This window comes from Mustela putorius, unplaced genomic scaffold, assembly GCF_011764305.1.
Source record: "Mustela putorius furo isolate JIRA1106 unplaced genomic scaffold, ASM1176430v1.1 tig00003858_pilon_pilon_pilon, whole genome shotgun sequence".
Taxonomy (NCBI): Eukaryota; Metazoa; Chordata; class Mammalia; order Carnivora; family Mustelidae; genus Mustela; species Mustela putorius.
Genome location: NW_025422010.1, coordinates 19,124,901 through 19,612,487, shown reverse-complemented (window position 1 = coordinate 19,612,487; position 487,587 = coordinate 19,124,901). Strand labels below are relative to the sequence as shown.

At 43.3% G+C, this 487,587-nt stretch overlaps 3 protein-coding genes, 2 long non-coding RNA genes and 1 other non-coding gene across 16 annotated transcripts; 3 read left to right on the top strand and 3 right to left on the bottom strand.

Annotated features, from left to right (window-relative positions):
• Positions 1–1,309: 1,309 nt before the first annotated feature.
• On the top strand, positions 1,310–112,379 carry TMEM241 (transmembrane protein 241). Of its 5 annotated transcripts, XM_013051457.2 has the most exons (15): positions 1,310–1,470; positions 5,614–5,660; positions 13,364–13,441; positions 27,273–27,354; positions 41,486–41,563; positions 50,329–50,354; positions 52,235–52,286; positions 54,094–54,142; positions 54,923–54,968; positions 56,355–56,390; positions 59,185–59,219; positions 67,613–67,682; positions 71,405–71,498; positions 104,261–104,325; positions 111,423–111,611. In XM_013051457.2, the coding sequence occupies exons 1-15, from the start codon at positions 1,399–1,401 to the stop codon at positions 111,481–111,483; spliced, it is 891 nt and encodes a 296-aa protein (XP_012906911.1). In that variant the 5' UTR covers positions 1,310–1,398; the 3' UTR covers positions 111,484–111,611. The 5 variants fall into 5 exon arrangements, with proteins under 5 accessions (XP_012906911.1, XP_044921381.1, XP_012906908.2 ...); XM_045065446.1 differs by lacking the exon at positions 104,261–104,325 and having other exon boundaries at positions 111,423–112,379; XM_013051454.2 differs by lacking the exons at positions 104,261–104,325; positions 111,423–111,611 and adding an exon at positions 88,425–88,643.
• LOC123387683 lies at positions 85,799–85,906 on the bottom strand. The gene has a single exon (XR_006602194.1). It is a non-coding gene; the product is annotated as a U6 spliceosomal RNA (small nuclear RNA).
• Positions 112,380–127,452: 15,073 nt separating the features above from the next.
• Positions 127,453–145,336, top strand: LOC123387627. Of its 2 annotated transcripts, none has more exons than XR_006602074.1 (5): positions 127,453–127,879; positions 139,041–139,340; positions 140,480–140,640; positions 142,558–142,580; positions 144,006–145,336. It is a non-coding gene; the product is annotated as an uncharacterized LOC123387627 (long non-coding RNA). The 2 variants fall into 2 exon arrangements; XR_006602073.1 differs by having other exon boundaries at positions 144,001–145,336.
• CABLES1 (Cdk5 and Abl enzyme substrate 1) lies at positions 142,521–252,022 on the bottom strand. 2 transcript variants are annotated; one of them, XM_013051260.2, is made up of 10 exons: positions 250,670–252,020; positions 206,673–206,744; positions 201,164–201,256; positions 183,543–183,620; positions 164,899–164,995; positions 163,401–163,557; positions 162,194–162,297; positions 148,313–148,419; positions 146,898–147,105; positions 142,521–143,844 (listed from the first exon to the last, which is right to left on the bottom strand). In XM_013051260.2, exons 1-10 carry the CDS (start codon positions 251,521–251,523, stop codon positions 143,704–143,706), a joined length of 1,911 nt encoding a protein of 636 aa, XP_012906714.2. In that variant the 5' UTR covers positions 251,524–252,020; the 3' UTR covers positions 142,521–143,703. The 2 variants fall into 2 exon arrangements, with proteins under 2 accessions (XP_012906714.2, XP_044921379.1); XM_045065444.1 differs by lacking the exon at positions 183,543–183,620 and having other exon boundaries at positions 250,670–252,022.
• Positions 252,023–294,663: 42,641 nt separating this feature from the next.
• Positions 294,664–423,040, bottom strand: RBBP8 (RB binding protein 8, endonuclease). 4 transcript variants are annotated; one of them, XM_045065443.1, is made up of 20 exons: positions 422,906–423,040; positions 419,972–420,178; positions 406,746–406,788; positions 399,658–399,753; positions 389,190–389,302; positions 380,288–380,354; positions 371,789–371,964; positions 369,565–369,669; positions 368,938–368,940; positions 365,737–365,831; positions 363,486–363,595; positions 361,186–362,083; positions 360,980–361,103; positions 357,544–357,632; positions 355,747–355,864; positions 351,735–351,878; positions 346,707–346,776; positions 341,992–342,088; positions 338,275–338,416; positions 336,582–336,983 (listed from the first exon to the last, which is right to left on the bottom strand). In XM_045065443.1, the coding sequence occupies exons 2-20, from the start codon at positions 420,078–420,080 to the stop codon at positions 336,886–336,888; spliced, it is 2,697 nt and encodes an 898-aa protein (XP_044921378.1). In that variant the 5' UTR covers positions 420,081–420,178; positions 422,906–423,040; the 3' UTR covers positions 336,582–336,885. The 4 variants fall into 4 exon arrangements, with proteins under 4 accessions (XP_012906905.1, XP_012906901.1, XP_044921378.1 ...); XM_013051447.2 differs by lacking the exons at positions 336,582–336,983; positions 338,275–338,416; positions 368,938–368,940 and adding exons at positions 294,665–295,091; positions 307,036–307,204; XM_013051452.2 differs by lacking the exon at positions 368,938–368,940.
• On the top strand, positions 298,032–303,563 carry LOC106004858. Of its 2 annotated transcripts, XR_001177914.2 has the most exons (5): positions 298,032–298,071; positions 298,430–298,546; positions 299,397–299,549; positions 301,216–301,357; positions 302,486–303,563. It is a non-coding gene; the product is annotated as an uncharacterized LOC106004858 (long non-coding RNA). The 2 variants fall into 2 exon arrangements; XR_001177915.2 differs by lacking the exon at positions 299,397–299,549.
• Positions 423,041–487,587: the final 64,547 nt, after the last annotated feature.

Genomic DNA, 487,587 nt, shown 5'->3' with positions numbered 1-487,587 from the left:
ATAATACAGCTTTGGAAAAATCAATGGCTCTGGAACGATCAATGGCTCTGGAACCATCTATCAGCACTTTTGCTACAAAAAAAAAAAAGCTACAGCTTTATTTGCATGGTTCTTTACTGTTCTGGTTGTTCCTGCTTGTTAAGCAAATTCCGTCAAAAAAATAAGTTAGGTAATAACTAGGAAATAATAGGGCCCAAACTTGTTTATGTGCTAAAACTGCTCAGAGAACATCAAGTAAGTACTAGCTATTGAGTTCAAAGAAATTCTACTGGGCAAAACATTTCTTTGTAAGACTATTTCTTATTTAGCTCTGAAATAGTCTTCCTAAAATAATGTCAAGGGAAGATTACTTTTTAGTTTTTCTACATTTCATTTTATTTTTTAAAGATTTTATTTAGCTATTCGGCAGAGTATCAGTGAAAGAAGGAACACAAGCAGGGGAAGTGGGAGAGGGAGAAGCAGGCTTCCCCTGGAGCAGGGAGCCCTTGTGGCGCTTGATCCCTGGACCCTGGGATCATGACCTGAGCCACCCAGGCGCCCCAGTTTATTTATCTTTTATGTAGAGGCAATACATCTAATGTTTGCTTGGATATTATAGTTTGATAAACAATTTTACACAGGGAATACAAAACGTAAGAAATGAAGTTTTCAGGGTATGTGGTGCATTTCCAAAATCTATGTTTCTGCTGGTGGTGAACACTTGTACCTCTAGTTCCTGACAAAGTCCATCAACATGTTTCAGGTATGTTAACTCCTGTTTGCCAGAAGCCTAACCAGGTAAATTTTCCACCCAATATACTAGGGATAGGGGCAGTGCTTGAAACTCTACTTTTGGGAGGATTTCTTATTTTATGTAAATTTCAACACAACGGAATGACTTCTCTTAAAACAAACAAACTATACTCATTTTTTCTTTTAAAATAATGGTTTTCATTAACTTTTTGGTGTCGTTTGCAAAAGTAATACAGACTCAATGTAGAACATGGGGAAAATTCAGTAGGGCATGAACATCATTTTGGTCCCACCGTTTACAGAGAGTGATGAACATTTTTCTTTAAACGGCGGTGGAGTGTCGTAGACTCTTTTGTAAACGGCAATTTTTCCTTGTTTACCATTTTCGACTTTTTTTACGGTGTTTACTGTGCGCCCTTTCTCCACAGGCAGTCGCTGCTGCGGCTGGTTGACCTTACGTCTCCTCTGACCTCCTCCGCCCAGCCCAGAGCCGCTGAGCGGTCCCTTTAAGAGGCAGGCGCGCGGTGGGGGAGGGGGCGGTCCCCGCGCGGATTGGCCGAGCTTGGAGCCACGTGGCTCTCCTGGCAGCAGAAGGGGTGGCCCGGCTCCCGGAGGCTGTCGCGGAGCTTCCCCCGCGGGTCCCCTGGAAGGGGCGCGGGCTGACCGATGTCCGTGAGGAGGTGCCTGGTGGGCCTCACCTTTTGCACCTGCTACCTGGCTTCTTACCTCACGAACAAGGTGAGGGGGGCGGGCGCGGGGTGGCGATGAGCGCACGTGGGACGTGGAACAGATGCAGCCTCCTGCTGTGAATCTGCTTTTTCCTGATGGTGGTGGAGAGGAAGCTGACTCTGTATGGAATCCTTGTTCAGAAATAGGATTCGCTGGATTATACTGGCCCCGTTTCCCGCACTGGAAAGCATCCCTTACATCTCCTGGGACCCCGACTTTTTGGATTGGCAAATTCCCAGGAACTTAATTTTGGGTTGTGCACACTACTTTTAAGGGAAAGAGAGCAACTGGCTCTTGTTCTCTGGGGGAAGGAAGAGTAGAGGAAATCTGACAAACCCTGTTTTCCTTTCTGAAACACACTCCTGCCCCCAGAAACCCACAAGATTCCAGAAGCTTTCACATAGAAAAGATAAGTCCATTTACATCTCCATCTTTCCCTTACACCACTAATTCCCAACCCTTTTAAAAAATGACATTTCCAGTATCTCTCAGACATTTCCAGTATATTCAAGAGTATTCTGTGGAATTATTTTTGAAAGTAAAATGTAAAGCTAATTTTATTTAAAGTAATGTTATGAAACCCTTTTTATGAAAAGGCAGAAAAGCAGCGGTACCATGTTTTTTATTTTGTTAGGAGGGGCAAACTGGCCTTGGATTTGGTACCATGCAGGGAAATGTTGGACCCCTGTAAGCTAGAGTGGGGCATCCCCTCCTGTCCTGGACACTGGGCTTGAAACCAAGACAAAGTGGTAGTAATACCAGGCCCAGGACTACATTTTCCCACTGTGGGATCTCCACCGTCTCCCAAACACCAAACCCCTCTTGCTCCTGGAAAAAAAAGCAACAAACTTAACAAATAGCATTTCCTAATACCTTCTCTCTTAATGTGAGCGGCTGTCTTCAGTATACTCAGAGGATGTGCCAGAACCCTTCTTCCCCATGTCCAGTTGATTTTTAGTTCTGGTGATGGGCCTTTGAAGATCCATACATAGTACCTTCCTGAGAAGGAGTGATGGGTTTGCATCCTGACTTCACTTAACCTGGTCTTTGAGGCCTTAATTTCTCTAAACCTAAGTTTTTTAACTTTAAGAAAGGATTAGCAAGTCCTCTTCAAAGAGTTGTTCTGAGGATTAATCGAAATGATGTTAGGTAGTTGGACAAGTGCCTCAAATCATGGTAAATAAGGTAAGTGGTAATTAGTCTAGGAGAAACGGAAGGAAGGAAAGACAATCTTTTGCTTATAATACGACACAATAATTATTAGCTTTTAATGGATTTGTCTTTTCCTCATTGGACAGGTAGCTAAACTAAAAGATTTATTGTGGCACCTGTTCTGGAATAAGTGAATTTGTGAAACCCTGGCCTTTTCATTTAACTATTCTGTCTAGTAAACCTGATGAATGTATTGGTAATGTTTCATTTAAAAACAGAATGACCTTTCATTTATCTCTCTATAATCAGAAGGGAAAGAGTGACAGGTCTTTCATGCAAATCCACGAGCAGGAGCAGTGGCATTATTGGTCAACAAACAGTCAAACAAAGTATCTAAGCAGGCAGATAACATTTAGTTCACTGAAATGTATACCCTCTCACATTTGCATCTGTGGCATTATTTTTGTATTTATTGGGGTCCTGCACCATTTTCTGATCAGTGTAATAAAGACAGTACCTTCCATGTGCGTCATGCCTCAAGGTGCTAGATAAAAAGAAACCAAACTGTCATGTCTCTAGGAATATCTAATCTGAGTAATAGAAATCATAGATTCCCAAGGACCCTCAGAATTTAAACAGTAAACCCTACTCCATTTTCCACAATGGTTTGGAGTGCTTTGGTTCAGAGCTCTTGGGAGTGCCTGAATAGATGGAAAGCAGAAGAATAATGGCAGAAGGCAGAGAGAGAGAAGGGGAGGTAAGGTTGTATAAAAGGGAAAAGGGAATTGGAATCAGAGTAGAGGAAAGCAGATGTGAGGCCCAGGTAGGGGGTGGAGACGTAGTCCTTCACAATGGGACTCAGATAGGGGGAGTTTGTGACTCTTAGATTATGCCATTGTCTCAACCAGGACAGTCATGCTTCTTTCTGGCCTCCATTGCAGGTTGGCTTGGACCAAGTTGGGGCCAAATGAGAAAACAGCTGTGCTGTGGACCCCCAGCCTATAGCCTCTGCCAAATGAATTTTCTTTTGAATTAGTGTAGATCATTTTGTGTTTACAAGACAGGATCCTCTTCCAGTTTTTAGAAGACTCTATGCTAGGGGTTTTTTGTTTGTTTTTTTTTTTTGTTTTTTTTTTTCCTATTTCTCAGTATAGTTTCCTTCTCAAGCTATTTCCCTCTGTGGCTGTAAAAAGAAAATTCATTCAGGGATGCCTGGGTGGCTCAGTGGGTTAAGCCTCTGCCTTCGGCTCAGGTCATGATCTCAGGGTCCTGGGATCAAGTCCCGCATTGGGCTCTCTGCTCATCAGGGATCCTGTTTCCCCCCCCTTCTCTCTCTCTCTGCCTGCTTCTCTGCCCACTTGTGATCTCTCTCTGTCAAATGAATAAATAAAAATCTTAAAAAAAAAGAAAATTCATTCAAAAAAATCTTGTCAATTTTAGTTTTATCGATTCTAGTGTTAAATGAATGGTTGATTTTAGTTTGAACAGCAAGTGTTGACCTAGTCTGAGTGGCCTGTTGTTCTGGCCTCTGGGAGGTTCTGGCAATAACCAGGTTCAGGGCCCAGGCAGCCGCTGGTCCTTCTTCCCCTTACAGCTATTAAGCCTTCAGCCTGGAGACAAAGTGAATGTCTGTTCTCCTCTCAAAGGCTCCCAAATTGCTCCTTTTTCCTGGAGGTGTGCTCAATGCTATTCCACCAAAGAGCATTTTTTTTCTGAGCAACACTTTCAGTGACATGAAGAATTGCTGAATGAATAAACACTAGGACTTAGATTCCATTTGTCAGAGATTTCTTTCTTCACTCCTTTTTAGCCAGGTGAGGTGAGAGCTTCAGCATTTTTCCATCTACTCCCCAGTATCTACAACAAAGCTCAGCAGACAATAAACTAAATAAATATTTACTATCTTCCTGAAGGTTGTCAAGGGTGAGGAGCCCAGGGCCTAGACAGTCACTTTATCCTTTCTCTATCTCTGTTTTGGAATGAAAATATCAGGGAAAGGTGGGGCAGAGCATATGGAATTATGTGAGTAAATTGATTTCAGAGAAGAAGGAGGTCCATCTCTAGTGAATATAGATCAGAGCTCAGCAGTTAGCTGTGATTGGACATTTAGGAGCTCATATGAGGAGGCCTATGTGTAGGTTAATTCATGGGAAAAAATAAGTATGTAAATTTGCCCAATACCAGTCCATTCTGTTTTCTAGATCATGTGAAAAATCAGAAGAGTCTCTGTCTACAGCCTTTAATGACTTTTAAACTTTACAAAAATTCTTAGTGTTCAATAGTAGGAAAAAATAGGAAGAGGTACCCAGAAAACAAAACACAGCCTCCTCATTCATGAAGTATTGTAAAAGACATAATTGAAATACATATTGACCTTAGTTGGGTTGGTTCTACAAAATCCTTAAAATGCGAAAGCACAGAAAAAATTATGATGCAGAATTAGTTTAAAAAAAAAAAGATCTTTAGAATGCAAAAGCCAAATCCCCACAAATGAAAGAAAAATGAAGGAAGTAAAGACTACTAAGATGCAGTTCTTGCTTGAAGAGAAACAGAGAAGGGGTTTGGATTTTTAGATAAATTGAACAGTAAATAACGTGGATACCGAGAAAAGAGACACGGCCAGTGTTCTCCAGTTGGTGCAGTTCCAACATGGCACTTCTGAGGTCTGGGAAGAGGCTGTGTGGTTGGGCTTCCACAACAGAGACCCAACTGCTGTTCATCCCAATCTGCTGATGGTCCCAGTTCCTTTTCTCCACCAAGAGGTGCTCAGGGTTCTGACAATACTGGGGGAAAAACAGACCCAGTCTTTTTACTATAGCTTGGAAGGTCTTTGTTTTTAAAAATTTTTGCCCAATGTGTGATTTGCGGGGGGGTGGGGGGGGGTTTCAAAGCCTTTTTGAAACGAGTATATTTGTATTTCTTCAATAGGGATTTCTTTGGTTATACAATCAACTCTTGATAATTTGAAAATGTTCATTAATCTGTTTTTTTTTTTTTCAGTATGTCCTGTCTGTCTTGAAATTTACCTACCCTACATTATTCCAAGGGTGAGTATCTTTTATGCTCTTTATACACATTTGTGGGACATATCCAACCAGCATCATTAGCTGTTCTTTAAAATACTTTTAGGAGTGCTTTGTGCCTCCGTAGATTAAGCTTCTGACTCTTGATTTCTGCCCAGGTCATTATCTCAGGATTTTGAGATTGAGCCCTACTGCGGGCTTCATGCTCAGCAGGGAGTCTGCTTGAGATTCTTTCTCTCCTACTCCCCCTTCCCCTGCTCCTATGCTCTCTTTCTCAAATAAGGATATAAATCTTTTAAAAAATATTTTTAATAAGTACATAGATTTTTTAAATGAAATAGACATACTGTAATTTGTTTAGCTGTTCTATTAATGGACATTTAAATTGTGTCCTATTTCAGGGGGGGATAAAAACAACAATGTTATCAGAGATTTTTATATTCAGTCTGTTAAATTTCTAGCTATTTCTTTGGGATGCATTCCTATATAAGAAATTTGGGTTAAAGAATATGAACTTTATTAGTATCCCTCCTGAATATTAAATTCTTTTCCAGAAATGTGTTACCAATTTGCATTGTCTGTGGGAGTTTCTATAATATTGTATTTAAACCATGACTGTTTTTTTCTTCTCTGATGATTTTGTGAACCGCAAATGGTATCACATTGTTTTGTCTTATCATTTTTCATGAAGTTGGACCATTTTCTTTTCTTTTCTTTTATGATTTTATTTATTTGAGAGACAGAGATCACAGGTAGGCAGAGAGGCAGGCAGAGAGAGCGGGGGTGGGCATGGGGGAAGCAGACTCCCTGCTGAGCAGAGAGCCCAATGAAGGGACTCAATCCCAGGACCCTGAGATCATGACCTGAGATGAAGGCAGAGGCTTAACCCACTGAGCCACCCAGGTGCCCCCAAATTGGACCATTTTCTTATGTGTGTTACCCACTTGTACCGCTTTTATCAGTGAATTGTCTATTTGTGCTTTTGCCTTTTTGTTTTTACTGGGGTTTTAGTATTTTTCTTATTAATTTAATGACTTCTTATTTTAAGAATGCCAACCACTTGTCCATCGTGTTTATTAGAAATTTCATTTTTTGCAGTTTGTCTTTTGGCTTTTCATTTTGTTCATACTTATTTTGATTAGTCAAATATATTTTTGAGTGCCGTCGTAGAAAATTTATTGCTAAGACATAAGAAGGAGGGGCGCCTGGGTGGCTCAGTGGGTTAATCCTCTGCCTTCGGCTCAGGTCATGATCTCGGGGTCCTGGGATCGAGCCCCGCATCGGGCTCTCTGCTCGGCAGGGGGCCTGCTTCCTCCACTCTGCCTCCTCTCTGCCTGTGTCTCTGCCTGCTTGTGATCTCTGTCTGTCAAATAAATAAATAAAATCTTAAAAAAAAAAAGACATAAGAAGGAAGCAACAATGAACTACAGATAAATCTAGTGTGTGGTCTTATGATTGAAGAATGCCATTCTTAGAAAAAAGATAGAAGGAAAAAGGGGTGTGGACGTAGGTCAACAGTGGAGATGTGGTAGAAGCAGCACGGAGTGCTCTGATACTCAAATTTCCCTTCCTTACCTCATCCCCACTCAAGCTTTTTAAGTAATTAATTTAGTTAGTTAATATTTATTTATTTTAGAGAGAGAGAGAGAAAGCGTGAGCTTGGGAGAGAGGAACTGAGGGAGAGAAAAGAGGAGAGAAACTCAAGCCGACTCTGTGCTGAGGGCAAACCTGATGCGGGGCTCGATCTTACAACCCCGAAATCATGACCTGAGCTGAAACCAAGAGTTGGAGGCTCAACTGACTGTGCCACCCACACCTAGTGGAGTGCCACCCTCCACTCAAGCTTTAAAAATAAATTGTCTTACGGTGCCTGGGGGGCTCAGTCAGTTAAGCGTCTGCCTTCGGATCAGGTCATGATCCCAGGGTCCTTGGATGGAGCCCCGCATCAGGTTCCCTTCTCAGTAGGGAGCCTGCTTCTCTCTCTCCCTCGGCCTCTCCCCCTGCTTATGCTTGCTTTCTTTTTCTCTCTCTCCCATATAAATAAATGAAATCTTTTAAAAATTTTTAAATTTTTATAGTGGACAAATATTGATGATTGGTACCACTACTTTCATGTTTATTTTTCTCCATCTCAAGCTCATGTAGATATTTACCTACATTTCATTACAGCTTTATTCAATTTTTAATCATTATTCATTTACTTAAATGTGTGGTATAATGTGAGGAAATCATTCCTTCCATAGTTTTGCTTATGTTAGCTCTATATATTTTTTTAAAAGTTTATTTATTGGGACATCTGGGTGGGTCAGTCATTATGTGGCTGCCTTCAGCTCAGCTCATGATCCCAGAGTCCTGAGATCAAGCCCCGCATTGGGCTCCCTGCTTGGAGGGAAGTCTGCTTCTCCTTCCCCGTCTTCCTCAGCTTGTGTTCCTGTATAGCTGTCTCTCTCTGTCAGATAAATAAATAAAATATTTTTTTAAAAAGGTTTATTTATTTATTTGAGAGAGATAGAGAGCATGAGTGGGAGGAGCAGAGGGTGAGGGAGGGAGAATCTCAAGCAGACTCTGCTCAGCTTGGAGCCGATAGAGGGCTTGAACTCACAACCCCAAGATCAAGAGTTGCACACTCCACTGACTGAACCAGCCAAGTGCCCCATATACTAGCCCTATAGTTTATATTTCATTATATAATCCTTCCTTTTGCCTTTGGGTTATTAATATATTTGAAGTTATTTTTCTAGGGTCTGTCTTTGAGTATTTGTCAATTCTTATGAAAAGGGGCTAGTACTAAATTGTTTTAATTATTATAGCATTTAGATATGTCATAGAGCAGGACATCCCTCATTCTTCTTTTTAAAAAAAAAATTATACAAATGTGAACAAGAAAACAGGGGTCATGATATTTGCCAGACAAGGTTCAGGACAAAAAGCACTAAACATATGAAGATGTTTTAGGATGCTAAAGATGTGTTAGGATGCTAAAGCATGCAGTTCAAAATGAAAAGACATGTTATAGATGTCATGAAAAGACCTATAGGAATGTGGGGTTCAAAACAAAAATAAAACAGTGATGAATATCTATGAGCCAGACAATGAGGCAGGAATATCAGGAATACATAGAAACATGCAAATAATAGGAAACAAATTTGCCACTATTTTCCCATAATAGTTCAATTGAAAAAACAAAAAACTAGTGTTCATGTATGCATATGTATGTATATATATAACCCATATATATAAATATATATATATATAACCTATATATATAACCTATATACAATTAATAGGTAAATATCAAAGGCTGTATCTTTACAATAGAGACTATATCTTCTTCTCAAATGTCCAGGGAATATTTACTATGAATAAAACAAGCAATAACTTGCCCAAAGTAACACGTATACAATCTTAGTGCCCTAAAGCTAGATTTTATTTTATCTTTTTAAAGATTTTTGTTTTGTTTTGTTTAAAGATTTTATTTACTTATTTGACAGAGAGAGAAGGATCACAAGCAGGCAGAGAGGCAGGCAGAGAGAGGGGGAAGCAGGCTCCCCGCTGAGCAGAGAGCCCAATGCAGGGCTTGATCCCAGGACCCTGAGATCATGATCTGAGCCGAAGGCAGAGGCTTTAACCCACTGAGCCACCCATCTGCCCCTCTTTTTAAGTTAACTTTATTGAGAGAGAGTGAATGAGAGATCGAGAGAGAGAGAGAGAGAACAAGTGGTGTGGACGGGTAGAGGGAGTGGGGGAAGCAGACTCCCTGCTGAGCAGGGAACCCGAGGCAGGGCTTGACCCCAGGACCCCAAGATCATGACCTAAGCTGAAGGCAGATGTTTAGCTGACTGAGCCACCTGGGGGCCCCTAAAGCTGGGATTTAATATAGAAACCAAAAATCTCTATTTATAAATGATTTTTCACTCAAAAGAAAGACATAATTAAAACACTATTGAAAAATCGTATTTTGCCTATAAGATTTGCAAAATAAAATTTCAAAATTTGGTAACACAGCCCTGATGAAGATGTAGAGAACAGGTGCTCTACTACATGGATCTGGGACAGCAAATTGGTACAGTATCTGTGAGTGACACTCTGGCACTATGTAACACTGTTGCCAATAGTCCGAATTTTTCAATTCCACGGTTCTACTTCCAGGAATTTATCTGAGAGGTTTGTTTGTACTTCTGTAAATGAAATATGTATGAAATGAAATATGCAGCTCTGTGACTGCAAGCATTTTTTAAACAACCTGATTTTCATCTCTATAGAACCCATTAAATATATTATATCCTTAATGGAATACTATGCAAATGATAAAAATAATAAGGACACTCAGGTATTGAAAAGATTTTCGAAATACATTTAATGGGGGACAGAAGCAAGTCTGTAACAGGGTAGCACAATAGCATTGTGTAGAAGTATGTGTGTATGTTTTCCTTATTTGAAAATAGGTGAAGTGAGGCCCCTGGGTGGCTCAGTGGGTTAAAGCCTCTGCCTTCGGCTCAGGTCGTCCCACGGTCCTGGGATGGAGCCCTGTGTTGGGCTCTCTGCTCAATGGGGAGCCTGCTTCCTCCTCTCTCTCCCGCTGCCGGCCTCTCTGCCTACTTGTGATCTCCTTTCTGTGTGAAATAAATAAATAAAATCTTTAAAAAAGAAAAAAAAAGTGAAGAAACTACCCAGGGCAGTTACCCATAGGAAAAGGTGGAAACAGTGCAGAGAGTGTACAGGCAAGGGAAGAAGACTTTCAAACACTTCCTTTTGTATACTTTTGGATTTTTGTTCTTTATGGTATCACCAATATATTATTTTGGGTAAACTTCAAAATGATTTTGTCAAGTTACTCTCAAATATTTCATAATAAAACTTTAAAAAATATTGTTTATGATTACATACACCGTAGCCCCCTTATCCGTGGTTCCTCTTTCTGCAGTTTCAGTCACCCACGGTCAGTTCTGTCTGGAAGTAGATGATTCTCTCCTGACTTGCTGTCAGAGGTGGATGGTAGCCTACAGGTACATCAGAATGCCTACATCATTCACCTCACGCCACCTCACCATCTAGTCATTTATCTTCTTGCAGCATCATGAGAAGGTTGAATACAGAGATTCTGAGAGAGAAACCACATTCACATAACTTTTATTATAGCATATTGTTATAATTGTCTAGTTTATTATTGGTTATTGTTGTTAATCTCCTACGGGGCCTAATTTATAAGTTAAACTTTATCATAGGCATGTATGTGTAGGAAAAAGCACATTACATATTTGGTTCAGCTCTATCTGCAGTTTAAGATCCCCACACATCCTCTGGGGATCTTAAAATGCATCCCCCACTAGTAAGGGGGGAGGGGAGCCACTGTATTTCAGTCAATAAAGCTGGGATGTTGTTTTCCCTTTTAGAGAACAGGAATCATTTTCTGGTCCTGCCTGTCTGACAGTTCTCTCCAGGAAGAGAGACTTAGGCCACTTGGGTGGGAAGGGAGCATGTCTGTCTCCGGATTGCCTTTTCCCTTGCATATCCCTGGATGGGTCAGGCTGAATGCCCTCCTCTGACAGATTGTAAGGTCTACAAATGGAAGAATTTTTTTTAAATCTCTTTTGTCACCGGAGTATCCCCAGTGCTCACAACAACGCCTGACATGTAGGAGGTGCACCGTAGGGCGGACTAACTCATTCTACAAATCCTTATTGGGTACATACTATGTGCCCGGCCCTGTTTTAGACACAGGAGGTACATCAGTGGGGAAAGCAAAGATCCCTGCCTTCGTGCAGCTTTCTTTTCTCTCCTGCCTATCCCTTAAATTTACTGCAGTGGATGGCTCCTTCCATCGAGTTGCCTGACTGAAGAACTCCCAGAAACCTGGGAGTCAATTCCCTTGTCTCCTTCATCCCCAACATCTAATTAACCACCAGGACCTCCTAAACATCTTCAGAATCTGTCTGCCTTCTTCATCCAAATTGCCCCTTCCCGGGCCACTGTCATCTCTCAAATTACTCTTGACATTTTGAACTGGGTAATCCTTTGTTCTGGGGCTGTCCCATAGGCTGTAGGAGGTTTGGCAACATCGCTGGCTATGACTCACCAGATCCCAGTAGCAACCCATCCCTTCCCCCACCCCCAGTTGTGACAACCAAAAATGTCTCTAGATACTGATGAGTGTCCCCTGGAGAGAGAACCCATATGGTTGAGTGCCACTGCTCTAGATAACGTTGTTGGAGGGCATGACCCACAGCTGTCTGCCCTGCTTGGCTGGTCAGTGAAGGTTTTACAAAGGAGTCGTAAAAATGGGATCTTACAGGATGAACAGGTGTTTGTCCACATACAAGGAGATGGGAGCGTTTGATGGGTCAAGAGGACAGCACATGGAAATTCTTAGAAGTATGGCAAGGCCTGGCACATTTCCGAGGCTGTGGGCTCTTCCCGATGGCTGGAATGTCATTGCCTGGAGCAGGACAAGCTGGTCCTGGAAAGGGGGTACTGCAAGTCTGGGAAGGCTTGTGTATCACACACAATTGACTTTATCTTAGAGGCCAGCCGTTCTCCCGTGTTACATCACAAGACACGGGTGTGTTGTAATCACTTCCGAGGTAAGGTGTCTCGAGTTTTGAGGTTTTGAGGTCTACGAATGACTCACCTAAAATAAAACAATTAGAGTGAAACAAGGGGAAGTTACGCCACTAGTACCCTCTTGCTCATTTTGAACTTTGCTGTGCTTTGTGTCATGGGAGGAGCAGGGGTGTGTCATTTACAGCCTGGGCTCCCCCTGGGCTCTGCATGCTGAGGAAGTGTGTCTCCCGTGAGCTCTCTGGGCCCCTGTGTGTCATGTTAGAAAAGAGATTGGGGGGCGCCTGGGTGGCTCAGTGGGTTAAGCCGCTGCCTTCGGCTCAGGTCATGGTCTTAGGGTCCTGGGATTGGGTCCCGCATTGGGCTCTCTGCTCAGCAGGGAGCCTGCTTCCCTCTGTCTCTCTCTCTCTCTCTCTGCCTGTCTCTCTGCCTGCTTGTGATCTCTCTGTCTGTGGAATAAATACAAATTTTTTAAAAAATCTTAAAAAAAAAAAAAGGAAAGAAAAGAGATTGGGAGTTGCTGCCAGCTACCTGGGAAGAATCAACCATTTTGAAAATGAGCGAGTGGCAACATTAAGTTTGCATTCTAGAACAAGCCTTGGGGCTGCAAGGTAGAATGGGTGTTGCGGGATATTCCTGGGGATAGGGACACTGTTAGCAGACTGATGCTAGGTTCGGGTGTGCCATGATGGGAGTCTGCATGAGGCAGAGGCGGAAGGGATGAGGAGGGGAAGGCATGGCCCTTGAGAGCTGTGATGGGGATTACGTGCAACAGGATTTTCTGGGCTTTGGTGTGGCTGATTAGGGACAGGGGCGGTAGACCAGGATGGGGGAGGGAAGTTCAAGGTAATGTTATAGGCAGGTTATCACTGGGGTGTCAGGGTGGTGGTCTTCGGGGGAGCACAGTGATTTGGGAATCATCAGTGCAGGGCAATGGAGGAAGCAGGGACTGTGGGTGAGATCAGTCAGGACTAGTCTAGACTCGAGAGTAGAACAAGTTGAGAAGGAGGGGTCTGGGAACTGGGATGCCAGTTAGGGGAGGGTGGGAGAAAAGTGTTGGAGGGAGGCTTGGTGTGTGTATTTGTGTGAACCAATGGGTCTGCTGAGGCTGGATTGTGTCTGAGGCCGTAGCACTCTTTCAAATTCACATGGGTTCATATCCTTTTCAGGTGGCAGACCTTAGTTGGTGGACTTTTGCTTCATGTGTCATGGAAGCTGGGCTGGGCCGAGATCAACAGCAGCTCAAGGTAGAACAACCTTTTCTTGCTTGATGCATGATTCATACGCTGGCTTATTTTCACATTATTTAATTTCTTCTGGTGTTACATTGGGAAACAGGGATGTTTATTTGAGCTACTTGATCTCTTAGTTCCCATCTAACCTTGAGATTTTAGTGCTTTTATCATCCTATAGAACTCAAGGAGTGTTTTCCTGGTCAGTTACTTAAATAATACTAAAATTAATCAAGAGACACACTTTATAACACTGTATTAATTGGGCTTTGTTGTAGATCATGAGAGTGAGGAAATGAGCTTCTAAATCAACTTAGAATTTTTTTGGTAAATTTTTAACTTTGAAATTATTTACTACTTTACAGAACAGTTAGAAAATACTACAGAGGCCTAGGTGGCTCAGTGGGTTAAGCCTCTGCCTTCGTTCGGGTCATGATCTCAGGGTCCTGGGATTGAGCCCCGCATCAGGCTCTCTGCTCAGCAGGGAGCCTGCTTCCTCCTCTCTCTCTCTGCCTGCCTCTCTGCCTACTTGTGATCTCTCTCTGTCAAATAATTAAATAAAATCTTAAAAAAAAAAAAAAAAGAAATGCCACAAAGAACGTCTGTATCCTTTACTCATGTCTCTCAATTATTTTACCTCACCTCTCCCACCATTTGCTCTTGAGAGAAATATGTATATATATATATTTTTTTCCTGAACTATAGGAGAGTAAATTGCAGATTCAAGAGTAAAATGCCTCTTTTCTTCTGAATTCCTTAGTGTGTATTTTATTTTTTTAAAAAAGATTTGTTTATTTGAGAGAGAGAGCGCATGAGCACACAAGGGGGAGAGGCAGAGGGAGAGGGAGACGGAGAATCCCAAGCAGACTCCATGCTGAGCGCAAAGCCCAATGTGGAGCTTGATCTCATGACCCCGAGATCACCACCTGAGCCAAAACCAGGAGTCAGTTACCCAACCAACTGTACCCCCCACCAAGCACCCCTTTCATGTGTATTTTCCAAGCGCAAGGACATTTTCTTATATGACTATAGCTTAGTAATCCAAATGAGGAAATTAATATCGATGTCATACTAGTATCTCATCTCCAGACCAAATTCATATTTTTCCAGTTTTCTCAATAATGTCCTTTATTATGTCCCTCCCCTGCTTCACATCATACATTTAATTAGTTGTTATGAATCTATTAAGACAACTTGTGGAATAGATTTAAAAGAAATCTCAAAGACCATGGCATCATTTTTCAGCTAAAATTAAAATCTGAATTGGCTATGGACTCGTGCCTCACCTAGATAAATTCTCAGAATTCTTTCAGAGCATTACGCCTCCCCTGAAATGATGCACAAAATGAAAAGCAAATAAAGTCAAGGTTGATATGGACAAGGCTAACAGCCCTCCTGAGTGATCAGGTCAGTCACCTTCACTGGTATAACATCCTCACCTTCATAAAATAAAGATATTTTTGGAATTTTACATGTGATATTAAGCGGAGGGCTTACTTTACACTCCATTGTTATGGTAAATGGTTCAGTGGGAACTGGGTCTTCATTTAAACAAACAGTACCCTGATTTCACAAGGCCTGTGATTGTTCTAATATTTAGTTAAATAATGAAGCATCCTGATTCCAGATGGTTCCATTTATTCCTTCACAGAGGCAAGAGACTGGACTAGAATGAAGGAACTGTCAGATTGGGGACTGGAGTCCACTGGTGCTCATCAACATCGGTCCTCTACTCTGTTTATAGTATTCCTCATAATTTTCTTATAATTTATGATGTGAATTATTTACTTCATAAAATAGTCTTTAATTTTTTTTTGAAGATTTTATTTACTTATTTGACAGAGAGAGAAAGATCACAAGCTGGCAGAGAGGCAGGCAGAGAGAGGGGGAAGCAGGCTCCCTGCTGAGCAGAGAGCCCAATGCAGGGCTTGATCCCAGGACCCTGAGATCATGATCTGAGCTGAAGGCAGAGGCTTTAACCCACTGAGCCACCCATCTGTCCCTAAAATAGTACTTTAAACATTACTTTAATACAAATGTAGTGATCTAAAGGGACACATGCACCCCCATGTTTATAGTAGCAATGTCCACAATAGCCAAACTATGGAAAGAATCCAGATGTCCTTAAACAGATGAATGGATAAAGAAGATGTGGAATATATATTCAATGAAATACTACTTGCCATTTGCCAAGACATGGATGGAACTAGAGGGTATTATGCTAAGTGAAGTAAGTCAATCAGAGAAAGTCAGTTGTCATATGATTTCCCTGATATGTGGAATTTAAGAAACAAAACAGAGGATCATAGGGGAAGGGAGGGAAAAAATAAAACAAGATGAAATCACAGAGGGAAACAAGCCACAAAAGACTCTTAATCATAGGAAACAAACTGAGGGTTGCTGGAGGGGAAGGAGCTGGGAGACTGGGGTAACTGGGAGAGGACATTAAGAAGGGCACATGAGGGGCACCTGGGTGGCTCAGTGGGTTGGGCCTCTCTGCCTTTGGCTTGGGTCATGATCTCAGGGTCCTGGGATCAAGCCCCGAGTCGGGCTCTCTGCTCGGTGGGGAGCCTGCTTCCTCCTGACTCTGCCTGCCACTCTGCCTACTTGTGATCTCTCTGTGTCAGATAAATAAATAAAATCTTTAAAAAAAAAAAAGGGCACATGATATAATGAGCACTGGGTGTTATATAAGACTGATGAATTGCTGAACTCTGCCTGTGAAATTAGTAATAGTCTCTCTAAAACAACAACAGCAACAAACCCCTAATACATTACTTTAACCATGTTTTCTTAAAAGCTATGTTATTGGTTCATACTTAAAAAAGTTTCTGTGGAGGGCGCCTGGGTGGCTCAGAGGGTTAAGCCTCTGCCTTCTGGTCAGGTCATGGTCTCAGCCCACAAACCTGAGCTAGGTTTGTGTTTGCCCTGGTTGCTGTTTCCTACTGGGCTCAGCTTTCTGATTGTATTCATAGAGAACCGAAGACCAGCTTTGCTGTGTGACTGTGCACTTGGGTAGGGATGGCAGAGGTTGGACTCCATTAAAGATGAAAAACAGCAGCAGGCAGACAGCTTGGAGATGCCGAGATCATCGTGGAGTCGGGAATGTACCAGTGGGGCTGGTGGGTGCTCCCCCAAATCGGTATTTAATAACATATGCCATGAGAGCTTGTTTAACCTCCTTATAGCCTGGAGCATGGCAGACTCCCAGATTCCCTCTTAAAACAAGTCACAGAAACTGGCACCACATTTCCTACTTGGCAAAGATGCCACATTTGCTGTGTTGGTCAGTCCCTGACCACATCATATATTGACTACATTGAGTGACCCGATGGGATACATCTTCTTCAGGAGTTTTACTCAGCAACCAGTTATTACAAAGTGTTGGACGATGCCCTGAGGAGTTCTGTCTTGGGGAAGATAGCACTGGTTTTTAGGCATTAGCCTGTCCTTTTATGGTAGCTACTGTCACTGCCAAACCATTGCAGAACGTCGAAGTGATTTTTCTAGCAGCTGTTGAAGTCCTGTGCTGTAGGCTGTTTGTTTCCAAAATGTAATCCAGAACACTGTGACGGGACATCTGGCAGTGAAACCATGGCATTCTTTACTAGATTCTGGAATCATTGCTTCTAGAATCAGGTGTGATTTCACTGGAGACTTTACACACCATCCTCTGGTTCCTTAATTACCAAACTACACGTTTAAATAGAAACATTTGGAAAGTACTTTTTAATGGACTTACTACTTTTTGTTCACTATACCTAAGACAGCAAATTTTGAACTCCCAATTTTCCAAGTATGAGATGTTCTAAGTTAATAATTCTATGTCACAATATCTTTGTGACCAGAAGTTTCTTTTTTTTTTTTTTTTAAATTTTAAAGTGTTTTTAAAATAGATTTATTTATTTGAGAAAGAGTGTGGACGAGAGAGAGATAGAGAGAGAGAGAGAAAGCACAAGCAGAGGGAAGAGGTAGAGAGGGAGGGAGAAGCAGGCTCCCTGATGAGCAGGGAGCCTGATGCGGGGCTCAATCCCAGAATCCCTGGGATCATGACTTGAGCCAAAAGCAGACACTTAACCAACTGAGCCACCCAGGTGTCCCTGACCAGAGGTTTATAACAGATGAAGAAGAAAGCCTCGCTCCTTAATTTTCCATTGAGAATCTTTGCTGGAGAACCATAAAAAAATTTTTTTTGATAAAACCTCCAAATTAGGGATGCCTGGGTGGCTCAGTTGTTTAAGCGGCTGCCGTCAGCTCAGGTCATGGTCCCAAGGTCCTGGGACCGAGCCCCACATTGGGCTCCCTGCTTGGCAGGGAGCCTGCTTCTCCCTCCCTCTCTGTCTGCTGCTCTCCCTGCTTGTGCTCATTTGCTCTTTCTTTCTCTCTCTGACAAATAAATACATTTTTTTAAACATCTAAAAAAAAAATTGAAAAAAAAAAAAAACCCCAAACCTCCAAATTAACTAGAGAAATAAACAGTTATGAACCACTTAGGATATAGTTCTTTTTATGATTATTTGTTTTTATTTTTATTTTTTTTAATTTAAAAAAAATTTTTAATTTTTGATTATTTGTTTTTCAGTGAGATAGCTTGCCTTCATCAAGGTAAGCTATCTTGGTTGCCTTGTGGTTGGAATTTCTGGTGGTTGGAATTTCTCAAGTATGTTTTAATGTGTTCACATTTCATTTCGAGGGACTCTTGCAGTTTTATGAACAGTTGCCTTTGCTCTCTGAGGAAAGTTAACACTCAAATTTTTGTATTTTTGATATTTTCCCCCTGTTGTCTAGGGAATGCTTTAGATATATATGTAGGAATTACTTTTGGGGAATCACAAAACCAGCTTTCAAAGGGTTCTCAGGAAACATGGAGAACTACTGAAGGGACATGATATTGAATAAAATCTGATTGGTGTTGGTGTGGTGATTATGGTAGTTCTCAGCAAGAGTCCACGGGGTTAGGGATGGTAGATGACAGGATTTTTTTTTTCAGCTTTATTGAGGTATAGTTGTCAAATAAAATTGTACGATGTTTAAAGCATACATTATGGTAATATGGTACAGGTGGGATTTGGCCTGTGGGCCATAGTTCGAGGACTCCTGTTCTGAGTTATGCTTTGTGAAAAACAGTATCATCGTGGAGTTCCTGAGTTCAAGTAATGTTAGGGCTGAACTTTGTCAAGGGACTTGACCCTCTGTGAGTCAGAGAAAGAATAAGAATGAAGGAGGAAAGGTCTAAGAGTAGTAGGAAAGAGGAAGAATAGTGAATAAGATTCTTGGATGACCATAATCACCAATAATGGACCCAAAAAATGACATCTAGGCATCTGCTGTAAGTAGGTAGTTAGTATATGTAGAAGTCAAAAGAAGAAGAAGAGGAGGAGGAGGGAGAAGAAAAAAGAAGATGAGGAGTAGAATATATGCAGAAGTCCTTGTAAACTATGAAGCAAATATGGAGTATAGTTGTGAGGTATTATGGTTTAAGGCAATTCATGAACCCTGTTGCTACCTGGGTGGCTTGGTATTTTTATGTTTGGAGAATGTCTTTAGTTCCACTAGGTGTCAGCATAATGCAGAGAATTTTCAAGAACTTGGCTCAAGGAGCCCTTCAGTTACCCATGAACAGATAAACTTCTGAGTGTTTTGAGGGAGCAGATGTTCCTTCCATAATGCATGCTCTATTTGAAAAACAAGTGATTTAATTTAATTATCCTTCATCTCGGTAACAGCAGTTTTATAATTCATGGCAACAGACTATTGTTAGCTTCTTATAAAATGCTATATTCATCAAGGTTCTTAGGGACAAGAGAGTGTGCACAAGCAAAAAAAAAAAAAAACAAGCCCAAGACTCAAACAAGATGCGATACTTGTGCATACAAATCATGTAAGAAAAACTATGTTAGCACCACGTTTTCAAACCAGACCCCATGGCAAATAGTCCTTTCCCCCAGGAGTTGCTCAGCGATCCCTCCCTACAAGCACAGATACACATGCTCACTGGCTCTACAGTGGTCCCCGTACCACAGAGACCTGGGATTCTTCCAGTGCCACCTCAGGATTTAATTCCATCTTGCCTCCTTTGTTGGCACATAGGATAAGGAAAGAATAAACCAGCATGGGAGGCCCAGAGGATGCCACCTTATAAATTGTAGATGGAGAAAATGTGCTTGGTTTGTTCCTAATGTGCAGGTATTTGGCTATTGTAGAATCTTAGAGTTGTAGTGGGAGATTATATATGTCATATATCAATAAATATATAAATATAGATATATAAATATATTAAATACATTTTATATACAGATATGTATTTATAAATATAAATATATATTATATGTTTATAAATATATAATATATTTATATAAATATAAAAATATATATAATCTTACCTTTAGCAGCTATAACAAAAATACCGAAGATTGGGTGGCTTAAACAGCAAACATTGGTTTTTCACAGTTGTAGATGCTGGGAGGTCCAAAATCAGGTTGCCAGCATGGTTAGGTTCTGGTAAGGACCTCTTCTTGTTTATCTTGTTGTATCCTTCAGAGTGGAGAAGAGGGAGGAAGGAAGGGAGAAAGAGAGAGAGAGAGAAAGCAAGGTCTGTCTCTTAAAGGGCCCTAATCCCATCATGAGGGTTCCACCTTCATGAACTTATTACTTCCCAGAAGACCCACCTGTAAATACATCATGCTGGGGTTAAGATGTCAACCTCTGAATTTGGGGGCGGGGGGACATGAGCATGTAGCCCATAGCAGAGGGTAGAGCCAGGGTAAGTTCTCTGGCAGATAGTTTTGTAACCAGTCCTGCACCTGGGTACATGGATCTTTGAACAGCAATTCCACTTCAGGAAATTTATCCTGATACTGCAAAAAGATAAATATCGAAGGCAGCGTATTCAAGGATAACTATTACAGCATTAGAATAGTAAAAAGAAGATTAACTTTTACCTCCAGCAATGGCCTATCATTCAGTTAGTGATATTACTCAATTAGTGATGATTTTTTGGAAAGATGTTAGGCAGATGATGGAACAACTCGTATAGTAGGATCCCGTCTTCACTGCAGTGTTCATATACATGCATATGGGCACTGTTTGGAGGGAGACATAGCGCGGTAGTAATACTGGTTATCTTTGGGTAGTGGGATGGTCATTGTAATGTTTTTCTTGATTATCTGTATTTTGAAAATTTTCTAGCATGGATAGGTGTGACTTTTTTTTTTTTTTTAAGATTTTATTTATTTGTTTGACAGAGAGAGATAGCAAGAGAGGAAAAACAAGCAGGGGGAGTGGGAGAAGGAGAAGCAGGCTTCCCGCTGAGTAGAGAGCCCAATGCAGGCTCTATCCCAGGACCTGAGGTCATGACCTGAGCCGAAGGCAGACGCTTAATGACTGAGCCACCCAGGCACCCCGGTACGACTTTTTAATAAGAAAACAAGATATAGGGGCGCCTGGGTTGCTCAGTGGGTTAAGCTGCTGCCTTCGGCTCAGGTCATGATCTCAGGGTCCTGGGATCGAGTCCCGCATCAGGCTCTCTGCTCGGCAGGGAGCCTGCTTCCTCCTCTCTCTGACTGCCTCTCTGTCTACTTGTGATCTCTGTCTGTCAAATAAATAAATAAATAAATCTTAAAAAAAAAAAAGAAAACAAGATATATTATTATAGGAAACAAAATGACTGCCTCCATGCCAAGTTTCAGAGTTCATGTCTTTTGAAGAAAACATATTTGTTTTTCATTGCAGTTAGTTTTCCATTGTCCCAGTTTGAGATTACAACTGATTATTAGAGGTATTTACTATTTATAGTTAGAAGTTCCCATTAGGGGTTGCCTGGGTGCGACCTTTGGCTTAGGTCATGATCCCAGGGTCCTGGGATTGAGCCCCGCATGGGGCTCTCTGCTTGGTGGCGAGCCTGTTTCCCTCTCTCTCTGCCTGCCTCTCTGCTTACTTGTGATCTCTGTCTGTCAAAAATAAATAAAATCTTAAAAAAAAAAAAAGAAAAAGAAGTTCCCATTAGGGCCGTTTCAAAGAGGCAAATGGCAGTATATAGGTATTTTTCACTTTCATCCCTGCCCTTAAAAACCTGGTAGCTGTAAGCACCAGCAGTCCAGTTCAGAACAAAGTCTTTGAAGGGTTTCATAAAAACATGGGAAGAAATGGGAGTTAGGGTCATGTCTGGAGTTTCCTGGTTTGTTTTGTGGCTGTTGTTTTTTTCCTTGTACCCATCTAGAGAAAGGAGGGAAAATATATTTTTTTTAAAGTTACAAAGTAATACATGATGATTCCTTCGGCAAATATTTGAATGTCTAGCATATATATCAGATATTGTTCTTGGTAGGGGGGTAGGTGCCCAATGAACAAAACAGACAAAAATCTTTGCCCTCATAGAGCTTACCTTCTCGTTGAGATAGACGGACGAGAAACGAAGGAAAATAAAGTATTTGATGTGTCAGATGGCAGGCCAGGCGGGGGAGTAGGCATGGATGTGTGTGCCTCAGTGTGTTCTAGTGGGCGGGAGTGGGGGTTGTTCTTTGACTCATGGATAAGATGGCTTGTGAGCATAGATCTGAGTATGTGAGAGAGTGAGCCGTGCAGGGTTCTGGAGGGAGAGGGTTCCCGGCCGGGAGGCAATAGTCAGCCGTGAGGTGCGTGGCACACTTGACAACCAACAACGAGGCCAGAATGTAGCTTTATATTCCTTGTAAATGAAAAGGTCATTGTGGGTAACTTTAACTAACTTTAACTGTTGTATAGAGTACGCATATTTTTATTTTTTGTTTTCCTTTTTAAAGATTTTATTTATTTATTTGTCAGAGAGCGAGAGGAGCGAGAGTGAGCAAAGGCAGGAGTGGCAGGCAGAGGCAGAGGGGAGAAGCAGCCTCCCTGCCGAGCAAGAAGCCCGATGTGGGACTCGATCCCAGGACGCTGGGATCATGACCTGAGCCGAAGGCAGCCGCTTAACCAACTGAGCCACCCAGGCGTCCCTAGTACACATATTTTTAAAGCTTTTGATAAGTGTAGCCAAGTAGTGTGTATGTATATATGTGTAACTTTTCATATGTTAATTAGCTATTTGTATTTCTTATGTGTAACACACACACACTCACATACACACACCCAAATACCTGGTTTTGCTCACTATTTTTCTTTTGTGATTTTTTTTAAATTGAATTGTGAACACTCATTATACATTAAGAATATGAAATTCCAGCCTGTTTTATATACTGCCAGGAATTTTTCCTAGGTCATTCATCATCTCTTGGTTTTCTTTACAGTGATTTCTGACCAGTGCATTTTATGCAGGTGGATCTGTCAATCTTCCCTAGTGGTTTCTGTCTTTGGGGTTATGTGTAGAAAGACCCAGAACATTTATTGAGTGTCGTTGTGCCATGCACTGCTCAGGACTTGTGCACCCTTCCTCTGCCCCCACGTCTAGTGACCCAGTAAGCCCGAGATATATCCAGCCCTAGAGGACCTCACCTAGAAGAAAGGGCACAGCCCAGGGAAATGTGTGAAGTTTGTCCCTCCCTTAGAACTCTTGGCTAATGTTAGCTAACTGCAGGAATATTCCTTGGCAGTGAAGAGAGCTGATTATAATTCCCAAAGATTTGGGTAACCATGTGCATGTTATGAGGTTATACTCTTCAGTGCCCAGAACTAGGTATGATTTCCATCCTTACTGCTTTATTTCCCTGGAAAATTGTCCTCTGTTTTAGCAGCATTAATTAGGATTTTTAAATTACAGTATATATTTCAGGGGGCCCCTGGGTGGCTCAGTCAGTTGAGTGACCAACTCTTCATTTTGGCTCAGGTCATGATCTCAGGGTCCTGGGATCCCGCCCCACATTGGGCTCCACTGGGAGTCTGCTTGGGATTCTTTTCTCTTGGGATTCTCCTTCTGCCCTTCTTGTGCTTGCACTCATGCTCTCTCTCTGTCAAATAAGTCTTTAAAAAAGAAATATTTCAAGAGATGGCAAAAACACAAAAAAGCACCACCCTTATAGTCCTTGTTCCCACCTTGTTTCCGCACAACCTGGAAAAGCATGGAAAACTCAGTTGCCTTGCCTTTTTTTTTGCCCCAGGTAACTGTTGAAAGGTCTGACCCATCCATCTTAGAGTAGCACAGTAGCGGATAGTCCTGGAGAACCCTGTAAGCCAGAGAGCCCAGGTCTGATTTCTGAAGCATCAAGCGCAAACAGTTCTTTAAGTGATGTTCACTGTCAGCAGCCTAGACTCCTTGCGGCAGGTTCTCTCTGGGAGGGAGGCAGTGTGCATGTCTTTGACTGCCCGTCTGTCTGGTTCTCCTGCTGGTTTATAAATTAAGTGATATCAGTGTTGCAAAGAATTTGGGAATGAAGAGTTAGGAAAGAACAAGCTTGTGACAAAGCCTAACCGAAACCTTAAGAGACTTTTATTGCTGTGAGTAACGGACCAAGGAGGGAATGTTGGGTCCCTTCTGCTTCTCTGCCCCACCCCTTGCACCCACTTTAACTCTGAGTTTTACCTCAAATGTCACTTTTTTTTTTTAAGATTTTATTTATTTATTTGACAGAGAGAAATCACAAGTAGATGGAGAGGCAGGCAGAGAGAGAGAGAGAGAGGGAAGCAGGCTCCCTGCCGCACAGAGAGCCCGATGCGGGACTCGATCCCAGGACCCTGAGATCATGACCTGAGCCAAAGGCAGTGGCTTAAGCCACTGAGCCACCCAGGCGCCCCTCAAATGTCACTTATTAGAGAAAGGATTCCCTGTCCTCACTGACACTGAATCAGGTGCCCTTATGGTGCAGCTTAGTCCTTTAGTTTCCTTAAAACCTTCATCCGTGTAATATTTGACATTTATATGAGCAAAACATTTATAGCTCCCACCTTAGTGAAACTTGCAGTTTATTTGAGAGGCGAGAGACACTTTAATAATATATATGTTATATATTATCTGACTCTGATCATTAATGGGTTAATTGAAAGATAAGTCAAAAAAGCATTTTTGGATGAAACAATCTATTTTGACTTAAGACGTATAAATGTTCATTCATTTGCTAATCTCATGGGAAGGCTTTTGCTTGGTGTATGGGATTGTCTGCTGGGTTCCCTTGAGTGTTTTCTTGTATAAACTGCACTCAATGTATACCCTATGATTTTCAGTGGAATGAGAACTTTGATACTTTGGAACAATGGGAATGCAGAATTCTTCTCGATTTTTAATTCTTTTTCTCCCACCACCCCATCCTTTCACACTGGTTTTGCCCGTGTCTGTTTCGGCAGCACCGTCCCGAGTGATTCGTATTCATTCTTCTCTACAGCAACTATGCTTTTTTGTTGGTGTGCGGAGGAGGGAGGCAGCTGTCTCTGAAAAGAGCTTATGGGGGCCAAGACAGGGTCAGGCAACCAGCTGCTTCTGCAGGTCTCCAAATTTCCGCCATCAGTGCACGTTGCTTTGGCTCTGTCCACCTAGGAGGTGGGCCCCGAGTGAGAGGACTGTGGAGAACATAAGCCCCAGCGCCTGGGTCACAGTGCCATGCTTCTATCCAAATGCTCACACAGCTGCTCTGTAACATTTCCCAGAAGTCTCTTTGGTCCAACTAGATCTGTGTTTATTTTTTATAGTTAAAGTCATTTTTTTCTTTTTAATATTTTATTTATTTGTGAGAGAGCGAGAGAGAGAGAGAGAGAGCACAAGCAGGGGGAGCGGTAGGCAGAGGGAGAAGCTCCCCACTGAGCAAAGAGCCCGATGTGGGACTTGATCCCAGGACCCTGAGAACATGACCTGAAGTGGAGGCAGACTCTTAACTGACTGAACCACCGATGGGCCCCAGTTAAAGTCATTTCTTTGTTTTTAGGATAGAGGGTTAAAATATAAGATGTCTACTAGCTGTGCTTTCTTTTTCACATTCATGGCCATTCAGATGCCCAGATGTCTCTTGGAGCATATGACTGGGGAGGCATTTTCTTTTTTTAAGAGGGAACAGAGCACTGCCTGGGGCTTCACTGAGCTCAGGTCCCAGAGTACTGGGCCCATGGCTGCTGGGCACCCCACTGTGTCACACACTGCCCCCCTCCCCACCTCCCCTGTGCTCCCTGCGGTGTGTACCTTGGGCTGCCTTCTGGTGCACTGCAGGCCCGGGGGGCCTGGAACCTGTCTCCCTTGACCCTTGTGATCTTAATATCTAACGGGAAAGCCATTTCCTAGAAGAATAGCAATTGGTTTGATGTTCTGCTTGACACATGAGGATGGAGAATGGCATCTTCCTTTCTCTGTTCCCCTTTTGGGTACAAGTGCAGACCTCTCTTATTGCAGCAGGACCAGGGAGAACAGAGAATATTCCTCGGGAATTAGCTGCTCAGTCTGCAAAATCATGCTGTGTTTGCAGCTTATTTATTTATAGGTCAGTGTCTCCCATGAGACTATGAGCTCCTCGAGGGCAGAGAATGAAAGGGTGGCTTAAAGCTAGGTCTTTAGAGTCAGATGACCTGATTTCAAATTCTTTCTTTGCCATTACCAGCTCTTCTGACCACAGGCACGTTATTTAAATTATTTATGCCTCAGTTTTCTCATTTGCACAAGGGGGATAATAATAACAACATTTTCTTCCTAAGGTGGTTGTGCAGATTTTATTTATTTATTTTTTAAATGTAGGCTCCACGCCCATTGTGGAGCCCAACACGGGGCTTGAACTCACAACCCTGAGATCAAGACCTGAGCTGAGATCATGAGTTGGATGCTTAACTGGCTGAGCCGCCCAGGCACCCCATGTTGTGCAGGTTTTTTAAAGACACAGCATAGAAAACATTGAGCGTAGTGCCTCGTTTGTAACAAGTGATCAAAAATGTTACCTGTGATCCTGCTGTTCACAGTAATTCTGGTGCTGTTAGCACCTTGCAAGTTGCTGTCAGTATTTGCTGAATAAATATATTCAGGAAGTAGGGTTCAGAAGCCTCACTAGAGACTAGAGACATTTGAAGACCAGGTTGACTGGGAAGCATACAAGGGTCTGATCACAGATAGAGTGCCTGTCCGTGCTAATAAAGTTAACAAAGAACATTTCTCGAGCAGGGACCATCCCAGGAGAGCAGTTCATTGAGTTAGCTGGGGTTATTATGTTAAATTCTGCTGGATCGGTCTCATTTATTTCTGTCTATTATTAGAATAACTTTACGGAGCTAGCATTAGCGGACCGAACGTGTTGGTGATGGATGGGGGCAGCAAGTGATCGGTGCTTTATGCAAAAACCGGGATTTTGCTTTTTTGGAAGAATGCATGATTCTAAACTGTACTGCGAAAAGCAGTGTTGGGTGTGGCCACAATTGAATCAAAGAAATGCACCCTTCAGAGGTCCTTAGAGATTCCAGGTTAATGGTGGAAAGCGTCAGCATGTGGGCACCCAACTTGAGGCCTAGCATTCGTTTTTTAGAATTCTGTCCTTTGACACTTTCTTCCTTTTGTTGTGGTTCCATGGAGCTGTTTGGTGTATTGCCTCGGTAAATAGTCTTTTTACATTCTTAATACTTTGGCATGAGTTCAAAGCCTCTAGCTTCTTAAAATCCAAAGAATAATGTTCACTGCCCCTTAAAAAAAAAAAAAAATCAGATCTGTTCTCTCTCCCAAACTGCCGGAAGCCGTCTTCTATCTTCAGCTTGTCTGTGCCCTGTTGGGGGCTGGAAAGCAGATGCAGTAGCTGGGTAGCTCTGTCAGCCTCCCTCACTCACAGGGGACACAGATGGGTCACACTTTCCAGGTTGCCCAGAGATGTTAAGACAAGGACCGTTGTCATATTTGGTGCATCCGAAGGGTCATGCCTTGCAACTAGGTCTTTCGGACAGGAAGTGACAGAAATCTGACGGCCTCTTTCCCTTTTCCCAGATCTGATGTTTGGACGTGGCTTCCTGCTTCCGTGTTGTTTGTGGGTATAATCTATGCTGGTTCCAGGGCACTATCCAAACTGGTAAGTGTTAGAGACTTTTTAGAGAGACAGTTTCTCTTTCCTCCTTCCCTTTGGTTTTTAACTTTTTGCAGCTTGGATCAATAGGGGACAAAACAGCTTTCATAATTGTACATCTAGATTGGAGAACAGTGTGGGGCCTTTTACCTCTCTCCCTGAATTGAGGATGACCAGATAACAGGCTTGGGCCAACTTGTTTTATAAGACAAGGAGGTGTAGATGGAGACACAGGGAGAGAGAAGGTGATTTTGATGGAGCCTGACACAGACAGGGCCAGCCCGCTCTGCCTTGATGCAGGCTGTCCTGGGGAGCAGGGAGAGTGGGCTCAGCCTGCTCCTTGCTTCTGAGGAACTGTAACCCTGCCCACTGGTGACGTGGACTGGGGAGTGCTGGGCTTAGTAGCCCTGTACATGCCTGGCACGGTGTTGGTACCCAGTCCATGGGGAAACTATTAAAACAACTGTCCACCTGTTCTGCCACCTCAGCTGCCCAGGTTTGAGCTCCTCAAGGGAGGGAACTGTAAAGAATAAATTTCTTCCAGGGCACCTGGGTGGCCCAGTGGGTTAAGCCTCTGCCTTCAACTCGGGTCATGATCTCAAGGTCCTGGGATCGAGCCCCACATCAGGCTCTCTGCTCAGCGGGGAGCCTGCTTCCCCCTCTCTCTCTCTGCCTGCCTGTCTGCCTACTTGTGATCTCTCTCTGTCAAATAAATAAATAAAATCTTAAAAAAAAAAAGAGAATAAACTTCTTCCAGTTACCTTATATGAAAATACAAAAATTGGGTTATTTTTTCTATCAAAAGAGAATCCGTTGATACTGCCATTGACCAGAGACTCAGAATGAGGTTTAAAAGCTGGTAATGCCTCTTTCTGTCTTGTACCCTGACTGCTCATACTGTCTTTATCAGAAAATGATTGGGTTCTGACTTTTGGAAAACTGCAAAATTTGTGCAACAGTTTAGTCTTTTTATGCAAAGTCTGTTGTTATGTTGGACCCTTAGGTCTCATATATGGAAACATTAAAACAAACACCAAATACGCCTACCTGCACAACAGTATTATTGTTAGGACAACCCCGAAGTTTGCAAAATAGTGGTTAAGAGTTACTAGTGGTGATTAAATCATAATTTTTCTTTTGTAGTTCATAAGCATGAGTCATCGAATGATGTATCCCATTGTGGGGGAAATGTCCTGGGTGGGCCCCAGAAATGACCCACGCCACATAACTGTGCTCTGCCCAGAGCCAGAGCCAGGGCTGCCCCTTCTTTTCTGTCCACTTCCCTGTCTGCGGCCTCGCTTTACACCCTCTGGCCTGCAGAGGGCGCTCCCCCTCGTAGAGCAGAACACAGGTGTTCATAAAAACAATGCATCTTTTCAAAGTTTTAATTTAAATCCCACTTAGTTAACATCCAGAGTAGTAGTAGTTTCAGGTGAAGAATTTAGTGATTCAACACTTCATACAACAGTCTGGTGCTCGTCACAACAGGTGCGGTACTTAATCCCCATCACCAATATAACCCGTCCCCCCAGGCTCCTCCCCTTGGGTAAGCAGCATTGCCTTCTTTATAGTGAAGAGTGTTTCTTGGTTTGCCTCTCTTCTTTTCACCCGCTATGTTCGTTCACTTGAAAAACAATGTGTTCTTGTTCAAAGGCTTTGAAAATTTCTTATGGGATCTGAGAGTTACAGATGCCAGAATTTTGAAGTTTGAATAACTATTGTTGTGCTAATAATAACAGTATTTTTTGTTTGTACAGTGCTTTTTTGTATGTTTCCATAGTGATTTCCTCTGTACCTTTTTATGTGATTCTCAGTCACCTGACAGGCAGCGGAAGAGGCAGACGCTAATCACCTGACAGAGGAAGAACTCAAGTGTGGAAAGTCTTGGTAACCTGCCTCTAGCCCCAGCTCGTGACAGCTCCCCTGACTCCACAGACCTTTCGCCTTTTCAGATTTGTCTCTTTAGGGCCAGCGTATGTGGATTTTAGAATAGCCCACGGTAGAGCAGTCAGGCGTAACTTTAGACTTTTAGTTACAAGTTATAGAACGCTCATAAACTATTCTAAGCAAAAAGGAAATGAACTGGTTCCTAGAATTGAAAAGCTGGAAATCAGGCAAGGCTTGATCCAGGGGGTCCAGTGACGTTCTCAGAACCCAGTTTTGTGTCTCTGCCTTTTAGTTCTGCACTATCTTTGCTCCATTCCACACCCAGGCTCTCCCCTCATGGGTATTGTTGACTCTAGGCTCACATCCTCACAACATGAAGTCTGACGCAGGAGACTCTTCTCATAGCTCTTGCAGGAATCTCAGGATTCACTCTGAACGCATCAGTAGGACCCCCGTCTTTCCCAGGTCTGAAAGCTCACCAGGAAGATGGAATTATGCTGATTGGTTGGCCCTGGATCCCAGTGTTCCTGGACCACTCACTGTGGCTTCAGAGACTCACAGCACTGTTTGGCCAGCCCTGCTCGACAGGGTCTTGTCTGGATCCCATAGCCTGAGAGTGGGGCTGGCAGATCCTTGATATCAGGATGCTTCACCAAAAGAAGGGGTTAGGATACTAGGTGGCCTAAAATCCCTCAGAAGTCCATTGTAAAGGTCGGTCCAGTACATTGTCAGGCAGATGGGATGTTCTGTAACCAAGAACTATGCTTCTTGAAGTGTGATGCACTCGTGGTGTCAGTCTGGGAGCTCTGTTAGCTGTCCATAAGGAGATCGTGCCAGAATGTACATCAGCTTTGGCACTAAACACACTATTTAGTTGAGCTGACATTTTTTTTTTTTCATAGCCAGACTTTTTGAAGAAGGAAGCAGCGCACTGATTTACCTTTGGGCTCAAGCTCCTTATTTTGGGGGAGGACTGGTACCATCAGTGACCCTGGCCTAAGGCACAGCCTTCTTTAAAGGGTGAGAAGAAGGGTGTCTGGGTGGCTCAGTTGGTTAAGCGACTCCCTTTGGCCTAGGTCATGATCCTTGAATCCCGGGATCAAGTTACGTGTCGGGCTCCCAGCTCCACAGGGAGTCTGCTTCTTCCTCTGACTCTCTCCCCTCTCATACTCTCTCTCAAATAAATAAAGAAAATCTTTAAAAACAAACAAACAAACAAAAAACGGTGAGAAGAAGCTGCTGCAATTCTAACTCTTTGAGCAAAGGGAAAACAACCCAAGCCCCAATATACCCAATTAGAGTGGGAGGAGTACAGAAAAGAGGTAGTCATTGTTTTTGAGTGAAATAACAGCCCAGCATCTTTCCTTTGTTTTCTGCGTTTTTTGTTTTTATATAGTTGCTTACAAATTTATAGAGTGGGTTAAACACAAGGCACTCATACAGCTTGTGTTAGATAGAAAACAGGCATCAATATGCCGGTGCAATCTGTCAGTTTAATGAATCTACAAGGAATTGGAGGAAAGTGCTCCGTTAAAAGCTGTGGGTGTATTGTTATGCAGAACACTTTCTCGGGAGTTCTGCTCCATAAAGCCCTCCTTTATCTGACAAGATTTTGAAGCTCTCTTCTTCTGATGTGCAACTCCTAAGAGGAAACAGGTTTAACTCTGGAAAGACACAGCAGGGAAAATTCTTTACTGATTTTTCCGTCTCACAACCGAATGGCATACAGAGTTAAGGGAAGGGGGCTAGTCTTGGGGCTATCCATTCAGGAGATATTTATCAGGGATCTACTGTGTGCCAGGTGCTTAACGACAAATAAGAGATACTTCCTGACCTTGAGGTGTTAGTATGTCCTGGGCACTTTCCATCGCTCCTTTTCATGATGTATGAAGTCAGACTTCATTACTTCCCTTTACAGATGAGAAAACTGAGATCCAAATTATTTGGCAAAGGTCAGCAAGCACATAAATGTTAAAACGGAGGTGCCAACCCAAGCCTGTCCAACTGCAACCGTTCATTTCCAAAAGTTACCCTCTTCCCCCTCCAAATCATATCCACCGGGGGAGGTCAGCCCATGAGGACTGGGCTGGGGGGAGGGAAGAGGAACCATGTATTGGCTGTCCCTTCTACTTGGGCTCATTTGGGCCAGCTTCTCCAGCTGTCCTATGCTAAATAAGGTCCCAGTGATGATGGCTCTGATGACATGAGTGTCGGTCTTCGGAGGGTCAGTATTACCTCGACCAGTCATTAACACTCTTGTTGTAATTTCCCAGCTGAAGCCAGGTCAGCTAGACAGGATTGCCTCAAAGCCTGTGCTGGTGAGTGTTTTTAGAACAGATGTGCAAAGTCAGACATTAGTGAGGTTGCCAGCGGGAGGCCATCCTGGTCGTGGTGATCCGGCCACTTGAACCGTGTCATTTTCTTGTTTCAGGGAAGCCAGGGTCTGTAGTGCAGGACTCTGCAAATCTGAGTTAAGGCATCTTGACAGGACTGCTCTTAGTTCTCACCCAGCCCTTTGATCTTGGTCCTTCCCTAACTGTTGTCATGGTTTCCCTTCCATGAGCACGAGGCTCGCCCCATGCATCGTGATGGAGATGGGCTGGGGTGTTGGTGAGGAAACACACACAGATAATAAACCCAGATGGAACAAATCAGTTAAGCAAACTGGAGCCCGTGAGTCCCCTCCGCATTTGTTTGGCTCGAAAATTACATGAAGGAACTTGGATCTGCAAAGGAAAAGAATGTCACTGTTGATGTAAAATGGAGAGTCTTCTGCTAACGTTCGCTGGCACTGCTCATTTGAGGCAGCTCTCCTTCACTTTCCTGTTGTTTTCTTCCCAGACTCACCAGAGTCCGTTTGCAAGGATTACTTTTTAAGGGGTAGGCTCAGTGGCAAAATAGTAAATGCTCCATCTGGATTTCAGTTATCTTCTTGCTCCATCTAAAGGAGATGGTCTCAGGGTGCCCGCGTGGTTTAGTCAGTTAAGTATCTGACTCTTGATTTTGGCTCAGGTCATGATCTCAGGGTCGTGAGACTGAGGTTCCTCAGTGGAGAGTTCTCTTGGGATTCTCTCCCTCAGCTCCCCCCCACCCCGCTCTCTCTCTTTCTCTAAAATAAATAAATAAATAAATAAAATTTTAAAGATGATGTTTTCCGTAACCTATATTAAATCACTTACTAAAACAGGGCTCCAAGGGGGAAAACTTAATGACATTAGATTTGGCTATGATTTCTCAGGTATAGCACCAAAGACGCAGGCAACAAAAGAAAAAATAGACACATTGGACTTCATCAAAATTAAAAACTTTGGTGCGTCAAAGGCCATTGTCAGCAGAGTTAAAAAGGCAACGCACTGAATGGAAGAAAGTATTTGCAAATCATCTGCCAAGGGATGTGGAAATAAAATTTTAGGCCGAAGATGGAGCTCCTCCTTTCTGGGGTGCTGAGTCAGCAAAGCAGACTTCAGCATTCCTGGAAATGCTCCGCTTGACCAGAAACACAATACATCCAAACAACCAGTCCCAAAACGCCAAGGCAGCTCTGGGTTTTATACCTTCTTGTTCCCTGATCGTCCTAAATAAAGTAGATGCGCCATCCCAGCCATTCATGGCATTTCCCCGTTGCCACTTCTGATGCTTCATAAAGCTCATTCTTTCCTAGCCCCCAGCACCCCACTTGTTCTGAGGTGCCATACTCCCCTAATCCAAGGATTGTTTTCCCTTGAATGAGGGACATCAGACTCATTACTAAATTGTTTTAGTTCTATCATTTGACAGGGATTACTATCCAGAATATAGAGAAGTCCTCAACTCAACAACAAAAAACCAACCCAGTTCAAAAATGGTCAAAGGACTTAAATAGACATTTTCCCAGAGAAGATGTACAGATAGCTAATAAGCTTTAATCCTTAGGGAAATGCAAATCAAAACGATAATGAGGTACTACTTCACACCCATTAGGATGGCTGTCGTCAAAAACCCAGAAAATAACCGGTGTTGGGAAAGATGTGGAGAAAGTGGAACCCTTGAGCACTGCTAGGAATGTACACTGGCACAGCTGCTCAGGAAAACACGAGGATGGTCCTCAAAAAATTAAAAATGGACTTATTCTATGATCCAGCAATTTCACTTCTAGGTTCATACTCCAAAAAATTGAAAGCAGGGAGTCGAACAGGTATTTGTACCCCCGCGTTAATGGCAGCATTATTTACAATAACCAAAAGCTGGAAGCAACCCAAGTGTCCACGGATGGGGGAACGATGCGGGCCGTGGAATACTATTTAACTTTAAGAAGGAAGGAGATTCTGACCCATGTAACACTGCGGATGAACTTCGAGGACATTATGTGAAATGAAACGAGCCAGTCACGACAGGACAAATACTAAATGATCCCTCTTCTGAGGTGCTTAGAATGGTCAAATCGTAGAGACCAAAAGTAGAATGGTGCTTGCCCAGGAGGGAGGAGAAAATGAGGGGTTACTATTTAATGGGGACAGAGTTAGAGTTTTACAAGTTGAAGGAGTTCTGGAGTTACAGGGCGGTGATGATTGCACAGCACTGTGAATGTACTTAATACCACTGAACCGTATACCTAAAAATGCTTAAAACAGTACATTTTATGCGTAAATTTTACCTCAGTTTAAAGGATTATATGAAGAGGAGGGGATGATAGCAGGTTTTCACTTGCTTTGCTCAGAATTCCTTTGGGTGCCATAGGATGTGCACATTTGGCTTAACTCGTTCAGTTTTATGCACTCGGGTAAAAAGTATGAGAAAAATAACAATTCACTGAGAGCAGGCCAGTCTGCCCTCTGCTCTGGCCTGTACGTTTGTGCCCTCAAGTGAATGAGCTGGAACCTGCTGCCATCCCTTCAGCCTTTTCTTACCCCCAGGCATCTCACCAAGGTGGAAGAATCCTTGGTAATTTATGATGTCATTTCTTTCTTTCTTTTTTTTTTTTTTTTAAAGATTTTATTTATTTATTTGACAGAGATCTCAAGTAGGCAGAGAGGCAGGCAGAGAGAGAGAGGACGAAGCAGCCTCCCTGCTGAGCAGAGAGCCCGATGTGGGGCTCGATCCCAGGACTTTAACCCACTGAGCAGGGGCTTTAACCCACTGAGCCACCCGGGTGCCCCACGATGTAAATTTCTTGCACGGTAAGGCCCGTCAGACACAGACCAGCTACTTGAGGTGATGAACGAATGACGACAGAGATGGCCTCCAAACTCTACAGGAGATAGACTGCCAGGAGGGGAAGCTGGTCCTCTGTACTCAGGGACTTTGCCTTTAGACAGTCCCAAGATTAATGTAAATAAACACTTAAATTTAACTCACACAAGTCAACTTAGAATATATTCATGGATACGTAGGTGTACTTATTTGAATACCTCACCATCCTCCAAAAAGGATGGGTGGTGACTTGAATAATTAAAATAAGATAGACATTTTTTTTTATGTAGACCCTACACCCAGCATGGAGCCCAACATAGGGCCTGAACTGCCCCCCACCCCCGAGATCAAGACCTGAGCTGAGATCAAGATGCCGATGCTTGACTGACTGAGCCACCCAGGTACCCCATAATAGATAATTTTTTTAAAGATTTAAAAAATTTATTTGACAGAGAGAGACACAGTGAGAGGGAACACAAGCAGGGGGAGCAGGAGAGGAAGAACTCTCCGCCAAGCAGGGAGCTGGATGTGGGGCTTGATCCCGAGCTGAAGGCCTACGCCCAGCGACTGAGCCACCCAGATGTCCCCAAAATAGACATTTTTTAAGAACAGAAATTTACAAGAAATCTAGGTACAGAATAATAGAAGAACTAGATGAGGCCACGGAGAGACTTAGCACATAAAAATTTATGGTGTAATATCCTACAAAATAAATGCAGATGGGGTCTGAATTCAATTTTCAGCGTTCTCTAGCCAAATCATAAAGTTACAAGACTGCTTCTCCCTCTGCCCCTCCCCCTGCTCAAGTTCTCTCTGTCTCTCTCAAATAAATAAATGAAATCTTTTTAAAACTAAAAAATAAAAAAGTTCCAAGACTCTCATCAGTGCTTCTAAGAGCGGAGGTCATCGCTACACCTGTCATGCAGAGTGTAACATACAGCAGTGTTGACTCACTGTGTTGTACACCCAAAACTAATGTAACATTGTGTGTCAACAATCTTCAGATTTAAAAAGTTTCAAGAAAAACAAGGGTGAGGTCATTGCTGAAGAAGAGCAAAGCTTCCTTGCTCTCAGGTTCTGAGTCCTCAAAAAAGGTGGGCTGGGCCACTTAGTGAGGCAGGGTCTCTGATAACACCCTTATAAGAAAACACAGTGACTGCCTGGTTTCTTAGAGCATTTCTGGGTGCATGATGAAATAGAAAAGTTCAGTAGGAGCAGTTGTGTGGGGCCAAAACAGATACCCTGCTTATCTGGCTCCCTTCGCAGACTGCCCTCAGGCAACCCTCCGGGAACATCGTTTCCGGTGCTTCTGATAAAAATTGGGTAGCCAACGACTCCCCGCCTGGAGTGCAGTTATTCTGTCTTGTAGATTAAGCCCACACCTACATATCTAAAAATCACCCAAAGAGAAGATAGGATTGACATTCTTTTACAAAAATTAAGAAGCCAGTCCCAGGACTCTGCTTGGAAAAGGGTGGGGGCGGGTGTCGGCGTCTGCAGTGACCCATGGCTGTGCCTGTGCACAGGGTCAGGATTTTCCATAGAAAACTGTTCTCAGGCCGAACACCTGAACAAATAATAATCAAGGCCTCAGAATTTTCCATTCTGGAAAGCATGGGAATAATGAAAAATTGTAAGTAATAGATGCCAATTTCTCTTCCCAGCCAGAGAAAAATGTCCAATGGGACATGGATAAGATGTTGAATTTTAAGCTAATGGAATCTAAAATTAGTTGCAAACTGTGCCCCTAAGTAACTAAATGATTGGACTGCAGTGTAGTTGAATTTGATTAATTACATTTTGTAATGATGATATGGGCTTTACAGTAGTTGATCTTGGCCATTTTTCCTGATGAAAGATGGTAGGACCTTTTGTGGTTTAGGGTATACAACATGGAAGAACATACTTAGGTTTCTGTTCTCTTTAGCAGCAAACAAGTATATAGATTTTCTAAAAGTGGTTTTCAGATTTTTTAAAAAAGATTTTATTTATTTATTTGATAGAGATCACAAGTAGGCAGAGAAGCACCCAGAGAGAGAGAGGAAGGGAAGCAGACTTCCTACCAAGCAGAGGGCCCGATGTGGGGCTCGATGTGGGGCTCTATCCCAGGACCCTGGGATCATTACCTGAGCTGAAGGCAGAGGCTCTAACCCACTGATCCACCCAGGCGCCCCTGGTTTTCAGATTATTAAGAGGCAGGATAAAAAAGAGAACCGAAGTATATTCCTCCATTTTCTCATCTGTATAATGGGAATGTTAATAGTATCTACCTCGTAGAGTTATTATGACAACTAAGTACGCAGAAGCAGTTAGAATAACAGCTAGCACATAATAAGCACTCAGTATATCTTAGCTATTATTATGGCTAGCATAACTTCTCAGAACTTTGGTCTGAATTTAACATAAGTTCTGCTGATCCTCAGTAAGATAATAAAGGGCAGGTTTTCTTTCTTTCTTTCTTTCTTTTTTAAGATTTTATTTATTTATTTGACAGAGAGATCACAAGTAGGCAGAGAGGCAGGCAGAGAGGGGTGGGGGAAAGCAGGCTCCCTCCTGAGCAGAGAGCCCGATGTGGGGCTCAGTCCCAGGACCCTGGAATCACGACCCAAGCCAAAGGCAGAGGCCTCAACCCACTGAGCCACCCAGGTGCCCCATTCATTCATTCTTTCTTTCTTTCTTTCTTTTTTTTAAAGGGCAGGTTTCCTTAAAGAATCACTCACTCTGGGGTGTCATGAATGGATGGCACTGTTTATAGACAGGGACTTGTACAGTTAGAGGCCAAGGAAAATCAGTAATTAAAGTTTGCAAACTGCGTTAATCGTTGTTTTTCATAGACCTTTATGGAGGCTGAGATGGTCAGTTGAAGAATGACTGTTTCTAAAGCCTGCTAGCTTCTCAGTAGAAAGATGGCTTAAGAAATCCAGATTTAAATTTGTTAAAGTAGAAATGGAAGCTATCCTTTAAAACCTGTCACAGAGTTTACTCTGAGTTCACCAATTTTAGATCATACCAGGATTCTTACTGGAGGAAGCAGACTGGTGGGATTTAGAACCCACCAGTCCTCCTGGACTTGGTGGACAGCTGTAGGGCTAGAAGGCTGCCCTGTTGGGCTTGCCATCATTCGGGTATCATAGCACTGAGGTTAGGAGCATGGGGTCTGCGGTTAGAGAAGCCTGCACGGGAGCCCTAAACCGGCCGTGAGCGTTCAGCAAGTTGGCTCGTCTTCACAGCGTTCGGTTCCTTGTCTATAAATCAAGGTACCAGCACCCAGTAACTGCGTTGTTGGAAGGAGATTTAAATAACAGAATGCAATTAAAATAATTAGCACTGTGTCCAACACATTGTTGGTAGCTCTCATTAGTGTACTTGAAAATCAATTCTGTGTGTAGCAATAGATCCTTTTCCAGAATGTGATGAGAGCAGGGCCTGGGGAGATTGAATAACCTAGTCACAGTTTATTAAAATTCTTATTAATTTTCTGAATTAGCCTCCTTGAGGTCTAGAGTTAGGGTCTAGAGTTCCTAAATCTCGTCTTCTTACGGTTTTATAGTCAAGGAGGCAAAAGCATTTTTTAAAAAGATTGTATTTATTTATTTGACAGAGAGGTCACAAGTAGGTAGGCTCCCTGAGAGAGGGGGGAAATCGTGACCTGAGCTGAAGGCAGAGGCTTAACCCATTGAGCTACCCAGGCGCCCCCAAAAGCATTTTTTAAAAGGTCTTAATTTTAAATAAATAGCATCCATGTCGCCCTTTTGTATTCATTTTCATGTACACATAATTACCCCATCCAAGATTTTCTTTTCTATCTTCTAAAGCCAAGAACTGGAAGGCCAAGCCCTGAGTTTGCCAAACATAGGGCTAATGCATTGAGCCAGTTAAAAAAAAAATCTCTCTTACCATCTTTAAAATGCATAAAAGTTAATTCAGAATATAAAAACTTAAGAGGAATAAAAAGAAGCACAAAAAACAAATGAAAAATTAGGAAATAATAAAAATAAAGTATGATTTTTTTAACTTCACTTTTTAAAAAATAATTTAATTCCAGTGTGGTCAACATGCTGTGTTGCATTTGTTTCTGGTGGACAATATAGTGATTCAGCAGTCTCCTACATCGCCTGGGGCTCCTCACAGGTGCACTCCTTAATCCCCATCACCTATCTCCCTTACCCCCTCCCGCATTCCCATGTGCCCTCTGGTCAGTTTGTTCTCTGTACTTAAGTGTCTGTTTCTACATTTGTCTCTTTTTTTTGTTTCTTAAATTCTGCATGTGAGCAAAATCATATGGTATTTGTTTCTCTGACTGACTTACCTCTCTTAGCATTTTACTCTCTAGCTCCATCCATGTTGTTGAAAATGACAAGATTTCATTCTTTTTGATGGCTGAGTAATATTCCTGTGTGTGTGTGTGTGTGTGTGTGTGTGTATGTATACCATCTCTTCTTTATCTATTCATCTGTACTTGGACTGCTTCCATAATTTATATATTGTAATTTGGGGTGCATGTGTCTCTTTGAATTAGTGTTTTGGTGTTTTGGGGGTAAATACCCAGTAGTGTGATTGCTGGATCATAGAGTAATTCTATTTTTAACTTTTTTTTTTTTTAAGATTTTATTTATTTATTTGACAGACAGAGATCACAAGTAGGCAGAGAGGCAGACAGAGAGACAGGCGGAAGCAGGCTCCCTGCTGAGCAGGGAGCCCAATGCGGGACTCGATCCCAGGACCCTGAGATCATGACCTGAGCCAAAGGCAGAGGCTTTAACCCACTGAGCCACCCAGGCGCCCTATTTTTAACTTTTTGAGGAACCTCCATACTGTTTACCAGGGTGGCTACAACAGTCTGCATTCCCACCAATGGTGCACGAGGGTTCCTTTTTCTCCATTTCCTTACCAACACCTGTTGTTTCTTGTCTTCTTGAGTTTAGCCATTCTGACAGGTGTCAGGTGAGATCTCATTGTAGTTTTGATTTGCATTTCCCTGATGATGAGTGACGTCGAGCGTCTTTTCATGTGTCTCTTGGCCATCTGTAGATCTTCTTTAGAGAAATGTCTGTTTATGTCTTCTGCCCATTTTTAATTGGATTGTTTAATTGTTGAAGTATGACTTTATTAGTTTTTTAATTTTATAAAGTATAATTTTAAAAGGAAAAAAACTAGATTGAGTTGCACTTTTAATGAAAGATAAATTAAGATTAGAAATGTTACAAAGGCAGGAAATAGAAGGCCAGAACTCCAAAAGAAATAAAATAGTGCAAGTTAGAACAAAATACTAAAATAGGGCAGAGCTACAAAGTTATAAGAGTTTTAAAAACAAGGTAAAAATATATCCTCCAAAAAGATAAAGACTAGATCCATCTGGAAGTAGGCGAGCGGCATGATCTTAAGTGGGTTTTCCAAGCTGGAATGATGTCCCTGCTCAGGGTTCTCTGTCGAGGCTGCTGAGGGCAGGCTACCTGTTAATACTGACCACCTTTCACTCAGTGCTCCGGAGCCACTCATCTGGGTTGTTTACCTCCGTCTATCATTCCTCCCAGGTGGTCTGTGTTGTAGGTATTGCTATCCCCAAACAGAGGAGCAAATTAAGGTTAGCCTAGGCTCAGTTCCACCTATGCTTGGTCTTTTTCTGACTTTCAGGAAATATTGCTATCATCATCAACAACAGAGACAATAACAAAATCCCATGCCCTTTAATTCTTCTTGCTCACTGGGTCAAGATTAGCCACCAAATTAGGAGAGACAGCCATTCTTAGCAAACAGCCCAGCGATTATAAACACATAGTGGGTGCTCTGTGTACCTTAATAACCGTCCGGAGTGTTAGGTTTTTTTAGTATCATTTTCCCTTCCTCTTTTTTTTTTTTTTTTTTTTTTTTTTTTGGTGCAAAGTTGATCCTGGTTATTCAAATATTTACCTCAGCTCAGTCTCCTAAATATTTCCTTAATGTGGACACTCGCCATTGTCACTGCCACTACCAAGTTCAGGCCGCCATCTTGTCATTCCTTATATTAGTTTCTTATGGTGCCTGTAACAAATGACCACATACCAGGTGGCTTAAAACAGCAGAAACTTATTCTTTCCAGTTGTGGAGGCCAGACATCCGAAATCAGTGTCGTTGTGCCCAAATCAAGGTGTGGGAGCAGGGCCGCTGTACACTCCAAAGGCTCTGGAGGAGAATCCATGCCTTGGCTCCTGCAGCTTCTGGCAGCTGCTGGCATTTCTTGGCTTGGGACTGCATCACTCCAGTCCCTGGCTCTGTGGTTCCAGCGCCTCTCCCTCTGTGTGCGTCAAATCTCTTTCTCTTACAAGTACGTGCGTTCGCATTGAAGGCCTCCCCAGATAACCAAGGGCGAACTCTCCATCTCAAGGTTCTGAACTTAATCACAATTGCAAAGACTCCTTGTTGTTGTCCCTTTTCCAGTCTGCCACACCTCTAGACTTTCCCAACCACCTCTCCCTTTTGTCCTCTGCTGGGAGCCCAAGTTCCTTTAACCATGCAGATCTAATCCTGTGACTGCCTTGAAACTCTCAGCAGCTCCTTGGCTCTTGACAGCCTGACGACCTCTCTAGGTTCTTCTCCCCAGCTTCCCCCTTCACGTCCCACCACGCAACCCCACCCCCATGTGTGTTCCTGGAGGAGTGGGTTCACTCCCACCTGGGTGGCCCCTCTCTCTGCCTCTTGTTGAGTGGCTCACTCCAATTGACATTCCATTCTCATTTCTCCAAAGGACTTCGCTTCCTCTCCCCAAGCGGGATTGGTATGCCTTTTGTGTATCCCATGAGAACTCTGACTGATAGGGACAGTCTCCTGATCACATATGCACCCTGGGTGTTTCCTGCACCTGGCACAGTGCCTGACACATAGTAGGTGCTTAATAAATAGGCGTTGAGCCTCTTAGCTTGCCAAGAGTAATACTATTAACAGAGAGCCCTAATCCGCGCCAGAGAGTTTTCGCTGGGGAGGATTGTGTATGCAAATGCCAAAAGTTCCCACGGATGGTTATTTTTAAGCAGAAATCAAGTATTATGTAATTATGGGATCAAAGAAAACATTTTCATGCTTATTACATTCTGTTTTCTTTCAGGCCATTCCTGTGTTTCTCACTTTGCATAATGTAGCTGAAGTTATCCTCTGTGGGCACCAGAAGTGTTTTCGGAAAGAGGTAAATGGTAATGCAGAATGCTAGTTTCGCTTCCTTTGCTTTAACTTTCAAAGATGCACCTTTTCTTATGGCCCAAATTAGTGTCTACCTTTTCCTGCCATCTGTTTCCTGATGGTGATCAAGTCTGCTTGGCAGTTGTCCCTCATTTTTGACATCCCTTTGGTTCATCAGATGTATGTGGGGAGCTTGTGGATCTGAGTGGCACTGACTGCGTGGCAGAGCGAGCACCCTGGGATACAAGGAGGAGTTTACTGTGGATGGAGGAGGGGGGGGGTGGAGGGCAGCCTTCCTGCCACAGTGCATCCCAGGGCCGCCAGGAAATACATGACAGAGCCTCCTCGCAAAGGGTGCTGGGAGCATCGGCCCACCCTGGGGGAGTCCCCTTTGCTTCCCAGGTGACACCCAGCTCCCAGGGTTGTGCGGAGGACACAGCAAGGCACCCATGTTAAGTGCGTCCAACAGTTTCTGGCCCACGGTAGCTGCTCTGTACATGTTTGCTGTATTTATTAACATTATTAGTAGTGGTTTTAATTTGGTTCCTCTTTTGGGAGTTCTTTCCTTGTAACATCTGCCCTTTCGAAATGGTTTTGCCCACAGATCTGGAACTTTTCAACTAGAGAGGCTAGTTGGCCATTCAGGCAGCTCACTTCTCACAGGTGTGCAGGGGAGAGAGGTGTCCTTCCCATGGCTGAGATCCCTCCACACGCCCATGTACCCTGTCGCCCCTGCCTGCTCCTTGCAGGCAGCTCTGTGGACGGATTGTCCCTGAGAGCTAACCTCTCTCTCTCCCTGCTGCCTTTCTTCCTTCAGCCCCGAGACACTCTGTGTTCTCAGGCCCCCAAGGACAGAGCAGGCCCTGGGAGACCCGCTCACAGTAGCCCGGCTCTGGAAGGCTGTTTTTAGAACCCTACCAGTGGGCTCCCTTGCCTGTGTACCCCTCCACCTCTGCCCTGCCACTTCCTTGCCCACCCCCAGCACAGCGCCCAAGGGAGGGTTGGGTTCAGAGCTGTCCACGGCCTTGTGTCCTTCTCGCCTCCAGCCTGCTCCTGATTCTGCCCGCACCATTACCCTGAAGTTCTCTGGCCGATGTCCCTGATGCCTGCATTGCTGCGACTCTGTTGGCCTTTTACACCGTTCATCACCAGGTTCACTGCTGCCTTCCTTTGAGTCTCTAGGCCCCTGTGACCTGCTGGTTCTCTCCCCCAGTCTATGGCTTCTCCTCCTCCTTCCTTCGTCTGCCCTACAGGGTCTCCCAGGGTTGTGGGTCAGGAGCCCTTTGTTCCCACGAACACACTTTCTGGACAGCTTCATCCACACCCACGGCAGCCTCCCTCTCAGTTCACTGGTGACTCCTGTGTCCCATGTCTAGCCCAGACCTCTCTTGAGTTCAGACCCCCATGGCTGCCACCTCTGGCTCTCCCTGCAGCTGTCTCCGGGCGTAGGAAGGGCAGAGGGACCAAACTGGAACGGCTCTGTTTTCACGACCTGCTTCTTTCTTAGTGATCTTGATCCTGGCCATCACTGCCCAAGTCAGAAACATAGGGGTCCCCTTTGAGTCCTGGTCTCGTCATCCTTCCCCTACACTCTGTTTCTGAATCTGTCCCCTCCTCTCCATTCCCACTCTGTTCCCACCTTGGGTCAGGCACTCATCTGTATTTTAGGGCTACCTGGCTAGGGGCCAAATGAGATCTTGCTCCCCTGAGCCCTTGAGCAGCCAAGTAGGGCCCGGGGCAAGCGGTCCTGGCTTAGATGGTTATCTAATTGTGTTCTGTGCACGCCATCACCTGCCTTCGCCTGCTGGATGTGCTGTGGGCCCGGCCGGTTTCCCTGCCTCTCCCCATGCTCCCCTTCCTCCACACTGCACCCAAGTGACCTTCTGAAACAGATCTGATCATGTCCCCCCGTGTACGTGGGAGCTGCCCCTGACCTGCATGGAAGCATGCAAAGATTCCATACACCTCTCAGGTTTTAGAAAATCCAGCCACAACGAAACTTCTCATTTTTCCTAGACCATGTCGTGATGTGTTTTTTTCTGTGATCTGTCAGAGAACCTCTTCAAGCACCCGCTCATTCATCGCGATTATATTTACATATCTGTGTACACGCCCACTGTGCCAGGCTCCGGGTCTCCAGTAGTGACCAAGGGGCATGGTCTCGCTGCTGTGGGCTGTTCTTAGGGAACGTCAGCTGAGCACATTGTGACACCTACCCGCCAGACTGTACAGCCACAGAGTCCCCTACGGGGAAGTGACGTTCAAACATGGACAAAAGCTGAGCAGGAGTTCGGGCAGGTGGGGCGAGGGGGAGGGCTCCCAGGAAGAGGAAGAGGCAGATGCAGAGGACCAGATGTCGGAAGGGACTCTGCAGGAGCCACTCTGGGCCAGTGCAGCTGGCGTTTGATAAGAGAGGAGGGCTGAGGATGAGGCTGGAGACTTAGATGAGCCTTCGATGCTGAGCAAGGAATTTGGGGTATATGCTGCCTGCAGTGGGAGACCGGGGTTGGGTGTGAAAGGCCAGACAGACTGATCAGATTTACGGTGGGGGAGACAGGACTGCAGGAGGTGAGAGGGGACGCAGTGGCAACTCTCGAGTTCTCACAGGGGAGGCCCTCGGTATTTGAGGTTGGTGTGCGTGCAGTTGGAGCCTGACACCTCAGGACACCTTAAGGAGCATGAGCACCTCTCTCCAACACTTGACTTATCACACCATCTTGTGATTTCCGTATTTCATTAATTCTAACATGTGCTACTTTTTCTCATGTTAAAAAAAATACTATCTGCAGTCGGGATGCTTCTACAATCAGTGGTGTGCCCAAGTCAAATGCTTTCTTAGTAATATATAAAGATTGGGGAATTTTACACTCGGGGCATCTGAGGTTCAGTGCAGTGAGGTCGGAGTTTCCCTGGGTCTCTGCCTGCTTCCTCCTCTGCAGGGACCACATGGTTGTTGTCTTTGTAGCCCTCGAGTCCAGCCCCAGGATCGCTGCCGAGCTGAACATTCACGAACTAGCCACTGAGCGTCAGAAACTCAGCTTGAGTTTCTGACCAAGTTGCTCAGCTTCTGGGAGAGGGACTTGTGCCTCCTGTCTACAAAGTGAATACTTTTGTTGTGAATTGAAAATGAAGATTTACCTGGTCTGGGGAAAAGATCCAGGCATCTCTGCAGGATGTCGCTTCCCGATGGACCAGTCGGATCACATAGGCGAGTTTGAGTGTAGGAGACAGGTCAGAGCGTCCTCAGGGGTATTTCCATCAGGCAGAGACCAGGGGCCAGTCTTCCAGGCTGAGAGGACCTGTCCTTGGAAGAAACTGGATAAACCAGAATATTTTGAATCTTCATCTCCATTTCACCCCTAACACTAAACAACATCACTTTTTTTTTTAATTTTAATTCCAGTACAGTTAACATACAGTGTTATATTAGTTTCAGGTGTACAATACAGTGATTCAGCAATTCTATACTTTACTCGGGGCTCATTATGATAAGTGCACCTTAATCCCCTTTTCTTACTTCCCCCATCCTCCACCTCCTTCCCCTCTGGTAACCACCAGTTTGTTCTCTATAGTTGAGAGTCTGTTTTTTGCTTTATCTTTTTTTCTATGTTTTTGTTTGTTTATTTCTTAAGTTACACGTGTGGTAGTTGTCCTTCTCTGACGGATTTCACTTAGAATTACACTCTCTAGCTCCGTCCACGCTGTCACAAATGACAAGATTTCATTCTTCTCTTTGGCTGAGTAATATTCAGTTGTAAGTATATACACCACTTCTTCTTTTTTTTTTTTTTTTTAAAGATTTTATTTATTTGACAGATCACAAGTAGGCAGAGAGAGAGAGAGGAGGAAGGAGGCTCCCTGCTGAGCAGAGAGCCTGATGCGGGGCTCGATCCCAGGACCCTGGGATCATGACCTGAGCTGAAGGCAGAGGCTTTAACCCAATGAGCCACCCAGGTGCCACTTCTTTATCCATTCGTCTGTGGATGGATATTGGGCTGCATTCATAATTTGGCTGTTGTAAATGCCAATATAAATGTAAATGTAAAAAAATGCTGCAATAACCATGGGGGTGCAAATATATATTTTTCAAGTTGATGTTTTCATATTCTTTGGGTAAATACTCAGTAGTAGAATTACTGGATCATACGGTAATTCTATTTTTAATGTTTTGAGGAACCTCCGTACTGTTTTCCACAGTGGCTGCACCAGTTTGCATTCCCACCAGAGAAGCATGAGGGCTCCTTTTTCTCATCCTTGCGAGCACTTGTTTCTTGTGTTCTTGATTCTAGCCATTCTGACAGGTGTGAGGTGTATCTTATTATGGTTTTGATTTGCATTTCCCTGATACCAAGAACATTGGGCATCTTTTCATGCCATCTCTGTGTCTTCTTTGAGAAATGTCTGTCCATGACTTCTGCCCACTTTTAATCAGATTATTTGTTTTTTGGGTGTTGAGTTGTAAAAGTTTTTTATATGTTTTGGATACTAACCCTTTGTCAGATGTGTCACTTGCAAATATCTTCTCCCATTCTGTAGGTTGTCTTTTAGTTTTGTTGGTTATTTCCTTTATAAACAATATCATTTCTTATCAAGGTAAATTAGGAAATAGTTGCATGAATTATGTACTTATTTAGTAATTTAAAAAACACACCTTTCTTTCCTACTCTATTCTGTCAGACTTTTTTCCAAAATACATATGTAGACATACTGCCACAAATGATATAACATATCCTATTTTCCACTGATCAGTTTCTCAGGAATCTCTATTCATGTCCTCATTCCACTCCACATGGAACATGATGTGTTGGCCAATCCCTGTTTCTAGAATGGCAGGTGGTTTCTAGTAGCTTGGCATTAAAATCTGCTCTGTGATGACGATGGAAGATTGGCTGTGACCTGTTCCCATAGGATTCACATTCCTGATCATTTAGCCTGGAGTCAACAAAGTGTTGAGACTCCAGATGTTACCAGGAGCACAGCTGTGTGACATCTCTTAGATTTCACCTGTGACTCACTTTCTGGCCTGTTTTGTCCAGGGTGTGTCAGTTTCACCAGGCTCCTCTCCAGAGAGTAAGGTTGGCCTTCTCGGGACCTTGTTCCCAGGTTATAAGGATAAGCTCTGTCTGGGGCTGTGATTCATGATCACCATCCATGGCTCTCTGTGCTTGCACGCGCAAATACTCGCACATGTAGTCTGACTCTAAGGTAATATGGGGCTTATAGAATTAGTCTCGCTACCTTGCAAATAGACTTGTCACAGCTGAACACGAGAATGCTGCTGTTCATCTTTTTGTTCGTTTGTTCTCCATGTATCAAACATCTGGCTAGGCCTGCAGCTGTACAGCTCTGCAGGACACACTGATCACCTTCACAGGACTCAGCTGAATGAAGGAGCCAACACGTAAACACACACTGTGATGCCCATAGAATGCCAAATGGGCTGGAACAGGGGTGTGGGTGGAGCGGGGTAAGTCTGCTTAGAAGGGCCAGGGGCAGGATTTGAACCCAGTCCTGTGGCTGGTAGAAGTTTTCAAAGTGCAGGGAGAAAGGGCACTAGGCAAGCAGAGGAAGCAGCAGGTGAAGGTAGGTGTCTGAAAGGGCTGGCGGGTGTCCCTGCAGGACTGGTGGGCTGACAGTGGCAGAATAGTGTCATAAAAGGTCAGGCTCTGGGGCTAGATCACTGAAGCTCAGACCCTGGGAGCTTGGGCAACTTTGCTAACTTCCCTGGCCTTGGTGTCTGCCTCTGTATCATAGAACCTGAGACATAAATAACCCATAATGAAATAAGTCAATACCGGTTGGGGCCTACAACAACCCTGGCAGAGTATGTCATCCTCAGAGGAAGTTAGCTGACCTTCCTGGAATGTTAGTTATTTATTGTTATTTTTGTTGATGTGACTTGAGAAGTTATACTGACCCTTCAGAACACTGACATATCACTAGGACTTACCCCTGGGTGACTTTCATACTGAGGAGGCTCAAAAGGTGAACGCCTCACGTTAACTCCTGAGTTGTTTTCAGAGCCCCGGGAAGCGGAGCTCAGTAATGCGTTTAATGCTTGTTCTCATCTCCATATCTCAGGTTCTGTAGGCATTTACAATAAAAAAGCAGCCTTCCTCTGTGGAATGGGTGAACTCTTCCGGGCACTGTATTGATCAGCCGCCCCGGTGTCGGAAGCCCCCAGACGGTTGCTGGGTGCACCTGTTACTACTCACGGACCAGCTAGAATTGCTCTTTAGCTCTGTCCCGTCTGTTCCTGCTTTTCTGCCTAGCTCTTGAAATACTGATTGCCTTTAGCCTGGAATCCTTTATTTTTTTAATTTCTTTTTAAAATTTTTTATTTTTTAATTAACATATAATGTATTATTAGCCCCAGGGGTACAGGTCTGTGAATCGCCAGGTTCATAGCACTTGACGCACTTCACGCACTTCATAGCACTCACCATAACACATGTCTTCCCCAATGTCCATAACCTCACCACCCTCTCCCTACCCTCCTCCCCCCGGCAGCCCTCAGTTTGTTTTGTGAGATTAAGAAGAGTCTCTTATGGTTTGTGTCCCGATCCCATCTTGTTTCATTTATTCCTTTCCTACCCCCAAGTCCCCCACGTTGCCTCTCAGCTTCCTCATATCAGGGAGATCATATGATAATTGTCTTTCTCTGACTGACTTATTTCGCTCAGCATAATACCCTCTAGTTCCATCCATGTTGTCGCAAATTAGCCCAGAATCTTTTAGTGACACATTTTCCCACCATGGGGCACTTCTCCCGGTGCCCTGAGCCAGGTCACCCTTTTGGGTCATCCTTTCTGTACTGTAGGGATGGGCTCCCACCAGGTGGCAGTGGAGTCAAGGTTGACACCGCTAACTGAGGCAGGTTCCACAGCGATGAGAGGAAAGGAGTTAGAGCTGCAAGCCACTGCTTTGCACACAAACAGGATCTATTTATGAAAACAGTGCAAACGAGATTATTTAGTAATGCATGAAAACTGAATATGGGCTTCATAGCAAACCACGTTACCTTTTCAGTCTCTGCATTTTTTTTTTTAAATGCAGATACGATTGACCTATAACATCATATTTGTTTCAGGTGTCAACATAATGGCTTGATATTTATATATCTTGTAAATGATCACTGTAAGTCTAGTTAGCATCCATCACCATATGTAGTTACAAAAATTGTTTTCTTATGGTGAGTACTTTCAAGATCTACTCTCTTAGCAACTTGTGAATCTGCAGTATGGTATTAGTAACTCTAGTCCCTGTGCTGTACATGACATCCCCAAGACTGGAGCATGTCTTTTGTAAATGGAAGTTTTTACCTTTTGAGTGCTTCATTTTTATTTTTTTAGAAAATTTTATTTTATTTATTTGTTAGAGAGTGAGAGCACAAGCAGGGGAAGTAGCAGGCCGAGGGAGAAGCAGTTTCCCTGCTGAGCAAGGAGCCCAACATGGGACTTGATCCCAGAACTCTGGGATCATGACCTGAGCTGAAGGCAGACACTTAACGACTGAGCCACCCAGGTGCCCCATTCATACTTCCCTTTCAAGAATTAGAGTCAAAAAGCTGTAGTTTGGGGGTGCCTGGGTGGCTCAGTGGGTTAAGCCTCTGCCTTTGGCTCAGGTCATTATCTCAGGGTCCTGGGATCAAGTCCCGAGTCGTGCTCTCTGCTAGGCAGGGAGCCTGCTTCCTCCTCTCTCTCTCTCTCTCTCTGCCTGTCTCACTGCCTACTTGTGATCTCTCTGTGTCATATAAATAAAATCTTTACAAAAAAAAAAGCTGTAGTTTGTCCCCAACTAACAAAGTAATCCTTTGGAAATGTCCAGAATTAATGTTATTTCCTCTACCAAATATAGAAACATCTATGCTTCTTCGTGCTATAACTTTATCCCTGAGTGCAAAGAACTAATTCCCATAAAATGACTAATAAAAATGATGGGCCGCCTGGGCGATCCAGTCGATTGAGGATCCAACTCTCAGTTTCAGCTCAGGTCATGATCTCAGGGTCACGAGATTGAGCCCTGCATCGGGCTCTGGATGGGGCATGGAGTCAGCTTGAGATTCTCTCTCTCCCTCTCCCTCTGCCACCCCCCTCGCCTGCTGCTCATGCTCTCACTCTCTAAATAAATAAAATGTTTTTTTTTAAAAGACTAATAAAAAGGAAAGAATGAAGGTAGGGCCTACATTAGAATTTCTTCATTTTGGTGCATTTTAAATGGCAAGTTTAGATTTCCCTGATCTGCCCTTTCTCTCTCTCTAGGGGTAGAGCCAACTGTCCCTTCTCCCTTTTCCTGTTTCTTCATTTGTCCATCATCCCAGAGAACTTCCAGCACTGCTTAGAGTCAGAGCTGGATCAATGAAAAGCAAACATAAGGAGGCAGACTGGAATAGAAACTGAACGAGAGCTTGATTTCTCTTCTGCCACAGGTCTCCATCGAGTTCTCTCTCTCCCTTTCTTGATGTGTAAGGTATCTGAAGGCGTGGCCCTGGCCTTGTTTTGGGGTTTTGTGAGTAAACCGAGTTCCAGGGGTGAGGGTAGAAAAATCACACACCCAGAGTTCTTTGCCCAAGTGACTCAGCTCTGGACCTCTGAGTCATCCTTTGTGTGGTCCAAGCAGAAAAAGCCACCAGAAATACCACGGTGCAGCCAGCTCTTAAGCCCCCATTAAGCTTACTCAACATTTATTTGCCTCTTGATCTAAATATTTTCTTTTAAGGGGAAAAAGGGGATTTATATGGACTAACTCTAAGTCTCTTTTATTTTCATACAGAAAACTTCTCCTGCAAAGATCTGTAGGTAAGTCAACACAACAACAACAGCCCACAGCCCTCTAAAGTAAAAGATTTAACCTGATTTTAAATGATGATAAATGATCAGAGATTCCTTTTTGAGAGCTGACAGAATTTATTATAAACAGTTAAATAGCCCTGTTTTGTGTCTTGTGCTAAATTTTACTATCTTTCTTTCTCTGTTTTTGTTGTTTTGTTTTGTTTTTGTAATATTCTGTTCCTAAGGGGAAAATAACCCATGCTTGATTTCAGTCACTGATGCCCAAAACTTCACTAAGAGTTGTGCAATACTGATGGGAGAAGGAAAATGGAAAACATGGAAAATGACTTAAAATCATGTTTGCACTTTATTGGGTTTTTATGATTCCCTTGGTGGGACAAGCACTGGCTGCAGGGTCAGGGATCTGGGTCATGGTCTTGGGCCACAGCAAGGCGACTAAGGGCAGACTTCATGGCCCTTTGTGCCTCGTTCCCTCCGCTGCAACGCGAGCTGGGCTGGACTCCGGGCCAGTCCCCACACCCTGCTATGTGCTAACCTGTAACCCTGTTCTCTAGCTGCTTCCATCCTCCTCGGCCATAGCTCCAAAGCTCAGTCCTGAGGATAGAAAACCAACAGAAATGCTTTGACACATGGATTTAGGACTTTTTGTTTCAAGTATTTCTGGGCTTTCATCCAGTCTCTTATTTTGCCTTTATTACACGCTGCTACTTGGAAAAAGAAAAACACAACACTGTCAGGACTCATCCTCTCGTTTAAAAGATTAGCAGGTGTTAAAGAGAGGCATTAAAACCCACTAATACCTGATATAATCAGGTGTTGCTCAAGGCCAGGTTTGGTGGGAAACCAAGCAATGTCTTCCACCTGGCTGTTCCCCATCTCCTCTCAGCCCCAAGGGGCTGTCTGTGTAAGAGGACCTCTAACATGCATTGCCTGTGGATGGGGAAGCCTGTAGCTTCCTGTAGCCTATAAAGCCTTCTGCTGTAGGTAGACACCAAACCCATTACAGTTCCTCCTCTCCTCTCCCCACCTAAAACCTGCCTAATTCTGTGAAGTCCCAGAAACCCTTCCAGCCGCCTCCCTCCATTCATCCCACCGTTTGCCTGAGAGTCTCTTGACATTCTGCTGCCTTGGAGTCTTCTGGAGGCTCTTTGTGTGTGCGCCGTCAAAGCTGGCAAGGCTGTAGGAGGGCAGCCCAGAGTGGAGGACCTCCTTGTATTCCAGGGTGTTCCGTGTTGTGCTGATCTTTCAGGGCCGTGAGGTCCCAGCTCTGAGGATTCCCCGTACTGGTTCCCCTGCCCCAGGCCGCCGGCCACACGCGGTGGGTTCTGCATATTTGGCAGGAATGCCACGGGAGTGATGTGGCCGTCTTGGTATGTCGTATCAGGAGGCATATGGCACACACCTGTCCCATCATTGGAGATGTTCAGGTTGATCATGTGGGGAAGGTAAAGCGCAAAAGATTTTAACATGCATTCCACGGTGTTTCCTTTTTCCTAAGTGGCAGAACTGCAGTCTGATTACCCAGTTTTTGTGTATTTGGGGGGACCTGTGGTTTAGAAAATTTCTTATTATTACCTGGTTCACGGGCATCCTGTTTTTCTCGAGTGAGTCAGCTGTGGTTTTGCAAATGTCCTGCAAGTAAGTGCCCATGTCTGGGGATGAGGCCAGCTGAACCCCAGGGAGGGAACTGTCTGGTCCCCAGGGGGGCACACAGTGGAAAACTGCACAGCTAATGGGGTTCTCAGAGGAGTTAAGGGCACGGGGCGGAGTCTCACAGGGGCTCGGCTCCAGGCTCGCTCCACTCCATGTGTTTCAGCCACCACGCTCTCTGGGCAACCCTTTGATACTGAAAAGTGAAGCTGCCTCTTTCATCTCTCTTTGCACAGTGCCCTCTTCCTCCTGGCTGCCGCAGGATGCCTTCCCTTCAATGACCCCCAGGTAAGTTCAAGGGCACTCATTTTGCCTTCCAGGTGTCTTTTTTTTTTTTTTTTAAGATTTTATTTATTTATTGACAGAGAGAAATCACAAGTAGATGGAGAGGCAGGCAGAGAGAGAGAGAGGGAAGCAGGCTCCCTGCTGAGCAGAGAGCCCGATATGGGACTCGATCCCAGAACCCTGAGATCATGACCTGAGCCGAAGGCAGCGGCTTAACTCACTGAGCCACCCAGGCACCCCCAGGTGTCTTTTTTATGGTCTGAAGCTTCCGTGTATGAGCAGAACTTCCTAGTCCTTCCTTTGGGAATCAGAAGAACTCCAGCCTCTGCAAAGGCTAGGTGCCTCTAGGCCAGGTCAACACCTTTTCCGCAGGTCTTCGCCTTTTCTTCAGGGCTATGGCAGCTCGGCGGAGCTCTGGGCTCCGGGGGCTATGGCGGGTGCCATTGGCCCTCTGTATGTGCTTGGAGGACCCATAAGTCCCGGCCCAAATTGCCCTAGCCTCGTGCACTGAGGCAATGTTGATTTTCCCTTTCATCCAAGGGCCTCATCTGCAGAGTGATTTTCACTTTGTTACCCTGAGTTTTTCCTTATTAGGCCCTGAGGACCCGCCTCCTCACCCCCCGGTAGTCGTCTTATGGTGGGTCTGTCTTCTCTCTTTTCTCCCCCAGCAGTTATTAAGTCCCCGTCAAGTGTCAGGCACTGAGCCAGGCTCTGGGGACACAAAGAAGAATTGTCCTCATCCAGGCAGAAGTCAGAGTCTAGTCAGAGCAAAGGAGAGGAGGACAGACAAGAAACAGATAATTATAGCATGGGGAGGCCAGGGCTCTGTCGTGGGGAGATAGGGATGCCATGCGGCACCTAAGAAGACTCTGGGGACCGGGGAAGTGGGAAGAACTAATGATTACAGGAAGCCAGCTATGTGCCAGGCTCTGGGCCAATGCTTCATGTACTTTATTTTATTCAAAATCTCGCAGTTGCCCAAGGAGGACTCTTACTGTCTCCATTGCATAGCTAAAGAGTAACAAGGCCCCCAAGTCACCAGCTAGTGAGTAAGTGGGGATCTTTCTGATGCTAGAGGCGGACTCTGCTCTCTGGACCTCAATCTTGGAGGGCGAGGAGCAGATGGCCAGAAGAAGAAAGCAGGTGTGGGCACTGTCGTGGGGGTGTCCTGCCTTTCTAGGATTCAGCTGTAGTGAGCACTATGTGCATGCCCCTGTGTAAATTCCTGCCCTTCTGGAATTGACAGGCTAGTGGGTGGTGGAGAAAGAGAGAGATGATACGTGAAACAGAGTGTAGTAAGTGAGATAAACTTCGACAGAGAAAAATAAGGAGGGGAAGAAGAGAGGGAGTGCTCCTCAGCTGAGTTGGTAGGGGAAGCATTCAGGCTCGGGGAGTGCAAGTTCTTCCTCCGGGGGGCGTGCAGTAGATGGGACTGGTGGGCTTGACAGGGGCTTGTCCTAGAGATCCTTGGGTACCATGAGTTTGGATTTTATCCTGAAGTCACTGGGGACTATTGAATGATTTTAAACAGTAGGTGACACCATCTGATTAGCCTTGTAGAGACACCGTGTGAAGGCAGTGTGGAGAACAGGGAAAGGGGTGCTGGAGGCAGAGAGCCCTATTAGGAAGATCTCATAGACATCGAGGTGAGAAATGAGGATGGACTGGCCAAAGGCCCCAGAGTCCTGTCATGGCACCCTTGCTTGGCACCATTCACTGACATTGAGGGTTTCTGATGGCCACTCTGGGTCCCGTTTGTCCCTACTTGTAGCCATTTTATTATTACTATTTTTTAAATCCTGTGTTACAGTTTGACCCCGGTGGATATTTCTGGGCTGTAATTCACTTAATCTGCGTAGGTAAGTTTTAAAAGAACGCTTACTTAAATCATTGAGGCTTATTATTTAGACCTTATGATATACCCACTTTCGGAGACCTTGAACGATAGGAAGATTACAGACAAGGCGTCAAGGTTAAACTTAAATGGGCATTTTCTTATCTGATTTTCCTGTTTGGGCGTTTTCCTCAAATGTTCCCATTTCTGATATAGTCTCCTCTTTTTCTCGACAAACGTTAATTAACTCACCACGGCTCTGGCCTGCTTGCTCACGTCTACTTGAGGAACGCTGGTTGGTCTTTAAAAATGGTGAGAAGAGATCCAGAAGTTTGTGTCAGAAACGCTGTCCTTCAGCAGCATACCCAAAGAGAGGGAAGCAGGGGAACTAAGAGGGCCATCTGACTTCATTTCCAGTCATCCGTTTAGTTTTTCCTGTCTGGAGTCTTAGGGGGAGCAGGGCCCTGCTTTGGCTACACACAGTTCAGAAATGCCGCGTGTCCCTTCCTCCTGTGCACCTTGCAAAGGAAGCTGAAACCTGCCTGTGAACTGTGTCCTTCTGCGGATCACGAACCCTCCCAGCCCAGCCCTCTCTGTACTGAACGGTCATCACAGGGCATTACTGTACTGGCATCCTGGGCTCCCCCCCACAGAGCGGTGGTGCCGCCCCCTGTCGGTGGGGTGGGAGGTGACCCTCTCGGGAAGAGCTGCCCTCGCCCTTGTGGTTTTCCTGCTTCCCCGCAGGTGCAGGCAGCCCCTTACGCAGAATGTCCTGTGCCAGTAACACGCACCGCTTCGTTTTCAGGGGCATATAAGATATTGCAGAAGGTCCAGAAACCCAGCGCGCTAAGGTAAACCTTTTCTAGTGTGGTGGGTGGGTTGTTCAGTTCAAGCAAAGGGGTGAGACCCACGGTGTCGTGAGCTTGTTCTGTTCAGCTGGAGACTCTGCATGGCAATCGGGGGCCCCCAGGGCCATTTCTCCTGCTGTTGGGCCCTTGCATGCGGGCACCACCAGCACCTGATCCTACCCACTATCATCAGTAGGTGAAGAGCAGGGGAGCCCCTGGCCTCTTCCTGCAGGGGCAGCTGTTCAGATGACATTTTTATAAAAATTACGTGATCCGCTGCTTTGGGGCCCCAGTTTACTTCTTCCAGCTCAGAGGCCAACTTTTTGTTCTTGTTTCCTCAGCCCCTTTCTAACTTGACTTCTTTCAGACCCAGAAGTTCCCCCAGTCCTGAGCTCTGTGCTGGGGTAAAATGAGAGCTTTGTTGCTCAGTCAACACAGCAGACAACAGACAAATGTCAATGAAAGAGAGAGGAGTCCTGGCATGGGTCGGCCTGCAGCTGGGAGATTCAGCAGCCCCGGACTGGCCCCCTTGGCCTCTGGGTTTTTGGGGTCACCAGAAGGACCCCTGGGAGGAGATTATACTCTCAGAGGTTGTGACTTTCAGTCCTTAGAACACCTTTTGTTCTTTCAGTGAAGGGCTTCTGCAGCAAAAAACCAGCGAAGTTGCCAGATAAAATATAGAATGCCCAGTTAAATTTGAATTTCAGGGAAGTAGTGAGTCCTTTTTTTTTTTTTTTTTTTTTTTTTTTTTTTTTTTTTTTTGTTAGAGAGAGAGAGATACAGAGCACAAGCACAGGCAGACAGAGTGGCAGGCTAGAGGCAGATGGAGAAGCAGGCTCCCTGCCGAGCAAGGAGCCCGATGTGAGACTCGATCCCAGGACGCTGGGATCATGACCTGAGCCGAAGGCAGCCGTTTAACCAACTGAGCCACCCAGGTATCCCAGTGAGTCCTTTTTTTAGTATAACTGTAGCCCATGCAATATTTGGAGTATACTTGAATGGGATTCCTTATATGAGATTCAGATTTATTTGGGTGTCCTGTATTTTTATCTGTCAACTATGGTGGCCCTGGGAGCCAGTCAATGGCCTGAGAGACTTGACTCTCCTTTCGCAGTGGAAAATGTACATGTAGGAGATAATCTGTCACAGGTAAAAATGTTTGTGATAACTATTAACTAGGAAGTGTTTTTTTAAAAACAAGCCAGGAAAAAGTTTTGAATATAAAGTATACTTCATACAATTTATTGACAATTTTTAAATGTAGAAACTTAACCATAGATATAATTTACTAGAATATAATGCCTCTTTTGTGTATGTAAAACACTTCTGTTATTTTACATGTCTTATCTCTCTCTCTCTCTCTTTTTTTTTTTTTTTCTAACTCCTTAGCGACATTGACCAGCAGTACTTAAACTATATGTTCAGGTAAAATATAACTTAAGTTTTCAAGAAACAACTCCTGTCTTTCTAGAGCTAACGGATTTTTAGTTCCCAATAATATTTTGATTAGAGAGTTCTGAGCCAGGGTGCCTACCAGAGAGGCAAGCTAAATAATTGGTGAGATGACTAGAAGTTGAGAAAACCAAATTGTAGTTCTATCCGTAGACCAGGCAAGAGGGACCTCTTTCTGGCTCCAGAGTTCAGAAGGCCATGCCTTTCCCCATGGGTGCTGAAGTCTGTAAGGCTAAGGGGACATTACTTCCCAGGGCCCACATCCTCCCTTCTAGCCTGGGACCTAGAATTCCCTGCTCAAGTGGTCCTGGGCTTGATTCCCAGGCCTTCTATCTTACCAGCACATTCCTAGACCCAAGAAGTGTCCAAAGACAGGGTATTAGTGGGGGACAGGGTATGCGTGGAGGGTGGACTTGCAGGCTCACCTGTCCACACACGAGTACGTGTCCTAGTGTGTGGGTTGGGCCTGAGGTGGAGACTGAAGGGAGCTCACCACGAGCCAGAAGCCAGAGGTTGGAGCTGTCCATGCCGCCGTATGGCATATGGATGAAGGAAGGAATAAAGGAGGAGGTTGGATCTGAGGCTGAAAATAAACAGAATGTCTAGAAATTTTAAGAAATTTAGGTAATTTATAAGGAATGAATATTATGGAATGCATGCCCAACACCATTTTTACAGACATTATTAAACGTTAAATATAAAATTATCATATGTTCCCTGTTGCTACTCCCCCCCACCACCACCATTTTGCAGATGAAACTGGGTGTGTGTGTGTGTGTGTCAGAGGGAAATAGACAGGGGCTCTGTCAGGCTCTGACTTTGATTGGACTTCAACCTGTAGAGAACACATTTTTCTCCTCTTTCCCCATTATATTTCCTATATGGGAAAGAGAGGAAGGTTTTCTGTTTTGTTCATTGCCATATCCCCAAATTAGAACAGTAGCCGGCACTGACTGGACAGTCAATAAACAGCTGTTGAATGCATTTTAAAAGTCTGCTGTCTGTCATGATATGCCTTTTACAGGCTTATAATTTCTTCTTAGCGTTTACATGTCACATATAGTCTTAGAAATATAGGGAGCTTCAAGGTATAAGCTATGCCCACCATGAATACTCCTAAGGTGAATAACTACAATTCCAAAAACATACGCAGTGCCTGCCCTATGTCTCGTCCCGCTAGGCACTTGGGATCCAGAAGGAATAAAATGTGGTTCTTTCCCATAGGAGGTCACAGTGGAGGAATTAGAGGAGTGGTATGCCAGTAGATTTGCCAAACTCCAACAGGAATGAGAGGATCAACCCTTTCATTTAATTATTTCTTCTTACTTTTGTCCCCTAATATTTTACTTTGGGAACATCCTTTGCGATGATGCCAGTGATGGGATTTGGGATACCAGAGCAAGCCCTGGGAGTTACTTGGGGATGGAAAGGGGCCTCCTCTGTCCTGCCATAGGAGTTCTAACCAAAAGGGGATCCAGTGAGATAAAATAATGGAGTGTGTATGTACAGGGTCCGTGTTTGCCAAAGAAAGAAGAGATGGCCAGCGAAGGACAGAACGTCTTTAGTCTTGTTTGTAGTGTGTGTGTGTTTTGCAGCTACGTGTAAGGCCTGTCTAACAAACCCACGACTTCTGAATGACCAGCATTCTCACTGCCTTTCTCCTGACCCTCCTCTCCTCCTGCCTCTTCGCATGGCACCCCTCCTCTGAGCCATCAGAGAACCTGCACTTCAGGGGCAGAGGAAAGGAAGAAATTGAGAAAAACTGAAATGGTGCAAGGAGTTAACCCCGGGGTAGAGAGGGGGCAGCCCTGTCACACTAACTGTGGCTTCCCTGTTCAAACTGTCCTCCACACTGCCTATAATGTCACCAGCTAGAGACTTTGATGGTTCTCCATCCTGGTGCCTTTGAGTGCACCCAGGGGTGTAAGTTTCCACCCAGGGAGAAAACCGGTTGATGCCCAGATCTTGCCCTTAGAGAGCCTAGCCAGGGTGTTGGCTATTCTGATGTCCAGCCAGCAGAAGGACCAGCGTAGGCTACCTGGCATTAAAATTTTTAAAAATTCCCTCCTATCCTTGGATAAAAAGTTGTATTCCTAACCTCTACCCAGATAGCCAGCTGGGCAGCATGGAATTGTGATGGAAGAAGGTGACTCTGGGGTGACCCAGGGCAGTGTGAAGGTGCAGTCGGCGGGTACTTCCTGGGAGACGGGAGAAGCTTCCAGAGAGGAAGATGGGAGAATACCAAGGACCAATAGGGCCAGTGTCAGAGAAACACTCCTCCTCTTCTTCATCCTTTTCGGTTCCATTGCCCATCAGTCCAGGTAGTTTCTAGGCACATGGTGGGTGGGATGGATCATCCTGTGGGAAATCTAGCTTACCTTCTACAGAACTAATTTTATGGTAATCACACATACCTCATGCTCAACAGCTAGTTTTTTCATTGCAGCCAATCTGTAATTGAGAGTCTGCTTTGTTGAGCTTATACATACTCTTGGCAGATTAGGTGAGCATGGTGATAACGGCCCAAGGCTGGCCTCGGAGTGGGGCGTGGGTCCTTGGCCCATCACGGCGTACGGTGAGCCCCCTTGCCCAAAACCGAGGCATGTCAGGAGATCTCACCCTCTCACTGTTGAGTGAGACCATTCTCTATGGATAATCAGCTTTTAGGCAGATTTCACTGTTTCTGAGCAGAATGGGCAGAAATGTGTGTTGTTGTTTTCTCGGTGCTGGGGAAAGACTTCTTACTGCTCTGCTCTTCCATTTTCAGCGTGGTGCTTCTGGGACTTGCGTCTCATCCCACAGGTAAGTCCGTTTGTTTTCTGTGGCCCATTCAACCCAGCGCTGTGACCCAGTTGTATCTCTGAGGGAGATTCTGTGAGAGAGCGTGGTTTGCCTGCCAGGATGGGAGCTCCGGGGTTAGGCATGGCCCACGTGCTGGAAACTGGTCTCAATGACCCCTTGTGGATCCATCGCCCGTGAATTTATTCTTACCCCTTCTTGAATTTTGTAGTCTGTGTTTTCATCTAGTGCGGCCTCAGCTGTCCAGACAGGCTTGTTATCTGCTGGATAAACTAGTGCTCATGTTCTCTTTTTCTAAAGTTCCTTCTTCAAACATCCAGAATTGCCTCAGTCCTAGTGGGAAAGGATTTGGTGGAAAAGTTCAGATTCACCCTACTGCCGACTGACATCCTTTCGTACATTTTCATCATACGCAATCATATGATATTCATCATTGATGAAGGAAGTCAGATTTTAAAGCTTACCTTTGCCCTGTTGGCTGCCTTGGTTATTTTATAATTGTTTCCCGGATTCAGGAATCACCTGCAATACTCTGTTCCATTGTGGTTTTTTACTCTGAAAGGTTTTGAAGTTAATGCCAAATGTCACGAAATAGTATCTGCGTGCGGTATGGCTGGAAATGCACATTTCATCAGTCAGGCTCCTTCAACCCATGTTTGTTGGCCGTTTGCTGGGCTTAAGGCATTTCCCAAGCCCTCAGAGTGTCAGTTAAAATGAGAAAGGTGAACTGGCTTATTTCTAAAGCCCTTTCCAGCTCCCGTTGTGCCCAAAACGATGACAGCTTTCTGCTGGTGCCTTTAGCTGTTTCAGATTATTTGAAGTAGTATCCCAAGGAAACTGTCGGTAGCAACGCAGTGTTTCTTGGTCGTATCTGACCCATCTGAACCCGTGTCTCATGAGGATACCTTGAATTTCTTTTCTCAGAGCCTTACTCCATACTTTCCCACTGTGATGCACACCTGCTGTTTTCTGCCCATTCCCCCAGCCTGGGGCTGTCTCCCGACTATGAGGTTTGCTGTTGAGTGCCCTCTGCACACTCGTGTTGAAAACCTATCCTTAGCAAAACAAAAATCATATGAAACCCATGATGTGAACGCTACCCGTTTCCCCTCACCTGTGCCACAGCTTCTATGCCTTGGCGCGTGCCTCCTGTCATTCTTTCATGCCGTCAGGAGGTCGCCATCCAAGAGATACTCACGAGCCCCCGAAGACCCTCCCCCTTGCAAAGAGGTTTTGGTCAAAGCCTTTGGAAGGTTCGTTGGTTCTCCTCGAGCTGCATGCACATTTGCTGCCTGTGGAATTAGTGGTGGACTGGGGTGACTAATTCTCACCTAAAGAAATCACTCTGCCTTTGGACTAAGAGGTGATGCTCGTTCATTTGTTACTCACGATTCTCAGAGCTGGAAGGAGTCTTAGTGATGATCTGCGTTGCCACCTTCTTTTGCAAATTGGGAACTTGGAGCCCGGAGCAGTTAAGGGATGTGGCCAAGGGGAGCAGGGGAGGCGTAGCGGAGAAAGACTGGAATTTAGGTCCTGACCCTTCTCCCAGGTTTTTCTTTTTAAATGCTTCTTTTTTCAGGGATCCTGTGGTTTATCAGAAAGTCTCCTGAGTGAGTGAATACTTAAATGCGATTTTTAAAAATTTCCTGTGAGAGCTTCTCTTGGATTTTGTTTTTACTTTGTTCTGTTTTTGAGAGAGAGAGAGAATGTCTGTGCACGCACACATGCGAGGGGCCAGGGAGCAGAGGGAGGAGGAGAGAGAGAATCTTAAGCAGGCTCCAGGCTCAGCGCAGAGCCCAATGTGGGGCTTGAACTCACAACCCTGAGATCACAACCTGAGCGGAAATCAAGAATCAGACATTTAACCGACTGAGCCACCCCAGGCTTCTCTTGGTTTGAGGGGCGTTTGTCCACCAGTTTCTGAGCATAGGGATGCTAGTAATAGTTTATACAGTTTGGCCAGCATTTCCACATTTCACCTTGAGTTACTGCTGAACTTTTAGGTTAGTGCAAGGATATACTCTGTGGGCACACAAAGTGGTCAACAGCTTATGGTCGTAGAATGGCCTGGGCAGAAGAGTAATTTAAGATAGGCTCCGGATTCTTTTTGAGGTGATGAAATGTTCTGGAATTCAGTAGTGGTGATGGTTGTACAACTTGGATAACATGCTAAAATCTACTGAATTTTTAAAAAAGATCTTACTTTTTATTTGACAGAGACACAGCGTGAGAAAGAACAAGCAGTAGGGTGGGAGAGGGAGACGCAGGCTTCCCGCTGAGCAGGGAGCCTGATGGGGGGCTCGATCCTAGGACCCTGAGATCATGACCTGAGCCGAAGGCAGCTGCTCAACAACTGAGCCACCCAGGTGCCCCCAAACCACTGAATTTTTTTAAATGTATGGGGGTTATGGGGCTCCTGTGTGACTTGTTGGTTAGGGATCTGATTCTTGATTTTGGCTCAGGTCATGATCACAGAGTTGTGAGATTGAGTTCTGCATTCCCCTCCAAGCTGAACATGGAGCCTGCTTAAGATTCTTTCCTTCTCTCTCTCTCTTCTCCCTCTTCACTCTTTCTCTCTCTCCAAAAAAAAAAAAAAAAAAAAAAAAAAAAAAAAAAAATGTATAGGGGCTAAAAAACAAATCACTCTTATTTTGAGAACCTGTTTGAAACTCAGTTATACCAGAAAAAGATATTTACAAAGATTAATTTTCCTCCAGATTATATTAAAAAAAAAAAAAGCATGGACATCAGATGCTTAGTCCCATTCCTTCTGCAGGCTTTGGTCACTTGTCTGGTGAATGATTGATGGGTCTGTGGTGGGCAGCTCAGGGAGTTATAAATCCTGTGGGATTCATCAGAGAGACTGGGCACACTTCTCCGGAGGGACTTCTAGATGTGGATGTTTGCTGTGTTGCAGTTTTTCAGGTGGCTGAGGGGATTGTCTCTGAAGAGGCCAGGCAGGTGAAGAAAGCCGGGCTCCTGAGAAGGATCTTGCTGGCCTGAAAGACCAGCTGTGACTCTGGTGGCAACAGACGAGGTGGTCTTGGCTTCTTGCTTGGCCTCTTGCTGTAGGTGGCTGAGGCTTCCCAGTGAAAGGATGCCCCAAAGCTGTAGGGATCCGGAGGCCTTCAGGCCTCAATATCAGGGTCAAGTGGAGGCCCTGGTGAAGGTGCGTGTGGGGTTCTGTACAAGCTGGTGTCTGCCTTCCAGAAGAAGCTGAAGATTTCCATCTATCCCAGCACAAAGTCCAGCTTCTAACCCACGAGGATCCCAAGGAAACACTGTAAAATTTCACCTATTTTTTGTGTATGAAGGTGTTCTGCGAGTGGTCACTGTGATCCCGTTTGTTGCTTTCTTAGAACTTCTAGAAATTGTATGCCAAGGGGCCTTAAAGACATAGATCAGTGTTTTTCTTTTTGCCTCTGGTCAGTGGGGTGCCACTGACTTGAAACCTTACTATCAATGGGCTGGTCCTTACGGGCTTGCTTGGATCAGGAATGTTGAGTAGCAAAACAATCCTGACTAGAATAGGGAAACTACTTGTGAAATCCACCTGAAAAGAAGACTGTCTAGATTTTGATTAACTTTAACTTTTAGAAACTCTCAGGGCTGCCACATAACAATTTTGATCTAGCTAAATAGTGCTCTGCTTTGAGGTTGTGCAGTGCACAACCTGAGCAACTGTAAGCAATGGCTTTTTGCTTCAAAAAGCACTCAGGAATAGTAAAATGGTTGTATTTGTTGGGTAGAGTGGATCACTAAGGCAGATGGATGATTAAGGTAGAAATTTGAGTTGATGGACTCTCAGAATCTAGAAGAGTACTGGGGAGTCCATTTTCTCAGCTTTATAAAACTAGGTCAATTACCCTCAACTCTTTGATGGGTCCTGATAATGTTTTCTCATAACAGTATACAACTGATTACAAAGTTTAAGCAAATAAAACACTGGAGGAAAACCTCTCACCTCCAGAAGTACTCAAGGACTGCTGTGGTGGGACAGCTCTAGTTCCTTCTAATTTGTTACCTTTCTCATTGGACCCATGGGTGGTCTAGCCTGTTTTTAAGTTAGAGTGATCCTTTATTCTTTTCCCACTTGCTTATTACACTTTCCATCTAAAATGTCCCCAGCAGGGCCTGAGTATCAGGGAAAGCATATCCCTGAGTCCCCACACCTGCACCAGTTAAGACACAGTAAGCCCTTAGGGCTCGTGGGTGCAGTGTTTTTACGAAGGATCTGTTAACAGTTGATGGCACTTTTATTTTTAAAAAATTTTTAAAGTTTTATTTAAGTAATCTCTACACCCAATGTGGGGTTCAGATTCACAACCCCGAGATCAGGAGTTACTTGCTCTGAGCCAGGTGCCGCACAGTTGCTAATATTTTAAAGCAGGGCTTTGTTCCTTTCCATTTCTTTTCACCTCTTCTTTTTTTTCACTTGTATCTTAATTATTTAGTAGTACTTTTGAAGCATTAAAAAATTGAGGTATAGGGGCGCCAGTGTGGCTCAGCTGGTTAAGTGTCCAACTCTTGGTTTCCGCTCAGGTCATGATCTCAGGGTCGTGAGATCGAGTTCTGTGTCAGGCTCCACACTGAGCATGGAGTCAGCTTCAGATTCTCTTTCTACCTCTTCCTGTGCCCAACCCCCGCCCCGCTTGCATGTGCATACTGTATCTCTCAAAAAAATATTGAGGTATAATTTATGTATATGAAATGCACCTATCTTATGTCGATCAACTTTGACAAAGGTACACCTGTGTAGCTTACACTCCCATGAAGATATAGAGCATTTCTGTCACTATAGAAAGTTTCCTCCTGCCCCTTCCTCATTACCACCACCCAAGCCACCACGGATCTGATTACTGTTTATCCCGGAGCCTCATATAAATGGGAACACACAGAGAGTGTTCCTTTGTGTCTGGCTCTTTCTTCAGTGTAGCATTCTGAGATTTATCTAGGTTGTGTACGTTTCACTAACTGATTCCCTTTTATTACTGAGGAGGGCGCTAGTGTGCAAACGTCACGCCTTTTGTTTATCCGTCTGCCTGCTGATGCTTGCTTGCAGGGTTTCCAGTTTTTGGCTATTATGAATAAAGCTTCCATGAACATTCTTGTTTCAATTTCTTTTTAAAGATTTATTTTTAGGTAATCTGTACACCCAACGTGGGACTCGAACCTACAAACCTGAGATCAAGTCACACATTCTCCCGACCGAGCCAGCCAGGTGCCTTCCCCCACGGATGTTCTTATACAAGACTTTTTTGTGGACTTATGTTTTCATGTCTCTTTGATAAATACCTAGGAATAGAATTTCTGTGTCTTAGAATAGATGTACATTTAACTTTTAAGAGAGTGCCAGTTTTCTGAAGTGTTTCTACCATTTTACACTCCTACTCAGCAGTGTCAGAGAGTTCCAGTTCCTCCACATTGTCACTAATGTTTGGTGTTCAGTCTTATTTTAGCTAGTCTGCTTGGTCTCTTGATAATAATGTCCTTGACTGAGCTGCCCTTCTCACTCATTCCCGAGTGCCTGGAAAGAGAAGTGCTTCTGTAGTTGCAGATATGGCCCTTTGGGTCATATTTGTAAGTGCACTGGGAGACCGTGGTAGGGATCAGGTAGATGGTTTTCTTTATCTGGAGTGCAGACCCTGCCACATTGCCCCCTTCGGGTACTGCGTTTGCTCCTTGGTGGATGGAATCCACCTTCCCCTCCTGTCATTTAACCTCATGATTCACGCAGAGGCTTCAAGAACCTTGCTTCCCCTTGGACCATTTTAAGCACTAGTGGAGAAGAGAAATTATTCTTCTGTTTGAAAGTTTGCATTTTGTCTTTGTATCAGGCCCCCTCTGTTGTGTGTTCAAGAGGGAGGATTTCAAGGGCCCAGAGAGCAGAGAGACCCACAGGAACCGGACCCAGAAATGACCTTGCTGCCTGGTGTGCCTATTGCTTATGTGCGAGACAAAGCAGGTAGTGCTGATTACTTCTTGGACCCGACCTTCCATTTTCCTGCTGGTTCCCAGGGCTAAAATCTGGTGAGAGGAAGTTCTCTTGATGTTCAAATATCTGTTAGTCTTGACTGTGGTAAGATGGGGCCACACTTTTCCCTGTGGCTGTTTCATGCTCTGATCGTCAGAGAAATTGAATTCACTCCCTCAGTCTGAAGTCAGTAGAATTTTAACCGTGGCCCACAAAAGCACCGGGTCATTCCGTGATGAGCACAGGGCAGTGTCTGGAAGTGTTTGGTCACTATCTGTCCACCTGTAATGAATATGCTACGTAATTTATGCTGTAATTGTGCCTTCCACGATAGCTGGTGCAGGGGTGTTGTCTTTTGAGCACCTTTACCAATTTTCCAGGTCCCTGGTGGTCGTTGTCATGAGTTTGGGCTGGCCAGCCCCACGCTGCCTCATTGTCAGGGCCCTCTGTAGCGCGGTCATTAACCTCTGCCGGGTGGAGGTGGCGTGTCTCCTGCTTTTTGAAGAATTGGGGAAAAGGAGGAGCCAGGCTAACGGCATCAGAGGGGAAGCATTTGGGGCACATTTAAAATTAAGGACCAGCAGAGCCAATTAGAAAGGGGAGCATTCTCTGCAGAGGAAGGCAAGGGGAGTTGTTTGCTTTCATGAGCTGCTGGTTCAGTAGCACTCAGCTGAGGCCGGGGTTCGTCCTAACACCACGGGTATGAGGGGAGTAGGGGCTGGGCAGGCTGCCAGTGCGCAGCGAACCCCGTGCCAATGGGAGTCTGGGTGCCAAGAGAAGCAGCGCCCGAGGAGTCTTGAGGCCCTGCACTCAGCTTATCTCCTCTCTGCCCTTCTCATCACCACACGACTGCACTGCCATGTCCCTCACACTGAAAGGGAAGCTGGAAGGGGGCCAAGAACCACAGCTGCCAGAGAGACAGAGCGAAGCCCTGCATGGACTGTCCCTTTGCCCGCCTGCACAGGGATGCTGTGGCCGCCCTCTGGGGCTGGGGTACCCCCAGTTGCCTCGCTGTCGCTTCTGCGTGGAAAAGGACCCCCACAGAAATCATGCTCTTCATGCCACGAGCCTGATGATGTCATTTGCAAAGCCCCTCCATGGGGCAAAGCGCCGGCCACGGGGACCATGGAAGCCTTCAGGGGAGCCGTGGCAGGAAGAAAGCGAGTGCTCTGAACCTCTTGTTGGGCTGCATGAAAACCAGATCCCAGGAGACCCTCCCCTTTGTTGTTAAGCACACACACATATGTACAAACGAAACAAAACAAAACAAAACCATAGTTGTGATAAAAAACAAAAACAAAAACAAAACCCTCTAGGGAAACGGAATTCAGGACTTTCCTTCCCAAGCAGTGGTTGAATTATTTGAAATTGGTTCGGTCTCTAAGGAAATGTAGCAGCCCCTTGTGTCTTGTTCTGAAACTCTTGATTTAAGTGCAGCAGTGAACGAATGACAGTCTCTAAGTTGTTACACTGAGCACCTAACGTGCTGTGTCCTTAGGAAGATCGCCTTTCTTGCTCCGCTCCATCCAAATCTGAACGACAGGGGGTCTGAAGGTCTGGCTCCTCTCGAGTCTCAGAAACTCCAGCTTCGGGAGGATAAGGCTCTCTGCTGTGGAAAGGCTTAATTCCTTTTCTCTGGACATTTTTGGAAGGCTTTCTGCTTTTTTAATCTCCTGACTTCTTGTTTGTGACCAAGTTCACATTCCAGAGAGGGAAGCGGCCAAAATGTGTGATTATTTCCTCTTGCACCAAGTGGAACTAAAAGAATGAACTTACTTCACTAGAAATAAATGTACCCTTTAGACCTTAAACCCGAATGAGTAAGCATGGTTGGTCTGGCCCCTCTGCCGTCTGTGCAGTAATTAAACACAGAATGAGAAAAAGATGTCAGAGGCATGCATTCCTAATCTTTTTTTAGACATAAGGCAGAAAAGAATAGACCACTTTTTTTTTTTTTTTTTAAAGATTCTTTCCGTCCTACACTCTGCCTTGGGCAGGGATGGCCACCAGGTGATGAGCAAAGACTAGGGTTTGGAGTGACTGGGTGTACGTTCTGGCTTCCCCGTTCAAGAGTTGTGCAGTCCTAGACAAATCCTTAACTTCTCTGACCACCAACTGAATGGGGAGCCTGGAATACCAGAGAGTTATTGCAAGGACTGAAAGAGATGTAGTATGTAGACCCTTTAGCGTATGGGCCCATGCAGGGCAGACTCATGCTAAACAGGCATTCCGATCATCATTCTCTTATTTTAAGATGATTTAAGCCATTAACACAGAAACACTGGGAATGGCAGAGGGAATTCAGTGCCGGGCGGCTCAGTGTTCCGATGGCTGCTGTGCTAAAGACCTCACCTGTGTGTCCTGGGGCAGCTGGGGGCAGGGTGTGTGGGGGCCATTGTCTCACCCTTGCTGTGACCCTCAGGTGACCTCTTCAGCGTCCCGGACTTCCCGTTCCTGTATTTCTACAGATTCCATGGCAGCTGCTGTGCCAGGTAAGCTTAACGCATAACCCCCTGGCCCTGTTAATTTGTCTAATTACAAGTTAGGGGCTGTACTAGTGGTATCTTTGTCAAGTCCAGGGTCACAGCCAGTTATCCAGATGAGGGGCAGAAGAGAGCAGTGGCCAGGCAGGAAGCAGCCCCCTCAGTCATGCACGGGTTGTCATCAACGTCCTTAGGTGCTCAGGGCCGGATTGGGGCCTGGAGGAACTGTGTTCTGTGGAAGTTCCTTGGCCAGAGCAATGCTTTCCAAACTTGCAGAAGAGCTGAGAACCCTGCACTGTTTTTCTCTCCACAAGCCATTCCTAAACAGCACTTCAGTGTATAAAATGATGCATCAGATTCAGTTCAAGGGAGGATTTGGGGCCAGAATTACACCCACTCAGCTTCCTCTGTGGCCCTTGCCTTGTCCCTAAAGGGCGGCCTCCCCAAAACCTTGACTGAATCCTAAGACCCTGAGGAACAGGTTTTGGAAGCCAGTGACTAGGAGACATCTAGACGACAAAGTGACCCTTACTATGTGGCCTTGGGAGGTACATCCCGGTGGGATGGGTACGTATAGATGGAGTTCAGACCCGCCCTCTCCCTACTTTCTTGCCATGAGTCCCATATTGCTTGACGTTCTCCTGCTGAGAAATGGAAAGGCTGGATAGCCACGCGGTGTGGGTTCTGCTGGGGTGGGAAGCCCAGTGTTGGGTTGGATGCCCCTTGCTGCTTGCTAGTGTGTTTGCTCTTTGGGGGAGCTGTCATTCTTCCAAGCCTTGGCTGAGTTTTCTCATCTGTAAAGTGGAAAGATAGTATCACTCCAGGTGATCACATATACTAAGTAAGGTGAGTAAGCCCTCAGCACCTCGCCTGGCCCGGGAGACAATGGCCTTTATTGTCCTGTTCAGCTTGGCTGTAATTAGCTCAAGTGTCCATAGACCATAAGCAACGGCTAAGCTAGACCACTTCACATGTAAAAGGCTGTACCTTGTGAGGCAGTGATTCCTTGCAGAGACCAGGAGCTGGTGTGCAGCTGCGTCCTGTTTCTGATAGGGGTGTGTTAGAACAACAATAACAAAAATCAATATTGTACAGTTTGCTTTTGCCTTTGAGCCTCAGAATGACTTGTCATCCTCAGCTAACTTTCAGGAAAATACTGATAATTCATCTTCCCAGTTGCTATCAGTTTGGTCAGACCTTGTCAGCTGCCCGTTAGCTGGAATCAGGTGGCGTGAGTGTGTGTGTTGCTCCCATGTCCATGGACTTGTTTCTCTCTGGGTCCGGTCTTCTGGCAGCTCCAGCAAACACAGTACGGAGGGGAGGGCAAATGCCATGCGGTTCGTTGAAACAGCAGCACGGTTCCTAGGCCGTCGATGCTGGCTTTGTGGGGTGATAGTCTGGCTCCATTTCTGCCTCTTTTAATCTGCATCTTCCTTACAACCCAGCATGAACAATCAGGGTTTTACTTAAAAGATTTGGGAATCTTTGCTTGAGTTGATATGAAACTATTCTGTTCTCCCCACTCCCACCCGGTTGCAGTGTGTATCCATTTTCCTGTCATCTTATGATTCATCTACTTCCATATCTCAGACTAAGTGTTGTCACCTTCAGAGGTCCTGGAGGAACTCAGAAGGAGTCATGAAGGCCTGGGGGGATGGTGGTAGCCATCCCCCAGAGACACATTAATGGGGAGCCCACAATCTTTTTCTTCTGGGATCCTCCCATTGCTCTTAAGGTCGGCCTCTGGGTGAGGTGTAGAAGAGCTGAGTGTGGAAAGAGACAGAGAGGGACCCGTGAGTAATTTGGAAATCATTCACAGACATACCAGTCAAAGGATGGGAAGGGGTCGTGGATACTTTCCCAAGCGTGTTGGGCATGGGAGTGACTCTGTTCTAGCAGAGTCTGTGCTAAGGGGAAAAGGGACGTGGAATTTTGCCCTTCCTCTGGCAAGATTCCACGTCCCTTTTCCTGCAAAGTTGTTTCCTTCCTTGGGGCAGGAGTGACGCTAGCAGGAGCAGCCCTGCGCTGCCCACCTTATTTTCCACTGCCAACCTCACAGTGGCCGTGGGCACCTTCAGCATCGCTCTCTGTCTTTGGGTCAAGAACGGATCTTTACGGTGAAGTGTGGACCTTCTCACCATGGAGAATCTTTGAAAGAGCCAGGAAACCTGGATGCTGATAGGCTAGGGAGGCTTTCTGTTCTGAAAAGTCTGATTTCCGTCAGATAGGATGAGGACCACTTTGCTTATTCCTACTTCAACACAGAACCTGAGGCAAGAAGAAAGGGAGAAGAGAGGGATGAGTCAAGGTCATGAGGGTCAGTGGGCACAGTCCAGGTCACTCAGTCTTTAGCCTGCTGCTTACCCACTAGACCTCCTTACCTTTCAGGTATGAATGACTGACCATCTTCGTGCATAGCTGCCCAGCCTCCCATGATGGCAAACACAAATCTGAACCAACTTTGCAGGTCATCAGGGCCCAACAGGCTGAAATTTACACAAGGAAGCCCTCATCCCTGTCCTTGGTCCTGCCCCAGGAATGTGGCTGTGAACTAATCTAATGTAATGAAGAGAAGGCACACGTTTCCATGAAATTTGATCTTACAGGTGTTTAATTCCCTCCAGCCTGCTTCTGAGTACACCTGTCAAACATCTGTGTCCTAGGCACCATGTCAAACATCTGTGGCCAAGGCACCATGTTTGGCTCTGTTGGGGAAAACACAGAGAAGCCCAAGATTGGGGCCTGCCCTCTCAGAGCTTATGACCTGAGTGAGGCCCCACAGCTGTTTCTATAATAAACATGAGATAACAGGGTGGTGTTTGAGACCCTGAGATACAAATGACCTATAGCTCATAGGACCTGCCTCTATGGTTTGGGGTACAACTGCAGTCATATCTCTTGCTTTTCGATTTCTAGTAAGTCACACTCAAACCTCTGTGTACATATATTTACAGGAAGTCAACGTCTATCATGGTGTCTCTCTGTTGCACTCTATTCCCCAATTGCCCAGCCTCCAAATGCAAGGAAGAGTGACCATTCTGTTAGAGTGCCCTTCGCTTTGTCCTTGACCACACAGTGATGCATTCAGAAGTGGTTCCAGCACAGGCCACTACTTCCTGGTCCACTGCTGCGCCAATGCCTTGCTGCTCCCGATCTCTAGAACACCCCATGGGGCATGGTCTCTCAGGTCAAAACATGTGGGCTTAGGCATCATTCCCAAAGGATTGCATCTGCATAGCTTAGCCTGGTTTGGGGGACATTTGCTCCTGGAGCCAGCCCTCCCCTTCAGATTCTTACCTTGAACCCAGGAGTCAGTCCAGACCCTCTGTCCCCATATGGTGAGTTTCGCTTTGGAAGTCTTTTTCTGGCAGTTTGTTTTCCTTGAAAAAAGATGAAGCTCTACCTTGGCAAGCACTGTGCTCCAGAAATAATATGGAAGGAGCAGGAGGTATCGTCCGCCACGCTTTTCTTCTTTCATGATTTAGTCAGAGACTTCCCAAGTTTCTGTACTCTCTCCCTCTCTCCCCCACTGCCCACTACCCAGTGGAACTCTCTTATCATAGCTCCTTAAAAAATTAGAGCTTCCTGGGTTTTTAAATGCAGAGATCACTAGAAAACCCAGATGAAATACAGGTTCTGTAGTAATTAGAAACTGGTAAAATGTAAGAGAAAATAGCTGTTGGCTACAGGAAGACAAGTCTCACTAACAAAAGAATATTTTCTCCTTCCAGTGGATTGTTAGGATTCTTTCTCATGCTCAGCACAATGAAGCTGAAAAGCCTTATGGCCCCAGGGCAGTGTGCAGCCTGGATTTTCTTTGCTAAGGTAAGAAAGAGGGAAGGGGAGGGAGGAGATTGATCTCAGGAGCCTTGATGTCTAGTGTTCTTGGAACATGTGGGACATCATGTGTGATCTTCGTGAAGTCACTTCCAGTCATGGGCCCTGAGCCTGAACCTTTAGTCATTCTGATGACAATTTCCAAGGTCCTCTGCCTATTATATCAGCATAATCTTTATTGCACACCTGGAAGCGATAATCCCCTTATCTTCCCTGAGCCTTAATTTCCCCCATCTGAACATGAGAGGTTTTGCCCCCAGAAATCTCTAAGTCTTCTCCAGTTCTTACGAGACTGGATTCCTGGATACATGAGGTAGGTCTTCTCGGGGCCGTGAGGGTGTCCAGAGCCCATATGGTTTGCTTGATAGGCCTCAGTCTGTCAGGGGTGGTAGAGAAAGGAAAACAGACACATGGCCAGGTAGGAGGACTTTGATGAAGCCTTTGGACAGCAGACTATTATAAGAATGCCCGCTGCACATCTGATGATTATGGCTGAGACATAAGATAGAGAGGTGGGAAAATAAGGAGCAGAAAAAGCACCTGTGGGATGCTCAATCGTGACTGAAATGCTTTGGGACTAACTTTTTTCTAGCGGAGCATTTCATTTCTCTCGTGTCTGTGAAGGAGTCGAGTTGCAAAGCCCTATGTGCTGCTTCTGAGAAATGAGATTTCTTCTTCTTTTTTTTTTAAATTTAATTTATTTATTTGTTGGAGAGAGAGAGAGAGAGAGAGAGAGAGAACACACAAGCTGGGGGAGCAGCAGGCAGAGGGAGAGAGAGAAGCAGGACTCCACCCCAGGACCCTGGGATCATGACCTGAGCCAAAGGCAGATGCTTAACTGACTGAGCCACGCAGGTGTCCCGAGAAAGGAGATTTCTTAATTTAACCTAATGAAATAATCATTTAAGGTCATACCTTTAGTCATCTCTATGTTTGTTGGTTGATTTTTTTTCTCCTCAGAAAACAAAACCAAACATTTTTCTTCAAAAACAACATTTCACAGTAATATTTTCACCTCCATAGATCTGCTTTTTAGCTGCAGTAATAATTCTAATTATAGTAAAATGTAAAGAGTGGTTGAGAGACTGACTTCCAGCATGACGGAATGAGGAGGTTGACAAATCCTCCTCCCCAAAAGTAACTGGACAGCTGGAAAAAGATTGTAAAAATATCCATTTCAGCTCTCTAAAAATTGACAAAAGGCATACAACAAACTGAGAAAGCAAGCATTTGTTCATGAAAACTGCAAAACTTTGGGTAGGAACAACATGAGCCTGTGGTGGTCTTCTCTCAGGTCGTTCCCGTTCGCTCCTCCCCAGCTCTGTCAGTGTGATATTTCAACCAGATGGGGCAGGCTGTGAAAACCAGCAGCCTTCTTGCTGCTGCTTCCAGAATACTCTATTTGGCATATTTTTAGTTAAATCCGCCATTGTCAGTGGTAACTCGGTAAGAAGAGCCAGTAACTCCACCATCTTGAGTTTCCAGTCCTCTTGGGGGCAAGCAATGGACCAGTGGTCTAGCTGAGGACTAAATAGGTAGGTGGGGGAGGTGAGACAGCCAGCAGGGGTTTGATAGCTCTTCATGTGTCCCAGATTGACCGTAGTCTGTGTGCACGAGCGGCAGAGATGGAGTGTGCCCAAAACACCCACATGTCCCTGGCCAGCAGAGCCTGCATGCACACGCAGGAGATGGGAGAGAGCCAGCAAAAGCTGGGGCAGACATGAAAAACTTCAGCCTGAAGTTTCAGTGTGCTCCCCAGCCCACACACAGTCAGAAGCAGAGAGAACAAGCCTTTCTGGCTGAAAGTGTTTGAACAAAACCTCCAACTAGTCTTTGCTCAAACACTAAGCTATGCAGACATGGGGATGACTTCTAGAAAGCCAGAAAAAGCTTAAAAATAAAAAGAAGGAGAAAAAAAAAAACTGAGTAAAGGACATTAGCAACTCTACCTTATATGGGAGACTAATTTCATAGACTTAGTCCAGGGAAATTACTAAACAAGCAAAATAATAATACCAATGACGATACACTGAGAAAAGTCAGAATCCAAAGTTGCTATCCTTTATTATCTAAAATGTCCAATATTCAAAAGCAAAAAAGTTAGGGGTATTCAAAGAAACAAGAAAGCATGATCCATATACAGGAAAAAAGCAATTAATAGGACCTATGTCTAAGTGTCCTCCGATGTAGGACTTAGCAGAAAAAGACTGCAAAGCAGATATTTACACTTAGAAATCTAAATTAAAAGAAAGACTCAATGAATACAGGCTCTCAATAAAGAGCTAGAGATGATTAAAAAAAAAAAGAGAGAGAGAGAGAGAGCCCCAAGTAGAAATTCTGGAGTTGAGAAATACAATAACTAAAATGAAATGAAATGAAAAAGTCTGTGGAGGTACTCAATAACAGATTTATTTATTTTTTAAATATATATATTTTTAAATATTTTATTTATTTATTTGAGAGAGACAGAGAACATGAGACAGGAGAAGGTCAGAGGGAGAAACTGACTCCCTGCAGAGCTGGGAGCCTGATGTGGGACTCGATCCTGGAACTCTGGGATCATGACCTGAGCTGAAGACAGTTGCTTAAACAACTGAGTCACCCAGGCACCCTCAATAACAGATTTAAATGGCAGAAGGAAAAATACGTGACGCAAAAATATGTGGAGCAAAATACATTATTCAATCTAAGAGCAAAGATTTTTTAGTAATTGAAGAATTATGAACAGAAGTTCAGAGACCTGTGAGACCGTATCAAGCATATCAACATATATGTTATGAGAGTTCCAGAGGAAAAGAAAACTGGTGTAGAAAAAAAAAATATGATCAGTGGATGACTTATCAAAAACTATGGAAGCTCAAAGGCAATAGGATAACATATCCAACACACTGAAAGAAAAAATCTGTCAACCAGGAATTCTACATACAGCAAAACTGTCCTTCAAATATGAATGAGAAATCAAGACATTCCCAGGTAAAGACTAAGAGATTTATTGCTAGCTGCTGTATCAGTAGTTATATTAAATGTGAGCAGACTAATTATCGCACTCAAAAAGCAAAGATTGTCAGACTTGATAAAAAAGCAAGATGCACCTGTATGCTGTCTGCCAAAGACACACCTTAGATTCAAAGACATAAATAGGATAAAAGTAAAAGGCTAGAAAATCATAACCATGCAAACAGTAGCTTATTAGCAAGCTAGCTGGAGTGACTATATTAAAATCAGACAAAATAGACTTTATGACAAGAAATATTACTAGGGAAAAACAAAGACATTTATTAATTATAAAAGCATTGGTACACTAGAAAGAAATGATAGTTCTAAATGTATGCACCTAACAACAGCACCCCACATATGTGAAGCAAAAGCAAAAAGTCACAAAATAGAAAGGAGAAATAAATTATTCAACAATAATAGAGATGCCAATCCTGCACTCTCAAAGGTGGTTGAAAAGCAAGGATATAGAATCTACAGATGACTTGAACAATACTATCAACCAGCTTGTCATAACGAACATATGCTACTCTACCCATTGACTGCAGAGAACACATTCTTCTCAAACACACGTGACACTTTCTTCAGGATAGATGTTATGCTGGGTCACAGAACAAGCCTCAGTAAATTTAAAAAGACTGAAATCATGTAGACTGTGTTCTTTGGCCACAGTAGAATTATATCAGAAATTTACAACAGAATAAAAATCTAGGAAAATACCCTATTTATTTGGAAATTAAATAACATACCTCTAAGTAGCTCATGGGGCAAAGATGACATCACAAGGGAAAATAAAAGTATTTTGAACCAAATGAAAATAAACCCACACAATATGTCAACACTTATGGGCTACAATTATAAAGTATTACTCAGAGGGAAATTCATAGCTATAAACACCCCTATCAGAAAAAAGAAAAGTCTCAAATTGTAATCTGAGCTTCTACCTTAAGAAACTAGAAAAAGAGCAAATTAAACCCATAGCAAGCAGTAGGAAGGATATGTTGAAGTTTAAAGTAGAAATTAGGGACACTTGTGTGGCTCAGTGGGTTAAGCCTCTGCCTTTGGCTCAGGTCATGATCTCAGGGTCCTGGGATCGAACCTCACATCGGGCTCTCTGCTCAGTAGAGAGCCTGCTTCCCCTTCTCTCTGCCTGCCTTTCTGCCTATTTGATTTCTCTCTCTGTGTCAAATAAACAAATAAAAATATTTTTTAAAAATTAAAAAGTAGAAATTAATGAAATACAAAACAGAAAAACAAGGAAAATCAGTGTTGGTTCCCTGAAAACAGCAACAAAATTGATTTTTTATTATTTATTATTTATTATGAGTAACTTTCTTCATTCACATTATGCCAGCAAATGAGACAATTTAGAGCAATGGACAAATTCCTAGAAAGGTACAAACTAGGAAAATTGACTCAAGAATAAATAGAAAATCCAAATAAACTCCTCTAAACAAGTAAATAAATGTAAGTAGTAATTAAAAATCTTTCCACAAAGAAGAGCTCGGACCCAAGAGACTTTACTGATGAATTCTATCAAATATTTTTAAATGAAATATTTTTTCTTTACAAATTCTTTTAGAAAGCAGAGGAAAGAGAATATCACCCAATTTATTCTATAAGGTGAGTTACCTGGATACTAAAGCCAGACAAAAGAAAATAATAAGAAAACTATAGACCAATATTCTTCATGAACACAGATCTTGAGCAAAATAGTAACAAGCCAAATATGACAACATATAAAAATAATTTTATACCATGATCAAGTGATACTTATCAGGAATACAAAGTTGGTTTAACAAATAAAAATTAATATAATACATTATATTTATAGAATAAAGATTTTTAAAAGCAGCCACGTCAATAGGTGCAGAAAAATCACTTAATAAAATCCTATGTCCATTCATGATAAAAACTTGGAACACACTAGTAATAGAAGGGAATCTTCTTAACCTGATAAAAGGCATATGTGAAAAATCTATTGTTAACATTACAGCAAATGGTGAAAGACTTTCCCTCTAAGATTGGGAACAGCACACTTCTATTGAGCAGGGCAATAAGACCAAAAAAAAAAAAAAGGGGGTAGCCAGCTTAGAAAGAAAGAAATTAAATTATATTCACAGATGACATTCTCCTGTATGTAGAAAATCCTAAGAAATTAGAAAAACATTAGTTGAACTAATAAAAAATTTATCAAAGTCTCAGGATACAAGATCAATGTACAAAAATCAGTTGTAGTTTTATGTATTAGTAATGAACAGTCATGTTCGTAAAAATGGAATTAGGAAAACAAGTCCATTTATAATAGCATTACAAATAATACGTAGGGACTTAACAAAGAAGTTCAAGACTGAAAACTGTAAAATCTCTCTAAGAGAAATGTAAGAAGATCTCAATAAATGGAGAGACTCAATGTTGGTAAGATGGAAGTTCTTCCCAAGTCGATCAATAGATTCAATGTAATTCCTATCAAAATCCCAGAAATCACTTTTTTATGAATTCACAAACTGATCCTAAAGTGTATTTGGAGATGCAATAGCCAAAACAGTTTTGAAAAAGAAAACGTTGGGGTGGAAAACTCACTGTAAAGCTAGAATCATCCAGACATTATGGTATTGGTATAAGGAGAGGAATTTATAGTCTGTTGACTTTCAGTATGGGTGCCAAGGCAATTGAACAGGGAAAGGATTTTCTTATAACAAATGGTGCTGGAAAAATCAAATATCTATATGCCAAAAAAAGGTACTTAGACCCTCATCTCACATCATCAACTCAGCCATGGATCTTGAACCTAAAAGTAGGCACTAAAACTAGAAAACTCTTAGAAGAAAACACAGGAAATGTAACTGACCTTGGTTTAAGCCAAGAGTTCTTAGATATGACACCAAAAGCATAAGCCACAAAGTAATTGATAAATTAGACTTCTTTGAAATTAAAATATTTTATAATCAAATTAATGGTCAAAAGACACTGTTAAGAAAATGAAAAGACATAGCCTCGGAGAAAAGATTTATAAATTATATATCTGATTAAGGACTTGTTTCTGAAATGTCTAAAGAATTCTTTTTTTTTTTTAAAGATTTTATTTATTCATTTGACAGAAATCACAAGCAGGCAGAGAGGCAAGGAAGCAGGCTCCCTGCTGAGCAGAGAGCCCGATGCAGGGCTCAATCCCAGGACCCTGTAACCATGACCCGGGCCGAAGGCAGAGGCTTTAACCCACTGAGCCACACAGGCGCCCCTGTCTAAGGAATTTTTACACTTTAATGAGACTACATAAAACCCAATTAAAAAGTGATCAGGGGCACCTTGGTGGCACATTTGGTTAGACGTCCAATTCTTGGTTTCGGCTCAGGTTGTGATCTCAGGATCATGAGATCGAGCCCCTTACCAGGCTCCCTGGTCATTTTGGAGTCTGCTTAAGACTCAGTCCCTTTCTCCCACTGCCCATCTTCCCTGCACATTCTCTTTCTCTCTCTCTCAAATAAATAAATCTTTTTTAAAAAATAAAAAACAAAAAAATGGTCAAAAGAGGTTGACTCCTTTGACCACTTTTTTGTTCTATATATATATGTATGTGTGTAATGGGATATTACTCAGGCATAAAAAATGATATCTTGCCACTTACAATAATGTGGTTGGAGCTGGAGAGTATGATGCTGAAGAGGAAGACAGATACAATATGATTTGTTTATGATTATTATTATCTATGAAATCTTTATGATTTCACACATACGTGAAATTTAAGAAAACAAATGAGAAAATGGGAAAATAGAGAGAAAGGCAAACCAAGAAACAGACTCTTACCTATAGAGAACAAACTGATGGTTACTAGGGGCGAGGTGAAAGGGGATTGGGTGAACTAGGTGATGGGGATTAAGGAGTGAACGTGCTGTTATAAGCACCAGGTGATGTACGGAAGTGCTGAGTCACTATACTGTATATCTGAAACTAACATTACACGCTACAGTAACTAATTGGAATCTAAAAAAAAAAAAGTTAAATGTAAGAAAAAAAAAGGAAAAAAGATGTGAGTAGACATTTTACCAAAGAAGATATTTGATTGGTTCATCAAGTCCATGAAAAGGAGCTCATTGTCATTAGTTATCAGGAAAATGCAGATTAAAAAACCATGACAAGATACCACGACACACTCACTCAGATGGCTATAATAAAAAAATATAGATGACATCCAGTGCTGACAAGGATGTGGGGAAACTGGGACCCTCACAAATTACTGATCAGGATGTAAAATGGTATAGCCACTTTAGAAAACCATCTTGCTAGTTTCTTACAATGTTAAACATAAACCAACTCTACAACTCAGCAGTTCTGTTCCTAGAAATCTACCCAAGAGAAATGAAAACAAAGAGACTTTAACACGAATGCTCAGAACGACCTTGTTCATAGTAGTAGCTCCAAACTGAACACAATCTTAGTGTCCATCAGCTGGGGAATGTGTGCAGAGGATTTGCTGCATACATGTGATGGGATACTATTTGGTGATAAAGAGGAATGGGCTGTTAATACATTCGTATGCCACGGATGAATCTCAAGAACGTTATGGCCAATGAAAGAAGCAGGTCACAAAAAAATACATATAGTATGATACCATTTCTGTGAAATTTCTGAAAAAGGCAAATGTAGAGAGAGAGCACAGTGATGGTTTCTTGGAGCAGAGATTGACTAAAATAGGCTCAAGGAAGTTTTTTTTTTTTGGTAATGGAAATGTTGTAAAACTGGGTTGTGGTGATGGTTGCACCATCATTTCAATTAATTTCTTTAATGTGTTCATTAAAGATCATTGAATTTTACATTTACAGTGGCATGTGAACCATCCCTCATGTGAACCATCCCTCAAAGCTACAAAATGCTCAAAGAATAGGGCTTAAATCTTGTCTTTTAGGACTAGGGAGGATATTTTTCCTATGTGTATGGCTTTGCCTATTTGGCCACTACTTTAATGAGCCTCCTTTTTATTTATTTTGTTTTTTCTTTTCCTCTTAAACTCGGATGGCTCTGTAGTTGATTCAGAAGTGGAAAGATTTTTAATTGGCTGCTGTGGTTTGATGCTAATCCTCCCGAAATGTGGAAGATTGGATTAGATGAGCCACTAAGGTCTTTTCCAGCCCCAGTATATCAAGCACTCTCTCTTTTTCTCCCTCCCCTCCTTCTCCTTTATCTTTTCTGTTTGAAAATAAGCTCTGTTATCCTCAGTGGCAGAATATTTACCCCTTCCTTGGGCCACCTACACATCAAAATGTGCTGACATTTGAAATACAACATAATTATACTTAGCAATACATTTCCCCATGACGTCATTGTGACTCTACTGAGTGCCAGCATATTCGGAAAGTGACTCAGAAGGATGTTCCATTGGCCCCAGAGGAGAATTTGGATTCTGTGGAAAAACTCAAAGATACTCAGAAAGAGAGGTCATTCAGAAGGGTACCTTCTTTCTTGCTCCAGATGGATCCATTCTCTGGTATTTTCTTGGGAGTTGTCACATGAACTTCCATCACTTCCAAGGCATCCATGCTTCTTTCCAGTCCTTATCTTAGTATCTTTGAATCTGAGAAAGCTCAGCGTGGGAAAAAAGTGCCCCTGAGTCACTTTATATTGTTACCACTGTTATTATTGTTTTTTTTTAATCTGTGAATTTAAGAAACATTCTAAAAAGCAAAAAATAACAGAATATTTAGCAACTTTTTATATTCCTCCCTTCAGTTTGATAAATTTGGGTGTGTGAAATATAACTTCATCTTCATAAAATCTTGGACTCCCTTCCCATTTGTGAGCCATTGGTATAAGAAAAAGTGAGTGAATTTAAGAGGAAAGCAATGAAATGTTTACATATACAAGGAAGGTGTGGTATGCTAATGGGTTTTTCTAGCAAACTTAAGTTCTTGTGTGAGAATTTTTTCTTGATCAAATAGTGTCTTGTCTCACCCTTGTTAACTTCAAGCTGGCTGGTGTTGTCAGCAACCATTGGGAAGAAGTGGTTGAGGCCAGTGTGAGTTTATGTTGAGGATGAGCCAGAAGAGGAGAGGCATTCCCAGATAGCAGTTCTGGCCCTCTAGGGTCCTTAGAATCAGTGTTTACTCCCCAATTCAAAGCTGCCTCCATAAGACTGCTTTTTTCCTTTAAGCTAATGCCATAGTTGCTGCCGCCATTTTGTCCTGAGTCAGTGGTAAACAAGCAAGCCAAGTCTTATTTAGTTTGTTCTCCTGCTGGCCCTGGGAAAGATTTTCCTATAGCTTGCCTAGGATGTGTCTCTTGAATTGGTTTGGTTTTCTGATTGACAGAGTCTCAGCATTCATGTGCAAGGGCTGGGATGAGGGCAGCCCTCGCTCAAGGCCATGCAGCGTGGGGTCGGCATCCGAGAATAACCGGTGCCTCCTTACCCGTTGCATCCTAGGTGCCTTGCTTGCCTCCCCTGGTCCCTTCCCTGACACTGTGTCATGATTTACTGCCTGCCTAAAACAGCTGTTAATTCCATGGGATATTAAGGTACACTAGATTCTTAAAAGAGTTTAGGTGGTATTGTTTTTTAAGATTTTATTTTTAAGCAATTTCTACACCTAACATGGGGCTCAGACACAACCCTGAGATTAAGAGTCACATGTTCCATGGACGGAGCCAGCCAGGTGCCCCTAAATGGAAAACTTTAAATTTTTTTTTAATTAATCTCTGCACACAATGTCAGACTTGAGCTCAGATGATACTTGATCGAGAATTGCATGTGCTACTGACCGAGCCAGCCATCTCCCTCTGGGTGGTATGAAAAGTGCCTTATATCAAAGTGCATGGTCTCTCTTTGGCTTCATTCTGGACATGATTCTACCAGTCAACATTGATTACAGAAACCTTTGGAGCCTGGGGTGGAAGAAGTACATTAGTGTATGTGTAGTATATGTATGTAGTATATACTGTATGTGTAGTGCTTGCCAAAGGCATCTTATGATCCAGAGGAGGAGGTAAGAGTGACAAGGGTAAGACTACTAGAGGACATTGCTGACAGGATGGTATGACTTCAGGAACTGGGAAAAGGGAAGCTGTGTGTAGACTGATGCAGTGGAGAGATCAAACAGGCCCTATAAGCCCATCTTGCCTGGGAGAAGGGAAGATGGAGGGATGGCCTTCTGGGTCAAGTGGCAGGGGCCCCGAGGTGGGATGTGCAGGAGGGGAACTGTGAGGAAATACATTTGACCAGAGGAGGGGAGCTGTGAGGGGAAATTGGGCCTCGAAGAGACAGATTAGGGAACCCTAAAAGCCAGGCCCCAGAGACCACTGTGAACTTCTCAATGAGAACGACTAAAGGCAAATCACATTGGAAATGAGTTCCAAGCATTTAGAAGGGAGGCGAATCAATGTCGTGAGTGATGGCAATAAAGGTGAAAGGTCAACTTGACTGATGACTGATCGTCTGAAGCAAAATAAATTGTAATTATTTAATCTATCATCTAAGTGTTGTGTGATGTGGTTAAGGAATGAGATAACCAAGACTCAGATCTGTTAAAGCAGTGAGGGGTGTGTGACAATTGTCTGGGTCTGGGGAAGATCACAAACGGCTCCAAAGTTTGTGGCTCAGGACATGAGAAATCCATGGCATCACAGACAGAAATGGGTGGTGGGGGTGGGTTATGAAAGAGCATGGTTGGGGAGGAAAGCTGGTGAAATATGTTTTAGATATGTATGGAGAGAAAACATCTAAGTGGAGCTGTTGTGCGTTGGAAACAGGTGAAATGCAGGGGAGAACTCAGGGCTTCACGTGTCTGGTTGGGCTTCACCTAGAGCAGTGGAGTTGGCATCAGGAGCTTGAAGAAGTAGCTGAGCTCACTGAGGGAGTGAGAGAGTTTGGGTGGAGCAGAGCAAAGGCCTAGGACTTTGCTTGGGAGACACTTCAATGCCAGAGATCAATAATGTGCAGGAGAGAGAAGTGATAGCCGAGGGGAGCCCCAAAAGTTCCATGTGGGGAAGTCTCAGGAAGAGTTTAAAGGAGTAAAACAAAGCACCACCAAGAAACCAGAAAGATCCAGATCGAGAAAAGACTAGACCAAGGACATCACTAGCCTTTAGTAGAAGGGCAGGTTGGACGGGGGTGGAAGATGGATCATAAGTATCCAAGAATACACAAGACACAGGAAGGAGCTTGTGACTGGTGGTGGTCAGGGGGATGACCAGATCTAGTGAAAGTAATTTCTTTTCTGGGGAAACAAGGACTTAGGCATGCTTGAAACCAGAAAAGAACACACCATATGCAGAAATTTGGAAATGCTGAAGAACGAGGGAAGTTGGGAGAACAGGCTTCAGTGGGATATGGGAGGGGGACAGGGACTAGCTTCAGAGAAAACAGCCTTTTCCCGGAGCCTCAGTTAGAAGGGCTGTGATAGATGGGAATGAGGCTTTCCCAAGAGATGTGTGGTAGGGGATTGGAATTTCAGAGGAACAAGGGAAGACCGCTCACTGTTTGGCTTTGTCCAGCTGATCAGAAATACTATGACTCAAGTGAGTTCTGACAGTGTTGGTGTATCTAATATTTAAGACTAAATGCTGGGGCGCATGGGTGGCTCAGTGGGTTAAGCCTCTGCCTTCGGCTCAGGTCGTGATCCCAGGGTCCTGGGATTGAGCCCAAATCGGGCTTTCTGCTTGGCAGGGGGCCTGCTTCCCCCCCCCCCCTCTCTGGCTGCCTCTCTGCCTACTTGTGTTCTCTCTCTGTGTGTCTAATAAATAAATAAAATCATTAAAAAAAAAAAAAAAGACTGGGGCGCCTGGGTGGCTCAGGTTTGGTTAAGCCGCTGCCTTCGGCTCAGGTTATGATCTCAGGGTCCTGGGATCGAGTCCCACATCGGGCTCTCTGCTCAGCAGGGGGCCTGCTTCTCTTCCTCTCTCTGTGATCTCTTCCCTTCCTCTCTCCTACTGTGATCTCTCTCTGTCAAATAAATAAATAAAATCTTAAAAAAAAAAAAAGACTAAATGCTGATGACATGTATATTCAATTGTAGGGTTATATATAATGATGATGTGCCAGGAGCCAGATCATTGATTAAACATGCCTTCTTAATAAAGCATTTACTAGTCCTTAATAGAATCCATTTGAAATCAAGTAGGAAACCACTTAGCAATCAGACCTTCCATCCTCATCGCAAAGTCTTCCCTCTCTCATGGAAGATGATGTGTAAATGCTACTGATGGTTAATTGGAATGTTTGTCCCCATTTTTATTTAGAGTTTTGAGTCAAAATCCATGCTTATACAATGGGGTTTCCTTTCCCATTGCTGCTTAGGAAGATGCTTCTTTCCCAGTTTGGGTAGGGACATGGTCCCATGTAAGTCTTGAAGCCTAGAGTGTGTAGTGGGCACAGAGTGAGGCAGGCAGACAAAGATCAAGGAAAAATATATTGCAAAGTTAGAGAATTCTAGAACTACACTCAGCGTTTTGAGATAAAAACAGAATATCTGAGATAATGTATATGAAGGTAGCTGGGGAGGGACAATGTGCTGTGCAAACACAGAGCATTATTACGTAGAGCGATACGAACCTGGACCAAGACTTCATTTTGATGTAGCTTTGAGGCGCAGGTCTGCTATCTTCTAGACGAGTGCTTCGTTTTCTCATCTGTAAGCACAAGTAATAATAATGTGTGCTGTACTGAGAGGACTGAATAATATTGACACAGCCCTAAAAGAGTGAGTGCCGGCCATGGGCAGGTCCTCCCTGGCAGTGTCAACTACTAGTTTAATTCTTCCCCCAACTTAACCAGTGATTTCTGGAGTCTGAGTCTGTCGTTTGTATTCTGCCGTTCTAGGTAAGTGAATTTAGCTGTGGGCAACCCACTGTAGACGCTACTGGGGATTCAGCAAGCAGGACAACAGGGTCTCTCACACATGTTTAATCAGACATTGTCTAACAAAAGAAGCAATGGATGCACCATTCACAATGTTTTTAAACCTATATAAAGAGTCATTGATTCAGAACAGTTGCTAGGCCTGTGAAAATGTGTGTTTGTTGGTTTCCATGGAGACCACCCTGCTGGCTGTTCACTGATGGCGCCTTAATTATACGGTGGGATTGCCAGGGAGCCTTCACAGCTGTCTCTGAAACAACATCTCCTTGTGTAGTAACAAGACCACCATCCTGAACTGTGTTTCCCACATCGGAGTTGCTCTTAAAAGAGGTGAGAAGACTCTGCTGGTAACTTTCGGTCTCCAGTTGATTTAGCATTGCGAAGGTCTCTTTAAGTGGGTAGGAAGTTTTCTGACTTCTGACTGCCTTTTTCTTTTTTTAAAGATTTTATTTATTTGAGAGAGTATTAGTGAGAGAGCACAAGCAGGGGGAGCAGCAGAGAGAGAGGGAGCAGCAGACTTCCCACTGAGCAGAGAGCCTGATGCAGAACTCGATTCCAGGACCCTGGGATCATGACCCGAGCCGAAGGCAGACACTTAACCAGCAGAGCCGCCCAGGTGCCCCTTGACTGCCTATCTTTCTGGCTGTTTTGCCAGATCTTGGGGGCATGGCCTAATGTCTTTCTTTCTTTGATGACATGTCGACATTTCTCTTGATCAAGATATTGAACCAAGGAGTCTTGGCTATGTCAGTTTAATAGATAAAATTAAGCCTGTTTTACATAGAGGATGATTTTATAAAAGCGTTGTCAACAGATACTGTTGGGGTTCGATGTTTAGAATTTTAAAACGTCTCTAAGACTGTTGATGAAACTCTTGCTGTTTCTGGTATAATATTTTTTTTTTTTTAAGAAGAAGGAGCACCTTAGTGTCTTTTAAAATGAAATCATGAAAATTTTATGTCTTCTAAATAACATAATTTTTTTTTACTCTTCACTTAAATTGTTTAGATGTGTTTGTACAGAAGTTTCAAGGCTTGCTCTGAATCCTGTCTTGAGCTTCTGAGGAGGTAACAAGTAAATACATCTTTCAGGTTCAGGAATCAAGACTTCCTAGGTTCTATGTCTGGTATGCATGTTTATACACACACACACACACACACACACAGAACAGACCATGAGAAAGTCCTGGGAGTAGAGTTACTGTGCCCATCATGTTTTGCTCTCACTAGGTCGCCTGTGCTGAACAAGATGTTAATTCTCTTCCTCCTTCTCCTTCCTACTCTGTTGCTACTGTTACTCCCCCCTACCCCAGTTTTATTGAGATGTAATTGACATATAACATTGAATTAGCTTAAGGCTCTCCGCATAATGATTTGATATTTGTATATATTGTGAAACGATCACTCTATTAAGTTCAGTTAACATCCACCACCTCACATAGTTACAGCCAAGTAAGGAGTGCCTCATGAATTTGCATGACATCCTTGTGGGGAGGGGCATGCTAATTTTCTCAGTATTGTTCTAATTTTAGTGTATATGCTGCCAAAGTAGGCACAGTTACTTCCTTGCCTTTATTATCCTCATCATTCTTGTCATCCTCACTGTCTGTTGGGCGTAGAGAGCCCATCACTGTCTTCTCCCACTTGTGCTTGGGGAAAGGGAATCGGGGGAAGTGGAGGCTCCCCCATAACCCCCCTCAGTTCCCCATTGGGATTTCTTCTCTCTCCTCAGCCTAAGACTCCCCGTCTTCCCATAACCTTGGAAAGCTTACGTGGAGGGGTCACTTTCCATGTGGCTGTTTGTATTCCTTGTGTCTTCCTCCTTCGGTGGTTATTCAGCACCGTAACGCCTCAGGAATGGTCCGATGAAAATAAACGATTAAACCCAATGAAGCTCTGCTCTAAAGTGACTTTTATGTGGAAAGAGTGTGCTCAAAAGTCTAATTATGGCTATGACCTAATTAAATCCTTTTTCTTTTCCACAGTTTAAGCCACTATGGCAATGAGAATAGCTTCTCATGGAAAATTAAAACCTAGGGGCAGCGCCTGATTTCCTTTACAGTCTCTAGCCAGGCAACAAAAACAGCTTGTGGATGTCTTTCCATGACATCACTGTCGAAGTGACAGGAACTTGAAGTGGCAAGTTCGGGAGCTGCCTTGTTATTGTTGAGCTGTATGGAAACAGCGAAGAATTTAGTTATCTGGGAATTCTTCCTTTTGTGAATAAGGTTTTCCCAGAGGGCACATGGGAGGGGAATTACAGTTGTGGATTAAAGAAAAAAAATTAAATTCCATTTCCCATTGTCAAAATAATTCATAGGGGAGGGAGTGATGCTAACGGACATTTTGCTATTTTGGATAAGTTTGTTCTTTTCTTGTTTCCAATTAAGCACTCGTAATTCTTTTCTGGGCTATTTTTAGTGCCATTGACCACCACAATGTTCTCTGCTGCAAAAATATGATAACAATGCTGGCTTTCACAACTTTTGACCTGAATGAATTTGCAGCAGTTCATTTACTAAGGAAATACCCTGAATTTCTATAAATTTCCTGGCTCCAAGGCTTATATGTCATTTAAAATAACCAAAATTAAAGTGATTTTTGCAACACAAAGGCCAGTTAGCTGGGGACATTGACAAGGCGCCTGTCGGAGGATCCACTGATGTGTGCTTAGTTCACTGGAAGATAGTAAACTCGAAAATGAGTGCCAAGCGAATGCCTCAGTATGCTGATCTTGTACACATCTTTGCAGGTTTGTGCACCCCCGTCAGACATAGAGAATGATAGAAATCTGCAGGTATTTCTCAAGTACCTCCCATCGCCCCCAGTAACATTCTTGTGGTGCACATCTGTCTTTGTTGGTTCCCTCCAGAGACTCTCTCTCTGTATCACTAAAACCAGGTTCCACAAGGTGTGGCCAAGCCCAGGGTCATCTGCAAAGAGCTCCCCCGACCCGGTCCTTGCCCAGAGCAAACCAGAGGGCAGGCGGGGGACAGAAGTGAGTGGCCTGTACCGAGGGAGAATGAGCGGCCATAATCAGAGCTGGTCAAATGAAACTGATCTTGGGAAATCCCAAGGAGCAGACGTTCATTATGGGGTTGCTGAGGTTTGACACATGATGGAAAGGAATGAGCCGTGGATGTGAAAGACATTTAGTGATGTTTTGCTTACACGCAAGCAAGTGTGTCTGACTATACGGCCAGGCCAGGCAGCTAAGTGCAAGCAGGTTGTGTGTGTTTCAACGACTCTAGAAGGGCCAGCCAGTCAGTGAAATAGGCAGCAAGGAACGGTTTTTTTCAGTCAAAGAAATCTCCTGGTACCTTATAAACACAAGGAGCGTTAGACTGTGTGTGTTCATTTTATCGTTTCTGCGCCTCTCTGAGGGGTGTTGATGGGGGGAGGTGGTGAGGGGAACAGGATCTCCCTGGTGACACCTCACGTCTGTCATCTCATCCTGTGACTTCTGGGGGTTTGGGGGCAGGCTCCTGTTGCAGCCCCCATCCACCCCTGTCTCCGAGGGAAGTTCTATCTTGTTTCTTCCCTGCCTCACCTCGGGCATTCATTATTCCCTTGTTGTGGCTTTGTGTGTTCCCTGCACGATTTTCCAGGCGCGTGCCATGTGTGGCCCAGAACGTGGTAGGTGATTGGTCAGGAGTTGATAAATAAGATACCCTCCACTTCCTCTCCCCTCCATGTCAGGAGAAGAAAAATACAGGCAAGGATCAGGCTGATTAGAAAAATCATAATAATTGGGTCTCTCCTTCCCAGCCAGCCACCTGGGTGTCAGCCTGCGAGCCCGGGGGAGGCAAGGACATCTTACTCAAGGTTATAGCCTGGACACCTGCTGGCGTGCCCAGCTCCCCATAAACAGGCCTGAGTGATGCTCAAGGGTCGATGAGTTCCCAGACACAGGTGTTGAACTGCAAAGGATTTGGTCACTGGGAAGGTGCTTCTTACCTTTTTTAGTGAAAATGAAATTAGGGGCCACTGTTTTCAGATCTCAATTCATCTTCTGTATGGTGACTACCCTATCCCCTCAAAATAAGAAACACAGTTTTACTCTTTTTTTCACAGTCTGTTCGATTTGTCTTCTTGGAGTTAGAGCGCGTTGGTTGCAAGGATCCCGTCACCGGTTGTTATCCCTGCACTGCCCTTTCTCCCGCGCAGGGGATTTTCACCTGGGAAAACAAATGCTTTTCTTCAGGTGAGAGTCAGAGTGTTCTCATGACGTTGGGCCCTGTGTTCTTACAAACCCTCACCTTACAAATCGTACTGTGAGCATCGGTGACATTACTGTCCCAAATTGCCAAGTGTTTGTGACATTCAGAGCCTCGTCTCTCTGTATGCCCTTAAAAGGTTAGGATTTGGGAGGGAAGGTGTCACCTTTCATTAGAGTAGGCTTTATTGGTTTTGTCTTTTTTTTTTTTTTTTTTTTTTAAAGATCTTATTTATTTGAGAGAGAGAGAGCCAGAGCACCAGCAGGGGGAGTCGGAGAGGGAGAAGCAGACTCCCCACTGAGCAGGGAGCCTGATGTGGGGCTCAATCCCAGGACCCTGAGATCATGACCCAAGCTGAAGGCAGACGTCTCACCGACTGAGCCACCCAAACACCCCTCGGTTTTATCTTCCATGGATGGCTAGAATGCTCGAGAAATTAGAAAAGGAGTTCACTCCAGGGAACTGTGGGACTAGGTGTCGTCTTCTGTCCCCCACAGCTGAGGCTATAGTCTGTAGTACATACTTCTTCATGAAAGTATTTCCCGCCCCCCACCCGGTATTGGAGTTGAGCTACAGCTGCGTGAGCCACTGGGATCTCCTTAAGTCCTGGTGTATCTTCTGTGAGGTCAGTAATGGTTATTCTTCTTTTTCTCGACTTGTACTGGGGCGGTTGACTGTTCGCTCTACAGATTATGTAAGGCCTACCTCGGTTTCCATACTCATGCTTCTTAGGGGTTTTTTGTTTTTCCTGACAGTTTTTTTCAAGTTGCTCTGTTGGAACATGTTACATTCAGCAGAGATTTGTAGAGTGAGGAGACAGTAGAGAAGACAGACTGGTAGCCCAGCTATGGATCAGAATTCCCCTCTAGCAGTGTCACCTTGGAAAGATTATTTCACCTCCATATGTATCAGTTTTCTTCTCTGTAAAATGGGAATCATGTAGATGTTACAGGGATTGTATGAAATAATGTGTGTTGAGTATTTTACATTGGCTAGGTATAGTATTACTTGAAAAGAATGAGCTTTTCCTTCACAGATGGAGAAATGTTGGATGTGTTGTTTGCATTTTGGGTTCAGCTACACTTTCAGAGCTGCTGATATGGGTTGAGAGCCTTCGCTTCCCAGTTTGTTCCATTTTGCTACTCTAGTGTCAAGAGAGATCTAAAATGACCAGATCCAAGTGACACCCTAGGTTTCAAAGTGCTTTTTTCAATTTTTCAAAGAATTCAGAGAATCTAAGTTACCATGGAAGTTCTACACAGTTGTTGATTAAAAAATATAAAGAAGAAAGAAAAAAAGAAAAGAAAGAAAGATATCAGCCATGGCATGAAATAAAGATTGTTGACGGAGTGTTCAAGAGAGAAACGGCGGCTTTCAGCCTGGACTAGTTGGTGGTAAGGGAATGGGGCATTGAGACAGAAGTGGTATCAAATCTCATGTGGAACCACACACGCACCAGAGCTGCCAAAACTGTAGAGACTGACAATACCGAGTGTTGGCGAGGACAAAGAATAGCATTTCTGGCTTAGAAAACACTACAGCTAAACGAGGTTCCACTCCGGGCAAGTACCCGAGAGAAACGAAGGCGGATACACACGCGTACATTACCTCTCATCTCCCTGTAATCCCTGTGTTTTGTCTGTAACCACTGTCTTTTTAAGCTTCTTGAAAATTCTCACTGGAATAAGTCAGGGAATGAATAAAATCTCCCATCCCCTTTAAAAAAATTTTTTAAGTGAGAGACTAAAATTTAATCCCTGAGAAATACTTTGTAGATGATTTCTTTTTTTCTTATGGAGGGGAAAGCTCAAATCCAGAGAGGGGAACTGGCCCATCTGAGGTCCATCAGGGAGTCTGGAACCCCCAGGACCCCTAGGACACTGGTGGCCCGGCTCTCCCACAGACACGGGCATGAGAGCGATGCTCACGAGATTGAATCGGAGGGCAGGCCCACCTCTGGCGTCTGATCACACCGTGTGCCCAGTCATCCTGGAACCAGCTGCCCACTGTCCTTAAGGGATAGAATCCATATGGGACTTTTCTCAGTACCTTGCTAGGAAAGAGGGGTTCCCACTACTGTTTTGTTTTCTGTCTCCCAGTTTTCTCTCAGCGTTAACGATGGGCTGCCACTCACCTCGTGTGGTGCTCCCCAGTTGAGACCCAGTGGCTTGGACTTTGCTCACTTGTTGGTCTTGTTCCTTGTACCTAGAAGTCCCTTTCCCAGCTTCCTCACTGGGTAGTACTTATTTGTTCAAGATTAACATGGGCATCATCTTGATGGAGAGCTTATTCTCGTAATATCCAGAATACACCTGTAATCTCAACACTTAACACGTTCCATGGAAACGACTTGCTTGGTGGCCTCTAGAAGCAGTGAGCCGGCACAGGGCGCTGTGAGGGCAGGTGCTGGCCTATCGTGTTCTCCTCTCTGGTGCCTGGTGAAATGCGAGGTGCGTGTCATTTGGCCTCTGCTTCATTCTAGCCATAGCTCAAAGCCCTTTTCCCTTTTTCTTCTAATTCGGTAAAAGCTTCTTCTGAAACAGTTAGTCATTGTTGTTGTTTTCTTTTAACTTTCACTTTTTAAAAACTCTCCAAAAGAGCAAGGAATAATGTCTTAGCTTGTGCTGCCATTACAAAATACCACAGACTGGGCGGCTGGAGCAACAGACATTTTTTCCTCTCAGTTCTAGAGGCTGCAAGTCTATGGGGAAGCTGCTGGCAGGGCTGGTGTCTGGAGGGAGCTCTCTCCTTGGGTGGCAGATGGCTGCCTTCTAGCTGTTCACATGGCAGAGAGAGAAGAAGAGAGAGAGCTCTTTGGTCTCTTCTTACAAGGTCACAAAGCACATCGTGGGGACCCCCCCCCCATGACCCCATCTAACCCCAGTTGCCTTCCAAAGGTGCCATCTCCCTGTACCATCACATTGGACATTAGGGCTTCAACATATGAACTGGGGACGGGGGTAGGGGGTGGGGGGGGGGTGGGAGGGGCACAGGGGTGTCCACAGCAGAAGACTCACTGACATTTTGCAGAGTGCACCGAACTGTAGAGCAAGAGCTGAAAGCCTTCATGGTTTGTGTAAATCCCTCAAGCAGAACTGAGCGGTCGGGGTGAAGCTCTCACAAGCGTGCTCAGGAGTTCTCACCCCCAGATCGTGCAGAACCCACTGTGACCAGACCTGGAGAAGGCACAGCCCGTGATGTCATGGCCTCACTTCTCCCACCTGTTATTTCTCCAGAAATTGTTGGGATTAAGGAAAGAGGCAGGTTTAAAGCAGCAAAAGGGTTTTTACCAAATGAGCACTATGTTTCCTTAAACACTGCCAGGAGGTCTGGATGTATATCTTTTGGCAAAGCTGTTCTTTTCCCTCCATTATTACTCAGGATAACAATGGCATGAATTGAACTTCTATCAAAAGGAGATGAAATGGCTAGGCTCAGGCACGTAGTAAGCTAAACACAGCCATAACTTAATAAGTCATGAGTGTGTTACTCTGCCTAACCAGTGAAGGGGACAGCCATGAATAAAAAACTCATTAGATTAAGTGGTAACAGCAAAACAATGGCAACTGGACATGGTAGACATCCAGTTCTTTTTCTTTCTTCATTTGGAAGCAGGATTGACTCCTTTGAAATAAATAAGTACCCAGGTTTCTTGGAAAAAAGGGAGACCTTAAAATATTATGGATGCGTTTCTTTGTTTTTCTTCTGAAAAAAGCTTAGACCTAGAGACAATGCTCAAATATGGGAATTCGTTAAAACACCAGCGCATTAAAGGTCTTTTAAAAAGTTAAAAAAGAAAAAAAGGAGGAAAAAAATCTTCAGGCCTTGGAGTAAATATAACTGTGGTCCTTTTATTTAAAAGCTCCTTTGAGCTGAAATTTATTTCATTTTTAAAAATAAACTGCAGAGATTATATCTATCCTTTGAGTGAATTGAAACAACTCAGAAAATTAAACACCTTAGCCACATGCCCTTCCTTTCCAGAAGCACAGAACCCTGTTTAGCTTGGGAGACTGATAGAACTTTTCAGTCAGCAGGACAAAATTTTAAAAATCACTTTGGCAGAAACCAATCATTTTTTGAAAGTAAGCCTGTCAGTAGATGAGGACATTTACTGAATACAATGGAATGGAGAAAGTTGAGAAAAAGTATCAGAATGAAGACTCTATTGGCTTTACAGCAGGCGGTCTTTGAATGGAGTTTGAGAGAAAGGTAGGGTAATCCCAAATTCCCTGTTCATCTCAACAACTGGATGTTTTAAGGATGACAGCAGTATTTTGCTCTTTATACTGCTTGGCAAAGAAGCAGTACTTGGCATCTTTATAGCCTTTTTCCTTAAAAAACGTAGTATATGATAGAAAATCAGACTGGTTGGGTATTTTAGGATGAGCTGAAGTGGAATGCCCACAGAGAGAGAAAGAAAAGGAAGACGCCCTCCAGAGGTACCGGGAAACACCATATTAGTGTCCATGTCAGTATGGCTGCTGGAGAAATGTGAACACTGAAGAGAAAAATCTGACACCCAGCCACCCAGAAGCTAACACCTGCACAACTGTGCCAGGAAGTTGCAAGTCCAAGAGAAAAAATATCCAAAGGTCTTGAAGTTATAAGCAAAGGTTGGAATGTTCAGAGTTTTGATACTTAAACCCTACTACCCGCTCCTCTTCCCTTCTTGGGTGTAGACTAAGAGAATACAGGGACAAGCAATAGTAGGCAAGTGGGAAACAAAGTTGAGCTGAAAATGTCAAGAGAGTTGAAATGTTGAAAATCTTTAGAATTAAGGCTTTCTTCTCCTGCTAGGAATCATGGCTTCCTCCCCATCCTCCATTCCACCCCCAACAGGTGGAGACAGAGACTCCAGGGAACTTTACTACGTGGATTCAGGGGAAGAGAGAAACCATTTAGAGTCTAGGTTTTGTTTGTAAAGCACCAGAATCCCATTAACTAGTATAATGAGCCTTGGTAAACGTACAGCAAGATGAGGAAGTCTTTCCATCAGAGTGGATTTGGATGAGAGTGAATGGCCAGGAGGCAGATGAGTTTCCTCTCCCATGGGCAGAGGGAATCATGAGGAAGAACCTGAATGTTGCTCTCACCACCAGCTGCCTCATTAATCCCCATCAGTTGCATCATACCTGAAACTGTCTGAGAGAAAGAGAAAGAGATTATGTCTTTGAGAAAGTCCTGTTGCCCCAGGCTGGTAAAATATTTATATAGATACATATATAAAATATATTTATATATAATATAATATATATTACATATATATAATATACATAGTCCTAGACTATGATAAAAGAAAAAAGGTAATTAAAATTATAATGTTGAGTTCATAAGATTGGCATTGATTGGGAAGATGTTCAGAACAAATCAAGTAAAGCCCCCCTTTCACCTTGTCTTACCATGACATTTAAGGAGGTTCTAGGGAAATAGTGGTTAGCCAGACCTAGTTTGAAAGCAGTAGCTTAACCTTTCTCTGGATCTCAGTTTTATAATCTATATAGTAATCTATAATTATCTCCTATAACAAGTGGAAACCTTTTACTTCAGAGTACAGTGTGGTACGTTGTGACAGGTCAACATTCAACTGAAGCAACTAGGGGGAAAAGCAATTAAATTGCAAAAATTGTATTTTTAAAGAAATCAGAAGGGGCCTAGGTGGCTTAGTCATTTAAGCGTCTGACTCTTGATCTCAGCTCAGGTCTTGATCTCAGGGTCATGAATTTAAGTCCTGTGTTGGGTTCCATGCCAGGTGTGGAGCCTACTTAAAAAAAAGAAAGAAAAGAAAAAGAAAAAGAGCAAGGAAAAGAAAAAAAGAAAAATCAGAGACTGGTGAAAGCACTGAGAACCACATAAATAATTTCCAGAGAAGGAAGGACCCTTCCTATGTATACTGAGTAATACAAGGTCTTTTCTTTAAGGTGGTTGGGGGTGAGAGGAACTTGCTGATTTTGGGTGGGGACTAAGGATCTGGCTAGCCCAAGAAGAGCAGACAGGACACAGTGTAGCAGGATTAGTGAGGCATAAAGGGTGGAAAAGAAAAGAGAGAACAGGGTGCCTAGGTGGCCCAGTGGGTTAAGCCTCTGCCTTGGGCTCAGGTAATTATTTCAGGGATTTGGTATTGAGCCCTGCATCAGGCTGTCTGCTCAGCGGGGAGCCTGCTTCCCACTCTCTCTTTGCTTACAGCTCTTCCTACTTGTGATCTCTCTGTCAAATAAATAAATAAAATCTTTTTTTAAAAAAATGGAGAGAACAGAAGAAAGCATGAGAGACATGGAAATTGTCAAAAAATTCAAAGTATGTGTCACTGGAGTTCTAGAAGAGAGAGATCGAGCAGACACAGTATTTGAAGGGGTAATGACTGAGAAGTTTCCATAACTGCCAAAAGATACCAATCAGAGCCTCAAGAAGCTCACCGAACCCCAAACAAAAAATACAAAGAAAACCATACTTAATGCATATCCTAGTCAAACTGTTGAAAACCAGAGGTGAAGGGAAAATCTTAAAATCAACCAGAGAAAAAAACACATTACCTTAAAATAAGTGACATTTCCCCTGATACTAGGAATGCCAACAGACGATGGAATAACATCTTTAAAGTGCCAGAATTTACGGGAGAGACAAGTAATCTTAGTAGTCCTGTTCCTCTCTTCCTGTTAAAGAACTGATCATCAAGCTGTTCAAAATTACTGAGTGTATTTGGGGATTTACTGTGTGGAGTTTTCTAGACCCTTACTAAATGTATGTTCTTATTTGATCTCCAAAACTTTTCTAAAATCGCATTTATTGATTTATTTTTTTAAGTAATCTCTGTGCCCAGCATGAGGCCTGCACTCAACGACCCTAAGATCAAGAGTGGCATGCTTGGGGTACCTGGGTGGCTCAGACAGTTAAGCATCTGCCTTCTGCTTGGGTCCTGATCTCGGGGTTCTGGGATCGATCCCCAAGTTGGGGTCTCTGTTCAGCAGGGATTCTGCTTCTTCCTTCCTCCCTCTCTCAAATAAATTAAAAAAAAAAAAAAAAAAAAAAAAGGTTGCATGCTTTACCAACTGAAACACCCAGGTGCCCCATAAAATCACATTTAAAACTCATTATGGATCAAGGAGAGTAGTACATAATTTGGATAGACCATGTTCTAAAGTAAAATATAAATATTTGAAGGTAAAATAAATAAAAGAGTCTATAAGAAGGAAACCACAGGGGCACCTGGGTGGCTCAGTGGGTTAAAGCCTCTACCTTCAGCTCAGGTCAGGATCCAAGGGTCCTGGGATCGAGCCCCGCATCAGGCTCTCTGCTCAGCGGGGAGCTTGCTTCCTTCTCTCTCTGCCTGCCTCTTCCCCTACTTGTGATCTCTGTCTGTGAAATAAATAAATAAAATCTTAAAAAAAAAAAGAAAAAACAACCCATGATAAATTACATATCTGATAAGGGACTTGTGTCTAGAATATAGAAAGAACTCTTCTCAATCAATAGTAAAAAGACAGATTGCTCAATTTAAAAGGAGGCAAAAGATCCCAATAGACAATTCTTCAGAGAAGACACAGAATAAGCCCCATGGAAAGATACCGAATATCAATAGCCCTCAGGGAAATGCAAATATAACCACAAGGAGATACCACTTTATACCCACTAGGATGGCTATTAAAAAAAAAATAAGATCAAGCATGTGATTGGACTCGTGATTTCAGCTCAAGTCATGATCTCATGGGTTGTGGGATCAAGCCTCACGTCAGGCTCCTCACTCAGCATGGAGTCTCCTTGAGATTCTCTCTCTCTCTTTCTGCCCCTGCCCTCTGCCCACTCGCTTGCTCACACGCACACATGCTCTCTCTCTCAAATAAATAAATAATAATAAATATTTTAAAAAATAAAAGTTGGCTACCTCCGGCCCCCCTCCCCCCAAAAAAGATCAAGCTTGCGAAGAAATGGGAATCCTCACACTCTGCTGGGGGAATGTAAGATGGTGCAATAAATGACCATTACAGTGATGATGGTGATAATGGTGATGGGGTGATGATGTCTTGGTTATCAGGTTCTGGCCTGTTCATCAGTGTTCCAGAGCGGTTCTGTGAATGGTGGCAGTTTTGTGGATACTTTTACTCAACCTAATGATATGTCAATGACCGGGGATTCAACCATACCTTCCTGTGAAATTTCTAGGGTTTTTTTTTTTTTTTTTAAGATTTTATTTATTTATTTGACAGAGATCACAAGTAGGCAGAGAGACAGGCAAGAGAGAGGAGGAAGCAGGCTCCCTGCTGAGCAGAGAGCCCGATGCCGGGCTTGATTGCAGAACTCCAGGATCATAATGTGAGCCAAAGGCAAAGGTTTTAACCCACTGAGCCATCCAGGTACCCCAGGGGGATCTGTTTTTTAAGATTTTATTTATTTATTTCAGAGAGAGAGCATGCACGAGCTGGGTGAGTGGTGGAGGGAGAGAGGGAGAAGCAGACTCCCCGCTGAGCAGGGAGCCCAATGTGGAGCTCGATCCCAGGGCCCCGAGATTGTCACTTGAGCCAAAGGCAGATATTTAATGGACAGAGTCACTCAGGTGCCCAAGATATTCCAATTTGATTGATACTGGGCAGGACTTTAGTTTTTGTCTTTTGGGTGTTTTGAGAGGAGACTCTGATGTGTAACTGGGGGCATTGAGAGCTGCTGAGTCAGGTTCACGCCCAGGGTTCAGCAGAACTACCGCGGAGGGCTAGTTACCACTGGGGTGCACTGTGAGGGTCCGTATAGGTGGCAGACCAGGCTGTTAGTCCCAGCTCTTCCCTTTTGTGACTCTGTGCTTTGAGCAATGTAACCTCTAAGAGCTTCAGTTTTTTCACCTGTAAAATGGGACCAAGCACCCTCCTGTGTAGGGATGTTGGGGGAGCATATGAGCTCATACATGTAACACTACAGAGTAAACATCTGGCACATTTTTGGTCCTCTTTAAATTGTGGTCACTTTCTTCCTTTCCCTTCGCCAAACTAGATGGTCATGTCGCATCTTTCCTAATTCCGCTCTTCCTCTGTAAAATGTAGGAGTTCATTCAAAGTCACCCAGAGGTTTTCTAGGTTTAAAATTTATCCTTCCTTCATATACCCTTCATCTCCTATTGTCCCTCATCTATGTTCTCTGTCCCATGGTGCTTAGGGGAAACGTTGGTCTCCTGATACCTGCCAGAGTAAGGACTCATTGTGTCCCTGAACGAGGACATACCAAACTATGAATAGCCACGCCCAGAATTTAGCTGGCGTTGTCTGTCACTAATAAATAACTACACTGATCATGATAAGAAATCAGAGGATTAATGGTGAGGGTTAAATTGAATGTTTTTAAATTGCCAAATAGAGTTCTCAGCCTTAGCTGTGGTTTGTGTCTGGTGGACTTGGAATAGTTCCTCGGGTCCTCAGCGATAAAGAGATAATCTGCTCTTGGTTTATAAATTTTTATTGTTTTACTCTTTACCCTAAAAAGGCCTATTAGTAACATCCATAGGTGAGTCTACAGCACAGACAGACTCCAAGACACTCTGACATATGCCTCCTGTTCTGTGGCCTGGGAAGGAGTTGCAGCCTGCCCTGCCTTGAGGATGCGGCCTGCCAAGCCCTTCCATATCCGCTGGACAGAGTAGTTCTTGAGATAGTGCTGGAGTAGGAGGGGGTAGAGCAGAGCTCCTCTTATGTGAATATGAAAGCAGTCACCTGGCTGTCTGTTCAAATGTAGATGTTGTTCCATAGGTCTGGGGTGGGGCCCCATATTCTGCAGGCTCCCAGGTGGTGTTGATGGCAGGGACATGCAAGACATCTGTTCTTCTGTCTGCCCAGCACATTCCCTCCTTCCTCCAGGGAAATGTGCCTCTTCCTTCATTCCAACCATGAAGTTCAAGGATGAACGTCCACATTCTTCCATTACTCTGGCCACTGCCCCCTCCCCCCTCTCCCCGCCCCTCCCAGCATGGTCAGTTGGTCCAAGAGATAATCAGAATCTTTCCTGACATTTTGGACTTGAAATATTTTTGAACTTGAAACATTTTTGGACTTGAAACTTGAAACTCAGAGGGAGCCAACCATGAATCCTCCCTGCGGAGGGGAGGAGGAGATGAGCCGAGAGGGTCTCTGCTGTTCTCCAGTCTGGCTTCCAACTGCCCCTAATGTATGAAAAGGGGTTTAAGAAGAAACAAGATTGTGACTTGCCAGCTTCAATGACTAGTGTGGTTCTAGAAAGTGTATCAGCCACTGACTGCATGTGGGTCTCTGTCGGTAGATACTGAACATACAAAGAGGGACAACAGACGTCCTGCTTGGGGAGATCACACATTTCCGTAGTTTGGCACTGCCTCTGGAAGAGGTGCCTGATCCACCCAGATGTGTGGCTGGGGTGGCGGGCTCAGGTTCATAAAAGTTTTCTAGGGGCGCCTGGGTGACTCAGTCAGTTAAGCGTCCGACTCTTGATCTCAGATCAGGATCTCGGGGTCCTGGGATGGAGCCCTGTGCCAGCTCCGTGCTCAGCGGGAGTCTGCCCGAGGAGTCTCTCTCCCTCTCCCTCAAACCCTGTCCCCCTCACATTTGCGCACACTATCCCGCTCTCTAAAATAAATAAATAAATATATTTTAAAGCTGTACAAGTTTTCTAGAAGTGGATTTTCACAAAGTGAGCAGGAATGGTAGGGGGAGGCCACTTGTGTGAAGTTCCAGGCAGAGGGACTTTGCTGAGCAAATGAGATGGTATAAAACCGCGTTAGAGACACTACAGCGCGTTTAAGTGAGGGACGTGGGCTGTCGCTGAAATAGCGACAGTGCAGAGTCTTTTCTCTGTGTTGTAGTCGGTCCCTTTCTTCTTCAGGCATCTGTGTCTCAACAATAACCACAAAGCAGTAACAAACAACAAGCCCAACTCTCCAACCACTCCCCCACCCCCCACCGCCAATGCACAACTGTCCGGTTCCCACCACCCACCACTCCCCTTTCTCCTTCCCTCGGACAAACAGAAAATGTGTCTTAGGATCGGAATGAATGTTTAAAAAACAAGCCTGATCTGCTTTAAATACCAAAATCTGCTTCAATAACACAGAGGTTGTGACATCCGCTGACAAAGCCAGGAAGTTCAAAGGCCCGCTGCCCGGCACGACGCACCGAGCTCTGCTGTTGTTGGCCTCCCTCAGCCCGAGGCTGGTCCTGGTGTTTGTTGTTCAGATCTGTGTGTGCGACGGAGACATTCCTCAGACCGCAGGACTCTTTCTTCTGGGGGAAAAATTTGTATTTTTAAACTTGCTTTCGGAAAGCAAGAACAACAGTCGCCAGGCAGGGCTGCTACTGAAGTCTCTTGAAGGGCAAGTTCCAAGAGGAACTCGAAGTCGATTTCTTAAGCACATTTTAGCCATTTTAACAGCTTAAAAAAAAAAAAAAAAAAAGTTCACGCATTCACTAACATTTGTCACCGGAACTTTTTCATCATCTGACGCTGGAACTCCATCCCTGTTCACACCGACTCCCACTCCCAATTCCCCACAATCCCTGGAAACTTCCATTCTACTTTCTGTCTCTATGAACGTGATGACTCTAGGTACCTGATGAAAGTAGAATCCTACACTATTTGTCTTTCTGTATCTGGTTTATTTCACCCACTGTCATGTCTTTCAGGTCCATCTGTGTTGCAGCATGGGTCCGATTTGCCTTCTTTGCAAAGGCTGAGTAATTGTGTATGCAACACATTTTGCTTCTCCATTCATCCATTGATGGATACTTGGGTTGCTTCCAGATTTGGGCTAATGTGAATAATGCTGCTATGAACACGGGTTTGCAAATATCTGTTTGAATCCCTGCTTTTGGTGGATTTTTCCAAAACCCAGAAGAAGCCATATGGACGGGTGCTTGGCCGGCTCAGTCAATAGAACATGTGACTCTTGATCTCAGGGTTTTAAGTTCAAGCCCCACGTTGGGTGTAGCAATTACTTGAAAGACAAAGTCTTAAAAAAAAAGCTTCATGGAGCTGGTGGGGGCCCTTTCTTGAGTTTCTGGCTGTGAGGGAAGGCTGACCTGGGAGACAAAGTTTGGTTCTATTCCTCACTGCTGAGGGTCCCAGGCCCCTGGAGCCTCCATCGATAGGTCACAGTTTCCCCCAGCTGTGATCTTGGAGAGTCCCTTCTACTTCTCAGGTCCTGCCCCTAAGTGACCACGTGTAGGACACTTGGCACCCAGCCATGACCCCTTAGCTACTCCTGGCTTCTGTTTGTTCCACGGTAGAACTAGAAGTGGATTGGACCCTTGACATGAACAGGTGTTATCATTCCGAATTTTGAGTATTCTTCCTCTTTGATGAGGCATGAATTTGAACCTCACACCTGGTGAGGTTGGAGTACAAGTCACTTAGTGGGCAAGTCGGGCTAGCCCCCTGCCCAGAGTCTACCTCTCCGTCAGGCACCATTGGCTGCTACTCATCCCATCTTCAGCAGTGACTTTTTTTTTTTTTTTTTTAGATTTTATTTATTTATTTGACAGAGAGAGATCACAAGCAGGCAGAGAGGCAGGCAGAGAGAGAGGAAGGGAAGCAGGCCCCCTGCTGAGCAGAGAGCCCGATGCGGGACTTGATCCCAGGACCCTGAGATCATGATCTGAGCCGAAGGTAGTGGCTTAACCCACTGAGCCACCCAGGCGCCCCTTCAGCAGTGACTTTTGTGAAGTGGTAGAACTTTGGTGAGTCTGTGTGTGTGTGTGTGTGTGTGAGAGAGAGAGAGAGAGAGAGAGAGAAAATGCCTTCCATGGTAACTGCTAGGGCTGGCAGAGGAAACGAAAGTAGAGAAGGCTCAGAAACCAACGGTTCTACTGAAGAGATCTCAGAGTAGTCCATTGAAGTTTGCCGTAGCTCCGTAGGGTAGACAACTTCACCGTACAGTCGTTACAGAAATAAGACACACCTGTTGTGACATTTTAGTGGGTGTCTCAGCCAGCCGAAAATGTGCTCCTTGAGAGATGAAACTTTAGAGAAGTCTGAAAAAGTGCCCCAGGAGAAAGACAGGAGACTGAACAAACATTTCCAGGAAGCAGCCCGTGGCAGAGGCTCTGGTGTGGCTACCCAACCCATCTGAGTTTCAAGTAAGAGCCGGTTTGGAAGTTTTAAGATGTGTTTTTCTTGGCAAAAGGTTCAGTGAATGGGAATAAGCAGGCTGGTTGTCTGTCTCCTGGGCAGACGGGATTCCTCCCGAGCTAGAGAGGTACATGGAGGAAAGGAGGCGCGGTCCCAGGCTGTGTGGACTCCCTGTAGGAGGTGGTGGCCTCGCATACCAGAGGGAAAGCCGTGTGAGAGACACTCTGAGAATAAGGGACGGAGCCCACCGGAGAAGTCCATGAAGAGCTGGTGGAAAGGGGCGAAGGGCCTGAAGATGATGGTGAAGGATGAGGAAAGGCCAATTGGACCTTTACAAATGTAGGGAGGTGTTCTGTTAGCGCCAAGCTGCCAGCATCACAGCCGTCCATCAGTAGGACAGAGCCTGTTTCAGCCGTTCTAAGAAATCCCCATTGGCTCCGTCCCAGGAAACATCCGAGAAGTGGCAAAAGTAAAGTGGGATTAACAAGCTGAGCTTTGGTTAAGACTAAGGAAGGGGGGGAAAAAAAAGAAAAGAAAGAGAAAAGGACAGTAAAAGTAAGATGAAAAGGGAAGGTAATAAAAGTGAGCACCAAGGAGAAAAAATAGTATTTTTTTCCAAATAGTGAAATGTTCATGAGTTGGAAAATCTAGAAGAAACACATTTTTGGAGAAAGGGAAAATGACAAGCTTGAAACAGGGAGAAAGAGAAGATTTGGTTAGGACGTTGGCCACTAAGGCCAGCCGCAACTAGAAGGCCCAAGTCCAAGGTGTTCAAGTCAGAGGTAACATCCAAAGTCAAGAGCGCCTTGTTTGGAAAACAAGCGCCTTGTTTCCAAAACCAGACAGCTGCATGGCAAGCTAATAAAATTTTAGGCGCCCTTCAGTTAGGACCATAGGTGCAAAGGTCCTAAGCATAACGTTAAGTGAAACGAAGGGAGGGTAGAACAGCTGCCATTCAGCCTGCTGTTGAACATACCTGCCCTCCTCCCCCCAGCTCTTTGACCAATCTTTACCCTCTTGTTCCTTGGGTTCTGCTTTGCGGCTGTCTCGCTGACCTGGTCGCCACTTCATTTTTGTTCCTGAAGCCAATACAGGTCTGTTTCGTTGTCAGGGTTTTTTGCCGAAAATCCACGAAAGAAGCAAACAGAGAGGGACCTCAAGTGGGTAAATTACACAGGTTCTAAAACCTCTCAGAGTTTCTGTACCAGAGGTTCCTGGTTTAAATTTCCAGACTTCTTCTTGAGATGGTAGGTGAATGAGGATGAGACTCCTGTAACCATACTCCTTCCTTAGGGCTTCCTGCTTGCTGCCTGGTTCACAGTTTGGAGATCAGAAGAGGCCTCTAGGACAGCATGATAGTTTTTCACATTTCTCAGGGTGTCTGGCCTGAGGGACCCATCCCATGACAACCTTCTTCTTCTTCTTCTTTTTTTTTTTTTTAAAGATTGTATTTATTTATTTGAGAGAGAGAGAATGAGCACATGAGCAGGGGGAGGAGCAGAAGGAGAGGGAGAGGCAGGTTTGCTGCTAAGCAAGGAGCCTGCAGTGGGGCTCGATCCCAGGATCCTGAGATCATGACCTGAGTCGAAGGCAGACGCTTACCTGACTGAGCCACCCAGGTGCCCTGACAACCTGCTTCTGCTTCTCATTGCAAGAAAGCAGGTCCTTAGGCTCACCTTCCTGATGAAAGCTGTCTTGCACTTCAGAATACAGAATTCTAGGGCGGTGGGGGGGAATACATCTTTTCCTGAGTAGGCATTCCAAGTGGTGACCAAGTTGGGTCTTTGGTTCACACATACTCTCTGTGCCAACTGTTCAGTGATACTGTGGGAGTGGGAGTCCCATTACTGCCATTCCTAAGAGACTTTTCTATCATTTCCAGCTCTGAGAGATGTGGGGGTAACCTCTACTCTCTCTTTTGGCTTCTAGGTATTTGCAAATAATTTTTTAAGTTTTTTTTTTTTTTTTTTTTTTTTTAGTACTCTGCACCCAATGCAGAACTCGAACTCATGACCCAGGGATCAAGAGTCACACACTCCTCCAACTGAGCCAGCCAGGCATCCCTGCAAATAACAAATTAATGATTTAATTTTTCCTCCCCAGGAAGCACTTGGTTTCTTAGAATTTGTATCATGGGCCAGAAAGATGGGGGCATTGGGACAGGGGAGAGATGGTGCTGTGGGCAAAGGCAGGGTGATGGCTAAGTTCTTATGTGGAGGATGTGGGAACAGACAGACGAGCACAACTGGACGTGGGCATTATTTCTGCACACTGAGACAAGATGCAAATGCATGTTTTACTATCCCCCTGCCCTGCAGAGAGATGGGTGAGATGTTGGCCGGGTGCCTCCATTTTGAAGAGCTGGGAAGTTAAATGTTTCTTTGAAGATTCTCACCTCCCAAATAGATGAGGACTTAGCATTTTCTCCACCAAACACTTAGCTCAGAGGGAGCCCGAAATACAGTGACCTAGCAAGTGTGTGGGGGAAAGGACGTGAAGTAGAAACGGGTGATGTCTGGGATCTGAACCAACATGAACTCAGCTTGGAAACAAGGACTCTGGAGGAGGTTACCCAAGTCCTGCTGCTCTGATGGCCTTTCGTTGAAATTATTCCTGCAGGTGCTCACAGCTGGCTCTTCGGTATTGCTATTTGATATGATCCTGACCAGTGCGACAGTGGGATGGTAAGTCTTCTGCACAGAGAAAGGAAAAGCAAATTCATTGTTTGGGGTTTCTTTCTTTCTTTCTTTTTTTAAAGATTTTATTTATTTATTTGAGAGAGGGACAGTGAGAGAGAGCATGGGAGGGCAGAAGGTCAGAGGGAGAAGCAGACTGCCCCTGGAGCCAGGAGCCCGATGAGGGACTCAATCCCGGGACTCCGGGATCATGACCCGAGCTGAAAGCAGTCGCTTAACCAACTGAGCCACCCAGGTACCCCATTATTTGGGTTTCATCAGGTTATTAATTTTTTTCTCTTCAATGTTGAAGAAAGGGCGTTTGGGGTCTATATTTTATTGACCTGTAAGTACACATCCGAGGAGTACCCATGTCATGAACATGCAACTTGATGAATTTTCACAAACTGATTATCCCAAACCTACTACAGCCGGCATCCAGAATCAAGAAACAGAGCTTCACCCGCAGACCTTTCGGCCACTCAGCCACACAAGCATAAACCCTACTGGTGATCCACTAACTTTATATATATTATGTGATTTTTCCAGGATTTTACAGCTGCTATGATTGACAAGGATTCAAAACCAGACTTGTGTGTGTCCAGGGTCCCATAACCTTTGTGTACCTCCTTAGGACTGACTTAGCAAACGCCAAGGACTTACCAGCAGTGTAGGTAGTGTCTAGGTACAAGTGGTCATAAGGGATGTGTTAAAGAAACTGGCCTTTATGGTCCTCTTCTCACCAGTATGACCATCTGTGAGAGCTTCTAGATAATTTGACAGCAACACCGAAGGAGCATTACCCAGGACAAGACAGCTCTATTTCTTGTTCAAGGGCTGACATAGTGAACTAAGAATGTCCAGGGAAGTGATCATGGGACAAAGATCTCACTGTCTTGGATTTTTTAATACTATAAACTATAATTACGTCAGTTTGCTGAAAACATTTATTGAGTGACTGCTGTATGCAAAATAAGACATTCAGCCCTCCAAGAGGGGAAGGGGCAGGGAAATCATAAAGATAATTTGTGGGATTAGATGGTCATGGTCTGAAGGCACAGCAGATGTGAGGTCTGCAGGAAGGAGAGAGGTTGGGCCATCAGGAGGGCTATGGAACTGGCTTGAGTAGGACCTTATGCAGAACAGAGAGGCTTAATGAGGCTGTGGGAGGAAGAAGATTTGGGCCCTCTGGCCCTAGGAAGACAGAGAAGGGTAGAGAGGCAGGAGCAGCCAATGGTGCGAGTTAGTGATTTGGAACCAGAGCTGGGGCTGTGGGGCAGGAAGCTCACCCTCTGCTCCCTCCTTCTTCCCCTACACCTGTCCTTCCAGGAAGGCATGACCCCTGCAGTAGGCAGGATGTCCAGAAACCCAGCTGCCAAGATATCCTTGAGACTGTTCCCCAACTGTCTGTATCTTCACCTTCATGGTGGAATTCTAGATTCTTGACGGTGGTTTTCTTTCCCACAAGTGAGCCTCCAACAACTCTCTTTTGTACAGAATTTCAGAATGAACTTTAAAAACCCAGGTGTGGAACTAAGTGTGAGAACTAGCGGAGTGAGGTGGCTCTCCAGCAGGGAGGAAATGCTCAGGCCGAGTATCACAGCAGTTGTCTGGAAGGGGCCAAGTCTCCAGGCTCTTTCACATCCTGTGAGCTTTATGGGATGCCCTGAACAAAACGGAAAGAAAGGCTGTGTGTACCCAAATCAAGGAAACAGCATGTGCGATTATTGCAAAAGGAACCTTGACTTTGGAATTTCCTGATTTTTGAGAACTCTTGCGTTTAAGGATGGTGTGTTTTCAGCCTCTAAGAATTTTCCAACCACAAAGTGAACCACCAGAAGAGGAGTGTCAGACCGTATTTCAGACTTCCTGTCTTTCGTACAGAGCCAGTCCGTGCTAGCCATACAGTGGCAAGCTCACGCCGAGACCGGCTGACCAGCTCTCAGAGCTGGGGCCTCAGGCAGAGCTGCCTTCTGGCTTGTGGGAGCTGATCAGAAATCCCAAAGAGCAGGGACTGCAGAACTGTTTTGTTGGGACCCACTGTGTTTGCCTATATCATTGTTTCTTGTTTTTTGGTTTGCAAATTTTTAAATCAGTCAAGGTGAGAAATCAGGTGACTTCCTCATAAGGGTCCGCATTTCCAGATTCTTCCGAAAATGGGGACCAGCAACTACATTGGGCATGTACTTCCACATGGCACCCATTGCTGGAATAGGTAGAGACTGCCCCCTTCCGTGGGCATGGATGCTGGAAGTCAGCACAGCCTCCCCCACCCAGGTTGGCTGAGACCTGAGGACCCTGTGTCAGCTACATCCTGACCTCCATTTGCTCCTATATTCATTCATTTCACAAAAAAATGCTTGGTGGGCTCTGAGGCTACTGACATGGTCTGGGGCCCCAGCGAGGTCACCATCCAGGGAATGAGTGCACAATGCGTCATTATCTACCTTCTGGGGGGCAGCAGCAGCTTAGCTGCACAGAGCCACTCATCATCTAACGTAGGGTTTTTCAGGGCACCTGGGGGGCTCAGTCATTAAGCGTCTGCCTTCGGCTCAGGTCATGATCCCAGGGTCCTGGGTTCAAGCCTCACATCGGGTTCCCTTCCCAGCGGGGGGAGGCTGCTTCTCCTTCTGCTCCTCACCCTGCTAGTGCTCGCACTCTCTCTCTCTCTCTCTCTCTCTCTCAAATAAAGAAATAAAAATCTTTAAAATAAAATAAAGTAGGGTTTTTCACCTCAGCACTGTTTACATTTTGGGTGAGATAATTCACTCTAGGGGGTTGTCTTGTGCCTTGTAGGGTTTTGGCTCTGAACCTGAGCCCTTCCCCCACGGGATGCCAAGCACTTTCTGTAGGCATCACCCAGTGTCCCCTTGGGAGCAGAACAGCCCCAGCTGGAATCATGGATCTAAAGATTTGTGGTGATTAGTGGAGAAAATGCCATTCAGAATTTCAGCAAGATCTTAGAAACCTGCTGATCGCCTAAATTAGAGACTTGGTCGGCTTAGGTCAGGTCCTCGGCAGCCCCTCCCACACTCCCCTCGCACAGCCGGGTCAGCCCCACCGTGCTGAGAGCTGGGTGTGCACGCGCCATCTGGCTGCAGCTGTGAGCTCCTCCAGCAGGGAAGCCTAGCCAGGCACCTGTGCACCTCTCTGCCTCATCGCAAGAGCTGAATAAATGAGTGGCCAGCCTTTCAACTACTGTACGAAAGAAAAATTATAAACCGAAGTACCAATGCTGGTCAACTTTTAAAGGCTTTTCTTAAAAGCAACTGTTCTTGTCCAGAGAAGTATCTTGTTTTTAATGACAAAAACAATCTATTGCAAGCCGTGCATTTAAATATCCAGATTAATATTTAATTATTCACTTTTAATTAATGGAGTTTTATGGTATATGGTGTATATGTCTAAAATTTTAACAGAGGGGATCGAACACATACGAAAGAAAAAATTCTAAACTGTGAGCAGTGTCCCTCTTAAGTAGAAATAGTTATGGGTGCCCCTTCTTTGAGTTCTTTTTAGACGAGGAGAGACTCTCTTATAGTTTAGGTACACGAAGAGAAAACAAATAACCAAAACACAACCTCTTTTTCCTGAGGACTCTGCGATCATTTCTCGCCTTTGCCAATCATTCACGGAGCCCGCCATTGAGCACGGGTTAGTGCTCGATCTTAGCACAAGCCGCACTAACACCAGCAGGCTTTAGAAAGTGTTCTCATACCATCTTTGAATAATGATGTCTTATGCCTTTCAGTTTAGGACACTGCGCAGAGACTGCCCAAGCCCCTTTATAGAGAGAGTGAATTTAGGGGTGAAGGAAGTACTCTCCCCAACACACCCCAGAATGCAGCTAGGGTCACAGTGACTGAATTTTTTTTTTTTAAGATTTTATTTATTCATTTGACAGACAGAGATCACAAGCAGGCAGAGAGGCAAGCAGAGAGAGAGGAGGAAGCAGGCTCCCCGCTGAGCAGAGAGCCCGACGTGGGGCTCGATCCCAGCACCCTGGGATCATGACCTGAGCCAAAGGCAGAGGCTTAACCCACTGAACCACCAGGCGCCCCCACAGTGACTGAAATTTATCAGTTTTCCACTTGAGTTAAAAACTCCAAAATGCTAAGCAAGGCCTTCTAAGTAACTATCACTCATTACCTCTCAACACAGAGTAATTGAGCAGATTATGAATTGTCCTTCAGGAGGTCTCCAAGGGAATGGGAGATTAGGCAGATACCTTTTGGTGAGGAAGAGAGAGAAAGCCAAAATCGTTTGGAATATAGATGGGAGAAGGGGGAACAAGGATAGGAATTCATTGTCCTTCATTGGGAAAATACGGGAGCTCCAGCCGGAAAAGTAACAGTTTCTGGGCCCCCATCTCATTGGGTCAGTAAGTGCTTGAATAAGCACAGTAATGAGTGTGAAACCGAGCCAGGGCCTCTTTGGGTGGGGGGACAAAGAAAGACTGGGGAGGAACTGAAAATCCGCTCCCCCCTCGGAAGAGAAGCTGGTGCTGAGTATTTCTGGCGGTGCGCTCTCCAGTCTGGTGTGTATGCCTTAGTTGCATGAAGTGTGTTCACTTCAGGAATGATAATGATGGGGATTACAAGATTTGCAAACAGTTCAGTGAGGCTCTGACTTAAATAGTTGTAATGCTATTAAGATTCCTGCACCCCGTGTCAGCTTCCCCTGCTGTTTAGAAAGCAACATCAAAGCTCACCTCCCTGGCTCTCTTACCAGTACACGGAACCAAGGTTTGATTCCTTGCTGAGCCTTCTCTAAGCTGCTTTGGTGTTTCAGGCAGTAGCTAAGCCCAGCGGTTGGGATGCAAGGTTATTACGCTTGGCATTGTTCTAAGGCTGTGGGGGAGAAGGGGCAGTGAGCCAGCCCGTCGCCTATTCTTCTCCCTGGTGACTAAGGAGGATTACTGGAAGCTCTAGAAATGACTGGAGCCCTGGTTATGTTGCAGAAATAAGCCCCTCCCCCGCCCAAAGGCCCATGCAGGCTTTGTACCAGGTCACCATGACTTTGCACTTGCCCCCAGGAGTTTAAGAAGAGTGTGTGTGTTCCTTAAGGGATGTTGAAAGGAGCAGTAGATCCGCATGAAAGGAGCAGCCTGGTCTTCAGGGCTGAGCCCCCTAAACCAGAAGAAGAGCTTCCCCTTCATCCAAGAGAAAAGGCAAGAGAGCCCTCACGCACCCCTGGCACTAGGCCAGGGACCAGCACACATGCGTCCTGTTTCCACATACCGTCTTTTGGAAGCTGGACCCCAGTTTCTCACAGAAACAATCCTTTAAGCAATGAGTATAGATCTAGGAAGGTCCTTAGACATTTGCTTCGCTTTATAACATAGACACAACCTTCAGTTACATTATTATGAGTTAAATGTATGTCCAACAGGATTTATGGGCTTCTTGTCACTATTTATAATATTTCTGTACAAAAAAGAAAGTTCATTCCACCTCGGAGCTTCAGATCTCAGGCACACCTCCCGGTCCCCTCCCCCAGTGACCGGCTGCTAGGCGGGCGCCTCTGCTCTCACCGGGAGCCCTTTTGTCACAGGGAGAGGAGAGGATGGTGGTTTGGGGTTTCTCCCTGCTCTCTAGGGTCGACGGGGGTAAAGGATTTGTTCTCTCCGTCGCTCTAGAAAGCAGAACTTGGACTCACAGGTGAGGTTGTAAGAAGCAGCTGTTGGGTCAGTCTGAGGAAGGGCTCCCCCTGGAGGGAGAAACCGTATGCCCACGGCCTTCCGTGATAAGACGCCCGTCGATGCTGGCTGGAACCCCGTGGCCAGAGCTGCTCAACCAGGGGGACGTGCCCCTCATGTGAAGTCTTGGAGCAGAGTCGGGAAGCCAGCTCTGAGGCCAGTGAGGAAGGCATCACCGCCCTGGGAGGGCAGTCAACCAGTCAGTACGGTAATATTCTGTTGCTCGTTTGTTAGATGCCAAGTGTGGGAGCTGATGGCTTCTTGCATGTCCCTTTCAGCCTCAGAGAGACTGCTGCGTGTGAGCAGCTCCCGTGGCACAGATGAGACGAAAGCTGACAAGCAGCTAAGCAATGCCCGAGCCACAGTTGGGACTCAGTTGGTTGTTTCAGTGGCCTAACACTTAGTTCATTCCTGTGCTAAGCGGGGCACACGGGACAAGTTACCTTTATGTCAGAGTCACTCACATGGGTGACATTTCTCCCTGGGAATGTGGTGTGCACAGCCTGTGTGTTTCACAGAGTTGGCCTCCCAGGTGCACGTCCAAAATGTAAAGACGCTGTCACCAAAATGTGCGTGTGTGGTGGGCAGGTGCGTGGGGGAGGTGGGACAAGACAGGAAGCACGTGTTGGCACCTCTGATCAAGGGCATTTCGTCACCATGCACCTCCCGTCATAATCCTGCAGGGATGGCCCAGCCCGGTGCCCAGAAGAGCTTTGTGGGAAGAATTTGGGGGTTCAGAGAGACAGCAGATTGTCTACGGAGAAGCTGAAAATAGAGAATGTACAGACCTCCAGGCCTCCCCCGTCTACAGTTTTCCCACTACCTTTTCATTTTAGGATCGGCGACTGTATTTCTTTCTGCGCTGATGGGAAAGTCATGATTCGACTTTAATGTTTTCCTCTCTAAATGTTCTGCTAGCCTCTGTGGAATAACAGGGTTCAAAGACTGTGCCCTCAATCCTGACAAGGTTAGGGATACTTGCGTGGTGTCCTGTCGTCAACCCCTGTCTGCTGAAAGCCCTCGGCGGCTGTGAGAGGTGTCCTCGCTGTGCTGTGTCTGAGGCAGAGCGTTTGTTGGAGCACAGTCACCCCCGCCCCCTGGGTCCGGATGAGCAAGACCCACCACCTCCTTCCCGGGCGCAGGGGAGGGAGGCGAGGGAAGGAGCAAACCCCACCTTGCAGCCCACGCTCCTCCTGCCCCTCCTGCCTCCCAGCTGACGTTTGCTCGGGACAAGCAGGCAGTTACGGGGCCAACCCAGCGGCTGGGCAGGCTGGGCAGGGACGTGAGAGTCCCCACCACAGAGGGAGGGATCCCTTGCTGTGCTGCAGGCGGGCACCAGGCAGCTCTGTGGGCCCCCAACCTCCAGGCTCAGGGGACAGAGAAGCTAACCTCTCGCCATCTCTTACAGCCTCCTGCTCGGGGGCCTTGGAGAGGCCTTGCTGGTTTTCTCCGAGCGGAAGGGCTCCTAAGGGCACGAAGAGTCAACTCAAAGGCTGCCAGCTGGTGTACTCGGCCCCCGGTCATCGGAACTCCCTGTGGAGTGTGTCCGAGGCCCGAAACCAGGGAAAGTGAGGCTGCCACGTCTCACTGCATCAAGAAGAACTCCGTCTGGGGGTCTGTGGCCTGCTGCAGAGAAGGGACTGTGTTGTGTCTTCCTGCTTCAAGAGACTCCCTCGAGTCCTGCTGACCACGCTGTCCAGTGGGGCAGACCCTGATCCGGGGTCCCCCCCGCCCCCCGTATGGGGCTGGCTCTGCTCCCTTAGACTGATGCACAGGCCTCCTTGTCAAACACTTGTCACCAGGCACTGCTTTGACTACTTGATGGTGGGCTCAAGGTATTCCATGGCACTTTTTGTTTTGTGATTTTACATCTTTGGAGACTCTTCTGGGGACGTCCTTCCCTTGCTCTCGTGGGCTTGCCTGGAGCCCACCTTACCTGCTTACGAGCACAGACGGAATTCCCCAGGAGGGTTTCCACTGGGGGGGCAGGCATAGCAATGAGGGTCGACTGGGAGTTCTGAGCCAAGTGAGACACCAGCAAGGACACTATTACTCTGGATTGAGTGCTGAAGTCTTTTGGTGACCCTATGTTGTGTTGAATTCTGTACACACTTTCTTTGGCCTGTATTAGGTTCACTCTCTCCTCCATGATCAACAGAGGGAATAGGGCTTATAACTCCCGATACTCCCTGGACAGTGAAACAAACCTAGAACATACATGTACACACAGGCACACACATTTATAATCCTCTTCCTTAAAGCTTTTAATCCATTTAATTCCCCGATGGCTCAGAGAAGATTTCAGATCATTGAACGCTGAAGTATATTTTTCAGGCCAGATTAAAAATTGGATTAAAACCCTAAACCTTGCTGTGAAGTGTCTAAACCTGGTGATTCACAGACCTGTACCCCTGGGGATAAAAATATATGTTTATAAAAAATAGAAAATTTAAAAAAGAAAAAAAAATACCCTAAACCTTGCCTCTCTGGGAGTCAAAAGGAAGGAATATGTATGAAATGGTAACTTGATCCTGAACCCACACTGAAGGGTTAGGAGAATAGTGTCTCACTCCAATATTTCTGCTCATGACGGGGTCCGAATCCCCTAGCTATTCTGCCGGGTGTTGGTTTTGGTCACTTGGAGATGTAGAAGGTAGTGGAGTCACCGTGAGCCTTCCCCAGGCAGGAAGCCAGGCTTGCAGTGCTGGACACGTGCGTCATCGATGGAGAATCATCTTTAGCATCTGGGAAGTGAGCCTGTCCATTCTTGGCTCTGTGAAGAATTAGGTTAGCTCAGTCAGGGGCCACTCTTCCTGCACATTCTCTCCGGCTTGTTGAAAAAGTAAATGGAGGGGTGTCTGGGTGGCTCAGTGGGTTAAGCCGCTGCCTTCGGCTCGGGTCATGGTCCCAGGGTCCTGGGATCGAGTCCCGCATCGGGCTCTCTGCTCAGCGGGGAGCCTGCTTCCCTCTCTCTCTGCCTGCCTCTCCATTTACGTGTGATCTCTGTCTGTCAAATAAATAAAATCTTTAAAAAAAAAAAAAAGTAAATGGAAAACGAAACAACTGGGAATGAGTTCATATTCTTTGGAACTTGGGTACCTTAAATCTCTTTTCTGGTTTTTTCCTGGTCTCTGTGTGTTATTTAAGATAAAGATGTTCAGGGGCGCCTGGGTGGCTCAGTGAGTTAAGCCGCTGCCTTCGGCTCAGGTCATGATCTCAGGGTCCTGGGATCAAGTCCCGCATCGGGCTCTCTGCTCTGCGGGGAGCCTGCTTCCTCCTCTCTCTCTCTCTGCCTGCCTCTCTGCCTACTTGTGATCTCTCTCTGTCAAATAAATAAAATCTTTAAAAAAAAAAAAAAAAGATAAAGATGTTCAGAGTGACCTTGACACAGAGACTGTTTCAGCTGGCTTTGAGTTCTTCATCAAGTTGAACTTTATAAAGGCTGAGGATCAAGCAGAAAACCGACGTGAGAATTGCCCTTGTTCTTCTGCCCCCACAAAACTCTCTCCGTACGACTGAGTCCTTCTCCTTTTGTGGAAAGTGGCATCTTGACCAAATGTCATCACGAGCCTGTCTTTCCAAGTGTCATTCAGGCAAATGGAGATTCCTAAGTCTGGAAAGAATCATGCTCAGTTAATAGGCCCATTTCTGGTTTCCAGGAGACCTGGTTTTTTTCTTTTTCTTTTTTTAAGATTTTATTTATTTATTTGAGAGAGAGAGAGAGAGAGAGAGAGGATGAGCAGGAGAAAGTAGCAAAGGGAGAAGCAGGCTCCCCGCTGAGCAAAGAGCCTGATGCGGGGGCTCCCAGGACCCTGAGATCATGACCTGAGCCAAAGGCAGAGGCTTAACCCACTGGGCCACCCAGGCACCCCCAGGGTCCCATTGTTTTTATTTTTTAATTTTTTAGTTGGAGTAGAGTTGACACATGTTGTATTGATTTCAGGTGTATGACGGAGTGATTTGACAAGTTTATACAGTATACTCTGCTCACCACAAGTGTACCTTCTGTCCCCAGACATCGCTATCTACTATTGACTGTGTCCCTCATGCTGTGCTTTTTATTTCTGTGCCTTACTCGTTCCATAACTGGAACAGAGCTATCTCCCCCCTTCACCTGTTTTGCCAAACCCTATACTCCCAACCCCTCTGGCAATCATCAGTTTGTTCTCTGTATTTATATTTTTGATTCTACTTTTTGTTTGTTCATTTTTTTAAGATTCTGTTTATAAGTGGAGTCATATAGTATTTGTCCCTCTCTGACTTATGTCACTTACCATAATATCTTCTAGGTCTATCCACCTTGTCTCACATGGCATGATCTCATCCCTTTTTTATGGCTGTTTAATATTCCTCTGTGTGTGTGTGTCTGTGTCTGTGTTTTCCACATTTGCTCTACCCATAGGTCTATCAGTGGACACTTAGTCTGCTTCCATGTCTGGGCTGTTATAAACAATGCTCCAGCAAACATAGGGGTGCATATGTCTTTTCAAGTTAGTGTAGGTCTTCTTTGGAGAAATGTCTGTTCAGGTCCTCTGCCCATTGTTTTAAACAGATATTTTTTTTTTTTTTTTTTTTTTTTTTTTTTGGTGTTGAGCTGTTATAAGCTCTTTATATATTTTGGATATTAACCCCTATTGACTATATCGTTTGCAAATATCTTCTCCCATTCACTAGGTTGTCTTTCTGTTTTGTTGATGGTTGCTGTGCAAAGCTTTTTGTTTTGATGTGGTCCCACTAGTTTATTTTTGGTTTTGATTCCCTTGCCTCAGGAGACGTAGTTAGAACACTGTTGCTCCGGCTGATGTCAGAATGATGACCGCCTGCGCTCTCTTCTAGGATTTGTATGGTTTCAGTTCTCACATTTAGGTCTTTAATCTGTTTTGATTTATTTTTGTGTGTAGTGTAAGAAAGCGATCCAGTTTCATTGTTTTAAAATCTCAGGTCTTTTCTTACCTTGACATTAGCCGGAGGCAGAGGATAAAGTATTTCTTCAGTAGACCATTCTGTTTCCTTCAGCTTCTTTCTTTTCTAGGGCTTTTTCTCTCCCCAGGCCTTAACTTCTGTGTTTTATTCCCAAGTTCACATGCTCAGCTCTGAATGCCGGTGAGCCCAGAGGTCTGTAGACCTGGGGCCAGCCCAGATTACAGCAGCCTCTTGAGCTCTCATTATCTGTGGCTCTCTGGGCCCCTCTCTGGGCTCCTGTCTGAGGGGGGAATCCCCAGGTAACATTTCTATCAAAAATGATCTGTTTTGCCATGTCCTGTCTGGATCCTCATGATCTCTGACCTTGCTGGCCCCACGTCAAAGTCAAGGTGATTGCTTTTTTCATTTGTACAAATAAAGAGTGTGCTTTCCATCAAGAGAGGCAAGGTTCTGTGTGATTGTGTATGGTTACTAATTTGCTGTGGATAGAAAGAAAAATAAACCATTTGAATTTATGGCAATTTGCCTTTCTTCTCTTCCCTTCAAACTCAGCTGGAGAGTATTGCAAAAATTGTTGTTGTCCTTGGGAGTAGGGACTGGCAGTGTGGGAAAGGTCCTTGCATCTTAAACACAGGCCCAGACTTCTACCAACGTCTAGGCTACTTAGTTCTTGACTAGGGAGGCCGACCCAGCTCCTTCTGCGAAGGCTGTGCTGTCCAGCAGGGTGACTCAGCATAGCCACATGTGACCATTGAGCACTGAAATGGTAAGCATCCAAATTCAGATGTGGTATAAATCAGTGTAAGTGTACGTGGATTTCAAAGATTTAGTATAAAACAATGAAGTAAAATTTTTGTAATAATTTTTATGCTAGTTATGGATTGAAATATGTTGATATGTTACGTTAAATAAAACAATATCAAAATGAATTTCTCATTTCTTTTTACCCTTTTTAATGGGCACACTAGAAAATTGCAGTCTAGATTTGGCTCGTGTGACATTTCTGTTGGCCGGCACTCATCTGAAACGGCTCACTTAGGGCACCTGGGTGGCTCAGTGGGCTAAGCCTCTGCCTTCGGCTCAGGTCATGATCTCAGGGTCCTGGGATCGAGCCCCGCTTTGGGCTTTCTGCTCAGCAGGGAGCCTGCTTCCCCCTCTCTCTGCCTGTTGCTCTGCCCACTTGTGATCTCTCTCTGTGTCAAATAAATAAATAAATAAATAATCTTTAAAAAAAAAAAAATAAGAAAGAAAGAAACAGCTCACCTACCCTGAGCGAGGGAAGTGACTGAGGAGATGGGTGTTGGCAGCAGCTGCTGGGGTTACTGACCCCATCACATTGTCTAAGACAATGAGTTATTGAATGCTTGTCAAATGCTGCTGTGTGCCGGGCACTTCCTGTGTGTCATGTCATTTCGTTTTACCAATGGTGGGGCAGGCAGCAGTCTCCCCCATTTTACCAAGGAGATTCAGAGAGGTTCAGTAACTTTCCCAGGGTCACCCAGCAAGAACTCAAACCGAGGTTTCTCTGATGAAGTCTGTCCACCTTCTCCGCAGAGACTTCTATTGCGAAGGAGAAAGGATGCCCCTCACATTTTACAGCGAGTTGTCCATTCTGCACTTAAGTGCTTCCATGTGGTTGTCTGACATCAGTGAGGTCACTCGTGGCTTTCTCCCTGGAGACCACGTGTTTGCCGAAAGGTGGGGTCTGTGGCCCGTGTCCCAGCTGCCTTCCCAGTGTCCCTGTCGGTCCCACCAGCCTCCTCCCTTGGGGTTGCATCTGAAATCCGCCCTGCCTGGGGATGGAGCAACCGATAGCCCTTCGGGAACGGCGTTCCTCCCACCTGAACTGTAGCTCTCACCGATTCCAGCCACGGTTGGATGCTCAGGTTCAGTTTCTCGGGGGCTGGCATGCTTTGGTGGCTGCGGGGTCTGAAGGTTGAAGGAGCCTGGGTGGCAGTGCACTCGGTCTGCAGGCCCACCAAAGGGGGCTTGGGGAAAGTACTGAAATAGGATCTGGAATCATCTGGAAGCTCAAGGCGTTGGGACTCTTTGGGAGTCTGTGGTCTTTTGATTCTCGTTCCGGGGAAGGCCAGTCAACGGAGTGAGGCTTTTGAGCTTCTCCTGGCCCTGCCCTGGCTTCAAGTTCTGTCCCTCTGCCCCGCCCAGAGGGAGGCTGTGCTGGCTTATTCCCCTGAAGGAACGTCCACACCCTGCCCCGAGAGTATTCATTCCCCTGCGTGGTTTCTGGCCCTTTCTCTCGGACCTGAACTGGCTCTGTGACTTGCTTGCTGCCAGTAGGATGTGGTGGAAGTGATGCTTCCAAGGCCAAGTCAAAAGCAGCCTTGCAGGGGCGCCTGGGTGGCTCAGTGGATTAAGCCGCTGCCTTTGGCTCAGGTCATGATCTCAGGGTCTTGGGATCGAGTCCCGCATCGGGCTCTCTGCTCAGCAGGGAGCCTGCTTCCCTCTCTCTCTCTCTGCCTGCCTCTCTGTCTACTTGTGATTTCTCTGTCAAATAAATAAATAAAATCTTAAAAAAAAAAAAAAAAAAAAAAAAAAAGCAGCCTTGCAGCATCTGCCTTAGTCTTCTGGAACAGTCTCTGGGAGCCCTGGGTTGACTGATTTTATGCACAAGTCTGGCCCCCCTGAGGCTTCCATGCTGCAGAGACCAGGTCAGGTGCTCCAGTAGACAGGCTCTGCTGAGTACCCCCTTCTTAACATCCACCAGACCACCAGACTGTGAGGGGAAGCTGGCCTGCACCCCCTAGACCAGCCCATCTGCCAGCTGACTGCTGTCCAATGACCTCAGTGGATGCCACGTGGAGCAGAAGAATCACCCAGCCCAGATGCACCTGCGTGAATTCTCAACCACCGAATTAGGAGATAGGGTGAAATTGTTTTAAGCTGGTACTTTTCCAGAAAGTCTGTCACACAGCCCTAGATAAGGGAGCAGAGGTCTTAGAACGCTGATCCTCTTAGTGGCTCCGATCTGAGTGCTCTGAGCTTCTCCCCAGAAAAGACCATCGCTCCAGGGGAAGCAGTCCCTGCTCTAGCTGACCCCCAGCTCCAGGAGGAGGGCCCCAGCTGCCGGTCCCAGCTTGCCAGAGCTGGGCTACCGGGCAGATCTGTGCTCTGGGTTAACGTACCTCCTTCACTCACTCATTCATTTGAGACATACCACGTCAGGATCTGTTTGGCCTTCCTGAAGCTTGTTTCCTAGTAGTGATGGAGACAGAAGACAAAGGAGTAAATAACAGAATTTCAGAGAGCTAAGGGCTTTTAAGAAAGTAAAGCCCAGAGGGGAAACTCAGACTCTTCGGAGCATCTCCTGAAACATAAGGAATTTCTCTTCTAAAACGGGTGGGATCTCACGCACACTTGAGCATGATGTCCCAGGGGCTGCTGTGCTGCCTGGCCTGGCGCTGAGGTTGACTCTGCGCCCTGCAGTGCTGCTCCAAGTGTGCCCCCTGTGTGGCATGTCACCACCCTCACCAGGAGCCTCTGGGGGAGGGATTGCCAGTGGTCTCCTTTACGGAGAAGAAGGCAGACACAGAGGTGAGTAACTCCCCTGAGGCCCTGAGGTCTCCTTAGAAAGGGCATGAGGACTTGAAAGAGGCCACCTGAGCTCGCAGCCCCGCCAGCCAGCGGGCCCTTCCCATGCCAGGGGACAGGGGACCCGGGGACCGAGGACGGAGAGAGCAGAGTCAGAGTGGGGAGGTCTGACCATGCGCTGGGAGGGGCGGCCAGTGGCAAAACCCAAGCCAGGGAGGGACTAGAGAGGGAGTCGGGTCAGCCTGGCCTCGCTGATCGGAGTGCTGGGGTGGGAGAGAACCCTGGTCCCTCCATACTGGCTGCAGGAGTGGCGGCTGCAGGGTGGTGCTGCTCATGGCCAGGCACTGCAACCCCTCCCCACCCCCCGGCCCTGATGCTGGCCACCTGCCAGCAGCCCCTGGGTCCTCTGAATGGGACAGCAAACCATCAGGAAGGCGGAGCCCATTCCGGAGCTCGCACAAGGCTCCCTCTGTTCTGGAACCTTTCAGAGGCAGCAGACACCCTGAGCTCCTGGTGAAACGGAGGTTCTTTGCTCCGGCAGGGAGCTGACTTTTGGTGGCCTGCCCTAAGTAAAACAAACTGGTGTATAAAGCTTTGTGTGGTTCCCTCCAGGATCCACTGGGGAGGGGTCTGAAGGAACCGCGCCCCCTTCACCCCCCAAGCTCCCTGCCCTTGGCAGCTGAGTGTGGAATCCCATTTCAACAACTGCCTGAGCCAAAAGGAACATTTGAGTCATTTATTTCCTGCCTGCGGTGTGAAAGGGCCCGCAGGGCTGGCAAGGCCAGGCGCTTGTGCCTATTTGTCTTCACACCATCATTCCGAGGGAGCCTCTGGGAGAGCAGTGGAGCCTAGGAAGGCCCGGGACTTAATCCAGGCCTGGTTCCCAGGCGTCTGTGAGGCCCCTGGAAGTTACCAGGTGCTTCGGGACGAGGGCGCTAAGTCAGAGGGAGAATCCCAGGGCTTGTCCAGGCTCTGTCTGTGCTGTGGCAAGTGACGTCAATCATTCTTTCACTTTGTCCTCACTCCTTCATTCTTCACACCCGCGTTGAATGTGTGGGGGCTGGTCTTGGTTGCAGGTGCTTCTAGGTGCTCCATTGCTGAAGTGGGGGGGGTCTGGCTCCTCATATAGGTGAGGCTGTGGGCGGATCCTGCCTCCCACCTCGGTTCGAGGTTATCCCCAAAGCCAATTTGCCCTTGTTCTGGCAGGAGCAGCTCCATGGGACTTTCTGTGTGATCAGAGGCAGAAAGCAAATACAGTGACCCTGGTACAAGGCAGAGGAGAAGGGTGCTGACCCCTGCACAGCTGAAAATCCACGGACTTCTGACTTCCCGAAAACTTAATTTCTAATAGCCTACTGTTGACCAGAGCCTTACTGATAACCTAAATAATTGATTATACATATTTTGTAAATGCATTATAGACTGTATTCTTATCATTTAAATTAGAGAAAAGAAAATTCTATTAAGATCAAAAGGAAGAGAATATGCATTGATAGTACTTTAGGTATATATTTTTTTAAAAAATCCGTGTGTAAGTGGACCTGACAGTTCAAACACATGTCCTTCAAGGGTCCCTATATCCGTTTCCTGTTCTCACAGAGGCCCTGAGTCTCCAAGAAGACCCCCCACCCCAGACAGAGCTGTATTTTAAAAATGTAGCTTTACTGAGATGTAATTCACATGCCCTACAATGTATCCTTTTAAAGTGTACAATTCAGTGGGTTTTAGTATGTTCATGGGACTCCTCAACCATCACCACAATCTAATTTGAGAACATTTTCATCACCCCAGAAAGAAACCCTGCACTCATGGCCGTTCATTCCTCCCTCCCCAGCTCCTGGGCAATGTACTTTCTATGTCTATAGATTTGTGGGTTCCAGAGATCTCATATGAACAGAGATCATGAGGCACATGGCCTTTTGTGTTAAACTCAGGGGTTTTTTTTTTGTTTTTTTTTTTTTTAAGATTTTATTTATTTATTGGACAGAGAGATCACAAGTAGGCAGAGAGGCAGGCAGAGAGAATGGGGGAAGCAGGCTCCCCGCTGGGCAGAGAGCCCGATGTGGGGCTTGATCCCAGGACCCTGGGATCATGACCTGAGCCGAAGGCAGAGGCCCAACCCACTGAGCCACCCAGGCGCCCCGTTAGACTCAGGTTTTTAAGTAGTTCATAAAATTCTTTCGAAGGCTGCTTTCCTTAACAGCACATCTCTGCCCGGGGCGGGAGTCCTGAACACGGGCGGTGGAAAAACTTAGGGTGTAGGGATAGGACCTGCACCAGCACCTGGAGGCAGGTGAGGGGGCTCAGGAGAGAGGCAGCAGGAGGGGGCGTGGTCGACACTCTTCCAGAGCCCTGGGGGCTCCAGTTTCAGTTTATTTCTCAGCGATGCCTCATTTGATCCCCAGGCCTTCGGTCAAGTCTGTTATCACAAGACAGGCCGGTGTTGGCTGCGCTTTGGGGAATACAGGGGCCGGGTCTCCTGCGTGTGCTGACGTTGGACAGGGGAGAGGAGGACTGGTCACCACTCTCAGGTGGCAGCCCTTGAAGCTTTGGGCTCCCAGCCACTCCTCTCATGGGGTCTTCATGGTACAACTGAGTCAAACGTGTGCTTTCTGTTTGTGTTTCTGTCAACGGTTTATCATGTCTCCTCTAAGTCAAACATTCTGTCCTGGGCAAAAGGAAAAAACAAACATGGCGGTTGGGGGAGTTTGTTCTCCAGCACAGCCCATTCATGTGCACATGACGTGAGGACATGGATTGGGAGGCAGAGAATGGAGAGCATCACGGGGAGCGGCCCTCTCCAGGTTCCCGGCCACAGCCTTGATGGAGGCCCCATGGAGGCCCGTTTGGAACCTCACCGCAGATGAGGGCAACAGACCTGGGGGACGGAGGGGCTAGGAAAGCCGTCAGCCTGTGCTGGGGATGGTTCCCACCTCTGCAGCACCCCTACCCCTGTCTGTCACCCCTGCTCAAGCTCACCGCGGTCCACCTCCCCCCCCCCCCCCCCCCCCGAGCACTGGAGCTCTCAGCTGCTGCTCCCGCAGGCCGTGTGGAGACGGCTAATTGCTTCCCCAGCCTACATCTCTTCTTCTCAGTGTATGTGTTTGCTGGGTCTGCAGTAACAAGACCACAGACCGCGTGGCGCAAACAACGGAAATGTCTTGCCTCACGGTGCTGGAGGCTGGGAGTCAGAGATGGAGGTTTTGGTGGGCTTGGTTCCTTCTGAAGGCTGAGAGGCAGCGATCCGTTCTGGGCCTCTTGTCCCCGTGTCTCCTCACATGGTCTCCCTGCTGTGCATGTGCCCGCGTCCCAATCCCCTTTGTTTATAAGAACACCAGACAGGCTGGATTAGGACCCACCCTAACTCCCTCACTGTAACTTGATTAGCTCTGCAGAGACCCTATCTCCAAAGACGATCACATTCTGAGGTTCCAGGGGTGAGGACTCCAACGTGCCTTTATGTGGGGGCCACAGTTCATCCCGTGACACTTGGGAACAGCAGTAACAGTGAGCAGTTTACTTGAGAGGCTGTGTATACAGCTAACAGATGCATACCCTCCCCCCACCACCACCACACCCCCCCACTCCCACCACCACCACCACCCCCTACCCCCCGTGTAGCCCATGCTGCTTATTTGGGTTCAGGCCTACAAGATGTAAGCAGAATTTGGTGGGCGACCCTTGGGGACAGTTCCTTCAAAGAGCTCAGAGAGGTGGACTTCCTGCCTTCTTCCAGCTTTTTTCTTAGACTGAGGTCATGATAGCTGGGGTTCTAGCATGTATCTTGGGTCCCTCCAACCTTCAGGTTGGAAGCTGTGTTTTAAGGACAGTGGAGCTGATGCCGGAAGGAGCTGGGTTTCTGACAAGACAGTGAAGCCAACATGGCACCCATGGGCTGCCCACCTCCAGCTGTGTCAGGTGGGAGAAAATACTTAAGTCCTCCCTTGTTCATTCTAGTCTCTGTGACTAGCTGCCAAAGGTGACCCTAGTGTAAAGAGTCTCCAAGGAGCCGTGGGGTGGTGCGGGAAAGGCATGTGGTGATACTGGGGCGTGAGACATACAGGAGTGAGTGAAGGCCTCTTCTCTCATCTCTTCATACACACAGTTGCCTCACAGCATAAAAATGACTTCTCTGTTCTCTGCCCTGCCCTCTAGGTTGTAAGCTCCCAGAAGACAGGTCCATGTCTGCTTATCACTGTTTCCTCAGCGCCTCCCACAGAGTCTGCCCACAGAAGGTGTTCTGGATATGTGGGCCTGAATGGACTTTAAATCCTCTACACTTGCCAACTCTGTGGTCTTGGACTCTGAGTCTCCATTTGTGTGACAATAAAAATGGAGGGTATAATACCAGGGCTATTTCAAAAAGCAAAGCCCAGTTAAATGTGTAGCATTTAGCACAATGCCTAGCGCACGTTGGATGCCCAGGGAAGGGAGTAATATCAGTATTACGATTTCCTAGAAAAAATCTTGTTCTAGCCCGTGTGTGAGACTCCACTTACCTTCTGACAACCAGAGTTTACTTTTCCCTAAGACCAAGTCTCCGGTTTACACACATTCTGTTCAAGAGGTTCCCATCTTATTCTCTTGGCTGTCTTTGGGTCTTGAGAACCTCATTAGTACATGCGTTCCTGGGTTGCCTCCGTTCAAGGTCTGGCACAGTAAGCCTTCCAGGCTCAGCCAGCTTAGCAGCTAAGTCAGAATATAGGAAGAGTTTGGTGCTATACGTTCTGCCCAAGGGTCTTGGTGAGTGAAAAGGGTCTTCCCATGAGAAGAGTAGGGAATCCGTGGCAAAGATGGTACCAGTGTTCACGGTTCCTCATGCCCGTTTGCCATGCGATGGAACCGCTTCACCACTGCCTGCCCCTGAGGCAGCCCTGTGACTTGTTTGGCTTTTAAAGGCAGTGGAAGTGACACCAACAGTTTTGAGCTAAGGCCTTAAGAAGACTGACGCTCTTCTACTCGCTCTCTCAGACTCTTCTCTGAGCCCTCTTCTCCACCAGGCCCTTTCCTTGGCTGCGGAGTTCAGAAGCTGATGCTTCCATCTTCTGGAAGATGAGAGACCGCGTGGAGCAGGGCTAAGTCCTCCCCACCGGGGCCATCCCAGACCAGCCGTCGGCCCTCAGCTGATCACGGACACCCTAAAGGAGCCCGGTGGAGATCCGCTGAGCCTGGCTTAGGCAAGCAGAACTGTCCAACTGACCCCGAGGGGCACGAGAAATTGTGAATGTCTGTTAGTTGATACCGCCGCGATTGGGGGTTTGATTTGCAGCGATATTGTGGTCACCATGGGTGACGACGGGTACAGCGGAGAAGGAAAAGGTAAGAGAGGCAGAGCAGAAGGATGTTTGGAAAGAGCCACCGCCCTGAGCCCTATTGTACCGTTCCCCTGGCATTAGAGAGGGGACAGCTCTCTCTCTCTTAGACTGCCATACCCCGGGAGGGGAGGGGGGAGGGGGCTGCTGCTGACTGTGTGTGTCCTGCAGTCACCGGGCAACAACCCAGAGGCTGGGGAAGACAGAGCCTCGGGGGCAGGGAGGGACTGGCGGAGCTGGGGTGGCCTCAGTCTGTGCCCATTGGGGGACAATGGGGAAAACCAAGTCCTGTGTTCCACACCACTTCGAGTAAAGGCAGGGGGACCGATCTGTGAATAGCAGGCTGAAGAACTTTGAAATGTCGGGGCAGAACACACTGCACGCTGGAGTCCCTTCTGGAATATTCTGCTCCCTGGTCTGGGCCCCACCCTGCCCTGGGCCTACTGTTCTCCCACACAGCATCTCTTGCCTCCTCAGCCATTTCTTTATTTTCGTATCTTTAAAAATGTGGTGGGCGCCTGGGTGGCTCAGTGGGTTGGGCCTCAGCCTTCGGCTCAGGTCATGATCTCAGGGTCCTGGGATGGAGCCCCGCATCGGGCTCTCTGCTCAGTAAGGAGCCTGCTCCCCCCGCCTCTATCTCTGCCTGCCTCTCTGCCTACTTGTGATCTCTCTCTTCTCTGTCAAATGAATAAATAAGCTCTTTAAAAAAAATTGTGGTAAAATATGTCCAACATAAAATGTACCCTTTTGACTATTTTCAGTGTCTGATTCGGGGATTCACAGTGTTGTACGATGATCACTGCCATTTCTGGAACTTTTCATCACCCCAGACGGAAATTCCATACCTGTTAGACAGTAACTCCCGATTCCTTCTTTCTCCAAGCCCCTTGGGGACCTCGGTTCTATTTCCTGTTGCATGAATTCGCCCATGCTCGGTACCTCATGGAAGTGGGGTCATAAATCTGTTCGTTTGTGTCTCTCGGCTCTTTCTTGTCAAAAGCAAGGCTTCTGTTGTTAGACATCTGAAAAGCAGCCCACCAGGAATATGCCATTTCTTTACGTTTTTATCATTTATTCATTTAAGTAATCTCTACACCCACTGTGGAGCTCAAACTCTCGACCCCAGAATTAAGAGTGATAGTCTTCTGGCTGAGCCAGCCAGGATCCCATCAACACCAAACGTTTTGTTTTTAGACCTCTGAAAACATCCCATCAGGGATCTATACTTTCTTTAATACCCATTTCCTCCTCCGATGCCCCCCTGTAAGAGCTGGGCTGTATGACCGTGACCTTGGGGTATGGGTGTCCCTGTCCTCATCAGATCTCCCCACAAAACAAAACAAATCCCTCCTCCTGACCAAGCTCCTGAATAGGGGCCATGAGGACACCCACCCTGCATTTTCCTTTCCACCTCGCGAGTCCAGCCGGTCTCCCTATGCACTCTGAGCTGCAGGTTTGCTCCCACTCCAGTGGGATGGGGAAGCCGAGGTGCACTGAGGGCACTATGGGCCTCAGGTTTGTCTCACCAAGCCCCAGAGGACAAGGTCCATATTCCTGGAGTGGCCCCAAGGTGCCCCACTCAGTTTTAGGTCAAAGCTTAAAAGATAAGTACTGCTTTAAGAGCAGAGGCCCCCCCCTGGGGCTCCTGGGTGGCTCAGTGGGTTAAAGCCTCTGCCTTCGGCTTAGGTCATGATCTCAGGGTCCTGGGATTGAGCCCCGCATCAGGCTCTCTGCTTGGGAAGGAGCCTGCTTCCCCCTCTCTCTCTGCCTGCCTCTCTGCCTACTTGTGATCTCTGTCTGTCAAATAAATAAATAAATAAATAAATCCTTAAAAAAAAAGAAAGAGCAGAGGCCCCTGGCTTGAGGCAAGTTGTGATCAGACCAGTCCTAAGGGGCCAGACCGTCCAGTGGAGACCGAAGTCTGCAGGCCGACTGTTTGCACAGGTGGGTGAGGTAAAGAGGATGAGGAAGGAAATGTAGAATCTTGCTAAGCCCCCCACCCCAGCACTGCTGCCCACCCCCACTGTACACATGCTCACACACACACACGCATGCATGTTCACACACACACACACACACACACACACCGCTCAGGGTCTCCTGTTTTTCAAGCCCGAGAGGTGAGGGCTGCTCCAGACATAAGTCAAAGGAAGTATTTTTCAGCAGACTCTGGGGGCCATCAGCAGTGGGATCAAAGATGAAACTGATAGGGACGGGGGTCTTTTTCTCTCCCTTTTTTGAGAACTTAGCACTGTTCTGGTCCTTTGGCAAGTTAGGGACAGCACCCGGGGGCCAGTGGACAGGACACTGGTGGCGCTTGAGGTGGGGAGGTTGCCTCTCTACACCCACTGTGGAGCTCCAACTCTCGACCCCAGAATTAAGAGTGATAGTCTTCTGGCTGAGCCAGAGTCTTCTGGCTGAGGTGGGGAGGTTGCCTTGTGGGTACCCAAGGGGGCAGGGGAATTGGGGAGGGAGAACGGGAAGTGGCAGGGAAGGGGAAGGACTGTCAGCCCGTTATTGTGTGTGATTCCCCCTGGGGGCTCTCAGGTTGTCTTTGATCAACTTTGCCCACAGACGGGGCACCAGACAGGAAATTCCACCCTGTCCTAGGCATGGAATTTATTTTTATCCTGTGGCAAAGCGGATTCTCCATTATCAGGAATCCCCTATGTGCCTTTCCTCCATGATCTTCCCCAGAACCCCTGGTCAGGCAAGTCGATTGCCGCCGGCGTTGAGGTCTGCAGAGCGTGCGGACATGATCCTGGGCAGGAGCTGGGGAACGCCTTGAATCCCTGTCCTCCTGTCTTTAAAATGGACAATGGGGCGCCTGTGTGGCTCAGTTGGTTAAATCTCTGCCTTTGGCTCAGGTCATGATCCCAGGGTCTTGGGATCGAGCCCCACATCGGGCTCTCTGCTCAGAGGGGAGCCTGCTTCCGCCTCTCCCTCTGTTCCTCCTGCTCATGCTCACACTCTCCCTTTCAAATAAATGAATAATATATTTTAAAAAATAAAATATTTTTTAAAAAATAAAATAAAATAGACAATAATCCTTCATAGGTTTGTTTTAATAATTAAATGGGGAAAAGGTATATATATATATATATATATATACACATATATATTTATATTTACCATATGTTTATGTACATATGTCTAAGTACACATACCATGTATATGTATGTATGTACACAGGGTGCTCAGCACAGTACAGAGCACATGATAAGCAGTAACTATTACTATTATTATTATCCTTATCCATGATGGCTCTCCACAGTGGTTGGCTTTATGTGGCAGGAGATGGGAAAAAATGGAATGTGGCCATAACGGAAAGTGACTTTGACATCTCTTAGCACTTGCATATCCAGGTGCACGTGGAACACACAGGCACCCTGGAAGTCCCCATTCAGGGGTCTTCAGTGTCAGGACAGGACACATTACACTCTCCAGATGCCCATAAGCACCAGTCTCAAATGGTACTCTGTACTCAAGCAACTGGTCGTTTCTTGGGTTGGTTCACTTTCCTGGATCTCCATGACGGTTCAAATGCTTTCACGCCCTCCAAACCCTTTCCCCCTTGTCTGGCCTCCCCTCTCCTAGGTAGAGGGGCCGTAGCTCTTACTGAAGGGGAAATAGAAGCTGTCAGATGAGAACTTCCCCTTCCCATCTCATCCACAGAAACCAGCTCGCAGCTCTCTCCCCTCCTTCTACAGCTGAGGGCTGCCTCCTCTCCAGCTAACATTCATCCCTCCTTCTCTGCTCACTTTGATTCTAGCTCCTCCTGCCGCCTCAGGAACCTGACCACATCTCTCTCTTGGTTATTTGACTCCTCTCTTTCAACTGGCTTTAAACACCCTCATGTCTTCCTTAACAACAACAAAACAGAAACAAGAAAACGCTGAACTTGACTTCTTTTTTCATCCCGTCGACCAGAGCTGCCTCCCCAGAACCACCAACATGGCCTCCGACAAGCCAGAGCTACTGCCTCTTGATGCCGCCGGCCGTTGGGAGCACAGCAAAGAGTGGTTTTCAGAGCAAGGAAGACAAGCTTGGGATGCATCAGGAATTGGAAATTTGCTTTGAGGTGAGTCTTTGCGTGTGGGAATCTCGGACTGGGTCACAAGCACGATACCACAGGGACAGCAGGGGAGGTATTCACAGCATCTTCAGGCACAAGCAGTAAGTGCTTTTCTCTGAAGAGTTGAAGGGTCTTTGGGGAAGTTTCTGTAGTGAACAATCACAGTATTTGCTTGGGAGGACAATCCCAAAAGAGTCAAGAAAGGCTAATGGAGAGAGTAGAATAGCCACCGGCTAACTGGGCAGTCAGTGGCGGTTTCCCTTCTCTGCCTCCGGGCTGATTGTGGGCTAGAAGGTTTTGGTTCTCAGTCTCGAGCTTCAGCTCTTGCTCCTTCCTTCCATGACTCAACCTTTCAAGAATTTTCTCTGCTTGCCATCTTCTCGTCTTCTTCTCGCACCTCCTCCCTCCCTCCTGACCTCAGGCACCTTCTACAGCAGTGCCCATCCTCAGCAACTGTGGTGTCCTCTAACTGGTTGGTATTTTGCAAGCCTCATCACACACGGCCTCTCAGGGCCTGGGTCTCCTGCTCCTCGGAGCCCATGAGACTACGCGCCCCGGGAGTCCAGCTCCCTCTCTCTCACCACTCTTTCTTTTCTTGGCAGACTCATTCTAGTCTACCCAGGTATTAAACATGATGGTCCCACAAAGCCTGGGCCTGGGGCGTCCCTCCACCCTCTAGGCCTGCTCCCATGGCAATCCCAGGCCTTCCCGTTGCCCCCACTACCATCTCCAGCCCCACCCACCTCTGGAGCTCCACGTCTACCTGGCATCTCCACTGCCTTTCTCCAAGCCTTTGTGAGCCAAGATTTCCGTAGACGTGAAGTTAGCACTGGGACAGACAAACCCCCGAATCTCAGGGATTCAGCATCGTAAAAGCTTACTTTTCTCCGATATGTGGGTCCAGAGCAGAGTTCCTGGTCTGCCGCTTGTCTCTCCCACACGATGAATCAAAGGTCCCGGTTCCTCCCATCGGCTGGCTCCGCCACCTGCTGCAGCCTCAGAGTCCTCTGCCTTTACCAAGCGGCTAAGGTAGGGGAGGGACGAAATGCTTTCCCTCTGCCCTCCTAGATTTAATTTTGTCTAGGAGACAAAATGACAACAGGCAGATTAATAGGAGAAAAGGATACAAATGCATTCGTTTTTTACTATTACATGCCTGGGGGCATCACAGGAAAAAACAAAGTGAATACCCACCTCTCCTGCCGCCCAAGATGGTGAGAATTGAGAGCTTATATACTGTCTGATAGGGGAAGGGGAGGGGAGGTAAAGATAACCCAGGAAAGAGGAAATGATTTTTAGGAAGGACGAGGAGGGACAGACAGTGTGTGACAAATTTGTCGGGCTGTGGCACTGGCTTCCAGTCTCCTCTCCTGCGGTGAGAGTCAATCTTCCTCATTGATGAAACTCCCCAGGAGGGTAGTCTATGGCAACCAGCCTCTAGCTCCTTTCGGAGGATCCGACCTAAGGCAGGTAAGGAGAATGCAGAGAAAGACTCCCACTGCATTTGCTGTTCTTCTAGTACCTTCAGCTCAAAATAACCAGTACGCCAAAGTGGCCCATATTGGGGTGGCGTGTCCTAAGTTCCTTCAGGAGGGAAAAGGAGAGTATAAAAGCTACATCTGAGATTTGAAAGCTTTGGCCTGGGAAATGATATTGCTTCAACTTGTGTTCCATTGACAAAACAAACAGACAAAATCAGTCATGTGGTATTATGGGTTGGATTGTTGCCTACCATCCCCCAAATGGGTATGTTCAAATCCTAATGAGAACTACCTGTGAATGTGATCTTATTTGGAAATAGAGTCTTTGTAGATGTAATCCAGTTACAATGAGATCACACTGACTTAGGATGGGTCCTAATCACATGACCCTTACAAGATGGTAGAAAGTTGGGCATGCAGATATATACAGAAGGAAGGTGACCCAGTGAAGTGTGTGAGACACAGGAGAGAATGTTCCTGAAGACAGGGACAGAGATTGGAATGATCCACCTATAAATCAAGCCACATCAAAGATTGCCTGCAACCATCAGAAGCTGAGAGAAAGCTGTGGAACAGATTTTCTCTCAGAGCCTCTGGAAAGACCTAACCCAGCTGCCACCTCCAATTTGGACTTCCAGCCTCCAGAACTATGAGAGAATAAATGTCTGTCAAGTCATTCACTTTGTGGTACTTTGTTACAGCAGCCACAGAAAACCAATATACTTGGCTACCCCTGGTTCCAAAAAGAAACATAGTCTCACATTTTGGTGAAAACTCCATCCTACTGAAGGGTTTCTGTCACAAGATGGAAGTCTGAACTCACCCTCTTCCCTCCCACTCTGACCTCTTTGGGTGTTTCTTACCTTAGTGTAGACATTGCCCTCCTTGTAGGCTAGAAACTTGGGTTTGAGCATGACCTCTTCTTCTTCCTCTCCTCCCATATCCATTGCCAGGTCCTAAATATCTCTGGGGTCTACCACTTCTCTCTGTCTCCATCACCACCCACTCCCCAAGCTGACTCCCCATGTCCTGATCACTGCAGAAACCTCCTGACTGGTCTGCCCTTGCCAGTGCTTATTTCTTGTTGACCTTCTCCTGAGATTCCTGCCTGAATTCAGTTTCCAAATCTCAAATCCGCTTATGTCATCATCCTATTTAAATGAGTTAAAGATGTTCTATTGTCCAGAGGATAAAGATAAGTTTCTCATGGTCAACAAGGCCCTTCATAGTCGGGTTTTGAAGGTTCATTTGCTGTGTCAATTTGACTGGGCCATAAGATGCCCAGACATTTGACCAAATGTTGCTCTAGGTGTGTTTGTGAGGGTGTTTCATTTGAATTGGTAGACTAAGGCAGATTCCCCTTTCTAATGATGCTGGATCTCATCCAATCAATTGAAGAGCTGAATTGAACAAAAAGGTTGAGTAAGAGGGAAATCCTCCTGCCTGGTAGTCTGAGCTGTTACAGACTCAAATGGAAAGATCCATTCTTCTTGGATCTTGAGCCTGGTGGCTTTCAGACTAGAGTTTACACCTTTGTCTCTCCTAGCTCTCAGGTTTTTGGGCTTGGACTAGAAACACACCATTAACTCTCCTGGGTTTCCAGCTTGTTGACTGCAGATCTGGGGACATCTCAGCCTCCGCAGTCATATAAGCCTATCCATTCATCCATCTATCCATTCATCTATCCATTCATCCATCCATCCATCCATCCGTCCGTCCATCCATCCTCCCTTCTTTCCTTCCTCTTGGTTCTGTTCCTCTGGAGAACCCTGACTAATACACTGACCCTATCTATCTGTCTGGTCTCATCCAGAACCACACATCACACTCCCTCCTGATGTTGGGGCTTTGCATGTGCTCTCCTCTTAGAAAATCTCTTCCTCTCTTCTTGCTCATTTTACTGCTATTCATTTTTCCTCTCTCGGATCAAGCATTGCTTCTTCTTCTCTAATTTCCTTGACTAAGTCAAAGCCCTCAACTAGATTCCCATTAACACATCATGAACCCCTCCACTGTAGGACTTGTCAGAGTTATACAGCCATTGACTGTCTGTCTTCTCTATAGCCTATGAGCTTCACCAAGATAGTCACCATGTCTGTAGTAACTACACCTCACTATTGTGCCCCAGCACCTAGCACAGTGCCTGGCCAAAAGAATGTGTGGATTGATTCTTGTCGCCATTTTGGGGGAATGTCTGTTTGGAACCCATGCCAGGAATGAGCAGAGCAGTGATAGACAGTTATCCCTGTCCTGGGTTGGGGAAGGGGTAAGAGACAGGTGAAGAATAGGTATCTTCCATGCAGGGGTTTCTCTGTGGGGACTTGTCACCTCCACAGCAAGGGCAGCCAGTCAGAATGGAGGCAGAAGGGAGGCCGGGAGCAAGTCAAGACAAATGCTACACAATTGCTCCAAGGACACTAATAGACCTCAGAGCATCATTGGAAAAAGCCTTCTGAAATTACTCATTTTCTCTCTTTAAGGCTTACTATGGACAAGATTGCTGTGTCCCCCCCCCCCAAATTCATATATGGAAACCCTAAATCAATAATACAATGTTGGAGTTGGAGCCTTTGAGGCTAACTGGGTCATGAATGTGGAGCCCCCATGAGGGGATTAGTGTCCTTATAAGAAGGAACACAATAGAGGCGCCTGGATGGTTCGGTCAATTAAGCATCCAACTCTTGATTTCAGCTCAGGTCATGGTCTCAGTGTCATGAGATCGAGTCCTCTGTCGGCTCTACGCTGAGCACTGAGAGTGGAGCCTGCTTGAGGTTCTCCCTCTTCCTTTGTCCTTTCCCACTGTCCCCTCACCTGCACAGTCTCTGTCTCTCTTTCAAAAAAACAAAAACAAAAACCCACAAGAGAACTTGCCCCTCTCTTTGCCCTCTGCCATGTGAAGGTACCATGAGAAGACAGCCATCTGCACACCAGAAAAGAGGGCCCTCACCAGTCACCAGCTCTGCACGTGCCTTGATCTGGGACTTCCCTGCCTCCCGAACTGAGAAAGCAACATCTGTTGTTTAAGCCGTCCAGTCTGCAGTGTTTTTGTTATAGCAGCCGAAGCAGACTAAGACAAACCTGGATTTTAATTCTTGAAAATGCCAGAAGGCATTTGCTGCCCAAAGCGACTGGTATAGTTGATGGCTCAGTGAACGATAGTGTTTCAGGTCAAAGTGGAAGTGAAGGGGTATCTTCAGAAGAACGATTTCTTTTTCTTTCTTTCTTTTTTTAAAATATTTTGTTTATTTATTTGACAGACAGAAATCACAAGTAGGCAGAGAGGCAGGCGGGGTGGGGGGGAGGCAGGCTACCTGCTGAGCAGAGAGCCCGATGCGGGACTCAATCCCAGGACCCTGGGATCATGACCTGAGCCGAAGGCAGAGACTTAACCCACTGAGCCACCCAGCCGCCCCTGGAGACTGATTTCTCATCCTGCATGTGACTTGGCCCTCACTGCCAGACCGGAGGAGGCATCCCCCACGTGCCTTCTCCCGGGAGCTACTGCTACCGGACCATGAGTGAGAGCAACTGTGGGTCTGGCTCCACCTATAGACTTTACCGTTCATTGTCTGCCGGGCCCCTCACCACCTCCAGAGGGAAAAAGGCGGTGCCAACCCCATTTCACAGCTGAGGTCTAAAGCTTGGGAAGGTCCCTGCACTGGCAGGCTCACTCGCTGGGGAGGGACAGAGAGCATCTGCCGTGTGAACTCACCCCTCTACCATCAGAGCCTTTCTTTGAACCACTCTTGGATGTTGCAACCCAAGGTACAGCTTGTGAGGGCGGTGGTTGTGTAAATAAGGTTTAGAATCTTTACCAAAACAATAGGCTCATTATATTTCACTAGGGGAGAGAAGCCATGTGAGAGGGCTGTGCCGATACTGTAATATATGCACGCGTGTGCTCACGCACAACAAGAGGGAAACATGCTTCCCAGAGCCTTGCTACTAAGAACACGAGGAATGTAACTGGTGGTCCAGCAACACAGGCTCCCTAGAATCTCAAGTGCCCTCCTAGATGTAGCGACTCAGCATCTGCTTTTTTGCAAGCTCCCATGCGTGTTGCCTCTTGAGCAGCCCTGCCAGCATTAGCCTGGCCTCACCTGTTCCTTGCGACGACCCCGCACACTCACAGCTGCAACTCTCAAACTTCTGAATGTAAAAAAAATGGCTGGGGAACTCATCGCAACTATGGATTCCTCCGTCTCAGTCTTGGAGTGTCTAGAATTCCCAGGCTTTTTCATTTCTAAAAGGCATGCCGGGTGATTCTGAGCCATCTGGTCCTACTAGAACACCATACTTGGACCAGCACGCATCAGATCTTTAGTTTTCCTGCAGAAAATGTGTCCTTAAGAGTAACTGGGCTCAGCAAAAGTCTAGATCTTGTCTTAATTGGAATTGAGAGAACGGTTTCAGTTTGGGAAAGTCTGCATAATAAATACCCAGTTTTCCTCCTCCTCTGCCTCTCCATTCGTGCCTGACTCCTATTCAGTTCTCAGCAGCTGGGACTCATGCTTTGATTTAGAACTGGAGTGGAGACTTCCTGAGAGTCATTTTGATTATTCTGCAAAAAATAAAAAGCTTGCGCTGTCTCTTTCGGGATGGTTTTTAGATCACACGGGGAGACGAAATTGCTGTGGCACGTGGGCACTGGGAATCCTGCAGAGTGAAAAAGCGGTCTCAAAAGTGAGACCTCAGGGACTCCAGTGACCAGACAGCTCCAGAAAATCCCTACCGCCGAAGGGCGATTGGGAATTAAGGGGACTTCCCAAACTTGGGATGGCCAGAGGTCTCGGTGAAATTGACACTGTGGGATGCTCGATGTGCTGAGGGAGGTTCTCTGTGTTCAGGGGCTGTGAGGGGGTGTGTGTGCGCTAAGTGCTGAGGAAGCCTGGAAAGGAAGAGGGGGACCCTGTGACAGGTCTGGAAGCAGGAGGCCCTTTGCTGGCGCAGAAGGACGGGCGGCAGGCAGCCAAGGACCAGTTTTGAGGCTCGGATGGGGCAGGAGATCCCAGATGTGAAGCAGAGGTGCAGCTAGACAGGAAGGAGGAAATGCAGGCTATGGGTTGACTGCAGGGGGTGGGACAGCCTGGAGGGGTTGTGACAAAGGGAAGAGGAAAGCAAGCCTGCCTGCCTTCCCTCCCTCCTTCTGTTTCTGCCCTGCCCCTCTTTTCAGTATATGGGCTGCCCAGAAAGCAAACCCTTCCCGAGAGCAGGAGATTAGGGGCTGGAGGTGGGCTGGGGGAGAAGGAACACAGAATAATCTAGGACCTCAGGAGACCCACCTGGTTGCTGGCAGCAGTGCTGGGTAGAGGGCAGGAAGCCTACCCTCCACAGAGCCTGTTTGGATTTGGGTCTGACGTGTGTGTGGAAACCGAGTGGATGTGTGAACCACCTTGCCTTGGGGGCATGTCATGTCCACTCTGAGGGTTATGGGCTGGACTGTGTGCCCCCTAACGTCCCGTGTGGAAGCCCTAACCCTCAGGGTCGGAAAGCAACCCTGTTTGGAGATGGGGCCTTTAAAGAGGCAGGGAGGGTCAACGAGGCTCATGTGGGAGAGAATGCATCCATCTGCTGTCCTTACAAGAGGGGGTTCACACCCACAGAGAGAGGTCAGGGATGCGCAGGCGCAGAGGAACGGAAGAGGCAGCAGGAGAGACCCCAGGGGAAGCCAAGCCTGCCGACACCTCCACCTGGGGCTTCCAGCCTCCAGAACTGTGAGAAACTGAGTGTCTGTTGTTGCAGGTTTGGGGAGCTGGGGCTGAGCTGGGGTTCACCTGCGACATTCGGTGTGTCCTGGGGTGGTCTGCTGGGCAGTGGGGGGGTGCAGAGAGGGAGGAGTAGGGGAGAGAGAGAAGGCTGAGAACCCAGCCCCTCCTCCCGCCGGGAGCACTGGCTGCCGAGCAGTTCCCTAGGTGGGGCCGGGGTTCTTCAGGTGAGCGGTGAGCGGCCCCACAGTGTTTGCACCTGGGCTCTCCTGTAGACACGGGGCTGAGGGCTGGCGGCGCATGCACCCTGTGACTTGTGAGGCTCTGTGCTAATGCAGCTGGGGGGCTGGGTGGCGGAGGTCCCCACTCTCTAGGCCGTTTGTCACAACACCCTTCCCCAGAGTGGGGGTTGTTGCCAGGGCTCAGTAAGGGCCCAGGCTAGCAGGCCAGGCAGCCTGGCCCATGCTGGCTGCTCGAAGCTTCCTGGTCCTGCACCTGGGAAACCTCTGGGAGGGAGGAGGTAGGGGGAGAGAAGCCGCCTGGCAGGGTGACCCCTGTGAGGACCCGGGTCCAGGTGAGTTCGGCCGGAGCCATGGTACTCCCCTCTTGTGGTGGGGAGGGTGTGGGGGAAGCCGACAGGAGGGCCTCATGGTTTCCCCTGGATCCTGCATTCAGCACTTGGGGGTCCTTTGGACTAAAGGCAGCAGGGAGGCCTCCAGGGCCATTCACAGGCCCGCAGGTGCAGGAGCTGCCTCCTCCCTGCGGCCATCATCGGGTCTCCAAGCTGCAGCCCTGTGGACCCAGCCACGGGGATGGGAGGGAGTGTCGCCTCCCGGGGGGTGAGAGTTCCTGGGGGGATGGGTACTGTGAGTAAATGCAATACCACTGCCTCCCCCTGGAAAGGTGGAACCCTCAGGGCTCGCTCCTGGCCGACAGCAGGTGTGACTGTGCCCTGTGACCCAGGTGGGGCAGACAGGATGGCAGACTCAGTGCCCCCACCCCCGCACCCACTCCCCTGACGCTGGCACCTGCCTCACATCACCATGTGCCAGTGGAGGATTTCTGGGTCATGAGAAAATGACAACAAATGCTGCTTGTGTGTGTGTGTGTGTGTGTGTGTGTGTGTATAACCTTATCTGTGAGTGTGACTTTGTCCATGTGTCTGTCTATGTGCGTGTATCTGAGTGTGTGGAGGCAGAGGGAGCCTCCGGTCCCAGCAGAGGACCCATCTGGTCTGGCTGGCAGGAGAAGGGGGCTTAGCCGCTGACCTTGGGTGGGTGAACAGGTGCCCAGGCTGGGCCCTGGGCCCAGACCATCCCCAGAGGGCTGTGGTCTGTGTCTCCCCTCCAGAGTGAGATGGCTAAGGCACTCCCTCAGGCACTCCGTGAGAGCATGGGGGCTGCTGCTTCATTGTTAGCCATGTGGCCCCCGCTGCTCATCACTGCAGCTGTCCTAGGGCTCGGGGCCACAGCTTCTCACCAACTGCCTGGCCCCTTGGGGCTCCTGGAGTTGTACTCTAAAAACTTAGGGTGTCCTGCCTGGGCTGGAGTCCCTTGTGGCATGAACAGTAGCATTGTCCCATCAGGCCCGAGGATAACGTTCGGGAGGTGGACAGAGTGCTCCCCAGCTCACCCCAGGGCACCCTCATAGGACTAGGGACTGGAAGGCCTGGAACACAGGATTTAAAAAAAAAAAAAATTGATTTAGAGAGAGTCGTTCTGGCAGATGCCATCAGGCTCTCTCGAGGACCCACTGGAATTTTTTTTTTTTTGGTCAACTTTTAAGATTGTTCAAAACCGGGCGCCTTCAGCTCAGGTCATGATTCCAGGATCCTGGGATTGAGCCCCGAATCAGGCTCTCTGCTCCGTGGAGAGCCTGCTTTCTCCTCTCTCTCTGCCTGCCTCTCTGCCTACTTGAGATCTCTGTCAAATAAATAAATAAAACCTTAAAAAAAAAAAAAGATTGTTCAAAACCCCTCAGTGGGGAATGACCAAGAACTTTACCGTTCCAAAGGAATGCCCATGTGGTGGGGAGGGGGTCTGGATACCACCAGCACCTTGAGGAGGGCTGTTTTTAGGGTCAGATTCACTTTTTTTTTTTTTTTTTTTTAATGGTGTGTGATCCTCTTGACTGTTCTCACTCATTCTTGATGGTTTTAAGGGACAATTTCCACTGTTTCCAGAATGATTTGGAAATCTAGAATGCTTGTTTTCCCACTTGCTCACGCTTGATGAAACTCCGTGTTCCCATCTGCCAGGTGGGGGAGCCGGCTGGGGGTCACACTTGCAATGGGGGGGCAATTAAAGCTGAGTTCGGCAAGGAAATAATTTTTGGAGGTGTGGACAGGTTAAGGGACCAAGGAGGCCAAGAGCCCTCAGGGTCCCTTGGGTGGGGGTGCGGGGGTTGAGCTGTGGCACCATAGAGCTGGACATCTTTGTCCTCCTGCTCTTATTCACCCTTGGCAGAGCCGAAGCGGCAGCTGGAGGGTAAGGGAGCTGGGGTGGTGCGGTCCATGGGGTCAGAGCTGAGCAAGATCTGAGTGGAGACCTGATAGATTGTTCACCTGATGGGGTGTTTGCTCTGTGATGATGGCTAATTAGACTTGACCCACATTTATCTGAATTCTGTGCACTCCGTATGCTGCTGAGTGCTTGCGGATATGGGGGTGCAGACTGTTCCTGCCCTCCTGAGTTTAGAGGGCGAGAGTAGTAGTTAATGACCGTGAAAGTGTCTCTGGGCCCACCTGACAAGCCCTGTGTTCTGCAAGTGACATTAGGGGGCTGAGGCGTGAAGTCTCAAGCAGCTCCTATTCCCTAAGCCCTTCTCTGGACTCCTCTGCAATCTGGCCCTTCCTGCCAGCCGACTGCCTGTCGGACGTATACTTGGCCTCATCGTAGTGGAAAGTGCGTGTTTGCTGGTTGCATATTTAAAGATTTGTATTTATTTATTTGACAGAGATCACAGGTAGACAGAGAGGCAGGCAGAGAGAGAGGAGGAAGCAGGCTCCCTGCTGAGCAGAGAGCCCGATGCGGGACTCGATCCCAGGACCCTGGGATCATGACCCGAGCTGAAGGCAGAGGCTCCAACACACTGAGCCACCCAGGTGCACCTGCTGGTCGCATATTGATGGAGTGCCAGCAGCCAGGGAACATGCCAAGTCGTGAATAACAGGGAATTTGTGATCCTCTTAACACAGTGGAAAACCCATACGTGAGCAATGAGAGGCTGATGGGTCGATATTGATGGCCACCAACGCTGGCGTGTTTCCCACGTGAACTTCCACTTAGTTGCAAAACCCTTTAGCTCACCTGTGGCAGGAGCATGCTGTCCAAAAAGCTGATGTTCTCCCAGGGCCTGGAGGTGTGTCTTACAACTGCTGTGATGGTTGCCCGTATCCCAGAGGATAAAGCTCTGAAACTTACAGCTCCAGGTCCCTTCTTCCTCCTACCTGGAAAAGGCCGGTGGCCGCTGTGTGGGTGGGGAGAGGGCCCCAGCGAACCTGAGGGGCCATCCAGGCTAGCAAGTCGAGGGGGACAGCTGAGGTCAGCCTAGCTCTGGCCTTCCATGTTCCTAGCTTCTTAGCTTCTCTGTGGTGACCCAGAGTGAGGCAAGAGGCCTGGCTGGGCTTTGGAATCAGACCTGGATTTGAATCCTGCCTTTTCTACTTCGTAACTATGAGCTCTTGGGAAAGTACCTTTTCAGAGCCTGTTTCTTCTGCTGTGAAATGAGAGCATAATCCGTAATTTGATGGTTTAGGGGTTGCATAAGAACATGGGCTTGGCGTGCCTTGCCACAGGTGTGGCGTGTGATATCTACTTGGCACGTGTGACATCATCTCCACTCTACCTCTCCAGCCAGCAACATCCAAGGGCTTATCTGCCTATCACAGGTCGTGTCTCTGGCTTCTCACCAAGCTGTCCAGCTGCCCTGGGAAGGTGTCCCTGATTTCAACCTGCCAATCTCTTTGGTCTTCACTTCCAGGACCAAAAGATGGCTCAAACTTGGCCTGCTTTGTCATCCGCGTGCCAGGCTGACTCAAGAGCACCAATTACCAGCCAGCTGCCTTGGACTCCTCCTCACCAGGACCATCTGGAGAATCTGGCCTGCCCTGGCACTTCCCTTTCGAGCTTCTCTGCCTTTAGAGCTCCCTCTGGAGATCAGCATCATGGTACCTGGGAAAGGTGCCTTCTACCCACCCCAAGTGGTCCCTCCTCAAGCTCTGGGAGCCCCTCCCTCAGGGACAGACCCTTGGGGTCCCTGTTGTCACTCACAGAGCCCAAGGTAAGACCTATTTAAAAATGGTAGGTGGACCCCAGTAGAAACACAAAATGGGAGGTTTGCTCATCTGTGAGGTTTCCAAGGTCATAAGTGTACAGCCCTGACCCCCTACTGTTGCAATTCTCCGATACCTGGGACGCAGGCCTCTTCTGAACAGTGTCCCTAGTCAACCCTGGATGAGGCCAGGTACCGTGGGCCAGCTCAGATTTACATGTGAGCTGTAGGTCTGTCTGGTTTAAAACTTTCTGGCCGTGTGCATCCCGAAATTGTTAGTGGCAGGGGCTATATAATCTGATGTCAAAACTACCTTCCAGGGGTGCCTGGGTGGCTCAGTGGGTTAAAGCCTCTGCCTTCGGCTCAGGTCACGATCCCAGGGTCCTGGGATTGAGCCCCACATTGTGCTTTCTGCACAGCAGGGAGCCTGCTTCCCCCTCTTTCTCTCTCTCTGCCTGCCTCTCTGCCTACTTCTGATCTCTGTCAAATAAATTAAAAAAAAAAACCAAAAAACCAAAAAAACAAAACCTACCTTCCAGTGAAGGTTTTTTTTTGTTTTGTTTTGTTTCTTGGGTTTTTTTGGTATTAAAAACCATCTAGAGTCTTTGCATTTCTATTTTAGACAACTCTGGGTGCTTTTTTTTTTTTTTTTTTTTTTAGCCAAAAACTTTATTTCTTGTACTTATTCAGAGGAACAATGCCTCTGAGATGTTGATGTACACAAATCTTCGTGAAGTGTTAGGATGCGGATTCTGCATTTGTAGCAAGCCCCCAGTGTTGCTCAGACCACACTTGGAGTAGCAGGATGGTGGTGAGAAATGGCAGAGGCCAGCGCCATTTCTCATGGAGACTCTCATGGAGACTCGCTGGGTGTGTCTCCATGCCGTGGCCAGTCCTGTGTCTCCGGACTTTCTGGATATCTATTCAGAAGTCTGAGTGGCCTTTTACGGGGTGGGGTCTCTGAGTAAGGCATCACATCCTGCTGGGAGCTCCTTTGGCAGTAACAAGACCATTCCTGTCATCAATTATTTTCTTCTTTTATAGCTTTTCACCTCAGTTGTGCCTCACCATTGCCCTTCTGGAAGCTGTCTTCTAAGTTGGTGTTAAGTTGTGACTCAGGACTTAGTCTTCATTTTCTCCCTTCCCAGGCCACCAGCACTCTCCTGCCTGGCCCTGCTGTGACCTGACCAGGGCTATTCTTAACCACATGGTCCTTAGAGATTCCCCCCACCCAGAGGAACTCCGGCCACCCCCCCCCCCAACACCCTCTTTCTTTGAAGGACTTTCCGTATCAAGGACCGATTAACAGGTAACAAACCTACTGGGCTCAAATGTTCTCCAGCAGATGGCTAGGGGGGCAAGGCAGCCTCAGGCTCTGATCTTCTGGAGGCAGCCAGAGGCAGGGGCTGGAGGGAGAGGCCACTGCTCAGGCCTGAACCGGAAATGTCTGAGAGTTCGTTCTTCGGCAGCAGGGGCTGTGAGCAGTTTTATTCTAGCTGTTGGGGAAATAAAGACAGGACAGAGTAACAAGGAGGACGGAAGGTTCTCCAGGGTTGCCTGCTCCCCCACTGGCAGGGCAGGGCCTGTGGTAGAGTAGTTTCTGTGCAGTAAGGGACCACCCCAAAATGGGCCAGGTGGGTGGAGACCAGAGAAACCATAGACAGGGAGTTTTTAAGTTAAAAACAAGGAAAACCCACACAAAGAACACGAATAGCCTTGCATTTCATGATTCCTGTGTCCACTGAGGTCTACCCCAGGGAGATGGAGGGAAAGTAGTGACCTCTGCTGTCACTGGGCTGGGCCAGGCTCAGGCCCCTGGGGCAGCTGCCACTTCCCCTCCAGGTAACTGTGGGAGCCGTTCTGCCCAGTTGAAGAATCAAGGCTGACTAGAGGAGAGAAGCCCAGTCTGGGAGAATGACCCAGTTAGTGTGGTCCTGTGGGATGTGCAGTTAGGCAGTAGGCAGGGCTTCCTTCCAGACTTGGGTGCAAGGGGAGAGCTGAAGAAACCGAAGAAACCGGTCTGAGGAAGCAGGGCTGGTAAGGGGCTGAAATTGCCCCCTGTGGTGGAGGGTGGAGGGTGAAAGGGTAAAATCTCAAGGTCTTCTAGAACAGTCTGCCAAGTGGCCTCCTCCTCTCCACATAGGCTCAGGCTCAGGCTCCTGGACTCCTTGTCAAAAGCCCAGGTTGCCCGGGATGCAGGTCGCTGGGAGGGCTCTGGTGGTGACCTTCATCCCCTACCCTCAGTCTCCTCCTCCTTTACCTTGAGAAAGCTCATGTCAAGGACAAGCTAGAGAAGCCTCCTGACAAAATCTTCCACTCCTAGACCCCTCCCCACAGGCCAAAATTGAGTTTAAAATTAAGTCTTAAAAAAAAAAAAAAAAAAGGACCAACAACTCCCCAAGTTCATACAGACCCCAATACAACTAACCTGATTTTCAGGCCCAGGAAGGACCCTGGTGGCATGGGTTACCCACTAGACGTCCCCCTAAACTTGGCAGGACATTCAAGGCAGATGGATGGTGGAGAGCTCTGTGGGCAATTTCTAGATGCCAGTGGCCTTGCTCCTCAGAAATGCTTTCATCTGCCAGGTACTCACCAGGGAGCTGAGCAGGCTGGGAACCTGGGGTGGCTCATCAAATGCAGAAAATGACAGACACCAAGAGAGGAAGGTCAAGGGCATGTTTAGTTCAGGTGATAAGGATGCTCTGAACACTTCATGATTTGTTCCCAGTTTGCCTCAACACCAGGCAGGTTCCCCTTAACTAGGAGTTGATTTTTAGAGATTGTGTTCACCATGGTCCCTGACAAAATCACAGTCTTAGAATCGAATCCAGCCAAGGAAAGTCACTGGCTTTAGTATCAAAAGTACAATATTTAGTACTTTTCAATTCAATTCAATTCTAGTACTTTTCAAGTACAAATTCAATTCAATCTAGAGCTCTGGAGGAGGAGGATTCTGTTCTCTCCCCAGCGGTTTCTTAAATTCCGCCATCCTGTGTGCCCATCAGCTTCAGTCCAGCTCTGCTAAGCAAAGCTGTGTGTGCTCGGCCTCCCCGGAGCCCCTTCCCCCCGGGTGGGAGGGATGGTGGTGGCTCTGAATCAGTGTGCAAGTGGGGATGGCAGATGAAGCAGGCACACAGTCCAAGGGGTGACAGGGACCACACAGGTGTCTACACATACACATACATGTATATAGAAACAAAATATTTTAATTTTCTTTTCACAGGGCCCCAGGCCGCCTCCTATCAGGTGAGCTCCAGCAGGGAGATGTCTTGGGGCCACGTGCCTCGGGACTGGTTGTGGAGGCCGGTGGGGGCGAGTTCCAGCCACAGCTCTGCGGACAGCTGTCCAGGCATCGAGCAGTCCCTGCCTCCTCGGGTGACAGAGCTGCGGCTCCAGATGCCACATGTCCCGGCTGTCAGGCGCCTCTGAACACCTAGTGGGTGGTTGACACCTACTGCGGAGTTTGAGAAAACCTGTAATACGGAGCGAGCACAGTCAATGTGCCTATGACGCACTCTAACGTAGAGTACAGGAATACACACCACGGAGCGCAGCCCCAGCCGCTCCACAGCCAGGAGGTGCCAAGGGCCAACGTCAGTGTGTGCGGGTGCGGGAAGGCACAGGGCACCACCCGCCACGCCGTTCCCTGTGACCGGCACCGAGAACTTGTCCTTTGTCCCGTTGATGGTAGGAGTGGTAACAGAAACTATGGCATTTTCTAAGAGCAGAGGATGTCATGACCCAGAGATTACTTAGAACTAATGACTGAAGGTCAGGCTGCTCTCTGGCGGGCGGGACTGGCTTTGTGGTCCAAGGATGGCTGGCGGGGAATCTCTCAGACACTCAGGTTCTCACCCAGGGGTGGGGGGAGCACAGGACGGGATGGGAGTGCACTTCCAAGAGTGGACATGAAAACAGATTGGCACACTCTTTTGATTCAGCGAGGGTATCTTTTAAAAGCTCTCCCCCAGCTGCTTCAAATTCTCTTCCCCACTTTGTTCTAGAACTTTGCCCTCCTGAGTTGGATCAGGTCTGCAGGGGAGGCCCTGAACTATGCTTTCGAGGTTTGGATGGGCCCGGGGAAGAACCCCAAGGTGGGGACAGTGGGGAACTCTTACCAGGGGAAAGCCAAAAGGCCTTCTGCCACCTTCTGCACTGGTCTCCCCTCCCCTACTGTGTAATAAACCACTCCCGGCTCATCCTGGCTAGCCAGACCAGGACTCCCTAAAGTCTCCAGTACTGCTTCTACCCAAAAACGTGTTGAGAAGAAAAAAGGTTGGTATGTCGAGTTCTGTTTTTGCATTTCCAGTAGTAAGTGCTGTTCCATGGGCTCAGAGGAAGTGGTCTCTACCCCTCCTAGGGGCCGGTGCTAGGAGCTCTGGATCAGGCGTCTGTAATGGGGCATGACTTCATGCTCCGGCAGGTGGAGAGCAAACTCCAAGGCCACTAACACTGGGAATTCAAAGGCAATCAGTTCTCGTCTATTCAGCCGGAACTTCTCTTCCAGTTTCTGCAACAGAATGAAAAGAAATGAAGAGCATTTTAGCTCTGAAATCAAATTCCGAGGCTTTTTCCATGTGTAAGCTCTCTATCCCCCTAGCTAGCCCCTTTAGGGGCAAGACTAGGAGGACGGAAGGGGGGCATCAGCTGTACTTCCTGTTCTCAGTCCAGGTGGAGAAGGAACCGAACCTCACCTAGGACACACAGTCTGCCAGGAGACTGCCATACAGCCCAGACTTCATTTCTCAAGAATCCTGCAAGGTCAATGCTACATTTATATCCACTTGATAGATGAGAGAAGACGGGAGTCAAGAGGGTAAGACGTTTGTCAAAGGGGATGTGTGCGGTCAACTGCAATGCTGAGCTCCCACCTTGACTGGGATTCAACCTCTACCTGTTAATGGTAGAGGATTCAGGCACGGAGGGAAGACTAAAAAGATACCATATCCTCTACAATAGTAGTAACGACGTGTAAGTTTGGGCTTGGGGCAACTGACTATGTAGTTTGGTCCTTTCATTTCATACACAAGGACCCCAAGACCTGCTGAGATCACCTGCCTTTCAGGTCATCGCCCAGCTGGAGTGTGTGCGTGTGGACAGCAGTGCTCAGCTTGTGCCCAGGGGCTCCCTCCTGCACTGCCTCTGGCTCCAGCCAGCTGTGAAAGCGAACACCCGGGGGGCATGGTAAGGAGGGAAGTCCTTGTTTTTGCCAGAGTGCATTCTGCTTCGGCTTAATAAAAACAAGGACAACAACAAAATTCGCCAGCAGAGCCGTTTGTGCCCACGTTCAGGTTCTAATTGGGCTGGGACCTTGCATCAGTTTTGTTGCTACTATAAATGCCATACCACAGCCTGTAAGTGCTCTGCGTGGACACGGTTGGCTCTTGCCAGATGGTTGTCTTACTCAAATACAACTCAATGTACATAACATCACATGCACAAAGATTAGTTCCATCGAATATCTATGTACACCTGTTGATTCTCCGATTTGTTAACCAAAGATCCCCCTCCACGTTCCTAAAAGTACAGTCAAGTTAGACGAGCACCATTTCTTAGGAGCAGTAAGGCACTGACTTAAAGAACACTTCCTCCCATCAATGGCTGACTAGATATACAAAATGTGGAACAGACATGCAGTGACATACTGCTCAGCCTTAAAAAGGAAGGAAATTCTGACACGTCACAACACAGATGAATCTTGAGGACCTAATGCTAAGGGAAATAAGTTCATCACAAGACAAATAGGAGATGATTCCACTTAGGCGAGATCGCTCGAGTCTGGTTCAGAGACTGTAAGCAGACCAGTGGTGGCCGAGGCCAGGAATGGGTGGGAGGGGGAGCTGGTGTTTAACAGGGACACAGTTTCAGTTTTGCCAGACAATGGTGATGACCGCACAATATGAATGCACTCAATGCCACTGAACTGTACACTTAAAAATAGTAAAAATGGGGCGCTTGGGGGACTCAGTTGTTAAGTGTCTGCCTTTGGCTCAGGTCATGATCCCAGGGTCCTGGGAGTGAGCCCCACATTGGGCTCCCTGCTCAGCCAGAAGCCTGCTTCTCCCTCTCCCCCGCACCCTGCTTGTGTTCCTTCCTTCATGGTCCCTCTTGCTGTCAAATAAAATCTTTTAAAAAAGAGGAGTAAAAATGGTAAATTAAAGCAAAAAAGAATGCTCTTAAGTGGGAAGTACCTCCATTAGCTCCCTTTCTGCTTTTTCTCCTTTCCAACTGAGCCAGCCACACAAACACATACACAGGGCCTTGTCATAGCCACGACCTGAAGAGGTTGTATTCTGACACTTTGAATTCTGGGTCCTTCTTGGCCCGGGCAGCTCAGCTCCTCCTAGGGTTAGCCTAGGGTGCACAACTTGCCAGTGGGCACATCTTTCTTGTGCAAACCCACCAATCCAAGGCCCACACCCTGACCATCTCCTCACTCTGCCTCTCGCACTCCCCCTGCCCTTAGCACCCAGGGCCAGGGAGACAAGTAAGGACAGTGCCTCAGCCCAAGTCCACGGAAATGACTCTCACTAGACAGCTTGAAGCTTGCCTACCCTGCCTGGCCTGTTCCTTCCCATAGGAACCACAAGAGAGGCTCCTGTCCACAGTTCCCCCCTCTCCTCCTGCCTCCTGACCAACCTGGTACTTCCCAACACGGCTCCCTATGGTATGATGTCCCTCCCCACCCCATCCTTATGTTGGCACCCTATTCCATGTGGGGGGCTCTGGGAGGTGATCAGGCTGAAGAGTGGAGTCCTCGCGATGTAAGAAGAGAGCTGAAGGCTTGCTTGTGGCTTTCCCTGCCATGTGAGGACACAGTGAAAACCTGTCCATCACAAGCCAAGGAGAGGGCTCTCACCAGGAACCGAAGCAGCTGGCACCTTGATCTTGGGCCTTCCTAGCCTCCAGAACTGTGAGAAATAAAGGTCTGTTGTTTAAGCCGCCCTGGCTATGGGATCTCGCTATGGCAGACAGAACTAACATACTTCCCTTGGGAACTGTGGTAAGAAGCGTTCTTTTCAATGGCAACTGTCTCCTGATCTGTTGGTTTTACTATATCTCAAATTTTCTATGACTACAGGCACTCACATATCCATCCAAGATCGGGGTCTCCTTGCTTTGATGGGGTGCTCCTTTAAAAGCAGGAGAAATCACTCAATCAAACCCATGCCCCTACTCAAAGAAGAGGCAAGTTAGACCACAGAAAGCCGAGGTCTGTTGAGCCAAACTGTCTGACGGACGCCCTGTGGTCACAACGTCCCCCAAGTCCCCTTCCTGTTACAATGGCTTCTGTGAGTTTGAGAATAAGTTCGCCCCTCAGGGTGTCTGAAAATAGGATTTTTATGGCCAGACCCAATACTGGGGATCTTTGGTCTCGTCAAAGTGGATCCTCCCTCTGTTCCAGAACAGCCTGAGCTGGGGGGCCTGACCGCTGCTGCAGGATGACTCCCCAGCCCTGCTCCCCAGCTGCAGGATGACTAACAACTGGCATTCTCCCAGGCAGGATCACCAAGCAGGCTCTTCCCACGTGCTCCCTCAGCCAACAGGACTCAGGTCACTCACGTCAATTAAATGCTTGACTTCGTGTTTTTTGAGGTCACTTCCGATTTTGGCTGCTAACAGTACACACGCTCCAGCACAAAGCTTCCGGTTCTGTTTGTTTAGCTTTCCCTTGAGGGCGAGCTTCTCAAAATAGACAAAGGCCATGGCCACGGTGGGCTCCTCAAAGCCACAGTCCTCCTGGGCAAGCTTCCGCATCTCTCGCTTCAGACTAGAGAAACACAGGAAGAAAGGAACATTATTAGAAGTTGGGAGTTTCAGAGGCCTCCAAAGAAAACGACTAGTCCATCCTGAAAGCCTTTCCTTTTTCTCATTCCCAGAAGGGGGATGTGGAATGGGAACAAATCCTGAGGACTAAGAACTTTCCATTCTCTGTAGACAACAGATTTAAGCTGCTAGGGTTCTTCTCTGTTGGTGGAACTGGAGACCACCTCAACAAGGGACACAGAAGACCACATTGAACCCAGGTGGTGTCTGAGGGTCTCTGGAAACTAAGCCTAGAGCTGTCCAAAGGGAAAGAGGGAAACTGAGGGGTACTATGATCAATCCACAGAAACACCAAGAGAAAGAAACTAGGTGCTTGGTATCAACTCTGCTGAGGGTCCACCATGTTCAGAACTATGACAGAAGAGGGGTTAGGCTAACAAAACAACGGCCAGTGTACTGAAGAATGCTACCCAGCAAATGGACACAGTGGGAATACTCCATTCTTCTCACGTCTTTGGCTTGGAACATGCCAGAGTCAAATCAGCACTGGGCTACACAGCATGTAAATGCTGGCACATAACTCCCACGCTATGTTGGCATATAGTCTAGCCTCTGTCACCATGTGCACTGAGAGTCTGTCCTGCTAGACAGACACAACCCCAGGCGGCTCCTCTCTGGCCCAGCACATGTGGGTCACTACAAAGTCAATCGAGTCTGCTGCACGGGAAACAAGGGCCTGATTCTGCTCTGGCTGCTCTGCTAAATGCTTAAAGGTAGTGCTTGGCTGGCAACTCTTGGGTGGAAGGCTGTGGGCAAAGAATTCCCTCAAAGGCTATCAAACCAACTCTTCTCTGTCTTGTCTGCATTTGAGAAAGCCGAGAACTGAATGTTTCCCATTCCGAGTTCTCTGTAACACAACCCTGACTGGATAGCTGAGCCTCGGACAGTAGGAAATAATGGTTCTTTCACAGAAGGAAACTACCCGCACACCCATGTCAACTGGAGTTGAGAGCTCCGCCTTCTGCCCTGCTTCCCTCAGCTCTCGCTCACAGAGGCAGGAGTCAGCCAGAGGCGGGTGAGCCTTTCCTCGCCGCACACCCGTTTTATTTCCCTGAACTATACACGAGGAACCTGCATCCAAAAAGTGAGCTGAATGCATGCCAGGAGAGGATCTGAGTGGAGAGCTCAAGTGGATGTTGAGCTTCACGTACCTCCTTATTTTGCTGAGTGTCAACTTAATGTGAGGAAACTTCTCCTTGAAGGTCTCATTCATGTCCTTCTTGAGATCGGAGGGCTTCACATAGTCGATTACTGTTGTCTGTAACAGATTGGGCAACTCGGGTCACTCTTTCAATAATTTTTTTGAAGAGTTTATTTATTTGAAAGAGAGAAAGAGCACGAGTGGCGGTGGGGAGAAGGAGTAGACCCCCCACTGAGCAGGGAGCCTGACACGGGGCTCGATCCCAGGACCCTGGGATCATGACCTGAGCCGAAGGGAGATGCTTAACCGACTGAGCCACTCAGGTCACAGGTTACAATTATGTGCACATTATGGCCATCTTACAACTTCTGACAGCAGCAGTGAGGAAGCCTCGGAGGAGAGGCACAGCAAGAGCCCTGCTGAGCCTGAGCGCCGGAAGGGGACACGGTCTCTGGAATGCAAATCCGTGCTACAGCAGGACCAGGCAACATGGGGAAGCAGCAGCCTCCAGACAGTCAGCAATCAGGGTCTGGCAGGGAGGGAGCTCCTCTCTCAGTTCCTGTGCCTCAGCCTGGTATTCAGACAGCACAGTGTTTAGGGCATGGTGTGGGCACCCACACATGAGGCTTCAAGCCACACTTGACCATCACTAGTTGTCCAGCCGCGGGGCGTTATCCAATGACCCCAAGCATCAGGTTCTACACTTTAAGATGAAAGCAGCTAACAGTGCCTACTTCACATGGCTATTTGGAGAACTATGAGACATGTCAAGGGCTCTGTATAGCGCTGGGCATACAGCAAGCACTCGATAAATGTTAGCCATTTTCTTTTTCATTGTGGGAAAATATATATCACACAAATATACATCACACAAAACTTAGCATTTTAACCATTTTAAAATACGCGGTTCAGCAGCATACAGTACACTCACGTTGGTGTGTGGCCATCACCACCACCCATCGCCAGAACTTTCATCATCTTGCAAAACTGAAACTCTGTCCCCCTTCATCAAGTCCTTGTTCCACCCCCACCTTAGCTCCCACCGGCAACTGCCTTTCTGCTTTCTGTCTCTGAACCTGACTCCTCTCAGTCCCTCCTATGAGTGGGATCACGCAGTGCTGGTGTTGGTCCTTTTGTGCCTGGCTTGTTTCACTCAGCATCATGTTCTCCAGGGTCAAACAGTACAACAGGAGTCAGAATTCCCTTCCTTTTTAAGGCTGGATAACCTTCTGTTGCATGTACATGATGTCAGCTATCAGTAACAGTCCTTTAAGCCTGGGTTTCTTCCTCTTCCCCTCCCCTTCTTTTCTAAGTAGGCTCTTTGCCCAACATGGGGCTTGAACTCACAACCCCGAGATCAAGAGCTGCATGCTCTACAGATCGAACCAGTTCCCTCCCCTCCCCCTTTCTAATCCTAGCCACCCTTAAAGAGTGGTTCCTTCGAGCTCCTTCTGAGGCTTCTGAGGCCCTGGGTCTTCCTGGCTAGTCTGCGCTGCACAGTGTTAACTCTGAAGGAAACGGGGTCTCCGGCCAGGCCTCACTAGGTTAGCCTCTCTCCTCTTCCTTGGAATTCTGCTTTTGAGGTGCAGCAACAATGCCTGACGCCTCCCTGGCTGGCTGGAGGCGATAACCTTCACCAGGCAGAGCCCAAGAAAGGAGCAAGTGCAGATTCTGCTGAGAAGGCCAGATCCTGGGGATGGCTTCTGTGGCCTGGCGCCTTCCAGGGGATGTGTCACCACTTTCCTCCACGGCTCTAACACCAGCGGACAGCTATCCGTAAACACCTCCACTCAGAAGATGCCTGGCTGGACAGGACTTTAGTACAGGCACATGGAAGGCCTCTGGTGTGTGTTAATAACCCAGAGGAGACGAAGAGCCGACATGACCCCACTCACATTGATCCTAACAGCACCTTCCTAACAGCAGCTTTGGCGAGTAAAAGCGAAACCACAGCGAGACGAACTCAAAACGGTTCCGCCAAACTTGTTCAGAACTTTCTGAGATATTGGGTGGAAACAGACTTGGTGCAATGCCAAGAGCTCTTCTGTGGCGCCATGTCTCTCTGGCCTGGTCAAGAAGGCTCCTCCTCAGCTGGCCCCAGACATGCCCATTCCGGGAGGTGCCCTGTGCCCCTGCGATGTGTAGGCAAGGAGCAAGGGAGTGGCCCCATGGCCCCAACGTGCAAACACACACATGCACACACTTGTGTGCAGCGAGGTTTTGCTGGATGCCCAGAGGAGGGGAGCACGGGACATGGAGGCCGCTTAGTGTCTCGCAGAGCGGGCGCTTCCCCTGTGGCAGCCCTCCAAGATGCGTTTATCATCCCGAACAGATGGGGTGGAACACGATGTACAATTTTTTATTTAGGAAACAGGCAGCAGAATGGGGAACTACATCTAACATGGTTACCTCAAGCTGGGCCCGCTGGCCGATCAGCCAATTCTTCTGTTTCCGAAATACCCAGCCCTCCCGACCTCTTCTACCCCACACAAAGGGATCCCAAACTCTCGTGGACAGCCTCTTCTGCTGGTCCTCAGTGGACAAAAGTCTTAAGCAAAGACTCACCAGCCCTGCTGGGGACTGAAGCCCCAGGAGCTCCAAGCAAGGATCTCCCGGAGCGGGAAGGGGAGATCTGGAGCCTTGCCTATGGCAGCCACAGCAGCTCTGTTCTATCTTCTATAGAGCTACACACACCCCGGCTTTCCCACGGCCAGAGAAGCAGCCTGCAGCCATGAGCCCCATCTCCCAGACGGGGAGGCAGAAACTCGGAATGGGGAAGGGGCGGGGCCAGCACCGGGAGCCAGAGCTCTCAGCTTGCCGCTCGCACTGCCTTCCTGCATCTCCATCCTTCATCGGGCTAAAATGAGCAGGGGAGACAGCTTGAGACTGCCCGCAGGAAGGAAGGGCCGGCTGGTGGAGGGCAGCTCTGCCTCCAGCAAGGCGGCAGCCCTGAGAAAGACGTTCGGCCTCCCGCGGCCTGACCTCCCACGTCCTCGCCTCCCACATCCCTGAAAAAGGATGGACACCTGGAGAAAACACCTGGCGGGGCTGCTTCACAGGTTTCTCCCGGAGCAAACAGAGAGAACACTGTATACCCAAAGGCCACCGGCAAATTAAGAGCAAGGAGGCAGGAGATGGCATAGACCAGGCTGCCCCAGGTGCCCTGAGTCCAGGCGTGTGGGTGGCGCCCTGGGAGTCATCTGCATGGTGACGCTGCCCAAGGGACCTGCATGCCCAGCAGAGTCTCCTCGCGGGGCTGGCACCCAGCCACTGTTTGGCCCGGAGCTACTCCTGTGGGGTCACCTTCCCCCAACCTCCAGCGACATGGTCCCTCTTCCAATGATTGGCCTTCACTGCACACAACAGTCCGGACAGGGTACTGTCCAGGGAGGATTCCAGATACCTTCCAGTTCTTTGTGGCCTGCACACTGGCGCAAGAAGGCACCAATGAAACAGAAGCTGGGCTTCTGGTCTTCCTGCTGCCAAGAAAAGTCACGGCAGGAGTCCTGAATTCCTGGGTGCCTGTTCTGCTGGGGGAGACCATAGCAGGCAGCATGGATCTGAAGCTGCCTGAAGGCGGCAGTGGCACTGCCATGTCTGAAACTGGCAGCTGGTGCCCGATCCCAACCATCTTCCAGGCCCTGATCAGGGACGAGGTCAGGCGGCTGCTCCCCTGGTGGCCTGGCTCTGCAGGGTGGTCCTGGGGTCATTCCTGAAATCCCAACTTAGGCAGTCGTGCTCGCCTCCCCAGTGACTCTGCAAGCTGTTCGATACTCGGTGATAAATCCCTTATAAACTAGCTTGCATGGATGCCGTTCTTTGTGACCGAACCATCACTGACGCACGCACTACCTTCACTGATGGCCTTGACCGATACTCTAAGTGAATCTCACCTGGGAAGACATGGGATAAGGACAGAGCCCATGGGGGATGCTTTGGAGGATAAGGCCCCAATGTCATCAGTTCCCCAGGGCACCGAGACTTATCCCGGGGGCCCTCACACACCCTTTCCTGACCAGACTGAATTTCAGAAGGACCCCATCAACTCTGATGACCCAGCTCAGTATATAGCCCTGGGCCCAGGAGAGACTGTTTTTACAAACAACCCTGCCCTGCCTGCCCTAGCTCTTGGGGTACAGATCCAGAGCCTACTATTCCTCAGAGTAGGAGTGGACACATGCATTTACTTCCAGGCCAGTCCTGGACAGGTGAACAGAGGGCGGGCCAGTGAGCTGACATGGGAGTCCTGGGCCCAATGCCTGACTTCCAGCATGGGCGGCACATGGCAGCTGCAGGGAGAAAGCCCGTGACTTCATCTTCTGGCTGACAGATTCCTCTGGATCCTGGCTCTGCTGTCCAGAGGTACAGAAGCTGCACTCTGTCATCCTTCCCATGTGCGGTTTCCAGCCTTACAGTCACATCTTGCCACTGCTCCTGGCATGGAGTAGAAGCCTGCCGGCAGCCTCACCCTCCACTTATTTGGCTGATGCTGGGATACTCTGGGTCATTTCTAAAGTAGATATGGTCCACTTGGGGGTGGAGGATCTCTGCAAACCTCCGTCTCTGCCGAGGCCCCCCATTTTCTGACCCCCATGTGGCTGGCAGCTGTCAGGACGTGTGGTGGGGGAAGGGCTCCACTGGACATGGGAGAGCTGGGCCCAGCAGTTCCAGGGTGGCTGCTCTGGGAAGTCCAAAGGCATCCAGGGAAGAAGAGAATACAGACTATTGGATGACCGTGGCTGCTGCACCTGAGGCAGGGGCCCAATGAGGCCATCATTTCAGTCCATTTGCTGACATATGGCAGCAGGGAAGGCTGGCCTCTGGGGCAATGAAAGGCCTCCATGACTTAGACAGGAAGAGGATGGTGGTAAACTGTGGACGTCAGTCTGAGCACCTCAGGAAGGGAGAGAATGCAAAAGTGGCTGCGTTTAGTTTCCTGTGGCTGCCGTCACCCAGCACCACAGGCTGCGCGGCTCAAGCAGCAATTTATGGTCTCTCAGTTCTGGAGGCTACAGGTCTGAGATCAAGGTGTCAGGTGGGCTCTGTTCCCTCTCAAAACGTGGCTAGAATCCTTCCTTGCTTCCCCAGCTTCTGGCAGTCCCGGGCAGCTCCTGGTTTGCAGAGGCATCACTGCAGTCTCTGCCAGTCATCACCCAGTGCTCTTCCCATGCGTCTGTCCACGTGGCCGTCCTCTCTCTGGCTGTTTATGACATCAAGTCATACTGGGTTAGATCCACCTTACTCCAGTAAAACCTCGGCTTAACTGGTTTATAACTGCAACACCCTACTTCTAAATAAGGGTCCAGTCTGGAGTACTACGGGTTAATACCTCAACCTGTATTTTGGGAGGACACCTTTCACCTCAGTGCAGTGGTGTTTGCTCCTAATGGTGCAGCTACACAGCCTTGCCGTGCTCTGATCCCAGCTGCTCTTCCCAGGCTGGACACAGCTGCCCCCATGGGGCATGGCTTCTACCCAGGCAGCAGGCACTATTGGCCTTGGACCAAGCACTGCTTGGGACTGCTCTGTCTTCAGTCTTGCTATCATCTCTGCTTCTCTGAGCTGTGGCTCTATGGGGTAAGATCACAAACCATGGAGCCAGAGGCCCCGGGTCAGGCCCCAGTCCTGCCGCTCAGTAGCTGGGTGGCCCAGTGAAACTGCTCCGTGTTCTGGGCTGCAGGTCTTTCCTCTGGCTTCTCTGCCATCTGCTTCACATCGGTAGCTGCAGGGCACTTGGACATCTGTGGGGCTGTTTCAGTCTGACTTAAACTCAGCTGCTTGGGGTCCACAACCAGGGCAGCTGAGTGGGCAGCCCCCAAAGCAACCATGTGCTCCCAGCCCCTTGCTCGCCTGCTGCACCTTGGGCCCACTGCTCCCGAATGGCGTTGCAAGGCCCAGACTCTGGGTACTGGCTGAATCACCCCGAGTCCACGGCCACTAGGTCAGGCAGTTTCCAGAAGGGATGACAGTTCTTGCTGTCCTCTGCTCCAGTTCCTGTTGAGAAGCACTCTCTGGAATGTAAGCAGCCACAATTCTCCCGTGTGGTCCTGTCTTGAGGGTGCCTTATGACCTCTCGACCACCCGGAAGGCAGCTACCCTCTTTGCAGGGACAGAGGTGAGCTGAGGCTGCAGTCCCTGAGGCCGAGCTGCACGCACAGAGGTACGATGGGTCCCCAGTTATTCGGTCCTTCTGGCTTCAGAGGATATGAATTAAAAGTGAGGTACTGCTATGTGCTAGGTCCCCTACGAGTCTGACTGTATAAAGACTCCTAATGCCCAGGTTTTGCCAGCACACGTTACTACAAATCAAAATGCTATGAAGCTGGTGTGGTTCCTTCCTGGCCTGGGACAGATTTAGTGGCCACTGTTTTCAAAGCCACCTAATTCCAGGCCACAGGATTTGCCAGACGTAGGGCTCCTTATGGTCCAGGGAAGAGGCCAGCAGCTGGGCCAGGCCACACGGTAGACAGAGCGTTCCAGCCCCGCAGTGCTTGTCGTTCCACTCTCAGTATGAGAGGTGGCTCGGGTACACGGTCGTGCCCCGGCTGCCCACAAGGAAGCTGTGCACACAGCTACATAGGAGGCAACAGAGGAAAGTCAGCTGGGAGGAGACCATCCCAAATGCACAAGGTCTGGAGATGCAATTCAGAAAGCGGCCCAACCTGCTGGAGATGGGAGGCAGAGTCAGGAAGGCCTGCTGTTAAAGCCACCTTAACTACCCTCCAAGATGACAGGGAAAGATGGTGAGACCAGACCTTAGTTATCTATCTGAAAGAGTCTACCACATCTATTGCGGACACAAGGAGGGATCTTTTGCTTTTTAAAGGAAACAAAGACTGACTGACAGTAGGAAGGAGGGAAGGGACCTGGGCCCCCCCAGGCTCACGGCAGCAGACACAGTGCTGTGCAGTGGGGGCCTTGGGGGGCTGGATGCAACGGGAGATGGTGGGGGCAGGTGAGGCAGGGAGCAGAGGGAGCAGGAGTGTGCTATTATGCATACCCTAATAATAGTGTTGGAGAACAAAGAGGGTCTCAGAGCTGACAAGTTGCTGGTCTGCTTTCAAGAGAAACAATATAAAAGGTGCTTCCACTTCTGGGCCCCTTAAGTCCCTCCTGCCTTCCTATCCTCCTGCCCTCCACAGCTCCCCAGGCATTCTTGCGAGCAGTTCTGAACAGATGTGCTCTTGCTGTAGACTCAGCTACGGTTCCCCTCTGGGTCACAGGAGCTCCCGGGGGGCAGAATGTTCCAAGGGAAGGAGGGCTAACTGGCAGGGCTCCCCATAGCACCTTCCAGCCCTGACGGCCCCCGCACAGCCAGGGCTCTCCCACCTGACCACCTGCCCCACATCCATGGGCACCCGCTCAGGTCGTTAAGCTGAGCGGCCGCCGCCCTCACTCCATCTATCTAACCACCAGCAGCTGGGCATTTTGGCTCTTCTCGGCATTTCTCCCTTTTCCTAAGAGGATAGTAAATCACGAGAAAAACCGTGGGAATGAGTGGAGGGCCTTTGCAGCCTGGGGCAGCATCTCCTGCTATTTCAGATTCCAAATCTGTGACCCTGGATTTACTCCCTCCCTTGCCCTGAGAGGAGCAGCTCTTTAGTTTCCTTCACTAAAATGAAACCATGTGCAAATCAAAGAGAGAAACTCAGGAAAAACTACTACTGCTTCAGGCTTACACCACCAATGTGGAGATGCTGGGAGATGCCCAGGAGGGCCATGGTCTCAGGCATTTGTAAGATACAGAAACTTCTAGAGTAGTGTCTTCACTCACTCCAGAAGACACCGGGTGTGGCCCTGAGGGCACTTACGCATGCACACACACACACCACACACACCACACAGTATTTGGACGCACTTGTAAACACGTGCTCCTTAAGCGGTCACCTTGAGCAGGAGCTGATGAACCAAGCCCGGAGGAGCACGGTAGAGACACAAAATGGTCACTGCAAATCTGAGACAAACATGCAGAAATGAAGCAGATGCTATGGCATCTTGGGTACAATGTAAAGTCAGTATTTCATTTTGTATTATTTTTGTAAGAAAAGATGAAAGAAAACCACCATACTGACACATACTACAACGTGGATGGACCCTGAAAGCATTATCGAAGTAAAAGCCAGACACAAAAGACCGCATAGTATATGATTCCATTTTTATGAAATGTCCAGAACAGGCAAATCTATGGAGACAGAAAAGTAGATTAGTGGTTGCCTAGGGCTTAGCAGGTGGAGGGCTGAGGGTACGGGTCTTCTTCTGGGAATGATGAAAACGTCCGAAATGGATTATGGTGATGGCTGCACAGTCCTGTGAATGTTCTAAAAAACCACTTTATTATTTTTTACTTTTAGTAGGCTCTACGCCCAATGTGGGGCTTGAACTCACAACCCCTAGACCAAGAGCATGTTCTATCGACTGAGCCAGCTAGGAGCCCCTATACACTGTACAGAAGTGAACTGTATGCTATGGGAAATATATCCAATAGAGCTGTCACATACAACCCAAAAAAGCCCTAGAGCGAAAAAACAAACCCAACCACAATGCAATAGAGGATTCAAGAATGCATTTTAACACTTGCACCGAAAGCTAGTGGACCTCAGAGATCCTACTTCTCAGCTCCTATGCAGTGCCTGGCAGATCTTCCTGAGAGCTGGGGAAGCTCTAAGGCCCTGCCAGGTCTCAGGAAAGGCCCAGCAATGGTTTCACTGTAATGACTTACTACTTTTCCTAAACTGAATGAGCTTCAAGCGCCTTGAGACCTGAGGGCCCTGGAAGGAGCCTTACACAGGGAAGAGCCCCTGGGGCTCATGCTGCTTTAGCTTCTCTATAAACCCACCCTGTAGACAGGTAACTACCTAGTCATCAAGACGGCTTTCAGCACAAAAGAAATATGGTGGGAAACCAGAGCCCAACCACCCGCCACACAGAAGGTTGACTTCGCCTTCCTTTTATTGAGTCTTGAATTTCCCACTGCTCAGCATCTCAGACTGTGCGGAAAAAGCTCTAAGACCTACTCCCACAATGCTGGGAGTTGGGGGTGGGGGAACAGGGGGTAGGAAGGAGGAGTTTTTTTCCTAGGAGTAGTTAGATTATAGTATTAAGTAAACAAGTGAATAGGCACTTTATCAAGATCAAGACCTGTCCTCTGGAGAGTTACATACCTACAGCTATCGTAAAGGTTATTAGTCCGTTTTCCTTCTGATGTCAAACAGTCTGAGAGGGATTTCTTCCTGAGACAGGAAAAGGATCCAGATATGTGTTCAAATAACATTAACTTTGTTGGCATTATCTCAGTCAGCTCTTTTGCTTACTTTCTCCTCTTAATTGCTCTCCACACCCAGAAAGGAAAGAAAAAACAAAACCACTACTGGCATTAGCTGCCAGGTTCTAATGATAAGCAACCACTTTCTGGCGAAACTTTAATGACAAGGCAGGCAGCGCACACAGCAGGAAGCACCGGGCTCCGACTCGAGGCCTCGCGACCACCCTCACCACACTGAGAAACACCATCATTAGGCTAAGGCCCTGCGAGAACCTGCGTGCAGCCAGGAGGCTCAACATACTTTCCTACTCTGTGGTCACCGTCTAGAAACTTCAGGGCCGAAACCACAGGGGTAGCTGCGACTTGGGTTTCCAGACCTGCCCCAGGAATTTTTGTTTTTTTACTTCAAAGTGTCCCCTTTGCCCTTTCCCAGAGGCCAATAGTGGGAGGGACTTGCACAGATCAGTTAAAAACCTGTGTCACTCTGAATGCAAGGGCAGTTCTAAAGGGCTCCCACTTAAAAACTTTGTATATGACAGGCTTCTTTCTAGGCCTCAGGGAAATGTTCACCTCTGGAACTCTCCCACTTTTGAAGGCATGGCAACTGTGGCCACGAGTGGCCTTTTTATCTTGTACTTAGAACACACATGAATGAAAATATACACCCAGCCACATCCTGGTGAGTTAACATCACCTACCTAGGATCCAGAAAGCCCACTCCTGGGTACTTAAGCAAGAGAGATGAAAATGTCCACGAAACACTTGTGTAAGAATGCCCATGGCAGCAATGTTTTACTTGGTTAACTTGGGTGTCCCCTCCCAGGAAACCACCCAAATGTCCATCAACAGGAGTGGAGATAAATAAACTGGGGTACGTCTAAGTAAGAGAAACCTACTCGGCAATTAAAAAAAACCCAAGCTACTGGGGCGCCTTGGTGGCTCAGTGGGTTAAGCCTCTGCCTTTGGCTCAGGTCATGATCCCAGAGTCCTGGGATCGAGCCCCACATCGGCTCTCTGCTCCTCGGGGAGTCTGCTTCCTCCTCTCTCCCTTTGCCTGCCTCTCTCCCTACTTGTGATCTCTGTCAAATAAATAAATAAAATCTTAAAAAAAAAACCCAAAAAACCCCCAAGCTACTGATAATGTCCAACACGAGTGAATCTCACCTATTAAATTCCGTGAAGGAAGAAGAACAAAAAATTTTTTTAAAGAAGTGCCTAGTATATGATTCCACTTACATCAAGCACTGGAACAGGTGAAACTACTTTACGGTGACAGATGTCAGAACAGGATATATGGGAAGGAACTTTCCAAAGGGAAAGAAATGTTCTATCTTGATTAAAGCAGAGGCAACAAAATTCATGAAACTGTACACTTTAAATGTGTGTGTTTGATCATACACAAATCACACCCTAACACGAAAAGAGAAAGAGAAAACAAATGACGGCTGGGGGCTGTAATGGGATGAGGGGTTTAGCCTGTCACTTTCTAGGTTGCTTGATTCTGCAGAAGCCACACGAACCGAAACGCCATGCAAACAGAGCACCCAGAGACCCCAGACAACAGCCCCTGGGCCTCAGGCTTGAGGCCTCCACAGGGCTGGCCTCCCCTTAACTGTGCTGGCAACCTAAGGGAGACAGGCATTGGCAGCAGGACCTCAAAGGCCTCGGGGGCCAATATGAAGGGGGGTGGACAGTGCTGTGCAGTCAGTCTGGCACCTGGCCAGCACCCTTGCCCAGTCTTTCAGCAAAGGCCACACCAGGAAGCCCTGCAGGACGGGCAAGGAGCTGGCGCGGGCTTCACACAGACACAGGCCTGACATCTGCCTGCAGGGGGCGCCCTGCCAATGATGAGGGTTCGCAGCCCAGGAGAAAAGCTTTAAGCTGGGTGAGCTTGTCTGGGCTGAGTGCCTCCCACCCACCCACTCACAGGCCAAGATGGGCCCCGGAGCCTCAGAGGGTTTTCAAGTAACCATGTTACTTGGGTCAAGTAACCGTAGCTCTGTCTACCCTGGTAGTTCGTGCCTATTACAAGCACAGCTCCGTGTGCCTGGGGTTCAGTAAGTATGGACAACCTGTCAGGATGATTTTCTATGGCTTGCCTTCTCCACTCGTGGCTCTGCTCATGTGCACACGCGTAGAGGGAAGGACGGGGACTGTCATTGCTAAAAATACCAATTTCCTACCCACCCTCACTCACCTCTTCGCAAGACAACAGGGGCCTTTCCCACCAAGGCCTGGAATGGCTGCTCCTTCTTACTCCTCACACTCCCTTCAATGCCATTTCTTCAGGGAGAACTTCCTTAAGGTGGACCTCCCACCTGCACCTCCATGCCCTGCTGCCATCATCTCCTAGCACTTTCCTTACCCATCTCATGACCGCAGTGACTTGGCTGTTTGCTTACTGTCTGACTTCTCTATGCACAGTAAGGCTGAGGAAAATGGCGATCGTGGCCAGTTTGTTCTCCACTATATAAGGCCTCAGTCAATACTGGCTGAATGAGCAAATTCTGGATCTTTAAGCAAACCAACAAAAGCCAAAACCAAAACCCCCACAAGTATTCGTGCAAGTTTGATGTATGCGAGACAGCCTTGTAATGCATGCTTGCGTCTAGAGAAGTCTTCTGGGAGCCAGTCTGAGTCTTTCTGTGACACAGGACACACATGGCCATGACAGAGGAGGATGCTGAAAAGTGGATGTCCCATATCTGATCAAATTACCAATCTCTGTGGCCAGAAGAGATGTACACCTTATGGAACTGACCAGAAAATGTGGTTCACAAGCCATTTTATTCTCTAAAACACGTACTATTACAGGAAGCAGAGGCTGCAGATGCAACCTGGTGAGATGAAAAATGAGCCAGTTGGGACCATAAAACAAGGAGGATAGGACATATATGCTGACTTGGCAAGTCATCTAGCACACTGCCGGAGGAGAAATCGCTCATGTGCACAGGCGCGCCCATGTAGTCTGTGGCCCAGAACCCTAAAGTTCACAGTGACATCATTTAAAGAAAAAAACAAAACAAAACAAGATCTGGCACCAGCCTGTCACCAGGCCTACCGGTGAGGTCATTTTCACCAAACATAACGCTACCTAGGGAAGAGCTCCGTGCCAAACCCCAGTCAAAAACAAGTGCCCTCTCTATTCTCTGCGTTAGTTAGAAATTTGCTAAACCGTTGGCCCAGAGTCATTTTCACGTCCTCCCCGAGTTCGGCTGTTTTGCCCCCCACTGCTGAGAGATGTGGGAGTCAGAGGCCGAGTGAGAAAAGCACCAAGCCAGGAGTTCTGGCCTCGGCCCCCCACTTCCTGTCTGTCAACTGTGACAGCCTCACTCAGACTCCCCAAGCCACAGTTTCCTGCACATTACTTAGTAAATAAGGCAATGAATAACATAAAGAATACTATTCTTACACAAGTCATGGCGTTCCAGTTGTTTCCTCCTTGACATCAGGGCGGTGATTCTGGTCATTTATTAAACAGTTATTATGTGCTAGCTTACATGAATAAGGCCTGGTTTTGTAAAAGTAACAACTAATCTTAACAAGTCAAAGGGTGGAAAAAAAACCATACATGGCTCTGGTTCTGCTTTTTGTGTTAGGAGGTGGGAAATAAAGATGGGAGAGTGAGAAGCAGGGGCAATTTGAAACTCGGAGCCTTCGGTAATTCATTCAGACACAGCATGGCGTATTAGAATAGAATATACGCTGAAGCAACTGGCAAAGACCTGTGTTCTGCCTGGTATTTCTCTGATGGCAGATACATGCTGCATGTTCAGGGAAGAAAGCCAGACTGGAGGGTAGAAGCCCAGCACTGAAAACTCTCAGGTTGGAGTGAGTGTTCAGGGGCCCTCTGAGTAAATGGGGTCCCACTCTGGTCTCTGCAAACACAAGAGTCCAAAAGAGAAAAAGGACCATTTGCTCATTCCCAAGGCCAGGGCTGCTGAGAATGACACGGGCTGGGGAGGAGCAAGGGAGTCAGAGCAGGATGTTCTCAGCTGCGCCCGCCTCCTCTGGGCCTATCAGGGACGGGGTGGAAGCATTCTGGGTCGGCGCTCTCCTACCTGGTGCCATGTGCAGCAGGCCTGGCCTGGCAGCTTTCCTGCAAGCCCAGCTCTCCCCTCCTCCCATGCTGCCCGGGATCTGCCTGCCACTGCTTTGGGGCAAGTCTGCCCCAAGAAGGTTCACAGGACCCAGTCAGGCCCCATGGGTGTCTGGAGAAATGGCAGACCAAATGGTGGGAAACGGTGGTCAGCCAAAAGCAGAAACCAAAATTACACAAAGGGAAAAAAAGGAAGAGTCCATGAAGCAAAAACAGCAAGGGAAGTTTTTGCATTTAACGCCCACAGGGGCCTACCTTCACTCCCCCAGGAAGAATTCTGTCATCCAGAGCCCAGTTCCCAATGATTGCCTGGAGTGTATGTGGAGGCCTACAGTCACCAGGGAACTCCAGACAGAGCCATGAGCATCCCACACTGGGGAGTTCCACAGAAGCTCCCCAGGCTGTGCAGTGTCTGAACCAGCCCCCCGAGGCCAGAGAGCAGCCACCTGTTAAGGTGAGCATGCTTGAGGGGGCAGCAGGGGTGAAGCTGAGGGGGTCAGCACACAGACCGTCTCTCCACCGCTACTCACCATGTACGAAGGAAAGATCAGAACTCGCTTGTGCTTGCCACAAGGCCACTGGGGGTCATCCAAGAGATTTGGGTCATAGTCCATGAAGTCTCCCAGGTCGCTACCTGAGGATCCCACACAAAATAATCAATAGGGGTCCTGGACTCCCTGAAGCAGAAGCAGCGGGGCGAATGCCAAGTCTAAAGTTAGGGCCTCGGGTTGTTGAGACCAGAATCACGCTGCCCACTCTGCCCCTCAGGAGACATCCCTACAGGCCAGTGAAGGGTACCCCCAACTCGAGGGGTCACCAATACTTAACATCCTGACAGGTTCTCCAGTGTAGAAAAGTATGTATCACTCCCCAGACCTGGGAGAGCACAAAACCTCATGAGCATGAACGATACAGCAGGGACCTGGGTTACAAAATGGGGCACCGAGAAAGGCACATTTGCTGAACCTGCAGATCAAATGAGTCACTCGAGTCCTGCCTCGCCGGCCACTCACTTCTGGTGTGAAGGCTTCCAGGCGGGCTACTGTGTCCGCACACAGGTCTGAGCGGACGCCAGTGCTTCCAAACTCCGCACCTGGACAGGCCCGAGGAACTTCCCCGTCATCTGGAGTTTCTCTGACAGTGGACATAATGCTGCTTCATACAGTTCTCTCCCTTGTTCGCACCTTACAAAGGTTTGCAGAGGCAAAGCTATAAGCAAGCAAGCCTTCCTTCACATTCACAGGGCCATGTTAGCTCACCCACTAGGGGAATCACCAAAAATTTTGGATCACACCTGATCCAAATCTGTTAGCTCAAATCATGTTAGCTCACCCACTAGGGGAATCACCAAAAATTTTGGATCACACCTGATCCAAATCTGAACACTAGGAAAACAGCGTCAAGAACCAGGCTGAGGTGAGGAGCTGAGTGGTGGGGAGAGGTGGGGAAGGGGGTGGTCCGGCCATGTCTATGGGTGCAGATGCCCTCGGTATTTCTCCTTGCTGGAGCTCGGGAGTTGGTAGGTGAAACATCTCCTTGGTTAAGGTCCCCCCTGTGGACCAGCTGTGAACATGTATGGTCTGAAACTGGGCTTGTCCCAAAGTCATGTGGCCTGTGGGATGGGCTCACGCTCTATCCAGAGGCCCCTGTCCTCCAGTCTGTACAAAGGGAGACCCCGCCCATACAGTGCACGGAAGCACCTTCTCCGCATGCTGCCCAGCCCCGCCTTGAGGTTACCTGTGTCCAGGCTCCCCTGGGTGCTGCTTGTGCGTCCTATGGAGAGACTGCGGTGGCTCAGGTTACGGAACTGGGAGAAGGAGGAGGCGGAGTCTATGGTATTTCTCCGGACTCCAAAGGCATTTGTGGGTAACAGAAACTGCGTGTAGGAAACAGTCTAAAGGGTGAAGACAAAAACGGATAAAATGAATTACTTCCAAGCCGTGAAAGGTGTGCATTCAAATTCTTAAATCTGCACTTCTAAAATCCAAGGAGATTGGAGATGAAATTTGTTTTGGTATTTATTTGCACCAAAACCTAACTTCCACTGACTTGAGGCTAGAAAGAGTTTTAACTTATCACACTCTGTGTGAATATTCACATTATATGGTAGAAAGAGCAGTGTGTTTGAGAACTATCCCTGAAGCACTAGAATGTTGTGTAATACCCAAGACACATACCACATTTTTTTTTTCTTTTTTGAACACCACACGAGCTTTATAACCCACCGAGTAAAGAATTCCAGAACACATCAGGGGCTGTGGCCTCATTCCTGTGTAGACACTCCTCACGGCCCCTTTTACTAGATGAGAGAAATGAATTCTTGCCCTAAATAGTTCCCGAGATTACTGCTGATAATGAAGGAATTAATGCCACCACAGAACATCCCTGTATGTTCTGTTGGCAGACGTGATCTCTGATGCTTGTCTCTAGCTTACCTCCCTCATTCCTATGTACACACTCAACCTTTAGGAATGGACACAAAACAAGTGATTTTCTTTTCACCTACTTGGAGAAGCCCTTCTCATACACCCCTGCCTGCCTGTGAGCTAAGGGCTGATGACACCCGGACACAGTGGTGACCAACTGTTCTGGGAGAGGGGAGGTGGGGAGGTCAGTGGCTGCCCCAGCAGCTTCAGCTGGAAGCAAACTACCCTGAGATGGATTCCCCAAATACTTGCACCATCTCCATAAACAGGCTTCTGAAGGGTTTACAAAGACTGCCTGGATCCAGCACCAAAAGGTCAAGTTCATCTTTGAATCTTCACCCCTCAGAATTCTAGGCAGCAGCTCACTGGATCGCACGTAAGGAAGAATGCGACGGCCTTCCTGCTAGGTGCTCACTAAGCCTGAGAAACTCAGCTTCTCAGCATTGTGGGAAGCCTCCCCCGCTCCCACGCTCAAAACAAACTTCCTAGTAGCAGGAATGCATGCAGCATGGTGACACCATCAGCTAACATATGTCCAAGGCACTCGGTTCAGAACATGCATGTTGTGTGGGGGATACTTGTCAGTATCCTGCATTCCATCATAAACGGCACTGGTGGAGAAATACTCATGCTGCTACTTCCTTACTGGCTCGGTGGGTTCCCAAGTGCATGCTAAGGGAGTGGGGACAGGCTGGCCCAGACCTGGTTCATCCACCACCGGTGGGTCAGGACTGTCATGCTGCCTCCGATCCTGACCCACTCTGGTGGTGTTGGCACAGACTCGAGGACTGGAAGCTAGGAAGCCTTACCTTCCCGTCAGCTCCCAGCTCCACACCTTCAAGTCCAATGATCTCTTTCAAGCTCACGGCACCTGTGGACTGCTTCCCTCCATCCAACTTCAAATCCCTGGGGAGGACAAGCCCAAGAGAAAATGCTCTGGTTTATACCCCAAAAAGCCACGATGATGTTTACTACACAAGACACCACAGTCACACTGATGAAAACGAGTACATGGGCTCCAGCCAACAGGGTATCCTTCTGACCCTCCTCGGGGGGCGGTTAACAACATTCTGAGGCAGTTCCACCTTGTCTCATCCACTTTGATATAAATGAAATCCAAGCAAAGGGAAAGCTCAAAGATGAAAGGCAGGCCCAGAAGCCGATGGACCTCTGGTGATCCTCCGAGCAAGGCCCCTCCGCTCGCAGTCCGCTAACAGGAAGCCAGGGAGCATTCCCGGGGCATCACGAGGCCAGTAGTTCTCTTAGGCTCAGGCTGCTGGTTTTATTTTAAAGCTGGCAGAGACCATCTCCCCTCACCGCCCCTTTTACGAGAAGAGAGAAATGAATTCTTACCCTAAACAGTTCCCGAGATTACTGCTGGTAACAAAGGAATTAATGCCACCCCAGCCACCCCACCAGGGGACCTAGAACATGAGCATCTTTCTATAAAAGAACAATCTCCAGTACTAACCAGCATTTACACAGCACTTCACAATTTACGAAGTCTTCTACACATCGTCTCTGCCATACCTTAAGATGACCCCATTAGACAGGTACTGCTATCATTAACTTCTTTTATAGACAAAAAACCCACAGGAGGCTGAGCGGTTTGCCAAGGTCACTAGGAGAGGAGGCTGTAGAGATGGGGTTTGCATCCAGTGCTGTTTCTAGAACACAGCGTTGCAACTGAAGCAAGACTGAGCTGGCTGTGGTTATGCTCATGTTTAACTGCTCACATTGTCAAGGACAATCCCCCTCCTTACGGTGGTCCTAGGGCTTGGCTGCTGATTAGAATCATGTGGGGGGCTCTGACAAACCAGCGCAGCCTGGACCCCACCCGCAGACATTTGTTTCAGCTGGTATGAGGGGCAACCTGGGTGTCCATTTTAAACACTTGCCAGGGGCTTCTAAAATGCAGCCATGTTTGGGAAGGACTGTCTTCCAGTTTCTGTCCCCTAGGATGTGGTGCTTGTGAGTCAAAAGTCATCTCAGGCTGGCAGTGCTCTTGCTACGTGGCCTGGAGAGAGGCCCCACATTCAAGGGCGGGCTCCTACAACCCAAGCAAGAACAAACAGAACATAAAGGCAAGACTCCCCAGGCCAAAGATAAAGAATTCAAGGAAAAAGAGAGGGAGCTGGGTGAGTAGCTCTTTCCTTAAAGAGAGACAAGGAGCCTCCCCTTCTGGGAAGGAAAACAGGGATTCTCTGATTTAGTTGATCTATTACTGGCTCTATAAGCCTATCTCTAACGCAGCAGTGTGATTAACGACACTTTTAAAAGAAATAGCCCAGGGGCACATCTGACTTGATTTTGGGCTCAGATCATGATCTTGGGTCCCTGGGATCAGCCCTGTGTGGTGGGTTCCATGCTCAGTGGGGAATCTGCTTGTCCCTCTCCTTCTGCCCCTCCCCCCTGCTTCCACATGTAGTCTCACTCTTTCAAAAACAAACAAATAGACTTAAAAAAAAAACAAAAGGAATAACCAAAATTTGCATCCAGTAAGTATTCCATTTTTTAAAGTAGTCTCCTTAGGACACCATAATATTGCTATGCTCAAACTCTCTGGAGCCCATCCCAGTCTGCAAGCTTTATATTTACACATATTTTTATTCTAAACACTATTACTTGAATTAGGGCTTTCCCCCTTCCCCCCAGCTGACTGACCACAAACTGTACATGACTGTAAATGACTTCAGGTAATTCCAGACATCAAGCTCACCCATTAGGGATGGTACAGAATAGGACAGTAACTCAGAGCTCTAGACACTGTTGGAAGGCGCAGACCATCCCATCCAGCACTCCAAGCATATTGTGAACAATGGGAGGACTCTGGGCATGTGCTTGCATTCTCCCGAGGTGGGGGTGTGTGTGTGCGTGCCTCTTCTGTGGGGGGACTGTGAGATCCAGGATGACTGAAGTCATGTCACTTTATAAACATGCCCTGTGAACAGAGACCTGCATTCCAGGTCCGAATCTCCAATCTGCAGCTGGAAAGACCAGGCAAGCAGGCGGGGAGCAAAGTGGGGCTCAGTAAGGCCACCAGAACCCGGGGATGGCCCACGCCAGAGACCACCCACCCTACTGCCCCAGCCGTCCAGGCGGCCGCCCTCACAAAGGGAAATGCTGACACAGCAAGAACCTGAACCAGGCAACGAGGCAAAAGTGGCCATGGCGGGCAAGGAGAAAGGGGATGGCCGTGGGAGCCCAGGAGGGGAGCGGGTATAAAGACAGCAGCGCCTCGCATTTCCTGAAAGGATCTCCGGCTCGCTGCCAGGGCATCCTCCTTGCCGGAAGCGCAACCCAGCGGGCACGGGCCTCAAATTCCCAACTCCCAAACAACTGTCTCCTTGTTTCCATTTTGCCAGACAGAGAATGTTATTTAGGGCTGAATCTAATTTAAAAGCAGGGCCTATCTTCACGGGTAAGAAAACCCAAAGAAGTATGGATATTAAAATATGCCCATTTTAAGGGTGCTCCAAAATGGAGAGCCGGCTGCAGGCAGGGACAGAGGCTCATTCCGTGTTTGTGTCCTACCTACACAATGTCTGACGTGCAGTATTTACTTGAAGAAGCCAGACAGGGGCCATGCTCAAACCACACTCCCCCTTCCTGATGCCGCCCCCGAGGGAAATGCAGCCCTAACACGCATTCAACTTCATGTGTGCACAAAGAGCCGAGATGCCTCTCAGGAGATAAATCCCAAAACGCACTTAAACAGGGGTTCTCAGATCCAGTGAGTATTCTAGCACCTCGGGAAACCCCAGCCCACCCAGAGGACAAAGGGTAACAGGCACAGCTCCACCACACGTAACCACGGGAACCCATCTCTCGAGAACCACTGTGTGGGTCTGCTCCCTGTAGCCATCACTTTCCACAGCCCTTCACTTGTATCACTGTCCTTTCTCAGTAACTAAGGCCAAGCTGAGTCAGAAAACAGGCCCGGAGTGCAGTGGATGCACCCTCAACTGCTCCTAGGAACAATGCAGACTGCTCGTACAGACCGGCCCTGTGCAACAGTGCTTCCTGCAGAGACGGTCACATCCTCCGTCGGAGCTGTCTGGTGTGCTAGCCAGCAGCTATGTGGCAACGGGGTACCTTAAGTGTGATCACTTGACTGAGGAACTGAATTGTTTATTTTAGTTCATTTATTATTTATTTAAAGATTTTTATGTCATTTCTATAGCCAACGTGGGGTTCGAACTCCCAACCCCAAGATCAAGAGTCACATGCTCTACCGAATGAGCCGGCCAGGGACTCCTCATTTCAGTCAATTTAAATTTCAACAGCTAGCTAGTAAGCTAATAACATAGCAAGCAGCTACTGTATTGGACCAAGTAAGCCTTCCACAAGCAGCCTGGCCACTGCCTCCGGGTGTTTACTTTCCAGGCCCGGCTCACTGGAGAAGAGACTGTGTCAGGTGTCCCACAGGAGGTGGGAGACAGGCAGGACCCTGCAGATGGAGCCAGCACAGGACCACCCTCGGTGGGGAGGGAAAGGACGACCGTGGGACTCGTGTTCAAAGGGGACCCACACCCCGCACCCCTTCAACATTCTTGAACAAGGCTCCTGACGGTGATAAAATGCACATCCTAGGTGAGGCACAGAGCAGCAGGGCCCCCAATCTGAGGCGTGAGAGAGACTCCAGGTCCTTTACACATCCTGGTGGAGAGAGAGGAAGATGCCCAGTGATGATTATGTTTTAATTTCCCTTCAGTAATCTTGGGGACGTGGGGCACTAACAGTTCATATTAAGTTTTTTTTTTTTTAAAGATGAGACATTTTCCGCACACCACATCTGGTGCCCTGCTATCTGCTCCATTTGAACCTCAAAACCTCATCCACGTGGTAATAAATGTATCTGCTCCAGAAAACCCACAGCTTCATGGCAGTGGCTGAGGGCAGACTTTCCAATTTTTCTGCCTCCCACTTAAGAAGAGTTTGTCCCTAACTTCCAGGCTGCCATTTTGGTGGCACTGAATTAGGAGCACACTTGTACACACATCTGTGTGCACGTGCATGTCCACCGATCGGGCCACAGTTCTCATCTAAACTAGGTCAGTATGTTGGGTTTCCTAGCTTTTTATTTTCTCTATATTAAGGTTTTTGGCATATGAAAATGGCATCTTTCATTAAGAGGCTGATAAACTTTTCTAGGTTCCTTAGCTAAGTGCTTGCTGAAACCTTATATTAACACTAGCCACATGAAAATGCTGTTGTTTGCCCATTTTGACCTATGTACACAGAGACTGCATGCACATTGAGCCACCTGATTTACAGGTAAGGCAGCCGCTCAAGACTGTAGGCGTGACTGTAAAGCAAGCAAGAGACTATGGCCCCAGACACTCCCTGTCTGGGGAGCCAGGAAGAGCTGCCTACAGAAGGGAACTGTGAACGGTCCTGCTTCTTCACCCAGAAAGAATCTTTTAAAAACTTCAGTGAAAAGGATTAAGCATTAGTCCCCAGGGAGTCATGATAAAATCTTGATGTTTTCTTTCTAACATCATTGTCCTGAATTCTCATTAAAATCGTGTATGGAAACAGAAATATCTGTTTGGCTCAAAAGGCAGCATTAACCCTCCTGGAGCAGGAGAGAAAACTGGAGAACACGGAACTGCAGCTGTAAGTAATTGAAAGCAGAATGAAGTCGGACTTTCCAGTTTCTTTGAAAAGCCTAGGAGATTATTTTCCCCAGATACACGTAGAGTCCAAATATTAATTTATGTTCTGCCTTCTTCTAAAAATGGCATGGAGGCAAGTTCAAATACCATATGTGGATACTGGCCAAAGCTGTGTGCATTACGGTTTACAAGCCGTAGCTCGCACTCACAGACGGACGTAGCTAGGCAGGTCATAGGGAAGGATCTCATTTGGACCAATGCACTCACAGAAGCATCGGTCAGGAACCATGGACAATGCAAGGGTCTGTTTTCTTCTCATCCACAGGCCCGGGTGACGCTATAGCTCAGACCTACTTAGCTGCAAGAGCTCATTTCTCATCTATTCAAGTTTGTTTTGCAGAGGCTGTAAGCAACAGACACACTTTGAAAACCCAGCACAAAGGTTTTCTTACAAAGTCTGAATGGTAGGGATGGGGGTGGCTGGGAGATGACTTAAGGCGGGACGGTGCAGGGGCTCCCAGAAGATGGGGGAAGCAATGAAAACAGAAGATGAAAATGCATTTGGGGAGATAGCCAAGCAGCAGTTATGCCCTTAAGCAAGGGGCAGAAATAGAGGTGGATTCTTTGTGGAGCAAAACCCTATTCTTCTTAGGATGGGCCCACATTCAGAGTGTAGCTCTCCTTAAAAGCCTGTGATTTGATGGTTGCAAATCCCCCTGCCGGACCTGTCTTGGTCTCAGCTCTCATGGCAAACAGTAAATGCAGATGATTCTGCAGTTGTGAAATCATCTGGTCAGAGCCCATGGCCAATCTAGATATCTTGGTACCCAAAGGGGATTACCTAGGTCACTGCCACCACACTATGGCCAACTCCCGATTTCATCGCGTTAAACAGGCAAGATGATCTTTCATTACCTTTTCTGATACTCATGGAGCCATAATGCATGGAACTGATCAAACTAGAGTCCCTATTAAGTAACAAGAAGTTTCAGGATGCCTGGGTGGCTTGTTAAATGTCTGCCTTCATCTCTGGTCATGATCCTGGGGCTTCGGGATGGAGTCCCGCATGGGGCTCCTTGCTCAGCGGGGAGTCTGCTTCTCCCTCTGCCCCTCCTCCCCTGTTTGCGCATGCACACACGCTCCCTCGCTCTGACAAAGTCTTTAAAAAAGAAAAAATAAGTTTAAGGTAAGCCCTTTCTCTTAAGGAGTATATGATTAGTGAACCAATGTTACTCCTAATAAAAGAAAGGTATGATTTAAATACTTAACATCTGGAAAGTAGATGGAACTGTGTGAGTAATCCAATTAACTAGTTTCCAGGGCTTTTAGCTTCCAGGATGGCCTGACTGCCACTTGTGATCCTTTAATGGTGCTCTAAACTTGAGACCTTGTAATGCCAAACAGAAGCACCACTGGGCACTTGCTCGTTAAGGGACAACAATAGTTTAAACACTTTGATGCATAAATAATTTAAAAGCCAGTTAAATATTAATAGGATTTCTAGATCTTTCAAAAAAAAGAGACTTACTGCAGAGAGCAAAGCCTGAAAGCTGGATTAGGAAATACCACTTGTGAGCTAATTTTAATTAAGAGATTATGCATCAACTGGAACTCAGTGATTTAAGTATTTATCATAGTTTAAGAAGTCCTATGTCTCGCCTCTTCAGATACATTACAGCTGCCATCTTGGACTGGGTCTGCTTACTTGTATCAGAGCAGAGTGTTACACCACCACAGTTCAGAGTCAATGGAACAAGCCCAGGGCTGACAGGAAAAAATGAAATCAAAGCAGCTTTTAGTCTACAAGGCCTGCGCCTCACACTCAGCACTCCATCGATAAGCCAGCCCCCCAAGGGTAACTGGCAGACAATGAAGCGGTCTTAATGTAGCTTACACCAAAATCTTTGTCTAAAGGCAGCTCCTATAAACAGCCGGATAACGGCATGATTCATCTATGAGATCATTCCAGAATCTGTCTCTGTGTGGGAATATGGTTGGTGTGAGGAAAGAAACAATTTGTGAATGTGTAATTTTCCACAACAAAAAAGAGATGTTCTGGAGAAAGTGGGTAGGGAGGAAGAGTGGGATGGCAGGGGGCATTCAGGCTTCCAGACCCCCTCTCAGAAGCAGCTGTTCTCTACGGCTGATCTCTCAATGATCAACACTCAGGAAACAGACCCAAGAGGATGACCTCATCTGAAAGGCCCCCATGCCAAAAGCTAAGGACATAAACAAATACCATGTGGGCACTGCTATTTATTTTTTTAAGATTTATTTATTTATTGGGACACCTGGGTGGCTCAGTTGGTTAAGTGTCTGCCTTCGGCTCACGTTATGATCCCAGGACCTGGACAGAGACCAGCACTGGGCTCTTTGCTTAGCAGGGAGCCTGCTTCTCTCTCTGCCTACTGCTCCCCTCTTTCTCTCTCTAGCAAATAAAATATAAAAAAATAAAAAATAAAAAATAAAGGATTTAAGAGAGCGAGAGGGGCGGTGGGGAGGGAGTGTAGAGGGAGAGGCAGAGAATCTCAAGCAGTCTCTGCTAAGCTCGGAGCCAATGCGGGGCTCAACCTCATGCCCCTGAGATCATGACCTGAGCTGGAACTAAGAGTCAGCCACTCAAATGACTGAGCCACCCAGGTGCCCCTGGACACTATTATTTTAAAACACACCCCCAGAGATAACCTGTTCTACACTGGGAAGGCATCTCCTTCAAAGCATGGTCTCAGATACATCTGTAGTAAGCAAACCCAGTCACTATCATTTAGTCAGGTCTGGTTATCTGAATGGGTCCATTCCTACACACACATCAACAAGCTGGAATCATCCAGCGTGGTTACTTTACATAACCCGGAGTCACAAGTTAACTCGGTTCACTGCTACTTCCTTCTGAATCAGATCCCTATATACAGAAATACCTACTGATGTCTGTTTCAGGAAATAAAGTGCATCTGGGCACTTGTCTCAGTTCCCGTATGCAGAGATGGTCCTGGGACTGGCCCTCAATACAACGCTTGCAGTCTCTCACGCCCCAGTGGTTGTGTTCAAAGCTTTTGAGCTGGCTGTCTGGAACTTGGAATGCATTTTCCCACTGACACTATGTTACGAATGGGGATCGCCCACACAGTGCTCTTTTAGCCTATAATGTCACCAAACTAGCCCTGGGCGAAGCAAGAGCTCTGGATATAGGAGCAACAGGTCAGAGGGTGTAAGGGGGGGAAAGAAATAGGAAAAAGTGGAGTCTCTCTCATGGTTTCCTGGTTTGGAGCTGACCTTGAACAACATGTTAAAGGGTTGAGGTCAAGTTTGCATTATTTCCCTCTCCCTCTCTGGGGCTCCTTTTCCTTCTCACAACCCCAGGATCCTTACTCCTAAGCTGTTCCTGTCCATAGTTTCTCCCCTCTCTCCACTTCTCAACCCATAAATTGTTTTGCAGCTCCTGGTCCCAGGGTGTCGGCACAGCAGCCCAGAGGACAGGGCCGGGGTACAAGAGGCGACGGCAATGGTCTTAGGTAGAGGTGTGGATGAGCTGTATCAAAGTGGGGTCTGCCTACTGAAAAGAGTCAGGAAACTTAACTTGCAATTTATTTTGTAAGCAAAGGGTTGCCACGCCAAACCACAGATCTACACTAGAAAAGAGAAGGCAGTGACTCATGTGGATAAAAGGCGAAAAGACTCCATCGGGCCTTGGCAAACTGCTGGTTGAGAGAAGAGGAGCCGGTTTAAGGCTGGGACTTTTCCCAGAAAATAGTATAATTTACAAGCTTAATCTGAGAAGAGTGTTTACAGCTATGGGAAGGTTTGATGTTACAGTTATAGTGAAAGAGACGGGCAACATCTGTTCCTCTTCTCAGTGACCAGCTTCCAATAGCTTGTTTTGAAAGGTGGGATTTGGCAAAGCTTCTTCCCACCAGCAAGAAAGATCAAAACAAAACAATCATCTCCTCGTATCCCATACAAGCATGTGTACTATGGGATAAGAAGTTTAAAAAAAAAAAAAAAAAACTGGAAGGAAATAGGCCAAAATGTTAATGAAGATTTTGTTTTGGGAGGTAAAGGCTCAGTAAATTTTAACTTCCTTTCATTTTCACATACATTCTAGATTTTTAAAAACAAGCCATGTGCCACTAAGGAAAACAATTTAAAGACCAGATAAAAGCAGATCTGAAGATGAATCCTTTGTGTTTGCAGGAACATAGTGCTGGCTAACTCATCAAAAATTGGACTGAGACCTGCTACGCTGGAGCGGACTTAGAGCAATGAAATAGCTCCATGACTGGAAAAAATGGAACCAAAGTGGACATTTAATGAGTACTTATTACATACTGCCTGGCAGGTTGCTCAAAGCTTTCATATGTAATACTTCCTTTGATACTCTCAAAACTCCAAAGCTGACATCATAGCCAGTTCTACAGACGAGTGAGCACCAGCAAAGCTAATTAATTTGCTGGGACTGAAGAGTCTGCCTGACCACCAACTCTATCCTGTGCAACCTATGCTCCTCGGCTTCAGCTGCCCATCAGCCCTGAAGGCAGGGATGGAGGGCTGTGGTTTTCCTACTGGCATCATGAAGGATGGAGTGAAAATGAGTGGGCTTCTCATTCCCACCCACTTTTCTGGAATAACTGTCGTTAGCTATTTTATTTATGGGAATTCTGTGTAAACTTGTATTGGAGGAATGGTTTCTCCAGCTAAAAAAAAAAAAAGGTCTGAAAACCACAGGACTAAACAGTCTAGCTCTAAATGTCTATCTTTGAAGTGTGCTCCTTACCACCGAACTGATGTGAAATAGCATTATGTGGCGAACCTTCTGGGTCATGTATCCTTTGGTGAGTTAGCCTGGGGATGCCCCGAGAAGTGGCAATGCCCTCATGTCGAGGAGGGGCTTCTATACCCTTAGAAGTGGTTTCTGCTCACTGAGCTCAGCCCAAAGGCCTGCCGTTATGAGTGACAACTCACTCCTGCTAATGATTAGTGGGACTTGGGGGCCCAATTGCAGTTTACTTGAAAGGAGTTAGGGCAGCCTGACGCCAGTCTTCAATCTAAGGATGCAAGAAAATTCCAGCACCTTCCCCACACATGCCCCTGATCACACCTGGCCATGCTAGGCCCCAGAAAACGCTGGACAGCGAGGACCAGACTATACACGAACGTGTGAAGGTGTGAGTTGGTGATGAGAAAGACCAAAGCAAAAGCGTCACTTCATCCAACATGGAAAGGGCACCAGTGACGAGATGAAACTCCCCACTTGCCCCTTTGGGAAAACCCCCCCTTCTAACTCAATACAAAAGTCAACCCAAAGATGTCCATTGCTTTAAGTATACATGAAAGGAAAAAAATTACATGTTGATCAAGGGCTAGAAAAGCAAGCCAGCTAAAGCCAGGAAACCCTGATGGGGCTTGGGAAGACCAGGTGTGACATCAGCAAAAGGCCCTTGGCATTCCTGGGGTTAATATTCAGGGTGTTAGTATTTGAGAAGAACTCCAAGAGCACAAAATGAGTGATACACTGGTGGTGAAGCTACATGTGGAGGTCATTTGGCTGGGTAGGTCAGGGGAGGAAACCTAGCTGGGGCTTAGCGCCTGCAGCCTGACACCCCCGTTAGTCACTGCAGACTTACCAGTTTTCACTGTGGCCAGGGCAGCTATTTGCAGAAAAGCGGGTGCGGAGCCCATGACCGCTCACCCTTGTTGACACTTCCAGGCCCCTCCGGCCTGTCCCGTGCTGCCATTCCTATCAAGACACCCACAGGGATGGGGTGCCAGGCTGAGGAATCCAGAGAGCACTTGCTTCTATGGAAGGGGACAGTCTGGCCATCATTTTCGGGGGCAATGACATATCCATAAAATTAGCCACTCTCAAAAGTCTGGAGGCACAGTCCTCAGAAATCCTGTCTATATTCATTTATTCAACAAATACCATGTCTACTAAGCACACTGCAGTGTGAGCAATAAGACAATCGACACCCTCAAGGAGGGTTAAGGACAAATTACAAAAATAGATTTGTTAAGTGCTAGGACAGGCCTAAGGGTACCACAGGACACGAGTGGCATCTTAGTAGGGCCTTGAGGCAGGGCATTAAGGGGGACTGTGACCGTGGCCTGAGAAAGGGCCCTTGAGGAGAGGTCTGAGTTCCCTCAGTAAGAAGCTCCAATGGGTTGAAGGACAAGAACAGTCTTTCAAGTTCTGCACCAAGTATAAAAGCCCCAAAGGCAAGGAGAACCTCTTACGGGGCCGGGCATCCTGTTAAGGCCAACATGAGAAGCCACAGGGAAGAAGACGGGTCTGAGAGGAGAAGTGAGGCCAGAGCCCAAGGCCCTGTCTCTGTGCTCATTAATCTAGAAAATCACGAAAGAGGTTTTCAGTAGGAGTCAGAAACCTAGAGTCACAAAAAACAACAAATACCCAGGGTGCAAGGGCACCTATGTATCTGACTTCGGTCCTGTTTTCCTAAACTCAACACTAGTCCCAGCTGAGCGCTTCAGTCAGGAGCCAGCAGAGGCACTGGTGAGAACTGAGGAGGCCAGGAAGGGAATGAGATGGCCTGGCAGCACCAGTCTTGGGCCCAGGCCTGGGGGTGCTGCTTTCGCCTGGGATTTGGAGATGTATGGAGACTGACTAGACATCACCTTCTCAATAAAATTGGAAAAAAAAAAAAAAACCAATAAAAACAAAATGAAAGTGAAACAAAGATATTTTCAGATAAAAGAAAACTTGAAGCAATAGATCCATACTAGAAAAATAGTAAAGGAAGGGCAAGTTCTCCAAGATGAAACCAAAAAATACCCAGGAAAATTTAGAAGTCTGAGAAAGAATGAAGGCTGGAGTGAGTATCTGGCTCACTGCAAGGTCTTTTTGTTCCTTTTTGTCATTATTTCTTTACAAACTACATGCCTGTTTGCAAACACTGAGAGTTTCTTCTTTCAGGGAAGCATGTTTGAGGGGGGCAGTGAGGGGCAGAGTAAAGGGTCCCTTACTTCCTGATGGTTCCTTCCTGGGACTGATGCCAGATTAAGGCCTGGGGTCCTCTGGTGGCCTCCACAGGTTCAGTGTGGGGACAGGTGGATTCTCCAGTGAGCCACTGATGGCAGAGACCACAGATGGGCCCACAGTACCCAGGAAGGCCAAAGACTACATTTCCCAGACCCCTGGAAGCAGCCTGTGTTCCGCGGAGCAGAAGTCCTCTCGTGGAAGCTGGAGGCGGGAATACCATGGACTGAAGCCGGGTGGTCAGAGCTTCCAGTGACTGTGGGGTGGCGACATCCAGCATGTTTCCACAGAGGCAGCCCAGAGGATGGCTCCATGTTTGTCCCCACTGCACTGCCTCCCACTGGGTCACTCTTGGGTATCTATACTGCTTTCTCTGTCTGTCCTGGACATTCTGTGGACCATCCCAGGTCCACCGCCTCCCCACCAACAGTCAGGGAGGAGACTGTCATCTCAGCCTATCTGTCCTGCACTCCATCCCTTCGTGCCCAGCAGAGCCACAGCAAGACTCTGAATTCCTAAACTGTAAGAGCAGGAATGGAGGACAGTTATTAGAAGCACCTAGTTTTATCTAACAGATGATTTCTCAAAATGTCGTATGCAAGCAAACTCTGTAAAGCAAATGATATTTTAAGAAGGAAGAGAGCTCATTAAGCAGGCAAGAAAACCATGTTTAAAAAAACAAAACAAAACAAAAAACCCTGTCACCAATCCTTTTGTGAAGTGAAAACATGTATGGTGCTGATGTAACTACTTAGCACACCTTCTCAAAGAGCAGCATCTTCCAGCACAGTGTAAAGACAGGAGGAAGACGCCTACCAGTCCCTTGATCGCTTCCTGGTGGTTTGTGGGTGACCTGGCCGTGGCTGCGTGGGTACTGGGGAGACCTGAGCAAGCAACACTTCAGGATCCTGAGCCAGAGACGCCCACATGCAGCCAGGCTGTCTGCACCACAGGGACACCTGCATCATGTGACCTCCTCTCTGCTCTATGGAGACCCTATTCTCTAGCCAACAAACCCTCAGGTGAGGGCAATAGTAGATTATTTTCACCCAAGACTCCCCCTAGAGATACCTGCAATTTGCCCTTGGAGGAGCCAGGCCACAGGGTGAACTGGCGGCTTCCAGAAGGTCACCACCCAGCACCAAGGCCCCTGGGTCCCCAGGAGGTGGCCCTCCGAGGGCATATACTGAGCTCCACCAACATCCAGGTACGCGCTAGTCAGCCAGCACCCTGCACCAGTCACTGCCAGCAGGATCCGAGCCAGCAGGCGGAACCCAGAGCCTGCGGTCTGCCAGCTCGCCCTCCCTGCTACCTTGGTCATTGCTAAGCTAGTCCCTGCCCCAACCTCGTATCTGCAAACTGACCATCCCAGAATCCAGCGCTTGAGCTTCTGGCGATGATGCAATGAACGAATGTATAAAAGCCCTCAGCATAGTTCTTGGTGTACTGTAAGCATTATTTTATGCTTCAGCATGTGTTCCTACCGTTATCATGTTCACACACATGCAGAACTACCTGGTTGGGGAATCCTAAGGACACAGACTCTTTTTCTCAAGAATCTTCACCTATAAATCAAGGCAGGAAAGAACAGTTTGAAGACTGCAGTACTCACTAAACATCCAGGACAATCTGCTTCAAGCAGGGACTCTAGAAATCACTGTGAAGATTCTACTACTGTCAGCTTGGAAGTGTTAACCTAATGGCATCCAAATGACCCCAAACTCTGCATGTCAACTCTGGGGTGATCCAGCCCTCACCAGGCAACCATGTACCAAACAAAGCTACAAAGTCACCAGACTGTGCTTTTAAAAAAAAAAAAAAGGAAAAAGTCTCAAATTTAAAAAAACTGAATGGAGACTCATTATTCATATAGGAGCTCTAGAAGCAGCTGATCGTCGGTGGATGGAAAATGTGAAAAGCATGCCTCATTCATAAACTCCTCATTCGGCCAGACTTAACAGCTTCCACATTAGCAAAATTGACAAGGGTGAGAATGGAGTGTGCAGGATCTCTGGAGAGTCTACTCAAGCCTCCACACGGTACACACTGAGATCTGGGGCAGGCTGAATGATGGGTCTGTGGCCGGGACGTCCCAGGACAGCCCACTTCGGTCTCCACCCCCTACCCTGCCCCCTAGAGCAAACTGCTGCAGTGTGGGTCAGCAGTGGGAGTCCTGCCGGGATGGTGCTTTACCCAATTCTCTCAATGCCAGGCCTTACCGAGAATCCCCACCCCAACCCCAAGAAGTTCACAAGGGGCCAGGCCATCTATATCCTCCTAAGTCACCGGGGAGGCTGGATTATGCCCCTCCCCTTGGAGAAGGGGAGGGTCATATCCACACTTCTTCATCTTGATAAAGAGCTTTGGTCTCTGGGGAGCACTCCCGGATCCCTTGGTCCCAATTCCCTGAGCACCTTCCTCTGTGCTCCAGCTGCTCACTGCTGAGGACTCATTTAATTGTTGGTTCTCGGGTCTGATGGTCTCCTGCCCTCACACGGTAATGGGCTAAGGGACATCTTGTTCACCACTGTGTCCTTACTGCTTAGAACACTGCCTGGCACATAGTAGGTCCGATAGGTTCTATGGAGTGAATGAGTGAATCCTGCTGTGCAGCAGCAGTACCCGGATTCCTATCTGGGAGGCAGGCCGGGGTGGCAATATACTTGGAAGGGGATGAGACTCACAGAGCAAACTCTTAGCTTTTACTGCCAATAGTAGATTCCCTATAAATGTGGGTGCTGATAAAGATCTGGGGGGAGTTAAAGCACTCCATAACACCTCTTTGGGGGTCCCCAGTTGTGCTAGATTGGTTGTTTCCATGTCTGGCTTCTGGCTCGATCATAAGCTTCTAGAGTGTGAGTCTTACTCATCCCTATACCCTCCCAGCCTCCGTCAAAGCCTGTACCCACCCACAGGGGCAGAAGAAATGAATGAGTGAGTATATGAATAAATAGTAAAACCTCTCCTGAGACTGACTGGTCTGCCTTGGTCAATGGATGCCTGGAGGCAAAGTGTGTGCCCATTTCAGTTTAAAACCAAGAACAAAGCTTCGGGGTCAGGGTGGGAGGCAGGTCCAGCCAAGATGTGAGAGCCAGACTTGGAAAGCTCCAGCACAGCATGAGAAGCCAGAAAACAGAGCCGGAAAGAGATAAGGCCATCCTGATAGATGCTTTGTAAAAGAGGTTCAAGTACACACTGGATGAACTTCTGAGTTTCCTGTTTTTAAAACTTTCTTATGATGAAGTTGGAGTTGGACATCATCCCTTTCAGCAGGGGGTTTTTGCTTGTCTGGAATAATCAGGCACCTGTGGCTCAGTACATGTGTGTGAGCACAGCAGAAAAATGGTGACCAGTAACCACAAAGTCAGTGGGTTAAGGTGGCTGGAGTACTGGGTTCTGGAGGGGCTGGTTCTGCTGGGCGTCCACCCCTGAGCCCGAGGGGCCCCAACTATGAAGCAGGGAGGCCAGGCCACGTCATCTCTGAAATCCTTTCCAGCCCTGCAATTCTAAGATTTGAGTCTCAGTCACACTGAGGACTCCAGCAGAAGGTACTAGTTTGTACAGGCATGAGCTAAAGTGCCGTAAAATACAGATGTATAGAATTTACTGGTATAAATACTTCTGTTATTTGAGCATAGTGATTTCAGACAATTAGTGAAAATAATCCTAATTTTAAGTGGCAGTTCATTCTAGGATGTCTGCTCATCAAAAAATTTACAAAGCACAACTGCTTCTTCGTCTCACTGCTAAATTACAATATTTTGAGCTGTGTTCATACTTCCTTGTGTGAGTTCTTAAGCAGAATAGGCTACAGAAACAGGCATGTTCTTTTGTCTGTCAAGCATTACAACGGACCCAGTGTTTTTTTGTTAAAGAAAGTTAACTTTACTGCACATTGGTTTCCTCATTTATAAAGTAGGAAAGAGTAGAGTTTATTCATGTCAAAGATGGAAGAGGTTATGCCCTGTGAGCCCCCAAATGCACTTTGCTACTTCCTCTGGGGCCACCAGCTGCACAGCTGAGCAAGATGGCCACCCGGTGACATCTCCCTGGTTAACACACAGGGCCCTCCCAGCAGGAGTCAAGGCGACCCAGGTAGTGACAGATGCCCCTCTCCCCCAGTGTCAAAGATGAGGAGGGCCATGTATTTCTAATAAGGATATCAAACACAGATAGTAGGGATGATCTCTTCCTGGACAGTTTAAGTTAAACTGTGTTCCCACGAGCAGGGAGGGATCTTCAAAGCTAACAACACTGGTAGTAACTTGTGAAACCCATCCTACAGAGGAACAAGCAGAGGCTTGCAGAGGCAAGTGATTTGCCCAAGCAGAAAATGACAAGTCTCCCAAGTTCTCCTCACTGATTCCCACGTTGTATTTACTTAAGAAATTTGGGGTCCTTGACGAGTTGGCCCCATGTACCTCTGTCAGGGGCTGTGCTGGACCGTGCATAGTCAGTTGCCCTAGGAGTCTGACTTCACCTCCATGAGGCAGTTATTATAAAAGCTCCATTTCGGGGCACCTGGGTGGCTCAGTGGGTTAAGCCGCTGCCTTCAGCTCAGGTCATGATCTCAGGGTCCTGGGATCGAGTCCCACATCGGGCTCTCTGCTCAGCTGGGAGCCTGCTTCCTCCTCTCTCTCTCTGCCTGCCTCTCTGTCTACTTGTGATCTCTCTCTGTCAAATAAATAAATAAAATCTTTAAAAAAAAAAAAAAAAAAAAAAAGCTCCATTTCACAGATGGCATTCTGTGAATATGGAACTTACTTTGCTTGCTGGACAGAGTGAGTCATGGGAAGTCCCAGGGCTGGACGGACTTGGGTTCAAATTCCCATTCTGGCCCAAAGCGATGTTTGATACCGTAACTCTTGAGGATCAGTGGTCCTATCTATAAAATGCAGATAAGTACTTAGGTACCATGGTGAGGGGGCCTCAGAACTTGGAAAGAAAAGCACCATTCCAGTATGAAACAAACACGAACAGTTCTAAGATGAAAGCACAGAGAAGTCAGATTACGTTCAAGAAACCAGATGGGTTCTCAGTCAGAAAGACCTGGCAGTCCCCTGACTGAACATTAACTGAAAGTCTTAATTGAAAGTAGTAATTAATCATATGGGAAATTTCAACGTGTTTCCCCCTCGTCGTTTTAAGTTTCAGGAGACAGGAACCAGGCCCATCTTTTAGTCTTTACCCCTGCACCTAGTCACATAGGAAGCACTCAATACATGAGAAAATGGACCATGGCCGGAGGACGAATATATCAGTCAGAAAGGTTAGCAGGGGAAGCCCAGAAAAATACAAAAATAAAGCCAAGGCCACAGTGGCCATCCAAGCTGGCCATGAGAGGACAAACTTGCATACAACCTTCCAGGCTGATTCAGATCTCCCTGGAAACATGTTCACAGGCTGGTCACACCAACATCATCAGGGCCCTGGCATGATTATTTGTGTAAAATTAGTGAAATGGCCTTCCGGGTCACATGGAAGTCTGAGAGCTAGTACCACCCATTTCCACAGGGATTAAGTAAGCCTGCTGTCAGGTGCAGCCAAACCCAGGACCACAACAGGTCGGTAAGGTCAAGCAAGCCTCCTCATGAGGTCTCTTGCAGGCAGCTCTGTAGGCCACGCCCAGGTGATCCTTGAATCCCTGACGGGGAAGGGTTTGTTGTTACTTTTTTGAGAACACCTACTTTATAAGGACGCAGGGAGTGAAAAGGACCCGCCCAAAGTGTGCCCTCAATCAACAGTAAGATTACTGCGACTCTTTAAGGTGTACATCTAATACAGGACCAAGTCAGAATTCCATGAAGATGCGCTACTGTCTGCCCATGAAGCTTACGGTGCAGAGCAGAAATAAGGACCATGGGTGAGTTGAACAGCCCAAGTCTAACAGGGGGGTGGTGGGAGGGGGAAGCCATGGTGAACAGGAATGACCAGCGGAGAGAGCTCATGGAATACGGTGGAAAACGAATAAATGATGAGTCAGCACCAGAGGCCACACTGCCCTCCACAGAGGCCCACAGGGCAGTGGTCACGAGTGGGTAGTGTGCCGTTGTCACAATGTCCAGGGGGCAATTCTAGCATTTCACCTGTAGTGTGGAGTCAACATGCCGCACGATTCCTGGCATCCTATGCGGTGAGCTGTCCTACCCTAAACACCGGCAGCTCCCTGGCGACAAACACCAGATACAGTGACATGTGAGGGGCAAGGTTGTGAAGACTCAGAGGAACCAGCACAGAGTTTGGCACAGGGAGTGAAGGGGAGGCTCTGCAAGGACAGAGCCTCACTTACCTACTTCTCTTCAGAGCAAAAGGAAAGGCTTGTTGAGCTAGAGAAGCAAGCATTCTTTTGGCCTGCAGCGAATCACATAGGTCTGTTCCTGTACATTTTGCTTTGGTATTTGCTCCAGCCTGCTGGTCAGTCTCCAGCCCAAAGCCCAAGATGCAAAGAGGCAGGAGGTTCACATGGTTTTTCTGATTTTTTTCTTCACCTACCTTTCTCCAAAAGCTGACACGGCCCCGAGCAATGGGGTGGGTCCCCGGATTGCTCTTGCTTTACAGCATTGGAAGAGGGGACAAAATGCACATTTGTAAACAGCAGGCAAGACGGCGAGGACAGACAGAAACAAACACACACACACACACACACACACACACACACTCTCTCACAATAACAAGAAAGCTTTCTGGCTGAAAAGAAAGCAGAACTTTCTTCCCAGTTTATAAGTACTCGGTTTGCAGTGTTAGAGCCAGGCAAGTTCTTGGAAACGGAAGGGCAGCCACATTATGCACATGGTGTCACAACTTTTCACCCAGAGAACTAGAAAGCAAGCATGCATATACATACCCAACTTGGGCACTGTCACGATAGGGCAGCACTGAAAATATACTACAGAAGGATCTTCTGCCACTGATAAGGACTATTCTAAAAAACAACAAAAAAAGAACAAACAACAAACAACAAACTAAATGCAAGGACTCTTAAATTAAAAAAAAGAAGAAAAGAAACAACTGTAGCAATTAAGCATTCATGGAATTCACAGCAATATTTGCACACTCCCGCCGCCTCCTCTGACAGATGGTATTCTGTGCTCCTTGCAAAATGCAACCTCAGCGCAGCCAAAGCACGCTGCCTCTCCTTACCCAGAGGTTAGCATGCGAGATGCCGGCTCGGGTCTCTAAGGAGTACACATGAGTCCTCCCGAGCAGGAGCTGTTGGCTGTGGGTTGCACAGCAAGATGGAGCAGACAGAGCCATGAGTCTGGGGTGCCTAATGCTGCCAACAGTCATGCCACACTGAAACCATCCATGTCTCCTCTGCAGTGAACAATGCAAAAGCCATAGTGCCAGAAACCGTGAGCAAGAGACGCTCAGATGCCATTGTGATCGCTGGGGTTTTTTTCTATGCTGGCAGCACGTTAGGTTCTGAGAATAAATTAAGGGAACAATTACATAATCAGTCTTAGCCTCCATTCCTGCTATAAAGATACGACTGGAAACAGTTCTGTGTGATGCTCTTATGCAATCAAAGGCCACTTAGGAAAACATTAAAAAAAAACTCTCTCAAGTACTTATCCTGGCATATGAAAATAACTTTTGCCAAAGAGAACTGCTGCTTAAAAAAAAAAAAAAAAAGAAAGTGGAGAAGATTAAAAACCTAACATTCTTTAACACAGTAGAAACACACATCAGATATGAAATTTACTCTTATAATCTTTTTCTAAAATAATCATGATGAAAAATCAAAAGGGGAAATAAACCCCAATACTACTAACTGCATCAAGGTTGGGAGACTATGACCTTATTTTTACAACTACGATATTACACTGTCGACCTGCCCAGGATAAAGTCGGGTTCCCTGGCATGGCCAAGCAGGCCCTGTGTCTTCTGGCTCTTTCTCCTTCTCTGGTCTCAGCAAACACGACCCCACACCCCCCAACTTTATCATCCATCTATGTTAAAGGACTTGCTGTCCCCCACCTTGAAAAGACCCTGCTGTTGCATGCCCATCCTTTGCCTGTCGTGTCCAACTTAGTATGCTCAGAAGTCATGGCCCTAGGAAGGATTTCCTCCCCCTTCACCGAGTTCCTCATTTCCTTGTTGGGGAAGACATCAATCACAAAGGGCTGCTCGCTGCTGCCTCCCTGCCCTTCCAGAGGGTGCCCTGCCCTTCCAGAGGGTGAGTCCCAGGGTGGGGCTCACGGCAGCTCCTCCATAAACAGGGCCATGCTGGGCTTCACAGCAGCACCCCAGTCCCCGTCCCTGGGAAGGCAGGACCAGGGCTACCCATTCATCCCACACTGACCCATGTCGCCAGTGTTAACAGGACTGAAGCCACAGTCCCAGGCTCAAATATCAGCTGTGTCGTCTTTGTATGATCTCGTACCTCTTACTAACTCTTCTGAGCCTCAGTTTCCACAACTAAAATGATAGGATAAAATTACTAACTAGCCCACAGGAATGCTGTAAAGAATAAGTCAGTCCGTACTGGGAAAGCCCTCGGAACAATGCCTGGCAAACAATGACACTCAATAAATATTAACTAGTTTTACTGGGAATCGCCTTCTTCCCTGGTAAAACTGAGGGAAGTTTTACCAGCAGAGCACCTGGATTCTGAACCTCTTCAGACCTCTGTGCTAAAATATACAGGCCTGCTAAGATGTCAGAGGTGTGCCCAAGGGCAGCTGAGGTATGACACGTGACTACAAGTGTGTAACCCACACACAGAGCTGTCTCTCCTCTCTAGGAGAGACTTTTCATCAGGTACCACAGACCCTAACCTTGTCACTGCCGCAAGAACAAGAATGCCCTAAGCAGAGTTACCACCAAGGCTTCCAGGGCCAACATCTAAATAAATCATGAGCACACCACCTTGCTAAACATCAGTCAGCCTCCTCGGGCTCTCACACACAGTGACCAGTGGCAGATTCTCACTATAATGCCTCTGTATGTTTACTTACGCAGACATAATAATAGTTAATACTTATTAAGTACCCATTAGATGCCCAATTCTAGATGCTTCATCTGATGAAAGTAAGTTAAGTGACATGCCAAAGGGGACACACTATCAGGTGAGACCAGTTGGGGATCTGAAGCCATGCCCTTCTCTACCTTGTGCCCTGATGCTTTGCCCTTCACTGAGACTTACTAGAAGAGTCTGCCCCTGTGGGTTTGACTGGACTTTGGACACCAAGAAGTCAACCTTCACCACATTTTCTAGGGTGGCTTTCCAGCCTTGCCTGTAGGTGACCAGGCTGGGAATGGGTGGGGCCACAGGGTGACCCATCACAGCCACCCTGACTTCAGAGCTGCCTGGTGCCTCCTTCTCCTGCTCTGCTCAGCTGGAGTGCCTTCCTAGGTGGAAGGATAGGACTCTCCAAACCCCCACCAGCCCCTGAAATCCACCCAGGAGGAAAGTCTAGAACTACTCATTCCTTGAGGCGCTCGGTATCCACATCTCCTGCAACAGAGGAAGGAATGGATTGAACAGCCTCAGCTGGCTTAGTGTTAGCGCATTTCCTTCATTACTTAGTGCTAATGGGTGCTTCCTTCCCACACACTGAATTTGTTGGGACATTTCTAATAGAACAAGGAAACGAGAGAACATAAATGCATGTGAAATTAAGTATTCTTTCCAAAGTTCTAACCACAACGTGCCTATTAGCAAATGGGCTGCACTGTTTTCTAAATGAGTACTCATCTGTGTGGTCCTCACCATTTAGGTGTCGAGAAGAGGCTGACAGCCTGAGTCTCATTCAGAAAAATGTGTTATTCTATTGCACAGGTCAAGTTTAGGAACTACGAATATGGAATGTTTCCCAACAGTCCAGTTAGGCAGGTTCTTTTCCGGCTGGCCATTCTCAAGCAGCTGGAAAGGGAAGGAGGTTAAGTAAAAGCATAGCATCCTTGGGTACTTCCCCTCCATTTTTTGGTGGAACCATCCCGCAATTCCAACATCATGCAGGGTTCAGAGGAGGAATCCAGAACAGAGACCCGACAGCAGCTCCACACAAGTCTGTGGCTGTTGAAGCCCTGGGGAGCTGGAAATGGCCAACAGAGCTCCCAAGAATGCATCCAACATGTTGCCCTAAGTAGCTCTGGCTTCAGGCTTTAGCTAGAGTAGGCAAATATCAGCAAGTGGCAAGTTCTTGTCTTCTATCTCCTCCACGAGCAACTTGGAGCAGTGTGAACCTAAAGAAAGGTCCATTGTGACCAACTGCTGTGTCCCAAACCTGGAGGATTCCTGTGAATTTGCAGCTTTCTTCTTTGTAAGTGTTGGGGAAATATCCATCGTCACAATGATGCCCAAGGAAATCAGATTTGTTCACCTTCTTCAACTGCTTCTGGATTTGTGAGAGAATTAAATCAGATGGTAGTTGTCAAGAATGACACAAGACAGCCACATTCCATTTCCAGGGGACTTCAGAAACTGGCTACCTTCACGTGTTGGCTTCCAACCACTGTAGTTATTTCTTGTATGCCCACATTGCACGCAGAAAGCCCACAGGGTTTTCCCTTTTGTGCCATTCAACACCGAGTCAAGGTGACCAGAAAACATTATACAAAAGACTCTAACTTCAAAATAGGAATTAACTCCAGAGAGACAGGTCTTTAAGAAATTAAAGATCACATTTCCATACAAACATCTGCCAGAGAAGGAAAAAAACAACAAAACAAAGGAAAAAGCTCCAAGGGCGGCAGCCCGCAAGGGCAGAACTGCTTCAAGATACACAGTGTTTTCCAAACCTCTCCAGGAGGCATGAAGAGCACCATGTTTCTCCTTCATGTGGCTTCAGCTTCTTGCTTAGAAAAGTGTTTCTGGTATGCAGCAGCGAGGGCTTTAGGCCACAAAGCTTCCAAAGGCACATACCGCCAGTGAGATATTGGAGTATTCCAAATAGCCTGGAGATGCTCAAGAGCCCCATGGTTGACAGAGTATCACAGACCCATCATTAAATCCACTCTCAACCCCTTAGCCCAGAGCTAGGGAAGATCTCATGCCATTCTGGACCCTCAAGCGTTCCCTCAATTGCTGAAAGCTGGCTTTCTGTTCTATTTCCAGAGCCCTGGGGCATCTCTATTAGCTGTGAGAAAGTTCAATCTCTCCCAGGTGGAATATTCCATGAGAGCAGAAATACGATCTTAAGGACATAAAAACAAGCTACCAAGATCTGAAGTTAGAGCAAAGAAAATCACATTCGCAACAACGGTGGGTAAGCACGAACACAGCCCAGGGGTGTCCCTGACCCAGGAGTCTATGTTAGGCATTGGGCGCACATGTACACTGCATTTCCCAATTCTGTAGTCCATTCCCTACATGACCAGGAAGAAAAGCAAAGCACACTTTCAAATGCTGGTGTCAGGGGATGAATCGTGTCCCCCCCGCCCAAAAGGCATGAAGTCCACGGCACCTGCAGATGTGGCCAGAAACATGGTCTTCACAGATGCAATCATGTTGGGATGCATTCATACTGAATCAGGGTGGGCCTCAACCCAGTGGCTGGATTTCATAAAGACAGACATTTGCAGACACCCACATACACAGAGAGGAAAAGCCGTGTGACAATGGAGGCGTACACTGGACTGGCACAGCCTAGAGCCCAAGCCACCAGGGACTGCCAGCTGCCCTCAGAAGCTGGATTAGGTGACAGATGATCCCTTTCTAGAGCCCTCAAGAGGCACAAGGCCCCGCTGCCACCATGACTGCTGACTTTCGGCCTCTGGAGCTGCAAGAGCACGCACTTGTGCGGTTTTTGGCCCCCTCTTCCGTAACGATTTGTAGGGCAGCCCTGGACAGTGCATCCGCCCAGCGTCTGTCACTTTGTTCCCATGGCTGCATAGCGCTTCATGCCTCCCGCTCGGCAGGTCAGCCGTGCACTCATGAACGGGGGCGGGTGCATGCAGAAAGTAAAGCTGTTGAGACTGACGCCAGAAAACTAATGAGTATTATGAAATCTCAGGACCAGAGCCTACCAGGCGCTTTCTCTTCCCAGCCCCCATCCCTCCCCCAACTGCTTCCTCATCCCACAGTTGTGGGGGGTTGGGGGTTGGGGTGGGTGGGTGGTGGTGTCTCGACACCCCCCTCCCTCACTTTCTGAAGGGCTGGCAATTACATAGCAGATGAATGAAAATTAAAATCAAGATGTTCTTGTTTCCTCTATTTAAACTCTTATTAGCCGTGGGGGTGGGGGATGCTCTTCCTCCTTAGGAACACTCATTCCTGCATGTGCTACAGTGGGGAGGAGGGCAAGGCCAGACAACCTGTGGCTATTCCAAGGCCACTCTTCACAGGGAGCTCTGTCCCCTGCATCCTGGAGTGGGATGAAGACAATCTCCCAATTCTGGGAGTGGGAAGAAGGAAGGGGACTGTGGAGAAGAGGGACCAGAAGCCTGAGCAAGAGGCAGGGCTGAGGCCAGTGGCAGGTGCTTGGAATCTGGGCTGGGCCCTAGTGGAGGAGTGGAATTCCAACGGCTGAGAACAAGGAACACAGAGCCCAGGATGAAGGGAAACATGACCATGGCAGATGTGGCAGGCTCTCAGGCAGTCAGAGTAAGGGCAAATGGGGGCCACAGAGCTGGCCTCAGTTAGATGGTAGAAAGTACCGGAAGGTCCAGGCTAAATAGCCACCATACAAGATGGTGGTCTTATCCTCAGTGGCTGTGTTTGTCTACTAATCCTGAGTGCTCACACCACCCGCATCCTCACAGCCACCCCATGACTGCCGACACCACCACCACCACCACAGCACAAGCCTTCAGCACCGGCTTACGGGGGCACAGCTTATCCTACAGCGTACGGAGTGGTGGAGGACCCCTGAGAAACAGCTGTGTGCCATCTGCCCCTCCTCCCTCCCAACAAACACTTGCCTAGCACTTACTCTATGCCAGACCCTGGGGATCTGATGAGGGATGACAAAGATGGGAGCTCCACCCTCACAAAACCCGTGGTGGTGGGAGTGGCCTGATTGGGAAAGAGATTGCTCTCCAAGGGACAGCTAACCTGGCCTGAGGGAGGCAAGGTGGGCTTCCTGGAGGAAGTGACACCTAAGTCAAGCCCTGAGGAATAAGGGGCAAGAAGATACACTGGCGGAGGGACTGCATGAGTCCAGGCTGAGAGGAGAAAGAGCAGAAGGACTACTGGAGGAGCTGAGTATGCCAGAAAACTCTGCTGGCCTCATGTGCCTGACCCACCAGGGTCTCCACATCCCTCTGTGAGTCACTTTGACCAACTGTCTCGCTCACAGCTCAGCCTTAGAGGCTTTTCTCTAGAATAGCCACACTGAACTGTGCACTTACTAGGATCCAGTTTTGTACCTCCCCAACCTGTTTCAGTTAGTTATGTACCTCCCCAGGTAGAGGGGTATGAGTAGCCAGTTACCCTGGCTGCTCATACTTGTTCGATAATGACTGCACAGACCAGTGAAATGTGAAGGGAAAACAGGAGCAATGCTACAAAAAACACCAAATGCTTAGAAAGTATTCAATTAAGTCACTAAAAAGGGGGGTGGGGTGGGATGCTAGAATATCGGGAAAACACTGAAAATCCAACAGGATTCTGCACTTGAATTCTTGAGTCACTTTAAAAACATCCAATCTGAGGACGCCTGGCTGGCTCAGTCAGTAGAGAATGTGACTCTTTATCTCGGGATGATGAGTTCAAACCCCACATTGGGTGTCAAGATTACTTAAAAAAAAAAAAAAAAAAAAAAAAAAAAAATCTTGGGGCTCTTGACTGGCTCAGTCAGAAGAACACAGGACTCTTGATCTCCAGGTCATGAATTCAAGCCCCACGTTGTGAGTACAGAGATTATTTAAAAATAAAATCTTTTAAAAATACGTAAAATAAAAATCTTTTTAAAAAATTTAAAAGTAAGTGGGGCACCTGGGTGGCTCAGTGGGTTAAAGCCTCTGCCTTCGGCTCAGGTCATGATCCCAGGGTCCTGGGATCGAGCCCCACATCGGGCGCTCTGCTCAGCAGAGAGCCTGCTTCCTCCTCTCTCTCTCTGCCTGCCTCTCTGTGATCTGTCTCTCAAATAAACAAATAAATAAATAAATAAATCTTAAAAAAAAAAAATTAAAAGTAAGTGAAATCTTAAATAATAAATAAATAAAATAAAGAAGCCCAGTCAGGACGTGGCAGCAATAGGTGGGAACAATGATGGGTGGTTTTGATGCCAGAGACAGAGTCTGATCAGCAGGTCCAGATGCAAAGAGGAGGCTTGGCATCAAAACGTGGATGGATGACCACTGACAGGCCTAAAGGTGAAGCACAGTGTTTAAGCAACACACGTGGTTTCTGCGGAGAGCTCTTCCACAGGTCACGAAACTCCCCTTCTAAGCACACACTGCCCGTCAGTAATCGTGCAAAGCTGACGGGGTCTCAGCAGCACAAGAGCAGCAGAGCTGGGAAGGCCACAGGCGCGGTCCTAAAAGGCCTCCAAAGCTGCGGACGGAGGGAGTCCTGGGGCTCAGGGAGCCCGGGAATGGTTAAGATGGTGAATGGTGACAGTGACAGCGACCAAAGCTGTGGCCAGACGAGCTCCCCAAGACAGGACAGGCATTGAAGCTCCTGGCAGTCGTGTGAGCAAGAAAGGGAGGAGGTCTTCGAGGGCTGGCTGCCATGACAAGTGACCACCTGCACATGGCTGACACACAGGACTGCTCATCTCTTGGTCTGGGAGCCCAAGTCCAAGCCCACGGTGTCCACAGGCCATGCTCCCTCTGATGAAGGCGCTAAGGAAGGTCTGCTCCAGGCCTCCCTCCCAGCTTCCAGTAGCGCCTTGGCAGGCATCAACGTAACACCAGCCTTTAGCCATGTGGCATTCTCCCTGCGTGCAGATCTGTGCAAACTACTCCCCCACTTTTAAAAAAGATTTTATTTATTTATTTGACAGACAAAGAGATCACAAATAGGCAGAGAGGCAGGCAAGAGAGAGAGGAGGAAGCAGGCTCCCTGCAGAGCAGAGAGCCCAATGCGGGGCTCGATCCCAGGACTCTGGGATCATGACCCAAGCCAAAAACAGAGGCTTTAACCCACTGAGCCACCCAGATGCCCCAAACTTCCCCCTTTTAACAAGGACACCCAGCAGATTAGATTAGGGGCCTGCCTGGCTTCAGTACAATCTCAACTAATTACATCTGCAATGACTCTGTAGCCAAAGAACTCATTCTGAAGTACTAGGCTTGGGACTCAGCAAAAGAATCTGGGGGGCAGGGGGTACACAAACCAGCCAAAAGCAGAGAAGGAGGAGGAAAACAAGCTGAGCATGAGGTCAGAAGTCTCACCTTGAGCCATGGGGCTCTCCACTACCTGCTCTCGTGTGCCCCAGGCCAGGACTGGTCACTGTGTCCTAAGCCCTGGCCCATTGGCCCCAACCCACATGCATGACGGTTTTCTCCTCTGACTGCTGTATTCCACTGGTGGGACCACGACCTGGTCTCCCCCAGGCTCCTAGGCCCTCTCATCATGCAGAGAACTGAAGCAGAACCACCAAGAGAAGGTTCTAACTCCCAAGCCCTACCTCTATGACTCATTTTATTTCCTGTAAATCAAACTGGTTGAAAAGCAGCAACCAGTGCTTGCATACTTCAAATACATCTGTACACCTGAAGCACTGAAAATCATTTCTCTCTACAGCAACGTGCGGAGTCCCAGGATAACCTCCATGCTTCTTCAAAAGGCGATAAAATCTGGCCTGAGGGTGTTGGCCCCGAGGTACTAGCATCCCCACTGGATGGTCGACGTGCCCAGCTGATCCCTTCCTTCTGCTGCTCACAGCACTAGGGAAGGTTCGAAGGAAAGCCAATGGCTCAGTACGGAGGGCATTCTGGGGGCCATTTGGGGTCGGGAGTCTGAGTGAGGCCTGGGGATGGCTGAAGGCTTCCTCAGTCTGTCCACTCACAGCCCCCCACGCCTGAGGTTTCGCTGACGCCTGGTTGCAGACATAGATGGATACAAATAAAGATGCTTCCCAGCCAGCCCATGCTACTGGGGTATGGGGGTCCTGGTCTTTTAACAAGGAAAAGTTCCTCGATGGGAAAAGCATGCTTGGGAGGGTTAGATGTTGCACAGAGCCTCACAGAAGATGCTCGACATCCATCAAATCAGGTACATTTATTTCAGAAGAGACAAGGCAATGACATTTTTTTTTCTTCTGAGAAGGTCAGTCCAGAAATTAGTTAGCAGCTTTATTTATTTATTTTTTTGAGATGTGCCATTTCCTCCAACTCATTTTTTCAAACTAAACTAGGCTGACAGATTGGGACTGATGAGATCACAGGCAAGGTCTTAATTTAGTTATTACCCGTCCCCTGCCTTCCCTCCAAAATTTTTAGTATAAAAAGGAAAGGCTACAACTTGACTTCAGTTACCATACTTTCCTCATCTGACTTTGGAAAGCAGATAAAGGGAGCTAAAATCTTTTATACCTTTTCCTTCCTGCTGAGTCCGCACTTTAAAGAGCCAACACTCCAGAGCTCACATCTTTGTGTCCACCCGCACCTCAAAGCCTTTTTAAACCTCTTTGAAAATTCCTCCCAAAGGATGAGACAGCCTAGTCAGTCACTGCAAAGAACACCTTTCTGCCTGTTCAGAGTGAAATGACTCTCAAAGCGGAGCTGGGGGCGGGCGCTTCCAGCGGACTTGGCAGCCATCGTCTGTGTGCCATGCAGATGCCTGAAAACTGGAGGACTTCGGTGGAGCGCTGAATGATACCACACGCCTGAGGAAAGGTGTCACCCACTTGCAATGAGGGCTCTTGCCTCCTATCATTCTCAAGGACAAACGTTCGACGCTCCGGAACTGGAAGCACCAAAAGAAAAGGACCATGATGGTTACTAAATAGAAATGCCCTAAAAGGTCACAGGCCACCTGCTGTCTTCGGTCTTCATGCTCAGAAGCTCCACTGTCTGCTCTGATGGCCCCGTTCTATCCAGCCAGCAACCCGCTTTCCACCAGCACTTGCTGGTCTGCCAAGGCTGGTCATCTGTAAGGGCGTATCTCATCCCCGAGGACCAAGGTTTGTCTTCACTTCTGCTGAACCTCTCTTCCCCAGCAGACAGAGGGGCTCTCGGTAAAGATGCAGATTAGAGCAAACCGTGCCTGGCTTTTCTCTAACAACCAAGTGGCCTGCGGCCCCCACCTCCCAACTCCCCTCCTCATGGGATTCTCAGGAGCACCTTGTTCCAGATGCTCTGGCACGGGATCACTGGTCATCTCTCCTCCATGACAGAGGGCTTGCTCATACATTTGTGATAGGTTTTTGAAGACTTCAAGTCATTTTTAAATGTTTGTTTAAAAAATAAACCCACTTTTAAAAGACAATACACAATATACATATCCACTAATTTTCTATAAGAATAAAGTTACCAACAAAGTCCTGCAATGCCTGCCCTTGACTTTTGGTTAGCTGGAGTACTCCTGTTCAAGTGCAAGGGAGACCATGCTGGTCCTCTACTGGGCACCCTCCATGGCTCTCATCAGGCTCACGATAAAAACAGACATCATCACAATGCATCCTCCAAGACTTCTCTCTCCTTCTCTCTACTCCTCCCATGCCAGCTTTCCTACAGTTCTGCAGGCACACCGCTCACCCACGTTCCACCATTAGTGACTCAACTGCTGCTGTTCCACCTACCCTGAATGCCCTTCCCTGCTGGGAAAGCTCAGGGCTGGCTCCCTCACCTCCTTCAGACCTATGCTTGAAAGTTTCCCCACTGGGGTGCCTGGGTGGCTCAGCCTGTTAAGTAACTGACTCTTGATCTCAGCTCAGGTCATGATCTCAGGATCATGAGTTCAAACCCCACAATGGGCTGTGGAGCCTACTTAAATAACAAAAAAGGCTCCCCATCCGTAGGGCCTCCCCCACCCCCAGCCCACCTCCCCAGCTAGCCTGGAAGTCCCTGAAGCACGATCTTTGTCTGCTTTATTTATAGAAATATCCCATCACTACAAACACCCAGCACAGGGCAGGTGCCAGTACTCCCAAAGGGACCACTCTGCATTCCACATAGTTAAGGAACTACTTTATCTGGCACCTTCTGCCTGGACGCACGTCTCTTTCCCCAGAAATAAGTTATATATAAACTTATATACAGGCAGTTCAACGAAACGGACTCTGGCTGTTCCCATTCACTCTGTGTCATCCATCCTTCTATGAGGAGGAGGCCTGGAGAACCCTAGGCCACTGCAATGAGGCCATGCCAGTACAAATCCAGTGTTCTAAAACAGGACGCTCATGCTGACTTCAACAGGGCAGATGGGACTGACCCTGGCTGGGTTCGTGAGTGTTATGTTTGCCTCCATTAGGACAAGGTAAATGAGCTCACTCTGTGGTTACAACTCGCTGCCAGCCTCTCTGGAAAACAGTGTCCATCCAGATTCCAAGATACATTTCACTTCTGAAGAGTCTTTACCCTGTACTGAAAACCATCACCAACCTCCATGACAGTTACCCCTGCTGACGGAACCACCCTGAGCTGGGTCTAGCATCTCCAGCCGCTGGCGAGCTGCGGTGCAGGTGGTCATCCATCACAGCTCCCCTCCTCTCCCTGCCTCTGGCCCCCTGTACAGCCCGTGGTGAAACTTGCTAGCCTTGGCTCTGAGGAGCACTCAAGATGCTCCGGGGAAGATGGTGTGCCAGGCCCCTCAGGGTCCCCTTTAGGCAGACAGCAGTCACTGCGTGCAGGGGCTCTGGCTTCACAATCCCCTAGCTAGTGAATGCTGGGCTGAGTGATAACGAGGAACAGTCTAACATGTTGTGGAGATCGAGAAATGTCACGTCTATGACATTTCCGCTAATTTACTAACCTAGTGATTCCATCAGTGCAGAATTGAAGTTAACCTAACGTGGCTCCTTAGTGAGGTCATGTTGACGGCTATCAACCTCCACTCGCTTGGAAAGCACATGAACCATCTATTTCCCAGTCCTCCCAGCTCTGCCAGCAATCCGCCTGAGGCCTGCCTGCTCACTTGTGATGTTTAGGGCTCACCCACTGCTACCACCTTGGTCTCTTTTTGATTTTTTTAGGCAACATCTGCCTGGCAGTTGACTTAGAACTTCTTTCATTCTTGGTGATATTTTAAAGGTCATTTGTTGTTTCTAAATTCTTTCCGTTCCCTGGGATCTAGGCCCCGAGGACTGGCACTCACTTCAAAATATAAGGCCTCTCTGTTCACTTATTCCACAATAAGTGGTATCTATTTACTGAGCGCCAGTGGTGTGCCCAGCCCGACGCCTGGTTTAGAGTCGACATTTCACAGTTCCACCGGGTAGAGCAGCGAAAAGGAGGCCAGCGGCTGACTTCTGCTCGGTCTTTATACCATCAACCCCAAGAAGTTAACCATCTCTCCCTTCCCTCTTCTGAATGTGGTTTGAAAAGCCCCAGGGCTATCGCTGGTGTTTTATTTGATTGTGGCAAAATACATATAGAACAGAAAATAAATCAAGCATCCGTAGGTGTACGACTGGCCGTTAATAAGTACAGGCGCAAGGCCGTGCCTTCACCGCCACTGCTTCCAGAACTCTTCCATAACCCCACACAGAGGCTCCATCTCCCTTCACCCAGTCCCTGGCAATGTTGATCTGCAAGTGTCTCTCTAGATTTATCTCTTCCAGATACTCTGTATAAATGGAATCATACACTCTGTGAACTTCTGCGTCTGGCCTATTTTGGTCAGCATGATGTTTTCAGGGTTTATACCTACTTTATTAGGCATGTTAGCAGCCCTTTCATCCTTGATTACGGCTGAGTATTATTTCTTCGCAGGGACAGCCCGTATTTTGTTTATCCGCAGACACCTGCTGATGGACACTCAGTTTGTTTCCACCTTCTGACTGTTGTAAACGGTGCTACTATGAACACTGGCACACAACTATGATTTGAACTCCTTTTTTCGATGCTTTTAGGAATACACCTGGTAGTGGGATTGTTGGGTTATAGGATAATTTTATGTTTAACTTTTTGAGAAACTGCCAAACTGTTTTCCATAGTGGCTATACCATTTTACATTCCCACCAGCCATGTACAAGGCTGCCAGCTATTCTTCCTTTTTCTCAATTCTTTTTCCTCACTCGGGACTTTAGGGCTCCTCAAACTATTCTTCCAAGCTTACCTACTAGTCTGGGGCCTTTAGCAAATAAATTTTTAAAAGAAGAATTCAATAGTTTTCTCAAAATCCACCAGGACATACTGTCTTATAATATTTAGATTTTTAACCTCCCACCTCTCCCTTTGATTACGAAAACGAGCTTTGCAATCTGATGCCTGGATCTGGATTCTACCCCTCACTTTCCAGTCATGTGCTCCAGCTTCCTCCTTTGTAAACTGGGATGTTGAGTGTTTTCGTTTACTATGGCTGCGGTAACAAATCGCCACAGTCATTAGCTTAGAACAAGAGTCATTATCTTATTAACTCTGGTGGTCAGAACTCTGAAATGGGTCTTGTAGGGCTAACATCGAGGGGTTAGAGCCAGATCCCCTGAGGGCTCAAAGAAAGAATCTGTTTTCTTGCCTCTTACAGCTTCCGCCACAGTCCTTGGCTCAAAGCCCCTTTCTCCATCTTCAAGGCCAACAATGGCGAGTGAGTCTTTCTCACATCCTATCACTCTGACATAGACTCTGCTGCCTCCCTCTTCTACCTTTAAGAACCCCGGTGATTACCTGGGCAAACCTAGATAACCCAGGATCCGCGACCTCAACTCCCCTTGCCATGTAACCACATATTCACAGGCGCCAGGGATACGACGTGGACATCTCTGGCCAGCATCATTCTACTTAACACTTATTGTGTTAAGCAATACCTTCTTCTCAAGGTTGTTTCTAAATTCTCTGCATTCCTCAAAATACATAGTTCTGAAGACTAGAAGTCACTTAGAAGATCTCTCTACTCACTTACTCAACAAATACCCACTGAATTAATGAAACAAAGCATATAAAGTACTTAGAGCCTCGTACCCAGTAAGCACTTAATAAATGTTACCCATCATCACTGTATGATCCACGTGTTTTATAATCCCTTTTGGCCATGGGATTGTAGCCACAAGAATCCACTTCATAGTCTGAACATTCTGGGACCAGTCTTCCTAAAACCCAGCCAAGCACTACCTTTTTTCACAACCATCAAGTCCAACACAACTTTCCCATCACTAACCTGTGTATGGGTTACAACAATAGTGGAACCGGAGCATGGCGGATCCCCTCACCATATCCCCTGACCGCGAGGAGATGAAGCACAACATGGGGCTGGTCCAGAACTCATGATACCATCTGGTTCCAATAGCAGAGCCGAAGCTTCCATCACTGGGTCTCTAACCTGTGTCCAGCCTGCAGCCTTCAGCCCCACCTGGCTCAAAGGTCAGCAACATGACCCTGAAACACGCTGAGCGTGGTGCTCTGTACTTTACTAGCACACGAAGCCTTCCAGCAGGTCCCCAAGGCCAGCTGCAGAGAATTCACTGATTTTGAAGAAGGTGATGATAGGTTTTCCTTCAAGAAGAGTCCATCCTCCGTCAGAACCACACCTTTTACTGAAGGTGCTCACCTCTACCTCAGATGTTGTTGAGATTCCTCTAACATCACAGAAAGAAGTGGGAGAACATGAAGCTGGCCGAGACCCCAATGTTTGTTTCTAAGCAGCTACCCTGACATTGATCATTATGTCCACCTGAGTTTGATGCAAGTGTTGTCTTTTATCATATTTGGTCCTCCGTTTTTATGATTTTTCTCCTTCCTGTTTTAAGCTGTTTTTCCATACTCACGGGTTGGCAATGAATCCCAGAACAGATGCTTCCTTCCCCTGGTGTCTGAGCCTGGAGCCCCAATTCCCCTCCATGGTGGTGGCTCTGTCACAGAGTCAGCAGGCCTGGGGAGAGCAGCCTCCATACCGAGGTCTTCAGTCCAGAGTGGCAAGTAGGCCCCAGGTCCAGCCTGCAGTCTTGAGAGTCTGGTGTGTGCCAGTCGGAGATCATCATGAAGACACTTGGCTTGAGTGGGAACCGCTGTGAGACTGGGCTTCAGGACTCTGATGGGCCCTTCTCGGTCTCCTTCCCCATGTATAAGAGGCAGGATACCACTACTCAGGCCATTCCATTTGTAGTCCAGATCTTTAAGCTCTCTAATGAACACATCTGGCCTTACCTGTAAAGCCTCAATCCTTTCCAACCCTAGCAGGCAAACCTGAGCTCAATCCTCACTGCAACAATGTGTCCTCTGGTGTTGTGCCACACAGGTGCCTCAGTACACCCAAGGTGGCAGAATCGTAGACCCCTGCCCATGCACCCGCCCCTCCCCTCGGAGAGCATGACCAGGATCCCTCCTCCCCACCACCACTGGACTAGAGCTCATCCACATGTCCCTCTGTTGGGACAATCTCATGGCTGCTGCCGAGCCGAGGTGGGGGCAATTCTCCTTCCCTTTCTCAAAAGGCTGGGTCACATCCTCCCATTCATTAGCTCTTGACCACAATTTCCTTCTGTCATCTCAGAAACCATATTATCTTCCTGGTATCCCCTCAGGTTGTTTCTTTCATCTAAGGACAATCCAGCCTTGCCAATAACGCAGAGGAAGAGAGGAGAGCACCTCCAGCCCTTTTATTGTCCTCTGGCACAGGAGAAGCTGCTCTCACCTGGGCAGATACAACAAACTGTGGCCCAGCCCATAGCCTGTGGGTCCCACAACAGCTCTTAGCTTGCTTTCCTGCCCTAAATTCCAGTTCTCAGATCTTCAGATAAGCTAATAATCCTTCCTGACTCCTTCTGGAAATTTCCCAGCAAAACTGCTAGCAACTGCATGCTTTCTGGACTGTTTATGCTGTTCCTGGGTCAAAGGTGTGCCAGGAAGGCCAGCTCTGTCCTGTAGGCCGGCAAGCCCATCGGCCCAAATATCTTCCTCACTACATCCTCTTGCTACAGCAGGCCAGGAGCTTAGCTGCCTCTGCACCCTTCCACAGCATCAGCACCCCCAGAGATGGGCAAGCCTACTCATCTGGCCCACTCCTTTGGTTCTGTCTTGATTTTATTTGGGAATTAAAGGCTATCTACGTTTATTTTATGGTTAAAAATTATGACAAGAACACAAATGTAAATAAACAATGATTAATTATACTAAAAATGGCATGAGTGAGGTTTCAGTTCGGTAAGAGCCTCAAAAGAAAAATAAAACAGGATGGTTCAGGAAATAAGGCACAATAACTGTGAGAGTGAGACTGAGTGAGAGAGATTCAGAGTATTCGCTTTAACAGATGACAGCTGGGTAATTTTAATTAAAAACTGTATTTAAAATAGGAATATACACCGACTACACAAACCCTAGTTGATGAGGGAACTCAGTTCTGCTATTCTGAAACCACTGAAAAGCTGGAAAATTATGTTCCCTATTTCAGTTGGTTTAAAAAAATAGGTATTTACTTCCAAGAAAACAAATCTTTAAACTCTATCATCATTGGTGGTATCTTTTGGGTTATACAGTGCTATTTTATACCAAATTATAGACAGGTACACTGGGCCTTGGTCCATGCATCTAACTCAAGACTTTTTTAGCAACTTTCATTTGATATGGCTCAGAGATTATTAGTGGGGGCTATATGGTTTTCTGTAAATCCAGAGGCACTAAAACAAAATGGTCCTTATGGCAGGACCTCTGCTCTAGGGTGGTGTCTCTAACCTTCCTATTCACAGGGAACACTCGGCAGGTCACAGGTCAACGGGGAGGAGCCTAAAGGTCATAGGTTAATGGGGGAAGAGCCTAAAGGGTACAGAGCATCAGGGACCCTGAGGTCTTATAGCTCTGTTTCCTTGCTGCCATCAGGCTGCTGTGAGTAGACTTATCCGCAACAAGAATCCGACCTATTTGTTGCCAGGAGTTTTAATATCAGGGTTATAGAAATTTCCATCACAGTCACTTTCATTTAATAGCACTTTCCAAAAGAACAATGGAAGAACTGGAGAGACATGTGTTCCAGATCTCAGTAGCCCAGGAATAAAAATCGGCACCCAAAAAGAACCTGCTGGCAAATTTGTCATTCTGCTCTCCTACAGAGCCCTCAGAGCCAGCACCAAAACTAAGTTCAGGCACAGACCTGGCGGGATATTTACTGACCAGAGCATACAGCCCTAGTGAAAAAAAAGAAAACCGAACAAAGCAGAAAAAGAAAAAAACAAAAAACAAAAAGTAACTTTTTCTGTTAGGTTTTCTATAAAAATGTATTTGAGTGCAATTAGATAGATAGTCCATCAGAGAATCTCACTGAGCCTTTAGTCACTATCAGGGAGCATTATTTTCTACAGTCTTCTCTAGATGTTTCTAGTGGGAGTGGGGTGGAAAACAGTCCATTTGGGATGGTTCTATGAGGTCCTGTTTGTGAGAACAGTGTGGGATTCTCTGGCCAGGCCAACAGTCCCCCCACCCATCGTCACTGGAACACCTCCTACTGCAGGGAGGCTGACAGGGCAGCTCTCGCTAGCGTGGTACCTGCCATTCCTGGTATCGTGCTGCCGCATGTTCTTGATAAAATGAATCTTCTTAAAGTTCTTTGGTCTGGGCGAACCTGAGAGAGTTCGACATCTGAAAAATAAAGTCATTTCAAAAACACGGGTCAGTTGCTTCTAGGACAGCTGAGACATCTCCACACAAAGACAGGAAGGAAGACCAGACAAATGGTTTGAATCACCCCCAGGATAATGAGGACAATACGGCTAGAAGCTTTAAAAAAAAAAAAAAAAAGCCACACACCAACGAAAGACAACTTCCTTGATAATCCTGATAATCACTTATATGGGTCTCTGAAAAGCCAGCTAATGAAAACTATTGTCCTGAGTTACAATAACATAACCCCCACGGATTCCAAAGCCATTATTCTTTCTTGTCATCTTAAAAAGAATCCTCCTGTATCAACACTGGTAATGGGAACAGAAAACTGTAAATTTAAAGAATTTACAGGGGGAAGAAAAACACTGGAAAATTTAGTTTAAGAGCAATGCCAAATCATTTTTCTTCCATAGCAGGACTCTGGCCTGAACCACCTGGACGGCTGTTCCAGCTTAACTTGCTTAACTTGTACGCCTGGAAGTCATGGCTTTACTTTGAAAGGGCGGCTGTTTTCTTTCTTTTTTTCCCTCAATATTCATTTTTAAATGAATATTTGTTGAACAAAATGACTTGGATTCAAAGTTACTTTTTTCCTGGAATATATGACACTGCTTGCACTACAGGACTAACAACACACGACAGGCTACAAAGATCTTGTTTGTGTATTTTTCAAAGTTACCTGGCAAACTCTAAAGTTATACAACTGTAACAGCAAGAAAAAGGGCAAGAAAAAAAAAATTCAACAAATAAGTCTGAAATTTGGTCCTGTCTTCAGAAAAGGAGCTGTGACGTCTCTGGGTTTCTGCTACCCATTTTTTTTTTTTTTTTTGGTCTACTTAAACCTGTCTGACCATTGGCCCCAAGGGCTGGCTCCTGCCACGGGTCGTGGGTACCTGGGACCTTAGGCTTCAAAGAGTGAGTTTTAGAGCAGTAGTGCCTGGCTTCCCAAAGCTATGCTGAGCTCTGGGCTGGGGCCACCACCGATGGTTGGTCAGTTCTGAACTCTGAGGCTTCAGGTAAGACTGACAAGATGACCCAACAAGGAGGTACAGCTGAGGGCTGGTGGGCCACGGGGGCATGCTGGGGTACAGGTGTGGGCAACAGGGATGGTCACAGACCTGCACAGCAACTCCAAGGGAAACTGGGTGCTGTCCCTGGCCTAGACGTCAGGTGTATGTTTCCCCAAGCCCCCTCATTCACCCTCTAGTAAAGACCCAGTCTTCCTAGAAGCCATACCCTGAGAATGCAGAGAATGATTTTTTCCCCCACTTAACTTGGAAAAAACAACATATTGAAGTGAATGAGTGCAGGCTAAAGCAAAGACATGGTATCAGACACTTGGTAGGTTTCATCGGGGAAAAAGGGGGTTCCCCAGTCCTTGGGTCTAGAGAAGGGAAAGCCCCCCTGTAAGTCATGTCCACCACATCAGGGCAGGGTCCATGGTCCATGCACACCACCCATGTGGGCGTCTAAGATACTTCAGCAGAAACCACGGTCCTCGCTGCTTCCAGCCCCAAACTCACCAACTCTGACACCCTATCACTTGTAATATATTTCAGATCCCTCCTGGCCCTGTTGTGAGGAATAACGCAACGTTATATACAAGAGATTCACCAACTGTCAGGTGACACATTCCAATACATCTGTACAAACAAGTAAATATTTGTATACAAATCTCAGTGTTGTGATTATTAACATACCATTAACTAGAAAGCATGCATACTGTTACTATTTGTTTCTTTTATTCTTAAAATTGTAGCTATCACCACTGGTCCTGAATTCCTGGTTTTAGATTCTTTCAAAGACCTTTATTTAGTTGATGTTTCCTGTGGCCTCCACTCGGGGTCTGAATAGACAGCACCCATCAATCCCCCTTCCCACTCCAAGTTTCCAAACTCAGAGTTAGTCTTAACTGAGGTTCAACAGCACGGTGCCTCAGTCTGCCTTCTTGGGGCAGCTCCCTGGAAGCAGACCGAGGACCCTGAACTGCCTCAGTTCTACCTCCAAAATGACCATTTGAGTCTGCAGGCCCCAAATGTCTCTCTCATACAGACTACACACTGCAGAAGGTTCTAGAGACATGTAGCTACTGGAGAGAAGACAATCTCCGAAAGCATAAGGCTATGCTTCCACTGGTTTCTGGAGAGAGCCAAGTGTCCAGCAGTGTCCTCACACCCTTACCCTGCTTCCTCCCAAATAGCAGAGCTTCCTGAGCCAGCCAGACTGAGGACAGTGGGCCAAGGGCTCTGAGGGTAAAGGATAGGTATTCCTGCCCCCCAGCAGCTGGAAGCTGGTACCCTTCAGGTTTAAGCACAATATTCCTCTGCCTCCTGCTAGAACTGGAAGTTGGCAACAGGGCCACAGGTGGTTGTTGGCACTCACAGGGGAAGGAGGAGGCACCAGTAATCACTAAACGGTACAGTAGCCAGTACCCATCAACCCAGACAGGCTGGAAAACAGGGGCAGGTGGAGATGGCTGGCACATCTGCCACCACCAAACTGAGGTTTTTCTGGACACCTCATAGCAATGTCCTGGGCCTTAATAAGGGTACCAGGTCACCACCAGGCAGGTGCAAAGTCCAAAGCCTCTCATTAGGAATACTTAACTCTTGGAGTTCTAGGCAGGTGCAGGACACTAACTTACTAGCAAACTGTGATATGCAAGAGAAAAGTGAGACTTTCAAAAAGAATGTATCAGCCCCCAATTATAAGGGCATATGCTACTAATCTAGCCCCTCCTTCAGCAAGTTGTGTGTTGTCTTGCATTTTTTTTAAAAGCATTCAACTAACCCACCAGGGAATCTAAAATGTTTTAAAAGAGAACTGTGGCATTAGCAACAATTGCCAAGGAAACTGGAAGACCGAGCCCTCAGTTTGTGGCAGGTTAAGCAAAGAACGAATTAATTTCAGTATCCATTTAAAAACATACATCTTAAATGATGCAAAATTAAATTAGGATAGAATTAAATTAAAAACTAATTTAATGAAAGATTAGCTCTTTCTTGTTAGCACTGATTACAGCCTACACTTAATTATGCAAAAGGTTTTTAATAGATGCCTTGCAGCCATTTGTTCAATGTGCTGAGTTTGAAAGCAAGCTGGGCTAATAGCCTTCCGCCCCCACGGTTCCCAGAACACTTCAGTATCCTTACTGGTACATTCATTTCACAAAACTGCCAGCCAGAAAGGACCTCAGAGAACAGTCAATTTGCCCTCCCATTTTACAGATGGGAAAACTGAGGCCCCAGAGAAGCTAAATAAAATGTCCAAGGCCCTGTAACCAGTTAGTAGAAAAATCAAACCAAGAATTCAGGACCCCAGACGCCCAAATGAATATCCCTTCTGCTATACCATGCTAATTTTATTTCCGAGAAATAAGCACATTTTTAAGTTAGTTGTTATTTTTATTCCTATTGTAATTCCACACAGCATTACATTAGTTTCACGTGTACAATACAGTCATTCAACAATACTGTACAGCATCTAGTGCTCATCCTTTCTAAGTAAATATTAGAACTTTGGAAAAAAAAAAGTCTATTATGGAAAATAAAGCCTTCCCAAACCGCCCAAGTTCCCCCTGGTTTCAGACTTGTTTTTTAAATTTTTTATTTACACAAGATTTGTTGGAAATTAAGTATTCTATAAGTAAGTGTTGGATAAGTTATAGCTAAGGCAGATAAGCCCTTTTTACTGTGGTCATTTGTAGTATCCGACAACGAAGGGTAGAGGGCAGAAGATCAGCCTGGGTGGACTCTGGAAGGAAGGTACAGAGGTGAACATGCGGCACGTGACCAAGCACACAGCACCGTACTGCTCCTCGCCCTTCTCCCCGCCCCCCTTTAACCACCTGAATCCCTGAGGACAGAGTAACATATTTTTACCCGGTTTTCGCTGACTCACAGCTACTACACTGTTTTAACTGAGGCTTCTCACAGCCTCTGGACACACCAAGCGCTTTTTAGTCCTATTCACTGATCTCCCCATTTGTGGCCAAGAGTGACCTTAACCTGCTCCAATACCAAAGCCGCTCACAGCCACCTGAGAATATTTTTCCTCCACTTTCTAGGATTACTCTGGACCAGAGCCAGCTCCCTAAGTGGACTTTTTGTGCAGCTTTTTACAGGACTACCTAAGGAAACCGCCTTCTCCCAACATTTAATAGCGAGGGATAGAAGAACACTCACACCCAAGGCACATTAATCACACAGTCACACGCCATTCACCCTAAACGGGTCCCAGAGATTACGTACATTTTCAGAAAGACTTTGAAAGTGGAAATCGGACCGGCTGGCTCTAACTTTTGTCTTTGCAACATCCGCAGCTAGACTCCGCTATCACCCAATACTTTTGATCAAATCCGCCACCGATGTTCCAGCTTCTAGCCAGGTAGTCCGTGGACAGGACTAACCCGGGAGCAAAGCCCCAGGCTGGGAAGGAGCGGGCTTTAGGGTGAGAAGCCTCGGTCCACAGCCGCGCTCTTTCAAGCTCAAAAAAGGAGCCCACACTCCGGAAACTGGGCCAGGAACCAAAGCAAAAGGTATGCGGACGTGGATACCGGAAGCTGGGCTAGCCAATAGGAGCATACGTTCTTCCATGGGCCGCCCCCGGCGCAATCCAGGCGCATGCCCTGTGAAGCCGTGGCGCATGCCCTGCGAAGCCGTGGCGCCTGCCCTGTGAAGCCACGGCGCATGCCCTGTTAAACATCTGTGCCCCATCCTGGCTCAGTTCCTTCTGCCGGAGGAGCACCCCGCGACCAACTGCGCTGAACCGCCACGACGATCGAAGGAGCTATGCTGTGTCAATACAGTCTCCTCCACTCAAAAAGGGCCAGGGGAGACCAAGACATAGATGGGGGTGGGCGGGGAGGTGCAGGATGAGAGCAAGGAAAGCTGCCGAAGGCACAGCACAGTTCAGCAACTGCTATCTCCCAAACACCTTGCAAGCAAGCACCTTTCCAATCCCAGTGGAGAAATCACTTTCAGCCCAAGGAAGCCCTCACAGCTATCCCCATTGAGTTCCCCCAGCAACTGGTGATGGAGTCATGTGGTGGGCACCTGCTAATGAAATCCAGGATCGTGATCACTATGTCACTGCGCCTAAGAAAGCTGGGACAATGATGAGCTCGTCTTCAAGCAGCAGCTTTCCCATTGCAAAGGAAACAGCACGCAATCCACCACGCAAACTGGGCTTTCCCAATACATAATTGACATTTAATACTGCTCTAGTGGTCCTCAGACTTGGTGTTTCCAAACTATGAGTCTGGGGATCAGGCCACCATTTAAAAAGATTAATTCTGCTGATCAAAGGCTTAAAAAAAAAAAAATCAAACTTTAGCTGTCATATTGTACTTCAGGCCACTTACATACACATAAATGCAACAGTAAAAACTTACCTCCGCAGAGGGGCATTCTCCTCAATATCTTCCAGGGTCTCCAAGGATGATCTCTGGGAGATGAGGCGACGTCTGCAGGAAAGAGGGAAGAAAATCTACAAGTTAAAACCGGATTGTAAAATGGATCGGCATTTCTGTAATCTAAAACTGTTCTAAAAACTAAAGTTCATTAAAAAAAAAAAAAAAGACTAGACAAAAGCTGTCTTTTAAGAGGCTGCCATGTTCCCAGCCTGCACCCTAAATGCCAGGCCCATCTCACCCTGCTGAATTTTGAACATTCCCCCTGGTTAATAGGGCCACTTGATGTTGATCAGGGAAGTGACTGATGTTTTTACGCTGCAGTTTTATCAAAAAAGACAAGGTCCCTCTTATTTAACTTGGAAACTGTGCAGTTTTTATAAAACATTAGATTATACTGTTAAGTATTCAAGTACCCCATGGTCTGAACCAAGTTAACTGATAAATATTACATTTTAAAACCATATTAAATAAAATCTCAAAATCATTAGGATGCAATAAAAAAGTTATGGTCTCTGGATGGCCATGATTTCAAAAGCAACTAGCAACGTGGAAGACATTACTCCTTTGGGAAAGTTTCCCTGGGACCATAAGATTAGACACCTGGGCATGATTAGGTAAAACATGGACTCTGGGGCTGCTAAAGAATTGCAAACCACCAGCCAAAACCTCCTTAATCTAATTCCTTTTGCCAGATGAAAGAACAGGTGAATCCCATGGTGAACATAGAAGGCCCTGGCATGTAGTCTGGGACCCCACAGGCTCTCATCCAACATTCAGGCCAGGGTGTTCACCCTGGACAAAGAAGTCCATTCACAAAAGCACATAACCTGACAATTTCCCTATCAAAAAGCTGTATCCACATCTTCCTACACCAGGAAAATAAGGTGCTTATTTGGAAAAGAACCAAATTTGAGGGGCGCCTGGCTGGCTCAGTCAGTAGAGCACTCAACTCTTGATCTCGGGATTGTGAGTTCAAGTCCCATGCTCGGTATAGAGATTACTTAACAATAAAATCTTATGGGGCAGCTGGGTGGCTCAGTGGTTGGGTGTCCAACCCTTGATTTTGGCTCAGGTCATGATCTGGGGGTTATGGGATCAAGCCTTACATCCGGCTGAGTGTTCAGCTCAGAGTCTGCTTCTGCCTCTCCCTCTACTCATCCCCCTACTCATCTGTGTTCTTTATTATGCTATTAATTAACTAATTAATTAAATCTTAAAAAAGGAAAAAAGTAGTCTGTATGCCCAAGGTGGGGCTTGAACTCACAACCCTGTGATCAAGAGTCACGTGTTCTACCAACTGAGCCAGCTAGGTACCCCCGATTTGTTTTCTAAAAGCCAGTACACCTGGGACACTTGGGTGGCTCTGTCAGTTGAATGTCTGCTTTCAGCTCAGGTCATGATCCCAGGGTCCTGGGATCGAGTCCCAGCCGGGAGTCTGCTTCTCCTTCTGCCTGCTGCTCTGCCTGCTTGTGCTATCTCTTTCTGTCTCTCTCACTCTCTCCGTCACATAAATAAATACATCTTTAAAAGAAAAAAAAAAAAAAAAAGCCAGTAAAGCCAGTACATCTGATGGTCTCTTCATGAGTTGAACAGGTATAGATTCACACACACACACGAGAATTTAAGGTCTGGTACCCTTAAAGGGAATAAAAATCAAATCCCAAATACCCACTGGTTCCTTTAAATTTGGTGACTGTGCTTCTCTTCTTCATGAAGGGAACCCAAGCAATATCCATTTGACCTTCGAACACCATGGGACTGGCTGTGCAGGTCCATTTATATGTGAACATTTTTGATAACTACAGAACAGGACTGCAAGTATATTTTAACATTCCTTATGGTTTTAACATTTTCTTTTCTTCAGATTCCTTTATTGTAAGAATACAGTATATAATACCTATAATGTGCAAAATATGTGTTCATCAACTATTTGTCATTGGTAAGGCTTCCTTCTGGTCAATAGTAGGCTACTAATAGTTGTGGGGGAGTAAAAAAAAAAAAAAAACTACATGCAGATTTTCCACTACACATAGGGGTAGGGGGCAGTCAGTGTTCCTAACCCCCACGTTGTCTAGGGCCAACTGCATATATTCTCTGAGATGGACATACAGAGCTTGCAAACAACATTATAGTCAAAAGGCACCCTGAAAACAAAGATAAGATGCCCGCCCTTCCCACATAAAATAAGCCTGTGTTCACGGCCACAAGGGCATGCCCTGTGGTGTTAACCCAGGGGTGCTCCTCTCTGCCTCCTGCCACCTGTTAGATCCTTCCAAGGCATGTAATAAACTCTCCCCTTGCTTTCTATCCTCAGAAAGCCCAAAATGGAAGAGAAGGCTCAGGGCAGGGGGCTGACCTTCACCAGGCTCTTTCCACCCTTCAGTCGGCCTCATAAGCTAAGTCCATTATGACACAAAGTCCTCATCCCTGGGCACAGGTAACAAGCAGAGGTCTACGGCACGTTTATTTTTTTTTTTTTAAGTTTTATTTATTTATTTGACAGAGAGAGATGACAAGCAGACAGAGAGGCAGGCAGAGAGAGAGGAGGAAGCAAGCTCCCTGCTGAGCAGAGAGCCTGATGCGGGACTCGATCCCAGGACCCTGAGATCATGACCTGAGCCGAAGGCAGAGGCTTTAACCCACTGAGCCACCCAGGCACCCCTCTACGGCACGTTTAAATGACTGACAATGCATACCCTTCTTGGTAAGCAAGCAGATATTAAGAGCCAAAGCATTACGTTCCGACATCAACAAATGGGAAGACGCAGTGACCGGTCCTCCCATGGAATTGGCAGGTTTCCCTGCCCCATCTGAGGGTTACAATCTGGGCCTTTCCACACAGTCCCTGAATACTTTTGAGGCCAATGTGGCTCATATTCAACTGTGCACACAGTTTCCCTAAAGCCCCCAGACTTATTTGAGAACATTATCTTCCAAATGCTGACTCTGTCTAGACATGGAAGTGCTAACTAATCGTGAGGAGACTGCTTCTCTGGATACACCTCCACCTGGACCAAATTAATTCACTTATTATTAGGGCTGATGGTTCACTGCAGAGTGACTCACCGTGTGCTTCTGACACTCGGGGCTGCTTACTGAATCCACTGACACTGAAAACTTAAGGAAAGGTCACTGGGAGAAGAGAGGGGGAAAAAAATCACATGGAAAAACACATGACTGGGGTTAACAGGGGGAGAGACGAGGCAGGACCCAGGGCCAGTATTTGGAAAGTGTCTTTTAGGCAGAAGTGTCAGCGTAGTAACCATGAGTAGTTATCCATATGAACTGACGGCGGTAGAGGAGCTACCCGGCCACCCCAAAAGGCCTCCTGGCCACCGCTGTTGTCAACCCAGTCGGCAGCAATTCTGGGGACCTGAGGAGAGTGAAGGGCAAGGTGGGAACTGTACCCGGGACATCTTCATCAGGCCTTCTAGAAAGGGGCTGTCTCTTCTTAGCATTGTAAGCCAAGTGCCTCTGAGAGAGAGAGCTGATGGGGGCAGGGGGCTAAGTGCCAGAAGAGCCTCACCAGAGCTGAACTCTGAGCTCACTGCTGTCCCTGCTGATCAGGAAGCCCAGGCAAGGTCATCCTGGGGGCCAGCTGGGTCACCTGGCCAAGGGCAATCCCCTTAAGGGGGTGGGGGGGATGTGAAGCAGCAGGTTGGCTCAAAAGCAAAGAGCAGACAGTGGGCACCGCAGGGAACAGCGTGGGACTCTGACAGGACCAGCAAGTGATGAGGAAAATGGCCCCTGGCCTTAGCCTCAGTGTCAAACAAGAAGTTAAGTTTGGATCATTGCTCTCTCCCTTGGCTGCCCATTGGGACTCCTGGGGCCCTGTTAAAAATCTCTAGGGGGCAAAACATAAGATTTGAGAGCAAGAAGGGGCGTGGGCCATCTGGGCCAACCAACCCTATCCTCACAAAAAGGCAATTTCCTCCGTGGCTCCAGCCCTGCCCATGTAAGTGCCCCCTTCCTGGCTATGAGACGGGCCACTGGAGGGCACAGTTAGGCCTTCACAGGTGTGAAGGAAGCAAGGGCCTCATGGATACCTCAGTCACACAGGTGATGGGTGAGCTGAGGTCATGGCTTCAATCTGCTCAGACAGTTATTATGACCCCCCCCAAAAAAAACCCACAACCACCACAAAATAACCTATAACTAATTTAGTCATAAGACATGCACACACTTGTAATTTATTTGCTTTTTACCTATGTCTTTCACCCACTGACCATCTCTAAGCCCCAGACAACCTGAACCACACTAGACAGTGGGCTGACTCAAGCAAGGTGCCATTCATTCCTTACTTGTCTGGCCTAGGGATAGAACATGTTTCAGCAAACAGTAGGGACTCAATTAATGCTGACTGAATAAAACAATGAACTCCATCATCAGGCAGGTGGGTTTCGTGGACTTTTCCCAGAAAGCATCTGATCTTTCCCTCAGTGCTTTTCTATACACAATGATCAGCGGGCTCGCTCTACTCAGTTTAGAGTTCCCAGTTTGGTCAACAGAAGCCCCAACATCATCCTCAGAAAGCTTCCCAGTGTCGCATTACAACAGGAAGTCGAGGGAGGCAAAAGACACTCAACTAGCGGAAGGGCAGGAAGGGACAGCTGAGTAGTCTTGGGTATAAGGCATGCTGCTTAAAATGGGTTTCCTCTAAGGAGGGTGCCTGGGTGACTTGGTCATTAAGCGTCTGCCTTCGGCTCAGATTGTGATCTCAGGGTCCTGGGAGCTAACCTCGAGGTGGGCTCCCTGCTCAGCGGGCAACCTGCTTCTCCCTTTGCCTCTGCCCTTCCCCCAGACTTGTGCTCATGCTGTCTCTCATTCTCTCTCAAATAAAATCTCTTTAAAGGTGGGGGGGGGTTCTTCTGTTAGAGCTTATTACACATTCATTTTTCCAAGTGGAATTTGAACTGCTTTGTGACTATGAAAGGAATACATCTCACCAGAAAAAATCCAAAGCAGAAAATGTGTATGGAGTAGAAACAGAAATGACCTGTAGGTGTGGGGGAGCAGTCCAAGACCCTTTTGGGGTCTCAGAGACCTCTGAGGATGATCAGGGTGCAGACCCCCTCCCCCAGATAAAGCTGGTGCTACAGAGCTGTAGGCCAAGAGTTAGGGCTGGACATTGAAGAAGCCCCACCTTAACCAAGAGACATAGGGAGCTTCCTCTCTTAAGTCTCCCTTTCTGACTGTATTCAAAGCTCCCAAGGAGCCCAAATAGGACCTAGCAAGACAAGACAGGGAGGCCAGTAGCCTAGAACCTGGCAGGTCTGGCCTCTTTAGCAGACAGACAATCTCGGTAAAATGTTCTGAGATCCTCCCCCTGTCTCTTGCATCTCCACTTCACAGAACTAGTCTCTTGTTCCATAAATAGTGTTCAGCTCATGCACAAGAGGTGTTCCTAGAAAGCAGAGCAGAAGTCTGTAATTGGTAAACTTATTTACAAGGGGGCCTACTGCTTAAGGAACCCTAAAGAGAAGAACCTCCACATGTCCAAGAATTGACACTGTCATTGATACACCTTTTGTGAAAATGCTGGTTTTCAAATACCAGGCTTTCTGAAAGCCAAGTGCACCTCTAATCCACGCTGTTCCTCCTTTCATTTCTTCAACACGGCTCTGAGCTGTTGACATCACAACATCACAAGCTTACTCGACAGATTCAACAAGTAAGTTATGATGACTTTGTTCGTGATTTGGCAAAAGTTGAAGCCAAGATTCCAGATGCTCCTTTAGCAGAAGTCAAATGAGACCAGGCTCAGTGAAGAAGCAAATTGTTTTGTACCAATACATATGTGTTCACAGATGAAGAAAGAAAAGTCAGCTGTCACCTCTTAATAGAAGCAACATACACAGTCTAAAAGCAAAATTGGCCTGAGCTTCAGCCTGAAGATATGTGATTCAGACCCAGGCTTAATTCTGCTTTCCATGGATCTCAAGCTTTGTCCAGTAGCAAAGGTGGTGATGGACCTGAAGCTGGCCCTTACTGCCCACCTGGGAATGTCCGCCTGTCCGACTGTGTAAGCCCGGCGGAAAGTCATGGAATCCATCACTGCAGGGCCATTCTGACTGGGCCAGGCCCCCAGGCTGGGGCCATCAGCCAACACCCTACCACACCAGTCAGCCCTTGCCCTGCCTCTGAGCAAAGGACACATGGCTGGCTTGCCTGTGCAAGGAAAACCTTCCAGGGCAGCTCATGCATCTAAAGCCAGCTCCACACCTGGAATATGGACGGAAACAATTCAAATCCCCAGTGGGTCATGGAAATCTTCCTTGCAAAAGAAGGAAAATAGAGGATTATCTTTAAGAAAAGGAGAGGGTCACCTGGGTGTCTGTCAGTGAAGCATCTGACTCTTGATCTCAGCTCTGGTCATGATCTCAGCATTGTGAGATCAAGTCCCCCATCGGGCTCTACACTCAGTGCAGAGTCTGCTTGAGGTTCTCTCTTCTCCCTTTGTCCCTCCCCCTGCTCGTGCTCCCCCCCACTCCAATAAATAATCAAAATCTTTTACAAAATTTAAAAAAAAAAGGAGGAATGGAAACGGATTTTGAAAGTGGCTATGTTTTAAAATTTCTAGCTGATGAATCAGGCAGAAATCAAATTTTAAAATCAGTGCACCAAGCATTGCCAATCAGCTTCTTCAAATAAGATCTGTTTCTACATTTTTATACATAGGTCAAGAAAGCAACTTTAAATGTTTACAGAGAAGACAAAGGCATTTGGCTTGCCTGAGTTTGCTTTCATTTCAGAGTCCTCATCAGACTCGCCAAATCCTGGAAAACCAAGGTGTGAGGTTATCTTGGTATTTAGGGCTATTCAGAGACAGACTTGTTGGCAGGATTTAGTAAGCGGCCAGGCACTCGGTCCTCAGATGCCTACGTCCACCCTGCCCACCAGCACCTGCTAGCACTTTGCAAAACACTCTTTCTGTCATGTCACTCCCCGGGGTAAAAGCCACAAAGATTCACTGTGGGAACAGGTCCAACTCCTCTGACAAAGGGACTAGATGGGGAGGTGAGAAGACAGCAGTGTCACACAGCACCCTGAGCCACCACAAAGGCCCTTGCCCAGTCTCCTGGGACACCATCACGGCATCAGGAAATAAAGGGGCCAGCCAGGACCACAGACTGCGTGACAGGACTGCATCCTACACCCTGCTTTGCCTTGTCCTAGAGGGAAGGGCCTTGCCCTACAGCTGAGGGAACCGAGTTGACCAAATGTGCAGAAAGGCAAAAAGCAAAAGTGGGCATAATGGTTTGGGGAAAAAAAAAAAATCAATCAATCAATCAATTAATCAGGGTCCAGAAAGGTTTGGGGTTTTGTGTGGCTGAGAGATGAATGATGTTGTTCTTGCCACACGATGTGCCAGATACCAACCAGGGGGCGGGGGTAAAAGAGTGGGGACCTAACCAGGACATGGATGGGAAAGAGAGATGAACAATGGAAAACCACCCAAAAGTAAAAGGGTTGGCTTCACCCTGGAGACAAAAGAGCCCTATTGATCTAACATAACCAACGCAGGAAGTGTGGGGCCAACTCATGGATGTCCTGATTGGGCATCAGACTCTAAGCAATCAGATCCAGGGGTTCTCTGCAGAAGAATGGATTCCCTGGGCCTGGTGGGGGTCGGCGACTGGAAATGCAACACCGGGGCCCAGAGTCTAAGGCCAAGAGAGATCAGGTATGGCATGTGTGGGAGGCAGAAGAGGGCATGAGTGAGCTCAAAGGAGAACCAAAATTTAATTGGGAAGAGGCAAGGAGAAGGAGCAACCAGACTAGCGTGGGTGGTTCGAAAGGTAAACTCGGGGCAGATTTCTCATAACCTGCCTCACCAGAGCACAACAGGATGGAACACCAGGTATGTACCAGGCACAATCCTGGAAGCAAAATCAGGGAAGAACCTAAAAAGAGCTGGGAAACACGCCCCCCAATCAGACGCCCAGGGTCGGTTCCAGAAGAGGCTGGAATGGGTGCGTGGGGCTGGGGTTGGTGCCACGTTAAGTGTGAGCCCACCTTCATGCAGTGTGTCCTTCTGACAGTGGAACAACAAAAGAGGTGTGCAAACCCCTGCAGGGTTCCCATCAGGGAACGAGGGTGCGGATGCAGTCGGCTGGTGGAGGCCCACGGGCACCGAGTTATATCAGAAAGATGCGCGGCCTCCACTCAGCTCAAGCCTTTTCAGGAAGCATGTTGCATCCAGGACCTTCTTCTCAGCCCTCAGGATGGGCCCTGGTCTTAAATATCGCACCCTGACACTGGGCTGAACATGGGGGACCGCACTTCCTTTCCCCATCATTAGGAGGCCTCACGGGCGCTTTGCAGGAATGCCTCTGCAGGCTCAACACTTTCTAAGCCACGTACACAGTCTTCTATTGGAAGCCAAACCAGGGCTCTCTACGCCCAGCTGTATGGACTTTGCTGCACAAAGGCTGAGGTGCACCTGCTCTGGGAGAAAGCCCGACTCTGGCGGGAGGGGCACCTCTCTCCTGGGCTCCCCAGTCCTGGGAAGGTGAAAGGCCAACTGAGCTAATTCAACTCCAACCAGCAGGGAGTCAGGCAGGCTGGTTACGTCCATATCAGTATTTAAAGGGACCTTTAGGAAGCTGCCCTTCCAGCATAATCCCTCCCCTGAGCTTCTCCCTTGGTTCCCAGCCTGACCTTTCCCTGTTCTAAAGGGCCTTCAGAAGAAATGGATTTTGACAGCTCAGAAACAGCATGCAATTATTTATAGCAAATTCAGGATTGACGGGGTTCCATCAATCTTTATTTTCTAGTTTTCCAGATTAACCTCAGCCCACGCTCCATAACAGTTTATGGAAACAAAGATTGATGCTTCCTTACCCAGCCGGCTCCAAGCCACACCATCCTCTATCCTGACAATGGGCCCGGGTGACTTCATTCCTTTCTGGAAGGCTTTTTAAAAATGCCTTATTTCTCCCACCCCAAGATGTTAATTCCCTTTACCGAAGTTGAATGGGGACTGGAGACTTCAGAATCACTGGCCTCATAAGGGGTTTATGGGATAAGGAATGCCCCCAAGGGTGACCAAATCTTATTTCAAAAGAAAACTCACAATCTGCTTCACTTGCTCCTCATCCATCCAAATTCTACTGTCTCCTCCCAAGGCACCATGTAGAGCCACCTGCTCTGCGACGCTGTCCCTGACTATTTCTCAATTCCTACGTTTCATATCTTTACCGTATTAGGAACTATTCATATCTAGATACTTGTAGAATGATTGATTTTATTCTTATTTTATACCCTGTGTCTCCAACCAGACTGCAAGTACCTTGACCAGGTAACGGTCTTTCCTTCTTTGAACTCCTTTAATAACTACATTACCTTTGTCTCAGTAAGTGCTCCATAAATCCTGAAGTAGAGCACAGACAACCGTCTGTAGCTACCACTGGCCCACGCGGGGCAAGGGGCTTGGAGAGGCCAAAGATAGATCTTAACTGCTCCCGGGAGACCCTCAGACAAGCCCATAGAAGCCAAAGCCATATTGAAAGTGAGGTCCAAAACAAAAGCTGGGACCTCAGGGATCATCAGATCGCTGATATTCAAACTTCTGAGCAGCAGGATGTTTTTTTTTTTTTTCAAATTAACTTTACGTCAAATCCCAAGATGTAATACAGATTAATTAAAACTTTTATAAGTTGGATGTATAAAATACACTTATGACTCAACCACTATTAGAGCAGAGAAGCTATTTTGATGTACAAACATGAAACCAGGAATTATGGATGACATTTCTAGTCTAAGATCAATGTCAGCACCTAATTTGTTTCTTTTGGTCTTGGTTGTGCAGGACAGAGATAATCTCAACTGACACAGATAAGGAGCTGCCTATGGCAACCATTTTTAAACATCTCAGGACCCAATTCAATTAAAGAGATGTGGCAGGTGAAGCTTAGTTGCACAAAATCCACTTATTCTGGCAGCACAAATTAATTAATGCATAATTAAGGCACACATGGTCACCCGTGTGATAGGGTTTGCTAGAGAACACCGTCAGGTTCATGTTTTACTGCAGTTTTTAAAACATTTCTATACAACTATATACGCATAAATATGTATGATATATGCTACATGTATACATACATATGTACATGTGTACATGTGAACATATATTATAAACACACAATGTAATATATGAATATAGATTACATGTATTATATATACAGATGTATATGTGTATATGTATACACATGTATATATTATACACATGTACACATACATATACACATGTACATTATACCTCAAAATGTTAAATACAGAACTACACCACATGACTGGCAATTCCATTCCTAGCTATAACCCAAGAGAAATAAAGGCACACGTACGTAATAATTTGCACAAGAAGGTTCAAAACAGCACAGTTCCCAACAGCCAAGATGGGAGAACCACCCACACGTCCAGCAACTCATGAAAGGGTGCGTAAGAGACAACGGGATTCAGCCGTAAAAAGAACGAACTATGGACACAAGCTCTAAAACGGAGGAACCTTGAAAATATGAGTGAGGTGAAAGAAGCCAGTCACAAAAGAGCATGTATTGTGGGATTCCAATTGTACGAACCGCCCAGAACAGGCCAATCCCTGGAGACACGCCGCGCGCTAGTGGTTGTCCAGCGCTGGGCGTGAGAAGTGCGGGGATGCGGAATGGCTGCCAACGGCCGGAGGGTTCCTTCTCAGGCTGATGAAAATGTTCGAAAATTACATAGTGACGACGGTTGTACAACTCCGTGAATACACTAAACCCACTGAATAGTACCCTTGAAATGGATGGTGTGTGAACTGTATCTCAATCAAGCTGTTAAAATACTTACATACGAGATATATATATGTTAAAATATCTATGCTATATATATAGAGAGAGAAAAATGCATATTGAGGAAAACACATAGTGAAAAATAGATCAACTGTTTGTGGAATTGCGAAAGTTCTTGCCGAGATCCTCAGAGCTCTAGATAACACAGTTTTGAAGACTATGGCTCTGGTTCAATTTCCCTCGCCCAGAGCTATGGGAACTGCGAGCCTCCCCGGCCTGCCCAGGCCGCAGCCAGACGGGAGGAAAGCAAGGCCCAGGCGCAGACTACCTCACCGCAGATGGGTTTCCTTTCCTTCCTCAGGTGACTTGGACCGGTCCTTTCAGGTCTGTGTCCAGCCCTCAGCAGAGCAGGCAGTGCAGGAAGCAGAGAAGGTGGACCTGGGCAAACCCTGGAGAGGCACGGCCAGCTCCTTGCTTTCGCAGGGCCCCCAGAGCTGCATCGCCCCCCGCCTGCTGAGTGCCCACACGGCCGCCATCTTTCTCCCTGTGGGGCCAACAGGCAACCTCCGGGATGAACTCACCAGAGTGCTGGTTTGTTGGGACTTCTCATCTCCCTAAGCTCTAGCGGAAGCTACGTGAACAAAGCGCTCCCTTTTTATTAAAAGCTGATTCTGTTTTCTAAGAGAGAACCCGAGAGCACCTTCAGGCATCCAAGAGGCAAGACGGAAGACAATACCCGCTCTGAGGTGCTTCTGTGCTCCTGTCAGCGTCTGGGGAGGTAGTTTAATTTTTTAACAGCTCTTGCGGAGCCCTTTGAAAATATATTATTAGTGCATCTGCTTTGCCGTATGCATAATTAGCAACCACAGTTCTAATTACCAGGCTGTTCAGGAAAGGTTTCCAAAGTGAATTTGCGGCAGAAGAACTGTGCCTAAAACCACATGAATATTCACTTAGATGTAATGTGGATTCAACTGTTTATTGGATTCTTTGCAAAAGCCTATCCCAGAGGTCTGAATGGTCCCTTTATGCCAGGGCTTCCGTAGGATACCATGGTTATTGTAGAAAATAACATATTCTGAACAACCTGGAAGGTGGGGGAGGGGGGAAAATACAAGGTTTTCAACCAATGCCTTCAGAAATGGGCTAAAATAAAAGCAATCAGCCGCCATTTTATTTCCCCAAGGATTTTTTTTTTTTTTTTTAAGATTTTACTTATATATGAGAGAGAAAGAGGAAGCACGAGCAGGGGGAGGAGGCAGAGGGAGAGGGAGAAGCAGACTCCCTGCTGAGTGGGGAGCCCCAACACAGGAGCTCAATCCCAGGACCCTGGGACCATGACCAGAGCCAAAGCCAGGAGTTTCACCGACAAGGCCACCCAGGCACCCCTTCCCTAAGGAGGCTCACTGGTGTCACTCTTTAGCCCAGGAGCCTTAAACTGGGATGCCTGACTTCCCAGGAGTCCTGTGCACATTTAAAACCAGATGTAAAGGTGGTTATGTATGTATGGCATATGCTCACTTCTCCCTCTTTTGTAAAAAAGAGAGTCTAGGAAATCCCAAGGGAAGATTAGAAACCACTGTTACCAAGCAGAGGATGGTGCTAACGGGGTGGCAGGGTTAATGGAGAGAGTTCCAGATTCAACTGTCACTATCATGTGACTCTAAGCAAGATGGCATTGCTGTCATTATTACTGTCACCACCATACATACACAAGTACTCACAGTCCTGGGTGTCAGGGATACAAAGAGCGAAGAAATGCTAAGACTCGGCCCCCGTTTGGGGTGACTCATGACCTTGTATGGAGACAGGGCAGACATAACTCTAAAACTTCAAAACTTTTGGGGCACCTGGGTGGCGGTGTTGGTGAAGGGTCTGACTCCTGATTTCAGCTCAGATCATGATCTCAGCGTTGTGAGATCAAGCCCCACATCAGGCTCCATGCCAGGTGTGGGGTCTGCTTCAGGTTCTCTCTCTCCCTCTGCCCCTGCAGTGCTCACACCTGTGTGCATGTTCTTTCTCAAATAAATAAAATCTTAAAAACAAAACAAAAATAAAAACAAAAAACCACAAACATCAGAACTAGTCAGATTCTCATAGGCCCGAGCTTGGGACACAGGTGAGCTCTGAGCTATGCCTCTTTGGCAAGGACACAAGTCCGACACAGTCGCAATCATGGGGAACCAGAACTCCAGCGAAGGCACCTGTGGTGAGTGGGTGTCTGAGGGGCCAGGCCCAGGGAGCTGGGGTTCCAGGGGATGGTGGCAATCTGGGGGGAGACACTGAGGGAGGACAGTCAAAGCACCACCAAACTAGAAGTGAAGGCCCTCTGAAAACTGAGCAGATTCCTAAACATGGCAAGGAAAAATAATAATACTGTGATCTTTCAAAAAGTTAAATAGTAACAAGACAGAAAGACATTGCAAAGCTTCACCAAGAAACAGAAGCATAAATAAAGGGATGAGAGGCTGACAAGCAGAGGATATATACCAGGGGAGCGTTCAGTGCGCAGGAACCGTTCCCTCACCACGTGGGACAAAGCTCGCCAGAACTCTAAACTCTGTGTGCATTCAACCGTTCACCCATCATGCATTGCGCACCCACAACAAGGTGCCGGGGAACTGAGGATGAAAAGAGCATGGTGCCCGCCTCCAAGAACAACCCGGTGGAGAGACCCATTTGGAGAGAGAATTATAGAAATGGAAAGTGCACCAACAGGTGGGTTCCAGGTGGGAACTAGGAGGAGGGAGGGTGCCAGGTAGGGCCAAGGAGGAGCAAACCAGGGAAAGCTTCCTGGGTGTCAACTCTGGGAGGGACCCAGGAGATCACTAATCCAGGGGAGGGGACCATGCACTGCCCAGCTGCACAGGTCACTGTGCTAGCCAAGCCCATGAGCCTCCAACCACGTATGACACCATCTGCTCATCCCTCCAGGGAAGAGCAAACCTTTGTCTTCTTTGCAGCCAACACATGTGAACAAAGGAGGTTTTAACCTTTCCAACTCGAAATACCCCTCCAATTTGTCCTGGCTCCCTGCTCAGTCTGAGACATTCTGTTCCCGGATTCTGACACGTGTCCTTTGAAACTGAAGCTTGTCAAGCATCAGGACAGGCAAGGCTCGCTCTGAGGCTGGTCTGTGACTATTAAACTGACTCCAAGATTTAATGCCTCATAATCATCAAGAACCCATTTTCCCAGGTTCGTAAAAAACCCAGCAGTCTGGCTTTGGCTTCTGCTTCTAAACTAATAAAAAGCACACAGGCATAAAGGGACCCAAGGCCTATCAACACGCTGCCCGGGAAGCCTTGAGTGTGTGGTCTTGGAAGCCAGAAACACTGAGCATAGAGTTCAGAAGCTTCCCTACCACCCAACCCTCCAGAGGCCCAGAGAGAAAGGGGACAGTCACCCTATGTGTGCTCAGGCACCCCTTCCAAGAGCACTGAGGCTCTCAGGAGGAACATCACACCAGATCAAGAAGCTGGCAGGCCCCGGTTACACATTTATATTTCATTTTGTGAACACTCCATACTAAGAACTCTGCTAGAGGCTCTTTTTTAAAAAAAAAGACTTTATTTATTTATTTGAGAGAAAGCATGAGCAGGGGGAGCAGCAGAGGCAGAGGGAGAAGCAGACTCCCCACCGAGCAAGAAGCCTGATGCGGGTCTCGATTCCAGGACCCTGGGATCATGACCTGAGCCGAAGGCAGACTTAACCAACTGAGCCTCCCAGGAACCCCTCTGGCTAAAGGCTTTATAGAACATTTCTGTGTTTATTTCTCACATCACCCCTGAAAAAAGTTTAGGTCCCACTGGCTTCCATTTTACAGATGAAGAAACTGAGGTCCCAACATGGTGCGTAATTTGCCCCAGCCTACAGAGCCAGAAGTGGCAGGTAAGGAATGGGGCAAAGTTTATACAACACAGTCTGAGGCGGCACTTTGAAAAGGAACATTCATTCTTGCGTCTTGCCTTTTCTGAACTACAGCTCACAAGCGACTCTTATAGAAGAAGGAATGGGGCTGTCTTCCAGAGGGGTGCTGGGAAGGACCGAGGGCGGCTCAGTGATCCCTCCCTCCCGCAGGGCTAGCTGATGCACTCAGAGCCACTGCCAACCTCAGGAAGGAGGCACTTCCTCTGAGGCCACCTGTGACCCCACAGGCGGCTAGCTTCAATTAGGGGAAAACCAACCGGATTTCAAAGGAGTCTCTGGAGAGCCTCTGTCGGTCACACACCACTTCAACCCCTCTCACTGCCTATGTGAGCAACACATCTGTCCCACAGTTCTTGCAAATTCTGCTGAGTTCCTCAGGACCTTGTTTCAAAAGAAGTGAAGCTCTTTCTGTTTCTGCTACCTTTGAAAGGAAGCTCTTTTAGCTTCCAACAACCTTTTTTTTTTTTTAAAGATTTTTATTTTATTTGACAGACAGAGATCACAAGTAGGCAGAGAGGCAGGCAGAGAGAGAGGAGGAAGCAGGCTCCCTGCTGAGAGAGAGCCTGATGTGGGGCTCGATCCCAGGACCTGGGATCATGACCTGAGCCGAAGGCAGAGGCTTTAACCCACTGAGCCACCCAGGTGCCCCAGCTTACAACAACCTTTAAGTTCATTTTCCAATGAGCTATTTTGCCAAAAAAATGAAGTTTCACCCAAATAGGGAGGAATGATGGGTTTTTAAAGAATTAACTTGGGACACCTGGGTGGCTCAGTCAGTTAAGCTTCTGCCTTCAGCTCAGGTCATGATCCCAGGGCCCTTGGATCTTCCATCGGGCTCCTTGCTTAGCGGGGCTTCTGCTTCTCCCTCTGCCCCTGCTGCAAAATAAAATCTTTAAAAATAAATAAATAGAAAATTTAAAAATTAACTTTGGAGCACAGAGCAGCTTGGCTGCTTGTTGGAGGTCTTTGCTTAGTGACCGTGGCTCTCCCCGGGAGCAGCAGGAACACTGCCGTGGTCAGAGAAGCAGTCTTAGACTTCGGCATCGGGGGAAAAAGAAAATGGCCCCGGGGTGCCTGGGTGGCTCAGTCAGTTGAGCATCCAACTCTTGGTTTCAGCTCAGGTCATGATCTCAGGGCCATGGGATCCAACCCCAGGTCAGGCTCCACACTCAGCACAGAGTCTACTTTTGTCCCTCTCCCTCTGCTCTCCCCCAGCCTGCCTCTCTCTCATAAATAAAATCTTTTAAAAAAGGAAGAGAAGAGAAAGAAAAGAAAAGGCTCAAGCCAAACAGACCACCCACAAATCCACGGCTGGGAAGGGGCCTTGCAAAGCCCACAGGAGAAGCACCCTTTCTACCGCCAGGGTGAAAACACCCCATGGCCACAGGCCCAGGCCCACTGCACTTCTGGAGGCCTGTGGTTATCAGAAATCCAATGAGCCTGAGCTTTTTATCCAGAAGCTGCCTTTCCAGAGGCTGGTGAGGGAGACTGCCCAGGATTTCAAAACCCATCTGAGATTTTAGGGTGCCGCCACCGGCTCACATCTGGAGACCAGGGAAACATGGCCGGTGGGCTTCTTTGAAGATCCTAACCTGGGAGCCATCCACGCTGAGAGTCACCATCACACCCAAAGACATTCAGTTGGCTCACCAGACACGGGGGAGAGGGCTTAAGTGAAAGCAGTTTTTATGGTGCTTTGCAGTAAATTCCATCAAATACTTTGGCTTCATTCGCAACTTTTTTTTGTTAAGAAATTGTTTATCATGCATTGCATGTGCACTTAAGTCTCTCCACCTTTCCCTCAGGATGACTGTGAAAAGTGAGTCTTCACAGGCCTCGGGGATGTGAGCAGTGGTGCTCGGGAGCCAAGCTGCTAAAATGCAAAAGGAATGGGTCTCATGATGCATGTTTGTGTACATGAAGGACGTGCTGGGCAGCTATTCACGTACTAGAACTGATGCATGTGTACAGGGTCCTTTTGCAATAAAACTGGTTATGACCTGATCCAAGGGTTTAACCATTGGGGCTGTTAAGTCTGGCCATACATCACTGTGCTAGAATGTGGGCTTTTAAGGGTCAAGATAACAAGTCTTTTTTTTTTTTTTTTTTTTTTTTTTGGACAGAGAGACACAGGGAGAGAGGGAACATAAGTAGGGGAAGTGGGAGAGGGAGAAGCAGGCTTCCTCTCGAGCAGGGAGCCTGATGTGGGGCTTGATCCCATGACCCTGGCATCATGACCTGAGCAGAAGGCATATGCTTAATGACTGAGCCACCCAGGTGCCCAAAGATAGTAAGTCTTAACCAAAGTATAGCTTACAGTTTTCTTTAAAAAAAAGAAGAAAAAAGTAAAAAAAAAAAAAAAAAAAAAAAGAAAAAAGTGCATTTGTAAGATCTATTTTTATATATTGTAGTGTCAACATTTTTAAATTAAATGTTTTGCATTAGAAAAAATTAACTTTGGAACCTTGGATTGGGCCACACTGCAAGCTTTACTTTGGAACCCTAAGGCTCCAGTAACAGAATAATTGTGTGTTTCCTGACAGACTAGGCAGCTTCTCTATAAAAGGTCTGACAGGATAGGCTTGATGTATTTAACCATTGGTCTTTAGGTTGACTAGTGCCCTGTGGAGACCCTGATTCATGGGGACCTGTGGGGGACCCTTCCAGCACAAATGGGCAGGTGCAAACCTCCGGCTGATCTTCTGCCCCACGAAGGGCCTTGTCCTTGTCCTCCTCATGGGAGGCAGTATTGGGAGGGGGCTCCTCTGGGTGGGGGTAAGTGGAGGGCCCAAGGACTCCTCCTGTGGCTCAACAGTCAGCTCTGCCCTAGAGCTCAGCTTTGCTCTATGCCTCGCTCACTTGCTTTCTTTCTTTTTGAAAAAGATTTTTTTTATTTGAGAGAGAGTGTGTGAGTGAGTGGGGGGAAGGGCAGAGGGAGAGAGAGTCTCAAGTAGACGCTGTTTTAAGCTGAGCGCAGAGTCCGATCCAGTAACCCTGAGATCACAACCTGGGCCGAAACTGAGAACTGGCCACCCAATGGACTGTCACCCAGGGGCCTCTATGCTTGGCTTTTTTTCTGCCATGATCATTTTTCTTACTGTGATAAAATATGCATAACATAAAACTGCCACTTCAACCATTTTTAAGTATGTTCAAATTGTCGCACCTCCATAAGCACCATCCATCTCTAGAAATTTTTCATCCCACACTATGCTCTTATCAAACACTAACTTCCTAGTTCTCCTCCCCATGGGATACCGCCATCCTATTTTCCCTCTCCGTGATTTTGATTACTTGAGGTACTTCGAGTAACTGGAATCGTTCAACATTCGGTCTTCTGTGTCTGGTCTGTTTCACTTAGCGCCATGTCCTCAAAGTTCATCCACGTTATGCGTGTGTCAGAATTTCCTTCCTTTTTAAGGCTGAGGAGTAGTATATATACTGCATTTTGGTTAAGAGATTTGTCCGTTGATGGATATGTGGATTGCTTTTGTGAATAATGCTTCAGTGAACATTAGTGGGCAAATACTTGTTTGAGTTTCAACCTCGGTTTTTTGTTTGTTTGTTTGTTTTTTTAGTCTTAGAAGGCAAACTGGTATCAGTCCCATCAGATACTTGAGGGATTGCCCTGGGTGACCCTGAGGGGCCTCAGGTGTGAAAGGGCAGAGGGGCAGAGGGAGCTGCCACCGTCTGTCCTGTCTACACAGCCACAGCTGTCACCCAGAGAGCTGCCTGCTCAGCTCTACGGTGTTTACGAGAAATTGCCTGCCGCTTCCAAGCATGGGAATGGACAGAAGGCACAAGCCCTTGCATGCCCTGGTATCCATCCACGCCCCTAGACACACCCTTCCCTCCAAGGAGGCAAAGCTGCCTGTTGAGATTCCCCCAGAACATACCTTGGGTTGCAGGGCCTCTGGACTGGAACGGCCCTTTCCCTGCTCCCTCTTGCCCCTCTCTGCGAGCCCCTCCTTGCTGTGTGCTCTGTCCTGTGTGTACTCTGTCATTACAGCCCTGGACCATCTGGGGATATTCTTGTCTGGCTCTCCTAAATGATTCACAGGTCCCTAAGGCCAGGACTAACACACCTTAGGTGCACACAATAACCACCTCTTAAATCACCAAACAAACCAAAATAACCAGCCCCTCAAAACCCCCCGAAACCATTAGCACCAAATTAACACTACCCAAAGTACGACCGACAAAATCTAACCAGTATGACTTCCGGACGGATGGCACCTTGCTAGCCTTTGAAGGACTAATATTTTGAAAGAACTAATAAAACTGCCAAAAGGGAGGCATCTGGTAAATAAAAGAGACCCTGAATCTCCAAACAGCTTTTGAAAAAACTGGCCTGCTGCTGGCCTAAGGATTCTCAGGGGGAGTGTCCAGGGGACGGTCCCAGGCGCACACAGGCTTCCAGCCACGTGAGAGAAACATCCTTGAGTCTCCCAAAGAAGTCTGGAAAGTTTTCACTTTCTTAAGTGGGGAGGGGAAAAAAAAAAAAAAGACGTGGCATTGAAATTACCATTAAGCAAACATACAAATATTAAAAGCGTACTCCCAGGAGATTAGGGGAAAATCATTTCCGCTGATAAAGATCTTGAGATTCGTTTTATAGAGTGACTCGAGCAACAGGCAGTGAACGAGCACTCTGGCTTCTATTTCCAGCTTCCCCCCGCCCCGTTAAGTTGTTTGGAGCTATTTTTTTCTACTGTAAAATGAGGGGAATTGCTACCCTTCCTCCTCCATTAAGATCTGCAGCAGAGAACTCACACTCATCACAGAACCCTTGGGACACCTGACCCTACAGGAGGCACGAGGGACAGAACGCGCCACGTTTCTGACAACGGAATGAAACCCAGGCAGCAGGAGTCACACACAGGGTATGATTTCACAACAAGGGAGGGTGTTCACAATGTCTTAGTGATAAAAGGACACTTACAGAACAGTATGTGCAGTTTGCACTCCAGGACTTAAAAAGAGAGAATATACACATACACTGTTAACAGACAACCACCGGTCCGTGTGCGCATGGGTCCTATGCCAAAATGTTACCTGGTCCTCTCTGGGTTCTAGGTTTACAGGGGATTTGAATTTCTGCTTCTTCTAAATGTCTCACACAGGGATTCTGTTTTCTTACCAGAAATAGAGAAAATATGTAGTTTGGGAAAGGGATGCATCCATGTTATTTAAAGAGACAGAAATATGGACCGTATGGTATTCTGGGTAGTCTGAAAGAATCGATTGGCACTATTACTGAAAAAAATAGGGGGAAGGGGAAGAAATAAAAGGTTATTGATAAGACAGCCCGTTTGGATTAATGTCCTAGCCAGTTGCTTGAACATACATGAAAAAAAAAAATCCCTAGAATTGCTTCTTTCCAGTAGACAGGAAATCAGCCATTTCCCTTGAAATGTGAACTTTCAGGCACCAAGCCTGATGAGGAATCATTGCATTAAAAGCAACCTTCCCCTTCCCTTTGTAAATCACCCCTCATGAGAGATGGTTTCTAGATGGGCGGGGGGAAAAGAGAGCAAAATCTTGAGTGTGATTTATACCCACATTCGTAGCAGTATTCACAACAGCCGAAAAGTAGAAGCAACCGGAATGTCCGCGGACGTATGAATGGTTAAGCAAAACGTGGAAAATACACACAATGGAGTATGATTTAGCCTTTAAAAGGAAGGAGATTCTAACACATGCACAATAAGGATGGGCTTTGTGCTAAATGAAATAAGCCAGGTAGGTAAGCATCCGACTGTTGATTTCGGCTCACGTCATTACCTCAGGGTCATGAGATCAAGCCCCTGCTTGAGAGTCTCTCTTTCCCTCTCCCTCTCCCCCTCCACTGCTCTTACTCTCTGGCTAAAAAAAAAAAAGAAATTAAGAAAGAAAAGAAAAGAAAAGAAAAAGACAAATACTGTACGATTCCACTTATATGGGACACCTATAACAAGCGAGTTCAGAGACAGAAAGCGGAACCGTGGTTTTTCAGGGTGGGGGAGGAGGGCAACAGGGAGTTATTTAATAGGTACAGAGTTAGAGTCTCATAAGATGAAGGGTTCTGGATACCTGGGTGGCTCAGATGGTTAAGTGCCTGCCTTCGGCTCAGGTCATGGTCTCAGGGTCCTGGGATCAAGTCCTGCATTGGACTCCCTGCTCAGCAGGAGTCGGCTTCTCCCTCTCCCTCTGCCTCTCCCCCTGCTTGTGCTCTCTCTCTCTCTCAAATGAATAAATATTTTTTTAAAAAACAATGAAGAGGTCTGGTGATTGAAACAATGTGTATGCACTTAGTATCACTGAACTGTATCCTTACAAATGGCTAAGATGGCAAATCCGATGTTATGTAACATCAAATGGGTTTACATTCTCTGTTCAGTTTGGTTTACGGATGCAGGGAGCAATTTCTGATGCACAGAAACCCATGTCCTTCCGACATCACACCTGTCTTACAGCAGAGGCTGGCCTGTCGTTCAACCTAACGCAGGCAAAGAATCTCATTCCCGCTCCACACAGGGATAGATCCTTAAAGAGATACACCAGAAAACACAGAGCCCACACGTGGCCCATGCACTGGCCTGAGCTGCTGGCTGCTGTGGGGGCCGCAAGAGACCAGGCTGCACACTCAGCCTCAGGCCATCGTGATGATAACACTGACCTGCGTCGATCTTGGGGGAGGGGGGTGCTGGCCAACAACACCACAGTCACGGGCTAAAGGGAGACAGCCTCACCCTAACTTGCAAGGTGAAATGAAGCGTTCCTATCCGAATTCATCTTCATATCCAAACAGAGCTGAAAGAGCCCATAGACCCTTCCATGGAGAGTCTGCCCCAGAGGACAGTTTCTGAAACAATTTCACTTGCTTACAATCATGGCTCCTCCAAAGCAGTACAGTGAATGACACCCCCACCCCCTTTGGCTGCAGAGCCCCAAGGGCAGCATGACATACCAGATAAGAACCCAGACTTGATAACCTGTTAATCGCACTGTCATCTTTCCAGGCTGGCTCCAGTGAATCCACCCCCCCACCACCCTCTCCTCTCACCTTGAATACTAGCTGGATGATGCCGGTCTCTGTTTCACAACCAACCCGCCTCCCTATGGAGCTCCAGGCCCCTGTGTGCCCGTCTGCCTTCCTTAAATCTGCACATGGCATTCTCACAGGCGGCTTGGACTTCAGGCACCAAACTCGACTTCTTCGTCTTCTCCTATTAAACCAGTCCCCCCTGAGCTGCCCCGCCTCAGTTTCTGGTACCAAGAAGCCAAGTCACAAACCCAGGACTCATCTTTAACTCCCCTCCACAATACATCTACATTAAGCAGCAATAAGTACCGCCCAGTATATTTCTGAAAAAAACCTTGAACCCTGGTTCCCCAGCTTGACCATGGCTCATCTCCCTTCTCCTGGGTAGCCAATGTGAACTAACTGGACCTGGATGCTCTGGGCTTCAAACCCACTGAGTTTCTCCCACTGCACTAAGAAGAAACCACAAACTCGTTAAGGAAACGCACAAGGCACAAAAAGTCTAGCCCATCTCTCCCCCTCTGACCCCATAATTCTCAGCTACACTGGCATCATTTCACTTCTTCCCCCAAATGGGATCTTCCTAGCCACACAGCCTTGGAACACGTCAGTGTTCCCCTCTGCTGTCCTTAACTTTCTCTCCTTCACTCCACCTACTGGTGACTTCTCTACCAGCTCTTGAAGACACCTCCTTCAGGAAGCCCTCTTTGACTCAACCGGATGGAAGCTGTTCTCCCTCCTCCACTGATCTCGTCCATGGCCCACATATTCTTCTCGGGCACACATCACATCTTATACCCATATTTGTGTGTACTTACTTATTTCTCTTAATTGCATCCTGTTCAGAACTCTAAGTTCCCTGAGGGTGAGAACCAACAACGTTTTGTTCAACTCCCTATGCCCAGCACCCCCGCAAATGTTTACTCAATAGGCATTTCCTGAAAAAATGAGCCTAAAGAAAACAAATGTCAGGTATATGCCTCCCTTATGCTGCCTAAGTGTTTGGAAGCACAGCAGGACATTAAGCAGCTGGCTCTCTGAGCTAAAAACATCTTGCTTAAAAAGAACGGAACACACCCAGCAATCATTAGAGGTGATTATCTAGATTATAAAAATTGGCTCGCAAAGGATTTATCACAATTATTTTTTTAAGAGTCTTCCTGATACTTTACAAATGTGGTTCTTTTTTCACCCTAAATGAAAAAGAAAAAAGCAATTCAAAAACATGGAAAGCATGATGCCACACGTGTGCAGGCACCTTTCTGGCACACGTCCTCAAACCCTGTGAGAGCAGAGTCTGCGTCTGCAGCCTATGGCTACTCTGGTCCCTGTCACAGAGCTCAGACCCGACAAACAGGGCAGGGAGAGTAGAAGACGGAGGGAACCCCGCCCCAGGAGTCACACCAGCATGTTAGCAGCAACAGGATGACAGGTGACATGACTCACGTTCTGTCACTCATTCTGAACACTCAGACGATGCAGATACAACTTTTCTGCCACACAGATTCCCAAAAAGCATCGAGGAAGCATTCGATCAGAAAGTGCAAAGGCAGAATGTAGCAGATGAAGTAAGAGTTTGCTTTGGGTTGTTGTTTTCCTGTTTTTCAAAGCAAAATTTTTATCACAGTCCACAGGCCAGTTGGTGTTTAGAAGGGCACCTCACGGGGATGGCTGGGGACTCAGTGAGCAGAGCCTCGCGACTCTCGATCTCAGGGCTGGGGGTTCCAGCCAGTATAGAGATTACTTAAAAATAAAATCTTAAAAAAAAAAAAAAAAACAAGAAGGGGCACCTAGGTGGCTCAGCGGGTTAATAAGCCTCTGCCTTCTGCTCAGGTCCTGATCTCAGGGTCCTGGGATAGAGCCCCGCATTGGGCTCTCCGCTCAGCAGGGAGCCTGCTTCCTCCTCTCTCTCTCTGCCTGCCTCTCTGCCTACTTGTGATCTCTCTCTCTGTGTCAAATAAATAAATAAAACCTTAAAAAAAAAGAAGAAGAAGAGGGGTCTTCACTGACAAGTGTTAGGATGAAGACCCCATAGGGCACAGGGCCCCTGCAAAGCATGTCTGGGGACCATCTGGGGGAAATGCCCGGGAGCACCTCCCTCAATCCCGGGCCCTCCGCTGACTGCAGACAGCAGATGAGCAGGGGTACCTACAGGAAGGGTGGGCTGGACAGATAGGCTGGACAGACCGGCCACCACTGAGGCACTCAGGACAGTGCATGGCAGTGTGACATCCCCAGTGCCCCTGGTGCAGCACAGGGGGAAGGAAGGAAAACTGAAAAAAGAAAACCAAAAGACGACTTTGCTGTTGTCTTTTCCTATGTCTCATTCAACACTCTAGTACTCCATCACCAAAACACCTATTTAAAAAATCAACACATCTTTTTGAATTGGGAGAATCGCTTGGGAGATCTTCTCTTATTTCAGGCCATTTCCTAAAGTGATAAGAATTCCGTTACAGGTAAGACTTACAATTCTCCAGAGATAGCAAAGAGTACTACCTGCCACGTGAGAATATTTTAACTTGACAAGGAGTTTTAAAAAAAAAGTTAAAACCTTTATCATTTTCTCTACCCAGATCTTTCAACAAAATGAAAAAAAAAAAAATCAAATTATTTGGAGACAAATATAAAGAACCCCTGTAACACAGCTGACTAATTTTAATCTCGCTAGGAGCAACGACCTTTTGTCTCTGCCTGTGTTTTAATTATTTATTTTTGAACTTAAACAGATGTCTTTTATAAACTCACACACCCAGGATCATCTGACTGGAATCTATTTAGCAGTGTTATCTCACGCCGTCGCCTCAGGCTGAGTAAACACAGACTTTGAAGAAAGAATCACTTGTTCACTGATTAAAAAAAAAAAAAAAAATGCGTACAGTGGAAGAACTATTCTAGAGTAAAAGGTCTACCTAAAATGCATCATAAAACACTTCCTTATAGGAAAGGTACCTTTTCTCTTAATAGGGGTTTTCAAGCAAAAGAACTCTATATTATAATATGAACTTGTATCGTGAATGCAAGCAGGAGAAGCAAAGCAAAGCTTACAATTAGATAGTAGCAGGAAATGGTCTGCAATTTTTTGTAAGCATGTAACAGAAAGCGCCACCCCCCATCCCCACCACCACCCTCCAGGGCTGCAAAGTTCCAAACCCTATTTCCGGAGAGCAAACAGAAATCTCCTGCACCACTCCCATAGTCTATTGGCCCTTGGCCCTATGCCGTTGCTCCTGATGGAAGCATCTTCCAGAAAAGATGAATTTTGTGAGACCTGGGTCCATGGGCAGGGAGTAGGGATGGGGGAGAGAAATGCAGAAAGTAACCAAATTGGGGTTTCCAGAGAAAAGAAAAAGAATCAATTTTTCCAAATGACTACCATATCGTAGTTGTACAGATGTGGAAATAATGCTACATCCTTTACAATCATCTTCTGCAGGTGACCCAAAAGGTATTACCAAGGAAAGGGCCTGGCGGCCGTTTAGAAAGATGTGGGTCTCATGGGTCTGGGGATGGCTTCCGTGCGGGGACTCTCCCCACGGTGTGTCTCCACCCTTGTGGAGCACACAAATGCTTTTTACTAACATCTCTACCAAACGCTGAGAAGCAGAAGGAGGAGAGAAAAACTCTGGCAGCTTTAAGTTCACTTGGGTAGCTTATAAGATGGAGATTGTAGGGTGACATGGAAACGTGCTCTTTATACCCCTTAATAGTTCTCAGCCTCGTGACATCACCTACTCTTCTCTCACTTGAATGTTCCCGGGCAGGAACAATTAAACCCAGCAGGCTCCCTGGCACCCAGGAGGTACCAACTAATATTTGCTCATCTGATTAGCTGTCCACTCACCAAAAATGACACAGACTTGACAAAGTCTGTTTGATTTGCTGACAGTCAAACTGGATAAATAAAGCTCTAAATAGATTTTCCAGGTCTGAACTGTGTTGCCCCAATGGATCAAAAGGACTGGAAAATTGCAAAATCTCCTCTTGGCTCTGGGCCGTGCAAAATTACAGCCATACGTTACCATTTGCCTAATTTTCAGAGTCATCGTGGACTGACTCGACACGGATTTCCTGAGTACTTATCCTGCCAGCCGAAAATCACGGCTAACACACAGAGTTACAGTGTGCTGGGCACAGATCGAAGCACTAAATATGAATTAATTCACATAATTTTCACATTAACCCCACACAGCAGGTGTTAATACTACCTTTATTTTACAAATGAGGAAACTAAGAATCAAAAAGATTTTACTTGACTTATAAAGTACCCCAAGTCCCATAGGTAGTGAGTAGCAAAGCCAGGATTCAAGTAGAGTCTGGCCTCATAATTTATGCTCCTAGTCACAATGCTATGCCACCTTTATCTAATGAGACCATTCATAGAGAAATCATTACAGAGGTAATTTTTTAATTTTTTTAAATTTTATTTATTTGTCAGAAAGAGGGAGAAGCAGGGTCCCCGATGAGCAAGGAGCCCGACGTGGGACTCGATCCCACAACTCTGATATCATGACCTGAGCCAAAGGCAGAAGCTTAACCGACTGAGCCACCCAGGAATCCCAGGAAGGTAACTTTTTTTAAAGAAGATTTTATTTATGTATTCATTCATCAGAGAGAGGCACAGCGAGAGAGGGAACACAGGGAAGCAGGGGGAGTGAGAGAGGGAGAAGCAGGCTTCCCACTGAGCAAGCAGCCCGAGGTGAGGCTCAATCCCAGGATAACGACTGAGCCAACCAGCCGTCCCAGGAAGGTAACTTTTTAAGCAGTATTAGAATATGATGTCAGCAGGGACCCCTGGGTAGCTCAGTCAGTTAAGTGTCTGCCTTTGGCTCAGGTCATGATCTTTGGGTTTGGGGATGGAGCTCCACATCGGGCTCCCTGCTCAGCGGAGAGTCTGTTTCTCCCTCTCCCCTCCCCTCTGGCTCATGTACTTTCTCTACCTCAAATAAATAAAATCTTTAAAAAAAAAAAAAATATGATGCCAGCATTCCAACTCTACTGGCTGAAGCACTCATCCTGTCTTGCACCTATGCCTGCCTGCACAGCACAGTGGGAAGAAAATGGTGTCAGAGCCAGAAACTCAGATTCGGTTGGGATGCTGGGACCCTGAGTAACATCAGCTCTCAGGTTCTTGGTTTCCTTGCCGGTAAAGGGAAGACAGTAAAGCCAGCTCTTCCCCTATCAAGGGTGTTATCGGGAATAAATATAAGAACACACAGGGAAGGCCTTTGTAAAACAGAAAAAAACACCCCTTCTAAGACATCCCCATCTTAGGAAGCATCCAGCATCCAGCACGCACTATAATAAACACCTGCAAAAAGGATAGTCGATTCTCCTTACTTGCAGATTCTGGAGCTGTGAATTCACTTACTTGCTAAAATTTACGTGTAACCCCCAAAAATCAATACTTACTGTGCTTTTGCAATCATTCGTGGCCATGTGCAGAGGCAGAGCAGGGAAAATTTTAAAGAGCTGAGGTAACAAGGCAAGGCTCTGCCTTCCTGTCTCCACTCTCATACTATAAACAAGTATATTTCCAAGTACTTTCAGCACCACATTTTTTGCATTTTTGTTGGTGATTCTGCTGTTTAAAACGCTCCCCCCTCGCCCCGCAAAGAACTGAAGCACTATTCAGTGTTAAGTGCAAGACGGCTGCAAGGTGCCCAAGGGAGAAACACGTGTATGAGAGAGAGAAGCTTCGTTCAGTGTGAGCTCTGAGTTCAGTGTTAATGACTTAGTACCAAGTAAGGTATCTTCACACAGAAACACACAGAAAACAAGGTGATATACTGACTGATTGATGGAAATGTGACCTGAGACTCACAGGAGTCCACCTCTGTCCCTCCCTTCCAAGTGACGGTTGAGCGGTCAGCGTCTGCAGCTAACTCAGCGTTCACCCAGACCTGACGACTTCCCGGGACAGGACTACTGCACCACCCTTGTACAACACAGGTTGGAACTTTCGGGGGGGGGGGGGGGGAGGGTCATCTATTTATACATGATTTTTTTTTTTTTTAACAGTACCGTGCTATGAACTTACTTTCTCTTCCTTACGATTTTCTTAATAACATTTTCTTTCCCCTTGCTTACTTTATTGTAAGAATTTGGTGTATAATACATATACAAAATGTGTGTTAATTGACTACGCTATCAGTAAGGCTTCTGGTCAGCAGCAGGCTATTAGTAGTTTTTTAGGGAGTAATAGTACTTTAAATAGTATTATTTAGGATACTATATTTAGTACTATAACTAGTACTGATTATATTAATTAATATTATATGCAGATTTTTGACTATGTGGGGGAGTCAATGCCCTTAACCCCTACATTGTTCAAGGGTCAGCCGTATAAGCCAAAAATGTGATATTAAAAATTAATCCCCATAGAGTAGAGGCAGCTAACATAGGAGGACAAAGTCAGAATGCTGGGCTCTAAAGAGAAGTGTAAAAGTACTGGGATCACCCAGTCTTGGCCCCCTCTAGGTCTATGTCCATAGCTGAGAAGCCTTTGTCCAGCATCAGCCCCAGTGTGCAAGGGCAAGGGCTCCCATCCTTTCACTGCACCATACAGGAGTGCACGGCAGCCTCCCCTCTCTGGGCCTCTGCAAGGTCCCAGCTAGTCCATCTGAAAGTCTATACAGCTTGGCCCCTGTAGGAAATACCAAGGCTCATCTGGAGGCCATGGGGTGACCTCACTCCACTCCAGTCCTGCAATCCTCCAACCACCCGGGGTCTGCTATTTCTCTTTTCCAGACTCAGCCTCAGAGAGTGATTCTCACCAGAGTCTGACAGCCTCCAAGGTGTGGAGCCAGAATACAGACTCCGCTCTCCCAATCATCCCGGCAACTCTCCAACAACTCGAAATGGGAAAATCAGCATATCCTCTTACACAGCAGCACCTTTTTTCTCTTTTTTTTTTGAAGATTTTATTTAGTGCTTGCTTCAGCAGCACATAGACTAAATATTTTATTTATTCATTTGAGAGAGACAGAGCAGAAGCAGGGGAAGCGGCAGAGGGAGAGGGAGAAGCCGGCTCCCCGCTGAACAGGGAGCTCTATGTGGGTCTAGATCCTAGGACCTGGAGATCATGATTTGAGCTGAAGGCAGATGCTTAACCGACTGAGCCACCCACATGCCCCAACAGCAGTGCCTTTTAGAAAGCACTCAGGGAACATGGCAGAGGTGTCCAGCCTTTCAAGATTTCATTTTATGAGTCATTCAAATACCAGCAAGAAAAACAGCCTGGAGGAGAAGGGAACACTGCTGAGTCCAAACTTAAGACCCAAAACTAAAAGCTACCTTTTTTTTTTTTTTTTAAACCATAGGGGAAAATGTACAAGCCACCCCATGAGCCTGGGGTCCTGCCACATGGAGACCACATGAGGCCAGCCGCCCCAGACAGAAGTGTTCTTGTGCCCTCTCCTCTGACCTGAGGTTGAAGAGAATGGAAACAAAACTACTAGCTCTGGACACGGTTAGACAAGGCTGAGCTAGCTCCCAGCACGAGTGGGAGATGCCAATGTTAATAAAATGTCACCTCAATTACTTTTGCCAGGGTTATAAAAAGAAACTGGAGACTTCCTCCCTTGGGCATCTTCTGTTAATTGCCATTTATAAAAGTTCTGTTTGCTAGGCCTGGAATATGCATTATTTTCCCTTTGAAAACAAAAGGAAACTTCTAAAATATCAATCAGCATTCCAAATGGCAAAGTGATTTGTTTTCCAACTCACACTCTCGGATCAGCTCGCGAGTCTGTCTGAAACGCAGGCATCTGGTAACAATTTGTGACAATATAAAATCAAAGCTGAACTCCCGTGTAAATATTCTTTTTCTTTCTTTCTTTTTTTTTTTTTTTTACCCAGATTTCACCAGCCTGCACGTATCTTATCCATTTCCTTATATTCCAGTCTTGACTTTTATTTTCCTGGCTCCGAAAGAACTAGAGTCACACATTACGAATGTCACACCTCTTAATAAGCTCTACAGGCTAAATTCTTTCCAGCTCTGTGAAATGCAGCTTGCAGGGAGGGTATATATCTAGATTGGGTGACCAGATTGAAATATATCATTCCCGTCTCTTCCAATCTGCCTGGCCTCAATTATTCACTTGCCTTTGGAGCAAACAGGGCGGAATAAAAAAGTCTGGTGTGGGGGCACCTGGGTGGGTGGGTTAAAGCCTCTGCCTTCGGCTCAGGTCATGATGCCAGCCAGGTTCCTGGGATCGAGCCCCGCATGGAGCTCTCTGTGCAGCAGGGAGCCTGCTTTCCCTTCTCTCTCTCTGCCTGCTGCTCTGCCTGCTTGTGATCTCTCTCTGTCGAATAAATGAATAAAATCTTTAAAAGAAAAAAAAAAAAAGTCTGGTGTGGTCACTCTATTCACACACAGCTGCACTGACACATCCAGAGGCAAACAGGCTGAATCAGTAAAGGACAGGAACATCAGTGTATCATCTTAGACAGTGAAAGCGTCGAACAGTGCACATGCCAAGAACCATCACCGGATCCTCAGGCAAAATGCCTTTCACTCAGCAAGGGCCACAAAACTTGTTGGGTTGAAACAATGCACGTGTCAAAGGCAATAAAGCATTGTTGCAGAAGTATGGTCTTCCGGGTGAGAGAGGATCCCAAACTCTACGTGACTTGGCGGGAAAAGCAAGCTCCCTAGACTTCAGTTCCCTCATTTACAGGGTGATGTCAGCCCCTCTAAGACATGCAGAGTACCAGCAGAGTATAAGGGATGCAAGGATCACATTGGGTATTTACCAAGATCTAACTATAAATGCCAGGCACTGTGCTAAGAGCTCTACAGAAATCACTGGATTTAATCTTGGCAGTCATGCCATGAGGTGTCTGATTATTACAGGCTGTTTCCGTCCTCTTTATAGAGGAGTGCTGAGCTCCACGGGGATTACAGAATCTGCCCAAGGTCACACCCAGGAAATGGCAGATCTGGGATGTGAAGCGATTTCCATATGGCTCCAGAGCTCAGGATGTCAGTGTTCCATAATCATGCCTTAGGATGAAAAACCACCAATAAAACAAGAAAAAGACACAACGGCGCTAAAATACTGACACAGCATCACGGCCTTACTCTGAGTCGTGGACAAGTATGATGTCACCCCTACCCTGTGTCCCTGTTTAGCTACTGCAGACGACCAATCTTGCAGATTTGTGACTGGCGTCTCCTTTTCTCCTGGAGAACATATCCTCACCCTCCACATTCCAGATCACTGGGACCTCAGCACCTGGTAACAAACTGTAAATGTGCGCAAGCTGAACCAGAAATTGCTTGGAAAGTCTTACGATCTCTCTCAAGGATATTTTTTCTTTAATAAAAAGAAACGATAGGTCTTTAACTAAAATTAAATGAATAAAATCTGAGGTACAGTATTTTTTCTTTTTTGGAATTAATATGCTCAACCATTTACCTTAAAAAGTAATTATTAGGGCGCCTGGGTGGCTCAGTGGGTTAAGCCGCTGCCTTCGGCTCAGGTCATGATCTCAGGGTCCTGGGATCGAGTCCCGCATCGGGCTCTCTGCTTGGCAGGGAGCCTGCTTTCCTCTCTCTCTCTCTCTCTGCCTACCTCTCCATCTACTTGTGATTTCTCTCTGTCAAATAAATAAATAAAATCTTTAAAAAAAAAAAAAAGTAATTATTAGAATTTTTAGGCCAAAGAACTTGGGAACGAGCATGTAACTTGAGATAGTCTCCAAGCAGAAATAGCCTTCTCCATGTCGGAGGGAAAAGGAAAATGAATGCATCTTCACTCAAAAAAGTTACTTATGATCCTACAGATAGGTCACCCCAGTCCCTGGCATGTGACAGAACGCTCCCAACACGCCTGTTGGAATATTCAAGCAAACAGCTAAGATCTGCAAATAGAGGGAACTGTGAAATGCTGAGGGAGGCAGGGAAGACTGATGCGGGAGGGAGCCCTCAGAGGCATGTCTAGCTCACAGGATAGATGGGGGGGGGGGTATGCAGAAAAGGATAAGCCTAAACAGTCACAAGCAGCCTCATACCTGAATCACCCAGGCCCTCAGCAGAGCCCCACATCAGGAGAGAACTTCCACTGATTCGCACTTGGATTAATGTGTTGAAGCAAAATGAAAATACGTCACATAACACCAGACACTGTTTACATCTCCCCGGAGGTGCAATAAAGCCGGAGACACAACAGGCTTTGTCCGCAGTGACAACACTGTTCCCAAACTTGCGTGGACCCCAGAGGCACCTCAAGGGCCTTCGGGGACAGATGGCTAGTCCCAGCCTCCAGAATTCCTGATTCACACTGGTTGGGCGTGGCCTGGAAAACTGCATATTTCTAATGAGTTTCTAGGTGATGCCTGTGTTCCAGGTCAGGGACCACATTCATGAGAACGACTGGTCTACCGCTGTGACAAAGAACTGGACAAAAACAGAATTGTTCACCACAAGAGTTTAGGTCCCGCCCCCCCAACTCCAAATTCCACAGAGCCCAGGCCACCTACAGACACGCCTTCAGGCTGTGCATTGGGATTTCTGTCCTTTCCCACTGGCCAGGGAGAGAAAGGCTGGTCCACAGCGGGTGGAGAACCGGATCCAAGTCTAACACCGCGACACCACCAGGCCTGTGTTTCCTGGGGCCGCCATAACACCTTAATGCAAGCTGGGCAGCTTCAAAAATCAGAACTTGATTCTCTCACAGTTCGGGAGACCAGCTAGATGTTCGAAATCTGGGCGTCTGCAGGCTCTAGGGGCGCATCCTTCCCTGCGTCTTTCCGCTTCTGGTGCTTGCTGGCAATGCCTTGGCTCACAGATACACTGCTCAGTCTCCGTTTCCATCTTTCCTGGTGTTCTCCTCTCGGTCTCTTGGCTGTGTTGACACGGCCTTCTTCTGAAGACACCAGCCCCTGGCTTCAGGGCCCACCCTACTCCAGTAGTTCTGACGTGACTACAGCGGCAAAGGCCCTATTTCCAAATAAGATCACCATTCTGGGGCCCCATATGGACCTGAATGTCAGGGGACATACCTCGAGGGCTGCAGAGGTGGGTGACCCAAGGGACTTCAGAGATTACAGGTAATGCTTCCCCTGAGGGGCATGCCCTCAATCCAGGCCACCATGACAAGCTAGCATCACGTGTCTGGGACCGTCAGAGGCCCCAGGGTTGCCTCTGCATTCAGGCCCCCACCTCCCTCTGGGACCCCTACACCAGCTTTGTCACCCATATCCCCACCTTGGGGAGAAGACTTCCAGCCTCCACAAACCTCCGGACACTCTTCCAAAAATTCTGCATGTGTAAACGTAGAGGAACTCCCTCAAAGTGAACATTTTGGACACGCACACGTTCGTCTTTCTCAAGGGACAACGAGGATGCCAAAGGATGAAAACCACAAGGCAGGTCCTCCTAGGGTCCTCCTCCTCCATCTGACCTGCCTCCAGAGGTCAGACTTGCCCTACTCAGAAGCCTCTGTCCTTGCTCTGAAATGAAGCTCCCATCCACAGTTCAGCACCCAGTGAACCAAGCCATCACCTGCCCGCGCCCACGGCAGCAACAGTGGACCTGACCTCTCTTGCTACCCAGGAGCCCAGCTACCTTGGGCTCTACTTCTCTCCTGGAAGGCAGGCGCTGGCCCCACGCATCTGTGAACAAAGAAGCCACTTGACTGTTCACACGAAGGCGTGTGAACAATCCGGCACACGGAGAGGCATGCGCCGCCGCCAGCCCAAAGCCAAGCCACGCTGGGAGCCCTGGAGAAAGCCCCAGCTCTAACTCTGTTCAAAGACAGGAGGTGAGGGCCACATGCAAAGGGACCTTTGAACAGTGATGGGAAGAGGGGGAGGCCAAGACACCAGAGGAGCATACAACGGAATTCATGGTCATGATCACAGGGGCCCGAGGTGTGCCCCAAGGTCCCTCACCCTCGAGGGGGATATCCTGCTTAGAAAAGGAGGCCGGCAGACAACACCCACAAACCCTGGAAGGAGGGTTGTGGCTTCTGCAAAGGGAGCGAGCAAAGGTACGTCTTCTAGAATTGTCTTTGGAGGCAGCAGTCCCACGTGCGCCCTGGGGCAGCGTCTTCCACGTGCCGGCGTGTGGGCCAGACCAGCTGTTGCCCTCCACACCTCACCACCCTGCAGAGCCAAGTGTACAATGCTGAACATGTGAATTCAGCCCTCCTTGCTTCCCCGTCCCTGAGACCTTTATTTTGGCAATGGAAATTGTCAAGTCTCCAGTGCAAATAGAGGCGAAAGTCGGGGCCGAAAGGCAGGCGCATTGTTTCCCTTCACCGCTCTGATTTTACTTTACTACTAGTTATGAAATGAAAACAATGCAGCAAATCTTCTGTTCGGTGTACCATAGCATAAGCTCCACCACTCCGCGCCAGATGATCTTAGCGGACCCCGTCAAGTTTCTCAACAGATCGCGTAAAGCGCAGGCAACTTGGACTTCACGGCTATTATGAGACAGATCAGCTACCAAGGAGGGCCAAACCTCTGCGAGGTGCTTCATGCTTCATTCTTACGTCAGGCCTGGCAACACTCTAAAAAAGGCAGACATTATTATCCCCCCATTCTACAGATGAGGATGTTGAGGTTCAAAGGGGTTAAATGAGGCGCCTGAAAGCGCCCTATGTAGCAGAGCCTTCTGACTCCAAAGCTGGTCTTTCCAGTCTTGAATCTGTTCACCCAATTAGCTGAGGAGGAGGCCCTACCGCCAGGGGCGGGGACGCAGGAACTCTGACTGGGGAGGCAAGAGGTTACTGGGGAAATTTTCCACAACCAGCCTTCTTGGGCCTGCCCCAGAGCTTATCACGTGGAAATCAGCATCCTGCCTGCTGAGAGGCGCTGGCCGGCCAAAAACTATGGCACAATATTTCTTTGTACTTCAACATACTGAAGACAAAATTCCGGGTCTGTCACACCCACAGTTCACGTCCACGGACCTCTTCGTTCCTCTTAGTCTGAGCTTCCTAGTCAATAAAATGGCGAATGCACTGCCTTTTTTGAAACGACCTGATGAAATAATCTATACAAAAACGTTCTATAAACCGCAGAGCCCGAAAGCAGCAGAAAGAACTTCTGTCATCAGGTGTTTTGTTTGGTGATGGGTAAATCGAGTCCCTCAATGACTCCCCCACACATGACCCTGGACCTTCATCTTCTTCCTTCACTGTTCCCCCTCCAAAAGCAAACTTTATTCAACTCATTAAACGCAGTACTTAAGGAGAACCACCTTTCAACACCACATCAACCATCTGTCCCCTAACATGCCAATGTCTGTCCTCCAGCAAAACTGTCTTCCGGTCCCTGACGTTCCCCCACGCTCTTCCTAAGACCATCAAAGCAGATAGTGGGTTATAAGCGTTGGTTTTACAAATCACTGGGTTAACGAGTAAAGTGCTTTAAAATAAAACTCCGTGTGCTAGGCATCTCCGGCATTCTCAGTATTTTACTACTCTCTTCTTGAATGGTTGGTCATCTATCGTGGGGTTGAACGTAGGTATGTGAACGCCCTGGCCTTTAAATCAAGCACAGAACCAGACCCTCTCACGCACACACATATTATCACAAGATTCCAAGTCCTAAACTTCTGACATTTGCATGTGCCGCCTTGCAAGCTTTTTAGTCTTCATAACTAAATGTGCAGCAATGAACTCCAAGCCACATTAATGATAACCCTGTTAAATATAAACTAGTGTGCAATTATCCAAAATGCTAACAACACAAACAAAAAGGGGGAAAAGAAACCCAGGGAACTCTGATTGATTATATGTTTTTGGAGGCTTTTAAAAACCAAACAAAAATAAAAATACAGCATCACATAGTTTGTGAAAAAGAATAACAGCTAATACTTTTGTGATTCCTACACGTAATACAAAACGGTCTGTTCAAGCTCCACAGTGCCTGTGAAAAGCCTGGTTTTTAAATTGTACATAGGCTGAAATATAAGGGGGGTCTGATCTTTTTCTGAGGTGGAAAGTGAGTGGTGGTGAACTTTGGGGACATTTACAACATTATGTGAAGTAGCGGATTCTTCTATAAAAACAAAACAAAACAAACACACAAAAAAACTCTGGTTTTCAATACTCTTCCCCTGATGGTGACATTGTGCACAGCCCCCCAAGGGGAGAATGGAACCAAATGATATGCTGGTAAACCAGCTCTCTAGAGGGGGTGGAAAAAAAGAAGAATCACCCCCCCACTGGCAGAGGTGACTGATTCCCAGGGTCTAAATATTCCCTGATATCAGGACTGATTTCAGGCTATCAACCGGCTCAGATTCCCGTTGGTTGTTCTAACCACCTCTGTAGGAGCCAACTATCACACACCCGGCTCTAACAGAAACCCACTTACAAACCAGAGTTCAAATCCTAGCTCTAGATCCCAGCTGGGCCTTCGGCCAAGTTCCCTTTACCCCTCTCCAAGCCACTGCCTCCATAACTCTAAGATGGATAGCTATATGCTGCATTATTGAAACAAAACGATGCATGTAAAGCACACAGGACTTTGGAAGGCACTCAGAACTCCATACATGTTCCCTCCTCTCCCCAGGGAAGGGGAGAGGCAGACAGGGGTGGGTGGGGTTAGGGGTACAATTTATACTCCCTGAACCTGTCTCACCCCCAGGACGGGGACAGAAATATCCAATGGGGAGGTTCCTTATTGCCGAACTGAGGAAGAGGCGGTGAGGTTGTTTTACTAAATAACGGGTTGGGGGTGCCCCCAGCATGAAAAGACAAGACCTAAAAGGCTGGGGGGGGGGTACCAGGATTATCGTTACCTTGAAGACCAAGGTATCCTGCAGGATTTCAAGCGGTTTTGCCAGTGTCTTGGGATCAAATTTCCCTACTAACAGTCAGGGAATGCGGGTTTAGCTTGGTTCTGTGGGTGCTCTGTAGAGGGAGCTGCTCCACTCTGCTGAGAACCAGCCCCAGATCATCACCAACCAGCCCGCAAAGGGCCAACAACCAGGGAGGGGTCAGGGCCCGTACGCACTGGGAAAGAAGAAAGTCAAGGCCCCGAGAGGGTGCTCAGTGCCAAACGTGAGGGCTCTGTGGGGTGATGGGTCAGAAAGGAAGGAGCATCTGGTGGGAGGGGAGTAGGGACCTTCCCCTAGGGAAGCCTGTTGAGTGCCACAGCCCTCAGCGCTCAGTGGAAAATCCACAGGCCTGGACATGACAGGTGGGGGAGGGGGAGGACACGGTTGGGGGGGCCGGCGGTTTGCAGTGGTTGCCACAAGGTGGCCACACGTGAAATACAAGGAATTTAAAGTGGGACAAGGTCAGATGTGGGTTTCAGAAAGTTCCTTCTACCAGCCAGGGGGAGAAGGAGTGGGCAGGCCCAAACAAAAGCCAGGAGCCCCCAGGACAAGGAGAGTTGGGGGGAGGGGTGCGGGAACAGGACAGGGCGACACCAGTGCACACCTCCAGGGTTCGGAGGGCTGGGCTGGGGCAGGGGGGGGTCGCACATGTCTCCTGTAAGGAGCCAGAGAAGAACTAGCTTAGGCTTTGGGACCATGCTCTCTGCCACAGCTGCTCACTGGGGTTCCTACAGCCCAGGGCAGCCAAAGACAATACAGAAACAAACAGGTGGGGACGCCTGGGTGGCTCAGTGGGTTGGGCCTCTGCTTTCCACTGAGGTCATGGTCCCAGGGTCCTGGGATGGAGCCCCCCATAGGGCTCTCAGTTCAGGGGGGAGCCTACTTCCCCCTCTCTGACTACTTGTGATCTGTCAAATAAATAAATAAAATCTTAAAAAAAAAAAAAAAAAAAGAAAGAAAGAAAAGAAAAGAAAAGAAAAATCGGGTGTGGCGGTTTCCCAGATGTTATGAAAAACAGCCCGTGGGCAGCAGTTGGCCGACCCCCCGAGTCGGGGGAAAGGGATACAAAGGGAGAAGACACAGCAGGTCCAAACAGAAAACACACCCAGGAGGGAGGCAGTACTGTTCCCATTTCATGGATGACGGCCTCACCACAATGGCAGTGGAAGGGCTGGGCCACAGTGGGTGACGGCAGGGCCCGGCTCAGGCTGGGTCCCGCTTTTTCCTGGCCCCATGCAGTAGACCAGCAGAAGCACAGATACAGCAATGGGAAGCCAGCGGCAGCCAGATGTGGCTGAGACGAGCTCAGGAGGCCAGTCGGGCCTGAGCCACCCAGGAGTCCTTCGACTGAGTCCCTGCATTTGAACCCAGCCCCCGTAAAGGCTCTGGGACCCTCTGCTTCAGAAAGAGGGTGATGCAGTAGTGTTGTCTCAGGGCATTTGTAAGTATAAACTTGCTTAATCTTCATTAAGAGCTTCAAATAATGCTTGGCACATATTTGGTAAATACAAATACTGTGTCAAGGCACTGAGCCAGGTCCCACAGGGGAGGTCATAGTGTTCCCACCTTGATGGGGGCCCAAAACAACACGTGCACCTCTAACCGAGCACTTATCACTGGAAAGACTGGTCCATTTGCTATTTATATCTCCCAACAGACAGGGACCTCCCTTTATGTCCCTACCTCCCATGACTAGCCCACAGGCACCTCACCAATGAGAGTCAATATTCAACGTTTGTTGAATAAATGACACAAGACGGTAAGTCCCCAACCCAGAATTTCCTCTACCTCAAAGTACCTCAAGTCACCCTCTGCTCACTCTGTGGCCTTGGATTCCTGCCCCTCCATGTTGTTAGGGGGCTGGAATCAAGGTCTACAAAGAGCTTTGCCAACCTGAAGGCCCCTGAGCAAGAGAGAAGGTCAGCACAGACCTCTTTCTCAATGGGGTGGTATTGGTTGGGGACTGACCAACTCACGAGGCAGTGGCTGGCTTCCAGCATGGAAGGCCTCTGAAAGTGGCCAGTCCAGTTATCACACCTTCACTGCCAGAAGGAGCACAGCTGAGGGTGTTTGGAAAGTTCTCTCCGAAACCAGGGGAAACCCACTCAGTCCTTCATTCATCAGAACACGTCCCGCCAACTGGAGCCACAGGGGACCAACTCAGTGCCACTTCCACATCCTACTCTAAGGCTAGGTGATCCACCGGACCTGAGCTAAACACGCCCCGTCCTCAGCAGCAGGCCCATGACTGAGCCGCTCAGAGCCCCATGCCAGGAAGAGTTGGCAGCTCACCTATCCCAGCCCTTTAAGTCCATAAAGGTAGAAAATGACCTGTCCAGAGTGAGCAGGCCTGGCAGGGGCTGGCCCAGAATCCAGAGCTGCCAAGTGCTGACTGGCATTCCTGATTCACACCATGACACCTCACCGGGCCTCACCCCGTTTTCCTTCCCAATCTGCTTGAAAGGCTACCTAGTACCAAGTCCCTCCCCCGCGCCACCAAACAGCTCTCCTTCCATTGGGAAAAAGTCCATGCAGGCGGAGCTCCTCAGGCCCGCTGTGGGGACAGGGTATAGAGCCATGCTGCGGATCCCCCACCCACTTTCCAAAGGGCAAAAGGTCAGACTTGAACTAGCTGCCCTTTCTGGGCCCTTGCCAGCGGTGAGCAGGCTTCCGATTTATTTCCCTTTCTGAGTTCGCCCACAACATTACAGGCTTGTTGAGTGCAAAGGGGAGGGCAGCGGGTGAACCTTGGGCCACTGACCTCAGTCCCTGGCAAGGCACGGCCTCTGCTGAGTCTTGGGTAAGCGTCCTGACCAGGGCCGAGCCTGCCTGGGACTGCACCTTTGGTCTCCGTCATTCATGCTGCTGGAAAGATGGTTCAACAATAACCCGGGTTTGCTGATTGCTGGAGGAGATCAAAGTCCTGTCTGGATTTCTAAAACCCAGATGGGTCAGGTGGCTTACAACAGGAACACGGGGTGGCGACTTGCCTCAGGTCCCAAAACAAGGAGGTGACAAGCTGAGAGAAAACATCCATGTCCCCTCTCTTACTCTGGCTGTAGACCTCCTGGTCACCACGTTTTCTTTTCAGTGAAGGCAGGGACTGTGGATACAGCACCTTGACATTCAACCGAAGAGGGGCAAGGCAGAGAGGGAGAGGTGGTCAGCTCAAGCAGCCTGAGCCCTGCCCGAGCCGGCAGAGTGACCTTGAGCACATTATTTCACAAGTGCGAGAGGAGACCTGGTTTCCTCGCTCTTACTAATTGGAACAATCCTAGCAGCCAGTCAAGGCTTCCTCCTCAAAAGGCTGTCCATTTGCATTTGCATTTGCAGGAAGCTGTTGGAAATGCAGAATCCAGGCTCTCCTGGACCTGCAGGATCAGAATTTTCCCACTTTTTCCCCCAAGGTCCCAGGGGATTCTAAATACATTTACATTTACATTTGAGAAGCCCGGATATAAGGCGGTGGGGGGGGGTATGCCTCCTCAGAGGCAGCCCTCAGCCCTTAGTGATGTAAGCCCAGTTCACACTTGAAAGGGCCCAAGACACAGCCCCCACCTCCGGCTCTCTAGGGGAATTCAGACCCAAAAAGGCTGATTAACTTGCCCAGGGTCTCACAGTGGCTTCAAGATTTGAACCCAAGACTTGGGAGTTCTTTTGCACGGCGGCTCTCTTTCCATGTACGAATGAACTCTCCATCCACAAGGCACAATGCTAATGCAGGTGCTCTAAGAAGGAATGCCCTTGTGTATTTTTAAATTAATTCCCTGGTCACCATGCAGGGTCCTCAAGCAGGCCTGATGGCTCACACTGGTTCAGCTGGGCTCGACTCTTGTGCTTCTGGGCATCTGTCTGCCATTCAGAAGCTCAAGGAAGTGGAGCAGCCAGGATTGCTGGTGGCTGCAGCCGGAGAGGAGATGTCTAAAGTGAAAAGAAGCCTTAAAACACACCTTATAAATTTACACTCCCTTTCACCTATTAACACCTTCCCCAGGCAGCTGGCACCACCCAAGCAAGCACACAACAGGGTATCAAGCTAGAAGGCATCTTGTTGGCTTCCCACCTCTGACACCTAGCCAGAGAGCGAACCCCAGCACGCTGGCTTCCCAGGACTGGAGCTTTGTCCATCAGGCTGGGAAGACGCCCAGGCCCACAGGACTGGGTTCCCCAGACGCTCCAAAGGAGACAGTAGCAGAAGCAGCAGGGGTCCAAACAAAGGTTAAATGGGGGAGGGGGGTGACTAAAGAGTAGAGAATCACACCAGTAGGACTGGCCTGCTGTATCCCAGACAAACATTTCCAGCCCACAGCTCCAAAATTGTTCTAGGGCCTACCACATGCAAGGCATAACCACACAGCTGAGTGGCAGAGGAAAAGATGGCAGCCTCGGATGTCCCAGGTCTGGGTTCCCATCTTGGCAGCACTGGCTCTGGGAAACCACCTACACACAGATGTGCCTATGCAGATTCAACGAGATGTAGGTCAAATGTCCAGCCCAGGGCGCAGAAATGGTGCCTGGGCCCAGAAACTGACTTATTTCAAGGTCTAGAAGTCGGAGCAGTGACTGTGATTTTACCAGTGGGCAGACGGAAATAACACAGGACATTTCACGGTTTCAGATTGAGAAATTCTGATTTTATGTATTCTTAACAAACCCAATCTAGGAGATCTCAAGTTCATCATAAAAGGCAGATTTCAGATTAACGATGGCAATGCCTTCCAAGCTTTCATTTGTATATGAATCATCTGGGGTTCTTGTTAAAAATGCCAATTTGCGGGGTGCCTGGGTGGCTCAGGGGGTTAAAGCTTCTTCCTTTCAGCTCGGGTTGTGATCCCAGGGTCCTGGGATTGAGCCTCGCATCTGGCTCTCTGCTCAGCAGGGAGCCTGCTCCCCCCCCCCCCCCCCCCCGCCTACTTATGATCTGTCAAATAAATAAAGTCTCTTTAAAAAAAAAAAAAAAAAAGCTGATCGGCACTCAAGTAATCTGGAGTAGGACCAAAGAGTGTGCATTTCTAAGAACTCTGGTGAAGCTCAGGTTCCCAAAGCCCACCCTTTTGAACAGCAAGGTTCTAAGGAATTCCTTAAATAGTAAGAGATATATGCATGGAAGGTATAATTTGATTTAAAAAGGACATCCCAAGAGAACAACCATGAAGTAGTATACAGAACCATACTGGCCCGGCGGTTTCTTAAAGGGAGGCACACCTGGGATTCCTGAAAATTGGCCATGGGCCCTATTCAGATGAGCTTGTACTCTACCTCACACCGTCTAGGCAGGTCAAAGTACTTGTTAGTGGTCATAAAGGCAGCACGCTTCTGACAAAATTCCCAAACGCAGCATGGTGTCAGAAACAAAGCGTCCTAGAATATTTCAAGTTCATGACCACTCCAACAGCTGTAGACAAGCTAGGCTCTTCAAGGCCTTTCTTAAATCCCTATTTTACCCATTCACCTCTTCTCTGTAAGCTAAATCTCATGCTGTTTCTGTTGACAGCTGTAATAAGAAGAAAAAAAAAAAAGCCTCTATCAAGTTGCCAGATAGGGATAATTCCTAAGTAGTAAGACGAATTTGACTGTCAGGAAGCATCTTCAATTGACTGACTCATCCTAACGTGTGTGCTGGGGGGTTGGGGGGAACTCCATAAAACATACAAGGAGTTCATATTTATAAAACTGGAGATCCAATTCTGGCTACTCTTTGGATCAGAAATAACACAGGGGCGACTGGCTGGCTCAGTCGGTGGACCATGTAACTCTTGATCTCAGGGTTCTAAGTTCCAGCCCCATGCTGGGTGTAGAGAAAACTTAAAAATAAAATCTTAAAAGAAACAGTAACACAGAAGATCTTTCATATCTCCTGCAATGAGATTCTTGGAGACAAAGTGTGAGGTAATCTGATCTCCAGCTGCTTTTTGCACAGGAACACATCTGTCCACCATGAGACACAGACCAGCCCAGCACACTGGCTTAGAATAACATGTATGTTTATTACAACTCCTGTCATGACCCTCTGGCCTGGCTGGGCTAACACTCAAACTATAGAGTCACTATGAGCCAGTGGTAACAGCGAGCTGCCCAGAAACTGCTGAGCACGCAACAGTCGCCCAGAAAGGAAGGGATTCCCCTCCTGTGCACTTGCCCGCTAACGGATAGATGCATGCTCGGACCAGAAATGCCAGGGCCAGTCACCTGTGCTCAGCATCTCTCATTCATCTGTGCAATCACGAGGCTACCTCCCTGTTCCACACCCCTCCCCGCAGCCCATGTGCAATCACACCGTGAGGCTACACACCAGGCAGGCTCATGATTTCACCCTTTGGGGAAGGAGACTCAGAGCAAATTTCTGGAGGAGACTGGCTTGTTTTTCCCCATCTGCCCGTTGGGGGAGGAAGTGAAGTTTTCCAACAGGACCACCTTCTTACTTGGGGCAGAAAAAAATGTCTGAGATTTCAGAAGAGCAGTACAGGAGAGCGGCTATAACAGAAAATATTCTTTCTCATCTTGAGGTCTGCGAAATGTTTTCATTTCAGAAGGGGAAATGGAGACCCCAGAGGTTAGGAGGCCTTATTAGCAAACAAGGGAGGACACTCCCTCCCAGGAAACAGGCCTGTATTTCTCCCCTACTCCCCACACAGGTTCTTTTCCAAACTCTGGTCCGGCTTCTGACACAGAGCTAATTCCCAACTGTCCTGTGAACATATGTTGACGAACTCTAGCTATGTCCGCCAAAATGAGCATATGTCCAACATTTCAGATTTTTGCTAAGATGCATAAAACCTGCAGAGGACTGAAGCTGGCAAATACAAGCTTGTAACTAATTCTAACGAATTCATCTTGGAATGGTAGAAAAAAAAATCCTCAAGCCCTATTTCCTCCCTCTGCCCAAACTCCAAAGCCCGGTGCAAGGAAATATAAGAATTTTCCATTTCTTAGGAAAGCAAAAGGAAAACGCCAAGTTTTCCTGGGACGAGGGACCCTCTGAGGATAGGCAGTAACTCCCCTCAGGAGGGATTCACCCCGCGTCTTCCAGAAGCTCAGGCTCACACGCGCCACTCCGCGGGCCGGACGGACCCACCGCTGGACTTTGCGCCCCGCCAGGTCTTGCCTGGCGTGGGGAGAGCGCGCCTCTGGACCTGGAAAGGATTTCTAGAAGTTCATGATCTCCCCTTGCAATGGGAGGTTTGGGGGCGGCTTTTTAATGGGCTCCTGCAACTCCCAAGTCCGGACTCAGCGTGAAGCGTGATGCTTCTGCTCTGAGAAAGGCGGGCTCAAGCACACACCTGTGAACACACAGTTCCTCTTTTGCGTGCCCTCGTGGTTTGGAATTTGGGCCAGAAGCCCAGGGATCCCGCAGGGCGCGGGAAGGTGGGCGCGACCCGTGTCCCGCGGACAGGCGCCTGCCGGGAGGAACCTGGGGTTAGGCGCGCGTCGCGTCCTGCCTACTCACCGGGACCTCTGCAACTGTTCCAAGGCCCCCTGGCCCGGCTGTTCCAGAGAGCAGTAGTTCTGCGAAGTCTGCCTGGAGAAGGCGATGGGCAGGATTCCCTGAGTGAACGAGTTGAGGCGACCCCGACTGCCGCTCCCACTCCCGGGGGTCCCGGAGCCTAAAAAGGCGGCCGCCGGCACCTGCACGCTGAAAAAGGCATCGTCCTCCTCCAACTCCTCCTGCCCGGCGTTCCCGGGCCCGTCGGGCAGCTGCGGCGGAGCGCAGTAGGCGAGAGGCGCTGGCCGGGGCGGCTGTAACTGCTCCCCCGACGCCCGGCCCGCGCCCAGGGGGCTCACGAAGCCCCGGGTCGTCCCGGGGCCGGGCCCCGCAACGTGGCCGCCGGGGACCAGGGGTAGCAGCGGCGAGGGCTGCGGGAGGCAGGGGCCCCATCCGGCTGCAGCCGCCGCCGCCGTGCCCGCCGCGGCGAGCGCGTTGCAGCCGCCCCGCTCGGCGGCGGCGATCAGGCTGAGCCGAGTCCTCGCGCCGCAGGCGCTGCCGGCGCCCGGCTTGGCCGCGCCGCTCTCCTCGCCGCCGCCCCACCCCTCGTCCTGCAACGGCGGCCGGCCGTCCAGCGAGATGTTGGTGAGGAAGGAGAGGGCAGCCTGGCGGCGCCGCGGGTCCATGCGCGGCTTCCTGGGGGGCTCGGGCGGCGGCGGCTGGGCCGGCGCGGCGGCCGCGGGCTGGGGCTGCGGCGGCGGCTGCTGCAATCCGCTGGTGCCCGCGGCGTCGGTGCCGGCGCTGCTGCTGCGGCTGCTGCTGTTGCTGTTGCTGCTGCTGCAGGCGGCCGTGCCGGCGGTGGCGGCAGTCGCCGCCATTGTGTCCGTCTGCGGCGATATTTCCGCGCTGCCGGGAGAAGCGAGAGGCGCCGGAGTGCTAAGCGGCGAGCGCGAGCGCCGGTGACCCGGGCTGGGCAGGGCGCGGGGCGCGGGCGGCGTGCGCGGCGGCCCGGCCCCCCCGCGGGCGGGCCATGCTCGCCCCTCGGTGCTGCGGCCGGGGACGCCGCCGCCCCGGCCCACGCGCGCGGCTCGCTTGCTCGCTTGCTCGCTCGCTCGCTTGCTCGCTGGCTGGCCGGCTGGCCGACCCGCCGCAAATAGCCGGGTCCCGGGCCCTGCCCGCCCCTGCGGACTCCAGCCGCTCGGCCCGGGAGCCCGTATTTATAGGTGCGCGCGCCCTGCGCTCGCGCTACGAAGCGCTCTTTGCAATAACACAGTATCACGTGTGGGGAATGAAACCTGGGAGGAAAACAAAGCCGCAGGCGGCGGCCGCCGAGGCAGGCGGCGGGAGCCGCGGGGCCGGAGGAGGAGGAAGAGGAGGAGGAAGGGAAAGCCGAGCGAGTGGCGGGGCGGGCGAATCTTGCTGGCGGTCCAGGTAGCCCGAGCTTCCTGCGGGGAGCTGGTGGCTCCCAGGGCGCGCGGGAGCCAGCTAAGGAAGGCGAGCACGTTTCGCCGCCGCGCCCGCACTGGGAATTGGGGGTGCCAGCAGAACCCCGGAGTCGCGCGGCTTAAGGATGTGGCCCCGGGAGAGTTGTGGGTCTGCAGGATAGTTACTTGGAAGAACGCTGAGATCTGGCCCACGAGCTCCTCAACTGGACCCCGCGCCGCCGTTGGGCCCTGAGAAATAGGTCCTGGTTAATAGTTAACACGGGCAGGTCCACAACCCTGTCTGTGAATAGTCCCACCTCAAAGCTGCCGCTTAACCCTTAACAGTTGTGTCTCATTCATTCGCAGGCCGAGGGCGCAGCCCCTTGAGATAAATGCACGCCCCTCCGTGAGTAAGAGCCCAGGCGTGCTTGAACGTCCTCTGTGTGGGCAGACTGATTTACACATCCCCGTCTGATGGTGCCGTCACTTTTCATCTCTCTCTTAGCAAAGGCCAACGTCAACTTTTACTCTATGAAGACCGAGAAAAGCCATGATGGCCTCATACCCTTTCCCCCTTGTCACCTTGCACAATTTGTGGATTATGATCTCGGTTTATCCCATATAAACTGGGAACAGTATGATTACTTTCTGTCATTTATTTCATAAACATCCGTTTGGCACTTACCCTATCTTCTCTTAAGACGGGTCCCTGCCCAAGGATTGGAAGATCGTTCGGGAGCAGTTGGCATGCTGTACCTCGGAGCTCCAGCCCCACCAAATGCCTGTGTTGGCTGAGGAGGGTGGGGGGCTTGGGGGCACCAGGACCGACCTGAGAAACGTGTACCAGTTTCCCTGTGCGGTTTGGGTGACATACTAAATGTAGTAAGGGACAATTGTCACACTTGATTAAGCTCAGCGCCATCTAAGACACCTCTCTACACTTTTCTGAGGGAGAAGCAATGTGTTTACCATCAGGGGATTAATTTAATTAAAGGTTTAAATTTAGCTCTGGAACTAATGGGTAACTCTACATTGAAATTCCACTCCACTTCAGGTTCAGGAAAGTAAATTGAGTAATGTGGAGCAAATACACCAGAGATGTGCACTGAGCCTGGAGTGTACGAGATATGGGTGAGTTTCAGGTTACATTTACTTCGGACAAACATGGCACATGGCTCTTTGCATGAACAATTGTTCATATTTTATGCCATTTTTAGGCCTTTTGAAAAAGTAGAGAATGGGATCTATTTATAGCAGCCTTACAGCAGCTAAGTCGAAGCTTGGTGACCAGCTCTGTGAAATTTCATTAGGAGTTTAATGATTTTGTTTAACCAACTACCTCGAAACTTCCAAGTGGCTTTATTACAATTAACTTAATTTGCATGACCACTGGCCTGGTTGTGCCTGAAGGGGGTGTTAAATGAAAGACACCAGCTCTTTGTTCATGTTAAGGAACTCTTTTTTTCTTACAAAAATGATAAATGTTAATTGCACAACATTTAGAGAATAATATAAGTAAAGAGAAATTTTAGTAAGAAAGCATCACTAACAATCTCATCTGCTGTGCAGATAACTGTTGAACTTTTTATGTCTGTCCCGTACTTTTAAACAGACTAAAGCACACTGTTCCTGATTGTGATTTTTGCTTGCTGTGTTGCGATCATCTTTTCATTTAGAATATTCTTTATGGATTCATTTTAATGGCTGCATAGTGTTCAATTTGATGGAGAGATTATAATTATTAAACCTGTACCCTTTATTGAACATTTAGGTTGTTTCCAGTTTTGCTGTTATAAAGAGAGTGGTGATGACTTCCTTGGTTTTTCTAAATCTTGTTACCATCCGGTATTTTCTTAATTAAACAGATACTGGAGCAAATTCAGTGTCATGTTTTTAAGGCTTCCCATCCAGAAAGGTTGTTGTAATTTGCTGCAACACTCTTACCAGCATGTCAGCTTTTTTCATCAATCTTCATTTTTTTGTCCCTCTGATATAACTCTTTGTTTATTTTAAGTGGCAAACATGCGGACTAATTTCAAATATTTATTAAAGCATCAAACAAGAATCAATATCTTATTTAACCTCCGCACTGTTCCTGTGATGGATTTTCTTATAGGGACCATGAGAGATATGGTTTATTATTCACCTACTGTGTGCCAGCCACAGAATACTTCTATTTCCAAACCTTTGTACTCTGCAAGGAGGGGTGGTGGTGTGTTATGATCAATATTTTACAGAGGAGTCTCAGAAAAATGTAATAATTTCCCCAAGGACATCTAGCTCTTAACTGGGCCAGTACACAAACCTGTTATATTCTAAGACCCATGCGTGGTCTGCGCCCTCTGCTGGTGAGGACGTTTTACCGGCGGTCCAACTCCAGAGTTAATCTCATATTTGTACTTAAGAGTCCACTCATCTCAGAAATAGTACAAACTTAGAAGGAAAGGGATCTGAGTTTCAAGAGCAAGTCTCTTAGCCTCTCCAAGCCAATTTCCTCTACAGGTTATTCTGAGGTACAAGTAAGACTGCTTGAGAAGCATTTTAGAAAACCTTAAAGTACCTTTAAAAATATCAGTTGTTATTTATATCAGCCCAATCTACCTACTCCCTGAATTATTCCAAATTCACTTATTTTCAAGATATGGAATCACTAATTAAATATTACTGAGGGGGATGCCGGGGTGGCTCAGTTGGTTAAGCGGCTGCCTTCAGCTCAGGTCATGATCTCAGCGTCCTGGGATCGAGTCCCACATTGGGCTCCTTGCTGGGCAGGGAGCCTGCTTCTCCCTCTGCTTCTGCCTGCCTCTCTGTCTGCCTGTGCTCGCTCGTTCTCTCTCCCTCTGTCTCTGACAAATAAATAAATAAAATCTTTAAAAAACAAACAAATAAATAAATATTACTGTGGAATTTCTATGTACATAGCACCATTTTGCTACAAAAGGAAAAAAAAAAGTGTGGCTCTTTGCCCCTGTGCCCTCTATAGTGAAAATAGTGGAAAGCAAAGCCAAAACCGAGGACATATTTCAATAAAAATGCGAGGCAGAGCCTGATTAAGTGATCAAATGAGCAATCAAACTGGAACTGTGAAATGTTATCAAAATCTGAAAAAGGACTTTTATTTGAGGTGAGATTTGTCGAGGAGGACTCAGCTAGGAGCCAGAATTTCTACTGACCTGGGTGCTAAGGAAGGAAGAAAGGAAGGAAAGAAGGAAATCCATGCAAATTCCTCATGATTTCAGGCCTAGAAAGAATCTGAAATGTAATTCTTGGCCTTGCAGAGGTTTTTGTGTTTTGGGGGAGTCTCCCCCCCCAATTTACTTGAATATTGCCCCTTTCCAGTACCCATAAAATTTTTTTTGCCTGCATCAGCTGTTTTGATTGACACATATGGGAGCCAGTTAAAAAAAAAGAAAAAGAAAAGAAGCTACAGGTAATCACTGACCCTTTAAAAAAAAGTAATTCTGGGGGCACCTGGGTGGCTCAGTGGGTTAAAGCCTCTGCCTTCGGCTCAGGTCATGATCTCAGGGTCCTGGGATCGAGCCCCGCATCGGGCTCTCTGTGAGGCAGGGAGCCTGCTTCCTCCTCTCTCTCTGCCTGCCTCTCTGCCTACTTGTGATCTCTCTCTGTCAAGTAAATAAATAAAATTAAAAAAAAAAAGTAATTCTGCAGAACATCTTGTCTGAAAATGAGCTTAGAGATGACGGTGGATGTCACTCCTAACAAAAGCCATCTGACACTGTGGTTCTGCGGCCCACTTAGGTGCTTACAGATCGTGATCTTTGGGGGCTTCAGCTGGGGAAAATGACAAAACTTCTTGCCTTAGTTGCTTCACCTGTAAATATCAGTTTTGTGATATTTTCCCTTGCAGCATTGTGAGGATCAGTGAAAATATAATTTATGTAACTAGCAGAGGGTTTCAAGCAGGTAGCTATTATTAGAAAAATGCAAAATGTAGAAGGTGCACACAACAAAGGCTGGGATATTTTAGGCTCCAGGTTTTTGTAGTTTGCACCAGTCCTGCCAGGAAGAGAGATGAGAAACTTCAGATGCTGGCTTCGGTTCAGATCAGATTATTTTACTGCACGTTCCATAAAAGCACAGCCAGAACTCACACCAGGCCAGTAGTTCTAAAGCACAGGCAGAGTGCCTGGGAGAAACCTGTTGCTTGCCTTCATTGGATGAAAGTTAGATCGCCAAGACCTGAAATAGAGAATGCCCAAGAGGTGGGCCTCAACACCCCAGCTCTTCCCCCCTGAAATTCACCTTCCTCGTGGGGACTTCTTCTTCTTCTTCTTCTTCTTCTTTTTTAGATTTTATTTATTTTATTTGACAGAGAGAAATCACAAGTAGATGGAGAGGCAGGCAGAGAGAGAGAGAGGGAAGCAGGCTCCCTGCTGAGCAGAGAGCCCGATGGGGGACTTGATCCCAGGACCCTGAGATCATGACCTGAGCCGAAGGCAGCAGCTTAACCCACTGAACCACTCAGGCGCCCCCCTCGTGGGGACTTCTGATCATTCCTCTCGGCCAGGGAGAGGAGGGGTGTCATTGTTTTCCCTTTACAATTTGGCGCAGGTACCTTAATTTCCTTCTTTAATTTCTCCAGACCATCTGAGACCAGATGCAAGACCTCAGTGAGACTTACTGGGAAGCTCCAGGATATTGAAGTCAGTGAGGACCACAGAGCCACACTGCATAGCTCACGAAGTGGGACTTCCTCATAGTCCTCATCGCAGTATTTCCTAAAAGCGCCAATCCCTGCTCCATTCTGGGCTAGGTTCTGTGAGTACCAAAGAGAACAGGATGTGACCTTTTCCTGGAGACCGAAAGTGAATGGCAGAGAAAGCTGCATCCATATTGTCACCAAAAATAAACCAAGTATTTAAAAGAAAGCGCTGTATGCACAGGGTTCGGCTAAACCCCAGCAGACCTCCTAGACCGGAGGCTATCGCAGCCTTCGCCCCTCTGCACCACCCACCAAAGACACCCTCCTCTTCCTGCACGGGAGACGCCCTGGGGAGGTACATTCCTGCCACCCGGCTGCCATAGTGCAATTGCCTCAGATTGTCTCCAAGTCTCCTCATCCTGCCTGAGGTCCTGCCCTTCCCTCCATGGCTGGTACCTGCAGCCCTACACCTAGGTCCACACAGGAACATTTTGCCTCCAGTCCCCTCACATTCAGTGGAGGAAAGAGAATTTTATGACAGTCCCTGCCTAGGATGACTGACGTAAGGCCTCCAGGCTCTTAATAACTGGTGTGAGAAGCTGAGAGACATAGGTGATGGGGCACATCCATGGGCTGTGTGAACAGTCACGTGAGCCTGTGTTACCAATTTATTAAGGACAACAGTTCGAGCCAAGAATGAACTTAGATACCTCGTTAATCTGGGAAGACATGTTTCAGTAAAACCCTTCCTCATCTCCACAGTGTTCTTAGAGCAGACCTCTGAAGACAACAGTGCAAATGCCTTTACTCTTCAAATTCCTCTGATCCATTGGAAATCTCCATTGGACACAGCCCAGCCCACGGGGAAGGAGAAAGGACAGCCATCTAGGGTGAAATAGCCTGTCCCACAAGCCCACCATGAGAAGGGCATAGCCAAAGGTCACAGGCTTCAGTTTGTAGATCCCAACTCTCTCACTAACCCCTGACTCCTGGGCCTGAGCCTCTCCATCTCAAGGCTGAAGCGAGTCCTACCTACCTTGCACGGTTACTGTGCAGATGAGAACCAGATCACGCGTAAAACATCTCCCAGGTGCCCAGCACATAGCGGGTGGTTGTGAGTAGTGCCTGTTGTCATTATACAAGGAACCCCAGAAAAGCACACTGTTGAGCAAGTGGGCAGAGGACATGGTAGAAACCTGGAGTCAGACTGTGTTAGGAAAATACATTGCAGATGCTTCCATGAAGTGTCCTCAGTCTTCCAGAAGTGCATTGTTCACGCCTGTAATGCCACCCATCATCCCACTGCAGTTTTCATGGTATTAGCATTGTAAAGAAAAAGCAACGAATTTTCTCTGCTGTATTACCTTTATGCTTAAACCATAGCAAACGCTTAGTTTTATTTTCTTTGAAATTAACCTGTTGTTGCTGTTGTTTTTTAATCTTACTGGCATGCCTGCGTAGAGAGCTCATGGACAAAGAAGAAAGCACTTTCCATGTAATCATAGGGGCTTACCCTGCAACAGATATGTGGCCCACACTCTCAGGCCTCCAAAGAAGGTGCCTCTAAACCCTGAACAGACATGCCGGCCTACAGGACTCTATGTCCCCCCACATTATTTTATAGTGTTTGCATTTGTTCAGGTCATGGTCACATCAGAGTGGGAATGGATGTGGCCAGATTCTGGGGGAAACAATACCCCTTTGCCTGCCACTGGGAAGTTCAGCGGGACTGACTGGTGGTCCGTGGTAACCTTGACTGTTAAGTGGGCAAATGATATGAAGAGACAGCTCACAGAAGGTGAAATGGAAATGCCTGGCAATCACTTGTAGGTGGGACTATTAATGGGGCCCCTGGGTGGCTCAGTCAGTTAATCAGATAATTGTCTAGCTCTTGGTTTCGGCTCAGGTCATGATGTCGTTGTGGACTCTGCACTCAGCTGGGAGTCTGCTGGGGATTATCTCCCTCCTCCTCTTCTCCTCTTCTGTTCCTCTCCCCTGCATGTGCTCTCTCTCTCTCTCTGTCTCTCAAATAAATTAGTAAGATCTTTCAAAAAGAAAGAAGGAAAGAAGGATGATTAAGAGTGATGGACACTCATCCTACTGGTGGTGTCGACTGGAACGACCTTTCTGGAAAGTCTGGCAGCAATGTGTATGAAGAGCTTTAAAAAGTTCATGATAGGGCACCTGGGTGGCACAGTGGGTTAAGCCTCTGCCTTCAGCTCAGATCATGATCTTGCGGCCCTTGGATGGAGCCCCGCTTCAGGCTTTCTTCTCCATGGGGGGCCTACTTACTTCCCCCTACCTCTCTCTGCCTACTTGTGATCACTCTCTCTGTCAAATAAATAAATAAAATCTTTAAAAAACAAAACAAAACAAAAAACAAAACAAGTTTGGGGCACCTGGATGGCTCAGTCATTAAGTGTCCGCCTTTGGCTCGGGTCATGATCCCAGGGTCCTGGGATTGAGCCCCATACTGGGCTCCCTGCTCAGCAGGAAGCCAGCTTCTCCCTCTCCCACTCTCCTCTCTCATTGTGTCTCTCTCTGTCAAATAAATAAATAAAATCTTAAAAAAAAAAAAAAGTTCATGATTGAGAACATGAGCTTTGGGGTCATACCAGTTAGATTAAATTTTGGACCCCCTCTCATGACTTTGAGCATATAGAGCCTGTAACTGATGTACTTCAGTTATCTGTCATCTGTGAAATGGGAATAATATCTACTTTATAACATTGTTATGAGGATTCAGTGCATTAACAGTACAGTAAATGCTGGGTTTCCCCCAGGTAGCTCAGTCAGTTAAGCATCTGCCTTCAGCTCAGATCATGATCCCAGGGTCCTGGGATTGAGCCCAGCACTCCCCGCTCAGAGGGGAGTTGACTTCTCCCTCTGCCCATCACTCCATTCATGCTGTCTTTCTCTCTAATAAATAAATGAAATCTTTATTTATTTTTAAAAGATTTTATTTATTTATTTGAGAGAGAGAGAGAGAGCACAAGCAGTAGGGAGGGTTAGAGGGAGAGGGAGAAGCAGAATCCCTGTGGAACAGGGAGCCTAACAACATGAGGCTCCATCCCAGGACTCCCAGATCATGACCTGAGCGAAAGGCAGATGCTTAACTGACTGAGTCACCCAGGTGCCCCTAAAATCTTTAAAAAACAAAGAGTACAGTGAATGTTTGGTAAGCACTCCCAAAATATGGTTGTTGTTTTTTGTTTTCTTATTTTTTTTAAGTAGTCTCCTCCATACCAAAGTGGGGCTTGAACTTAGGACCCTGAGATGGAGAGTTGAAAGCTCACCAACTAAGGCAGGCAGGTGCCCCAGAAATATAATTATTGTAATAATCCTAAGAAGCTATTGAGAAACAAGGTCAAAGAGGTATGCATAAAAATGTTCTTTGAAGCACTATTTTAAATAAAGAACACTTGAAAAAAGTAGCCCTAAATGTGAACGTTGGAAAAACTAAGTAAATTATGGTTTATGCAAACAATGGGATATTGTGCTTCTGTTTTTGAAAAAAAGTGTCTTTACTGAACTTCCTTAATGACATGAAAAATGTTTTTTGAAACAATGCTAACCAAATAAAGCAGAACAGAAACCAGATAGATCATAGTATCTCAACTTTGTAAACATTGAATTGTTGTTTTAAATGCTAATATGTATCTAAAGGCTGCATTGTGACCAGAAGTTAAATCACTGGCTAGCAGGATTATGGTGATTTTTATTTGCTTATCTAAGTATAAATAAGCATGTGGTCATTATAGGAACTGTTTTTCAACTATAAATTTTTATTTTATTTTTGTTTTTTAAGATTTTATTTATTTATCAGAGAGAGTGAGAGAGAGGGCATAAGCAGGGGGAGCAGCAGGTAGAGGGAGAAGCAGGCTCCCTGCTGAGCAGGACTGTGTCCCAGGACCCTGGGATCAGCCAAAGACAGACGCTTAACTGACTGAGCCACCCAGGAGTCCCTCAACTAACGATTTTTTTTTTTTTAAGATTTTATTTACTTGACAGAGAGAGACAAGGCGAGAGAGGAGAGCAGAAGAGGGAGAAGCAGGCTTCCCACACAGCAGGGAGCCCAATGTGGGGCTTGTCCCAGGACCCCAGGATCATGACCTGAGCCGAAGGCAGAGGCTTAACCCACTGAGCCACCCAAATGCCCCTCAACTAACAATTTTTAAAAATATTTTTCAGGGGCTCCTGGGTGGCTCGGTGGGTTGGGGCCTCTGGCTTCAGCTCGGGTCGTAATTGCGGGGTCCTGGGATTAAGTCCCGCATCGGGCTCTCTGTTTGACAGGGAGCCTGCTTCCTCGTCTCCTCTCTGCCTACTGGTGATCTCTGTTTGTCAAATAAATTTTTTAAAATCTTAAAAAAATAAAAAATAAAAAAATATTTTTCAAAGCATGAAAATAAGTTCTAGAATAAAATCTGCCCAAACAAATGGTGGAATTATTAGGGAGTTTTTTCACTTTCTTTGGGGATATTAGGTGGCATCTAGCTTTCTCTGCCATTGTTGGGTAGGAGGTGGTTGAAGGAAATGCCTCTTGGGGAAGGGGTTGAGTATGAATGAAGGATAAGAAAGGAAAGGACTTTTTGGAAGTGACGGGCAATGAGGAAATCCACCAGAACAGCTGCATTAAAAGATTTGTACCAGTGAATAATGGGATATAAGATTGAAAAACAGCATAAAGGGCCAGATCATGAAAACCTGGAATGTAAAATAAGGAATTTGAGGAGCGCCTGGCTGGCTCAGTGGGTAGAGCCTGCGACTCTTAATTTCAGGACTGTGAGATCAAGTCCCAATTGGGTATAGAGATTACTTAAAAGTAAAATCTTAAAAAGAAATAAATAAGATAAAATAAGGAATTTGAACCTATAGGTAGGAGAGAGCCATAGATTATTTTTTTTAAGATTTTCTTTATTTATTTGACAGAGAGAGAGATCACAAGTAGGCAGAAAGGCAGAGAGAGAGGGGGATGCAGGCTCCCTGCTGAGCAGAGAGCCCGATGTGGGGCTTGATCGCAGGCCCTTGAGATCATGACCTGAGCCAAAGGCAGAGGCTTTAACCCACTGAGCCACCCAGGTGCTCTGCCATAGATGATTTTTAAACAAGAAGTAATGCATGTGAAGAACCAAACGAACGGAGTATTAATTTGGTGAATGTGCATTTGGGGTTGAACAGAGAGCCTAAAGAAGAGAGGGTTTTTTATTCATTTTTCCATGTATATGCTTATCTGTTCAGCATGGACTGAGCTCCTGCTCTATGCCGTGCTCTCTGCTAGGCCCTCAGAGTAAGGCAAGGTCCCTAACCTCAAGGAGCTAACAACCTGCTGAGAAAATTGGGGAGCCAGAGCAAAGGGAACGGGGTGGGTTCCCTTTTATGTGCAAGCGCCGAAAGAATTCTTTCTACATATTAGTTTATTGAATTCTCACCACGGCCTTGCTATTCAGCCTATCTGATGGATAAAGAAACAGGCTCAGAAAAGCTGAGCCCAGTGATGTGCCTCTGGTCACACAGATGATCCCCAGATTGTTCCTTCTGTAATATCTTAGGGTGCAGGTCTGCGTCAGCAGGGAACTGCCCAATCCTAGAGGTCAAAGAGGCCCCACAGAGAAGGTGATATTTGACTTGGACTCTAGAGTACATGTGAGAAGGGACATTTCGTGTCATGCAGAGGAATCGGGGCAATAATGTGAGGACTCTATTACAACAGGCAATAAAACTTGGAGTTGGCAGAGAGCATGGAAAAGTAGGGTCAAGTGCAAGAGACATTAAGGAGAAACTGGCTTCCAGATTTCCAGTGGAGGGGGGGGTGGGGGTGGGGCACAACTGTAATTCCTGAAAGAATCAAGAATACTCTAGGGAGAAGAGGACAAGTGAGAGGGAGAAATGTGGGCTAAATTTTGGCCTGAGTTCTTGTCCTCCATCATCACACAGTGGCCTCGTGGAAAGGCCAAGGTCTCATGTTTCTAAATCACAACTTCATTTGTCTGTATCATATTGAAAGAGAAGTAGGCTTTGAGTTTGTCCTGGCATGGTCTTTAGTGTGGTTATAGCTGGGCTTACAGGGTGCAGGGCTGAGGACACTGGCCACTGGAGGCCCCACGCTGGCCACCGGCCACCATCGCACACTGCGTTTGCCCTTTGAGACACAATTCAAAGTCTGAACAGCCTTTTGGTCCCTATTCATGATACACCCAAGTGAACACTTGGGAAACAAACTCTTCCGGGATCAGACCCTGTTCAGCCATTTCCACCTGAGTGCAGGTGACAGAAACCTGTCAGGGGCGCCTGGGTGGCTCAGTGGTTTAAAGCCTTTGCCTTCGCCTCAGGTCGTGATCCCACGGTCCTGGGATGGAGCCCCACATCAGGCTCTCTGCTCAGCAGGGAGCCTGCTCCCCCACCCTCACCCCCCGCCTGCCTCTCTGCCTACTTGTGATCTCTGTCAAATAAATAAATAAAATCTTAAAAAAAAAAAAAAAAGAGAAACCTGTCAAAGTGTTAAAGCAGCTTATGGAGAATTTGTTAGAAAGATATAGAAAAGTCTAGAGGAACACCAAAACAGGGAAGCAGCTAACACCCAGCCAGCCACACAGAGACCCATGGACAGGAATGTCCGGGGACTCGCTCTTTCTTCCCCACTAACCTTCCTTAGTGCCTTATTCGGCTCATCTCCCTCTACAGATTAGGTTCCTCTGCCTTTCTCCGTGGACAAGAAATGTGACCTTTATAACTTTGGCCCCTCTAGGTTTCCATTTCAAATTTACAGAGAAAGACTAACTGGCTGCTGGAGGTGGATGGATGGCATTGGGGTAGGGTGGGGGTGGGGGGTGAGGGCAGCCTATTCCCAGAAGGGAAGTGTGGGGCAGATAAAATAATAGGGGCTTAAGCTATTGAAGCACCTTATTAATTTCTCTAGGCTTAATTTTCTTGCTTGGAAAATATAAATACCCTACCTACCTTGGAGGTTCTTAGTGAAGATCAAGGAGGATGAAAAGACATCGGTGATACTCAGATTTCCCAGCAAGTGCTCCCACAGGCAGAAGAGAGAGTTCCTAAAGACTCCTAACCGCCTGAGGGGTCTGCTGGGGACGCCTGAAGCAGGACGTTTCTTTGAAGTCCTCTTTTCAGCTTAAAAATGTATGAGCCATGGGAATCTGGCATATGATAACACTGACAGATCAGTAAAGAAAAGATAAATTATTTAGTGAGTGATGTTGGGACAACTGGGTTGCTAGTGGGGAAGGAAAAAAAAAGGGATCCCTTACAGTTTATACCAAATTCAATTCCCAACAGAAGAAAGATTTAATTGCAAAAAAAACCTGAAACCATGAAAGTTCTTAGGAAAAGCGCTAAAAACTTGGAACCTGCGGCTTCGGTCTGTTTAGTTCGGCACCTAACTTCCACACCTGAAGCGGTGCTTGGCACAGTCAGACCTCAGAACATCTTCGGAGGCAGGCATTTTCTCAATGAGAAAATAATTTTTAATCCCCTCAGGTAGGGGAGAAGCCTCTCTAAGAACAGGAAAACCCCAGAAGCTATGAAAGCCAAGGTAAAGGGGCACCTGGGTGGCTCAGTTGGTTAAGCGACTGCCTTTGGCTCAGGTCATGCTCTCAGGGTCCTGGGATCAAGTCCCACACTGGGCTTCCTGCTCAGCGGGGAGCCTGCTTCTCCTTCTGCCACTCTCCCTGCTTGTGCACTCTCTCTCTCTTTCTCTGTCAAATAAATAAAGCAAAGGTAAATTCAGCTACCAAAAAAACAAAAAAGCCAAAAAAATTTACAAATGACTCTATAGTGGGGGTTGGGGTGGGGTAGGACCAAACTAAATCAAAAGACAAACACACTGAAGGGAAATATTTGTAATTCAAATCACAAAAGTTTGTTGGAGGCCACGGCGTGGTTGGAGTCGTGGATCAAACCAGGCCCTGACTTGTGTCTCCTTTAAAGTCCAGACGCCTTGATAAGGGGTTAAGGACAGGAAAGTTGAGTAACACTGAGAAAGGGTCTGTGCTGTGTGTCGTGCATGCGCCTACGTGACTTCCCACGCGTTCTCCCCACGGAAGGGAACAAATGTGGTCAGGGTCCTGAATTCTTAGTTGGTCCTTGTCATTCTATACTTCCCATAATCCACTCCCTGGTTGATTGTAACTTTTTGTAGCTAATGGCATTAGCCGTGATTACCTGGCATCACGAGATTTGTTTGTAGTTAATGTAAGACTTGTTATAGGAACTTGCGGTTGTCTGACTAGACACTAATGTATTACTCCTTCTATTGTGATCTGCCTTATAAATGCTTGTAAGATGTGGAATAAAATCAGCACTGTTGGATATCCTCCTCAGTGCCCCTCCTGCCCCCATCTCTCGGCTTCTCGAGTTCTTTTTCTTCATCCTCTTACCCTCACGTTCCTGGTCGATCTGTTGCACGGGCGGCGACAAAAGTTACCTTTCCTAAATATTTAAAAAGATCCTAAGTATTGATAAGAAAAAAGCCAAAAATCCAATAGAAAAATGGGTAAAGTGTATGAAAAAAAAAACAAAAAAACGTTCCCAGAATAAGAAACACCAATGGATTTCAAACATTAACAAAACGGGGGAAGGGGCTGCCTGGTTGGCTCAGATGGTGGTATATGGGACTCTTTCTTGATCTCAGGGTCATGAGTCCCACATTAGGCATAGAGATTATTTATTTATTTAAAATATTTCGTTTATTTATTTGACAGAGAAAGACACAGAGAGAAAGGGAACACAAGAAGGGGGTGTGGGAGAGGGAGAAGTAGGCTTCCGGTCAAGCAGAGAGCCCCATGTGGGACTCGATCCCAGGACTCTGGGATCGTGACCTGAGCCGAAGGCAGACGCTTAATGACTGAGCCACCCAGGCACTCCTGGCCGTGGGCATTACTTAAAAAAAAAAAGATACTCAAACTTTAACGTGATTTAAGAAAAGCAAATAAGAATTCTAATGAAATACAAGTCTCTAGATATCAGATTGGCCAAGGTCAGAAAGTTTGAGAACACATTATTGTCTATTGTGTATTGGCTAAGGGATGAGGAAACAAGATACTCTGATGTAGTGTAGACTGGGAAAGCTCTTCTGGGGCCAGCTGGACCCTACAGCATTCCCTACAATCCACTCTAGGAATTCTTCCTACAGACATACTAACACATGCACAGATGAAGAATATTCAGGTTCCTATTTGTTGCAGTGTTGTTTATACTTGGGAACTATTGGAAATAACCATCATAGGGTTGGTTAACAAATTCCGGCCCACCCATAAAATGAGATACTGTGCAGCTGTTAAAATAATGACATAATTCTTTATGAACATGTTCTGAAAAGGTCTCCAAGATGTAGTGTTATCTGAAAAAAAAGCTAGCTGCAGAGCAGTGTGTATTTCGTGCTAGCATGTGTACTAAACAAAACAACAACCCTATACATAGATACTTACCTGTACTATGTATAGATTATTTCCGGGAGGCTTCCCAGGAACCTAGGAATACTGGTTGCCTCCTGGGAGTAAAACCAAGTGGTTGGAGAACAGAGGGCCACATTTTCATTCTAAACTCTTTTTTATATTTTTCAAATTTTGTCTTATGCCTGTATCACCTCTTCAAATAGTAAATTAAATTAAATTAAATTAAATGTGCTAAGGAGTGCTGTGAATTGTGTAAGACTGATTAATCACAGACCTGTACCCCTGAAACAAAAAATACATTCTATGTTAATAAAAAATAAATAAAAAATAAATTTATGAATTAAATTAAGAAAAATGTGTTCATTTGACACTCTGCTCCACAGCATCTCCACAACTGATGTAATGTAAAAATGTCTTAAATTACTTACCTTACACTAATTAACTCTTCCTCTCGAATCTTTGAGTGAAATTAACATTCTGGAAAGATGAGGCATTTATCCTGGGACTCTGTCGCCTGGGCACACCAGCAAGTGTCCCCTTTCTGAAGAGAAGAGAACTTTGCAGTGTTTGGCACATCAAGTAGCTGCCCTACAAATGCAAGTTCCTGGCTCTGTGGGAACGGAACTGTTCCTGGGAGGGGAGCCTTGGAAGGAATCCCTGCTCTGCTGGCAAGAACAGACAGCTGATGAGTGTCTTATGCCATAAGCATGGTCATGGGAGATGTTATCTGGTGAAATCCAAGGTTATACAGGACCCACATTCTTCAGCCTCGCCCAGGGTCTGGCACATAGTAGATACTCAAAAAAACATGTTTTTGTAATGAATGAACATACCAAGAGTTATGGGCTTTTGCCAGAGGGAATGACAGAGGCTGTTGGCTGTTCAGAGGCACCCAGAGGGTTAGAGGGAGAAAGCAAGCATTTCAGACAGAGAGAAGAACTTACCTTTGGAATGAGAGTGGACGGGGAGGCGGCCAGCTGGGAAGGCCAGGGGTGCTGAGCGCGCACAGGGCTCCTACCTACCCTGCAGGGAGAGCAATCCAATATGGTTAGACACCTCAGAGCCAACACCTGTGATGACAGTGACCTGACAAAGTTATTTTATTGAGTTCCAGGAGCTGACAGGAAAGAAGGTTCGAGTTGTGCATTCACTTGAAACTAGATGGGGCTGTGGATAGGGAGAAGCTCAAGGATAGGAGGGAACCCCCAAACCCTGAGGGGAACTGACACTGAATGGAGGTTGGAGTCATGGTCTCAGCTTATCAGATCCAATGCTGCTGCCTTATAATTCCCCTTCATCACGGCCAAGTGGGAGCGCCATGTAATGGAAGGTTGTAATCCCTTATCCAGAATTCAAAAAGCTTTTGAAAATCCAAATTTTTTTTTTTTAATTTTGTCAACAAAATCTGCCCTGAGCTCATCAGAAGCTACATATAGACTTTATTCATCCCACGCTGCCTATTTATATTTTACTATAGAAATAGTGTGTTTGGGGCACCTGGGTGACTCAGTCGTTAAGTGTCCGCCTTCGGCTTAGGTCATGATCTCAGGCTCCTGGGATCGAGCCCCGCATCATCACACCATCCATTGCATCGTGGGGCTCTCTGCTCAGCGGGGAGTCTGCTTCCCTCCTCTCCCACTCTCCTGCTTGTGTTCCCTCTCCTGCTTGCTGTGTCTCTCTCTGTCAAATAAATAAATAAATTTTTTAAAAAATATTAGTGCATTTGATTATAAGATGCTGTTCCAGACCCAGTTGAGGGGTTATGTAATATATCATATGTGCACCACACGACTTTCCTAAAATCTGGAAAATTCTGAAATACATCTGGCCCCAAGAGTTTTGGATGAAGAGTTGTGGTCGTATAATCAACTGACACTCATAATGTTTAAAAATAAAAATGATATAATGGACTTGAGTGTAAAATAAAGAAGAAATAAGACTAGGAACTTTTAATAATACAGTGTATATTTCAATATGTAAACGCTGAGGCAGGACTGTACTGGAAAGACATAAGAAATGAGTTGGATACTTGCCCCTTAAGCGTAGACTCTTCTGAATGTGGCAATTCAAATGTAACTGATAGGGAAGCAAACCATCAGAGACTCTTAACTATAGAGAACAAACTGAGGGTTGCTGGAGGGGAGGTGGGTGGGAAATGGGCCAGAAAGGTGATGGGGATTAAGGAGGGCATTCACTGTGATGAGCCCTGAGTGTTGTAGGTAACTGATGAATCACTGAATTCTATACCTGAAACCAGTTTTTAAACCAATGTTAACCACCTAGAATTTAAATAAAAACTTGAAATAAAACAACTGTAACTGATAAAGCTGCATATATTTTATTTGCAACTCAATCACTAGGAATGGCATTGGCTTTTCCAGAATGGTGCTCAACTCTGGGTAAATTTCCAAGTATAAAAAAAAATCACCATGTCTCTCAATTTACTCAATAGTTGCATTCCTGGAAAATCTGGTGCGTGTAAAAACCATGCAAAATTACTGTGTGTTCGTTTGTAAAACATAATTAGGTTTTAGGTTCAGATAATTATAATGGGGTTCTCACAAGATATATTTTAACGAGACATTTGAAAGTAATTCAGGACGCGGAACAATTCTTTGTGGTGGGCCACTGCCTTACACATGGCAGGGAGCCAATGTATGTCTCCAGCCCCACACATTAGGTATCAGCAGTGTCCCCAAACCAGACCATAAGACAACCAGGAGTGCCCTTCCCATTTCCACAAAGCCCCTGTGGTAGTGCACCCTAGGAGGGAAACCCTGCTCACCCCCGGCACCACTGGGAGCCTCTGGGTGGAAGAAATCAGCACGGGCTGGCAGATGAACCCGTGGAGTCCCAAGACAGGCTCTGGTCCAACTGGGGAATCCTGCAATAGAAGCTGGATTGAGAAATTTGGATTTGAAGGACCTTATCTTCCCACTGGACGCCTAAATTCCTCATCAGAGGTACTAGCATGGACCATGGAACTCATGTGGTGAACCTACAGGTGTTGGCCTCAGGTATCTTTCTCTCCTGCCAGCGAGGTGGCGCCTTCTGGAATGGGCTGATGGGCCACACGGTCCCTGGCAGATCGACGGGGTGGGGTGTGGGGCAGCCTGTGGGCTGTGTGCCCCCCTCTAAGACTCATTCAAAGTCTCCATGTACCTTAGTGGTTAAGAGTTAAACACAGCAGCATTATGGACAATGGCCAAGAAAGAAAGGCAACCCAAGTGTGCACCCATGGGTGACTGGCGAACAAATGTGTTGCAGACGTACAAAGGGGTATTATTCGGCCTTAGAAAGGAGGGGAATGCTGACACCTGCTGCAAGGCAGATGAGCCTTGAGGACAGTCTGCTAAGTGAAATAAGCCAGTCATAGAAGGACAAATGCTGTATAAACCCACTTCGTAGAGTAGTCAATTTCAGAGAGACAGAACTTAGAATGGTGGTTGCCAAGGGCTGCTGGAGGAGGGAAAGGGAATAGGGAGTTGTTTTCTGAATGGGAATGGAGGTTCAGTTCTGCAAGATGGAGAGAATTCTTGGGGTGGAGGGTGATGATGGCCACCCAACAGTGCAAAGATACGGTGACGATAGTAAATTGCCTATATTTTTCCTATATTACCTATATTTTTCCTAATATTACCTATATTTTTCCTAATATGTAAATTCCTAATTTCCTACCTAAAATGTAGGTAATAAATTAGAGGAAATGTAGATAATAACATTTAGAAAAAAATTAACAGCTAAGGCTCTGGATAACTCAGTCATTAAACAACTGCCTTCAGCTCAGGTCATGATCCCAGGGTCCTGGGATTGAGACCGTCATCCGGCTCCCTGCTCAGTGGGAAGTCTGCTTCTCCCTCTCCCACTTCCCCTGCTTATGTTCCCTTTCTCACTGTGTCTCTCTCTGTCAAATAAATACATAAAATCTTAAAAAAAAAAAAAAAAAGGCTCTGATGAGAGATTGGGGATCAAGTTCTGGGTCTGCTCCTAACCAGAGTGTGGTGGATCTTGGCCAAGCTCATCTCTCTGAACCTCAGTTTCCCCATCCGTGAAACAGGAACAGTGATTGTGTTCTCCTCCTGGGGGCCTGATGGAGCTCACTAGAGATGGCGTGGGTAAACCACAGGGCACAGCACCTGCCGGGGACATGGTCCGTACTCAGGAAGTGTGATTATTATCATGTGTGTGGGTTTTCCTTATTCACTGCTCATGGGAGCAATCTTTTCCCCCTCAAGCCACCCCCTACCCTTTGCCCCCCACTCCCCCAGCCAAACATTGAGGACATTTGGCTTAACAGCAAGGATAGAAGGACAGTGACAAAGAATGACTGGGACTCAGGGGGTGTCCGTGTAACCTTCCTGAGTCTTCCTGCCTGTAGTCAGCATCCTCCCAGCCCACAGCCAATGGTCCTCAAGGGCACTCAGGGCAACTTTGCTGTATTTAGAGAAAGCCTTTCATTACTGACCCCCAGAGGGACACTTCTTAAATTTAAAACCTCCGCTGTTCCCACGTAGGCTCAGAAGGAGAGTTGATCCTTGCTGTCGGCAGCAATAAAAGTGCATTTTCTTTTATTTTGGTTAAACAATAATTTGATTGGAAAATGCTTCTGGGAGTAGTCATTAATGACTGGTTGGAGGTAAAGCCAAAAGCATTTAACCCAGAAAGTGGTGAGCTATCGGAAACGGGGGCTTCACTGCTGGTACCAACTCTGATGTTGGTAGGATGAATGAAAGAAAAAGAAACACATAAGCGGTTTCTTTTTATGCAATGAAAAGTTTAAAAATGGAGCGTAGTGTTGCCATAGACACCATTTCTGGCTCCCGGCGGCTCTGGGCTGTCCTCCACGCCTGCACCCAGCCTCACAGCAATTAGACACGGTTTTCAGCGGGGCAGCTGTGCCTCCCGAGTACCTATAATGAATATCTGCAGCTCCAGGCTCCTGCGGAAATCCTCAAGCCTTCACTTGTCACCGTAATTTCCTTGGGAAGTGTTTCTAATTACACATTTCTTGCTGCCTGCCCCAGGTCAAGTCTTCTTGTATACAATACACGAATTGCAGAAAACCACAGAGCAGCCAAGGGGACCTACTCCACCCCCTGGAGTGGTCCCAGTTGCTATGTGGTTGTTTTTAACTTGGTAGTTACGCACTGCTGGGTGGAATAGGGCATCATTTGCGTGAGCGGGAACGACATGAAAGGAACAGCACGTGCCTCATTCTTTCTAACTCTGTAGAGGTTAGAACCCATTTCAGCAAGACAGCTCTGTAATCATAGAACTCCCAACTCTTGAACACACGGACTGTTTATTTTAACTATTCTCGCGGGGTCCTTGGGATGAGGGACGTAACTATTTTGTGTGGTTCCCTGGGACCTGCCACTTAGGGAACTTTGGGCAGTTTTGTTTCCTGGAGGTGAAAACATCATTACCTTTGGACTCGCTTAGTTTAGGAAGCTCTCCAAGACCTAAGACAACATTTTTTATCAAATACTCTTTTTAAAAAAGATATTATTCATTTATTTATTTGACACAGAGAGAGATCATAAGTAGGCAGAGAGGCAGGCAGAGAGGGAGAGAAAAGGCTCCCTGCTGAGCAGAGAGCCCGATGCGGGGCTCGATGCGGGGCTCCATCCCAGGACCCTGAGATCATGACCTGAGCCGAAGGCAGAGGCTTTAACCCACTGAGCCACCCAGGTGCCCCTTATCAAATACTCTTAAAGGAAACCGGAGTCAAGTTAAATCTAAATCCAGATGCTACGGTTTAGATGTTAAGTTTTCTTTGAAGTTGAGCAAAATGGAGGCTCCATTAGCTCTAGAAGAAGGGGCACAAATGGTTTTCTAGAAGGAGGGTTTTCTGGGCTGGGGTCACCCCCTCTCCACAGGAGGGGTCTATGGCCACCACCCTCCCACCCTGCCTTGTGTTATGCAAGATGAGCACTTGAGGGTCTGAGGTATTGATGGACTGATCATCTTGATGGGCCTGAGGAGCTGGGCTCCCTTGAGCCTCTAGGCAGTGTCCACTGAAGATGGCTGGTTCTGCTCCCAGGGGGCAGCTGGTGGCCAACACAAGAACCTGCCCTGACCTCACTTCCAAAAGGAATTTCATAAGGAAGGAGCAGTTGCTGCAAAAAAAATAATGGCATTTGCTCTAGGCTTCCTTCCACCCACTGGCTCTTCTGCCTCCCGTCCTCTAAATATTGAGTGCCCAGGGCTCAGTCCTGGACCTCTTCAGTCTACATTTGCTTCCTGTGGGATCTCATTGAATTACAAGGCCCTAAATCAATACCCTCTGTAGCAAACTGTATTTTCCAAAGTTGGCCACAACAATATTTCCATTCTACATGCTCTTCTGTAAAGTGACCTTCACGTGCCTTTAATCAAGAGGAGGGATCTATATCTACTACCCCCACAACCTCACCTTGAATCCAGGCAGGCTGTGACTCTCTCGTAGCCCATAAAATGAAATGGAAATGATGCTGCATAACTTTCAAGGCTAAGTTAGGAAAGATGATGCAGCTTCTGCCTCGTTGGTTCTTCTACTCACTTTAGAACCCCGAACTGCCATATAAGCGGTCCAACCATCCCAAGGCTTGTGTGCTAAAAGGAAGCTCAAGCTACATGGAGAAGCTACTCTAAGTATTCTGGTTGACAACTTCTGCTAGGTCCCAGTAAACAGACAGCCTGAATTGTCAGATTTTTAAGTCAAGATGCTTCCATGGGATTCCAGCCCCACCTATCATGTTGCTTCCAGCCCTTGAGATTTCCAAGTTGAGATCCCAGAAATCATGGTGTAGAGACTGCTGTTGTATCTGTCCTAAATTCTTAACCCATAAATTGGTGGGCAAATGGAACAGCTGTTTTAATCTAAGTTTTGGGGTCGTTTCTTACACAGCATTATCCGGAATGCCATTTATATGTCATGATTCTTACATTTGTATCTTTAGCCTCTCTAAGCCCTACACTCACATTTCCCACTGTTTATTTCGCTCTTCTACTTGGATGTGTAACAGGCATTGAACATGCCCAGGATCAAATTATTGATTAACCTGCCTTGAAAAGCTGCTTTTCCCTCAAGTGTCCTCATCTGAATAAATGGCACCATACAATACCCAGCTGCTCAGGCTAACAATCTCGGCATCTTCCCTAACTCCTCTCCTTCCCTCCCAACTCCCATCCGTCCATTAGCAAATCCCACCATCTTGTCCTGAGTTATGGCTATTGCCTCTGATCTGTTCTCCCTGCCTCCATGCCTGATCTGTTGTCCCTTTCCCCCCCAGCCAAGTCTTCAGGAGACACAATCATTGTCTCAAGATGTAAATGACATTATGAGCCTCAACTCCTCCCGTTCACTCGTCTGGCTGTTGACCAGGAATCTGATGGGGGAGCTGTTGGTGAGACCCTTATGACCTTCACGTGGCCTAGACTTCCTCACAATATGGTGGCTGTGTTCAGAGAACAAGCGTCCCTAGAGAGAGAAGAAGAGCCTAGGAGTGCTTCTTAGGACATAGCCTTGGATGTCAGGCAGCCGTGCTTTTGCCACATTCTGCTGGTTGAAGCAAATATGGAGGCCCATCCAGGCTCCACAACAGAGAACAGAGACTCTACCTCTCAATGAAACTTGTTACTGTCCTATCCTGAGAGCATGTGGGATGAGATGTATAGTAGTGCAGCCATCTTTGGAAAATACAGTCTGCCACACCGTCTGAGAAGACTGAACCACATAACAGAGAAAATGATCTACACCCCGAAAAACACCACACGCACATTGTAAATGCAAAAGGCAGTGTAGAGAAATGCTGACTCTTTTTGCTGAGCCCCTCCCGTGGCCATCGTGGGTTGATGACAAGCATATCTGACTGGTAACCTTTCTTTTATAGTACCACGGAGAGAAGTGCCTGCTTTCTCTGGGCTTTGAGGGCAGGAGGGAGAGAGGGCTCTCTCTGTCGCTTCCACCTTGAAAGTTCACCTCAGAAGTCGCATTCTCTGCAGACCCTCCGTGATGCCCATGTGGGAGCATGGACAGGTTTCACCCCCCTCACAAGCTATTTATACTTTCCCTTGTACCGTAGTTATTCACGTGCTTCTTATAAATCCTGCCTCTTGAAAACCTCGAGTGTCTTGAACTGTACATTTTCGAGGGGCAGGGACTTTTTAAAAATTCATCCAGTTCCCTTCCTGCCCTGGTCTGTGCACTGTTCACACATGCTGATTATTCAGCAATGCTGGTTGAATTCAAAAAGCAGCAGTTGTGCACAGGTGTCTCTGTCATCTACAACTGATAATCCTGGAACACAGGAGGTCCTCGATTAAAACATGCTTTCAGTGAATGGATTGTATCTGACTAAACAGAGGACACGTAAGGTGGAAGTAAGCATAAAGAGCTCTTCCTGGCCTTCAGCCTCTTTGACCTTGCACAACAACAGAAGACCTATGACAAGATGTGTAGTACACAACTATGATTTATTGACAAAAGTCTATAGGACTTAGAGAAAGCTTTTTTTTTTTTTTTAAGGATTTTTATTTACTTGAGAGATAGAGATGACGAGAGAGAGCACAAGTGGGGGAGAGGTGGGGAGAGGGAGAAGCAGGCTTCCCACTGAGTGGGGGTCCTGAATGCGGGGCTTGATCCCAGGACACCAGGGATCATGAAGGCAGACGCCTAACTGACTTAGCCACCAGGCATCCCTAGGGAAAGCTTTTGAAGACTATACATGCCAAGTCAGAAAACGTAAAGAAGATTAATAGTTTCTACTGCATAAAACCTAAAAATAAAATACTTCTGTACGTTAAAAAAAATCATAAATACAATTAATGCAAACAGCAAGCTGGGAAAAGCTTGCCAATATATGAACAAAGTGTTCCTATCCTCAATGTTTGAAGAGGTCTTCTATAACAGCGAGAAAAAGACAGGTGCTGCAAAAAAATTAAAGAAAGGATATACTCAAAACAGGAAGAAAAATATAAATGGTTAATGAACAGTGAAGAAAGCCCTTCACTCTCATGAGGAATCATATATATTCATAGTAAAAACACAGTGACATTATCTTTTTTTTTTTTTTATCAAATTGGCAAAGTATTTTTATCGAAATAATTTGCAATGTTGGCAAGACTAGAAAGACTGAAAATTGATGTTTAAAGTTGCATGTCAGGATGCCTGGGTGGCTCAGTAGCTTAAGCATCTGCCTTCTGCTCAGGTCATGATCCCAGGGTCCTGGGATCCAGTCCTGTAGGGGGCTCCTTGCTCAGCAGGGAGCCTGCTTCTGCCTCTCCCACTCCCTCTGCTTGTGCTCTCTCTCTCTCACACACACACAAATAAATAAATAAATAAAATATTAAAAAAAATAAAGTTACATGTCAAAAACTAAAATGGGCATGCTCTGTGACCTGGCATTTCAACATTCCCTAACTTCTACCCCAGAACGTATTGCTGAGGTTTATACAAAGATGCCTCAGAAGTATTGGTTTTAATAGCAGAAAATTGGGATTAATGTCCAGCAATGCGGATTAATTTAAATTAGTCAAATAGGTCATAGCACCCCCTTAATGCAACCATTTCAAATAGCCATTTCAAATGCTCATATGAAATAATACTGAATAAAGTGGGAACATATTCATGACACATAGTTAATTAAAAAAATCAATTTATTTAGCAAATAAAGAGTTATTTTTTCCTCTTCCCATATATATTCCATAAACATAAACATCCATAAAAGCAGCCTCGAAGGATTTACCACCAAAAATTTTAGGATTCTTGGGTTTTTCTTTTTTGGATCTCTATTTTGTGTCTTTAAATCTTTATTTACTTATTTATGTTTTAAGATTTTATTTATTTAACAGACAGAGATCACAAGTAGGCAGACTGGCAAGCAGAGAGAGAGAGAGAGAGAGAGAGAGGAGGAAGCAGGCTCCCTGCTGAGCAAGGAGCCTGATGTGGGGCTCGATCCCAGGACCCTGAGATCATGACCTGAGCCGAAGGCAGAGGCTTTAACCCACTGAGCCACCCAGGTTCTCCTATTTTGTGTCTTTAAAACTTCAACATGAACATTATTTTTCCACTGAGGGCAAAAAAAATAAAGAGAGAGAGAGAGAGAGAGAAAATGCCATTATTTCTTGTAAGTGGTGTGGAAGTTGCCCCTGAAATATAGATGGGAATGCGAGTTCTAGCTGTTTCCCTTGAAAACATCTCCAGGTCCCACAGGCACACATTTACAACGGCCTGTTCTCTCCTGAGAATCGAGTGGGGGTGGGAGGAATTTGGGTGAATGTTTGTACTTGCAACTCGCCCTGCAGTAAATCTTGAAGACTATGGGAATAGGTGCTACCCTCCAGTTGATTGCAAACAGACTTCAGGTTCTCTGATGGAAATGTTCCTCGGTTTTCATCACACAGAGAGATCCGGGAGTTGGGGGCTTCAGGCTGGGAAAGTCATTCCAACCCTGTTGGATCACCTCAGTTTCCTGGGCAAGTGATTTGCATTATCTGCTTTGTTTTATCCCCGCAGAAATAAGGGGTTCTGTGCACAGCACGTGGCAGTGGAGGTTAAGTGAATTAGAGCGTCCTGCCGCAGAGAACAAATGAGATGGGTGTGAGAGTCCCAGAAGAAGAGGCAAGCAAAGTTAATTTCTTCTCTCCTTTATTTAGGTCCTGGTTTTATGAGGATACACAAAGAAATCTGATGGGAATCGTCTCTAAAACTAAAAAGTAACATAAGCCGATGGTTCAGCCGGCATGAATTCCTCAGACTCTATTTCCAAATATAATTTCTATATAAAACTATCCCATGCCACTTTGGGGACCATTAAAAGCAGTGATTATTATAGGACCCCTCTCCCCCCCAAAAGGAAAAGTTTTAAAATATATGGGTGTACAGATGCTTGCATCAAATATCAAAACCTGTCAGTTCACAGCAGAGGGTACCCACCTGGCCAAAGTTATAAGCAAAAACATTTCCTTTGACCGTAAAGTATTTTTTTTTTCCATTTTATTATTCCTAGTGTCAAAAACCTATGAAGTGTCTTAAAATGCACTAGTGGTTTTAGCTGACTTTTTATGAGGTTTCTTTTGGATACAGGAAGCTTGGAATGACATAAATGAACTCTGCATGAATGCTTCTGGAAAGTTTATGACTCATCTAGAGGCTCCCAGCGTGGTCCTCTCCACATCACACCTCCTGGGACCCGTGACCCATGATGATGAAGTCAAAGGAGGCTGTAATTCTCTGTCAGCCTTCTTCAGGCTTCACACTTAGAAGTGCCACAGAAAACAATAAATTCAGTGACACATCAGATGGGTGGCTTCCCTGCGTCGGCAGCCACACCTGCTAGGGACCAGGGCTGTTCCAGCCCTTGACCTGCTGCAGTTTATAGCTGGGGGTAAGAGGAAGCCAAGGAGGGAACATTTATTTAACAGGTTTCTGGGCATTTGGGTCCTTATTTCACTCCCAGACAAGCTGATGAAGGGAATGGTTTTCAACGGCCTCTCTGACCAAACCGCTTGCGTATTTCACTGAATTATCTCTAGAAACGCAAAAGGACAGTTTAATAATCATGCAACGCCTCATAGTTCTCCTCCCTCTCTCTCTCTCTAAACCTGGGTCACATGCCCTGCCTGTCCTCGTCCGCCTCCTGAGTCTCTGTCCTTTTCCCTCCTCACACTCCCCAGATTTTCCCTAGCTCAGCCAATTCTGACCTTTCTCTCTCTCCTTTTACTCATTCTTTCCTGTGGATTTTTCCTTCTTCCCACTGCCTCTCTCTTTTCTTCCCTGTATAAATCAGATCAGCCTAGCCTGGCCCTTCTCATTTTCCTCTCGTACCCTAACCCCACAACAAAAGGCCCAGAATCTACCAGGAAAGACAGAATTCTCCCTCTTGGGTGTGAAAACAGAGTATTAGACACAGTGGACTCCCTTGAAAGATGAGGCCCTGGAGACAGGTTAAATTACTCCCCCCAAGGCCACACCACTCTCAAGCAGGAGAACCGATCTTCAGAATTCCTCATCCCAAAGTTTGGGCTGTTTCCCAAGAACAAGGGGAGGCCCTTGGGAAGGACTCTGGGTGGGTGAGGAACAGAATTACGTCACAGTACCAACAGCCACATCCTCTCGGGGTGGTGGGAGTGCTTCAAGGCCCAGGACAGGAAACAGCCCTCTCCCAGGATGCTCCCTGTGGCGTGTGTCTCCAGAGAATGTCGCCATTCTCATTCTCAGAGGTTCGTTCTGCACAGCGCTGGGGCTGGGGTGGGGTGGGGGCTGTGACATCTGCTCTTGGAGTGTTTCCCAGCCCTGCTGAGGTTCAAAGGTCTCATCTGTTCCGGGGATTTTGGCTTCTGGTTCCTCCCGCCACTTCTCACTGATGCTTTCAGGAGGGGACTGATAACCTAAGCTTAAGACTCAGGTTGTTATACACTTGGAAGTGTCAACAGCTCTGGCAGATGGAAGTATTTCCAAGCCTCTGAGAAAAGGGTATCCCAAAATGTATTTGTAAATATGTGGTCATCTACTCTGGAAATAACTGTTATATGAAATTCAGAAATAGCCACTTTTAGATAAGAATCTATGAGACATTTCGAGAGTGTGGAGTGGGGGTTGGGACAGAGCAGGAAGGAAGAAGATTTCAGGGTTTCTGCAGAAACAGTTTGACGGTATAGGAGGCTTCTCCCCATTGCTCCCTCTTGGGTAGGTCTCCACAAGTCAGAACTCCGTTTTCCCATGGCCGAAGCTCCCCATGGGTTCCTACCTGACTCCTAACTCCGGCTCCCCACGCCGGGGAGCTAGCGACCAATTCAGAGACCAAGAATAGGGAGAAAAGCTGTCTTCACCTGGGGATCAAGGGTCACTTTTTTTTTTTTTAATATTTTATTTATTTATTTGACAGAGCTCACAGGAGGCGGGGGTGGGGGTGGAGCAGGCTCCCTGCTGAGCAGAGAACCTGATGTGGGGCTCGATCCCAGGACCCTGCGATCATGACCTGAGCCAAAGGCAGAGCCTTTAACCCACTGAGGCACCCAGGTGCCCCCAAGGGTCACTTTAAATGCGTGAAACTCTGTGTGCTTGGGGCTTGAAAAAGCCTGAACTCCTAACTTATTTTTAGTACCATCTTTGATCTGTTTTTAGCACAGTGACCAACCAACAGACAATCGACTCACAAGAGCCAGAATGGAACGTAAAAGCCGAAGGAGGCTTCTGGAAAGCAATGCTACTTAAACCGTCTTGTGTGGCTGTGAAGGCTGTCATGTGCCGACAAGCTTCCCAGGTGAAATTGGTGGCTTTGAAGCAACAAGAAGGGAGCTATAGGGTTTGTTCCCCTCTGTACTGAATCAATAAAAGTAACAAACCCTGAGATGCCTGGGTGGCTCAGTTGGTTAAGCGTCTGCCTTTGGCTCGAGTCATGATCCCAGGGTCCTGGGATCAAGTCCTGCATCGGGCTCCTTGCTCAGTGGGGAGCCTGCTTCTCCCTCTGCATCTCCCCCTGCTTCTGCTCTCTCTCTCTCTCTGTCAAATAAATAAATAAAATCTTCAGGAAAAAAAGGTAATGAACCTTGTGTGATTACAATAAAAATATATGTTTGGTCTTTGTTAACAGTTCCTGACACAGAGCTCCTAAATCCCTTATTATATCCTGGAGGCTCTTCTGTTCTAATTAGGCTTCTTGTGGCTGCTGGCTAGGTAGCTTCAAGGTGGGGGCTTATCTCCAGAAAGACCAAGCCATGATTAGAGGGTTGGACCTCCACAGAAGAAGGGCTAGAGATTGTGTTCAACCACCAGTGACCAATGGCTTAATCAATCATGCCTGTCCAATGACATCTCCTTAAAACCCCTAAACAATGGGTTTGGACAGCTGCTGGGTTGGTGAATGCATCACGGTGACAGGAGAGTGGGGTGCCATGAAAGCGAGGTGCTGAGAGAGTATGGAAGGAAGGTCCTCATCCCTCCCCTATACCCTGCCCTTGTGCGTCTCTTCCATTTGGTTGTTCCTGAGTTGAATCCTTTAAGATAAACCAGAAACAGTAGGTAAAGTCTTTTCCTGAGTTCTGTGAACCTTTCTAGTGAATTATCAACCCTGAGGAAGGGGTTGTGAGAAGCCCAAGTTTATAGCTCGTCAGTCAGAAGTACTAACGACCAACGGGGACTTGTGGCTGGCATCTGAAGTGGGGACAGTCTCATGGGACCGAGCCTTTAGACCCGTGGGGTCTGTGCCAGTTCTGGGGAGTGTCAGAACTGAACTGAATTGTACGATATCCAGTCGGGGGCCCAGAGAGTTGGAGAATTGGTTGATGGGGAGGGAAAAAACCAAAACCAAAACCAAAACGCCTTCCCTTGATGTCAGAAGTGGTATGAGTGAAAACTTGTTACAAGTGTTCTTTTTTTAAGGACCAAGAATTCCGAAACACTGAAAAAGCACCAGAGGTAAGACTGGAACAAAGGAGGGACAGTTAAGAAACTTGTGGCTGTTTTCTGTTCTTTCACTCTTGGGCAAGCTGATAAGGAAGATGGCTTTAAGCAGCCTCTCTGATGAAACCATTTGTTGATTTGAGTTTGAAGGGTGTTGTTTCATTTCGTTAAGATAAATGGAAGCTAGCTGATATGCAGAGTTGGGGACCCTCCTTGAAGCGCTGTGCCTGACCTGCCAACAGCCAGAAGGACTCCAGGGATCCAGGATCCAGGAGCGGCCTGCTGGCCTTTTTGGTGCCGCTGGACAAACAGCGAGGCTGGAGACAACACGCTGAAGGAATGTTCTCTCAGTCTGGCCCAGGGAGGCCACACATCTGTCCCGGCTTGTTGACCTGCTTTTTGCGGCCAACGTAGGAGCCGGGTCCAGCAGGGACAGAGGCCACCAGTCAATGATATGTGTATAATGTTCAACATTCTTCACATATTTCACACTACATAAAATTAACATTACATTTACAATTTGTTTCTTAGATTCTAATTGTGTTCACTAAGCAAAGATGAGCTGATGACCTTTCTCTAAACATAGTTGAAGAATTTTAAGAGACCAAAATGGGAATTTAGACAGAAGCACCCTTGCATTCAATGAATAAGGCTCTACGTGTTTGGGGGAATTGAAGAAGCCTGAACTTCATGGTTCATGTCGGTTTCTGTCTTTGATCTGTTTTTAGCTAATGATCCATCAATAGACATTTGAATGACTGCCTGAAAGAAAATCTTTATGTACAGTACACTGTGCTGGAGTCATTATTGCACGTCCTATTCAGACTCTGTGGGAAAGAAAAGTGCTTCTTCTTGCTTCATGGTCGCAGGAAATCCCTTCATCAGTGTATGGTGATATTAGCAATTTTCAATCTATTAAAATATGGAACAGAATGAGATCAAAAGTTCAGAGTATAGAGCGGAGTACAGTCTTTTTAAAAACTCAGTTGCCGGGGCGCCTGGGTGGCTCAGCGGGTTCAGCATCTGCCTTTGGCTCAGGTCCTGATCCCGGGGTCCTGGGATCGAGCCCCGAGTTGGGCTCCCTGCCCAGGGGGGAGTTTGTGTCTCCCTCTGCCTTTGCCACTCCCTATGCTCATGCTCTCTTTCCCACTGTCTCTCTCAAATAAATAAAATCTTCAAAAAAAAAAAAAAAACCAAAACCAACTCAACTGCCAATACACTAATGTGCTGTGTCCAAGCTGTGATCTTCCCAGAAACTGTCTACAAAACTCTGTCTACATAGAAACTCTCTAGTGTCCCCTCCTCCCTGAGTGTTTTATACTAAACAGTAGTAGGAGAACAGTACCAACTACTTCAAGGTTCCAGTTGTTTTTCCCAAGGAATACATGCTGTTGTTATCAAATGTCTGTGTGTTGTGAAATTTTTACAGCTTCTCAAAAGCTGTTCATTCAGAGAAATGTGCTCCAGCGAGCAAAACAACAACAGCCACACACACACACACACACACTTCAAAAATTCAGAACATTCATGCCTGTGTCAACATGATTTCAGATAAGCACCAACCCAAGAACCCAAACATGGTGTTGGCAGAGCCAGTAAATAAAGAAAAACACAGTGTTCCGCTGGCACTCACCTCAGCCACCTCCAAGAGGAGTGTATTTTAATGCACTTTGATTATATTGCTAACCCCATCCTATTTGTGTACCTGGGCATTTTACTAGGAAGTATGGTTTCTAATTTTTAGAAGCAAAAATATCTTTCCTTAATTACAAGACTGCGGATGTCAGAAATGTAATAAAGGTATTAAATATTAGAATATGTAATTAAAAAAAAAATCACATTGAGGGTCACCTGGGTGGCTCAGTGGGTTAAAGCCTCTGCCTTTGGCTCAGGTCATGATCCCAGGTCCTGGGATCAAGCCCCGCATCGGGCTCTCTGCTCAGCAGGGAACCAGCTCCCCCCCCACCCCCTGCTCTCTGTCTGCCTCTCTGCCTACTTGTGATCTCTGTCTGTCAAATAAATAGATAAAATATTTTTTAAAAATCACATTGAGAAGGACCATGAGGATCTGTTTCCAGCCTCATGGGCCCTCCACCCGACTCACGCAGGAATTATAAAGCAAGTGCTTCGGCCACAGTTGGTACCACCACTCACCTAGATGTATCAGCTCTTGGTGGAGCTGATGGATCAAAGCTTTCAAGCTGATTCTGGGTACCAGACTGCCACAGTTCAGCTACCAGCATTTTAGTAAATATTATTTGAAAACTTTCCAGTCTATCATTCATGATGCATCTAAAGTGAATTGCTCTGTCAGGTCTGGTACCAGTTTTTAGAAAATAGAAAAAGCGAATACATCAAAAGGAATCTATTCCTAGAGAGAGAAAGAGAACGTTTTTAGACAAACTTTTCCCTTGGATTTGATTCCATGAGAGCACCCAAAAACTATGAATTTGGGGGCACCTGGGTGGATCAGTGGGTTAAGCTTCTGCTTTCAGCTCAGGTCATGATCTCAGGATCCTGGGATCGAGCCCCACATCAGGCTCTCTGCTCAGCATGGAGCCTGCTTCCCTCTCTCTCTCTTCCTGCATCTCTGCCTACCTGTGATCTCTCTCCATCAAATAAATTAAAAAAAAAAAAAGACTATGAATTTGTTTCAGAGTGAAACACTGTGCTCATGTCCTTTCTTGGGAACTTGTCTCAGCTGTTTGTCCAAGGGTGGCCAGGGGATACCTCCTTGTATGAGGCCGAGGCAATGGAGCATTTGGCCAAGAGCTGTGAGAGGTGTGGGGCCAGAGCACACAGCAACTTGAGGGCCTGAACGCAATGAGTCAGAGGCAGGTGTGCCATGGAAGCTGAGAGTCCAGGAAAACCAAGGGCTGAGTGAGACAAGAAGGCTGCATGCCAGAGAGGAAAGTGGGTAGAGGTGAAGTCCTAAATTATGACACCATCAAAAGGATGAGGCCTCTGTTCATTTTCTTTCCTTCTCCCAAATGTGAACTTTCCATGAATATGTCCTCTCTTGTTTTCTATGGTTCTTCAAAAGCTGCCCCTCTTTTAAGATCGGGGTTATATCCCTTTGTTCCACGAAGGGCTTCCTGCAGACTCGGGCCACAGGTCTTCCTTTCTTGGACTTAATGCCATTAACCTCTGTGTGGCTCACTGAGGACTTCATCTCCTGGTGTCTTTGACATTTGGAGTTGTTGTTTCAACATGTCTGGAGCTCTATGAGGGTCTGATCCACAGTGTACATGGCTAGAGCAAGCATGCCTTTTTCAGAGGTCAGGCCTGTTCACCCCCTGATGGAACCACTGGCCTGTGGTTTATTCAATTTTTCCTTATAAGGACAGGATCACTTGCAGAGCCTGAGGCAAGTGTTGAGTCTTCCAGGGCAAGTGACCCAAGTGCAGCCTTGTTGGGATATGGGCGTAAGTTCCCGGTGATATGTTCTCACTACTTCTCCTCTTAACATTTTGCTTTCCAGTTCTCTTCTGACCATGTTTGTGCTACCTTTTCTAGATTAGAGGAAACTATCCCCTCTTTCTGAAAGCTGCAAATATTATATTCTTATTGTACCTGAATATACTGTTGACCATTCAATCTTTGGCTTTCTTGACCCACTTCTTAAATTTCATGTGGGCCTTTGTTATTCAACCTTTACTATTTATCCTTCCCCTTCACGGATCATGTGATTTTAAGATCAGATTAATAGAAGAGCATGTTGGTGGCCACTTTGGCACTTTGGTCTCCTCACATCAGTGCTATACAGTGGGGGGGCACTACCCGCATTGAGGGAACAGTTCTAGGCTCCTCGGATGAAAGGAGTTTTAACATTCCTAGCCTTCCACCATGGAGAACCAGCATTGCCAGGGATTTCAATAAGCAAAAATGTCCCCACAAATTTCCAAATGGCTCCTAGTCAAGTCACACTGCTTTAGATACTGCCTTCCCAACTCTCACTCCAAAAAGACACATTTTCTCCCTAAATGGGATTGTGTGTGTCTCTATCCATACACTGTTTCTTTTTTGAAAGCTTGTCATATTTTAAAGCCATTCTTCTTTTCACAGGGTTTTTTGTTTTTTTTTTTTTTAAGCCTTGGAATGAGCCATATATAATTTTGTTTTGTTTTACTTCTTATTTGGGAAATGTCAAACACACACAAATACAGAGAATAGCTGAATGAACCCCCACGGATCTATCACCTTCCTGTAGTAATTACCAGTCCATGGACATTCCTGGTTTTTTCTATACCCCCACCTATCAGGGAGACCTACTCCCTGCTGCCATTAGATAATTTTGAAGTAAATCATTCAAAAGTCATCATCATTCATTGTACATATCTTTTTGATATCTTTATGCTTTTTTTTTTTCTTTATGAGTCGACAAAGTTAAGGTGGAATGTTCGCTTAATTCTCCAGGCCCCACCTTTCCCTATCACCCATACATCCCTTCTGTCTCACCAAACATAAAGCCAGTTCTGTATCTACCTTCCTGGCTTCCTCTCTTCTCTGAGACAAGAATGCCAAGACAAGTCAAGAATTGGTCACACTCCCGTTTTTAGCAGCTGTTCGTCTCATTCAAGGCTTACTACTGCCTGTTTTATCTGTGTTAGTTTGGTGATCAGTAGCAGAGGCAATTCACATCCACTTCTCTCGGGTAAAGCGAAATATAGTTTAACAGCATCCAAATACCGCTTCTATTTCTGACTCTCTTTTTATTCCCTAGAAAGTTCTCTGCCAGGCTGGGAACTCTGAGCCCAGATTCAACCAACCCTCCTGTTCCGTTGGTTAATGGTAGAGTGCTACTGTTCAACAGAATGATCTATCTGCTCTGTCATGACAGGTTCTTAAATGGTTAGGACAGTATGTCCAGCTTTCTTCCTTCTTCCCCTGTGGGATGTGTTTGCTGGCTATTTCATTGCTTAGGGCTTAGAATGGATTAACCTTGCTGACTCTAGGGGCAGCTCTTTGAAAACAAATTGATAAACCTTAATCTGGAGCAATCCTAAGTGCCAAACCATTGACACCAAGGCCTCTGGCCTCTTCAGTTTATGGGGAGAGCCATGACCTTGACCTGGATGCAACTTTTCAGTCAGTCTCTCACTGAATCAAGGCTAGCCCCTTGGGGTTTTTTCCCCAGAGGTAACTCCCTTCTTGCCTCTAGATGGGTGCTAAAAGAAGTATAGGTCTGGGTTAGGAACAGTTTGAAGGATTACTACACACCTGGACTGCAAGCAGATCCAGCGGAAGGAAGGGAAGGTTAAGAGCTCATATCAATCACTCAGTATGAGTGCTTCGATTGTTATTTAATTTGCAAATACACTATTGTTTAGAATAGTCTCATCAAAATACTTTCTTAAGTTCCACTCCTAAAGACATAATTTTGGGGTGCCTGAGTGGCTCAGTGGTTAAGCCTCTGCCTTCAGCTCAGGGCATGGTCTCAGGGTCCTGGGATCAAGCCCCACATAGAGCTCTGCATCGAACCCCGCAACGGGCTGTCTGCTCAGCAGGGAGCCTGCTTCCCTCTCTCTCTGCCTGCCTCTCTGCCTGCTTGTGATCTCTCTCTGTAAAATAAATAAAATCTTAAAAAAAAAAAAGACATAATTTTGACTCCTTTATCTTCTTTTGTGCTTTATCATGAACCCTAGGGCAGAGGGCACAGTGGTATTACTATTTTTGTTATTATTGGCATTGGCCAAACACTGGGAGGGATTTCAGTAACTTGCCTAAAATCAAACCGTTCATGAGCAAGGAGTCTGGAGCCCTGGCCTGCTAGAGTGAAGAGCACTTTGCCAACCTTGTCCACTCAGTCTATCTGCTTTTGCCAAAATCAGAGTCTGTAATAATTCAGGCCAGATGACCATTTAAATGCCATCAGCAAGTGAGCAAGTTATCATTGGGAGCCACAGCGTGGAAGTACCTGGAGGTAAAGAGGATCCTCATCCTTGCCCTCATCCCTGAGTTACTGTGACAACTCAAAGTGTAAATGTATGTGAAAGTTCTTCGTAAGCTATGAAGTCCTACTCAGATGAAGATACTGCTGAGGATACTAATGGCACTTCACATCTGTGGAATATTTTCAGCAACTCAGTCACTGAGCTGAATTCTTTACGCATCGTCTCGTTTACTCCCTCTTTTTAGACTATAAAGACTACTCTGGACCAGTCCCACTCCAAGTCATTGTTTACTAGAAAAATACAAAGGAGAAGGGTGTCTGGGTGGCTCAGTGGGTTAAACCTCTGCCTTTGGTTCAGGTCATAGTCTCAGGGTCCTGGGATCAAGCCCTGCATCCAACTCTCTGCTCAGGAGGGAGCCTGCTTCCCCCCTCCCCCATCTCTGCCTGCCTCTGCCTATCTCTGTCTGTCAAATAAATAAATAAAATCTTAAAAAAAGAAAAAGAAAAAGAAAAATACAGGGGTGCCTGGGTGGCTCAGTGGGTTAAAGCCTCTGCCTTTGGCTCAGGTCATGATCCCAGGGTCCTGGGATTGAGCCCCGCATCTGGCTCTCTGCTCAGCAGGGAGCTTGCTTCCTCCCCTTTCTCTGCCTGCCTCTCTGCCTACTTGTAATCTCTGTCAGATAAATAAAGAAAATCTTAAAAAAAAAAAAAAGAAAGAAAGAAAGCTACAAAAGGAACAAGAAAATCCAATGGAGGCCCCAAATAAATCAAATCAGGTGCTTACTATATAACTTTCTCTGGCATTCATAATTCATCACTCACTTAATGGGAGTTTCTAAGCATCTAAAAAAATATATATATGTGTATATATATTAAATTTTATATTATTTATATTATATATTATATATACATAATATATATATTTTAAGGATATATATCCTTAAGTATGTCAGTAGCAACCTGCAATTTTTGAACAAGAACAAGGCTTACCTTCTTCACAATCATCACTTGAATAATTATCCAGGGACGTTCCTTGGGTCCAAGAGCCTTAGCTGGTGGCCTCTTCTCACTCCTACTCTTCAAAGAGACGGAGAAGCCTTTGAAAGCACTTAATGTGAATCAAAGCTAAGAGAGACAATCAGCCTGAGAAAAGGAAATGCCAGCTCCTTTCAAGATGTTACTTCCTTTTTATAGACTAAAAACCACTTTCCGTGTTATCTTGTCAAGACATCGGTGGCAAAGTGGTTCTTAAATGTCTAACTAAAGGGAAAATATCTTAATAAATCATAGCACAGACAGCCATACAATGGAATATTCTGAAAAGATTAAAAGGATTTTTGGGTGCCTGGGTGGCTCATTGGGTTAAAGCCTCTGCCTTCAGCTCAGGTCATGATCCCAGGGTCCTGGGATTGAGCCCTGCATCAGGCTCTCTGCTCAGCAGGGAGCCTGCTCCCTCCCTCTCTCTCTCTCTGCCTACTTGTGATCGCTCTCTGTGAAAAAAATAAATAAAATCTTTAAAAAAATGATTTTTCACTGAGGAAAATTACAGTCTGAGGAAATCCTCAAAATAAAATGATAAACGATGCAAATCAGGTATATAACTTTACATGGTAGGTCCATAGGCTGTTTTACACACACACACACACACACCATGCATGAAACACCAGTGTTAATAGAGGTTAACTTCCCAGGTTGAAGTTACCTGTTTTCAAAAATTTTAACTAGTATACTTTCTCTTATTTTCTAAATATTCTATAATGAACATTTATTATTTTTAGAATAAAAAAGATGGATGACAATAGTAGAGGAGTTCTATATTGTGGCTTACATGTAGACAAGAGTTTCTGAAGACTATAGTTCCCAAAAGTAAATATGTGGTTTTAATAGCCCAGTTTAATTGTGAACAGAAATATGGTCTTTCTAAGTTGCTTCCCCTTATTCTAGGTGCTTTTTAGCAGATTCCTACTTGCACTCCATAGTTCTGAGCTTCCCAGCACGTACAGAATTTCCCAGGAGTACACGCTGAATGTTTGGGCAAATGACTTTCAGATGACCGGCTCAGCCCAGCTGAAGGGATCCTACAGTGCACTGAAAGTTTCCCTCTTTATTTAAAGGAGATTATTTAAATTCACCTAAAGCTCTCAATGTGCTACTTGAAAGTTCTACTAAACATAGAACCAAACCAAGAAAAAACCTCTAGGGACTAAATTTGGCAAAAATAGGAGTAAGATGCATTTTTATAAGCAGGTATTTGAATATTAAATGTCGAAAAGAAAGACATTTATTAATTGGAAATAAACTCCTGAAAACCATTTAAAATGTAAATATGGGACATGATTATAATGCAGAGGTATTCATTTCTCCTTAGAAAAGGCTTTTTTAAACTTAATCAGAAAAACACTTGGTGTGACAGAGCCACATCTCTGGCGCTCAGGGCACGGACTGGGTTCCTGTTTGCTGCCAGATCCCTTCCCTGCCTCTCCCCAGCTCCTTTCCTGCCTTTCCTTCTCTGCTATTTCAGGAAACAACATTTCTCAGGTTCCTTACCCTCTGGCTGGAGGTAGCTTCCATCTGACCGACAGAAGCTCCTGGAAGATTGGAGTGGAGAGAAAGCAAGCAGCCATGGTGCTTTCCTCCCTCTCTCTCTACCTCCGGCGGTGTCTTTGGTTATAGCTTTTCTCCTCTGTGAGACGGGCTCCTGCCAGGTGATGCCAAATCCTGGGCTCCGTGAACCCTTTCTCCCTCTCAGCTTGAGTAGCTTCCAGCTGTTGCCACTCTGTTTGGCTTCTCTACTCTTTCATCACTTACATATTGAATTCCTTCTAATAGAGTCCCTCCGGGACGCCTGGGTGGCTCAGTGGGTTAAGCCGGTACCTTCAGCTCAGGTCATGATCTCAGGGTCCTGGGATCGAGTCCCGCATCGGGCTCTCTGTTCAGCTGGGAGCCTGCTTCCCTCTCTCTCTCTCTGCCTGCCTCTCTGTCTACTTGTGATTTCTCTCTGTCAAATAAATAAATAAAATTAAAAAAAAAAAGAGTCCCTCCAAAACACTCAAGTTGGCTTCTGCTTTTCGTACTAGACTCTGGCGATACAAGTTGTTGTAATTTCGGATCAGGCTGGGAAATGCACCCCGGCTCCAGGGAACATGGATGGGTGTGCAAAGTAAGGACGTTTCAAAGACCCACTGCCCCCTCAGACATGTTGTCACAATGACGTGCAAAATGCAGGGAGGCATGGAGTGGGGTTCCTTTGGGCAAAGAAATTAAGAGAGAATTTTAAGCATGCGTCAAAAGAGAAACAAAAGTTGGCTATTTTACTCATCCTGGTTTGATGGCTGATAACGGGTGAATTGTTTATGTATCATGGGGAGAAGCCATTTCTTCCCTTCGGAGTGAGCTAGGGAGCATCAAACAATACCTGTTCTCTTAAGGAGAAGCATTCTGGGAACATTCACATGTAAGAAAACCAGAACAATGACTCTTAATCACAGAAAACAAACTGAGGGTTGGGGGGGTGGGTGGGGTTATGGACATTGGGGAGGGTATGTGCTATGGTGAGTGCTGTGAAGTGTGTAAACCGGGTGATTCACAGACCTGTACCCCTGGGGATAAAAATACATTATATGTTTATTAAAATTAATTAATTAAGGAGGGGAAAAAAACGAACAAAGCCTCGTTGTAGGAGGAAGTCTCCCAGGGCTGTGCTAAGCACGATTGGGTAACAGAGTGTATTTAATTTTTTAAAAACTACCCTGGGATAATTACTAGCTGCTTTTTAAAATTTAAAATTTTAAAATTCTCAACTCTGTATTTATTAAGCCAGGACCATAATTTGTGAAATCAAAGAATTACCAGTTGCTATAGTTTTGTCACTACTGGGAAATCCTTATGATAGAGGAAAGAATAGAACCGTTACCAACTGTGCCCTATAAAGAAAGAAGGCAAACAAGGTGCACTCAGTCTGTACTGAGCACCTAGGAGAGAAAAATCTTTCTTAAATGAATGCGTGCACGCCCTGAAACCCTCAGTGCACAGGAACAAGCAAATCATTCTGTTCGGACTTAATAGTGTTTTTATTTTTATTATTTTTATTATTTTCTAAAGATTTTATTTATTTATTTGACAGAGGGAGAGAGATCACAAGTACGCAGAGAGGCAGGCAGAGAGAGAGGAGGAAGCAGGCTCCCTGCCGAGCAGAGAGCCCAATGTGGGGCTCAATCCCAGGACCCTGGGATCATGACCTGAGCTGAAGGCAGAGGCTTAACCCACTGAGCCACCCAGGCGCCCCAGGACTTAATAGTATTTTTAAAGCAACGTTCTGAAGAGTTAAGAGTCATTGTGGAGGCAGGAGCAGGACGGGATTTCAGGAAGACCCACAAGGTAGAATGGAGAGAGCGAGCAGAGACCAGGTCGGGCAGGAGTAGGGGGTGTGGTGGGTCAAAGCTAGCTTTATGGGTCAGAGTAAGCAGTTTTGACTTCCTTTTGTGAATGGAAGGGCATGGAAGGGTTTTGAGTTGAGGAATGATGCGATCGGATCTGGGCTTTGCAAGTTCCTTGCATGTAAAATTCCATACATATTTGTGAAATTAAATTTCTGAAAGATGATAATGAAACAGTGGCTAAAAATTCTCATGGAGATAATTCCTCTTCAGGTTAGGAGCATTTTCTTGCCAGGTGTGGTTAACACCTACTGTTGGTTTCCTAGCAACCATACATCCTTTCAGTGGAGAAGACAGAAAGGTCAATTGAACATCTCCATTTGGAATCACTCAAAGGACAGTGTATCTCCAAGGAGACATTTGCCTCATTTGTTCCCTCATCTTTTAGAGGATTCAAGTTGGTGAGAGGGATGGCTGAGGTGTGGGGTGGGGTGGGGTTTTGCCTCTGCAGGAGGGTTGGGGAGTTCAGGATGAGGGAAGAAGTCAGCTCTCTCCCACCACGCATGCTTGCATCAGAGTAAGGTTTTCACAGAAAGCTTAAGCACAGAGGAATTTGCAAAGAGAAGCTCAGATGATATGGGAGGTATGAAGCTATCAGATGGGCTCCGAGAGGGAGATTTGGGTGAGAAGGACAAAGTTAGAAGGAGTGAAGGATAGAGATATTACCAAGACACTGAGTGAGCATCTTTTTACTAATCCTTAGAACAGTGCTGAAGGGAATTGTTGTGATCACGTCCAATTGATAGATGAGCAAACAGAGACCCACAGAAGTTAAGTGGCTTGACCAAACTAGCCCAACTGGGGCTTCATCATTCCAAGGACAAGGGGCAAGAGCAAAGAACTCATCCACCCACCATGGTCACCCAGGGCGACCTTGCACTAAGTCCACTCTCTGCTGATATTCCTTGACTTTTCTTTGGCATCTGCCCCTTTCCCACTTCCTCTCAAAAACTTTGCATGGTTCCTGTCCCCTCCCTAACCCCCCTCCACCTCCTACTCCTCCAGCTCCTCCTCGAAGGCATCCTTGACAGGCATCTCTTCCTGGCCATGCCTTCCTTCTTCTAAGAGGTGGTATTCCGAGCTCCATGCCCAGCATCTTCTCTTCTCACAGTACCCGTCCTCTGTGATCATTTGTCTACTGCCCGCCTTCAACCTCCCCTCACACTGAATTGATGACCTGTCAATGGAAGTTTCTTCAAACTATTCAGCTGCCTCCAGTCCTGTGCTTCTCAGTATGCAGGTGGATATTCCACATTCATTTCAAATACCAAAGCAGAACTCGTCGTTCCTACCCTGAAGTCCCCATCTGACTCAACATTCTGTTATGAGTTCCTCATCAGGGGACAATTTGCTTCAGAAACAGGACCACTGTATCTCTAGGGTTCCTTTCAGATCTCAACAATCCAAGTCTCTAATCACAATACCCTATGTCACAATATGAACTTAATGACAACATACCTTCTCCAAAAGGGAAAATAAATCTCTGTCTGTAATGTTCTTGACTCTGCCAAGAGAGAAGAGGAGGGGATGAGAAAGAGGAGGGAGGGAAAGGAGACCCTCGTAGAACTGGGTCAGCACCTGTCTGGAATGAAGGTGGTTGCCTAGCAACAGTGCCCTCTCCTCACCTCCCCCTAGATATCAATTTGTGATATTCCATTCTTCCCTCTTTTCTTTCAGGGTTGCTCTCAATATTTATTTCAAGCAAATTTCACCTGTATATAATTGGAAGGGAGGGGATGCATATATCATATTCTCAATGCTTACATAGCTGAATATGGAATTTGCTGATCATAGAGAAATGCACAATTCCCTAAATGACAATGCCTTCTTTTGACCATTACTTATTGAACAAATATTTATTGAATGTGTCTGCAATGTGCCCGACATTCTGCATAGTATTGAGTTGAAAAATGTGCCATGGGAAGGTTTGAAAACTGAAATGAGTCCCTTGTGTCCAAGAAACACAAAGAATTGGTGGAGAGCTCATACATTAAAATTCTAAGGTTAAGAACAATTGTGGGTTGCTGGACATAATAACAATATATCAAAAATCCAATTGCATTACTATGTGCCAGCAATAAACATCTGGAAAATATTGTTTATGACAGCAGCAAAACCACAAATTACCTAGGAATTAAACTAACAAATGATGTGCTCAACTTGGTATGGAGAAAAAGAAAAAAGATTTGGTGTAGAGAAAACTATAAAACTCCATGAAGAAAATATTTTAAGAAATCTAAACAAATGGAAGACAGACGCTGTATTTGTGGTTGGGAAGACATAAAATTCTAAAGAAAGCAATTCTCTCTAAAGTAATTTGTTGAATCCAATGGAATTTAGATGAAAAATCCCAGTTGATATTTTGTGGATCTTCATAAGCTGATTCTTTAAATTCTTTTTTTTTTTTTAAAGATTTTATTTATTTATTTGACAGAGAGAGATCACAGTAGGAGAGAGGAAGGGAAGAGATCACAGAGAGAGAGGAAGGGAAGCAGGCCCCTTGCTGAGCAGAGAGCCCGATGTGGGACTCGATCCCAGGACCCTGGGATCATGACCTGAGCCGAAGGCTGCGGCTTAACCCACTGAGCCACCCAGGCGCCCCTAAGCTGATTCTTAATACAGGTAAGTAAAGGGTCAAAAACAACCATAGTAATTTTAAATACAAAGAACATGGCAAGAGATGTTAGGATTTTTTATAATGCTCCCGAAATTATGGAAGTGTGTCACTGGTGCAGAAATGGAAAAAACAGACCAGTAAAACAGAATGGGGACCCCAAAACAGACTTATGCATGAAGGAGTTTTCATATGCAACAGAGATAGAATTACCAATTAGTGGGGCAAGGTGAAGGGTTTAGTAAATGGCGCTGGGAAAACTGGCCCTCCACAGGGAAACAAAATGAATTATATCACCGTCTTACATCGTAAGTAAAAATCTATTGCAGAGAGCTTAAATCAGAAGGTAACACTTTAATAGCCTAAAGGAATATAGGTGAAAATATCTTTATAAGGTTGGAAGAGGGAATGACTTCTCAAGACTCAAAACCTCTGGGGTTAGAATGAGGGTCGGACCTGGGAAGGCTACAGAGGGTTTCAGTTGAGGCTGTGCTGCTTTATTTCTTAGGCTAAGGGACTGGATATACAGTGTTGGCTATATATGTCTTAAGTAGGTGATAGTTTTTTTTCTCTGTGTACTTGGATTATACTTGGTGTACGTAGATTTCAGCCCCTTACCCAAGTCAAAGTTCCTTTTCCCCTTTTCTGTTCACTTCTCTCAGAAATGGACTCCCCGCTCCCCCCAGGCCAAGATTTGGGTCCTTGGGAAACCCAAGAAGTGGGCTGTAGGTAGATTCTTTCCCTTTAAGGAACTCTGGCCCTGGCAAGAGCTGGTATACTCGTTTGTCAGAAGTGTCTGTCCTCTAGGAGATAGACTGGATTGCCTACCAGCAGCCAGGTGTAGGAAGTCTAGAAAGAAACAAAAAAGTACTCTTCCCTGAAGGAAAACCCTTTCTCCTGGTCCTACTGGGCTTGAAAAGAATGAGGATCCAGGCCAGGGAGGGATTTTAGGATGGGGGCTCCTGTCCAATACTGTGAAAGCCAGCTCTATTCTTTCCCTGGCCAATGTTAGTCCTGCAGGGCACATGAAAAAAGACAGGTCAGGAAGGGAATATCTCACAGCAAAAATATGCAAGTCAAGGACCAACCAAACATATCAAGAAGATAGACAAATCAGGCATTTATATACGTAGCTGGAATAGACATTTATTTTGCCCAGAATCCTCACCCACTTCTCATTTTGAATGATTCTCTACCTTCTCTTATAAAAGCTCAAAATACCTCACTGTCATTTCCCAGGGTCATGGTCCTCAAGGCAAGTCATGTGATCTAGGCTCTGCCAATGGACAGCTCCATTTAGGAGCTAGTGACGTGGAAAAGCAAAGACCATGGAATTTCTCCAGCAGGCTGGGGTCTCTAGCAAGACGGAGTTCCTGGGGCAGCATTTTAGCTCCGTTGGTCACATTCCAGTGGCTGGGAGCTTCTCAGGGTGCTGGAGAGCAGCATGGGTAACTTTGCAGAGATGCTGTGATAATTTGCAAGTTTGCCATGTGGCTTTTTCTGTGGCTTGCGGTGCAGCTGGGTAGCACCGAGCCCAGTGTTTCAGGTCTCGCAATGGGCCAAAGTCAGTTCCCGTCTCTGGTAGTTGAGAATCCGGATGCCTATGCCCAGCAACACAGCCTTGAAATTGATGAAGGAAAAAAGGATCAAAATTACATGAGCAAACCGACAATTACTATGGTCCAAATGGGAGATTTAAAGTCATTCTTTCAGAAACTGTTGGATCAGGGAGACAAAACATCAACAAAGATTCAGTAGGTTTGAACAAGAAGATTTTATTTATTTACTTACTTACTTAATTACTTACTTATTTATCTGAGAGGGAGAAAAAGTGAGTGAGAGTGATCAAGAGAGAAGGAGTGGGGGGAAAGGGAGAGAGAAGCAGACTCCCTGCTGAGCAGGAAGCCCAGATGTGGGCCCCGGGCTTAATTCCAGAACTCTGGGAACATGACCCAAGCCAAAGGCCGACATTTAAACAACTGAGTCACTCAGGCACCCCTGAACAAGGTGATTTTAAAAGGCGGGGTAGGGGTGCCTGGCTGGCTCAGTCGGTGGAACATGTGGCTTTTGATCTCAGAATTATGAGTTCAAGCCCTATGTTGAGGGTAGGAATTACTTTTTAAAAAATCTTAAAAATAAAATAAAATAAGATGTGATCTAATAGACATGGATATAAACAGAACCTGATATCTAATAAACATAGAATTAAACCAGGCAACATACATGTAATGAGCAAATGCTAGGTACCAGGCACTGTTCCAGACATCTGGAATAGGTAGCTAAACAAAACCTCTGCTCCAGCACGGTCCTTTCTCCCTGCCCACCAGCCCCCTGCTCCCAGGAGGCCACAGTGAGTCCCTCCTCTGTCATGCAGTCACATTCGGCTTGCTCTGCAGCTTGGCCTTATCAACGCATCTCCTGAGCAAAAACAAGCTTCTTACTGTAAGGAATTCTAATATCACCGCTAAGAGGTCAAAATTATCTTTATCTTGTTACATAGAAAACTCATTTTATAATACTTTTATCTACTGGGCATGATGAAAATATTCTGGAATGAGATAGTGGTGATGGTCACACAACCTTGTGCATATACTAAAACCTATTGAACTGTGCAATTTTAGAGGGTGACCTGTATGATATGTGAATTACATCTCAATTAAAACAAAAAAAAAGACTCAGCAATTGGCCCAGTACCTATCAGGCAATAACAGGGCTCAGTCAATGATAGGTGCTATCTATCATCTAACCATCTATCATCTCTTTCTATCATTTATCCTTAAAAACAAGAAAGACCCTTGGGAGATTGTATGATTTTCTAGAATCTTCTCTCATTCACCACTATTATGAAAGTCTGTGGGGATTCTAGAGCTGACAGCATTCTGTGGCTCTCCTATTCACCATTCTGATTTTGTTTTGGATGGTATGTATCAGGAAGCAGAGGAGCCTGCTTCTTTCCCATGAAGACTCGCAGAGGTTGATGGCCACTTCCCAGACTATCCAGGCTGTTTTAGTAAGAGACAGGACAGTTTCATTTTACATTGTCAACCTCTCCTAATACACAATGCCCAAATTAGGGTTAAAATTCAGAACTCCTCCTGTAGTTAAAAGGGTTATTTGTGATTCTGATACAGAGGTAAATTTAAAAGATCTGGTATTAGACCTTTCATTAGGCGCCCTTATAGCTTCCCCCCTCCCCGTATGCTTATATACAGTGTTCATCTTCTAAAGATTAATGAAAAGAAAGCTTTAAAGAAGTTACCAAGGGGCACCTGGCTGGCTCAGTCGGTTCAGCATCCAGCTCTTGGTTTTGACTTAGGTCATGATCTTGGGGCCATAAGATCAAGCCCTGATTTGGGCTCCATGCTCAACGTGGGGTCTGCTGGAGATTCTTTCTCCCTCTCCTTTCCCTCTGCTCCTCTCCCTGTTTGCGTGCTCTCTCTCATAAATAAGTAAAATCGTTTTTAAAAAGTTACCAAAACACTATAAAAAAAACAAACCAGATTGATATACGAGAGACACAGTGCACTTAAAATATGCACTTAATTTTTACCTGAATGGTAATCTGAAATACAAATAAGTTAATGGCTGATGCATATTTTTAAAATTGGAAGACTTATAAAGTTACTTTCTCTCTTTGCAAAATAACCAAGAGGGGACAAAAGCTAAATTATAAGCCCATATAATTTACATCTCTCCAGGTTTGCCACTAGATGAGTAGCAATAAAATAACTTGATAATAGTGAGAGAACTCAAGAACACAAGAGATAGTTGATATGACACTACTTATAGAAAACAAACCACCATTATAAATTTAGAAATACTTTATAAAATAGCCAGCTGGTAAACCCACTGCACAAGTCACCTTTGACTATAGATTTCAATAGATTATATAGATTAAATAGATTTCATAAAAAGAGTGAGGCTGAAAAAAAAAAAAAAAAAGAATAAGAAATCTCAGGGTGCCTGGGTGGTTCAATCATTGTCTGCCTTCAGCTCAGGTCATGATGCCAGGGTCCTGGGATTGAGCCCCACATCAGGCTCGCTGCTCAGTATGAAGCTTGCTTCTCCCTCTGCCACTCCTCCTGCTGTGCTCCCTCTTTCACTGTCTCTGTGTCAAATAAATAAATAAAATCTTGATGGGAAAAAAAAAAAGTGAGGCTTTCTGTTTATCCTGAAGTTTGATACACAAGGTATTATAGAGAAGACAAATTCAGGGGGTTCTTTATTTTTTTTTTTAAATATAATATTGTCCAATCTACCTTCTTAAAGAAAAACAGAGAGAAATTATTTATTTCATTTGGCAACAATGCAGCCTCTCTCTTCCAAAGAACTCGAAGTATTTGTACAAATATTCACTGATAGCCTTGTGGAGATGGTGGGAAAGGGGGGGGGCGGTGAAGAAGGAGGGAGGGGGGAGAAAAGGGGAGGGTGGAGAAGTAGGGGAGGGTGAGTGGAGCAGGGAGAGAGTGGAAAAGAGGGAAGGGTGGAGGAGGAGGAGGGTGGAGAAAGGGAGGGTGGGGAAGAGGGACGGTAGGGAAGGGGGAGGGCGGAGAGAGGAGATTGAAGAAGAGGGAAAGAGAAGAAGGAAGTACCTGCAGGGGTAAGTGGTAAAAATGAGAAAATAATTTTCCTATTTTTCTTAATAATTCCCAGGATGTCCGTAGCTAAGTCAACTCACCACTAAGTCAGTTGCAAATTCTGTTCTCCACCTAATATCTGCTGTACAATGAGACCACTGTGCTCTATCAAATTGTTCTTGCACGGTTGCGTCTGTCTCAGCAGAGAAAACGTATAAATACTTGCACAAGCCGGCCTGTTACCTCTGGGAGTCCAGGATTGTTTCAAAGTAGCTTCAATTCAGTTTACTGAGTAATTCTTGAGCATCACCTAACTTCTGGGCTTTCTAGGGATTTGATGGTGGGTGTTTTCAGGCAAGGCTTCTCAAACTGTGTTCCTAGTGCTGGTGACACGTGCAGTACCTGGGAGTTTTTAAGAAATGCAAATTCCAGCGCCTGTCCATTGCTATACCATTCCACACCCGAAGCTCTGGGATTCTGGAGCCACTTCTGCATTTGGTAAGTCTTGGGGCGACTGAAGCATGAAGGTCTAAGAACTATTATCATTGTTAGTAGGTGACTTTCTTTCTTTCTTTTTGGTAAGGATTTTATTTATTTATTTGACAGAGATCACAAGTAGGCAGAGAGGCAGGTGGGGGCGGGTAGGAGGGGAAGTGGGCTCCCTGCTGAGCAGAGAGCCCAATGCCAGTCGATCCCAGATCCCAGAACCCTGAGATCAAGACCTGAGCCCAAGGCAGAGGCTTAACCCACCGAGCCACCCAGGCGCCCCCGTAGGTGACTTCCCATGCAATGTCAGATGAACGCATGGATGACAAAACAAACGACAACAATACAATGAACAGCCCGTTGCAGAGTTCATGACGGCACAAATCATGAGCCTATTTGTAAGAACCGAAGAAAACAAGCTCCACGTCAACCTCTCACTGCTTGCTGGCTCAAGCCCATGCCTGTGCCCCCACCCCAACCCTCCCACCCCCCCCTACCCCAGCCTGCCCATTGACTTCTTTTACTCAGTTCATTTGTTCTTTGACGACTGTTCACCTCCCCGGAAAAACAAAACAGCAACAAATAAAGACATGAACACGATCAGACAAAACCAGAAGCACTGAGAATTGGTGATGCCCTGAGGGCAAGTCTGTTTTTGCTAGATTCCTTGGGGTGCTGTGTTGTTTCTGAGGTGGACAGAACCCCCCCTGGGTCCGTTCCTTGGGCCCTGGCATGCCCCCTCTCTTCTCCCTCCTGGAAGAGGCGGGCTGAGCTTAGCTCAGCTATTCTGGTGTAGTCGGAACTTGCCTGGGGACACAAAACTTCCTCCACAAAACTTTCTGTTTTTGTTTTTTCAATAAAGGAAACACTTTTGTGTCTTCCAAGCTGCCGCTGGCCTCCCGCCTGGCTCCCTGCAGCCCCTTCTTCCCACGACCTGACTCAGCGTCTACAGGGGCTTGCTTTGGCATTCAGAACCCTCAGCCCGCTTTGCCTGGCAGCGGGTGAAATAGATGCGGTGAGAGCCTCTTTCGGTGAATTTCAAGGGAGTCTTGACTGCGGGAGTCCCGGAAAGTCACGCTGCCCTGGGCGCGGGAGCCACCTAACAGATGAGGACGCTTGGGTTTCGTAATGTGACTTTTGTCACAGTGGAGCGCCCTTGAGAATTTCACTTCCTGTTTTAATTGTTTGGAAATGAAATCTGCTGAGATTTCATTTCCAAAGAGCAGCGCAAACCTCGTCAAGAAACTTTCTGGGCAAACTGGAAAAGCGAATGAGAGCCAAATCGTAGTCAGCGCCTTCCCACACCCGGTTAAATACAAATTTGTGTCGCCGGTGAATCCTGGCAGTTAGGTGGTGGCGGTGTGCGCACTTCCCTTGGCGTTCTGAGCACCTGCTGGGGTGGAGGGTCCGGGGAGAAGCTTTGCACTGGAGGGGGTTGTAAATGAACTCTCAGACAGTCAAGGTTTTGCACAGGGGGCGGGGAGCCCGGGAAGAACAGGGAGTGACTGTTGGAGAAGGGGGGTTGGATGCTGAGGGGTGGAGGGAAGGAGGTGTGTTTGAGCAGCCGAGGGATGTCAAAGACTTAAAAGGCTGTGGGGAGGGACCCCTGGCTGGCTCAGGTCTTGAACCGGGGTCCTGGGATGGAGTCCCCCACGGGCCTCTGTGCTCAGCGGGGAGCCTGCTGCTCCCTCTCCCACTGCCTGCTGCTCCTCTCTCCCCCGCAAGTGCTCTCTCTGTTAAATGAAAGAATGAATGAATGAATGGGTGTAGGGAGTCAGGCTTCAGGGCATCGTGGCAAATTAAAGAAACATGGACTTCACTCCAGCAGCCCAAGGGAGGTGTGGAAGGTGTCTCCTCGTGGAGGAGAGGCTGAGCCTGTCCCATCTGACAAAGATCACTCTGCGGGAAAGCGGGAGGCTGCTGGGGTGGCAAGGCCAGTGGCGAGGTTGCCTCTCCTTCCGGTGCTAGTCTGTCCCCCTGCCCCAGAGTTCCCTGGCAGAGCCCAGGTCTCAGCCCCTGTGGAACTGGAGGCGCAGCCAGAACCAGAACATGGCATGCCAGAAAGTTCTTTCAGGTATTAGACATTGCCTTACAATTCGTGTAGATCTTTGCCTTTTGCTTCGTAAAATTGGTGCTCTGGGAAGCTGGGCCATGTTGGTGCCCTGTGGCCTAGGGTGCGTCCTCTGCATCCTCCAGGGTCACCCGTTCTTCAAATTGGGGACGCGTCCCACACGGTGCCAGCCTCTCTGCTGCCATTGCTTTGCACAATACTGGAGCAACGGTGCCAGGCTCACTGCGTGGAGCTGCAAAGCACATTTACATAAATAATACCTTTCAGTGTCATGTAGACAATGGCTTCGCTTGTCCTGAGTGAAAGGATTTCCTGAATGGGACTTCATTAAATTAATTCTATTCATTCTCTTGGAACACTTTTCCTCCCCTCACTCTGATTCTCTGTTAATTGGCTTTACAGTTCCGTAGATAACTAATTGGCAGGCGTGGAGGAGTGGGGTGGACGCTCTAATGGGAGGTCTGGAGCTTTAGCTCCATCGCACAGTTTTTTTTTTTTTTATCCTGGGTCTGACTTTTCTGAGATAGAGAGTAATAAGTTAACATTAACTGGGCCCTCACTGGGTGCCAGACACTACCCTGGGCTACGTTATTTTGTTTCTTTACAACAGGTGGAAGCTGGAGGCTATTAGGATTATTGCTCCTGTTTCACAGATAAGACTGGCATTTGGAGATTTCTCAAGTTTCTCGAGAGTTCCATAGCCAAGCAACAAGAAGACCATGCTATGACCTCCGGTGATCAGAATCCAACGTGTGAGTTTCCAGTCTGTCCACTAAGGGATTGAAATGGTAACGTGGGTGCACGACTAGACCCCATAACACGTACGATCCTTGGCTATCCTGGCATTCCCAATTTTATGAACTTTTTAATGTTTTGGTATTTTTTTTTTAATTTTTACCTAAGTAAAAATTACTTAATTTTACTTAAGTCCTCTCTAATCCCAATGTGAAGCTTGAATTCATGACCCCGAGATCAAGAGCCCCATGCTCTTCCAACTGAGCCAGCCAGGTACCCCTGATTTTGTGAACTTTTAAAAAAAGTAGACTGGTTCTGAGAAGAATTGGGTGGGCAGAGTACTATGCTCTTCTCTAGGAGATCACCTTGAGACAAAAGGTTACCCCGTAAGACTTTTCCACTGGAATTGTGTTTTTTTGGGTTTTTCCCCCTCATTTTTATTGAGTATATGGGTAGAAATTGGAGAGGTCAATGTATTTTAAATTTTTCTTAAGATTTGTTTATTTATTTGAGAAAGCAAGAGCATGAGTAGGGGAAGGGGCAAAGGGAGAGGAAGAAGCAGACTCCCTACTGGGCAGGGAGCCTTACAGGAGACTTGATCCAGGGATCCCAGGACCAAGACCCAAGCCAAAGGCAGACGCTCAACTGACTGAGCCACCCGGGCACCCTGAGATTAGTGCATTTTAAAGAAAAACTTGATTTTCTTTTTAGTTTTAAAAGAATAATGAAGACATTGCCAACGCCCCAGTCTTCTGGGGCTGCCATATCGAAACATCACAGATGGGTGAAATTTATTTTCTTACCGTTGGGCAGGCTGGAAGTCAGATGAAAGTTCCAGCAGGGTTTGGGTTCTGGTGACAGCTCTCTTTCTTATTTGCAGATGTCTGCTTTGTCCTCATGTGGCCTTTTTTCTTGGGGGGGGGGGGCAGGGTGAGGGGGAGGAGCAGGAGAGCTCTTCTTTTTCTAAAGCCGCCAGTCCTAGTGGATTAGGACTCCATCCTCATGTCCTCATTTAACCTTAATTACCTCCCAAAGACCTTATTTCCAAGTGTTGCCACACTGTGGGGTTGGGACTTCAATATACACACATGCGGGACACAATTTAGTCCGCAGCACGCTCTAACATTGAGCTCCCCTTACCCTAGGGCAGGAGCCCCAGTGACTGAGTCTGATCCCACCTTGTGCACACAGAGGAGTTGGCTCTTCCGTGGTGCACATTTCATTGGCCTCCCCCTCCTCGTGTGTCTGGAGCACTTCGGGATGGTGTCCATGGGAAGTCCCCTGCACCCATCACTACACTACCTTGCTATGTTTTGTTGTTCTGTTATTATGTTTGCCAAGCTGTCTCTCTTTCCCTAGGTTTGAAAATGCAAATAGATGTTTCTCATAAGAATTGTATCATTTCTTTTTCTGTTGCATTTTAGTGGAAATCTCTGTTATATACAATAAATGCTGTTCTGGGGAAATGCCACTTCCTTTATTATAAACATTACAGAATAATGATAATATAATTGATCACATTTCCAGAGCACTTTACAGTTTGCACTTTACAGTTGTTCGATTTGGTCACTTTACAGTTGATCGATTTGATCGCTGGGGGAAAAGCAAGACAAGTATTCTTATTCCCATTTTATAGAAGAGGAAATCAAAACAAAGAATTTACCGACTTATACAGGGGAGCTGGGAAATTTTCTATCTGCTAAGTTTTCTTCCTGTGAGGTCCCATCACCCACACCACACTCTGTAAACTCATGCTCCAATTTCTCCAGGCCACCTACTGACTTATCTTGTGGCACGTGGACCCCCTTGAGACAAGAAAGCATTCTTCCCTAGACTTCTGTTCTGGGTTGTGGGAACCTCAGTCAATTCAAGAGCGAAGTTCACAAAGATTCAGTGATGGGTTTGTTCCTGCTGTTCCTCCTTGGAATGGCTGCCCCCGGGTGTCTTCAGCTTCAGGGTCACCCTGCCGCTGAGACACAGCACTGCAGAGCTCACGGGGCTCACCCCAGGCTTGTTTTGACTGTACATGGATGTCATCTCGGAGCTGTGGCTACTGCGGTTTGGATGCAAAGCTCTGAAGATGACTGTAAACACTCCATCCCCCGTCCCATCGGAAAAACCCAGTCCAAGGAAAACAGCAAAAGCTCATTGAAACTAAGACAACAGCACAAATATTTATGGGGGCAGAAATTGAAACACTAGCAAAAACAAAGAATGCTTTTCAGATCGGTATTAATTACATGAAAACAAACATCATGGTATCTAATGGAAATTTTTTTTTTTAACCATTAGATCAGGTACCTTCCAATCATTGTTACAACTAGAAGGATAAAGTCATAGAAATGGCTTACTCAGTAAGGTGACTAGTTTCAGCCATTTGCCTTTGAGTGTCCGGTGTTGCCCAGTTCAGAGGAAGGGCACAGGAATGGGGCTCAGGACAAATGCCATAAGTAGTTGGGAAACTCTGAGCCTGGCACCTAACCCTGCCCAAAGTGACCTTGAGTTTCTTCAGTTGAGAAGAAGAGAGAAAAGAAGGGACTGCGGAGAGAGCTATGCGGACATGGTATCCTCCAGATGGACTGAACTCTAGGCCCTCTGGCTCCCACTAGGGGCTGGAACTGGGATGCTCAGGTTCAAATCCCAGCTTCATTATCTGCTAGCCGCCTGACCTTGACAGATCCCTCCTCTCTCCGTACCTCCCTTACCTTGCTTGTAAACTCCCAATCTCTTTGTGTTAGGAGCATTAAATTAGTAAATATATGTAATTCCTTCAGAGAGTGCCTAGCACGTAGTAAGTACATGACAAGCATTAGGTGTTACTATTATTATTAGATGACCTTCCTTGGAGGAAATATAATGGGCACCGGAGGAAAGAAAGAATGAAGGGGATTTCTTGAAGGATTCTGGGCTTGGCTTAGGAAATAAATAGAAGAAAAGAAACTAATATTTAAAGACTTGTCTATTCCTATTGACTAGTGAAGAGATGATACAGATGAGGACTCAAAAAGCATTTTCTCTAGGAATAAAGAATCCTGAGAAATAATGTTTTTTTTTTAAAAATTTCTTTCTTTCTTTTTTTTTTTTTTTTTTTTGAGAGAGGAGTCTGAAGATCAGAGAGGTTAAGTAACTTGCTTGAGATCGCACAGCCAGCAGTGGCTGAGCTGGGATTTGGTCCCGGGTCTCCGCAGCTCTGAAGCCCATCTCTTCTGTTATACCAGAATGCTTCCCAGAAGGTGTCGGCCAGGAAGGGGAGACTAACGTGTCCTGCCAGAATAAGCCTGGGCTCCTGCTCGGTGACAGCCGCCCAGCAGCTGAGCAGGGCCAGGAGTGTGGTAAATCTGCCAAGTCCTGCCCGCCCCTTCCTCACCAGCTGTTGCCCTCCCTTCCCGCTCAGCTGCTACTGTCACCCAGACTTGCCCGCTCAGCCCTCCCGGCTAACAGGACCAATGCCCAAGCTGAATGGGCTTAATATGCGGATGTTTTGCACGCACAATTAGCAGATACATAGCTGACTATGTTTGTGTTTGACTTCCAACCAAGAAGAACACGCAGCTCGGCTCCTGTCCTGCCCCTTCGCTCCCTTAACCCCCACAGTAGTAATGCCTGCTTCAGGAAGACCCAAAGACCCAGTTGGCTTAGACATCCATGGAAAAGGCAATTCTCTTGCTCATCGGTGTGTTAGCTGTCAGGGCTCCAGAAGTGAGTAAAGCCGGCCCCCCCACCCCCCCACCCAGATCTCTTGCAACTGGGGAGAAGTCAAGGGGGCAGGACTAGAGGCTGGCAGAGGTGCTGCCAGATGGCAGACTGGTGGGAGGGGGCGGTTACTCAGCCTGGGAAGACTGGGGAAAGCTTCACAGAGAAGGCATAATTGGAGCTGCAGGGGGAGTCTGAAGGGGCTCAAGGAAGGGCAAAACAGCGACAACCACAGATAGGAGGCCCAGAGTCAGGAAAGAGGACTTCCGGTGGCAGGTGGCATCAGGCGTCCGGGAAGGACCTTGGCTATGGAAGGGGAGGGTGGGGGGACTGCAGACCCTTGGGGCCTGGGACCCAGGGAGAGTTTAAGGAGAGAGCCATGTGGCTGCCTGGAGTTACATTCAGACACTATGGAAGAGCGACAGTGGCCCCATCCCCTCTGCTATAGGTGACAGAGGGAGAATGGAAGAGAAGTTATTGAGGTGACTATGAAAACTCAGCCCAAGGGGCGCCTGAGTGGCGCAGTCATTAAGCGGCTGCCTTCAGCTCAAGTCATGATCCCAGGGTCCTGAATAAATGCCTGCCCTCTTCCAAAGAGCACCCATGAGGGAAGTCGCCTCCCAGAGCCTCCACAGGGAGGATGCTCAGAGGGAGCGGCAGACACCCCACGATCACTCTTTCCTCATCTCCTCCGTCATCGAGAGCCTGCTGCAAGTCGCTAGGGAACTAAACACAATGGAGGCAGGGGTAGAAGAGCCAGTGCCTACCCTCCAGAGATTTGCTGACTCGCTAGGAAGGAGGATAAGTAAACAGGAAAGCATGTTAGGGTATGGGCCAAGCTGTGGTAAAAGTGAGATGGAGAAACCATGAGGTCAGGGAAGACTTCCTGGAGGAGGTGGTATGGGACTTGAATCTCGAGGCATTTGTAGAAGTTGGTGGAAATCTAGAACTGGTGCCTTCCAGCAGAGAAGACAGACTGTGCAGAAGTGTGGTGTGGAAGCAGGGTGGAAGCAGCAAGAGATTCAGGGCGCATAGAATAGGGAGCCTGTGGCCTTGGATTTTAAAAATGAAGTCTGAAAAAAAGAAGGGTAACTATTTGAGGTGTGGATATATTCTTTAACTTCATTGTGGTAATCCCTTCACAGTAGAGACATATATTAAACCACATTGTACACATTTAAAAAATCGTGTTAGGGATGCCTGGGTGGCGCAGTGGGTTGATCCTCTGCCTTTGGCTTGGGTCATGAGCCTAGATTCCTGGGATCAGGCCCCGCATCAGGTTCTCTGCTCAGTGGGGAGCCTGCTTCCCCCTCTCTCTCTCTGCCACCTCTCTGCCCACTTGTGATCTCTGCCAAATAAATAAATAAAATCTTTAAAAAAAAATCATACCTCAGTAGAGCTGGGGGAAAAAATGAACTTTGAGCAATTTCAGAGCTAGAGGTTGTTCCACAATAATAGCAAGAGTTTCACATCAAGTAGCAGTCACCCCAATTCTAGCACAGGCGGGACCCCAGGGGATGCACAGGCGGGCCTTCCTGATATCAGGAAGTTGGTTCAACTGAGTCCTACAAGGCTGAGTTGGGACACTAGCGGTTCTAGGCCAAGAACACCTGGTTCCTTGGGTGGAGGCTTGGACACACATCTTCTGAGCCCTCCCTCTCCAGAGGGTTTCTAGTTTGCTCCCCAATTTCATGACAGCTTGTTGAGGAGTAAACCTTAACACAGTGCTCCATTCACAGTGAGGCTTCATGCAAACCGTCTTAGAGACCCAAAGGTAAGAATTACTTAGGAATATTTTACAGTTCTCTGGGGACCAGGCTGGTCTTTCCTGACCACAGCAGGCAACATTGATTCCGGGGTCAGCAGGGTCTGACCAGCAGAACATCCCCCTTACTCCCCAGCTGCTTGACACATTTCATCCCATGAGTTATAAAACATCCGCTTTTCCGTCGGCGTGTGTACCTCCTTTCCCTGGACTGGAGTTGGGGCACGCGGGACTTACCCGTGTTCTGCAGCCAGTTCCTCCAGGGAATAGGGGCCAGGTGGTGCATTTCTTTTTCTTCCTTTTGAAACTGAGCGGCTGGGCTACAGTATTTCCTGGGGTCTCGTCCACACCCAACTCCTGGTAGATCGAGGTGCCTGCCAAGTATCTTGATCACCCTTCCAGTCTTCTAAGGGGGTAAGTAGGTTATTAATGCAAGGTGTCCAACAGAAGCATTCCTTGACCATGCATTTCACATACCATGAACTAGTCTGTTCTCCCCTTTGCTCCATCTCTCTCTTTTTTTTTTTTTAAAGATTTTATTTATTTATTTGACAGAGAGAGAGAGATCACAGGTAGGCAGAGAGGCAGGCAGAGAGAGAGGGAGGCAGGCTTCCCGCTGAGCAGAGAGCCTGACGCGGGGCTCGATCCCAGGACCCCGAGATCATGACCCGAAGGCAGAGGCTTAACCCACTGAGCCACCCAGGCGCCCCTGCTCCATCTCTTTTCATTTTCATTTTCTTCTTGGCTCCCCATGCCAGGTGGAGAAGCCAGAGAAAGAAGGCTTGGTCTTAAACTGGGCACAGCTGTGTGTTTAAGAAACCATGAATGATGCCATTTGGTTTTGACAGGGTTTCTTTTCTCCTTGCTAGAGGAGCCAGGGATTTTCACTTGCTCCTGTGTCTTTACCCTCCTAGACAATCCCACCAAATTACTGGAACTTCTTACAGAGAAAGAACAACATGAGCTGGGAACTGGCTACTGTCCTATGCTTGTGTGATGAATAGATCAAAGAGAATTATGAGGAAACCATTAACTTAAGCCAGAAGAAAGCCTAGCAAGTTACAGACTACAGAAAGTATAAACTGCAAATTAATCACCCATCTTGGAAATATCATAGTTTTTCCGAGTATTATAAAGTTCCAAAAGGGAACCTGGAAATCAACAAGTCCTACTGTATCTTTTTGCAGATAAGGGAATTTAAGACTAAAAATAAGCTAACTCATCCAAGGTCACAATACTATTTGGTATCATTTTGGGGAGCTGTCAAATAAAATGACAAATTAAAAAGAAGGGCTAATTGTCCAAAGTAGAGTACAGAAAACTTTTTCTTAAAGGGCCACATAGTAAATATTTTAGGTTTATGAGCCATACAGTCTCTGCCGTGGTTGCAAAAGCATCATAGACACGTAAAGGAAGGGACATGGCTATATTCCAACAAAACTTTATTTAGAAAAATAGGCAATGACTCTAGGATAGCTATAACAATTATTTTTTTTATATTATGTTTAAGAAGATTTCATTTTTAAGTAATCTCTACACTCAGTGTGGGGCTCAAATTCACCAGCCCAAGATGAAATGTCACGTGCTCCTCTGACGGAGCCGGCCAGGCCCCCCACATAACAATAATTAGAAAAAAGAAAAGAAAAGAAAAAGTGTTGGCAAGCATGTTGGAAAGTTGGAACCCTCAAACGTTGCTACTGGGGATGTAAAATGGTACAGCCACTGTGGAAGGCAGTTGGCAGTTCTTCAACAAGTTAAACATAGAATTACCATATGACCCAGCGATTTTACTTTTAGGGATATACGCAAAATGATTGAAACGGGCACTTGAACAAGCACCTGTACCAACATGCTTATAGCAAGACTCTTCATAATAGCTAAAAGGTAGGATGAGCCTGAGTATCCATCGATGGATAAACAAACGGATACATGCACATAATATACAAAACTACTCAGCCATAAACTGGAAGGAAGCTCTGACATAAGCTTCACGGTGCGTGAGCCTCCAAACCAGGGCGCTAAGCAAAACACGCCAGACAAAAGACTACATATTGTATGGTTTCATTTACATTAAAGATCCAGAACACATAAGTGCATAGCGACAGAACTCAGATGGCTGGCGGGGGTGGGGAGGGTGGGAGGGATGGAAGGGTGGGAGGAATGAGGGGGGTGCCAGGAGCTGGGGGAAGGAGGCAACCGGGAGAAATTGCTTCATGCGCCCAGGGTTTTGCTTTGCAATACTGGAAATGTTTTGGAACGGGATAGAAACGGTGGTTGCGTAACACTGAATGGAGTAAATGCCTCTGAATTGTTCACTTTGAAATAGTTTCCTTGAAAATTTAATTTTATAAGAATTTCACCTCGGGGTGCCTGGATGGCTCAGTGGGTTAAAGCCTTTGCCTTCAGCTCAGGTCATGATCTCAGGGTCCTGGAATCGAGCCCTGCTTAGGGCTCAGCCAGGAGCCTGCTTCCCTTCCTCTCTCTCTGCCTGCCTCTCTGCCTACTTGTGATCTTTGTCAAATAAATAAATAAAATCTTAAAAAAAAAAGGATTTCACATCAATAAATTATTAAAAGCAAACAGGCAACATGGTGGATAGGACCCATAGATGAGCTAATACAGCAATTCCTGTTATAAAAGAGAGAACACAGTGGTTCAGTGAAAGGCATATTACCATCGTCAACGATGTTTGTTGTTGTTATACTCATTTTATCCTGTCCAGGAATGGAAATAGAGCCATTTTCCAGGTGTAGTATTTTCAGAGCCAAGAATATTTATGAGCATAAAGATGCCTCCAAACCCAACCAGGTGGATCGTGGATAAATTTCAGACTAAATTTAAATCTGTTAAACCTTTTGGTAAAGACAAAATCCAATGTTGGAGGGCTTTTCCTATTTTTAGAACCCGCGGGACATCCATCCCAATTTTGGGAACTAAAATAAATGTTTGGGACTTTCTGTCAACTTCCTGTTTCTATGGAAGAAGAAGCTAGAAAACTCTCATGTAAAATGTGCCAGAAGCTTTTTGGAATATCAAAGAATTCCCAGGAAACAAGGGAACAAGTTCATTGTAAAAAAATCTGAAAGACACCAGATAATTTTCTGTAATAAATACACAGGACCGCTCTTTCTCTGAGCCAAAGCGAGGGATTTAATCAATCGGAGGTTCAGCGACCTCCGAGCCGTGTCTAATTCGGACCCGGAGACAAGCGATGAAACATTGTGTGCTGGGGAACGATGAGAAATTCTCCTGTGGAACAGGACACTTTGGCCCAATAGGCTTCCTGCTATTCTGAGTGAATGTTAACAGTCAGGAGATGTGAAAGAAAGAGGTTGTTTTCAAAAAGGGAAGGAGGGAGACGCAGAAGGGTGTCTGCGATGGGACTCCGCTGGGCTTTCCCACTTGACAGAGGTTTCTAGAGCGCCTTTGCTGGGGGGCGGGGGGGCTGAGGGGGAGACAAACACCACTTAGGTGGCTTTTGCTCAGAGAATAGCCGTGTTTAAAGTGAAACAGGACCCATTTAGACTTTAAAAGAGTCACAACAAGTGGGGCTGCCTGGCTTCAGAAGGGCTCATTCCTGGATAGCGGTCTGGTCTTTCTCCTTCGTGGGGCTGGGCATCCCTCCTCCTCCCCGCAGACACATCAAACAGTCCTTATTCTCATCTTAGCGGGAATGAGCTTCAGGCGATGGGCATTTACATTTAGCCTCCTTTTGCCGTGAAATCACACCTGCTGTTTTCCAAGTTCTGATTTGGGGGAGCAGATTGGATGGAACAGAGTATATCTGGGCAGAAGCCCCCCTGAACATTCACTTTATAGGGGCTCCCAATTCTGTCCAAGACTAAAGCTGCCCTAGGAAGTGTCACTGGCTTTGGGAGCACGGATGACGAGCTCTTGGAATGAGGGGCGGACACCAGAATACTGGAGGACATGTGTTGCTCCTGGAAGATTTCACTCAGCTCCACCTCTTAGGCTGAAACAGCTGTTCATAGCCACGGTGGAGGAAGGGTTATAGAAGATGTTCCCCCTCCCCGTTTCTGCTTTGCTATATTTTCTACAAACTACTAGATTCCTTTACTAGTCGGTATAAAAAAAAAAAATTGTAAAATTTTAAAAAACATTTTCAGCCTATAAATTCCTTTCAGGCCTGAAAAGGGCAATGGGTGGGGTGCCTGGGTGGCTCAGTGGGTTAAGCGTCTGCCTTCTGCTCAGGTTATGATCCCAGAGTCCTGGAATCTGGCCCTGCTCACTGGGGAGTCTGCTTCTCCCTCTGCCTCTCCCCTCCCCACCCTCCAGGTACCTTTTCTCACTCTCTCTCTCTCAAATAAATAAACAAATAAATAAAATTTATAAGAAAAAGAAGAAGACAAGTGGAGGGTCACCTGGCTGGCTCAGTCAGTAGAGCATGAAATTCTTGATGTCCAAGTTATGAGTTCAAGGCCCACATTGGGGGTAAGGTTTATTTAAAATTTTTTTTATTGTTTTAATTAAAAAAAAAAAGGAAGGAAGAAAGAGACAGTCGGAATCATTGGAACTGTCCTGTTCCTATGTGTGGAGACACAGTCTTGGCAATAGCTACCCTTTTGTAGCACTCCCCACATCCTCAAATTGAAAAACCACAAATAAGGGGTGCCTGGGTGGCTCGATCAGTTAAGCGTCTGCCTTGGGCTCAGGTCATGATCCCAGGGGTCCTGTGAGCCTGCTTCTCTCTCTCCCTCTGCCCGCTGCTCTGTGTGCTTGTGCCCTTTCTCTCTCTCTATGTCAAATAAATAAATAAAATCATAAAAACAAACAAACAAACCCACAAATACTATGCTATTGTTTGCAATCTTATCTCCCTTGTCTGATTGTATAAGAATAGGAGAAAGTGGGGGAATGGGTGAATGGGGACCCAGGATATTGCATCATGATGACTTTAAGGAGACATGGATAGGAAGAAAAAGGAGTATTAAAATATATATTTATAAATAAAATGTGAACATATTTTATATATAGCATACATATAAACATGCAAATTGCATATAATATACATATATATTATAAAATGTAAAAGATTTTAAAAGTAATTGAAATATGTATAAATAAAATACAAACATATATTTAATATTTACAAAATATTCCTTTTCCTTTCTTTTTTTAAAATTTATTTATTTGATGGGGGTGCCTGGGTGGCTGGGTGGATTAAAACCTCTGCCTTTGGCTCAGGTCATGATCCCAAGGTCCTGGGATCAAGACCTGAATCAGGCTCTCTGCTCAGCAGGGAGTCTGCTTCCTCCTCTCTCTGCCTGCCTCTCTGCCTACTTGTGATGTCTGTCAAAGAAATAAATAAATCTTTAAAAAAATAAAATTTATTTATTTGAGAGAGAGAGAGAGAGAGCAAGGGGAGGAGCAAAGGAAGAGGGAGAGAACCGTGTTTTTTTTTTTTTTTTTTTAAGTTCCAGGTGTCCTTGAGTGTTACCTGTCTTTATTTTTAAAAATTTTTTAAATTTTTTATTAACATATAATATACTATTAGCTTCCGGGTACAGGTCTGTGAATCATCAGGCTTAAACACTTCACAGCACTCACTATAGCACACACCCTCCCCAATGTCCATAACCCCACCCCCCTCTTCCTACCACTCCCCCGCCTCCAACCCTCAGTATGTTTTGTGAGATTAAGAGTCACTTATGGTTTGTCTCCCTCCTGATCCCATCTTGTTTCATTTTTCCCTTCCCCCAAACCCCCCAACTTTGCCTCTCAACTTTCTCATATCAGGGAGATCATATGATAATTATCTTTCTCTGATTGGCTTATTTCACTCAGCATAATATAGACGGAGAGAATCTTAAGTAGACTCTGCACTGAGCAGAGAGTATGACACGGGGCTCAATCCCACCACCCCTAGATCTAGATCGTGACCCAAGTTGAAACCAAGAGTTGGACGCTCAACCAACTGAGCCACCCAGGCGCCCCTCCTTTTCCTTTCTGCCCACATCTGCATGGAGTCCATATTGATGCACCGGGTCCCCATTCATTCATCCATAGGTACATAATTGAGGCTGTCTGACTGTCTTTCAGATCATAGGATATTCTGTTTCCTAAGTTTTCTCTGATCTTCAATACATTACTTTCTACATATTCTATACATATACATGTGTATATTTTATACTTTTATTACTATCAACAATACACTGCTTAGATCGGTATCCACGCCTGGAAGAGGGTAGGAATATTTTACTGTCAAAGAAAGTTGCTGGGTCTGGCTTTACTTTTGAGAGCTGTAATGAGGGGGTCTAATTACCAAACCAGACACACTTTGCCAGCCACTTTCATCTTGGTATAGTAACAGCATACCAGTCCTCCCCAGCCTTGCTGGTTTCGATTATGTGGGGGCAGCGGGTGGGTGTTCCCCAAGCCACAGGATAATCGCTTGTCTTAGAGTGATCAGCTCAGACTGACATTAGGCTGGAAGCTGCATAAGGTCAGAATAATGACAATCTCCACCTTTTAGATATTTACATGTTGTAGTAAGACCATAATGTCAATGATTCCAGTTTTAAATCTTCTATCAAGATGCCTTTTTGGGAACAGGGGTTCCTCTCCTTTGTGGCAGTTAGAATCCTTGCCAATGCATTCCCCATCTGTGCCCACTTTTGTCCCCTAAAAGCCATTCCAGACATGTCACCCATCTTTAGTGGAATACATTCTTGTTTCTGTTGATGAGTCCTCGAAGTAAAGCATGTATGATGAAAACAGTTCCAGTTTCTGCAGAGACTGGCTCATTTGAACTCCATGTCTCACGTCTGTTCCAATCTGGGTTTTGCATATTTGGAGTCCAGCATCTTTTTTTTTTTTTAAGATATTTATTTATTTATTTGATAGACAGAGAGAGATCACAAGTAGGCAGAGAGGCAGGCAGAGAGAGAGGGGGAAGCAGGCTCCCCACTGAGCAGAGAGCCCGACGTGGGGCTCGATCCCAGGACCCTGAGATCATGACCCGAGCCGAAGGCAGAGGCTTAAACCACTGAGCCACCCAGGCGCCCCTGGAGTCCAGCATCTTGCAACAAAAACATGACTTTGATAAGCTGCCTGGGTCACAGCTGGAACAGATGATCTCTTTTGTAATCAAGACAACTGAAGACAGTCCAGCCATCTGTTTCAGCCTGGCACCCTCAGGGTAATTGTATGTTGGCGGGGTTCACTATGTTCCAGACTCTTCGCTTTGCAAGTCCAGATATTCAGTTATCCTCACACCCCTTGGAGCAAATCTGTCCCAAAGGAGACTGATTCCCAGTAATCAAACTCACAAAAGACTGATGGATAAACCTACCTCATTATGTATTTGTCAGGATTAACTGAGAGGGAATTTTAAGCTAACCTCTGGCCTGGCACAGACAGCAAGTGCCCTGTAAATGTTGGCTTCTATTTTATGCAGTGACCTGTCAACATACAGTCTTTGCAGCACAGGAAAAACACTGGCAAATATTTACTCTTAGGCTTATTCTCCTAGATTCTAGGATCCATACAGAGCACCCCACACTTTTGTCAGGCTGCCAGTCACAATGTGATCAAATAGGTTGTTTTCTTTTTTTTTTTTAAGTACACTTCATGCCCAATGTGGAGCATGATGCAGGGCTTAAACACATGAACCTGAAATCAAGACCTGAGCCGAGATCAGGAGTCGGATGCTTAACTGACTTAGCCACCCAGGCACCTTTAAAAAAGGTTTCAGTCCTAAGGACGCGACGGCCCACATGCTACAGACCCTCTGGTCTCTTGATGGGCTTGACGGGCACTCTTGGCTCCTGATTCTATTTGGCAGAGGGGCTGGCTCCTGTTTACAGCCCTGTTTGAAGTGCTTTGCTTCTGCGGATGGCTGGTCTTGTCCCTTCTATGCTGATTCTTGTGAGCTCCCATTGGGATTAATAGTGCCTACAGGGGACCGGCTCCCCTGAGTGTCTACCACCAACGACAGAGACAGGCGTACTGTCTGTGCTCAGGGAGTAATCAGTCTCAGTGTTGGTTTGTCCTGGGGGTTTGTAGGGGTGAGGAAGCTTTCCTTCTTCCCTTCTAGGCTCTTTGGCTGGTCTAATAATTAAATTGACCCGAGAGGGGCATCTGGGTGGCTCAGTGGGTTAAAGCCTTTGCCTTCGGCTCAGGTCATGAGCCCAGGGTCCAGGGATTGAGCCCTGCATCAGTCTCCTTGCTCAGTGAGGAGCCTGCTTCTCCCTCTGCCTCTGCTGCTCCCCCTGCTTGTGCTCTCTCTCTCTCTCTCTGTGTCAAGTAAATAAATAAACAAAATCTTAAAAAAAACAAACAAACCGATTTTCCCGTTGGAGGGACTGGGTTGGTGAGGTAGTTCTCGTTGCTGGACAGGAATGGGGTCTCAAATGATTATAAAATCAGTTATAAGAAAAATAAAGCAAGTAAAATATATTCCCCAGGCAACCTTCAATACTGTAAAATTAAGTACCAAATATGTTTATGAACTATGTGGTGAATATGATCTCCTTGCTTTGTTTATCAATGGTGACAAGTGTGGGAAAATATAAGAGAGAAGGAAACATTACTTATATGAGAGATAGATAGGACTTTCACTCCCTGATGTTCATGTAGCAGTGAAGAGCCCGGTGATGCTCGGAAGATCAGTGATGCCATAGTTTTTGCCTGCTGCTGGCACCGATGATGTCAAGATTTACTCACTGATTGATTAATTAATTTTTTTCAACAAACCAATTAAACCCCAACAGTGGCAACTTATTTACAAGAATATCGTTCATCACATTAAATTAATGTTGTTCGTTGTAGTGGTGTTCATTAAAATATGGTTGATTTTTGTGGTTTTGTTTGTATTTTAATACATTTACTTTTACAATTATAGGAGGGTTATAAGCATACAAGCTTCATGCCTAGTTTATGTTTATACTTTAAAAAAACAAAAATCATTTAAGGCGATATTAAAGGTTCATGAGAATTATTTTTCTTTTAAAATAAGTTTGTAACATTTTTTTTTTCCTCTTTAAAAGGGTCCATGAGTTACATAATATTTGATGACCAGCTGTCACTGAGTTTTTTGTTTTTGTTTTTAAATATTTTTCTGGGGCACCTGGCTGGCTCAGTCGTAGAACATATGACTCTTAATCTCGGTTTGTGAGTACCAGCCCCATCTTGGGTGTAGAGTTTACTTTAAAAAATAAACACATAAAAATAAAAATATTTTCTTAGGCCTCTACAAATTTGCACTATTTTTATTGCCTCATTTTATCATAGGGCTTGTGAAGTTTTCCCACCTGTTCTTTCTGTGGTACGCTTGTCTCACCAATGAAATCCCATTTAATGGGCAGCCACCCCAAGATTCCCACTTAAGATACATTCTGTAGAGTTCTTCCTTCTTTTCTTTTCTTTCTTTCTTTTTTTTAAGATTTTATTTATTTATTTGACAGACGGAGATCACAAGTAGGCAGAGAGGCAAGCAGAGAGAGAGGGGGAAGCTGGCTCCCCGCTGAGCAGAGAGCCCTATGCGGGGCTCGATCCCAGGACCCTGAGATCATGACCTGAGCTGAAGGCAGAGGCTTCAACCCACTGAGCCACCCAGGCGCCCCAGAGTTCTTCCTTCTTTTCTGATTGCTGCATTCACTAAATTGCTGTACTGAGCATCAGAAGACTAGAAAGAAAATGCCCAGAAGGCCAAGCCTGCGGTAAATTTCCCCATACTTCTTTGATAGACATGGATTTCTATGACCCCTTTTTAAGCACAAGTTCCTGCCATGCTAGATCAAGAGGGGAGGGAGGGGGTGCCTGGCTGGCTCAGCTCGTACAGTGCGACTCTCCATCCCAGGGTTCAAACCCCACATAGGGCATGGAACCTACTTGAAAAGCAAACAAAAAACACAGCACAAAAACTATCATCCAATGCGTCACAGAAAAATTGCTTACATCATTCATGAGTGATGTTCTTTTTTTTTTTTTTTAAAGATTTTATTTATTTATTTGACAGAGAGAGATCACAAGTAGGCAGAGAGGCAGGCAGAGAGAGAGGAGGAAGCAGGCTCCCTGCTGAGCAGAGAGTCCAATGCGGGGCTAGATCCCAGGACCCTGAGATCATGACCTGAGCCGAAGGCAGCGGCCCAACCCACAGAGCCACCCAGGCGCCCCATGAGTGATGTTCTTATCTATGTCTTTATTGTTTCATTTTTATCTTACTCATTAAAGTAAATTAAAACATCAACCAATATTCATGTCAGAAGGATATTTGTTCATCAGCTGCAATCACAGTTGGCTGTGGATACATGAGTTCAGCAAAAGTCAAAGAAATCATTTCGTGAAATCAGCTTTATTGAGGAATCATTGACATGCAAGAGTTTGTATATTTTATTATTTGTTAATCATGTGATTCACATCTTTTATATCAGTGAAATTTCTAACCAACTTCTGTACACATATTTGCGTACAGGTATTTTGTTGTTGTTAGAAAGCCGGTTGATAAGTATTTACCAGCTCGCAACTGGCTAGTTTGGTCACTAACCATTGCCTCCCTGAGCAATGATACCCAGAGGCCTTTCTTTTAAAAAGGATCCGGGCCAGTGAAGAGCACAAACATATTTCCTTCCTTTTTTAAAAAAAATTGTGATAAAACATACAAAACATAAAACTTACCATTTTAACCATTTCTAAGTGTACAGTTCAGTGGCAGAAAATCCATCACGTTATTGTCTCCAGTACTTTCCATCATCCCAAAGTGAAAGTGTATACCCACTAAACAATTCCCTATTTCCCGCTTCCTCAGCCCCTGGTAAGCTCTCATCTACTTTCTGTTGTTGTCAGTTTGACTATTCTAGGGACCTTAGGTGAGTAGAATCATATCATATTTATTCTTTTGTGTCTGGCACATTTCACTTAGCACGATCTCTTCCAGGTTTATCCATGTTGTAACATATGTCTGAATTGCCTTTCTTTTTCTGGCTGAATGATAATACATTGTACATATAGACCACATTTTGTTTATTGTCTCATCAATCCACAGACATTCGGGTTGTTTCACATTTGGCTATCGTGAAAAACGCTGCTATGAATATGAGTGTACCAGTAACTGTTCTTTCCTTTCTTTTTATGAATGCTTTTAGTTTTAGAGCTCCCACAGGGCCGATGAGAGAGAGTTGGATGGATCCAAATGGGACTCCAAGATGATCTTTTCCCTTGCTTTCCCTAAATGCTTAATGGCTCTTTCTGTTTCCTCCTCTTAAGTAAGAGGATGGTTTGCTGTGTGACCAACACCCAGAGACGCCAAGTTCAGCGGCTGGTATGTGACACCATCTAATGCCTTCGCCAATGGGTGGGTTAAGTTCGGTGTGAACTGCCACCGCAGTGTGAACCATAAATGCCCCTGGCAATCACCTGAAACTGGCTGACAGAAACCCTGGAGGGGCGTGAGTGTGGTGAGCAAAATCTGTAATATTGTGAGAGGCCAGTGCTTCAGGGATGAGAGAAGCAGCCAAGGGCTTAGCCCCGCTTCAGGATCAGGAAATGCCAAGACAGTGAACGACCAGTATGATGTGGATCTAAATACGCTTAAAAAAAAAATGCTGGAAATAATCCATCTTGATTTGTGCCTGGTTGCTGAAAATGCCATCAGCCTTTTCCCAGATGGAACAAATTATTTGCCATTAAAAATTCACTTAAAAATAACATAACCAATTAGTGTGCTTCAATGTCAGCTTATCATCTAAAAGGAACTGAAAATATAAAATGAAATGGGGAAAGTTTTCTTTCTTTTTTTTTTTTTGAAGGAGAAAGCAGACATCTTAGGTTTCTCTCAGCAAACGGTAGAACCATGTTCAAAAGGGCAAGGTCGACGGGACGTTAAGTTTTGTTGTGACATCAAAGGATGTGCAGACAGTGGAATCAAAGCTTGAAATGAGCACTTTCAGATATATTTTTAAAATCTTTCTTCAGGCTTAGAGCAGCTTACCAAATTGTGGAGTGCTGGCCTGTGCTGATACGTTAAGAGCTTTGATAAGGTATGTTGGCGCTGAGCAGTGAAAGCCTGAGATTGCTGACTAAGGCTGGACAGTACTTCTGGGCAGCCGCCTGCCTCCACCGCCTGCTCTCTAATCCCTCTCCTCCACTTCCGCCCTCCCCTCCACAGCCACCCCCCTCCCGTCCTGTCTAGAGGCCTTTGTCTTTCCCCTCCTTTTCCACTCTTAAGCACACCTACTGGCCCTTGGACACTCTGAAGGTGGAAAGTCTACAGAGGGAACCAGTAATCCTGTCTGAGTCACCCTCTCACTGTGCCCAGGGGATCCTTAAGGTCCTCACCACGAAACAGGGGCAGAGAGATGCTCTGGATTGAAACAAGCCACTTCAGTCTGTGTCCTCACCTGAGGTGGTTCAAACTGGCTGGATACCCGCTTGGTGAAAGAAATGGATATAAACCAGCAGACCTGTGGAAAAGGTGTGTGTGTGTGTGTGTGTGTGTGTGTGCGCACGTGTGTGTGCACGCGTTTGTGAAGCATGAGACCCAGAAGGGAGTAAAATCCGAATGATCTAGTCTACCTGCTTTATTTTTTTCTGATCCTACCTTAAAAACTGGTACTCAGCACGTAGCCATTAACAACCCTTAGCACCTCTGAAATTGCTATAAGGTAAAATTGATTCTCTTTTTTCTTTTTTCCTTTTTTTTTTTTTTTAAGATTTTATTTATTTATTTATTTATTTGACACAAAGAGGGCACAGCAGGGGGATCAGCAGTCAGCAGGCAGAGGGAGAGGGAGAAGCAGACTCCCTGCAGAGCAGGGGGAGCCCAATGCCTGATCCCAGGACCCTGGGATCATGACCTGAGCCTGATGCTTAAGGGCTGAGCCACCACTCAGAGCCCCTACAGCTGACTTCCATTTAAATACATTTTGCAGGGGCGCCTGGGTGGCTCAGTGGGTTAAGCCACTGCCTTCGGCTCAGGTCATGATCTCAGGGTCCTGGGATCGAGTCCCGCATCGGGCTCTCTGCTCGGCAGGGAGCCTGCTTCCCTCTCTCTCTCTCTGCCTGCCTCTCTGTCTACTTGTGATTTCTCTCTGTCAAATAAATAAATAAAATCTTAAAAAAAAAAAAAAAAAAAATACATTTTGCAAGAGGGACTTCCTATTGACACAAGTAAGCAGATTTCCACTTCAATCTAAACCATTTTCAACAGCTAAAAAATCCTGTTAGAAAATGGGCAAAATGTTTGGAGAGACAGTTCACTGAGGAGTTTATACAGATGAAAATAAACACGTGGAAAGATGTTCAGCATCATTAGCCTTCAGAGGAATGCAAATTAAAGTCTCGATGAGATATCACTACACACCTATCAGAGTGATGAAAATAAAACATAGTGACTATTATTACAATAGGCAGTAAAAGCAACACTAAATGCCAACAAGGATGTGGAGAGATGGATTCCTCATACACTGCGGGAATGTAAAGTGGCACAGCCGCTCTGGAAGACAGTCTGGCAGTTTCTTCAAATACTAGATCTGCTATTACCATATGATCCAGTAATGACACTCGGGCAATTTCCCAGAGAAATGAGAATGTGTGTTCACACAAAAACCACTACATGAATGCTCACAGCCGCTTTTATTTGTAATAGCCCCAAACTGGGAAGAGCCCAGATGTCCTCCAACAGTTTAAACAAACTGTGGTGGATCTGCACCATAGAACCCCGGTCAGCAATAAAAAGAGAGGGAGTACTGAGATGTGCAACAATTTGGATAAATTACACTGAGTGAAAAAGGCAATCCCAAAGTTAGATACAATACGCTTCCATTCATCTAACACTTTTGAAATGACAAAATTTTAGAAATGGAAGACAGATGAACGGTTGGCATGGTGACTGCTGTGGATGCCCAAAGATGTGATAAAATTGTATAGAATTCTATGCACACACACAAGTGGGTTCAGATAAGACTAGAGAAATCTAAGATGGGTGAGTCGTATCAAAGATAATATCCTGGTTGTGATAATGTGCTACAGTTTTGTAAGATGTTACCACTGGGGGCAACTGGGTGAGGGGTACAGGACATCTCTCTGTATTATTTCTCACAACTGCATGTGAATCTACAATTATCTCATTAAAAAACATGAATCAAAAGCACAACACTTTTCCTTACAGAGCATTAAGTCTGGGAAAACTCCAGGTCAGACTCTTAAGGTTTTTTTTTGTTTTAAGATTTTATTTTGAAGTCATCTCTACATCCAACGTGGGGCTTGGATTCACAACCCTGAGATCAAGAATCTCCTGTTCTACTGACTGAGCCAGCCAGGTGCCCCAAGGGGCAATGTTAATTAATCAACTAATTAATTAATTTATTTTATTTTTAAAAGATTTTATTTTTAAGTAATTACTACTTTCAACGTGGGGCTCAGACTCACAACCCTGAGATCAAGAGTCGTATGCTCTACAGACTGAGCCAGCCAGGTGCCCCAAGGGGAGATATTTTAAAAATTTACTTATTAATCCCTCCAACAATAACAAAAATAATCTCATTACATTTTAATAAAATATATTTTTTGAGGGATTTATTCATTTATTTTAGAGAGGGAGTGTGTGTGCACATGTGTGTAGTTTGGGGGAGGGGCTGAGGGCAAAGTCTCCAAAAGACTCCCTGCTGAGCAGGAAGCAGGACACAGGGCTCCATCCCAGGACCCTGAGATTATGAGCCGAAATAAAGATTCAGCTGCTTAATGGACTAAGCCACCCAGGTGCCCCAAATAGAAAATATTTATGAAAAATAACTATATATTATCTCCAAATAATAAACCTTATTTATTTAAATATTTTATTTATTTATTTGACAAAGAGAGATCACAAGTAAGCAGAGAGGCAGACAGAAGGCAGAGAGAGGGGGAAGCAGGCTCCCCGCTGAGCAGAGAGCCCGATGCAGAGCTCAATCTCAGGACCCTGAGACCATGAACCTGAGCTGAAGGCAGACACTTAACCCACTGAGCCACCCAGGTGTCCCTCCAAACAATAAACTTTATTTTATTTATTTATTTTTAAGGATTTTATTTATTTATTTGACAGAGATCACAAGTAGGCAGAGAGGCAGGCAGAGATAGGGGGAAGCAGGCTTCCTGCTGAGCAGAGAGGCCTCTGCGGGGCTTGATCCAGGACCCTGGCATCATGACCTGAGCCAAAGGCAGAGGCTTTAACCCACTAAGCCACCCAGGTGCCCCCAAACAATAGACTTTAAAGAGATGTTTCAAATCTCTTTAATATCTGGCTCAACAGAAGATAGTTGGATTTTCGTGTTTGGTTCTGCATTCAGTTTGTTTGTAATTGTTGTTTTGGTTGAGTTACAGGAAGAAAATCAGGTGTCACACAGTTTTTTATAGCTTTTTATAGCTTTTTCAGGTAATTCTGGGTATTAGTCTTTGATTCTCTATCAAACCTATTCAGCAAGTGGTAGTTTCTTTCTTTTTTTTTTTAAAGATTTTATTTATTTATCAGAGAGAGGGGGAGAGAGCGAGCACAGGCAGACAGAATGGCAGGCAGAGGCAGAGGGAGAAGCAGGCTCCCTGCTGAGCAAGGAGCCCGATGTGGGACTCGATCCCAGGACGCTGGGATCATGACCTGAGCCGAAGGCAGCCGCTTAACCAACTGAGCCACCCAGGCGTCCCACAAGTGTTAGTTTCTTAAAGGTCAGTTGCCATGTAGAATCTGAAACCATATCAATGAAAATTAATATGGAATGAGAATCCATAAGTCTAGGGGTTCCTGGGTGGCTCAGTTGGTTAAGCATCTGCCTTTATTCTAGGGTCCTGGGATTGAGCCTGGCTTGGGCTCCCTGCTCTGTGGGGAGCCTGCTCCTCCCTCTCTCTGCCTTCTGCCATTCCTACTTGTGCTGTCTCACTCTCTGTCAAACAAGAAAAATCTTAAAAAAAAAAAATAGATATTGAAATTTAGGGATACCTGGGTGGCACAGTTGGTTAAGCAATGGACTCTTGGTTTCAGCCCAGGTCATGATCTCAGTGTTGTAAGATCGAGCCTGTGTTGGGCTCCACACTCAGCATGGAGTCTGCTTGTGACTCTCTATCTCCCTTTCTCTCTACCACCCCTGTCCCTGGACCCCCACCCCCACTCTCAAATAAATAAGAAGTTGAAAAAAAATAAAAAGTTGAAATTTAATAAAATTAAGTTTTTTTTTAACTGGTTCAGCAAAGACAGTCTTTTTCAAAAAGATTTATGTATTGAGAGAGAGAGAGAGAGTGTATGCATACACTACATGTGTGTGAGCTGGGGTGGGGGAGGGGCAGAGGGAGAGACTCCTAGGTAGACTTCCCACTGAGCAGAGGCCAACATGGGGCTCAGTCTCATGACCCATGAGATCATGACCTGAGCTGAAACCAAGAGTCTCACCATGCCTCCCCACTGCATGGTTCCCATGCATGATTAGGGAGGTGCTCACGAGTTTTCTATGCCGAGTAGAGAAGGGGTGTGCCAGGCAACATTTTTGGATAATTCAGCAGCTGTGTCAGGTTAACTTGTCTGGAACAAATTGGGTACCAGGGAGTGAGCTGGGAGGACGGGTGATACTGCCAAGCAGATGCCTTGTACCCAACATGCATTCCCACCAGCTGAGTTATGGGCCGTCTGTGTGCTGCACCTATAGATGCAGTCAGTAGACTGACTTCTCTTTCACGTCCTGGAATACTAATCCAGGTTGCTCACATTTTGGAAAATACCTCTGTGGGTGTTCTAGAATGTTCCAGAAGTACTGATGTGGTCTTTTAGTTTTCATCTGGGCCTGGGAAGACTATTCTATGTCTTCTCTAGTGTCTGCTGAATTCACTGTGAGCAAATAAATAGTGGTCAATTAATAACTGTGAAATAAAATGTATGGAGTTAAATTCACCTTAAAAAATGTCAGGGGCGCCTGGGTGGCTCAGTCCGTTAAGCATCTGCCTTCAGCTTGGGTCGTGATCTCAGGGTCCTGGGATCGAGTCCCACATCAGGCTCTCTGCTCAGCAGGGAGCCTGTTTTCCCCCCTCTCTCTCTGTCTGCCTCTCTGCCTACTTGTGATCTCTCTGTCTCAGTCAAATAAATAAATAAATAAAATCTTTAAAAAATAAATGACAGTGTAGGGGTGCCTGGGTGGCTCAGTCGTTAAGCATCTGCCTTCTGCTCAGGTCACCATCCCAGGGGCGTGGGATCGAGCCTCACATTGGGCTCCCTGCTCGGAGGGAAGCCTGCTTCTCCCTCTCCTGCTTCCCCTCCTTGTGTTCCCTCTCTCACTTTTTCTCTCTCTTTCTCTCAAATAAATAAAATCTTTAAAAAAAAATGACAGTGTATAACTCAGAAAGAAAGGAAATGTCATTGGTCCCTGAGACTCCAACAGTAATGTCAGCACTTACTAGATCAGAATAAAGACAGACTCGCACACTGATGTCATGGAGAAAGAAGGGCTACCAGCTCAGCAGTATTTGACTTGCGGCTTACCACAAGCCACCCAGACGAGGGCGTCTGACCCCACTGCACACAGACAGGCCTTTCGCAGGTGTGTCTAGCAGGGAACTCACAGGCACAGAAGTGGTAGCTGACGTACTGCTTCCCTGCTGTCCATCACGTTCTGGTGCAGTCTGTGGTGATCTAGAAAGGCCAGACTTCAATCTATAGGAGAGTGACCCTGACCCTTGGACCGGTGAGGCTTTCAGCCCTCCTTGTGGGGAAGTTCAGTCCACCCCAGGTAGGCACACTCTACTTCCAACATCCCACAGTGCCCACCATCCCCCGCCCCGGCTAATATAAATTTCCTGACAGGTAGGGACAAGAAGTAGGCTATACTTACAACCAATTATCCACCTGCCCTAAGGGACCATCAGGATTCCTGCCATCAGGCCCTGTAATCTAGTGTTTCTGTTACCAGAAGAAGCATTTGCAGGTAACGCTCCCCACCCAGACTCTTCCGTGGGCACGGTTTGACATGTCCCTAATGGAACTCAAGCTTCCCAGTGCCTTCTCTTTTCTACCTTCAACCAAACCCTGGTGACCTTCTGCAGGCAGGAGGTAGATGACTCCCAAACTGGCGTCTCCCACCTTTGCCTCTTCCCTGAACTTCAAAGCCAGATATCCAGTTGGCTACCCCGTGCCTCTGTTTGACGCCTGATGCGCATCTCCATGTTAACCTGTCCAAGACATGTCCCTGTCATGCCATCCCAAACCCGCTGTGTAAATTAGGAACTTTAGAGCCACCCTTGACTCTGCATTTCCCTTCCACCTTTTAAGTCACCTAGTGACTCCTCTGGATGCTCAGCTACCCTGCAAAGCCTCATAAACCACCACGTCTCACCACGACCTACAGCATTCTAAGACCTCCCCCTTCCACTTTTGCACCCCCCCCACCCATTATTTCATCCTCTCCCTGCATCAGCTTGATAATCCTTTTAAACAGGCCGGGTCCAATCACCTCCCCTCCCCTAATGGTTCCTCATCTCACTTCGACTCAAAGTCTCGTCCTTTCTGAGCACAAAGCACTACGTTATCTGGTCATTATCTTCCTTTGTGACCATGTTTCCTACCAGATACCCTCAGATATCTGCTCTGCTCCATATAACGAGGACTCTGCCTACTACAGGTCCTACCCTCAAGTCTTTCAGCCTCTGTTTTGGTCGGAAAACTGCGCTCTCAGATAGGGCTCAGCTCCTCACTTCATTCTGATCTCCTTCCTGAGGCCTTTCCTGACAGCCTCCTATAGTCTCTGCCGCCTGTTAGAATGTAATTCGGAGAGGGTGGGGATTTGTTTTCTCCTGTTCTCTGCTGAATCATCAGCCCCTGCGATAATGACAAGGACATTGACCCTTACTAAATATTTGTTAAATGGAGATTTCGGAGTAGAAGAGGTGATACGCTGTGATTTTCCTCACCATTTTGGTAATAAGTTCTTCAGTGTGAATTTCTGCTTTCAGATATTCTTTTCTGATCAATTAAATTAATATTTTATCTATTTTTGGAAATATTTTATTTTTAAGGAATCTCTACATCTAACATAGGGCTTGAACTTACAACTCTGAGATCAAGAGTCGTATGTTCCACCGACTGAGCCAACCAGGTGCCCCTAATATTTAATTTATTTATTTAGGTACACTCCATGCCCAACGCAGGGCTTGAACTCACGACCCTGAGAGCAAGAGTCACACAGTCTCCAGACTGAGCCAGCCAGGTGCCTTTAATTAATTAGTATTTTTTAAACTGTCATTAAAATATTTTTCAAAAAGAATACAGGTATTTTAGGATCCTGAAGTGTTTAATTGTGTTTTTATTTTTAAAAAACACATTTAAGGGTGCCTGGAATTGAGCCCCACATTGGACTCCCTGCTCAGCCAGGTGCCCGTTTCTTCCTCTCCCTCTGCCTGCTGCTCTCCCTGCCTGTGCTGTCTCTCTCACTATCTCTCCTGTCAAATAAATAAATAATGTCTTTTAAAAAATTATTAAAAGCCTGTAATTAAAGAAATGCCATGAAAACCTGTTATATATGTAAAATTTTAATAAATTAGATAGCATGGAGTTAACTTGCACTAGATTAACTCAAATTTTGTGACAACTCAGAATAAAGCTTTCCCCACTAACTCTGTGAATATATTATAGGTTCTTTAAAAAAATATGGAATCAATTAGAAAGTTTATACAAGACTTTAAAAAAAATCGGGCTGGTTATGTCTGCTCACAGAATACTGCCCAACTAAGATACTACACATCACACCTGTACGACACATGTTGAAACATAGCAAGCAAGGTGTGTTCCAACAGCTTACTTGACCCAACTGTGTGGATCAAGATAATCTTGACCCTGAGCCATCAAAATACAAAAATCACTTTTATACTATGTAAAGTTGGCATGACATTGCAGCGGTCATCTAAAACTCCAAATTTCAAATTTATCTCTTCATCTGTAAAAAAGGAAGACAACTAATCATGTACCCCCAATTTATTTATGATAAGAAGTTGCACTAGATTATTTCTAGCATTCACTTATTTTATCCTGTGATACTTTTTTTTAAGACTTTATTTTAAAGATTTTATTTATTTATTTGTCAGAGAGAGAGAGAGAGAGAGAATGTATGAGCAGGGGGAGTGGTAGGCAAAGGAAGAAGCAGGCTCCCCACTGAGCAGGGAGCTGGACACAGGACTGGAGCACAGGCAGATACTTAACTGACTGAGCCATGCAGGTGTCCTTTAAAGATTTTACCTTTAAAATCTCTACACCCACCATGGGACTTATAGCCCTGAGATCAAGAGTTGTATGTTTCACCAACTGAGCCAGCCAGGTGTCCCTGTTTTGCTTCTGTTTGGATATTTTCTACTAACCTATATTCCAATTTACTGATTTTTGTCTTCTGTTGTATCTAAAACCATGAATTGAGTTCTTAATTTCAGGTAGTATGTTTCAGCTCTAGAATTTCCTTCAGATATTTAAAACAGATTTTAATTTTCTGGTGAAATTCTCTATTTTTAAAAAGTGATTTTCTCAAAATTTCCTCTTTTCTTAAGCATATTAATCAGTGATCTTCAAGTCTTCGTCTGCTAACTCTAGTCTCGGATTGCCTGTGAGTCTGTCTTCTCCCCTTGAGTTTTGGTTATAGGGTCCTTTCTTTTGGTTTGACTAGACTTTAAAATTTTTTTTTTTTTTTTTTTTTGGTAGGTTCCAGGCCCAATTTGGGGCTTGAACTTAGAACTCTGAGACAGAGAATTGCATGCTCTCCTGACTGAGCTAGGCAGGTACCCACCTAGAATTTTTTCTTTTGGTTGCTGGATACTGTACAGCTCCAGATATGAGGTAATCTTCCTCCAGAAGAGGACTCACACTTTTCCTCTGCCAGACAGGGTGGGGACGGAGCCCCTCAGGCAAACAGGGACTAAGCAGAGGGCAGGTGGCGTTGCAGTGCTGGTGAGACAAAGCCCGCCATTGCTAGCCCATTCTGAAGTCATGGTTCCAGGTCTTTCAACTAAGACTTTATTGCTGGCTTCCTTAGCACAGTGAGTCTGTTCAAAACTGTTTTTAAAATTTTTCATTGTGGTAAAATATAAATAAAACATACCATTTTAATCATTTTCCCTAGAAGAGCTTTACAGCTTTGTAGCCTCCCATCCTGCATGACTTCAACATTTGACAAACATCTTGAGGGGGAAGTTGTAATGAGGCCCAAGCTTCCGTGTCCAGTTATCAATCTACCAGCAGTTCCGCCGGGTTCTCGGCTTCGCAGTGGAAACCCTCTGATAGGCGAAGCCTGGGCCGCTCAACCTCCCGTCCCACGGAAACACTGTCAGCACAGTCCAGCTCCCCTCTTCAAGGTTCTCCCCTCCCTTGAAACTTAGAATCTCTATTTTGTGTTGCTTCAGCAGATCTCTACTGCATTTAAAGAATGATTTTGATGCAAATGATTTATTTATCCTACCAGGAAACCTAAATAATTTTCTCTAAGTTAAATTTAGAGACCTCCTCTAGCTTGTCCATATCTCTGTTATTCAAGAATTATCGACTTAAGTTTTTCGGCCACCTCCTAGATCACTGGAAATCCAAACCATCCTTCTTATTCTGAGGGCAACTTTTCTGCTAAATATCTTGTCAAACTGCTACAGCCTTATAAAGTATTCCTATATTTTGTGGGTTTTTTAAAGCTATGAATTAATGAATTATTTTTGGGGGGTTAAATATCTATGTAATTGTTGATGATTTTTTTTTTTTTAAGATTTTATTTATTTAGTTGACAGAGAGAGAAAACACAAGCAGGGAGAGTGGGAGAAGGAGAAGCATGCTTCCCTGCCGAGCAGGGAGCTGGGCTCTGGGCTACATCCCAGGACCCTGGGGTCGTGACCTGAGCCAAAGGCAGGTCTGGGCCACCCAGGTGTCCCAAATTCTTTCATGTGTGTAAAAAAGAAGTTTATTTCAGAATTACAGATTAATTCATCCCTGTTTTTTTTTTAAATTTTACAATTATAAATATCATGTGGAACAAGGGTCTGTTCTCATTTCCAGTGGGAGACTTCATCTAATGGATTCTTATTTCGTAATGTCCCTCATAACCACGGAGTTGGTGATAGGTATCACATTCATCTTTATCAGGTGTTCATTCTAGCCTAGCTGCTCTTTGTGCTTAGAATATTATAACGGATTATTGAAATTTTTTCCCGTACACTTGACTCAATATCTGACTACCCCTGCCCCCCACCAAAATTATCTATATTGCTAACCTGATAATTCTACCAGAATTAATGCATTACTACTCAGTTCAAAGTATTTTTAGTCAAGGGGACACGGGAAGCTTAAAATTTTACTACTTAATTTTCCCTGTTGTTCTAAGCAAAATTTCTTAAGATTTGTCCTATCCTAATGAAACTTTTTTTAAATAAGATTTTATTTATTTATTTTAGAGAGCACGCACACAAGAGTACCTGTGTGAGTTGGGGGACGGGCAGAGGGAGAGACTCTCCAGCACACTCCTCTCAAAGCTCCAAGCCCGACACGGGGCTGGATCTTACAATCTCCAAATCATGACTGAGCCATGACCCGACTGGAAACCAACTGAACCACCTCGGTGCCTCTGGAACTTTTTAAGCTTATAAATCCTCAGGCTATACCTGAATCAAAGTCCCCACAGGAAGTACCTAAGAATCTCCATTTACCAAGCATCTGGGTGACTTTTATGATTCGGTTCTTGTGGTCCTTGCACCAGCGTCAATTAGCCTCCCCTGGGAGCATGTAAACAAACTCAATTTTGGGCCCCTCCCTTCTCTAAGGTGGGGCTGATAGTTGGGCATAAGAGCCTTTCAGGTGATTCTGATCTATACTAAAGTTTGAATAATATCAAACTAACCTCTAACAGTGAACTAAGTCAGTGGTTCTTAAATTTGGCTGCGCACTACAATCACCTAAGGACCTTTTAGAAAAAATACTGATGCCTGGACTTTACCCCCAGATAGTCTGATTGAACTGGTTTGGAGTACAGTAAACATTGGACTGGAACGTCATGGGTCGTGAGGCTGATGTTCCCTGCCATCCATAATCACATCATAATTTTGTATTTAGTCAATCTTGCTGATTGGATTTATGAGCAAAGGCTTATTAAATTTGAATGCTTGAAATAAATGACTTTAAAATATTGTTTATTGGGGTTCTTTGTAAGATTTAATTTAATCTTACATTTTTATTTATTTTTTTTTTTTTTAAAGATTTTATTTATTTATTTGACAGAGAGAGATCACAAGTAGGCAGAGAGGCAGGCAGAGAGAGAGAGAGAGAGAGAGGAGGAAGCAGGCTCCTGCTGAGCAGAGAGCCCGATGCGGGACTCGATCCCAGGACCCGGAGATCATGACCTGAGCTGAAGGCAGCGGCTTAACCCACTGAGCCACCCAGGCGCCCCAATCTTACATTTTTAGAAAAGATTTTATTTGTCAGAGAGAGAGGAGAGAGAACGCACAAGCAGTGGGGAGAAGCAGGCTCTCCACCAAGCAAGGAGCCCAATGCTGATGCAGCAGGGCTTGATCCCAGGACTCTGGGATCGTGACCTGAGCTGGAGGCAGACACTTAACCGGCTGTGCCACCCAGGCATCTCGACTCAATCTTAATAAAGGGATGTTGGTAATGGTTTGAAAACCACAGGACTATAGACTCGAGTCCAAACTCTTTAGTCTTGCCTTCAGGACAGAGTATACTGCCTCTCTTATTAATATCCCTAGCTCTGCTCTCTAGTGGTGACACAAGTCTAGGAAATATGCCTCCAGCACTGAGGAAGGGGAAAGAACACCACACAGAACCCAGGCTACATTCTAGTTCTACCCCATTTGGAATCTTGTCAAGTCACTATTTCTCTTTGGGCTTCTGTTTCCTTATTATAAAGGGAGGGGATTCAACTAAATTCTCTCTAGGGCCCCTTCTGATTTGGTATAACATTTACACATTCAGGTGAATTTCCCGACTTAGAGTACATTATCTTTTCCTTTCTCCTTCTCTAGGTTAATTTATCCTAAGGCACAGTTTGAAATCTAATTATCCTTACTGTTTTGTGTGTTTGTTTCGTGGCACTCATTCTAAGGTTCCTCAACCTCTCAGGCATCTATCTATGTTTATATCTGGTCTCCCACGGGGTAATAACAAGATTTCATATATCTCTTTGTATGTGGTGAATACACAAGGCTTGGTATTTTTAAGACCATGAATTACTGCCTCTGCCATTTGTTTTATTCCAACAATAGCTATGTTGAAAGCTCATTTTTGCCCACTGAGCCTTCCTTACTATACCAAAGGTTCCCAATTCATATCCTATTCATCCTAGAAACTTTCTTTGATCATAGATAGGCCTTGCTAGTCATCACCTCCTTTCCAGGTAGTAGTCTCTAAAAACAGCTCTCTTCTGGCCTCTGCTGGTCCGATAGGAGACAACTGTTTTGTAATTTTTTTTTTTTTTTAAGATTTTATTTATTTATTTGACAGAGATCACAAGCAGGCAGAGGCAGTCAGAGAGAGAGGAGGAAGCAGGCTCCCTGCTTAGCAGAGAGCCCGATGTGGGGCTCGATCCCAGGACTCTGAAATCACGACCTGAGCTGAAGGCAGCGGCTTAACCCACTGAACCACCCAGGCGCCCGTTTTGTAAATTCTTTAAGCGCACTCAGGTGTGAGCACTCTGGAGTTTTTTAAGTAACCATTCTGACAGCATCAACTCAGCAAAGAGAAAGATTCTGAGATGTCTCTTAAACTGCCAGGCTTGCTGAGAACAGACAGCAGGATGGTAAAACTTGAGATGTATTTCAAATGCTCATTTCTGAAGTGGTATTTTTTTAAAATTAAATTCCACAGTTACGTTAATATGTCAAGATTAACAAAATGAGATTTTTAGGGGTAGGTTTCTTTAAAAGCTTGCTACTTTGGAGGAAATTTGTAAAATTTTCCTAATTCTGATACATCATTTAGTATTGTGCCTGGTAAAGATAAATGTTTGTTAAATAAATTTGTAAATGCTATTTGGTTTATGTAAAACTATTCCTTTTTTGGCTTGTGTAAAACTATTCCTAACTGAATTAAGAAATGAAGGCAATCTGAGGAAGGTTTTTCAGTTATTTCTTTTAGAGGGCCCAAGAATGTGCTCTATACATTTTTATTTAAAAAAAAATTTAAGGGGCGCCTGGGTGGCTCAGTGGGTTAAGCCGCTGCCTTCGGCTCAGGTCATGATCTCAGCGTCCTGGGATCAAGTCCCGCATCGGGCTCTCTGCTCAGCAGGGAGCCTGCTTCCTTCTCTCTCTCTCTCTCTGCCTGCCTCTCAGTGTACTTGTAATTTCTCTCTTTCAAATAAATAAATAAAATCTTTAAATTAAAAAAAAATTAAAAAAAAAATTTAAGTAAACACTACTTCCAACGTGGGGCTTGAACTCATGACCCCAAGCTCAAAACTTGCATGCTCTACAGACTAAGCCAGCCAGGTGCCCTCTATGCATTTTTTAACACATGCCAGACGCAGTTTATCACATGTTACTAATACACTGAGCCTACAAAACCAGCCTTTCTAGTTGGACTTTGGGAAATTTTTCACTACATGAAAGGTGTTGGAGAATAATCTCCTTCATTTTGTGCTTTTCTCAAGACATTTTACATCTTCTGTATACATTTAGGTAGTCATGATTAACTCACTGAGACTACAGCCTCTGATAATCTTTGGTTTCACGTGCTTTCATCAGGATACTTGCTTATCAAGGGCAGGAAAGCTGTTACTTATACGTTAAGTGCTAGCCTGTAAGTTTTACACATTTCCAAAGCTTAAAATCAGAGGTCTTTGGGGCACCTGCCTGGCTTAGTCAGTGGAAAGTGCGACTCTTGATCTTGTTTATGAGTTCAAGCCCCATGTTGGCTGTGGAGATTACTTAAAAAAAAATTTAAGAAGGGCGCCTGGGTGGCTCAGTTGGTTAAGCAACTAACTGGCTCAGATCACAGTCCCGGAGTCCTGGGATCAAGTCCCACATCAGGCTCCTAGCTCCATGGGGAGTTTGCTTCTCCCTCTGACCTTTTCGCCTCTCATGCTCTCTCTCACTGTCTCTCTCTCAAATAAATAAATAAAATCTTTAAAAAAAAATTTTTTTTTGTTAAATTTCTTAAAGATTTTATTTATTTATTTGACAGAGAGAAATCACAAGTACACTGAGAGGCAGGCAGAGAGAGAGAGAGAGAGAGAGAAGGAAGCAGGCTCCCTGCTGAGCAGAGAGCCCGATGCGGGACTCGATCCCAGGACCCTGAGATCATGACCTGAGCCGAAGGCAGCGGCTTAACCCACTGAGCCACCCAGGCGCCCCTTAAAAAAAAAATTTTAAGAAGATTATAGGCAGGAGTGCCTGGGTGGTTTAGTCCGTCAATCCTCCGACTCTTGATTTTTGGCTCAGGTCATGATCTCAGAGAGTCTGCTTGAGATTCTCATACCAGCCTTGACCCTCCCCCTCCCATCTCTCAAATAAATACATAAATCATAAAAAAAAATAAAGTTTATAGGCAACCTGAAATTATATAAACTACATATAAATAGGATTGACATATTTATATTGAATATCTAATATGTCGAATGCTTTATAAATAAAGCCCTCTTATGCACATTTAAAAAAACAAGATTTTAAAAATTATTTTTAAGTAACCTCTATACCCTACATAGGGCTCAAATTCACCACCCCAAGATCAAGAGTTGTATGGTTCACTGACCAAGCCAGCCAGGCGCCCCTACATTATCTTTTTAAGTTTGAGAATGTAATATGTGTCATGAAATAGTTTTGCATTTAAATGCGTCCTTCTAACTCATGTTCTTAAGAAAGTGTTTTTTTAACTTCATTTATTTATTTTAATATTTTACTTGTTTGAGAAAGAGAGTGAGCACTAGAAAGCACAACCGGGGGGAGGGGCAGGCAGAGGGAAAAGCAGGCTCCTCCCTGAGCAGGGAGCCCAATGCAGGGCTAGATCCCAGAACCCTGATATTAGGATCTGGATATTTAGCCAACTGAGCCACTCAGGTGCCCTTGACCATTTCTACCTTTAAATGAAGTAACAAGGGGAACCTGGGTGGTTCAGTCAGTTAAGTGTCTGCTTTTGGCTCAGGTTATGATCGCACGGTCTTGAAATCGAGCTCAGAGGGGAGCCTGCTTCTCCCTCTCCCCACCCCACTCGTGTTCTATTTGTTCTGCACGTTCACAAATAAATAATCTTAAAAAAAAAAAAGGTAGAGATGGTCAATAACAGATAAAGGGGGGGGGGAAGGGAAGAGGGACCTCAGTTTACCTAACCTCACAGGTTGACCTTTAGAGAAAATGAAAAATGCTAGTTACGAATGGTTGGATTACTGTCAAGCTACCAGGAGGACAATCTCTTGCTTCCTGTCTGTTTAAGGTACCTATTACTCTTTTCTATATATGTTTTTTAAAAGAGAGAGATATTTTTCTTTGAGAAAGCGTGGGAGCAAATGTAGTGGGGAGGGTCAGAGAGAGTCTTTCGAGCAGGCTCCACACTCACACAGAGCTCGTTCCCAGGACCCCTAGATCACCACATGAGCAGAAACCAAGTCGGTCACTCAACTCACTCGGCCAACAAGGCACCCCTTAGCCTTCCTTTTAAAAAGGAAAACCCATTGGACGTATAAAGCTCTAACTGCACATCCTGTGGTGCCCTGTTCAAATCCAGGTGTCTCTCAGATTTCTGACCACCATACTCCAGTGGATATAAACTCTGGTTCTGTAACTAGGCAATCCTGGGCTCTAATTTCAACTCAGTTATCAGAGGTAGCCAAGAGATTAATTCTGGCCCTTGAGAAACAGGGAAAGTTATTGGGTGGGGCCTTCTGGAAAACCACCTCTTTTTTTTTTTAAGGATTTTATTTATTTGACAGAGGTAGCACAAACAGGGAGAAGAGCAGGCAGAGAGAGAAGCAGACTCCTCACTGAGCAAGGAGCCCAAAGCAGGACTTGATCCCAGAACCCTGGGATTATGCCCTGAGTTGAAGGCAGATGTTTAACCAACTGAGCCACCCAGCTCTCCCTTTCTGGAAAACTTTTCAAGTTTATTTATTTAAGTGAGAATTCTCTACACCCAATGCGGGGCTTGAACTCACTACCCTGAGATCAAGAGTTGCACGCTCTTCTTTTTTTTTTTTTTTTAAGATTTTATTTATTTATTTGACAGAGAGAGATCACAAGTAGGCAGAGAGGCAGGCAGAGAGAGAGAGAGGAGGAAGCCGATTCCCTGCTGAGCAGAGAGCCCGATGCAGGACTCGATCCCAGGACCCTGAGATCATGATCTGAGCCAAAGGCAGCGGCTTAACCCACTGAGCCACCCAGGTGCCCAAGAGTTGCACGCTCTTCTGCTTGAGCCAGCCTGGTGCCAAGCCCCCAATCCCCATCCCCAAGTTTATTTAAAGTGGAAAACTTTAAAAGGGACAGAAGCAAATGACATGTATTTTTCTTTTCCCTTCCTTCTGTCTAGAACATGGACATGATGACGGAGGTGGCATAACTGCTTGATAGCGACGAGGTTGAAGGCCACATGCAAAGTATGAAAGAGCAGAAAGATGGAGGAATCTGGGTCTATGAGGGCGTCATGGGGTTGCACTGACGAGCCTTAAACTGCTGACCTCCAGACTTTTTAATGTGAGAAAAATAAAACCAGTCATTTGTTGTTTAATCTGTTTTTTGGGTCCATTTTTTTTTTTGCAGCTTAAATATTAAGCTGACAAATGAATTCACAAGATTATTCAAGGATTAAAAGAGAAAAATCTATGTGAAGAGTATAACACAGTTCCTGGCCTATAGCAAGTTACCACTGAATGGTTGCTATTATTTTGGAGAGGTTGGTTGACTGCCAACAGGGAACAAAAATCAAACATAGGATAAACAATTTGGGAAGTGAAGAAAAGTGCTGAATAGATGCTATGATAGGGTTGTAAAAAAATTCAGAACACATTCAGAGCCCAGCTGTGCATGCTCATAAGGGGTCTGACTTATAGTAGATACTCATTGTATGTGATTTCTTTTGCGATCCTCTCTGAGAACACAAACTGATGTCATTTATTCATATGAGAAGCTTGATCAATGAAGATGAGACTAAGCAGAGATTTTTAGGACTCTGAGAAGGGCTTTATGTAAACAGTTAGATTTCAGTGAGGCATTCCATTCCATGTTTCATGTTCTCCTGCTTAAGCAATACTGTCAAGATATGGATTAAAGAAATACTCAAAAAAGGCACCGATAAAGAAAATGCCACCGGAAATGGTGACACGGATGTGGTCTGCCATCTTGATGACTCAGATACTAGGTCCTAGAGGAACAGAAATTTGCTGAATGGAGAAATCTATTTTGTTGCCAAATTGGAAGTTAATGTCAGTCATTCCAGAGAAACAATACTACTGAACTTGAACACATGAGCAGAGAAGAACTTCACAAATTCAGCTTGAAAACTACACCAGCAAAGTATAATGAAAAGAGCCATGTGAAGACCTGGAATATTATGATCAGATCAGAGAACTATGTTAATTTGTAACATAGTTATATGTGTTGTGATTGAGCCTCCAAAGCAATGCACTGTAGAACAGTAACACATTTCAAGTAAACAAAAGAAAGAAGCTGGAAAGTTTAAAGGACTATTAAAATTTAGCTTTTTTTTTTTAAAGATATAAATATCTGACACTAGAATGACCCATAGAAGCACAACTGTTCAAGAGAATGAAAAACACAAAGCCACTGCTGAATGTAAATACCAAGGGGAGGCTGAGTAAAAAGAAAAGATAGGAAAGGCAATAAATCACAGACTACAACTATCATATTTTCAAAATTGTAATTAGGTATTACCAAATAAAGTAAATAAACAACTCTTAAGTTAGAGTGCAAAATGAAAGCACCTTATTGTTTTAAAGGCGCAAAAACAAGACAATACAACATAAGCATATCCACATTTTAAATAGTTGTGTGGTGGGTAAATGCCATTTAAAAACACTTTCAATAGAAAAATGATTTATAAGTCAGTTTACAGGAGATCAAAAAAAATCAATGTTTAATACCAACTTTAACTATAAATAACTAAAAAGAAACAAACTGTCCCCTATTGGGCTTTTGCTTCAACATCTATGTCTTCTGCTCTTTGCTTTTTGGAGAAAACATTGCATTGTAAGGCTGCCGTCTTTTGGGGCGAGGACAAGGATCATGATCTTCCTTAATGTAACCTTAAAAACAAATGACAAATTTAGAAGATTGTATTTGCAACATGTATTTCTTTCAGTATATACCATGTAACATCTGTCTTATTTAATGCACTCTAGTTTACATGATCCTCTGATTATTAGCTGTGCAATGTTAATGAATGATTTCACTACTTAGCATCAGTTTCCTCGTTTATACTAACAATAGCAGCAAACATTTATCAAATGTGTTGTATACATTATCTCAGCTAATGCTCACATTCCTTTGAAGTAGCTTCCACTATATCTCCTTCACAGATGAGGTGACGGAGGCCCAAGAGGTCAAAGAACTTGCTCAAGTTCACAAAGCTATGGAAGTGGAAGAGCTGGGACTTTGCCCAAGATCGGTCTAACCTCCGGAACCAGAGCTCATGAGTACTTTCCTAGTCTGCCTCCTACAGGTTGCAAATGAAGACAAACCGCTAAACAAGAACTCTTCACTATTAGAATTCCAGGTGCTTATCAAAGGCTTTCTGTGGCAGATACTTCTTTAAACGACGTGCCCCTATACTCTTCAACCACCTGATTCTCCTAAGGCATCTCGAATCACGTGGTCTGCATTCTGTCATATCCCCTTAAGGTCATGGTAGGTGTAAAAACACAGGCTCTTTCTAGATTGTTTAATTCTATTTGATGACCAAGCAGCATCATTATGTCAAAGAGAATGTAATTCGGCTTGTTAATGGGGAAAATGAAAATATGGGAATAGTCACAAGAGACTTCGCACCTTTTGGAAAAACTATCTTACTACTTGATATCCTCAGCTTCAAAGCTGTATACATTCTCAAATCATATTAAATGTCAGTGCCATATCTGAACGAGCTACTTCCAACAGTCCTCTAAACAAAGGTTCTTTTTACTCAGATGTGGTTTATAAATACCCGGCATTCGTAAGTGAGGTTTTAAAAGCTAAAATTCAGACTAGTTGCTTTAAGAAGATGCTCTCTTTTTAACAATATAGCTTTGCTAGCAACTTTTGTAATGTTATTATTTTACTAAAAGTCATTTTGATTGTAAGAGAAATTAACTTTCTGAAATTTGAATGATAAGGATATTGAATGCACAATCATATTAAAGTGATTATACACAATCTCTGATTTCAATGGCATGACTCAGAGTTAAAGATGAGCCTTTTAACTTTAGGAATTTGTTTTTATGTCAAAGAACTAGCCCTTGAGCAGAAGGTAAGAGGAACCATGGGGGAAAAGTCTAATGGTTAGACTTGGGTATATACAGTATTTTAAAAAAGTAATTACAAAATGTTATAATCTTTCACCTCTTTCCATACATGTCTGAGTGGAAGGAAAACCAACTTCCCAGAAATTCTCTGGTGTGTTGGGTGGAATGTAGCGGAACCGATGTCTTGAACAGGAAGCCAATTTCTTTTCTCTTTCTTCTGCTGGAATATCTGCATAATACTAATAATAAAAACTGCTAAGTTTTTCACTTAAAATAATAAAGGGACTGTTAGGCTTATTGATTATAAACTAGAAGCTACTAAAGAAAGCAGTTAAAGTATTCAGCACGTTAAGGAAAACAACACTCACTGAAGATAATATTAGTAATTAATACTAACAGTAACTAGTGCTGGTCTGTGAAATGTTTGCTCCACAAATGAGAAAAGGAGCTTGGAGCTTGTATCACAATGTAAACCAATATGCTGCTTTTCTCATCAATAAGGTCTTATAATTAAAAAAAAAAAAACAAACCCAAAAAAACACACCCCCCCCCACCGCAAAATGCCAGCTTAGCTTTACGGCATGCTGAGTAATGAGCTGATTTATATACTTGTGCAAATTCAACTATCAGACCAGTAACAAACCTATACTTTGAACAGTACTTTTTAAAATTGTTATTTGGATATAACATGCGTGTTTTGAAGTAATTTTCTTATCCAAGTTTTTACGAATGAAAGTTTAGCTTTGAATGTTGAAGCCTTCATGATTTCCCCCTTTAAACTATTTTTTTTTCCAATTAGGATCAAAGACATATGATTTTTTGCAATTGCAACCCAAAGAATTTGAACTTCATTAAAAACAAGGTTAAAATTTGTATGTAAAAAATGTACAAGTCCTTCAAGCTCTAGCCCTAAGAAAACAAAGCAGCAGTATAAAGCTTAATAGAACACATGACAGGATCACACAGTCCAGCTAATTCCACCTCATACTTTAGAAACTGAAAATCAAATTGATGATTTATTGACAGTATCTTCTATGGAAAGTGGCAGACTGGGGCGCCTGGGTGGCTCAGTGGGTTAAGCCGCTGCCTTCGGCTCAGGTCATGATCTCTCGTCCAGGGATCGAGTCCCGCATCGGGCTCTCTGCTCGGCAGGGAGCCTGCTTCCTCCTCTCTCTTCCTGCCTGCTTCTCTGCCTACTTGTGATCTGTCTGTCAAATAAATAAATAAAATCTTGGAAAAAAAAAAAAAGTGGCAGACTAAGGGCTAAAACTTAAGTTTGAAGGAAAGGTGTTTTGAATACCTCTGAAACAACTTTTTTGGGGGTTATCTTTTTCATCTTTCTCATTGCTGTGAGTACAAGTCTTGGTTACCTTAGCCTGGACATGGGACGGGATAACCCTAATTAGAGAATCATGATTATAATCAATTCAGAGAAACACTGCCACCACATTACAACACATACAAGAGCAACATCGGCTGGTGTAGCTGTAACACAGTGAGCAACCGGGAGAGTGGCAGAAGATAAAATCAGAGAGAAGTGGGGTGTCGTCCTTGATAAGGGCTTTGGGTTTTATTTCTGAGTGCAATGGGAAGACCTGTAGGGGTTTCGGGCATAGAAATGACAGGATTTAATTTTTATTCTAAAAAGATCATTAGACAACAAAAGATCATTGTGTTACAAAGCACACAGTGAAGACAGAAATCAAGTGGATGTCAGTCCTAGCCAAGCCGCTCGGTGCTGCTGCTCTCAGGTCCTGTCCTGCCCCTTGATACCCAGGATCCTGGACTCCCAGTCCTCGGGCAGGGAGACCAGGAATTGAAGCACTTAGTGCCAACAGAAGGACCTTTAATCCTAACTTCCCCACTGGGGGCAAAAAACCCCATTAACATCTCAGAAATATCTTTCTTTAAAAAGAAAGAACATTAAAAAACAAACAAAAACATACACGGTGAGGAGACAAGTATAAAAAAGAAAAGAAAAACGAGGACAGAAGTATATGGGAATTCTCTGTACTTTCTGCTCAGTTTTGCTGTGATCTAACACGACTTTCCAAAAACAGTTGATTAAAATAAAGCAACAGAAGGAAAGCACTTAGAAGCCAATTATTTCAATAGCCCAGACAAGATGAAATGGAGCTTTGGTCCAGGCGGATAGTGGTGGTGATATCAAGTGCATGGAAATGGGATACCTATGAAGATAGAACTGGTGGGATTTGCTGATAGACCCATTACTGAGATATGAAAGAAGAAAAGATAACTGTAAGAACTTTGGTTTAAACAGCCAGAAGAATGGGGATAGAGGAGAATCAGGTGATGTTTGGGAATCAGCAGCAGAAACTGTTTGCTTTTGGATATGGTGAAATGTGAGATGATTATTACACTTCCACATGGGTATGACATATTCCACAGGAAGAAAACATTGGGATTAATTTTAAGAACTGTAAGCATTGGGGTGCCTGGGTGGCTCAGTGGGTTAGGGCCACTGCTTTCGGTTTTTATTTATTTAGTTTTATTTATTTATTTAGTTTTGAAGATTTTATTTATTTGAGGGGAGGGGAAGCACAGAGGGAGAATGAGAGGGAGAAGCAGATTCCCCACTGAGCAGGGAGCTCGATTCAGGCTTGATGCCAGGACCCTGGGATCATGACCGGAGCTTGCAAGGCAGACACTTAATTGACCGAGCCACCCAGGCGCCCTGAGACGATGGTTTTTAGAGCCTGAATAATAATATAGGAAATGATTCCTGAGAGAAGGAAGGAATCTGTGTTTTCAAGAACTTTTTTCTAACTGGTAGTGTTAGTTCCAGATTGTAAAGAAATACAGTTTTAACTCAAAACTGGAGGCTTGACCATGGTCTTTAGTTAAGAAATCATCACATGTTCAAATTTGTGTTACGAAAACTCATGATACAGATTTTGCTTGTACTGTCAAACTGCTTTCCAAAATTGCGATCTCTATACTCCCACTGTTAGTTAAGAGCCTATTTCTCACCAAATGCTTACTCACCTGCACTATAAGCTATCCATAAATAACTTTAATCTGCTGGTTATAAAATTTTCTAGCCCACAGCTGTTAAAAGGAAAATTTAAAGGAAAATAAATCACTAGAGGCCAGCGCCTAAAAGCCAATGGACAGTAAGGGAAGAAATTAAAAAACATGTTTCAAGAAAACACAGAGCCTGCCTGAGATATTTAGTGATGGTTGGTTAGTACTACTTCTACTTCAATAGTCCAAGATCGCCAATGTATAAAAGGAAAATATAATTGTGTTCTAAGGATGACATAGAGCTTGCTCATTGCATTGTGTTTAGGAAAGAGTGGGGAGAAAGTTAAGAGATTATAGTTATACCAGTTATTTAGAAAAAAAAAATTATGAATATATCTCATTTTCTGAGAGTGCTGGGATAAGAAATAAATGTTAAAGTTTCCTACTAAAATATCAGAATTTTCCCCAAATAGTATATGAATAAGGAAGGGCCTCTGCTGTAATATAACACTAGGGGAAAAAAATTAAACAAATACAAATAAACACAGAAAAGAAAAATGGCACAAATGTTTTTAAGTTGGTAAAAAGACGAGGGCTTAGGTTCCAGATTCACTTAATGAAAATCTGACAGATTGAGGGCTTTCATTTCCAAGTATTTAGATCTTCCAAGTCACAGCCAGTGTGCTCTTTACTTACCCATCCTGCTATTCCTGGGTCAAATGAGGTTTCTACATAAAAATATAGCTCTATGATTTTTAAATCATGCATTTCTAATCTATAAAGCCGTATTTTAAAAAACCCACCAGACAGGATTCACATTCGTACTTACAATTTCACATTCCTTACATGTGTGTCCAAGCAATTTTCTTCTCTCTTCTTTTTTCCGAACTACCTCAATATGAGGAAAATTTTGTAAGCCAGTCTCTCTGGAAGAAAAATGAATTAAATTTAAAAATTAATCCATTTGTTACTACAAAGACCTTTGGCTTAGATTTTTAATTAATGAAGGTGAGGGCCCAGAGGAGAAATAATCCCCAAACATTCATTCATTTAATTTGAAATGTTTACTAAGTATATTAGAAAAACACATTTTTTCATGCATTCTTCATTAAATCCTTATTAGGTGCTTACTGTATGTCAGGTATTTTTATGTATATTGTTCGCTAACTGGAAAAGATAACTATTACTTTCTATTTTTGCCTCTGATTGGCTGAATATAATATATAAGATAACCTAATTTATTATTATTTAAATATTTTAGGGCGCCTGGGTGGCTCAGTTGGTTAAGCAACTGCCTTCGGCTCAGGTCACAGTCGTGGAGTCCCAGGATGGAGTCCTGCATCAGGCTCCCAGCTCCATGGGGAGTCTGCTTCTCCCTCTGACCTTCTTGCCTCTCATGCTCTCTCTCACTGTCTCTCTCTCAAATAAATAAATAAAAAATAAAATCTTAAAAAAAAAAATTTATGTATTTACTTAGAGAGAGAGAGAAAGAGAGAGAGTGAGGGGGTTGTGGGGAGAGGCAGAAAGAAAATCCCAAGCAGGCTCTGAGCTGAGCATGGAGCCTGATGGGGCTCGATCTCACAGCTCTGAGATCATGACCTCAGGTGAAGCCAAGAGTCAGATGCTTTTTAAAAATAATTAACTAATTAATTTAAAAAAAAGATTTTATTTTATTTATTTGACAGAGAGACACAGTGAGAGAGAGGTAATACAAGCTGGTGGAAAGGGAGAAGGAAATGCAGGCTACCCACTGAGCAGGGAGACTGATGCAGGGCTCGATCCCCGCTCAGTCCTGGGACCATGACCTGAGCAGAAGGCAGTTGCTTAACAACTGAGCCACCCAGGTGTCCCAAGAGTCAGATGCTTAACTGAGGAGTCACCCAGGTACCCTTAAAATAACCTAATTTAGAAAGAAATACTGTACTATTAAAGCTAGGAATTGGTGTTCTATAACATAACCAAGGAAGAGAGTAACTATCTATTAACTCAGTTTTCTTTAAGAACTTGTATTTCGGGACACCTGGGTGGCTCGGTTGGTTAAGCAGCTGCCTTCGGCTCAGGTCATGATCCCAGCGTCCTGGGATGGAGTCCCACATCAGGCTCCTTGCTCGGCAGGAAGCCTGCTTCTCCCTCTGTCTCTGCCTGCCATTCTGTCTGCCTGTGCTCGCTCTCTCCCCATCTCTCTCTCTGATAAATAAATAAAATCTTTAAAAAAAAAAATTAAAAAAAGAAAAAAGAAAAAAGAACTTGTATTTCTGGGCTAACCCACTCCCCTACCCCCAAAAAAGAGATTTTTCTCTGTGTACATTATGTGTCATTTTCTCTAAAAATCTCTTTTGTTTTCATTTTTCTTTTTTCAAGATTTTATTTATTTATTTGACAGAGAGAGAGAGGTCACAAGCAGGCAGAGAGGCAGGCAGAGAGGGGGAAGCAGACTCCCTGATGAGCAGAGAGCCCGATGCGGGCCTCGATCGCAGGACCCTGAGATCATGGCCTGAGCTGAAGGCAGAGGCTTAACCCACTGAGCCACCCAGGCACACTCTAAAAATTTCTTTTTCTGCCTCCATGCCCCCGGATTCTTCAAAATGTTAGGAATAATTATTTGCGTTTGTCCTTAAATGGATCAGATCCTACTGAGAACTACTGGGAACCTAGGAGGGTCAAAGCCACTGAGCTATGGGTTAATGAGGTATAGAGGGCTTTGGGAAGAAAAAGCAAGCAGAAGTACAGATGTTTTTAATATACTGTATCGTGCTTTAAGTTTTAAAGCTCAATATAGAAAAGTCCAAACTTACAAAATAGGTAAATGAAGACTTGTGATGGTATACATATCTGTTTATATTAGAAACATCCCCAGAGAGCTTCAAGAGCCCGACTCACAAAAACTGATTTGTAAAACAACTTGTTGGGACAGTATCTACTCCTCTGAAGCGTTCTGATCCCATGCCCCTCTATTTGGCAAGCACTTTCTCTCAAAGGGAAGCTTTAATTGCTCTATGTCAAAGTATACGAGGTTATAGATCCTGTGGGGGCTTAAGCCCAAGAACTCTCAACTTTAGAGCAATCTGTAAGTTAAAAGGACAGATAAAAATTGCCTTTTTCAAATGGTTTATGGACTCTTAAAAGCTTATATAGGGTACATTTTGGCTGTACCCTCTCCTCTGAGTATTGTTTATTCTGCTACTGTTGTTCTAATGCTGCAGGGAATCTCCTACGACTGGCATCTGTACTAGACCTTAAAGCATCACCCAAGAGATTACTAAGCTTCTTGTCGCTCATACAAAACAAAAACCAGGGTTTGCTAGTATTGTCTGTGGGGAAAGGAACAGTGCTAATTTTAAGATTTTTGCCATCCTCATGCCTTATACCCACCTCCTATGTCTCCAGCTATCTAGTGGTTTCAGAATAATATAAAATTACTCATATTTTTAAGAAGTTAGTGGACTTTCAATATCAAGCACTTGAAATGACAGTTCTTACTCTGCAGTCTTTAAGGACTCTATCGCAAAGATACACAACAATATAAAAAGAAAACGTACAACATTATTCACTGCAGCGTTCAGTGTTAGCATAATTGTAAATACTCCAAACACCCATTACTAAGGAATAGACTATGGTACAAACAATAAAGTACCGTGCAACTAAAAAGAGAAATGCGGAATACCACTATACGCTATTATGAGTGATTTTCTAGGCTATATACTTAAATGAAAAAAGCAAAAGCAAAACACAAAAAGTATACATAGTATTCTACCATTTGTTTAAGGGGAGAGAGAATGACTATATATTTCTGTATAGATATTGGCTTTTATTTTTTAAAATGGATTGACAACCCTATTTTTAAACAAATGGTAGGGAGCTAATATGGTAGAGGGGGCAATGACAGAAACCAGCTATATCGGAATTTACCCTGTTTTGTAGCTTCTAGTACCATGTATATATTTTACATAATTTAGGAAAAGAATTAAAGATAAAAGAAACTACAAAATTCAAAGGCAAAATAAAACAAACCCAGGGACTGAGTCACAGTGACACATCTACACAAAAAGTAATTATTCCAAATGGCTTTAAAACACAATGCCTGGACTGCACATTCAGAATACACCTTTTCTTTTCGCTTTCAGAATTTTTATTTTATGAAAAGATGTAGATATCATGGTTGTTCCAATAGAATATATCTTAAGAACAAAAAACCCCAAAAGACATCTTAAACCATTTTCATAAGTCATACTATTGGTGATAGTTTATATTATTCTGAGACTGCTCTATATATTAAAAAAATAAGTTAAATGAGAAATTATGTTGTAGCACTGAGAAGTGGGATTCTCATTAGGGGGAAGTAGGTAAGATGTGAGACAGAAGAGGTTATTACATAAAAAGTTCTGAACTTGAACTGGTGCTATCAATGTGAAAAAGTGTAGTTATCTTAAAAAACGAAACAAAAACCTTAATCCTAACTGTCCACCTAAAAGATCTAGAAACAATGACTAACTGTGGCAATGAGCAACCCTAGCAGTTAGACTAAAACACATGAAACATTTAAATCCATTAGTTCATAATGACCTGACAAATAAAAACTCCCTAGTCACATTTGGGATGCTAGGGTACTATTTCTTTGGAGAATTGGTAAATAAAGGAATTAAGCATTTAGCAACTAAACAACAGCTCTTATCTATTAGAGTCTTACAGGCATCAATAAAAATTTGTCTTGGCCTGTCAGATCTCTAAAATTCTCAACAGAAATAAGTAGAAAATAAACTTTGCTTCTTAAGTGACTCAATTTGCTAGCATCATAACTTGAAAAAAAGACATAAAATTTTTTTTGAATTGAATTACTATGCCTAAATTCACTTCTAGAATGATTAGTACATGATTAAAAGTTATAGAATTTGCCATCTATGGGGAAGCTGGAGGCTCAGTCAGTTAAGCATATGACTTCAGCACAGGTCATGATTTCAGGGTCCTGGGATGGATGGAGCCCCATGTTGAGTTCTCCCACTCAATAGGGACGCTGCTTCTCCCTCTACCTCTGCCCCTCCTCCTGCTTGTGCTTTTTGTCTCAAATAAGTAAAATCTTAAAAAAAAATAAAAAGGAATTGTCATCTTTGAATAAAAGGCACAAAGCAGCATTATTGTTCAAAATATAAGATGCGGTTTTTCTTTTAAGGTTTAAAAAATCCTCACACAACAATTCTCAAGCTTGCCACCTAAAATCTGATACTATATAATGGTTACAATATATAATATAATAAACTCCTAAAGTTCATATAAAGTCCCTACTAAAACAGAACAAGAATAAAATCATTTGTTATAAAAAAGAAAATAACTATTACCACTGTCAAAAAAAGAGTAGTGGTGATATAAATTTCCTTATTTGTAAATTTGTCATTTTTATGCTTCAGCCCCTCTGTTGTTAAATCATAAGGTAGTGACACAAACTTGATTTTAACCAAAGTAGCAATTTAACAGTTCAGAGGTACTCTGACAAAGATAGTTCTGTTGTACTTCCAATCACATCACTGGTATTAATCAAGACCAACTTACCTTCCATCATCTTTAAAATATGGCTCCACAAATGCTTTCTGTTTGACTTTCTCTTGTTTATCACCAGGAACTGTAAACAAAACACACATACCACGAACTGAATGCAGAACTGAGAAACAACTTTTTTGGAACAAGAATGACCTATATCAGGACTTCCATTCTGTTCAGACTTCATACTCTAGGCTCCTGGGCAACTTGTTTAAGTTTTCTGTAACTAATTTTCTCTTTCTTTTTCATCTGCACAATGAGATGGGTGCTGATTATCTTGTATACCTCAGAAATATTAGAGATAAAAATCTTACTTATAAAACCATTTTAGATTTAAAAACTATATATACAAAGTATATCTATGTATGTATAGATTGTATATAAAATTATTTTAGAATTCAAAAGAATTATTCTGATGCCTATTACCATTTGGCACCAAACAACAATAAGCAGCTTTTAATATGTTTCACTTACTAGTCCTGATTTTTTTAAAGTAAGCTCTATGCCCAGTGTAGGGCTCAAACTCATGACCCTGAGATCGAGTCACATGCTCTATGGACTCAGCCAGTCAGGCATCCCAGTCCTGCAGATGTTTATAATGTGTCTTTGAAGTAGCTTAACTAGGAAATAGAGGTTAAAGAATTTTACCAGAAAATTGGTGACAAAGTAAGAACAAAAGCTTATGGACCCAAATCCCAAGTTGTCTAGACCCAAATAGGCAACTGCTATTGTGTATTCAAATAATCAAAATTAATCATGCATGGGACGTCTGGGTGGCTCAGTCGGTTAAGCCTCTGCCTTCGGCTTAGGTCATGATCCCAAGGTCCTGGGATCAAGCCCCGCACTGGGCTCTCTGCTCAGTGATCTCTCTCTCTCTCGGTCAAATAAGTAAATAAAATCTTAAAAAAAAAATTAATCACGCATGGTACTAAGTTCTGGACAAGCAACATTCAAGAAGAGAAACCAGGTATCCTATCCTCATGGAGTCTACACCACAGTGAGGGAAACAGACATTAAGTAAGTCGACAGCTAAGGCTTTTCTAAGGAAGGATATGAAAAGTGGTAACTGATGAATAAAAAGAAGTCAGCCACAAGAATCAGGAGTGGATAATGTTCTAGGTGAAGGTCCTGAAATGGGAAAAAGTTTGGTATGTTATAAGAACTAAGAGAAGGCCAGTGTGGTCAAGATTGAGTGAAGAAAGGTGTTAGGAAAGATGAGATCAGATATGTGGGCAAGCACCAGATTATGATAGGCCCTGGAAGCTAAAAGGAGTTTGAATACAAAGCAAACCACTGAAGACTTCTGAAAAGACTACTTTACTGAGGAATAGTTTATATAAGAAACACACTGATTTTAAAATACTCTGATTAATTTTGACAAATGTTTACTGCTGTGCAACTACCATCCGAATCAAGAGAGAGGACTTCCATTGCCCCTAGATGTTTACTCCTATTCCTCTGCTTCTCAAACAGATGACTGTTCTCTGATGTCTCTCTCCTCTCTCTATGGAGCGATGATTTTTGCCACCACAGCTTAGTTATGCCTATTTTAGAACTTTGTATTAATGGAATTATATAATATGTATTTTCCATCTTTTGGATCTTTCTAGCTCAATGAGATTCATTGCTGAGTCTAGTACCCTCCTTTTTGTTGACAAGTAGTATTCCACTATATGAGTTTACCACAATTCATATTTAGTCACCTGTCGATGGACATTTGGGTTATTTTTAGTGTTAAGTTACTACAAATAGCTATGTTATGAACATTCTTGAACACAATGCTCTGTGAACATCTTTCGTTTTTTTTCTTTATATACCTAGGAGTGGAATTGCTGGGTACTACAGTGGGTGTATACATAACTTTAAAAAAACCTGACAAATCTCAATAAAACTGTTAAAAACCTTGCTGAACTCCTTTCCACAGTACAATTTTATATCCCTAACAGCAAAATGTGAGCATTCCAGCTGCTCTTCACTCTTGCTAATGTTAGACAGCGCCAATTTTTTTTAACCATTTCAGTGGTGTGAAGTGGTTATCTCAGTCCCTCTTGTCCAATAATGTTGAGCATATTTACATGTGCTTACTGGCCATTCAAATACCTTCTCATTGAGGGTTTTTAAATAAGAAGATAATACAATCTAGTTTACATTTAAAATAAGTGAGTTTTGAGTCTGCAGAGAATGGACTGGAGTGGAGGAACAACTGTCATAAAAGACCAGTCAGGAGGCCTGTAGTAGAACCGTCGAGAGAAGAGAGGTTTAGACTAGGGCAGTGGCTATAGAGATGGAGAGAAGTGATATGAAACATAGTTTGGAGATGGTACTGCCAGGGTATCAGACTGGGCATGAAAAGGTAAAGAAGAAGTCAAATATGACTTTCAAATTTCTATCTTTAGTAACTGGGAGAATAGTTACTGAGGTTTAATGAGACCACGAAAGGCAGGGAAAGCCCAAATTTGGGTAAGAAAATAAAGATTTCTGATTTGAATGTATTAAGTTCAAGGTTCTCATAAGATGTCCAATAGGTAGCCGGATTCGAGTCCAGGGTTCAGAAGAGAGAGGCCAAAGCTAGGAGTGATGAATATATAGAAACATCTTCACTTGGTGTCCATAATAGCACATACTCTTGATTCCGTCCTACTTCACTGGCTCTAGCTCCTTTTCAATTTCCTTTGCTCGTTCCTCTTTCTCCAACATTTCAAAGTTGCCATACCCCAGAGGTCAAAACTTGAAATGCTTCTTTTCTCTATACTTGGGTGATCTCATTCAGTTTCACGGTCTTAAGAACCATCATGTACTTGCTGTTGACCTCCTGCCCCCTAAATTATTTCTTTATTCTGGATGTCTTGTCTAAACTCAACACATATCAATTATCTACTAATATTTCCACTTGAATGTCTAGTAAGTATTAACATGTCTAGAACCACGCTTTTGATATCGTCCCTGAAATTTGTTCTTTCCTGTGAGGAAAGACTAGGTAGAACTTTGTGAAATGAGGGTCAAGAACATGAAATACATGTTCTTGTTCTCAAATTACATATATGAACAATAAAATCTGAAACTATATGCCTAGGTGACTGGGAAAAATGAAAAAGCCTAAAAGGTCATTTGGTAAGAAATAAAGGGAACCTGGTTTGGATATTCTAAGTTTAAGTTGTTGAAAAGACACAAAAGTAGCATTTGCATTTACATTATATTTCCTATAAGAAATGCAGGACTGGGGGGCGCCTGGGTGGCTCGGTGGGTTAAGCCACTGCCTTCGGCTCAGGTCATGATCTCAGGGTCCTGGGGTCGAGTCCCCGCATCAGGCTCTCTGCTCAGCAGGGGGCCTGCTTCCCTTCCTCTCTCTCTGCCTGCCTCTCTGCCTGCTTGTGATCTCTCTCTGTCGAATAAATAAATAAAATCTTTAAAAAAAAAAAAGAAAGAAATGCAGGACTGGGATTTATCAGAGAAGACAAATTAGAGATGCAGAGGTAGTTAATAGAAGCACGAGAGAAAAGTATACGTGAGGAAGAAAACAGTCTTGGGATACTCTAGGAAGCAGAACTTTCCAGAGAGCAAAACAACAGTGTGGAACTGCTACAAAAGATAAGTGAGAAGAAATTTGGGGATGGTCAATGTGAGAAGTAACTTTGAAAAAAAAAGGACAGAAATTAATTATATCTTGTAAAAAAATACCCCCCCTTAAGTGAAAACAATTAGCAAAAGGCTCTTCTTGGGGAGAAAAAAGTGAACTGAACAGTTGTAAACTTTTATCACAAAAGTTGGCTTGGATCAAGTTTCTGCTACAGACTAAGCTACCATGCTGTTCTGTACCTTTTGTTAGGGTCTCAATTACTTTGAGCTAATAAGGGCTGTATTTTTTTATTAAACCCAATGGGAAGTATAAGGAAAACATAATCAAGATGGACTATTCCATAGTAGAAGGTATGCTCATATATGTAACCTTTGCACTAGACTACTTTTTTACTCACAAAAAGGAAATGAGACATTTAGCAAGTATTTTAACTTTCAATTCAGATTATTTAGTTGAGAGATTCACTTAGAGTATTCTTTTCATTCCCAGCCTGCACTATAAACTACTGCTTCTTTTTTTTTTAATTTTAATTTTTTAAATTTTATTTTTTTTAAAGATTTTATTTATTTGACAGAGATCACAAGTAGGCAGAGAGGCAGGCAGAGAGAGAGAGAGAGAAGGAAGCAGGCTCCCGTCATGATCTCAGGGTTCTGGGGTCGAGCCCGATGTGGGGCTCGACCCCAGAACCCTGAGATCATGACCTGAGCTGAAGGCAGAGGCTTTCACCCACTGAGCCACCCAGGCACCCCTAAACTACTGCTTCTAATTGAAAGTAATTTTATTATTTATTTTTTAATTAAAAAAATATTTTATTTCTTTATTTGAGAGAGTGAGAGAGAGCTGAGTGGGGGCAGAGGGAGAGGGAGAAACAGGCTCCCCGTGGAGCAGAGAGCCTAGGTGGGGCTCAATCCCAGGACCCTGGAACCCTGACCCAAGCCAAAGGCATACTTAAGTGACTGAGCCACTGAGGCACCTTGAAAAGAATTTAAAAAAAGACTGATACATAGAGTTACATTATTTTGTCTGGGAAGGTAAAGCATTCAAACAGAGAATTAGTCTGAATTTTTTGTAAAACACTTTCCTTCCAACTCTATTGCAATGATAATTACTAAACAAAGAACCCTGCCAAAACTTTTTTATGCACAAGTTACAAAGAAATCTGTGTATTCGATCAAGATTAATTTCTTAGTTTTGATGAATATTTTATGGTCATATAGTAATATAAGGGGAAGCTTAATAAAAGGGACTAATTTTTTTTCTCTCTAAGCTATTTTCTTGTAATTCTTTAATTGGCCTGAAATTATCTCATTATCTATAAGAAATTTATATAAGAAATACAAAATTTTAGTTATTAATATACCTCATCAAGTCTTTGTTAACTAGCTCATTGACTTAGTGTACTGATATAAGTGTAACTGACTTAGTGTACTGATATAACATAATGAAAAAGAAAATAGCCTTACTGTTTGGTTTCTTTGTGGTAGTTGACAATCCCTCTTTTTCATCTGCCACCTGGGGGAAGCTGTCTGCCAGACAGGATTCATATTCTTCATGTGTTGTCCGATCGAACATATCTTCCAAGCTATCATTCATTTTTCTTTCTCCATCTATGTAAAAGAGCACTGGCTTAAGGCAACAAGCAAGCTTTTTGCTTTCTATGCAGACCAATGTGAAACTTGTAGTAACTGCCACACAATACACTTGCCTAGGATGTACACGAGGCAACAGTAAACCCCCAAGCATAGTTACTGTATTTACAAAGATTTTATGGTAGGGCTTTAACTGTACTTTATTCATGTGCAGAGAAAGCTACTTTTTGTTGTCATTACATACATAAAAATCTTTTCCTCCTTATTAGCTCATGTATAATTCATACTACACTAAAATGAGTTCTACCAAAAAACTGCGAGGAACAGAAAATGCATCATAATGAATGATGAAAAATACTAAATTTAAATAAAATGTGCATAAATAACTGACATTAAAATCTATAGAATCTTGCTCATCTGCTTATTTTTCTAATGTGGTAGCAAAAGAAGTATTTTCTTACATATATACATATATATATATATAGACATATATACATATACACTACTATTATCATCAGTAACGCTTGGTAGTTCAGGATTGATAGAAATTATGAATTCAATTCCTCATTTGCTATGTTAAGTGTTAAATTCATCCTCAGAGTACTAACTACATTTCCCAATATATAATCACACTTTGAAAAATGGCAGTTTATTAGAAAACAGAAATAGGTCCAGTTGGCTAACACACACAATAGAGCAGAAGTCTGCTGGGATTCTTCTCTATAAAATAACTACCACCTCCCCTAGTCTATGGTGCTCTAGCACCCTTACTCTGTTTCATCTTTCTCCAGAACTTGCCATCATCTACCATACCACATATTTGATTGTTTCTCCCCTTAAATCAGAAGGTAAGTTCCATGAAGTAGGTACTTTTATTCTGTTTACTCATTATTTCCAGTTACTGAAACACCTCCCTTTATAGAACTGAAGCTCAATATTTACTCAATGATTATAAGTACTAATTTTTTTCACATTGAGGATCAAATTTGTAAATAATATACAACTTCTACGTGCTAGGCAGTGTGCTAGGTATTCCCAAAATATTCTGTATATGCTGTTAGTAAATCACAATGTTAAATCATTAGTTTCTTATTCTTAAATAAAAATTTAAAAAAAATTTTAATTGTTTAGAGAGAGAGTGTGAGTAGGGAGGGAGGAGTAGGAGGGAGAGGGAGAGAGAGACTCTTATGGAGACTCCATGCCCAGCATGGAGCCTAATGCAGGGCTCAATCCCACCATCCTGAGATCATGATTTGATGCTTAACCAACTAAGCCACCCAGGTGCCCCACTAGTTTATGTTTTTGTTGGTGTGACGTCTGACTGAAATACTTGACAACGGAGACTACATCCTTATTAATCTACCATATCATCTGGGAAGTCTAATACACAGTAGAAATATAAAACACATTTTTAAACTGAAATACTAGCAGTATTTGGGGAATTTTATTGGTATGATTCATTTTTAACCAATTCTAAGTATAAAAAAGATCTACCTCATGGGTAAAATGCATGGACTGTCTTTTTCCACACATGGCTTTAAGAATATCTTCTACCCCAGGTGCTGGTCTTACACTCCTCCACTGCGTGGGAAGGGCTGCTTGCTTGTTTTGAATTTGGGTAGGTCTTTGTGACACTATACAGCTTCTAAGGCCAGATCATAAAAATACCATGCACTTCTGCCTTACTCTTTTTGGGATGCTGACTCTGGGAACCTAGTCTCCACATGACAAGGAAGCTCAAACTAGCCCACGTGGAAAGTCTGTATGGAGAAGCCCTGAAACTGAGTGAAGGCAGATGCCACGCCACCCTCATTCTACCCTATGCTTGTCTACCCTCTGCTGTTCCAGCTCTAGCTACCACTGGCCTACAAATGCGGAAGAGGCCCTGGGACAGAACTGTCCAGCCAAACTCTTCTGGAATTCCTGAACCATAGAAACTATGAAGGTTGAGAAAATGACTGTTTTTTTTTTTTTAAAGATTTTATTTACTTCACAGAGAGAGATCACAAGTAGACAGAGAGGCAGGCAGAGAGAGAGAGAGAAAGAGAGGGAAGCAGGCTCCCTGCTGAGCAGAGAACCCGATGCGGGACTCGATCCCAGGACCCTGAGATCATGACCTGAGCCGAAGGCAGCGGTTTAACCCACTGAGCCACCCAGACACCCTGACTGTTGTTGTTTTAATCCTTTAAGTTATCAGAGTGATTTATTATATAGCAACAGTATTCACAGTATCTTATATAGCCAAAACTGTCTCCACTCATTAGTTCAATTCTAACCTCATTTCCACATGATAATGCCTTCAAACATATTTGGGAAACCATCATATTTTTCAAATTAAATAGGTAAACTTGAAGCCAAAGTAGTCATGCTTTAGTTTTGCCCACTCTTTCTTTCTTTCTTCCTTCCTTCCTTTCTTTTTTGACAGAAATAAGGAAAATATTATCAGGAACTGGTACCAGACAAAACAATCTTAAAAGCAAATTACCTTCTTAAGAAGAAAGTTACTTAAGTATCATTCACTATAAAAGGACAACAAATCACTGTTGGTTTTTATTTATTTATTTTTAATAGGCAGTCCTTTCAACGTGGGTAGCCAACTACTTGATTATATGGTTACTCATTCCTAAAGAACAAAGAATTAAGGCAAAGGCTACTACAATTTTCCCTCACTTACTGCAGTTAGGGCAGCAAGAGAGAAAGTGTTTCTTTAAAAGATTTATTTATTTGAGAGAAGGGGAGTCAGAGAGAAAAAAAGAGAGAGCGTGAGAGTGAGAGTGAGCGCATGAGTGGGTGGAGGGGCAGAGGGAGGGAGAGAGAGGGGAAGCAGGCTCCTGGCTGAGGAGGGAAGCCCGATATGGGTCTCAGTCCCATGACCCTAAGATCATGACCTGAGGTGAAACCAAAAGTCAGATGCTTAATCGACTAAGCTACCCAGGTGCTCCGAGATAAAGTTTTTCAAAAGAAGTGGGGACATGACTGGCTCCAGCCCTGGGCAAATAGATTACAGAATATTCAGAACAAGATAGGGAATGTACATACAGAGTATCCTTAGTTTCTAACAGACTGATCACTGGAAAATGTCCTTGCTTTTGTCATTGCATCCCCTGTTGCAGGTCCTAACTCTTCAACATAAGAGTGTTAAGTGACAGTATTCCTGGGCTACTTGATCTCACGGGATGTTGCTGACATGGTACCAACCAAAATCCTTCCACTGTTCCTGCCTCTTTTGGAAAATCAAGGCTAGATGAAGAATTAATAGTCTGTTACCAGAAAAGGCCAGACCTGTTTTCTGTAGAAGCAGAATATGGCAGAGTAACTCAGCATATACACTATTATTCTTGGTTTACTGCTAACTTACAAGTCTATAAGGTAGAGTTTTTCCTTTTTACCTTAACAAATTGCAAATTCCTATTTCTAAAACAGGACTCTCAAGATTCCCTTTTACAGAAAATTATCTAGCGATAATACCAGGCATCAGCAAACTGTTTCTTAAAGGGTGAGTCAGGAAATATTTTTGGCCTATGGGCCCAGTAAGATCAGTCGCTACTACTCAGCTCTGCTGTGGTACCATGCAAGCAGCCATAGGCCATAGAGAGACAAATGTGAGGCTGTGTTCCAATAAACCTTTATTTATAAAACTGGCAGCAGGCTGTGGTTTGGTGAGTCCTGCAGACAATTTAAGTTTTCCTGGAAAAAAGAGACTTTGGCTAAAGATTTTTTTCCCTTGAAATACTGAAACTGAGCTTTATTAAGAGAAACCTATTTCTCAGAAGACGAAAAAAAACCCTGGTTTATGATGAAGTGGTCACTTTTGGTCATCAGTGCAATGGTACGACTATAAACGTCTCTCCACATTTTTATTAAATTAAAAAAAATCAAATCTTACTTGGACTTTTCTCTCCCTTCTGCTCCTGATTCTTCATTTTTAAAAGCACAGTTTCACTAACCAATGTGCAGTCCATGTCCACTGTCTCTCCTCCTGCTAATCTTGACTGACTGCCATCCTAAATATTTAAAAATTCAAAAATTTTAACAATTATCCTGCATGGCCTTATATATTACTTATAAAAAATTCTGGTAAAATATACATAGCATGACATTTATCATTTTTACCAAATTTTAAATGTACCCTTCAGTAGCATTAAGTTATATTTATTTTTACCTTAGGAATATATATAAATTAAGGTTTTATGTCTGTAAAACATTTTAGCTTCAACATACAAGCATCCTCTCTCAAGACCATGAAAGGAAGGACTGCTGCCAAGGAAGGGAGAGTTGTGCACCACTGAATTCCCTGGGCTTCTCCTCCCTTTCTTCTCCAGTTGGCTTCATGATAATGAATGTCCGTGTACACACAAAGAACAAATTTCATACTATAGCAAGTTAAATACGTCATTAATATCCCCCCAACTGAAAGAGAACTTCTCAAACTATATAGAACCCAAATATAATCCAAAAGGGTTATTTCCACTAGGAATTTTAATTATTATTTTTTAAGAGGTAGGGAGGAGAGAGGGGGAGAGGGAGACAGAAAATCTTAAGCAGGTTCCATGCTGAACGTGGGCCTCGATCTCACAACTCTGAGATCATGACCAGAGCCAGAATCTAGAGTTGGATATTTAACTGACTGAGCCACCCAGGTGCCCCGAATTTTAATTTAAAAAAAAACATACAGTATTTAAAAAACAGCCAACTAGGAAAATAAATTTTTTTCTTGATGGTAATATTAATTTAATCAAATCATATAATGAATCACATTGCTAAAATATAAAATTATCAAGGGGTGCCAGCCGTGTGGCTTATTCAATTAAGTGTGCCTTCAGCTCAGGTTATGATACCAGAGTCCTGGGATCGAGCCCTGTGTCAGGGTCCTTGCTCAGCAAGAAGTCTGCTTCTCCCTCTGCCTAACCCCCTGGTTGTACTTGCTCTTTCTCTCTCAAATAAATAAATAAAATCTTTAAGAAATATCTATCTATATATGTAAGTCATTAAAATATATAACTAGAATTTTTCATTATTTTAAAACTATAATAATATTTTCTAGAAAAGTCCTTTTAAAAAAAATTTTTAATTTTTTTTTTTTAGAGAGGGAAAGAGAGAGGAGGGGTGGGGGAAAGGGAGAGAGAGAATCTTAAGTAGGCTCCATGCCCAGTGCAGAGCCCAACATGGGGCTTGATCTCATGACCCTGACATCATGATCTGAACTGAAATCAAGAGTCAGATGCTTGGGGCGCCTGGGTGGCTCAGTGGGTTAAGCCGCTGCCTTCGGCTCAGGTCATGATCTCAGGGTCCTGGGATCGAGTCCCGCGTCGGGCTCTCTGCTCAGCAGGGAGCCTGCTTCCTTCTCTCTCTCTCTGCCTGCCTCTCAGTGTACTTGTAATTTCTCTCTGTCAAATAAATAAATAAAATCTTTAAAAAAAAAAAAAAAAGAGTCAGATGCTTAACTGAGTGAGCCCCTCAGGTGTCCCAGCAAAGGCCTTTAAAGTCAGAAGGTATTATTATCCTTTCAAAAATATCATGAAGTTAGAAGAATAAACATTTTTATTTCTTTTTTTCGGAATAAATAAATCAGGTTTTAAGAGGTATTTGATTATCTTAAGGTCACAGAGTGAGTTAGGGAAGGAGGGTGACTAACAACTTACTAGAATAACCACATGGAGCTTGGTTTTACTTTCTAACTTACCTTTGTATCTATTACAGTAATATCCATTTTATATTGAGAAAGGTCTGCTCCTGGATCAATGCTCCACTGGATATTTTCAAAGGATACATCTTCAATAAGGAGAAAAAAATACAATTAAAAATGGATTTTTAAACATTCTTATTACTTTAAAACATTATGGGATCCACAGAATAGGAAAAAGGATTTGCAGATCATATAGCTGCTAACAGGGTTATATCTAGGACATATAAAGAACTCTCACAACTCAATAATTAGACAAATACTCCAATTGAAAATGAGCAAAGAATCTGAATAGACAGTCCTTCAAAGAAGGGAACTGGCCAATAAAGCACACGCTAAGATGTTCAATAGCATCAACCATCAGGGAAAGGCAAATCAAACCACAATGAGATAACATTTCACACCCAGTAGGATGGCTAAAATAAAAAAGACAGATAATAACAAGTATTGGTGAGAATGTGGAGAAATGGGAACCTCATGTGCTGAATGGAGAATGTGAAATGACATTGACACTTTGGAAAACACAAAGTTCCTCAAAAGGTTAGAGAGTTAGCATACGGTCCAATAATCCTACTCCTATTTGTAACTCAAGAGAAATGAAAATATACATCTACATAAAATTGTACATCAATGTTTATAGCAGGCATGATTTACAACAGTGAAAAAACTGAAAGTAAAAGAAGTCACAAAAGATCATATATTGTATGATTCCGTTTATATGAAAACACCAGAATAGGAAAATCAATAGAGACAGAGGACAGATCAGTGGTTGCCTAGGATTGGAGAAGTGGGGAGAGGAATGCAGAACGACTGCTAATGGTATTGCTCTTAGAAAAAATATTTTTACTCAAGTATAATTAACAGTGTTACATTGGTTTTAGATATATAATATGATTCAACATTTCTATACACTTCTCAGTGCTAATCAAGAAAGTGTACTCTTAACCACCTTTATCTATTTCTTATTTTTATTTATTTAACATGTAATGTACTATTTGTTTCAGGGGTACACGTCTGTGAATCATCAATCTTACACAATTCCCAGAGCTTACTATAGCATATACCCAGTGTTTATCACCCGGCCACCCCATCTCTCCCACCTCTGTCCCCTCCAGCAACCCTTAGTTTGTTTCCTGAGATTAAGAGTCTCTTATGGTTTGTCTCCCTCTCTGGTTTCATCTTGTTTCATTTTCCCCTCCCTTCTCCTATGAGTCTCTGTCTTGTTTCTCAAATTCCTCATATCAGTTAGATTATATGATAATTGTCATTCTCTGATTGACTTATCTTGCTTAGCCTAACCCTTTATCTTTTTCACTCATTCCCACCCCCTTACCTCCCCTTTGGCAATTATCAGTTTATTCCCTATATTTAAGATTCTGTTTTAGTTTTGCCTCTTCTATTTGTTTGTTTCTTAAATTCCACATGTAAGTGAAATCATATGGTATCTGTCTTTCTCTAACTTATTTCACTTAGGATTATACCCTCTAGGTCCACCCATGTTGTTGCAAAATGGCAAGATTTTTCTTTTTTATGGCTGAGTAATATTCCACATCTCTTTTAAATCCATTCATTTATCTATGGGCACTTGGGTTGCTTTCGTATCTTGGCTATTGTAAATAATGCTGCTATAAACATAGGGGTCCATATATCTTTTAGAATTAGTATTTTCATTTCCTTTGGGTAAATATCCAGTAGTGGAGTTATTGGATCATATGGTAATTTTATTTTTAACTTTTTGAGGAACCTCTATACTGTTTTAACAGTAGCTATGCCAATTTGCATTCCCACCAATGGTGCATGAGCCTTCCCTTTTCTCTACATCTCTGTTAACATTTGTTATTTCTTGTGTTTTTGCTTTCAGCCATTCTGACAGGTATAAAGTGATATCTCATTATAGTTTTAATTTCTATCTCCCTGATGATTAGTGATGTGGAACATCTTTTCATGTGTCTTGGCAATAGGATGCCTTCTTTGAAAAAATGTTCAGGTCCTCTGACCATTATTAAATTGAATTATTTTTGTTTTTGGTATTGAGTTGTGTAAGTTCTTCACATATGTTAGACATTAACTTAATGGGTACTGTTCTTTTTGAGGTGATAACAATGTTCTAAACTTAGACTACAGTGATGCTTGCACAACTCTGTGAGTATACAAAACAACCGACTTGTACACTATAATGAGTGATTTTTATATCAAAAATAGTTTTAAAAAGTTAAAATTATAACACTGTTTGGGGGGTGCCTGTGTGGCACAGTGGGTCAAAGCCTCTGCCTTCGGCTCAGGTCATGATCTCAGGGTCTTGGGATTGAGCCCCACATCGGGCTCTCTGCTCAGTTGGGAGCCTGCTTCCCCCTCTCTCTTCCTGCCTCTCTGCTTGCTTGTGATCTCTCTGTCTGTCAAATAAATAAAATCTTAAAAAAAAATTGTAACACCGTTTGGAGGAGTTTTCAATGTATGTGGACATGAATGACAACTACATAAAGCACAGTCACAAAACACAAAGTGGCATAATATTAACTTTAAGTAGACTGTGGGAGGTTAAATGGAGCAGTCATGAGAAAAAAAAACCCAAATCAAAAATGTAAAAAAAAAAAAAAAAATCAGAAATAAGAGTGAAAAAAGTGTTTTCATACAGAGACTGAAACTATTGCTAGAAGAACAACTGAAGAGTGTGCTTCAGGAAAAAGGGAAATTAAACCTTGAATAAAGGAAAAATTTTGAATGAATAATAAAAGCAAAAATACTACATAGGAAGTATAGAAATATTTAATGGCCGAAAACCAAAAAGACTCATTTTAAACACAGCAAAATTATGAAAAGATTAACATACCTATTAAGAGTAAAAAAGGTTTTTAAGTAAGAGGTTTAGTGCTGTGAAGTGTGTAAACGTGGTGATTCACAGACCTGTACCCCTGGGGATAAAAATATATGTTTATTAAAAAAAAACAAAAAACCCACATAAATGTGTGTGTGTGTGTGTGTGTGTGTGTGTGTGTGTATACATACATACATATGTTTACCCATAAACATGTAAATGCAAAGAAAAAGGACAGGCTACCTGTGGAGTGAGGAACAAGGTTTAGATGATGAATATTTTACTTTATGTATTTTAAAATTCCACATAGTTTAAAATTTGTAAAACTTCTGTAAAGAAAATAAGAAATTACATAAAATAGGTAAGTCCACAAAATCATCTATAAAAGTAGGTTTTAAAGACCTCAGTTCATTTTTTCAAAAAGCATGAGAGCAGGAAAATCATATGTAAAAGGAAACCAGGGAGAATCATCCTGTAAACACAGAAATATGCAGGAAGAAATGTTTTTCCTAAAACAATTCAATATATTCAAAGAACGTGTATTATATAACACTCAAGATCATTAAAAAGGAGTAGAAATGCTATTTTCTTTTTTGGAAATACTATTTATAGAAAACATACCTTGACTGTTTTGTACAGACTTTGTTTTAGCAACTCTACATGGATTTAACTGAAGGACGGATGTAAGTTCACATGCTCCACGGACTGACCTGGCTATTTTTACTGGTTCATGAGAATCAGCTCCCTTAAACAGAAAGAATTATTAGCATCTAGATGAAATCATGAACAACCATTTTAATAAAAATACTTGAACATTTAACACAAACCTTCACATCATCGAAAAGATTCTCGGTCTCCAAACTTTCACGTGGACGTAGAGGGATTTTAAAGATGGGATTTTCTTCCTTGATTTGTAATGGTGTTTTATTATCTGGAGATGATTTACCTAAGGACTGGAGGATGCACTCCTGTAAACAGGGTTCCTCTGGGGCATCTCTGGTTAACACACAGCTCCCGCTCAAGGCTTTGCGGCTCGAGGAAGAGCCCTTTGGAATGGGCTTCAAGGCCTCATAGAGAGTCACTTGCCTAAATCTGATTTTAGAGGTCTCACTTCCCTGGCTTTTCTCTTGACGCTGAATAGCCGAAAATCGGTCAGACAGATCTAGAGGTTTATCCATCACATAGTCTCCATTCATGGAAGAATGACTATCCAGTAACAAGGGAAAGGCGTTCTCTTTATCAAAAGAGGCTTGGGGGCTGCTTACTTCATCTTCACTTTCTTCCTCAATTTTCTTCCTTTTAGATGTTCTCCCTCCCAGTGATTTCAGGGGTATCACAAGTTTGTCTTTATCAGTGATAGCATCTTTAATATGATCAAAACCATCCTGTTCATTTTTGGATTCACTTACGTTTTTACTGATAAGCATCTGCTTACTAGAAGATGACTGGTTAATGATCTTGTTCCCTTCAGACCCAAGATTATGATGTGTGAAAAGGACACTATCTTCAGATTTTGATCTAGTTTTCTCTGATTTAGAAGTAGAAGTGTTGTTGATGGGTACTGTTTTCAGAAGGTTTTTTTTCCCAGTCTCTAAGAGAGAAGGGGATAAACTTGTATTCAAACCTAAACTACGTTTCATATTAGAAGTAGCTCCAAATACAGGAGAAGATACCCGAGTAGTTAATTCTTCTTGAGGAGGAGTCTTTGACTTAGAATCTGAAAATCTAAAAAAAATAAGAAGTGGTAAAACTTTTTTCCTACTAAAGAAATAGGGTAAGAATTTTAAGACAAGCATCTGAGAAAACTTACACTAATACAGAATTATTAATATTAAGGGTCTTAGACTCAGTACGGTATTACACTCAGATGATTAACCAACATTTTTTTTGAAATAGGGTAGAGCTGTCAGCTTTTTTCATTTGGCTGACAAAAAACAGAGGAAAATGATACAGTAAATCTATCTTAATACCTTGATATTCCTATACATAAATATTTTTCCTAAGTAATTCAGAAAACTTCACTGTATAAGAAAATTATATTTTATTAAATTCTACTGGAGACCCAAACTCTTTTTTTAGTATGAAATCTTGTCATAAGTGACTTTAAGAAACAAACTCCTCCTACAGAATTGAACATAACTTAGGAGCCAGTCTGCCTGTAGCAGAGCAGACAGCTGTGACAGCAGGAGTATTAAGGTGAAGTCTGAAGATGTGGAATGGTTAAGAGCTCTGGCTCTAGTCATTAACAGTCATGTGGTGTTAAATCAGGCATTAATTTCTGTGGAGCTGCGTTTCTGTTGACTAAAAAACAGGAGCAATAAAACCCACTTTAATGAGTTACTTTGGTGACAAATTAAATATGATAGATGCATCTAAAACCAAAAGCACTTTTAAAAAGCAAAACAATACACAAATATAGTTATTATTAGTGGATGTTCTGAAATTCATAAATGAGATACAATGCAATCTTGAAAATTCATCAAAGCTTATAGGAGCATTTTATACAACATTTTTCTTTTGGAAATACAAACACAGAAGGGATGACTGGGTCTTGATAGAGGCAGAGGAAAAAGGCTGGAAACTTAAATAATGCTTCACAGAAGTACAAAAAGAATCTAAAAAATAATATCCATCTCTCTATAGTAATGCAAAAGGCCCTCAATTCATCATAAAGTGGGGAAAAGATGTATTTTTTAATTAATTATTTATTTGAGAGAGAGAGAGAGAGAGAGAGAGAGAATCTCCAGCAGACTCCCCTCTGAGCATGGAGCCTGACTTGGGGCTCAATCTCATGATCCTGACTGAGATCATGACATGAGTTGAAATCAAGAGTAGTACAATTAACCGATTTTGTCACCCTGGTACCTCATGGGGAAAATATTTTTTAAAATAAAAATTAATAGAGGTTCCTTGTTGGCTCAGTCAGTAAAGCACACAACTCCTGATCTCAGGGTCCTGAGTTTAAGCCCCTGTTGGGCATGGAGCCTGCTTAAAAATAAATAATAAATAAATACAACCAGAATGACAAACTATATGCTGACAGAAACAGTTTGATTACACAGAACTCACTGTAATGAGATCTCACCAACAGTCTGTAAATTTTTTTAACCAAAGTGCCCCAAATTACCTTGAGCTATCTTCATTAATTCTTATAGATTCCTCAAAAGGTTGTTTCTTGTGATCTTCTAAACATTGATAGAGTTCATCACCAAGAGGGCTCATGGGACCCTGAGATTCCTTCAATAATAAAATATAAATACATAAATACAATGGAAGATTACTCATTCTTAAAGAGGAATGAAATGTTGATACATGCTGTGATGTGGATGAACCCCCAAAATGCGGTAGAAGAAGCCAGACTCAAAAGCCACATAATGTAGGATTCCATTTATATGAATTTTCCAGAATAGGCAACCCTTAAGGATAAAAAGCAGACTGGTAATTGCCAGGGGCTGTGGGTACTGAGGAATGAGGAGTGAATGTTTAACAGATACAAGTATTATTCTGGGGTGATGAGAATGCTTTGGAACCAGAGATGGGGTAGCTGCAAAATACTGTGAATAAATGAATAAATACTGTGAATAAATGTCACTGAACTGTAGATTTTAAAATGGTTAATTTTATGTCATGTGCTTTTCACCACAATAAAAAAAAATAAGATGTACTTTTAAGTTTAAAGAGAGAAAGCCATCAATTTATTTTACTATTTGAAGTAAGTACATTCTACTACTGGTATGTAACACTCCATCAACTCCAATTCCAAAACATATTAAGACGAGGCAAAAGGAATAAAGATAATTATTTATGCTGATAGTAAACAAATTTAAAAGAATCCTTTAGAGAGTGGTGCTTCTCAAACTTTTACATGCATTCAAGTCAACCAGGGACCTTTGAAAACATAAGTTCTCTTGCTGTAGGTCTGGCGTGGGGTCTGAGATTGTCTGTCGCTAACAGAAATTTAAGGTAATGAAGATGCTGTTGGCCTATGGATCACACCTGGAATAGCATGTTTTTAGAGATCAGCTCCCTTAATATATTTGGTGTTTAAACTACTTACTTGTCAGATTTATGGGTAGGAGGGAATTAGAAACCATTAAGACACATTTAAAGTTCAAAGGTTAAAAACTACCCACTACCACTGGAAGAGTGGTTTAAAACTAGAAAGAGCAAAAACAAGATCCAAATGTAATGAAAAATCAATTCAATTTTTAAAAATTTAACAGTAAGACAATTTTATAAGAGCAAATATACATTTACTGCCTAAAGCAAAGGAACAGTATTTTAAAGTTGTATAAAAATAAAACTTAAAATTGAAGAGTTAAGTTTTTTGTTTTTAGGGATCACTTAAGGAAAAAAAGTGAATGTGCCTAAGTCAACCAGGGACCTTTGAAAACATAAGTTCTCTTGCTGTAGGTCTGGCGTGGGGTCTGAGATTGTCTGTCGCTAACAGAAATTTAAGGTAATGAAGATGCTGTTGGCCTATGGATCACACCTGGAATAGCATGTTTTTAGAGATCAGCTCCCTTAATATATTTGGTGTTTAAACTACTTACTTGTCAGATTTATGGGTAGGAGGGAATTAGAAACCATTAAGACACATTTAAAGTTCAAAGGTTAAAAACTACCCACTACCACTGGAAGAGTGGTTTAAAACTAGAAAGAGCAAAAACAAGATCCAAATGTAATGAAAAATCAATTCAATTTTTAAAAATTTAACAGTAAGACAATTTTATAAGAGCAAATATACATTTACTGCCTAAAGCAAAGGAACAGTATTTTAAAGTTGTATAAAAATAAAACTTAAAATTGAAGAGTTAAGTTTTTTGTTTTTAGGGATCACTTAAGGAAAAAAAGTGAATGTGCCTGATGTAAGTAAGGAAGTACTAAAACAATGAAAAGAAATTCATTAGATCAATTTCTAATTCAATCCCTAAGAATTAGATTGCACATATAAAGACAAAAAGCTAAAGCATCTATAGCAGTCCCAAGAACTCAGCCTGTTTTCCAAAACAAACCCCAGTTTAAAGGATATTGAAAAGTTCCAATAAATTCTGACACCAACCTTAAGGTTTAAATCTTCATTGAGACAAAACAAGGTAGGAGTAGGGAGGACAGAGGACAGAGGAAGCAAGCCATCACCACTCTCCCTAAATTTTTACTCAACCCACAACCTATGATATAAAGAATTCTAGACTCTAGGTTTTTCGGACGCTGGAGTAGATAATATAAATGGGCCTTTCTAACCATATCAATTTTGTTCTAGGCCTTTATCCCATGATCCTTGGATAAAATAACTTTTCTCTTGCTCAATTCTCTAAAAATCGACCTAAAAGGACACCAATTAATTCATATTATCACCAAACTAAACAATTACTTACAGATTCTTCTTGAACACTAAATCCAAGTGTTTCAGCAACAACTGTAGCTAAGTTAAAAGATGACTTATCAGTAGGACAATTGCTTGTTCCACGTTCTAAGTAAGAAAAAAAAAAACTGCAATTACACAATTGTAGAAATGAGATATACTGAAAAATACAAAAAAGGAAAAAACGAAGCTCAAAGAACCACTCTATAGATAGCACTGGACAACTGTAAAATTCTGTGCAAAGAAGTCCAAAATATCTATTATAATAATAAATTAAATTGCAGGTACCTAGCATTTACATTTGCCAAGTTTTTTTTAGCTAAGGTTTTCTATTTTTCCTAAATGAACAGAATGCAATAAGCAGATTATTTTTCTTATTGCCACTGAAAAAACCCCCAAAATTCATATATAATTGTGCTGGATTTCTTGCAGTCTGAGATACAACATGAATATAAAATTGTATTTGTAGTATCTTTCATGAAAACATACTTTGTGGGAGAGATTTTCAGCACTGCATAATTTAAGATTTAGGCTAACACATATTTACAGAAATCGTCTGTGTTCAAGTATTTAACAAAGTTTTATGTGTACAGAGTTTCAACAAATCAACAGGTATTGATGGGACACATACTATGTTATAGGCATCGTGCCAGGCACTAGATGAGAAGAAAGAAGGTTCTTGTCCTCAAGGAATTTAAGGACTGATACAGGTGAAACAGAAAGGTGAAAAGAATTGCAATAAAATGTGATAAAAATTAAAGGTACAAAACGAGGGACTTAAACATAGAGGAAGGACTCCTAAATCTGTCTTGGGTTATCAGGGAGAGTTATAACAAGTGATGCCTAAGGTGATCCCTTGGTCACCTTAGCAAGAGGATCTGGAGAGGTCACCTGGGCCCAGGCACAGAGGGAAGGACTCTAAGTTAATGTGAAAGGGTTCAGAAACATGAAATAAAACTGCATGTTTAGAGAACTAGAGGTGTTTTAATTGCTGGAAATCAAAATGCAGAAGATATAGCTATAGCAGGACATAAGCCCAGAGATGCCATCGAGGAACCTCTCTCACTTTCTCTCTCTCTCTCTCTCTCAGGGGTGTGGAGAGGTGAAGAATGGAATCCCTCCCCTACTTTATTCAACTGGAATGAATGGGAGATAATACAGACGAGCTACAGAACACAGATCACTTTTTCGGCTTCGAAGAGAAGCTATAGCTAAGGACAGAGAAAATTAAAAGAGGGGTTATTTTTAAAAAGATGGAAGGTAATATATGCGTATATTGAAAAGAAAAAACCTGAAGAGAAGCTGGAGATATAAGAAAAGAGGACAACTGAGGGAGCTAAGTCCTGGCAACAGGAGATGAGCAGCAGACAAGAATGGGCTCCAGAGTGTAGACAAGTAAGGATCTGCCACACTCAGTGTTATGTCTCCAGCACCCTTCACCAGACAGTCTGTCTATACACATGTATACACACACACACACACACACACACATACATACACAGTAATATGAAATGACTTGTTAGCTTTTAGAGAATAAGTTTTGTACTCACATTAAGTGAATGTGATTAACCTTGACCAACCCTTTCAACTGAGCTCTGGATTTCATCTCCTCTCACCTTTTCACGGATGTAGCAACTCTTCCCTCTTTCCTTAGAATTATTCATCTCTCTCTATTTGATCATTCCATCAACATAAAAATATGCTGCACAGGGGCGCCTGGGTGGCTCAGTTGGTTGACCATCCACCTCTTCATTTTTGGCTCAGGTTGTATTCTTAAAGTCCTCCGATCAAGCCGGGTGTCTGGCCCCTCGCTGAGTGGAGTCTGCTTGCCCCTTTCCCTCTGCTCCTTCCCCCACCCCGCAGCTTGCTTTCTCTCTCTCAAATAAATAAATAAATTAAAAAAATATGCTGCATATGCTATAATATCCCATCTTTTAACATCCTCACTTGACCCATTTTCTAGCTACTGTCCCATTCTCCTTTCCCCTTTACCATAAAACACCTTGAAGGACCAGTTTGTAAGTGTTCTCTCTGCTTACTCTCCTAGCTTCTTTTGACATGCAACAGTCTGGCTGAATACCATTACATTTTAACAATTTGTGTTACGAGTTTTAATACTGCATGATCTGCATGAGACCACATCCAATAGTCAACTTTCAGTCTTCATATTCCCTGACTTATTAAGCACTGTCTGCCACAGCTGGCCACCTCTTTCTCTCTCCACATGGCTTAAAGGACACTACTTTATCTTAGTTCTTTTTTAAAAGAATATGTATTTATTTATTTGAAAGAGAGAGAGAGAGCAGAGGGAGAGGGAGAGAAGGAGACTCCTTGCCGAGCACAGAGTCTGATGCAGGGCTTGATCCCAAGATCATGACCTGAGCAGAAATCAAGAGTTAGATGCTTAACCAACTGAGCCACCTAGGAGCCCCTACCTCAGTTTTATCTTACTGGCAGCTTCTTCTCTGGCTACCTACTTTGTTGGTTCCTCCTCATTTTCACAACCTCTAAATCACCATCTAGTCAGCTGTAATATTGCCTTTAAGGAGGTGAAAAATGGTTCTGAAAGCAAAGGAGTCTTTTTATGCATAAAGCACGTCTACATACACTCGTAGCGTAGGTCGGTAGTATTCAATTTCCATGGAAAATTGGTTAGGGGAAAAAGTGTCTAAAAAGGCTAGGGTGGTGGTAAGAAAAATAGCTGAGAATCGCTACTTTATATAATGAAGCACCCCAGAGCTAAGTACTTTAACTTCCTCTCTTCTCTATCTACAGTCACTTGCTTGGTAATCTCATCTAGTTTTCTGACTTTAATACCACCTACACACTAACAATTCCCATTCCTCTCTCTTAGACATTTCTAAACTCACATCCAATTACTTACCTTACTTGAATGTCTATCTAGCATCTCAGAATATTCTCAAAAAACAAACTCTGATTTCTAACCACCCCATCCCCACCCCCACTTTATAAATCTGATGTTCCTGGTCTCTTTCTTCTTAGTAAACAGCAGCTCTAAAGAAGAGAGTTGCCCAGACCAGTCTCCCCTCACTCACTTGGCCCCAGACACAGAGGCTTCCTTAATGTTCTTCCTAAAGAACCAAACAACACCCTGATTCCAGGGCCTTTGTGCTCTGACTTCTCTATCTGGGGTGTCCCTTCCCCCAAATCTACATAACTCCCTTGCTTCCTTATGTCTCTCCTCAAGTATCACTTTCTAAAGTGTGGCTTCCTAATATATTTTTAAATATTTTATTTATTTATTTGCAAGAGAGAGTGAGAGAGAGATCACGAGCAGGGGGGTAAAAGTAGAGGGAGAAGCAGACTCCCTACTGAGCAGGGAGCCAGATGTAGGACTCAATTCTAGGACCCTGGGGTCATGACCTGAGCCTAAAGCAGATGCTTAACTGAATGAGCCACCTAGGAGCCCCCTAATATCTCTTCTTATCCAGCTTTATTCTTTAGAACACATGCTTCTACCTAATAAGTATTTATTTTCTTTTTCCCTCATCTAGATTGTACACTCTATGAGGTTTAGGGCTTTGTTTTGTTCAGTGCCTGGTATACAGTAGGCACTCAAGTATTTGTTGGATGAATGAATAAAGCACAGAAAAGCCTGTTTACTTAAAATCATTAGCTATTTGTATTAAAATGGATGGGATACTACTATGAATTAATAATAGGATAACATGACTTTCCAATATGAAAAAGACTGCTATTCAACCAATAATACAAGCAAAATCATATGGAAAATACTGTCTAATTCAGACTTTTGGCCACTCTTGCCCACCAGTAATCACAAACTTTAAACTTATAAAGTAAATCTCAGTATGTTGCTTACTAGCCACGGGGGACTGACTCTGATCACAAGTGTCAGCCACTAGAATTTCACTTTCATTAGGTTTATGTTGTGGATAAGCTGAAGACTTTGGAACTTTTCTCAGTTCTAAAGGGAGAAAAAAGATTACATATAAATAAATAATTATGATACAAAATACCAAAATATATTATAAGCCAAAACAAACTTGTCTTGCATTAGAAGTATTATTTTACTGAAAAAAATTTTCATATTCCTATGAAGAGTTCTTTCTTTCAGTTTCACTAAGAAACAAAGAAGTTAGAACTGTGAGAGAAAAGGACTAGAATAGATAAGCTTCTTCTGACCTAACCATCCTAGAGTTCTAATATTTTAATACATCTTTTCCTTATATATTTGTTGCAAATCAGTAGGCTCATTTAAAATGAATACTGCATCATATATCTCAATAATCTTTGTTTTCAGAGTTTTTACTTATTGGAAGGAAATCCCAAAATATGCTTTATTAGAAACCATTCCAATGTTTAAGGATTTAATTTAACAAAAACCAAAAAAAGGACAAAGTAAAGGGAAAGAGACTTTTATTAACAATAATTAGAAAATAATATAACACCCTATAAAATTTAAAATAAGGAAGGGTAATAATAAGGGAATAAAACCATGTAAACAAGTTTTAAAACAATTTGCATGGCTCAAAAACGATCTTGTATTTTATAACCAAAATTTTAGATTATCAGTAAAAAGGGATCAGAGCAAGATTAAAACAGAAAAATTAAGTTTTTAAAAAAAATATTTTATTTATTTATTTATTTGACAGACAGAGATCGCAAGTAGGCAGAAAGGCAGGCAAAGAGAGAGCTGGGGAAACAGGCTCCCTGCTGAGCAGAGAGCCCGACACAGGGCTCGATCCCAGGACCCTGGGATCAAGACCTGAGCTGAAGGCAGAGGCTTTAACCCACTGAGCCACCCAGGCGCCCCGAAAAATTAAGTTTTCAAATAGTTAAAGGTTATTTTCATATGATGAAGAAATAAACCCAAAGCATTATACAAGATATAAAAAAATACTTTCCTAATAAAGAAAACTGCTGTAATTTGTTTTTTTTAGGTATTCTTACAGATGGATTTAAACATGATCTAATATGTAGAGGCTTATCTGTAGTGATTTTGTCAGATAGCAGACTAAAAGGCCAAAGAACGTTCACTTTAGAGTCAAGACCTTACATTTTACTTTTTTTAATTCCTAATTAAATGTAAGATTTGTAGCAGTTCTTTTGTTTTCCACTAGATGGTGATGCAAGCTCATATAAAATGGAAAAAAGAAATGGTGCCACTTTTCCAATATCAAAGAATAAGATCTACTTTTTATTTTAAAGGCATAGCTACTCTTAGTTTATTTGTATTACGAAATTATCTCTAGAAATATGTACAATCCTTCCTCCAAATGCTTTCTTTGTTACTATTTAGGTAAAATGAAAGTCTTTACTTCATATCAGTATTAAAAGAAATAATCATTGTATCATATCACGTGATAAATTTCAGGGCTATATGCAAAGGCAGTTTCAAAGTATTTAGCAGAGGTGGTAAATAGGCCTGGAGTTAGAAATATGTCACTGATTAAGCCACAAAGTAGATACTTTATAAAGCCATTTCTTGGTTACCATCAATTGCTACATATTATAACAAAAACAGCCAATTAAAGCTACTGGTAGGAGGAGCTATGGGTCAGACATGGAAAGTACAAAAATTTAGCTCCAGGGTGATCTGTATTTGAATTCTGACTCATCTACGTACTTGACAAGTGACCCAGAGTCAATTATCTAATCCCTCTGAAGAGCAAACCTTTCTTCCTTACAAAATGAAGATACTGACAGCTACCTTCCAAGCTTGTCAGAAGGATTAAAATATAGTAATAACTCACTTGAATCACTCAGCATATACCTGGCACACAGTAGGTGAAAATTAACATTAAGTTCCCTTCCCTTTTTCCTTCTAATCCCACTCAGTTATAGTCATAGGAATATTTTTTTAAATAAAAAGAGAAATATACACTACATTTATAAAATGCTGGGGGTTTACATATTCAGAGAAGCAATGCACGCCTATACATAACATAGGCAGAAAATGTTGTGACATACAGTTGCAAAGTAAGTTCCGTAACTGGCTATCTTCCTTCCCCTAGTTGGAAGAACAGAAAAACTCACCATAGCAGAACACTCTTGTATACACTATTAAACTCAAAAACCCTTACCGTTTGCACACACAGACTGCTCTAGTGTAGCATGTGTTTGTTCTGTGTATCGGACACGGAGGTTCTCCTTTCTTCGGAGCCGATTAACGCCCGAGAACGAAAAAGCTGTTATTGGTGAATCTGGAATAACATTTTCCTCAGAGTCAAGATCAGCCGCTTGGTGCTGTTGATCATTTCTAGAGGAAAATAATGATAAATGCAAGAAAATTAATGCAACACATATTTATTAAAACATCTCTCTTTAGCATGGACTTATAAAAGAACACAGGTATGAAGCTGTAAGAGATGTAATTACTTGCATTTAATACTCCAAATCTAAATACAAGGAATAGAGAAGTATTCAAATGTTTAGAGTGCCAAGCGGGGAACACTACTGTAAGAAGTGAAGTACAAAGTGTAGTTGGGGGTACCTCGAGGTGAAATGAAAAGAACTTCAAATGGGAGAGAAAATGGGCAGAGGAGCTACACATTTGAGTGAAGGCATTCGATACTCTGCACCTGGCATTAGAGAAGGGCAAGCTAGAACTACATGAGCAAGAGCCTTGATTAAGTTTGTGCATAACTTATAAAGCAAGAGGAGAAGAGTTAATTAAGGTTTTAGAGCATGGAAATAATGTGACAATTGAGCAGCAAGACTGCAACATGGACTGGGACAGAAAGAATGGAGGCAAGGAATCAATTTGGCAGTGTCTATCATGATCCAGGCAAGAGTTTCTGTGGGTTTGAATTAGAACGCTGAAAATAGGGGCGCCTGGGTGGCTCAGTCAGTTAGGTGGCTGCCTTCGGCTCTGGTCATGATCCCAGGATCCTGGAATCAAGTCCTGCATCTGGACCCCGGCTCAGTGGGAAGCCTGCTTCTCCCTCTCCCTCTGCCTGCTGCTCCCCCTACTTGTGCTCTGTCAAAAAATTAATAAATAAAAATCTTTTTTAAAAATGTTGAAAATAGCTATGGAGAGGAAGGGGCCAATGTTAAATACTGTGGTAGTAAAATCAACATGATTTGGTAACTGACAAACACAGGGTGATGAATAATACTAACAGTGGAAATTACCAACATCTGTTGGAGGTTTATATTGCCAGGCACGAAGGAGAAGTGCTACATGCATCGGTTTAATTATCACGACTGTATGTGCTATAAATACCACTCTCATTTTATAAATGAGAAAATGAAGATATGGAAGTTAAGTCACTTATTAAAAAATTAGTAACAGAAGCAATATCTAAGTCCCGGCAGCCAGATCCCAGGTCAGTAGTGAGAAGCACTCAATGTGTTATCCTTAGTGTAGACCATGAGACTAATAACTGACTACAACAAGTAGGATTCACACTTTGAGTTTCCACCACTGCTTCTACCCCGGCCCCCTTACAATGTACTCTCAACACATCAGTCATAAAAGCCCTACTAAAACTTCAGTCATAGAGTATCACTCCTCTGATTAAAATCTGCCATATCTCCCCATTTCACTTGAAACACAAGTCAAAGTCTTTTAGATGATCTAATTTTCCCCCTCCTCCTATTACCTCTCTGATCTTTTTTTAAAAATTATATTCTACTCCAATCAGCCTCAGTTTCTCAATATACCCACTTTAGGTTCCTTGTTCTAGCTCTCCCGTCTGCTTGGAATGCTCAACCCCAGATAACACTTAGCTATCTCATTTCCTTCAAGTCCTTCCTTTAGTTTTACTTTCCTATCAGTGCCTACCTCGAACATGCTCTTTAAAACTGTAACCTCTTGGAGTGCTTGGGTGGCTCAGTTGGTTGAGTGCTGGACTCTTGGTTTTGGCTCAGGTCATGATCTCAGTGTCATGATATTGAGCCCTGCGTTGGCTCTGCACTCAGTAGAGATTGAGATTCTCTCCCTCTCCCCACTCCCTGCTCATGCTCTCTAAAATAAAATCTTGAAAAAAATAAAAAAATATAATTGTAACCTTGTTCCCACACCTTCGGTACTCCTGTTCCTTGTAACTCTGCTCTGTTTACTTTATCCACAGTATTTATGGCTTTCAAACTTAGTATATAATTAATTTGTCTATTGTTGACCTGCCAGAATGTAAGCTCTAAGAGGATAAAGAATCTTTGGCTCACTGATGCATCAAGTATCTACAACAGTGGGCACTTGGTACATGCTCAATAAATATTTGTTAAATGAATGAATATGAGAGGGTCCCAGATTCTATTAGAAAAATAAATTTGTGCTGATCCAGGCATGTATTTTTGCCCAACTCAATTCTAAGACCAATGACACCTTAAGACTAGGTTTGGACCGAATTGTGGTTATCGAGTAAATAGTTAATTAACTTGAACTCAATTGACTTTCCCATGTAAAATGATTACTGATCTTATTGGTCAATTCTTTTTTTCTTTTTTTTTTAAATAATTATTGGTCAATTCTTCCCAGTCTGTCAGGCATTCAAGGCTTTATGTGATAAAACCAGTCTATCTATTATACTTATTATCAATTTGTAATACTATTTCTAAAAAAAGAAGCAATGAGAATTTTATAAATTATGACCAACAGAGATTTTAAAAAATTACAATATTAATTTTTCCTAATACAGATTTATATCTTAATTTCCTGGATAATATCAGTAGCCTATAATCCTATATTCTATACTGAGGAAAATCTTTAGAGCTAATATCTACTTTTTACTGTTTTATTGTGGAAAAATAGAGTAAGGTAAGGTCATATGAGAAAGCCTTATAAATTAATGGAGTGTAAAATCTATCTGACCTTGCCTTAACCAATCATGTCACAGGCTATCTGCCTATTAGTCATGAAAATTCAACCTGGAACATGAATGAGTCACAAGAAATTTATTTCCTGGCAGACAACCTATAAGTAGTGGGGGTCACAAAAGGAAAATAAAAACAAAGCCTAAAAACCCTAGATCTAATTAGAGGTGTCTAAACCAGTACAAGTAAATTAAGTACTGTTTTTTTTTTTTTTAAAGATTTTATTTATTTATTTGACAGAGAGAGATCACAAGTAGGCATAGAGGCAGGCAGAGATAGAGAGAGGAGGAAGCAGGCTCCCCGCTGAGCAGAGAGCCCGATGCAGGACTCGATCCCAGGACCCTGAGATCATGACCTGAGCCGAAGGCAGCGGCTTAACCCACTGAGCCACGCAGGTGCCCTAAGTACTGGTTTTGTCTTCTTTTGTCATAAAAGGGAAATTTGAAAAACCAAAAAAACTTCCATGTATTAACCAAGTCTCTTCTTTAAAGCATTAGTCTCACTAATTTTTGAGAAACATAAGAAGTTCATGCTATAGCTTTAGTTATTATGCACACTGGTCTACTTTCTTTCACTTTTCTAACAGTATAAGAGTAAAAATTTTTTTTTTAAGATTTTATTTATTTATTTGAGAGAGAGACAGTGAGAGAGAGCATGAGCGAGGAGAAGGTCAGAGGGAGAAGCAGACTCCCCGTGGAGCTGGGAGCCTGATGCGGGACTCGATCCCGGGACTCCGGAATCATGACCTGAGCCGAAAGCCGTTGTCTAACCAACTGAGCCACCCTGGTGTCCCGAGTAAAATTTTTTTGATTGCGTGTTTTATTTGTTGGCCTTTCCTTAAATTCCTTTCAAAACAACTTAAATTGTTTTTTTTCTTAAGACCTATAAAGATTCAGGGTCTCACTCTGTAAAAAGAGTCTACAAAAAAGTTTTTTAACATTCAGCTTTTCTCCTCTAAAGAACTTAGTTAAAACATGATTTAAATTTAACAAAGCAGTTATAGCCATCAAGTTTACTTAAACATTCTGATTTTCAAAAAAGGGAAAAGAACCTTAAAACACAAACTAGTGAGTCTACTACCCTGATCTCTTAGAACCAGTATGCACTTATAATATTCATAATTCAAGTAAGACTAATTTTAATTCTGAGGAATGTCTTATTGTATATGAAGCTCTCACAGGAAGGCATGTGACAATGATTCTCTTGATATCATCTCCTGAAGAATGATAATGAAGGAAATATGTAGTAGTATGCCTCAGGGTTCCATCCTCAAGCAGATTTTGCTCAACATTTTTTAAATGATTTTGATGAAGGGCCCTAATGGAATATTCATCAAATTTGTCAAAGACATAAAGCTAAGAATAAAAGCTAACTTAATACATGGCAAGAAAAAAAAATCAACATATGAAAGACCCCCCAGAGGTGGGAATAATGGGCCAAATCTAACAAAATAAAATAGAACAGGTTAAATGTGAGATTATAAGCCTCAATGAACTGAGTCAGAAAAGAGAGAATCCAGGCTCTGCCACCTATACAGGCAGAAAACCTTTGGAGGATGCTTTAGCACGAAACTACAGAAAGGTTATACAAAATCTGAAGTGAGGAAGACCTGTATTCAAATGATAGGTCTGACACTTATCAGTCACGGTGGATTCCGTGTCTATAAAGTATGGTACTGTAATTTCCCACTTCCTTTTTGCAGGAAAGCTGTGAAAAGTAATATATGTAAAGATGAAATCCAATGCCCAGAGAACAGTATTTAATCAATAGTGCTCTTATTTACTTTTTTAAAGATTTTATTTATTTGACAGAGAGAGACACAGCAAGAGAAGGAACACAAGCAGGGTGAGTGGCAGAGGGAGAAACAGGCTTCCCACCGAGCAGGGAGCCTGATGTGAGGGTTGAACCCAGGACCCTGGGATCATGACCTGAGCCGAAGGTAGAGACTTTAACCCACTGAGCCACCCAGGCGCCCGAAAGCCATGACTCTTACGTCCTGTATTTTTATCTAAAACAATATATCTACAAGTAGAGGATAGGAAAGACTCTGGCTTCAAGGTTCTAGTCACAGTAAGACCAATAAGAATCAACCAATAATATTTATGTGCTGTGACCACATAAATATAAGTAGAAAGATACAAAAATGGAGAGAGCAAGATTGCCCTATTAGTCAGACCATACCTAGAATATGGAGTACTTTTATTTTTTTTCTTTTTTTAAGAAAGAGAATGCATGCGCGTGCATGGTGAGGAGGAGGAGAGGGAGGGAGAATCTCAAGCAGACTCTCCACTGAGCACAGAGCCCAACACGGACCTCGATCTCTGGACCCTGAGATCATGACCTGAGCCACAATCAAGAGTGGGACACTTGACCGACTGAGCTCCCCAGGTGACCCCAGAATACTGAGTTCTTAGTTAGGATAATGACAAACTAAAACGTTAAAGAGAAAAGGTCTTTGAAGTCTTGAAGTAATGCCTCCTGAGGAACAGTGTAAGAACAGAGGATATTTACCTTAAGGAAGAGTAAGACTCAGGAGGGCCCTGACAGTTGTCTTCAAGAATGTAAAAAGTGGCTCAGTGGTTTAAAGCCTCTGCCTTCAGCTCTTGATCCCATGGTCCTGGGATCGAGCCCCCCCGTCAGGCTCTCTGCTCGGCGGGGAGCCTGCTTCCCTTCCTCTCTCTCTGCCTGCCTCTCTGCTTACTTGTGATCTCTGTCTGTCAAATAAATAAAAAAATAAAATCTTAAGTAAAAGAGCAAAAAGTAGAAGAGGGGGTATCTTGTTTCAGATGCTCGCAGAAAGCAAAACCAGAATCAACAAATAACCTGTAAGTGGACTGAATTCTACACAAACTTGGAAAGAACTTTCTATTAATATCTCACTAGAATTAAACAGGTTTGAGAGATTAAAATTGCAGTGGAAGTGTTCAAACAATGGTTATTTGTTAAGAAAATTATATACGGAATTCAATTTGGAAAAAAGTGAAAATGAAACGAATATTACAGTCCTTGAATGTCTAAACTGCTTTGACCTTCACTGATTCAGTATATCCATTTCCTAAAACACAGAGAGCCATGACCTCAACACTTAGCTTATTTATTGCTTTCTGTGACTGGCAGAGTTGAATATACATATATGCATACACACACATAATTTTTAAAACTTTAAGACAGCAGATTTTTTCTGAATAACTTCTTACTATAGTGTCATTAAATAACTGTCCTACCATATAAGTTATCTGTAACATTAAAACCAGCTTAGGTCAGAATTACTGGATTTAACAAGCAGAGGTGTAAGTCAAATGTTTTTTCTAAGTGAACGTTCAGAGGGATTTTAGGCACTAACAGCATAATGTTACAGTGGTTTAGGGAGTCAAAGAAAAAAGATACTACTTGCCATTTTTTTAAACTGCCAAGCAAAAGTATATTTGTTTTAGGAGAGCAAGCTACAAAAGAGGTTGGCTTATGAGAATAACAACTACCTTAAACTTCAGAAGAGAACTTAAAGGCACAATAGAAAAGCCCCTACACTGTTCTGATTCAGACATGTCTGAAATAAAAGATGCATACTTCGAAGCTCATCCATATGGTTACTCTTTACTATAATTTCAAACTTTAGCTTTTATTTCTTTTCTAAAATATCAGTGAGCTTTAACGAAAAACCTGTGACTTTCAGAACACTAAAAGTAAACTAATTCTGAGTAAATTTGAATTCATATTTCACCAGTTTCAATTCACTTTATGTACCTTGGTTTTGGAAGTGTTTATGTTTCTAATCCCATATTAACCTCTACATGTTCATTATCTTATCTTTGGTATTCATAAATACCAAGGCTGAGGTGTTCAGAATGCCATAAGCTACATGTAAATCACTTCACAAACCATTAATTAATGTAGGCCAACAATCACTTATCTGCAATCTTTGGAACCAGATGTGATGTGGAATTCAGATTTTTTTTTAACACAGTGGGTAATATGGAGCACATACAGCTTATTACAGAACCCCTCCAGGGGAGCCTGAGGTATCATCCTGTAGTGGGGCACACTGCCATTTTCACAGCAAAGCACAGGAATGTTCATGTGAGGTGGGATTGATAAGGACTATATAAATAGCATCCTGTGAGTTGGGGTGAGGTTAGGTTGTGAATACCATTAAAAAAAAACCAAACTTTTGGGTTTTAGAATCATATATAAGAGATTGTGGATGTATGTTCTAGCTTACATCAATGTGTGGTAGGAATAAAACTGGAAAGTGTTGACATTTTCATACATGCATGTTTGATAATCTCAGTCCGATCCCACAGCCTTCTTTCTTCACCTGTCATTCCCCTTCAAAACTCCCTTCACTAATATTTAGTGGACTGATAAAATGGGAGGATTATGAAAATCCTATTGGATATCCACTACTTAAAAGTATATACTGATAAATATGTTTTATTCCACATATAAGATATGTTTATACATAAGACAGTAACTATTCTAAAGCCATAATAATGTGTCATACCCACATAGTTTACCAAAGATTTTGTAGATTTCTGCTCAAATGCAATAGAATCTTTAAGATCCCTATAAAACCACAGAGACTATTCGGAATTCTAATTCTTAAAAATATTTCATAAGTTTTATATAAATGGGAACTAAGAACTGGCCATATCTCAGCTCTGTGACAGACCATATCCAGAAAAACAGATTCTTTTTCTGAGATACTGTCGAATATTGGAAAAAACAGAGGGGTTTAAGTCAAAAGATAAGGGTGGGAGTGATAGACTTATTTACCCTACTAGCTGTGAGACAATGGGAAGTTATTTGACTTCTGTGAACTTTGGTTTCCTTGTCTACAGAAGCAGAGATAATAAAAACTTGTAGAATCATAGTGAGGATTAGAAATAATAAACATAATGCACAAAGAAGAGTAAAGTACGCAGAATACAAGTTATTATTTTTATTCAGTGTGAGAAATGGGAGGAGAGGATCAGAAAAAGTAAGTTCTCCACATCTGCAAAGTGTGTTAGAGGAAAAAGTTATTCAGATTGCTTTTATGAAGCTTTTGGGTCAGGGCTGAAAACTCATATATTTATTTAAAATATAAGTATTGGGGCACCTGGGTGGCTCAGTCGTTAAACGCATGCCTTCAGCTCAGGTCATGATCCCAGGATCCTGGTATTGAGCCCTGCACTGGGCTCCCTGCTTGGCAGGAAGCCTGCTTCTCCCTCTCCCACTCCCCCAGCTTGTGTTCCCTCTCTGTGTCTCTCTCCGTCAAATAAATAAATAAAATCTTAAAAATAAATAAATAAATAAATAAAATATAAGTATTTCGGGGCATCTGGGTGACTCAGTTGAGTGTATGACTCTTGGTTTTGGCTCAGGTCATGGTCTCAGAGTTGTGAGATTGGGCCCCACTTTGAGCTCCCTGGAAACTGCCCCTCACCCTGGCTCATGCTTTCTCTCTCTCTTTCTCTCAAATAAATAAACAAATCTTTAAAAAAATAAAATACAAATATTTCAAATGAATAATTATAAAAATTAAAATGTTTTACATTAATTTTTTTTTCTTTATGTACACATTAACCAAATAGATACATATACACTCTTCATGTGTACTCCCAAAAGAGTGATTTTCTTTATGGTATTGCAGAAAATTGTACCATTTTTAAAAATGAAAATTCCAACTCTTAATATCTTCAGTTTGTATAGCTAAGTATAATAAAGAAAGAAAATTTAAGGGAAAATATTCAATTTTCTGTTGCAATTAAGTAGGAGATACTTACTCAATTTTCTGTTGCAGCTGTTCAGAAAGCTTTTTATTTTCTTCCTGGAGAGTATTCTTTTCATTCACTTAAATATAATATGAAAAACAAGCACATGTATGTTAGGTTTTTTCAATAATATCAATAATTATGGAGAATTAGGATTTCTAATTCTAAGCCATAATGTTAGTCAGAGTTAATGCTACTATGCAAGACTAATCTGTTACTTAGTAGTGATCACTACATCGCATATTGTGCCAGTTCTATGCAAATGATTAACTGATAATTTTATTTTATGCTTGTGGGCAAAAAAGAAAAAGTACTTCATGTCCTGGGGAGTACGGTTTAATTATTCCTATTGAAGTCAAGAGAGCATTCCCTCTGTTACTCAGTCCTACTAATTCCAAATACCATTTTAGTAAAAGACCTTTATCTTAAAATAAATCTGATATTAAAAGTAAAATAACACCAAAGAGCAGTATAATTTTTATAACATTAGCACATTTAAGTCAAATTCTCTTCCTTAATTATACCCTGTTCCATAATTACAGCATCAGTAATTTAAATATATCCACTGAAATAGTATTTGTTTGAATCTACCTTGATTAAATTTTCCTGTCTGTGTTTATTTAACTTAGCAGAAACTCAATTTTGGGCCAAATTTCTACTTCAGTCAGCACAAAAATAGATACTTTATATATACATATAGTATACTTTATATATATATAGTATACTTTTGTATGTCACGAGCTACACATGTACTTTCCTAGGAGGAATATCCAAGAGCTCACAGTAAATATGACTAATCTCTAGAAATAAAGTTAATCATATTCTAAACATTTGTTAATAATTTAGTGGTTTATAAATATAAACATAATTTCCTTCATTGAGTAAATTAAACTTTTTTGGCTATCTATAATTATGTGAAGCTACTAAACTACCTTCTATGGAGGATCTTAAAAAAATTAAGATATGGACAGTGTCTAGAGAAAAGTATAGCCTAATGAGGGACCAGATATCACTTAAACGTATTCTATACTGTTGAAAGCAAGAAGGACGTTATAGAGGTACAGAACTAAAGGAAATTTCGAGGAGAAACAGGTTACTTTGGGTTCTTGAGAAGATGAGAAAAGGATTCATCAAAGACAGGACAACTGAACCAGAGTTTTCTGTTTTTTTGTTTTGTTTCGTTTTTTTAAGATTGATTTATTTGAAAGAGAGAGATCTTAAGCGGGGGGAGGGGCAGAGGGAAAGAATCTCAAGTAGATTTCCTGCTGAGCATGGAGCCTGACATGGGGCTCCATCTTACAACCCTGAGATCATGATCTAAGCTGAAACCAAGAACGGGACTCTTAAATGACTGCGCCACATAGGCACCCATGGACAGAGTTCTATGCAGAAAATTAATGAAGCAAAGTTAGAAAAAAAGATTGGGTATAACAACAAATGGTAGGAAGTCTTCAAAATCAGGTTAAGTAATCTGAACTTCATTTTGAAAGATTACCAGGTTTTATTTTTCATAGCTGAATGATGGGAAGATTGGTTTGTTAGTATGTACAGCCTATACCAAGGTGAGAAAAAAAAGCACTGACAAGTCAGGTGATCCTTAAAATATGAAATGAGTATTTGGACTAATGTGGAAGGTACAGAAATAGGAATTGAGCACAGGCAGAAGAGCTATTACAGATGCAGAATCAGTAATTATTTGGTAATTCATCCTCTCTAAGGTGAGAGAAATCAAAGATGACCTTAAATTTCTTATAAAGATGGTTTTACCTGACTCTCCCTCTCCAAATGCCAATGAAATGACAAAGCAACTCTAACAATAAGTCAACTGCAATACTGACAAGTCAAAATGGTTGCCACCAGCAGATCAGAACTAAGAAAAATTCACTAACGTTTTAAAAATAGATAGACTCAGACTGATGGTAAAATCTAACCAAAGAAAAGGCCTTTTAAAAAGTGAGCCTTTTCCTCATAACATCACATTAATTCCAGTATAGGCAGAATTCCAGAAGTTGCTGAATGAGCAAACAGTTGCCCTTAAGCTAAAGTCATGAGAATAGATTTCCAGAAGTATTAACATTGGAGAGTCCATTAATAAATACTGAGACAAGGAGATCAGGGCAGTAGCTTACAGTAATCACTACAGAGGCACTCCCAGAAGTGCCTAGAAGACAAACTATCCATATACCCTACAGAAAATCTCTCCGATCAAGTTCCCTTTTCTCCTACACTCTGCCATTGAAGTAGGGCTCCTATAAACCAGAACCTGCACTGTTAGCAAAGTAGGCATTCTTCCTTGAGCTAAAGAAGTAAAGTCTACATTTAACAAAAGCATTAATTTAGAGACATCTATAATTATAAACAATTAAGGGTCAAAAAACACATAAAAAACTTTAAAAAACAGTATTTTTTTAAAAAAGAACTAAAAACTGGGACTCCTGGGTGGCTCAGTCAGTTGAGTGTCTGACTCTTGTTCAGCTCATGATCTCAGGGTCATGGGATTGAGCCCTGTGTGGGGCTCCACACTCAGCACAGAGTCTGCTTAAGATATTCTCTCTCCCTTTCCCTCTACTTCTTCCCTCCCCCAGCTCTCTCTTTCCCTCTTTGTAAAATAAATAAATCTTTAAAAAAGAAAAGGAATTAAAAACCAGTGGAGGGGCGCCCACTGAGTGGCTCAGTGGGTTAAGCCACTGCCTTTGGCTCAGGTCATGATCCCAGGGTCCTGGGATTGAGTCCCGCATCAGGCTCTCTGCTCAGCAGGGAGCCTGCTTCCCTCTCTCTCTCTGCCTGCCTCTCCATCTACTTGTGACCTCTCTCTCTCTCTCTCTCTCTCTCTCTGTGCTAAATAAATAAATAAATCTTTAAAAAAATAAAAATTAAAAAATTTAAAAAATAAAAACCAGTGGAAAAAAAATTAGCCTCTGGATAAGTAGTTTTAATATAGGAAACAAAAGATATCTGATGACATCTTCAGATTTCAAAGATAGATTCATTAATAACAAGCAACAGGGGGCGCCTGGGTGGCTCAGTGGGTTAAGCCGCTGCCTTTGGCTCAGGTCATGATCCCAGAGTCCTGGGATCGAGCCCTGTATCGGGCTCTCTGCTCAGCAGGGAGCCTGTTTCCTCCCCTCTCTCTGCCTGCCTCTCTGCTTGCTTGTCATCTCTCTCTGTCAAATAAATAAATAAGAAATCTTAAAAAAAAAAAAACAAGCAACAGGTGGCCATGAAAGAAACAAAGGTCATAATCATTAAAAGCATAATAAGTGGGATGAAAACAGACTAAATGTGAATGAAGACAGAATATCTACCTAAGGGACTCCCAAAATTCAGCATAAGAGGATAAAGTTACAAAGTGTAAAGAAAAATTAGACAGAATGGGAGGACCTGGCATCTTAGTAATATGTGTTCCAGAAGAAACAGAGAGAATGGAAAGGGATACTTAAAAAAAGCAGAAAAAAAAAAAAAAACCTTCTTGGGCTAAGTAAACACTTGAGATTAATGGATGAATTAGATATTCTTTTTTTTGTTTTTAAGATTTTATTTATTTATTTGACAGAGAGAGATCACAAGTAGCAGAGAGTCAGGCAGAGGGGTGGGGTGGGGTGGGGAAGCAGGCTCCCTGCCAAGCAGAGAACCTTACTGGGGCTGGATCCCAGAACCCTGGGATTATGACCTGAGCTGAAGGCCAAGGCTTTAATCCACTGAGCCACCCAGGTGCCCCTGAATTAGATATTCTTACAGTGATCTTGCTATAAAACAACTAGAACCTACAGAAAAACGTAATTTTTACTAACTGCTGAGCTCACAGGAAGAGAAATGCTAGGGACTCCCACACCACCACCACAATCATCAACAAAAACAAAATAAAACTCTGAGCTAAAACCAGAGCAGTGTAGGTAAGCAGATGCTGGTATCACAGCCCTGGTGGACGGACTGAACCTGAGATATCCAGTTTAAGCCCAAACTCCTGGAATGGATCCAAAGTAAACCTTATCCTTACCACTAGAGTCAGCAGAAGATAACTCCGATATGGATTCCCGAGTATTTCAGAATATAGAAATATCTTATGTAGTAATGAAATGGTTAAAGATTTAAAAGATGGAATGTCCAAAATGAACACACTAGAAGTTATTACAAAAAAGTGGGTAGGCAGACAAGGTTGAAATAATCTGAGCATCAATAATAATAATCATAACTGAGTGACACACATTCAATATATAAAATCCTATGGGTTTATTATACTCAAAAAAGAGAAAGCCTCACTTTAATCAAAAACAAAATGAAACATCACACACACACATAACCTATTTGTCACCACTGCAGGTAACTATTACAGAAGACCCTACTCTGAAAATTAGCAATTAAAGGGAGAAAATTAAGATATACCATGCCTTTCTAGTAGGAACTATATTCCAAGGTAGCCAATAGTCCCAATTTATAAGGGTAAAATCCTATTTTCTGAAGAACACAGCTAATAAATGTAGAAATAACAGACATGAAAATTTAGCATTTTATAATCTCTAAAGAATCAATTCAGGAAAGGCTCACCAGTAGATGTGAAAACCATTATGGAAAGACAGAAAGAATTATAATTTTTGCAAGATTTCTTAGTATCACACATCCATCCCCCCCCTCAGATTACTTGGTTGAGAAAACGTGACTCTATTCTAATAAAGAAACATGGCTATCACCTTAACCCAGTGATCAATCTTAGAATCCCTAAGAGTGGAATAACCTGAAAATATCTGTCTCCTGATACGATGCAATATGAAGTAGCCAGCTTTAGTTATGAAGTACTGTTGTCAAAAAAATGTTTAATCTAGACCTAATCAAGCCTTCACATCCAGTATTTATTCAATAGGAAATAAAGGAACAAGATAAAATGTTAAAAAAAAAATGCAGAAGGTGGCAAAATTTTAGGAAAATGACCCTACTTCAAGAAGCCAATGTTATGAGGGTGCCTGGGTGGCTCAGTTGGTTAAGTGTCTGCCTTCGACTTCAGTTACGATCCTTGGGTCCTGGGATTGAGCGCCCTATGTTGGGCTCCCTTCTCAGTGGGGTGTCTGCTTTCCCCTTTGCTTCTGTCCCCCCCGCCCCCGCTCATGTTGTCTCTTTCACTTGTGCTCTCTCTCTCAAATAAATAAAAAAATCTTAAAAAAAAAAAAAAAAAAAAAAAAAAAGCCAATGTCCTGAAAGAAAAAAAAATAGGAAAGGGAACTATTCTATGTTTTAAAATGATAAATGCATTGTGTATGAGGGTTCTTTACTATTCTCCCTTCCTTTCTGCATTTTTAAAATCATTTCATTAAAAAAAAAAATAAAGAAGGGGGTGCCTGGCAGGCTCAGTCAATAGAGCATGCGACTCTTCATCTTGGGATCATGAGTTCAAGTCCCATGTTGGGCATACAGCTTATTTAAAAAAAAAAAAAAAAAAAAGAAGAAGAAAGATGACTAGGCAGACTTGAAAAAGAACCAAATAGAATTTTAAGGAATGAAAAATTTGGTTACTAAAATAAAATAACTCAGCACAAGAAAACTACTGAAATACTTAGTATATTGAACAAGACAGTTGAAGGGCGCCTGGGTGGCTCTGTGGGTTAAGCATCTGCCTTCAGTTCAGGTTATGATCTCAGGGTCCTGGGATCAAGCCCCGCATCGGGCTCTCTTCTCAGCGGGGAGCCTGCTTCCCCCGCCTCTCTCTGCCTGCTTCTCTGCCTACTTGTGATCTTTCTCTCTGTCAAAGAAATAAAATCTTAAAAAAAAAAAAGACAGTTGAAATCACTCAGAACACTGCAAAGAGAAACAAGAGGATGAAAACAGGAAAGGGACATCAAGTGGTATGAAGGAGAGAATGATGAGATCTCATCCAGAATTCAAAAACAGAGAATGGAGAAAACACAGTATTTGAAAAGCCAGTAGCTGACAGTTTTCCAGATATGATTAAAGATGTGGTTTCATAGATTTTGTAATATATACTAAACAGAATTAAAAAAAAAAAAACTTGGTTAATTGGTTAACTAAATTAAAATTATAGAGCACCAAAACAAGAAAAAAGATCTTAGCAGCAGTCAGAGAAAAATGATTGTTACCCTGAAATAGCCTTACAAAAGTAAAAGTAAAATAAAAACATCTGTGGATAAAAACTAAGTTTAGAACCAACAAATACCTTTTTCTTTTAAAAACAACAAAAAAAAGATTTTATTTATTTATTTGAGAGAGAGAGAGAGTGAGAGAGAGCAAGAGAGGGGAGAAAGTCAGAGGAAGAAGCAAACTCCCTGCAGAGCCGGGTGCTGGATGAGGGACTCGATCCCAGGACTCCGGGATCATGACATAAGCTGAAGGCAGTGGCTTAATCAACTGAGCCATCTGGGCACCCCCCCTAACAAATGCCTTCTGAAGGATGTATCTCAGAAAGGATAATAATCCTAGAAGGAAACTGAGGTGCAAAAGTAGTAATAAGCAAAGAAACCCATAAAATATATAGGCAAATCTTTTAAAAAACTGTCTTAATAAAGTCATTTTTAAAGAAGCTTCTAACTTAGAATGCTAAGAAAAAGGAAATGAAATGCTAGGCATAAACAGTATGTAAGCAGAGTTCAGGTGTTTTAAGGTCTGTGTATTATTCGAAGGTAGTCAAGATATTAACTTTATATTTAGGAACACATGGTAAAATTTCAGTTGTAGGGCGCCTGGCTGGCTCAGCTGGAAGAGCATGTGACTCTTGATCTTGTAGTTGTGAGTCTGAGCTCTGTGTTGGCCTAGAGCCTTCTTAAAAAAATTTGTTTTCAAGGATGATCAAAGGATGATCAAAAAGATATAAAGAATTAAAAAACAAAAAGTAAAGTATCGGATACAAATAAAGTAAGACAGACATCCTCAAAATTCAAAACTGGGAAAGTAAAAACATAAAAGAAAGAAAAGGGAGGAAGAAAACCAAATAGCAATGAACAGAAACATGAAAAAAAATCATATCTATAAAGGCCCTGGTGTTTTTTATTATTATGATAACTTGGGACTTGACCTTGGCAATTTTTCTTTGGTAAAATTAGTTTTCTTAAACTTTACCATAATTATACAGGTAGTCTTACTAATGGTGCAATTCTGAGACTACTGTGCTTATGAGATTTAAAAAATGAGTAGTTGGGGGTATTTTCATTCTGTCATCCCTGTGTCTTTGAGAACCAGGCTTCTCAGTATGGGACGAGATGGAGATGGTATTAGAGAAAAGGTTAACAACAGATCTATAGTCTTGAATTTGCATTTTAAAAGTGAATTCATGAGGTATTTTGTCTATCTGAAAATTAGGCAAAGGATATTCAAGCTATTCTCCAAGAAGAAATGCAAACTTAATATCATGTAAAAAAATAACTTAACCTGAATAGTTAGAAGGAGAATGCTAACTTAAAATTAAGGTAACATTCTTTACCCATAAGATAGGGTATTATTAATTCCTATGTTTTTGCTCGAAGCTAAAGAAGATGCAGGGAAATGCATGTTTTCAAACACCTCCCCCCACCAAAAATCAAGCTGTCCATCAACAGCAGAATTGCCAAATGACATCTACGCTATAGAATATAATGCAGCCATGAAAAAGAACAATGTCTTTAGTCCTTTGAAGAGTTTGGCTATTTTTCAGATAGCCAGATTTGTTGGTAATTTGATTATTAGGTATGCAGACACTATCAGAGATTATTGCTATACTAACAATAATATAATTGTAGATCTCAACTATGTTAAACAGAGATGTAATAGTTTCCTACTTACTGATAGTATTCTTATATTCCTAAATAAACATATGTACCCATTCACACATACACACCACAGAAGCTACAGACTTAAATTAACATGTAAAGACTTCTAAATCATAGCCTAAAATGAATTAAAACATGTCAGAACAAGAAGTATGGTATGGTCTCATTAAAATTTAAGAGAAGAGAAGAGGGGGACACCTGATTGGCTCAGTCAGTGGAGCATGTGACTCTTTGATCTCAGGGCTGTGAGTTCAAGCCCCCTGTTAGGTATAGAAATTACTTAAAAATAAAAATCTTAAAGAAAAAAAAAAAAGGGAGAGAGAGAGAGAAGAGAGAGAAGGAAGGGATAAAACAAAGGAGAGACAGACAGAAAAATAAACCTGGACCCGGAAAGATACATGATCAGATTGTTAATAGTAATTATCCCCAGGAACAAAATAAAACTATGTTCTTTCTCTTTTGAAACAATGAGGTTATATATACTAATTTATTCTTGTTTGAGTAACCAGAGGATAGCAATATAATAGAAAAAAATAGAAGACGGACTTAGTTTGGAAAAGAAGATAAATTAACTAAATCTTAGATGTGTTGGTTGTGAGGTGTTTATAGAGAATCAAGGTAAAGGTCACTAAGAGAGTATATGAAGTGTTAATAGAGAATAAGGTTAAGAGAGGTATTAGAAGAAAAGGTTAAGAGAAGGCTAAGAATGTAAGGAAGCCCTACATTAAATGTGTAAGGAGACTCCATAGAAAATGATATATTTGTAATAGTATGTCATGAAAACCAAAGAAAGTATATACTTTCATAGAATACTAAATTGTATTTTTTGTATTTAACTTTACTAAATACTAGTTAAATTACATGAAATAAAAATAACACTAAAGAAGGAAGTACAGACATAATGGAAGGAAATTTCCTTCTTACTTTATAGCTAGTGGGACTTGAGGCCAATGTGGATAGTATTGAGCCCACCTTTTTGTACTGTATTTCTTACTAAAATAAATATGAAGTTAAATCTACAGAAGGAGAATAAAGGACATTTGAACTTTTGCCCACATGAGGAAAAAATGTATGTGAACAATCCATTTGATTACAACCATTTTAATAGTAGGTTTTAACAACAGTACATTATATTTCAAATAATTAATGAAGAAAAGGAAACTCACTAAGTTCTGTGATAAGTTTAAGATTCTGCTGCCGGATATTTTCAAACTCTTGCTGTTTTTTCCGCATGTGCTCTTCAGTTACTGCACAGCGATCACATAATCCTGCTCTTAACCTAGGAAACAAAAAGAAAATATTTTCAGAATAGAACTTAAATGTTCTTACCAGAAATTAAGTTTATGAGATCATGGTTGTGTTAATTAGTGGAAATTCCTTCACTATGGATATGTTCACCAAATCATTATGATGTACACTTTATTTTACAATTTTATTTGTCCATTATACCTCTGTAAAGCTGAAATTCAATTTTTTCTGAACTACTAAAAGATACTTCATTATATTTGAAAGCCAAGATTTTTATGCTTTTTGAAGCTCTAAAGAACTGACTTGGTAAATACAGAGAAAATTAACTAGTTTAATGATGTATTATACCATTAGCAAACACATAATGAATGTTCAACTTTTTTAGCTGAATGAATACTAGGTCCAAGAATACTAAGTAAACAAAACAAAACAAAACAAAAACCCAAAAACAACCTTTATATTTTGTTCCTTTCATCATTAAAAAAGCCCCAATGTTGGGGCATCTGGGTGGCTCAGTAGGTTAAGCTTCTGCCTTCAGCCCAGGTCATAATCTCAGGATCCTGGAATCAAGCGCCAATTCAGGCTGTCTGCTTGGTGTGGAGCCTGCTTCCCCTCTCTCTCTGCCTGCCTCTCTGCCTACTTGTGATCTCTCTCCCTCTGTCAAATGAGCAAATAAACTCTTTAAAAAAAAACCCCGAATGTTAGAAAAATTCACAGATGTACTATTATGCAAAAAAAGTTTTAAAAATAATTTTCACTGATTATTTGTGAGTGCTGAAGGGAAGAGGGCAATACATATATTGCACATAGGGGCTGGGGAGTGGTAAAGAGAAAGGTGTACCTCAAAATGTTGATAACAGTTATGTTATAGGTACCGGTATTATAGGAGATTTTTTTCTTAGCATTTTTCTCTTTTTCAAAATTTCTCTAATTTATTATTTGTTAATCAGGAAAAAATATAGTTAAAAAGAAGACATATACCCCATAGCAGGAATTTGGGAAATAAATAATCTGAAGTAGTAGCTTTAACTTGATAACCTGTCAGTAAGATACTAAGCATTTAAGTGTCTATGGAAGTCATAGCATAGTAGTGTAAGCCATGAATTTTATAAGTTAAGGAGGTAAAAAATTAAAACTGTACAACTAAAACAAACAAAAAGAACCTAGGGAATTTTACAAGAAAGTAAAACTGATATCAACAATGTTGATATGGATGAAAAAATAAAAATTAGAGATCACAGATAGGATGCAATAATAAAATCAGAATGCCTAGAATGAAGAAATAAAGAATTGGACATCACAGTTTAATTAGAGTATGCTCCAAAGACAGGAATTAGGACAGTCAAGATCTTTGGAACCATTTTATATGACAAACATCTAAGTAAAGATGACAGAGTTAACATTTCCATCAACTTTTGCTCCTTCCCAAGATCCTACAAAACTATAGCAAAGATACATGTATATTTTTAAAAACACAAACCCACCAGGACAGGCCTAATGGGAGAGAAAACAAACAAAAACCTTAAAGCTAGGCAGTGGGTGGACAAAATTTAAACTCCCTGAGAATGCTGAATCCTAAGCCAATGATGGGAAAAGTCTAGAATTGTGTTGTCCAATATGGTAGTCACAGCCACAAATGGCTACTCCAATTTAAATAAATTAAAATTGAAATCGAACTCAGTTATGCTCAAGTACTCAAAAGCCACATGTCTAGATGTTACCATATTACGCAGTGTAGATATAAAATATTTCCATTATCACAGAAAACTGTCAGACAGCACTGACGTAGAACCAACCTGATATATAAAGCAGAATTTGCAGAAGTTTAAAAAATTGGTACTCAGCGTGAGTGATTTACAGTATTTCAAGAAATCATCATACCAACATATTTTCTCTTATATTCTGAACACTCAAGTGATCACCCCTTCCATTCCCAGCAGAATACTCCAAGTTGAGTCTCTACAGGGTCTAAACAGACACTGGTTTGGGAGATAGGAGGTACAGATAAGGGTAGGAGTAAAATAATGAAATGAATGTCTATGCATACCAAATTCTCAGGCCCTAGCCTAGGCCCTTATCATCTATTTGGCTTAAAGAACTTTGGTAGCCAACCTTCATTCCAGGAAGCAGAATAAAGGAGCCTCCTCTAGGAAATCAGATCTAAAGATACTGACATTAGAGAATTATCAGTGAAACACACAAGGCAGATCAACCTGCAGGGAAGGTCATAGCCCACAATTCCACTCAGAGCTTCCAACTTTCATCCACCTCTCTTAAATATGAATAGATAATGAAGATCAACAGACAGCTGAGATAAAGTAAGAGACTAAAACATGGGGCGCCTGGGTGGCTCAGTGGGTTAAGCCTCTGCCTTTGGCTCAGGTCATGAGTTCAGGGTCCTGGGATCCAGTCCCACTTTGGGATCTCTGTTTGGCAGGGAGCCTACTTCCTCCTCTTTCTCTCTCTGCCTGCCTCTTTGCCTATTTGTGATTTCTCTGTCAAATAAATAAAATCTTAAAAAAAAGAGAGAGAGAGACTAAAGACACTAAAATAAAAAAAAAGAGGGGGTACTTGGGTGGCTCAGTTGGTTATGAGTCTGACTCTTGATGTAGGCTCAGGTTGTTGTCTCAGGGTCGTGAGATCAACTCCTGCACTAAGTGCCGCATCCTGCTCCGGCTCAGCAGGGAGTCTGCTGGAGATTCCCTCTCTCTCCCTTCCCCCAGCTTGCACTTGTGTGTGCTTTCTCTCTCTCTCCTAAATAAATAAATCTTTAAAAATTAAAGCTACATAGAAGAAAAAAAAAATACCACCGTGGTCAAACTGTAAAGAACTGGAGTTCAGTTCTCTCAGGAGAACTGAAGAAGAGACCAAACTGACATGAAAACAGGACTGCAGTAAAAGGAAATATCCTGGGAACAAAAACAAAAAATCCTAGAAGTTAAAAATATAGCAGCAGGAAAAAATCCAAACTCCACAGAAGGTGAGAAAATAAAGTTGAGATAATCTCCCCCCAAAACAAAAAGAAAATAGAAAAGATAAAACCAGAGCATTGGGGCACCGGGGTGGCACAGAGGGTTAAGCCTCTGCCTTTGGCTCAGGTCATGATCTAAGGGTCCTGGGACTGAGCTCTCTCTTCCGCAGGAAGCCTGCTTCCCGCCCCCCCCCCACTTTCTGCCTGCTGCTCTGCCTACTTGTGATTTCTCTCTGTCAAATAAATAAATTAAATCTTTAAAAAAGAAAAAAAAAAAAAAAAGAAAACCAGAGCATTATCCTAGAATGTTTACCATGTCAATAATAAGAGTTCCAAAACAAGTGAGTCTTGGGTGGGGGCAGGGGTGGGCAGAAAATGAGGAACAAAAAAGATATGAGACATATAGAAAGCAAGATGGCATAAATCCAACTGTATCAATAATTACATTATTAATTGATAAAACACTCCAATCAAAAGGCAGAAACTGTCAGAACAAAAAAATGAATCAACTTTATGCTATCTACAGTAGACACACGCTTTTTAAAAAAAAAAGATTTATTCATTTATTTTAGAGAGAAATGGCATGTGCATCCTGAATTGGGGGTAAGGGGGCTGTGCAGAGGGAGACTGAAAGAGAAAGACTCTAGTAAACTCCCCTATGAGAGCAGAGCCCCATGTGGGCCTTGTTCTCACCACTGTGAGATCATGACCTGATCCCAAATCAAGAGTTGGTTAATGACTGAGCCACCCAGGTGTCCCTACAATAGACATACTTTAGATTCCAAGATACAAATACACTCAAGGCAAAAGGATGGAAAAAATATATACCATGCAAACAAAACCAAAAGAAAGCTGGAGCATCTACCTTAACTAATATCAGACAAAACAGACTGTAAGATAGAATGTGTTACTAACACAGTGAATTTTATAATAAAAGGGTCAATTCATTACAAAAATAGAACAATGATAAATATAGGCATCTAACACTAGAGCCCCAAAATATACATAGAGCAAAACCCAAGAATTTGAAGGAAAAAAGGAAAAAACAAATTCAACAATAATAGTTGGAGATTTCCACTCTCAGTAATGGATAGATCAAGTGAGATGGGAAATCAACATAGATCTAGCAGACCTGAAAAAAACCAACAACACCCGACCTGACATCTACAGAACATGCCACCTACAACCGCTGAATGCACATTTAGAACATTTGCCAGGACCATTTCCTAGGTCACAAAACAAGTCTCAATAAGTTTAAAAGCACTGAAATCATACAAAGCATGCTCTTCTATCACAATGGAATTAAATTAGAAATCACCAACAGAAGAAAATTGGGAAAATCCACAAATCCGTGAATCCTAAACAATGTACTCCTAAATAAACGAGTTAAAGAAGAATCACAAGATAAAGTATAAAAATAGGCCACAGCATACATGCACATATAAAGAAATGGTCAATAAACAATAAAAAGTTCTTGAAGATTAAATATGTGATTATCAAAATAATCTTAATAGTAGGGTTGGAAAATAAAATAGAAAAGAAATATTCTAGAACATGGGGAAAAAAAATAAGTGACAGAAATCAGAGAAAAGATTATAAAGAATCGGTTTATGGCTGAGAACTGCTCCAGGAGGAGAAAGCTCAAAAATGGAGAGGGGAAATAACAGAAAAAAATTGCCATACCCTAAGAGATACCAGCCTTCAGGTTAACAGGCTAAGTGTCCAACACATTGAAGGAAACATACATACCCTTCCCTCACATAATTTTAGAATGATAAGAAGGTCTTAAATTCCAGGAGATAAAAAAAATTTATTATCTATAAAGGAATAACATTAGAATGGTATCAGTTTTATCAACACTGGGTGCTAAGAGACAATGAGAAAATGTCTTCAGTCTGGAGGAAATCTATTTTGAACCTAGAATTTTATATCTATTTAAAATATTCTCTAAATCAATAGAAAACATTTTTAGACAAGCAAGGACTCTGAAAATTTACTTCCTCTGTACTTTTCTGTAGTTATTTGAGGGTGAGCTATAAGAAAATGAGCATAAAAAACTAATAAAAGGAAAAATAGGCCCACATTTTATCAACCTTTTCATTGGTATATATTCAAGGTCTAAATAGTGTCTGGCACAAAGCTGGTACCCCATAATTATCTGCTAACTTGAAGGAAATAATGGGCTTAATGTAGGGATCTAGTGAAGAGAAATCCCAGAATGGCAGTTGTAGAATAACCTAGAAAGTAAATGCTCCAAACTAGTACAGAAAGTTTTTTAGTCCAAGAAGTATGCCTTCAAGAAAAGGAACAAAAAGGATTACAATCAATAAATAGAATAACTAACACACTACATAATATTAATGACCTAGTAAGGAAGACATGTTTCTTATCTCAACATGAAAAAAAGTAGTTACAACTTCTAGGACAAGCACAGCCAAGCTCATACAAGTATGTCCTTGTCATAGCACATTATGGGCTGATTTGAGGTTAATTTGAGCAGCTGATTTGAAACAGAGTAAAAAAGTAACTATGTGGCTTGGACATTAGAAACAGTCTCCTTGAGTGGCACAGAGGTCATGACATCGGATCTATAGAGAAGAAAATGTTATCCTGGCTCAGCAGAGAGTATTTACAGAATCAATAAATAAACACTCTTTACTATTTTTCGGCTTCTATAATTAAATTATAACCCAAATACAAAAGATTGAGATCTGGTAAGAGAAAACAATGTAACCATTGTCAAGACTGTCAATATTATTTACATGGAAAGATTCAGATTAACACAGGGTGGGCAGTAGAAGAGAAGAATGACACAAGGAAAAGTTGAAATATCAATACCTGCCTCCAAATATAGTGGTAAGTTCAGGGAGACTGTTCAGACATTTTCCTAAAATATATTCCTCGTAAAGACATACTTTTACATAAATGTATGTATTAAGGTTCAAAGGTAACATAGAAGAACTAAAATAGTAACTATTCAAAAATATGCGAGAGATAAAAAGAATTCTCATTATCATAGTAAGAAGTAAGCAGATATTGTCTCAAATTGATAAATCAAGTATTAAAGTAAAAATACATCATTGATGGGGTGCATGGGTGACTCAGTCATTTAAGGGTCTCAGTTTGGCTCAGATCAAGATCCTGGGGTCCTGGGATGGAGCCCTGCAACAGGTTCCCTGCTCAGTGGGGAGTCTACTTGGCCTTCTCCCTCTGCCCTTCCTCCATTCGTGTGCTCTTTCTCTCTCTCAAATAAATAAAATCTTAAAAAAAAAATAAAAAGCAAATACATCACTTAAAACTTTGGAAAACTAAGAACTGTGACTGACAGGGGTGGGAAAGACAGGTACAAAAAACCTTTTTTTATGGTAACTATGTATCTTTATAATGTACATGCATTATTTGAATAAAAATTCAAAAGGAGGAACATAAAATAAGCTAGATAGCATATTCATTTCATTATAGCATTTAAATTTAACAGTATTATATTCTCGAATACTTTGTATGACATCTTTTTGAGTATTAAGGTACTAAAAAGTATATACACTTTCTTGTCTTTCTGCTATAATACTTGTGTCTTTTTCTCAAGCATTCTACAAGCTAACGGTAAAGTCTATTTATGCCTTTAAAATTCCAAAGAAAATAAGTCTCTGTAAACCATTCCAAAACCAAAACACTATTAAACTGTTATAAGAGGCAACTCAATTTTAACTATTTGCTTAAAGTACCTGACATTTCGTATTTACATTTCTCTTTTAAACACTGCTGTAATTAATAGCTTAGGGTCCTTGTAGTAAACAATGAAATAGCTGACCTGACTGTGGTAAATAATTTATACACAGAATTACTAAGCCATAAGGGCCAAAGAGAACATGACATTGAAAAGTCATTGAAAGGGTGGCTGACTGGCTCAGTCAGTAGAGCATGTGACCCTTAATCTCAGTGTAGTGAGTTCAAGCCCCATGCTGGGTGTAAAGCTTACTTAAAAAATAAATAAAAAGTAAAATAAAAAACAGAAAAAGAAAAAAATCACTGAAAAACACTGAAAGAGGTAAATGGCATTGAACAATTCTCATGAATTGTTTAAATGTCATTCTACTAGTCAGTTTGTCAGTAAGAATTGAACACTATTGTTTCTAAGAAATCAAATCTAATACATTAAAATGTTATGACGTATCATCAAAAAAAATTCCTTGGAATCCCTAGTTTTCAAGTTCAAAAATGCCACTGATATAGATAGCTAAAAAATGAAACAATATTCCCTAGCTTCTTTATTACTTCTAGTTTTCTCCAATTAACTGCCATTCTTGATAACAATATCTGTGGAAAAGCGTCAACTCTTGATTGCTTCCAGATCCTAGTTTAAATTTAAATGAATGTGAGAAAATATGCTAGCTCCTATTTCCATCAGCAAGGTTCCACCACTTTCCTCTTGCCTATTTTCCACTGATGCTATCAGAGAAAGAAACAGCCTCAATTTCACAGGAGAATGAATGCAATTTCAGTCGCTATATATAGGTAACAGGGAAAGAAGAGTAATTCTACTTGTAAGATCAGAAAGCAACAACTATCGTGAGTTATATTTCAGTTTGGTCATAGGGATGAAGAAAAACCTTTCATTTTGCAATTGGAAAACTTAGCAGATTAACAAGTATGCTCAATTGTTTGCTATACCCCAACAAGATTTCCTCAAATTTATTCATTTTCAAAATGAATAAATTTTCAAAACGTGTACAAAGAGTACTGTATGTGCTAAAATACAACAGTGCCCTGTCTTTTCTTTTAAAGAGTTTATAGTGTATTAGAAAAAGAGAGGCAATAAAAAAGTAATTATGGCAAAGAATCATGACAGTGGAAATAGGGGGTACTATGAAAGAAAGCACTCAGCAGAACTAAATCCACTCTAGAAAATCAGAAAAGGTCTCCTAAAGAACATATTTAAATTTAAACCTATGAGTAAGACAAAAAGAGGACATTTAGTCTAGTATTTGAAAAATAGTTGCACAACACTAAATCCTCTGATTATGAGTACAAATTTTCCCTTTCAATGACAGATGAAATACAAGTTTCCTATGACTGCCAAAAATGCTTTTAAAAATACTGAAATCTATTAGACAATCATGGCTTAACTGCTTTGTTCAGATTTTTTTTTAATGCATTTTATCTACTCCACACAGTAACTATTTCTTATATTTAGTGAAATACTTTGTTTTCTCTAAGGAAAGTCTATTATAATAGCAGTAGTAGAACATAAAGCAGCCATATAAAATTATAACTTTTTATTATCTAATTTACCTTTACTGAGTAATTCCTCTCATTTAAACATTTCACAGTCACCAATTAGGAGGGATACCAGAAGTTTCTAAAAATTGCTATATGTACTTTTAATTGTATTAATCTTATTTGATCATCCAGGTAGCCCTGAGAAGGTATGGCTAGTGTCATGTCATATATTCTTGGCTTTTCTTCCACTCTGATAATTTTTGTTTCACAATTTTTTTCGTTGGCCGGGCCTTATTCTTCATTAAAGCTTAATTAGTATGTCCAAGGATTCCGCACTAACACCTCTTCCAATTTTCTTCCAATACCCTTTAAGATGTCTTTAGATCTCTTATCCAGTCTCTAGGTTTTTAAATCCCATTTATATGCAGAGGATGACATTCAAATTCTTCTCTCCAGCCTGAATTTCACTAGTTAGTTTCAAACTCACATATATAACCATCTACTTGAAATCTACATGTGGATATAATAGTTGCTGTCAATATCTGCTCATATCCGTTTGTAATTTCCCTACTTAAACCCTCCAACTGCTTCCCATTGCAAATCAAATCCAAACTTTTTGCCCATGATCCTACATAATCTAGTTACTCCCACCTTTCCAATATTATCTCCTATCATTAACCCTCCTATTAATTAAGAACCACAGTGGACTTTCTATTTTTTTTTTTTAAGACTTTATTTATTTGACAGAGGGGGCACCTGGGTGGCTCAGTGGGTTAAAGACTTTATTTATTTGACAGAGAGAGACACAGTAAGAGAGGGAACACAAGCAGGGGGAGTGGGAGAGAGAAGCAGGCTTCCTGCTGAGTGGGGAGCCTGATGCCACGCAGGGCTTGATCCCAGGAGCCAGGGATCATGACCTGAGCTGAAGGCAGCTGTTTAAAGAATGAGCCACCCAGACATCCCTGGACTTCCTATTCTTCAAATGTTTCAAAACTTTTTTCTCCCTAAAACTTCTGCATTTGTGTGTTCTCTTTTTATCTCTTCAAGTTTAGTTCTTCAAGTGACTAGCTCTTACCGGAATCATTCATGTCTCAGTTCAAATGGCACCTCCTCTGAAAGGCCATCCTTGACACCCATCCCTTCACTTCCAAATCAATGTCTATCACACTTACTTATACCATTCCATTTTATTTCTTCATAGCAGTTACAGTCTGAAATCACCTTATTTGTATGACTCACTCCAAACCTCTGTAAATTAAATATCAGCTCCATGACATACCATGGACAGTATTATCCCTAGCACCTAAGAGCAACACCTAGATCATAGTAAAGACTCAAATATTTATGAATCTGAATCAAGGGCACAGTATAAACTTGAAATTCAAATTCACAGCTATGACTCCGAAGCCTATGCAGCTTTATTCCACAACAGGCTGCCTACTGCAGTAAATGTGCACCCTCTGGGACAGCAGTTGTGGAAGACAAATATACAACTGTAGTCTGCCCAGGTGTGGAGTAGATTATCCCACCACTAAAGGTACAGAGGCAAACTCAAACCACCAGCCCTTCTGTAACATATACAAAATAATAACAAAAGAAAATTATTAACTGTTATTTGTTATAGGTAGTTCAAGGTCTTAGATATCACTTACAGTTCAGATGGAGGAATATAGCAAATCCTGGAAGTCTTTTCTAAATCTAGGGTGTTAATCTCATAGAGTGAAAAGTAAAGTATGTATCTGGAAGTAAAGTAAGTGATAGGCATTATTGTAGAAATACTCAGAAAGAAGAATCCCTAGACTGCTTGCAAATAGAGAAATATGAAGGGGGAAAAGGGAAATATGAAGATAAATAGAATTGTGAAGCAGTTTCCACCTACTTAGATGTAAAAATGGAATTAAGCCATCAAATGAATCAGAACATTAATTCTAAGTACTTAGAGCTATTCTTAAGCTTGTCCTATATCAAACACCAGATAAAGAAATATTACTTAAAGGGTAAATTGATGAGATTGCTGTAAAAAATAAAAAACAAATTTGTAAGTATATATCCTTAATTTCATACAGTATTTATTCAAAGTTGACATCAGGTTGGAAAAGGGCACTTTTAGTCCCGGAACTGTTTATAAGTCAAAACCAATGTTCTATGCAGGGGGAATCACCTCCTACTCGAGAACACCTAAGAACCAGACTCACCGATCTTCTAAAACTTTAATGGTTTCATGGAGGACTTTCTGTTGCTCTCTCAGCTGTTGATTTTTGGTGAAGAATTCCTCTAGTCTCTGTGCATCTCTGAAAGTCAAGAAATAAGTTTATAGAAAAGTTATAATAGGATAATTATCATAACAGGAGAATTCTACTATAAGAACCCCAAATTATGGTCCTACCCATAACATGTATTTCTTATACTAAAATAAATAACTCCAAAGGTAAAGTTTAAATATCTTGTTAATCACAGTTCAAATTATACTAGAATTTATTCTGCAGTGTTTTTATGTATTGTGAAGGTATTATTCTAAGTACTGGGCATTCATTATACAATGCTGGAACACAGAGGAAGGAGTGGATTCTAATGCCATCATTGACTCTATGTTGTAAAAAATGCTATTAAAGTATACACTGTTTATTATTTTGTCTACATTTGTTAATGTAAGTAACAGGTATCTCCACTCATCTCTATTCCAATTATGGGAGATATATACTTTCTTATTAATGTTTGTATTGCCTAAACTTATTTGGCATTAATTTTTAGCCAGACCTAGCAGTGGAGTGGAAGTACATGAACCGTATATCCGTATATCCTAACACCTAGTTTTGAATCTCAGCTCTCAGTTGTCAGCTGTGTGACCCAGTGCAAGTTATCGAAACTCTTTGTGCCTCAAAAGATGAAGATACATTACCATTTATCTAATAAAGTATTTGCAAGGACTAAACACTAATGTATGCATAGCATGCAGAATAGTACAAGCACTCAGTAAATTCTATTTACGTGCTTATCATTGTGATTTCATAGTCAAGAAAAAACAAAGACATCTAAAATGTTCTTCTAGTAGATTACCTGTTTATTTTCTTTTTATTTATTTATTTTATTATTATTTTTTTAAAGATTTTATTTATTTATTTGACAGAGAGAGAGATCACAGTAGACAGAGAGGCAGGCAGAGAGAAAGAGAGAGGGAAGCAGGCTCCCCGCCGAGCAGAGAGCCCGATGCGGGACTCGATCCCAGGACCCTGAGATCATGACCTGAGCCGAAGGCAGCGGCTTAACCCACTGAGCCACCCAGGCACCCACCTGTTTATTTTCAAAGGTAATGTCATATTCTACCTCTCCATCATATTTTTAAAAAAGATCACATTATTATATAAAGTATGCATATAATTTAATTCTAAGAAAACCCATTAGAAATTTGACTGGGATTTTCTCTACGGTCTTAAAGATGAAAAAGATAATACTGTGATTGAAACATCTTCCCCAGTCCCCTCAAGGGTCTAGAATATCAGATGACAACTAGTCCACTACAAATAGTAGATGTCAAAATGACTGTATCAAAATGGCTAGAATGTAATATAACTGGCAGCAAAACAGAGTCAAACAACTAAGTAAAAATGTCAGATACCCAATAGAGAGGATACTTTGTACATTCTGGTTGAATAATTCACATTAAATGAAAAAGGAAAAATCAATACATCAAAGAGAAAGAGTAACAGTCTACTGCATATAGTTCTGGTAGTGTATATAGACATCTGAAATTTTGGATATAATATAGTGATAGCTGAAACTCATTAATTTGGCTGTTTATCTCACTCAATTAACAAAAGATTGTTGGGGCACCTGGGTGGCTCAGTGGTTAAGTGCCTTTGGCTCAGGGTTCTGGGATTGAGCCCCACATTGGACTTCCTGCTCAGCGAGGAGCCTGTTTCCCCCCCTCTCTCTGCCTTTCTGCCTACTTGTGATCTCTCTCTCTCTGTGAAATAAATAAATAAAATCTTTTTAAAAAATTGTCTATTCGTACTTCTAGAAAATGTATTTAATTCAGAGGTAGTACCAAGATTTCATTGATCCTACTTTGCAAACAAATATAACCAAACTAAGAACTAAGAACTTATCTAAATTTGGGGGGAAAATTGAACACTTTTTCGAAGTTAACAGACTGTTAGCTGCCAGCACCCATTTGAATTTATTTTTAATCTAAATAACCTGTATCATAAAAATATAACAATAAAATATTACATTCCAGATCATACATTGAAGAATTACACTCTCTTTTTCTCTAAAGGAATGAAAAGGTCATAGCAAAATGTTTTTTCTTAAATTATGAACAAAAGAGAAAACTTTGTAATAGTAATGTGATATTTGATTTTTCCTACATATACATATTCTTTTCCAGTCTATTTAGAATGATTCAGAATATAACAGCATTTGTTTTAAAACCAAATAGACTTATGGCCTAAGTTTAAATTAAAACTAATCTCAATTAAAAAAATATTTGGGGTGCCTCGGTGGCTCAGTCCTTAAGCGCCTGTCTTCAGCTCAGGTCATGATCCCAGGATCCTGGGATCGAGCCCCACACTGGACTCCCTGCTCAGCGGGAAGCCTGCTTCTCCCTCTCCCACTCCCTCTGCTTGTATTCCCCCTCTCACTGTCTCTCTCTCCCTCTCTGCCAAATAAATTTTAAAAATCTTAAAAAAAAATATTCACGTCCTGGGGGAGGGGGTGGCTGGGTTATGGACATTGGGGAGGGTATGTGCTATGGTGAGTGCAGTGCTGTGAAGTGTGTAAACCTGGCAATTCATAGACCTGTACTCCTGGGGCTAATAATATATTATATATTAATAAAAAATTAAAATATTTAAAAAAATTGTCAACTCAGTGGTAAACATGGGGTTACATGAATAACTTAACAAATTCCTTAAGAAAGCAAACTGGTGAATTCTAAATGGTACAAAAACCAGTCCTGCACTTTCAAAAAAAATTAAGAGTGAAATATATTGTAAGATAGGTCTACCTTGGACCTCAACCAAAGGAAGCTGGTTACTACTATACAAATAACCAACCTCAGGTGCCTGGGTGGCTTAGTCAGTTAAACATCTGTCTTGGGCTCAGATCATGATCCCAGGGTCCTGGGATGGAGCCCTGAATCAGGCTCCTTGCTCAGTGGGGAGTCTGCTTCTCCCTCTCCCTCTGCCTCTCCCCCTGCTCATTCTCTCTCTCTCAAATAAGTAAATAAACAAAATCTTAAAAAAAAAAAAATCACAAGTGTTATAGACGATCTTTGAGAAAGTAAAATTTGGCAGTCATTTACAAACTTAATGTTTCTCATGTAGCTGATTGGTAATACAGGTTACCAATTGGTAACCTATATTATAGGTTGGTTATAGGTATAGCAAAATACATTCTGTGTAAAATGTCTAATAAAAAAGTATATTTGTGATAAACAAATCTAGACTGTTTCTAATTATGCATCATGACTCAACTTCAGGGAAATATTCTGATTCAAGCTAAGAGGAAATATTACCTTGTAGTTATAAATCTATCATTTAAAATAGTAATATTTTAGAAAATAGAATCAATAGACCTACATGAAGAATCCATTTTAATAAAACTAAATTCCTTTAAAAACATGTAGTGAATGAAGTTTGAAATGTGCAGTCAAATAGCAAACACAGTAATTTCTGGGTTTCAGTATTGCTTCTTAATTTTTTTTTTAAGATTTTGTTTATTTATTTGACAGAGCGAGAGAGCACAAGCAGGGGGAGCACCAGAGGGAAAGGGAGTGGCAGGCTCCCCACTGAGCAGGCAGCCTGACACAGGGCTCCATGCCTGACTCAATCCCAGGACCCTGGGATCATGACCTGAGCTGGAGGCAGATGCTTAACTGACTGAGCCACCCAGGTGCCCCTCAGTACTGCTTCTTAAAAGTGACCAACATTGTGATTAAAGGATGTCATTCTAACCAATGGTTGTTAATCCAGCATAAAGAAGATCATTAATCAACAAGGAACCAAGGCACAATATAAAGAACTCATTGTCTAACTACTGATCAACTCTGAAACATTATGTGTTTGGTAGTAGAAAAGCAGAAGTGGGGCGCCTGGGTGGCTCAGTCAGGTAAGCATCTCACTCATTTTCGGCTTAGGTCTTGATCTCAAGGTGGTGAGATGGAGCTCAGAGATGAGCTCCACTCTGAGGTGGAAACTGCTTAAGACGCTCTCTCTCCCTTTGCCCCACTCTCTGCTCCTGTACTGCCTGCACTCTCTCTCTCTCTCAAAAAAAAAAAAAAAAAAAAAAAAGAGCCAGAGGGAATTAAGTTTGGTATGGTACTTATCTTGTGATTAGCAATGTTTGTAGCAACCAACACTAGTTGGGCTATAAATAAAAATGGAGATGAAAACAACAGAATAAGTACACTCAAATCATTAAAAATATTTTCATCAGGGGCGCCTGGGTGGCTCAGTGGGTTAAAGCCTCTGCCTTCGGCTCAGGTCATGATCCCAGGGTCCTGGGATTGAGCCCCACATCAGGCTCTATGCTCTGCGGGCAGCCTGCTTTCCCCCTCACTCTGCCTGCCTCTCTGCCTACTTGTGATCTCTGTCAAATAAATAAATAAGATCTTAAAAATTTTTTTTTCATCATTGAAAAGAAGTGTATTAGGGTGCCTGGGTGGGTCAGTGGGTTAAAGCTTCTGCCTTCGGCTCAGGTCATGATCCCAGAGTCCTGGGATTGAGCCCCCCTTCGGGCTCTCTGCTCGGCAGCGAGCCTGCTTCCCTTCCTCTCTCTGCCTGCCTCTCTGTCTACGTGTAATTTCTGTCTGTCAAATAAATAAATAAATAAATAAAATCTTAAAAAAAGAAAAGAAAAGAAGTGTATTTATTCCTAAGTAAAACAATAATGTTTCACCTTTTTTATTTCAAGTGAATTAAAAAAGAGAAATTTTACTTATTAACCAAGAGAACGATCCTGTTTTTCTCAATCAACTGACACAGTTTCAATGTATTTATTTTTGACATAACTCTTACCATGGGAAGAACTTACATATAGAGTTTTCTTCTGCAACTATGCAGATAATTCTGAGATACATAAACTATCAATACTAATTAAAATACACTAAAAAGCTACAGAGTTTTTGAAATCCGTATTGCCCATAGAAACAAAAGGTAATTTGTGCCATAAAAGCAAATCATGCCTCAAGAGCTGCACAGGCAGCTAATCTAACTAGTGACGATTTTGATCACCTATCCAACAGCCATTTCGTTCTCATTCCTTGCTAAAGAATACTAAATTTCTTGAATATCCGACAGTTGCTTGAAGAGAAGTTGGTTTCTCTAGACTCAGGGGATGAATGTTAATTTTTTTCAATTTTTTTAATGTTTCATCTTAAAATAATTTCAGACTTAATATAAACAAGTTATAAACATAGAATAGAGTATCTGTATATCACTCGACTTCTCAAAATTTCACATCTTGCATAGCCATAATACAACTATGAAAATCAAGAAATTAACATTGATACAATACTATTAACTACAGACTTCACTCAAATTTTTCCAATTGTCCCTCTAATGTCATTTTTCTGTTCCAGGATCTAACCCAGGACCCCACATTGCATTTAATGTAATTCTCCTTACATCTGTGATAATCTGTCCATCTTTCTTTGTCTTTCACAATCCTGACATCTTGAAAAGTAAAGGTCAGTTATTTTGTCCTTCAACTTGGGTTTTTCCATATTTCCCCATGATAAAACATGGGCTATGCATTTTTGGTAAGAGTACAACAGGAGTAATGTTGTGCTCTTCTTAGTGCATCAAATCAGGAGGTAAATAAGACTGACATATCTGATTTCTAGTTAACTTTGATAGTTTAACTGAGATGAATTCTGCCTGGTTTCTCTGCTATAATATTATAATTTTGCCCTTTGTAATTAATAAGTATCTCATGGGGAGATACTTGGAGAACTTTGCAAAATTCTAACTAATAAGATACACACCCTAAGTTTACTATTCAGGAAAGGCTTAATTTCCTCTATAAGTTAAGAAACATCTCTCAGTTGTGGGAACTAAACATAAGAAACAGAGAAAGGGATAATTCTGTGGTTAAGATATTTAAAATGAAGGCAGGAATATGTATACTCTCAATAATACAAAGCATTTAAAAATATTGCTAATTAAATAGCATCATAAAATCACTCTTCAAAAAATCCTGTTTTAAAAATTTATGACTTTATATTTCTGAATCTAAGTTATTTTCCATACATGATTTTCTAGGTGTGAAAGGAAACTTCCCAAATTTTCATTTTCAGATTATAATGGAGAAAAACAACTGGGTGTGTTTTGATGGGTGGCTGTTAACTCCAGCTTTTGGTTAGAGCCTTGGAAGCTCTAGGAATATGAAGTAACTGAGGCCCATTGGTATGTATATACCACAGAGCAAATTCAATATTAGTCACAATGATAATAATTTTTGTTATGAGCAATAATATTCTATGGTGCCACTGAATGTGGAAGCCCTAGGGAGCCATGACTAAAATCTGCTTCTGACTTAGAAATTCAGATTTGATTCTAGGCTTAATAACCAAAACAATTCAGGGGAACCTCTGGTAATTTCAAACTGATTAAATAAAAGGGTCTCAATTGTTCCCATTTCTTAGATCAGTTCAGAAATCCCAGAATTATTCTGCTCCCCTCTTGTAGTATCTTAAATTCTAGGTGTTAATCAGAGTTGAGAAAAGAATGCTACTGACAGATCAAAATGAATGTATAGACCAGGTCTCATCTTAATAAATACCTTACGGAAAAAATTTATATATATATATACACACACACACACACACACCCATTTATATGTGTGCACATATAAAAAATTATATTAAAATATAAATGAAGCAAATATTAGCTAAGGATATACTCCAAATTAAGTTAGTCTTTTTACTGAATTTTTTTACTGAAAAATTCGTTGTCAACTATCCAAGGTCCATGCTGTAAAGCTAATTTCTTATAATGGGGCACCTAGGTGGCTCAGTGGGTTGAGCCTCTGCCTTCAGCTTAGGTCATGATCCCAGGATCCTGGGATCGAGCCCTGCATTGGGCTCTCTGCTCAGTGGGGAGCCTGCTTTCCCCTCTCCCTCTCTGCCTGCCTCTCTGCCTACTTGTGATCTCTGTCAAATAAATAAATAAAATCTTAAAAAAAAAAAAAGCTAATTTCTTATGAATAAGACATTAAGACCAAATAGGACATTAAGACCAATTACTTTAAACATAGGATATCATTGTTATACACTAATACTTACAAAATTCGTTCCTTTTTGAGCTTGGTTACTTTTACTTGCAAACCTAAAAAGAAAAAAAAAACACAGTATTTTACTTATACATTTACCATCTCTAAAGCAGTTGATCTGAGTTTATGAGTCTAATGCTACACTATTAAGTCACTAGACTCTGGGCTCTGAATAATGAGCCAGGTCCCATTAGTTTGGAGAGTGTATTTCCCTTGCTTTTACCCTGAGGTCACAAAAGTATATCAGCAACATTACTGCTTTTAGTCTGTGACAGCTAGCAGAATAAAATTTTCTCCACCTAAAGTGAGTTACTTTAGTTACTTCCTTTATAATAGTAGGGGCAAGCATATAATTAGAGGTTCACTATAAATGGAGACCCATGTTCTGACATAGCCTGTGCATTTGCTAACAGTAACTGTGCTTATGTAGGCTCAAGTCTTCTGGGATTAAAATAGATTATGGCAGGAAGTCTTGGACGAAGAGCAAAACTGCTAATGCTAAAGTACTTAACAAAGGACACGCAAGATAGCTGTTATATGTATTTTTAATTCTAATTGAGTCTGACACAGAACATAAGAGAAGACCACTGCCTTTGGGACTCATGTAGTTCTAATGAAGAAAGGCTGAAGGGTACTTAAACTGCAAGGAAGGATATGGGCTAAATAGGGTAAACATTTTTAATTTTTAGAAACAATAATTAACAAAAGGAGAAAAACAGTCATTAAATATGAAAATCTATTCAGCATCACTAGCAACTAAACAGAAATTCAAAATAAAACAATTACTTGGCAATATTATGAAGATCGTAATACCCAGTATGTTGATTAAAAAAAGTGTTGTAGGGGCACGTGGGTGGCTCAGTGGGTTAAGGCCTCTGCCTTCGGCTCGGGTCATGATCCCAGGGTCCTGGGATTGAGCCCCACGTTGGGCACTCTGCTCAGCAGGGAGCCTTGCTTTCCTCTCTCTCTCTGCCTGCCTCTCTGCCTGCTTGTGATCTCTGTCTATCAAATAAATAAAATCTTTTATTAAAAAAAAAGTGTTGTAAAACTATATTCCTATACTTTGCTGGAAATATTACAAATTGATACAATTCTTATGGAAAGCAATTTAGAAATATGTAATAGGACTCTTTCATCGAGATCTTCTTTCTTGGATTCAAACCATAGGGAAACTCATAGTCACAAAGAATACTGAGCAATTTATAGCAATACACACTGCTTAAAATAGGCATATATTTAAGTAAATATAACACTTGTTTTTTAAAATAATACAGTTACTAAGACCATTAAGTAAAAAGAATGTTGATTTAGCAACACTAAACTATATGGTTTTCTATTTTCTCTATGACCTCTATTTTCTGCAATATGATTATCACAAGGGGAGGAAAAAGTTTCTGTATTACTTTTTCTGATTCCTGTATCAATCTTTTTACTGTTCTACAATTTTTGCAATTGTGGATATTTTATTTACTTTTAAAAATATTGCTTAGCGAGTTTTTAAGTTCTATATCTACTCAAGAATTTCTTTTACTTGGGGTAGAGTTAGTCCCCAATAAATAGGTATTAATTGACTGATTTTTGAAAAATCAAAGGTTTAGTGTTTGCCTTTGGTAGTTTATGGGTTCTAATAAGCCACACATTTCAAAAAGCTTTCCATGTAATATATATAGTAACATTAATAAATTTGTCATTTTTAAGAACAGGACTTTTCATTATTGGTTTAATTTAGGACAAGCTTTTGAACAACATAATTTAGACAAATAAGAGTTTTCAAAAACTTACACATTTCTCCCACCAATCCCCCTCCATGTTGCTGACTAGGGATGAGGCTAAAAGTCATATAAATACTGAAGGGAAAGTCACCTCTTCTTAATACACCAAATAGTAATGATATGCTGCTAGGAAATCTAGATATTATAGAAAAATGAAGGCCCTGGACAATTTTTTTGTGTTAGACTTTGGCCCTATTTCTCAAGTTTCACCTCTAGGAAATGTCCAACTGATATGATACAATTTTACCCCTATTTTCACAGCCTAAAATTTGACTAAACAAGTATTATGAACAGTAAAAAAAAGTTATAACCAAATATTCACAGCAGCTTTATTTATAATAGCCAAAAACTAGAAACAACCCAAATACCCTTTATCAAGTGAACTGTTAAAAAGAAAAAGCCTGATGCATACTCATAGCACATGCTATGATTATGCTATAATCATGCTATTGATTATTCATCAATAAAAAGGAAAGAAATAATGATACATGTAACAACTTGGATGGTTTCCAAGGAAATTACGCTGGCTGAAAAAAAGCCAATCTCAAAGAGTACGCCCAGTGTGATTCTACCTACATAACATTCCTCAAAGGAAAAAGTTATAAAGAACAGATTATGGGTAGCCATAAATTGGAGGGGTTGGGGTGGAAGAAATGGGGTCAGGAACTTAAACTGTTGTGAGGATCTTTGGTGGTAGTCACAGGAATCTACGTGAAGTGCATAGAAAACACTGTTGTAGACATATACAAGTAAGTACATATAAAATTAAAGGAATCTGAATAAGGCTGATAAATTGTGCCAATGTCCATTTCTTGGCTGTGCTATGGTACTCCAGCTATAAAATATGCTACCATTGTGGGAAACTGGGTAAAGAGTATCGGACAGTTCTTTGTATTATTTCCTATGACTTCATATGAACCTACAATAAGCTCAAAATAAAAAGCTAAAAAAATTTATGGAAAAAGATCTTCCCTAAGAATTGTAAAACTGTTAAAATACAAAACATAATAAAGGAAAATACTTCTTTTAATTTCAAGAATTAAAACTGGTATGATCTTTTTTTTTTTAAGATTTTATTTATTTATTTGACAGAGAGAGATCACAAGTAGGCAGAGAGGCAGGCAGAGAGAGAGAGGAGGAAGCAAGCTCCCTGCTGAGCAGAGAGCCCTATGCGGGACTCAATCCCAGGACCCTGAGATCATGACCTGAGCCGAAGGCAGCGGCTTAACCCACTGAGCCACCCAGGCGCCCCTTTTAAAAAAAAGATCTTTTTTTAAAGAAAGATTTTAAAAAAAAATCTTTTTCATCTGTCAAATTCAGGGAATGACAAACTCATGAGAACATAAGGTACTTAGTAAGGCATCAAGTCATTCCTGAAGAATTAAGAAAGAACTTATGACCTGACTAAAATCAGCAGTTTTTCATTCTCTTTCCTTCCCAAAGTGTGTGAAAATTTACTTACTGATAGATTTTATTTTTAATTTTAGCCGACTTCTAAAATTCAGTGCAGCCAAACATGAAATGGATTCTTGCCATGACCATTTTAAGGAAAAGGAACAACGAGATAGAAAATCCATATAAACATCAAAAGAAAATTCTTGGGAAATATGGAAAGAGTACTCTTTTATCTTGTTAGCATTCAACACCTGTGAGGCATTTGTTCTGTCACGCAGATCAGCCCTGAAACAGGTTTATGTGTGCATGTGTATGTGTGTGTGTTTAAATTTTAGCATTTGCTATTCATCAAGTCAATTAGGCATCTACAATTAGAACCCCTATAAAGTGTGCTTTAATCCTGCTCCACACCCATCGGAAGGAATGAGGCTATACAACAATGCAGCTCCTGTATGAACAGGTAGTCTGTTCAGTAAAGTATTTGGGATTGTAACAGTGGCAACCTGAGATACCTACTGAGGAAACAGCATTCACAAGACTAAGCACTGAAGTACAAATTAACCCTACACTGGTGAACACATGAATATTGGAGGAAATGAAACAATTAAGAGCCTATATGTGTAGTTCTAACACATGAAACAAATTTAAGTAAGAATTTAGAAATGAGGCAAGAATTCATTTTAAACAAACAAAAAAAATCAGTTAATTTTTTTACTTATTTTAGTTCTCTATGCAGAACAACCCATATATAGTATACATACTATCACTTTAAAACAGGTTACTATGGTTTTGAATAAGCCTAATAACACCTTTCTTGACAAATAGTGGCTTTATGTGCATAGCTCAAGTAATTTAATTTCTATCAAAATACATAATCACAAGTATTTCTGCAAGGACCTAATAAGTTATTTCAATACCAAAGTGAAAACTTTTGACTTTATAAGATGCTTAGTTTGCTCTTAAGGTTTAATTATCTCAAGGATAACTGGGTGGCTCAGGCAGTTAAGCATCTGCCTTCAGCTCAGGTTAAGATCCTGGGGTCCTTGGGGCGCCTGGGTGGCTCAGTCATTAAATGTCTGCCTTCCGCTCAGGTCATGATCCCAGCGTCCTGAGATCGAGCCCCATATTGGCTCCCTGCACAGTGGGGAGCCTGTTTCTCTCTTTCCAGCTCCCTTGCGCTTGTGTTCCTATCTCTCTCTGTCATAAACAAATTTTTTAAAAAATCTGAAGGGGCACCTGGGTGGCTCAGTGGGTTAAGCCTCTGCCTTTGGTTCAGGTCATGATCTCAGGGTCCTGGGAATGAGTCCTGCATCGGGATCTCTGTTCAGCAGGGAACCTGCTTCCCCCTTTCTCTCTGCCTACTTGTGATCTCTCTCTCTGTCAAATTAATAAATAAAATCTTAAAAAAATAAACAAAAAAATTTTTAAATCTCGGAAAAAAAAAAGATCCCGGAGTCCTGGGATCCAGCCCTGCATTGGGGGGTGTAGGGGGGTCCTTGCTATGTAGGGAGCCTGCTTCTCCCTCTGTCTGCTGCTCCCCTGCTTAAACACTCTCTCTCTCTGCCAAATAAATAAGTAAATAATCAATTTTTAAAATAAAGATTTAATTATCTCAAAATGGATAAATTACTTTTTGTGCACTCCACTGAACATATACATGTTAACACAAATGGAAAAATAATAGATGTGAGAGCTGCTGATAGACAATAATGTTATGGACCAAAATTGCACGCAATTCCTTTCACTGTAAATTTATATGTCTTAGTATGAATGTTATCTTAGGAATTTTTGATGAGACATCTGAGAAATAAATGAAATAGTCCAAAACTTAATCAAGAAGTATTTATCCTGTTGTATTAGAACCTCTATAGTTTCCTATTTTTCTTCTTCTTCTTCTTCTTTTTTTTTTAGTTTATTACCTTATTTTAGTAATCTCTACACACAACATGGAGCTCAAACTCATGAGATCAAGAAGTTGCACGCTCTTCTGACCGAGCCAGTCAGGTGCCCTATATTTTCCTATTTCTTCAAAGGTTTTCTAATTTTGTCCTGAAAAATGCCTACTTTTTAAAGAAACTGATCATCACACTTATCAAAACATTATTAGATGAGATGCTGATGGTAGAACATGGCATGAATAAGAGACCATTTACATTCTGAGGTCTAGCAGCATCTGTCACAAAAGGAACATAAGACACTAGAGTAAACAGTCATGAAAGGATACAATTATCCTAAAGATAAAAGATATAAAAACTCAGTCACAAATGTCTCCAGAATTTTCCAACAAAAAGGTCTCATTTATATTGAGGTGAACACACACACACACACACACACACACACACAAGGTCTCATTTGAATATTGCTATTCAATAGAAGTTGAAAGACTTTATTTATTCATGCCGTTTTAAAAGAAATGCATGCATTTCTTTTAAAATTTCTTGTGATCAGTGTACAAATTGCCTTGTATATGGCATGTTTTAGCTATCATTTTATCATGTTTTGGTCAAATGAAGCAAAACAAAAATCTCAAGATACAGTGGGGGGTATTCAGATGCATGTAAGTTTCTATGGGTGGGTAGACTTCTTTGGATATCTAAGTAAAAATTATGTATTTCAAGTACCACCATTCAGAACATTTCTTTTCTCTCTTTCTCTTTTTTTAAACTGACACAAAGGTTTAAAAGTAATGAGTCAATTTGATTTCTATATATACTTCAAAACCAGCAAAGTCCAGACAAGTCCATGTTTGATGTCTTTCAAATAGCCTCTTATACTGGTTTCTCCAAGTGGATCTCCCACTTAAAAAAAAAAACTTTAGTAGCCTTCAGGCATGTCTTTGATGTTATCACACAGTTGGAAGATCTAATTTTATATGGAACTATGTGAAATAAATTGACAAAGAACTGTGGTTTAAAAAGTCTGCTTTCAGCAAATTTGCCTCGTCTGAATCCAAACATTTTAAAATAACATATTAACTTTTTAGCAGTGCTCGTTCATTTACACCTTTAAGAATCCATAGATAAATTTGAAATGGAAAAAGTACCCTGATCAATCCAGTATTACAACGTACAGAAATTATCTTCTCTCATCAGTTCACATATATATCTCATATCTACCATTCATAAAGCACATGGATGTTAGCTAAGTATTCTAAAAACTGCTCTATTTCTCATAACATTTTCAGTGTATACAAACTAACTCCTTCTTCTGAGAGTGTGATGAGTATTAGAGCATAGCTATGAGTACACAATTTTAAAGAATTATCCACCACGAATTATTTGTGAGTTTTACATGTTCTACAATCTGATGAATATGGCATGCTGTTTCTGATTAAAGTGTCTTATTTATCTTGACTCTTCCTCATCATTAAATAGGGGTCTCCTGAAGATCTTGAAATACTGAGGAACATGAAGAAGAAATCTGCCAAATATTTTATCCCTGGTTAAATCAAAAGCCTAAAAATAAAACTAGCCCAATTTTAAATGTGGATATGTAAATGGGCATATATAAAAACTCTAAAGTTCTACACAACAAAAAGCAAGTAGAGTTTAAATAATGAAATAACAAAAATAAGCCAGATATAAAACACTATGTACACTGATCACAACAATTCAATAAGCTGCACACATTTCTTTTAAAGCTAGGAACAAATGAACAAAAAGCCACAGATGCTGTTCTTGTAGAATGGTGATTTATTTTTCCTTTCCCAACTTTCTACGGTATTACCTAAAAAGAGAAATTTTAAAATGTAAAGGTAGTAAAGTATTTCAGGGTTATAAAACAGATATAAAATATTTTCATATACTATGGGATTTAAAAATACTGATGTTCAAGAAAATATTCCATTGACCAAGCTATAAACTATGGAATTCATTCAGATACCATTTATTAATTTTTTACCATGTGCCAAGCACTTTTACCTACAGGAATGTAAAGATGAGTAAGATAGGGACTCTGCCTAATAAAAACTTAATGATCTTCTTCAAACCAGTTATAAAACAACAGAATGTAATTATTTGAAGGATAAAGAACTTAACCTTATGCTTGAAGATTGCAGAATGCTAACTCTCTATCAAAAATACCAACTCTCTGTCCCTACCTAGCAACTCAAACATGTCTGGTCCTATTTAAAACATTTTAAAATATTATATTAGCTTCACTTCCGGGTCACAAAGAATAAGTCCCAGTTTTAAAAGTGGTGCCTATAGCAGATTACATTGTTGCTATTAGTGTTACCAATATCTGGCTTATTTTTGCTATCCTTTCATTATATAATGACAGTGTATAAATATTTTCCTAAAAAAATAAATGGAGGCACTAGGTGGCTCAGTGGGTTAAAGCCTCTGCCTTTGGCTCAGGTTATGATCCCAGGGTCCTGGGATGGAGCCCTACATAGGGCTCTCTGCTCAGCAGTGAGCCTGTTTCCCCCACTCCTCTCTCTCTTCCTACTTCTGATCTCTGTCTGTCAAATAAATAAATTAAATTAAATTAAATTAAATTAAAAAATGAATACAAAGCTCCCTACACCCACTGTGTCTTCTTGAATGTTGTATCCTCAGCAACTGCTATCATTCCTCGCATATAATCCAATTACTACTCACTGAATAAATGGCAGACTGTATTAAAACTCAGAATTATTCTGAGTTTTTGTAAGCTAACAACAATTATTCTGAGTGTTTTTTTTTTTAAAGATTTTATTTATTTATTTGATGGAGAGAGATCACAAGTAGGCAGAGAGGCAGGCAGAGAGAGAGAGAGGGAAGCAGGCTCCCCGCTGAGCAGAGAGTCCGATGTGGGACTCGATCCCAAGACCCTGAGATCATGACCTGAGCCGAAGGCAGCGGCTTAACCCACTGAGCCACCCAGGTGCCCCTTCTGAGTGTTTTTGTAAGCTAACAACAAACAACTAGAGGAAAGGGAAATAAAAGGAAATGAGGAGCATCTGCCTGGGTCAGTTGGAAAGAAACTAAAAGGAAATGAGGGGCACCTGTGGGTCAGTTGGCAGAGCATGTGAAACTTGATGTTATTAGGCTCCTTAGGTCGAGCCCCAGGTTGGGTGTACTTTAAAATAAATAAATAAATAAATAACCCAAACAAACAAACTTTAAAAAAAGAAAATGAAGAAAACAATTCCATTTATAACAGCATCAAAAAGAACAAAATACTCAGAAATAGATATAACTAAGAGGATGAAAGATTTATACACAGAATACTACAAAATATTAAAGTAATTAGAAGACAAATAAACTGAAAAACACGGCATGTTCATAGACTGGAAAACATAATACTGTTAAGATGTTAAAAAGACTTCTTAAAAAGATCTACAGATCTTTTTAATCCCTATCAAAATCCCAATGAGGATTTTTGCGGAAATAGAAAAACCCATCCCAAATCCATATGGAATCTCAAGGGACTCCAAATAGCCGAAACAATCTTGAAAAAGAACAAAACTGGAGATCACATACTTCCTGATTTCAAAACTTACTAAAAGTTCCAGTATTCAAAACAGTGTAGTACTGACATAAAGACAGATGTAGAGGCCAATAGAATAAAACAGAGAGTCCAAATGGTTTTTGACAATGGTGCCAAGACCATTTAAGGGGAAACTGTCTTTCCAACAAATGGTCTTGGGAATACTGGATATCCACATATAGAAGAATGAAGTTTCACCTTTACATCGTATACAAAATATAACTGAAAATGGATGAAAGATTTAAACATAAGCGGTAAAACTATACAATGCTTAGAAGAAAACAGGGTAAAGGCTAAATAATACGGGATCCAATGTCTTGGACAAGACAACAAAAGTACACGCAACAAAAGAAAAAAATAGATAAATTGGACTATATCAGAATTTAAAAGTTCTGTGCATCAAAGGACACACATATAAACAGAGTGAAAAAGCAACCCACAGAATGGGAGAAAATAGTTGCAAATTATATATCTGATAACGGTTAATATCCAGGGGCACCAGGGTGGGTCAGTTGGTTAAGTGTCCCAACTCCTATTTTGGCTCAGGTCATGACCTCAAGGTCCTGAGACTGAGCCCTGCATCTTGTTCTGCACTCAGTGGGGAGGGTACTTGAGATTTTCTCTTTTCCTTTCCCTCTGTCCCTCCCCTGGCCCTTTGCATTTTTGTTTTGTTTTTTTTTTTTTTTTTGTAAAATTAGTGTACTTTTTCTTAACATGCCACTCTAGTGGAGGACCTTATGATATGGATATGTTTTCATTAAAACAGGGGTATCTGCTGCTTGCATATCTGGCTTTAACTTCCCATGAAAATTTAAGTCCTGTCAGGACTCCAGGAACTGGTAGAGAAGGATATGAAGATAGTCTGATGGGAGTAAAATCTTAGAGCATAGAATATCAAAGAATGTGGCTGCAGAATGGTGAACTGAAGGCCCTAACTTTAGGCAGCTCTCATTTGGCAGTGGGGGGATGGGGGCGTTTGGAATACAGATCCACAGCTTTCACTAGTGGGAATTATTTTGGTTCATTTGCTATGTTTTACCTGAAATCTGTGGTTGAGAAACAAAATTTCGTACAAATATGAAAAAAAAAAGGCACATTCTCTTTCTCTCAAATAAATACATCTTGAAAAAAAAAAAAGATTAATATCCAAACTATATAAAGAACTTCTACAACTCAATAACAAAAACCAAAACTGATTAAAACATAGGGAAAGGACTTGAATAGACGGATCTCTCCAATGTTACACCAATGGCCAATAAGCACATGAAAAAAATGTTGAACATCACTAATCATTCGGTAAACGCAAATCAAAACCAGAGTATCACGTTACATCCACTAGGATAGCTACTTCTATCCAAAAGAGAGAGAGATAAACAGAAAATAAGAAGTTTTGGTGAGAATGTGGAGAAATTGTAATCCTCATGCATTACTAGTGGTAATGTAAAATGCTGGTATGGAAAAGAGTATGGTAATTAATTTACTTTTATTTTTTAAAAGATTTTATTTATTTTTTTGAGAGAGACAGAGATCTCAGGCAGGGGGTGAGGGTAGAGGGAGAAGCAGACTCCCCACTGAGCAGGAAGCCCAACTTGGGAATCCATCCCAGGACCCTGGGATCATGACCTGAGCCGAAGGCAGATGCTTAACCGACAGACCTGAGCCGAAGGTAGATGCTTAACCGACAGAGCCACTCAGGCGTCCGAGTATGGTAATGTAAAATTAAATATATAATTACCACTTTTAGGTAGATACCCCAAAGAGTTGAAAGCAGGGTTTTGAAGAGACTACTTGTACACCCATGTTCAGAGCAACATTAGTCACAGCCAGAAAGATGGAATTATTTATTCATAGCCAAAAGATGGAAACAACTCCAATGTCCAATAATGGATTGATAAGCAAAATGTGGTATATATAATGGAATATTATTTAGTCTTAAAAAAGAAAAAAATTCTGATGCTACAATATGGATGAATCTTGAAGACATTATGCTAAGTGAAATGAGCCAGTCACAAAAAGACAAATATTGTATGATTCCACTTTTATGAGGTACTTAGAGTAGTCAAAATCAGAGATAGAAACTGGAATTGTGGTTGCCAGCGCTGGAGGCAGGTAAATGGGGAGTTATTGTTTAATAGGTATAAAATTTCAATTTTACAAGATGAAGAGCTCTGGAAATGGATGTGGTGATGGTTGCATAACATTATGAATGTATTTAATACCAATGAACTGTATACCTGAAAATGGTTAAGATGAAAAATTACGTATATTTCTTAATAATTTCTTTAAGTATCCCCATTCTCCCCCTTGCCAAAAAGAGATAGAAGATAAGAATTTTCTAAGATCTCTTAAGCATTTACGTTTCCTTTATGTTTACTTTGGCTATTCTTTTTGTTTGTTTCCAGAAATTAGCAGTTTAAAAAATCATAAAGAGGAAAATAAATGTAATCTGTATGTGAAACCTCTATTACAACTGTTTTATAGTATCTTATTGTTACTAGCTGGGATGGTCCACAGCAGCCATTGATAATATAATGGTGCTGCTTCAGAAGGATAGCATTCTAATATCTAACACATGATCGCTAACACATATATTGCTTACTGTGTGCTGGAAACCCTCCCAAATGCTTTACATGTATGAAACTATTTAATGCAGTATGAAGCAGAACTCACAGACTGCATAAGTACTTCACATGACCTCTTTCTGAACATGGCACTACTCCCAAGCAAGAGAAGGAGACACTTAAGATGAAAATTTAGACCAAATCCTAAAGACAACGCATGATAACAATCTCTTCAGCATAGTAATGTTTTACATAATCTGAGCCTATCTCCCTTTCTAGCATCAACTCCTATCCACCTGCCCAATAAAATCCCACCTCCTGCCTCATTCTATCTGTGAGCTATACCAACCTGTCTACAGTTCCTTGATTAAAATCAGGCTGTGAGGCGCCTGGGTGGCTCAGCTGGTTAAGCAACTGCTCAGGTCATGATCATGGAATTCTAGGACAAGTCCCGCATGGGGCTCCCTGCTCTGCGGGGAGTCTGCTCCTTCCCCTGACCTTCCCCCTTCTTATGGTCTCTCTCTCATTCTCTCTCACTCTCAAAAAAAAATAAAATCTTAAAAAAAAAAAAAAAAAGATAAAATCAGGCTGTTAACTACCAAACTTTTCCACATGCTGTTCTCTTTCCTTAAAACATTCCCTCCTCTCCTCCTACCATCTTCTTTGTCTGGCTAATCAGAATTAAGTTGTAAAGTCCGGTCTGACAATAAATCTCACATGCACCCCCATTCTTCCTGTATGTTCCCAGATAACATGGTACACTACAAAATTTCTTAGAACTATAACTTTAGGGACGCCTGGGTGGCTCAGTGGGTTAAAGCCTCTGCCTTCAGCTCAGGTCATGATCCCAGGGTACTGGGATTGAGCCCCACATTGGGCTCTCTGCTCCACAGGGACTCTGCTTCCTCCTCTCGGCCTGCCTCTCTGCCTACTTGTGATCTCTGCCTGTCAAATAAATAAATAAAATCTTAAAAAAAAAAAAACCAAAAAGAACAATAACTATATATGACTTGTTCTTATTCACAAATTGTGGCCTATGGTAAGTGCATCCCTTGAATAAGTGTCTCCTGAGTACACTGGGCCATGGAAGAATACTTCTGGGGTTCTGTTTCAGAACCCATTAATTCATGATGAGTCCATTATGATGAGGTTCTGCCAGAAACAACACTTACCACAGGAAAGTTCCAATACAGACCCACATACTATAGATTTAGGTGGATTGTGTTTTAATGGCACCCCAGTGTAATGTGAAAGCTGTAAAGCACTGTAGTATTAAACCTACAGTTGCAGCAAGAAACAAATGTAAAACTAAGCATTTCCCCTACACGGGGAAAATGTTTTATGTTAAAGTCACAGAACTAGAAAGATACTAATATCAAACTTGAGTTTACCTTTTATAGAAAATTCTTTTACATGGAGTACATTTTAACACAATCACAAATATTTATATACCTATTCCAACCATAATAGCTGAATCCTCCGTATACTCATTGCACTTCATATAAACGCTTTTGCTCTTATGTCATTATACTATAATTACCTGTTTACATGACTCTACCTCTATTAGACTGCAGGCTCTTTGAAGGCAAACTACCATTAACTTTTATATCTCAGTGCCTGGTAGCAAAGATTCCCAAAGCTTTGAAGAATAACTTAAGTAGTATTTCAAAGTCTATAAAGAATCTTGGAAATAATCTTATAGAAAAAAATTAAGTTTAAAGGTTACATAACTTGGCTGAGATCATAGAGCAAACAGATAAATGAATTTAGAATTCAAATCCAGGTCTTCAATCAACAATCTCTATGCCCTTTCCACAACACCACACATATTACCGTAAGTAAATAACTATATATTGTGCAGGTACTACATCCTATAGTAGTTGTCTATGGTTATAAAACAACAATTTAGCCATAACTGATCACAAAAAATTACAATAATAAAGGTCCTTTAAAAATGAGATCTCTGAACTGTCACAGTTAGTTATCACTATTATTCTCAATAGAATACTGCTATAAGTATTTTTAAAAAAAGATTTTACCTTGTACTTCTTTATCATGATACTCTTTTAGTTTTGTCCAAAGTTCCTTAAAGTCATTAGATATATCTACAGAACTAGGGCTTCCACAACTGCTTCCAGAGATGTTCATCTTGCTTAATATGCACCACACTTCTATTTGCCTAATGTTTTCTGACCTTTTTCTGTTACATTATATAGGTATGAAGTTGTCTTTGACAGTTGAAATACCTGAAACGACAGATTGCAACATAAATGAATTTTGCATTTATATGTATGTAATTTGAAGTCAGCCAGCTCTTCTCAAGTTTTCCTTATTTACCTACAACCAACCACTTTGAGAATTTGGGGGATGGGAAGTGAAGATGATTATGGTGACAACCCTGATTTCAGGTATTTGGTCCTTAGTTAAGCTAAATTTTCAGGCAAATTTTCTCTTATTCTTCCTAGAAAGAACTTACTTGTGATGATTCTGCTATTGAGAAGTTTGTAGTCATTCACGCTCAGTATTCATTGATTCACCATTCTAAAATAATTTATTCCTTTGTTGAACTTTTGATATGAAGTGCAACAAAAACTGGAAAACATTCTGAAATACTCTTGACTTAAACTTAAATATTCATAGAAGCACAAATCTTATAAAAGAGCAAGAAAGGTGATTGTGATTAATATACTTGAAGATTTGAATACCTTTCTCATAACAAAGGAAATAAGTGAGCAAGACATAGGCACAGCAAAGATCTATGAATACAGAAATGTCTAGTAACAAGGCAAAAAGTGTAAGGCCATTTTGTGCCCCTCTGAGAGTAGAGTGAAATGATTATTACTTGTGTAGCCCCCAAAGGAAGTAACAGGATACTAAGAAGTGCAAGTGGATTCATAAATATTTTAATAATGCGTCCTTAAGGTGAAACCATTAACTAGCTACTACTTAAAAGTCAAATGATTAACAAGTCTACTATATCTCACATATGGCTCTTTAGCCAATGCCTTACCATTTAATGTACCCAAATTGATGTAAGTGTCTCTTAAAACCATTTCTCAAGGTCTCTGATGAGGAGGCTAAAATAAGCAATGACCTTTTTTTTTTTTTTTTAAAAGCAGGCTCCATGCTTAATGTGGGGCTTGAACTCACAACTCTGAAATCAAGAGTCCTATGCTCAACTGACTATGCCACGCAGGTGTCCCAGCAATGACATTTCTAAAGGAGCAAGATTATGACTGAAGTCACTTTGAAAAGCACTAAAGAAATACTGTAAAAATACACTTTTTATAAAGCTTTTTAAAAATTGTGATTTGGGTTTTTTTTGAGACAATCAGTGAAAACTGAACATGTACTAGATTTTAGATAATGTTAGAGAATTATTTTTAATTGTCTTGGGTATTAAAATGTGCTCATATTAAAAAAAGTCCTTAGCTCTTAAAGAGATACATACTGATATGTTTACAGGTAAATTCACCTGTTCTGTATTTGCTTTCAAATATTCCAGGTAAAACAAACAAAAAATGTTGGGTAAAGAGATGAAACAAGAAGGGCTGCTTTGACAATTACTGGAAGAGGGTAATGGATGAGTCTGTGACAGAGTTCGTATTTCTAGTCTCTCTCTTGTGTACATTTATTATTTCCATAATAAGGTTTTTAAAAGAGGGGTTGGGTGCATGAATTAATACAGCTTTATTCCAAAGAGGCCAGACTTCTACTCTTTCTTAACCCTAAAAGATAACAGACCTATTGTCAACAAAAGTTACCATTTGTTGTTTACTATATAACAGATCCCGTGCTGTTTTATAGCCATTTTTAAAAACTTCATCTGGAGAACTCTATAGAACAGTTACTGTTATTAATTTCCTTTTAGAAAAACAGGTTTAAGAGATTAAATGACTCGCCCAAGTTCATACAATTAGGTCCCACGCTATGGAAGGCAAAGGTAAGGAGGTGAGGGGAGAGGCGCCAAGGGTGCTAATTAACCACAAAATACTTTAGCCCAAGAAAAATACTTATTTCTATGAAGTAATAGTTTAAAACAAAGTTTTAATTACTTTAATGAATAATTTAAAATTGCATTGTATGAAACTGCTTAAAATCAACCGTGTAAAACAAGCATTTTAAAATATATCTTCAGGGGCACCTGGGTGGCTCAGTCGTTAAGCGCCTGCCTTCAACTCAGGTCATGATCCCAGAGTCCTGGAATCGAGCCCCATGTCGGGCTCCCTGCCCTTGGAGGAGTCTCCTTCTCCCTCATCCACTCCCCCTGCTTGAGTTCCCTCTCTCGCTGGGTCTCTGTCCAATAAGTAAACAAAACCTTAAGAAAAAAAAAATTTCCCCACATAAAAACAATTTATCAACACAACACTAAACTTGCAAATTCTGGCTCTCAAAATCCTCTCCAACCTAAAGTGCACGCCCAGCACTTTGGTCAGAATCTCTCTTTTGGCCTGAACCGTTATCGATGCAGGATGAGGTGCCTTAATTTCGCAGAAACGTGCACTTGTGTCTCCAGGTGCATCCCGGGCTCAAAGGTCTGTCATAATTTAATACACTTCTGTGCATCCTGCAGCAGGGCAGACCACTGCAGGGAACGTGCTCCGTAAAATGCTTCTTTCCTGTCGCATCCACCACACATATTCTCACACAGGTAGGGCAAGAGCCGCGCCTGGAGTCACACAGGTGCCCGAGATAGCCGAATAGGGGCTGGGGCTGGTCCTCTTACAAGCCAAGCAGAGGTCGAGAGGATCCTGTCCCAGGACCCGTAGACACCACCCAGTCCCGCGCGCCTCCGTCTCCCAAAGGTCCCAAAGGCCTGCGGCGCTACGGGAGCGGAAAGCGCGCACGGTGCCCCCGGCGCATGCGCGGGGCGGACTCGGCCCCGGTAGGTGAGTCCTCAGCCGACGCGGGAGACCGAAGAAGCCCAGGGAGCGCACGTTCGCCTCCCTCCGACTCGCCTCCCTCCGACTCACCTCCATCCGAGTTTAGCCGGGCTCCAGTGTGCTCCCTGAGGGCTTACTACAACTTGGGGGCCAAACGCCTGTGTTCGGCCGGCCGCTCGAGACCGGAAGTAGCCGCTACGAACCCCGCTCAGGATTGGGGAAAGGAAATTCCTCTTTACTCACGGCTTCCAAGATTGCCTCAGAGATTCTCGAAAACCTCAGCACGGAAGCAGGCACGGCTTCGGGGCTGCGAAGAGGCAGCGGCCTGCGTTTCTTCCCCTCACTCGTCTGCCAAACCCCCTCCGGGAAAGCCGGCCCCTCAGGGCTGCCCGCGCTTTCTGGGGTTGGGGGAGGGCCCGAGGGCCACCGGCCGGGTTGGGAGGTGCCCAGACCCGCCCCCCACTCAGAGCGCGCTCGACGTCACGCGGGAGTTCCCGCCACGTCATGCCCCTCCTCCCGCCGCGAAGAGAGGCGGTTCCCCGGCGCTCCTGTAGCGGAGGAGCGTGGTGGCTGGTGTGTCCCCAATCCGAGGGCTGTGACCGGAGAGTGGAGCGCCAGCCTCTGCGCGATCGGGAGCGGCTCCAGCAGCTTGCGGCCGCCGCAGGATTTTTGTTGAGACGCCCTGGAGAAAGCGCAAGCTTTTTCTGTGTGGGGAACCTCAAGCCTTTGGCGTGTCTGACTTAAGCACCTTTCAGGAAAGCTCGTGTGAGCGGCCAGTTCCGCATGGAAAGTTAAAGCTAACTGATGGGGGAATGGATACGGATCAAGCTAACGTGGTTTCTGCCTGGTAGCTATTACCTGCAGTTTAATGATGTGACCCGACAGCACCGGGAGGTGAGGCCGTGTAGCCAAACGATGTGTATTTTGCTGAGGTTAAATGGAAGGTTCCTGAAGACCCTGAAATGAGACGGAATCAGAATGACCTGCGGTTTTTTTTTTTTTTTTTTTTTTTTTTTTTTGTTGGAACAACAACCTGTTAGGTAATTTAATGTTTTAAAAAATAAATCCTTCCCGTGGCTGTTTGTAACGTTCACAACGTTAGTATGTTTTGGTTTCTTAAAAAAGCATTTTAGCATTAGCTATTCTGCAAATGAAGTTAAAAATAAGCAGAATAAGCTAGAATCACAGAATCTTTTAAACCAGCTGAGTACTTTATTGTGATTCTTGTAATCTGGGAGGAAGACAGGAGAGCACTCTGAACTTCTGAAAGTTAAGTGGTATTTAGGAAATCATAAGTGCAAACTGTGAAGATAATTTTTCCACTCCGTCCCAGTGTTAAGGGATGATTATCAGAGCTTACTCCTTGGAACTGCACCCAACAGGATGTTTCTGTACCATTCTAACAATGTTATAGGAACATTGGTTTCTTTAAGGGAGAGGGTTGCTGAATCTTCTTTACACTATTAGAGTAACTGTCATTGGCTTCCAAATTTTATGACTTCATTCATTATACTTTTAAAGAAAATGGGTGACAAATTGATTGTTATTTCTATTATAACCCAGGCATAATTGCTTGTATGAATGTTTAAAATGGAAACAAAGTTTTGTTATAAATGGAAAGAACTTGTAATTAGTTTGTCATTTAACAGTATATTGAAATAGCAGTGTACTTGTCCAAAGAAACACTGAGAACAAAAAACCTAACCTGTTCCTCTGGCCTCTGCTTAAAGCTCCACTGTCCAATGCATTTATGCAAGTCAGAGGAAATGAGTCAGAATCCAAAGAATGAGCCTTAACACCTTTTTCCCCTTTAATTCTTACCCTATCCAATCTATCACCAAGTCGTTTCAGTTTTACTTACCAGATAGATTCCAAATGAATCCCCTTCTTTCCTTCACCACCACCATATTCCGATATACCACTTTCTCGTACCTACTCTTGTAGTCTATCCACCCAACCAAAAAAACCCATCTAAACCTTTCTCATCACTGGTGTTCGGAAAATATTTGAGTATTCTCAAATCATGCATATATTTAAAATTTAAATTGTATACATTAAAAAAACAATAAGGGCGCCTGGTTGGCTCAGTTGGTACAGTAAGCAATTCTTGATCTTGAGGTTGTGAGTTCAAGCTCCACGTTGGGCATAGAGCTTACTTAAAAAAAGAAGAAGAAGAAGAAGAAGAAGAAAATGTGTACATGTATTGTTGAAAAATGGTGTGGTTAAGTCAGGCTCTGGAGACCGATTTCCTGGTTCTGAATCCTGCTCTAATACTTCCTTACCAAATGACCTTAGACTGATTTCTTAACCTCTGTCTCTTTTTCTTACCTGTAAAATGAGGATAATAGTACCAAACACATAGGGTTATGAAGAGGAAATGAGTTAGTGCATGTAAACTGCTTAGTACAGTGTTTAGATACACAGTAGGGGCTCAGAAAAAAGCTAGCCCTTATTAGGACTTCCGAGCTAACGCATGACCTACAAAGACATTTTTTTAAAAGGTGGAGAAAAAATGGAAATTAATATTTTTTCTCCTCCCACCTTAAATTTTACCAACTTAGCCTTTAGACTATAGCTACTGTGATCTTTCTGAAAAATAAATCTGATAACGGCTGCTTATACCTTTCAGTGGCTTATTGTTACTCTTAAGATAGTCCCTTTGAACTGCCTTTACTGTGTCTCCAGGCCTCACTGACTTTAGTATCCACTAGGTCTTTGCATGCCTTTGCTTCTTTTTGGAGTTATGAACCAAACCTACCCCTGCCCTTTGCCTAGCTACTTATTATCTTTATATCTTGTTTTAATAGTCTTTTCTATTAAATCCTCTTATAGCACTATGTACCTTCCAATCTTGTACTTACTGGTTTTACTTATTTAATTAATTCTCTCTCCTCACACACTAACTTTTTTGAGGTCAAAACCATGTCTTGTTTACCTTTTTTGTTTGTCTTGTTGTTCACCGTTTTACTGTCACAAACTAACTCATTGCCTCCCATAAAGTGAGTACTATGTGGATAAATGAATAAACTGAACATCTGTAACGGGATTACTATTTTTTATGTAAGTGGAGAAAAATCTTTGAATCCATTCAAAATTCTTAGATTCTCCGTGTGAGAGTTTATGATGGTCATTTTGGTGTAGAAATGGTGGGTGCCTGATTGGCTCAGTGGGTTAGGCCTCTGCCTTTGTCTTGGGTCATGATCTTAGGGTCCTGGGATCGAGCCCCACGTCGGGCTTTCTGCTCAGTATAGAGCCTGCTTCCCCCTCTCTCTCTGCCTGCCTCTCTGCCTACTTGTGACTTCTCTCTCTCTCTCTGTCAAATAAATAAATAAATAAATCTTTAAAAAAAAAAAGGCAAATCTTCCATTTAAAAAAAAAATAGAAAGAAATGGTGGGCATACTCATAGATATTCTCTCCCAATGGAAGCTATAAGACCCACATGGTAGATTAAATTATGAGGTCCTAAAGATATGTGAGAAAACTTCATGGCTTTGAACAGTGTTCCCAAACTTTTCCAATACTTGGAAAATTATTATTTGTATTTCATATTATAATAAAAAGATAAGGCTTCTTCCATCCAGAGACAGCAAAAGTTGGACTCCACCTCCTCACCCCCCACCGTACCCCATCAACAATGCCCCCTTGAGGGCTGGAATTTTAAATGTCCTAGCATACCTATAACTCAATAGAGTTCCCTGGTTAGGGTGCTTGGCTTAAAAATTGTGTGGTGAAATAATTAAAATGGTGAATTTTATATTACATACATTTGTACATTTAGCCACAGTAAGAAAAACTGTGTGGTTGCTGTAATAACTCTAGGATTCTTAGAACTGTAGAATTTTGGAATTTTAAAATCATCTAACTCACATCATTTAAAAACGAACTTTTTGTTGATTGTACAATCTGCTTAACTCTACAGTTGGGTAGCTGAGGGTTGCAGAGGGAAAATCACATAGCAGGTTAGACTGATATCACTAAAATTACATGGTTTCAAATCTCATGTAGGGCATCAATTAATTCTTAAAATAGGGGAGCCTGAGTGGCTCAGTTGTGAAGTGTCAGCCTTTGGCTCAGGTCATGATACCAGAGTCTTGGGATGGAGCCTCACAGTCGGGCTCCTTGCTCAGTGGGAAGCTTGCTTCTCCCTCTCCGACTCCTCCTGCTTGTGTTCCCTCACTTGCTGTGTCTCTCTCTGTCAAATAAATACATAAAATCTTTAACAAAACAAAACAAAAAGCCCTAAAGTCAGGGACACCTAGGTGGCTCAGGTCATGATCTCAGGGTCCTGGGATGGAGCTGTGTGGGGCTTCCTGCTCAGTGGGGAATATGCTTCTCCATCGCCTCTCCCTTTGCTTGCACTCTCTCACTCTCTCTCTCTCAAATAAAATCCTAAAAAAAAACCCAAAAAACAAAAAACCGAAGTCAGAACAAGATGTTGCCCTCCTAAAAACATCCCAGGGTCTTCCCATTACCTTAGAATAAAATCAAACCCGTTTCCATGGAGTCAGGACAAGTAAATCCCCATTTTATACTGTTGTTATCTCCTGAATAATAGTTTTGAATTAGTGCTTTCCTTTCCATTCTCTTATGCCCTTGTTTCAGCCCTGATACTTCTTTCTTCTTCTTTTTTTTAAATTTTATTTATTTATTTAACACAGAGAGAGAGAGAGAGAGATCACAAGTAGGCAGAGCAGCAGACAGAGAGGTGGGGGGAGGCAGGCTCCCTGCCAAGTAGAAAGCCCAATGCAGGGCTCGATCCCAGGACCCAGAGATCATGACCTGAGCCAAAGGCAGAGGCTTAACCCGCTGAGCCACCCAAGCATCCCAGCCCTAATATTTCTTACATAGACTATAGCCTCCTTGCTTCCAGGCTTCCTTGCCTTAACGAGGTCTCCACACAGCTGCCAGAAATCTAAACCATTATTTCTGATCCTGGCATTTCCTTGCTTAAAACACTTAGTGGCTCTCCATTGCCCAAATATGATCATTATAAAAAATTATTAATGATACAGCACAACTCATTTTGGATTTGCTGCATTTCTTTTTCTTTCTTTTTTTTAAAGAGTTTATTTATTTATTTGACAGACAGAGATCACAAGTAGGCAGAGAGGCAGGCAGAGAGAGAGAAGGGGAGGCAGGCTCCCCTCTGAGCAGAGAGCCCAATGCTGGGCTCCATCCCAGGACCCTGGGACCACGACCCGAGCCGAAGGCAGAGGCTTAACCCACTGAGCCACCCAGGTGCCCCGCCCAGGCAAAAAATTTTATAAGTGATTAAACCCATTATGATTATTTACATAATACCATCCTGTAATATGAGCACACAATACTAGTAAACTGGGGTGGGCTGTCTACAGTTAGAACTACTTCAAGAACAAGACAAAAGACTGTTTGAGAGATAAGAAGGAAAAGAAGTTTTGAGACAAAAGAAAATTATGGTAACCGTCAGCATTTGTGTCAACTTGAACACTTGATGTAGTTTTTTAAGTTATTTACAATAAATACTAAATGTTGTTTGGGGGTAAGAGTATATATCAGTTGTTGATCTTGCCCCAAGTGCCAAATGTTTTGTTTATGATTTGAATTGATGGTGGCAAGATTCCAGTTGGGTTGAGCAGTTTTATAATTGTTTTAAGAAATGTATTTAACATTCTACAAAGGATGTCAGTATTACAGTTTTTATTTTGGCAGTCTTAAATGGTCATTAAGGTACTTACAATGAACATTAAAGATTATACATTGCTTTCCAATTAGAAAAATTAGCCTCATGTATTCTGGCCAACTTCCAACTTAGATATCAGAAGATTTGTTTTGATTTTTACTATGGCTCCATATACCTTCTTCATTTCTCTTTATAAACAAAATAATTTTTTTGTTTGTGTTTTTAAATGTCATTCACTTAGCTACTTCATTTCACATCAGTCATGGGCAGAGTTTTATTACATATATATAATTTGTCTAATTTAGGAACAATCTCTTTATACTTACTTAATAAAGATTTCTATACACTACATGATACGCTCTATGCTTGGTTAGGTGCCTAGGTTTAAACTGATGGCAGGCTGATCAAGAATGCTAATGATCTGTTAGGGCAAATGACTTTTGTGAATGGAAAGGGACTTCTTCCAGGTCAATGATTTTATAATATAATGGCTCCTTGGTAATATTTCATACCTATGCGTATAGGTCTATGAAGCCCAGGAATTTTGTTAGCCCTTATGTCTTATCTCCTAACGCTGACTTATAAGAACTTCAGCGCTTAATTGCTGTGGAGATGATAAAAGAATTTAAGAGCGATCACTAAGACTGTAGAATAGAGAAGTGGATTTTATTTTGAGAATTTTGTAAAAAACTAATATTTTCCTTTTTATCCAGTAAATCTAGTTTACATATGCCACCATGATGGAAGCTGTGGGAACAATATTTATATACAGTAATGTAAATGCAAAGTATTATGAAGGATTAACTCTAGGGATAAATCTCTAACAGTTGTAAAGCATTCCTTAGTAGGTTCACAAGAGCAAACACATTTAATATTCATTGCTTTGTCCACTTTTTAAAAAAATGATTTGCATCTTATATGCTGTTTTTTCCATCAATTTATTCAATCCTGACAAATAGTTGTGATCTTTAATGTACTCATGCCTCACACATTACAGGTATGTTTTCAAACACACTGGCAGACTTTGTTTCTCAATTTTTCTCTATTCTAACTATGTTGGAGAAAAATAGACTTTGTTTAAAATATCAGCTTTTTGCTTTTCCTAATCCATATGTCAATCTAGGTTTAAGGAAGCTTTGATAGTTACCTTTCCAAAAATGTTTTACATTCAAAATTTAGTTCTTAGTGAAGACCTTCAGTTTTGGCCAAGACTTTATAAATTTTACTGAAGTTATAGTCAGAAGTATTAGAAATTAAATTATGTTTAATTTACCTCACACCCTTAATGACTATTTTTGTGGATTATTTGGGATACTAAGACAAACCTAATATATATTTTTAAAGATTTTATTTATTTATTTATTTGACAGAGTGATACAGCGAGAGAGGGAACACAAGCAAGGGGAGTGGGAGATGGAAAAGCAGGCTTCGATGCTGGGATCATGACCCAAGCCAAAGGCAGATGCTTAATGACTGAGCCACCCAGGCGCCCCTCTAAAATGCTTCTTTAAAGTGATTTGGGGGGCCTGGGTGGCTCAGTGGGTTAAGCCTTTGCCTTCGGCTCAGGTTGTGATCCCAGGGTCCTGGGATTGAATCCTGCATCAGAATCTCTGCTCAGCAGGGAGCCTGCTTCCCCCTCTCTTTCTGCCAGCCTCTCAGCCTACTTGTGATCTCTCTCACTCTCTGTCAAGTAAATAAATGAAATCTTAAAAATAAATAAATAAATAAATAAATAAATAAATAAATAAAGTGGCCATACCCCTGGCTTACTAGCAGTAGGTCTCATTAATATCTATTGTTCTGGTTTAATTATTAATAGAGCTCCTGTTTACTCTAAAAACGTCCTGGTTTGGGTGATAAATCACTTGGTCAGAAGCTTTAAGGTATTTGAAATATAAACTAATAAAAAAGGGAAGATTTATATGACTCTTTGTAGTCAAGAGTATTTCCTTCACAACTATGTACAGATCAATCTAAATTGTTTTTAAAGAATATTTTGGTATAGATAATATAAGCCATAAAAGGATTATACTTTTTGACTTAATCGCTACTACTCTGAAATTCCCTATGAGTTGAGAAGTGGTTTAATACTGATAGAAAAATGGATTCGAAACAATTAGCTATAGTAAGATACAAAGTACTTTTCCTATGTATCTTCTCTTTGAACCTAAAAATAACTATGTCATAAAGGTAGAAGAGTTACAGTTTTCATCTTTTCACAGAGGTTGAGAAATTAGGTGGTTTGACTAACACTGTATGTACAAACTAGTAGGTAAGTTGACCCAAGACACAAAACCCAGTTTTCTGGCTATTAATCCTATATCTTTGCTCATTTCAATACACCATATTATTTTTGAATAATAAAATCTACATAAAGCTTATTCTGTGCTTTTCTATTTTTTTAACTTAAAAACTATTTTTGAGAAAATAAATAAAGTTTCTGAATTTTGATCAATAATTATACCTATTTATAAAGATTTATTTATTTATTTGACAAAGAGAGACAGTTGACAAGTAGGCAGAGAGGCAGGCAGAGAGGGAAGGGGAAGCAGGTTCCCTGCTGAGCAGAGAGCTCCATGTGGGGTTTGATCCCATGACCCTGAGATCATGACCTGAGTTGAAGGCAGAGGCTTAACCCACTAAGCCACCCAGGTGCCCCTCAAAAAAATTTATTACCTACTGGCTCATTTTTAGTCTTGGTACATCTTTCTATTTATTTCAGAAACTTATATGAGGTCACTAAAATGACTTTAAAATTTGATAGTAATTTGTCTCATAATTTAGAAAAGGAAAATAAATTGGGCTATCTCATTCAGGGTTGAAGTGAGGCACCTATTATATGGATGAATTTCAGTTCATTTTGTAGACTTTCTGCATTAACAATTATACTTAGTAGAAATTATGGCATATGCATTCTTTTATGTGTCTTATAATGGTGGACATTTGAGAGATGAATATAAATGACTTTTTCTTTTTAAGATTTTATTTATTCACTTGACAGAGAGATCATAAGTAGGCAGATAGGCAGGCAAAGAGAGGGAGAAGCAGGCTTCCCGCTGAGCAGAGAGCCTGAAGCGGGCTCAATCCCAGGACCCTGAGATCATGACCTGAGCTGAAAGCAGAGGCTTAACCCACTGAGCCACCCAGGTGCTCCATAAATTGGCTTAATGGAGTTAGTAAAAGTGTTTGTGGTAGCTCTTCCAGCCCGAAGTTTTAGTTTCGTCCATGTTGGAAGTTTAAAATTAAATTGATGGAGGGGTCTTGAATTATGTTGATATCTCAGAAGGGACCAGAGCAGGGAATGCCCCCCAAAACTGTGTTCTACATTGATGATGGCATATAGACATATTCCTGGCCTATAGTTTTGTGCAAGTCCTGAGCTGGAGACAGGACCCAGAATTTAAGATTTAAACTCTAGCCCTATCTCTGTTAATCTGTATGTTTCCTAGACAAGTCTTATTTCCCCAAACAAAAAATGAGAATACTTATACTTACTGTGTCCAAAGGGATTATTGTAAAAGAATATATGTTAAATTTCTATTTTTTTAAAGATTTTATTTATTTATTTGACACAGAGAGCACAAGCAGGGGAAAGCGCAAAGGGAGAAGCATGAGCAGGGAGCCGGATGTGGGGCTCAATCCCAGGACTCTGAGATCATGACCTGAGCCAAAGGCAGATGCTTAACTGACTGAGCCACCCAGACACCCCTATATGTGAAATTTCTTAAGGACGATGTCATAGAAGTTTGAAGCAACTTGCCTATTGGGAGCAGAGTGGTAGATGGCTTTCCAGGCAGAAGGCATGTGCAAAGGTTCTGCTAAGGGGAATCATTGTGAGTTCTGGAAACTGTAAGTATATAATGTATTTGTAGAGGTTGACAGTGAGAAATCAACAGCTCCACCTAATTTGTTGAATGAATTTTAATTCTTAAATTCTACTGATTCTACTTAATTCTACTAAAATTAATTCTTCTGAACAAGTAATTTAATTTCTCTGTGCCTCAGTTTATCAGTAATAAGAAGGTAATACGTACCTTGGGTAATTTACATACAAGATTGTTGATGGGTTTGAATAATTATAGATGTATCTAAATAGTGTAAGAAATTGTGGTTAATAGATTTAAGAAGTACAGCAGATCAGAGAGATCTCTTCAATTGCTTAAGTTATGTAATCATAGTGAAATTATTGAATTGTTATGGAAATTGAGACATTTATAATTATAGAAGGGATTAAATTACAATGTAAATGCTTTTAGATATCTTATTTGATTCATGTAATTAGATTTAAATAAGTCAGGTAGAATTATTATATTGGTGTTATTTCTGTTATATTCCAAGGGACTTTAAAAATCATCTAGCCCAACTGCAAAACAGTATAGAAAGGGGAAACTAATTTCTTCATGTACTTTAGAAATTTGTGGTTGTAAGAAATTATTTACCTAACAGATTTATGATCTACTCTGCTTCAGTTGCAAGAAAGGGGGTGTTGGCATCAAGTTGATTGTGATCTGAGCTAATTTAGTAAAGATCTGTGTATATTTGATAACTCCTTCTGAAAATAGCATCTCTTCTTAATGGCCTTTGTTCAACAGTATGTGTCCTCTCCTTTTTTTTATTTTTTAAGATTTTATTTATTTATTTGTCAGAGAGACAGAGTGAGCACAGGCAGACAGAGTGGCAGAGGGAGAAGCAGGCTCCCCACGGAGCAAGGAGCCCGATGTGGGACTTCATCCCAGGACGCTGGGATCATGACCTGAGCCGAAGGCAGCTGCTTAACCAACTGAGCCACCCAGGCGTCCCTCCTCTCCTTTTTTTATTCTATGCCCTTTTCAGTCCAGTTTTTCTATTTCACCCTTATGAATTCATTAGCTTATTTAACCACTGTCTAAAAGAGGGTTGTTTTTAAAAACTCAGATATTTGATTTTAACATAATTCAAATTAAATGAAAGATACACTTTTAATTAGATTTATTTTTTACTTATACCTATTTCTTCCTCATTTTCTCTAAACTAAGTTTTTATTATGCAACAAATACGATATTTACTTAAGTAAAGCACATAACTGGCTATTTTAGTTTTGTTTTTAACCTACTTGACTAGAGCCTTTTTCTAATGTATTCTTTAGAGCCATGCTCCAAGATCACATAAAGGTTATAATGAATTAGTTCTTGTAACCAGACCCTCTTGGACATAGTCCAACACAAACTTCTACTATTCAAAATTCTGTATTTCGCTATAATGAGAAGTGTTACTTGAGGGCCCAGTGTAGTCAATCTATTTTTACTATAATTTTAGCAATGTAGACTAATGTAGATCAATACTGGACATAAAACTATTTACAGAGTACATACTAATTGTTCATTTGGTGTGGTCTGGCCCTTTAAAAATTGGCAGCCAAATTCAGGAAATGAAATGTAGTTTATTAGAAAATGCCTTTCTCACAAAAGATCAAGTTTCAGTGCATCTCAGGTTTTGTGGGAATGGATCAAATACATCAGACAAAAATAGGCTAAAGTTCCTCACTTGCCTCTTTGAAATTGCTTTACACATTTCTCAGAAAATCCATTTTAGTTTCTTAGTGTATTAGTTAAAATTATATTGGTTAATTAAGGAAAAAGCAGTTTGATCCTGTTTGTCCTATAATAGTGAGGTACTGGACACCTCTTGGACCCTGCTTGCTTTAACCATTCCAATGGCAACCAGATTCATGAAGGTGAAACCCAACAGCCCTTCACCTGGGACTTCTCTGAGGCCTTTAGAAACAGAAGCACTCCCTGAAAATGTGAGGAAATTAGCAATCTATGAGGCAACTCTTAACTACCTCTCTCTCATCTTCTGGCAGGCAGGCCTGAGGCAGCTTCATGGCTCCTAAGGGTCCTGGGAGAATCTTTTCTTGCCACTTTTAGAACTTTACTGGACATTAGAATAATCTGGAAAATATGTAAATATGTAGATTCATAGGATCTACCCACCAGAGATTCTAATGGGATATGTCTAGAATGAAGTTTAGAAATCTGTATTTTTAATAATCATCCTCCAAGTGAGTCAGGTGGTCTACAGACTGCACTTTGAGAAGCATTGATAAGTTATTACAGTGATAATACCACTGAGGATAATCTGTGACTATGCAATAAATGAAAGCCAATTTACTCCACAGGGACTGAATTAGTATCAGGATACCATTAATCACATGTTCTAATAAACGGAGCTAATAAACCACAGACTGGGAAGTCAGATTAAAAAGATAACCCAATTTTAATTTCAGAGTCACTGTGCTCTTCTTCTGTAGAAATTTGATTTGGTATTACTTACTTGGCTTTAATATTAGTATAAACATGTGGTTTCTTATGAGATGTGTTTTTGCTAGATGTGTTTAATTTATACTTATTGATGGAACTAGAACAACATGCCATTAATCTCAAAGATGTAAACACTCACATCTTAACAAGCAAAGCTGTGTAAAAAGAGACTGATATTATCATGCTGGATTGAACTGAACAGTTTTCTTGCTGAATGGCCTGTAGCCAGGTCCTGGTGGCTAGTTCAATATTATAGTTAAAAAATAGTATACTATATTCCTGAGCAACGTATGTTTGTTTTAAATTTTGTTCAACAATTGCTGGGAAAGTGACTAGAACAGAATTTAACAGTTCACTAAAATGCTTTGTAGATGGTATTTACCACTCAGTAATTATTGTATTATTGAAAATTGGTTACAATATTTATATTTTTATAGAGATGTGACTGATTTTACCATCTACTTTCAGTTAGGAGACCTTGCCCTTCAAATTTAGACCTGTATATATTAAATGTAGATTTTTTTTATGGAAATCTACATCACAGAGTTCTATAATATTGTTCCATGTCAGTATATGTTGTACTGCAAGCTACATAAAGTTACTGATACTGTATTTCTTAATGTTTCAAGATTCATTTAGAAATTCTTTAGATTTAAAATGTTTTCATGTTGGAGGGAAGTGTTTATCATTCCTAATCTAAGTTACTGTGCTTGTGATAGGCAATAGGGAATAGACTTCAGATAGAACTTTGAAACTAAAAATTTGCCGTGCAAGTTATATTTTCACTTTGTCAGTAATATATAACTTCTAAGGCAATAGTTTTCTGATTGATTTTAAGTCTGTATGTCTTTAAGAATGAGCTATAACATTTTCTATTTCCTAGTTAGTCTTTGATCCATAGGAAGTTTGGTTGGTAGTGCCTATTTATCCAAATCAGCTATTTTATGCAGAAATTTAAAATAATTATCTTTTTTTTAAAGCAAGCTCTATGTCCAATGTGGGGCTTGAACTCACAACCCCAAGATTAAGAGTTGCGTTCTCTACTGACTGAGTCAACCAGGTGCCCCATAAAGAAATATTTCAAAAATATATTTTAAATTTATGTTACTCCCTGTCTTCTTTTCAATTGTTTATGGTAATACCCATTCAAAAAGCATGAAAATAAATAGGCAAATTGAATACTAATTTAATGAGTAGTCAAATAAAACTAAATTGTTTATGTATCTAATAAAATAGTTTTAATAAGAATGTTACATAATTAGTGGGCTACATTGTTGAAGTGGTATTTTTTCTTTAGGTATACCATCTATATACAAGCTTTTTACTTTAAGAGAAAAACAATAGTCACTAAGTATCTGACTCTTGGTTTTGTCTCTCAGAGGAGTCATGAGATCCAGCCCCTCTGTTTGGCTCTGTGCTTAGCAGGGAGTCCACTTGGCATTCTTTCCTTCTGCCTCTTCCCGCTGCTCATGCCTGTGCATGTGTACCTTCTTTCTTTCAAATAAATAAATAAATCTTTTTAAAAAAATGTCTCAGGAAATTAAAGTTGATTGCAAGAGCTCACTAAGATCAGTTTGTGTTGTAAGTGGATCTTTTTTTTTGTTCTAACATCAATTCATAATCTTTTTCCTGCTTTTTATTTACACCCTGGGAGATGTGTCATCAACCCAACTTTGTTTATTTATTTTTAAGTGTTTTTGTTTTTTGTTTTTTTAGTAATCTCTACACTCAACATGGGGCTTGAACTCATGACCCCAAGATCAAGAGTTACATGCTCTTCCAGCTGAGCCAATCAGGTACCCCCTTGACCCAACTTTAGTTAGGCAAGTTCTTAGAAGGTTTTGTCACACTATTCTGAACTTTTTTTTTTTTTTTTTTAAGATTTTATTTATTTATTTGACAGATTAGAAGTAAGCAGAGAGGCAGGCAGAGAGAGGGGGAAGCAGGCTCCCTGCTGAGCAGAGAGCCTGATGTGGGGCACCATCCCAGGACCCTGAGATCATGTCCTGAGCTGAAGACAGAGGCTTTAACCCACTGAGCCACCCAGGTGCCCCCTGAACTCCTTTTTGACCCACGATATAACATTTCATAATATCTCATGTGTGAATTTTGCTCATTGGTTTCATCTCTTAATCAATTTATCCCTTATTTAGTATTACTTTTAGGAAATGTTAAATCCTAGTCCATCCTACTTCTTATACCAAACACATTTTGGACTCAATCCCTCTATCATTATTTATTATCAAGAGAATAAAATATAAGTTAATACTACAATAAATTTAATTTGGAAGAGAATCTTTTGGAGGAACAAACATATTCTAGAGCCCTGAAGAAATAACTCAATTAGCACTAGAAAGAACACAAGCCTTAGAGCATATAGAAATCTTTGGCCAACTAATCTGATGTTATATAAAATAATAGATACAAATAGATATGAACTGTCTTTGAAAAACCTAGATGTGAGGCACAATTAAGGTATAATTTGTACTATCCATGCTATAGTTCCTTCCTTTGGTATAGATGATTAAAATTTGAAATTTTAGGGGTTCTTGGCTGGTTCAGTCAATAGATCATATAACTCTTGATCTCAGGGTTGTGAGTTCAAACCCCACATTAGGTGAGGAGCCCACTTAAAAAAAAAAAGAAAAAAAAGGGAGATTCTCCTTTACCTAAGGAACCTATCTGCATAATAAGACAACCTTTATTTTTCCAAACACCTCCTTTCACCTTCTTGGGAATGGTCTTCCTCATCTTTGTATCATCAGACCCTACCCCTCTCCTTGCTCATATAAGTTTCATGTTGCCTCATTGTCTTTGAAATTTCATGTCCATGTGGATTCCCCAAACAACTATTAAGTTTGATTTTCCCATGTTAATCTGTCTCATGTCAGTTTGATTCTGAGTCTGGCTAGAAGCACCATAGTGCGGGAGAAGGCTTTCCTCCTTGATACCTCCGAGTTTGCTAATTTAGTTGTTATTTCTCTTAAAAAATATGTATTTCAAGCTAAGTTTTGACTTCTCTCACTTAAGCCATTTGCTGAAATTTATTATATGTTCTTTTAAAGAGGTGGGAAGGATATTGACATTTGTTGCACCTACCATGTTCTAGTGGCTATGCTAGGAGTTTTAGGCATAGTATCTCATTTAATCCTCCCAACAACTGAGAGAATGGTATTAGCTTCCTTAACTTACAGAGAGAGGAAAGAGAATTCAGAGTTAATTCCCAAGGGTAAGCTAGTTTGTAACAGCCAGTATTCATATTCATCTTAGTTTGACTCAAAAGCTCATATGTTTTCCAGTGTACTTCCTTTTCTCTTGATTTTAAAAATGAGAAACAAATGAAGTGATTATTTTTTAGAGTCCACTTGGGCTGAACTGAATTTACCAAAGTTAAGAAGCATCCTTCAGGTAGGAGTTTACCTGTGAAAAAATAAGGGGATTAGGAGAATTAACTTTAGTTCTAGGAATCAGAAGTGGAATTTTTGAGCCTTTGGTTCTCAAAGTTTCTGTGGCCCCATTTCTTTGGAATTTCTTAAGTTAAAAACATTTAAAACATTTTTTGAGAACTTCTGTGCAAAGCACTGTATTAAGAGTCTTACCCCTTAAGAAACATGTTCTATTACCTCTAAAAGGGTTTTGCATTTGCACAATTCTTATTGAAACTTTCCTGCCAATTCTAACAAAATTTTATTTTATTTTTTGGATTTTATGTATTTATTTGAGAGAGAGTGAGAGCCAGAGAGATCACAGAGGGAGAGGGACAGGAAGAAGCAAACTTGCCGATAAGCGGAGAGCCCAGTGTGGGTCTCAGTCCCAGGACCCTGAGAACATGACCTGAGCTGAAGGCAGACGCTTACCGACTGAGCCCCTCTAACCAAATTTTAGAAGTACTAGCTTCTTAGGCAAATCCTAAACTATATCCTAAGCATATGTACTAAGAAAATAAGCATTTTTATTGTTTATGAGTTAGCAGAGACTCATAATATACCATAATTTTACCTTTTTACAATTCTTTTAGAAAATGTAGATTAGATTTAATGTAATATTCAGATGACTCAGTGTAGGATAGTGAAAAATATTAGTTTGGGCTTGTATTCTGGAAACTGGGGTGTTCTGGTCCCAGCTCCACTTTAGAGTGAAGAGTAGTGATTTAACTACGTTTGGGGTTTTTTATTCAACTGAAAAATGACGACTTGGATGCATTATTTACTTATTTATTTTCAAGTAAGCTCCTGGCCCAGTGAGGAGCCCAGTGTAGGGCTTGCACTCATGGCCCTAAGATCAAGACCTGAGCTAAGATCATGCGTCAGGTGCTTAACTGACTAAGCCACCTAGGTGCTTCTGCATGAATTATTCTTTAAGAGTTCTTTAAGCTTAAAAATTTCATGATTCTAAGTGCTTTTTGTAGGAAACATATTAAGAATTCAGGAAGGAAAGAGGTTGCAGTTGTTAAGAAAGCTAGCATTGTTGACAAAAAGAGTCATTGTGCGAAACTGAGTGGCTAGGAATAAGGACAAAGGAATGTGTCCGTGACTTCTTTTAAAGAATAAAGAGATTTTTAGATGAGTAGAAAACTTTTTGACCCAGACCCACAGATAATGTAGGGCTATATAAAATATACACACATACATTTACAGCTTCCTAATTTGATTTATAAATCCATATGTCCTTAATCTTAACAAAACATCACAATGCATCAGTATTTTAAAGGGGTCAATTTACAGGAAATACACAAAGGTTATATTTAATAGGACTTTCATATATTTGAAACTGAAAATTCTATTTTATGAAAGTTGTAGAATCCCTCTCCAGAGTGCACTTAGGCTTGAAATTTTACCCATAGATTTTATATGAAATATATATCTAGTTTCTAAATAGCTTTCCATAAAACCATAAACATAAAAGATGCTCACTAAATAAATTGGAATCCTCACTTAAATTTATCTTTAAACAGTAAGCTCTGTATTTTAAACACACTATGGTTTAAAATTTTTAAAATTAATACATATAACATACTTACCAGAAACACAAAGTGTACTGTAATGGCATATATCTCTACCTTGTCCAAAAACTAATTGAAAAGAGAAGCATTCAACCGACAGAAAATTTTGATCCAGATTCCTCCCTAAAATAGTCAGAATACAGTTTATGCTGAATAAAATTGCTTTCAGTTTGCTGAATCAGCATATACCTTATGCAGATTCAACATTACCTAGCTTTTTAGAAGTTTAGCTGAATTTTCAGAAGTTTTGTGCAGAATTGCCTTTGAGTGGGACTGAAAAGCATCCAAACCTTCCCTGCAAAAAAATGATATCTCATCTGAACATTATTTCTCACTTAAAAAAAAATTCTTTAATAACATCCTAAAGAAACTCTAGAGCCTTTGAGTTTGAACATCATGACAAAGTGAGGACCCTAGGGACAATGAAAAAGATGCATCAGTCTTGCTCAGTTTAAAACAAAGTCATATTAAAATGACCTACAAATAGCTCTTGACAGGAAAGTATTTAGTATGATTCTGTTTTAAAAGTTATTTTAATTCCCAGATAAATTCATATGTCAGCTGCTATGTTAATTGATGCCCGGAAGATATGTGCATTTAATTCAATCCAATATTAATAACGAAGAGGGGAGTTTGGTACCCAAAATAAATAAAAAGGGATTGGTAACTTTGATTTTAAATGACACAAACTTCTTAAAAATAAATTAATTGCATCAGTGGAAGAGAGGGGTAAAATATTTATTTTAAAATATAATATAAAGGGAAGATCCAAATATTCTTTAACTTAAAAAGTTTTTCGGACCTCATAGGCATGACAAAACCTGTCTTCATTCCTTTCTATTCAGCTCAGCGAGTACTTTTGAGCTCCAATAGTTAATCAGTTACCAGATTCCACAATCTTTGTTTTTCACACTCCCCAATTCTTACTGTGAATTGTTCCTGTAATGTACTTAGGATCACCAGGCAGGCCAACACTATTTAATATGCCTTAAAAAGGCAATTATTATCATATTCACAATTAGATTTACTATATAAAATTGTTGCCATATAGCAACAGCCTATAAAACATAATAGTATATTATCAAAGAAGTAGATGACTTAAGATGAATCATTAATAGGTGAATATATTTAGCAAAATTATTCAACCCAGCTTTCTTCATGACTATAGCCATGCCCAACTTACAGAAAAGTGTAGCAAAAGTCTAGTGTATTTTATACCAAATAATCTTTATCTAAACAAATCAATGAACTTATGTGTATCATGAAACAATATCTAACTAACTTTACAGAAAAGGTATAATCCAGGTATTATCATATTAAAAATAGATATCTGTTTAAACATTTCTTAATTTAACCTTCAAAAAGTGCATAGAAAATTGAGGAATATAAAAAACATGTTAACTTACCTTTCAATTTATTTAGAAACTCTGCTCTGGGTCAAAAGCATAAGGTGTTTCACTTCTGACTTCTGAAGCTATGAACTTTAACTGTAAATCAGAGGAAGCCACTTCTCTGGGCCACTCTATAGAGTTTGCTAGACACTACTGCTATGTGAAAGAGTCCTGCTGCATCTAAGCTATATACAGTGTGCAATGGATAACCTAATATGCCTTTCATTTAACTGGCTGGGCAGGTTTCTACCATCTGTGGAACATGGAATCAAACCAGAATATGTTGGCATAACAGGCCAGTCAGACCGGTTCTTCTGTAGACCCAGAACCTGTCCAACCAGTCTGCATCAAAGGCTAGCCCAACAAGCTGCAGCGGCTCAGCTCTGCTAAGCTTGTATGGGTGAGTTATCCCCACCTCCCATCAACTCCCGACAAACTACTCAGAATGTTGTAGCCTCCAGCAAAATAATTCAGAGTTCTAGTGGGAGGGATAGATCTATGTCAGGCATAGCAAAAGTCCATTGTTATAAACCTCTCATTGTAGATACTTGAGTATCTATCAGCCTCAGAGGTGGGTAATCCTTTTTAAAATGTACTCCAGGGCTTTCTGCAGATTAAAGCCTCTAGAAAGAGATTATCTACAATGAAGAAGAATCCATAACGCCTGACCTCTTCCACTAGTCCGCTTGGCTCTGCTTGGTCTAGCTTAGCCTTGAGAGGGAGGTTCATATTCCCCACAAGGGTAGTGGCCCTGAGAACTAGAAGGAAGAATTTCTAGAGGAAGGAAAACAAGGTATAGGTTGATCAGATGTTTGCCTGTGTATGTTATCTTCCTTGTACTCAAATGATCTTCGTATCATTCCAGTCTAAAGCTGGAAAAACTCCTATTTCTACAGGCTAGGACACCTTGGATATTCAACAATTGAACACAAATCATTGATACTTACTATGTGCCAGGAACTGTGCCAGGTACAGGGTTAAAATGTATAAAAGAGAAGTTTAGTAAGGGAGGGGAGCAAGGTCCAAGTTCCCAGTTAAGTATGCCTAGTAATCTTTTGGACAGAAGAAATAAACAACAGATGATCATATTTTGACAGAAACTGGTTGTGTTAAGAGGGATCAAGTGAGATTTGTTCTTCTCATAATATTTGCTTATTTAGAAACAGCCTTTCCTATCTACTGATGCAGTGGTTCTCAAACTTTCCTACTTCTGTATCACCTGAAGTGCTGATTATGAACAGATCACTGGGCCTTACTTACCTCCAGAGATTCTGATTCCATAGGTCTGAATGTACCTCAACACTCTGGTGATCTGCTGCCGCTGTGGCAGGGACCATGGGCCCAGACTCCATGCTCAGTCTCTCTTCTATATTAAAAGTTGCTATATTTACTTTTATATCACCAGTGTCTAGAACACTGACACTTAGAAAGCATTTAGCAAATGCTTATTAAGTAAATATCTACTCAGGCCCAGCACTTGCTAGATCCTAAGGAATCACAACTGGTAGCTATTATGTGAATGAAACTGCATTAAGTACTATAATTATAATAATTGAGGTAGGAGCACAGAAAAGGGAGCAAGTATGATTGAGTATGGGAAAGACTTTACAAAGGAGATTGGTTTAGAGACTTTTCTTTTTTAACCATGACCAAAGATTACTATCTGCAGGATAACAAAAGGTTGAGGGAACAATAAAAAGAATGTTTTTGATTTGATACAGTCATAAAAGCTTTAAAAGTCCCAGAGGACACCATGACCTCAAAACTTGTAATAAGGTTATTTTCAGCAAGTTTTTCCACAAATGATTAAAGAATAAATATGTAGGGTTCGTGGGACAGATTGTCTGTTTCAACTATTCACCTCTGACATTATAGCACAAATGCAGACATAAACCATAGTCAAAGAATGGGCGTGGCTATATTGCAATAAAACTTTATAAAAACAGGTGATAGGATGGATTTGATGAGTAGGCTATAGTTTGCTGACCCATGCTCTAGAGTGAAGTATGTATAAATTAACAAGATTGCTTAATTGGTTTGGAAAATGGACTTTGGGAGTCAGAGACTTGGTTAGTTTCCATCCCAGTTTTGTTCCCTTAAATTAGTTTTGTCACCTGAATTAAACATCTGTTTTACTTATAAAATGTGAATGAAAATAATAGTACCTATCCTCTAGAGTTACTGAAAGCTTCAACTACTGTAATTCATGTGAGGTATTATCCCAAATCAGTAAAGGCCCCATAAAATGTCAGCTAAAAGTAAAACTTGTTAAATATGGTAGTTAAACATGTGAATGTTTATTTCTATTATTTTTAAAAAAGGTTTTATTTATTTATTTGGCAGAGAGAGAGAGAGACCACAAATAATCAGACAGGCAGGCAGAGGGGGAGGGGGAAGCAGGCTCCCTCCTGAGCAGACAGCCCAATACGGGGCTAGATCCCAGGACCCCAAGATCATGACCTGAGCCGAAGGCAGACGTGTAACCCACTGAGCCACCCAGGCTCTCCTCTATTTTTTTTTTTTTTAAGATTTTATTTATTTGACAGAGGGAGAGCGCGCGTGCACACAAGCGGGGGGGAGCAGCAGGCAGAGGGAAGGGGAGAACCAGGCTCCCTGCTAAGCAGGGAACCTGATATGGGACTAGATCCCAGGTTCCTAGGATCATGACCAGAGCCTCAGGCAGATGCTTAACTGACTGAGCCACCCAGATGCCCTATTTCCATTATTTTTTGAAAGTCCTACTCAAATGGCAGTAAAGAACCAAATAGCACGAGCTCTTAAGGATCAAAAAGAATGAGTAATGTAGCAGACAAGAGATGTCCATAAATTTTGGAAGAAGGAATGAGGATGAGTGATGATTGATTTAGCGGAACAGAGAAAGAAGAATGTATTTGTAATAATAAAAGCAACTTTATTTCTGCTGCAGAATTCTAAGTAATGTTGGAGATTAAAGGCACAAGATACCTCTAAATAGTCTTGGGCAGTTGTTGGGGGGTTGGGGGGCTTGAAATGGAAGGATTGGTTAAAAATCTGCTTAAGGAGCAGTTTGTTCCCTAGGTCCCTTTCCTAATCCAGATGCCTGGAAACCACCTGTTCTTCAACTTTAAGAGAAGATCAGTGGGAGTTATTGATTTATCACAAAAGAGATTGTCCCAAGTTGGTTCTGGTCTTGAGGATATTAAGCAGAGGGGAGAGTAATGATAAAGTACCAAACTGAAAGCAATGTGATTGTGTTCATTTCCTATGGCTACTATAACAAATTACCACAAATTAAGTGGTTTAAACAGGCACAAATTTATTATCTTATAGTTCTGGAGGTTGGAAGTCCAAAATGGGTCTCAATGGGCTGAAGTCAGGGTGTCAGTCTCCGTTTTGAAAGCTAGGAGAGAATTTGTTTTCTTGCTTTTTCCAGCTTCTAGAGGCTGTTTGCATTTCTTGGCTCATGGCCCCCTTCCATCTTTAAAGCCAGCAATGGTCAGTCACTCATGCTACATCTTTCTGATATTGACTCTTTGGCTTTGGCCTTCCACCTTTAAATCCAACTGTGTTATCCACCCAAATGGGTGATCTTCCCATTTTAAGATCAACTGATTATCAACTTTAATCTCATCTGCAAATTTAATTCTGCCACATAACATAAAATATTTACAAGTTCCTGAGATAAGGATGTGGACATCTTTGAGAGACCATTATTCTGCCTACGGCAGAGATTAAGTCAAGGTCTCTGTATTGAGTGGTGAGATACACAGGTCCAGTCTTCTGGTAGGCTTCTGAATGCTAGGAACCAGGTTTGTACTTCTCACTCAGGAAGCAGAAAACTGGAGAGTTTATCACAAGAAACTCTCAAAACTCTCATTATCATAACATAGTAGTTATTAACCAGGGACGATTTTGCCCCCAGAGGATATTTGGCAATGTCTAGAGAACTTTTCTATTGTAAACAACTGGGGGAAGTGGGGAAGAGGTGTGCTACTGGCATCTAGTGAGTAGGGGCCATGGATGCTACTAAATATCTTAATAATGCACTGAATTACATCCTTCCTTGTCCTTACCCCCCAAAATAATGATCTGACCCAAAATGTCAGTAGTGTCAACAATGAAAAACCCTACCCTAATGTTAAGACAAATAGTCAACATCAACCTGATATAAATTAATAAATCCTACCTAAGCACACAGAGTTGCAAATCAGCATTTTTGCTCCTCATTTTAAGATACAGAGAGCATGTAGCATGAAACAGATAAAAAGAATCCAATAGATAAAATGAATTTACAGAAAACAGTCAATGTTGGGAGCAGAATGATAATTTTTAAGATATTAAGATATTAATATCTTCAAAGAAATAAGATACTGATGACTTAAAACAAGGACAGAAGGCTATTTTATTGGGAGAATAAAAAAGGAGATATTGGAGGGCTCCTGGGTGGCTCAGTGGGTTAAGCCGCTGCCTTCGGCTCAGGTCATGATCTCAGGGTCCTGGGATCGAGTCCCGCATCGGGCTCTCTGCTCAGCAGGGAGCCTGCTTCCCTTTCTCTCTACCTGCCTCTCTCTCTCCATCTACTTGTGATCTCTCTCTGTCAAATAAATAAATAAAATCTTAAGAAAAAAAAAGGAGGTATTGGAATGTAAAACTCTGATAGTAGAAATAAAGTCTATAGGCATTAGAAGATGAAGTTGAGGAAATGTACTAGAAATGAAAATTAAGAAGCTATTGAGGGATGTGCTACAAATAAGAGAAAATTAAGAAAGATGAGATCACAGAATCCAGAAACATGGAAATGGAGATATCAGTCCCTTGAAGACTCTGTGATTTTTAATTCAAATTTGAAGTGCTATGACTAAGGGAAAGAAGGGAAGATTAGGAGGGGAGGAGAGAGTGAGGGAGAGGATAGGAGGGAAGGAGATGTGAATATGACTAATTTGGGTATAACATTTAAATTTAAAACATTTTTTAAAAATGGATGTGTTCACTTGCTTCACCATTAACCAAGGGTTAATGTTCAAAGATCATAAAATGAGGAAGGTAATCAAACTGTACAAGTACAAACTTGCACCTGCAGAAAAAGTTTGCACAAACATTTATATCTGGCAGTATTCATAAGGAAGGGTTTGCAACATACTATCCAATAGCTAGTAAAATTTGATCACTGTAAAATTAAAAGCATGTTTCACCCGTATAAGGCCACATGAAGAAACCTGATTTTGAGCTTGTCTCAGTTACTCTTATGTAAACATGAATTAGTTACTTACCATCCTGAACCGGGATTACTTCATTTACTAGCTGAGGGAGTTTAATTGTATATATTCTTTAAAAAAAACCCAAAACATTTTATTTATTTATTTATTTGAGAGAGGGAGAGAGAGAATGTGAGAGTGAAGGGAGGAGTTGAGGGAGAGAGAGAGAATCTCAAGCAAACTCCACACTGAGCATGAAACTGACTTGAGGCTTGATTTCACAAACCTGAGATCATGACCTGAGCCAAAATCAAGAATCAGGCTGACTGAGCCACTCAGGGCCCCCTTTTTAAGTAGGCACAGGGCTTGAACTCACAACTCTGAGATCTAAGAACTCACAACTCTGAGATCTAAGACCTGAGCTGAGATTGAGTCACGCTTAACTGACTGAACCACCCAAGTGCCCTGGATATATTCTAAATATATATTCAGTTCCATACTTTTATTCTAAAGTTCTTTTGAAAAAATGAACAATTCAAAAAGCAGAGCAAAAGCGAAATAGGCCAATCAAGGAGACATTTTACAGAAAAGCAATTTAAAAATACAAGCTAATTTTAGGTTGTGTTCTTCAAAGGTTGACACTGAGATATGGATTCAGGTCCAAGTGATTAATTAGAGATGTGTGATAATATGAAATCAGTAAGGTAGTCAGGGAGGCAAGACAAGAAAGGAGAATACAAAAAGCCAGGCTATGATTTCAACATCAGCCTAGTCCCAGGGAGCTCCAGAGCACAAATTACAAGGAAAGAGTTTATCTCACCTGAAAGCACAGGAACTAGATTTTCATACCCTGAACAAGTTACCAGCTTCTGGGTACTCCAGGGATTTATAAACTTCTGGGTACTTTCACCTCTCTACGAGAAGTAGCTCTTGTAACCCAAGAATATTCCTTTGAAGAAGGTTGCAGGTGCTATAACATTAAGAGTGAAGCGTTAAGACTTCTGCTTCTACCTAAGATGGAAGTTATATAAATAATACCCTACCACCTGAAAAACAACAAGGACAAAAATGTGTAAAACAAAGGTTTTCAAGACAGTGTATATCAATCAACAAAAAATACTTATTGGATAGAAAAAGATATCCCATGTTACAGAAGATACAAAGGGTCATTTCAAAATAAAGGAGTTAATTCATCAAGGAAACCTAATCTACATATTAATGCATCTAATCATATAAATAAAAAGTACATGAAACAAAAGCTGATAGTGCTGAAAGGAAAAGAGAACAAATGCATAATTATATTTAATAATTGTATCTGGGAATTTCAACACCCATTTCTCAGTAATTGATAGAATAAGTAAGAAAGGAAATCAGATTTAACACTATGAAACCACTTGATATAATTGATATTTATTTATTTATTTATTTAATATAATTGATATTTATAGATCACTCAGCCTAAATAAATTGAATACACATTTCTTAGTGTGTGTAATGGAACATTTACTAAGTTAGACCATATTCTAGGTACTTTAAAAAGTCTTACATTTAAACCGATTAGAACTATACAAAGTATACAAAGTATACTTTCTGACCACAGTGGAACTAAAATAGAAGTCAGTAAAAGAATGATGTATGGAGGGCGCCTGGGTGGCTCAGTGGGTTGAGTCGCTGCCTTCGGCTTGGGTCATGATCTCGGGGTCCTGGGATAGAGTCCTGTATCGGGCTCTCTGCTCAGCGGGGAGCCTGCTTCCCTTCCTCTCTCTCTGCCTGCCTCTCTGCCTACTTGCGATCTCTCTCTGTCAAATAAATAAATAAAATCTTAAAAAAAAAAAAAGAATGATGTGTGGAAAATCCCCAAATATTTGTAAACTAAATAACATACTCCTAGATAACTAATGGGTCAATGATGAAATAAAATAGGAAATTAAGAAGCAATTTGAAATAAATGAAAGTAAAAATACAAAATATTAAAACTTGTGAGGTAAATATATATTTAAATTCAGAGTGCTCAAAGGTAATGGTAGTAGGTAAATCACCTTTAAATCTAGTAAGAAGGCTATAAGACAAAAGTATTAAAAATAACTATAATTATAGGGTTCCTGGGTGGCTCAGGGGATTAAGCTTCTGCCTTCAGCTAGGGTCATGATCTCAGGGTTCTGGGATCGAACCCCGTATCAGACTCTCTGCTTAGTGGGGAGCCTGCTTCCCGCCCCCCCCCGTCTGCCTCTCTGCCTACTTGTGATCTCTCTCTCTCAAATAAATAAATAAATAACATCTTTAAAAATATAACTAATTATAGTAATCTGTTAATGGTTACATAAGGTAAAAAGATGTAAATTGTGACATCAAAAACAATATTGGTGGGAGAGAGAATAAAAATATAGAGCATTAGTATGTGTTCGAAGTTAAGTTAGTTGCTATCAAATTAATACAGACTGCTATAACTATAAAATGTTTCATGTGAGTCTTGTGGCAATCACAAAGCAAAAGACCTATAGTAGTTACATACACAAAAGATAAAGGAATCTAAGCTACACAAAAGATAAAGGAATCTAAGCATAGCACCACAGAAAATCACCAAACCACAAAGGAAGGGAAGAAAGGAACAAAGGAATGATAAGACAAGCAGGAGTAATTAACAGAATGGCAATAGGGAATCCACTTTTATCAATAATTATTTTAAATGTAGATAGACTAAATTCATCAATGAGAAGACACAGAGTGGCTAAATGGAAAAATGAACAAATGAACACGACCCAAGTAAGTGCCCACAAGAGACTTACATCAATTTTAAGGGCATACATAGACTGAAAGTGAAGGGATGGAACAAGATATTTCATGTAAGTGGAACCAAAAGCAAGCAGGGATTGCTATGCTTATATGACAAAATAGATTTCAGTCAGAAACTTATCAGACAAAGGAGGTCGTTATGTAAAAATAAAAGGATCAATTCATCAAAAAGACATAATAATTATAAATATTTATACACCCAACATTGGAGCACCTAAATATATAAAGTAAATATTAACAGATCTGAAAGGAGAAATAGGCAGCAGTACAATAATAGTAGGGGATTTATACATAGATGGGCAACTAATTTATGACAAAGGAACCAAGAAAATACAATGGGGATAGGACAGTTTCTTCAATAAATGCTGTTGGGGAGACATGCAAAAGAATGAAAATAGATCCTTATCTTATACCACACACATAAATCAACTCAAAATAGATTACAGGCTTTACTATAAACCTGAAACCATGAAACTCCTAGAAAAAAACATAATCAGTAAGTAACTTAACAGTAGTCTTGGAAAATAATTTTTTAGATTTGACATCAGATGCAAAGCTAATAGAAGCAAAACATTAATAAGTGGAATGCACCAAACTAACAAGCTGTATATTGTTCTGTGTATTTGAAACTTGTAAAGTGTTAGAGAGTTGGGGTGCCTGGGTGGCTCAGTTGGTTAAGCATTACCTTTGGCTTAAGTCATGATCCCAGGGTCCTGGGATCCAGTCCCACATAGAGCTCCACTGGGGAGGCTGCTTCTCCTTTTCCCTCTGTCTGCTGCTCCCCTTGCTTGTGCACTCTCTCTCTGTCAAATAAATAAATGAAATCTTAAAAAAAAAAGTCTTAGAGAGTGTATCTTAAAAGTTTTCATCACGAGAAAATTGTAACTATGTACTATGATGGATGTTAACTAGACTTATTGTGATGATTATTTTGCAATATATTCATATATCAAATCATCATGTTGTCACCTGAAACTCATAAAATGTTATATGTCAATAATATGTATGTGTGTATTTATTTTTATATTTATATATTTGTATGTTATCTATAGCAATATAATATTAATATATTATAATATATATTTTATTATATTAAGTTTGGGGATTTAAATTTGGGATATATATTATATTTATATATAATATATAAATATGTATATAATACATATAATATAATGTATATAAAATATACATATTTTAGCCTTCTTATATATATATTTAAGATTTACTTAAGTATTTAGAGAATATGAATTGGGGGAGGGACAGAGGGAGAAGGAGAAAGAGAGAAGTGGATTCCCCACTGAATATGGAGACCAAGGCAAGGCGCGATCTCATAACCCTGAGATCATGACCTGAGCTAAAATCAGGAGTCAGATACTCAACTGACTGAGCAACCCAGGTGCCCCAATTATATTTCAGTTAAAAAACAAAGTGAAGTCAGAGCCTATGTCTCCCTTGTTTTGCATTGTACCTCCAATACCTAGCATAGGATCTGCCTTACATAGAGTGAGCATTGAATAAATACATGTTGCATGAATGTGAACCAAGCTGTATTTGACTTGGTGATCCGGAAAAATTTCTTTTTTTCTCTAAGTGTTAATATCCCTCTCTGTAAAATGAGGGCTATGGGCTAGACACTCTCTAAAGTTCTTTATGGATTTGTCATTTTATGGTTTACTTTCCTTAAACTTTAGTCCCACTCTCAGTAACATTTTTCATTGATGAAAAAAATAGTAGGGGACTTAACTTTCTTGCTTTCAACGGCTGATAGGCTATCTGGACAGAAGATCAATAAGGAGCACTGGGCTAAAACCTCATATTTGATTAGTTGGACCGAATAGACATACACAGAACATTCAATCCATATTTGACTAGATGGACCTAGCAGACATACACAGGACATTCCATGCAACAGCAGAATACACATTCTCAAGTGTACATAGAACATTCTCCAAGAAGCCTTACCAAATATAAGAGGACCAAATATCTTTTCTGACTATGCTGGTATGAAACTAGTTATCAGTAACAAGAGGAAAAGTAAAAAATTTGCAAATGTGTGGAAATTTAATAACACACTCCTGAACAATCAGTGAGTCAAAGAAGCGATTAAAAGGGAAATTAATAAATCATGAAACAAATGAAAATGGAAACACAGCATATCAAAATTATGGGGTACAGCAAAAGCAGTTCTAAGGGGGAAGTTTACAATGATAAATGCCTACATTAAGAAAAAAGAAAGATTTTTTTTTTTTAAAGGAAGCTTCATGCCCAATGTAGAGCTTGAACTCATGATCCAGAAATCAATAATCAAGATAGTCTACTGACTACTGTGCCAGCCAGGTGCCCCAAGGCAAAAAGAAAGATCTTAAATAAGCAATGTAACTTTACATCTCAAGAAAAAGAACAAACTGCGTCCAGAACTAATAGAAGGAAGGAAATAATTGGAACAGAAATAAATGAAAGAGAAACAAAAAGTGGAAAATATCAAAGAAATTATGAGATTTTTTTTGAAAGATAAAAAATTGACAAATCTTTAGTTAAACTAAGAAAAAAAAGAACAGACTCAAAATCAGAAATGAAAGATGAGATATTAAAACTGATAACAATTACTAAGGATCATAAGAAACCTATCAATATTGAAGCACAAAGAAGAGAAAATCTGAATAGATGAATCACTAGTAAGGAAATTGAATCAGTAATCAAAAAACCTCTCAACAAAGAAAAGCTCACGATGAAATGATTTCACTAGTGAATTCAACCCAACATTGAAAGAAAATTAATAGCAATCCTTCTTCAACTCTTTTAAGACTGAAGAGGAGGAAATACTTCCAAACTTCTTTTATGAAACCAGAATTACCCTGATACCAAAGCAAAAAAAGACACTACAAGAAAAGATTATAGGCCAATATCTCTGATGAACATAGATGCAAAAATTCTCAATAAAATATTAGCAAACCAAATTCAATAATACATACAACTTGATCAAGTGGGATTTATTCCTAGGATGCAAGGATGGTTCAACATATACAAATCAATAAATGTGATACACCATATTAGCAAAATGAAGGATAAAAATTATATGATCAGCTAAATAGATGCAAAAAAGCATTTGATAAAATTAAGCATCGTTTTATGATAAAGAATTTCATCAATATGACAAACCCACAGCTAACAGTACTCTATAGTGAAGAGCTAAAAGTTTGTTTTATAAGATCGGGAGCAAAACAAAGATGCCCATTCTTACTACTTTTATTTAACATAGTACTAGAAGTCCTAGCCAGGGCAATTAGGCAAGAAAAAAGACATTAAAGGCAGCAAAATAAAAAGGCAAGAAGTAAAATTGTCTCAATTTGCAGATGACATGATATTACATATGGAAAACCCAAAGACTCCACCAAAAAACTGTTAGAACTAACAAATGAATTCAGTAAAGTTTCAGAATACAAAATCAATATAAAAAAATCAGTGGTGTTTCTATACACTAACAGCTAACTAACAGGAAGTGAAGTTAAGAAAATGGTCCCATCAAAAATAATATAATACTCAGGAATAATTTACTGAAGGAGGTCAACTATGAAACATTGATGAAAAAAATTGGAAAGATGTACTGTGCTTGTACATTGGAATATTATTAAAATGTTCACACTAGTCAAAGCAATCTACAGATTTGATGTAATCCCTACCAAAATTCCAATGACATTTTTCACAAAAATAGAACAGACAATTGTAAAAATTTGTATGAAACTACAAAAGACCCTGAGTAACCAATGCAATTATGAGAAAGAACAAAGCTGGAGGCATCAACGCTTGCTGATTTCAAACTATATTGCAAAATACAGTAATCAAAACAATACGGTATTGATATAGATCAATGGAAGAGAATACAGAGCCCAGAAATAAATCCACACTTATATGATCAATTATGACATAGGAGCCAAGAACATACAATGAGGAATGCATAGTTTTTTCAATAAATAGTGTTGGGAAAACTGGACAGCCCCATGCAAAAGAGTGAAGCTAGACTGCTGTCTTATACATAAACAAAAATTAACTTAAAATGGATTGAAGAATTTAAGAATTTAAACTCCTGGAAGAAAAAAACAGGAGGAAAGCTCATCAATATTGATCTTGGCAATGATTTTTTTTTTGGATTTGAAACCAAAAGCAAAGGAAACAGAAGCAAAAATAAATAAGTGGGACTATACCAAACTAAAAAGTTTCTGCACAGCAAAGGAAACCATCAACAAAATGTAAAGACAACCTACTGAATGGAAGAATATATTTGCAAACCACATATCTGCTAGGTGATTAGTACCCAAAATACACAAGGAGCTCATACAACTTGTAGCAAAGACTCATAAAACATAAATATATATGGGCAAAGGACTTGAAGAGACATAGATAAATAAATACATGCTACAGAGAAATCATTCATGAAAGGTACCAAGGTAGATCAAGTCCCACATCTGGTTCCTTGCTCAGTGGGGAGCCTGCTTCTCCCTCTCCCTCTGCTGCCTTTCCCCCTGCTTGTGCTCTGTATCTCTCCATCTTTCTCGACAAACAAGTAAATAAAATAAAATTTTAAAAACATAATATAATTTTTACCTTTGTTACTTTTGTTTCTTAGTGTTTAGGAGGAGAAAAATCTCCCTGTAGCAGCTCAGTTTAAGCAAGCAGATTAGCTGATGAGAATTGGGTTTCAATTCTAAATCCCCAGGAAGGAGAACCAGATTGACAGATGTTAGATTATATATCCATCCCTGATCACTCAGTTTGGGCCAAGGTCAGGTTATTCAGCACATAGCAGGCTGATGGAGCCCATCCTTGTTGACCAGAGGCAGTTTCCAGTGAAGTGAGAACAGGAGCTGGTCAGTTACCTTAAACAATATTTACCATTATAAAATTGGTGTAAAATTATTTAGAATTAAACAGAAAAGAGAAATATGGTATATTTTCCAACTTAATTCCTAAAACTAACTATAGTAGTAGAATAAACCCTTGAGAATTTATGACTTAGAAAATTTTATGATTGAAAAGACTTGAAAGAAAAAGAACTTGAAATGGGTATTTTATTTCTATATTTAATGTTGGAGTAATTGGTGTGCTTAAACATCCAATATGAAGTCATAGAACTACAAAGCAAAATGAATTTATGGTTAAATATTGCATCTTGCTTTTTCTGAAATTACCTAAGTACTATATAGGTGCTAATGAATTCTCCAACTTGAGGAGACATGTAATGAAAATTGCATCATTCTTTGGTTCTGAGTGCTGCTGTAAGCAGTGATTTCTTTTTTCCACCCATACTTTTTTCCTTTAAATTGCTACCTTGTGCCAAATTAAGAGATATGAACTTGCAAATAGCTTCACTTTATGTTCTGCAATAATAACTAGACTCACCAAGGAAAGGTAACCTCAGCCACCTTTATGAAATTTCATATTTCATATTTCTTTTTATCACTTTATACCTGTGTCACTACAATTTGTTCTTTTCTGTGACACATGTTAGAAGGAAATGTCCTATGTCTGAGGGTGTCATGACCACTGTGTTTAATGCCAGAGAAGTTGTGATTAGCTGGAAACATGCCTGGAGGTCATATTTTCTAAGTAACAACATGTCTTTACTTCTGGTTGGAGGGCAGTGGCAAGCTTCTCTTTTTGTCCTTTCAATTCTTTTCTCCTGGGCATTATAGTATAGCAATCAGGAGTCTGGGTTTCAGAATGAGAAAGGCCTGAATTCAAAACCCTGTTCAGCCATGTACTAGTTATATATTCTTAGCTAAATTACTAGGCTTCTGAGCTTAGTTTCTTTATCTGTAAAGAGGGATAATAAGATTATTACAAGGATTAAATGGGATAATATTTTCAATGTGCTTAGAAAGAGCTTGGCACATAGTAAAAAAAGTAGTAGGTATGGTTAAACATAATACTATTATCTTCAGTGCTAGTTCTGGGGAAACAAAGATGCACTAAGGCATGGTCCTTGTCTTGAAGGAACTCATAGACCAACAGAGTAGGGGACTCAGAAAGTATCATTGTAAATGTATCTTTATGTTGGAGAGGCACTTCCAACTTGATAGTTCTTGATATGTCCATTAAGATCTACATTATTATTTTTTAATAATCTATAAATAAAATTTATTCTTAACTTTAGATTTTTAAAAATGATTGTATTTATGTATTTGACCCAGAGAGAGAGAGAGAGAGAGAGAGAGAGAGAACACGAGAGAGGGAACACAAGCACAGGGAGTGGGAGAGGGAGAAGCAGGCTTCCCGCAGAGCAGGGAGTCTGATGTGGGGCTTGGTCCCAGGACCCTGGGATCATGACCTGAGCCAAAGGCAGGAACTTAACAACTGAACCACCCAGGTGCCCCTTAACTTTAAATTTTAAGAGCATCATACTTAGAGCAAGTTATTGTAAATGACTCACTAGAACTGTAGGTGTTGGCATTCTTTCCCTTGTTCATAGTTCCGTTCCAGTCACACAGGCTTTCAGGCTCTTTCTTGGGTACAAGGGAGAGATAAAGATTAAAAAGAAGAAAAAAAGAAGAAGAAGAAGCCTAGTCAATCTAGAAGATTGCCTCTAGTACCAGATTTGGAGGTGGAGATGAGGGACTAAAATGTGAGCTGTAAACCCAGGCAATCTATCTAGAATTGAGGCAAAGAGAATCAGGGTTAAGTCATTCAGTTGATACCCAGAGCCAGATGTTTTCCAGGTACCTGTATCTGGGGAAGAGGGAACAGAGACACTAGGAATTCCAGAAGTCTGGGTAGAAGTTCAAGCCAGCAGCCTGACCCTCACACAAACAGCTGAAGCTGGGGGTTAGGTGAGAGAGGTAGAAAGAACAGCGCTACCACTGCTTTTGCCCAGTGGTGTCCAAGCCTTTCTGACTGTTGATCTTTATTTATTTATTAATTATATACAGGTAGTAGCATATTAGTGCATAATAAAGTTCTTTGTTAATGACAATTGCAACTTGAATTTTTGTTAATGATAAATTTGCAACTTTGTTAATAATAGTTACCTTTTTTGTAGTAAAAAAACTATTAAGAAAGCTTTGTGCAATTACTTTAAATAATTTAAGAAGTAAAAAAAGAAGTAGTTTAGAATTATTTTTGGCCAGCTTCTCAGCAGATTTGATTATACTGTTACTGTTTTTAATGAAGATAGGCTGAGGAAGAAGAGATTGGGTTGCTTTTTGATGTTTTGGTGTTGCACTTGCTTTGTCAGTGTTATATTCAACTTGACTTTGTATTTTAAAGTCATCATGTGAAGGTTAGGTTAGTAATTCATAATACACTTAATTGAGCTCACAAAGACAGAAACAAATTTCTATATACTGAAATCTAGTGAAAATTAGGGTTCCTTTTTTTTCTCTTTTGATTTTTAAAGCTCCTTTCCCCTCATATGACCATGCATCACACAGGGAACTTCTTTTTTTTTTTTTTTTTTTAAAGATTTTTATTTATTTATTTGACATACAGAGATCACAAGTAAACAGAGAGGCAGGCAGAGAGAGAGGAGGAGGAAGCAGGCTCCCCACTGAGCAGAGGCCCTGATATGGGGCTCAATCTCAGGACCCTGAGATCATGGCCTGAGCCGAAGGCAGAGGCTCAACACACTGAGCTACCCAGGTATTCCATTTTGGCAGTTTCTGTAAAAACTAAACATATATTTAACATTTAATCTAGCAGTGATGCCTGGCATTTATCCCAGATAAATGAAAATTTATGTTCACAAAAGAAACACTTGATATAAATATTCATGGTATCTTTATTTATAATAGCTCCAAACTGTAAACAACCACAATGTCCTACAATAGATAATTAGCTATGGAAATGGTGGCGTGTTGATACCAGGGAATACTACTTAGCAATAAAAAGGAACCAACTTTTGATAAATGCAATATTTTGGTTGAATTTCAAGGGCATTATGCTGAGTGAAAAACATCAATCTTAGAAGGCTACATACTATATAATTTCATTTATATAGCATTCCTGGAATGACCAAATTATAGATATGGAGACAAATTAGTGGTTGCCAGAGTTTGGGGGTGATGAGGAAGGGTGTGGCTATAAAGGGGTAGCATAAGAGAGTTCTTTGTAGTGATAGTTCTGCATCTTAGTTGTGGTGATGGTTCCGTGAGTATAGAAATGTGACCAAATGGATGGAAAATAAAAATGTCAGTATCTTGGTTTTGAGATTTCTTGATTTTGAGTAACTATAGTTTCTAAGAAGTAACTGTTGGGTGAAACTGAAGTGAAAGGTATGTCAGACATCTCTGTACTTTGTGTCAATCTATAATTATCTCAAAATACAAAGTTAAAAGAATGGAAGAGACTAAATTTAGGTTAGATCCTCAATCAGCCTTTGTCTTCATTCTTTTCCTGACCCTAAAAAGGCCATAGAGGGGTGTCAAGGGGCACATGTGAGAAATATTTTATGATTTCTCTTGTAAATTTTTTATTTGATTTCAGTATTACATAAAATTGTATTATGTAAAATTTCCAAATATCTAGAAATAATTTGATTTCTAGATATCTTGTTATAATTAATTTCAAATTAAATTTCATTATGTAAGATTTATGGAAACCAAGAGTCAGATGGGACAGTTAACTGAGTGAGCCACCCAGGCAATACTCCTGTTTTTATTTAAAAAAAAATTTTTTTTTTTTTACATCAAATTGGGGAATCTGGACTTTCATTATGTATCTCTTCCTGGATGGTTCTCTGCAAGCATTCTGCAGTGAGTGAAGGGAAGTCAAGAAAATTATAGTGTTCTTTACATTATTTTTCTCATAGTTTTAGCAATTCCTTAACACTTGCTAAGATTTGTTACACTGAGCCAAGGTTTGTTATTTCATTTGTTCATTCAGCAAATATTTTATTGAGCGGCTACGATGAGCCAGGCACCCTTCTTCTTCTTCTTCTTTTTTTAAATAAGGTATAATTGACATATAATGCTATATTAGTTTCAGGTACAAAATAAGGATTTACTGTTTGTACGTACTGCAAAATGATCACTGCAATGTCTACTTACCATGCATAATCATACATAGTTGTAAAATTTCTTTTCTGGCAATGAGGGCTTTTAAGATTTACTCTTTAGCCACTTCTAAGTGTGCAATATGGTATTATTACCTATAGTCACATGCTGTACATTACCTCCCTATAACTTATTTATTTTATTCCTGGAAGTATGTGCCACTTGACCCCCTTCACTCATTTCATTTACCACCACCCCCAGTCCCACCTCTGGCAACCACCAATCTGCTTTCTATATCTATTATCTAAGTTGTTTTGTTTTGTTTGGATTGGTTTTTGTTTTTGAATTCCACATATAAGTGAGATCATATGGTTTTGTCTTTCTGTGTCTGACTTACTTCATTTAGTGTAATGCCCTCAAGATCCATCAATGTTTTACAAATGTCAAGATTTCATTCTTTTTATGAGCTGAATAATATTCCATTATACAATTTCTTTATCCTTTTGTCCATTGATGGACACTTAGATTGTTTCCATATCTTGGCTATTGTAAATAATGGTGCAGTAAACATGGAGATGAATATACCTTTTTGAGTTAAAGTTTTAATTTTCTTTTTTTATTAATTATTTTAATTAATATATAATGTATTATTTGCCCCAGGGGTACAGTATTTTTTTTTAAGATTTTATTTATTTATTTGAGAGAGAGCAAGAACACTAGTGAGCATGAGCAGGGGAAGAGGTGGAGAGGGAGAAGCAGACTTCTCATTGAGTAGGGACCCTGAGGTTGTGATCTGAGCTGAAGGGAGATGCCTAGCTGACTGAGCCACCCAGCTGCCCCTAAAGTTTTCATTTTCTTCAGATAAATACTCAGAAATGGAATTGCTGGATCATATGGTAGTTCTATTTTAGGTTTTTGAGGAACATCCATATTGTTTTCCAGAGTGGCTGCACCAGTTTAGCCTCCCACCAACAGTGCACAAGTGTTTCCTTTTTTTCCCCCACATCCTTACCAACACTTGTTATTTCTTGTCTTTTTGATAATAGCTCTTCTAACAGGTGTGAGATGATGTCTCAATGTGCTTTTGATGTGTATTTCTCTGCTGATTAGTGATGTTGAGCATCTTTTCATGTACCCATTGGACATTTTTATCATTTCTTTGGGAAAATGTTATTCATATCCTTTGCCTATTTTTACATTTTTTTTGCTATTATGTTATATGAGTTTTTATGTATTTTGAATATTAATCTCTTACCAGATATATGATTTGCAGATGTTTTCTCCCATTCAGTAAATTGCCTTTTCACTTTGCTGATGGTTTCCTTTGTGTGCAGAAGCTTTTTAGTTTGAAATAGTCCCACTTGTTTCTTTTTGCTTTTGGCCTTTGTCTTTGGTGTGAAATCCCAAAAGTCATTGCCAAGATTAATGTCAAGGAGCTTACTGACTATGTTTCCTTTTAGGAGTTTTATAGTCTCGCATCTTACATTTAAGTCTTTAGTTAATTTTGAGTTAATTTTTGTTTATAGTGTAAGATAGTGGTCCAGTTCATTCTTTGGCATGTGGCTGTCCAGTTTTCCTACCACCACTTATTGAAGACACTGTCCTTTCCCCATTGTATATTCTTGAAGCACTTGTTATAAATTAATGAACTGTATATGCAGCAGTTTATTTCTGGGTTCTCTATTCTGTTCCATTGGTCTATATATCTCTCTTTATGCCAATATCATACTGTTTTGATTACTATACTGTGATATAGTTTGAAATCAGGAAGCATGATGCTTCCAGCTTTTTTCTTCTTTCTCAAGATTGCATTGACTATTCAGTCTTTTGTGGTTTCATACAAATTTTAGGATTCTTTGTTATATTTTTGTGAAAAATGTCCTTGGAATTTTGATAGGGATTGCGTTGAATGTGTAGATTGCCTTGGGTAATATGGACATTTTAACAATTTTAATTCTTCCAATCCACGAGCACAGAATATCTTTGTATTTGTTTGTGTCTTCTTCAATTTCATTTCATTAATGTCTTACAGTTTTCAGTATATAGTTCTTTACCTCCTTAGATGAATTGATTCCTAGATTTTCTTTGGATACAAAGCTTGGTTGTTGATTTGAGATTTTCTTGTTTTTTTTAATATAAGAATTTAGAGCTATAAATTTACCCCTCTGCATCTCTCTTTCCTGCAGCCCATAAGATTTGGTATGTTGTGTTTTCATTTGTGATTTATTTTTTGATTTATTGGTTAGTTTCCACAGTTTTGTGAATTTTCCAGTTTTCCTTCTGTTACTGCTTTCTAATTTCATACTGTTGTGACTAGAGAAGATACTTTATGACCTCTGTCTTTTAAAATCTTTTGAAACTTGGGGCACGTCAGTGGCTCAGTAGGTTAACACCTGCTTTCATCTTAGGTCATCCCAGGGTCTTGGGATCAAGCCCTGCATTAGGCTCCCTGCTCAGCAGAGAGCCTGCTTCTCTCTCTCTGCCCTTCCCCCCACTCATGCACACACACTCTCTCTCTCTCTCTCCCTCTCAAATAAATAAATAAATAAAATCTTTAAAAAAATCTATTGAGAATTAATTTGAAGCCTATCACATAATCTCTTCTGGAAAATGTGCATGTGAAATTGAGAAGAATATGTATTCTGTTATTAGTTAGAATTTTCTGTATAGGTCTGTTAGATCTATTCAGTCTATCATTGTTCTTTAAATCTTCTGTTTTTTTTTTTTTTTTTAACTTTATCTTTGGTCTGGCTTTCTATCCATTATTGAGAGTGGGGTATTGAAGTTTGTAACTATTCTGTAGAACTCTTTTTTCCTTTAATTTTGTCGGTTTTTGTTTTATATATTTTGATGGTCTGTCATTAGGAACATGAATGTTTATAATTATTCAATCTTCTTGCTGTATTAAAACTTTCATTAATATATAGTGTCCTTTTGAGGTCTTTTTAAAACTTTTTTGATTTAAAGTTAATTTTGTCTGATATTAGTATAGATATCTCTGCTCTCTTTTGGTTACTACTTGCATGAAATCTTTTTCCATCCCTTCCCTTCCAGTATGTTTGTGTCTTTGGATAGCATATACTTGAAATGTGTGGTTTATCCTAATGCCAATCTCTGTTTTTGATTGGAGAGTTTACTCCATTCACATTTAAAGTAATTTTTGATAACAAGGGGCTTTCCTTTGTGATTTTGCTATGTGTTTTCTATCTTACAGCTTTATGGTCCCTCATTTCCTATATTACTATCTTCTGTTTTTAGTTTAAATTCTTTTCTCATTGGCTCTTGTATATATTCTATAGCTTCTTTATTTGTGGTTACTGTGGGGATTACATTTAACATCCTTAAGTGTAACACTGTATTTTGAATTTAAAGTAGGTTAACTTCAATAATATACAATTTCTCTGTTACAGGTCTGTCCCCACCCCTTTCAATTGTTGACATACAGAATGATGTCATTATACATTATGTACCCTAAAATGTAAACTATTAATTATTTTAAATGTATTAATCTCTTAAATTGAAGAAAATAAGACTTGGAGTTGTAAACCAAAGTTACAATAATACTAACATTTAGGCTAATAATTATTTTTTCCTTTATATGTATTAGTCTTTTAAATTATGTAGAATATTAAAAGTGCAGGGGTTTCTGGGTAGTTCAGTCACTAAAGCATCAGACTCTTGGTTTTTGCTCAGGTCATGATCTCAAGATTGTGAGATTGATCCCTGCATGGAACCTAGTGTGGAGCTCCACGTCAGGCTCTCTGCTTAGTGCAGAGTTGGCTGCAGATTCTCTCTTCCTCTTCCTCTGTCCATCTCCCCTAATGAAGTCTTTAATTTTAAAAAAGTTTCAAAAAAAGAAAATAAAAAGTGCAGTTACAAATCATCATTACAACAATACTAGCTTTTATATTTGCCTAGGTACTTACCTTTATTGAAATCTTAATTTTTCCATGTGGTTTCAAGTTACTGTCTAGTACCATTTTATTTCACCCTGCAGGACTCCCTTAAGCATTTCTTGCAGGGCAGGACTAGTGGTTTAATGACCCCCTCAGTTTTTGTTTATCTGGGGATATCTTAAATTTCTCCCTCTCTTTTGAAGGGCAATTTTGCCAAATACAAGATTTTTGGTTGACAGTTTTTTTTTCCTTTTTCCTTTTTTTTCTTCTTTCTTTTAATACTTTTTTCTTTTAAAACTCCCTGCTCAGCCAGGAGCCTGCTTCTCCCTCTGCCTTGTTACTTCCCCTGCTTGTGCACTCTCTCTCTCTCTCTTTCTCTGTCAAGTAAATAAAATCTTTTTTAAAAATTAAAAAAAAAAACACAAACTTTTTTTTTTTTGGACCCATCCCTGCCTGTCTCCTGGCCTCTAAAGTTTCTGATGAGAAAACTGCTAGTTATCTTTTTGATGATTCACTTCTCTCTTGCTGCTTTCATGATTCTCTTTGTTTTTATCCTTTGAAAGTGACTATAACGTGTCTCAGTGTGCATCTCTTTGAGTTCATCTTACTTGAAGCTTGTTGAGCTTGTTGGATGTTTATATTCATGTTTTTGATTATGTTTTCCCTGCCCCTTTCTCTCTCTTCTCCTTCTGGGACTTCCAAAATGTATATATTGGTCTGTTTGATTTGTACCTGAGGTCCTTTGGACTCCGATTACTTTTCTTTAGTTTTACTTTTCTTTTTTTCTTTTCTGTTCAGATGATAATTTCCATTTTCCTGTCTTCAAGTTCCCTGATTCCTTTGCCTGATCAAATCTGCCTTTGAATCCCCCTAGTGAGTTTTTCATTTCAATTATTGTATTTTAAGCTCTAGAATTTCTTTTTGGTTTCTTTTTAGGTTTTCTGTGTATTGCTATTTTGATTTTTTCCCATATGTCTTTTTCTTGACTTGTCCTCATCGTCCTTTAGTTTTGTGAGCATCTTTAAAACAGTTGTTTTAAAATCCTTGGTACATCTGCCACGAAGTTTTTTCAAGGACAGCTTCTGTTGATTAATTTTTTTACTTTGAATGGGTCATACTTTCTGCTTTCTTTGTATACTTTGTGATTTTCTTTGTTCAATACTGGATATTTGAATCTAATAATGTGGCAACTCTGGAAATCACATTTCCCCCTTCCCCTGGGTTTGCTATTGTTTTTGAATGTCCTAATCTTTCATGTCTGACTCCAGAGGATAAAGAAGGAAGAATGAAGGGGAGAGACAGTTCTTTAGGCTCCTTAAAAGTTACTACAGGCAAAAGGGAAAAGGGCTTGCATCACTGTTGTGAGGTGCTACAACAATGTCTTCCCACCTCTTTGCACCTCTGTGTCCAGAGCTAGTAATCAGTGATCAGAGCATAGATCCCAATATTTGGAGGACAGGGTCATTTTTGCTCACTCTGGCTCCCACAAGCTATGTGCAAGCTGCTCCAAGAACATGTGCACAGGGCCTGCCCTATGACTGGGCTGTGAGATAGGTAGCTACTATTATGCTAGCTGAGATTGGCCAATGTTAACTGTAAATCTTTCCCTGGAAGTTGTAAGCCTTTAACAGACTGCAAAATTCCAAAATAGTTACACCAGACAGATTCTGCCTGTGTAATTATTACCTGGGTTGGGAAGACAGATTCCTAGTGCTTCCTATTCCACCATCTTTTCAGAAACCTCTGTTATATCATTTTCTATATTATCACTCTTACCATGCTTCTGTGCTCTAACATTTTATGTACGTATGTATGTATGTATGTATGATGTATTTTTATGTAAATTTTGTTAACATATAGTGCAATATTGGTTTCTGGAGTAGAATTCACTGATTCATCACTCACAAACAACAACTGGTGCTCATCACAACAACAACAAAAAACCCTCTTTAATACCCACCATCCATCTGACCCATCCCCTGCCGACCTTCTTCCATCAACCCTTAGTTTTTTCTCTATGTTTAAGAGTCACTTATGACTTGTTTCCCCCTCTCCTTCTTTCTCTTGTGCTCTAATATTTAAAATATCATTTGTTAAAAGCATATAACTGAATTTAACAAAGTGCCAGTTTTGGAGTCTCTGTTTTGTGTTTTGTGAGGTATCCCACTTAGTGATTATTGGCGTATTTAGAATTATTTTTATCATCTTATTTTGAACTTTATTTGCTCCATTTTTCCTCTGATTTTTTTCCTTTCTCACTTTACTTCAATTAATTTGCTCAATTTTGTTTATTCTCTCCCCTTCCACTGTTTTAATAGCTGTTTATTCTATAATTTCAGTGGTTTTCTTAAAGTGTATGTATTTCTTAACAAATCTAAAACAAATCAGTATACTCTCAGTAAACAACATAGGAACCTAAAATTACTTTAATTCCAGCTATCCCTCTCCAATGTTAGAGAGAGAAAAGATAGATTGCTTATAAATGAATGACAGTCTGATGGAAAATTTCTCATCAGCATCAACAGAAAACAGCTGTGAAATAATATCTTCTGAGACCTGAGGTAAACTGTTTACTTGAAGGTTGTAACCACCTGAAATATCATTTAAGAACAAAACTCACAGATCCTTTTTGAAAGAACACTAAGTGTATGTACTTTGATCAGAAGAAAACCAATTGCAGAACAAAGAGTGGGATGTAAGAACCGATGTTGATCAAAGAGACGGGTAAATGTATTGGTAAATTTTTGTAAGTAGTTAATGTAAGATCTAATACTCAGAATAATCCTCAGTTGGCTCCCCCTTTTTACAGATGGAGAAAAGAAGGGTGGAGAAGTTAAGTATCAAACTTGTGTGAAGTCACACAGTTAAAGAAGACTAGTGCTGGGAGAATGCCCTCTTGTTCAGAAATGCCATGAGACTCAAAAAGCAATACTAGCAATCTCTGTTCATTCTTTAAGCTCACTTGTGACTCAGAGAATTTTTGGATCTATGAGTTCTAGAATGTATAAGAAAAATTCACTCAGGTGTTATCCTTTGAATTAAGGAGAACATGGAGCAAGAAGACCCACCAAAGATAAATTGTGACAGTTTATCTTACTTGAAATCCCAGTTGTACAGAATGATTTTCCAGTCATCTTGCCAGATTACATAAACTTTGAGAAATATTAAATAACTGATGGCGATATGACCATGTTAAGAAACAAAGGTGGAGGGGACCCTGGTTGGCTCAGTTGGAAGAGTGTGTTACTCTTGATCTTAGGGTCATGAGTTCAATCCTCACATTGGGTATAGAGATTACTTAAATAAATCAACTTAAAAAAAGAAAAAGAAACTAAAGTGGAAAGAAGCTGAATTGAATCAATAAAATTACTCTTTGTAAATAGCAAAACATAGAGTTCCTCTGTATTCTAAACAATAAAACACATGTGTGTTGTATTTTATTAAAAATCACCTGATTTGTTCTCAAACCAGGCTTACAAGTTACAATGTAATCTTTTGAAATTATAGGTAATTACAAGCAGGCACATTAAACCTCAGTTAATCACAGTTGTTTCAAAAGTATGTCCTCTCTCTTAACAAAGCAGTAACCCAGCCAAAGCTTGGATAAACTGGCATTTCCCTAGATCACATGTTTCATTCCTAAACACAATGCCCCTTGTGTTTCTTTCAGGTGTCCATACTTTCTCTGAAAAATAGATCTCCCCTTCTAAAGCTTGAGTATTATCTGCTCTTTGTTTGAAAATAAATGCATTGTTCATGTGGGGACTAGTCGTGCAGGTGTTTTACCTCTCTTTTCCCAGTAAGGCTGATTCTTAAGCCTTTCTTGAAATCTGTGCAGTTTAGTTAAACCTCTGACATTCACTTTTCATTGCCATTTCCCTTTATAGCCATAATATAAGCCCCCAATACAACCAGATCATCTTTCATTCCATTATGTTTACATTTTAAAATTTATCTCAGAAGTTTGCCAACACTACATCTCTCTCAGTTCTTGAAGGCTAACCCCAGGGCAAGGCCAGATTTCTGATCATTTCAGGTTGCTTTCATTTTCCCTAAACTTCCAAAAGCCGCCTTATGGTACAGATTTGCTCCTGTCACTGGAAAGAACTATCTGAAAGCTTTGCATGAAATTAAATTCCCTGAGGTGTAACCAAATTGAATGAATAAAGCCACAGAAGCGTGTATTGAAACAACTCTTTTCCTGAGTAGGGCATGTGAAACACTGACATTCTTAACACAGTGAGGATTGGTATTGAATGTCAGGTAACTGGTTCTGTCTTCTGAAGTATAGGATTTCAATCACTCCTTTTATTTTCAAACAATCACTTTTATGTTATTCCCTAGAGAATGAGGATGGTATGAATCTCAGATCACTGGATAAACTATAGCTGAAAAGGGAAAATGAGGGGTGGGGGACAGAATTACTTAAAAACTTCATCTATTCAGTGCAAAAGATAGTAATTGATATTACTTATCAAAGGGTAACTTAGAGTTTTAAGCAATTTCTTATTGTCATTCACGTCTCTGGATTTTTTGCATAGTCCCCATTCTCTGTCATTCTCTGTAACTCAAGTGTACTTTAATAAAACATAGTGCATATTTTAAAATTTCATTATTCTTATTGCTTTCATGGCTGAGAGTTAAAAAATTTCACGTTCCATTGTAAATGTTGGAAGGTTTATATGAAAATAGTGAATAATTATTCATTTTATAGTGAGTAAGAAGTAAAGAATTTGTCTGCTTTACTGTTTCTAATTGGAATATTTTGCTTAACACAATGTGCTCAATAATGTGTTGATTAAGGAGAATGTAATACACGTATAGTGGATATTATCACCTCTTTGCCCAATTAATCAAATGTGACTAATCTGAATTTAATTGTGAAACACATTATCCTGTTCTGAGTATCTGTAGCATTCTTGTATAATGTGGCAAGTCCGTTTTAAAAATGAGTACACATTTCTTCAGTCATTTTAAAAAGTGGTTTTATAGAAATCAGCAATCAACCTCAAAATCAATTTTGCTTTATGTTTTTGGACTTGATCATGCTATAGAAGATGTTAGACCAAAGTTTGGTATTCGTATTTCATGTGGCAATTCTCTGAAACATGGTGGTGTAGAGTTCATATGGACTATACAATGGAAGTCAGCATTATGTAAAGATAATAAGATTTTACTTATAAGGAGGTACCATGCTTCTGGCCTTTAAGAAAGTGTTAATCAAGACTTTTCAGTATTTTGAGATTTTGATATCAATGGCTGAAGTGAATTGGCAAAACATAATCTTTTTTTAAAAAAATATTTTATTTATTTATTTGACAGAGATCACAAGTAGGCAAGGAGGCAGAAGAGGGGGAGAAGCAGGCTCCCTGCTGAGCAGAGGGCCTGATGGGGGCTCGATCCCAGGACGCTGAGATCATGACCTGAGCTGAAGGCAGAGGCTTTAACCCACTGAGCCACCCAGGAACTCCTATCTTTGAGTTTTGAATGATATTTTATTATTATGGACACTTTCAAGTGTATGCAATAGTAGAGGAAAAATTAATCTGAACCTTATGTGACCATAGTCCAACTCTTAATAATTTTTAGTATTTTGCCTTTCATTTATTTCCCTTATTCTTTTAAAACAAATTTCAATGTAAATACCAGATATAATATCATTTAGCCTATAAATTATTCAGTAAGTATCTCCAATCTCCAACAGATGACCTACAGTGATAACCACAATGCCATGATCATACCTTAAAAAATGAATGATAGTTCCCATATATGATACCTGATCTATGGTCAAATTGTCTCAGTTCTGTGAAAAATGTCTTTTATAGTTGCTTTGTTTGAATCGGTATCTGTGACAGACAGAATAACACCATTCTCCCCTCATTAAATGTCCATATTCTAATCCCTGGAGCCTATGAATTAATTACCTTATATGGCAACAACAATTTTGCTGTTATCACTAACGTAAGGATCCTGAGATGGGAATGTTATCCTAGATTATCTGGGTACACTCAATGTAATAACAAGGGTCCTTATATGAAAGAGATAAGAAAGTCAGAGTTAGAGAAGAAGATGATGGCAAAGGCAGATGTTGGAGTGGTTCCATTGTTGGAAGGGGGCCATCAGCCAAGAAATAGCCTCCAGAAATGTGAAAAGGCAAGAAACTGATTATCCCCAATAACTTCCAGAAGAAATGCAGACCCAATACCTTGATTTTAGCTGTGTCTGACCCATTTTTACATTTGTAAGATTTGTGTTATTTTAAACCACTAAGTTTGTGGTAATTTGTTACAGAGGCAATAGAAAAATATATGATCCAGTGTATATATTGCATGAGGTTTTTTTTTTTTTAAGATTTTATTTATTTAACAGACAGAGATCACCAGTAGGCAGAGAGGTAGACAGAGAGAGAGAGAGGAGGAAGCAGGCTTCCTGCCGAGCAGAGAGCCCGATGCGGGGCTTGATCATAGGACCCTGAGATCATGAGCTGAGCCAAAGGCAGAGGCTTAACCCACTGAGCCACCCAGGTGCCCTGAATGAGGTTGTTATATTTATAAGTTTCTTTTAATTTGTGATAATTCTACCCTTTTTCTTTTCTAATTTGTTGAAGAAATTGGGTTATTCATCCATAGAATCTTTGCATTCTGGACTTGGGCTCATTTTTACCTCATGTTGTCATTTAACTTGTTATTTTATACCCTGTGTTTTCTAAAAATTGGTTTTAAGTTATAAAACCTTGTTTATAATCAACTTTGATTTGGGGGTAGGGATAGGATATTTTGTAGATGATGCCTTGTGCTTCCTATTATGAGGGGATAACTAACAGTTGTCTCATTGTTAGTACTGCTAGTCTGATCCACCCACTAGAAAGTTTCCACTAACCTCTTATCTAGGGATTTACTACTGATTGATGATTGTTGCTTATATCTGTAATTTATGAGGAGTTCCAAAATGGTAATGAATTATTAGCTGAATTTCTATAAGAAATTCAACCCTCGTCAACTATTTGGTTACTCTGGACTATATTTTATATATGAAAGCAGGATAAATTCTTGATTCTTTTTCTTCATTCATTTATTTTTCAGAACATTAAATTTGTGTGACTTAGCAAACCTCTAAGGTAATGATGGTTTTAAAAATTAATTTAATTATGAATTCATGGATTTATATATATTTGTTGAGTTTTGTTTTGTTTTTTTATTTGTTATGTTTTAATCAGTTGACAACAAATTATTTTTTATGCTCAAATTGTTCTTCTTTGGCCAGTAAAAACTCTTCAAGGTAACTCTTGTTCCTTTTGATGTTGTAAACAAGGTACTTTTGTTCTCTTGCCATTTTCACTTTGTCCCCAACCCTGCCCCTGGAATATTGTTCATATTTATTTTTAGTTTAGCTTTTCATTAATTCAAATTGGAAGTAAAAGGAAGTGTGTGTATATTTTAGTATTCCTTCCTTTTACACAAAAGTTAGCATAATATATACAATGATCTGCTCCTTATTTTTTTTTTTTCAGTTAATAATATCTTCCTGAGATCCCTACATATAAGCATATAGAGAGATGCCTCATTCCTTTTCACAGGTGCATAGTATTCCACGTTTGGATGGACCACAGTTTAGCCAATCAGTTCCATATTGATTAATATTTATGATGTTTATATTCTTTGGTAAAGAACAGGAGAATCATTCCTCCATATACTTGCTGTGATGTTTTAGAATCATTCCTCCTTGGGACCTGGCTGCTTCTTTATTCGGTGGGTTGTGGGTCTGAGAACTGGCTCAGGATTTGGAACCAAGCAAGGGATTGCAGCTTTTTACTGGTAGATGTAGTTACCTTTGGCCTCTTGTTTCATCCATCTTTGATTTCTTTTCATCATTTAGATTGAGCAATGCTTTTGTTGGCTGCTTATTTAACTAGCTTTATTAAATGTATCTGTGGATACATTTACTCTGTGCTCTATTAAATGTATCTTTTTGTGGTTCAGGCCTCACCACCAACCGCTCCCCACCAACTTCCACAATTTGTTGTTCCTTATGATAATTGTGTCCATCTTGCCTCTAGCAGCTTAGCTTTATCACCTAGCCTCTGTAAATTGGAAGCCTGTCATCATTGCCATTGATAAAGCCTAGTTCTATAACAATCTCTTTTATTCTCAGCTTTGACTATAGAGGACGGCCAGCACTGAGCTTGTCAATCACTCTGGTGCTCATTCTTCATCACTTTGGAAAACAAGTTGTCCTCTAGGCTCTCACATGGAACATACTTAGCTCTGAGTTTTTTTATTTTTACAGTATATCTATTCTGGCCTATTTCTGAGTCTTTTGACCACTTTTTACAACATTTCCTAAGACAATTCTGGCATTTCCACTTCACTTAGTGTCGGCCCTTGATTTTTCTGCCTCCAAGTTTTATCCTGCCAGTATCATAGCACTGTCTTCTGGGGTTCTCGCCAACCTGCTAAATCCTTTGTTCCAGGAGAGTGCTCCCATTTTGAGAAACTGACCTTTGTCTAACCTGATAGTCCACTTCCACTGATCTTTTCCCTCAGAATCCAGTCTTACGTGTACTTTCCCAACTCCTGCTGGTACACACTGGCTAGATCCTCCAAAGCCGTTAGCATGTGGTCCTTTTCCTCCCTTGGCAGGCCTAGCACTTCTTCTTTTGGGTTATATCAAGGCTGACCCTCAGTATTGGTGATGGTCATGAGAAGAAGAGGGGTTTGATCTTGGAAGGGAGGGCATATTTTGTCTCCAAGCAAGCATGGTGGGATGGAAGGCTAGTTTTTAACTGAGAGGAATAGGGTATTTATCTAGGCCAAGAGGCTTCAGGGAGGTGATCAGAGGTTCCAAGGTTTTTGAGTGAATTAACTCAGATATCTTCAGATCTCAACAGGGCTCTGACCATAACATCTTTCTCCACCAGGGACTTTGACATGTCAGACTTTGCGGAAGTCTGACAAGGCACTGGGCCTTTCTCTGGAATTCTGTAGCTCATAATTAAATCCTGAGCCTGATCCTCAAATTCTTCTGTCCTCTGCATTCAGGGGATAAGAGTCTCTTTGTTTGCTACTCAGGAGGATTTCTGAGTTTCGAGTTTTACATTTCTCTTTAAATTAATAACAATCCTTAGCTTTTGATTGTCTTTTCCAGTTCATCAATGGCACTCAAAATGATTTGATTCAGTTGTCCTTATAATTAGTATTTCCACAGAAGCCTGAAGTATTACAGCTGTGAGTAAATTCCCTTTTACTGTTGTCCCATTCTAGTTTACCACATGCAATTTTAACAGTTGCACTGCGACAGCATGCTAGGTACTATCTGTGCTCTATCTACCAGCAATAATGTGGTCCTCAGCTCTAAAATCCCATTTCTGAGTCTGCTTCCTTAGACCATTCTGGTACCAACCAGTTGGTTCCCTGTGAAACAGATTCTGAGCAGAGATTTACATGCAAGAAGTTATTGGTGAGTGCTTTTGAGATCACAACCTTTGCAGGTGTTAAGTAAATATCAGTAATGCTGGGCCTTGGGAAGAGTTGAATCATGATGGAGTTGCACCAAGAGCCTCAGCCAATCCCTTGGGGACCTCTAGGGCTAGAGGATTCTTTAAAATTGTTTTTTCTTGAAGCAAGGAAGCAGGGTGCTTATATCCTTATACTCCTGAATAGAATAGTCACTAGATGTGGATTGGATTGGGAGGAGGCTCTCTTCAGCAAAAGATAATTTTTAGAGAGGATCTCAGCTGAGAACTATCTGCAGCCACAATCACAAGAATGGGATCAGCCATAGCCTATGTCCTAAAGAAGGCATTGGGGTAATCCACCACAGCATCCACAATAGTGTTTTTGCAAGTATATTTTTGTAATAAAGTCCTAAAAATGTAATTGCTTGGTTAATGGGAAAATATAGATGTCATTTTGCTAGGTATTGCCAGATTCTTCTCCATAGAGAATTATTTTGCATTCCTACCAGCAATATATAAGAATGCCCATTTCTTTCTGCCTTGCTGATAGGAGTATGTCTTCAAACTTTTGGATTGTCTATGTGATAGGTGAGAAATGGTATTTCAGTGTAGTTTTAATTGCAAATTTGTTTAATAGCAAAAACCTAGAAACGACTGACCATCCATCAACAGGGAACTGATTGATTAGATTACCATAACTACCTTCCATGTGGTAAAATACAGTCTATGAAGTAGGTCTGTATGTACTACTACAGCAAAATCTTTAAGATATGTTAAATCAAAAACAATTTGTAGATCAGTATGTAGCATATAACCTCATTTGTGTACAAAGGATAAATATATTTACATATTTGAATTGTATATATGTATATCTCCTATTCGTTCTATTATATTAATATATATAATATATATTATATAATTATATGATATATATATCACCTATTGGTTCTATTATATAAATATAAAGTTATCTTTATATATATAAAGTTACATTTATATCCTTTGATTATATATAAAATTTGATATCAGGAATTCACCCAGATGATTATGAAGGCCGAGAAGTCCCACAATCTGCTGTCTGTAAGGTAGAGAGTCAGAAAGCTGGTGGTGTAATTCAGCCTGAATTTGAAGACCTGGGCAGTAGTGGAGCTAGGTGTAAATCCCAGTCAAACAGCAACAGAAGACTGATATTCCAGCTCAAATTCTCTGGCAGAAAGGGGGATTTTTCCCTGCCTTTGCCTTTCTGTTCTATTTAGGCCCTCAATGGGTTGAATGATGCCTGCACACACTGGGGAGGGCAGTCTGCTTTACTCAGTCTTCTGTTTCAGATGTTACTCCTATCCAGAAATAACTTCACAGACATACGCATAATGGTTTTATTTATTTATTTATTTATTTATTTATTTGAGAGAGAGAGTGAGTAGGGAGAGGAACAGAGGGAGAGGGACCAGCAGACTTCACACTGAGTGCAGAGCCCAATGCTGGGCTTTATCCCACGACCCTGAGATTATGACCTGAGCCAAAATCAAGAGTTGGACCCTTAACCTACTGAATCACCCAGGCACCCCCACACCCATAATGTTTAATCGGATCATCTGGGCATCCTGTAACCTGGTCAAGTGGATACATAAAATTATCTATCATAAAGGATTAGGGTACTTTTACTTTTCAGTTTATGTCTTCTGCTGCTGTTTAAAATGTTTATGGCAATTGGTATTCATTTTATTTTACTTCTTAAAAATGATATTGCTATTCAGTCAATGACCATTCTCCTCTAGATATTTGCTCTCATTTCATGCCTAATCTACTTATTCAACCCTCTTAGGAAAAGATAACAACCAGAGTTAGCCCTCTTGACCCCAGGCACTATGATTTAGACTCTTGACCAGACTCACAACATCTACTTAGCCTCAGTTCATCCTCCTCTGGAGCTCCAGGATTCTAGGGATCGTGGTGACCCAAACAATGGCTAGGGTTGTGCTTTCTGTACAGTTAGTACAAAGCTATTGTTTTCTGAGGAATACAAAAATGTTGTGGGCAGAATGGCTTACAATTATCCTTTTTTGGACTGACTTAACTTCTGTTATTTGGTCAAATAATCCAACTTAGTGTGCAGTTTAGTGGGTATAGGGGTATCCATTCTTTTCCCATTTCATATAGCATCATTTTCTCAGCAGATAATCTCACTTTTGAAGGACACATTACGAAGCCCAATTTCATAGATGAGCACTATGGCCACTAAAAATGCTGATGAACCTGCTGACATTTTGAGTGGAATAATTTTTTGATTTGATTTTTAAACTACTATTTGGAATTAAAATGTTTACAAAGTTGCCTGTAGGAGGCTTGGATGTCTTAGTCGGTTAAGTGTCTGCCTTCGGATTGGGGCATGATCCCGAGGTCCTGGGATAGAGTCCTGCAGCTCCCTGCTTACTGGGGAGTCTGCTTCTCCCTCTGCCTGCTGCTCCCCCTGCTTGTGTGCTCTCTGGCTCTCTGTCTCTGTCTCTCTCTCTCTCTGACAAATAAATAAGTAAAATCTTTAAACAAGTTGCCTGTAATAAGCAAATAAATGGAGAACATGCAGGTTAAAAACTCCCATTTCCTCCCCCCCAACCAGTGATGCAGCAAACTAGGATTCTAATTTTAATAACTGATTTCGACCTAATCTGATGTCTCATCGGTTTTTTCCCCTAGGCAAAGCAGAAAAAGTGCCCATCATACAAATATTAAATTAATAATAATGTTTTAAAATCCCCCAATACTGTGTTTATTGACTAGATAACTAAAAGATAACATTAAGCTCCTGATGGGATAAATTAGATAGTTATAGCTTGACATGTTTTTCGTTTTAAATTTTATTTATTTATTTGAGAGAGAGAGAGGGAGAGAGTGAGCATGAGCAGGGGGAGGGGCAGAGAGAGAAGCAGACTGCACTGCTGAGTTGGGAGCCCAACGCAGGGCTGGATCCTAGGACCCTGAGATCATGACCTGAACTGAAGGCAGATGCTTAATTTACTGAGCCACCTCGGGACCCCAATGTTTCTTGAGAGCTTTTCATTTTTTATATAAATTAGGTGTCCTGAGATCTCTGTTGGAAATGGATACAAGTTTCTCACTATTAAACACAGATTAAGCCATTGTCCACGTAGGTCATTCATTAATCTGATATGCTTTATTTTGTTTACATAATACGGGGTAAAATTTTAGCTCTTAGTTTTACATTCTGTTTATTCTTTGCTAGGAAGAAACATTGTTTTCAGCATAATGTTGTTTGCTGGTCTTTAATGGAAACACATTAAGGACCAGTAATAGCCAATTCTGTATATAACTATAACTAGACTATCCAATTCAGCCATATATTTCAGTTACAACAAGCCTTTTTTTTTTTAAGATTTTATTTTTTTAAGTAATCTGTACCCCCAACATCAGACTCGAACTCACAACCCTGAGATCAAGAGTCACATGCTCGAAAAAATAATGAATACTGTTTTTCTGAAAATAAATAAATAAATTTAATAAATAAAAAAAAAGAGTCACATGCTCTATTGACCTAGCCAGCCAGGTGCCCATCCCATTTAAAAAAAAATTTTTTTTTAAAGATTTTATTTATCCATTTGTCAGAGAGAAAGAGAGAGAGAGCGCGTGGGCACAAATGAGAGCACAAGCAGGGGGAAGGGCAGACTGAGAAGCAGGCTCCCCACCCAGCAAGGAGCTGGATGTGGAACTCGATTCCGGGATCATGGAATCATGACATGAGCCGAAGGCAGCCGCTTAACCGACTGAGCCACCCGGGCATCCCCCATTTTTTTTAAAAAAAGATTTTATTTTTTAAAATAATCTCTACACCCAACAGGCAGTTAGTACAAGTTTTGATTGATTGTCCCACTCACCAGAACTTAGTATTTTCTTATAGACAGGATATTGGCAAGCATCTGTTATAGTTTTAGTATTGAGGCTGTCTATTTTCTAGATTTTCCTTCCCAGAGAGCATTCTAGGCTCTTGAACACTGGTATAAGAACAAATTAAGGCTCTTTATTATTCTGTCTGTCAATACCCTCCTTGTAGGCACCAAATCTGGCCAGTGAGAGGCAGTTTAGATTAGACATTGCCTGAAGTTGGGGGCTTTTAAGGGGTTATTTGGGAGGAACTTTGAAAATAGGACAATCTTATTTTTACTTGCAGCAAGGCAACAAAATAAATCTTTTAGCATTCACACAGGGAAAAAACAAAAAAAACAAAAAGAACTAATATCAGACACAGCTGTTTTCATGATAACAAACAAACCTGTTGCTTTCAGACCAGCTTCCATTGTTCCCGTACTGGATGTCTTCCAATTGTACACTCTGCCTTTCCTCTCTACCATGCTTTGGGCTTTAAGAGTTTGACCTGTTTAGATGAAATCAGTGGTTTTCCAAGTGTGGCCTGGGGAACTTATTAGAAATGCAGATTCTCAGACCCTACCCAGACCTACTGAATCAGAACCATTTGAGATGGGTCCAGCAATCTATTTTAACAAGTCAGCCTTCAGGTGCTTCTGATGCCTGCTAAGGTTTAAGACCCCTAGACTGCATGTTAAGCTCACATACCTTGTGGCCTCTGGTTGAACTTTAAACTCTTTCCAGTTATCCTATTTGATGTTTGAGGGTTCCCGGATCATGACTGGTAACAGTTCCTAACGCCATTTTGTTTTTGTGATGTCCATATAAATGACTTACTTTACATTCATGAATATCCACTCTTCCTTTACTTACTTCATAAGGCTGTTAGGATGGCTAACAAATGAATGTGCTTTTCACAGTGCCTGGCTCACAGACCTTCAATATATGGTAGTTGTTTTTCATAGAGGACCATAAACTGAATGCCCCCCTACCCCTAAATTAATTTTTTGAAAACCTAATCTCCAATATGAGGGTATTTGGAGGTGGACGTTTGGGAGGTAATTATGTCATGATGGTGAAGTTCCCACCATGGGATTAATGCCCTTTAAAAAGAGACCCCAGAGAGCTTTCTTGCTCTTTCTGCCACGTGAGGACACAGTAAGAAGATGATCATTCATGAACAAGGAAGCAGCCTTCTCACCTGATGCATCAAATTTGCTGACACTTCAGTCTTGGACTTCTAGCCTTCAGAACTGTGAGAAATAATTTTTTTTTTTTTGCTTATAAGCAACCCAGTCTATGATATTTTGTTATAGCAGCCCAAATCGACTAAGACAAAAGATGTTACAGAGTCTTTACTGTATGCAGTGATGAGATACCAAAATGTTAATGTCTTAGCACTATTGCTTTCTCTTCCCGTTTTACCAGTATTAAAGTTTATTTCTATACTGATTAACTGATTTCAGATGGAGGAATTATCAGAATCATAGAAGGGTTCAACAGTTTGGGATTCACTTATTATTTAAATATTAAAACCCATTTTAAATGGTCTGACCCAAAATATCATTAAACTCAATAATTAAATAATGATTATTATCTAATTTATAAAATGTAGAATTTTTTTAAAATGTAGAAAGTTTTACTTATTTTTTTAAAAAATTTATTTATTTATTTATTTGACAGAGAGAGTGAGAGAGCACAAACAGGGGGAGCAGCAGAGGGAGAGGGAGAAGCAGGCTCCCCGCTGAGCAGGAAGCCTGATACAGGGCTTGATCCCAGGACCCAGGGATCATGACCCAAGCACAAGGCAGATGCTCAACCAACTGAGCCACCAAGATGCCCCTGTTTTACTTATTATTTTTCCTTCCCTACTCCTTTTCCTCTTCCTCTTCCTTCCTTCCTTTTTTCTTTCTCTCTCTCTTTTTCTTTCTTTCTCTCCCTTCCTTCTTTCCTTCCTTCCTACCTTCCTTCCTTTCAAGTAGGCTCTATACCAAGCAGGAACTCAATGTGGGGCTTGAACTCATCACCCTGAGATCAATCATCAATCACCCGAATAGGTAAAAAATTTAGCAGAAGGGTGTGAATGGGTCTTAATACTGACATTTGTCTCAGGGTGTGTGTGACTTTTATAGTCACAGGAGGTCCTGCACTCAGATGGGCTTCTGTTTGGTTTACTGAAACCTGTTGTGAAAATTTTTTTAATAATGATTTTTTGAAATATATTTTCTAAAAATTTGTCAGAGAGAGAGAGAGCACAAGTAGGGGGAGCAGCAGGCAGAGGGAGAAGCAGGCCCCCTGCTGAGCAAGAAACCTGATAAAGGACTTGATCCCAGGACCCTGGGATCATGACTTGAGCCAAAGGGAGATGCTTAACTGACTGAGCCTTACTGTTGTGAAATTTTTAAGAATTTTTGAACAAAATATTTTACATTTTGTGTTGGATTCAGTAAATTATGAAGCTGGTTCTTACTCTGCCATATTCGTATTTGTTCAAGATGACTTAGTAAATATGAGCACTCTAAGAAAGTAGTGCTGATTCTTACTATTATTATACCTATTAGTAACTGCTTTATTCATATTGGTTTCTAGGTACAAGGTGCTAAACCCCAGCTCTTACAGTATTAGACAAGTATGCTTCTCTCAAGGACTGAACAATAGTACACCAGTATTACCATTTCTAATCAAATGTGACAGATAAGGAAACAAATGAGATCCAGCACACAAAGTCATCATGGTTGTGACAAAAAGACTGAGAGGCAGACGTCAGGCTCTAACAGTAATTTCTGTTTTATTTCATCCAGCAACCAAACTGGCTCAAAGCTAGAGACACAAATGAAAAATGTTTATCTTCAGAATTTTTTTTTCTCGAGAACAAAATAAGAAATAGGAGATGTTCTTTGTGGCTCAGCAACAGGTAAATACCATCTAAACAATACCAGAAAGTCAGAGACTCTCTTCCCTGAATAACCTAAAATTGTTTCTGGAAGTAGAAATATCATGGGTTTCAGAAGAAACTTTCTATGGGTTTGAGATTTGGCTATGAAATTAGAAGTGATTTCTGGTTAAAAATTTGTTTCCTGAAGGAATAAATATCTAATGCGTGACATAAGGATGACTCAGAATGTCACTATTTCCATTTTTGGCATCCAACACACCAATCTTAGAAAAGGCTACATGTCCCAATTAACAGTCTTTTCCCAACTTAGTGAAGAGAGTCTATTTAATTATGGGTCTGCACTGCAGTCTTTATCACCATCTTTACTCTGCCCAGTCCTAGTGGGATATGGCATAATATACAATTGGGTGCATTCACATAATTTTCACCATTGTATGTTCATAATAGACAGAACCTTGCCATGGCAAGTCAAGCAATCTCACTACCCAAAGCAGCTGTAGGCTAAAGGAATGTCCGGGCTTGCAGGGACAGATATATAAGAGGCTTACAATGTGTGGGTAGAGTTGTGAGCCCTCTCATGCTGGTGCTTGGTTACATCATCTGCTTTCTTACACTTAGGACTTTTCTCCTTGTATTCCTTGACTGGACTCCACTAGAGGAAACTTAAAACATTCAAACTTAGTATCTACTTTCTCACTGGGTGAACCACCTAACAAGGGTTTTGAAGAAAAAAAAATTAGAGTAAGTGAATGATAAACCATTCGTTCCTCATAAGTCACTAAAGAGGATCCTTTTCATAGTACCCTTTGAAAGCACAGAGACTGTGATTAAATGGGCTTAGGGCATTACCTAAATAGAAGATTTTCTGTCATTTACTAGACTTCTAAAGGTCTTGTTGTAGGCAGCTACCAATATGCATTAGCAGAAATCCATACCTAATTTATATAATTTATTAGTATTCAAATTCCATATTGTTCTGGCAAAAGGGCCTTTGAGTAACTAAATACTCCACATATGATTTCTTTGCCAAATGAAAGAGTTAAGATGAAATACACTTAACAGTTTGAACCCAGTTGCTCTCACTGTATGTTGGATTCTACAGTGTAAAAGTTTCTATCACTAAGCAAAGTTGGGGTGCATCCCAGCACCCTGAAGTATACAGCTCAATTATTTGAAGATTCAGCTCTTCAAAATACGAGTAAGTCTATAATGGTACAAATTGTGTATCATTAATTATTATTATTAACATTACCACTTATAATAAATAATTGTTTATTAACTAGATATTGAACAACCCTAGGTTTTTTACTTAGTGGTTTAATTCTATGAGTTCTATGAGAAATGTTGTGTAAGACACAAATGTAATTTTCAGAATGAGAAATACCAAATTTCATGGAAAGAGTATGCTAATTATGTACTACTTAAGATTAGTGCCTACTTCTGGGGTGCCTGGGTGGCGCAGTGGGTTAAAGCTCTGCCTTCAGCTCAGGTTATGATCCCAGGGTCCTGGGATCGAGCCCTGCATCGGGCTCTCTGCTCAGCCGGGAGCCTGCTTCCCATCCTCTCTCTCTGCCTGCCTCTCTACCTACTTGTGATCTCTCTCTCTGTCAAACAAATAAATAAAATCTTAAAAAAAATAAAAAAAGATTAGTGCCTACTTCTCTTAAGTGTACTTCTGCCTCTGGACAAGATTGAGAGGAGAGTATATTTACTGTCCTGGCTGACACAAAACAACAACAACAACAATAACAAAATATATAAATAGACAGTTTTCAGACATCAGATATCCAGATATCCAGTCACAGTGATCCCTTAGAGAAAGGCAACAAATGAGGAAAGCCCTAAGAAGGGAGGAAGGTCATGTGAAGATGGAGGCAGAGAGTGGAGTGATGCATCAAGAAGTCAAGAAATGCCAAGGATTGCTGCAAACCACCAAAAGCAAGAAGAGAGGCATTTGACAGTTTCTCCCTCAGAGTTTCCAAAGGGAACTAATCATGCCAATACCTTCATTTTGGACTTCTGACCTTCTGAACTATGACAAAATACATTTTTGTTGCTTTAAGCCTCAGTTTTTGGTAATTTGTTATGTCAGTCCTAGGAAACTAATACACACAGTTAGAAAACAGACTGGAAAAAAATCAACAGTCCATCAGTGAGTTGTGGGAAATTTCAAGAGTCTAATATATGTGTACCTGGAATCCCCAAAGAAGAGGAATAAGAGGGAGGAATAATAATAATAAACTATTTGAAGAAGTAATAGCTGAAAATAATAAACCTAGAGATTCAAGAAGCTCAATAAACTTTAAGCACAAGAATTATGACAAATGCTTACCATAATAAAAATGATAAAGAGAAAATGCTGAAACACAGCGATAAGGAGAAAATATCAAAGCAAAGATAAAAATAATATAAACATCCAGTAAAAACAAAAAAATGGCACAGTATGGGCCTGGGTGGCTATCTGTTGATTGTCTGACTCTTGATTTTGGCTCAAATCATGATCTCAGAGTGGTGAGTTCCAGCCTGGCAATGGGCTCCATGCTGGGTGTGGAGCCTACTTGAGATTCTCTCTTTCCTTCTTCCTCTGCCCTTTCCCCACCCACCCCTAGCATGTACATTCTCTTGCTCTCTCACTTAAGAAAAAAAAAAGACACATTATGCCCAGAAGAATAAGGTATTCTTGGGCGCCTGGGTGGCTCAGTGGGTTAAGCCGCTGCCTTCGGCTCAGGTCATGATCTCAGGGTGCTGGGATCGAGTCCCGCATCGGGCTCTCTGCTCAGCAGGGAGCCTGCTTCCCTTCCTCTCTCTCTGCCTGCCTCTCTGCCTACTTGTGATCTCTCTCTGTCAAATAAATAAATAAAATCTTTTTTAAAAAAAAAAAAAAAAAAAAAGAATAAGGTATTCTTTATTAACAAGTAGACTTTAGTGATAAGTAAATCCTAAGATAATCATTTACACACACATACACACACACACACAAACTAGAACAAAGGATTGTAACTAAATATCAGGTACATAAAGTGGAATCATAAAAATCAATTCAATTATCAATTATCAATATAAAAGGAAGGAAAGGAGGAAAAGGGTACTGAGAGTAGATGGGGCAAATATAAATAAAATAACAAATAGTTGTTAACAAATAGTTAAACACAACCAAATTAATAGTCGTATTAAATGTAAATGATCTAAAAGAAGCTTACTTTAGATGTAAAGACATAAAAAAGATTAAAAATGAAATATTGGAAAAAGTTATAGCATACTAACACTAATCAAAAGCAAGATATAGTGGCTATAATGGTATCAAACAAAGTAGATGTCAGAGAGAAGAATATTACAAAGGATAAAGAGAACCATTTTATAATGATAAAGGGGACTATTGTCAAGGATACATAACAATCCTAAATATTTAAAAACTTAACAACACACTTAAAAACATACAAAGCAAAAACCGATAGAACTGACAAGTCCACAATTTTAGCCAGAAATTTCAATACTCTCTCCATATTGATGGAAAAAGAAAAATACCATAACAATATAGAAAACCTGAAAATTGAAGCAGAGGGAATATTTTCCAATTTATTCTATGAGGACAGCTCTATTCAGATACAAAAATCACACTCTCTAAAAATAAAATAAAATAAAATAAAATTTCAAAGTTAATGGATATATATACTATCCATTTTCCTTTTGTACTCAGATATATCACATGCCAATTTCCTAGGTTGCTTCCTCTGGAATTACCATATCTTCCTAAAAGTCAGACTAAACCTGAAAAAATTGTTCATCATAAGGTGGAATGGAAGTCTTTTTTAAAGACATTCAGGTTTTAGTCAGGCAAATCTTCTGGCTTTGCTTTTTTTCTTTTTCTTTTTTTTTTTTTAAACAGGCATAGCAGGATTCAAGTGAACTAGTGAAATTGAACATATTACTGTTTAACATTGAACATATTACTGTGATACTCTTCTACTGCTTTGTAAAAATTATCACCAACTTATTGGGTTAAAATGGCATATATTTATTATCTCACACTTTCTGTGGTCAGGAGTCTGGGAATGGATTAGCTGGGTCCTCTGCTTAGGATCTCACCAAGCTGTAATTAAAGTGTTGTCTGGGCTGCATCCTCATCTGCAGGCTTGTCTGGGGAAAAATCTGTTTTCAAGCTCACTCAAGTTGTTGGCTGGATTATTTTCTTTGTGACTGCAGGACTGAGGGCCCTGCCTTCTTGCAGACTGTCAGTTGGAAGTCACCCTTAACTCCTACCAAATGTCTGCAGGTCCTTGCGGCTTCTTGCCATGTGAGCTTTCCCAACATAACCATTTAATTCATAAAGCCAGTATATAGAATCTCTAGAATAATTCTGCTAGTAAGACAGAGTGGTATATAGCACAATGTAATCACAGGAGTAACAAAACATCCTATGATCTTCATTATAGTCTATTGGTTAGAAAGCCACACACAAGGGGAGGGTATTAGACAAAGTATGAACCCTAGGAGAGAGGATCATGGGCAGTCTATTCACAGTCTGCCTGCATGTATGTTTAGAGGACTTCAAGCAACAACAGACTCTTTAAACAAAACTGAAGCAATAATAAAGTAATAATTATAAATAAAATGAGAGATATAGGAATTTGGATTGAATGATAAATTTGTTGGGTTCAGTTTTTTTCAGAGATCATTAAAAAAAAATTGTAAGTTTGATAAGTGATGCACATTAATTGATTGACTATTCAGACTTCTATAATGTTCCTGCAAAAATCTCATCTTTCAAATTTGGCTGCAAGTTCTCAAAAGCAGATCGATGCCATTTTCTACTTCTGTGGTATTCACAGTATCTTTTAGTATGTTAATGAGAACATGTAGGAATTAAGTAATTTCATTTGAATGTTTACAGACACATAATGAATGCGTTCATTACACATTTAAAAACAAATGCTAAAAAAAAAATCCCACCAAAAGTATTTGGCCTTATCTATTGGTCAATAAAATATTAATTGGTTGAGTACAGCTTAGTTGGAATTTAGGAAAATAATGTGATTTGCTAGATTTAAGATTCATTTTTAAAAAACATCTTTATTGGAAAAACAGAAACATATACAAAGTAATAGGATTAGGATTTATGTTTAAATTTTTTTTAAGTTTTAGAAAATTTGCTTAATTTATGAATTAGCAAAAATTCAACATTACTGCTATAAAAATGTCACTATCATTTATTTGCATTCTTGTATGTTTTTTAAAAAAGGAAGTTGTTACCAGAAATTGCAATTGAGTCCATGACTCATTCCATCTATGCTAAAACCTATTGTGAATTGTCTTTTAACTTATTAATTTTTTTATGGTAAATTTCAAACATGTAGAAGTGGAAGAAAATAGTACAATAAACCTTCAAATGCCCATAACTGAGCTTCAGTGATTATCAAAACTATGGACAGTCTTGTCATGTATACCCTCAGCAACTTCTCCCTACTTGTATCATGTTGAAGCCAATGCTAGGTCCTGTATAATGTCACTAACAAATGTTACAGTATAAATATCTCTAAAATATACTTATTACACTTAAAAATTGATAGAAATTACCTACTGCCAAATATCCAATTGGTGTTCAGTTTCTTCAATTATTCATTTTTAAAAAACAATTGCTTTGAGTTAGATTTCAACATGGTCCACACATTGTTCTTAGTTGGTATATGTCTTAAATCTATAGATCCCTTTTCCTTTTTTATTTGTTATGTTTTGTTTTAGATCCTTTGATATAATTTCTGTCTTGAAGGTGATTAGAAACCTTGGGAAGTTACTTAGTTTATTCCCTCACTTTTACGTCAAGCAAGATCACACCTAAATTATCTTAGAGAGATGCTATCTGAGAAATTTCCATTTTGATGAAATCAGCTTTCTTGGGGGTGTCTTCTGAATTGAGATATTTGAAGCTATGGAGATATTTTGCAGAAGGGGGCTGTCTAAATGGATTTAATGTGCACAATAGATCGGACTGCTGGAAAGACTTCTAACTTTTTACTTCAACTCAATTAACTAGGATTCACTTTTGTCACTAACCTGGGAAGAGGTTTTCTTGTTATATATGGGAGGTTATTATGAAAGTATAAAGAATGCTTTGCAATGGAAGTGTTTGTCCAGGGATGATGTGTCCCTACTATGGGCCTCTGAAATTGTTACCTTAGACAGCAGTTCAGTTAGACAGTGTTTATATGCTGCTTTATATTATCAAAAAGTAATTGGCATTTTCCTTAGAATTCTGGCTAAATTCCAACTCTGGTAAATACATTCTACTTCCCAAAATTTCGCTTGCAGTTTCAAATAGATTCTTTATCCATAATTACCTGTCCCATCCTGTTTTGTGGTATTGAAGTTCACCTATTAAGCAGCTGCTGCTTTTGGCACCAGAAACTTGTACCTTTGGGATTAGAGGAAGGGATCCTGGCAAATTTGGCAGACAAGTATGTGTATATGTGAGTTTGGATGACTTTAGGGCCTAGAACCTAAACTTATCCTCTAATATGAAAAAACTGGAAACTTTCAGAGACAAAGGGAAAGAGGGAGAGAGAAATATACAGCCATTCTAGAACTATGGGGCCTTTCATTTGCTCAGTAAACTTTCATTAAGAAGTTTGTATGTCTGAGGCATTGTTCTAGGTTTTGTGGGGGATACACAGATGAAGTAGATTATAGTTCTTGCCTTAAAGAAGTACATAGTCTAGAAGAGTGGATGTTCTCGTAATATTCATCAGAGCTAATTACTCTTTTTTAAAAAGTCTTCCTTATAATGGATAAAAACTTGAGCAAGTTCCCTACTTCCTTAATCCCAGGTTTTCTTATCTGTAAAATGGAGATAAATCTCCACCTCAGAGTGTTTTGTGAAAATTTTATGATGTAAAGCACTTAAACTATTGTCTGTACATACTAAGTGCTCAATGAATATTAGTTATTGTGGATTTCTAAACATGCCCCTGGGGTCAGCTGTCAGGGAAATGTTAATGCTACTGAAGACTGTATTGAGTTGTTCCTATAGATTCAGGTATCTCGACTCTTAGTTACGGAACCACAGATGGACAGTTTACTCATCCCATAAACACCAAGATTATAGGAGAATTCCACATTTGGGTGCCTAGAAGGCTCTAAGTCTTTCATCTACTAGTTCTCTGGTAAAGATCCTAAAGGGTGGGAGAAGGAATTGGGATATTTCTGCTCTCACCCCATTACCCACCTGAAAATCCCGAATGGTGGTAGGGACCATGATTTGGAAATTTAGACCTTTAAAGTTGTTACAACAGAAGAAAATAAAAACTTTACTGTTTGACATTGGCACATATTCCAAAGTCCCTCCCTATTTAACAAGCTTTTAGCTTTCATATGAGACATAAGACACTTAAGGGAAAAAGTATTGCCACAAGGCTAATGATGACAACAGCTGCCAGCACACCTTCCATCAAAAGCAAGTGAAGACTTGAAACAAATCTGAGCTCTGGTTTGTTTTAGAAGCATCCCTATGACATGCCTGTGCCGGCAGAGGCTCAGAACGCATTCCTTAACACTAGGACTCTAAGATGTGCTGGATGCCAGAAGCCCAGTGGTAATGAGAGAGCCGCTGTGAAGCTTCATTCAGATGGTGTTCTTTCATTGTGGGCATGCTGGCTCTCATAGTTTGGTGCAGGGAGCCACAAGAAAGGAAGCACCAATTCCTTTCCTTCATCAGGGGTTGTAGTCCAACTAATCACATTCATTTGTTCCTTTATCCTTCAACCATTTACTGAATGCCCACTATAGTCAAAGGCCCTGTGTTGGTGGTTAAAGCAAGGAAAATAATATATTTAGGGCTGAGAGTAAATTATAATCTTCATATTCTATTCTTCATGTATTTTGAAGAAAATCTATCAAAATACTTTAAACTGAATCAAGGGGTGCCTGGGTGGCTGAGTTGGTTAAGGGTCAGACTCTTGATCTCAGCTCAGGTCTTGATCTCAGTGTCATGAGTTTGAGCCCTGGGTTGGGCTCCATGCCGGGCCTGGCGCCGACTTAGAAAATAAAAATAGAATAAACTGAATCAAATCAACTAGTATACATAATATGACTACAGGGTAATGAACTTGATTCTTTTAAAATGAGAATTTATTATATGTAGAGCACCATTCTGGGTACTGAGGAAATCCTAAAAATAAAATGGTTGAACTCTAATAACTAGGTTGGTGTAAAAGCAGATGTCTTCATTAGCTTTACAAAGAGGCGTCTGTGTAGTGTGTGTGTGTGTGTGTGTGTGTGTGTTGTGTGTAATACTCTGCTTACAGACAGACCCTTTATAAGTCTTAGCTTCCTACCTATGGATCAAGTTGCTAGCTCATTCTAAAAACCCTAAATTAACAAGTTGTAATCTCAGCCTTCCCAGTTATTTGTGGGCCTTCCATGTCCATTCTTGCTGAGATCACGTTCTTATCTTCAATTTGAGTAACTGGTGGTAACTGGATACCCATCCTACCCTTTTTAGCATTTCATTTATTTATTTATTTATTTTAAAAGATTTTATTTATTTATTTGACAGAGAGAGAGATCACAAATAGGCAGAGAGACAGACAGAGAGAGAGATGAGGAGAAGCAGGCTCCCTGCTGAGCAGAGAGCCCTATGTGGGACTCGATCCCAGGCCCCTGAGATCATGACCTGAGCCGAAGGCAGAGGCTTAACCCACTGAGCCACCCAGGCGCCCCGCTTTTTAGCATTTTAAAAAAGATTATATTTCTGTACATATCTATGGGACAAACAATGTATATTTGTTGTCTTCATTTAAAGCTTTGTTTTTTACATGTGAAATGAGAGGGGTCCTTAGTAAAGCTTTGTACAAATTCATTTTAGATCTGTGCTATCTGTCAAAGTTTGACTGAATAAGGAGGAATGCTTTACATGATCAAAATGTGCTGTATTTCTAACTTCTAAAAGTCTGTGAATATAAGTTTTATTAAGCTGTTATCAAATTAATATGATAAGATAGAATCTTAAATTTTGTTCTCCTTATTCCCTGAAAATCCAGTTATATTCATTTGTAGCAACTCTTCTTTTCCTACCATATATCCTTAAGGAAGTAGGTAATTTTTATTCAACTACTCCTCCCCACTTTTAGATAATTCCATTGTGACTTGAGATATATGAAATTTATTCCTTTCAGCTGTTTCTGTGTGGTTTGTCTTTATGTGTCTTCTTTAAGGTCTAAGCTTAATAATCCATATTCTTTTTTATCCTTGACAATTCCATTTGCCTGATGTTATGCTTAGCCCTATAATATATATTAACAAAGATATTATTTCTGCTTACAAAGAATTAGCATTCTATTTGGGTGTACAAG

What these genes read in the sequence shown, in the direction of transcription:
- TMEM241 (XM_045065446.1), top strand. Translation starts at nt 1,399, where the DNA reads ATGTCCGTGAGGAGGTGCCTGGTGGGCCTCACCTTTTGCACCTGCTAC. An exon ending in AGAAGTGTTTTCGGAAAGAG is followed by an intron (nt 41,564 to 50,328) that starts GTAAATGGTAAT and finishes ATTTTCATACAG; the next exon opens with AAAACTTCTCCTGCAAAGAT. An exon ending in CCTGGATTTTCTTTGCTAAG is followed by an intron (nt 71,499 to 111,422) that starts GTAAGAAAGAGG and finishes CATCTCTTACAG; the next exon opens with CCTCCTGCTCGGGGGCCTTG.
- CABLES1 (XM_013051260.2), bottom strand. Translation starts at nt 251,523, where the DNA reads ATGGCGGCGACTGCCGCCACCGCCGGCACGGCCGCCTGCAGCAGCAGC. An exon ending in ACACTCAGCAAAATAAGGAG is followed by an intron (nt 147,106 to 148,312) that starts GTACGTGAAGCT and finishes GTGTTTCTCTAG; the next exon opens with TCTGAAGCGAGAGATGCGGA. An exon ending in AAGTCAAGCATTTAATTGAC is followed by an intron (nt 143,845 to 146,897) that starts GTGAGTGACCTG and finishes ATTCTGTTGCAG; the next exon opens with AAACTGGAAGAGAAGTTCCG.
- RBBP8 (XM_013051447.2), bottom strand. Translation starts at nt 420,080, where the DNA reads ATGAACATCTCTGGAAGCAGTTGTGGAAGCCCTAGTTCTGTAGATATA. An exon ending in CTCAAAAAGGAACGAATTTT is followed by an intron (nt 399,754 to 406,745) that starts GTAAGTATTAGT and finishes CTTGACTTTCAG; the next exon opens with AGATGCACAGAGACTAGAGG. An exon ending in ATTAAAGTTTTAGAAGATCG is followed by an intron (nt 389,303 to 399,657) that starts GTGAGTCTGGTT and finishes TTTGTTTCCTAG; the next exon opens with GTTAAGAGCAGGATTATGTG.